Here is a 535,429-nt window from a genome sequence, read left to right as displayed (position 1 = left end):
TCAAACGAATGCGTGTTGGGTTCTTAGAAAATATTTACAATATTTCATTCATAAATTAACTCAATATATCAAACACTTTTTATTTGAAAAAATCGTTTTGTATCGGTACTTTCCCAGCATTTGTTATTTCAACTTAATACAAGCTGTTGTGTATTGAGGGGTTAGGGGTACTCAGAGTCCCCAAAAAATGATGATTTTTAATATATTTTTTTTTGCTAGTCAACCGCTTTATTTTACAAAAAAAAATCATTAATGCATCATGTTTCAACTTGACCTTAGCAAAGTTTCAAACAAAAAAAATTATAATAATAATTGTAAAAGTTATCAGGGTTTGTGTGGAGTCCGTTCCTCCAGGAGTCTCTTCCGGTGATCATCACAAGTCCTCGAAGATTCATCTAAAATCAATCGGACAAGAGAAATTAGTTTTATTATTAGATAATCTTGTTCTTTTTCTTTTTCAAAATTAACTATAAGGCGGCTTCAGGAAATATTTTTCAGAATTTCGAGAAAAAAACCGACAATTTATTGTTTAAAAAAATTCGAAATTAAAAAAAACCTTCGATCAGGCACGAGTTTTTAATGTTTTTCAAAAGCAGTAAAAATTCTATTGAAATTTACTGAGCGATTTTTAAGTTACAGTAATCACTAGTTCAAAAACATAGTTTTGAGAAAAACGCATTTAAAGTTTTACTATCGATTTACCATATGTAGAGTTATATCCGGTCAGTCCATAAGTTCGTGCGTATTTTACCCATAATTTCATTTTTGCACGATTTATGTATACAAAAAATTACTCGCAGAATATTTTTTTTTTGCATCAATTTTTTTTAGAATATTATTATCATTTCTCTTCATTGTGATAAAATGGTATGGCTCAATTACGCATGGAACAAAATATCGGTCAAATGGCCGCCGCGGCCTCGGCGGCACACCTCCATCCGATGGTCCAAATTTTCGATGACGCTGAGGCATAATTGAGGTCCTATGCCGTTAATGTGCCGAACTATCTCATCCTTTAGCTCTTGAATTGTTGCTGGCTTATCGATGTACACGTTTTCTTTCAAATAACCCCAAAGAAAGAAATCCAACGGTCTCGTTGACGTTTAGGTGTGGTTCACATTCAACATCGGCCTTTGAAATTTAACCACCCTTTATAAAGCCAATTTTAGTCGCGGTCTTTGTATTTGGTAGTTTGGGAAACTCCCTTAAACAAACGCGAACTATCACGGATGTATGATGATGTCGCAGGAAGACTAGAAAGGGCAATTCATATGTTTGTTCCTAAGTGTCTGCAAAAATCAGTCCAAGCCGGCCTTGTACAATTCTAGGCTCATTTATCTTAACAATAAAGAAACCAAAGCATACAGACTATGTATACCGCAAATCTAAAAATACAAAATAGTTTAAAAAAACTAAAAGACACGCTTTTATTGCCAATCGATCTAAAAAGTATAAAATAAATTTGAATGACAAAGAGACCTATAATGAAGTAATAGCACTTGAACGATCAGTCATAGTCAACTACCTCAGAACAGAATTATAACAAAAATTAAGATACAAATAGAATAATTCAAATTAGAGTTAAAAGCGTGGGATGCTTGATATAGTAAATATTACAATCATTCTATTGGCAACTACCTATGTACAGAAGGTTATAAAAGTGAAGCAAAAATATATCGACTGTGAGTCTAAAGCTATGCAGTTATCGGCCGTGATAAAGAAATAATCGGGGTGAAGAACTTATTTCGTGGAGGGAGCCTGAGAAACGGCTACCCCACTCCATTGGCCAGTTTTTTTCGATTTTCGTGGTGTGGTGCACTATGAATTCCTTCCTCCTGGCCAAACTGTTAATAAGGAATATTATTTGAGCGTTATGCGTCGTTTACGTGAAGCAATTCGTATAAAAAGACCAAAATTATGGGCCAACAACTCTCGGTTTTTGCATCACGATAATGCACCGTCTCACACTGCACTCGTTCTTCGTGACCATTTCGCCAAAAATTCCACGCATGTCGTTCCGCAACCACCGTATTCGCCTGATTTGGCTCCGTGTGACTTCTGGCTATTACCAAAACTCAAGAGATCACTCCGAGGAACGCGTTTCGAGTCGATTGAGGAGATAAAAGCTGAATCGAAGAAGGTGCTGATGGCTATACCGGAAATGGACTATTCGGCATGTTTCGGGGATTGGAAAAAGCGTTGGCGTAAGTGTATTTCATCGAGAGGGGATTATTTTGAAGGGGATGAAATTGATTTACAAGAATAAATAAAAATTTTTCGTTTTACAACCAAATTCACCTTACTTTTTGCCCACAGGTAAAAAAAGAAAATATTAATCCTCGCAATCCTAATAAGGATAATGGAAAACTTTTATCAAATTATTGCATTGTTATCGGTCCTTGATAGGTGTGTAAAATTCCAAGTCGATCAGATTTTTAGAAGCCAGTGAAAATTAAGCTCAAAGATTCCGTTACATACATACATACATACATACATACATACAACCCGAGCTAATAAAAGTGTGTTAATAACGCAAAACTTTATGAAGCGTACAATCGGTTGCAAAAAGAATTCGATGTTCTGAACAAAAATTTTTATATCAGAACTACATTTCTCAGGTAGAGACTGGTGTCAATGAAAATTTTAAATATTTTTGGCAGTTTATTGACGGTAAGAAGAAAACCACTGGAATTCCGGATAAAATGCATTATTTGGGGGAAACGTTGACGGACATTCAAACCTTTTTGCAGATTGCTTTCGATCTGCTTATGTTTGCCAATCTGACACCGGAATAGAAGATACCTCTTTTAACAGCTTACGAACAAATAAAGGCTTCCAGCTCTCATCTAACGATGCTTTCAAGGGCCTTTCGGCCTTGACAAATGGCCCTAGAGAAGATGGCTTCCCTCCTATATTATTAAAAAAGTGTGCTACATCGTTAGCAAAACCATTAACAATTATCTTCAATAAATCACTAGCTTATGGTGAATTTTTACATAATTGAAAAAAATCGTTTATCATACCGATACATAAGCCTGAAAGCAAGTAGGAAGTCCCAAATTATCGCCCTATCTGCAAAATCTCTTGCATACCTAAACTCTTTGGAAAGCTAGTTCATGATTTGATTTTCTTGATTTCTCATATCGCTTAATCAGCCGGGCTTTGTTATGGGTAGATCTACCGATGCAAATTTGATCTTAAACCAATTTGAAACAGGCCAGCAATGCGTTGTCATTTTCACTGATTTTTCGAAAGCGTTCTATAGAGTCAGCCATAGTATCCCACTGAAAAAGCTGGGTCCAATTGGTCTAAGCTAGGATAGTCAAGTGGCTTGCATCTTATCTAACAGATAGAACTCAATTCGTTCGTGCAAATAACATAAACTCTGCTACCATCAAAGCTACCTCAGGCGTACTTCAAGGTATCCATTTTAGGCCACTATTGCTCTTAATGTTTGTTAATGACATTCCAGACGTTTCGAGACATCACGTTGTCTGATGCATGCAGATGACCTGAAAATTTACAACCGGATAGACGACGTAACTGACTGCATAAGACTTCAAGAAGACTTAACAAGATTGGAAGCTTGGTGTGATGATAACACTTTGCCTCTTAATGCTGGTAAATGCCAGCACATGTGATTCAGTAGACGCGAAGTTACGATTGTTTTCGATTACAAGTTGGGCATTGTTACCCTAAAAAAAATTATGAAAAGAAAGACTTCGGGGTCATATATACATCGAAAATGTCGTTTTCTAAACATATAGACTTTATAATTGCCCAGTCTAGATCTATGCTTGGCTTTGTAATAATGAATTCAAGGGAGTTCCAGGATATTACTACGCTGAGGGATCCATTCTATATGAATATTTCTACGCACTATTTGGGATCCATTCTATATGGATTCATCTTTAAGAATTGAGAAGGTTCAAAAACGTTTTACTAAATTTGCTATTCATTCACTTCGTTGGCCTTGCAGTTTGCCTGCATATAAAAGTAGATATCTTCTGTTAGCATTACCAACTTTAGAAATGCGGAGAAAAATTTCATCGGTAACGTTTATAAGGGGCATAGTTACGAGCCATATCAAATGTCACTTCTTGCTGGTGCTAATACTTTTTAATTGTCCCACTCGTTACCTTAGACTCAGCAATATGTTCAGTTAGTCAAAATGAATCGCTTGCACGTTGCACAAGGCAGTCTAACCAATTATGCAAAAATTTGAATATATTCTCTAACTCACGAGAGACTTTCAAATCAAAACTTAATCTGGAGATACACTTTTTGAATTGTCACTAATATAATATATCTCACAGTATTGCTTACCATATATTATATTTAAACTTTAGTATTAGTAAACTATTTGAGTTGTACTTTAATTGATGAAAGAATGAATAAATAAAAAAATAAAATTTTTAGCACTCTATAAATAAGCAATACCTTCTCATTGTTCGAAAAACTGCTTACACCTGTGCGTTGCTAATTGGTTGACCGCAACTGTAAGTAAACATATATCTGTATAAATATATGTAAATATAATGTTTGTAATTAAATTATCGCCATTGTTGGGCGACTAGCCGACGACTAGCCATTTCAAGCACCCATTGAGTTTGCTATGGAAATGTTAAAATTGTTACTTAAATAAATTTTAATTGTATTCTGCCGGCGTTCAGCAAATTTTATGCACGACGGGCAAGAGGTTAAGCTTACTTGCATATACATACATACACACACATGCATTTTCTGCTAAAGCATCACTTTTTGTTATTTTATCAACGTCATTTATTGCACTACTTTATGCAGCTACACTGGCGCATACATAAATATGAACGTGTGTGTGTGTGTACACACAATTTATTTATTAGCTCCATTGTCCTTGGGCCACATTGAAATTTGTAATTGTAATAATATCCTTTTGTCTATTTTGTTTTTGTTCCACTGCAAGCCCGCGCGGTCAAGTGGATTAATTGTAATTAGGCTGCAGTGGCCCGTGAAGATAGCAAAAATCTGAAAAGTTGGATAGCAAAAAAAAATTATAAATTTAAATAAAATAACATTAAATAGAGAAATTTATTTTTTTTACGGAAAATTGCCGTAAAATGTGTTGGCGCAGTTACTTCCGTTTGCCTTTTAGCATAAAATTCTGCTTTAACAAATATTTAAAACAGCTCGAGGAATTAATTGACAGCGGGATATCCTATTTGGTTAAATGAAAAACTTTAACTATTTTTCACAATATAATTAAAAATCGGAAATAAGGCGAAAAATTGTATTATTTTAAGTCTATATCCGCCATGGTAGTCAACTAAATAATTTAATTGAAGTTTATTTTAGTCAAGTACTTAATATTATATTACTGCTTTTGGAAAATTCAAAAACTTACTGGAAAAAAGCAAACATTTACGAGGTTTAATAAAGCAGCAATTTCCCACTTTTATTCCTATTAACAAACAAATAATTTTTGAAGATGTTCCTTGAGCTGTGAAAAAAGAAACGTGTGAAACATATCGCCAGCTCCTCCTCATGATTTATGGTACCACAATTTTATGCCAGCTCTGAACGGCTGAAGGTTGTTATGAGTAGCATTTTCAAAAGACGTGCCAAGATTTTGTTTTAAAATAAAAAATGCAAAAATTAAGATTTTTTCAAATTTCAATATTTCCATTCGAAATACGGCTCTTCACAATTATATCTGAGGAATGACATCTTTTGAATATTCACCAGAGCACATTTACAGGCTCTCATACGAGAATTGAAATTTTCTAGCACTCGCTCGCATTGAGTTCAGCAAATGATTACGCTTTGGCATCGCTATTGGTTTATTCACATAAAGGAAGAAACAGTCTAGGAATTACATTTGACCGACATCTAGGCGTCACATTTGGAAGACCCTTTACATACCTTTAATTTTTGACGTGATAACGTCTTATAATTCTATGTAGCCGGCTGCACGCACCAAAAAATGCGTCGTAATTTTGCTCATGCGTCGTTATCTCGCTCATGCGGCGTTACCTTGCTTGAACTGCATGTTATGTTATGTTATGTTATGTTATGTTATGTTATGTTATGTTATGTTATGTTATGTTATGTTATGTTATGTTATGTTATGTTATGTTATGTTATGTTATGTTATGTTATGTTATGTTATGTTATGTTATGTTATGTTATGTTATGTTATGTTATGTTATGTTATGTTATGTTATGTTATGTTATGTTATGTTATGTTATGTTATGTTATGTTATGTTATGTTATGTTATGTTATGTTATGTTATGTTATGTTATGTTATGTTATGTTATGTTTTGTTTTGTTATGTTATGTTATGTTATGTTATGTTATGTTATGTTATGTTATGTTATGTTATGTTATGTTATGTTATGTTATGTTATGTTATGTTATGTTATGTTATGTTATGTTATGTTATGTTATGTTATGTTATGTTATGTTATGTTATGTTATGTTATGTTATGTTATGTTATGTTATGTTATGTTATGTTATGTTATGTTATGTTATGTTATGTTATGTTATGTTATGTTATGTTATGTTATGTTATGTTATGTTATGTTATGTTATGTTATGTTATGTTATGTTATGTTATGTTATGTTATGTTATGTTATGTTATGTTATGTTATGTTATGTTATGTTATGTTATGTTATGTTATGTTATGTTATGTTATGTTATGTTATGTTATGTTATGTTATGTTATGTTATGTTATGTTATGTTATGTTATGTTATGTTATGTTATGTTATGTTATGTTATGTTATGTTATGTTATGTTATGTTATGTTATGTTATGTTATGTTATGTTATGTTATGTTATGTTATGTTATGTTATGTTATGTTATGTTATGTTATGTTATGTTATGTTATGTTATGTTATGTTTTGTTATGTTATGTTATGTTATGTTATGTTATGTTATGTTATGTTATGTTATGTTATGTTATGTTATGTTATGTTTTGTTATGTTATGTTATGTTATGTTATGTTATGTTATGTTTTGTTATGTTATGTTTTTTTTTTGCACGACGACTATCGATATCAAAACTACAATTTCCCAATTGAGAATGGCAAACTGTGTTGACATTGCCCATCGTTCGCCTTGCATTTTTGGTGATTAGGTGCATTTAGATTTATTGTTCAGGAAACAGTAGTGAAAAACTGAAATGATCGAATGGACCATTGTATTAAGCTATTAAGCTATTAAAAAGCACCCAATATTAAGAGTTAAAATTTCATAGCCCATTAGTTTATTTCCAGGATTGGTACCGCATTCCACTCAAAGTAAAATGTTCCTTACAGAAAATGTGTTAATAGGAAATACTTTTGTGTAAATATGCAGAAAAAAAGCTACCAAAGTTGAAAATACAAAAAAAGTTTGGTAAATTTCGGATTGATTGCAAATATTTGAGCTATTTTCGCGAAAACCTTAAAAACAATAAAAAATGGAACCATCTACTAGAACTTAAAAATCGTCAAGTAATCGTCAATCAAGTAATGCCAAAATTTTACGTAGGAAGAAGTTGAGAATTTCAGGGCATTAGAAAACTTCCAAACATAATATTGTGAACTTCTCAATGAATTTCACTACCCCTACTAGGCCATTTAAATGATTCATTTTCAATGTCGCATCATGATCAATGATGTTTCTGAAAAAGCAAATAAATATTCCCAGTTACCACCGCCTTTTGCTCGGTCCAGCTATTGCATTCAAGGGGCATGCATGGTTTTCATAGAAATGGATGACGTTATTGCTATAAGTATTTACTTGATGTTATTCAAATTTAGGTGGCAAACTATATAAACATAGGCGTTTTTAATAAGAGGTATTGTTTTGATATTTTAATATATGAAGCTATGCCATTAATTGTGGAAAGCAACATCAGACATTCATTCCACGACCACGCTTACAGGACAATATCCTTTTCATGAAATTTTGTATATACGTATAGCAAATTGGGTGCCCTATGTCCTCGATAGCCTCACGAATTCAATCTTTGAGGTCTATAATTGACCCTGGGCTGTTGCCGTAGACCTTCTCTTTCACGTGGCTCCAAAGAAAAACGTCATAAGGTGCTAAATCACAAGATTTCGGTGGCCGATTTCTCTCCGAGAGATAAGACGGTCCGGAGACTTTTCTCGTAAAAGATCAATAGTTTCGTTGCTTGTGTGGCACGTAGCGCCGTCTTGTTGAAAATAAACGTGGTTCAGATCAATATCATCCAATTCCGGCCATAAAAAATCGTTAATCATCTCTCGATAGCACAATCCATTTACAAATAACACCTGTTATTGGAAAACCCTTTAGATCATATTCCTTAACATCGATTATAAGATTCGAAAGAATTTAAATCTGAGTAGCCTGAATGCCAATCTTATACTGAAATAAAAGCTCGAATATTCTGTCCGCGACCTATTCTCTTCATTTTAGCTTTATGTGCCAAAGTTGAATCTTATTAAAGGGCCTAGTGTTCTCCGTTGAAAAGAGTTTTTTTACATTCTGCGCCACGCCTCTTAAAATATCTTTTTGGCACAATTTTGTTCCAGTTTTTATGTTTCATAAAAATACATCAAGGGTAGCACTATAATTTATGGGATACTCTTCACTAACCATGGAATATACGGAACCATTATCTTTCTGAACGCCTGGTACCTTATTTTTCAATTCTATCGACTTTCTTTCATAGACCTTGTCATTTTTTCATTAAAAACTTATTCCATCGTCAATATTTTCTCAGCCGCAAAACGAAGATTTACATGCGTCACTGCAAACGCTTCTTACATCTTTATAATCTTTTAATCGCTAGATAAAAGGTGATCAATCCACCTTCGAAAAGCTTTGAATTAATTACAAAAGATTTGTCCAGCTCTTTAGTTAAAATTTTCTGTAGCCTGAAGGAATTTTGGCAAACCCTTTATAGTATTTATGGAATTACTTGTATGAAAAGTGCGTTAATGTCCAGTTCTGCCTGTGTCCTACATTTGTCCTTCTAAGGACAATCTGGTGGTACGATACATAAATATACTGGTTATATGGAGCGTTTTTAGCATTTTAAGTATTTCGATTCAATTTAGTTCGAATCTCGGTGAAACACAAAAATGAAGAACAAGTTTTTTCTAATAGCGGTCGGACTTCGGCAGGCAATGGCAAACCTCCGAGTGTGTTTCTGCCATGAAAAATCTCCTCATAAAAAATATCTGCCGTTCGGCTTGAAACTGTAGGTCCCTGAAACTGTAGGAGGAGTTAGGCCAAGCACCCAGGAATGATGGACGCGTAAATTATATATACATATATAAGTATTTCACTTATGTCATTTCCACATTTTTACGCCCTCCGATTTTCTTTATCACGCCACTCTCTGTTAATCACACGAACCGAACTGAGTTGAACTTTTTTTGGAATTAAAATTGTTTGATCAAGTGGAATAAGGTGCATTCCCGTTTAAAGTTTAAAACCCTAATGCCTTGAAAATCTTATAACACAACTTATGGGTAGTTTCCTCTAAACGTGCACCGTCCCCACGGCGTATACGTAACCAATACCAAAACGTCCAATGCGCTGTAGGTCCGAGCGCCAAAATTTGCGATGTTAACGAAAAGGGAAAGAACTAAAATACTGAAATTAGGTATATAGACTTATAACGGCAGCTAAACTTAGTCATCAAAAAAAAAATGGGGTAGGTCGCTACAAGTCACGGTTAGGTATTCTTTGTATTCTCTATACTTCAGGTTGGAAGTGCAAAATTTTTTATGGTAATTACAGTCGAACTTCTCTACAGTGAACTTCCATATAATGAAGCTCTCCTTATAATGAACTGGTTTCGAAGACACTGCTTTTTCGTTCTACTTTCGGTGTATTTTTGTCTCCTTATAATGAATTTCTATATAGTGAAGTTTTCTATATAATGAACAAATTTTACAGCTGGAAATTCAAGCGAACTAAGTTTTTGTCTCCATATAGTGAATTTTTTCAAAAGTTTTCTGTTGCAAAAAATTACAGTTAGATGTGGAAATTAAAACAGAAAGAGCTGAGCTATTACAGTTTTATTCAGTGATTGAAATTAAAATGATGCATCGAAGCAGCATTTCGCTTGAAAAAAAGTTATTAATGATTAACAAAGTTAATGAAGGAAAGAAAAAAAAAAAATATTGCCAATGAATTCGGAGTTCTTCCCAGCACTTAATCAAATATTTTAAAAAATAAGGAAGTGATTTTAAAAAATGCGGAGGATTTGGCAGTAAATACCAAACGCAAAAGACTTCGACCTTGTCATTTTGAGGATATTGAGGATTGAGGATATTGAAGCAATGCTGAAATGGTTACTCGTTGCACGTGGTAAGAATCTCCCTTTATCTGGACCATTATTGAAGCAAAAGGCCAAAGATTTTGCGGAAGCACTAGGACACCACGAATTTGAGGCAAGTACAGGTTGGTTAGACAAGTTCAAAAGTCGGCATGGCGTTATTCAAAAGACATTATGTGGGGAAAGTGCTGACGCCAACATAGAAAACCGTGATGAATGGGTAACGAACGCCTTACCGAAATTAATTGAAAATTACAACATTAACGACATTTTTAATGCCGACGAGACTGCTTTGTTTTTCAAATGCTTGCCAACTAAAACACTGGCATTCAAAAATGAAAAATGCTTTGGTGGGAAGCAAAGCAAGGAGAGAATAACTGTCCTGGTGGGAAGCAATATGACTGGATCAGAAAAGCTAAAATTGCTGGTAATCGGAAAGGCCAAAAATCCGAGGTACTTCAAGGGAATAAAATCTTTAGGTGTCGATTATGAGTTTAACAAAAAAGCATGGATGACCAGTGAGATTTCTACGAAATGGATTGTAAAACTCGACAAAAAATTTTGTGATCAAAACAGAAAGGTGTTGTTTTTTGTTGATAACTGCACTGCCCACCCTAAAGATGTGAGAGACAAGTTGAGACACATTCATATCGCTTATTTTCCTCCCAACATGACTTCGTTACTGCAACCAATGGACCAAGGCATTATCTACAACATGAAACAACATTACAGAAAACGAATTTTAACGAATATACTGACTCAAGTGGATGAGGGAAATTCTGTTATGGCCATAGACTTGCTGCAAGCAGTTCGAAATCTTAGCAATATATGGAATGTCTATGTTAAACCAGAAACAGTTGCCAACTGTTTTAAAAAGGCTGGATTTTCAAAAGATGTTATGCAGATTCCATTTGAGCATTGGGATGAAGAGGACCTTCTTTCAATATCGGATTAGGCTGCTTTACAGTCTTCATTTAAAAAAGTAGCAAATATCGAAGCATCGTTTGATGACTACGTAAATGTTGATAATGGTGTGCAGACTTGGGACAAACCATCCGAAGAAGATATTCTCAACAGCATTTTTGAAAGTCGCGGAGTTCCAGCTGAACCTGGTAAGCATTTATCTTTTTATAGTCAAACAAAAATTTAATATGTAAATATTATTTCAGATAACGATGAACACGATTTGACCGTTGAAGAATTGGCAGAAACTGAGGAGGCATTACCTACGTTGATACAAGCTGCTTCATCCATTAGCGTAATTAGAGCCTTTGTGGAAATGAGGAGTGACGTGCCGATTAATGTTTTCAACTCTCTACATGATTTGGAAGCTTTTATTGAAAATGAAAAATGGAAGACTGTAATTCAAACCAAACTCACTGATTATTTTAAATAAAATTACATAAAAAATCAATGTTTCTTTATAATGAAGTTTCTATATAGTGAAGTGATTTTCAGGTCCCGTGCGAATTCACTATATGGAAGTTCGACTGTATATACATTTTTTATTATTTTTTTTATTTTTAGTTATTTAGTTATTTATTTATTCTTGCTATGATTTAGCTTTTTATTTATTATTTTTATTTCCTTTAGTTATTTTTTTGTTTTTTTATTTAGTTATTCTTAGTAAACCTGCAACCTATTACAAAAATGCTTAACGGTAATAATTCACACTTATCTATATATTTCATTTAGCGACAATTTGAAAGCTTGCTTAGAATATGTAAAATCGAAAGCCAAAGAATTGTAAATTTCAATTAATTCTTTCAATATTTTATGTATCGGAGTATAAGTGGCATAAACCGTTCTAACCCACTCTAACCCACTCCAGAAAGAATCAAATCACTAATTCACAAGTTTTTTGATGGAATATGAAAACAAATGCGCTCTAAAGTGCAGTCAATTACTCGACTGATAATATCAAAGAGAAAGAAGAGTGACTGAAAATTCCTTATAATTTGTAAAGACTGGAAATTTATTAAGGCACATCAAGTCTGATCAAAAAACAATCAGCGATCTGAGACCGAAATTTGGTCATAAATAAATTTTATTTAGGCTTATGTCCGCTGATTCTGTTTAGTGAAGATGGCGAACAATGACGGTAATAGTAATACCCAGCGTGATAGTAAGCATCTCAATGCCTTATAGCAAAAAAATAATACCCTAATTGGTTGAGCAATTTTTTCATTTGTGGGAATTCAAATATTAGTTTTGTGATTTTGTGGCATATTGTGGCCTATAGCCACGCCCCTTCTGTATGTTTATGAAATTTAAAATATATGGATATGAAAAACATCTTCGAAATTGTTATCAAACAAGCACAAGTCCAACTGTTGACGACACTGATATTAAAGTTTCCTCTCAAATTTAAAGGCCCGCAATCGAAAATTTAATTTAGTTAAAAATAAAAATTCAATATGAATAGAAAATGCCAAAGTGAGTGACGTTGCATTTTCGCATTTTTCTTACAGCCAACTGCACGAAAAATAAAAATTTTAGGAGAAAGTTTAGCACGTCCACATCATGAATGTCTTCAATGGCTGAACGGAAAAGCAGTTTTGCTACCCATTTACCCATTCACTCACTCAAGTATCTGCTCACATATTCTCTGCAAAAATATCAGCAGTTTTATGTTGTTGGCCAGTCATGACACTCCAACAGCTGGCAGCATTGATAAAAATAGAGTCGCGTTCGTTGAAAGGAACTCTTACACGGACAAAGGTCAAGCAACTGACAAGCCATGCAATGCTTCACGACATCTGAAAAGTTTACTTAGAGGACATGAAGTGCAAAATTTAGTTTAAAAAATTATTTTAAGTTTGTTATAAAAATTTCACCAATAATATTTGTTTTATATGCTGAAGCATTTTCAAGTAGAGAGGCCAATTAATATATTTATATGTACGTTCTTATGTCAAGTTGCTTGATGTTGCAGTCAAGTCGCAAAGTTTCGCAATCACTTATGTTCGGTAAAAGTAAAAAAATAAGGCAGCTGAAAGGCGATTAAATTGTAAATGTGGAGTAATAGATATATTTAACAACTTTGCTTTTGAATTGACTTTTTGTTTATTTTTCATTTTTGTTCTTATTATTTGATAATATTTATATACTTTTTGATGTCGTTTTTGAGAAGAAGTCAAGAAGTAGTGTCGACGTGACTAACAAGCAATTAAATTAACAATTAATAGGCAAGAATATTTCCGCTTGAGTTTCACTTATCGAAAATTTCTAAAATTTTTATTCATGCCCGCTTAATGGCTTTTGTATAATTGCATACAACTCTAATGCAACTTTTATACTTTCTTCTGCCTATAGCAAAGTTCACAGTTCCGGTCAAAGGAAGTTGTCCTAGCAATACTTAATGTTTTCGATGCAAACGGCAGAGTCATGTGTGGAGTATGTTATGGAGTGTTGTGTCATCACATAGTCTCCCTAGAAATTCCGATCCCACGTCAAGTGATCCTAGTAGTTTACAGATAGTTTTAATTTTTTCTGAAAATTGTTTTTCTTTGTAATATACTACTGAGTATAATAAGACGTAAGAATAAATTTTCTTTTATTATATTATATTTTTAACAAGATTTTTTTTTTTTTTTAATTGGAATTTTTTGGAAAATTCTTAGAAAAACTTTTGGGCAAAATTTTTGAGAATTTTTTTTTGGTTAAAACTTTTTCAGAAAAAAACAGTTGTTTAAAAATTGTTGCGAAAAATATTTGGAATTTTTTGAAAAATAGCTTTTTGAGCAAAATTTTTGCGGAATAATTTTAAGAAATTTGGTTTTTCCTAAAAAAATTAAAAATAGAAAACTTGTTGTTAAAAAATTTATGAGAAAAAAATTTGGAATTTTCAAGGAAATAGTTTTTTAGGAAAAATTGTTTCCCAATATTGTTTGGAAATTTTGTTTTTGTTAAAAATTTTTCCCATTTTGGAAAGCGTCCAAGTCCGATTTTTTTTTTAATGTTAGTCTATGCTCAGCAATCTCCGAATATCCCATTACCTTTTGTTTTTTTTAAATGGTTGAAAAAATTTTGGAATTTTTGGAAATAATTTTTATGTCAAATATTTTGGAAAATGGGTTTTTATATTAGCAAAAATTTTTGGGCAACATTTTTGAATTTTTTTTTTGTTAAAAATTGTTGAGAAAAAAATTTTAAATATAATATTTTAGAAAATAGTTTTTTAGCAAACATTTTTGACCACCATTTTTTAGAAATTTTGGTTATGTTAAAATTTTTGAATTTTTTTTTTGTTAAAAATTGTTGAGAAAAAAATTTTAAATATAATATTTTGGAAAATAGTTTTTTAGCAAACATTTTTGACCAAAATTTTTGAGCAATTTTGAATTAGTTAAAATTTTTGATTTTTTTTGTTAGAAATTGTTGAGAAAAAAATTTGGAATATTTTGGAAAATAGTTCTTTAGCAAAAATTTTCGACCAACATTTTTGAGAAATTTTGGTTTTGTTGAAATTTTTTGAGAAAAAAATTTATTTTGTTCAAAATTGTTAAAGAGAAAGTTGAGAATTTTTTGGAAAATAACTTTTTAGAAAAAAATTTTCTTGAACATTTTTGAGAAAATTGTTTGTTTAATTTTTGTCAAAACTTTTTGGGAAAAGAAGTTTTTTGTGGAGAAACAAATTTGGAATAGTTTGGGAAATTTTTTTAGGCAAAAATTGTACTCAACATTATTAAGAAAATCCTTTTTTATGGTAAAAATTGTTGAGAAAATTTTTTTTTTCCATATTTGATAAGCCCCCACGACAATTTTTTTGAAATATTAGTCTATTCTTAGTAGTCCCAGAATCCCATTAACTTTTCGAGTTATAATACGCACAGTGATTCAGTTCACAGTGGGAAAAATGTAGTAATTTATAGAGATTCGTCTGCTGCTTCAAAAAATCCAAGTTCGCTGCGAAGTCTTTGTAGTCCTAAAATTTTTCCTTGAAGAAACCATATGAGTGCCAAGAGTTGAACTCTATTTATACACGTCTCTAAAACGCTTTGATAAAGCTCTCACATCTTGGTTCTAAATCTCTCACTTACGATTTATCTAGTGCTCTTTCTCAGAGTTCCAAGCTCCATTTCCTGAGCCAATGATTTCATGCCTTTAATAATTATAAGTAGCGGCAGGCTAATCACCTACCCTGTCAGAAAGCAAATGGATTAACGAAAGCAACGCAAGTCTGAGTCTTGTCGAGGTCCTATGCTCCCGAGTGGAGTGAACTAAGAAAAAAAAATGATAAGTGCTGATCTTCTGTTGGACTTTGCCACATAATTTACTAAGTTTTTGAGGCAGTGGTTCTATTGCTCTTTGGCAGAGAGTAAGACTTCTGCGTTTAATTTCACTTTTTGTATTTAAAGTGAGTGCATTTCTCAAAGTCGGGTAAATTTTGCAATGGATATGTCCTTTTCTATCATAACAATTTGCATTTTAATTCGTTGCAATTGCAAGTACTACTACTATTAACGTTAACATTTAGAACCATTTAGAAACATCATTATCATTGATATCATTTTCATTGTTATTACTTTGACCTTTTCCATTACCGTTGTCGTTACCATTACCAATACCATAACCTGTATAATTTTTTTTTTGTCTTTTTTTGACGTTTTTGTTTTGGTTAAAAATGTTTTTGCACCGCCGTTACTACGTCTATAGTGATCCCACTGAAACATACCTTCTCTTCTCATAGATTTTTCCTTGGATCTCTGCCATTTCAATTAACAAATCATTACCTGTACCGATGCTATTTCACTTGCCAATGCCTTTTTCAATCACTACCATTAGTAACATATCATTAACGTCCCTAGTGTCTTTATCATTACTGGTACATTTATCTATAAAATTACCATTACCATTAAAATTATCTATAAAATTACCCTTATAATAACCATTGCGATTCTATTCATTACCCATTTTTTATTTCCATTGTCACTACCATTATCAGTACCAGTACCATTACTGTTTACCATTACCATTACTCACACCTTCGCCATTATCACTGCTATTATTCTTTTTATTCTCTTTACAACTTTCATTGCCAAAATCCCTACCACTAACACCAGTAATGATCCTGTAGTGATTCCATCTCAGTTCTATTGCCATTCTAGTTTCAATGTCAATATCTGTAACAACCTCACGATTATAATAGTCATTACCATTACCGTGACCTGAACAATTATCATTACCGCTATCAATATCATGACCAATACTAATATGATTACCTTAACATTACTAAAAATTATCATTGCCACTATATTTATCATTATCGCTATCAATATTATTACGATTACCAATACCATTAAAATTACTATCAATACAACAATTGCTTTTACCATCAATATTCCTATTATCATTGATATAACTATTACCATTACCATTACTATTACAGTTACTATTATGATTGCCACTAACGCTACCATTGCTATTACTAATACCAATGCCATTACAATTACTACTTGAATTGGTATTACCATTTAAATACCACTATCACTATTGTTACTTATACTATTACCATTACCCATTTCAAAACATTATCATACCATTATAATTACTATTAAAATTACTATTATGATTTTCACTACCATAATTATTAAATATCAGCCTTCAAAAAAATCAGAGCTGTTATCATTATGATTTTCGTTACCGTTACTATTATCATTGCTATTAACTATTACCATTACGACTAATGTTACAAACACTTGTACCATTACAATCAGAATTACTCTATCTCAAGAGTCAATACTATAACCATTACCATTTAGATTATAATTATCACTAGCATTACCAATTACAATTACTATAGCCACTGTAAACATATTCACCACAATTACGATGGCGATCAATACTATTACCATTTGCATTACCACTACAATGTAATTTCTATTACTATAATAATCAACACCACTATTACTATAACCATTACTATAATGATTACCATTACTTTTATGATTACAAATACTATCACCCATACCAAAACCAGAGCTGGCACCAATGCTATTAGCACTACCATTGCCATTACTATTACCATTACCATTACCTTTATTATTACCATTATCATTACCATTACCATTACCATTACCATTACCATCACCCTCACTATTACCATTAGCATCCCTACTCTTAGCTCAGTATTCGTATAAAATAATGTTTCAAATATACAAATTTTATAATTTAATTATGAGCAACAATTTTCTTCTAAGTAATCTTCTCTGAGTGAGAGGAGCTTTAGAAGCCATGTATGCATATATTTTCCAACTGCAGTTGCTGAAATGTTGACATTAAAATTTGTATACTTGGCTTTATAGATTAATGCTTTAAGCCTTAAAGTACTTCAATTTACTTACTTGCCCGTAAAATGTGGCAAACATTTTATCTAAGCAACTAAGCAATTCATTTGCTCGCTGAGAAAGTAAATATTTATTTGTTAATGCCTGAAATGAGTCTAACCGATTATAAACCAAAGTAATATAAATAGAAAAGCATACAATTATTTAACACATAAATGGATACGAATGCCAATGTAAATATATAAATTGTTGCGCAAACATAAATATGCATAAGCGAGATCTATCTGCTGTACAGCACTAAGTGGAAAAAGAGAAGATAGTGTGATAAATGGAAGTGTCGGTGTTTATGTGTAGGTATTTGTGCATTTAAATGTGTGCATTTGAGTTTTTTCATGCTTGAATGCTTCGTGATGCAAACGCTTGCGGTGTACGTGTGTAGGTATGTTTGCATGTATGTGTCTGTGTGATTACTCTTATTTCGATGAATGCATTTCGTAGATGAAATAAATTGAAGTCGTATTTACGTTTCTGTGTGTGAGTGTGTGTGTGTTGCTCAACTTGAGGCAACTCACGAAATTTGATTAAAACTCGAAATGCGAAGCTTTTCAAATGGCAAATGCCAGCAGAGGTGAATTGTGTACATGTATTTGTATGTATACTTATTGATATACTATGTACGTATGTATGTATGTAATAAAATACATATCTCTTTACCATGCAATACATTTTACACTTGCGGTTACATATATCAGCACCTGATCCAGCATACAAATACATACATACTTATAAATGGGCACATAGATACCCCTGCATGGTCGCTCATGTTACAGTAGAGTAAAAGTTAAATTAAGCAGCAGCCTCAGGCGTATGCCGCAAGCATTAGGCACACAGATCCAAATGCGTATCGGAGTGCATGCACGCACACGCACGCCCACTACTGATGATACAGTTACCTCATCAAACGATATGCTGTGCGAAATAAATGTATGTATGTATCTACATACAGATACAGAGATATCTTGGCCATAACCGGAGTCGTTGGAACTGCCATGGAATGTTTTCGGAGCACAGCAGATAATGGAGAAAGAAGAAGAAGTGGAGCTAACCAATGCGTATGCGGTTTGGTTAGCAGTAGTAAATTATATATAGGTTTATGTATGTATGGATATGTGTATGTATGTATGTATGTAAGCATGTATGTATGTGCGTCTGTATGTATGGATGTGTGTATGTATGCACGCATGTGTTTGCTATCCATTTTAAGTCACTGCAACTATGTTTAAATTGATGCTACTTTTTGGGATCCTGAAATAGACAACAATTACGTGTGTACACAAACAGTCACTCGTCATGCGCTTATATATATATATTTTTTTTTGTTTTTTTACTCGAGTACCCAATTAACAAAATATGGTTGAAATCGAAAATTTTTAGAAATATTTTTAATGGATTTCATCGAAGTCTAAATAAAAAGAAGTTGGAATTTCAATCTACAAGTTCTGACTATCCGTCAAGTGGCTCACGGATATATACAGGGTTGCCCATATTCGACGGACTCATCTGGCAACTCTGTATCTTTTGACAGAGACGTCAGATCGCTTAATGACGTACCGCGTTGGAATTGTTAGTCCAAGCAGATTTTTACCATGGAACAGTACACGCCACGCGAGCGCTCCCAAAGAGTAAAAATTTACATTCAACAAAAGAAGTCAATTGTGAAATCTCAACGTGCGTATAAAAAATTAAATAATGTGAAAAGTGCGCCTTCTAAGAACACCATTAAACGCTTGTACGAAAGGTTTTCGACTGGTGATGCTCTTTCTAATCCAAAGAGGCCAAATCCGAACCGACCAAGGCGATCGGATGAGAATATTGCTCTTGTACGGGCCAGTGTTGAGACGTCACCAAGGACATCCCAAAATCGCCGTTCTCAGCAGTTGGGCATTTCTCGAACTACTTTACAACGAATTATCCGCATTGATTTGCATTTATTCCCGTATAAGATTTAATTGACGCAAAGATTGTTGCCTGCGGATTTAAAAAAAAAAACACATGGGTCCGTCGAATATGGGCAACCCAGTACAGCTGTGAATATAAAAATAGCTGTGCCCATAGAAAATAATATTTAAGTAATTTATTTTTATTTTTTCGCAATAAATCATACAAAAGAAAATTTTAAAACCAACTATCTACGAAGGGTTAAGAGAGATGTGGAGGGTTGATATGAATACATCTGGTAACTACGTAAATAACAGTTCTTTAATGTCGTCATTACGTGTTTAAGTGCAACATTTAAAAAGCAATACATTCAGTTTTTAAGGTTATACAAGGAATATTAACAAAATTTAGCACAGATTTATATGAAAGTAACTTTTTAATTTCTCATTAATTTTTTTTTTTATTGAACTCTGAACACAGAACTCTGAAACTGAGGGCAGATGGCAGATCTTTTACAGATATACAAAATACAGGGTTCGGCACTGGAAGTGTAACCAATTAAAAAAAGTCATACATTTAGTTTGGAAATTACTTTTATTCAATGAAAAGTAAAAAATGTGTGAAAACAATACAAAATTAAGAATCAATTTACTGTTTTTTAATATGACCACCTTTTGCCTTGACTAAGGCCTTGAGACGGCCCAGAAACGAATCGCCAGGTGCCGGAGTGTGACTTGCAGGTATTTTGGCCCACTCGTGGACAATGACTTTTTCAGCGCTCAAGACTGGTGAATCTTCTAGTTCGGACCTTGTTCTCCAAAATGGCCCAAAGAGAATAATGCATCAGATACACGTCTGGTCAATTTGAGAGCCATTGTGTGGACGTTATGAAGTTCGCAACGTTGTTTTCTACCCATTCTTGGTTCACTCGAGCTTTGGGAGAAGGTGGGGAGTCCTGTTGAAACGTCCGTGGTCTGCCACCAAAATGTTTGTCTGCCCACGGCTTCAAAGCAACCTCCAGAATACTTTCTCGATAATATTTCGGATTTTCGCATTTACCTTGACGCCAGGCTCGATGAGGCCGATTAGAGAACGCTCATCAGCGGCTACAGCGAACCAAACCATTACCTGTGGCGGGTACTGCCTCCTGGTGGCCAATCGACGACTCAAATTCTCGTACGAACGGTCGGTCAAATAAACCTTATCGTTTTGGAAATTTACGAATTGCTCAGTTACAAAAATTGTCTTGCCAGAAAACACAATGTTCCGAAATTCGCCGGTTTCGGCCAAGCGAAGCAACTCCTTCGCTCTCTGAAGTCTGATTTGTTGCTGCTTTGGTGTGAGATCAGGTGCCTTTTGGATCTTGTAAGGATTGACTTTAAAATCATTTTTCAGTATCCAGCGGATGTTACGTATGATTGGCACTTCGTGGGGATTTCGTTCAAGTCGCGTTCTCGCTTTTTGAACCATTTCGCATGTTGTTGCAGTCTTTTGATGACCACCTCCATGACACTTCGCTACCAGTATCATTGTAACGAGTAAACTTTATTTACTTTAACGTGCTCGAGCTCACGAACAATCGCTGTGTAATGCAATCACACTATTACGTTTGAAATCCATTACTGATTTTCTTTTTCTGCGTTTACTCTCGGCAAAATGCTTCCGCGCGCTTGTAAACTATACTCTGGACTGCCATTTAGCAAACTAACAGATAGCTGATGCCCGTGCATCAGCTCCGCGAGCGGTCTGAAATTGGTTACTCTTCGAGTGCCGGACCCCATATTCTTAAATGTTCAGCAAAAATGGTTTCAAATGCAATAAAATTTGTGGAAAAGCCAGAAAGAAGAAGATAAAAACGAAAACCTTTCCTACAAGGCTATCGGAGAATTGTAAGGAGCTCCAAAGAAAATCCCATGAATTCAACCAAACTAATTAAAGAAGAGGTGAACTATAATGCTTCTGACAGGACTGTACGTAGAAGACTGCGGGAAGGTGAACTAGCAGCTTGCAGCTTACGAGAAGATCTACCCTTGATATCAAAACATAAAATAAAACATGTGGAATTTGCATAAACAAAACATAACAGCTGAACAGCTGACATATGGCGTAATATTTTATGGACTTACAAGTCTAAAATTTATAGCTTCCTATGACGCCACGGTTTAACGGTAATATGTCAGGCTTCCATATAGCACCGAAAATCAGCCACAATGCATTCGAAAACCCATTAAACGGGAGGCGCAAAAATAATTGGGATATTTCTCATATTATGACACAGGCCTCATACACTAAATTGATGGCAAAATGGATATCATGATTTATGTGTAAATAATACAGAATGCTATGTTGCCGTATTGCAAAGGCGAAATGCCAATAAAGTGGGTCTACCAGCAGAATTAGGATCCTAAACAAGCGAGTCGAAAAGTCAAGCTGATCAGCTCAGTCCGCCGATCTCAATCTCGGGGAAAATCTGGGGAGGCAGCTCTTTTTAAATCCCTCTTTGAAGTTCCTTCCGAATTAAAAGTACACAGAATAGAATAATATTTCAAAATAGTAATGAATACTTTCTAATCACGTCATCGACTAAAATTTAATTTTTAACTACCTTATATTTTCTTGGTACTACCACTTAGGTGCTCGCAACTGCATATTTATGCAGACCCCTTTACCTTTTTTGGGTATTTGGATGAGCTTCTCTCCATATTTATGGCATACGTTTTGATGTAACACAAATGAAGGAGCCTACAGTCTGCCGATGGGCAATCGTTCATAGAAAAACTTTTTGATGTTTCACGACCGGATATTCAAACTCGTGCGCTTTTGAATGGCAGTCAAGCACCAACCGACTCGGCTACGGTGACGGCTTACGGATACTATTTGATTTTGATATTTGATGTTCGATATTTTTCCATCTCTAATGAGCCGCGGCTATTTCACTAGGTATAGGTGGCAGAAGTATTAAATCACGCGCATTGCTTCTGATATTTCGACAAATAAATCGATGAAACAAAGAAAGGAAGATTGATGATTTCTTAATTCCTTAAATATAAAGTAAATGGCACCACTGCAAAGTTAAATTAGAGCTGCTTGCGGTCAGGTTCTGTACTTTCAGCTGCTCCATATAAACTACCAATCAGTTGTTTCTGCTCAATTTGAGTAGAGTCTGCTTATTTACTTCCTGTAACAAAGCCACGCGCCGCCACCAAATGTTCATGCCAAACTTCACAGAGTTTTTTCCAAATTTGTTAAATATTTTAGAGTTTTGATAAAGTGAATTTTCATTTACTGGGAGTGCATGCAGTCTATCAAGTCATATACATCGCATATACATGCACAATACATACATACACACGCATATATACATACATACACACGCATATACATACCTACATACACATAAGTACGTTGCAGCGCATTTGCATGTGCCATTCATTCTTCCGTATATACATGTGTGTATGTGCGTGTATTGGTGTAAGCATTTCAATGTACGTTTAAGTGGGTGTGCGCGTATCTCCAAGCGTAGGAGGCGAATTGCTGGGTATAACTACTATAATAGTTAATTTAAAACTTGTAATTTGAAAATTAAATAAAACTAGCACGAAGTTGGTTGGATACCAGAATGCCAGGGATAAGATTTGAGTTAAATTGAAGTCTCATGTCAAGCATTTTATTCTATTTCAGTTTATTTTGGAATATTTGATGATAACAGCACTTTGTGTCAGCAAACATCGAAATTAAAGTGAAGTTTTGATATGATGATAAATGATTTCACAGCAAACCACCATTTAGAAGAAAAATCTGAGGTCAAGAAATAAATGCTAGTGCGGATGTTGGTAAATAATTCGAGTGGAGTGAAATCATAAATATCAGTATTTGCTGCTTACTATATTTAAAAAATTGAAGGCATAGTAATGCCAGCACAGCTGTGGGCTTAATTAATTTATGTAGTCCAAGTTTCCAGGCAAAGGCTTTGTATGGGATGTAATATACCATGCAACTCACATAAGAAAAGTTTAATTGTAGCCAATCTGCGTTTTTGGTTCCTCATCATCAGCATCCACCGATTTTTTCAACTCCTTGTCTTACAACGCAAGTCTATGCATAGAATTGCCATAAAATGAAACTTTAAAATGTTGGATTTTATTATATTTTGTTTTGTGATATAATTATAAAAAAGTAATAACTACAACAGGTCTGTTAAGGGGGGAGCCTACTTTAGAGGCTTCAAAAAATCGATTTTTTCGTGGATTTTTTTGGGAAGGAAAGAAATATTCGATTGAAACGAAACTTTCAGGTGTTATTGTTATATATTTCAGCAGTCTTTTCAAATTTTTTCATTAAAATATATGTCATATTATGCCTGGTGCAAGTATTTTGCCTCGAATGTGCATGTGTCGTGCGGCGGGAAAGGTGCAGGTCGCAATTTCCATCTGAAACCAATAATCCAAAAAAATGTTTATTTCAGTATAGTATAGCTTTTAGTTAAACCAAGGAAATTAAACAAAAAGTGAGAAATTCAACAATTTTTCGCTAATTAAAAAAAAGTAATTCATTTTTTTGGAAAAACAAATTCACTTTAGATTAATTAAAAAGTGGGTTAATCATAACTTTCTTAAGGTTTTTTAGGTTCCACTATAAGAGAATTTAATTTCGAATACAATCAATGCTATCTCGTTTCGATAGGACGTTTAACTATTTCCCTATCTTTCCCGCCAATTAGGAAAAATCGTAAAAATAAAAGAACCGAGAAATCGCACTTCGAGCGATCCGGCCGCTCGTATACCTGCTCGACGCTTGCTCACAATTTCTTCTGTAACTTCGAAAATATTTTGAATTTGCTCCTGAAATTTTGAGAACACATTCTTGGATAGTTTGGTAAGACACTTATGTAAAACAAAAATCGATTTTTTGAAGCCTCTAAGGCAGGCTCACCCCTTAAGTAGAGATAATAAAAAATAAAAATTCAAAAATAAAAATTGTAAGTAACAATGAAAGCAAAAAGAAAAGAATCTGAAAATATACTAGGTTCAATGCCCATCCAGTTGAACTGTTTTGCAGAAAATCCTGACCGCATTGGACAGTTATTTCTATTGAAGGGGCTAAAGTAATTGAAAAGCTCACCAAGATCCTTTATTCTAAAAGTTTTTAGAATTCATTAAAAATAAATTATTCACAATGTTGGAAATTTGGATCTTTATAAATTTTTTAGGAGGAAAAACTATGTATTAAAATTAAACAAAAAACAAATAAGTTGTGAAAATAATTGTCAAAAAGTATTTATAGTAAATATTTAAAAAAAATCGAAAAAATTAAGATATTCTAGTGAAAAAGAGTTTAAAATAAAAATTATATAACTATTGAAAAAAAAAAACAAAAATCAAAAACGGTTCGAAAATCATTGTTTTTGTTGTTGTTGAAGTGGTTGAGTATTTCCACTGAAATAATCCTAATTAGTGACCAGCACCGTTTTACTACCACTATCCTCGTGAGATTATGACTTGTTTTTTTTTTTTTTTTGTTCCAAGTCACATCCATTTAGTGAGGTCCAAGTATAGCAGCAAATTCTTTATCTCGATGTCTGAGATCCAATTGATATGCTCTAAGAAAGGCTTACCGAAGGAGCGGAGTCGTGCCCTAGCTAGCCCTGGACATTCACATAGGTAGTAGAAAAGACTTTCCGTCACCCCTTCTGCTTGACAGCTTCTGCAGATGGGATTGAAGGGGAGGTTGAGTCTGGCTTCATGCTCCCCTACTTTCCAATGACCTGTGAGGATTGCAGTGATGCGTGAGATGTTTGGCCGAGAGCATCCTAACAGGTGATTCGTTCTTAGGATTTTGTTCGACGGCCATGTGTTTTTTGTTGTAATACTCGTACATGTAGTTAATTGCTTCCATCTTCTTTCGGCTAAAGCATGATAGTGTGAAGCAATGGACGCTTTTATTGTGTTCAGTGGGGTGGAGACTGCCACCGTTTCTGCTATTTCTAGTGTCGAACCTTTCCTTGCTAGCTCATCCGCTATCTCATTACCCCGTATGTTCCTATGACCGGGAACCCATATCAGAGTAATTTTAAGCCAATGACTAAGCAATTCCAGTTCCCCTCTCTGCACTGAAATGGTGTTGGAGTCTAAGGCCTTGATAGCTGATTGGTTGTCTGAAAATACTGCTACTCTTACACCAACTTCCTTGTAGAGTTTTAGTGATTTGCATGCTTCTCTGATCTCTAAACGTTCAGCCTGGAACACACAGGCATGGTTGGTTTAAGTGGTGATTCTTCCAGAATCCAAATAGCGCTTCCGCACCATTTTGTTGCCACATTCTCGTTACCAAGATGTTTGCCAGTTATTTTCAGCATGACTATATCCAGTCTGTGCGGTTCACGAACCTTATCAGGTTGTTGACATCTAAGCCAGACAGCTGTTCCAGACTCTCGAACAAGCGTACCGTCGCCTCATGTTTAACAATATTGACGATTGCTTAAAATTGTAGGTGGACCATAACGTTCTGCTAAAACACACAGGCATAGTCAGGAACTCGAATTGACTGAGATAGATTGAGTGGCTCTGAATGGAAGCCAGCTGCCACACCACAGTTCATCTTAAAACCGTCAGTATAGATTTCGATATCGTATCTTCCAATCACCTTCCCTTTGCTCCACTCGGCTCTCGGTGGAAAACGTACCATAAAGTCTTTCTTGAGTTTAGGGTCGGGGACTGTGTAGTCTGATCTGCTTTTGAGCAGCGAGGATCGCTGTAGGAGAATCTTACTGTGACCGTACGACCTTGCTGTCCAGCTTCCTATAACTCTGAGTCTCGCCGCGCTGCAAGTAGCGATTGTTTTGATGTCTAAATTTAATGGTAGCAGATGAGTTAGTACATTGAGCGCTTCAGTAGGACTGGTGCTAAGCGCTCCTGTAGTTCAGATACACGCTGTTGTTTGTATCTTGTTCAGCTTAGTTTGGTTGTATTTCTTTTCTGTTGCGGGCTACCAAACTAGTGCCGCATATGTTAGTATTGGCCTTACAATGGCTGTGTAGGACCAATTGGATAGTTTTGGTTGGAGACCCCATTTTTTACCCAACATTCTTTTACACGTGTAAAGTGCTATATTTGCTTTCTTTACCATGTTCTCTACGTTGGAAGTGAGTTCGAAAATCATTACAATTGTTTTTTTTAATTGACAAAAAATGTGTCTGAAATTCCAAATAAAAAACATAAAATATATTAAAAAATCAATGCGAAAAGCCATACGGAATATAACTCTGAATATGCAGTTCAGTCAGTCTGGATAAAATTTTTTCGAATTATGAAGCTGAACTGGATGAATTAAACATTTACTTTGTAGAAAAAGGTGCTATGCGAAAACAGTGTTTGCCGGGCTCATTTTCAGAGTTTGACCTTAACTGAGCCTCTGGCAGCACTACACTGTATCTCTTTTCAAGTACGACTCTTGATGGCATGGAGTCAAAGAGCATGGAGAGAATCGTTGGATCGAAGTCCATGCCTTCTCTGCTTTCCAATGCCGGGCAGGGGCCGTACCAGTTCTCATTGTGTTTCAGCCTGCAGATGGCCTCCAAGGCCTCTCCTTGAATGAAAGCAGCAAGTGGTGGCAAGCCAATCAGAGCATCTAATGCCGGGCCTGAAGTAGTCGGAAAAGCTCCGGTGCAACAGATGGCCACAGTGCGTTGTAGTCTCTACTCATCCAGGCCACTGATGCATAGGTGATAATAGGTCTTATCATAGCCGTGTAGATCCATAGGACCTTGCTAGGAGAAAGAACCCAACTTTTTTTAAAGACACCTTTGCACTGTCAGACCGTTTCCAGTGCTTTGGATATTTTTGTTTCAACGTGTGACTTCCAAAGAAATTTACTATAGAGGATTACTCCAAGATATTTGATTTCTTTGGATAGTTGGATTGTGACTCCTTTTAGCTTAGGCAGAATGAGTCCATCATGTTTCTCCCTTCTGGTGCAGAAGACAATACCAGTTTTGGTGGGGCTTGCCGATAGCCCATTCGCACAGCACCAAGTGTCAATCTTATTCAGTGTTTTCCGCACTTTTCTACAGATGTTCATAAGCGAAGGGCGCGTTATCAAACAGGCAACGTCATCCGCATATGATTGTGTGTAGACTCCAGCACCATTTAAAGTGGTGAATAGAGGATCGATCACCATGCACCAGAGCAATGGTGACAGCACACCACCTTGGGAGCAGCCTCTATTAACCCCGGACGAGACCAGCAAATCCGCCTCCGCCCGCACCGTGACGATTCTTTGGGCTAGCATTAAACGAATCCAATTCACCAGCACCCGATCTACAACATGTCTGCTGGGAGAGCCGCACATACTGTCGAAAATGGCAATATCAAAAGCCACCCCTATATCCAAAAAGATGCCCATAGCGTAGTCCCTTCTGTCGATGGACTGCTCTATCCCAGCCACAAGGTTTTGTAGTGCCGACTCGCAGGATTTTCCGCTTTGATAGGCATGCTGAAATGAGAAGAGTGGGTAAACCTTCAGCGACTTCTGACGCAGATGCAATTCGATTAGCCATTCGAGACTTTTCAGCATGAAAGAGGTCATGTTCATAGGTTTAAAACTTTTGGGGCTGGTCCTTCACGAGCGTGGTATATAAGCCAGTGCCGAGCATGCAGGGAAGATTTTCAGTAAAAATAAGCGGATGCTCCTAATAGTAAAACAGTTATGTATTGAGCAACAATTGCTTATGCCAACAAGCAACCGAACTACTGTGGATGTGAGTATTAAAGAGATATGCGTATCCAATGCAAGGGTATCGTAAAATTATCGAGTGAAAGCAAAAGAATTTTTTTTCTGCATTAGCTGCTGGAATATAGGCGACTAAACTAACCGTGGATACGTGATGTGTGAATTTCTTCTCTTCTGGCTTTAAAAGCAGCTGGATGGAGGCGTCATCAACGCAGATATACCACACAGATATCACCAAGCACACACACACACACACAGTCTCATACGCGCCACATTTGTTGCCACTGCATTTGCCCCTGTCATCAACCTTAGCAGTAACGCGCCATTTTATTTGGCATTCCAGCAGCTATTTCTAATACCACTGCTCTATCTGTGGCGCGTTTCACTGTGGGCGTGTGTGCATGCCACGCAATCAGTACAACAATTTTTTCTATATATTTCTTCTGTGTTTTTTACAGTTGCAGCATCAATGCTTTGACTGCGGTTGTTAAGCACCCTTTGCAGCTTTCCCTGCCATAGCTACGCTTTTGCTTATTTTAGCCAGTACTTTTTTAAAAGCCTTCATTCACTTCATGGCATTCTTGCGATTGCTTTCATACTTAACTGTTCGGACACGTTTCGCATTTTTCTTGCTCGGCTCAATTCACTATTGTATTGTTTTCCTCTTTCTATTTGTATATTCGTTCCTCTGTTTATTTGCTGCTTATTGCTTGCTTTAGCGCACAGTAAATTTGAGTTCATCGTCCATCAAATGACTTGGTCCGCTGGCGCACTTATTTAGCAAAAACTAAAGCGTGAGAAATTTACGTTGCGTTGGTTGTGAGTAAATAAGGAAGCCATTTTTCTAAGGAAAATAAGGAATTGAGTGAAGCTTAAGTGCCTACTTTAAGCCGCAAATGTTTAAAGTTTAAGTTAGAAGTAGTGGACTTTGAGATGAAAATACGAGCAGGGTTGGCTATTTAGTGCTTTTCAATAGCTGTGCGTAAATTTAAATATGTTATAGTAGGAAGTATTGATGCTATCACCTAAATGTGCGCTAAAACACTAAAAAGAGATACTTATTTAAAATTTTTTTTATTTAATATTTATCCGTACCACCAACGCTAGAAAATGACTATTCTCTCAAGGGAGAAATGCACTTTTCGGCAAATTTAGTATAAAATGTTTACAGATCAGTTTTATATCATCTTCTCTTTAAATTTCTTTGCAGAAATGTCCAAGAAATGAAACCAAGAATAAAAAAATATAATAAACTAATAAAAATAAATAAAAATTTTTTTTGAATTTTTAATTTTCCAAATTTTTTAAGATTTGGTGGGTTTTCAGGCTCTAAATAATTATTAGTTAATTATTTTTCTGAACAAAGCATAGGACATCATATTTTGGACACTTTTGAAGGGAAATTGAAGGAGACGACTAAATAATACAGATCAGTAAACACTTTAAACCAAATTTTGAGAAAAATAAGTGTTGGCCATAGGAGTTAAACGAAAATATTCACCGAATTGTCGGCTCAGGTAAATACTAATATAAAGAAAAATGTAAAAAAAAAAACAAAATAAAAAATTTTATAAAAAAATTTAAAATAAAACTAAAACCAAAATAAAAATAGAAACGTATGCATCTTATTTTCTTGATACTCGTATTTCTTTGAAAATAGCTGAAAAACATGTTACACCACGGGAGATATCTCCTCCGCCAAAAATAAGGAGAACCTTAAGCAATAGAGGAAGGCAGGCTAAACCTACAGTTTTGACCACATCCCCGAATAAAGCAGACCTACAATGTAGCATAGAAAAAGTAACAAAGCGAAAGTCCCTTAAGAAATCAAAACCAATCGAGATTAAAAAAGCTAGTTCTCGTAAAAACCAACGACGGGAGTCAACTACAGATTCTGATCAAAATATAGTTTTAGAAGAATCGAATGGAAACGGCGAGTTTTCGGACGTTCCTCCTTCAAAAGACAGCTTATGTAATATTTGTAATAAAAGCTAATCTGGGCTCACGACATACAGGGTTTGATTGAAAAGTAATGAGCCTTATTTTTTTAAGCAGTTTTATTAAACCTTTTGGCTTATACAACTAATATTCTTCAAAATAGGACCCTTGAGCGTCAATTCACCGCTGGTAGCGGTCCTTCTACTGCAGGAAGCATTCCTTAAACTCATCCGCCGGAATCGCGTTCAATTCGGCTGTCACAGTTCTTTGGATGGCCTCGATGGAATCGAAACGCCTCCGCTTCAGCTTTCTTTTCAGGCGAAGGAACAAGAAGAAGTCCGGAGGGGACAGGTCTGGGCTGTAGGGAGGGTGGCGAAGCACCGAAACCCCCATCTTGGCCAATGCAGAGGTGCAGAGGAAGGCGGTGGGCGCCGGCGCATTGTCGTGATGAAGGGTCCAATTGTTGACGAGGTCGGGCCGAACCCAGGCGACGCGATTTTTGAGCCGAAGGAGCACTTCTTTGTAAAATGCCGCGTTTACAGTGCTTCCTGGAGGTACAAACTCTTTGTGGATGATGCCTCGAGAGTCGAAAAAGATGATCAGCATGGTTTTGACCTTGGATCTCAACATGCGCGCCTTCTTGGGTCGTGGCGACTGGCTCGTGTGCCACTCCGCACTCTCTTTCTTGCCCACAGGATCGTACTCAAAGCACCAGGTTTCATCTCCTGTGATACAATTGTCTAAAGTATTATCCTGCTCGTCACTTTCCAATACTTCACGACTCTTTTCCACACGCAATTGCTTTTGTTCATCAGTCAAAACCTATGGAACCAATTTGGCACACACTTTGCGCATTTTAAGTTTACCGGTCACGATTTCCCGCACATTGCAACAAGTTAAATTTAACTCTTCACTGATCTCACGTAAACTAACACGAGAATCAATGTTCAAAAATTTACGAACCCGGTTCACATTTTCGTCTGTTTGTGTCGTCGAAGGCCTTCCAGATCGCTGTTCGTCCTCGACGTCCTCCCAGCCTTTCTTGAACGACTTGTGCCACCGTTTTACCTGGACACTGGACAGAGATTGGTCTCCGTAAGCCTCCTTGAGTAGTCCAATGGTTTCGGTACTCGTTTTGTTTAGCGTTACGAAAAATTTGATCGAGTAACGTTGCTCCAACGATCGCTGCACTTTTGCCACTGCAAAATCCTCACACACTTTTAAAACAGCTTTCACGTGCGGAGCGATGTTGACTGCACCCCTGTTGCCAGCGATCTGAGGCCAGTTCCTAGTGGAAGGGGAAGGTCCAACGATTATTTTCCCCTACCAGCCGATTCGGTTGATCGCTTGGCAGACGCTCCGCGCGGGAAGGCTTATTACTTTTCAATCAAAGCTTGACAGATTTAAGTGCGCATTTTCTGAGTTACATATTGCCCGACTTTAGATTGAAAATATTACACTGCAATCCTCGAATCTTATGAACATAGCCACAATGCAGCACTAATGAACTTGTGTTTCTTCATACCATAAGTTTATTCTCAGTCAAAGTTGTCAGTTTTTATGTCGAATAATTGACCAATGCGGAAAGTTTTGATTTTCTTCTTCTATTTGAAGAAAAAACTGCGGGTGAGGCTCAACGGGTACTCTTAAATATGACTGTAGAAAGTGAAGGAAATAGTCATGAGTGGTGTGAACGTTTCAAGAGCGGTATTTTGGTTTTTAAGACCGGCATAGGTGATGTATATTATGTATTCGGTGTGACCAACTAAAAGTGATATATCAAAGTGGAGTGAAACAACCAGTGATGAGTTTGAGCCGAGCGCTGAACCAAAATCGGTACCAGTGTCAAGAGAGGCATGTCGAAGGTATTCTCCAGTATGACTACACTTGGCATTGTTCCCCAAGCTCGACACAAGCTCGAAAAGTTTCCAATGAGGTAAAATTTTATTAAAAGAAAATGAAAAATTAATCCATTAATGATAAAAACCTTATTTCTTTCATAAACTTTAATGCTTAAATAAACAAGCCCGCTTTCTCAACTAACTTTAACTTTCACTGATAACTTAAAAAGAAAAATTTTTTTACGAGGAAAAATTTCAGTTAAAGTAACAATTTTATGTAAATTAGTAATGAGTTTTTTTTTTTTTTAAATAAAAAGTTTACTTTATTTACAAGCAACAAAGGTAGTAAGTAATATGTAAGGTAACACTTCGAAAAATTGCGGCAAATTTTCCCAATTATTTTACGAATTCCAATAACCGTGAAATCTTTTCTACGATAATTGGTTTTCAAAGCGATAGAGTTATAGGTTCAGGTTGCCCAATAAATATTACTTAATGTACTAGATAATGACAAAAATCAGGAAAAATTTCATATACACAGGAAAATATAGAACAAATTATATATTTTTTATACTACCCACTGCGTATACTTAATTTCCTAGAAGAAAAGTTCAACTATGTTTTTACGTTTTTATAAAACGACAACCAGAACGAAGTTCAAAAGTTAGCAAACATAAATCCTTTTTCATTTGGTACCCATAGTAATGTCATAAAGTGACTATAATTATTTACAACTATTTATTGATAATTTAATCCGTTGAAATTTTGAGGTCCAGTAAAAAAATGAATTGATGAGAAAATGCAAAACTAATTATGCACTTTATAGTCAATAACAATATGAATGATATGAGCGTGTGGAGTGCTTCCGCAGTGTTGGTATTTTTTGATGATAATTGTGTAAAAAATTTGCAAAATAAGTCATTTTATTATAGAAATGAAAAATTTTAGGAAATAGTTCCAAGCAGCAGCAGAGCATATGAAGTTACGAAAAAAAGAAACGCATATTTCATGCGAGGTTCAGAACAGCGGAAAGCTAATGCCTATTAAATATACAAAGTACATGTAGATGTTAAAATAAAGGCAAGGTACCTGAACACAAGTGCCAAAATAGACTAGTCCGCAATCAATATATTTTTACCATTTAATCGAAATTTTGTTTGCGACAAGCAAATGGTTAAGAAACGACATAGTTCGTGGACTAGTCTATAGTGGACTAGTCTGGGACCAACCATTTTTACCCATTAATTCAAATTTATCTTGCGACAAGCATATGATTAAGAAATGAAATGGTTAGTAGACTAGTCAATAGCGGACTAGTCCACAACCAAAACTTTTTTCCCCAATTAATACAATTTTGTGTGCAGTAAATAAATGCTTAAGCAATGAATTGGTTCGCAGCTATCAAGATTGTACTAGTCCGGAACCAATGTTTTGTATCACCAGTAAATGCACATTTATTTTGTTATAGATTAAGAAATCAATAGCAAAAAGGTTCGCGATTGTCAAAATTGGACGTGTCCTAAACTAATACTTAGTATCGCTATTATAATCAAATTTACTATACGGTGGGGCCAAGTAACGAGGGAAGTGCGGAATCTAGATTTAATGGTTAAGAAACGAAATGGTTAGTGGACTAGGCAATAGCGGACTAGTCCGGTATCAATCATTTTCTCCACCAATTAAGGCAATATTGTTTGCAATAAGTAAACAGTTAAGTAACGAAGTGGTGCACAACTGGCAAAATTGGACTAGTCCGGAACCAATATTTAGTGTCATTATTAGAAGCAAATTTATTTTCCAATGAGTAAAGGGTTTAGTAACAAAATATTTCGGAATTTCCAAATGAGACTAGACCTAAAGTGGTTCTCAATTGTCAAAATCGGACTAGGCCTGAACCTACTATTTGCTTCACTACTTCAAAATATCCCTGCAGGCATTTTTCACTTTAATAAAATTGCTTGTCTCCTGCACTGCTGACACATATTCGTACTTCTTGTTAAATTTTGTTTCCTCTCAATTGTTGTTTTGCGAATGTCATTTTTCGCCTTCCCACTAGTATTTTTATTTCATTTACTCATAGTCTTGGTGTTTGTTGTTTTCCTTTCACTTGTTGTTTGCCGTTTCGCTTTTGTGCGGTCGGTGCCCTCTTTGTATTGATGTTTTTATTGTAACGGTTCCTGTTTTGCCGCAACGCTTGCTATTTGTTATTGTTATCCTCACTCACTGTCGTTTTCTTTGTTGCCACTGCTGTTTTCACAAAATTTATAGCACACTTGCGCTGCTGATTTTATATACTTTCATAGATTCGTTTGTATGTATGAGTTTAAATTTGCATTTACTCGGCAAGGACAACGTTGATAATGCAATGGCACACATTGCCAACATATTGTGACACATATACGAGTATCTATATACATACTTGCCTCCATGTACGAGCATACCCTTTAGGTAAAATCTGAGCTACTTTGAATTTGGTGCTGGTATTTTGATGATATGTGAAATAGTTAAAAGCTTTGAACCAACTAAACCCATGTAACCCCTTAATATTTATGCTGCTGCTGCTGTACTAAGAGAGGCCAAGATAGCGGCAGAGCCATTAAAAGGATCATCAGCCACTGCTAGCGTATTGATGCCGACTTCTGCACCCTATGCTTCGCTCAGTTATGCTGCGACTGCCGTTGCTAATATCAACATTTCAACTCCGCATACTCTCTCTGCTTCTTCAACTAATGCTGATACTGCTGCTGCTCACTTCAACATGTCGACTGCGGGGGCCAAACAAAGCACTGTTCCCGTACTTAGTGATCAAATGCATACTCAAACTTCGCGGACAACTATTCAAGGGCGAAGGCGTAAAAATAATTAAAGCTCTCGGGATGTAGTTATTGGTCTTAATTCAAGTACTGAGCTACGAATGATGTAGTAGCTACGAATAAGTGGTTACATCTTGCGTCCTTTAAACCTTCTGTAACTGAGGATAATATAATTTTTTATGTTGCTAAAAATGCAAATATTGATAAAATTTTAACGACGTAGGTCGCCACAATAAAGCCAAAATTTGTGCTTACTTAATTCAAGGTTTTGTTTTTATTTGAACGCAAATAACTGCGCCATTAAATCATTACGCAACTTTCGTGCTTTTGTAAATAAGAAAGAAAGTGGAGAATAGTTTACTTTTCCTCTAACATTCCCGCGTAGTATCCATTACTTGCTAATTTATAATAGACGTGGTACGGGGCAAAGTTTTTTTTCCACATTCACTCGAAATTCGAAACATTTCCTGCAGGGCAAGTGCCCTGTCTCACATATAGCGCTGCTTGGATGAAGTTTGGACACATATTTTAGGTTTGTGTCTTTATTTATAAAATGTCTTTGAAATACTCAGCCATTATTATTTAAATTTATTATAAATTAAAATGTGGCAGGAAGTGTAGGGGAAAGCGAATATTAAATTTTATGAAATTATTTTCATATGAAATGCCTACTATTTAAAAAATTTTAAGTAAACATTGCTGCACTACTCATTGGTTGCAATTCGATTCATGAATTTGGACAATCATTTGGATATCGAAGCTGAACTTATTTCACTTAGAGCTTCACCTTCACTTGAGAAGTGGCTAGTAAGAGATATAACCAATTTGTGGTAATAGAAAGCATTAAGATGAAATAGGTAATGCTTCAAAGTGCAAATTTGAGTTTTGGAAAGCGAGAAAGGTGAGTTGGGTCCATATCAAATAAAGACGGTGATGCTGGGTTGAGTTTTTGAGCAAATTCTCACGAGCAATGCTTACAATTGTGAGACGGTGGGTATGATAGTCATGCAAACTTTAAAATTTTTTTTCCACAAATCCGGACTTTTTTGATGATATCCTTCATTTGCCGTATACATTTTTTTTTTTTTAGTTTTGAAAATCCTTTTAAACTTATAACAATATTTAAATGATACATTTTCCGTACTATTTTAGGATTTAATAAGAGTTGAATTTATAAATTTAAAATTAAATTTTGTAAATTTGTGACTCATTACGTTAATTGTGCTCTTTTTCTTAATGGCAGGTTCGACTCCAATTGTGTCATAGTTTTCGAAATAGTTCGTTTGAATGAACCCAGTATTTGCGCTTAGATTAGTTTGGATTATTTGGCATCGCCTACTTTCATACGAGAACATCGGTCAGAGGGCTGCGATTTCGCTAGGCATAATGAAATTGAGATATAATCTGAACAGTAGGCTTAAACGATGACAGATGCAGTCCATTTCAGTCGGACAGCTGCATCGAGATTAGCATTTAAGTTACTTCCAACAACAATTACAGGCGCTTTCCGAGTGTTGTTTACATTAATCTCATTGTTATTTGAGGCAGAGTTCCAACCTGCAGGGGCAGCGACGTCAGCATAAGAAGTAGCCGAAGAATCACCTACAGCAGAAAGTCCAATATTCTTTAGACATCCAACACTACCAATAGGTGTGTTAGCTGTATTAGTAGGCGCAGCCGACGATAACGTTGGCGTCGTCTTCGCTCGCACTGCATTGTTGGAGCCATCAGCATTAGAGCTTAACACAATGAGTGCAGCGGTATTCTCATTGAACGATGCGCTGATAGGCGAAGGTGGAGACAAATTAGATTTTGCAGTATTGCTTTTGTTGGTGTCTTCTGCAGTAAAATTCGCACTAATATCTTTCTTAGCTGCACTGAGATTGTTTGCATTTGCATAGTTAGCAACAACATTGAGTAAACTTGAAATTTCCGAGGTTAACGAAGAGATAATTGCATATCTGTCATTGTATCAGGGAACGAACTACAGCCACCTTCAGTACTCAATTCGCCTTGGAAATTTGAAAGAAAGATTCTGCGAAAAATGTATGACCTTTTTCGCCGAGATGACGGAACATATCAGATAAGATACAATCACGAGTTCGATGCATTTCAGAGCTGCCAATACAGCGTTCCATAGATAACCAATTGAACGGAGCGGTAGAGGGAGACCGAACAAACGCTGGGTTGATGAGATCACAACTGACCGGCGGGAGATCGAAGTGGAGAAACGTAGTTGTGGAAGTAATGGTCCACACAAGACTGTGGTTTTAATGATGATGAAACTTGTAAAGAAATTATTCTTGTTGTATTCTAACCAAAATTGTTGAAAGCATTCCTTACCTCAGATGTAAAAATCGTTTGATTTCTTGCGACATTTCATGCTAATCGGGACTAAATTTTGACTCACCAGCCCAAAAAATCAGGCCTATCATTTTTTCATTCTAGCTTCATTCCAGCTAAATATTAGTTTGGGAGAAAAGAAATCCATTAATTTTTTGGGGGAGGGCTGCAGTGATTGATATCTCGTAAGGTATCGACCAAACAATTAAAGTTTGTGCTCGTAGGTAGTATTTCATTCTAAAAAAAAGTCTTTTGCTGTTTTTTGTTTCTTCTATTCAGTTGTGAGTTACACGATGCTAAAGAAGAAAGTCAACAAAAAAGAGAATCCGTTAGATTTTATGGTTTTTATTTGATAAAGGCGAAAATGCCAGCCAGGCCGCTGAAATTGTGAATGGTGTTTATGGTGGCGATAGTGTAACAGCTAAGTACGTCAAAAAGAAATAGCCCTCTGTTCCTTTATGGACATACAGGTAGAGGGAGCCTTCGATAAGGCAAATTACAAATCCATGGAAACAGCACTCGAGAAAAGAGGTGCAAACCCTATACCAACACATTGGATAAGCCAATAATGTAACAACAGGAAAGGGATGTCCGCAATGAGGAGTTCTTTCTCCACTGCTATGGTCCCTACTAGTTGATGATCTTAACAATAAGGGATTTATAACCATTGGTTATGCAGATGACATATCTGTTATAATAAAAGGGAATTATGCACGGACACTTACAGACTTAATGCGAAATGCCTTGAACGCAACATGGGAATGGTGTAAAAAGGAGGGGCTGTCGATCAACCCTAATAAAACCTAACCTATTATCCCCTTCACAAGAAAAAGAAAGTTGGAGTTTCCTCTTTTGAAAATAAGCCACGAAATCTTTGTGGGCAACCAAACAATTACTAGGGAGATCTTGGGCAATCAGCCCTACTATGGCTCTCTGGATATACACCCAAATGGTTAGACCAATGATACTGTATGGGGCACTAGTATGGTGGAGCAAATCTATTCAAAACACCATCGGTAACCAAACTGGGAAAAGTACAAAGGCTTGATTGCCTATGCATCACAAGGGCTATGAGAACTATCCCAACAGCTGGCATGGAAGCACTCCTTAATCTCCCACCACTTCATATAGAAATCCAAGAGGAAACAGCTACGCAAGCACTCATGCTACACATGAAAGAAAATTTCAAATTAGACAACCTCACCGGTCACCTAAGTATCCTAAATAAAATCAAAAACACCATAAGCATGGCTCAAGTTTCAGACCACATTGAGCCAACCCTCTGTTTCACAAAAGGATACACAGTTACCTTTCCTGAGAGGAACGAGTGGAAAACAAACCCTAAATGGATGAATGATGATTCAAGAAAATGGTACACTGGTGGATCAAAAACACCTTATGGTGTAGGAGCAGAAGTAGTGGACCCAAAATCCACAAATCATTCACTCTTACCAGGGACACCAGCAAATCCCAAGCGGAGTTATACGCAATAATGGAAGCAGCAAACATCATGCAACGTAGAAACCACAAGAGAGTAAAGATTCGAATACTCTCGGACAACCAATCAGTTCTAAAAGCTTTAGATAGCTATAGCTACAACTCAAAAACTCTCTTAGAATGCCACAAGGCACATAATAACCTGGCATCCAGAAACAATGTCTCATTAATTTGGGTATCAGGACATGAGGGATATGACGGCAACGAAAAGGCAGACTTTCAAGCCAAAAAAGGGGCAGATGTAAATTTCATCGGGCCTAGTCCCATGTTTGAATTTAACAAAAACAGCCTAAAACAAAAAGTAAAATACTGGGCCAAAACTCTAATAAATCAGCATTGGAACAACGTAGAGGGTCTTAGACACTCCAAAAACTGCTTAAGTTTCAATGCTAAAAGAGCTAACATGGCCCTCACGTTAAACAAAAAGAGCATTCGCACTCTCACCGGCGCCTTCATGGGTCACTTCACCTGCAACAAACACTTACATAAATTAGACATAACTAACACCAGCACCTGCAGATTTTGCTGCGAAGATGAGGAGTCCATACTATAGAGTACTCATCATCGAATGTCCGGGGTTGACGCATAGAAGGAAAAAGTTTTTAAACAAGTTCATGCTTGCAGATGAAGGCCCACTATCACTCCCTCAGATGGAGCTGGTACAATTCATAAGCATACTTAACAGTCAATAGACAGCATAGGGTGCACAATATATCAATATGGTCGCAGTGCTAAAGGCCCATACCTTAACCCTTTACTACCATTGACCATTAACCATTAAGTACGTACAAATGCGGCTTCGGCGATTCTGCTCAGGTGTTTTTGATGCGAAAGAAAATATCGATAATATCAAAAATTTCGATAAAATCATAGAAATAATTGAAGTAATTACAGAAATAATCGAAATTGGGGATGATAGTAGTCGTAGCATCGCCCAGAACCTAAAGATCGACCATAAAACAGTTTTAAACTGTTTACGCAAATATTTTACACAAAACTAATGGATTTATTTTAACCCAAACTAATATTCACCATATTTTTCTGGCAGAACGAAATATTTTTGCTAAAAAGAAGCCTAAATTTTGTTGTACAGCAAATGTATGTACAGCTTGTCTATGCAAAATCCATTTGAGCCATTCACCTAATTCTGGCTCTTCATGAATTAATCCGCTTTTGCAGTTAAACGTACTTTCAAACCAACGAACTATTTTTTCCTTGTATTCCTCGTTTTGAAGTGTGTAGCTAAACGATGTAGATAAATAAAAACAACAACAATCAGTAACAAGCAAATTTTCCAATCATACTAATTCAATGGGCGATAAATGAAAGCGTAGAGCAAAGTAAATAAATTTGATATGCAGTAATAATGTTGTTTGCAAATTACCTAATCGCCTCAGAGCATGCAATGTTTCTATTAGTGTAATTACACACAAGCACAAACACAGATACAGACACGAGTGAAACGAGCGAAAAATACAGAATTTGCATGAAATTTTACAAAAGTGTAGATTGCTATTTAATTTGCCATTGTTTGTAATGAAGTAAACATGAAATTTTTGCTGCTCATACAAATGTGTTTTTGTAAAGGGTGGTTAAGTTTTAAGGACCGGTGTTGATTTTGAAAATAATACAATTTTTTTAGGAAATTATTGTGATTTCTCTTTATTATGATACAACTCGTATGGCTCAATTATGTATAGAACAAATTATCATCCAAATAGCCGCTGTGACCTCGGCGGCAGACCTCCATCTGATGGTCCAAATTTTCGATGACGCTGAGGCATAATTGAGATTCTATGCCATTAACCCATTACTGCATAAAGTTTGTCCTTATACTTATAATGAATTTCTGTGAAAATTTCGGGTTATGGAGATCACATAAATCGAGTGGTGAAAGAAAAGTTACACATTTGTCTGTAGTTTGTTGTAAACAAGCCGTCCGATTTATCGAACGTTATGCATACCGGCACCTCAAGCTATCCCATGAGAAATAAAAAAAACCGAATGCTTCTATATAAATTTATTTAAAATATTACTGAAAATGAAGAAATATAATAAAAATATATAAAATATATTTAGGTATTGGGCTCTACATGATACTTCATGAAACACTTAGGATGGAGCCCTACTGCACATTTTTGGCATTTGTATTTTGATCTCCCACCACATTTATTTGCACAACGGCGTTCGGAATTTATTGGAACAATCCAATGGTTGAGGCAATCAAACCGTGTAGTAGACAATGGTGTAGCTGGTTTTCGTCCTTGATGGGAGGGTGTTCCGTGTGTCACAAGCAGAGTTCCACATACCTCCTAAATGCAAACAAGGACTCAGAGCCCTTATTACAAGAAACATCAACGAAATAGGCAAAAATTGGCCACCACCATTTCCTTATCCGCATCCTTGTACGCAAATTTGCAATCGCCTGATCGCATTTATCCACTCCACCCATACACTTATTATAGTTAGAAATTAAAGACGGTTGGGGGAGTGCAATTTTTGCTTTTTTCACGTGTGACCACCGCGTGGCAGTTGTCATTGACATGTTTTTGAAATTGGTTGCGACCGTAACTACATTGTTATCAGATCTTGATTAGATTCCCTATTTGTATGAAAACGACGGAGTTCGCACTTAGTTCGCAATAACTTACGTCCTAAATGGTTCAAATTAGCATCGTGCTCTTCATCCGATTTATCACTGTCCTCATCTGTGACTTGGCCTTCAAGTTCGATTGGTGGCTCTACGTAAATAATATTTGCATTGTTAATATTTCCATCATCGCTCTCCAAAAGGCTCAAAATTTCACCTACAGTCAATCTGGAAAACGCGAAAAATCAAACCACTTAGAGCCTGCTATGCATAAGGCTCGATATATCGGACGCCACAACTAAATACTACAGTAAATGTTTGATAATGAAGCAAACTTCACAATTTTTTATGTTTTGCTTACTAACACACTTATGCACTAATAACCACTTGTCACTAAAATTGTTTGCTAAAAATATACCAAATAAATTTAAAAAAATATTTTACCCTTTACGCGAAAAAGTCTGCTTGCAATCCGCCATACTGTAAAATTTAAAATAACGGGAACTTTTTACGAGGTGTCGACAAATGAAGGGTTGCCATTGTTGAAGAAATAGTTTTTTTTCGATTACAACCTTTAAGTCACCTCCACATCACACTTGCTTGATACAAATTTAATTTAACTCATGTCCGATATATCGAACGTTATGTTGTAATGGGTTAATGCGCCAAATTATCTCATCCTTTAGCTCTTGAATTATTGCTGGCTTATCGACGTACACCTTTTCTTTCAAAGAAAGAAGTCCGACGCTGTAAATCACATGATCTTGGCGGCCAATTGACATTGCCGCTACGTGAGATTATTCGGCCATCAAATTGTTCGCGCAAAAGAGCCATTGTATCGTTAGCTGTGTGACAAGTGGCACCGTCCTGTTGAAACCACATATCGTTCACATCCATATCTTCCAATTCGGACCATAAAAAGTTCGTTATCATCTCACGATAGCGAACACTATTCACAGTAACTGCCTGACCGGCCTCATTTTGGAAAAAATACGGCCCAATGATGCCGCCGGCCCATAAACCGCATCAAACAGTCACTCTTTGTGGATGCATTGGTTTTTCGGCAATCACTCTTGGATTATCATTCGACCAAATGCGGCAAGCGGCAAATCTGCTTATTGACGAATCCACTGAGGTGAAAATGTGCCTCATCACTGAACATCTTCATCTTCTTCATTTTCTTCACCAAGTGCGCGATATGCATTTTGATTTCAACGCCCGTTTTCATAACAAGCCTGAATAACTTTAACGCGTTGCTCGATTATCAATCTTTCAATGGTTCAAATTGAATTAATCTGAAATTAAAAAGATGACAAATGAAATGCAGAAGAAAGCTCGACGTTTAGGTGTGGTTCACATTTAACATCGGCCCTTAAAACTTAACCACCCTTTATTTGTGCAGATTTGTATTGGAAAAAAATTTCAACATCTGCTTTTGTGAGCCTGAAGTTGGGCAATACGTAGCATGAAATATTTTCGATTGCAATTCGAATGTAATTTAACAAAAATACTCGACTATTGAGAATACTCATGTGATTCAAATTAGTTGAAAGTAGATATGAGTGGGCATGTGTGTGTGCGTATGTGCAGAGTATTCGGTAGTAACCTCACATGTGAAAGTTTTAAATGCCCAAAGATATGCAGTAACAGAATATGTGAGTGTGCGTTGTAAAATCAGTAAACAAAAAATACGTATTTGCGGTGGCGGGATTTGAACATTCATTCTAGTACATATTTATGCACATTTTCATATATATTGTTTATGCATACTGACATATACCAGGGTCGTTAAAAATGTTCTTGCAAAAATAAAAACTACCATGTATATACCTATGAAGTGAGACTTTCAGCTATTAGTCCATAGATGTCGCTAGGAGTACATTTGAACCTTCCCAAATGTCTTGTTTTTTTCGTCTGCCATCTGTCAACAATATTCAGTTCATTGTTTGTTACGTTTCATACAACAATGCATTTTTGGTCGCTCTTAAAAATGTCGAATTTCGTGCCTTCAAATTACGATTTGCAGACATCGCGAAACCACTTGTGAAATGCTGCTCTCCCGGTTCCAAAGGAAGTCTTTTTTGCATCAAATCGTTACGGGTGATGAAAAATGGATGTATTTCTCCAATCCCAAGCGTAAACGATCGTATGGTTCGCCCAGCCACAAGCCAAAAATAACAGCAAAACCAAATCGCTTCGGCCGCAAGGCAATGCTGTGTGTTTTCTGGGATCAGCGTGGTATGGTTTGGTACGAGCTATTAAAACCAGGTAAAAAAGTTGACGGTGCACGCTATCAACGACAATTGGCCGATTTGAGCAGCGCTATGCACCGAAAATGCCCAGAATATGCCGATCGGCGTCACAAGGTAATTTTTCTTGATCACAATGCATCGCCACATCGAACAAGAGCGACCCGGGAATTGGTGGAGTCCTACGATTGGGAACTGCTGGTGCATGCGGCTTACTCAGCAGACTTGGCGCCTTCCGATTATTATTCGTTTGCATCGATGGGTCACGCACTTTCCGTGCAGCGCTTCAATTCTCACGAAGAAGCCAAAACATGGCTCGATAATTGGTTTGCGGCCAAAGACGGCCAATTTCTTTTGACGCGGCATCCACAAATTGCCTGAGAGATGGGAAAAATGTGTCGCTAGCGATGGCTATTATTTTGAAGATTAAATTTGTAACCATTTTTTGTTAATAAACGTTTGAAATTGAAAAAAAGTGGTAGTTTATTATTTATTTTTATTTTTTTACTTTACTTTATTTTTGACATAGTCTACTTTTTCGTTTATATATTGGGTTGGCAACTAAGAAATTGCGGATTTTTTTTAGAAACTCAAAGGCATTTTTTTTATGGAACTAAATAACTTTATTCTGTAATGTATTGCCCATTTCGATCAATGACCTTTTGCCATCTTGCAGGCAGCATCATAATTCCACCTTCATAAAAATTCTGGTTTTTATGAGCAAAAAACTGAATCAGGTATGATTTGACATCTTCATCATTATTGAAATTTTTACCATTCAACGAATTTTGTAAAGATCGAAACGAAAAGTAAGCAGATGGCGCAAGGTCAGCAATATATGGAGGATGTGACAAAACCTCCCAACCAAGCTCCAATAATTTTTGCCGAGTGACCAAAGATGTGTGTGGCCTTGCATTGTCATGATGTAGGTAGATAGGTAAGATGGCAAGAGTACCCTAGGCACACTTCAAGGAGCACTTACGTGCCGTTTTGATACCATAATGCGGCCCACCACTACCTGTGCAAAGATTTAGGGAAGAGAAAAACCGTCTACAGCCATCCAGTGCTGTTGATGTAGCGGAGGAGAGAAAAGCGATCTAGGCTGGAGAATCTCTTCAATTCATCCCCAAAGGGCACGCTAAGGAATCTCAAGCGCCTAGCCACCAGAGCCGGACATTTACAGAGAAAGTGCTCAACAGTCGCATTCTCTGCAGGATCCCCACAACTCCTGCAATAGGGGTTGTACGGAATTCCAAGCTTATCTGCATGCGTACCGATCACCCAGTGACCAGTGAACACCGCAATGAGTTTGGAAATTGAATGGCGGGGTATTCCCAGCACCTTAAGCCTTCTGTTTCTATCGTATTGGGGCCATAGAGTTTCGAAACACTATCTGTCTTGCGCTTTGTTTAGTTTTCCTTTAACGACGGCCAAGAGGATACCGTTGTCTGACAAGGGGACAGCTGAAACCGGTTCAGTCGACCCCTTCCTGGCAAGCTCATCGGCAATTTTATTTCCTTCTATATTCCTGTGCCCAAGAACCCAGATGAGGGAAACGTTTCCTGCACGTTCGAGACGTTTGAGTTCCTCTGTGTTCCTGAGTTCCTGTCATGATATAATACAATACCTTTTCGATTTGCCCTCGATTTTCGAGCCGCTTTTCTTCAACTGCATTGTTTAATGCGTTTCTTTTAGTTCATGAGGAGCCCCTGTGTCGAGTTTTTGAACATAGCCAAGTTGTTTTAAGTGATTTTCAAAAAACTTTTTTCACTGATTGAAAGCTGAATTACCAACTATCAAATAACAAAATGTGTTTTACATTTTGTGCTACGTCCATATATATAGATAATTGGCGCCTACACCCTTTTTCTGGGTGTTTGGCCGAGCTCCTCCTCCTATTTGTGGTGTGCGTCTTGATGTTGTTCCACAAATGGAGGGACCTACAGTTTCAAGCTGACTCCGCATGGCAGATATTTTTATGAGGAGCTTTTTCATGACAGAAATACACTCGGAGGTGTTCCATTGCCTACCAAGGGGCGACCGCTATTAGAAATAACTTTTTCTTAATTTTGGTGTTTCACCGAGATACCTTGATTTGCCTGGATGATATTTAAAAAGCAAGCAAGCAAGCCAATTTCGCCATACAAAATATTTTTTTCATCCACCGCCAAACTTAAATAACCACCTGCGTATGAATATTACCCGTGGTAAAACTAAATTTTTAAAGCGTTTTTAAGTGTATAAGCAAAGAATTTCACACATTTTTTTCACATACATTTTTGTCGGCATTCTACGCCTAACTAAGGTAGCCTACCTTAAGGCGAGAAACCAGAAATTCTTCAGATATAATATTATTTATCGAATGATACTCACAAACATGTGACAGGCAGATTCTCGCCGAAAACCGTGGCAGCGGTTGCTGTTGCCTTGAAAAATGATAAATGTTTTACAAATGAAATATGAGGGGGAATGGCAGTGGAATACCGTAATTTGATTTCAATTTGCAACTGTGTAGATATAAACCTGCATATTACACTGTGTTGCTTCCTTGCGTATATAGAGTACCTCATTAAGTGCGTCTGGGAATAAAAAAAGGCAATCAGTGAGTTCTAATAAGCTTATGGCGGAACTATGCACGAGCTTTTTTCTGAAAGGAGATTTTAAAATTTTGTCGAATTTTTTGATTCTACTTATTTAACAATATTTATTTTGCGCTCTTCCAAGAAGTTTTTCGTTTTGGGTGAAATGTGTTTGTGTCACCGTTTTTTTTTTTTCAATTCTGAAACCGGATGTGATATGCCTTCTATAGATGATGCGGCAGTTATCAACTCAGTTGTGATACATTTTTGCTTCTTGCGGGTCTTTGTGATTTCTGAAACAGACAATAGTTGCAAGGACCAAGTCTGGGAAACACGTTGGCTGAAAAATTATAGTGGTCTAAAAGGTGCAGTTTCTTTGAACCATCTTTTTCGAGAGGAAGCGATTGCCAAGCTCACAAAAATATGTCCGAAGCAAACTAAAAATACAAGCCCGCTAACTGACTGACTAACTGACTTATGTCAACACATATACCCTATAAACAAAAAGTACCGGGAATGTTTAAATAAATCAAAACAGAGCTAAATTTCAGCCGAATTTATTTTATCTCCTTCAAAATATGGCCCGTCAGCGGAGTCAAACATCTGAATTTCGCTGACTAATCCATTTAAACGAGGCGCGAGATAAGAGAATTTTCAAATTATCTCCATAAAATTCTCATCATCGCGGTGGTGGATTTTAGAAATTTCTCTCCATGTGCTCTCTTGTAATGCTTTTTACACCTTAATATAGCACCTCGCAACAACAAACCTCTGCGACCGATAAACAAAAAAGTTCCTTTAAATTCAAAACAGGAGTTTTTAGCAGAGCACCCTTTACACGTATAATGGAGCACTTCATGTCTGTTGAAAATAAATATTCGCGTTAGCAAAAAATTCAGTTATAACTTTCATGCTTTTCACACACCATTCTGCTCTCCTGCATTTGTGTCTGTTTTGAAATTTATTAGCATTCAAATTGTAAGGAGTGGAAAAGAAACACTAACACATATGCACAAGAACAATATGTTAAAATTATTAGATAGACATACCTGTATGTAGGCATGCATGTAGGTATGTATTGTCTATATTTTAGTAAGTATTGCGAAAGATATTGTGGCACTCTCTTAAGTGAATTTTATCCTGAAAGCTTTAAGCTCATTTTCAGCGAAAGTGCTGAATACTTTGAGAATTGGCTTGAATTTGTTTAAACCACTTGCTTGTTAGGTTTTATGAAATGACATGCGAAGAGAAGAGAGAGATGAGATGAAACGATATGAGATTTTTTTTAATGGACGAGTTATTGCATTTTTTTGGGAGGTCGCGTGGTAGTGGGAGTCAATTGTGAGTACGGCGGTGTCATCCCCGAACGTTACGATTATAGTTTCTTTAGAATCTGGTAGATCGTATGTGTATAGCAAGTATAGGATGGGATCCACAGTACTGCCTTGGGGTACGCCAGCTGAACTTTCATGTAGTTCGGACTGTTCTTCACCTTACAGGTATTTAACAAAGAAATATCGATTTTAGAGGTAGATCTTAATTAATATGTAATAATGATGAGATGAGATGACTTGAGTTGAGATGAGATGCGATGAGATGCGATGAGATGAGATGCGATGAGATGAGATGAGATGAGATGAGTTGAGTTGAGATGAGATGAGATGAGATGAGATGAGATGAGATGAGATGAGATGAGATGAGATGAGATGAGATGAGATGAGATGAGATGAGATGAGATGAGATGTGATGAGATGTGATGAGATGAGATGAGATGAGATGAGATGAGATGAGATGAGATGAGATGAGATGAGATGAGATGAGATGAGATGAGATGAGATGAGATGAGATGAGATGAGATGAGATGAGATGAGATGAGATGAGATGAGATGAGATGAGATGAGATGAGATGAGATGAGATGAGATGAGATGAGATGAGATGAGATGAGATGAGATGAGATGAGATGAGATGAGATGAGATGAGATGAGATGAGATGAGATGAGATGAGATGAGATGAGATGAGATGAGATGAGATGAGATGAGATGAGATGAGATGAGATGAGATGAGATGAGATGAGATGAGATGAGATGAGATGAGATGAGATGAGATGAGATGAGATGAGATGAGATGAGATGAGATGAGATGAGATGAGATGAGATGAGATGAGATGAGATGAGATGAGATGAGATGAGATGAGATGAGATGAGATGAGATGAGATGAGATGAGATGAGATGAGATGAGATGAGATGAGATGAGATGAGATGAGATGAGATGAGATGAGATGAGATGAGATGAGATGAGATGAGATGAGATGAGATGAGATGAGATGAGATGAGATGAGATGAGATGAGATGAGATGAGATGAGATGAGATGAGATGAGATGAGATGAGATGAGATGAGATGAGATGAGATGAGATGAGATGAGATGAGATAAGATGAGATGAGATGAAATGAGATGAGATGAAATGAGATGAGATGAAATGAGATGAGATGAAATGAGATGAGATGAGATGAGATGAGATGAGATGAGATGAGATGAGATGAGATGAGATGAGATGAGATGAGATGAGATGAGATGAGATGAGATGAGATGAGATGAGATGAGATGAGAAGAGATGAGATGAGATGAAATGAGATGAGATGAGATGAGATGGCATGCGGCTCAAGGCACTCATAGAGACGTACTTCACGTGGCAGGTGTAGTAGACACCCCGAGATCTAATGGTATTCTTTCCTTACCCCGTCCATCAGATTTCATTGACACAAAGTGGGCATCAACCGACCGAAGGCACCTTTCACAGTTAATGGGGGAACATTTCAGCTATATTTTCTCAGATTTTGGTCTTGAAAATGCTTGCTGGTGGATTGAATTGAAGTGAAATGTAATTAAATAAGTTAAAGTGGAAGGAAATGAAATGGAAAAAGAGGAGGTGAAGTAAAGTTAAAAGAAACAAAATGAAGATGTTGTAATTAAATGGAATCATATGAAATTATATAGATTTAAACGAAATAAAATGGAAATAAATTAAATCAAATTAAATATAATGAATTGAGATGGGAATGAAATAAAATGGAATGGGTTGAAATAAAATGGAATGTTTCAGAATGTTCACACAAAGTTACAGAGCCTAATTCTCAATATTTCCGTAGATACAAAGCCAAAGGTAGGCGATCGTTAGGTAGTTACGCTATGACCGGACAGCTATAGTACAAACTTTATCTTCTTTTCTCGACTTTTCATTTTTATGATTTCTTTGAATTGGCGTCATGAACGAATCGTAGCTTGTTCACTTTAGTATTAAATTCTCTTCTATCTGAACTAATAAAATATATAAAAAAAAAATTTTTCAAGATTTTTATACCAAGTTGAAGTGAATTTTTTTTTTATAGAAAGGCATTTTTTTCTTTAAAACCTCCAAAAAGTTGAAATTTTGGAATTTCTCTCAGTTTTCTTAGTTCATCTAGAATAAAAAATCATGATAATTAGAAATACATTTGAATGTTTTGCTTTAGATAATAATTACGAGCTGTATCTTGTACGCCAGTGGGAAACTCCAGCGTTGCAGCGCTCTACTAATTTCTATGTTAAACATTTTTTTCAACTTATTTTAACCGGAACAAAAATTTTTTATACTTTTTAAATGTTCATTAAAAGATAGAAAAAACTTTGCAGTGCTAAATTAATTTTTTCCTTAAAAAAAAAGTCGCAGAGATGCAATTTTTAGACCTCATAAACCAGGCTCCCCCCTTAAATGCAATAAAGGAATTACACGAAATAAAATGGTATTAAATGCATTGAGATGTAGTGAAATTATGTGAATTAAAATTCACCAAAATAAAGTGGAATTTATTTGTTTATTTGAACTGTAATAAATTAACTTAAATTAAATTAGCAAGAGCGAAACGAAATGGAGTGAGATGAAATTTACTGGCAAGGAGTGAAATGAAATGGAACTAAATGAAATAAGATAAAACTAAATAAAAAAATAAAATAAAATGAAGTGGAACTAAATGAAATAGGATAGAACTAAATTAAAAAATAAAATAAAATTAGCTAAACAAAATAAAACAGAACGGAAATAAATGAAATCACAGACAAATTTGGTGCACTCCAGATGGAATTGTTGGAGATTAGGGTAGCCAGCAAAGCCATCCTGGAACATCATGTAAACTGGAGCCTAAATAGCTACCTTCACAGACAGTCAGGCTGCTATAAAAGCGGTAAATTCAACCATCATAACTTCCAAACTTGCAATGCAGTGTATAGAGGAACTCAGTCAACTTAGGAGGCAATGGCTCGATATAACTCAAGTATGGGGTCCAGATCTCAGGAACTCGAGCGCAATGAGAAGGCGGGTGAGTTTACGAGTACTAGTCACTCAAACAAGAGTTGATCGTCAATAGAAAGACAATCATATAGCAGACATATAGACAGGTGTGAGGTATTGCATCAGCTTTGTTATCTTTTACATATTTGTTTCTTTAATACCAAAGAAGTTATCATTTATTTTATTCACAACCCCTTCTTTTAAACGCTGAAGAAGTCGAACGCTATTTAAGTGAAATTGCTGAAGATGGGGAAGCTGAAAATGATGAGCATACGAAACGCCGCCTAATATTTAATTTACCACGCGAATTGTTGCGATATTTAAGGAGTAACATCACTGTAGAAATTTCAAAAAACTGATTTTTTTTTTATAAGCTTAAAAAATTCTTTGAACCTTTTAAAATACAGAACAAAAAGTTGTATACATTACCGAAGTTCATTTCATAAATATTTTAAGCTTTTAACAAAGCGTTAGTGACTGCTACCTAACGACTTCTCCAAATTTCCAAACTTTAAACGCGTTTTTCTCAAAACACGTTTTCTGAAATTGGCACGCAGCATAACTCAAACAATTTTAAATATTTTTAATCAGGTTTTTCACTACGTCTGTATAAAAATCTTCTTAAGAGAAGAGCGTAGGGGATTTTCGATAGATTAATTTAAACGATTGTTATGATTATTTAATGGGTCTTCTGGTCTCGAGGCCCTGAAATGAAGGGTTTTTTTTGGGGATTGATTGTGACAAATCCTGTGAATATTTTAAAAAAAATTTTTTTTTATTTTAAAGGTACATGTCTTGGCTTTTAAAAAATGGTTTTGACTTTGAAAAAAATTAACACCCGCGACCTTGAAATGGCGCTGAAGACGTCCACCTCCAAACGAAACAGGTCTCCATTTTGGTCACGGTTTTTCCACCTGGGTAATCAGAAAGCAAAAATTAGATATGCGTTGTCTTCAGAGTTGCCCTGGCTAAGTTTTCCCGTGACAGATTTTTTTTTTTTAATTTTTTTCAAAAGTTATGCAACAATTTGCAAAAAAAATTTTTTTTTGCTCATTTTTTGAACTTTAAAAGGTTATAATAATGGAATGAAAAAAAATTTCAAAAATCGTACACGGGGAAACTTAGCGGTAAGTTTGCCGAACCTTTTAAGACCAAAACCATTGAAATTGAAGTATAACTACTATGAAAAGTGTGACCAAAATGCTTAAAAAACACGATTTTCGGGGAAACGCGTTTAAAGATAAAGTTTATGATGAAAACGGCCGGAGGAGGGTACACTTCGGTGCCCAGAAAATGTGAAAAAATGCGATTTTCAAAAAATCCTTTCTGTGGCGTATTCTCGCATACACATACAACAAAATTATGCAAAAAAAAAAAATCGATTTTTTTTTCGCTGGAGACCAGAAGACCCCCTTAAGTGCCGTTTTTTTAGTCCAAAATAGAGTTTTTTCCTTCAAATGCTTGCTAATTCCACAAAAATAAATATTTTTTAAATCCCCTACGTGTTTCTCTAGCTATTCTTATCTAGATTAAGAAAAAAAATTTTCTTTGTTCCAGATTAAAATTTGCGTGCCGCGGAGCTCCTTCAAGAGAAACCACATTACAAAAAAGTCTCCAACGCCGCCATTTTGTAACATTTTTCGATCGAACTTTGTAGTTTTGTATTTTAGTATATAAGTAATAACTTCTCAAATCAGAGTGATTGTTTTCCCTTTCCTTCTACACAAAAAAATTCTTTAAAAATCGTGTATATTTTACGCGTGTATAGTGGTGTTACCCCTTAAATAAAGAAATTGCTTTTAGAGATTCAGTAACCGATTGCTAAATCGAAACCGTCAAAGTCTAAAATCTGTTACTACATAGTTATTGGAGAAAGTAAGACATGTTGGCAAGTTTTGATCAAAATTAAAAAAAAAAATCATTATCACTTCAAATTTTTTAATCAGAATTTTTACAAAATTTAGAGGAATTCTGAGTATGCAGAGTATGCCCATTGAATTTTGGTAAAACAAAGTGCAAATTTCATGTAGCTCAAAAATTGCGTTGGTTTTGGGCAATTTTTGTTTGGTAGTATTGGGTGTTTTGTTGTAAATAAAAAAGAAGGAGTCGATCATTCGTTCATTCAGGTCGCAACGCAAGTAATTCCTTTCATAATGGAAGCTTTTCACACCTCCTAACATATACAGGCATTTGTTTTCTCTTACAATCCACTTAAGATATACATTTTTGTATGCAGTACTTGAAGTGAAAAGTGTTCCAAAATATGTTTATTAGGGGAAATAAGAACAAAAAAGTATTAATTCACCAAATAAATGTTCAAAGTGGAATAAGCAAAGCGACAGAAGTCAAAAAGAAAAGAAAGGAAAACAAAAAAAAAAAACAAAAAGAGCAAACAACTGCAAAATGTGAAGAAATGTGAAAAAATAATCATAAACAGCAGATGGTGGTATGACACAGCAGCATAGCGACTAGAAAAAGAATAAGCCACAGGAAAATTAAGAAGTCAAAAATAAAAGAAAATAAATTCGCTTTCTAAATGTAGACGCAGCAGCAGCAGCAGTAGAAGCAGTTAGTTGAACAACTGCCACAAAGAAACAAGTCCAATTTAAAGCCGATTTATTTATTGTCACATATTTCATAGCAGCCACCCGAAAAGTATGCTACCATTTGGTGGAAAATATAGCAGTACCTGTGCAAAAATAAGGGCAAACAAAGAACAAAAAACATAAAAGAAAAACAAAATTAAAGCACAACAACAACACACTGCCAACATAATGTTGATGTATGGAAGGAAAGAGCAAGCAACCAACGCACATGAAAACACATACTCAAGTAGGTACGTGGGTGCGTATATATTTGAGTGTAAGTATATACTTATATGTATATGACATGAGAAATAAGAGAGAGTTCCTTATAAGTTTGTGTTATTGGCGTAAACTGTAAGTAACAGAAAACAACAAAGCACGAAACATGCGTAAGGAGCCTTGAAGGTTGGAATGTACGCAGGTAACTATGAAGACAGCTACACTTAAGAGACTTCGTTGGAGATATTCGATAAATATATTAATTTTTGTTTTTATTTTCGGATTATAATTCTACGCATTTACGCATACCATTTCAGCGCATATGAAAATATATACGCAAATGTATGTATGTCTGAGACGAAATGAGACGAAAGTAATATTTTTGTTGTTGTGTCTTTCAATACAAACAATTCAAACAAAAAATCGCATACAAGTGGGACGTACAGGCAACACATGAAAAAAAAAACTCAAAAAGAAAAAGTAAAATAAAAAAAATAACGAAAAACCAAAAAATTTCCAGAGGAAACAAGAAAAAAAACCGACAAAAATATATAAAACAAACCACACCAAAAACGTCTGCAACTTCGAACAGCGTTACTGCTGCCTCATCGGTAATCATTGAATAACAAACCTATGGAGACGTCAATAAGCAAGCAACAATAAGGAATTTGTGGTGAGGAAGCAAATTAAGTGGGTATCATCAGCTGATGATGACTTCGTTGGCGGGAGTGTGAATGATGAGTTTTACCCAGCAATATTGTGCACTTATCACTTTTGTTGTTGTTACATTTTCCATGCTGCTTATTGACTAAAATAAGGTGAGCTTTAAAATTTTACGTAATCAAAGAATTTTTATTTTTTCTGGCAAACACGCCTCAGCCACCGTATTCATCGAACTCAGCACACTGCAACTATTTTCTGTCTCCAAAATGAAAAAAATATAAATGGGGAAAAGAAGAAAAAACCTGAAAAAATTTTCCATAGTTTACCAGAAGTGCTCCGAGGATTGAACTAAGTGCTCGCACAACGCAAAAAAGATGCTGCTGAATAAATAAACATTTTTCTATAAAAATATAAACTAAATTTTATGTTGAACAAATCTTCCACTTGTTTACTGCTAATTTTAACATTTAAATTGTAAATTTCTGTTGGTCGGACAGCTCCTTCTCAGTGGTTTTGCCGAGCTTTTCCATAAGGAAAGTGGCGCTTCCTCGATCTCTATATCGACGGAGATGAGGAGGGATAGGTTTTCTGGAGACTTCTGTCCCAGTTTCTGGCAAAACAGATTTGGTGATCAATGGGTTCTCCGCATCCGAGTCGGTTTTGGAGGAAGTGGAAACCACCAGGGAGTGCGGTGGTGTCTCCTTGACGGTCTTGCTCTTAGGGAGCACTTTAGCCACTGAAGGGGTGGTTTTTGACCCCGCCATAAGTTTGGTGGAGCCAACAGGTCTTCCGCGTCGGGAAGGAGTTTGTTGTGTTGTTTGTTTTTTGTTTGTTTTGTTCATTATTTTGCGGTGCGGTCACTCAGCTGTCGTTTTTAGCAGTCGTGACCTGGGATTTAGATAAGGAAATAATGGGGTTCGCCACGCCAGAGCCCTATGCCGTGGTAAGTCGAATTGAAACTGGGGTGCGGCAGGTGCCCCAGAGTCCGCATACTAGCGACTTAGCTCACCCTAAGCCATGCATCCCTCGGCGTGTGCTGTTCCACCTTGGATTGGTAGCCTTTGATATAAGGAAGTGGCCTTCTCCCCGTGAGTCCATGTTTATTCCATTCGTATTAGCAGAGACATGACCTACTAATACGAGTGGCTTCTCGCCTTCCACCGAAGTGAATATGGGTCACTGCCAGCAATTATGGCAGTTACGGCACGCGTGCAGTAACACTGCACAGCATGTCGTTCCCCCTACCATAGTTGTTGGTTGACGAGAACTAGGCTGGTTCGCGAGTAGGCTTTTACCAAGGCTATGACCTACTTAACCACAGAAGATAACTGTGGCGTACCCTATCCACCACCTGGGACGCGCCGCAATAGGTGCCCAACCAAAGGGATTTTAATTTTAACTTTAATTTTAATTTTAATTTTAATTTTAATATTAATTTTAATTTTAATTTTAATTTTAATTTTAATTTTAATTTTAATTTTAATTTTAATTTTAACTTTAATTTTAATTTTAATTTTAATATTAATATTAATTTCAATTTTAATTTCAATTTTAATTTTAATTTTAATTTTAATTTTAATTTTAATTTTAATTTTAACTTTAATTTTAATTTTAATATTAATTTTAATTTTAATTCTAATTTTAATTTTAATTTTAATTTTAATATTAATTTTAATTTTGGTTGGGTTGGTTGGTTTAAGGGTGACCCCGCATCGGAGTGCCACATAGACCGCAAGTTGGGTCCGTTGTGTTGCCCTAGAGCTCATTATTTTAAATGATTTCCCCACCTAACCGAGATTTTTATTGTAGATTTTGGTCAAAGATATTAATTCGTTTCGAAAATTTGATGAGAGATTCGATTTTCAGGTCCGAGAGTACTGAAAGATTGTCAATTGTTGGAGAGCCTAGAAGAGCGAGTCGACTTCTGGCTAGACCCGGACAACTGCACAGCAAATGTCTGCTCGATGCTTCCTCATCTTCGTCCTCGCAGTATCTGCACAGGTCGTTTTGAGGAACCCCGAGCCGACGTGCGTGAGTGCCCAAAAGGCAGTGGCCGGTGATAAGAGATGTTATATGCCTTAGTTCGTGTTTCGAAAGACTTATAAGGGTTTTTGTCTGTTTCAGATTGTAGGATGGCCAGATTTGTCTGGTCGTAACGCAAGTAGTTTCCACTCGTCACCTCCGATCAGCAATGCTGTGAAATTCTCGATCGATGAGCATTTTACATGTTGAGAGCGGAATGTGGATTGTGGGTAAGTCACTAACATATGATTGCGCAGCTCCAGCTCTTGTGAGCTCATCAGCTTTGCAGTTACCTTCGAATCCACTGTGACCCGGTATCCAGATAACTTGGACAGAATTCTGAACACTTATCTCGTTAAGAGATAAGAGACAGGATCGAACCACATCTGAGTGGGTATAAGAGGAGCTGAGTGCTCGAACGGCCGCTTGACTGTCGGTGAAAAAGCGGATATCCTCTAGTGATATTCTATTTTCTAAGAGAGTTTTCGCAGCATACCAGATAGCGCATACTTCCGCTTGGAATACGCTACAGTAGTCGGGTAATCGAAATGATAGATTGATGTGAGGTGAATTGGAAAAGATTCCAAATCCCACTTTGCCGTCTTGTTTTGAACCATCTGTATATATAGTCAGAGGGCCATCGATTTCGGTAAGATTTGTCTTCCATTCTTCCCTAGTTGGGAGTGAACAGGAGAATAGCAAGGGTGGTGATGGAAGACTTACATGATAGTCTATGTCGGAAGAGATAACAGTGTTCCTGTTCAGTATGGCCGAATGGCCGAGATACTTATTCCATTTCGATATAGCATTCATGCGTGTCGCTGCTTTCGCTGCAATCGCTTTGCCAGCCAGATCGATAGGGAACAAGTGAAGCAACGTATTTAGAGCCTTAGTAGGTGTTGTACTTAAGCATCCTGTTATCAGGAGGCAGGCTGTTCTTTGGACTCGATCAATTGTGGCTACTCTGCATCGTTTTTCGAGTGCTGTCCACCATACAACCACACCGTAGAAGAGTATCGGTTTGATGATCGAGGTGTATATCCAATAAATGATCCGAGGTGAAAACCCCCAGGTTTTGCCTATAGCTTTCTTACAAGTATAGAGAGCTATGAAAGCTTTTTTACATCTGTTTTCGATGTTCAATTTCCAACTCAACTTCCTATCTAGAATAACTCCTAGATATTTAGCTGAATCAGATAGGAGTAATGATTCCCCTTTTAAAGTTATTGTTTGCAGTGGAGGAGATTGTTGTTTCCTATTGAAGAGAACAAGATCTGTCTTTGCTGGATTCGCATTTAGTCCGCATTCGGTGCACCATTTTGACAGAATATTGATTGAGCGTTGCATGAGCTCAGTGAGGGTATTCAGGTGTTTGCCTGACACGCATAGAGCAATGTCATCTGCATAGGCTACAACCTTGCAGCCTGCTTTTTCGAGATTTCGAAGCAAACTGTTTACAGCGAGATTCCAGAGAAGGGGTGAAAGTACTCCGCCTTGAGGAGTGCCTTTGACGGCGTACATTCTCATGCGGCTTACCCCAAGCTCTGAAGTGATTATTCTATTTTGGAGCATTTGTTCGATCATCTTTCGGATGGAGTAATTGATACCCAATTTGGCAATTTCAGACAAAATAGCGTTGGGTTCAATATTATTAAAAGCACCTTCTATGTCCATAAATGCGACAAGAGAGTACTCTTTATTGTGAAGGGAAGTTTCCACTGTTTGCACCAGTGAATGAAGTGCCGTTTCAGTCGATTTCCCTTTAGTGTAGGCATGTTGTGCCTCAGAGATCAACTTAGTGTCAAGTTGGGTTTTGATTTGCTCATCTAAGACTTTTTCAAAAGCCTTTAAGCAAAAAGAGGTTAGGCTAATGGGCCTGAAGTCGTTTGGTTTGCAGTGTGAAGGCTTTCCCGTTTTCGGAATGAATACTACCTTCGATTTCTTCCAAATTGTCGGAAGGTAAGATAGATTTAAACACTTGTTAAAGATCCTTGTTAGCCAAGGCAGTAGAATTTCCAGTCCTTCTTGAAGTTCTGCTGGAATGATGTTGTCAGGACCTGGTGATTTAAATTTTTTAAAGCTTAGTATTGCTGTAGAGATGCTATTAGAGCTGATTAGATCTGATCTATTCCCATAATTACTCTGAAGAGTGCTGGGAAGTGCAGGTAAGTTGGCAACACAGCCTGGAAAGTGAGATTCTAGAAGTATTCTAAGAGTGTGGTCAGTTGAAGTAGTCCAAGTCCCATCTTGAGTCATGATAAAACTGGGAGAGACTGGGTTTGATGCAAGAATCTTGCGTAGTCTGCTTACTTCTGAAGTGTTCTCTAATTCTTGAGTGTATGATCGCCAGGATGTGCGTTTCGCACTTCTGACAGCTTTCTTAAAGTCTTTGAGACATTGTCGATATTCTTCCCATTCGTCTGTTATTTTAGATTGGTTAAAGAGTTTCCGAGTTCGATTGCGAAGTTCTGAGATTTCTGGAGTCCACCAAAAAGGTTTATGCTTACCTCCTGTTTTTGTCAGGGGACAAGATTGTCGTGCTGCGCTTTGACACGTCTTCGTTATCATGTTGACAGCGTTTTCGATATCGTTTTTATTTGCCATTTCAAACTGCCTGATATCAGGAAGTCCATTGGCAAGATGTTCTTTATATTTGATCCAATTCATACGTTTTTTGTTAAGGTACTTCATGGGTTTTGCCGTTTCGGCTTTTAAAGTGAATGTTATATATTGGTGGTCGGAAAAAGAGTGTTGTTTATCAACGCTCCAGTCCTGCACCAGTTGTGTACATGATTCGCTAGTAAGAGTAATATCGAGTACCTCTCTTCTAGACGAGTTAAGAAACGTAGGGACATCACCTCTATTACGTATATCAAGCTTATTCGCTAGAATATAATCAATTAATTTTAGTTTTTATTTTAATTTTAATTTTAATTTTATTTTTAATTTGAATTTTAATTTAAACTTTAATTTTACTTTAATTTTAATTTTAATTTTAATATTAATTTTAATTTTAATTTTAATTTTAATTTTAATTTTAATTTAATTTAATTTAATTTTAATTTTAATTTTACTTTCAATTTTAATTATAATTTTATTTTAATTTAAATATTAATTTTAGTTTTAATTTTACTACAATCTGAGTCCTTAACAGATGAGAGCATTTTTAAGCCATTCGCGGAGAGCAAGAAATTTCAAAAGAAAAAACATTTGCTTTTTATCAATGGCATATAAAAATGATAAAATAAAGTAGCCCTAAGATGCTCCCTTGAGGGACATCTGAAGCACCTGAACTCCATCGATTTTTATCACACACCGTCTTTCTGTCAAATATGACATAAACCCTTGCAGAAAGGTGGCGTGAAAGCCCTAGCAAGTCAACTTATTTACTAAAAACTCATGTGATACTTTGTCAAATGCCTTAGAGAAGTTAGTGAAAGCGCAATCAAGTTGGAGTCCTTTAGAAAACGATGACATGCGAAATTCTCTAAAAACAGTGAGATTAGTAGCTGTATAGAGAGGTCAGTTATGAAACATGTTGGTTTGAATTAGTTGAAGACTTAATCGCAAAATAAATTTTGTCCTTTAAAATGCATTCAAACAAGTGTAGAGGTGATTGATAGCTTGGAACTCGACCTACCTGTTTAATTGCTTCGCTTTTAAAAAATTCCATTCATTTAATAAAGTGCCTGTAGATAAAGATTTGTTAAAAATAATCTCAAGTGGAACTACCTACGCCGGACAATTCCAGGGGAAGATTGCTGAAAGACCGTCAGCATTTACAAATTTATAGTTTCGTATTCAATAAGCCACCTGATAAAAATTAGGAGCAAGAGAAAGCATACCTACACCGCAGCAGCTTCGATTCCCAGAAATAAATGGTTAATGGTTAATGGTAGTAAAGGGTTAAGGTATGGGCCTTTAGAACTGCGACCATATTGATAGGTCTTCATCTATAAGCATTAACTTGTTTAAAAACTTTTCCCTTCTATGCGTCAACCCCGGACATTCGATGATGAGATGTTCTATAGACTCCTCATCTTCGCAGCAAAATCTACAGGTGCTGGTGTTAGTTATGCCTAATTTATGTAAGTGTTTGTTGCAGGTGAAATAAATAGTCAGAAGGCTGTGTAGAACCATTCGCACGACGATAACTGCAACCACTTATTTATTCATCGAAATAAATAAAAAATATGCTAGTAACTTTTAATTTCTTCCAACGATTCTACAAAATTTCTTATTCACCCAGCGCTACGGTGCAGCTGTACGAGTATTTCTGTGTGCCAACTCTGCATTCCTACTCAACGTGAATATTTTGCTTTCAAATCAAGCGCCTTGGTTTTATAATTTTAAGCCAAAGGCATATCGAGATAATGAAATTGATACCTTATTATGAAAAAGAAAAAAATCTAACAAAAAAAATAGTAACCATCTACAAAATTTCAATAGAACAGAACTGCCAAATTCTTGCAACATACCGAAACTCAAACCCTCACTTCCCTCGCAACTTTGTACTGGTACACACAAATACGCTTAGCTTGATTATAATCTTGTTTCCCCGGCTACTGAGTAGATGGTATATGGTATTGCCATGCAGGCAAAAAGCATGCAATATAAGAAATAAATAAAAATTAGAAAAATAAAATAAAACCAGTTATCTGTGTGAAAGGCGATACAGTGGTTGCGTGGTGAGGGTGAAAGGTAAGAGGAAAAATAGCAAAAGATTTTCAAGAAAAACACAAAACTCTGCTCTGCCACATTCCAGCAAGCGCTGGGAAGCAGCACACCTGCTACCACTGATATCACCACAGAATGCTGGCTAATACCATTACCAGCAGCGTTAATGCTGTGCGCCAGTCTTGCTCGTGGTGTTGTTGGCCAAAAATGCATGCGTGGTGGGTAAGTGTACAGTGGCGAGGATAAGTGAGGGCGTGAATGATGCTTAAAGTTTTTTTCGAATTACATTTTATTTGGTAATTTTTTTTAATATTTTTCCATGTTTAATCTAAGTCATGCAGGCAAATCAAACTTTCATATTTTATTTTAAATTAAGAAAAATTCATTTATTCATTAATCAACAATTTTAAATTTTTAAAATGAATTTTCAGAAAAGTTTTGGGTACGCAGTTTATGGCTCAGCAAATTTAAGTGCCGAAAAATCGCGTGAACATAAATTTCTGTGAAAGAAAATTCGCAAAACTGTTTGCAAAAAAAAAAATCAGAAATTATCAACGCCAGTTTATATAAATTGTAATCGTCATACAAGGAGGCTCAAAATTAGACACCCTATAGGAAGATTTAAATAATTTTTCCTAATGCCGACGTACGTCAATCACTTGTCAATTAGACAGCTGCAGTATGAAGTTTGAAATTTGAAAAAGTCGAGCCAAGAAGCACCGGAAGATTTGGTAACTCCTAAAACATAGTCTGAATCAAGGGCCCATTGTATTTAAAGCTCTGGAAAGTAAAAGGGCACATAGTCAACGAGAAAAGGAGAGAAGTAACAGATAGGAAGAGATATGATAGCATAGAAACTAAGACAGAAATAGAGAGAATTTTCAATATTCCTTGGCAAATCTGGAAATATCCTCTATATAAGGGAACAAATTTTACTTCTAATCATGACAAATGAGTCTAAAATTCGTAGCCTTACTCTAGCAAAGGCGGGACATGCACAGTTAAAATGCGCAGTGGCGTCCGCCTCCTCGTAGCAAGACAGGCAAATCGGGTCCTCAATGATTCCAATGGGGGTCATATGCTGATCCCATGGGTTGTATGCTGTAATAATACCGACCATCAGCCGATCGAACGTCTTTCTACCAAGTTTTAGAAGAAAGTTTGACAGTTTTCTGTTTGGACTTGTCACAAAACACTTTGCACTTCTGCAGCGTTCTAGACTGGACCATCGCACTTTATGTAAATTGCATACATAATCGCTGATCCAACTAATGATTCCTGTGAAAGTGATTCCGATTATTGGCTCTGGCCTTTGTGTCGGAACCGCTGATCCGCAGTTGACCAATTCATCGGAAATTTCATTCCCTTGAACACCGCCGTGTCCTGGAACCCATATAAGTACAAGCTTCTTCTATCTTGCAACAGCTTTTTCTTACATTTTTTTACAATCTTTGAGGTTTGCTTTGCGGTCTTCAGAGCCTTTAGTGCAGCCCAATTGTCACCAAGGACTAAATTCTGTTTTTCAGCTGCAGTATAGAAACCGATAAGCATTGGAAGGCGGAAACGACAAAATAAAAATTTCCATCATTCAAAATACTTTTTTTTTTTATTTGTGATAAAGTTATTCAAAACAAAAAATATATGACACTTTGTATGAAAAACCGCATCAAAAACTTCATTGAACTATTTAAAAAAATTCCTACTACTCAACGCGTTTCTCCAGTCGCTTGAAACTTGCACTTTACTGTGACAAAATTCAGTGCAGTATAAAATTGCATAGGCGAAATTTTTCTTAAAATTCAGGTTAAAAATGTAAAATGTAAGAAAATGTAAATTTTTCTAACATTCAGTTTAAAAATTTAAATAATATTGGGAGGTTGAATTAGTTTTAAAGGTTTTTTTTCGAAGATTTGGGGCTTTATTGTGAAAAAACGGTACAAAATATTTTATTCGAAGTATTGGCCATCGCTAGCTACAACTTTCGCCCATCTTTCGGGCAATTTCCGGATGCCGTTTCTCCAAAATTCTGGCCGCTGCTTGGCTATCCATGACTCAACCCATATTTTGGTAGCCTCGTACGAGGAGAACCGCTGGTCCGCCAAATCGAGAATCATATGCCGGAACAAATGATAATCGGAGGGAGCTATGTCTGGACTATACGGCGGGTGGGGTAACACTTCCCAGCCAAGCGTTCCAAGGTATTTTTTGACAGGTTGAGCAACATGCGGCCGAGCGTTGTCATGTTGCAAAATAACCTTGTCGTGCCTTTTTACCGTTTCCGACCGTTTTTCTTTCAATGCCCGGCTTAAACGCATCAACTTCAGTCGGTAACGATCCCCCGTGATTGTTTCGCCCGGTTGGAGCAGCTCAAAATATATGACGCCGACCTGATCTCACCAAATGCAGAGCATGATTTTCTTGCCGTGAATATTCTGCTTGGCCGTCGACGTTGATGCGTGGCCGGGCAAACCCCATGATTTTTTGCGTTTTGGGTTATCGTAGTGGATCCATTTTTCGTCGCCAGACACCACCCGATGCAAAAAACCCTTCCGATTTTGTCGCTCGATCCGCAATTCGCACGTAAAAAATCGCCGTTCGACGTCGCGCAGCTTCAACTCGTACGGGACCCAATGCCCTTGCTTTTGGATCATTCCCATCGCTTTTAGACGCTTGCAAACGGTTGATTTATCAACGCCCAATGATTCAGCAAGCTCTTCTTGGGGTTGGCACGAGTCCTCGTTTACCAATTCCCCCAATTCCGTGTCCTCGAACTTTTTGGGCTGGCCAAGACGCTCCTTGTCTTCGGTGTGAAAATCACCACTTTTGAATCGTCGAAACCAGTACTCACATGTTGAAATCGACGGAGTATGGTCTGGGTAGGCCTCCAGCAGCAATTCACGGGCTTGGGCTGTATTTTTTTTCAAATTGAAGCAGAAAAGCAAAGCTTCCCGCAAATTGCGTTTCGACGGCACGAAAGTTGACATACTCGGAGCACGAAAACACTGCGTTGTTTATACTTCAGCGAAATGACAGATACTGATAAACAAAGCCTAGGGATGAGGCTTTGTCATGAATATATATTCAGTATTGCCAACGCGATAAAGTGATAAATAGCGCCATCTGTGTGTCACCTTTAAAACTAATTCAACCTCCCAATAATTTAGCGAATTTTTCTAAAAAAAAATTAGATAAATATTTTTGTGAATTTTTCTAAAAAAATTTAGATTAATATTTTTGTGAATTTTTCTAAAAACATTTAGATGAATATTTTTGTGAATTTTTCTAAAAAAAAATTAGATAAATATTTTTGTGAATTTTTCTAAAAAAATTTAGATTAATATTTTTGTGAATTTTTCTAAAAACATTTAGACAAATATTTTTGTGAATTTTTCTAAAAAACTTTAGACAAATATTTTTGTGAATTTTTCTAAAAAAATTTAGATAAATATTTTTGTGAATTTTTCTAAAAACATTTAGATAAATATTTTTGTGAATTTTTCTAAAAAAAATTTAGATAAATATTTTTGTGAATTTTTCTAAATTTTGTACAAAGCTTTTTTTTTAGATTGCACAATTAAAAAAATTAAGAAAATTAACTCCAAAAATAAATTTTTCTAACATTCAATTTAAAAATTTAAATAAATATTTTTGTGAATTTTTCTAAGAAAATTAGATAAATATTTTTGGGATTTTTTCTATAAAAACTTAGATAAATATTTTTGTAAATTTAAAAAAAAAATTTAGATAAATATTTTTGTGAATTTTTCTAAACAAAATTTAGATAAATATTTTTGTGAGTTTTTCTAAAAAAAATTTAGATAAATATTTTTGTGAATTTTTCTAAACAAAATTTAGATAAATATTTTTGTGAATTTTTCTAACAAAAATTTAGATAAATATTTTTGTGAATTTTTCTAAAAAAAAATTAGATAAATATTTTTGTGAATTTTTCTAAAAAAGATTTAGATAAATATTTTTGTGATTTTTTTTTAATTTTGTACAAATTTTGTTTTTTAAAGATTGCACAATTAAGAAAATTAACTCCAAATGTGGCCTTCATTATAAGAAAATGTAAATTTTTCTAACATTCAGTTTAAAAATTTAAATAAATATTTTAAAATTTAGATAAATATTTTTGTTAATTTTTCTAAATTTTGTGAAAATTTTATTTCATACTTGGTTTTTTTCCAAGATTGCATAATTAAAAAAAAAAAGATTTAACTCAAAATATGAAAAAAAAAAATTATTAAAAAAATTCAGCATAAATCCAGTTAAGCTCGCCACTGTATGCGCGCTCGTCAAGTTGTGTGTAGAGCTTAGCCTTCTGTCTGTCTATATCCTATGTGTGTATGCTCTCTGCTCTCGTTCTACTCCGCACGCTTGTATGCTCCTTTATGCATCACTGGTTAAATAATATACCAGCAGACACTCACACATACATGCATACATTACCTGCGGAGCATCTTTCGAGCGTAAACTGTCTGGTAGCTTATAGTAATACATTGCTGTGCCCTCTTGTCTCTCACTCCATTCCTCTGCACTTGATTCGACTTCACTCCCCTCCACAGTACTCCATTCTATTCCGATCCACTCCACTCCACTCTCTCCATCCAGCAATTGTGCTGTCTAGCTTATGCTTTTGCAGCTTTTGTCTGTGGCAGCATGGTGTAAAAAATAAAATCGCGTTGATTTATTACTTAATCGTGGACAAAATATTGCATGTTTTTTTCTGGCTGTTGCCTTTTGCTCTCATTTATATATTTACTTTTTTTATTTTTATTATTTTCATTATTTTTCCTTTCAGACTCATTGATTTTGTTTTGCGTCAGCCCTCCTTCCATGGCATCTCAAATAATTCACTTTGCAAATTATATCAGTTTTTGCTGTCATTTCTTTTTCACCCAAAGGTGTTTCAAATTGTGTTAATAAATAAATTGTAACGTAAAAAAACAATAATTCATCAACATAGTTTATTGTTGTTGGCAAATTTATTTTTTTTATTTTTTAAAGCAAACTGCCAGGTCTGCTGCAAGTGTGTTGATTTAAATGGCTGCAAATATACAACTGTCAAAAGTTCCGCTACTTAATTGGTTAATTTTTTGCTTTACTCGATTAAATTTCACTGGATGTGGTTTTTTTCACACGAGCTACACCCACACACACGCATATTTAAATAGATTATAGATTTGGCTCGGTGCCTATATTTTTCTGCTAAAAATACGATATTTTAATTTATCAGCGTATAAGCAAAGGCGCAACTGTTTTATTGTTTGACCTGAACGACATTTTGAGTAAATGTCAAATGCTATCATTTTGTGTATATCAGATGAAGAGTGAATTGCTCTGGCTTTGGGTATATGCAAAAGTTCACTACTCTTTAAAAATTATTCGTAAACTGAGAGTAGCTTGGCAATACGAGTAGATACAAAATCTGCTTATTGCAACAAAATACCGTTGGTTTAATAGTCTATTGGCTTGCCTCTTTGAGCTTTAAAGTCACTACAGAAGTATGTTGAGCGGAATCACCTAGTGTTCTAGCGTAGGTGCCCCCACCGCCAAAATTGTCGAATCCTAGATATGCGGATGATATTGCAATGGTAGTAAGAGGTAAATTTCCCAATGCACTTTGTAAAATCATGCAAGATTTACTAAACATGGTTGAAAACTGGTCAAAAGCAAATGGGCTAAGCGTCAACCCTAACAAAACTGAACTCATCTTATTTACTAGGAATCATAGAAATCCAAAAATAACTCCTCTGACTCTAGGTGGAACGGCATTGTCATTCAGTGATGAGGCCCGCTACTTAGGTCTAATATTAGACAGAAAACTTAGATGAAAGTCAAATATTAAAAGAGCAACAATAGCACTCTACTCTTGCAAAAAGCTAATGGGAATAAGTTGGGGTCTTTCCCCATCTCTCGTATATAGGGTAGGCCATGTAAAATTTGCTTTTTGAATCGGCTATAAAAAAAAAACTAATCAATATTTTTTCTTTTATTTTGAAGATTGATCATTGTCATTTATGAATAAAAAACAATATCGTTCAAATGACTGCCACGACTGGCTTTACAGTAGGCCATTCGATCAACCCAGTTTTTAAGCACATTTTCGATTGTTTGGGCTCCAATTTCATGAATGGCAACTTCGGTTTCCTGTTTTTAAGCATCAGTCGTCTCTGGATGGTTTGCATAGCATTTGTCCTTAACGGCTCCCCACAAAAAATAGTCCAACTGGCTTAAATCACAGCTCCGAGGCGGCCAATTGATATCGGAATTTCGGCTGATTATTCGGTTTTCAAAAACGCTAGCCAAAAGTTCGGGTGTAAATTTGGCAGCGTGACAAGTTGCACCGTCCTGTTGAAACCAAATGTCGTCCATGTCATTCTCTTCAATTTTTGGAAACAAAAACTCATTGAGCATGTCACGGTAACGCTCGCCATTTAGTGTAACCGCGGCACCTCGCTCATATTCGAAAAAAAATGGTCCGATGATGCCGCCAGACCGAAAACCGCACCAAACAGTGACTCGTTGTGGATGCATTTGCTTCTCTACAGTAACGTGTGGATTTTTTTAGCCCCAAATCCGACAATTTTGCTTATAGACGTAGCCACCGATGTGAAAATGAGCTTCATCAGAAAAGATGATTTTTCGGTAAAAATGCTCATCTTCGTTCAAACGATTTTCTGCCCATTGAGTGAACCGAAAACGCATTGGATGGTCATTAAGCTTCAGTTCTTGCACCAATTGAACTTTGTAAACCTTCATTCCGCGGTCTTTATGCAAAATTCTCCTCAAAGAAGCGCGTGAAATGGTGGTCACAAAAAAACAAAAAAACAGGAAAGAAACAACAAAAATACATTTGGTTTAGCAAAAATAAATATCACAAAGTCACCCCAATTGCAAAAAATTAATAAAACTAAGTAAACAAATTTTGGTCCCAGCTTGTCAACTAAAGCGGTGCACCGGCGCAGAAAAAGATGACCACGTATGGGCACACCGGGCTCAAAGTGTTAATACTTTTTTTTTATAAAAACATAGTTAATTCTATAGTTTTTGATATAAATATTTTTGATACCTATAAATATTTTTTTGCTAAAATATTTTTTTATAAAATTTGTTTTTTTTTTTTTTTAATGAAGTTTATTCTAAATTTTTATTAAAATATTTTTTACAACAATTTTTTCATTAAAATTTTTTTTATAATAATTATTATTTGACAACAACTTAACACAAAAGAAGTACATCAGTAGTACCACGATTTAGTCTATAATAATTAAGTGGGTCTTCAAATCGCTGCTTTATTTGCTAGAACAAGAAATATGTCTGCACTCACTGCATATCCGCCATAAGAAATTACAAATCTCGAAAATACCCAGATTGTTGGCAAATAATGCCAAAATTTTTGGGACTTAAATACCTTAAAAATAACCAGGCGACTTACTACACTCTCCCATGAATATTGTATGTAGAAGCTGTAGAGCTGAGGAGGAGGAAGAAACAGTAGAGCACTTCCTTTGCAATTGTCCAGCCTTAGCTAAAATCAGAGCAGGTTGCCTAGGTAAACACTTTTTCAGTTCTCTTACCAAACTATCTGGCGCGGGATTAGACCAATCCTGCGCTTCATAAGAGCCTCAAAATGGTTTCATGAAAGTAAATAAATAAGGTTCCCGTGTCGCACAGTGGTATCACAGCGGACGTGTAAGGTCTAAGTGAGTTGATCATACCGACCGACTACCACCATAACCTAACCTAACCTACTACACTCTGACGAGCTTAAAGTATGCAGTAAAATAGTAGGTCTTCACTCATTACCAAAATTTTATTCTTTTCTCTTACTTGTACCTGATTCTTTTTATGGTAAAAAGAAGAGCATAACCTTCATCAGGTTATGTATACAAAACATCCAATCCTCATGGCAGGTGGCATACGCTTACCCCGCTGGAAAAATATTCTATCTGACTATGGCAAAAGGTCGGCTTAGCCTCATCAAAGGCGCTTCGAATTACAACTCTTATTCAATAATTGTTTTACCATTATTGGCATACACCCATTTTTTCTAAAAATCCCAACAAAAGAAATCTAATGGTGTGGAATCGGTTACACTTATTGCTCAACTCACATCGCCGCCCCACGAGTTAGCGATATTGTTTCAACATGTTCACTATTTCGGTAGTGGACTTGCAAAGTTTCAATGCATTGTAACGCAGTCCAATTCTCTATGACTAAATCTTTCATATACTACGGCAGCTGTTAACAACAACAACAACAACAAATCATGGCGCTAAATTCCAAATAGACATTCTTAATGGGACATTCGCTATTAGTCCCAAAAATCGCTGCCAACCACAGACCAACAAAGCGAAAAAGCTTGAAGTTTGCAGTCATCTGCATTTGACTGCTTTTCCTGCATCTGTGAAGACAAAAACAAAAGCAACAATTAGCGAAGTACATACAAATATTTTTTGTGCACACTCACAACCACTGCACACTGTACTAGCCCAACCACACTCCTGCGCATCTACTCTCTCTCACACATTCTTTTCGTGGGTAAGCAGAACGAAAAAATTTAAACAAAAACGAAAAAAGTGGCACAAACCGGAAATACTGAAAGTGGTTGCCGCATCATGTGTGGCGACAATGCGGTGGCAGAACCCAAGTGACATGTGAGTGTGTGACAGGAAACACCAAATGACAAAAACGAAAAAATACACACACACACACACACATGCATACTTACACGTATAAGAACAAATATAGGTTGGCAAACCTCAATCAGCCGTCGGCCTTTGTGTGTATGTTTGTGTGTAGCAGGGGCCCTGCAAGCAAAAGCGGTCAAAAGGGAAATCTGAGACACACACACACACTTATACACTAGCACAAAAAACTATGATTTAGATATATGTTGTTGTATGCAGAACAAAGGCACGGAGTAAGGAAGCTGTGGAGCGCAGAGAGCAGCACCAGAAGCTGGGGAGCAATGCTTGTGTTTTTCAGCTTCTGCGGTTGCTGGAGAATGGTGTGCTTGCTTTGCGGGTCCCTGCGCGCCAATGCAGCGGTTTGGTTTTTTGCTTGTACACTTTTTTTATAACTGCTGTTCTTCTAGCTTCATTCTGTTGCCAAATTTAGTGTTGGCACTTGTTTTGTTTGGTTAATGCAACAGGTGGTCGCCAACTCATTTTTTGGCTGTTGGGCAGTTGCAATTGACTATTGTTTTTTAACACTAAGTACGCTTTAGGGTGTGAGGAAAAACATTTTTTTTCTGATATTTGTTCAACGGCCAAAATATGGATTTACTGATTTTTATTTTTAATTTTTTTTTTTTTATTTATTTACAATTATATTTACCAGTACCATAAACGCTTTAAAAATCGCCACCTCGGCATAAAATTTTATTTAATATCAAATTTAATGTATTATTTTATCTCAGCTTTTAACTTCCCTTCACAAATGGCCCGAAAATTACTTTAATTAAGTTTTTTCTAAAAATTGGTTTATTTGTAGGCCTGCGTGTAATAAGTGATAAACTGGAACAAAATTGAACAAATAAAAAAAAATTAATAATTTCGAGACTTATTCAATGTTGAAAATTTTGGAATAGAGATTTTTCAAGTGAAATATGTACGATTCTTTTTAATATTTTTAAATTTTGGCTTAATTCTTTAGAATTTAATACACTACTTAAAATTTTTTGTTTTTAGGAAAAAAGATATTTTATTTGTTGTGGAATATATTAGATTTTCTTATATTAGATTTTTTAATATTTGTAAATTGTTTTTATTTCTTTAGAATTTAATACATTTCTAAACAATCATTGTGTTTTTTTTTGTTTGTTTGTTAAAACAGTAACTTTTTTTGTTAAAACTTGTTTTTTAAGTCGAGAAAATGTTTGCCTCCAAATTTTTTTATTAATGTTTTTCAAAAATTACGAAAATTGTGTTTATCAAATTTTAGCAAAAAAAAATTTTTTTTAAATATAAATTAAATATTTTTTCCCTTCCCTAAAAAAAAAAATTTTTAAATATAAATTAAATATTTTTTCCCGTCCCTAAACATTTTTTTTTTGAAATGTGAAAAGTATGCATTGCCTTGCATTTGGCAATTTGTGCTGTAGTTTGTAAGCCATCCTGGATCAATGCATAAGCTTGGAACTAAAAACGGTATCTTTTTCCGGTTGAGGTCGTTATAAATAACCCAAGCGTTCACTGCTGTCATCATTATCAGACGGTAAAACACTTTTTTCCGCCACTTACCCGATTTCCTATCGTATTCATAAAGCCCAGACATCTGATCAGCCAAGTCGACTCCTTCCATCATCTCCCTATAAAATTTTATTTGACTTGGACATTGCACTAGAATTTTTTCTCCTGTTTTCAACGTTTTTGTAACATTAGTCACAGAAGGTTCGTGACAATTACTCAACACCAATACTTCATTCGTATCGTGTCTGATCTATACTTGAATGTCTTGGTATGTGGTTTGATATTGTGCAATCCCGAAGTCCATAAAGAGTATTTTTTGATACAAAATTTTCATCAGGAGTATTCCAAATAATATTTATTTTCGATGCGCCGGGGTTCGAAGCGACGTCATCAATGTCGCTTTCAGTATCATCGTTACCGCTGTTAGAGCTCAAGACACCATTAGGTAAGAATCTCTCGTCTGCATCCCCATTCTCCTCGTCAACTGAATCTTCGCTATCACTGGAAGTAGTGCAATCACTTGGAAGAAAATTGTCGAAACTTCCCCTAGAGAAGTCTTCTGAGTCACTGATACTATCAGCTTCGTCTTCCAGGATTTTTCGGAAATCTGCCGGGTCCATTTTCTAAGGATAATATAAATTTTGATCAAAACGAAGAGTCACATTATGTAGTATTTATAAGACTAGTGGTACGAGTACACATGTGTACCATTATACCGGACCAATGGTACACATAAGTACCATATGCTAAAATAAGTGAAAAACTATTTTTTTATAAATACTTATTGCACAAATTGTAAACACTTTTAAAAACTTTTATTTTATTATAATTTCTATATTTTTGGCACCTTAGCACTGAATATCTTAGAAAAACTCTGCGAAAACCAACCGCAATTTTAATTTTCACTGCTTGTCAATGCAAAAAAACAGACTCCATTAGTAGAGACAACAAAAATTGTAACGGAACTTATCAGTATGTATTTAGAAAAGAGTAGAGATAATCAGGTGAATAGCATAAACCAGCAAAAATTCACTGTGACATTTAATCTTTAAGTGGTACACATGTCTACCATTCGAGTCGAAAGGGTTAACTATTATTTTTACTTAATTTTTTTGTTTTGACTGTTGAAAAACTCTCGTCCCCAACTTTTTTTTATTCAATAGCTCATGTTTTTCCAAAAAAACGAAATTTTTTTATCAAATTTAAAAAAAATATTTCCCCCATAAAAATATATGTTTGAAAATATTGAAAAGAATCAGAGACATTTCATTTTAAAATCTCTACTCCAAAATTTTTCTGAACACGTTTCACTTTTATTCTTTTTGTGCGCCTACAAACGAAAAATTTCTATTCGCTCTACCTTATAATAAAAAAATACTAATTTAAATTGCTTTTTATAGGGATTCTGACAACAAAACAAAAACTAATTTAAATAATACCAAAAAATTTCTCTAGAGTTTCCGATTGTTTCACTCTTTTTTTTATTTAATTCAATAAAGAGTGAAACAAAAAATCGTACAAATCGTTTTTCAAAAATTGGGAAAAAAATTGTTTTTAAAATAAAAAAACAAAAAAAAATGTTTTTTCTCTAAACAATTTTTTTTTTAATTACCACAAATGACATAAAATAGTTTTAATAATTTGTTTTTAATTACATCAAGAAAATTTGTTTAAAATTTCAGATTTTTCATTCAATAACTCATGTTTTTCAAAAATTAGGAAAAAAATTGTTTTTAAAATTTTAACAAAAATTTTTTTTTCCCCAAAACAACTTTTTTTTAATTACCGCAAACTACAAAAACTAGTTTTAATAATTTTTTTAAATAACATCAAGAAAATTTGTTTAAAATTTCAAATTTTTTCATTCAATAACTCAAGCTTTTCAAAAATTACGAAAAAAAGAATTGTTTTTAAAATCATAAAAAAATCGTCTTTATTCCCAAAAAAATTTTTTTTGAATTATACTTCCTCATAAAGTCTTAAAAATTGTTTGTATGATATGTATAATAAATATGTAGAATCGGGGATGTTTCACTTTAAAAAATCTATTCCAAAACTTTCAAACTTGAATAAATCTCAAAATAATTTTGTTGAACGTTTTTTCAGTTTATTTTGCTATTGTACGACTAGAAATACGCAAACTTTTACAGGAATTGACGCTACCGTGCAATAAGCTTTGATCACTTGGCATTGCTTTATAGGGACTCTCAAAAACCCACAAATTAAAGCAAAATAGTTTAAATATTTTTGTTTACTAATATCAACAATTTTTTTTAGAGTTTTAGATGTTTACAATAAAATTGTTTTTAAAATTTTAACAAAAAATAATTTTATTCCCAGAAAAAAAATGTTTTCCAATTTTACTTCCTCATAAAGTTTGAGAATATAAATATATGGAAATATTAAAAGGAATCGGAGCTATTTTACTTTAAAACTCTCTTCCAAAATTTTCAACATTGAATAAAAATCTCAAAATAATTTTGTTCAAAAATATTTTTTTTTACATAACATCAAGAAAAATTTTTTTTTTGGACCACCCTAGTATACATATTTATAAACATACGAGCATCTACTTGTATCTTCTTCCCAATGTTTATTGATGTCTTACTTCCGCCCTCTGAGCAGTAAAAAAATCACGACGAAAAAGCCGAATAAAAAAAAAAGTTAAAGAATAATAAAATTCCAAAATGTTATCAAATATGCATAAATGTTGCAACAAAAAGCGGAAATACTAGTGAAAGCAAAAACACTAACCCCTCACCAAAAAAAGGAAAATATTTACCCCTTGACTTATTCCTATATGCATTTTTTGTAACTACAAGTGCTTAATTCTCATAGGATGCATTCGTTTCCGATTTTTACATTCACCCCTTTGCTTGTTTTTGCTTCCCACAGCTACATCTCTTTTGAAATCTTTTACCTGTTTTGACATTCCTCTCGCACTTCTAATTGTTTATTTTTCTCCCTGCTCTCCCTTTGGAGTTTTTACTAAATGCATTTACCGCTAGAGAGTTTTGCGTGTGGGTGGATCGAAAATATAATTTGTCTTATTAAATTTCCAAGAAGGGTAAAATTTGTGAAAATTCGATTTGAATAAGCCTAGATTAGTTCGCAGCCATTTCACATCAACTAATACTGCAGCTAAATTCACAAGCAGGCTACACCATTAAACTCTCCAATTTGCAAGCCAATCTGAGAATTTGTTTGTGAAAGAATGTAGTTTTTGAGTTAAATTCCATGTTGCAAAATGTAAATAAAAAAATGTAGTAAAATATATACAGTAAATTTGTTGTATACGTTAAATAGAAAATTACGTAATAATTGACATTTTTTTTTTTTTTTAAATAGTTTCTTATTAATAAAATGTTGGTATTTGTACACGTTAGGTTAGGTTAGAATGGTTGCCCAAAGAGTGGGCACACTTGAACGAATCTCGGTGAGACACCAAAATTAAGAAAAAGTTGTTATCAATAGCGGCCGCCCGTCGGCAGGCAATGCCAAATCTCCTGCCATCAAAGAGCTCCTCATAAAAAACCATTTTCCATTCGGAGTCGGCATGAAACTGTGGGTCCCTTCATTTGTGGAACAACATCAAGACGCACACCACAAATAGGAGGAGGAACTCGGCCAAACCCCCAAAAAGGGTGTACGCGCCAGTTATATACAGTGGCCGACATAACACTGCATATCCTACCTAAGGGAAAATTCAAACACAAATATTTTTTTCTATTATATCATTCAAATTTCGATTAAGTTATTAATTTATTTATAATATAGTAACATTAAAAAAACGCAAATCAAAATATTTCAGTTCCAAAAAAAAAAATTTATTTTCATTTTTTTTTATAAATGTCCAGAAACTTGTAGCGACAAAATTTGCATACCTTTGTACTCTACTAGTAAAAGTAAAAGTAATATCGTTATGCAAATTACTCAATACTTAGTGTTGCCGCCTTTTGCGTTAACTACAACCAAAAGGCGGCGTGGCATACTGTGAACTAATCTTTTAAGAAGCTCTTCAGGTATTTTATTCCAGGTCTCTTGCAGTTTCTGAAAAAATTCTGCTTTCTTTAAGCGGCAATTTGATCGATCGACTTTTTCGTCTAAATATTGCCATAAGTGCTCAATAGGATTTAAGTCGGGGCTTTGAGCGGATCATTCTAAAAGCTCTATTGAGTTTTGTCTAAAGTATTCCTTTGCTACGCGACTGGTATGTTTGGGGTCGTTGTCTTGTTGATAGATGAAATTGCGTCCAAGACCCATTCTTCGTACCGAGGGCTCTAAGAATGTGCTTAGCATATTGACGTAAGACTCCCCATACATTTTACCTTCAATATGTACCAGATCTGATATGCCGCTATAGGAAAAACAGCCCCAGATAAGCACATTTCCCCCGCCAAACTTAATTGTGCTTTGCACGCCCTTCGATTGGAACCTCTCATTACTTTTTCGCCACACTTTTTCTCTTCTTTTTGTATTTTTAAACTCAAACTTACTCTCATCGCTCCATATAACCCTCTTCCAGAAACTCAACGGAATATTGAAGTACTTTTTGGCAAATGCTAGTCGCGCATTCATGTTTTTATTGCTGATGAAAGGTTTCCTGATCTTGTAATGACTAGAAAACCCCTCTTCACGAATTCTCCGCTGAATTGTGCGCTTGCTTACATTAATTTGAAGACTTTCTTTAATAAACCTAGCCGAAGTTGTCGGGTCCTTCTTAATTTCTCTTACTATATATTTGCGTGTCATCGCGAGAATTGGTTACCCTTGGCCGACCTGTTCTTGGAGCGCTCGCAAAGCCGCCATTTTTTTGAAACTTTTTATAACTCTCTGGATTGTTGACTTGCATCTATTATATTTTTTAAGCAATTTTGCCATACCCCATTCCATTTTTGTGGTCCTGAACAATTAGTTACCTTAAATCCATGCTTACTTCCTTCGACTTAGGCATTACAATATGCTAAAAGTATATTTGTTGTAAAATACAAGGTAAACTAAACACCAAAAGATTGTTTCCATTACCTTTTCACTACGAATTTGGGAAATATTTAAAACGAAGGACAACACACGCGGATATTTTAGTATTATGCACACTTTTGTCGAATCCGAAAAGCAACTGAGACGCAATTAGTGAAAATTGTTCTACCATGTGAAAAGATAACGGCACGTTTTTAACGGCGCTGGTTTGCTAGCTCACACTTAGAAAAATAATGTGTACAATCTTAGATTCGAGGAGCAGCTTACGGACTTATTTCCATAACAAACTGTTTCTTCAAGGGGTATTCATAGTTATGTCGGCCACTGTATATTATATATACCTACAATGTGGGGGTAAGGAGGGGTGTTGAGCATTTGTGGATTACGATCGACCACTGAATTACAGTTTTTTTAACCACTTCATGCTGCTGACTAAGTTCATCAGGTTTTTCAATTTTAATATGAAACCTAGGAAAGAGTTGAGAACTTAAATGCCCAAATCTTAGCCCCGCGAGAATAAGGCAGCTAAGGAGAAAGTGCTGAGATGATTCCACCTCATTCTCCTCCATACAGCTAACGCAAAAAGGACTTGAAGTAATGCCAAGTCTCACAGCATGCATTCCTGGCGGATAGTGTCCTGTGGGGACACCCACTAGGTTACGTTAGGTTAGCCTGGGTGGCAATAAGTCACGCATAGACCTTTTGGTCCCTAGCGACACCAGATGGAGACCGACCTCTATGAATACCGAAAGTAGACATCATGTAGGAAGTCAGCGCTTTTGGCGACCTAAGCAGAGCTGGGAGATCCGATTTTGAGACGTCCTCCAAACCCTCAAATAGTGGGGCTCCCAGGCATTTTAAACGCGTTTTTAGTAATGCCGGACAAACGCACAGAAGGTGTTCTAAAGTTTCCTTAACATCCTCTCTGCACTTCCTGCATTTGTCTGTGTTAGCAGTCCCTATCTTGTACGCATGTGCAGCCAATAGATTATAACCTCTCAGCATACCTATGATAGTTCTGCAGTCCCTTCGCTAGCCTTTCTATGGCCTCTCTGCTCCGTCGAACATTTTTGGACTTAATACAACGAACATTTTTGGACTTAATACAATAGGAGCTTATTGCTTTTATTGCTGCTTGACTGTCCACGTATATATTAATTGTTGAGTTCTTTCTTGTTCTAGTGTAGGTTAGCTCCGTGGCTTCCCCACGGCAAAAACTTCTGCTTGGAAAATACTGCTGTGGTCTGGCAGCTTGATAGGACACCCACTAACTTCGAGAGCTTTTCCACCTCATATTTTCAACTGAGATTTTGTCAACCTCAAAAGATCCCTCGAACGCCTCCGAACCACTTGTGGCCAGAAGGATTTCGCGACCTTATAAGTTAGTGTACTTTCCCAGCGCTTGCTGAGTTGACGCGAAACACATCGTTCCAGGAATAGAACGCAGGGGAAGTGAATGCCAATCCTCTTCGTTTGCGAGGAAATTACTTGACAGGCCCCTTGTCAGGTGAGCTCATCCGCCTCGGAGTTGACCGCACAGTCGCTATGACCACGCCGTTGTGTGCACGTACATTTAATTGTAAAAATTAAATTTAAAAGAAATTAACTAAAATAAATAGGAAATAAAAAAAATAAACAAAAAATTAAATTTTTTAAGGAACTTTTGGGAAATTTTTTGGAAAATGTTTTTCTTTACATTTTACTAAAATTAAATGAATTAGATATTAAAAAAATATGGGCATAATTTTTGATGACTTTTTTTAAATGATTTTTTAAAAAATTTCGTATACAGGTTATAAACAATAAATATTTAATTACAAAAGTTACTTAACAGGAAATTTAAAAAAATCAAATTTAAATATTTGAAGTCTTACTCTATTTCGAAGACTATACCTCTGAAAATTTTGAATTTTTGATACAGCTTTTTCAGTGTCTCACATATGTGGCTAATTCGCTTAGTTTAGTCCGGCTAAATTTCCTCGACAGCAAGTCTAGTCTCCTTTTTTTGCAAAAAAATTATTATAGATTTCTTAGCGTACACCCGTGCTTTCCGAAAATCTCTAGGAAAGGAATTCAACGAGAAGAAATCGAGTAATCTTGACGGCTAATACAAAGCATCGTCATGAGACGTTATGACCTGACAAAACTATATCCACAAAAATCTTGTTATTTCAGTGGTGGGTTTCAAAAATTTGTATCCGTTGTGGATCCGAGTGATTACACTTTTTTGGGAAATTTCAGCGGCACTAGTCTCTCTGAAACCTTTTAATTTCTTTCGCGACTAAAATGAAATCAAGTAGCTCTGCAGCAAAATGGCCAGCAACACATGGAGAGCAGCTCGACTGGCCTGCATACAATAACATCAGCATTTTGCGCCAAGCGCTCAAGGCCAATCGTCAGCATGTCGATGCCGCCAAATTCAAAGAGACTCATGACAAGCGCGCCCGAGGGATCGATGCAAAATCAACACGACGTGCTGAAGAGCGTAAGCCGCTCCTTTTGGAGTACTTTTACATCTATTTGCAGCTCCCAGTATCCACGTGCGCCATTTCAGTTATATTGCAGCCCTTCCGCGTCCCTGCATGCGCTGAAGAAATACGAAATAAAAAAATTATGAAATAAACCTCAGCAATCTCACATGAAAAACTCCGAATGGCCGACCAATATAAAAAAAATTGCACTGAATTCCAAAGAGATATGCGTAACGGAATACCCTTTGTTTTATTATTTTATTACTACTTTTGATGTACCCGTTTTTCAACACTCAACCTATATATATATTTATTTGTTTGCATGCCATTCATTTCCCCTTTTTTATTTCATTTATTGCTCTCTTCCTTTGCAATGCACTGCGCTGCACAGCCTCCCATTGTTTGACAATTTGTCTCGTTCTGCGCTTCCGTTGTGATATTCTCTTTGTTGCATTTTTTTCATATGAAAAAGCAAGATTTACATATTTCGCCGCCGGTGGCTTGTTTGCTGTCTTTGTGCGCGCGTCATACAATTCCCCAGAGCACCTAAATGTATGCAATGCAAAATAACAAAACAAATATTTATGTGAATGGCGAAAAAAATCAAGTGCAATCGCAAGTATATGTATAGTAGAGCGGCAATTCCCAAGTTTGCACTTACACACACCCACACACACACACACACACACCAAGGCACAGCACACATTTGTTCTAAGTGTAAAAGGCAAATATGGCCCGTGGCTCCATTGTAGCGGTCACACACATCCTTATGATCTGCCACAATTACTATTTGTTCGTATGGTTACTGTTGCCGCCGCCTTTGTGGTAGGGCGACATGTTGAAGTGCAAGCATTGCTTTGTTGGCAACATTGTTTACATATGTTGCTACAACATGTTTTTATTGGCGCACACATGTCGGCGAATTTTGTTTTTTGTTTTTTTTTTTTGAATAACTTTTGGTTATAGCAGCCGCAGTTGATGTGTTTGATTGAGGTCATGTAGCTGTTGTTATTTTTGTTTTTTTTTCGTCTGTTAAGTATTGTAGTTGTCACTTGTCAGTTGTCATTTAATAATTTTTCCTTTTCTGGCATAAAATTAATTGCATTTTTTTTACTGATACAGTTTGTGGACCATAATCAGTTCGGTAATTGTGATTTATTTTTATTTCTGAGCTAGCGAGAAAGCCGTCCTAGATATTTAAGGATATTATAATTTAGGCTATTTTTGATTATAAATATATGTATATAATTGGCGCTTACACCCTCTTGGGAGTGTTTGGCCGAGCTCCTCCTCTTATTTGTGGCGTACGTCTTGACGTTGTTCCACAAATGGAGAGACCTATAGTTTTAAGCCGACTCCGTGTGGCAAATGGTTTTTTATGAGGAGTTTTTTCATGACAGAAGTACAAGCGGAGATTTGCTATTGCCAGTCGTGGAGTGACGGCTATTAGAAAAAACTTTTTCTATCTACTCAATGTTTCATGCACGGAGATTCAACCTGTGCACTTACGGCGGCCGCTATTTCTGATTACTTATCCGTTTTCGAAATAATCGATTTTTAAATTTTTTAAACATTTTTTCCCCCTCTGTACGACCACTTTTTTATATGTTATTTCAAACGACTGATTAGTTTTCTGTTTTCAGTTAGAGAGTATGTCAATTAATAACAATCATTAATAATATTCAAGCCAAACCCTAACAGTTGAAAATGACTGTTTGACAAAATCTCGAATTTACGAAAACTATTTTAAAAGCTAGTATGCCTTTGCAAAAAAGTATAACACTTAAAATTAAAGAAGCAATGAATAGACGACAGAATAGACAAATCAGCAACAACACTAGCTTACGTAGGTGGTTTACTAGTCACTGCCATAGTGAGAGCGGCTAACGCAGACGTAGCAGCCTGTTGAGAGAAATGGCTCAGTAGCAGCAGCAGCAGCGATGGTCGATGGTGCCTTTGCAGCAAAGATATTGGTGACAACAGCACTTAAAGAGGTAGCAGATGGCGACGCTGCGTAGGCAGCAGAATGAGAGTTCGAAGCAGCAGAGTGAGAGTTCGAAGTAGCAGTCTCACATGGATTCACAGAAGGCGTTTGAACACACACGCACTAATCAGATCTTTGGCGCGAGAATGCTTGTTCTTGTAGGAACAACATTAAACGCTACGTAGGTTTTTCATATTCAATGAGAGCAGCGGAATGTCGACGCCAGCCTTAGCATAGCTTGCATTGAGCGAGCACAGCAACACAATTTTGTACTAATTTCATTTCGTCTTCATGCAGAGAGTTAATTTATATTATTATTGATATTATTATTATTTCATATTATTATTTCTTACAGTTAATTATGTTACATTTACGTTTTCCCAAATAGTTAGGAACACCGTTTGTGTACAGCAAACTTCAAGAACGTTTTTTGCATTCTCTCCAATTCATTGAAGTGTTTCCCAAATCCTAGTTTAGAATAGAAAATCAGACCTTAGTAAGCACTAAGTAAGCACTCGTAATTGTTTTTTCAAGTGTGGCCATGTTACTTGTAAACTACATGAACTAGTTTTATTTCCATATATTATATAACAACAAAACACTTTTGAGAATTAAATATAAATTCCTTGTACACCATGCATGAAAACTCTCAGATCATCCTGAAAATCACAGCAATCAGCCAAACAAAATTTTCAAAAATAGCTTGAAATCACCAGCGAAAGTTAAGCCTGCAGCACTAAGAAACTGTGTTGTTAAGTCGTTAATAAAAATGAAAGATAAGTGTGGCCCATAATGTATACCCTCAGGTGCGACCGATCCATACGTTTACTATATCGGATGATTTTTTACAAAAAACCGCCTCTCTACTAAGAAGCTATGGACAAGTATAAAGGTATTATCTCTTAATCCGAAGGCAAATAGTTTGTTCATAAGGAAGGCTTTAGGCGCTAAAGAGCATGCAGCCGAAGTACAAAGCTCCAATAAATGCAAGGAACACTTTAAAAAATCAGTACAAGTAACATTTAATTGGGCTTGAACTTAGAATACGTTAACTATTTTGTTAGCAATTAGTGAAAGACTGGTGCAAGTAGCCTTATGTGGCATAAAGCCATACTAAAATCTTGATATTAGCGAATTAATCTGATTTAAAGAATTTGAGACAAAATCTAACAGCTGGAAAAGGTACTCTGCTTTACCAGTGCTCATAGAGGCAACATACGCACCTTCTCTGCTCTGAGAGCAGTAATTTATTGCACAACCTTATTTGTTGTTGCTGTAGCATTTTATTGTTCTCAATCGACTTAAAACTCCATAATTTAAACTTTTCAATTAATTTCAATTAGTTTCCGATATGGTTGCTCTAATTCTGGTACAAAATCCATTGATTGGAGCAAAGTGCACCTTCAAAAATTTTCGTAATCCCTTAGTCTGAAAATAATGACAGCAGCAAATAATTGGTCATTGCAACAAAATCATCTCTGCGATCCTTTTGTTTTATTTTTATTTGAGTTACCTTTGCCTTTCGGAGCTAAATAGAGGCCTTTATGGTAGTTAGTAATACCATCTCGACAAAATTTGTTTTTTTTTTTTTTTAAGAAATATGGATATCCGATATAGGCAACGAGAGCATAAATCTATAAAAGTCGAGTCGCCTCACTGGATCGCCTTCTTTTAACACTTACACTGGCATATAGTAATATGGATACTATCCATGATGGAAAGAATAATGAGATGGCGCCTATCGTGGTCCCGTTACTTTGCGCTCAGCGAATTTGACAACTAGTTACGTGATTTTAGCTCCAGTATGGCCAGATTACCATTTTCGTAACTTGATTTAGCATTTTTTTTTTTGTTATTTTCATTATTTTTTGTCTCGGAGTTTTAGTTCTTTCTTCATGACATTTTTCTAGCTGTTCTAATTAAAATGTCATCTTTATAATTTTGTAAAATATACATTTTTTAATAATTATTTAAATAATTCACTCAGATTTATTTAGCTTTACTTTTTTTTAACATCTGGTGGCATTGCCCGCGAGTGCAGGTGTTGTGGGTGTTCTTCTGCTTTCGGCAGTCAAATCTCTCTCTCGCTACTGCAGTGTTGTCTAGCTTTGGATATACAAACGCACTAAAATGCTCATTCAAAGAAAATAATCCAACAAATTTTTATTGAATCACTTAAAGAACTTTGTATGCGTGACAAATTGTCTTTAAAATGTGCGTTTTTTTAAATAAATGTGTTATGCTTATGTACAATTTAATTTATGAGTTTTTTTGCTAAGTGAGACTATTTTGTTAAGGGAACGACTTTTTTGCTATATTTGAAGTTATGTAACTAGATAAGGTACTCTTTTTGTAAAAATGTCAGTATGGGTTCTTTAGTATTTTCTGGTATTTTCTTGTTTATTTTTACAACGAATATAACTCTTAATGTTCTATGTCTCACTAAGGATTGATGACCGGGAGAAACGATTACACCTCTATGGTTTTAATTCGCATTCAATAAATTCAAAGACTTTTTAAAATGTGTAAAAAGGTTTTCAATCTTAAGAAGAGTTGGGAGAGGGGCATTTAATATTTTGGCATATTCTTAAATGGAGCCAAAAATTAAATTTGCACTTTCAAATTATCAAATTTTATAAGAGTAAAAAAGTTTTCATTAGCACTAAAATCTTCTCAGAGATGTGGTCACATTGCCCATGATTGCGGTTATTGTTGATGTTTATGAATATTCGTTTCTTCTTTGAAATGTGCGTTAATAAGAACAAACGTGAAAGTGTACTCGTATAAGTGAAAAATAAGAAAACATGAAATGTGCAGTGGAAAATTGTGCTAGTAAGAACCTCAATAAGGCGTGTGATATAAGCTTTTTATATTTCCAAAGGATGAGGCGCTCTGCAAACAGTGGATGCATTTCTGCCGGCGAGGAAATGCCTTCAATCCAAAAACGAGCTTTATATGTATGAAGCATTTTACTAGTGATAGTATTGAAAACCAACTAATGTTCGAAATGGGTAATGTATATAATGTGTAGTTTTTAAAACTTACAGTTTCGGTAGCTTTAAATTAAACGCAAAAAGAAACAAACACGAAACTTCAAAATTTTCGCATTTTCGGTATAAAAAAGCACTAAATTTATTGCGAAGAGCAAATGGTTGGCAATACTGCACAACTCAGCAAACGTGACGTCACGTACGCTCTGATGGGCGCAATCTTGTTTCTATCATTCTTGGATACTATCCAATGGTTTGCAATACAAGTGACATCTTCACTACGGCAAACGCAGCTGTTCAACAATAAAATGCGTAGATGTGATTGGGTGTGCAACAGAGAGACGTTGTATCTCTCATTTTCTTGTTTCGCGTGAAAATTACACTGAGAACTTCTCAAACCAGATGTTGAAATCTAGTTCACTAGCCAATCAATGCAAGCTGTAGCATATTGTTGCTCTCATTCGACGTAAAGTATGAATTGTTTGTGTGCGAGTAAGGAGACACTGAATTGTGTACCTATTTAGCAAAAACAAAACTATCGACCGGTACAATCATACAAGGAGAGCACATATAAGTAGATGAGCGGCGCTCAGTCAAATAGGCTTTGCAAAAAAGGAACACGAACGAAAGCAAAAACTATTTGCAGCGCAGACACTCGGTTGCTCACGATCTGTTTTCCCGATATACTTGTCTATATGTATATGTATATATTTTTTTTTTTCAAACTAAATTGATTGAGTTTCACGTTCATTTAGCTTTGGCAGTACAGAAAATAAAGCCCAAGGGCAATTACTGAAGTCCACGGACACATATCTCGATAAATATTTGAAATATGCTAATATTTTGAACGAACCTCAGGGCGTGCTTTAAAAAAACATATCAAATATGTAAATTTTATGTAATACCTTAAAGGTGTAAATGCATTTAAGTAAAAATTTGTTTAATATTGTATAACATAAAAATAATAAACCCAGTTTCAACTAAATGAGGAATATTTTCAAGTGAATACAGTAATTTATTTTTAAATTTGAGTTGTGGTGCGATTGTATAATATTTTGAAGAGCTTATGGGTACATAACATGTGGGAAAATTCACAGCTGCTGCTTAGCTGTCAAAATGAAAATTAACAGTCATATTTCACGCCAAAAAGCTGTGTGTACGTAGACCCCTACATTGAGATGTTTGCGAGTGCAATCATGCACGGAAACCAAAACACACACACATACATACATATAAGTATATCACAACACAATGACAGAGTGTTGTACAATTTAAAATGCCAACAACAATGCAGTGTGCACAATATGCCTGGCAGAGAAGGAGTGTTCCAAGAACTATTCACAGAAATACTGAAATATTCCCAGAAGTATTCCCAGAACTACTCACAATATGCATAAATATATTTGAGTATGTATGTGTTAGTGTATATAAATAATTCTGCCGAAAATCAAAGGAATAGTCAGAAAGCGGCAATGACTGATGGAAGTGGCAAATGGAAAATGTGAGCACGCTTGTGCGTGCATTTCACAGATTGTAAAAGTCGGCGGTTCGATTTCCACCACAAGAAAGAAGCATCGAAAATGTACAATAGAAAATTTGTTTGCTTTGTTTTATAAAACTTATGCATTCGCTCGTTATTACACTAGACTTGCAAGCTCCTCTTGCCATGAAAACAAAATTCTAATGCCATAAAAATTCCAGATACTTCGTAAGGAAGGGTCAGCTAATTGGGAATTCCCTGTGATCTTTGTGAAGAAAATGGAGAGGGCCACACATAATACTAATACAAGAACCATGCGTATGTCACAAGCGTATCTGTGGTCTAGGTGCTACGTTGGGGGGACAAATACTTCGTTGTGACGGGAATGTGAGACCGCGAGCATCTATTTTCATGCCGAGGTTGATCGAACACATGATGTTAAAAGAGCTATGCTCCGGAGATATCGTTGTTGCAAAAATAAAGTACTTGAAAAGTGGGAACAGTGTCGAAGTTATCATAGTTTCGACCTACCTACCCTACGACTCTTTACAGCCACCTCCTACGAGGGAGCTAAGAGAAGTAGTCAAGTATGCAGAATCCAATAATCTGGGGCTAATAGTGGGCTGTGATGCAAATTCACAGAACATTGCATGGGGAAGCAGCAAATGCAACCCCAGTGATCTCAAGTTACTGGGTTTTATCCTGTCATCTGATTTGGTCATTCAAAGCATTGGTAACAAACCAACTTTTGTGACCAAAAAGAGACAAGAGGTGATTGATTTAACACTTACCAAAAGGTCAATTGGACGTCAAATCAACCAATGGCGAGTTTGGAAGAGCACTCTCTTTCTGAACATCGCCTTATCGAATTCCGACTGGGAATTGATACAATATCAATACCTTCCGGTAGGAATCCTCGAAATGTGGACTGGGACAGGTATGATGAGCTTGTAACAAAGCGATTACTAAACCTGAAAAAACTCAAATCAGCAGAAATGACTGAAGATGCTACTGAGAAATTAGAAGGTACTTAAATCAAATGCTTTGAGGAACTGTGCTCACTCAGGCTAAGTAGACAGGGGAAAGCGGTTCCTTGGTGGAACCCTGAACTGTCGAAACTGCGTGTATGGTTCAGAAAACTTCTTAATAAGGTCTTACGGACCCAAACATAAGAGGACTGGGCTAATCATCGACTTACACAGAGAGAATATAAGAAAAAAGTACGGAAAACCAAACTTGAGTCCTATAGAAATTTCTGCAGTAACGTCGAAGAAATGAGAGAAACAGCGAAACTTTGTAAGGTCCTTCATCTAGACCACTCAGTAAGGCTGGATCCATTCGAAAACCTGATGGTTCATACACAATTTCCAAATCGGAAACGTTTAATACTCTACTCGAAACCCATATTCGGGGTAGTAGAACTCTCTCTTTAGTAGAGAGTGGCATGAACAATAACAATAGCAATGGTGGAACCTCTAGGTACAGCTGGTATATTGCTAGTCGGATAATGACAAAAGAATCCATAAGGATTTCCTTGCCTTCTTCTGAGAACTTTAAGTCTCTTGGACCTGACGGAGTATATCCAGCAATGCTTAAAAAAGCAGGAGACACTGCGGTGTTCAAGGAAACGAAATTGCCGATGAATTTGTCAAAAGTGGATCAGCGGTTCAGCCACAAGGGGCAGAGCCAATAATCGGAATCAGTTCCGCAGGAATCATGAATTGGATCAGCGATTATGTATGAAATTAAGATAAAGAGCGATCGATGATCCGCTTTAGAACTGCAAAATGTTTTGTGACAAGTTCGAACAGAAAACTGTCGAACTTTCTATTAAACCTTGGAAGGAAAGACGTTCGGTTGTTGGTCGGTATTATTACAGAACACAACCCATGGGGTCAGCATATGACCGTCATTGGAATCATTGAGGACCCAATGTGCCTGTCGTGCTTAGAGGATGCGGATAGCACTGAGCACTTTCTCTGTGAGTGTAGTGCCTTTGCTAGAGCACGGCTACGAGTTTTGGGTTCCGATGTCGTGAGAATGAGTAATGTGCGTTCTCTAAAACTGGAGGATATTTACAGATTTGCCAAAAAATTTGGAAAATTCTCACATGACTAACTATCTCCATCTCTGTCTCTAATCTTTCCTATCTCTTTCTCTGATACTTTTCTTCTTTCCTCCTTGACTATGAACTCTCTTTCCAGAGCTCTAAATACAATGGGCTTTTTAGCCTGAGTATTTTAGAAGCGACCAAATCTCCTGGTGCTCCTTGGCTCAGTCTTTTCAAATTTCAATTTCAATTTCATCGAGAGAGGCAATTTAAAAGGAAAATTATGTCAATAACGATAAAGAGTTTTTTCCTCGAACGCTACTCACTTATTTTTTATATAGTAAATCTTGATAGCTAACACAAAATTGCAGTTTTTGAAGTGAGAAAAATGTGATGGGAAAAACTATGTTAGAACCAACTTCAGGGGCAAGGGAACAAGTCGCCAAACCACAATCAAAAATGTAATATTTCAAAGCACCTAAAATACTGACCGATACGAAATGTGGTTTCAAAATGATGGAGGAATCACACCTTTGATTTTTTAAAAATCTAAATTTAATTATTAAATTATATCCCGATTTGATCTCGTTAACTCGCCTGCTAGAGTATATGAATTAACGCCACTCGATCATCATTTGCGAGAATAAATCACGCCATTGATGTACGCTTACAAACTCGCAACATAGTATGACCAAGAAGCCAACACTGATAAAGTTATAGCAGGAATAAGACCAGATTTAATAGAAGAAAACGTTGCTAAATATTTCACTAATAGTTTGTAACGCGTCAAAAGAGCTTGTTTTTGCGAGGAGAAAGCACCAAAAAGCCTGTAATCCGTCAGTGTGGTGCCTTAAAGCTCCTACCGTCAATGTGCTGATCTCCTTCCTGTAATTCTTCTTCCTCTTCTTGATTGGCGCGATAACCACTTACGCGATTTTGGACGAGTTTCCCGGCCATGCTAACCCGCGCCAGTTGGACACCCAAAGTGAAGCTAAGTTCTTCCCCACCTGATCTTTCCAACGCAGAGCAGTCCTTTCACTTCCTTTGCTACCACCAGCTGGTACCGCATCGAATACTTTCAGAACCGGAGGTTTTGTATCCATTCGGACGACATGACCGTAGCCGCTGGATCTCTATTCGCTTCACTATGTGTATGTCGTCCTAAAGCTCATACAGCTGCTTGTTCCATCGAACGTGCAAAGGTCCAAAAATCTTACGCAGAATCTTTCTCTCAAACTCTCCGAGGGACGCCTCATCGGATGTTGTCATCGTCCACGCTTCTGCGCCATACGTTAGGACGGACATGATGAGAGCCTTGTAGAGTGTTAGTTTTGTTCGTCAAAAGAGCACTTTACTACTACGGGCCTAATTAGACCAAAGTAGCACTTGTTGGCAAGAGGAATTCTCTGTTGAATTTCAAGGCTGATATTGTTATCGAGCAATAACGCTGGTTCCTAAATAAACGACAATCTTGAAATCATAACTATCAACCGTCACGTTGGTGCCAATTCGGGAGTGCGCCGACTGTTTGTTTGATGATAAGAGACACTTCGTTTTGTCCTCGTCCACCACCAGACCAATTCGCTTTGTTTCAGCTAGCATGAAGATTCGGCACTCCCCTCCAAATTATTGTTTAGTAACTCGTCGGGAGGCGGTTGAGCTCTAGGCTCTACGCCGGTTAGTATTCTCATACGGTCCGTCAAAAGTTGCATACTCTTTTATCTTCCCACAGGTTTGTCTATTTTAGAAGAAAACCACCCCAGTTGGGCCTGTCCACACTTTCCCACCATTCTGGTCTCACGTTGACTTAGGAGTCAATTTCTTTGTCAAGTATCATCTGTTTAGCTCCCGCTGATCTCTTAGAAGTCTGCACGCTTTACAGCAGATCGCTGATTCCTAACGAAACCTTATCCACTCATACTTGGAGTCGCCTATGTTTTCTGGTATTGTCGAATCTTCTCAAAATGGGCTTGAATCACATCTGCTAGTCGCAAGTTATGGGCATACAAGGCATACAAAAAACATCATCGTTGCATCATCCTTTTCATGCCCTACTCGACATAAATCCGCCTCATGTCTTCCGGTGTTTGGAATTAGCGTATAGATCTACCTTCCTTTTGTGAAGTTTTCACACTACTCCTGCCATTTTAGTAAGGATGCAGTCTTCTCTTTATATATAGTTTCTGATACGTTAGATTTATACTTATTGAAGTTTTACACTTCGACCTCATGGCCTTTTGTGCGCGCTACTCATCACATTACCTCTTCCATACCAAGTTCCCTTATTAAACTTAAGATAGAGCTGGGTTGTACTGAGCGTACGTGCCTTTCTTTTGGGTTCAAATGGCCGAGATGTCTGAACCTTATCCGCGCTATAGCGCTGGATTTTAGGAAAAGGTGCAGTGAGTTCTCCTGAAGTTGTTCACAGAAACGATAAAAGTCATTGGACCATATCCCAATCCTATGCAAATGACTGCGCAGTCTACAATGGCCTGTGAGAATGCCCGTGAGTATTCTCAGTTTATCCTTGGGGAGGGTTGTGAGTTCTCTGAACCTCATTTGGTTGTACCGTCAAGCCAACCTCCTTGGTGCCTGCTAACCTCCTAACCTCCCTTAGTCTTAGCTCTTTACCCATAAGCTTCTCCTTAAAATGGTGTGTTGTCCCATAGCAAGGAAGGGCTGAGGTTCTATTAATGATGAGGCCACAGCCACTCTTACGAATGCATCCGATACTTCGTTCTCAGTAATATTTCTGTAATCTGGAACCCAAACTAGCCAGATGTGATTGTGCGAATCAGTGAGAACTTAATCTCACAGGGGGACAAAGCCTTGAGTGCCGCCTGACTGTCGCTCAGAATTGCAATTCGCTAATGGGACACAGAACGCTTGGTTCTGGGGCCATATAATCCAGCGCCTAAGCCTTCTGGTGGCGGCCGCCGTAGCCGAATGGGTTGGTGCGTGACTACCATTCGGAATTCAGAGAGAACGTTGGTTCGAATCTCGGTGAAAGACCAAAATGAAGAAAACTTTTTTTCTAATAGCGGTAGCCCCTCGGCAGGCAATGGCAAACCTCCGAGTGTATTTCTGCCATGAAAAAGCTCCTCATAAAAATATCTGCCGTTCGGAGTCGGCTTGAAACTGTAGGCCCGTCCATTTCTGGAACAACATCAAGACGCACACCACAAATAGAAAGAAGAGCTCGGCCAAACACCCAAAAAGGGTGTACGCGCCAATTATATATATATAATATATATAAGCCTTCTGGCATTTTCGAGCCATCTTATATGATATCACTTTTCCTTTACCGAGGACGTCGCTAGTAACATTTAACAGCGTACGCTTGGCTGATTGCTGCTTAGTTATATGAAGCGGTACCAGCTCGAGCATCTCCATCATCGCAGCTATAAAGCAGGTCCCGATACGTTAGTTTGACCGTGCTTTTTTTTGCGCGTACACCCACGCTCGTTCTTCCGCCAATATATCGATGGGCGTTATGTCTGCAATCACCATTGCAACTTCATCCGAGGAGGTTTTGTGTGCAATGTCTGCACAAGGCCTCGTATGGTCTCCTGTATGCTTTTACCTCCAAGGATTTCGCCCACACTTGAGCTGCATACAGCAGAGAGCTGGAGCTGCAACCTTCTTTAAAATTATATTCAGGCATTACTAATATTATTTTTTTTTTGTTTTTTTGATGGATGAGGTAGGCTTCAAAATTCAATCGCCTCTACATCGACCGTCGTCTACTGCATCGAGTAGTGTGACTTCTAAAACAATCCGTTCTCTGCTTCTGGAAAGACTCCCTTCCCGGAACTACTTTCCGCATTACTTCGTGAGGGTCCAGAACGGCATCCATAAAGGAAAATTCTGTTCGCCCACGTCTGAATCTACCATATTTGTAGTTAGCTTTCATGCTATAGACTCGTCTTCTTGTGTCTCTATCTGTGCGGCTTCGCTTCGTTGCACTGTGTCAAGGTTTACCTGTTTTTTTCGTAGTACGTTCTTGATGTATTTCTTTAACGCGTTCCAGCTGTCCTCGTGTTCGAGCATTTAGGCTTTATTGATAGACAAATCCACATACAGGATTGCCCATATTCGGCGAACCCATATGCCATTCGATGACTCTTTGGGCCCATTCCAATCGACAAGGTTTGTCCGCAGGCAACAATCTTTGCGTCAATTAAATCTTATACGGGAATAAATGCAAATCAATGCAGATAATTCGCTGTAAAGTGGTCCGAGCAATGCCCAACTGCTGAGAACGGCGAGTTTGGGATGTCCTTGGTGACGCCTGGGTCGGTTTTGATTAGGCCTCTTTGGATTAGAAAGAGCATCACCAGTCGAAAACCTTTCGTACAAACGTTTAATGGTGTTCTTTGAAGGCGCATTTTTCACATTATTTAATTTTTTATACGCACGTTGAGTTTTCACAATTAACTTCTTTTTTTGAATGTAAATTTTAACAATTTGGGAGCGCTCGCGTGGCGTGTACTGTTCCATGGTAAACATCTGCTTGGACTGACGCTTCCAACACGGTATGTTATAAACCGGTCTGATGTCTCTGTCAAAAGATACAGGGTTGCCAGATGGACCCGTCGAATATTAACAACTTTGTAGAAGTAGTTTCGTCTATTAAATTAATAATTTTGTATTTTAGGTTTTTATTTTAAGCTTTCAGCCTTTCCGATGTTTAACAGTCCATAAGTAATCTAGTTAATTAACAAACACAGCAGTTTGCAACAAGTCAGCTATTTTTTTTTTCTTTTCTAAACTATACCATCGGCTATCCTAAGCATTCGCACTTGCTTTACGAGCTGCACGCTTTTCCAACTTGCAATAAGAGCAGAAAATTCAAACACTCACAACAAAAGCTTTATTCCGAATGCTCTTGGCTGCGACGAGATTTTCCTGTTGCCGTCATATATCATCCTTAGATGGATTTTTGCCACAATTTTCACACCATTTTCACTTAGTTTCAGCTTTTCTTATGCCAACACGCCTTAATGTATGCAAGACATATGCACTCACAATATTGCATACATTTACATTTCTGCTCCACAATTGCCTTCGACTTAATGTTGCACAATCTTGCGTCTATGCAGTACTTTATTTTTGATAGCACGCATGCCGGTTGCTTGCTGTGTGCGTGTGCGTGTTTGTGTGTGTATGGCTGTGAACGCCCTAGGGCATGAATTGATTTGCTTGCATCGTGTGCGTTTGTGTGAAAGTGATGCGTGCAACATTTGATTGTTTACTTGAAGGGGCTCAAGCAATGCATATTTATGCGAGTATGCATGTATGTGTGTACGTTAAATGTATAGCGTAAAATCAAGTTTATTGCCTGCCAATTGCAACAACAACATTCATATTAACAACAGCTGGCATCGCATACACGCACACGTACACACTACTTATACATACACATAAATAAAAAATTGCGTTTGCTTGGGTAGTACATTCGAAAACTTTTCTATGGCAAAAGCTGCAAGTGGCACGTTGGGTTTGTTTATTTTGCTTTGCTCAACACCATTGACGCCACATCGGCCCCTATCACCGCTAGCTGCTGTAGTTGCACTTGCAATGCTTACCGTTGCCATTGCTTTTGCCACCACACATGCCACATATATACATGCACACACCCGTTTGTGCATTGCTGGTGTAGTGGTGCGTTGCGTGCGCCAGCTGTGAGTGGCACTATTGTAAATGTAGCCACTGAAGCGTAGTAAAGCCGCTGATGTGTGTGCATTGCTGTTCGCCTTTATGTTGGCGCATCCTTAACAACTAACATAAATACACAGTTAGTACCGTTAGCTTCAAAAGCAGCACAGCGAGTTTTGCATTTCGCAATAGACTGATGTGCTTGAAATTTATTTAAGTTTTCAGAATTTTTTGCATCTCAATTCTTCGATGCTATATCGCGCTTAAATATTTATATAAATAGCGCGTACACCCTTTATTGTGTGCCTAGCCGAGCGCCTCCTCCTGTTTGTAGTGCTTGTCTTGATGCTTTTCCACAAATTGTGGGACCTAAAGTTTTATGTCGACGCTGAACGGCCGTTTTCCTTTTTAGGAGAATATTTTTCGTCGCAAAAATATACTCCAGGGTTTGCCATTACCAGGCGAGTGGTGACCGCCATTAGAAACAACTTTTTCCATCAATTGGCATTTCTTGCCCGGAAATTCGGTTTCATTATTTAATTTTTATGACTTTTATACCTTAATGAAACACGTTCTGAAGACAGTTCGAGATTGTATCTTCAATGGGAACTTTTAATGCTAAAGGAAGTGAGAAAATTTTAGCAATTTTGGCCCCAAATTTCCTGTCTGTCCTGTTAGTCATTTGTGGGGGTCACCCAGTGCGGCATGCAAAAATATTGTGTCTCCAGTTCTTAATGAATTCACACCACTCACATATAGCACATCAGCATATGCAGGTCAATTTATTTTCCAATAATCCTAATTGGAAAGTTGCAGCCCATCCAGAGTACAAAAATTCATAGTCGTTCTGTTTTTGTTTTGTGTCAAAGTCACCGAACAAAATTTCGAAATTAATAAAAAAGTGCGTGTAGCGTAATACACATAACAGAAGTGAAACTTCCAAGGCAGACAAAGAAAAAGGGAGAGACCCGAGAGAGAATGAGAGAGAGAGGGAGTGAGAAAGAATATGTATCTAAATAAATTCACAACATTTGCAGAGAATATAAATAGGCAAAATTTACAAAAACGGTGAAGGGTCGAGCGGTGTAGGTAAACGCCGGACACAAAACAAGGCAACAATGCGCACTACTCCTAGCGTTTATCACCCGCACAAACGCAGCGATTCCAGAACCGCAGCAACGGCCCAAATTAACGCAAGGCGATACCAATAAATCCGACGCCGGAATGGATAGCACTCTATACTACGCACAAGCACTAGCCAGGAAACGGAAATAAGCGCCAAAAAGTGAGCACCAAAAAAACAAAAACGCCAAAAAAATTGGGACCAAAAAATGCCCCAAACAGTAGGCACCAAAGAAATATAACGCCAAAAAGTAGGCACCAAAAATATATTTCCTACAAGTTTGCACCAACAAATAAGCGCCAAAAAGTAGGCAGTGTTATTCCGCACTAGAAATTAGCTACCACAGCGAAAAACTCAAGAAAATGGCCTTAAGTGTATCTAAGATATATAGGTATAAGGTGTAGCTCTCGCTCTCTCCTTTTCCGCTACGTTATATCTTTCTTCTCTCTCGCGGAACGAAAACGCCCAAAACGTTGCATGGCCTTGAAATTTACTCTCCATTCTCGCTCGTCCATCTACGCCTAAGAAGTTTCACTTCAAAAAATATCAGCTATTCAAATTTTAAATGTTTTAAATGATTCTAAAGTAGCTTATTCGATAAATTTTGAAAACACGTGAATTACGTAGTAATTGAGAAAAAAGCAAAAATTAAAATAAATTAAGAAAATGTTTATGTTTGCAAAAATCTCAAATTGTTTTAAAAAGGTTTATTCGATTCATTTAAAAAAAGATAAAATATTCAATTAGGAAAATATCAGAAAAAACCCTGAAACTAAAAAAATTAGAAAACGCTAACTATTCAATTTTCAAGAAATCAATTAAAAAGACTTGAAAAAATTAAATAAAGGTTTCAGTTATTTAAATTTTTAAATGACACTAAAATTATTCATTTATTTAAATGAAAAAATTAAAATATCTATTATTCAATTTTTCAAGAAATCAACTAAAAAATCAATGAAAAAAATGTTCAGTTATGTAAATTATTCAAATTTCTATGTTTCTAAATAACACTGAAATAATTTACGTGATTAATTTTCAACAAAAAGAATCAAATATTTAATTTTGAAAAAGAAAAAAAAAACATTAAAAAGGCATCACGAGAATGACACTGGACAGGAACCCGCAAGGGAGTAGAGGTCGCGGTCGTCCAAAGATTACTTGGAGAAGTTCGATGTTGTGCGACCTAGCAGATACCGTCATCTCATGAGACGGTGCAATAATAGCAGCACAGAACCGTGTACGATGGAAAAGTCTTATCGAGGCCCTATGCTCCCGAGAGGAGTGAACAGAGAAAAAGAAATTAAAAATATGCCAAATATTAAACTTTCAAGATTTCCAACTGGTACCAAATTAATTTAATCCACTAATTTTCAAACTAAAAAAAAACAGTTATTATTCAATTTGAAATTATCAGCGAAAACACTTGTAAATACAATTAACTTTCAGAAATATGGCCGTTATTCAATTCTCAAAAATATGAGTAAGGAAAATATGAAATTAGTTTTAAAAATTTAATTTAGTTATTCAAATTCCAAGATTCTTAAATGATTTAAAAATATTCAATTATCTTTCAAAATTATGTCAACTAGTCAAATTTGAAGGAATGAACTAAAAAAAAACAGTGAAAAAAAAATTTCAAAAATATGTGAATAATTTCTAATTTCTCGGATTTTTTATTGATTTTCTAACAAAAAAAAAAAGAATACAAAGTTTTATTTAAAAAATAAACAGTAAAAACCATTATGAAATTAATTTTTAAAAACATGTTAATTGGGTATTAAATATTCAAAGGTAGGTAGCAAGATAATTTATTTGATGAGTCATCAAAACAAAAAAAAACAAAAAAAACAAAAGAAGCAAATATTTCATTCCAATTATCAGCGTAAAAGCTTCAAAAATATTTGAATCACTAATACTTTCAGAAAGTACCGAAATAGCTTTATAATCAATTTAAAAAAAATTAATTATTCAATTTCAATCAAGAAATCAACTAAAAAAACTACGAAAAATTTTGAAAAATATATAAGTTATCAAATTTCTAGATTTTCAAATGACACTAAAGTAGATTATTCGATTTATTTTAAACAAATTTCTATTATTCGAATAATTAAAAAAAATTAATAAAATAAAATACTGAAAAACAAAATTAGAAAAAGTTCAGTTATTAAATTTTAAAGATTTCCTGTTGGTTTCAAAATATTTTTTGCATTAATTTTGCAAAAAAATTGGATAGTTCACAGATTTATAGATTTTCAAATGACACTAAAATGGATAATTGAACTCATTTTTAAAACACTATATTATTCGATCAATTATCAAAAAAATATCAAAAATTTAATTTTGAAAAATCAGCAAAAAGAAATGAAAAGTTTTAAAAATATGTAAATTTTTATATTTTCAAGACTTCCAGTGGTTCCAAAATAGTTCTTTCCATCAGTTTTTTTCCAAAAAACAATTTTTATTTATTTATAAAAAACCGTTTTTTCCGATTTTGCGCGGTAATCTACGGATATCTCAGTCATTTTTTCACCGATTTTCAATATTTTATATGTTATAAGGATATTGTCAGACCTTTCAAATGATGTACAACAAGTAATTATTCAAACTAGTTAGTTCTGATTTTTATTTGATTAAACCTGGAGAAAGTGCTTTTTTTATCATTTTTTTAACTTTAACAATTTTTTATTGCATAATTTTACAACAAAATTAAAGATGTTTGTTAATATTCTTTGAGTGCATTTATTAACGAAGAAATTAATGTATTACTTTCAATAATCGGATAAAAATTGCGTAAACTACGCTAGTTTTTCGTAAATAGAAAAAAATGCCTTGAATATCTGTCCATTTGTGGAACCATAGTTTTTGTCTTTAATGATTATTTACTTGGAAAAATCACTGCATTCTTTATGTATTGACAATAAATGTTTGACAATGACAATTTATCATAAATTACAAATGAAAGGTTTACGTGTTTCTACATAATTTTGCGACATAATTTTCGCGCGATTTCTGAGGCGCAGAGACCCTCCTCCTCACACGCAGTAATTTTACCTCTCTCTAATTCGGTAAGTTTTGAACCTCGTGGCATATTGATATTTATTTACTTAAAAAACGATTTAAATTAAAAGTTGTACTCAGCGAACACATAAATGCACTTTAAAGCTTCAATTCCTAATGCGTTCTATAGTTATGAAACGGCAAAAGTAGTAACGAATTGCTCTGACTCGTGCTCAAAGTAACGGTACAAACAAACACAAAAACACCACGATGAAGAGTTGTTGTTTATTGATACTAAGAAGAATAACGGTATTATTCCATATATTCATTTATTTTTACAGAGTACCTACATATTTTTGGAGTAAAGATCAAATATTCATGTTATGTGTCCTATAGTTATGAAACGCACCTTAGTCTGAAACAGCTATTAGACCAGTCTTTGGTTGGCAGTGCCTTTTTATCTCCTTCTTCCAAAATCGCGTTTTTCTCAAGTGTGTTTTTTTGTTAAAATTGTTTATAAGTATAAAGTATCCCGAAGTGCTAACTGCTACGAAACCATCTTTAAGAGAAAATGAAAACAAGCTAACTGAAGTAAAAAAAGTAGATGATTCAAGATGTTGGTCGCTCAAACGCGAGACGAGCGATTCTTCTTTAAAACGACGAAGGTCGGGTAAACATTTTTAGAAAAAGTTAGGTATGTAAAATCAACAAAAAAATGTATATAAAAAACAGTATGATTGTTCTTTTTACTCCAAGTCAGAACAACTTCATCCCAATTTTCAAAGTTGACAAAAAATGTATGACCAATACATTGTACACACTGCAATACACATGATGGCCCATATTTTCTATTAACGAAAAACTAGCGTAGTTTACGCAATTTTTGTCCGATTATTGAAAGTAATACATTAATTTCTTCGCTAATAAATGCACTCAAAGAATATTAACAAACATCTTTAATTTTGTTGTAAAATTATGCAATAAAAAATTGTTAAAGTTAAAAAAATGATAAAAAAAGCACTTTCTCCAGGTTTAATCAAATAAAAATCAGAACTAACTAGTTTGAATAATTACTTGTTGTACATCATTTGAAAGGTCTGACAATATCCTTATAACATATAATATAAAATATTGAAAATCGGTGAAAAAATGACTGAGATATCCGTAGATTACCGCGCAAAGTCTGAAAAAACGGTTTTTTATAAATAAAAAAAATTGGAGGGTACAACAAAAATAACAAAAATATTTTTATGCATTATTCGACCATATAAACAAAAAAAACAAAAAAAAAAATTAAATTTTCAAATTATCAGCGAATAAACTCATGCAATTATTTTTCAAAAATATGTCAAGTATTCAATTTTCAAGAAATCAACTAAACAAACGAAAGACATATTCGAAAATATGTTAACTCATTCGATCGAAACATGGAGACCGTCCATAACTCACATTGTAACGCAGACCTTACAATGAAAATATTTTTGGTATTTTATTTTAAGGGGGAGCCTGGTTTATGAGGTCTACAAATTGCATCTATTTGCGATTTTTTTAAGGAAAAAATTTATTTAGCACTTCAAACTTTTTCTATCTTTTAATGAACATTTAAAAAGTATAAAAAATTTGTGTACAGGTTAAAATAAGTTGAAAAAAAATGTTTAACATAGAAATTAGTAGAGCGCTGCAACGCTGGAGTTTCCAACTGGCGTACAAGATACAGCTCGTACTTATTATCTAAACAAACAATTAAATGGATTTCTAATTATCATGATTTTTTATTCTAGATGAACTAAGAAAACTGAGAGAAATTCCAAAATTTCAACTTTTTGGAGGTTTTAAAGAAAAAATGCCTTTCATAAAAAAAATCACTTGAATTTGGTATAAAAATCTTGATAAATTTTTTTTATCTATTTTGTTAGTTCAAATAGAAGAGAATTTAATACTGAAGGGAACAAGCTATGATTCATTTCAAAAGCTTCATTACTTTTTTTTCATTCATGTATGCCACGAAAAGAAGATAAAGTTTGTACTATAGCTGTCCGGTCACAGCGTAACTACCTAACGCTCGCCTAACTTTGGCTTTGTATCTACGGAAATATTGAGAATTAGGCTCTGTAACTTTGTCTGAATATTCTGAAATATATTAGGAATCGCTTAAAACGAAACAAAAAAATTGATTTTTTTGACCTTTTAAACCAGGCTCCCCCCTTAAGCCAGCGTGAATTTTGTCATTATTTCTCTGGTTATTTTGCGCCAAGTGCAGGCAATTAAGCCTTGGCCAATAGTTTCATGCAAACCGAGGCCATGCAAACTGCTCGTTATAGACCAAAAAAAATAGGAAGTCGTTTAATCCTTACACTTCATTGTTACGCATTAAATATGTATATATTCGTACTTAAAATGCTTATTCATCTTGCGGCATTCGCCTACATAAATTCCTAACAACTCAGCTAGGCAATCAGCCGGCAATTTCTAGTGCATCAATTGTTAAGGTCAATCATTTTGAGTGCTCGTACGACCACTTGTTGTGCGCAAACATACCAGAAGGACATGCGGGTTGTAATGTCAAAAAATGTCTTTTATTTAATGTCTCAAATGTGTGACTAAGTGACTGTGTGGCTTTGCATAACTTGAAAGCATGCCAATCTGGTTTTCCATATAAAGGCTTATGTACGCAAGGATATGTATAGTTTTACCCTACAGTGAAAAGCCAATATATATACTCAACAGATATTCTAAATCATCAACTACTACTGTGTGAACGAAATCAGGGTAGTTATGGGAGTGTGTTGTTCTAGTTACAAAATAACTAGTTGGAACTAAAGTCAAAGCAAATATTCTTTTATGCTTTTTGTTTTTATAGCTGTTGTGGTTGAAGTTGCTTTCAGTCAGTTGCGAAAAGAACAATTCGACTTGAAGTAAAAAAAATTTTCCACTACTGCGTTTGTTTTGGTTTTAGATTTTGTAAAGTTGTTCAACTAGTTCCTGAGTGTCTACAGTCGTACTAGTTGCGAAACGGCCAATTGGAGATGAAATCCTTTACTATGTTTGCTGTTTGTATTGTTGTTGTGCTTTCAAATAGCAATATACAACATATTTTAGTTGAAGTGAGACTAGTTCAGGAGTGGTTACAAAGCGACCAATTACAGTTGAGATAAAACAAATATTATTCGACTGTGCTTGTTGTTTTTATAGCAGTTGTAGTTAAAGTTGCTTTCAGTCAGACTAGTTCGAGAGTAACTCGAATTGTACCAGTTGCAAAATGACCAATATCCTTCTAAATTATTTTTTGTTTATATAGCTACTATTTTATTTGTATATTATTATTTTCTTCAAAAATAAAAATATAATCGAACTAAATAAAAAAATTAAATATTTAATTTTGAAATTTTTTTTTTAAATTTGTTTAATTAAATTCTTTGTAGATATATTGTATATATGTACATTTGAGGACAAACAGGAAGTAAATCAAAAATCTGGAAAAACAAATTTCCACTAAATTAATTTAAGAACCGGGATTCATTGCATTAAACTTTTTAAAACGCGTAAATAATAATAAAAAAAACAGAAAATGTTTTACTACGAATTCACAATTTTTTTGTTTAAAAATTACGCAGGAAATACTGCTTCAAAGAAATTTGAGCTTTTGACCGATATTTAACAAATAAGATTAATGAATATTTTTCTACTAAAAATTGGATTTAGGCAAAGCAACATAGAAAATATGTAGGTATATCCCAATTCTTTGCTACTCTAGAATTATTTTGGATACAAAAAATATTACTTAACATAAAGGGTCTTTCAAAAGACGCGCCTAGATGTTGTTTTAAAATAAAGCATGCAAAAGTTTAAAGTCTTGCAGGTTTCACTATTTTTTTCCAAAACAAGTCTCTTAACAATTATTTATATGTGAAGCATGACGTCATTTAAAAGAACTCCGTGAGCAAGTCCACAGGTAAAAACCGCCAAAGAGTCAATTCATGAATGCTTAATCATTGAGAACGTCGATATATCGATGTTGAAGGTTGTTCAGCAACACTTTGTGCTACAGCAGAAATATTCTGAACAGAACGACGAGTTTTTGGTGTGTCAGCCCTTTTTCTATTCTCGACAGAAGAGGTTTTTGAAAAAATTTCAAGAATCTTTAAAGTGGCCAGTTCATTCATACGATTATTTCTACCAAAAAAAATCATGAATTTTGCGATATGTTGTTGTTGAAGATTTCATAATAAGTTAGAAGAATTTTAACGCGTTGTTCTATCGAACAAAATTTTACCAAAAGGGTGGTTAAGTTTTAAGGGCCAGTGTTGATTTTGAATAAAATACAATTTTTTTAAAAAACTTTTATCATTTCTCCTTATTATGATAATATTGGTATGGCTGAATTACGTGTGAAATAAAATATTGGTCAAATGGCCGTCGCGGCCTCGGCAGCACACCTCCATCCGTTGGTCCAAATTTTCGATGACGCTGAGGCATAATTGAGGTTCTATGCCGTTAATGTGCCGAATTATCTCATCATTTAGCTCGTGAATTATTGCTGGCTTATCGACGTACACCTTTTCTTTCAAATAACCCAAAAGAAAGAAGTCAACGGTGTGAAATCACATGATCTTGGCGGCCAATTGACATCGCCGCGACGTGAGATTATTCGGCCATCAAATTTTTCGGGCAAAAGAGCTATTGTTTCGTTAGCTGTGTGACAAGTGGCACCGTCCTGTTGAAACCACATATCATCCACATGCATATCTTCGAATTCGCACCATAAAAAGTTCGTTATCCTCTCACTATAGCGAACACTATGTATTCACAGTAACTGCCTGACCGGCCTCATTTTGGAAAAACTACGGCCCAATGATGCCGCCGGCTCATAAACCGCACCAAACAGTCAGTCTCTGTGGGTGCATTGGTTTTTCGGCAATCACTCTTGGACTATCATTCGCCCAAATGCTACAAGCGGCAATTCTGCTTATTGACGAATCCACTGAGGTGAAAATGTGCCTCATCACTGAAGATGATTTTCTTCACGAAGTGCGCGATATGCATTTTGATTTGAACGCCCGTTTTCATAATAAGCCTGAATAACTTAAACACGTTGTTCGATTGCGTATCTTTCCATGGTTCAAATTAAATTAGTCTGAAATTGGAAAATGTCAAATGAAATGCAGGAAAAAGCTTCACGTTTAGGTGTGGTTCACATTCAACATCGGCCCTTGAAATTTAACCACTCTTTATATCTGTTAAATGACATAAAAAAGGTATCGTCCAGAAATTTCTCACTACTGACATCACTTTTGAAAGTCCCTTTACATCGCTGTATACATTTGAAATGCTGCTTAGCTTTTGTTCTCTTGTCTGACATTTTTATAGACCATTTCATACTTTGTCTGGCCGCCTACAATGAGTGTGTTTTGTCTTGACTCGCTACAAGTTTTTTTTTTTTTTTGCATACACACACACTCACGCATATCATACACAGGTCAATTGTCAGACCTATTGTATCTCTGCACTGTCTGAGGCTCGCTGGGTTAGCTATGCTGTGGTTGAATGACTTAATTTTGCGTACGAGTATTAGTCGGTTACTTGCCTAACGGTATGGCTGGATGTTTGTCTGTTCATTACGTTCATGATTAAAACATATGTATGTTTTTGTATGTATGTGTCAGACTGTTTACATATTTACTTTTGTGAAGCGTAAACCTTTGTTATTATTGTTGCCTGAGTTTGCGCTTTTTTGGATTTGGCAGAATCATTGTGGACAAGATTTGGGGTTTAGTTATTACTTTTAGTAGACCTTTATCCATTTGTTTTTTTTTTTGTATATTTTTGGCAATCTGTGGGTTGTTTTATGGATGATTTGTTTATTGATTCGCAAATGTCTGAGTGGTAAAATATATGCACATAAATTTGGTTGAATTAGATTTACGATTCTACTAAACTTAAAGACTTATATAGGTAAAATTTAAGAAATTTCAATCTACCATTTTTACTCAAGCAACCTTCTGCCTTTCCATCTAAACAAATACCCCTGTCCACTTTTGTCTGCACCTATCACACGAAATCCAACTTCTGCGCCTGCAGGTATGCCAGCGCACAAGTCAGCAAAGTGAGCTCGCAGTTTTCCCGCAATGCTATTGGCATTCAAGTGCGTATTACACGTGATTGCAGTTAAGTGTATTTAGTAAAGAGCAAAACTTTGCAAAGAAACCATTAAAAGTGGTAGCCTCTGTACAATGGAAGAGGTGAACTAGAAACAGTTGCGGGGGTCCATCTTGGCGGCCAGCGCTTAGGTAGTTATTTGCAAATTTGAGTATTTTAGTTGAGGAAATTAATAGGTCTATTTATAAGTTCGTGCGGTTTTACAACAGATGGCGTAACTTGATTATTATTCCATCGATCCACATTTCCAAACATTCATTGGAGAGCTACTGTCGTAAGGCACAAACGTCAGTATAAGTTTTTTATTTGAAGCGTAAACAACAATATTTTTACCACACTTGAAAATGTCGAATTTCGTGCCAAATAATGTGTTTTTGCGGGGAATTCTTCTTCATTATTTTAATATGAAGAAAAAAGCAGCCGAAAGTCATCGTATCTTGGTGGAAGTTTATGGTGAGCATGCTCTATCTGAGCGAACGTGCCAGAAGTGGTTTGCACGCTTTAAAAGTGGTGATTTTGGCTTGGAAGACGAAGAACGCGAGGGTGCGCCGCCAAAGTTCATGGATACCGAATTGGAGGAATTGCTCGATCAAGATCCGGCTCAAACGCAAGAAGAGGTTGCAAAAACTTTGGGAGTTGATCAATCAACCATTTCCAAACGTTTAAAAGCCATGGGAATGATCCGAAAGGTAGGCCATTGGGTGCCGTATGAATTGAAGCCAAGAGACGTTGAACGCCGTTTTATGGCATGCGAACAACTGCTTCAACGGCACAAAAGAAAGGGTTTTTTGCATCGAATTGTGACTGGCGATGAAAAGTGGGTCCATTACGACAATCCAAAACGTCGGGCAACGTATGGATACCCTGGCCATGCTTCAACATCGACGTCGGCGCAGAATATTCATGGCCTGAAGGTTATGCTGTGTATCTGGTGGGACCAGCTGGGTGTTGTGTATTATGAGCTACTGAAACCGAATGAAACGATTACGGGGGATGTCTACCGACGACAATTGATGCGTTTGAGCCGAGCACTGCGAGAAAAACGGCCGCAATACGCCGATAGACACGACAAAGTTATTTTGCAACATGACAATGCTCGGCCACATGTTGCACAAGTGGTCAAAACATACTTAGAAACGCTCAAATGGGATGTCCTACCCCACCCGCTGTATAGTCCAGACCTTGCGCCATCCGATTACTATCTCTTCCGATCGATGCAACATGGCCTGGCTGACCAGCACTTCCGTAATTACGATGAAGTCAAAAAATGGATCGATTCGTGGATTGCGGCAAAACCGACCGAATTTTTCACAAAGGGAATCCGTGAATTGCCAGAAAGATGGGAAAAAGTAGTAGTAAGCGATGGACAATATTTTGAATATTAAATTTGTAACCATTTTACGTCAATAAAGTTTCAAATTTCGAAAAAAAAACCGCACGAACTTATTCATAGTCCTATTACCTCAAAAGTAAACGGAAATGAAAAGCAGTAAGAAACTACATGGGGCAGGCATTGCTTGACGTGTAGGAAGGAGCATTTATATACTTAACTGCACATGAAAACGAAGTTTAAGCACGTTAAATGAAGTAATTTCCCAAGCAAGAAAGAAAATTGTTTTGGTGATAAACTCTGCAAGTAAATAGTGCAGGAGTTCAATAGGCAGAGTAGGAAATCACTGCGAAGATAATTTCGCATATAATGAGAATCCATATACAGCATTATATTCAAAATATTTTGTACAAAATTAAACCATCTAATTACAGAGGAAATACAGATCACAAAAGGGATCAGAGAAAATATGTGTAAATCTTCTTTCTACCTTCAAGTGGTTTTGGGTTGGGTGGGGCTGAATCGGTTGACAGCTGTGAGCCACACTCAGCCTCATAGCACACTGTGATGCCGAAAGGAAAGCTTGTCTTCACCTCTCCTAAAATCAGTTTGTACAATACTTTTCTGAAATTTTAGAAAATCCCGGGACTTAACAGTACTTAGATCTTCCAAATTATTAAAAAATGTTCTACCTAAAACGGTAAATCTGCGCCTGGATAGAGCAGAACAATGGCACAGAAGGCGTGAGATCGCCTCTTCCTCTTGCTCGTCTAGGCAGCTTCTGCTTAGTCATGTTTTTGCACACCCATCTTATTAATCAGTGTCCTGTTTTATTCGAAATCAGTGTGCTAAAACTGTGCTTATTTTGGCTTTGCAGAGATTCTGTTCGTTTAGCTCAGACACAATTGTCGAGCGATTCTGTAGTTGGCTTCATTGCGCTATCTTTCGTTCGGTACTCTTAAAATTTTCTCAAAAAAGCAGGTTACATGTCTGTATACTCATCAGTCAACTTGGTGAAGAGTTTCGCTAGATCATCGGATCTGCAGTTATCCTCAATGTCACAACGGCTCGTAGCCCATGTTATCTTAAGGTGAAATGACTTAACCTTCTGTTTAAGAGAAGCGGCATTTCATAGCTACCTTAAAAGTTATGGACTACTTTGTGAAGGGTTTTATCGCCGTCTGGCTATTAGTGAAAATGTAGATATCATCTTCCGGTATTGCATCACTCTGTACCAGTATCAGGACATTTTTTATTATCATCATTATCATCAGTACACTAAAGGAGATACTCAGATGTTTGGATTATAAATCTCCGCCCACCCTGACCACGAGCTTTGGCCCATCTTTGTATACATGGATTGACTCGCCCTGTCTTATATCGTCCCGTTCCCGCTATTCCCTTGAGGGTAGGAGAGTCGTGAATGTTGTAATGGCAATTTTAGTCCACCAGTCTGCGAAGCTCCGAAATGCCAGCTACGATTTTACCGTGGCCGTAGCCCGGGTTTGACCATTTTCTTAAGGACAAACTTACGTCGAACGCTACTCAGTTGAAAAATGCGTAAAAATGATCGAAATGTTCTGGTATTATGAAAACGCCGGCTTTGTCCACTCGTCATTCGAGAAAAAGTATGCACCGACAACCAGCCAATATTGGGTATGGGTTTTAGTCTGGCAGAGTGATGCTAGTACAGCTGTCGCGGTGAACCAGGAACGTTATCGTAACAACGCAATTTTTGAATAGGATAGCATGAACTTGCTCATACCTATGTGGTGTCAACAGGACGGTGCCACGGTAGTAACAGCGTATAAAACACGCACAGTTCCACTGTTTTTCACACTGCCTGCCGCGTCTCTTAAAACGAATTGGATGTTATAATTTATAAATAGTAGATATAGTAGTAGATATAATTTTTGCATACGTAAATTTCAACACTTTTTTTTATTTTTTTTTTTTGTTTTTTATAGTCCCCATTTATTTTATACATCTGTCCATTGACATTAAGTACATATGTAAGTTGTTTAACAAGTTGTCAAAAGCGATATAATTAAAAAAAAAACGAAATAATACACAATTAAATAATATACAATACAAGTTTCACCTTACTTGATTACAATTGTACAACTATTTTACCTATTTTTTTACATATTTATGTTTTTTTAAGTTTTTACTAGGTCGCTTGGTCGGGTTCTCTTTAAACGTCTTTTTGTGTTTCTTTCCCTTTCAAGAAGTTTGTTGATTTCTGCATTACTTGTTCTGTATAGTGATTCTGGACTTAGAGCAGACTAACCAATGAAGTTGTTGAAGTTTTTCTTTTATTCGTTTAACCTTTTTCTTTATGTGATGAATCCAATTGAGTTTGGAGTCGAAGTGAGTTCCCAGATATTTAGTAGTTGATTCTATTGTAAGTGCTTTGACATTTATTTCAATTGGAACTGCAGTAAATTTTGTTTTGTTAATAAATATAACCTGTACAATTTTGTCTTCTTTATTTTTAGGCACCAGTTATCAAACCATTCCTTATCTGCGTTTGTGTATCGCTGCAGTTTTTCAGTAGCGATAATTAAGCTTTTGTCTGATGCTAATAGTATTGTATCGTCTGCAACGTAGCAATTGAAGGATTAGTTTTGTCAGAAGGTGGTATGTATGCGGTGAATAAAACATATAGTAGACGCTAAAACATATATAAAAACGCTTCCTTGCGGAACTCCAACAGTTATCAGTATATCTGAACATTGGTTGTCATATTTAATATAGAAGCTTGGGTCGGTTAGGTAGCTTTTTATGATGAGATAGTAGTCAAAAGGTATTCTTTTTATTTTGTGGAGTGCAGCCTGACTGTCACTGAAAACTACAATCTGTTTCCCGCTCTTTTGGAAAACAGTTGCCGTTTCTCTCATAGTATAGTGATACTTATTACCATCGTTTAAGTACCATCCAGTTCCAGACCCTATTTCATTCCTGGACCCATCGATAAAGAAAATATCCTTCAAACCTCCCTGCATGCATTCTGGATTGCTCCGTTGTTCACGCAATGGAAATCTCACATCAAATTTCCTTCGAAATGAAACTGTGTGTATCAGGTCTTCTTTAAGTGCCAAAAACAGTGATACTGCTGAGATAGCAACTTAAACATTTCTCTGTGTCCCGAAGTTCCGTCTTCGTGCCAGAACTTAATGGCACTTAATATTTGACTATTTTATGATAACCTTCAAGGCCATAGTTTGCCTAACGTCAAAAGCTTATTTGTACATTTAACATTTACCTACTCATATAATTCTTTATTTCTTTATAACGGCTATTTTTAACTATTTTCCTTCTCTATTGTCTTTATACTTTCATATTTCTTCTACTGATGCTACCAAATATAAATAAATGTGCCAAAAATTGCATATAATGCATAAAAAATACTAAAAATGTTACTTGTGGTTGACACTTCGAATGAACTGAATGATTTCCAAAAACTTTGGTCTGCTATTACTACTATTGTTGGTTTCAATTTTGGTGACTTCTCCGGATTGGTTTGACTTATCCTATCTTACGTCGCTTGGCTTGACACATCATCCACAGAGATGCAAAATCATGAAGAGTTACTGGAGGATATTCGGGACGACACTTCTGTGAACCTTATACCTGAGAAAGGTAAGTTCATTAATTTAAAGGTAACAGTAGAATATAAAATATATTGAAGAAATTGGTTTTATTATATGTAACTTACACTGCATCTGTCACATTTCGTTCAGGTTGATATTTGAGCTTTATTAACAGACTATTTTATTTTATGAAAATTGCTTTGTAATACATTTTTACCCACAATATTATTCCTCTGTTGTATGCAGTTTTGGTATTTTTCTGCAAAAGATATAAAAAATACCCATTGAATAGTAAGAGGGTTATACTTGGCAGAAAAATATTGCCTGTTTTTGTTTAACATGGTAATGCTAAACATTTCATACATCACAATTGTAATAACCACTTATTTTTCTGTGCTGATTTAAAATAGAATTGTGCAATCGGGTAAACATTTTGATGTGAGTTTTTAAGCCGCCGATGCACGTTTTTTTCTCCCTACTACCAGAATCCTTTTTAATATTGATCACCACTGCAGGGATTCTTACTTAGCAGACCAGTTAGGACATCCCACTTTTCAGAAACATATTTTCGTCCTTCGTTTTTCCTCCTTCTTCCAAAGGAGAGGGGACACTGGCATTTGGGTAAGAGTAGACTATAATTTTGAAATTGCAGCGCAGGTATTCTAAGCGAATTGTAGCTCATTAAGTGAAATTTAGAAAGGAACAGTGAAATAGTATAACCGAGAAAAAATAAATAAATTGACACCAAAAGACAGCAATAGAAAAATAGCAGGCTTTGCTTGTGTATACTCCGCTGACAGCTATGAGGGTGCTCAATACTAGCTAAAGGATTATTGAAACTGAATATACTAACGTATGCGAAGTCGTGAGTGCGTATTGTGGCAGAATATATCGACCTATGATAGCGAGCATATTGGTTTTGTTCAAAGGCGAATTTCATAGAGGAAAAGAAGGAAAAAGCAGTTGAGCTCTCACGCAAAGAAAACAAAATTTTTTCGAGCAACATAATAGAGCCATTGTTTGCTGCAAAGTGTTTCCCGCGGAGTTAGAGACAATTGAAGGTGAAGGTGCTAGAATGGAGACCTAACATAGCTATAGCAGATGGAGTGCACACATTAACCCGGACGCCAACATAACCATTTTTATCTTTTTTCACTAGTTTTGGACGCTAGCGTATATACCCAATCTCATTACATTTAAATATCTTACCCGGAGCCAGATTATATGGCCAGCAATTTGCGAATAGTATGAATGAGTTTTTAACTCATTCAACTCGTATGAATCTCCACACAAACAAACCTCCCTTCGCATCCCAAAAGAACTGATGCATGGCCGCTTTCTGATCACGAACTCGTTTCGGAGCCGAAGAATCAGATTCACACCTCTCTTTAGTCTCTTGGTTTGATTTAAGATCGTGGTGTTAGTCCTAAGTCTCATTCATAGTGATGAATCGACGCACAAAGTCCACTCTATTCTTTCGAAAAAGCTCTAAATGTTGCTGAGAAAGTCGCATTCGATTGTGTATTTGTGCCATTGTTAGTCCACTGTGAGGCAATGCGCCACCCTTTGTGGGCACACAGTTTTCTGATACCCAACACTTCCGTCAAAATATTGCTTACACCTTCCAATGAGATGAAGTGCCGCCTGTCACCCAGGTCACTGTTGACAGTTATGATTTCGAGTTTGTAAAAGACCTCGATCATTTGGGAACCATCACTAACACCGATAACAACATCAGCCTGGAAATCCAACGTAGAATCTCACTTGCCAACAAGTGCTACTGTGGACTAAGTAAGCAACTGAACAGTGAAGTCCTCTCTCGGCGAACAAAATTAATACCCTACAAGGCTCTCATCATGCCCGCCTCAACGAATGGCGCAGAAGCGTGGACGATGACAACATCCGATGAAGCGACGCTTAAAGCGTTTGAGAGAAAGTTTCTGCGGAAGATTTTTGGATCTTTGCACGTTGGCGACGGCGAATATCGCAGGCGATGGTACCTTGAGCTATATCAGCTTTACGACGACATAGACATAGCACAGCGAATAAAGATCCGGTGGTTTCGTTGGCTGGATCATGTCGTCCGAATGGTTACAAACGCTCCGACTCTGAAAGTATTCGCTACGGTACAAGCTGGTAATAGCAGATGAGGGGGCAGGCCTTCTCTGCGTTGGAAAGATCAAGTGGAGAAGGACTTGTCTTTACTTGGTGTGTTCAACTGGCGCCGGTTAGAACGAGACAGAAACGACTGGTGTGCTTTGTTAAGCTCGGATAAAATCGCATAAGCGGTTATTGCACCAATTAAGAAGAAGAAGAAGTATGTAAGGCCCCTCAAGGGTTTTTTTAAATAGAATTTTTTAAAACAGAAATCTACTTGCCAGATCTCTCGTTGCCTTGCATGGGGTAACCCCTTGTAACCTTCTTCATTTATTATTATATATTGCGTTGCTTGACTCAGGGATTGGTAATCGTGCACAAACTCACTCGACTATGATGGTCAAGGTTTCAATAGAGGTCTATTATAATCACGTGACTCAAACCGCTCATATTAGTCAGCATCCAATAACTTTTTTATCCTTTTTCCCTTTCATTTTGCTGTGGGATCAAAAAATTATTTCAGTGTTTTAATATCTAAGCGTGTTTTCGTCCGGATCATCCACTTGAACCTAATCTCCCACAACTTTTATTATTACTAATTAAACCTAACCTGGCCTAACCTAATCGCATAACTCAACATGACGGCACATAACATAACACAACTTATTCTAACACTAGCGGCGTACTGTAGTCTTTCTACTGACAAATAAAGGAGAAGTCGTTGCTATCTAATGCTGACCTGTACTAGACCTTTTCTACTCCAGTTGTGACTATTTGCCGCTTGACTATAAGAAAAAGTTGTTTTATATTAAATAGATTTTTTATGTAGAATAAATGTTTTTGCAATTCACTTTGCATATAACGATTGCAAAGATTTCTTCTTATTAAGTAGCTTACGTAACTTAAGTCGTGATCTTATTTTGTGTACGCTTTGCCATCGCCTGACCTTATTGCGATGCTGCGACATTCTTTACTTCTTTCTTAGTATTAGTGGAGCGTATTCCTTTTACATTCCCATAGTGTCTCATAATATACACAAACACATACAACATATACACATGCACCTACATATATACACAGCCGTATCGTCGACCTCAGCGCCATTAGCCATAGCACCGCAGTCGCATTCTGATACGAGGCCACAACTCTCATAACTCTTTTATTTTTAGCGCTGCTTATATTTTCTTTGTATGGCATTTTCCTACGACTGTCACATACAAAAAAGAAAGGTCACCTCCTCTAATACTCCTACGTAATTTTACGTTACTTCATATCCTTTAGTCGCATTTTTTATATTCTCAACTTTGCATGTAATTTCTTGTATTTCATTTATTGTTTTACTTATTTTGTTCGCGGTTTTAGATGCGACATTAGCTTATTGTTGAGCCTTGAGGAGAAAGAGGAGCGAGGTAGATAAGTAGAGTAGGCGAGTCAGAACGATAGCGTGGCTTGTGGCATGCAACATGACAGCTTCGCGATTCGCTTCATTCCCAAAAGCCACAACACCAAGGCAACCGAGCTGGCAGGTAAATCTGTCGGTCGGTTTGCGATATCAGACAGGCAGCGAGACAGCTAAAGTGGCTTCATTTGTATGGCTATACGAGTATGTGTGGGTAGAGTAGTAATGTTTGTGGCAAGTAATGAGATAGCGATATTATGTTGCAGATTATATTTAACATTCGCCGAGCGCACGGATACGTACTTAACATAAATACTTCCACGCATATACAGACAGAAATATTATTTTTTTCTTACACCTCCCTTACCTTGTCTATTTTTATGTGAGTGGATGCGAGCAGCGTTTTTCACTTCACCTATATGAGAGTCATATTCTTCTAACTGTTTGTTAGGATGGATCGATTTGTGGAATATGCTAAGAAAGGATTCTAAGAAAGAATGAGTAAGAAATTCATATTGAAATTGTGGAAGTAAAAATAAACTCATATCGTTGAAATCCCTAAACCGATTTTGTTTCTAAATTAACTGGTGTCAGTGGCTTCGGTAGCGTAGCAAAAGCAATGAATTTATTTAATACTTATAAATAAACTCTGAAGAAGAGAAGGTCAAACCTCAAGGCCAAGGAGAAGGGGGGATTAAATTTCAACACAGATGGTACCAAGCTAGACGTTAGGGGTGGCAGTGGAGTATTTTGGAAGGAAGTAGGACTGAAACTATCTGCTCGACTACCAGACTACTGATAGACTACAGATAGACCGCGTCTATCAGGCGGAAGTTTTAGCTATAAAAGAAGTGGCTACGTATCTGAATTCTCATCCTTGAACAAAAACTACTGTGAATACGTTCTCGGATATCCAGGCGACCATTAAATCAATGAATGCGACTTTACTAAGATCAAAGGTTCGTCAGGAATGCCAGGCAGCTCTAAATGATATTAGTGTCGTATTCAAGAACAGTCTTAGTTGGATTCCAGGGCACAGAGACATTGAGGGATATTATAAAGCTAATAAGCTAGCCATGAAAGGTACTATTCTTCAACTGCTCAGTGATAGAAGTATCATTGGAATACCTATAGCCACGAGCAAACTAATGATTAAAAACAATATTATCCAAGAGGCCAATAAGTCATGGAGAGATGAAGATACATGGGTAACCACTAGGTTACTATGGCCGCAAATAAACAAGAAAAAGACAAAGAAGCTGCGTAGCCTTTCGAGAGAGGATATCTTGAAGGTCGTGGCTTATATAACCGGTCATTTGCTACTTGTCAGACATTCCTCGAGATTAGGAGTTTTCTCCCATTAATATTTCGAAGTTGTAGAGATGAGAAAAACGAAGAAACAGTTGAGCACTTCCTTTGCAATTGTCCAGCCTTAGCTGTAATCGGAGCAGGTTTTCTAGGTACATCCTTTTTCAATTCCCTTAGGGAACTGTCCGGCGTGGAGATTGGCCAAACTCTCTGCTTCATAAGAGCCGCAAAATGTTTTCACCAAGGAAAATAAATGAGGTTCCCGTGTCGCAAAATGAACCAATAAGGCCGAAATGAGTTGGGTCATATAGACCGACTTCCACCATAATCTAAATATATTTTATATAAATTTCTAAAATCGGTAGGATTTTCGCTTAATAAAACTTAAAAAATTAGTTGCATATTTACACTTTAAATTAAAAGGTATTATACTTTTTGAAATAAAAAGTAAGTGGCAACACCATTTATAATTTACTTTTTAATCAAAACGCTCCCAACCATAATATGTTGATACCTACTTTCAAGTACTTAATTCATCTGCACTATTTTATAGCACTTACGTCTTACAAGTTAGGTGGCAACGCCATACTAAAAAAAAAAATAATTAAAGCTTTGTTCAGTCTTATTACATCTCCTAATTCCTAAGGAAATTTTTTTATTAAATTATATTTTTCTGTAATTTTATATGGCAACGCCATTTATTGAATTAAAACTAGATCTGTGCTTATATTGATATATGTATGCTATAAGTATATAATTTTTCAATTAATATAGTTTTGCAATCAATTTATTATTTTACAAAAAAAAAAGGTGGCAACACCAGCGAAAATATAATTTTTTAAACCTTTAGATTTATACCTTGTCTTAATATTTAAGTGGAATGTTAGAAAAATATTGATTTTTCAATAAAATTTAGGTGGCAACACTGTAAAAAAAAAATTGTCGAGATTAAATTTTTCTTAAAAGCATTTGATTGATACCCATGCTGCAATTTTTTATTTCAAATAAAAACATGTGGCAACACCTAGCTAAAATGAGTATTACACACATACGACCCTTATACTTTTGGTGTAAAAAATGTTAAAATCGGAGCTCTAGTTTTTGAGTGATGATCGAAGAAATTGTTTTTACATATCCATAAACATAGTACGTATGTAGGAGTATGTATGTAGGCATTTGGAATAATTCAAAGGCGCCAACCAACGATTTTTCAAAAGCTAGAGGTAAATTTTTTAAGTCGAAGCGGTCACTTCACATGTGATTTTATGAAATAAATTTTATAACGAACAAGCGAAAGAAAATATCGAAAATTAATTTTTTATTCGGAATTTTTTTTTTGAAGTAGGTTAAGGTTTACATTTCTTGGTCAAGCACGCCTTTTGTTTACTTGTAATATCAATATAAATCTGGTTCAAATACCATTACTAACTTCAGAAACCTATAAAAAATGAGCAAGCATTTTTTTGAAGATCATTTTAACTCCATAACTTCTTTCTACCTCTTCTTCTTCTTAGCCTCACAGTTGTTGAGGAACCATTGCTTCATTCACAACCTTTCGCCACCCGCCTCCAACTAAGGCTACTTCCTTCCACCGCCGCGCGTTCAGCTTTGCAAAGTCATCTTCAACGTCTTCGATCCAGCTCTTTCTGGGGCGTCTTCTTCTTCGGCCTCCAACACGGCGTAATTCAACTACCTTTCGAGTTATTCTCTCTTTTGGCAAACACGTGTCCAAGCCATCTTATTTTCTGTGATTTTATAAATCTAAGTAATAAATTCTACCTGGTGCGTCCTTATGATGTAAGTTACACGAAAATTCTTTCCTTTGTTCTTGGAGTTTTAAATCGCTAATGGCTACAGCTTGGCTGTGATGATACTGAAGAATATGCTATCAAACTTTCTCTATTTTTTCCTTCGGAATAGTGGAACTCACAACTAGCTTCGCCAAATTCTAAACGGTCGAAGTAACTTCCCAGGCAGCCAATACAGATATTCAGCGAATGATTCTTCAATCTTAAAAGCACTTTCCACAGCCTTAGTCTTGGAATCTACGAATTTTACTGTATCGCATCAACCAATTCAAAATGATTTAAGCAAAGTAGATGCTTGGGTCACTCGGGGTTACATTAGGTGCGTACGGAGTTGGGTTTGATCATATAGACTCATAGAAGATAAGAACTATAAGTCAGTGTATTATCGTAGTGAAGAAGCTACAAGATATTTTCTCACAATATCGGCACAGCTGTTGAAAAAACCTAGTTGTTTGATAAATGTCCCTAGTCGTTTATTTCAAATCTAAATTTCAGCTGTTGGCTCAAGTTCAAAAAGGAAATTCAATCATAAAATGCTGCTTCTTCATAAAAGGTTAGGAATCATTGAAGACGACAAATACCAAGTTTTCATTAGATTATAACCCAAATTAAGAAAAAAAAATTTTGAATAATTAAAAAGTAAGTAAGGAGCTTAATTATTTAAACAAAAAAAGAAAAAATTGTCGGAACATTATAAAAATTCCAAAAAAATTAGATATTATTTTTAAAAAAATTCCTAGAGTTTATTTGTGTAGAATTAATAATAATGTAAAATACCAAAATTTGAAACGAAGTTAAAGATAGAAAATATTTTCGAATATCTAAATTATTGCCAAAAATAATATAAAAATATTGAAATTAAAAAACAATAAAAGAATTTTTAAAAAATGTTTGGCCAAAAAAGAAATTCTAAGAAATCCTAAACTCGATGAAACTATATTAAAACCAAAATTTTTTTTTAGAAAAAATATTTCGAATTATTCAAACAAAAAGACTAAAGATTGTCGGAATTTTAAAAATACTCTTAAAATATTGAGATATTATTTTAAAGAAAAAATTCCTAGCTTTCATTTGAGTATAATTAATAATAGTGTAAAATACCAAAACTTGAAAAGAAATTACAGAAAGAAAATATTTATTGGGTGAAAGAAGTTTCCAATATCCAATTGCTTATTTCAAAATTCAAAACCAATCAAGAAATAAAAATAAAATTGTTTGGCCTAAAACGAGGTTCTAGCAAATTCTAAACTCATTAAATGATGAGAAAAGAAATTAAAAAAAAATCTTTATTGGGAAAATAAGCTTTAAATTTTTTTGGGAATTGATTTAAAAATGTCGAAGTTATAAAAATATTAAAAAAAAATTTTAAAAGATTTATTGTACAAAAAAAGTTTTTAGCAAACTTTAGACTCATTAAATGGCGAGCAAACTCCATATTTTAGCGCCATAAAAAGCTGATTCAATGAATTTTCTCGTGGTGATGGTTCGCTCACTGACGAATTCCGGCAAGATCGTGCAAAATCAATTGTTGCGCCAGAAAATATTGACGCTGTGCCCGAAATGATTGAGCAACAACGTCATGTTGCATACTGTGAGATTAAGGCATACTTGGGCATTAGTACGATGACCTTGCCTGATAACTTTCTGGTATAAAAGATATGTTCACGTCGGATGCCACGCAAATAGAAAGAAACTCCTGGATGAAATGCAACAGGATGAAGTGATTTGAAAATTGGTTCAAATGAATGCAAGATTGTATTGATCAGCATAAAAGATTTTTTTGAAAAATAGTGAAATAAAAATAGCAACTCTCGTACCTGACATGTTTTGCACCATATCCTTGTATATGAATAGCCATTTTACATTTCTAATCCGTCGTTATTCGATTCGATCCACTCTACTATAAATATCGCCATTTTTTCAGCCTTAGTATGCCTTCAGTGTGCCATCACAACAAATATGTAAAGTTCACTGTTGCCGTAATAAAAATAACAATGAAATGTATTTAAAGTATGAGCGTGACAGCGTAAATATTTTACTGTACACACAAGCACAAACATGCTCGCATACATTTGTAAGTAATTTGTATGTGGTAAATATGTGAGTGCATTAATAAATGAACATTCCTGTGTGCATATTTCCATCAACTCATAAGGCGTGCAAAATATGTGAATTCGAAAGTAGTGCAATTTAAAACTCGATTCTGTTTTGTTTTTATTACACCTTTCGATAACATCTAAATTTTTTAATACCCATGAGTAAATCGATATGTGAGTGCGGTGCTAAATTTTAATTGTCGGCAAGTCAGGATATTTTGAAAAGCGTAAAAATTTCACTGGGGAAGCAGGAAAATATCTGATGCGGTCACACGAAGGAAATCTAACTTTTTTTAATTGTTGTTTATTTGTAACTAACGTTTCTGAAACACTTGAAAAATTTGTGATTGAATGTTTATCCTTTAATATCTTTGAAGATTTTGAGCAGATTTTCCGAAAATATTTTCGATTAAAACCAATTTTTCTGGTTCAAGTTTAATAAAAAGGTATATATAGATATATATATATATGAATGTACAAGGTGGCGCAAAATTAATCACCATATCGGAAGATTTATTCAAGTTATTCAAAAGCAAATTGTATATATAGATGTGTGCATTTTGCTCAAAACAAGGCCACAAACAAGAAAAATATGCAAGCAAACCCATTCTTATTACTAAAAATTATTGAAAGAAACTGAGGCGATCACAAAAAAAAAATGCCATAAATCTGACCGAAGCCGCACGCAAACTGTAATTTGAAAAATATTGAAATCACTCAAAATTAAGATCAGAAGAAGAAGAAATGACAGCCAATGAACACACACGAACAGATGCCAGCGGTTAAGACCCAGTGTCGGTGCATGAGCAGAAATTAAAGCGAAGAAACGTTTACTTTGTATTATAAGAGATATTTTGCACTAAACGCTCCATAAATGCCAGGAATTGATATATTTTACACAAACGACATATATGCAACTTTTCCTCCTGTCAGATATACGAGGTGTGCTCGAAAAGTATCGCCAATTTTGAATTGGTGGTTGCTACTCATGTCTCTCACTCATGCCGTCGAGTTCGGCCATTTTGAAGGTTCAGTTAATTATTGACAGCTGCTTTGCTTGCACGAGTTTCGGCACGTCTTCGATTTTTACCTATTCAAACAGATTGATCAAAGAACCTGTATCAAATTTTGTGTGAAAATCGAAATTAGGTGCGCGGATACATTCCGAGTGGTGACTGTGTCATACGGAGAAGCTACTTTGGACCCAAGCAACGTTTATCGGTGGTACAAAATGTAAATGTTCTCAGAAGGCCGAGAAGATGTGAATAACGAAAAGCTGATCGGGCGCCCGAGCACTTCAGCAACAGACGAAAAAATTGGCCAACCGTCGAATCACCGTTGGAGAAGTTGCTGAGGACCTAGATATAATGATTGGCTCGTGCCGTTCGATTTTTTTCAATGATTTGGGTATGAGACGGGTCTCCGCAAAATTCGTACCAAAACTGCTCAACTTCGATCAAAAGCAGCATCGCATCGAACATTGCTAAAGAGATGTTGGACTCTGTCCGCGACTCGCGGCGACCCAAATTTGCTGCAGAGGATTATGACGAATCGTGGGTTTATGGTTATGATGTGGAAACCAAAGCTCAGTCATCTCAATGGAAGCTGCCGCATGAACTAAGACCGAAAAATGCGCGCCATGTTCGTACGAATATAAGTCGAATGTAAACGTTTTGCTTACCATTTTCTTTGATTACAGGGACGTTGTGCATCATGAGTTCTTGCCACAGGGTAAATTGGTCAATAAGGAATATTATCTGCAAGTTATGCGCAATTTATGCGAAGCAATCCGCCAGAAACGCCCGGATTTGTGGAAGAACAAAAATTGGGTATTGCATCATGAATATGGCCTGCTCACACATCGTTGCTTGTGCGCGACTTTTTGGCCAAAACCAATACACTAATGATGCCACAGCCACCGTATTCCCCAGATCTGGCCCCCTGTGACTTTTTCTTGTTCCCGAAACTGAAGACACCCATGAAAGGACGACGGCACGCTACGATTGACGAGATAAAGACGGCATCGGAGGAGAAGCTGAACAAGATAAAAAAAATGATTTTTTGAAGTGCTTCGAATATTGGAAAGAACGCTGGCACAAGTGCTAATATGTCATGGGGATTACTTTGAAGGGGACAAAATAGATATTAATGAATAAATAAAAAATTTTGAAAAAACACAAAATTCGCGATAACTTTTGAACACACCTCGTAAATATAAGGGAAAGTTTGATCCATGTCAATGTCATTTTGTTGTGTCTGTTAAGGAATTTCAGAGTCCTACATCTATGCAATGGCGAACACCACAACTGAATGAGTTGGTGCATGGCACGAGACATATTTATACTTTAAAAAAGCTCCTCGTGAGGTAACAGCTTTCATACGGAGTAGGTATTGTATATCCCTCAATTTGTGAAAAACCGTCATGACGCACACCATAAATTGGAGCAGAAACTCGGCAAACAACCAAACAAATGGTCTTTCAAAATTGGTGCCTAGATGTCAGTAGTGCATGATTCCTTTTTCTTTTCGTCATCTTTGGCATTTGTCAAGCACACATGTGTACATAGAACAACGCATTAAAGTTATTTGGAATTATTATGAAAATGGTCGATCTTTAAAGAAAATATATGTCGTAATTCGTGGGTTTAATCATCCGAATGAGTCGATAATTCAAAGTATAAATTTCATGAAAACGGTTCTGTTGAAGATCGACAAAGAAGAGGCTGACCAAAACAGGACATTCAATTGCAAAATATTCCTAAATACATATTATTGAGATGTCCACTGTGTATGTGGGCAGAACAAAGCCTACTCATCAAAAACTCCTAAGAAAAACTAGCCAATCCGAGGAAAAGTGTATATTTTTATTAAAAATTGCTTTTACATTGCGTTTGGCCAACCCGAATACATCGGTGTACCTGTACTTCCAGATTGCAGATATTATACAGGGTTCGGCCCCCGAAGTGTAACCAACTTCAGACCACTCGCGCGAGCATCAGCTGTCTGTTAGTTGGCCGAATGACAGTCCAGAATATTGTCTACAAGCGCACGGAAGCATTTTGCCAAGAGAAAAATGCGATTGCATTATATTTGGCCGGAAAATCAGAACCAGTGATTGTTCTTGAGCTCGAGCAACTTAAAGTAAATAAAGCTCCTGTTTATCGCACCATTACTCCTTACAATGATACTGGTAGCATCGCGGAACGTCAATGAGGTGGTCATCAAAAGTGAAGAAGCGACTTGAGCGAAATTCCCGACGAAGAGTCAATCAAATGGCCAAAGAACTGAAAATATCTGAATGTAGCATCCACGGCATACTAAAAAATCATCTCGAAGTCAAGCCTTACAAGATCCAAAAAGCGCATGATCTCACACCAAAGCAGCAATAAGTCAGATTTGAGAGAGCGAATGGGTTACTTCGCTTGACCGAAATTTCCGAACATTGTGTTTTCTGACGAGAAAATCTTTCTACAAAGTAGAATTTGTAGTCATTTTTCTATGTTACTATCATTACTAATTGCATTCTCAACCAACCATCCATCAGCTATGCCCAAATATACTTGCCTTTTTTTAAGTTCAATTAGTAGTGCAACTCTGGAATTCGGTAAATATATTCCAATGGAACTCCCAGGTAAATGAAACCGCCTAAGATTTATAGGCGGAATAATCACCTGAGTAAACATATTTTTGCAGATGAGGAAATAAAATTCGATAAAATTGGACAAATACTAGAAAGGAGGAAATTGGGCTCAGAAAAATTCTCTGAATCCATGAAGGGGGCACAATAGATATTTCAGGTCGCAGCGTAAAATACGTTCATATTAATAATAATAGTAGAACAACAGATAATACGGGAAATTTTACAGGGTATATTAAGTTCGAGCTTCTATCAGAACTGTGTTTTTTTTTGTGACTACTGTCAGAGTTTGATGTCGTCTCTTTTAACGGACTAACTGCATTGTAGAAATGCTACCATTAACGGAATTGTTTCTTCGCTTAGGAATTATAAAAAAAGATATTCTATAAAAATATGAATTTCGAAAAAATTTTGGATCTGGTTGCCCATTTTAATCATCCTACAGAGTCCGCAATAAAAAAATTCATGATCAAATTTTCTGTTGACTGCTTCGAGTCAAGGCATTTGTAAAATCGCTGTGGTCTTAAAGTTAATTAAACTTGAAAGATGCAATGATCAGCTCACAAAGTGAAATGATAAGCCAAGGTGCAACTTAATGGACGCTTAAGCGGGTCATAATCTTAAATCGGAACAATCGGTTGACAGATCCACGTGCGTGTGGCGTGTTTTGCAACAGATTGCAAGTGGGCAAAAAAAATTTGTTTTTCTTGCAATCGGTTGACGATTTTTGTCATTTCCTTTGAAGTGTACACAAGAGCGAAAAAATAGCAGCAAACATAATAAAAACTATACAAGTTAAGGTGCTCCCTTCAGGGAGCACCAAAAAATTAAAGTTGGGGGCCAACCACTTGGCCCCTTTTCCATACTTACTCCTATTTTGCAGCAAGTGAAAATACGTTGTGCTTTTCTTCAGTCCAGAACTAAGAGTGTCTTGACAATTTATTCTTATGCTTAAGCTAAGCTAATTCTTAATCTAACATATTGCTGACATAGCGGTTCACACGGTGCAGCGGCGGTTATATACTAACGCTGCTGCGCATGTGTCATCTGATACGCATTGCTAGCGAATCGCAGTAAGGTAGCTGCCTTAATTTGCTGACATAGCGGTTCACACGGTGCAGCGGCGGTTATATACTAACGCTGCTGCGCATGTGTCATCTGATACGCATTGCTAGCGTATTGCAGTCAGGTAGCTGCCTTAACTCCTCCCCCTTTAAAGATCTGCGTCCCGCAGATGACAGCGTTGTAGCCGGGGGGCTTCAGTTGTGGCGGAGGAAGCAGGAAATTGGTGAATTTCAGCCACACTAACAATTCTGGGTATATCTATTCCTGAGGTGATTTTCCGCCAGATCATATAGCAGGCTGATGCTAAAATTATAAGGACAATTCCGTCCGTTGCCCAAGAGAGGTGAAAATTCCAGGAAAGCTTCTTAAGTTGATTTATGTTGTCCAGACTGAGTCCATGAATGTAGGATAAGCTAACCTTTAAGCCATCATTTGTGACATTTGACAAAACAGATGGTAGTACTTGTGAAGTTCTAGCAATCGTGCTCGAAAATGTTTGATTGCCCACATGCACCGTCTCGTTATTAATGCGAATGAGGAAGGTGCCGTTTAGCGTTGCCGTTTGGTTTTTGCCCCACACTATTCCTTGAAAATTAGTCAAGAATATTGTATTTTCCTCGATGAGTTCTATAGTAGTGCCCTTATCGGGCTCGAACTGGCAACGGGCATTGCCTCCTTTGATCAACCTTGGCAAACAACTATTCTCTGGTAGTTTTTCTATTGAACTTCTGTCACAGATAGTGGAATTGTTAATGGAGAAACAGTTTGTCGTCACGCCATAAGTTTCATCTCGGTTGATAAGGACTTTTCTGTACTCAAGAACTACGCGCCTGCCATCCAATGCTGTAGGTCTAGCTAACAGAAGCCGGTATTGTTCAGGTTTGACTTTTGGCACCGAAAGTACATAGAGAAGAAGGGTGCCGTTGGAGTAAAAGGATGGGCTTGCGTATTCTGCGGCTTCAACCAGGTTCTGATATGGTAAGGCATTCTCTTCGAAAAGTATTCTTTCTATTTCCTCTCTATCCAATAGGTTTGTATCAACAATTCCGGATTTCGCCATTTGAGCTGCACGTACGATTTCTGATACTTGCTCTTTTAGAAGTAGAACCTTATTGAATATGATTGCGCCCCAACCTTCTGCATTAATATTTCTACCAAGGGCGTTCGTGTATTCTACCATGTCGTTTGTCATCTGGATTACTTCTTGCGTCGCATTAAATAACTTTTTGTTTATGACGTATTGGTTATTGTCATTCGTCATCAATTCGTTTTGGTTTTTAACGATATAATCCCAATCTGCGGCATCAGGGGATCCCGCAATCCATTTCCATGCGGATCCAATCCAATTGATGGATCGTGTTTTTCTTGTTTTTTCTCCTGTCAATTCAATGAGGCGCAGACGTGTTTGGTTCAATTGGAAGTCGATGAGTGATTTGGCTGCTTCCTTTCCGATCCTCTTCTTGGACAGAGTTGTTAATTCTGCCAACACGGTGTCGAAATATTTTAGGTCAATAGCGTGGATTAATTTAAAATTACCGCTGATGACATAGCCGCTACCGTGCTCCACCGTAACAATTGGGGATTCATATTGAAAAATGCTGAATCCGATTGAGGCGGGGATTAGCATTAACCTATCTTGCAATGAAATTTAAAGTTTAAAGATATTCTTAATAATTTCTTTGTTCTAAACCTATTGTAGTGCTTTAAACTTCTAGGCAATTTTAATATACTCTATTTTGTTTTAAATTTTAGTTTTACTTTCAAATTAGCATTAACCTATCTTGCAATGAAATTTAAAGTTTAAAGATATTCTTAATAATTTCTTTGTTCTAAAACTATTGTAGTGTTTTAAACTTCTAGGCAATTTTAATATATTCTATTTTGTTTTAAATTTTAGTTTTACTTTATAGTTTTGTGTATTAATAAATTAATTAAAATTTTTGTGTATTAATAATAGTTAAGAAGAAAAAAAAAAATTTTTAATTATAATTTTTTCTTTCTTTAAAGTGCCATTCTTTTTCTGAAAAGCTCTCTATTCATTTCTTCATTCCCATGAGGAGTCGAACCCCGATATTCAAAGAATATCCACCAATTTTATGGGTTGAGAGAATTATTTTTATTGTATTTATTTTTATTTCAACGTGGCAAAAAATATTTGTATTTTTTTTTTTATTATTATTATTTTTTTTTTTTTTTTTTTTTTTTTTTTTTTTTTTTTTTTTTTCATCATTCCCATGAGGAGTCGAACCCCGATATTCAAAGAATATCCACCAATTTTATGGGTTGAGAGAGTTATTTTTATTGTATTTATTTTTTATTTCAACGTGGCAAAAAATATTTGTATTTTGTATTTTTTTTTTTTTTTTTTTGTTTTAAAGTGCCATTCGTTTTCTTAAATGCTCTCTATTAATTTCAACATTCCCATGAGGAGTCGAACCCCGATATTCAAAGAATATCCACCAATTTTATGGGTTGAGAGAGTTATTCTTATTGTATTTATTTTTTATTTCAACGTGCCAAAAAATATTTGTATTTTTAATTTTTATGTGCCTTTTATAGTGCCATTTTTATATATTGTATATATATAGGTTTTTTTTTTTTTTTTTTTTGTTTTTTTTTTTTTTTTTGTTTATATATATTTTTCACTCATTCACTCTTCCTTATGAGGAGTCGAACCCCGATATTCAAAGAATATCCACCAATTTTATGGATTGGAAGAGAGCTGCTTTTCTTTGTACTGTGCCTCCCCCCATAAAAGGAATGAAGAATTCTTATCCTTTGGTCTTTAATTGGCATTTGTGAATCTTTCGCCCCTCGCTTGTTTGTATAGTAACTCTATTATCCTTACTCACGGTTGCTTTTTTATACAAGGGTTTTTGTTTCCCTTTTATCTGTTTATCCCTTATGTACACCTTATCCCCTACTCCATATTTCTTGGGTGGTTTCCTGTTTCTGTTCAGTCTGAGATTTCGCTGCTCTTGGTTTTTCTTAATTTGTGCTCGTATCTCTCTGTGAATCCTCTTCCTAAAGTCAGTAAAGCCCTGATAATTAATTCTAGCAGACCGATTGAAGAATATGTCACTAGGTTTTCGCTTAGTGACAGAATGAATTGTGGTGTTATACCGATCTACTGCAATATACAGCAATTCCTTTGGGTTAACATTTTTTAATTCCTGTCGCAGACAGCGGTATATTTCGAGGATCGTTGAGTGCAGCTTTTCTACTTGTCCGTTTACTTCACTTCTCTGAATAGGCGTCTGGTAAACGGTTATACCTAGCCCCTTGATATAATTGGTCACCACCGGACTCATGAATCCTCTTTCATTGTCGGTTACCACCATCCTTGGAGCTGTGAAGTAATGAAGTAATTTCGCAAATTTGGTACGAAGAGTGATAGCCGAACGGTCCTTGATATGGAAAAACTTAGCGAATTTACTGAATTTGTCTATGCATGAAAGGAATTTCTCGCCCTGTAACTCAAAGATATCTACGTGAATTATTTCGCAAGGAAATTTCGGCACTGGAGTCTCTTTTAGCGGTGGGACTGGTGGATGCCTGTCGTATTTATTTAATGAGCAGATTTGACACCGAGTAACGTGTGCTCGTAGTAAGCTCGCCATTTTTGGGAAGTAATAATTTTCCAGGATTTGTTCCCTCATTTCCTTGGCATTCCTATGAGCTCTACTATGTTCCCCTTCTATGATGCTGACCACTCTATCGTCGTTTGCTACATCCTCAACTATTCTTTGTGTTAGCCTTATTTTGTAATATAAAAAATTTCGTAAGTATAGGTCTTGGAGCAATTGCATGCGAGACTCTGGAATTTTTATTCCATTGATTACCGATGGATTTAAGCGTTCTTTCAGCACTTCGGTGAGTGTATTGCTGTTCAAATTTGGAAGGGTTACGTAGTGCCTGGTATACCCTGGATAGGGATTTTCTGTGCATATCAAATCACCTCCTTCCCTGAGAATTATTTGATTCCTAAATACATTGATTGGAGCTTCTACATGAGGGATGAGGTCTGATGCATCCTGATCTGCACTATGGATGGTGTCTGCTTCGCTTGCTGTAACGGTGGAAGAATCGCCAACACTATCGATTCTCAGGCTACCATTTCCCTCGCTAGCAGTTTCAGTTGTAGAATCATCCTGAGGGCAATTTGTAGCAGTCGTGTGGTTGATTTGTCCTCGTATCCTTGACAAGGCGTCAGCCACGTAATTTGATTTACCCGGAGTGTAAATCAATTCGTGGTTATATTCCTCTATACGAGATTTCCACCGTTTTAATTTCGCGTTATGGTTCCTATTCCCAAGAGCGAAGGTAAGGGGCTGATGGTCTGTAAAGATTCGAATCTTCATAGCCCCATACAGGTATGAGCGCAAGTTATCCAGCGCCCATACAATAGCCAACATTTCTTTTTCGTTGGTGGCGTAATTTTCCTCGCATTTATTAAGGGATCGGGAAATGTAGGCAATTGGCCTATCTTTGCCGTGTTCCCCTTGAGAGAGGACGGCTCCTATGGCATATTCTGACGCGTCTGTCGTTAAATTGAATGGTTTCTCGAAATCGGGAAATGCAAGAACTTCAGACGAGGTGAGAAGTTCCTTCAGACTATTAAAAGCTCTTAAAGCCGGATTGTCTAGTGTTATTAAAACTTTGCTTGACTGATTCGCTTTTACCTGTGCATTTTCTCCACGGGTTAGGTTGGTAAGTGGCTTAGCTAGTTTGGCATAGTCTTTAATGAATTTGCGGTAATACGAAGTCATACCTAAGAAACTCTTTAATTCCTTCAAGGATTCTGGGGGCGGTAGGTCGATAATTGCTTTGACTTTGGATTGATCCGGGCGAATTCCCTCAGAAGTGATAATGTAACCTAGAAACTCGACCTCGGTTTTTACGAACTTCGTTTTTTCCAAATTTACTCGTAAATTAGATTCATTTAATCTCTCAAATACCTTGGCGACATTTTCGACATGTTCCTTAAGGTCTTTTCCAAATACGACGATGTCGTCAATATAAACGTAACATATCTTTCCAATAAATTCTTTTAGCACGTCGTCGATCATACGTTGAAAAATTGCTGGGGCATTTTTCAGCCCAAAAGGAAGTCGCAAAAACTCGTATTTCCCGTTCATGGTTGAGAAAGCTGTTTTTTGAATATCAGATTCCTTCATCAGGATTTGATGAAAACCCGATGTTAAATCAATTGTGGTGAAGAACTTCGCATTTCCTAAATTTGCCAATGTTGCGTTAATGTCCGGAATTGGATAAGCATCTGAGATTGTCACTGCATTTAATCTCTTAAAGTCCACTACCATCCTATATTGTTTTTCACCATTGGGTTTGGGTTTTTTAGGGACAACCCATATTGGGGAGTTATAGGGGCTTTTGGAAGGGCGGATAATGCCTTCCGCCAGTAATTCGGCTACTTGTTTTTCCACTTCACTTCTCATATTGATAGGATAGGGGTAACTCTTTGTGTAAATGGGGTCATTAGTTGAGGTGTTTATCTCGGCCTTAACCGAAGTCTTTGCACTAATATTGTCGCTTAAGGGCTCAAACAGTTCAGAGTATTTTTCAAGCAAGGAGTTTACTAATTCGATTGCGTTGTCCGGTATGTCCGTTGTCCGCAATAGGTGGAGACTGTTTACTACCTTATTCCTAAGTGTTATTTTTATCCCCGGCCTAATGGTTAAAATATGATTTTTCCTGTCTATGACTGCGCCAAGTTGTTTCAGGGTATCGTCCCCAATAATGCCGTCAAATGACTCGAGGCCTGGGAGTACATAGAAGGTCAGTATGTCCTCGTTTCCCACACACTTAAATAATTTCGCTCTTACTGCTTTTGTTATTGTCAGAGGTCCTGCTACTGTTTGAACATTAAAAGGCGATTCGATTAATTTGGTGTTGGCTTGCGGATTTTCTTTTATATAGTTCATGTTGGAGCCTGTGTCTATTAAGAAGTTAAGTTGTTTGTTATTTGTGGCCACATACGTAAAATATGGCACACTTGACAGGATTTCCGTCTTCTCACCTATATGAAATAAGCAGGAAGACCCTCTGTTAAAAAATTTTCCTCGGTCTCATCGTGTTGTTCGAGTTTTTCCTCACATTGAGCCCCCTCAGGGCTTGCTTCTAAGTTGAAAAGCTTCTGTTGTTTGGGCAGTCCCCCGGCTGACGAAGATGGTCCCCTTTTATCAGCATTCCATTTCCTCGGGCGGTTCATATAATTGGCCTGTCGTGTCTGAACCGTGCCATCCACTTCCATTTTAACTACCGGATTTTCTGAGTTATTGACTCCGCCAGCTCTCCATTGCATGTTATTATTATTCACCTGGAAATGACCCGAGCCAAATGGTTTGTTTGCCCAATTGTTATAAAAACGTGTCCTGGGTGGAATTTGGGGTCGCTGATTTGAAGCGGACATGGTATTCCTTGGAACCACTACCTTATTAAAGGTGTTAGCGTGGATAAGGGTATTCCTCATTGTCAAATTTTGTATATCGAGGCAGGCTGAGTATGCCTCTGGCAACGATCGCGGCTTTTGTATAATTAACATCTTCGAGAGTTCAGGATTCAGGCCACGAATAAACACGTCCAACGCCCGATTCCTATAAGTTCCTATTAGGACATTTACTGTTTCCTCAGAGTACTCGTCCGTTTTAATTTTATTGACTATGAGTGACAACTGATGGTTAACAGTTGCATAAACCTCGTCAAGTTTCGAACCCTTTTGCGTCAATTGGTTTAATTGATGTTCGAGGGTTCGGATATCCCTCTTGTCAGCGTAATGAAGTGACAGCACTCTTTTTACCTCCAACCAATCGTTATTGAAAATATTGTGTGACACCAGGGCGGCATCGGCCCTACCCCTAATTTTTTGCCTTATATGCTGCACTATTGACCTATACAATGGTTTTCCTTTAATTGTCTCATAATCTCTAAGAATTGACTCTACATTGTTGAGCCAGGAAATGTATTGTGAGGGGTTCCCTTCAAAAACTTGAATTTCCTTTACACAGTCGGGGAGTCTGCCTATTTCTCTAAGCTCTTCCTCCGTCATCGGAGCCCTAGCAATAACCGTGGGCCTTACTTCTTCGGCAGGACTCAATTGGGCAAAGTCAAATATCTTCTCTGCCAGTTTTTGCTCTATGAGCGAGATCGACCGCCCCAATTCACCGTTTGAGCCCTCCAATGCTCCTAATCGATTATGGAAATTTTTTAGTTGATCGAGGATAGCGTTAACCGCCCCATTTAATTCAGTAATTGACTTCTTCAGGTCCTCCATTTTTAAATTCTTTACCTAAACCTTAAGGCACAGTACAATAGAAAAAAGAATGAATAAATTTGAGTGTTACCTTGTTTTTCTTTTTTATTTTTTTCTGTTTTATCGGCACGGCACGGCACGGATTTGTTTTTTGCTTAATATCGACTTTGCTTCCTTACAGAATTTTTTCCATTCGGATTGTTTCGGTTCTTTCTTCCGTTTTGGTTTTCCTTTTGTTTTCTTCTCTCCTATAGATGAGAATAAATGAGTTTTTATCTTGTATAACTCTCTACTATTTTTTTAGTTGTTTAATATTCTTGTTAATGAATAAAATTTTTTTTATTTTTTTATGTTTTTATTATAATTTTTTTTTTTTTTTTTTTTTTTTTTTTTTTTTTAGGAAAGCAAAGTCTTATGTTTTGTTGTTTGTTTTTTTTTTTTTTTTTGTTATTATTAGGTCACGGAAGGGCTATGTTATCCTTTTTAGTCACCCGCAATCAGATTGCGGACAACCTACTAAGGCACAGCTTGCTTCACCCAGCTTGGCCCCATTGCAATCTCCAATGTGGAAGGTGTAGCATGACTACTATTGCGGGCACACAAGACTGTAACCGATCGACATTATAGTCGCAGGAGTCCGTCCTAGTAGGCGTAGGCATACGGCCTCCTGTGGCAATTCTAATGTCACCGAGTGCAGACGAAAAATCGCTGTGGTGCAGTAACAAGTAATACTTTATTTATTTTCTTTTAACCTCGTGAGTAAATTGCCAGGAGGGTCCCCCCGTGGGTGGTGAATCGCTGAGCAATATTACTCCGAGTTTTATATTTATTTATTTGTTTTATTTCATTGACAATTTTAGCAATTTTCCTTTCGTCCTCGTGAGTAAATTGCCAGGAGGGTCCCCCCGTAGGTGGTGAATCGCTGAGCAATATTACTCCGAGTTTTATATTTATTTATTTGTTTTATTTCATTGACAAATTTAGCAATTTTCCTTTCGTCCTCGTGAGTAAATTGCCAGGAGGGTCCCCCCGTAGGTGGTGAATCGCTGAGCAATATTACTCCGAGTTTTATATTTATTTATTTGTTTTATTTCATTGACAAATTTAGCAATTTTCCTTTCGTCCTCGTGAGTAAATTGCCAGGAGGGTCCCCCCGTAGGTGGTGAATCGCTGAGCAATATACTTCGAGTTTTATATTTATTTTATAATTATTTTTTTTATTCGAAAGAGAAAGAAACCTAATATACTTTCACCAAGCATTCACCCTTCACTGCACCTCACAAAATTATCGTCGCACTCCGCTCCATTTTGCCGGATATTCCCTTATTAAACAGGGAAATCCTTTGTGAAGCCCGCATTGCGGCTGTTATTTTGCACAAGTGCGGCTTCACATTGCGGAAGGGCATTTTCAAGTGTTCGTGATTTTTCGTTTTGCGCCGTGAATCGTCGAGAGTTTTTTGTTTAACACTTAATTTGATTTAATTTGAATTTATTTCAATTCAGTTTTAATTTCCATTTAGTTATCTTCTATTATTGTTTAATTTTCACTCGAGTTGTTTGCTTTTATTTTTACCATAGTTTTAATTTTAGTTATATTTACTTTATTTGTTTAATTCTATTCAATTCTAATTTTAAATTTATATTTACTTTTTATTTCATATCATTATATTTTATTTTAGTTTATTTTACTTTAATTTCATTTTTTAATTTATTTGAACTTAATTTATTTTGTGTTAATTTACATTAAAAAATTTACTTTAGCTAGGATCCCAATTTTAGTTTCCTGTCTAATTTCAATTTGGTTTTAATTATAATTTGATTTATTTTATTTTATAAGATTTAATTTTATTTTCCATTTTATTTTATTTCATCACATTTTTTTATAACACGGCGCACTCACTTTTTCACTTTCACTTTTTGCCACTTCCTTTACACCACAAGGATTCCTTTGCGGATCCTTTACACTACAAGGATTCCTTTGCGGAGATCCTTGTTAGGTACCCCATCTTTTTGAAAAAAAGAGGGGTCCCTGCTCGGGCGCCAGTTAAGGTGTTCCCTTCAGGGAGCACCAAAAAATTAAAGTTGGGGGCCAACCACTTGGCCCCTTTTCCATACTTACTCCTATTTTGCAGCAAGTGAAAATACGTTGTGCTTTTCTTCAGTCCAGAACTAAGAGTGTCTTGACAATTTATTCTTATGCTTAAGCTAAGCTAATTCTTAATCTAACATATTGCTGACATAGCGGTTCACACGGTGCAGCGGCGGTTATATACTAACGCTGCTGCGCATGTGTCATCTGATACGCATTGCTAGCGAATCGCAGTAAGGTAGCTGCCTTAATTTGCTGACATAGCGGTTCACACGGTGCAGCGGCGGTTATATACTAACGCTGCTGCGCATGTGTCATCTGATACGCATTGCTAGCGTATTGCAGTCAGGTAGCTGCCTTAACTTACATGGCTTTGTAGGCTTATTTTAAAAACAAACTATAACTAACTATAATAGAAATAATTCGAATTTAGTAAGATAAAATTTGGTGAGAAATATTCGCTAAGTTTAAATGTCACTAAAATATTCATTCTTCTTCTTATTAAGTGACGTTACAACGATGTGACGATTTTCCCGAATCCAAAACAGTATGCCAGCTACTTCTGTCCTGCGCTCGCTGGTGCCAATTAGAAATTCCAAGCACTGACAGGTCCTGCAGCACTTGGTCTTTCCAATGGAAATGTCGTCTTCTTTTGGGGCACCTTGCCGTAGATTCACCTTTCTGAAGCATCTTCGTTCATGCGGATGACATGGCCAAGCTGCTGTATTTTGACACGCTTAACCTTGTCCATGTCCATATATGTAGCTCATACAGCTTTCTATTTCACCGCACGCGATAACCTTCACCAACGCAGGGAGGATCAAAGATCATACGAAAAATTTTTCTCTCGAAGGCTTCCAAAACTTTCTCATTTGCTGTTGACATCGTCCATGCTTCTGCGCTATATAGCAAGGCTGGAATGATGAGCATTATGTAGAGTGTCAGTTTGGTTCTTCGAGAGAGAGCTCGACTTCTCAATTGTCTACTGAACTCAAAGTATCACCTGTTGGCAACAGATATTATATGTTTAATCTCCAGACAGGCGTCATTTTTGTTGCTGATGCTGGTCGCAATGTACTCAAAGTTATCTACAATTTCGCTTTATTGGTTGTTGTCCACGACGCAAAGGCTCTTTGTGAGTTGGCAGCAGATACTTTGTACCAAAAGAGTTATTGGGAGATGAATATTTCAAAAATATTATAATACATTCACTTACCTAGACACTCTGCCTCATTTATCGATAATCGGATAATGTGTTTCAGTCAAACAAAGAAGTTAAATTTTCTTTTGAAGAAGAAGAAAGTCGTATTTGAAAGAATTTGTATGATGACACCATTCTGCTGTGTCACTTTCACACGAATCTGCGCTAATTATTTGAGAGATATTTCATTAGGAATGCTATTAGCTGCATAAAGTGGTTGTCACTCTCTACACACAAAGTTATTTATGTAGTTTACCTGTATAGTAGGTGATGGTGAAAACAATAAATTGAGCGAAGTTATGAGCCAGCTGAATCACTTTGATTAAGAGTCAATTGCTACCGTGGATTTGCATATGCATACTATGTGTCCATATGCATATACTATGTGCACATATGCACCACATAAGTTCCTCTAAAGCTGTTCAATAATACTGTTCTTGTGCGACATTTCTCAAGTGGCAAAAGCACTTAAATGGATGTGCGCCAGAAGTGTTTCAATTGAAATATAGTGACAAGTATTCTTTACTAGTTGACGTGTGAGCAAATTTAAATAATTCATAGTCGGTGAGAAAGCGAGCTATGCAAAAATATTGCATTTACTCACTCGAGTGCAATAAAGGGAATTCCCAGGGGTGATACCATGAAATGCAGCGCGGTTGGCGGCGCAGCTGCTTATGTGGTTATTTCGGCTTACTGCTGCGTTCTCCTGCCTCTGGATTAAATGCGTGGAAAGAATAAAAAAGTGTCGCATATCCTAAGAAGGAACTGGATAACTATTTTCTACTTTAGCTCCTACACACTTTTACGCTCTTTTTATCAACATTTCCTCAGAGAAGATCCCTAATGAATTTTCTGAGAAAATATTTTCTAGAATATCTTAACCGTATACAATATTTTTGAGATTTCTTTAAGGGGTAGTCAGAATTTTCAAAAAATTGGATTTTTTTCGTTTGCATTTTCTTAAAGCATATAATAGTCTTAAACATATTGTGTGATAACATAATTTGAATTGAATCCGACATATACTTTTCGAGTTATTCAGCAATTAACAAAGGGCACTCGGTCGCTCTGGAGCGTTCGAGAGCAAATAGTGGCTGCTACGCGTATGAAAGTGGCAGATAAACGCGTTAACGATAACACTCGAGAAGGTATACTGCTACGTAGGCAACAAAAAATCGATATTTTGGAAGCTACTAGGACGGCTGAAGAACTATTATATGGCCCAGGAATAGATGGCACAGTGGAAGTAATTAAATAATTCGTATAACTACAAAAATCGATAGCAAACCTTTAAATGCGTTTTTCTCAAAACTACGTTTTTTGAATTGGTGATCACTGGAACTTAAAAACCACTTAGTAGATTTCCATAAAATGTATACTGCTTTTGAAAAAACATAAAGAACTCGTGCCTGATCAAAGGATTTTTTCATTTTTTTTCAACAATGAGTTGTCGGTTTTTTTTCTCGAAAATCTGGAAAATATTTCCTGAAGCTGCCACATAGTTAATTTTGAAAAAAAAGCTCCGATTAGGCACAATGTAATCAATTAATAAAACAGATTTCTGTTGTTCGATTGATTTAAATGAATCTTCAAGAACTTGTGATGATCACCGCAAGGGACTTCTGGAGAAATGGGCTCCACACAAACAGTGATACCTTTCACAATTTTTTTCGAAGTGAAACTTCTCAGGCGTCGATGGACGAGCGAGAATGGAGAGTAAAATTTCAAGGCCATGCAACGTTTTGGGTATTTTCGTTCCGCGAAAGAGAAAAAATATATAACGTAGAGGAAAAGGAGAGAGAGACGTATACACTTAGATACACTTTGGGCTATTTTTCCTGAGTTTTTCCCTGTGGGTGCTAATTTCTAGTGGCGTTTGTTTGTTGGTGAAAACTTGTAAGAAATATATTTTTGGTGCCTACTTTTGGGCTTCATATTTCCTTGGCGCCGACTGTTTGTGGCGTTTTTGGTTCCAATTTTGGTCGCGTTGTTTTTTACCTACTTTTTGGCGCTTATTTCCGTTTCCTGGTTAGTGCTTGTGCGTACTCTAAAGTGCTATCCATTCCGGCGTCGGATTTATTGGTATTGCCTTGGGGTAATTTGTGTCGTTGCTGCGGTCCTGGAATCGCTGTGTTTGTGCGGGTGATAAACGCTAGGAGTAGTGCGCGTTGTTGCCACGGTTTGTGTCCGGCGTTTACCCACACCGGTCGACCCTTCTCGGTTTTTTGTAAATTTTGTTTATTTGTATTCTCTGCAAATGTTGTGAATTTATTTAGATATATATTCTTTCTCTCTCTCTCTCTCTCTCTCTCATTCTCTCTGGGGTCTCTCCCTATTTCTTTGTCTGCCTTGAATACTCACTTCAATTGATTGAAAAAAAAAATTGAAAGTCGTCATTTTCTCGGGCCTCTGACTACCCATAAGCCCCTTAACAAAGGGTCAAAATGACATTACTTTGTGTCTACAAAAATATTCTTCTTGAAATTCTGCTAGACATATTTTTTTTTATTAAATTTTAGTTGTGCCTGTAATACTATCTGTTTGGTAGGATGGCTACAAAGGCATACTAATTTTAATATAATTTTCCTAAGACTTTTCTATAAACATTTTTTGTTTGGAAGTTGTGAAGTGAGAAACACTTAGTGAAAAATCGTATATTCAAAACTTTGCCAAGCAGCCACATTGCAGCAGCTGGCTGCCAGCGCTTGATTCAAATTTTATTCATGATTTTTAATAATTGGCATTAAATCCTATTTAACCCTTTACCGCATGTGAGTCCAGATATGGTATCGCAGTTCTGATTCAATTATATTTCCAAATTATATATTATTATATATACATCTATATAATTAGCGCTCGCACCCTTTTTGGGTGTTTTGGCCGAGCTCCTTCTCCTATTTGTGGCGTACGTCTTGATGTTGCTCCACAAATGGAGAGACCTACAGTTTCAAGCCCTCTCCGAACGGCAGATATTTTTTTTTTGTTTTTTATGAGAAGCCTTCGGCAGAAATACAATCCGAGTGTTTACCATTGCCTGTCGATTCTGTCGATTATTAATTCATGCAGTAAAGGGTTAACTGAAAGCGGAAAAAAACTGCCACTTGTACGAAAATTAAAAAAAGTGTTGAACAGCGACCAAAATAGTTTTTGATAATAATCTTTAAAATCGAATACCTCGAAATTCGTGAAATTTCGGACAACGTGCATTAATTCATTGGGCTTAAATGAAATATATAACGGGTGGTTAAGTTTTAAGGGCCGGTGTTGATTTTCAATAAAATACAACTTTTTTTGGAAATTATTATCATTTCTTTTTATTGTGATAATATTGGTATAGCTCAATTACGTATAGAACAAAATATCGGCCAAATGGCCGCCGTGGCCTCGGCGGCACACCTCCATCCGATGGTCCAAATTTTCGATGACGCTAAGGCATAATTGAGGTTCTTTGCCGTTAGTGTACCGAATTATATCATCTGTTAGCTCTTGAACTGTTGCTGGCTTATCGGCGTGCACCTTTTCTTTCAAATAACCCCAAAGAAAGAAGTCCTGACATGATCTTGGCAGCTAATTGACATCGCCGCGACGTGAGATTATTTGGCCATCAAATTTTTCTCCCAAAAGAGCCATTGTTTCGTTAGCTGTGTGACAAGTGGCACCGTCCTGTTAAAACCACATATCGTCCACATCGATATCTTCCAATTCGGGCCATAAAAAGTTCGAAAAATGTCAAATGAGATGCAGAAACAAACTTGACATTTAGGTGTGGCTCACATTCAACATCGGGCCTTAAAATTTATCCACTCTTTATAACAATGTCCTTCAGTACCTAGGTTGACTCTCTCTCTGTCTCTCTCTCTTTACTAACTTTTACGGCATACGCTACTTTTAGCCAATTTGTTGAGCCAATTTCTCTATATCAGTTAGGTTTGCTTTTGATTAGCCTAAATTCTTTGAAAGTAAGTGTGTCAATCCTCTCGCTTTCATTTCGATGGCGGTGTGGACTGTTACGATACAAGTATTTAGGAAAGAATTAACTTCAATATACTACAGCGTAATTTCCTTAGCTCCATACATTTCTATGAGATTAAATGCAATATGGAGCATTCATGCTCCTCTTGTTCGAGCCTTAAATAAATTTAATTTCATCTCGAGTTCTATTCAGCCACGACAGTCTATACAGGTGGTTCAAAAATGGATTGTGGTGTTGGAACAGGTACATATTCTCATACCTAGAATTATAGGAATTTTTTTAGATTCTACAGAAGTAAATTGTACCGCCAATACATTACACAAAGGCATCTAAATTTAAAGCCATCTACCGGGAATTGGGTTCCAAATTGCTTAAACAATTATTATATATTTTTAAGTACAAAAACCTTTTATTATTAAAGCAGCTCATTTCCTCCCTCTTCCATTTGTCCTCCCTCTTAAAATTTCTGCTTTATTCCTCGCTTTCAAATAATGCAGGACAGTTTGCCGTCATTTCACTTCATCAATGACAGTGTGCGATGACAGACGTCCGTCCAAGCGTATGTACAGCGCCCCCTGTGAAAATCTACTAAAACGGCGAAATAAAATGAAAAACTTGTAATCTCCCTTCATATCTCTAAGCAGTTTTTTCGTTTGCCGCAAAAGCTACTCTGCTTCCACTTTACAACTTTCATAGGAACTTCTACATATTGCACCCACTCTTCCAAATCACATTCATTTATTTCCTTTTCATCACTAACCTTCTTTTGTGCAACTTTCCATCATTACGATATGGAAGCTCTTCAATATTGCTTGTAAAATGTGTCCCCTGTTTTTTCTAATTTTAATGCTCGTTTAGAGTGGAATGTAACAAAATGAAATGAAATCAAATGAAATGAAATGCATTGAAGAATAGTTGCAGGCGCTTAAGCTTAAGCTGCATACTTTTGCTTGAAAACCCAGACTATAAAAGAAACAAAGACTGAATAAATTGCAATTTCTTGTCAGCTTTTCGCTTTCTCCCTCTTCTTCTTTTCCTTCTACTGGGTTTACATCTTTATCATGCTCACCTTGCATATTATTTAAATGTATTTTTTTTATTCGTTTTAATTTGTTGCCTGCTTTGCCTGCAATTTATTCTGTCGAGTGGTCGTAATAGCACTTTTCAGTCTTTTAGTTCCCAGATGTATGTTAAACTTGAATTTTAATCTTTGTCTTTGCGTGCATGTACTTGTTTTTTTTCTCGGAAATATTTAAATAAATTTCAAAGGCAGCACATTTTTAATTTTAAGTTTGCTAGATTGTGGCGCAAAAGCAGCTTCTCTTGTCATTTAAGATGGCAAAAAACTTAAGTAATTTAAAAAAAAAGTAGGAAAAGGAAAAGAAAAATGTATACCAATAAAATAGAAAAAACCCCAATCAAGTGGGGAAGGTACGCAAATTAGGGTGCCTCACAAAAAAGGTTCCGGTGTTATAAAATCTATTCCCCTTAAGGGCTCTACCAACATATTTCGGAAAACTATTAGAATCTACGTGAACAGAACCCATTTGCAAATATCTTCAAAAATTTAGATTTTTAGAAATAAAAGTGGTTTAAAAAAAATTTTTTTTTAATTATGTTTTTTAAACTACTCCTGATAAAAGAAGAGTTTAAGCCAGAACAGTTTATATAAAAATTTTGAAGAGAGAAAAGGTGAATTTTATTGCATTTTCTCACCCTTTTCATTTCTTGCACAGTTCCCCCATTCAGGTCAGAAGTTTTCTTTCGCAAATATTTAAAAATTAAATTTTTAAACATTTTTATACAATACATTTTTTAATTATAAAATATTATATCATCTGAGACAATTTTTTTTGAGAATCTAATTAAATGTATCAGGTCAGTCCATAAGTTCGTGCGTATTTTACCCACAATTTCATTTTTGTACGATTTGTGCATACAAAAAATTATTTGCGGAATATTACGGTACTAAAGGGTGATTTTTTAAGAGCTATAGGAAAGTTGTTCAAAAAAACACAGGTAGAATTCAGAAAAATCCATGAAATGTTTAATTAAATCGATAGTACAGTTCATATAATTTAATATTTGGAGATTATTTCATGCAAATGTTGACCGCGACTGCGCTTCAAATGGTCCATCCGCTTAGTCCAATTTTGGCATACTCTTTCCAATGTTTCGGCCGCTATCTCACATATAAATGCTTTAATGTTGTCTTCCAATGCGTTAATTGAAGCCGGATTGTCGGAATAGACATGAGCTTTAACATAGCCCCACAAAAAATAATCTAAAGGCGGTATATCGCACGATCTGGGTGGCCAATTGACAGGTCCCGAACGTGAAATAAAATGTTCACCGAATTCGCCTCTCAACAAGTCCATTGTTACGCGTGCTGTGTGTCAAGTGGCACCGTCTTGCTGAAACCACATGCCATGCAAGTCAAGCTCGAGCATTTTGGGCAAAAAAAAGTAGGATATCATTTCACGGTAGCGCTCACCATTCACAGTTACGTTACGATTCGCAGCATCTTTGAAGAAGTACGGTCCAATGATACCTCCAGCCCATAAACCGCACCAAACTGTGACCTTTTATGGATACATTGGTAGCCCTTGTAATTCTTCTGCTGATCTTCACTCCAAAATCGACAATTCTGCTTATTTACACAATTTTTCGACTTTAACTTTCTTAACAGAACACTCCGTTTTATAATAAAATTCAATGATTTGCAAGCGTTGTTCGTTTGTAAGACGATTCATGGTTAAATTATAGACCAAACTGAAGATGCTTGACAGTGTAACAAAACGCGAAACGTGCGTCAGCTGTTTAAACTAACTGTTTAAAAAGATAAAAGCTAAAAAATCACCTTTTATGATCTTCAATTTCTTCTCAATTGATTTCTTTTCGTGTTGCTCACTGCTCTGGTATTAGGCCCTCTATTAATTACTGAATGTTTCATTTTAAAAAATGAAGTAATGATTTTTTATTAAAATACCACCACAAATAAAAGGGGTTAGTGATAAAAACTTTAATATTTAGCAGGTGCCCCCTTTACTTAGATAACAGCAACGATCCTCCGGGACATGCTGTGTACAAACTTTGCACATTCAGCTGTACTCTTGGCACTCCACTCGTGAACGAAACAATTTTTCAGGGTTTTTGGATTGTACTCCATTTATAATAGGACTATGAATAAGTTCGTGCGGTTTTTTTTCGAAATTTGAAACTTTATTGACGTAAAATGGTTACAAATTTAATATTCAAAATATTGTCCATCGCTTACTACTACTTTTTCCCATCTTTCTGGCAATTCACGGATTCCCTTTGTGAAAAATTCGGTCGGTTTTGCCGCAATCCACGAATCGATCCATTTTTTGACTTCATCGTAATTACGGAAGTGCTGGTCAGCCAGGCCATGTTGCATCGATCGGAAGAGATAGTAATCGGATGGCGCAAGGTCTGGACTATACGGCGGGTGGGGTAGGACATCCCATTTGAGCGTTTCTAAGTATGTTTTGACCACTTGTGCAACATGTGGCCGAGCATTGTCATGTTGCAAAATAACTTTGTCGTGTCTATCGGCGTATTGCGGCCGTTTTTCTCGCAGTGCTCGGCTCAAACGCATCAATTGTCGTCGGTAGACATCCCCCGTAATCGTTTCATTCGGTTTCAGTAGCTCATAATACACAACACCCAGCTGGTCCCACCAGATACACAGCATAACCTTCAGGCCATGAATATTCTGCGCCGACGTCGATGTTGAAGCATGGCCAGGGTATCCATACGTTGCCCGACGTTTTGGATTGTCGTAATGGACCCACTTTTCATCGCCAGTCACAATTCGATGCAAAAAACCCTTTCTTTTGTGCCGTTGAAGCAGTTGTTCGCATGCCATAAAACGGCGTTCAACGTCTCTTGGCTTCAATTCATACGGCACCCAATGGCCTACCTTTCGGATCATTCCCATGGCTTTTAAACGTTTGGAAATGGTTGATTGATCAACTCCCAAAGTTTTTGCAACCTCTTCTTGCGTTTGAGCCGGATCTTGATCGAGCAATTCCTCCAATTCGGTATCCATGAACTTTGGCGGCGCACCCTCGCGTTCTTCGTCTTCCAAGCCAAAATCACCACTTTTAAAGCGTGCAAACCACTTCTGGCACGTTCGCTCAGATAGAGCATGCTCACCATAAACTTCCACCAAGATACGATGACTTTCGGCTGCTTTTTTCTTCATATTAAAATAATGAAGAAGAATTCCCCGCAAAAACACATTATTTGGCACGAAATTCGACATTTTCAAGTGTGGTAAAAATATTGTTGTTTACGCTTCAAATAAAAAACTTATACTGACGTTTGTGCCTTACGACAGTAGCTCTCCAATGAATGTTTGGAAATGTGGATCGATGGAATAATAATCAAGTTACGCCATCTGTTGTAAAACCGCACGAACTTATTCATAGTCCTATTAGTACATTTATGTACTTTTGTCCCATGTCCATATGAGCTTCGCAAATGAACATTTCGCTGGCACCATCAGTGGCCATGAAGCCCCAGCTCATAATGCTGTCTCCCCCATGCTTAACAGTGGGTACTACGTAATCTTGATTGCATTCCTCGGCAATCCATCGCTTCATGAACGTCCCACCAGTTGTTCCAAGTGCGTGTAGGAAAGGAAAATAAAATCGTATATAAGATTTGTTTTGTTTCCTCGCAATTGGACTAGGTTAAGAAATAATGTTTTTTGATATTTTCACATTATGTAGACTAAGCCTGCCTCAAAGTTCAATTAAACAAACCAGAGAACATTCGACCAATCTGCCTCCGTTAAGCGTTGGTATCTGAGAAATCATTCTTAAAGCTTTTTCTGGCATCTTTCCAGCTTTGCATCCTTTTAAATTTGCTACCAGAAGCCTTCTCTTAGCTGTTTGAGCACTGACGGATTTTCCATTTTCTTCCGACAGGGCAGCTGCAAGGGCAGAATACAAATTTTACGACCCTGGAGAAAGTTTTCGGTCTTCGCGTATACTAGTGAGGCATTTTCTTGCACTTTTTGATTTAATTTATTGGGATTTTTTGTTTTTCGAAGCAAAAATAGTAGGAAAATTCGCCCCAAAACTCATTTATGTTTTTGAAGCATTTTATTCCCCGATTTTTTTCCATTTGTTTTTAATTCATATAAAAATTAGTACATTAATAAACAAACAAATTTTTGGTTTTTTGTATTCAAGTCACTGACGCCAATGCTACAAAGCCCGTTGATTGAGAGGCCCCGCTGCGACCTTCCTGGAAGAATTGAGTGTACATCCGCCATTTTAAATGATTAAAAAAAAAAAAATTATGTTATTTTAATGCATAAGTAAATTGTATGCCAATTTTGAAAAAAATATGTTGACTCCTTCATTTTAAATAATATAATTTTAATGAAAATCAGGGAAAATATGGCCGTTGACAGCTATCTGTCCTCTTAATGCTTGGAGCATCACTTTATTGTGGTAACAAGGCTCACTTTTTCAGGCATATCGATAAAATAGTATTTATTTACAATATATCCGTTTGATGCTTTTGCTCCGACGATTATTCAAGTATTGACTACTAAATTTAAAATGCCAAAATATTTGAAACATACCATTAAATATGCAACTTCTTAGACTTAATGCACCTAGTGTGCCATGGCTTTTCAATTTATTGTTGTAATCAAAGGTTGAACACATTTGCAGAAAGCAGCTGTCACTTTGGCAGCCACATTTGAAATTTCTTGTATTTTAGTGGGGTGCCTAATACTTTTGGCGAAAGCTATTCTTTGCCTTAGCAGCTAAGTAGCTCACAGCAGGTATTTGCTAGAAACTTAAAATGGGCTTCTCACACAAAATTCATGTTTTAGCCCCTTTATAATACCTTTAACTAAATTCTGACAGTCTAGTTCAATTTTTAACATTTCGATATAACCATTAATTGTATGAAGAATTGGGTTGCCAAATCCGGCAGTAAATATAAGTGACTCTCAACAGAACAACCATAACTCAAAAGAAACGTTAATTGTTGCATATTGCATATTTCAGTCTCAGAGGCTGTCAAACGCACTGCTCCACTAAATGATTTGGGTGGGCCAAGGAGTACTGAAATCAGCGCTTATGGTGCACAGCATATTTGCAATTTTATTGATATTCGATGCTTTATTTTATGTAGCATCAAATAATAAGATAAATGAGAAGCATAGAGTTAGGCGCAACAACGACAAAGATTGCATTAGCACCAACAACAACAGAGTGGAAGTCCCATCAACAATTTCAAAGCACCAAGATAAGTTAATCCAGTGTTTATTATCGCTTACACGCCGTCTGACAAGTGACTAAGTAAATACTTGTAATTTGGCTTGCATACAAACATACGAGTAGAAGCTTGTCAAATGCCTTACTTTGCAACAAGTCATCCCAGCGAACACATACCTTCTACTCAAATATGAACGAGACGTTATCAATAAAACGGTCCGCGGATGACATATGGCAAAAATAAATTTTTTGTGTTTTGGTAGGACTGTTATAAGCTTACATGGCAAATTTCAGCGTAATATGTCACATAGTTTGTTTTCTGTGCTACTGTAAACAAGTCAAGCTCGAGTGTGTTCTTCGAATTCTCTTTTATGACTTCAATTGTCTCAAAATGTTTTCCACGAAGCGGCAACTTGAGCTTGGGAAACAGGAAAAAGTCACATGGAGTCATATCAGGCGAATACGGTGCTTGCGGAACGATATTAACATTATTTTTGTTCAAATAATCGCGAACAAGACGTGATGTGTGAGCTGGTGCATTATCGTGATGCAAGAACCATGACTTGTTGTCCCACAATTCCTTCCTTTTAAGACGAATGTTCTCGCGCAAACGCTTTAAAACGTCTAAATAATATTCAGCGTTAAACGATCGGCCTTGCGGAAGGAACTCCGAGTGCACCACACCTTCGTAATCGAAAAAAACAGTCAGCATAACCTTAATTTTTGAGCGACTTTGGCGTGGTTTTTTGTGTTGATGTACGGCCCTCTTTGAACGAATTGTACCACTGGAAAACACGTGCACGCGATGGAGCAGAGTCCCCATAGGTAAACTTGAATTTCCATCGTTAAATTCGATGAACACACTCGAGCTAGACTTGTTTACAGTAGCACAGAAAACAAAATATGTGACATATCTCGCTGAAATATGCCATGTAAGCTTATAACAGTCCTACCAAAAAACAAAAAATTGATTTTTGCCATATGTCATCCGCGGACCGTTTTATTGATACCGTCTCGTTCATATTTGAGTAGAACTCGTATATATATACTTTTCCCCTTTGCCTGCATTTTTGATGATTTTACTATTACTTTGTTTTTTACTAAAGTATTTTTTCGTAGGAATTTCGCTTGGTATTAACTTTTATACCTGATGTAAGAAAATATATGTTTTTCATAGACAAAAAGGCTGATACAGATTGAATACCTTTTGCTTTATAAAATAAAACCTTATACGCAAAACATTTAAGAGCTTTTATTAAAAAAACAAGCTCATATGGAGAGAACTGGATACAATACCAAGTTTTAAGTATTTTTAAACGGCCGCAGATATTTTCCACAAACTACACTTGAAATCTCCTTTCGACTATTTTAAAATCAATGAATATTTAACTTTTCTCAAAGTCAAAATCTTGTTGAGAAAGCTGCCACTCTCACAATAGCATCAAATTATTTCCATGCCTTTGGCGTTTGAGAAATGTTTGCTGGGAAATAGTTTCAAATAAAAACACGTACATGTATTAGTGCACAACATGTGCGTTCACAAATACATACATACACACATGCACACTTACTATTTGGCTTACAAATTGACTTTGCATGCTTCAACGGTTGTTAACGCGATGTCACTGCCATAACAACAACAATAAAAAATACGACTACCACGACATGTAAACTTGACACCGTTGCTTGGGAGCTCATTTTGATGTTGTAATTTGCTTGTTGACGACAACAACAACAGCTACGTAGCGCACGCAGAGCCTCATGAGCCGCAAATCTATCGTCTGGAAAAGTTGTGATCCCCTTGATAGGTAATACAAAATTACGCAAGCGAATAAAAAATAAACAGAAAGGAATAAATAAAAATATACTCAAGAGTAGGGTAATTTTGCAGATACTTATCAGGGACTTAGTGGAATTTTATTTTATCTAAATCGTAGTGTAGTAAGGTGGGGTGACATCAAGCGGGATAGAAAATTCAATACATTTAGTTGAGAAATTGGATATTCTAGTAATTTTGGTAAAGTACTGGAGTTTTGTGTTTGGTTTTTAAGTGGAGTTATTTAAATGTAAAAGAAAGTTTTTTATAAATTAAAAAGAATTTAAAAGATGGCTTCAGAAACTTTGTTCATAGAAGTCTTTTCTAGTGCATCATTAAAGACAAAAAGTTTTTCACCCTTAGAGCCAATTTACACAAAGACTTTTCACCCTGGGTGGAAGTCAACGCAGTAGATATGCACGCACAGTCAAAAAAATTGAGGGTTTTTTTGATACTTGGCTTTCATCGTTTTCACATTTTCGTATCTTTATGCAAGTACACTTTAGGCTCGTGCTCAGCGAACGAATGACCAAAGAAAATTATCCACTTAAAGGTAAAAAAAGACGTGAAAAAAGCCGCAAACAAAAAGTCGTCTTATAAAAACACGAAGATTTTGAAAGACTTCTTTAAATGAGAATATGCTAAAAACCCCAGGGTGAAAAGTAATGTTGTTGTTGTTGCGGCAGCAAAAGCATTCCCCGTACACGTAGCAGCAGGGGAGTGCTGCTGGAGCCACAGTTCTTGGTCGTACATAGAGTAAATTCAGGTCGCTCCGGTAACGTAGAAACGACTGTCGAGAGAACGACTGTTTCGGTGAAAAGTCAGCGCGTAAATTGGCTCTTTGTCAGTGACCTGTTTTATTACAACCAGCACGGTTCAATACGAGGGGTGCCTTTTATATGTCGGGATTAGAGAACAAGAACAAATTTTAATCATCGAAAATCACTTTATTGTTTTTCAAAATATTCTCCATGAAGATCTATACACTTTTGCATGCGTTTGAACCAATTGTCGAAGCACTTTTGCCACTCTGAATGAGGTACCTCCACAACATGCATTCTGAATGCCGCAACCGGTTCTTCAGATGTCGAAAAACGTTGACCTCTCAGTTTGTTTTTTACGTACGGGAATAGAAAGAAGTCATTCGGTACCAAGTCAGGACTATACGGCGGATGACCCATTAATTCGATGTTTTGGGTGCTCAAAAATGCAGTTGTATTTTTTGAGCATTTCCTTCGATCAATCGGCACGAGCCTTTTTTTGAGCGATTGACAAATTGTGTGGGAGCCAACGCGAAAAAATTTTTTTGACAGTCAAATGTTTATGCAATATTGAATGTATGCTGGTCCCACTAATGCCTAAGATTGTGTCAATTCACGATAGGTCACATGACGATCTTGCAATATCAGTTCGCGCACAGCATCAAAGGTTTTCGGAACAACAACTGATTTTGGACGACCTTCACGAAATTCGCCTTGGAGTGAACTACGACCACGATTGAATTCACCATACCATCGATAAACACTGGTCCGTGATGGAGCTTCATCGCCAAAAAATGAATTAAGTTCATCCATGCAATGTTGCTGAGTTAATCCACGTCGTAAGTTGTAAAAAATAATCGCACGAAAATGTTTACGATTTAATTCCATTTTTGGACCGAGATGAATCTTTTAAGTTACTGTAAACAACACAAATAGCGCTGGTATTTCAAAACGTTCTGAATACGTAAAAGCCAAAAAATGTCAAACTTTGCGATACAACTGTCAGTTGCCAGATTGCAACACCAGGGTTGCCAAATCCCGAAATATAAAAGGCACCCCTCGTAGACTCGTAGAGGTTAGATGCACTGAAACTGAACTTGCGGTGTTTATCGAGACTAATTGGGCTAGCTGCCTTTCAGGAATGATGTGAAGTAGTTATATTTCGAAAGCGCTTGCTATAGTGTCTCTCTAAGTACTGTAACTAAATCCTCATTTGTTAGCTGACCGTGACTCGCTGCTTCGATCAACTGAAAGCAACTGCAAGTCAGTCAACTGTCTAATTTTGGTCTATGTTATTTGCTCCCAATTTGGCATCTCTCTAAGTTTTATTCAACATTCCACACACAAATCTTGCTGCACCGGATGGAAGGTAGTCATTTCAGCTGGCCTATAAACACAAATTAGTGCTCAATACAAGCGTTGGCTGCAGTGCTGCTATTTGGCATGCTTACTATGAACCTTTAATCAACATACCAAATGTGTTTAGTAACAAATGCCCGGCATACGCTACTCTACAATTAATGCACATCAAATGAGTATATACGAGGAGCAGTCAGCAGCACAATAATACATCAGCAGAAATAGAAATCAGCGAGTATAAATTTTTCAAACTTGCTTTACTTGCTTCTTCTTATAAGGAATATAAAAATAAACAGCAATTTTTTGAAAATTTGCCCTTTTTTGTTTTCAAACTCTTAGTTGGAAAAGGAAATAATTGAACAATTTCATTAGAATAGGGCGATAGTGCATATCTCAAAGTTTTATAGGAAAAAAAAAATTACCAGTTTTTATTTGCTGCAGTTTTATAATCAATATTACTATTCTTTTATACTTTTTGTCATATGCACCCGCCTCTATTCTAAGTTTATGTAGAATATGCCCTTCCACAACAGATTAGCTTCAATATACAAAAAACCCTTGCAAATTGGAGCCTTCCACGCATAATTATTAAGATACTTACATATTCTGGAACTCATCCATTTGCTTTGATATATATTTTCATGTATACCCTTTACTGGGTGTTTAGCAGAGCTCCTCCTCCTGTTTGTGGTGTGTATTGTGATGTTCCACACGTGTAGGAACCTACAATTTTATGCCGTCTCCGAAGGGCAGCAGGTTTCTTATGAGGAACTTTTCATCGCAGACATATAATAGAAGGTTTTCCACTACCTGCCGAGGAGCGACTGCTATTAGAAAAAATATTTTCCATCAGCTATCAAGATGCGCGCCTCAAATACTTAACGAAGAGTGTTAGCACCAATTACACTATACAGCAAAATCAACTTTTTTTCTGGGTATTGGATCAAACCATTTTTTTTTTAAGATTGAGTCGATTTCTCCGATTTTCGAAGTTAGCCTCCAATTTAAATTTTTATTACTAAATTTATTTTTATTATTAATAGGATTATTAATTAGTAATTTTTTTTTTGTTGAATTTATTTTTTGTAAAAAAAATTTTTTTTAAGTTTTTATTTTTTGTATATATAAAGGACTCAATTATGCATATCACAGGAAAGGGAGTTTAAACGCCTTTACAACAACACCAATTTAAAAAAAATGGGTCATATTTTTTAAGATATTAGTTTTTTTATTTTTTGAAGTCCTGGTAGCACCTCTAATAAATTTTTTTGCAAAAAAGGTGATATGTTATTTAAATAGATAGAATAAGCGTATCGCGACCATATATCTTCTGGCTTAGTTATTTACATACATTTGTTTTAAATACGTTTTTAATTAATTTTCTTAATGGCCCTATTTCGAACCTCGAATACCCATATCTCGAATCGGAGGCTAGCTTCGGATAGCTTCCGATTCCCAGCCGAGTGATATGCTCTTATATGTAAAGGATGGTTAAATTTTAAGGCCCGATCTTGAATATAAACCACACCTACCCGTCAAGCTTTTTTCTGCATTTCATTTGACATTTTTCAATTTCAGACCAATTCAATTTGAGCCGTAGAAAGATACATAATCGAGCAACGCGTTAAAGTTATTCACGCTTATTATGAAAACGGGCAACAGTGAATGACCAATTTTCGAGGAAAATCATCTTCAGTGATGAGGCACATTTTCACCTCAGCGGATTCCGCTTACCGCATTTGGGCGAATGATAACCCAAAAGTGATTGCCGAAAAACCAATGCACCCACAAAGAGTGACTGTTTTGTGCGGTTTATGGGCCGGCGGCATCATTGGGCCGTATTTTTTCCAAAATGAGGCCGGTCAGGTAGTTACTGTGAATAGTGTTCAGTATCGTAAGATGACAACGAACTTTTTATGGCCCGAATTGGAAGATATGGATGTGGACGATATGTGGTTTCAAAAGGACGGTGACAATTGTTACACATCTAGCGAAACAATGGCTCTTTTGCGCGAAAAATTTGATGGCTGAATAATCTCACGTCGCGGCGATGTCAATTGGCCGCCAAGATCATGTGATTTGGCACCGCTGGACTTCTTTCTTTGGTGTTATTTGAAAGAAAAGGTATACGTCGATAAGCCAGCACTAACTCAAGAGCTAAGGGATGAGATAATTCGGCACATTAACGGCATAGAGCCTCAACTATGCCTCAGCGATGGAGGTGTGTCACCAAGGCCGCAGCCTATATTTTCTTCCGTATGTAATTGTGTCATATCAGTATTATCATAATAAGAAGAAATGACAATAAAAAGTTGTATTTTATTCAAAATCAACACTGACCCTTGAAACTTATCCACCCTTTATATAAATATTTATTTTAACCATTAAGGAGTTATATTCGGTTAGAAGGCCGAAAAAAAGCGAATTTTCCAGAACTTTTCCTGAGAAAACTTTTGAATTGGTTAACCTAAAATTCTGTTCACACATTATGTTATCTTTTAGCTGTATTTTCAAACTCAGTATTAGTAAAAATATTTATTTGGAAATGTGCTACAGCTGATCTCCGGGAGATCCTCTCAAAAAAGACGTTTTGCGGTGACCACCATATCTCTGAACTGGATCCTCTGATATTAAAAAACCAAACAGATTTCGTTAAAGTAATGTTAAATCTAGTAATTATTTGAAGGAATAAGCAAAATAAACTTTTTTAACAAAATGACGGTTTCTCAATAAAAAAAATCGATTTTTGACCCAAATTTCGTCCTTAAATTGTTTATAAAAAAAAGATGTATTTTTCGGTGAGAAAAAATCTTCTATTACTTACAAAAAAATGTATTTAAGAAGCTCATGTTAATGGTGGTCACCGACTTTGAAAACATCTTTTTCAGAAAAACAAGTTTAAAGTTTGAAAAACACTGCTCCGGCCTTGTACTTTCAAGCTCTCTGAAACGCCTTTTGAAATTTGCGTATAACTTCGAAAATATTCACGGAAACGATATAAAACTTTCTGTGTGTATTCTTAAATATATTCACATTATGACAATAAAATAAAAAAAAAAAATCGATTTTTTTTTTTTAAATTCTAACTGTGGATATATAACTCCTTAACTACCTACCACCTCTTATTGTCACACTGCCCTCTGTCGTACGTCTGAAGTACCCTAAATTCAAACAATTCACGATTAGCATAATTAGTAAAGATAAGTTTAAAATTATTCAGAAATTTACTTAATATCCTGTTTGGAAATAAAATAAAGTCTTGATTAGAAAAAAGGATGCATGAAAACAAGTTTATTGGGCTTATCTTTAACACTTGCCAGCATGTTTTATTTTAGGCTTTCAAAATACTTGAAATACTAAATTCACAAAAGTTATTATTTAGAATAGGAGCCTCTTTGGACTTTTTCAGTACTAAATTAACAATAAAATACAAAAAAAGTTCAATAAAATATATAAAAAATTAAAGGCTATCAAGTTTTTCTCTCAGACCTGCAGCGGTGCTGTTTTTTACACACCTTAGATATATGCGCGTTGGCATCGACGAGCGGCTATGTAGCATGTACGTGTTTGAAATTTGTAGTGACAGTCAAGTTGCACTGAAAGCCATTGCTAAATGAAATTAGTCGGTGAATGTAAGACAAAACTGAACAGTGTTGCAAATCACAAAAATGTTCGTCTTATTTGGGTGCTTGGACATTGTGGCATTACAGAGAACGAGTTAGCTGATGAACTGGCAAATGAAGGCTTTGCCAGTATGCGACTAGGCCCTAAACCCTTTCTAGGTGTCAATTCTGCATCGATTCAACTATGGATTGACGACTTCACGAGGTCTGCCTATAGAGGACATTGGTCTGGGTTGAACTCGTGCAGAGTAGCCAAGTGCTTTGTGAAAGAACCAAACAGCAAAGATCTGCCTCAGCAAAGAGGGCCTGAGAGTACTGGTGGGTTTAATCATAGGGCACACCGTCAGTGGTCAGCATATGGCTACCATGGGGGTCGTCGACAGCCCGATATGTCTATCCTGTCTTGAGCATGACGACACTGCAGAGCATTTCCTCTGTAGCTGTCCGGCGTTTTCCACAATCAGACTTAGGTTATTGGGTTGCGATATACTGAGTATGGATAAAGTTCATACTCTTCCTCTTCCGGATCTCTCAAGATTCATCAATGAGTGACTTCAAACTAATTTTTCCGTCTTGTCACCCACATTTTATCTTTCCTATCTCTATGCTTTCTACTGAATTCTATCCGGCTGAACTGAGTGCTTCGACTTATCAACTCCCCACAAATCTTATCTAATCTAATCTCTACGTGTACTGAGACGAGTAGGAAAAGGTACAGGAACGAAAAAACGTCATTTCGAAACTCGTACAAAAACAAACAAAAACGATTACTCACACGATCAGATATCTGATACTTGTGGTAGGTGGTTAATGATTAATATCTGGCCTCCAATGCAGCATAGTGGCTTAATTTCTAGTACAAATACTATTTCTTCCATATATGTACATCTCTAATACCGAATTGAATAGCACCTTAAATACAATTTATAAAAATGTCACTACTTCTACGCCACCTAGCCCGTCCAAATAAACTTTTCAACCGTCTCTAGTATACTTGAAATAAGACTCCAAAATTCATCAATATGGGCTCATTGGTTCAGGAGTTCATAGAAAACTCATAAGCACACAAACACACAAACATACAAATATTCATCCCGTGTCATACATATATTTATTATATAATTTTAAATCACGCGTTTGAAAAAGTCGAAAAAGTGGCAGCGGCACTGACAAGAGTCCGAAGCTTTCAACATAAAGTCATATGCGTGCGAGGCCAGGTCACTATATCGATTGTATCTTATAAAAGTAAGCAACTCATACCAAACTACTTCCGATGAAGTAGCACTAGTGGTTGGTGGACTCTATCCTATCGACATATTGGAAAGAGTGGCAGATACCAGAATCACAAAGATACTCCCAGAGCGATGAGGAGATCAAGAGTTACTTACCGCAACTGCGTTTAGTTGCATGCTAAATTTGTCGATTCCAAGGCGGTTAATCAAATGACTTATGCAAATGTATATCCACCTGATCCAAATACTGGCGGAACATGGTTCCTTTAAATCATATCAGATATCTGTATTGATTTGAAGAAGATCCCTTCTGCATCATCTGTTCTGGGCAACATTGTTTTTCCATCTGCCCTCGCCTTGCAAATGAAAGGTGGAGAGCATGAGAGTGGGGAGAGTACTTTTAGTTGGCAACCTGATTAGTTCTTATAGGAACAAACTGTAGTCCCTTAGGTATGCTGAGAATCTGAAGCCGATACGCGGACGATACTTCCATGAAAAAAGACCCATAGACTCAAACTTTAATCGAATTTAAATACCAAAGATAAATCTCCTTCTCAATTAATCTGAAGAAGAGTTCAAATTCGTCATATTACAATTGGGAATACAAATATTTTATTAGTCTATAAATTAATTGTAAATGAAGCCGTCACTCTGTGGCCCATGGAGAACAAATATAACTGAGAATATTTAATTTATTAATTTATTTAACTGTTCTCCCACTTATGGTGAGGACTCACACCAAGTGTCGTTTCCCAAGTGGAGGGACTTTCAGTTTTAACCTGACTCCGTAGGGCAGATATCTTTTAGGAGGAGATTTTTCCTGCCAGAAATACACCCGAGGTTTGCCATTGCCTACGACCGCTACAAGAAAAAATTTGTTTTACCATTTTGATGTTTCATGCATGGAGATTAGAACCCACGCACTTTCGAATGGTAGCCATGCACTAATCCATTCAGCTAGAATGGCCGGAGTAAAGTAAAGCATAAAAAAAGCCAACATTTTTGGTTTCCCCAATTTTATATCCGTCACTGTATATATGCGCACACTGAAAATCGCATACAAATGACTGCATTTAATCTTATCGCACGTCTTTACGCTTTTGTAAATCGCTTTACACTCTTATCGCCAACTCTTCTGCTTCCACCACTTCCACCCGATGCTCGTATTTCACAGCGCGCTGCTTGAACTTTTCTTTCTCCCTCTTTGCGTATGTACGTACGCAAGTGTGTGTCTTTGCATGGTTGGAAGGACTTGTGCGTGTACGCAGTTTATCATTCGTTTGTGTTGACAAATGTGTACACATGTTTTTCTACTGTATACGCATGTACGTATGTATATGTATTTATGAGCGGGGCTGTGTGTGTTTATATGTAAAACAAAATTTGTATCTGTACGCCCAGCAGGATGCCATTGTGATATGCAAAGCATTCAACGCCAACTTAAGTACTTTCGTCATCTACTTCCTTTCCCTCTCCCTTTTTCTTTCTCTCAATCTCTCTCTCTTTCCCTTTTTCCTTTTTCCCCTCTTTGTCTCTTTATTCGGCATTTTTGAAAGGCCATTATTAAGCGTCTCAATAGCAACAACGGCCGCTTGTGATACGAGTGCTTAAACTTTAGCAATGCATTGTTGCTTTAAAGCGCCTAAAAATCTGCTTCGTCACTGTCGCTTGGCAATGTTGATGTGTTTATTTAACTTTAAATTTCTGCTTTTTCTTTCTCAATGCATAATATTGTGTTTTTCGAATGTAACGCACTGATGAAAGAGGCATTAAGTGTAATTGATATGATTAAGTGAATCTGGCGGCAAAAATGACAATGACAAAGGCATCAGTGTGTTGTGTTTGGCTGATAAGTAAACAATGCATGCCTTAAACACACATACATTTATAGAAACGTATGTTTACACAAGAGTGCACATGCAAATGTCAGCTTGTGTGAGTTTTTTTTTTTAAACTGTATCATTTATCGAACTTTTAAATGGAGACTGCCATTCATGTGGAAGTGACACTCAAAAGGGAATGAATTAATTAAATCTTAATTTGCTTAGTAGCCTTAAATTGCAAACTCAACCATCATCAGTAGCTTATTTCCACAAAAGAATGGATTGAGTCGTCATATTTTCAGTTATGTCACCTAATCATTGCAATAATTTTAGTATTTATAATTTCTTATAATGTTTTTTTCTTGAAGAAGGGAATTTAAATGGCCTTATAATAATACACAATTTTAACTTACAATATAAAACGGTATTCTGTATAATAACAGTTTTTCAACGATTTTTTTTACCTTGGGAGGTTGAATTAGTTTTAAAGGTGACACACAGATGGCGCTATTTATCACTTTATCGCGTTGGCAATACTGAATATATATTCATGACAAAGCCTCATCCCTAGGCTTTGTTTATCAGTATCTGTCATTTCGCTGAAGTATAAACAACGCAGTGTTTTCGTGCTCCGAGTATGTCAACTTTCGTGCCGTCGAAACGCAATTTGCGGGAAGCTTTGCTTTTCTGCTTCAATTTGAAAAAAAATACAGCCCAAGCCCGTGAATTGCTGCAGGAGGCCTACCCAGACCATACTCCGTCGATTTCAACATGTGAGTACTGGTTTCGACGATTCAAAAGTGGTGATTTTCACACCGAAGACAAGGAGCGTCTTGGCCAGCCCAAAAAGTTCGAGGACGCGGAATTAGGGGAATTGGTAAACGAGGACTCGTGCCAAACCCAAGAAGAGCTTGCTGAATCATTGGGCGTTGATAAATCAACCGTTTGCAAGCGTCTAAAAGCCATGGGATTGATCCAAAAGCAAGGACATTGGGTCCCGTACGAGTTGAAGCTGCGCGACGTCGAACGGCGATTTTTTACGTGCGAATTGCTGATCGAGCGACAAAATCGGAAGGGTTTTTTGCATCGGGTGGTGACTGGCGACGAAAAATGGATCCACTACGATAACCCAAAACGCAAAAAATCATGGGGTTTGCCCGGCCACGCATCAACGACGACGGCCAAGCAGAATATTCACGGCAAGAAAATCATGCTCTGCATTTGGTGGGATCAGGTCGGCGTCGTATATTTTGAGCTGCTCCAACCGGGCGAAACAATCACGGGGGATCGTTACCGACTGCAATTGATGCGTTTAAGCCGGGCATTGAAAGAAAAACGGCCGGAAACGGTAAAAAGGCACGACAAGGTTATTTTGCAACATGACAACGCTCGGCCGCATGTTGCTCAACCTGTCAAAAAATACCTTGGAACGCTTGGCTGGGAAGTGTTACCCCACCCGCCGTATAGTCCAGACATAGCTCCCTCCGATTATCATTTGTTCCGGCATATGAGTCTCGATTTGGCGGACCAGCGGTTCTCCTCGTACGAGGCTACCAAAATATGGGTTGAGTCATGGATAGCCAAGCAGCGGCCAGAATTTTGGAGAAACGGCATACGGAAATTGCCCGAAAGATGGGCGAAAGTTGTAGCTAGCGATGGCCAATACTTCGAATAAAATATTTTGTACCGTTTTTTCACAATAAAGCCCCAAATCTTCGAAAACAACCTTTAAAACTAATTCAACCTCCCAAATATGGGTAAAATAAAAGAAAAATGTGAAGAATATTCAAAAATATTTCATTTTGTGCGACAATCCTTACAAAAAAACTATAAAAATGTTTGTTTGAAATTTTCATGAAAGAAATGTTTTTTTTTTTTCTTTTTAAACTTATATTTTTTGCCCCAATCCTTGCCAAAAAATCTGAACAGCGTTTTCTTTTTAAATTTTCATCATACACAAAGTACGAGAGATTGCAAAAATATATTCGAATTGCAAAAAAAATTTAAAAATGTTTTTTTTTATTCTTTGTAGACCTATGAGCACCAAACGAAAGAAGAATGCCAAACGGATTTAATAACATTTCATTTTGGGCAACAACTATTACAAAAAATTTAAAAATATATATTTGAAATTTTCATCAAAGACTGATACCTATATGTGACCTGGTCTATGAAAAGGTACCTTACGTGTCAAAAAATCATTTCTCACTTTTTTGTTGATTCGAATAGTGTGTGAAAGGCTCTTTAAAATAGTGAAAACCAGAAAGTCATAATTTGTTTAAAAGTTTGTTAAAAGTAAAAAAAAAGAAAAGTACAAATACGAAAAAGACTGATTTTTTTGTCATGATACAAATTAGAATAACGAAGACAATAATTTGTGCAAATTAAAAACTGAATCATTCATGGACAATCTGAGGTGTAATGAATACGATACTGAAGTCTGTTTTCAAAAAATTTGTTACAAAAAATGTATTCATAAATGGTGGTTTTTAAGGATTTGTCAAAATTTTTGTCACGAATTTTGGCGAAATGTTAGGAAATTTTGTTTGTGTCGGTCGCATAGTAATCGGCTCTCTATACAAAACAGATTTTCAATTGTAATTAGTGCGAAAACTGAAAATAAAACGTTATTAAAGCAAGTGCGAAGGTGTAGTGCTTCTATCGTGATAAATGTGGGTGCTACCCGGGACACAATAAAGAAAAATAGACTAAAACTTTATAAAATTACCTAAGCTTTGGATGAAAATTTCTCCTTCGTTATCAACATCCAAATCTCCCGCGCAACTTTTTATCAGTTGATAAACAAAAACAGCTGATAATTAACGTCAACATAGATTTTAATTAAGTGTATACCTAAAAGTATACTACAAAAATTAAGGTGTTATAATATTGTATAACAGTTTAGAAGTTCAGAGTTGCCATCTGTCCAATAGAACTTATTAAAAAAAAAATTTAAAAAAAAAAAAATTAAAAAAAAAAAAAATTATAAACATTAAAAATGACCCAAACACCACCTCCAGGAGGTGGAAGGGCCGCGGAACTATCTATAAGTCGGAGTGTTAGAGGTAATACTAACTCAGAGATCGACGATTTAAAAAAGAAATTGAAAGAACTAGAAAAGCTTTGCCTCCAATTAAAAGTTGAAAACCAAAAACTCAAAGAGGAAAGTAATATTTCAAACTCATCCAATACAAAACAAACTTCAAACATAAATCCGGAACAGTATGAGACTGATGAAGAAGATCTTGCACGGGAAACCGACTGGATCCTTAAAAAAAGCAAGAGACAAAGCAAAAAACGAAAGGCTGAAGAATCTCCTGAAATGGAACATATAAATAGTTTTCCACTGAGAATTCAAAATGCCACTGTCATAAATCAAAGTAAAAAGCGTGACCTTCGGCCCCCACCAATTATGGTTTCAAACGTCGAAAATTATCAGGACCTTAGAAATCTTGTTCAAAAAGCAGCCAAAAGTCACTTTGCTATAAAACTTTTAAATAATGAAACATACAAAATTAATGCATCTTCAAGTGATGATTACAGATCCATTACAAAAATGCTCACCATTTCAAATTCATCTTGGTACTCCTACGAAGATAAACAAACACGTCCAATAAAAGTGATGATCAAAAACTTACACCATTCATGTACCCCAATTTCGATAGTGGCGGACATTAAAGAACAAGGCCTTAACATAACGAATGTCGTAAACAAGTTAAAATGGAAAACCCGCGAACCACTAAACATGTTTCTTGCCACATTCGACTCCACCGAAGACATCAAGAAAATTTATGAAATTAAATACATTCTGCATTCTGTCGTTATAATCGAACCAGTTAAAAACTCCAAAGCTATTCCACAATGCAAAAATTGCCAAGCTTTTGGCCACACAAGAAACTTCTGCGGCAAATCACCCAGATGTGTCAAATGCAGCGGAAAACATAAAACTATCGAGTGTACTAAAGAAATGGATGAAAAGCCCAAATGCTGTAACTGTGGTGAAGACCACCCGGCCAATTACCGTGGATGCGTAATTGCGAAAGAGCTTCAAAAAATGCGAAATAAAACTGGTCAGAAACAAAATACGGCTACTGATAATCAGCCTAATAATATACGTCCTGTTAATATGACAAAACATAATAATAGCCAAGCAATTTTACATAGTAATCGGAATAAACCAACCCTTTCCGATGTAGTAAAAGGTAAAGGTAGTGAAAAACTGGTTATAACCAAAACCCAAACAAAAAGTGAAGATATTCTCGCTCAAATCCTTAATAAATTAAATAAGCAAGAAGTTTTTAATACAGACCTCCAAAAGAGACTAAATAATCTCGAACAAAAGTTAAAAACATTGTTATGATTGATAACCTTCGAATTGTAGCGTGGAACTCGAATGGATTATTAAAAAACCAAAAGGAACTCGAACTACTTTTAAATATAGAAAAAATAGATATTTGCCTAATATCCGAAACACACTTTACTACACAAAACCACATTTCCTTCAAAAATTATAATGTCTATCACACAATACATCCAAACAATTGCGCAAGAGGAGGTACTGCAGTAATTATTAAAAACAGTTTAGAACACTACGAAGAAAATAAAACTAGCTCTGACATTCTCCAAACAACAACTGTTTCAGTAAGGTTAAAACACCAATATATGTCAATCACAGCTATTTACTGTCCACCGAGGTACGCGATATCATCTGACGACTTCAAAACTCTTATTAATATGCACAAACGCAAATTTATTATTGGTGGAGATTTTAACGCGAAAAATACTTATTGGGGATCGCGCCTTACTACAACCAAAGGTCGGGAGCTACTTAAAGCGGCCCAAGAAACCGGATGTGATTTCATTTCTACTGGAAAACCAACGTACTGGCCAACAGATGTAAACAAAAAACCAGATTTAATTGATTTTTTCATGGTCCGAAAAGTATCCCAAAACTTCGTCAAAATAGAAGAGGGATTAAGTCTGAATTCTGACCATTCCCCTATATACTTGACCATAAGTGAATCAGTTGTTGAAAAAGAACCAAATCTGACTCTGTACAACAGATACACTGACTGGGCTTCGTTTAAATCAACACTTAGCACCGCAATGCATTTTTCTGCACCAATATTGACAGCTGAAAGTTTGGAGGTTGAGATCGATTCTTTTACGAAGAAAATTCAGAAAGCTGCTTGGGAAAACACGCCGGAATTGAGGCGGAAAACGATAGGCACCAACTACCCTAAAGAAATAAAACTTCTTCTTGCAAAAAAGAGAAAACTTCGCCGGAAGTGGCAGCAAACTCGTTCACCTGCAGATAAAACGAAACTCAACAATGCAGCAACTGCATTAAAAAAAGAAATAGCAGTTATTGAAAATGAGTCAATGCAACGTTACCTATCAGAGCTTTCAGCTGATAAAAAAGATGACTACTCTCTCTGGAAAAGTACAAAGTATTTAAAACGACCAATATGCCATGTTCCACCTATTAGAAATGAAAATAGTACTTGGGCTAGAAGCGATGCAGAAAAAGCCACTGCTTTTGCGAAGTATTTGAAAAAAACTTTCACACCTAATAAGAGTAACTACGACTTAAACTCCTGTGGTACATATGAAAACCGTTCTGAAATTCCACAAATTACATTAAATGAGCTCAGAAAGGAAATCAAGCAACTTAAAGATAAAAAAGCTCCAGGCTTCGACCTTATAACTGCAGAAGTTTTAAAACAATTGCCAAATAAAGCCCTAAAACGATTGGCTTATCTTTTCAATACAGCTATTAAACTAAAATATTTTCCTGGACTGTGGAAAGTTGCGGAAGTTATAATGATTCCAAAACCAGGAAAAGATCCTCACGACGTGTCTTCATACCGTCCGATTTCTCTGTTATCACAAATATCCAAGTTGTTTGAAAAACTAATATTCCTCAGGTTGAAACCCATTATTGAATTAAAAGATCTAATACCTTCTCACCAATTTGGTTTCCGAAGTAAACACTCCACGTTGGAACAAGTCCATAGAATAATATCAGAAATCGAAAAAGCATTAGAGGAAAAGAAGGTATGTTCAGCAGTTTTCCTCGACGTCGCACAGGCGTTCGATAAAGTATGGCATGAAGGCTTGATTTACAAATTAAAGACTTGCCTCCCATACCAATATTGTAGTCTGCTGGAGTCATATATTACTTCAAGATATTTAAGAATTAAACAGGGAAAGGAATATTCTGAACTGGTTGAAATAAAAGCCGGCGTACCACAAGGTAGCATCCTGGGTCCAATCCTGTATATTCTTTATACCCGAGATTTACCACTAATGGCAAATTGTTTAACTGCCACCTTCGCTGACGACACTGCAATTTTATGTGTTGAAAAGACAGAAGAAAAAGCTGCAAGGAACCTTCAAACTGCAATCGACTCTATGGTATCATGGACGAGAAAATGGGGAATCAAACTCAATAACAGTAAATCCATTCACGTGAATTTTACAAATAAAATTACAAAATACCAACCAATAATGATTTCTAATGAAAAAGTCCCATTCGCTAATACTGCAAAATACCTAGGTATTACCCTAGATGCGAAGTTGCGATGGAAAGAGCATATAAAAATAAAACGAAATGAGCTTAACATCAGGCTAAACAAAATGAACTGGCTAATTGGATGGAAATCGCATTTATCCATATATAACAAATTATTGCTCTATAAACAAACATTAAAACCATTATGGGCCTATGGTGCACAGCTTTGGGGTTGCGCCAGTGAAGAAAATATCAATGTAATACAACGCTTTCAAAACAAAGTACTGAGAATCATCGTTAAAGCACCCTGGTACGTCAGAAATGCTGATATTCATCGGGACCTTAAAGTTAACACTGTAACTGAAGAAATTAAGAAAATAGCAGAAGCGCACCAAATTCGACTTCAAGGGCATGTAAACGAAGAAGCTAGGAGCATCCTTAGTAACCCGTGCCCAGTTCGAAGATTAAAGAGGAAAAAACCACATGAACTTGCTGGCTATTAACAGAAAATAAGAAATATTGTTTGTAATTTCTTTTTATCAATTGTAATTTATTTTCGAATCAAACTGCTCGTTAGTTTCTGAACTAGTTGTAGTGTAATTAGACATTGTAATTTACTTATTATGTTTGAAATAAAAAAAAAAAAAAAAAAAAAAAAACGAATTTTGGCATTCTTTTAACAGCAAAAGTTAATGAAAATATTTAAAAACTGTTATTCGGGGGTTTGCGAGGTCGCAGAATATGAATATGAAGTGAGATTATTTAAAATCAAACTGGCGGATATGTTTTTCAAAATTTAACGGATCCTCTTAAGATTCAATACACGGGGGTTTTTGGCGTTGCTGATTACGAATCCGATATCAGATTTCAGAAATTCAATAAGGCGGACATATTTTTTCAAAATTCATCAGATCCGCTTTAAACTTTTCACTCGGGGGTTTTGGAGGTCGCTGATTACGAATCTGTTGTGAGATTGAAAAAAATCAAAATAGCTGATCCAATATGGCGGAGAAATTTAAAAAAATGCATCGAATTCTTTCTAAACTCGTTACTTAGGGGTTTTTGGTGTCGCTAATTGCGAATCCAATATCAAATTTAAAAGATTCTAAATGATGGATCCAATATGGTTTTCGAAACTCAAAACTCATCGGATTCGTTTGAAATTTTTTAGTCGGAGATTTTTAGGGTCTTTGAATTTTCCATATCATCTTCTGAATGAGTCAAATATAGTTCACCATTATCATGGCTATTCGAACTAACATCATCGTCTTCATCGTTTTTAGGACAATATTTACTGTAAACGGCACTAAACTCCTCGTCAACACCCATTTTTCACTATTTTGTGAACAAAAGACTAACAGAAAAGATTACATAAACGTAGTAACAGAAAAGCCACGAAGTAGAATAAGGAGACGTAACGCAGTTGTCAACTGTAAAATTGTCAATACCAATTGTCAGTGGATTTAAAAACCTTTACAAGCATGTGTCACTTATTTATAAAGGGTGTTTTTTTTTAGAGGTTAGGTTTTCAAGTTGGCACTACTTTTTTCGTAGATGGTCGTTTTGACAGCTGTCACTTGATTTATACTCAGTTTGGCTTGCCATTTCATAATGAATAGACTTACACCTAAACAACGTTTGCAAATCGTGCAAATTTGGGCCCAAAACGAGATGGCCACCGATCCCGATTTTCACAAGAAAATTTTGTTCAGCGATGAAGCTCACTTTTGGCTGAATGGGTATGTCAATAAGCAAAATTGTCGCATTTGGAGTGATCATAATCCACAAGCCATTGCTGAGACGCCGTTACATCCTCAAAAAGTCACTGTTTGGTGTGCTCTATGGGTAGAGGGAATCATTGGTCCATATTTGTTTAAAAATGAAGCCGGCCATAATGTTACAGTCAATGGAGAGCGCTATAGAGCCATGATTAATGACTTTTTCGTGCCTGAATTGGACGATGTTGATGTGGACGACCTTTGGTTCCAACAAGACGGCGCTACATGCCATACAGCCAACGCAACAATCGATTTATTGAAGGAAACTTTTGGTGAGCGCATTATCTCGCGCCGTGGACCTGTGGCGTGGCCTCCAAGATCGTGCGATATAACACCGCTGGACTATTTCTTGTGGGGCTATGTGAAGTCGCTTGTCTACGCAGATAAGCCCGAGACGATTGACGTCTTGGAAGAGAATATTCGGCGCGTTATTGCTGACATACGGCCCCAATTGCTGCAAAAAGTGGTCGAAAATTGGGCCTCTCGGCTGGAATTTATTCGAGCCAGCCGCGGCGGCCACTTACCCGAAATCATTTTTAAAACATAATGGCAAACCCTTATCTTTATAATAAAGCTAAATTCTTGGCCATAACATTAAATTATATACGTTTTATTTCATCTTGAAAACCTAACCTCTAAAAAAGTTATTGTTGCTATATGGAAAACTTAAATTATTTTTTCTATGTTTGGAGCGCCATCTTGGATATGCAATTTAAAATTTTTTCAAATTTGACACCAGAATCGTATGCAGTACTTCGAAAAATTTTTGTCACCGGGTCTTATAAGTTTTTTTTGGCATGGATGTCGGAACAAAAGCTAACTTGTTTTTTAAAACGATTTCTGCGATTTGCATTAACTTTTTCATATTTATTTATATATATAAAAAACGGTTTTCACTGCTTCTGCGATATTATTGATACTGTGATCTATGCTGAAGAAAAGAAGCCAAACCGGTTTGAAAAATATTAATATTTAAAAAAGTTACAAGGGTTTTTAGAAGTTTAAACTTTAACTGCTGTTTTCTCGAAAACTTGTTTTCGCACGTAGGTACCTTTTCGTAGACCAGGTCACATATACAGATTCCTTTAACTTCTATTTATTTGAGACATAGGGCGTCATATAGATGCATTAATATCAAGTAAAAGAAGAAAGTCGAAATAATTCAAAAAACATTTTTTTTCTCTAACAATCCTTACCAAAACATCAGAAACATCTACTTTTTTGCGCAATTTTCAACATAGTCACATGAGTATCAAATTAGAGAATTCAAAAATATATGAAAATATAGTATTAGTTTGAAAAATAAGTTGATAGTGCTTTTACCGAAGACTTTATTTAAACAAAAACCATTAATTATATCAATAAGTTAATCAATTATATACTCGCCGTTGCTGTTTACAACCTTTTCCCACCTCTCGACCAATTTGTTAATGCCGTTCCTCCAAAAATCGTCTGGTCTGGTGTCAAAGAAGTTGTTGAGCTAGCTTTTACAGGCCTCTTTGTTATCGAAGGTAACGCCCTTCATATGGTTTGACAGGAAACGGAGTCGTCGGAAAGATGGTAATCGGTCGGTGTAAGGTCCGGATAATACGTCGGATGCTGAAGGGTCTCTCACTTGAGCTATTGCAGTGCGGCTTTGATGGTTTGTGCAACATGGCGCCTGGCGTTGTCGTGAAGGAGTATGATTTGACCATGTCGATCAGGCCTTTTCAGTCATATAACCTCAATTTTTAGTCAAATAGCTGAGCAATTTAGAGCTCCTCGTTAACCGTGGCATTCTTTTCGAGCATTTCTCAGTATACCATGCCCTCCAAGTCCCACCAAACACATATCCTGATCTTCTTTGGATGAAGATCTGGCTTGACTCTCGGCTTTCGCGTATCTCCTGGAGCCACCCACTTCATTCTCTGCTTCATATGGATGTATAGGCACCATTTCTCATCTCCCGTGACGATTCGGTACAAAAGCCCTGTTCATGACCGCGTGTTGTTTGATAGCGGGCGAGATGCTGAGAAGCAATTTGAAGGTGACTTTCTTGGTTTTTTTCGTTGAGCTCGTGAGACACCCAGGCTCCCAATTTTTCGGTAAATCCCACTGAATGAAGGTGATTGAGAATTGTTCACTTTTTCCGTCATATCATCGAATTCAGAAAACCTTCCGCTGCGGGACGGTTCATCGACATCAAAGTCGCCATTTTTGCACTTTGCAAACCATTTCCGTGCTGTAGGTATACTCGCCTATGACACTTTCTCCATACAAATGTTCCGGGCTGCTTCGGCAGCTTTTTGACCTCGATGAAAAGCAAAGAAGAGCAGGTGACGACAATGTTGACTTTTGCTTCCTGAGTATTCCATTTCAAAGCCTCGAAAGTAATAAAAAACTACAATAAATAACTCGAAAGTAAAGTTAACTCAGTTTTGTAGAGCAAAAAGGGTTCTATCGAATGAATACTTATCCTTTGCCAAACAGCAAAAGATCGTTGGAAAATAAAAGAAAATATAAAAACGCTATGAACTTATTCCCCAACACTTTAAAGTTTGAATTAAGATAGACCATTTTCGATATTAACTGGTTTTCCTGTAAATGATTTAAAGTAATAAAGAACGATGCACTTTATTTGAAACAATAACTCTAATGAAATATTTCATGAGCATTTACTAATTATTAAGGGGGGAGCCTGGTTTATGAGGTCTAAAAATTGCATCTCTTTGCGATTTTTTTTTTAAGGAAACAATTAATTTAGCACTGCAGAGTTTTTTCTATCTTTTAATGAACATACAAAAAGTAAAAAAAATTTTTGTACTGGTTAAAATAAGTTGAAAAAAATGTTTAACATAGAATTTAGTAGAGCGCTGCAACGCTGGAGTTTCCCACTGGCGTACAAGATACAGCTCGTAATTATTATCTAAAGCAAAACATTCAAATGGATTTCTAATTATCATGATTTTTTATTCTAGATGAACTAAGAAAACTGAGAGAAACTCTAAAATTTCAACTTTTTGGAGGTTTTAAAGAAAAAAATGCCTTTCTATAAAAAAAAATTCACTTCAACTTGGTATAAAAATCTTGATAAATTTTTTTTTATCTATTTTGTTAGTTCAAATAGAAGCGAATTTAATACTGAAGGGAACAAGCTATGATTCATTTCAAAAGGTTCATTAGTTTTTTTTTTCATTCATGTACGCCAATTCAAAGAAATCATAAAAATGAAAAGTCGCGAAAAGAAGATAAAGTTTGTACTACAGCTGTCCGGTCACAGCGAAACTACCTAACGCTCGCCTAACTTTGGCTTTGTATCTACGGAAATATTGAGAATTAGGCTCTGTAACTTTGTGTGAATATTCTGATATATATTAGGAATAGCTTAAAGTGAAAAAAAGAAATTGATTTTTTTGACCTTATAAACCAGGCTCCCCCCTTAAGCAAATAATCTATTTTTATCATTTCGAGTTTTTAAAATTCTTAAAATGAGAGTGCTCTATTGGTGGAGTATAATTAAAGTAGCTTAACATTTCCGTATATTTTGGTGAAAAATCCAAAACGTGGAATTTAGAGTCATCGAAAAAAGTTTTATAGAATATTCTACAAAGTTCATTTTTCAAGAATCTGATCCATTATATAATATTACATTTCTAGTCAAAATTAATTTTATATGCCGATATTTTTCATATTTTGCACGACTATGTCACAAACAGACAACAAATAGACTCACTGATATAGATATGATAATAAAAGTGTGGTTCCCAAGATTGTAACACCCAAAAGAATTATAAGCCCAATTAAAAAAAAATACTTTCTTAGTGTTTTCTTAGTATTTATTTCCTGAATTACTTAACTGTAAGTGGCATAGTTATTACTAATAAGGCAATACAAAGACCAAAATATTTTCTTAAATTTCGCTACACTGCCACAATTTACTCATTAACTCTATTTGTTCAGTGACATAAGCTATACTTTCAATTAAGAATATCTTTTTTCCTCATTCTTACAGATTTACCAAAATTTGGTGAGCCATTACAAAATGTCACGATACCGGTGGGACGAGAGGCGATATTGCAGTGTGTGGTCGATAATCTACAAACCTACAAAGTAAGTTGTTAGCACAATTAAATTCAGCATACACAAACACATACACACCCATACAAAATAGGTCTATGTGTGCACACAAAAAAAATTAAATGTTACTTCACCCAGAACCTGTAAAACGAATATAAAAACGTGTTTTTGATTCAAAACCAATACCTAAAATTTTACTAATTGCGATCCACTTCGCCACTCATTTAGCTTTATTTGTCCCGAGAGAGATGGTTTTCGATTTTTCCCATCTACAATAGATGCGCTATTTTAGTCAAAAGCAGGCGCCTAGTACTACCACAACAGTCAGGCTTTAGGCTTAAGGCAATTACTGTCACACAGTTCACAAAGCACTGCCTCTATCACTAGAAGCACAACAGACTTCACCCCCTATGTACAATAGATACTTGAGACTCAGAACTATGAAGTTAATTATTACACAAAATATATTTTTAAATGAAAATTGTAGTGCAAATTAAGTAATTATGGAAATTTCTGCATGGAACATTACAATCTAATAGTTGAAGAAGAAATGAGCAATCAAAATGAAAAATGACAAAAAATCAAAATTAAAAACGAAAGAATTAAAAATGTACCAAATTTATAAAAGACTTCTCCTATCTGTTAAAATTAAGAAAATAACAAATCTTACAGCGATCGTATAGCGCAACCCGAAAGATCGTCTGGACTCTTTCCAATAAACTAATATAGATTGTATGATATGGCCGCAGGAGCTGAATGGATTGGTGCGTGACTACCATATCAAAGTGCGTAGGTTGGAATCTCCGTGCCTGAAACAACCAAATGATAGAAACAGTTTTTTCTAATAACGCTCACCCCTCGGCAGGCAATGGCAATCCTACGAGTGAATCTCTGCCACGAAAAACTTCTTACAAAAACCCATCTGCCTCTCGGAGTCGATTTAAAATTGTAAGTACATTATTTTAGAGAAAACGGTCAAGACGTAGGTCACAAATAGAAAGAGGAGTTCCGCCAAAGTCCCAAAAGAAGGGTATAAGCGTCTATTATATATAATATATTAACTTAGGTAGGTAGGTGAAATGGTTGAAATCCCAGTTTGGTACACATCAAGTAGCACTGAAGCGTCATTTTGATACCATTTTGAAACCCCCAACAGGCAGATATCTGCAGCCAACCAGAGTAGTTGATATAATGGAGAAGATTGATTGGAACTAAGTTAGGTGCGCGCTGCTCCAGACTGTCGAAGAAAGGAGCAGCCAGTGACCTTAGTCGTCTAGCTGCCAAACCCGGACATTTACAGAGAAAGTGCTCAACAGTCTTGTTCTCTGAAGGGTCTGTAATGGGGGTTAAATGGTAACCGTAGTTTTTGCCCGTGTGTGCCGATCGTCCAATGACCGGTAAAGTTTGGAAATTGAATGGCAAGGTACCCAAAGGACTTTCTGAGTCCTTCGTATGTCGTATTGGGGCCAAAGGGTTTTCGAAACACATGAAGAAATGGAGGTCTATCTTTTCTGCGATTTCATGAGAAATAATTTGTGCAGTTCCCCTTAAACCACTGTCAGGCGGAGGCCGATGACCGGGTAGGAGGTCTCTAAACCACTTAGTGTTACTTTTTTGTGGCAAACTATATAACGAGCACGGCGAATAAACAGAAAATCATGTCCAAGGAAATAAATGTGCATCTCAAGACTAATTAAATATGATCTCCAGATGAAAGTCTTCCGCCGCTCAACTGGTAATTTTTTGGCAACGCTCTTCGGTGACACGTGGCCAACGGCCATGAAAATATTCTTTTAACAGATGAGAAAATGTTCACTTTTGAAGAAGACGCCTAAATTGTTGTTCCAAGTGTTCAACGTGAGCACCATCAAGCCTCCGTAATGGTTTAGAGAGGGTGTCTTGTAACATTTCTTCATTTTTGCGAAAAGGGTGTTAAGACTGGTGCAAAAGTGTACCAGAGGAATGTCTTAGAAGGCGTGGTTAGGCAGTTGACCAGAACTATCTTCAATGGAGAACATTGGATATTCTAGCAAGGCTCCGCTTCAGCCCCTAAGGTAAAAAGCACCCAGCAGCAGCTAAAAAACTATTTTCCTGGTTTCATAGCGGCAGGAGATTCGCCATCTGGAAGCCCAGATATGAATTCATTGGACTACAGTTTGTAGTCAGAATTGGAGAATATAGCCTGTGGAAGACCTCACAGAGATGTGGAGGCTCCCATACAATCTTTGGTACGAGCAGCGAAAATCAAAATTAATGGAAAGTGTGCGTGCTGCAGAACTGAATGGCTTTATCGTTTGAAGACTTGTGTAAAAGCAAATGGTGATCGTTTCGAATGAAATTTAAAATTTGTTTCTCTGATATTTAAATGATTACATTGGTTTGAGTCAGATCCATTTCGTGTGATCCAAATATAACCGCAAACTTTTTATAGCTATGTCTGAGACTTAATTTATTTGATGCAGGAAAGTCTTCCCGAAAGGTCGAAGTCTTCTTCTGGCTAACCCTTGACATTCGCATAAATAGTGGAAAATACTTTATTTTATCCCTTCTGCCGATAACTCTACAAATGCGATTAAAATTAAGGTTAAGTCGGGCTGCATAGTCCCCTACTTTTCATTGACCCCAAAGAGTTGCAATGATACGTGAGTGGCTTGGGCGATAGTGTCTTAACAGGATGTTGTACAACGCAATGTTTTTCTTGATGAAGTGCAAGTGAAACAATGGATGTTTTTATGGCGCTGAATGGGCTAGAAACTGCCGCCCGTCTCAGTTATGTATTTTCTTGTTAGTTCATCTGCTGTCTCATTATTATATTGTATATTCCTATGACTGGGATCCCTTATTATAGTAATTTGAAGACAATTACGAAGCAATTGTAGTTCCTCTTTACACTGTAAAACTAGTTTGGGTGAAATTTAATTGAAATCTGAGATTTGATAGCTGCTTGGCTGTCTGAAAAGCCAGAGCAAAAGTATCATAGCTGCACCAATTTCTTTGTGTGTGACTTGCATCAACTGATAAATAATCACCGTATACAGTCGGGAGAATCCACTTTGCTCATCTTGAAAAGGTATTGCCTAAGATACCCATGACCGGGGAGAAATTGCCTGGGGTAAAACTTTACTTCGGCGAAAGATCTGCTGCACCAGTTTTGAATGACAGCCGATTATTTTTCTTATAATTTCCACGTGAGATCCGTCTTGTCACTTATGGATTGTTTGTGACCTAATTCCAGGATTTTCTTCTGAATGCGCAGCTTTTTTCTTTCGAACTCAAAGCTGTTTGCGTTCTAACGCTAGAAGGTTTATCGGGATCGACCCGCATATGACTAATGGCTGCAGTTTCTGATAGCGAATGTTTTAATAGACATATGAAAAGGTGGTAATGCTCTTTGACAAAAAACTGCTTGCCACAGCAAATTTCAGCACAGCACAAGCGAATTTATGTGTGTTTACGTGTTTTAGTGTCTTCCAAAAAACAAAAAAAAAATATATATATATGAATAAAGTATTTGTGTCTACAAATATTTTATGCGAATATATTAAATTCCTTTTCCTCCATAAAATTTTGATTGTTGTTCTTGACTTCCAGAAATCACAACTTCCCAAAAGTTGAGGCATTCCACACAAAACTTTGTGGCAATGCGCTCCTGGCAATGCAACCCACACCTTTTGCACTTTAATTTTCAGACCATTACCGTAAATTAAATTCATATGGCATAAAAACTTTTCGACTTTTACAATTCACGAATCAAACACAAAGTATAACTTAACAACTTTTTCGGCAACACACAAATACTATAAATTTATATATGCGCAAACCCACAAGTACATACATATGTATGTATGTATGTGGGTATGTATGTATGCACGTATGCCACACCACGAAACGAATCAAAAAGCCATGAAGTTGTAACTAAGCAGAAGTAAAGGCGACCAAAAAAAACTTACCATGAAAAGTATGCATGAAGTAACAGGGAAGCCCTCAAAATATGCGGCTAAATGAAAACACAAAAGAAGGAAAAAGTAAAACTTGCATGTAAGGGTATCCGTATCAGTGGTAAATAGGCAGGGGAGAGCGGAAAAAAAGACTAACAGTTTGCGTAGCTGAAAATTGCATTGCAACCTCAGCGCGGGCAACCAAACAACTAAAAGACAAATGGCAAGAAAGTGAAATGTACAAAAACTTTTTCACCTTTTCAAAATGGGTAGCCAAAAATAACTTTCCGTTTCTTACATCCACTCACCGCACTCAAGCGTTAGTCGTACGTCATAATAATAGTAATAATAGCAATAATCGGCGCTTGAAATGGCTGGGTGCCGTGTGAATTGCGTATGATTTGTCGATGTCATGACGAGTTGAAATTACTGCGTAGCATACACTCAGGCGTTGATGGTAGTAGCTGTAGTAGTAATAATAATAATAATAAAGCTTATGTATCACTTTCATGTGTGTCAGCTGAAACGAGCACTTATGGATGGGCGTTGGGAAATGTGAAATATGAAATATGAAAGAAGAAAGAACCTTTCGACAACAACAAATACAACAAGAAACACAACAAAGGAACGATGAAAAAATGGTAATAGTTACAAAATAGATTAGGAAGTTCATAGGGCAGGCAAAAAATCCGCACACACCAGCCCATCGGTGAAAACGGGTGTGTGTGTGTGTGTGTGTGTGCGGAAGAGTCTGCGTGAACAGAGCCTTCGCCTAAGTGCTGAAGTGCCTTCAGGGCAGCGCTGGCGCATTGCTATACATTAGGCCGGGTCGATTTGTGGGGAGGCAAACAAATCGCCAATTGCTCTGTGAAAATCATATTCTAGGGATCAAAATACTCGTAAGAAACTTTTCCGAAGGAACCATACCTCTAAAACGAATTCTGATGTCCCCCAATTTGGGTCGAACTTTTTAGTTTCTTTTCTCATGTAAAGGCCAAAAATGGTGATATTTTGAAATGATTGTATGGGGAACCCCTCAGGGGAGTTCCAGGGGATGTGCCACTGGCATGGGTGGATCGGCCGTCCAAAGTTAGTGGGGGTCGGTCATACATTTGGACTCGATTGGAGCACTGTAAATGGGTCAAAGTGGGATTTTTCGTTCGACCCAAATTGGGGGACATCAGAATTCGTTTTAAGAGGTATGGCAAAGTTTTTTATTTTGATCCCTAGAATACGATTTTCACAGAGCAATGAGCGATTTTTAAATCGACCCGCCCTACTATACATATTTTAGCAGCAACTAGCAAGTTATATTTTTTCAAAAAGCTACATGTCATGAAATATTTGTGTGAATAAAAAAAGTGAATAAATAAAAAGCTGATTAGGAGTCGAAAAATCAACTATTACTACGGTAGAAATGTTTCGATGCAAGCGCCTGCCTTTTTGTGGGTCATGTCAAGTAAAAGAAGAAATATGAGAAATAGCAACAATTCTAAATTACTTAACGAAATACCTGGACGACAAACGACATGCGCAAATTGACGGAAGGTCGCTCCAACTAAGTAATACAAAATAACAAAAATAATACAAAATAAGAAAAAAATTAAAATAATAAAAAAAACGAACGAAATCATACTCCAAGCAAGACAGAAAGGTAAACGATACAGGCACGAAAACTAACAACTTGAAAAAAGCCAAATCAAAAATAACTAAGCGGAAAATATGAACCCAAAATGGGGTCAAAGGTAAACACATAAGCACCTCTAGCTCATGCACACACACACCATCACACGTCCGTGCACACTTAAGTACGTGTCAAGTCAAGCGTGTAAACTGTTGCATGTATGTATGGACTTGTGTGCGCTTTGTCGGCCTGATCGTTCAATAAAAAAAACAAAAAAAAAACTAAAAAACTGCCATAAAATGAAAAAAATCGGAAAAGCAAATATTTTTACAATTCGCCTGAAACTTTGCAAAAAAATGCTACTCACACACGCATTCACGTACCTCTTTCAGCCCTTCCCACACCCACCTTCACATACTTTATGCATTGATTGAGTGAAAATTGCTTTGCTGAAAGGTGATTTTCGGTTAAAAGGTGCCGAAAGTGGTAGTGTGGCCAACAAGAGAATTACACTTACGCACACACACAGATATATGTATGTATGTATGTGTGGGGGAGAAATAACATGAACGGACATGAACTGGTTGAGCGCACTTCGTAAGCAGCAAGTCCTTTGCGCTAGTTTGCTACATTTATCGATAACAAAAAAAAAACAAAAATACCTGCGGTCATTCACTCGCACAGATCTAAGCGTTTTGTGCGTTGTTGCTGCATTTTTATTATATCCATTTTTTTTCTTCATTTTCGTAGGTGACGTGTGAAATATCCGTTTGAGCGTGTAATTTGTGGCATAGTTTTTGGCGTGCCGATATGCCTTTAAACATTTTTGTTTTTTGATAATCCTTTCTTCTCTTTGATTTGTTTTTTGAAAGTGCTAGGTGTGTGTGAGTATGAGTGTGTAGCTATGTTAGACCTATAGCGAAATAGACTAGCATATAATTCGTGCACTTCTGGTGACTTTGGAACAGTTACTAGTTGATATTCCTCTTCTTTTGTATATAAGCAACTCTTAGAAAAGAATCGATCTTTTGTTCTACACCTGAAAAATTTAGAATCCCAAACGAAATTCAGCCTCCGCTAACATATTGAGACTAAGCGTCTTTGGCAGATTCAGGCGTTTATCATGCTGCAGCATAAAATTCCAGCAAAAAAACCAACACAAATACACTAATTTCATAGAAAACTCATGTCTAACTAAGGTTAAACAAATTGAAGTCTACAAGGTATATTTGGATATTAGATAGGGTTTGTCAATGGACTTAAATTTCATTACCTACTTTCTATTCTCCAAACACTTAGCAAAAATGTCTCTAGCAGTCGACGTTGCATATGATTTGGCAGCACTGCATTATACAATTTTTTTTGTGACAAACTATGCAATTTAATTTTTTCATTTTGATTTTAATTAAGTCTAAGATTACAAGCACTTAACTGAATAGATGTATATATTTCCCTACTCCCCAGTGGAAAAGAAATGTTGGCATGGCAAAATCTAGGTTTAGTAGTTTGTAGCTACCATTTAACTCAGTAAGAGCCCTCGTAATGCGGATGAATTTATATCAGTTTGATTTGACTGTTTTGACGTTGAATGGATAGTAAAACCACAAAGTTTGGGAGTAACATTGAAATCAATCTGTTCAAGAAAATCGGGGTTCAACTTTGTGGTTTAACAAAAGTACAAATAACATCAAAAATAAAAATCAAGAACTAAAGAGTACATCAGTTGGCAAGGACTACAGATTTATTAATACGCACCGAGTACTGTAGGGTAGTAGTGGACCGGAGAAATTAAGAGGTTGCAGAGCGAATCGAATAATCGTTGTACCCTTGCAATTCTACATGAATGAGAGGCATAAATTTGATTCCAAATCAATGATGCATATGCGAGCTTAGGATGAACAAGGGAGTTACATCCAATTTTTCTAGTATAAGGGTCTTTTAAATCCCACTCATAGCGCCTCAGAGATGCGTGAGCCTTGTCAATATAGGTAAGACTAACGTGATTTACGAATGTAAAATCAGAGTCAAATGCCTCGCCCACATCAGGTTATGTTAGGTTATGTAGGCAGTCGGTCTGTACGACAATCATAATTAGATCTTACAGATCCGATATGACTACTCTACATATATACATATATATTTTCTTTCGTTTTTTTTTCTTGTTCACACCTCTCGGGAGCAAAGGGCCTCAATAAGACTCAGTCTTGCGTTGGTGTCGTTAATCTATTTTGATTTCTGCTAGGGTAAGTGATAAGTCTACCGCTACCAGTCCTAAGTAGAGGGAATGCGCCACCTGTCGTTGCTTAGGAGCAACGCCTTCTTACTGCTTGGAGCGCAATCTGTGTGTCACATTTTTCTGGCGGAAGAATACACAAATGATTGAGGACTTCGCTAAATTTTGTGTGTCTGCGCTATTACCACGGTTGCCCGCTTCCTCTTGCTGGCGCCACTGATGCAATGTGTAACCATGTCATTTTTTTTGTTTTTTTGCTTGTTTTGGCAGCTGACTTTTGTGCAGGGATAAGGAAGGAAAGGATACGTTTTTGGGGGTGAGGAATGCTTTTTTTTATATATCTTATATAATTGGCGCGTATACCCTTTCTGCGTATTTGGCCGAGCTCCTCCTCCTATTTATAGCATGCGTCTTGATGTTGTTCCGCAAATGGAGAGACTTACAGTTTGAGCCGACCCTGAAGGGAGATATTTTTCATGATGAGCTTTTTTTTATAACAGAATACACTTGAAGGTTTGCCATTGCCTGCTAAGGGGCGACCGCTGTTAGCAAAAACCTTTTCTTCATTTTGGGGTTTTACCGAGATTCGAACCTACGTTCTCTCCGAATTCCGAATGGTAGTCACGCACCAACTCATTCCGCTACGGGGCCGCCTACTACTCTATACAAATTCTACAAAATTCGTGGAAGAAAACTTCGAATCTCAAGGAATGTCTGTCAATTAACTAATAGCCGGTTATACTGATTTTGGAGAGTATCCAAAGAAATTAAGGCTATAGTTAATTTTGAAAAATATTAAGGCTTTGCGTGCAGAGACCAGCTAAGCTGGGTTAAAGTTGTACTATAAAATTTAGGATGAAAGTGACAGAAAAACCAGGAAACTCCTTTCAAGGCAACAAAAATGCCAATTACGGACCCATGAAAAAAAAAAAATAAAAACTATTGCATATCTTAAGTGGAACTTGGTAACTATTTGGTACTTTTTAGTAGTTATTGAATTTAACGTTATTTTTATGCTAATTTTGTCTGAGAAGACCCTTAGTGAAATTTTTCGAGAAATAATTTTCCAGAATATTTCAACTCTCTAGCGCCTTTCGTAGCCCTTCTAGCGCCAATCGTATTATTTTCAACTCTTCTCCCAAGAGGGTCGAAATTGCCCTATTTTTCTGGAGTTACCCTATTTTGCTGGGTTAAAGTATCCCACAAAAATATCGCTCGTGAAATTCTACTGTGTATGTTTCAACCCGGTATTTCCCCTGGGTATTTAGTTCTTCTTCAAAAACCATTATTTTTATTTTGCGCAACTGTTTTATGGTCGTTCTTCAGACGGGCATTCCTGTACGCGGTGAATCTGTAACAACACAGAATCGCCGGAACCAAAATTGCACTGACGCATTTTTTCCTTTTATTAATATATATAATTCAAAAATTAGTTGGGCAAAAAAAATGGTACCTGAAAATACCGAAAGATATACAGGCCTAATACTTTCATCCTGAGTTGGAATCGTTGCTCCCGCAAAGTGGTTGTTCCGCTCAGTGATGGTAAATGATTTTTTTAAAAATCCCTACACAGCCCAAAAAAATTCCCTACTTTTCCCTACACTTACAAAAAATATTCCCTTCAAAATTCCATAAATTTTTTTCTCCTGTGTTTACACTATAATGAGGCATTTGCAACGTTAAAATTGAATTATTTGCTTAAGTTTTGGACTTGGTGCTGTTTTGACACTTTATAATAAAAACAAATTTTATTTGAAATATATACAAATACACATATTTATTATAATATAAACACATATATAAAGAAAAATTCCGCAAAAGCCTGAAAATTAGACTTTTTCATTACATTCTGTTCTATTTAAAACAAGACAAACTTTAACATTCACACATACTATTTTACAAATGTACTCAAATGTGAGATCATTTTTGTTTCCCTTTACCGCCATTGCAACTTCTGGATTTAAAGACTCAATTTCTTTGAATAGCTCAGTTTTGAGCGGTGATCTCCTTTGTATCTCTTCCAAAGCAGTCATATAAAATTGTAGACAATCTGTTCTAATTTTGTTCGCAGCCGTTTTTGGAACAGTTTTTAGGAGCTCGTTACATTCAAATCCGATAAAAACTTCATCAAGCGGTAGAGAACGATCTAACGCACAAATAATCTTAAGATCAGACTTTTTTAATAAAATTTTCAGCTAAGCCTAAAAATATTTTGATCGATTCTCGTTGGAGTACCTGTATTAAAGGTGCTTTCGACTGAAATAATGTGTTTAGAGTATTAAAGTAAATGAGTACATACTTGAGGAAAAATAAATAAATCTTATTGCACTGGTTGTTGAGCTCAAACAAAATCGCCTTTGTTGATTTCAATTTGTACTGCGTCACAGCTTGGTAGAAAAATGCCAATAACACATCCCAGTTTCCGACACTTCCGACGCATATGTGATGAGATATCCACCTGGTTGTATAAGTTCGAAGGATTTTCTTTTTCTTCTCGTTTAGCATTTCCTGCAGAGCTTCTAACTGCGCGCATCTTTAGGAACTTCTCGAAACGTACGAACCGATTTGCCGCAAAAGATCGTCAGGTCCTCTGGGTAGTGTTAAGCTTTACTTGCAATAATTGCTGCAGAATGACATATCGTCCCCTTAGTATAACAATAGCCTATGTGCTCATAGGCTATTATTTTTTTATTGAAGTTTTGGATTCTCCATCGTCGATTTTATATGTGGCCAAAATTTAGTCAAATTCTAGTTCTACAAAGTGGGTCAAAATGTCAGTCAAAAAATAATAAATATTTACAGACATAACGAGATTTGAGTGACCTACTTTCGACAAAAAGTTTGAAATTAATTTTCTCAAAACATCAAAAAATTTATAGGCTATTTTAATACTAAAGGGACGATATGCATTTTACAACTATAGCATTTGGTATGTCCCTAATTAATCTTGATGAACAGGAATTATTAATCTTGATGCAAAGGAATTATGCTGTCCCCGATCATTACACTGGCACCATCGCGCACATACCTTAAATGCAATAAAATAAATGTACTTTAATTACCAATTATGTTTTTAAATGGATTTTCAAGAGATAAAATGGATTCTTTAAAAATTCCGTACAGAGCTTCTGCAGTGCAATCAGTTCTTATTAGAATTAGATCCAGTAGCTTAACCACAACCCGCTCGCTTTCCTCGTCGAAAAATCTCACCAGGAGGCACATATGCTTATTGAGTCCAATGTCTGTGCTTTCATCGATCATTATGGAAAATTTGTTTACTTTTAATTTTGTACTAACTAAATTATCTTTTTCCTATTTTGCCAATACATTTTTTATTATGCTGATGCACTTCTTTCTTCCGAGCTCAGAGTATTTTATTATTTCAGAATCCAGCACGATTTCTTTTAAGAGCGAAACTAAGTGGTCCACACTTGCAGCGCGACATTATGCTCAGCGAAGAACATGCTAAGTCTTATTTCAAAATTTCTGGACCCATTTGGTTTACTCGGCTTTTTCTTAAAAAACTGTTTATTTCAGGTGTATTTTTTATTGCCTTCATATTTTTTGGTGCATTTTTATTTCGGCGTGATTCTGCAAATCAGACTTGCCGCTGTTTGAAACTTTGTCGCACGCTGCGCATTTGCATTTAAATGGATCGTAAGCCACAGGTTCCAACCATCCATTAAAATTGTCTTCGTCAAGCCACTGGTTATTGATTTTTTCTTTTCGATACTTGCATTGTTTTTCCTGGTGTTCCTCCGAAGAGTCAGTCGAAGAGGAGGAGCTCATTTCTGTAAAATATATGCATTTTAAATATAAAGAAAGCTGAAACTAAAATAATTGCAAACTTACTTCAAAAGTGAAAAACAACAGAAAACGCGGGACAACTAACAATTTGCGCGCGAAGAAAAAATCGCGTTAGCGTTAACGAAGAAAAAAATGGCAATGTTGCAGTATTAACGCTTTTAAAATTATGCTGTCATAAGGAAAAAAAGTCTGACATGAAATCTTATTACGGATTTTTATTTTAAATGAACACTGTTAATTTTTCCCCGCTATTCTAAAATTTATTCTGTCCCTACATTTACCATCACTGGTTCCGCTATGTAATTTATAAAATTATTCTAATATAAGATACCATCGCACGCTATCCAAGCTTCTCAAGCATCAAAGGGCCTGCACATGTGATCCGAAGCAAAATACTGATTAAAAAAGTTCAACTAAGAACATCAAACACACCCTGTACCCCTATCATTTAAGTATATTTATATATGTATAAGTATGTGTGCACTCATAGGAGCACACCCCAACTAGATAATAAGAAAATGACTAAACTAAAAGCAAACAAACAATTTTCATATGAATTTCTTTTCATTTTCTCTTCATTGGAAACCGTTGATATATTTTTGCAAATGCTGCACAACTGGAACTCTACGTAACTATGTGCGTTGCCATACTCCAAACTATGATAAATTTAACTTAACTACTGGCACGTCAAATGGATAAATAAACAAACCAACAACATGCACGCCTGCACGCACCATTGCAAATTCAAAACGTACAAATAAACTAACAAACAACTAAAAATGAATGAACGAATGCGTGATGCGGCTGGCCATATGGTGATGTGTGGCAATATCGAAAATGTGTGCGTTGTGGCGAACGGGTTGACACGTCTCTGAACTAATACATAAACCCACATGCATACACCACACTCACACTCCCACACTCACACTAATACCTATTTGCTATTTTGGCGTCGCACTTTGCTTAGATTGCGTGGCTGCGTGTCGATACACAAACGATACTAACGATACAAAATCACGTAATAACGAAAAACCATCGAATGAGCATAACTCATGCTGAGAAACGTGCTTGGATATTGAAAATTCGTGATGTCAAGGAGTCGGACAAAGGCTGGTATATGTGTCAAATAAATACGGATCCGATGAAGAGTCAAGTTGGCTACCTGGATGTTGTAGGTAAGTACCTGTGCTGTATACAGCAGCAAACTTCACTGGGTTCTGTTAAGAATCTATGTGCATTTGTGCTAATTTAGAATTCGACTATATACATAGATATGATATATATTAAGTTCTCAAGCGCAATATCAATAATACGTGGCAGGCAAGCAGCAAGCTTGCTAGGGGTAAAATGCTTGCTCTTGTGAAAATTTGTAGCAAGACCGGCATGATACCTGCGTACCGAACATATCTGCATTAATAATAATAAATCCAAAGCTTACACGCGCTGCCTGCTGTCCCAAATTGAGGTGCACACTCTGCATGACTTTAAGACCATATTTTGTCATGGCGGCGAGTCATGAAAAGCAGGAGTTTATTAAGCATTGAGATCTAGATGTGTGCAGCTACAAAAAATGGAGAGAGAAAACTTATCTTTTTTAGAAAAAAAACACCGACTTTCACAGCAAACACGACACACGAGAATGGCACAGTCCAAATTAGTAAAATGGGAAAAATGGTCTCCCAAAGTAAAACTAAAATTAGGCGTTTCGATAGCATAAAGTAGACTTTCTGCGAAAAGTTATCAAACTTAAAGAAAGCAAAACCATCTGCAGCCATCCAGTGCTGTTGATGTAGTGGACGAGCAAAAAGGTATCTAGGCCTGGAAAACTGGCTCAGGTTATCCACAAATAGTACACTAAGGATACTCAAGCGCCTAGCCGCCAAACTCGGACATTTGCAAAGAAAGTGTTCAGCAGTCTATTTCTGTGCAGGCTCCCCAAAGCTTGTGCAATGGAAGTTGTACGGAAGCACAAGATTCTCGGCATTAGTTCCAATCACCCAGTGACCGGTCACTACCGTTGTTAGTTTGGAAACTTAATGTTGGCGAATCCCCAGTTCTTTAAGCGTGCTGATTCTATTGTACTGAGGCCAAACTGGTTGTGGGACAGCACACGATAAAATCTCAGGTCAGTCCATAAGTTCGTGCGTTTTTTAAAGGTGGTTTTAAAATTAATAAAAAAAGTATTTATTAATCAATAATATATTTTCCTTCATTATTTACAATATCTTCCCAACGTAAAGCCAAATTTCTAATTTCCTGCTCAAAAATTTGTTTGTCCTTGGAGCCAAAATACGCCTCGATATCCCTTTTTATAGCTTCTTTTGAGGAGTAGTTCTTGTTACTCATATGGGATTGAAGTCCACGGAAAAGGTGATAATCACAAGGTGCAACATCCGGAGAGTGTGGTGGATGTGGCATTAGCTCCCATCCGAGCTCGTTCAGCTTGCCTAATGTTTGCTTTGCGGTATGAAGTCTTGCGTTGTCGTAGTGAAACAAAACTTTGCTAGACACAATAAAGACGGTCGATTTGTTTTAAGTGCCTCATTAAGGTTTGATAGCTGATGGGAATAATAATCAGCAGTTATCGTCTGGTTTGGTTCCAGAAGTTTATAATCAACAATACCGGTCATATCCCACCAAATAGCGAGGAGAATCTTCTTGGGGTGAAGGCCATCTCTAGGGGTCGGTTCTGGTGTTACATCTTTGGTTAGACCATTGGCGTTTGCGAACTAGATTATTGTAGAGGACTCATTTTTCATCACCAGTAACGATACGGTTCAAAAAACTGTCATATTCAAGCCGCTGCAGCAGCTGAGAACACACATTCACTCTCTGCTGAAGGTTGGTGACAGAAAGTCTATGCGGAACCCGTTTTCCCAGATTTGAAACCTTTCTCTACTGAACCAGGTGCCCGTGAATTGTTCCACGTTCCACGCGATGGATTTAATCTCTGAGCTATCATATCGACTACCAAATTTGGCTCAGCTTCGACAAGTTCGAGCAAGGCGTCGGAGTTAAAGACTTCAGGACGACCAGCGCGCGGGGCATCCTCCACGTCGCAGTTACCACTTCGGAATTTTGAAAACCACTTTTGCGCAGCCCTTACACTCACGGTATCCTCTCCGTGAACAGTGTTTATTTCTGCAACAGCAGTTGTTGCATTTTTACCACTTTTATAAAAAAAATACAAAATATGCCTCTTTTACGCGTTCGAAGATTCCATTTTATTTTTTAACAACACGTGCTTCTATCCCCGATTCAAATCACTTGTTGAATGCACAATATATCAAAGAAAGTATAAATAGTTCCGTTATATTCCGCGCTTAATTTTTTGTATGCAAAAATCGTACAAAAGTGAAATGATGGGTAAAATACGCACGAACTTATGGATTGACCTGATACTTTGTACTATTCGGGGACTGTATTTCCTGAAAGGTATTAGTCTGAGCGACTAGATGAATGCCCATCCACAATAGTCACGTGTTGCCAGCGTAGGCCATTTCTTCATCCCCACTACTTTCAATTTTTTTATGCAGTTTGTCCGATGAGATGCTCTGCGATACAAATGATTTCACAGGATTTATTTCCTGACAGTGGAGTTCTTGGTAAGCGTGAATATGAGTGTTTTGGTTGCGAACTGATATTATTGAATGCACCCGCAATGTTAAGAAAGACCTGCTATGCTACTTATTGTTGGTCGAATATCTAAGCAAATATATGGATAACTTCTTTGATTGACTCGCTTACTTTTCATTAGTTTCATAAATCTATGTATCCTGGCGTTCAATAAAAAGATTCCAGTTCGGTTTTTTCAGTTTCCACTGAAGCGCTTAAAAAAGTATATTGTCAAATTGAAGTTCACTGAAATGGCTTCATATGTACACCTTAAAATGTGTGTGCATATGTACATATTCCTTACCTCAACATATTTCAATTATGTGTTTTTCCACTTATCCTTTATAATAACTAACAACTCAAACTAACGAACTAAAAACTTTCGACAACCAAAATAGTAGAAAAATTTTACAGCAGTAATCAAAACAAGAGAAAATCTAAAAATATATCGCATACACCTGTGACGCTATTCTCTTAAGTGCTGACCCCATGCGACCACTAGCGTTGCATTGTTCGGCGAAGGTCAGTCTTTATTTTAGTGTTTTTATTTAGTTTACATTTGTGTTTATTCTTTTTATTTGTGTTGTTTCCTGTGCGGATAGTGCAAATTCATTTTGTCTATTTTTGTGGTTATTTTGAGAGATTTTTTCAGTTTGCTATTTTGAAATTGATGCAAATAGGCAGATACTGCAATGACTGTCGGAGGCGTCCGGACGATGAGCAAGATTTTGCTGGTCCTGTCTAGGAAAAGGATATTGGAAGATATACAGTTGCATAAAGTTTCTATGATTCAGAAAGCGAAATTAGATAGCTAAAGCTGTAGACGAGATGGTGTAAAAATCTACCGGGGAACGCAGACGCTGTTCATCATGACCTAGAAGAATGACAAAAAAGTGCCTACCAAATGCTATAAGCGTTGCAAATTTTTTGCTAACAACAATAGGATATACTGCGTCGAATCTAGAACAGAAAAATCCGCCAATGAGACTGATTCCTTTTTTTATAAGGCTGATATGGACTGAGCTAATAGTTTGTAGTTTAACCCCTTCGCGCCGGAGTTTTATTTGCGCTACCGGAATACTTCTTGCACGCATACAAAAAAGACGAAAAATATAATAGAAAAAATATGTTCTACATACTTAAAAAGTCCTTAATTCCTTGCATTATCCTGGGACATATTGTCCCAATATAAACCCTTATTTTAAAACCCAATTTAATAAACCGTCGAATTTGGTTTTAAAAAATCTATTTGAAAAATTTAGTATTTTTGATTTTTATTACAGAAAAAGTATTTACTTATGGTACGAGGCAAAACATTTGAAACAAAGTGCATTGTTGCGTCCAGAGCAAACGCAATTTGTTCTCGTTTCTTTTTGCAGGGAAGTGCATCGTACGCAACGACGTCGAGAACTACCTTTTAATGGTAAATGATCACATATATTTAGAGCTCGGTACGTGGGCGGAAGACCATCTCCGCCAGTTCGCCGAGTTTTTAACTCCTTGTGATTGGTCCCTTCCGCAATAAGGGACTCTGCTAATGGGACTATGAACTGTATCAGTGTTGATTTCTTACGGTTCAGGTCGATGTGCACAATCCAAGCATTAACAGTTGAAAGCATCAGAATCTTGAAAAAACCTTTTTCCACCACTTTTGGGATTTCCGGTTGATATCGTATATTGCAGCTTTCTGATCAGCTAGATCTACGCCCCCCATCAAACGATTATAGTCCACAATAGCTAAGGGACAGGCAACTTTTTTCTTCCTACCGTCCTTTTGCTTCCTATCTACTTCGCCTATGCTCGGCTTGTGACAGTTAGAGACAACAAGTACTTCTTTCGAGTCCATCCAACGAGTAACTAGTAGACCATCGCAGTTTATTTGGAACCGGCTTTGCCCACGTTCTAGTCGCGACCCGAACTCCGGTGTTTCTTTTCGATTTCTCATATATGTACCAATAGTAGGAACTGGAATGGATTTCATCAATGTTATTGATGTGAAAAATCGATCGAATGCAACAGCCACATCATTATCTCGGATAGTACCTGCTAATTCCAAAACCACTCTTTCTCCAAGAGTTCCAGAAAGATTAGTGGTGACATCTTTACCAGTGTATACATTCAAATCGTATGTATATCCTTTTTTTGCATCACATCGCAACCAAATTTTAACACCGCGTTTGATTGGTTTCATAGGCATGTACTGCTTTAGACTGGACCTACCTTTGAATTTTGCCATACATTCATCGACTGATTGAAAAGGACTATCTATCACTTCGTATTCGCATGAATTTTTCTTTCATACATGAAACGACTTCTGAAATAGAGTAATCTTTTGGAGCATTATCAGGTTTGTCACAATCATTTTAAAATATTTTGTAGTTTCGAAGAAAGTAGAGTGAACCGATCGCGAGAAATACTTTGCTTTATCATTTCGTTTCCCATTGATGCGTGTTTGCTCCAATAATCATGTAATGATGGCAAATGGTTGTAGTGCATAATCATAGCCACGCCTAAAAACACCATTATTTCATGTTCATCGGTTAATGCTCTATTAGTTTTCTTCTCTTTATGAAGTTTTTTTAGTCGCTGATTTGTGCACTGTGCAATAAAAGTATACAAACTTTTTCGAAAAAATTCTCTAAATACACGGAACTCGGTAGACCCTCTGAGAAGATCTACCAGAACTTGAGAATCTCTTTCTAATGGCATTCGAAATTTGGGTTCGAAACATCCAACTTCTATGATGTTAGTCCAGGTGGCAATGGCAGGTGCTTCACTCACCTCATTCTCGCATAATTCTTCTTCCTCATTCACACTCGAATTTATGTCATCGGCAGCATATTCTTCGTCTGATTCGGAATAGAAAGCATCACTCTCACCTTCATAAGTATTATCTCCATCTGCTTTGCTGTTCCCAGAGTTTGACGATGGTTTGTAGCTACTCTCAGATGGGCTAAAATCTTCCTCTTCAGAGCTTTCATATAAAATATCTGCAACCTCTTCCACAGTGTACTTTTTCTTCGACATCTGGGAAAAACCATATTGGTACAAATAAGTCCCTAAAATGCAAACTGGGACAATAGATCCCAAGTCATACAAAATTATATTTTACTCACCTTTACTGATATTCTAAGAATGTATTAAATGCAATATAGGGAGAATTCTAAGTGCACTATTTACTGATTCGATGCTAACGCAATGACGATCGCGGAACATATGTTTTTGACATCGTTTGTCTTGCCATATCGTCAAAATTTCTTAACATGTGCTTGCTAACTGGATCAATGGTGCCACGTATATTATAATTACGAATTTTTTTGGGATTGTTTTTATAAATGAAACCAAGAACTTTTATTGGGACAGTTAAGATGGAAGGTTTATTTTGAGTAGAAAAACTAATAAATAACTTTGTACGAGGCTGGGACATATTGTCCCAGTAGGCGCGAAAGGGTTAAGAGAATTTTGCGATTTTGCTATTTTTTATTTAAGCCTGAATTCAAAGATATGTTTTTGTTTCTAGAAGTTAACTATAATAAAGGACTTTATTATTTTTGATAATACACATCTAATATTTTTGCAGTAGTAGCAGTAATTCTTTATTTATTTATAAATAGTTCAATAATTTACACAATAATTCATTGGAAAATATAAATACATAAAGAAAGAAATAATAAATTTGTGGCAATAACAATGTTGTCTGTCACAGCTCAAAAATTAATAAAAAATTAAACTGTGCAATAAGGAATTCTCCATGCGTTAGGCTGAGTATATAAAGCAAGTTAGTCTTTTCCAATTGTGACCATTAAGTATAGTATATCTATTACTTCTGCTTCATTTAGTTTCGCTGCGTTTAGGTATCTTCTTCTGATCTCCTACAGTGCCGGACATCTTCCTAAGAAGTGCTGCATTTCATCTTCCTCGTTTAAATTGCAGAGAGCTCAAATTGTCTATGTATTTCCACACGTGGATTTGTATTTAGCTTTAGAAAACTACATCTTGCTCTGAAAATTGTTGTAATGTCAGGTAGTCGCACATCTTCTTTATTATATGATTCCCCTTTTGAGTAGTCTAAATGTTCATAAATGCGCGTCGCGCTTCACTCTGCGTTTTGCCTTGCCATGTTGAGATCTTTTATTTTCATTTTGGTAAGAAGTTGCATTGAGCGATCTTGCCAATCTGTAGCGGTGAAGTTTTCTTCAAACTTAAGACCGAACTCCATTCCCATGTCGTTCAGATGTTAAGCCTATATACATTTTTACTTATGGGAGTCTGTTGCAATTGTATTTATAAATGGTGTTCCGGATATATTTTATGTATAGCTCTAAAGAATACATGTGGCTATCTTCTAAATAAGTTTCTGGTGTTATTGCATGATTCGGAGTGAGCTCGGGTAGTTTTAGTATTCTTTTAATGAAGTAACGTTGAAGTTTATTTACTTCATCGAATCGAAGGAATACCCCCACATATGCACTGCGTAAGTTTGCATCGCTCTGCATACCGCTTGAAATGAATATATATATATATAATTGGCGCGTACACCCTTTTTGGGTGTTTGGTGTGCTATTTGTGGTGTGCGTCTTAATTTTTTCCACAAATGGAGAGACCTACAGTTTCAAGCCGACTCCGAATGGCAGATATGTTTATGAGGATCTTTTTCATGGCAGAAATACACTCGGAGGTTTGCCATTGCCTGCCGAGGGGCGACCGCTATTAGAAAAATGTTTTTCTTAATTTCCACCTTCCAAAATAGGCGTGCCAATCATTTAGGTATAAAGTGAACAATAATGACGACTACAGAGATCCTTGTTTCACACCAGTGCGGCTTCTTTTCCCGTCCAAACTGCAAATATAGTATTATCGTAGATATTTTTTATCAAGTACGTCTAATGTTTCATATACGTAAATTACAAAATGGGGCCTCATTGAAATTTATCAAGCACACGAACCAATGCAGTGACATTTTAAAATGCATTTCCTTACTAAATTTAGTAAGCTTTTCTTGAAGGTGATGATTTAAAGGTCCGAAAATCACACATTGAAGACAAAATATGTGTTTAATATTGTATTATTTTATTTTTATTTTATTTATTATACAAGCTAATGAATTAAACGTAAATAAGGTGATTTAAGCACTAGCGCCACAGGTCATTGCTTTCCAAATTAAAATTAGTAATATTTGTCGTCTACTTAGGTTAGGTTATGGTGGAAGTCGGTCTGCACGACCAATGACCGGTTAAATAAGCCACGATATTGTCTCTTGAGAGACTAAGCAATTCCTTTGTCCTTTCCTTGTTTACTTGTGGCCATAGTAGCCTAGCTGCTACACATGTATCTTAATCTCATCATGACCTATTGGCCTCTTGGACAATGTTGTTTTTTATTATTAGTTTACTTGTGGCCATGGGTATTCCAACGGTATTTTTGTCGCTGAGCAGTTGAAGAGCAGTACCTTTTCTGGCTAACTCATCAGCTTTACAGTTTTTCTCAATATCTCTGTGCCCCGGAACCCAAATGAGGCTACTTACCTAAATATCTCAAGTACATAAGGTAGTATGACAGTTCAGAATTGATATGTATTTAGTTTACATAGAAATTTGACTATTTGTTTTATGTTAGTGCTATAAACATTTTTTAGTGTTTGTTGTAAATCGTTATTGATTACTTCATGGCGAATACAAGCAAGTTCTGGACAATTTTTTAATATATGGATTATAGTAAGATCATATACAGGTTGAGATTTGCCGAAGGATGGCTGAGATTTGTCGAAGAGATATTTTAAGCGCGTGTCGCCAAGACGAGATCTTTTATTATTTTTTTGACGACGTGTACATATATTATATATAAGTATAACAATTTACCTTTTAGGTATCTCAACGGGAAACTTAGGTGCCAACCGACCAGGGTTTATTGTTTTGTATCTATTGGTGTAATTTCCCCAGTTTAGATTTAAAGATTTTAAGCTGTGGTTGTAAACAGCTCTTTTAATTTCTTGTTTGGTTAGTATATAGGTCAATTCCAGTGAGGTCTAGTTGCCATTTTTGCTGCACTATCTGCAAGAGTGTTGCGTGGTATCCCAATATGACAAGGCACCCACAGTAGCTTGATCGTGGGTGTGTTTGCTATTAAAGTGTCTCTTATTTCAGAAATTATTGGGATGGACTCATTCACATTTAAAACTGATTGAACCACGAATATGGAGGCAGAATAGATTAAGTACTTGGTGTGGTTTTTTTTTCCTCACCATCTAGCATGAAGGATGGCTGCTGAGTTGTTTATTAGTAAGACCCGACTATTCGATATTATTATCGACTTTCGGATATTATTATTTACTAGTAATCATAAAAATATAATAGGTCTATTTATAAGTTCGTGCGGTTTTACAACAGATGGCGTAACTTGATTATTATTCCATCGATCCACATTTCCAAACATTCATTGGAGAGCTACTGTCGTAAGGCACAAACGTCAGTATAAGTTTTTTATTTGAAGCGTAAACAACAATATTTTTACCACACTTGAAAATGTCGAATTTCGTGCCAAATAATGTGTTTTTGCGGGGAATTCTTCTTCATTATTTTAATATGAAGAAAAAAGCAGCCGAAAGTCATCGTATCTTGGTGGAAGTTTATGGTGAGCATGCTCTATCTGAGCGAACGTGCCAGAAGTGGTTTGCACGCTTTAAAAGTGGTGATTTTGGCTTGGAAGACGAAGAACGCGAGGGTGCGCCGCCAAAGTTCATGGATACCGAATTGGAGGAATTGCTCGATCAAGATCCGGCTCAAACGCAAGAAGAGGTTGCAAAAACTTTGGGAGTTGATCAATCAACCATTTCCAAACGTTTAAAAGCCATGGGAATGATCCGAAAGGTAGGCCATTGGGTGCCGTATGAATTGAAGCCAAGAGACGTTGAACGCCGTTTTATGGCATGCGAACAACTGCTTCAACGGCACAAAAGAAAGGGTTTTTTGCATCGAATTGTGACTGGCGATGAAAAGTGGGTCCATTACGACAATCCAAAACGTCGGGCAACGTATGGATACCCTGGCCATGCTTCAACATCGACGTCGGCGCAGAATATTCATGGCCTGAAGGTTATGCTGTGTATCTGGTGGGACCAGCTGGGTGTTGTGTATTATGAGCTACTGAAACCGAATGAAACGATTACGGGGGATGTCTACCGACGACAATTGATGCGTTTGAGCCGAGCACTGCGAAAAAAACGGCCGCAATACGCCGATAGACACGACAAAGTTATTTTGCAACATGACAATGCTCGGCCACATGTTGCACAAGTGGTCAAAACATACTTAGAAACGCTCAAATGGGATGTCCTACCCCACCCGCTGTATAGTCCAGACCTTGCGCCATCCGATTACTATCTCTTCCGATCGATGCAACATGGCCTGGCTGACCAGCACTTCCGTAATTACGATGAAGTCAAAAAATGGATCGATTCGTGGATTGCGGCAAAACCGACCGAATTTTTCACAAAGGGAATCCGTGAATTGCCAGAAAGATGGGAAAAAGTAGTAATAAGCGATGGACAATATTTTGAATATTAAATTTGTAACCATTTTACGTCAATAAAGTTTCAAATTTCGAAAAAAAACCGCACGAACTTATTCATAGTCCTATTAAAGTAACTAACAAAATAGAAAGTAAAAGAGAGACAGCTCGTGTTGAATGGATGGTTAATGGTCAATGGTAGTAAAGGGTTAAGGTATGATCCTTTAGCACTGCGACCATATTGATCTATTGTGCATCCTATGCTGTCTATTGACTGTTAAGTATGCTTATGAATTGTACCAGCTCCTTCTGAGGGAGTGATTGAAGGTCTTCATCTGTAAGCATGAACTTGTTTAAAAACCTTTTCCTTCTATGCGTCAACCCCGGACATTCGATAATGAGATGTTCCATAGACTCCTCATCTTCGCAGCAGAATCTGCAGGTGCTGCCCGTGAGGGCGCCTGTGAGAGTGCGAATGCTCTTTTTGTTTAACGTGTTGAATGGAAAAAGGAATTATAAAAAAATTATGATTAAATGAAAAAAAATAAAAAAACTTTTAAATAAAAATAAAAAAATTTAAAAATAAAACAATAAAAAATTTAAATAAAAATAAAAATGTTTAAATATAAAATTTTTTTTCTTTAATTTTAAAAATTTTTTAGCATGAAAACTTTTTTATTAATTAAAACAATTCTAAAATGAAAAAAAAAATTTAAATAAAAATAAAAAAAATGTATATATAAAGTTTTTTTTAACTTCAAAAAATTTTTAGCATGAAAAGATTTTTATTTTTTATTTAAAAAATGTTTAATTTTTTCATGAGGTCAAAAGGAATTCACAATGGTGATGAACAAATATATTAAAAACAAATTTTTTAAATGTAGTGAAACTTATATTTTTGTTTAAAACTTTTTTATTTAAAAAATTTTTAATTTTTTTTCAGCATGAAAATTTTTTTATAAATTATTATTTAAAAATAATTTTTTTTTTTATTAAAAATATTTTTAATTTGTTTTCAGCATGAAATTTTTTTTTATAGTTAATATATTAAAAACAAATTTTTTAAATGTAGTGAAACTTATATTTTTGTTTTAAATTTTTTTATTTAAAAAATTAAGTTTTTTTTTTTATTATTTAAACTTTTTATTTTTCAGTGTTTATTTTTATTTAAATTTGTTTGTTTAAAAAGTTTTTAATTTTTTTTCACGAGGTCAAACGAGTTCATGAAGATGATGAACAAAAGTATTAAAACAAATTTTTTAAATATAGCGAAACTTATGTTTTTATTTTTTGTTCGTTGAAAGAATTAGTTTGATTTATATGTAAACAATTTACAGCCACTTTTCCTATTTGGTTTAAAGCGCCATTATTTGGTTCTTTAAATAAAACCTAGAAATCCAAAAAAAAAAAACAATGTTCTATAAAAAATTTACAAATAAAAGTAACAATAAAGTAAACTATGTGGGGTAAGGTTAGGTTGAAGCGGTTGTCCACTATGGGACACACTCAGGCTCATAGCCCATTGGGATGCCGCTTGAGGAACTTGTTCTTATCTCCCTTAAAACCTGTGTGTACTTTTCAAAAGTTTTAGAAGGCCCGTTATTTCTGGAGACCTGAGATCTTTTTACGTTTGGATCTGAGTTTACCTCTGGATAGAGCAGGATAGTGGCACAAAAGGTGCGAGATCGACTCTTCCTCTTCTGCGGAAGTCATGTGTTTGCACACCCATCGTCTGGGCGTGACTGCCGAATAGGCAATGCGCTTAGTATTGAGAGTCTATCTGCGACTGTGAGCTCCCAATTTAGCTTCCTTTCCCGATATTTACAAGTCCTAGATATTTAGCCCTTTCAGCTACTCTAAGGGGTTTTCCCCCTACGAATAATTATTTAAGGGCAGGTGTTTTATGTCTCCTGTAAAAAAAAGTAGCATTCATGATACTTTAGTAAATATGAATCTTCACATCTAATCTGCTAAGAAGTTGTCAATGAAAAGATAACCCACCCTTATCTGCTTGCCGCCATAGTCGAAATTTTGAGTGCATGACCATTAGGAAATGCACGGGCTTGAAATTCCAGCCACGAAACACCCATTAGTAGAAAAAGTTTTTTCTCATAGCGGCCGCTTCTCAGTAGGCAACGAAAAAGTCGTTCGTTGTCATATAAAAGCTCTGCATAAAAAACATCTGCAATTTGGAGTTGGCTTAATGCTGTAGATCCCTCCATTTTGTGGAAAACATCAAGACACACACAGGAGTAGGAGCTCGGTCAAATACCTAAGGTGACGACCAGAGTGAGCGCTGAAAGCCGAGCCGAGATTGTCAGTGCGATAAAACTGATTACATACAAGTCAATACAAATAAGCTTGTGTATAACACAGTGAACGCCGACAAGAGCAGAGAGCAAAGCCGATGAGTGCGAGAAAACAGTTTCAAAGCGGTTTGCGCGCTTTTTTGCATTGTTGATGTTTACTTTTTAGAGTGCAGTTGTGTTTTTTAATGTTTTAAAAATAAAAAAATGGATATCGATCAAATAATAAGTGAAATTTTTTCCCGGCCTGCTTTATGGGACCAAAAAAACAAATTGTATCACAATCGTGTTTGTGTGGAAAAACTGTGGACATCGGTTACAGCAGAAATAAAAGTACCAAGTAAGTAATACCTATTGTAAGGATGGCTTGTAAATCGTGACTGTTTTATTCATCACTTTCTACATTTACATTTCAGTTAGGAATTCATTTTAAAAAATATTTACATGTTTAGATAAAAGAGAGTAACTAGTAAACTAAGATAATAATTTAGCTACATCGCAGGGATGTATTTGGGATGGTAACTACTTGAATAGGTCATTGGATTTATGACCTTACACTATTACATAGTATTTGAGTTTATTGAGGTATAGATAGTTACAGAAGTGATCCCTGCCTTTCTTAATGCTAGTTTTATTGAATTCATTTTGCGGTTCTTTTGTGTTTTGCTTCTCAACTTCTTCTCACAAGTTTTCATCCAAACCCTCTCGATCAATGTTTATATTATGCAGTAGGCAAATTGCCTTAATAATGCCCTTCGCGCCGGAGTTTTATTTGCGCTACCGGAATACTTCTTGCACGCATACAAAAAAGACGAAAAATATAATAGAAAAAATATGTTCTACATACTTAAAAAGTCCTTAATTCCTTGCATTATCCTGGGACATATTGTCCCAATATAAACCCTTATTTTAAAACCCAATTTAATAAACCGTCGAATTTGGTTTTAAAAAATCTATTTGAAAAATTTAGTATTTTTGATTTTTATTACAGAAAAAGTATTTACTTATGGTACGAGGCAAAACATTTGAAACAAAGTGCATTGTTGCGTCCAGAGCAAACGCAATTTGTTCTCGTTTCTTTTTGCAGGGAAGTGCATCGTACGCAACGACGTCGAGAACTACCTTTTAATGGTAAATGATCACATATATTTAGAGCTCGGTACGTGGGCGGAAGACCATCTCCGCCAGTTCGCCGAGTTTTTAACTCCTTGTGATTGGTCCCTTCCGCAATAAGGGACTCTGCTAATGGGACTATGAACTGTATCAGTGTTGATTTCTTACGGTTCAGGTCGATGTGCACAATCCAAGCATTAACAGTTGAAAGCATCAGAATCTTGAAAAAACCTTTTTCCACCACTTTTGGGATTTCCGGTTGATATCGTATATTGCAGCTTTCTGATCAGCTAGATCTACGCCCCCCATCAAACGATTATAGTCCACAATAGCTAAGGGACAGGCAACTTTTTTCTTCCTACCGTCCTTTTGCTTCCTATCTACTTCGCCTATGCTCGGCTTGTGACAGTTAGAGACAACAAGTACTTCTTTCGAGTCCATCCAACGAGTAACTAGTAGACCATCGCAGTTTATTTGGAACCGGCTTTGCCCACGTTCTAGTCGCGACCCGAACTCCGGTGTTTCTTTTCGATTTCTCATATATGTACCAATAGTAGGAACTGGAATGGATTTCATCAATGTTATTGATGTGAAAAATCGATCGAATGCAACAGCCACATCATTATCTCGGATAGTACCTGCTAATTCCAAAACCACTCTTTCTCCAAGAGTTCCAGAAAGATTAGTGGTGACATCTTTACCAGTGTATACATTCAAATCGTATGTATATCCTTTTTTTGCATCACATCGCAACCAAATTTTAACACCGCGTTTGATTGGTTTCATAGGCATGTACTGCTTTAGACTGGACCTACCTTTGAATTTTGCCATACATTCATCGACTGATTGAAAAGGACTATCTATCACTTCGTATTCGCATGACTTTTTCTTTCATACATGAAACGACTTCAGAAATATAGTAATCTTTTGGATCATCATCAGGTTTGTCACAATCATTTAAATATAGTTTCATTTAAATATCATTTCGTTTCCCATTAATGCGTGTTTGCTCCAATAATCATGTAATGATGGTAAATGATTGTAGTGCATAATCGTATCCATGTCTAACAACACCATTATTTCATGTTCATCGGTTAATGCTCTATTAGTTTTCTTCTCTTTATTAAGTTTTTTAGTCGTGCACTGTGCAATAAAAGTATACAAACTTTTTCGAAAAAATTCTCTAAATACACGGAACTCGGTAGACCCTCTGAGAAGATCTACCAGAACTTGAGAATCTCTTTCTAATGGCATTCGAAATTTGGGTTCGAAACATCCAACTTCTATGATGTTAGTCCAGGTGGCAATGGCAGGTGCTTCACTCACCTCATTCTCGCATAATTCTTCTTCCTCATTCACACTCGAATTTATGTCATCGGCAGCATATTCTTCGTCTGATTCGGAATAGAAAGCATCACTCTCACCTTCATAAGTATTATCTCCATCTGCTTTGCTGTTCCCAGAGTTTGACGATGGTTTGTAGCTACTCTCAGATGGGCTAAAATCTTCCTCTTCAGAGCTTTCATATAAAATATCTGCAACCTCTTCCACAGTGTACTTTTTCTTCGACATCTGGGAAAAACCATATTGGTACAAATAAGTCCCTAAAATGCAAACTGGGACAATAGATCCCAAGTCATACAAAATTATATTTTACTCACCTTTACTGATATTCTAAGAATGTATTAAATGCAATATAGGGAGAATTCTAAGTGCACTATTTACTGATTCGATGCTAACGCAATGACGATCGCGGAACATATGTTTTTGACATCGTTTGTCTTGCCATATCGTCAAAATTTCTTAACATGTGCTTGCTAAGTGGATCAATGGTGCCACGTATATTATAATTACGAATTTTTTTGGGATTGTTTTTATAAATGAAACCAAGAACTTTTATTGGGACAGTTAAGATGGAAGGTTTATTTTGAGTAGAAAAACTAATAAATAACTTTGTACGAGGCTGGGACATATTGTCCCAGTAGGCGCGAAAGGGTTAAGAGAATTTTGCGATTTTGCTATTTTTTATTTAAGCCTGAATTCAAAGATATGTTTTTGTTTCTAGAAGTTAACTATAATAAAGGACTTTATTATTTTTGATAATACACATCTAATATTTTTGCAGTAGTAGCAGTAATTCTTTATTTATTTATAAATAGTTCAATAATTTACACAATAATTCATTGGAAAATATAAATACATAAAGAAAGAAATAATAAATTTGTGGCAATAACAATGTTGTCTGTCACAGCTCAAAAATTAATAAAAAATTAAACTGTGCAATAAGGAATTCTCCATGCGTTAGGCTGAGTATATAAAGCAAGTTAGTCTTTTCCAATTGTGACCATTAAGTATAGTATATCTATTACTTCTGCTTCATTTAGTTTCGCTGCGTTTAGGTATCTTCTTCTGATCTCCTACAGTGCCGGACATCTTCCTAAGAAGTGCTGCATTTCATCTTCCTCGTTTAAATTGCAGAGAGCTCAAATTGTCTATGTATTTCCACACGTGGATTTGTATTTAGCTTTAGAAAACTACATCTTGCTCTGAAAATTGTTGTAATGTCAGGTAGTCGCACATCTTCTTTATTATATGATTCCCCTTTTGAGTAGTCTAAATGTTCATAAATGCGCGTCGCGCTTCACTCTGCGTTTTGCCTTGCCATGTTGAGATCTTTTATTTTCATTTTGGTAAGAAGTTGCATTGAGCGATCTTGCCAATCTGTAGCGGTGAAGTTTTCTTCAAACTTAAGACCGAACTCCATTCCCATGTCGTTCAGATGTTAAGCCTATATACATTTTTACTTATGGGAGTCTGTTGCAATTGTATTTATAAATGGTGTTCCGGATATATTTTATGTATAGCTCTAAAGAATACATGTGGCTATCTTCTAAATAAGTTTCTGGTGTTATTGCATGATTCGGAGTGAGCTCGGGTAGTTTTAGTATTCTTTTAATGAAGTAACGTTGAAGTTTATTTACTTCATCGAATCGAAGGAATACCCCCACATATGCACTGCGTAAGTTTGCATCGCTCTGCATACCGCTTGAAATGAATATATATATATATAATTGGCGCGTACACCCTTTTTGGGTGTTTGGTGTGCTATTTGTGGTGTGCGTCTTAATTTTTTCCACAAATGGAGAGACCTACAGTTTCAAGCCGACTCCGAATGGCAGATATGTTTATGAGGATCTTTTTCATGGCAGAAATACACTCGGAGGTTTGCCATTGCCTGCCGAGGGGCGACCGCTATTAGAAAAATGTTTTTCTTAATTTCCACCTTCCAAAATAGGCGTGCCAATCATTTAGGTATAAAGTGAACAATAATGACGACTACAGAGATCCTTGTTTCACACCAGTGCGGCTTCTTTTCCCGTCCAAACTGCAAATATAGTATTATCGTAGATATTTTTTATCAAGTACGTCTAATGTTTCATATACGTAAATTACAAAATGGGGCCTCATTGAAATTTATCAAGCACACGAACCAATGCAGTGACATTTTAAAATGCATTTCCTTACTAAATTTAGTAAGCTTTTCTTGAAGGTGATGATTTAAAGGTCCGAAAATCACACACTGAAGACAAAATATGTGTTTAATATTGTATTATTTTATTTTTATTTTATTTATTATACAAGCTAATGAATTAAACGTAAATAAGGTGATTTAAGCACTAGCGTCACAGGTCATTGCTTTCCAAATTAAAATTAGTAATATTTGTCGTCTACTTAGGTTAGGTTATGGTGGAAGTCGGTCTGCACGACCAATGACCGGTTAAATAAGCCACGATATTGTCTCTTGAGAGATTAAGCAATTCCTTTGTCCTTTTCTTGTTTACTTGTGGCCATAGTAGCCTAGCTGCTACACATGTATCTTAATCTCATCATGACCTATTGGCCTCTTGGACAATGTTGTTTTTTATTATTAGTTTACTTGTGGCCATGGGTATTCCAACGGTATTTTTGTCGCTGAGCAGTTGAAGAGCAGTACCTTTTCTGGCTAACTCATCAGCTTTACAGTTTTTCTCAATATCTCTGTGCCCCGGAACCCAAATGAGGCTACTTACCTAAATATCTCAAGTACATAAGGTAGTATGACACTTCAGAATAGATATGTATTTAGTTTACATAGAAATTTGACTATTTGTTTTATGTTAGTGCTATAAACATTTTTTAGTGTTTGTTGTAAATCGTTATTGATTACTTCATGGCGAATACATGCAAGTTCTGGACAATTTTTTAATATATGGATTATAGTAAGATCATATACAGGTTGAGATTTGCCGAAGGATGGCTGAGATTTGTCGAAGAGATATTTTAAGCGCGTGTCGCCAAGACGAGATCTTTTATTATTTTTTTGACGACGTGTACATATATTATATATAAGTATAACAATCTGCCTTCTAGGTAGCTCAACGGGAAACTTAGGTGCCAAGCGACCAGAGTTTATTGTTTTGTATCTATTGGTGTAATTTTCCAAGTTTAGATTTCAAGATATTACGCTGTTGTTGTAAACTGCTCTTTTTTGGTTAGTATATAGGTCAATTCCAGTGAGGTCTAGTTGCCATTTTTGCTGCACTATCTGCAAGAGTGTTGCGCGGTATCCCAATATGACAAGGCACCCACAGTAGCTTGATCGTGGGTGTGTTTGCTATTAAAGTGTCTCTTATTTCAGAAATTATTGGGATGGACTCATTCACATTTAAAACTGATTGAACCACGAATATGGAGGCAGAATAGATTAAGTACTTGGTGTGGCTTTTTTTTTCCTCACCGCCTAGCATGAAGGATGGCTGCTGAGTTGTTTATTAGTAAAACCCGACTATTCGATATTATTATCGACTTTCGGATACTATTATTTACTAGTAATCATAAAAATATAAAGTAACTAACAAAATAGAAAGTAAAAGAGAGACCGCTCGTGTTGAATGGATGGTTAATGGTCAATGGTAGTAAAGGGTTAAGGTATGACCCTTTAGCACTGCGACCATATTGATCTATTGTGCACCCAATGCTGTCTATTGACTGTTAAGTATGCTTATGAATTGTACCAGCTCCTTCTGAGGGAGTGATTGAAGGTCTTCGTCTGTAAGCATGAACTTGTTTAAAAACCTTTTCCTTCTGTGCGTCAACCCCGGACATTCGATAATGAGATGTTCCATAGACTCCTCATCTTCGCAGCAGAATCTGCAGGTGCTGGTGTTAGTTTTGCCTAATTTGTGTAAGTGTTTGTTGCAGGTGAAGTGACCCGTGAGGGCGCCTGTGAGAGTGCGAATGCTCTTTTTGTTTAACGTGTTAAATGGAAAAAGGAATTATAAAAAAATTATGATTAAATGAAAAAAATAAAAAAACTTTTGAATAAAAATAAAAAAATTTAAAAATAAAACAATAAAAAATTTAAATAAAAATAAAAAAGTTTAAATATAAAATTTTTTTTCTTTCATTTTAAAAATTTTTTAGCATGAAAATTTTTTTATTAATTAAAACAATTCTAAAATGAAAAAAAAAATTTAAATAAAAATAAAAAAAATTTATATATAAAGTTTTTTTTAACTTCAAAAAATTTTTAGCATGAAAAGATTTTAATTTTTTATTTAATTAAAAAATGTTTAATTTTTTCATGAGGTCAAAAGGAATTCACAATGGTGATGAACAAATATATTAAAAACAAATTTTTTAAATGTAGTGAAACTTATATTTTTGTTTTAAATTTTTTTATTTAAAAAATTTTTAATTTTTTTTCAGCATGAAAATTTTTTTATAAATTATTATTTAAAAATAATTTTTTTTTTATTAAAAATATTTTTAATTTGTTTTCAGCATGAAATTTTTTTTTATAGTTTATTATTTAAAACTATTTTATTTAAAATTTTTTTTTTTTATTATTTAAACTTTTTTTTTCAGTGTTTATTTTTATTTAAATTTGTTTGTATAAAAAGTTTTTAATTTTTTTTCACGATATCAAACGAGTTCATGAAGATGATGAACAAAAGTATTAAAACAAATTTTTTAAATATAGCGAAACTTATGTTTTTATTTTTTGTTCGTTGAAAGAATTAGTTTGATTTATATGTAAACAATTTACAGCCTCTTTTCCTATTTGGTTTAAAGCGCCATTATTTGGTTCTTTAAATAAAACCTAGAAATCCAAAAAAAAAAACAATGTTCTATAAAAAATTTACAAATAAAAGTAACAATAAAGTAAACTATGTGGGGTAAGGTTAGGTTGAAGCGGTTGTCCACTATGGGACACACTCAGGCTCATAGCCCATTGGGATGCCGCTTGAGGAACTTGTTCTTATCTCCCTTAAAACCTGTGTGTACTTTTCAAAAGTTTTAGAAGGCCCGTTGTTTCTGGAGACCTGAGATCTTTTTACGTTTGGATCTGAGTTTACCTCTGGATAGAGCAGGATAGTGGCACAAAAGGTGCGAGATCGACTCTTCCTCTTCTGCGGAAGTCATGTGTTTGCACACCCATCGTCTGGGCGTGACTGCCGAATAGGCAATGCGCTTAGTATTGAGAGTCTATCTGCGACTGTGAGCTCCCAATTTAGCTTCCTTTCCCGATATTTACAAGTCCTAGATATTTAGCCCTTTCAGCTACTCTAAGGGGTTTTCCCCCTACGAATAATTATTTAAGGGCAGGTGTTTTATGTCTCCTGTAAAAAAAAGTAGCATTCATGATACTTTAGTAAATATGAATCTTCACATCTAATCTGCTAAGAAGTTGTCAATGAAAAGTTAACCCACCCTTATCTGCTTGCCGCCATAGTCGAAATTTTGAGTGCATGACCATTAGGAAATGCACGGGCTTGAAATTCCAGCCACGAAACACCCATTAGTAGAAAAAGTTTTTTCTCATAGCGGCCGCTTCTCAGTAGGCAACGAAAAAGTCGTTCGTTGTCATATAAAAGCTCTGCATAAAAAACATCTGCAATTTGGAGTTGGCTTAATGTTGTAGATCCCTCCATTTTGTGGAAAACATCAAGACACACACAGGAGTAGGAGCTCGGTCAAATACCTAAGGTGACGACCAGAGTGAGCGCTGAAAGCCGAACCGAGATTGTCAGTGCGATAAAACTGATTACATACAAGTCAATACAAATAAGCTTGTGTATAACACAGTGAACGCAAGAGCAGAGAGCAAAGCCGATGAGTGCGAGAAAACAGTTTCAAAGCGTTTTGCGCGCTTTTTTGCATTGTTGATGTTTACTTTTTAGAGTGCAGTTGTGTTTTTTAATGTTTTAAAAATAAAAAAATGGATATCGATCAAATAATAAGTGAAATTTTTTCCCGGCCTGCTTTATGGGACCAAAAAAACCAATTGTAATATATATTATCACAATCGTGTTTGTGTGGAAAAACTGTGGACATCGGTTACAGCAGAAATAAAAGTACCAAGTAAGTAATACCCATTACATAGTATTTGAGTTTATTGAGGTATAGATAGTTACAGAAGTGATCTCTGCCTTTCTTGCTGCTAGTTTTATTGAATTAATTTTGCTGTTCTTTTGTGTTTTGCTTCTCAACTTCTTCTCACAAGTTTTCATCCAAACCCTCTCGATCAATGTTTATATTATGCAGTAGGCAAATTGCCTTAATAATTACTTCGGCAAGAGAAGGATCAGTTTCTATCGGCTTCCATAAAATTATAAATTTTTATAAGCCCAAAAGCGCATTTAATGCACTTTCTAACCCTTGAAAGGCGCGCATTAAAATACTCGTGGTCTTCAGTGCAGTCTTTTCTGCTATATGGCCGTAATAAACATTCCCAAAGGGGATAGGCTTCATCACCAAGAAAAACATATGGCAAAGTTTGGTTAGTATTTGGTAGACTTGTGCTTCGCGGTACCTGTAGTTCCCCAGTTTTTAAAAGTTTATAAATTTGAGAAGAACTGAAAGTACCACCATCACTTTGCTTCCCATACCCTCCAACTTCGATCGCAATAAATTTGCAGTTGGCATCGGAAATACCTTGTAACACAATGGAAAAAAATGTTTGTAATTATAAAATATTGAGCCAGAACTTGCTGGACACTTGATACGTATGGGCTTTCCATCAATAGCACCAATGCAATTTGGGAAGTTCCATAAATTCCAGTATTGCGCTGCAACTTCTTCCAAGTGTTTTTTAGTTGGTGGCGGCATATGGACAGGAAATAACTCCTCCCATAGCGTTTGAGTTGTTTCTTTTACAATTAGTCCAACAGTTGATTTGCCAAGTCTAAACGAAAAAGCCAGCGACGCAAACGATGCACCAGTAGCCAAATATCTAAATAAAGAGATTGTCTTTTGTTAAAATGTTTGTAATATGAAAAATTTGGGGAAAGTGAGGAAATGTATGAAAGCTTTGAAACAAACCCTGAATCCTGCCCAAAGAGGAAACGGACTGCGAACAGCAGCAGTGCCGAACTGTTAGAAATAGAAAAAAAATTACTTTTTCTTGAAAAAAGAAATTCAAAAAAAAAAAAACAGTCTTGGACGAAGATGCGGCCTTTTTCTTAACATTACTGCCGCATATTCGGAAATTGGAGCCGGAAAAAAAATGTTTATGCAGGATGGAAATGCAGAATACACTATACAAATGTGTATGGCAAAGCCAACAGTTTGGCAGACTGCGCAACGAACGCTCACGCTATGAAACAATTTCCTCTCCAATTAGGACCTCCTCTGAGAACGTGTACTCAATTGATTTGAGCACATCAGGACATTTTCAGTCCAGCACATTTGTGCCAATTGAAATCACAAATGAACCAACCACTTCATCATTTGCCTCCATACAAATTGGAAGTGAGCCATTATTGGACCAAATACAAACAGCAAAGGAGACGCCAATTTATTACACTGACCCGATACATAAATAGTTTTTTATAAATACAAATTATTACATGAAATATAATTGAATTAAACAAAATATTAAAGCATTATTTTACCTCAGAGTCCCTATCAATCTTTCGCAAGAAGTTACTGGCACCTTAATAAAATTTGTCCAGTTTTTGTTTAGTTTCACACCTATCTTGTCCAGAATGTAATCAAATGTTTCAATTTTCATTCGGGTATATTGTTGAAATTTAGCTGGATATTTTCTTAAATCATTATATAATATAAATGATGAAATTCACCAAATCCATTCCTTTTTAGTGTAATTGGATGTTTTCCAAACTCTTTTGCGTTAACAATTGCATTAATCACACTAGGAGAAGCAAAATATTCTTCATCAGATGAATCCATTACCGTGTACAGCAATTTTATAAACACAAATGAACAACAAAACTAAATGACATAAGAGCATAACACATGGAATAAACAGAATTTCAGCGCTGATTCTCGCATTCACTGTGTTATATACAAATTTTATTTTCGCATGAAAATAAGCGTCAATAAGCTCGGCTCGGCTCCGCCCGGCATCAGCGCTCACTCTGCTCGCACCCTAACAGAAGTGTACGCGAAAATTATATATATTTTTTTTTAAGTTTTGAAAACCTGAAAGTTATAGAAATAAAATATATATAAATTTATCTTTTGGTTTAAATGTGAAAATATGGAGTCTTTTATAAATTTAATTTAAATGTGAATAAATATGTTTTGTTAGGTAAGTGATTTTTATTCAAAATATGTGTAGATAAAATGTTTGTTAAAAAAATTTGATAATACAGTCTAAAATATTTTGTATGCATTTAGTTTAAAACGGGGGTCAAAAAGGACCTCACGCGTTGGATAATGGCAGTAAAAGGTAGTGCGACGGACGGTGGGTGTAATTCACTAAAATTGTGTATCTACTTATTATGAATGTCAGTGGGAAATTAACACATATAAGAAAATCAGAAATTACACTAACAACATACTTTTACTGAACTTTGTTTCTCTTATGAAGCTCTCGAGTGGGATATCGAAAAAAATTTTTATTTTCACGAGAAGTGGGAGCAAATTAATACTTATGTCCTGAGGCGTTGAAGTAAAGTAGTTTGACTGCGGAAAGTTTAATAAACAGCAGTTAAAAATTAATATTTACCATAGGCAAAGGATATTTTTGTTCTTAAGTGAACGAGCTACCAAAATTTTCTTTCAATTTTTTTTTAACCACCCTAATGCATATATATATATATACGTATAAGCAAAAACACACGAAATTTCATTTGTTTCCACACACAAACTACCAACAAATATTAGAGACCAACAACACTTAACACAAATTACAATTAATTCTATTCTGCGTGAGAAGGTTGCCGTCAGTCGCACACTAAATTCCCCTCGTAATTTACTATATACGCCAAAGCATTGCAAAATAAATTATTCGCATGTATGCATTCATATATGTTTGGTTGTGTGTGTGTACGCACTTAGTGAAACTAAAACGAAAGCTCACTCAAATGAACAAAAGTGCAGATAGATAACAGAAATTGTAAGTGTGTGCGAGTATATGAGATTTATGCAAGTATGTGTGTGTGTGTGTGCATGTGCAGAGATACTTCGAATGTGTGAGATAAAAATTTTGCGCGCTGCCATCAAAACAAGCAAGCTTAGAGTGCTTGTTAGTTGGCGTGCAACTTCACTGCCTGCATGTAAGCACTGTTAAAACAGCAACAACAACAACGACGACTAGAACGACAACAACCAGTAACCAGCTCATTAATCACTCAAGATAAATTAAAACTAATTGGCAACAAATGTTGCCAAAAACTTTTGTGCTCTCGAAAAATTGCAAGAATAAAAACAAAAATATGTAAAAAACAAGCAAAAACAATTCTATCAACACTATTAACACAACCCTGCCTTGCAACAATAACAAATAATAATAATAGTGGAAGATAGCAGCAATCATGTTTCGTATTGTTTTATAAGTTTTTTTTGTTGTTTTTTTTTTGTTTCGGTTAGTTAGCGCGACCACTTAGCGTATGTTTAGCGTTATTTGCTTGGTTACTGGCTTGGTTTACAATGTAGCACACACTTACACATCCACCCACACACCAGCTGTCATTCCGATATTACACATGGGCGGAATCTTCGCTAAGGTTGCGTATACGCAGTGTACGTCACGTGCTGCGCGTAATTTACCGCTAGATTTTGCCCGTTTTAGGGCCCATATAAGTTTTTGCGAGTACAATTAAGTTTCGAGGTGACTCCTTGTGCACTTGCTCTCACTTTCTAAAAGTAGCGCTGTTGTATATTAAGTGAACCCAATTAAAGCACAATAAAGTTTTCTATCTGAATCGCGCAACTGATTCGCCCTTTGCTTATTGCAACTGTATACTACAAAAATTGTTTTAATTTTGATTTGCGAACTAATCAGCAGAGAAACCTTAAATACACAAATACTGAAACCATTTCTTTAGTCTCACTTTAATAGTTTCACGAAGAAAGGGAGAACATCTCAGAGATGGTTAAAACGAGTTGTCTAATTGCAAGTAAACCAAAAACTTTTCGAAATATTTTTTTTGAATAATTCAACAGTAATTGTTTAGTATTTCAGCAGCATGCTCTGTGGTCATTGCAACAACAAAAGAGCTTGACAGCTTCATAAATTGCTTCCTTAGCGCCACCTAGCCCATGTGGAGGCCCGGTAACTGGGTGTCAAATGATGAACTCCTCAATCGTGGTAGGCAAAGGCTAATCCAAATTGAGATTCGCAAGCGTTAATGAAGACGGATTAGTCATATTATAAGAAAATGTGCTACTGACATCAGCCAAACGTACTTAGACTGGAATTCAAGGCCCACCCGGTAGAAGTCGACTCAAAAAATCTTGAAGGCGAAGCCAGTACGTTGAGTAAAGTAAAGCAAGTAAAGCTTACAACCAGTAACTCATCCCAAAGTAATTTACTTCTCTCAGCACTCTGCGCCCTCAGCCGGCGTGCTGGCAAGTAATAATAATAATAATGTTAATTTCGGATGATAAACTGACTTCACCTTGGGTTGGTATGTTTGGCCAAGGAATGAGCACACTTGGACGAGGTTTATGAAGGAGGTGAGGTGAGAAAGGAAGACCGATGATATGCAGGGAGAGGGCAGCGAGAGGTGGTGCTGGGATGGTTAGGAAGATGGGTTTAGATTGTGTGAACTACGAACGATGACTGTGCTGCGTTTGCGTCAACCGCTTTGTGCTGCTGATGAAATTCATCAGATTTTTAATGTCAACACCAGCTATATCAGCAGGCGCAGCAAAGAAGTAAGAGCCAAGATGCCTGGATCTTAGCCCCGCCAGATCAGGGCATTTAAGGAGAAAATGCTGAGATCATACCACCTCATCCTCCATACATCCATCGCAATAGGGACTTGAGGTAATTCCCATTCGCACAGCATGCATTTCTCGCGCATAGTGACCTATGAGACCTTAGTATTTAAATTTTTCTAGCTTCTGGTAACATCCTGGTATACTTAAAGGAAAGCATTTCGTATATCTAAATAGAAACAAAGTAAAAAGAAAAATTGTGAATTCTTAGTGAAAAGTCACTCAAATATCACCGCAAAGTGAATTGGTTTGGAATTCTGAATGACCGAGAATTTTCCAAACTCTCAAGTAACATTGCACACCACACTTAAGACTGCAAGGAGGATTTAAAGAATAGGGATAGACTGGGGAGGGTGGGAACTCAAAGTTCTCAAAGCACTTCCCTAATTTGTGAAAGTATCTTAGTAATTTGTTGAAGGAAAGATAATATTGCTCATCTACTGTCAATACGCTCGACCCAAAAATGTACCATCTAAGTCTGGCGAAAGCCAAATATCGGCAGCACAAATGCTCTGTACTCTCCTCATTTTTCGCACATGATGTACAGAGTGGATCGTTGATGGAGCGTATAGAGGATCCTCTAACTTCTAGTTGAAGCCTATGGTGCCACATATCATTGTCATAGAATTTGCTGCATAATTAGTTCTATCGGAGCTCGTAAAAGCCAGTCAAACATTTTCAAGAACAAATTGGTTGTTTAAGGTATTTTTCTAATAGCGGTTGCCCTCGGGAATGGTGACTCTGAGCCAATTTAAGCTCCTCATCCATTAATAAGTCCCTCATAAAACCATATGCCTTTCGGAGTGGGCATAAAACTTTAAGACATAAAGACACACACACATATATATAGGTATATGTAGGTATAAAAATATCCCAATGAGTTCTTTTAATACATAAAATATGAGGCAGTTTAGCCTGAAAGCTTTTGAATAAATTTACTTTCCCTTTTGACCTGTGGTATAAAAATCAACTCCAACTCGCTTTTAATATGTAACTCAAAGTTATACTGTATCAGACCACCTTTGAGAGTGATTGAATTATAAAGGCTCACACTCCCCGCCATGACTGAATATCATAAGTCATGGCGGGGAGTGTGCCATCAGCTTACGATGTTGTAGGTGGTGTTTTATACCTTAAAGCAGTTATTTCAGTTATTCAGTATAAATGTACTTTAATGAGTAATTTTAATTAAAATGGAAAATTTCAATAAATATGCGAAAAAGTATTTAAATCATATTTTATTAACATTTTTTAATATTTACTTAACAATTTCAACTCATTGACCGCTCACCAAATGAATTCAATCTTATTATATTTTACAATCAATGCACATACACCGACTCACAACTCATAAAACCATTAAAGGGGACTGGCATTCATATGGATATGAATCAATTCTGTTTAACTATGGCCAAATAAAATAAGTGAAAAACTAAAAATAATGCGTAATGAAAAGCTACATTGGAAATAATAAAATAAGCAATAATAAAAGCATGAATTGATTCGCGGAAAGCTACAAGTACACAAACAGTGGAAAGCCAAACTGCTCAGCGAGTATTCTAGCCCATGAACTGGTGTTCGACTAGTTCGGGAGTGAATAAATTTGTACTAGTTGCAAAATGACCTATTGGAGGCTACTTTAAATGTTAGATATGAAGAATAGTTGCATGTAAGTTTCGATTGAGTCAATCATCTGTTTTTTTTTTTGTACTTTAAGAAGTAGTTCGGGAGTGGCTACATTTGGACTAGTTAGAAAATTTTCACTTAGTGGTGGGTGCGAAAATAAGAATAGATGTTCGGTTGAGTCAATCATAGTTTTTTCTTGTATTTTAAGAACTAGTTCGGGAGTGACTAAATGTGGACTAGTACAAAATGACCAATTAGAGGTGTGCCCTTCATTACTCTAAATGAGGCTACTTTAAATGTGAAAGATATATGAAATGAGGATAAGATGCGTATAAGTGTGAATTGAGTCAACAATCTGCTTTTTTTCTACTTTATGAACTAGTTGGTGAGCAGGTCGAGTACGAACTAGTTCGTTAATTGGTATTACAAACATGAATGGGCTGAGTAGTTCACTAATTAGAGTAACATAGAAGCAGAGGGTGCCGAGTGATATTTTATAGGATAATGAAGCTTTGAAAATACGAATTGCTAGCGTTGAATAAAGGTAGAAGTCGAACTATTTCGGCTGTGAAGCAAACTGCTAATATCAGGTTGTCGGCTCGAATCATCACATAAGTGAACGTACCACTCGTTACTGAAAAATGCATATTTCGAACTATAACACACGTGAACGAGTAAACGATCGTTTTTAACCAAAAATGTAAGTATATTCTAAAAATATATAATATAATTAAATAAGGGTTTTGTAATAAATTTATTATAGGATGAATTTTAATAAACTAAGCCACATTCGCTTCAGAGCTTTTGAGTGATGTAACACAGCACTGAGAATAAGTATAAGCTTATTCGGGACTATACACTGACTATATTGAGAACAATTTTAAATTTAACATCTGAGTGATTTGCACTACTTTTCAATATCCATAATGAGGCCCGCTACTCATACTAGACCGAAAGCTAACATGGAAGGCAAATGTCGAAGATAGAGTAAAAAGGGCGACAATAGCACTATACTCTTGTAAACAGCTGATAGGATTAAGTTGGGGTCTCTCCCCATCTGTCGTATACTGGCTTTACACGGCAATTGTCAGACCTATCCTAACATACGGCATATTAGTATGGTGGCCAGCTTTAGATAAACTGTACATTAAAAGAACCATGGCACACGTACAAAGAATGGCCAGTCTTTGCATCTGCGGCCCCCTCAGAACCACACCCACAGATGCACTAAATATCATGCTTAACATTTTACCAATAGAACAGTACGGTAAGCAAACAGCTGCCAAAGCAACTCTCAGACTAAGAGAAATCGGCCTACTCAGAACGATCCAAAGAGGACACTCCTCAATTTTAGAACAATTACCCTGCATTCCCAACACAACGGATTTCTGTAGGACCAAGAAAATCAATTTTAATACATCCTTTGTCACAGTATTTCCTTCCAAAGAGGAATGGGATAACGGGCTCATTGTTAAGATAAATGACTTAAACATCTACACAGATGGCTCAAAACTGGATAACAAAGTAAATGGAGGGGTCTACTCCGACAAACTCGGAGTATGCCAATCATTTCGCTTACCTGATCATTGCAGTGTATTTCAGGCGGAAGTCACTGCCATAAAAGAGGGGCTTAAAGAAATAAAAACGAGAGTAATTTCCAAAAATGAAGTCTTCATTTACTCGGACAGTCAAGCAGCAATAAAAGCGCTGGAATCAAAAACGCACTCGTCAAAAACAGTTCTAGAATGTTTTAAACTACTAGATGACGTATCTAAGTGCTACAAGGCGCACCTTATCTGGGTACCAGGCCAAAGGAACATTCCAGGAAATTGTAAGGCGGATGAACTTGCAAGAGCCGGTACAACGCTCGATCTCGAACCGGATAAGGCGCTGATACCCATGCCTATAACCACTTGTAAATTACTTATAGACAGGGAAACCAGCAAAAAGGTAAATACAATCTGGCAAAACCTCACAACATGCGAACTAAGCAGACAGACATGGCCGAACTGGAACAGCGGTCGATCGAAGATCTTGCTAAGATTCAACAGGGAATCTATAAGGAAAATAATAGGTGTATTAACAGGTCATTGTTTAATAGGCAGCCACGCTAGAAGGTTAGGACTACCTTACTTCGATTTCTGTAGAAGCTGTCTAAATACAGAAGAAGAGGAAACAGTCAGACACCTTTTATGTGAGTGCGAAAGCCTAGCTAGGAGAAGGCTGCGCACCCTCGATACAGCATTTCTAACCGATGTAGCGGATATAGCCCATCTAAAACTAACGAAGCTCTGCTCGTTTATTAAAGCAACCGGATGGTTTGAAAGGGAACACGTAGAGTAAGGATAAGCTCCAGTGGTATCACAATGGACCTGCCGAAGGTCTAAGTGTGTCTTACGACAACCACCCTACCTACCTACCTACCTACCTTTCAATACCCAAAATCAGTACTTTGAAAAACAGTTATTTCAAAACTAATTCTTATGAAAATCGACTACTTCCTACTTTATGTCCCGATGCTGCCCAACTCTACTAAATATGCACAATTACTGGCACTGCTCTTCATATATTAGTTACGTATACGCCCAGTATACCCATTCGCTGCTCTTGCTAGTTACATTCAATGTTGCTCTTCTTCCGTAAAAACAATGCACGATTGCTTTCATTTGCTAAAATATCGATCGACTAACCTTTAAGTTTGCCTTAAAAATGTTCACGATTTTCGGCCGACGACGTTAATATTTTAAAAATCCAATAGCAGATTATATAATTTATGGGCATACTTGTGACGCTGCAAGTTTGCTGGTTTACCATGGCTATGTTTTTTGTTTGTAATTTTACGTTGACCTACTGCCAAGTGGCGCACATGACTCCGCATAAAAAGTCTCACTCACCGCGGTTATCATATTGAGGCACATTGGGGACGTAGTTTCATGACCATGCCTAGAACAATGGATACATACACGTTTGCATGCTTGCACATATTCGCATGGCACTGGTTGCATGTTGCCCTAGTGACTAGCAGTTGACGGTCATGTTGCAGATGTGACATAATTTAAGGTGACATGCGCGAATTTAAAGTTGGCGATATTTTGAGAGTGATGACAAAAATTTTAGTAAATGAGTATTTAAGATATAGGTATATAACAAAAAAATTATTTTGAAAATTTCCAGCTAAGTCATTTAAAGTTTTTTTCAGTTAGTTATATAAATCTATAACGTCGGTTTCAGGTGGGAATGGTGAACTTATTTTTTGCAATAAGGGAGTCTGTATCAGCCTTTCTGTTATTCGTTATAGTCGTTTGAAAAGAAAAGAGTTAGTTTTCCTTCCCTTTATATCTTCTTGGCTTATTCATTTTATACTTTTCCCTACTCAAAGCAAATTTGCAGAAATCCAAATTTACGGAAAACCATAAATATTATTTTTCCTATATTTTCTTTACTCTTTCTATCGGATTGAAACTAATTTGATTGATTTTTCTCTTATTTCTTCCACATTTGTTTAAAAAAAAAATATTATTATACAAAATATTATTAGTTTCATATTTATTTTATACAGACATTAAAGCATATATCTTCGTCTTACGATTTTAGTTATTATACCACACAACTTCGATGTTTTCCTTAAGCTGTTGCATTGGAGTATTATTGCGCTCGTATACTGCCGATTTGAGGTATGCCCAGGTTAAGGTCCAGTGAATTCCCAGGCCAAGGCAAAACCTTTATTTTCATTGAATTCAGACAATTCATGCTCATCCTGGATGTGTGACATGGAGCTCCATCTTGCATAAATGTGTATTCGTCTCTTGGATACTTCAGGGTTTCTAAATATGGCCTTTTCCAGCACCTCCTCGTACTGGACAGAGCGCATTGTTCCCTCAACAAAATGTAGCGGACCTGGTCCCTCTGAGATTATACAGCCCCAAACCATAACACTGGGGAGGGGTGTTTGACCCTTGGAAGCACACAATCTTCAGAACATCGTTCTCCGGCTCTTCTGCGAACAAAATTTGCTTTTTGTGTACCCGCTTACAATCGGCATTCATCGCTGAAGATGATCTGTAAGAAGGAAAACACAACCACAAAAAAGTGTGAATATTTGTCTTCTTACTGCTATTTGACAAAGGAAAAACATGATTTTTTTTAACTTACTTTTTTCCAATATTCCGCCTCTAAGTCCCTGTGAAGTTGTGCCCAAACTTTCCGCCGATTTCGCATATTGGGTGTCAGTTTTGGCTTTTTTGCTTGGTCGTCTGCAAAACAGTCCATTTTCGTATAAACGTCGTCGTAACGTTCGTTCTGAAATATTGTATTTACTCCAGATTCCTGAACCTCTCTTAAAATCATCCGACTTGAAGCATTTCTGTTCCAGCGAACTGTTTGGACGATTTTGCGATGCTGCCTGGTTGAGGTGATGCGTTCTCTGTGGGCAATTTTGGCGATTGTTTGAAGTTACCAATTGTTGGCAACATTTACCACAGACGCCCTGGATATTCCAACGTTTCTTGCTATGTCTGCATAGCTTAGGTTCTTGGCTTTCAAAAGAACTGCAATTTGTTGCTTTTGTCCCGATGTCAAATCCGACTTTCGGCCCATTTTCTAAAAAAAAAAAACTGGTTAAATTGAAAATAAAGGATAATCCACGTGACAAACTCAAAAGTTATGTATATTTTGTACTTACTGTGGTTATATTTTAGATATATGAATATTCACTATACAATTTTTCACTTTTCAAACGATCTCAATTACATAGTTTTTTATGCTCTTCACACAAGATCGAATTAATTCGCACTGACACTTGCACACTTAACTTTTCACTTATGAGCAACAAAAATGATCCTTTTCTAATCGTAGCAGGCCAATTGACCGGAAATTCTTAAGAACATATAAGAACAGGTAAAAACCCCTTTATACTCTTTTTTATTTAGAAAACCCCAAATTAGATTGAAAATTTTACCTGATATTTGAAGTTTTCAGAAAAAATGCCATCGGTCATAATTTAATGGCCAGCTACTGTAGCTGTGCCGATATGCTCAACCTTTTACCAATGGCCGCCCTGAAGCAACACACAGCATTTGGTGCCTGTACTATCCTCTTCTCAATGTAGGACATCTAAAATAGTATTTCATTAGCGGATGGGTGGTGGCCTTAGGTCTTAGGTTATAATGGTTGCCCAGAAAGTGGGCCCACTTGGACGAAGAATGAACTAAACATTCTTTGTGATACCATTGCAGGGGAAAAGAGGTGAAGGAAAAAACAATAGGACGAAAGAAGAGGGGGAGGAGGTATTTGTGGACTACAAACGCTGACTAATTTTGCGGTTGTGTTAGCCGATTTATGCTGCTGATGAAGTGCATTAGATTTTTGATATCAAGTCCTGCTATGCCAGCAGGCGTAGGAAAGACGTGAGAACTTAGATGCCCAAATCTTAGCCCCGCGGGTATAGGGCAGCTAAGTAGAAGGTGCTGAGATGATTCCGCCACATCCTCTATATAGCTGTCACAAAAAGGATCCGAAGTAATTCCGAGTCTCACCGCATGTATACCTCGCACGGATAGTGCCCCATGAGGACGCCCACGAAATTTGAGAGCTGAGATTTGGTCATCCTCTGAATATCTCTCGAACGCCTCCGATCTACCCGTGGCAGAATAATTTCGCGACTTTACACATTTGTGTACTTGCCCAGTGCTCGCTGAGTTGACGCGATCCCATCTTTCCAGGTGTAGAGCGCAGGTTGTCAAGGGGACTTCAATTCTCTTCTTTCGCAGGGGCCATGCCTCACAGCTCCCTTGCCTGGCCAGCTCGTCCGCAGTTTCGCTTCACACTCAGCCTGACTAGCTATCTACTATTAATAAAGAATTCTTGGCAAGAGCCTATAAGGATTTTTCCCCCCTCGTCCACTCCTCTCGAGAGCATAGGAATCGAGAAGACTCAGTTTTGCGTTGGTTTCGTGAATCTATTTTGATTTCTGACAGGGTAGGTGACAAGCCTGCCGCTATCAGTTCTAAGTAGTGGGTATGCCCACCTGTCATTGCTTAGGAACAATGCCTCTTTGCTGCCGTGAGCGCCATCTGTGTTTCACATTTTTCTGCCAGAAGGATCGCATAGATGGTTGAGGACTTTGTTAAATTTGATGTGTCTGCGCTATTACCCGCGGTTGCCCGCTTCATCTTGCTGGCGCCACTGACGCATTGTGTAACTGTATGTCTTTCTTTGTCTTTGCTTTGTTTAGCAGCCTCAATTCAAATAATCAGCTGACTATTGGAGGACAAATTTTTGGGGTCGAGGAATTAGATTTATTTTGGTTCAGTAACAAGGAGAGTAGATAAATTTGGAAAAGTGCGAGGACTGTGCTTTACGTGGGCTGTGAACCCACAGCCTCTGGGATGGCAGGCTTACGCTAGACTATTGAGGCTGCTCAATAAGGAATTATCAAGAGGAATTTTGTGAGTATTTTAATTTTTTATGAGTTTTAGTTAATATTATGCCAGTATTCAGTTAATTGTATATCAGTGCTTAAAATGTATACTTCATTATAGTTTGAGTTGGCTTGATAAATTTTATTTTTATTTTAAACAAAATTTTTTTACGAGGTATTAACAAACTCTTTAGCATGCATGTAAATGCACATAGTGGTCCATAAACTGGCTATGCATTTTTTTTCTGCAAAATATTCTTTAACAGCACAAATTGTTCTCTCAATGTTTATTCATATATATAATGGATATATATAAATATATATATTTGTACATATATATATTTTTATATACATAATTGGCGCGTACACCCTTTTTGGGTGTTTGGCCGAGCTCCTCCTCGTATTTGTGGTGTGCGCCCCGATGTTGTTCCACAATATAGGTATATATTTACCCCAACAAATAATGCTTCAGTTTCTGCTGCAGTTTCAGAATGCAAACAGTTTTTATTGTATTTCACTCAAGCATTTACGAGCGAACAACTTTGTGCAAGCATTGAATATGAATGCGAAATTTTTTATCAATCACAGTCACGCTTCGATATATTGAAGTTAAAGCAAATGAACAAATATTTTTGTTATGAGGATAATTAGATTTGAATACAAGTTCACATACTCAAGACCCAAATACAAATATATATAAGAAATCTGTAGTGATTTGAATAACCTTTTTTATATTATTTTTAAATAATTTTCTGTTCACATTTGAAGTGCAAATCAATAACTTCCACATTCATACATAATTATGAATTATAATTTGTTATTAAGTTTATTAAACCAACATTTCATTGTGCAGCTCCCTTCATAGCGAAACACTTTCGGGGACGTTTATTTGTAATTTAGATTCTGTGAAAAAAGTACCGGGAATTGTTCAATAAAACGCAAAATAATACACTAATCATCAAAATTTATTTTGTCGCCTTCAAATTAAGCTCCGTTTGGAACAGTACACATATGCTAACGATTAGTCCAGTCATCAAAGCTCCCTCTAAACGCGTTTGAGCGGATCTTCTTTAGCTCCCTCAGCGAATTATCCTTTATGGCCTCTATCGTCTCAAGGTGGCGCACGTGGAATGGCAATTTATGTTTGGGAAAAGGAGAAAGTCACAGGGGGATAAATCCGGTGGATATGGTGGTTGTTGTTGATCTTTGTCGAGTTTTTGGTCAGAAAAGTGTTCACAATATGAGCCTTGTGAAACGGTGCAAGATCCGTGAGTTTTCTTTCCACAAATTGGGCTATTTCCTATGCACATTCTCTCTCTCAAACGTCGCATAACTTCCAAATAATATTCTTAATTTACCGTACAACCATTTGGAACTCGGAATTCGTTCAAGAAAACGAGTAACATGACTTTCACTTTTGACCGACTTTGACGTGGTTTTTTGGGTTTCCGCTCATTAGGATAGTGCCGTTCATCCGACTGTGGACTGATTTGCATGTCAAACTCATATACCCACGTCTCTTCACCTGTTATAATGCGCTGGATAAACGTTGGGTCCGAATTCACTTCCTCAAGCATATCTTCAGCCACCTTCTTGCGATGAATTTTTGCAAAAAATTTAACTCTCTTGGAACGAGTCGATCAGCCACGCGTCTCTTGCCCAATTGATGGTGTAAAATGTAGCGAATTAATTCGTAAGACACGCCAAGGTCATGAGCTACCTCCCTCAAATTTAAATGGTGGATTTCCAGCACCATTTCCTTGACTTTGTCGACGTTTTCATCCGTTGAAGACGTTATGGGCGACCAGATCAGGGCAAATCTTCCACTACCTCTCGGCTTTTGTAAAAGCCTTATACCACACAAGTGTTTTTGATAAAGGCTCTCGCCATAGGCTTTCTGCAACATTTTCGACGATTCGACACACGAATTCCCATTGAAAACATAAAACTTAAAACAAATTCTTTGTTCGATATTTTTATCCATAGTGAAAATCGCAGAGCACACCTGCGGTTGACTGATATAATTAAATACCAAAAACAAACTGATTTTCACAACACGCTCAAGCTCTGCGAAACTATAAAGGACAGTTATACCAACATTCCTGCAAACAAAATTGAGACGTATGGATGTGCAACGCGTACTTTTTACGTGAACAATTTTTGATATTTTTTTGACAGAATGTGTATTTATTATTTGCATTTGGGGTGGATATATCCCTATGTGTAGTATTTATCCTCCGATTTGACTCAAATTCAAAACATGAGTATGATAATTTTTTTTTTTATTGTTATTTTTTTATATTCGCCTTTGAAAGACTCTGTACGTGTTAATGAGTATATATTTTAATTGATAGGATCATACAGCGCAAACAAACAATCGTTTTATTTAAATAAAAACGCGAATAATCAATGTAACCTATGAATTTTTGTATAGCTTTTTCTCTCGTTTGTAGCCAAACAATGTAAACGGATGCGCGCCGCAAGCATTCGTGCATATATATGATATATGTATATATGTACTTGTACAAATAGTTACGTATGGCCATCTATGCACTTATGTAAACTTATGTTTGAATACAATTGCAATCACTTGCCCTTAACCGGAGGCAGGGCAAATAAATGTCAATCAATAATATCAGGCTTTAGTTTGTATGACTACTACAGTAGTACCTCGACATAGTGAACTTTGACTTCTGGAGAACTGTACGATATATAGTGTCTCCAGTATTTCTTGGAAAATTTTTTCTTGGAAGCGAAAAACCTCGTGTTTGAGATATTTAAATATAAAATTACTTCATAGATATAGCAATGAGGAAGTAAGATATAGAGGAGGGCTGTTATTTTTTTTTTGTAAAATGAAGTCTTTGAATGGCTAAACTCTTACAGACTATGTTAATCTAATTAATTAATCATATTATAATATTCTCTGGTATAATAATTACGAAGAAAAAAAAAACGATTAAAAATAAGCCACTAAAAAGCTAATCGGCCATGTAAAATAAGCACCAAAAGAATTGGAAAACAAATTTAAATTCGCATAAGTCGATTTCTAGGGCAGCATTCAATTCTGGAAAGCCAATTTTTAAGGTTTCATAACATGAAAGATTCTTAGTAGAAACAATAAACTGAGCTTAACTTATTTAAGGAAAGGATAATCAAAAGATTCAGTAATCTTACGTATTTGGGCGGGCTCCTTTTCCTATTTGTGGCGTGCGTCTTTATGTTGTTCTACAATTATGGGGATTTACAATTTTAAGCCAACTCCGAACTGCAAATGGAGTTGCGTTTTCATAGCATAAATACACTCGGAGGTTTGCCATTCACTGCCCAAGGACGACTGCTATATAAAGGGTGATTAAGTTTCAAGAGTCGGTGTTGATTTTGAATAAAATACAATTTTTTAAGAAATTATTGTCATTTCTCTTTATTATGATAATATTGGTACGGCTCAATTACGCACAGAACAAAATATCGGCCAAATGGCCACCACGGCTTCAGCGGCACACCCCCATCCGTGGGCGAAATTTTCGATGACGCTGAGGCATAATTGAGGATCTTCTATGCCGTTAATGTGCCGAATTATCTCATCCTTTAGCTCTTGAATTGTTGCTGGCTTATCGACGTACATCTTTTCTTTCAAATAGCCTCAAAGAAAGATGTTCAACGGTGTCGTTGACGTTTAGGTGAGGTTCACATTTAACATCGGCCCTTGAAATTTAACCACCCTTTAGAAGAAAAGAATTATTTCAGTAACAATACTAATCGCAGATGAACCCAGTAGAACAGATTATCTGTTATCAAGTGTTTTTTAGTCAATCAATAAACATCGTTTGCTTATATTTGTGACAGGGAATCAGAAAAAGTAGTCACATTCACAACAAAACTTTTTCTTCAACCCAAATAGAAGGAAGTTACAGGCTTTTCCGAAATGTGACATTGTGATCGAGATATCTTTGAAAATTGTATTTATTGCTCGATTTATTATTGAGATATCTTTAAAAATAGTCTGAAGACTACTCAGTTTTATAATACTCTTGGACAGACATAAGTTTAGCCTTGGCCATGTTTGCCTGGCAATTTCACAGGTGTTAACGCTAATCCATCTTTGATTTGCAGAACTGATAAGTGCATCCTTACTTATGTGTGGCATACGGGTACCTTCTCTTGCAAGTTGGTCTGCCTTACAGTTCCCTGGTATATCTCTGTGGCCTGGAACCCAGCATAAGATTATACGAAATTGCTTGGCCACTCCTTCATGTTGTTTGGAATGCATCCAGGGCCCGTAGGGCAACTTGGCTCTACACAATATAACCCTGGACCGGTGTCCATTTTAGATCCGTCCGTGTAGATCTTAACGGGTGTGTTGGATGTTGGATCTCAAGCCATTCTAGTCTAGAAGGGATTTTCATTAGGAAATTCCTTTCGAAGAAAAGAATGGGAGGGTGATAATCACAATCACTGGGTATATCCATGTAGGAGTCTAAGATGGTTGAATGTCCATGGGTGACAATCGTTCATTGTGAGCTGCCTTGACCCTTAAAGCGGAGCAGGCCGCGGAGTATTTGCAGAAGAAATCTAGAGGTGGCAGATGTAGCATGATGTCCAAAGCCATGGATGGCGTCGTTTTCATAGCGCCACATATTGCTAGTTCCGCTGATCTTTGCACCTTATTCAAAAAATTAGAATAGGTTTTTTCCTGCATTGCACACCACCAGACAAACATTTCCATATAGAAGAATGAGTCTGACCACAGCAGTGTAAAGCCAATGAGCAACCTTAGGTTTAATTCCCCAGGTCTTACCTAAAACTCTCTTACAGGCATAAAAAGCTAGGTGCGATTTCCTAACTCTTTCTAAGATGTTTGACTTCTTCTGCGAGACGTGTTTTCTTTACCTCATTAAAAGCGCTTCTGCTTGTTTTTTGAAGCTTGCTTAGTTCAACCGTCCATCACTTAGGCTTGGGTTTAGCCCTCAGTCTTCTTATGGGACGGGCTTCAGTTAAGGAAACATTCATGGTGTAGGTAATCTTATCAACCAAATCTTCTAGTCCTTCTATGCTTTGTGGTACCACTGATGGACATGTTCCTAGGGTAACCCCGGTAACTACCAGGCTTAGGTTTCGTTAGGTTTTTACTAACCTCAAACGAGATATATCTATGGTCAGAGAAGCATTGTTCTTACAAAACTTTCCAGTTCCTAATTCGGTTAAAAACGGAGTCAAAAGCAAAAGTAGCGTCTAACACTTCCTGTCTATTACTAATGACAAAAGTAGGTTTATTACCTTTATTGCAAATCTGTAGTTTAGTTCCTATCAGATAATCAAAGAGACACTCACCTCTAGCGTTAGTATCAGTACTGCCCCAAATCTCGTGATGCGCATTTACATTCGCACCAATAATTAGCTTTGCGCCAAGCTTCTGCGCCTGCGCTACCAGATCTTTGAAAATTAATCTCAGTAGCTCCTCATGGTCATGTACGAGGCATCACGGGTGGGACACTGTGTGTTTTTCTTCATTTTTGCTTGTTTTAGCAGCCATCAAACAAATAATGCGCTGACTATTGTCCGGAGTAAGGATGGAAAGGATACGTTTTTGGGGTTAAGGAATGGAATTGGAAGCATTTTTTTTTTTTTTTAGAAACAAGGAAAGTTGGTAAGTTTGGAAAATTGAAACGTGCCTGACGTGGGACTCGAACACATAACCTCTAGAACGGCAAGCTAGTGCACTGACGGTAGTCTAGCCTTAGATTTTACGTCTGAGTTATTTCTAGGGAAGAGCCGGAATTTATCTTTCTATTTTTGCTTATGATAAAAAAGCATACGAAATCAGTAGATCTTTATAACTAAAGCAACTTTTTTTTCAGCAGTATTATGTTAAATACTGCAAAGAAATTTATTTGGAATATATTAACCCTCTGCCTCCTTCAAATTTTATGACAGTCATCTTTATACTTATATTTATCTATTTTATATTTTTAGCCTTTTTCTTTTCTTTTTTCTTGAAAGGGACACAATAGTCCTATAAGTGAAGACATAAGAAAGTTAGTGTAATCCTATAAAGTATTCACGCGGTATTCAAAATGATATTATTCGTCTTAGATTAACCTGCTCTGCTCGCTTTATGCCATGTGGGCTCTGCACGCTTGACGAAAAATTTGCGTGTATGGGCAAGATTCGCCACTAGTGAGTGTGGTTATGCCTCGAAAATCTCATATGCCTAACTATTTTAAATGCTGCCAATGTTTTCTTCTGATATTAACCAAGTTTCATTTGACCACGTTCACGTTGAGCAATTTTCGTCATAACACGGGGTAAATTTCCTCCTCAAAGCAAAATCAATTCTTAAACATAAAAACGGTTTATGTCAATTGTCTTTATATGTATATATATATATAAGTATAAAATTAATTATAAAATAAGCCTTTGAAAAAAGTCAAAATTTAGGACTATTTTATTGACATTTCAACCCCCAAAAAGTAATTTATCAACGCGAAATATCTGAAATTTTAGGTTTATCCTTCCGATAGTAATGTACAAAAAGGCCTCAGCAAACTCCAAACAAATCGGTCGATAACTTTTTTAATTACAACACGAGGAGTTTTTAAAAAAGTCGTTTCGAGAAAAACGAGTTAAAAGTTTGAGGTACAGGAGCGCGTGGACCGCTCTCTACCTAGTTAGTGGGCTGTAGAAGCTATAATATCAAGAACTTCCGCATGAAAATTTCACAGTATATTCTTAAGATACCATGGTTTTCAGAATATCGAAATAAAAATTGATTTTTTGAGGCTTCTACATGAGGCTCCTCCCTTAATGACTTAGACGCTCTCATAGGCACAGTTTATGTTTTTTTTATTGTAATTTATAAAAGTTTTCACATTTCATGGTTGGATACAACTCTCGTACATGGCGATAGGTACTCGTATATTCAATGATACCACTAAATCACTACTATGGCTATAAAAATGGGACACCAATATAAAATATATTGAATTTTTGTTTTTTTTGTGTTTTGTTTTTTTAGGATTTAAAAATTATCGTTGAATTTCAATAGAAAAAACGCACTTTCCCGTAAATTGGGTATAAAATATTTACATACTAATATCGTTTAATGTCCTCTTTTAAGTTCTTTGCATAAATATGCAAAAAATTATACCATAAAAAAAACTAAATATTTTTTTTTTAATTTTGGTTTTTAATTTTTTTAATATCTGGGGTTTTCGGGTCTTTGTAAAAAGTAGTTAAATTTTTTTATATTTTTTAAAAAATATTTTTTTTTTTATATATATAAGTTCATATTGAGGCCTTACTGTACTGCATTTGTTTGTTTGGGAGACAAGTTGTTAACCCTGGCTATCACCATTGCTGGTTTGTGGTCAAATGAAATTGAGAAATTCCGTCGAAAAATCTGTATCCCTGCGGTTAAAGAGAACGCAAACAATTTAATTACCAATCTCTGGATAAAATCGTGGGCAATCAGTTTGGGCAGTGTATTATATTATTGAACTGTGTGCAATGAATAGTTTATTGCATGCTCGGTTGAAAAATTTAATAAAATCCAACGGCCCTCTTTGTAAAAGCACAACTGTTCAGGATTACGTTATTTTTCTTCAGAATAAAATTGAATGTTTTTAATGAAGCAAAATTACTTCAAGTACACATATCACCATGACGACTTCAGTTACGGCATATAAAATCGAAATATAATTTTTGCAATAATTTTTGGAGTTCTTGAGATGGTGTATATCTCAAACGGTTCGTTGGTTTCTGTAATTCAAGGCTGCACCCACCACTTTTTTTCAAATAATAACATAAAATATAGTCCAGATAATACGTTAAATTACCTGATACTGGAGTTAAGTTAGGCATGGTTTTACTCAATTGAATAAATGTGAACAGATTATGGCTCTGGTCTACAATCCAAAACCAAGAACGTATTTCGTGATATCTGTTAGTGAGTCACTTATGGATTTGTGTGATTCTGTCATGAAGCCACTGCGGCAGAAGCGAACTTAATTTTACAGTATATAATTAGATCGCTTTCCAAGAGTACAATTGTATTATATTAACGCCAACGAGAAGACGATCGATTGGCACAAATGTTTATACCAACTGTGTTCATACAAAGCACATGTTTGAAGGTCTTTGATGTGGCAGAAAATACTTAACATAATGCAGGAAAAATTGTCAAAAATCAGCGCAATTTTTGAGCGACTTCAAATTTCGACTTTTATTAAACTAGACTTAAATGGACTACAAAACTACATAACCGAAAGTGTTCCTAATATTCGGAATGAAAAGTTGAAAGTTTTGATGACAATTTCTTGAAATTTCTTAAACGTTCGTGATTTTTTTCAAAGTTTAGAACTTTGATTATGATGATACGGTTTTTGTTATATAATGAAGTATATTTTTCATAAAAAATTAAAAAAAAAAAATTGCCCTGAAAAATGAGGGAATATTGTAAAAAGATTAAGTGGCTGCGATGTGTGAGCGCAAATGTAATACGAAATTTAAATAGTCAGCATTTTTTATTTTTTTCTATGAAAATGTAGTTTATATATTACTACAATGAAAACCCCATAACTCAAAGTTTTAGATTTGTACATAATTTTAAAAAATTTCAATAATATTTAAATAAAAAAATTCTTCTGAAACTGCTTGCATTCCATTCAATTTGTGTAAAGTATAGACCAATTTAAAGTAGCTCACTTACAGCGTTGGTTTTACAAATTTTTTTCCTGATGACGGCGCCTTCCATATAGACAATTCTCGAACTCTATTTATACGGAAAAACTACACAAGACTGCCATGAATGAGAAAAAATAATTGATTAGGCATCAAAAAGTTATCCAAACAAGTGCAAAAAAACTCCAACGTTTCTATTTATACAGCATATTTGCATTTACTACAACTTCAAGCAAAGTTCCGAACGCAAAAATCGAACAATAAAAAATTATGAATCCGACAAGTGAAAGTATATTCGAAAAATTTTAACTTTAAGAAGTAAACAAAGGAACAGAATTCTCTGTGGCAAAGCAAAATGTTTTTTTTTCTTAGAAATATTGTGCACGTATGTGTGTACGTATTATTGGCGAAGCAGTAGACAGTTTTTGCGCAAACATGCTTTGCGAACAACAAAAAACAAAAACTACACACCCATTACTGGACTAAAGTGAGTCGTTATTCCATTGCACGCAATACGCCTGCTCATATTAACTTTTTACAAAGCAAATGTAACTATAAACCATCACTGCTAAGAGATGCAAGGGACTACGGAGCGTATGAGTAATATTGGTCATATGAAATTGCATGCGTACATACTGCTTATGCATAGATACATATACATATGTATGTACGAGCATAATACATATGTACGTATATATGTAGTACTAGTTGAAGGCAGAGGTATCACATGGTTTTTATGCGTGCAAGAAAGAATGCGACTAATAGAGGAAATCCGCAGAAGAATAAAAAAGCATTTACATCTACCCTTACTTGGTCGTATGCAGACATACGGTGATTTGCAAGATTGATCACAATATGTTTTGTTACATATTTTCTTTTGAACTCACTGCGTTTTGGAATAGAATTTGTTACATTTCTTTGGTGATTAGTGGTAGGGGTTTTTTTATTACAATACTTTCTTTGGTTCCGCAAGGGTAAGTGGTAAATTAAATTTGTTGAATGCACCGGAGCCAAGTGTGATAAATTTCCATTGGACTTGCATACGAGAAGTTCTATTATATGGGGAATATTTAAACTAAAGAATATATATTAACAAATTTAATTATATTAACTACTAAGCCGCTAAAGGTAGGGCACGTTTTGCCTGGGCTTTATTCTTTGTTTTTGTTTTAATTCAGCGATTCTGTATCAAGTGATCCAAGTATTTTGGAAATTCTGATCAATACTTATCAAATTTGTTTATTTGTAGCATTGAGTAGAATAAAAAGTAATCGAAAATTGTTTTGAAAAAACAACAAAGTTTTAAATTTTTAAATTTATTCAATGTTGACAATTTTGGCATATTTTTTTAAAGTGAAATATCATCGATTCTTCTTGAAATTTCCATACATTTTAATTTTCAATTTAACAAAAAAAAATAAAGTTCTCAAAACAAATTGTATGAAAAGAAATAGTGTATTTTTTTTGTTGTAAAAAGTTTTTGCGAGAACAAATATTTTTTGTGATTCTTGTAAAACAAAGATATTTTTCCTATTATTTGTTCATTAATAGCCGAAACTATGCTTAGTAATACCTAAAAGTTTAAGCATAATTTTTAAAGTGAAATACAGGGTGGGCCATATAGCGTCTGCTCTTTGAACTACCTCTTTTTTGAGAATGGTAACACAAATGACATGTCAATTGCGTTCATAATTTACCTAAAGGTTTGACTTTTTCGAAATGGAGCGCTATACGCTTGAACAAAATTGGGAAATATTCAAAACCTATTTCCAAAGTGGTGAGTCTTCTTCTTCTTTTCTGATTTTCACATCGGTGGCTACGTCAATAAGCAAAATTATCGGATTCGGGGCTCAGAAAATCCACTCGTTACTGTAGAGAAGCAAATGCATCCACAACGAGTCACTGTTTGGTGCGGTTTTAGGTCTGGCGGCATCATCGGGCCATTTTTTTCGAAAATGAGCGAGGAGCCGCGGTTACAGTAAATGGTGAGCGTTACCGTGACATGCTCAACAAGTTGTTTCCAAAAATTGAAGAGGATGACATGGACGACATTTGGTTTCAACAGGACGGTGCAACTTGTCACACTGCCAAAGTTACACTCGAACTTTTGGCTACCGTTTTTGAATTCCGATATCAATTGGCCGCCTCGGAGCTGTGATTTAAGCTCGTTGGACTATTTTTTGTGGGGAGCCGTTAAGGACAAATGTTATGCGAATCATCCAGAGACGACTGATGCTTTAAAACACGAGATCGAAGTTGCCATTCATGAAACTGGAGCCCAAACAATCGAAAATGTGCTTAAAAATTGGGTTAACCGAATGGCCTACTGTAAAGCCAGTCATGGCAGTCACTTGACAATGTTCAGTCTTCAAAATAAAAAAAAAAGTTTGGAAAAATATTGATTAGATTTTTTTTATAGCCGATTCAAAAAGCAAATTTTACATGGCCGTTTCTTTTTAAAATTTGCATGCATTTTTTTGTTTTAATTTTTTAAGACAAAAAATGGCATTCAAAAAACCATTTTATGGAAAAATATTATAACATTCATTTATGGAAAAAATTGATTATGTTCTTTTGAATTTTCAAAAACCCTCCGCCTCAGATATTTCTCTAATTTCTTTCATTAAGGCACCAGGCTCCCCGGTTTATGAGGTCTAAAAATTGTATCTCTTTGCGATTTTTTTTTAAGGAAAAAATTAATGTAGCACTGCAAAGTTTTTTCTATCTTTTAATGAACATTTAAATAGTATAAAAAATGTTTGTACTGGTTAAAATAAGTTGAAAAAAATGTTTAACATAGAAATTAGTAGAGCGCTGCAACGCTGGAGTTTCCAACTGGCGTACAAGATACAGCTCGTAATTATTTTCTAAAGCAAAAAATTCAAATGGATTTCTAAATATCATGATTTTTTATTCTAGATGAACTAAGAAAACTGAGAGAAATTCCAAAATTTCAACTTTTTGGAGGTTTTAAAGAAAAAAATGCATTTCTATAAAAAAAAAATTAACTTCAACTTGGTATAAAAATCTCGAAAACATTTTTTTTATCTATTTTGTTAGTTCAAATAGAAGAGAATTCAATACTGAAGGGAACTAGCTATGATTTTCATTAGTTTCATTGGTTTTTTTCCATTCATGTACGCCAATTCAAAGAAATCATAAAAATGAAAAGTCGAGAAAAGAAGATAAAGTTTGTACTATAGCTGTCCGGTCACAGCGTAACTACCTAACGCTCGCCTACCTTTCGCTTTGTATCTACGGAAATATTGAGAATTAAACTCTGTAACTTTGAGTGAATATTCTGAAATATATTAGGAATCGCTTAAAGTGAAAAATAAAAAATGATATTTTTGACCTTTAAACCAGGCTCCCCCCTTAATGGCTGAGAGTATGCTTAGCAATCCCTGAAAGGTTTGGCACAATTTTTTTGAGTCAAATGTGATCGCTTCTTTTTAAAATTTGCATACATGTTTTATTTTAATTTTCCAAAAAAAAATATGATTTTAAAAAGAAAAAAATGTTTAGGTAAATATTAAGATTTTTTTTTTTAAATTTCTTCCGAAAATAATTTTTCGTAAATTTTGCAAAATATCTCGCCTCAGATATCTTTTTTATCTATAGCTGATCTAATCTTGTATAGAAAAATTTAATTATATTCTTTTGTAAAAACTGTTTGCGAAAACACTCTTTTTGTCATTTTAGAAAAAATGCCCACCTCAGATATTTTTCCTATTTTTTTTACATTAATAGATGAGACTAAGCATAGTAATCCCTGAAAGTTGCATTGTGGGACTCATATAACTTTATCAAAAAACAGAAAATAGAAGAATTGACAGCAATATCTAAAATACTTGGGTCACTTCACATGAAATCGCCCAATTGCATTACATAATAAGCCCTTTCCAGGGAAGAGCTAGTCATTAAATGAAGTGAGTCAGAAATAAATAAAGAATTGAGATGCCACCCTAGCACGGTTTTTTTTGCTGTTGTTGTTGTTGTTGTTGCAATAGCATAAACGTAATTAATAAATATTTGGGGAATGATGCTGAAGTAACAGTTCTAAGCAGGGTATAACGGAGAACCAACTATGGCATTGGGATAGAAAAAAGTGTGGTCGGAAAAGTTGACTTCATGCAGTCCAGCAAGGCAAATTCAACAGAAGCGGAAAATACGGAGAATATATAAAATCACAGCCCTCAAAAGTTTCCGAAAGCCCAAATTTCTATATTTACTGACAAACACAAGAATTTGTGACTTGCTTTTTCAAATAATAAACGGTTTTCCAATAACAGGTGTTATTGGTGAATGGATTGCGGTATCGAGAGATGATTAAAGATTTTGTATGGCCGGAATTGGATAGTATTGATCTGGACAACGTTTATTTTCAAAAAGACGGCGCTACGTGCCGCACAAGCAACGAAACCATTGATCTTTTGCGGAAAAAGTTTCCGGATCATGTTACCTCTCGAAGAGGTGATCAAAATTGGCCACCGAGATTTTGTGATTTAACACCTTGTGGCTTTTTCTTTGGAGCCATGTTAAAGAGAAGGTCTACACCAACAGTGAGGGTCGATTCAAGACCTCAAAGGACATAGGGTAGCCACTTTGCAAGTCGGTTATGGAAAAATTTCATGAAGGGGTATATTGTCCTTTAAGCGTGGTCGTGGTGGTCATGTGTCTGATGTTAATTTCCACTATTAACGGCATGCCTTCCTCTTTACAATGAAATAAACATCCGTTGGTTTATATTAAAAAATAGCATTTTTCTTTGAATATCAAAATAACACCTCTGTTTGGAAAATCCTATATTAGCGACCTTGAGCTGAAGAGATAGCGAAAAGGTGATATAGACAAATGGTCGCACATGGATTTAAATAATCCCAATAGCGAATTTGAAGTAAAATCTTGCAAAGGAGGCATTCTGCTTCAGAAATCAAAGAAATTGACTCATCAAGCAAGTGTGCGGGTGACAAGATTAAAATCATTTTTTCCACTTTTTATTTTAACCTTTTTTATAAACTATTGGCAGGAATGGAAAAAAATCAAGTGACCATTTTGAACAATTTATATAAACTAAAAAAGAAATTACCCCACAATTTGTTTATGTTGTTAAAGGCGCATTTGCACAATAGACCCTTCCTGGTCAAAGCAAGCGATGCAGTCAATAGCCTTTAACCAGTTGAAGCAGGAGTTTCTCAAGGTAGTGTTGTAGGACCGTTTTATATGCGCTGTTTACTGCAAATCGACCAACGACCGATCAATCAATGCAAATCACGTTCACACTCCGCAAAGACTCTTGCCTTCCAGTAGCACTAAGCCGTTGCAAAATACCCCAAACAAGTCAAATACTTAGATTCTATGTTTGATCATCGAATTACATGGCACTCCCGCATATTCTTAAAACGGAAACAACTTGTGTTAAAACATCGTTCACTGTAATGGCTGCTAGCTCAAAGTTCCGCAGTATCACTGGAGAGTAAAATATTTCTATATAAATCAATATTTAAACCTATATTGGCCTATGGATTTCATATATCGTCCCCTTTCTGTGTGAACCTCGTATCTACAAAATCATAATTTTCAGTAAATCGGTAAAATGTTTCGAGTTACTTAACTTCTATGAAAAGTTATAACTTATTTGATATGATACTTATAGTAGATACGAGGTTTTTGAATTCGAACATGTACATACGAGAAAAATCGAAACGCTCTGAAAAAAATTCTATAATCATTATGAACATTGTATGTTTTTTTTAACGCAACAGGAGTGCTAAGGAGTGATTTTCACTAAAAATCTCTATTTCGAAAAAAATGAAGTTACGAGGTTAACACAGCTTAAAACTCAAATCTTGAAATTTTGCAAAAGTTGCAGTCGAAAGTGCTAGTCATGTGCGTCAATGCGCCTTGGTTTTTCAACAATGATATTCTATATCGTGACCTAAGGACTCCAACTTTACGTGAGGAAGCCAGTAATATAAGACTCAGCTACAACATTCGGCCTGCTATTCAGCCAAATCCACGTGTATAGTTCGTAGATTTATTTTGTGAATTTTTTAATTTTTATTTTTATCTGAATAGCACTAGAAGCAAGCGTATTTTAAGATCAGACATTCTAGAAATAACTTATGTTTGGTGCTTTACTAAAGGAATAAATAAATAAAATGAAAGAAATGGTTGAACTTCACCTCATCGCAATTGCTTTTACAATTTTTTGGTGAAAAACTACTTTAGTTTATTAGAAATATGGTGCATAAATTCACTTCAATTGTCAGTACTAACTTCAGATACCTACAATAAATGTGTACGAGACGTTTTTGACGGAACATTTTATACCGCTGTCTCCTACCTGGAATGCATTTTAGCCGCTTTTTAAAGAACTTACTGGAAAGTTAATTAAAACGGGTAGTTAGAGGGTTAAAAAGCTCTAGAGAAATCTTAAGCGAAACATTTTATTAGGGGTCACCGAAGATGAAAAACTTGTACGGATTAAAGAGGAAGCGTAAAACGTACTATAACGAGATCTTAGTATACTTCAAGGCTGCTTATGCAACAATGTTCATCATACGCCGTGTGGTTCGGCGCTAAATGGTATTTCGCAACTATGATCTTCTTCACATCGTTGGTAGAACATTGATTTTTTGTTTGCATTTCATAACGATATAAAATTATTGTAAATAATATAAAATGTATAGCCTTGAAGTAGTACGGTGATGAATTTTGTGAGTCACTGCATGCGGAAATATACGTGAGTAGAAGTAAACGAATCTACGAGACAATTGCAATTGAAATTGGTTAAAGTAAACCTACGATGTACAAGCAAATACGCACATAGCAGAAGCAAAGACCGCTATTGAGGCAATGCTATACACATACATACTCGTATGCATGTATATATGTGTGCTCGAAGTCCTCCACATAGTCATGGCAGATCGATAGTCACTTTATTGCTTGATAATTATTCCTGTCAGGATTGAAATGAATGCAAACACAGGTGAGGATATATGAGAGGCTGCACATATACTTGTATGTAAGTGCATATATGTATGTATTTTATGTATATGATATTGCATGCATACCTACGTATGTATACAAAGCCGGTTGCAGGTTGTTTGCCGACTGCAATAAGCGACTATCGAGTATGCTTTCCGCAAATTGAACGCAGACCGAAGTGCACTTACTGTTAAGTACGTACATACACGCATGGACTTTCGATTGTGTGCATTTGTATGTAAATGCATGTCTATTTGTTTATACAAGCAAATTCATTTGTATTTCCAACAAGAAATGGCAACTCTCTCAATTCCACACATTTAAACTGACAATTGATCGAGAAGGTGAAATTCATTCATTCCACCCGCTTGCCTCTTCCACTCAACACATTCATTTTCATTACATTTTGCGTTTCGTTTTCCTTTACATTTTTCATTAAATTCTCTGCTGCCATTTCTACTTACACACTTGGAGTGTACTGTGGTAGCAAACAGGAAAACCAACGACAAGAAAAAGCCAAAACAGGAAAAAATTAAAATCGTACCTGGGTTAAAGAACAGGCTGAATCGCTACAAAAAGGCCAATTTTGGAAATTAAAATAGCAACGCATAGGAATCTGTAGTTTAAGGTTGATATGAAGTGCGCTCATATGTACAGAAATGCTTATAAGTCCAATGGACTATCCACATACTTATGGCAAGGAAATGCGCAACGTGTGACCAAATGCAGCCGAAGAAGAGTGCATACGTACAGCTCGGTTAATTGGTGAATGAGTGAGGCCAATTATAGGTGTGTGTCTAGGAATTCAAGTGCAGCTGACACAGAGATCTTACAACCTGAAGGCTAGCATAAAACTCGATATGGTATTGAGATGTGATCCGGTATCATTTAGATGATTGGCGCCAGTATTTTGTGCCATCGTTATAAGGGATAAACCAGCAGGTGATATTTTCTTTCACGCGGAGCATGCCTTAATTTTCTTTTTTGCTGTTAATAGCAAATGTGGTAAGAGGACCCTATACAAAAAACACGCTTAGTCTTAATTGTCTTCCTTCACATTTAGCTTAATTTTTGATATAATGTTGCTTACTAACTAAATTGAAGTGAATGGGAGTTTTGTACAGTTCGAGCAAAATATGAAATGATGTTAAAAATAAATTGGGGATACAGTAATTTCCCCAAACAGGGACAAAACTTGAATTCCTGTCATGAGAGAGTTTTTATTTATTTCTTTATTTTTAAGATATGTATAAGATAAATATATAAACGCACTAGTAGCTAAGACTATCGACGTATGAGATAATTAGTATCTCCTAAATTGTTGTTGTGTATGTCCTAGCCGAACAGAGTTGCCTCTAACTAGGATGGAAAACTAAAATTACAGAAAAAAGTTGCTCTTGATATCAATACGAACAAACACTGAAAATTATAAGAACGAACTTTTCTGTCCGGAGGGTCAGATTTTATCTAGTATTTTGTCCACAGTCTTCTTCAGTAGAATTTAGCGAGGAATGTTTTAATACATTTTAACCCTCCATAAATATTTCAAGTTATTGTTTACACATCTCGCAGAGATGCATTGTGAACAATTACGCTTCGGGACCATTTTGTTTTTTGTTTACGAAGAGAAAGCATCGAATGCCTAATCTTGCCAGTGCAAGACTTTAACCGTCAAAGTACCGATCCCCCCGGTACTATCCTATATGTTACCGCAAGTTTTTTTGTTGGGAGGCGGTTTGGGCAATACACTCAACGCCCTGATGCAATACGTTGAAATTAGTAACCATCCACTGTTACTTACTCGCTCCCTTGGCGTTCGCATCTTCGCTTTGCCTGCTCGCTGTGCCGGAGTTGCTGCATTATTCGGGCAGCCACATGACCTATGTCGTTCCAGGCGTCGTTGCTCTTCAGCATCATCGGCACTACATAGATTCTCGAGCGAAACGCGATAATAGAGGTTATCTTCTAGTGCTTCCCCAAGTCTTCTGAGACATACTAAGTAAAAAATCTGAGACATACGAAAAGCAAATGCTCCATATCTTCGCCGATGCCCGACTCGCACTGCTCGGAGTATGAAGTCTCTTCATGTCCAAAGCAATGAAGCTATGCTTTAAAACACCCATCACCACTTATGAGCATAAGAGCAGATCAATTTGTGTGGAAGGCTACTGTTATACCTCCGAAGGCATTTTTGCTCGGCTTAAAATTGTATGCCTCTTCTATTTGTAGGACAACAATAAAACGCACGCCATAACATAAAAGAAAAATTGGGGCAAAGGCCAAATAAAAGATGTACGCGCCAATTATATGCGTATGTACAAAAAATTATGTATCGAGCTCTCTAATAGTGGCGGATTGATATCTATACGCTATGTGCCGAATGTTATTTTCGCTGCGTCTTTCCAATCCAGTTTTTATTATTCACTCACTGATTCCAAATCTCCATGGCAAAATATCCAATTGATCATCACGCACATATGATAAAACTAAGTACGATTTGAGTATATAATTATGTTAAAGGTCATGTAAATTAATCACCCGAATAGTGAAATTCGACTAGACGTTTTCTTGTATAGTTTTCCGAAGTCGCAAGCCGCAATCGACTAATGCCAATAAAGTTAATATCACTCAGGCGAATGCTCAAATTCAGCTGGATCTATGCATATTGCTTTGATATGCCCCTTTGTTGGTTGCTTTGATCACAAGCCACTGCCTCTCAAATTCGACTTGATTAAAGATTGAATGTACCTCCTGAAGCAAGAGCTGTAAGAATGAGAAGGAAGAAGAATCGGTCAGACATCTTCTATGTCACTATTCTGCGTAGTATGCATTCTTGAAAGATACTGATGATCTTAGATATATAAGTGCCAGCCAGATAAATAGGTTTGGACTTTAAACAAATTGGTTTAACAAGAAGTAGCAGATAAACTGCTACTAGGGTATCCCAATGGATCGAGAATGGTCTCAGTGAATTGGTTAAAAGACCTACTGATACTTCTACCTTCCTACGTGCCTGTACAGTAAAGTGATTGGCCCTCCCGAATCCGTACCAATTTATAAAGCTGAGACAGGTATTTAAAAAAATTTCGTGCTTGGACATTTCAAATACAAAAAAATTTGTTAGTATCAGCGTCAATTATTTTGGATGCAGTTTCAGAAAAAATCTTGCAAAGAATACCAATCACATACACATAAGTTAGAAATTTCATGTAAATATTCCTTCCATGCGTTTCTTTCACCTAAAAAAATTTGGCATATTAAGTAAAAAAATGGGAGTGAAAAATCCTAAAAAAAAAAATTTTTAGCGAAAATGCAAAAACCAAACTTATAGTATATTATAAAGTGCCAGATTAAATGCTTTTCCTTAAGAGCAGAGCAGTGCATGCCGAATAGCTGCTAGTACAAAATACATATAATCAGTTTTAAAGGATTATAGGAAGCTAGCAAGGAAAACCTGGTGATAAAATAATTTTTTTATTGTCGAGTACCCTGGAAAGTGTCAGTAAGGAAACAAAACTGGCCACAAAAGAGGCATGTGAAACTGAACATTCATAGTTTTTTTTTACATTTGTTTGGTACAACCTATACAATATACATATATTTGATCTAATAGAATTATCCTGACTGTGTCTGCTTTATCGTCAAAATAATGCGGAAAAATTTTAAAAATTGTCCGATAAAAAAAAAAATGTTTCTTACCTCTATGAGAAAATTTATTTTGTTTGTGGTATTAGAGTTCAAGTCTAGTTATTTTAAAATATTATTTTAAGGGATTAGAAAAATTCATTTAAGACCCGATCTTCGTAAAATTATTAAAAATCTATAAATTACTGACAAATACGGTCACGCATCTCTACGGCTGAATATGATAAGGAATTAATAGAAAATTAAATGAAATCTGTCTACTAATATAGATTCCAGTAAAATTCGTTGAGAAAACATATTAATAAATTACACGTCGTGTTTGTTGTTATTAGTATTATAAATACTTCAAATAGTCGAAGTAAACTGCCACCGCCTACGTAGCCGAATGGGTTGGTGTGTGACAAAAATTCAGTAATGTCCGGGTTCAAAGAGTTGAGCAAGAAATATCAAATGATAGAAAATAGGTGTCTCTAATAGTCGCCGCCATTTGGCAGGCAATGTCAAACCTCTGAGTGTATTTTAGCTATGAAAAAACTCCTCACAAAAAAAAGTGCGTGTAGCGTAGTACACACAATAGAAGTGACACTTCAAGGCAGACAAAGAAAGAGAGAGAGACCCAAAAGGGAATGAGAGAGAGAGAGAGAGACCCGAGAGGGAATGAGAGAGAGAGAGAGAGAGAAAGAATATATATCTAAATAAATTCCCAACATTTGCAGAGAATACAAGAATACATAGACAAAATTTACACAAAAGGGAGAAGGGTCGATCGGTGTAGGTAAACGCCGGACACAAACCGGGGCAACAACGCGCACTACTTCGAGCGTTTATCACCTGCACAGGACCGCAGCAACGGCACAAATTACCGCAAGGCAATACCAATAAATCCGACGCCGGAACGGATAGCACTTTATAGTACGCACAAGCACTAGCCAGGAAACGAAAATAAGCACCAAAAAGTAGGCACCAAAAAAACGCTAAAAAATTGGAACCAAAAAATGCCCCCAAACAGTAGGCATCAAAGAAATATAACGCCAAAAAGTAGGCATCAAAAATATATTTCCTACAAGTTTTCACCAACAAACAAGCGCGAAAAAGTAGGCAGTGCTATTTCTCTCTAGAAATTAGCAACAACAGAGAAAAACTCAGGGAAAATGGCTTAAAGTGTATCTAAGATGTATATGAGGTATAGCTCTCTCTCTCCTTTTCCTCTACGTTATATCATTTTTCTCTTGCGGAACGAAAATGCCCAAAACGTTGTATGCCCTTGAAATTTTACTCTCCATTCTCGCTCGTCCATCGACATTTAAGAAGTTTCACTTCAAAAGGAACCACCCGTTCGGATACCGATAGAATTGTAGCTCCCTCCATTTGTGGAAAAACATAAAAGAAAAAGTTCTGCCAATTGGGTATTTGGGTTATATGTAAGTATATACATAAAACAAAATATATAATTATATTTGCAGATAAATATGAACAGTATTTTGTACTTAAGTAGTATAAATACTTCAACTCCAGCACCACCACTCTAGTAATTTGGATAAAATATGTCTCTGCGTGTGTCATATACATATACCTATATATTAATATTTCGTATTGGAGCTGAACCTTACCATATATACGATTTTTAAAGATATTTCGCTCACAGCGCCATCTGTCTGAGAATCCTGTGACAAACTTAACTTTTGATCTTGAAATAAGCTGGCGACTTTTTCAGTTTACCGGTCACATATAAAAAAATATGATATGGAAAATGGGTATCAAATTAATTGAGAATACGTAATATAGAAACTCTAAGAATTTTTGTATTTAAAAGTTTGTGTTGAAAAAGTGCAATGTATATCTACACTGACGATGGAAATGTTTGTAAGAAACTTTCAATGAAAGCTACCGAAGGCACAAAAGACGTCAATGTAAGCGTGCGCTAACTTGCGTTTAATAGAAATGCTCACCTTTTCATAAGGCGAATGATGCACTGAATATTCTGCATATTGAAAGAAAATTAGAGTAGCACTTGCATTTCAAGACGTGGAAATAAATAAAAATCTTTTATGGCAAAGCTGAGATGGAACAAAGAAGATTGGCGTTTCATATACTTATAGGTTCTTCATATTGCTCAGAAATTGAACACTGAACATTGGTATGATTCTTACTAGTAAACTTTTTCAGATATTTCTGTGGGTGCCGAACTCCAAATCTGGAGCTTCTTTTAAGAATAATTCTTCTTTTAATTGAAATTCACAATATTCACATTTGTGCACCTTTCGTGGAAAACCATTTAATTTCCGCGAAGCAAAATTGTTTGTGGCCATTGAAAAACCACAGCATATCAAAACTTTGCGGTAAATTTAAATAACCTACGCAAATACTGAAACTAGTCAGTAATGCGCGACACGTACACACCTCAAGCACATGTATGCAAACACACACACATACATATGCACTAAATGCAAACAAGTAATGTTGCTGAAGGCAAGGAAATTTACACACATATACAAGCATCCATATTAAAGGATGTAAACGTTCGAACAAACAAACAAATGAATTGGCTTGTGAATATTCGCGCGTGCATAAAGACAAACCCGTACGGAAATTATAACCCGGCATTAATTGGACGCGGAGAGAAATCAAAACCAATATATGTTTTTATGTACCTATGTACATTCATATACCGGCGTTCACAATAATAGCAGTGCAATATATTGTATATTTTGGACTACTAACTTATTTTTTATTAATTTATGTTTTTTTATATTTTTTTTTTAATAAATTTTTTTTTCGTACTTAAAAATTTTATTTATTCTCACTTTTTTTTATTCAATTTGCATTAAATTTATTTTATTATAGTATAGCTCGCGAAACATACCTATAACCCAAAGTACTAAAATTCGAATGAAATTAAAAAAAATTTCCAAAAAAATTTCAAACTCCTAGGGAAGAATTTTTAGAAAAATTCTGAGTACGCAGCTTCATAGGCCATTCAATTCTAGTGCAACAATGTGCAAATTTATATTTTCTCGAAAATCGCGCTAATTGTTGACAGTTTTTTTTTTGCTAGCGGTCTTGCGTATTTTCTCGAAATAAAAAAAAAAACTTAAGCACTCGTGTAAGGGAAAATGCATAACACCGGCAACAAAAATATATGAAAAATCAAAGAGAATTTTGAGCTAACTTAAATTTGACCTTTTCTATATTACATAAAAATTGAATGGCCTACAAAACTGCATACTAGAAATTTTTCTAAAGACTCAAACTCAAAGAGTTTGAAATTATGACGGAAATTTGTTTATTTTTTTTAATTTTGTACAAAGTTCGGAACTTTGAATTTTACGGTTTTTCTAGTATAGGCTAAAAAAAAAAAATTATAGAAAATAAAAATAAAAGAATTTATAAAAAATAAATAAATAATCAAAATTCGCCAGTATGTCGCGCTGCTATTATTGCGAACACAGGTGTATGTGTGTGTGTAGGTATAAGAATGAACATTTTCATGAGCATGTTTTCGATGTATGTATAGCCTGATTGTCCAAAACTATTTGCCAGTGCGTGTGAGTATATACAATACAATACGTTTCTTGTCCTAGTTGTCGTAATAATTAGTTTCAATATACTCGTCAATATCCGCTTGAAAACTTTAGTAACAGTGAGCAGTAAAAGTGCAACTACCCTACCCGCTACTTACAGCTCGGCGAAACTCAGAGACATAGGAAGCTGGACAACAAGGTCGTACAGTCACAGTAAGATTCTCCTACAGGGACCCTCGCTGCTCAAAAGCAGATCAGACTACACTGTCCCCAACCTTAACTTAGAGAAAGACTTTACGGTACGTCTGCCACCGAGAGATAAATAGAGAAAATGGGAAGGTGATTGGAAGATACGGTATTGAAATATACACTGACGGTTCTAAGATGAACTGTGGTGTGGGAGCTGGCTTTCATTTGGAGCCACTCAACCTATCTCAGTCAATTCGTCTTCCTGACTATGGCAGTGTGTTCCAGGCAGAACTTTCAGCGATCAGAGAAGCATGCGAATCACTAAAACTCTACAGGGAAGTTGGTGTAAGAGTAGACAGTCAAGCAGCTATCAAGGCCTTAGACTCCAACTCCATTTCAACCAAACTAGTCTTACAGTGAAGAGAGGAGCTGGAAATGCTTAGTCATTGGCTTAAAATCACTCTGATATGGGTTCCCGGTCACAGGAACATACGAGGTAATGAGATAGCGGATGAGCTAGCAAGAAAAGGTTCGACACTAGAAATAGCAGAGGCGGTGTCAGTCTCCACCTCTCTGAATACAATAAAAACATCCATTGCTTCACACTATCATGCTTTGGCCGGAAGAAGATGGAAGCAACTAACTACATGTATTACAACAAAAAATACATGGCCGTCGTAGAAAATCCAAAGGACGAATAACCTGTTAGGATGTTCTCGACCAAACATTTCACGCATCACTGCAACCCTTATAGGTCACTGAAAAGTAGGGAATCATGCAGCCAGACTCAACCTCCTCTTCAATCCCATCTGCAGGAGCTGTCAAGCGGAAGTTTGTGAAGGAAGGTCTTTTCCACTACTTATGTGAAAGTCCAGGGCTATCTAGGGCACGACTCTGCTCTTTCGGTAAGCCTTTATTACAGCAAATTAATGAGATCTCAGACATCGAAATAAAGAATTTGATGATATGCTTGGACCTTACTAAATGAATCTGACTAAGAATAACATGAACAAACATCATTATACGAGGAGGGTGGTGGTAAAACGGTGCTGGTCCCTAATTAGGATTATTGCAGTGGAAATACTCAACCAGTTCAACAACCACAACAACAACAACCCTGGTTTTTGCATTGCCTGTGCTTACATTCTATAGTTTGCTTCAAGTGAGGAAATGTTTCGTTAAGAAATTTTCTTCTTTTCTAATAGACTCAGTAATCCGCTCAGCGATTTTATCCGTTTTCAAAAAGGCGCATCAGCCAGTTTTCCTGCGTGCCAACTGACAACAATTAGAAACCCCATATTAGAGACAATTAAGTTTAATTTAATATGTTCAACGCATATGAGGCCTTCTTGCATCGGTTATTTAAATTTTTTGGTTATTTTTGCCCACTTGTTAGTCCAGCTGCTAGATTGTTATTCACTCCTTTGTAACCACAACTCGCGACAAATGATCGCACATCAATATTTGGTACAGTTTGTTTATTTTTCTTTTTCAGTTTTGAATGCTCATTGTTTTTTATTAAAATATGTCACATTGTCTTATGAAAACCACAAAAAATCACACTTCAAACTTTGTATGAAAATTAAAAATGCTCCACAAATATTGTCATCACAATACCACGATTCGAATAACAATTTCTAGAAAAATTTAAATTAAATTTTAATATAAGAAAAAGCAAGTTTGATATTCATACAAATTTCCATTGACATTTTTTTTTCTTGACGGTATTGCACATTGGCTCCAGATTTAACCAAATTTCAGTTTTGCATTGACCGCGTGCTCAAACATTTTGGAAATAGTCGACAACTTAGAAATAGGCCTATAATTTCTAAGGTGATTTGTATTGCCACTCTTAAGGAAGGACGTAATGAAAGAAAGCTTTCATGAGTCGTTGAAATTTACCTACGATAAATATTTTTTGAATATTACTGATACATCAGCATCGGTTTGAGACGAAGATTTTAATTTAAGTAAGTCATTACTAATATTCTCCTGAGAAAGACATAGAGCACCAAAGTTCAAGGCGTAGTTTAGGTCAAAGGCAAAGTCACACAGGCGATCAAGTTCTTCTTCACCGCAATTTGATTAAAAAAACTCTGCAAATAAATTTGCCTCTACACTTGAGCTTCGCACTTGGCTTTTAGCTTTGGCACTGTTGTGTTAAGAAGCGACCACCTTGGCTCATTGCAATATCTACAATATCTACACTAAATTAAAAAGAGAATCCGAGTGCAGTACAATGGATTTAATTGTGTCTGTGTGCAGAACTTGTTAGTCTCTCCTGAAAAAAAAATTATCTACAAAGATGACGGATGGATCACGCTCCAACACCTAGTTCAAGTCCTTTAACGTTGCTTTATATTTATTTATAATATTTATATAACTTTCAACCTCCTTTTAAGCAACATTTTGCTCTCAAATTAGAGGTAAAAAAGCTTTTGCTTTATGTGCTTCGGCTATTTGAGGATGGATTGTAATAAAAGCATTTGTGAAGATACTTTTAATAATTTCCTTTTCTGATATTCTATTATTTACGAATATATTTTTGTGGAAGAAAATGTACAAGATTATTTGCAAAAAACCCCATTTTCAGCCGCTTAAAACTTAAACTTTAATGGCATTTCAAGGGGCTATAAAACTGCCTACTCCAATGATGCTGATTGAAGAGTTGTAAATTTAGGTGGAAATTTGTGGAATTAAAAATAAAAATAAAATAAATATTTACCTATTTTATCTATTAATACTTATGAGAAAATTTTATACAAATTTTATTTTATACAAAAACTATTTTAGGTTCTTGCAAATTACTGCAAAAAATTAAAGTTTATCCGCTTGCCACTGTATCCTATCCTATCTACCTCTCCATTCCATCTACAGCTCGCTACATATCCTATCAAATTTCAATACAAAAGTAACTGCAGGTGTTTACATATGTATGATGTGTGTGTAAATCTGTCCGCACATACTTGTACAGTTATAAATTCATCTGTGTACACAATTGAAATCTACAAGTATTTACCTTTGACTTGACTGTGAATCGAGATATTGTATCCGGCTTGAGTTGGTTCTACAGATATGCATTCACCAACTCATTTAGTGCGACTGGCTTTAAGGCTTTAAGTTGTTAAAATAAGTTAATTACTAGTTCAGGGTCTTTCAAGTGCAAGTCGATATCGCTGTCAGAGTGAATTGTTCTAGAAATATGACTTGCTATTAGAAACAAAAATTTATAGTTATGGCATCATTGAGCGCGACCCATTAGTATCAATAGGCTGTGTAAAGATGAAGTTAGACGCCTAGAAACACAGAAGTCCGTCTTTCTTTCTCTTATCCAAAAAAAAATTCCATCAAATGATAATCGAAAATAAATTGAGTTAAATGATAAATTATGCCCGAAAGTCGAAAATTTACAAAAATAATCATCATCATCATCAAAGTTAAGGGGAAAAACTGGTTAAGAACGCCGAAATTTTGGTGTTTTTCTGAATTTTTTGAACAAGGAAAGAATAATCAGAAATTGTTTGGACTTGGATGATATTTTATTTATATTTTTAAGAACACCAATTTTCGCCACAAATAGTGGCGTTAGAGCGATCGCCATCCGAGTATCTTGCTGGTGGGCAAGTGTGCCTGAAGTTGCGCTTTTTCTCTGCATTCAACAATATTTTTTTTCGTTAACAACATGTTTCCTAGGAGTATGAACCTAGTTGTAATAAAATAATATTGAAAATTGCATGTGTTTGAGGCGCTTGAAGGCAATGTCTTTTATTTCATACCATATTTTTTCATCTTTTTTGCTGAAAAAAATATTTTTAATTCATCACAGAATTAGGTTCATATGAATTAGAATTGAATAAAGAATACTCCAAAAAAATTTCATAACGATTGGACAATAATTTTTTGAGCTAGGTGCCCACTAGTTGTCGATTTTTTTATCAATCTAAATCGGTTTCCCCCTGAAGGACCAGGAAAATTTCAAAAATTCAGTTAATAGTTTATAAAATGTAGGTTTACAAGTATATATAAGTATGTATGTAAATAGTCTGATGAACTCCATTCGAAATATGTCTTTAATTTGAACTAAGAAAATAATAGTTTAACTTGAGAGACCCTGTATATTTATGTACAACATGTATATGATAGAGAGCGGCAAAAGGAAAGCATGACATGGGATACGTTGTTAATTAATTAAATTTTAATACTCGACATACTTTTATGGTTTTTTATTCTTCAATATTTCCCGCAGTCTCACCTTCAGTACACTGATTTATAGCTCAGTCTCTACCAATGACTTTACTTTGCGCATTTATATCTACATAAACATTTGCGTGTACATACAACGAGTGAATATTAAATGATTAATTCTACCTTTTCGTGTCGTTACAATTTTTTTAATAATACTCACTTAAAATTTCTGCGTGTAAATTTGCGGAAATGGTTTTAAGGTATAACTGAAAAATGTATTTAAGTCAATAACTTTTCAAGGGACATATTCAGTTCTAGGAATTTGATAAATTTTTCTAAAAATTCATTTGTTTGAAGGCTTGAATATAATAAGTACATAGTAAGCTGCAGAAATTTGCAAATTTAATAATTTTGGAATTTTTTCGTTGCTGAAATAAAAATTTTTAAAGTAAACAATCTTTGATTCTTTTAAAAATTGTTATAAACTTTGTTTGTAATTTATATAGATAAAAAAAAAAACAAAAAAAAAATGTTAGTAGAAAAATGTGTGTTTTTATTTATTCTATAACTAATATTCTATGGAAAAACTATTTTAAAAAAAGTTAAGGGAAAAAATTATAAAGGGTAGTTAAGTTTCAAGGGCCGGTGCTGATTTTGAATAAAATAAATTTTTTTTAAGAAATCTTGCCATTTCTCTTTATTATGATAATATTTGTATAGATCAATTACGTATGGAACAAAATATTGGCAAAAAGGCGCCGCGGCCTCGGCACACCTCCATCCGATGATCCAAATTTTCGATGACGCTGAGGCATAATTGGGGTTCGAAGCCGTTAATGTGCCGAATTATCTCATCCTTTAACTCTTGAATTGTTACGACGTACACCTTTTCTTTTAAATAACCCCAAAGAAAGAAGTCCAACGGTGTCAAATCACAAGATCTTGGCAGCCAATTGACATCGCCGCGACGTGAGATTATTCGGCCATCAAATTTTTCGCGCAAAAGAGCCATTGTTTCGTTAGTTGTGTGACAAGTGGCACCGTCCTCTTGAAACCACATATCGTCCATATCCATATCTTCCACTTTGGGCCATAAAAAGTTCGTTACCATCTCACGATAGCGAACACTATTCACAGTAACTGCCTGACCGGCCTCATTTTGGAAAAAATACGGCCCAATGACGACGCCGGCCCATAAACCACACCAAACAGTCACTCTTTGTGGGTGCATTGGGTTTTTCGGCAATCGCTCTTGGAATAGCATTCGCCCAAATGCGGCAAGCGGCAATTCTGCTTATTGACGAATCCACTGACGTAAAAATGTGCCTCATCACTGAAGATGATTTTCATCGAAAATTGGTCATTCACTCTTGCCCGTTTTCATAATAAGCCTGAATAACTTTAACACGTTGTTCAATTGATCTTTCCATGGTTCAAATTGAGTTAGCCTGAAATTGAAAAATGCTAAATGAAATCCAGAAAACCTTGACGTTTAGGTGAGGGTCGCATTCAACATCGGCCCTTAAAATTTAACCACCCTTTATATCGAGTTCGAAAATTTAATGTTTGTGCAACATTTTTGTTTTTTTTTAATTTTGTTTATTTGGAGTAAGGAGCATAGAATCTAATTTATTAGATCCGAAACTTACTAGAAAAATCACACTTATATAACTACGTACACAGCAATTTTGTAAAAATTCCGAATGAAAAGTATAAAATTAAGATAACTGAATATCCGAAAATTATGCGTCAATTTTGAAACTTTGATTTATGTGGTTTTCGACAGACAGAGAAAGTTATTAAAATTAACTTGAAAAAATTTTGTTCCCAACTAAAAATATTTTTCTTAAAAAAAATTCACCAATTCTATCAAGTACCGCTTCTAAATGGTGCTGTTTCAGCTGTATAAGAACTATCGATATCGATAACTATGGGTCGACAGCTGAGAATGGCAAACTTGGTAGACATTTCTCTTCAGCAAGGTATGGCAAATCATCACGAATCGTTTAACGCCAGAACAACGCTTCCAAATTATGCAAATTTACTTTGAAGACAGAGAAAAAGTCCCTTCACGAAGTTCATACGGCACTCGCGGTATCAGCGGCCTTTATTTCTTTCAAAATGAATAAGGCACTCTCGTCGAGTCGATGTTGGGTCCTCGGATCTTACGTGCATCTAAAACACTAGAAGCGTGTTTTTCATCTATCACAACATAATCGCTCTGGTTTCGAATGTTTTCGGTCATGAGATAGCCAGGTGGCTTGGTGTATCTTCTTCCTCTGAAATCTGGTGCTGCAGACTACCATGTTTCGAGCTCCGGCGAAGTCGATGAGCCTCTGTCCGTTTCCAGATGTTTCGTTGTGCAGGCGGAATTTTCCGACTGTGGGATCAAAAGTTCTCTCCTTAGTTCTCTCTGAGTTTGCGATCCTTTACATGGCCGCTGTATTAGACATTGCAAGACCTTACGTTTTTCCTGCTTTGCCCCGTCCATCGCATCTCTTGAATGGCAGTGATGTCAGCCTGTACTCTCTGGAGGACATCAACCAACCGGGCAGTCGCACCTTCCCCATTAAGGGACCGGACATTCCAGGTGCATGCCCTCAAACCATAGTCCTCAATTCGTTTGCAGGGGTCGTCATCCGTATAGGAAGTTCTCATCCGAAGCTTTATTCGAGTGCCAAACGCAGCGCATAACCAGTTATCCTGGTATGCTTCGCTTTCTTACATTAGCTCGCTCTCGAACTGGTGTTCAAGCCCAAAAGAGGGCGAAAGTCGTTGGAGTGCGAAAGTCGTTTGAGCTGAACATAGGTACACACCGTATAATCTCGAAAAAGGCGATCAAATATCTTGGGGTCTGGATCGACACAAGACTTTGTTTCAGGCAGCATTTAATAAATGTAAGTTCCAAGGCCGCTTCCGTCAATAGTGCCTGACGTGACTTCTCCTTAATATTGGAGGGCCCCAGGGAAATCGCAGAAGACTACTGTCATTGGTTGCTGACTCTATAATTCTTTATGCAGCACCTATTTGGGTAGGAACCAAAAAGTCTAATCTACGGGAAATCACCCAGACATACAGGCAAGGCGCGCTGCGTGTAGCTTGCGCGTATATAGCGGTGTCTGATGATGCAATCTGCGTAATAGCTTGAAAGATACCTCTAAACCTCTTGGCAGATGAAATGTTTCGGCTCTATAACGGACAAGGAGCGCGGCCCACACCAGGAGGAAAAGCAGCGGAGCGACTGCTGACATTAGGTCGGTGGCAGCAGCGGTGGGATGAGTCACAAAGCGGACGTTGGATCTACAAACTCATACCCCGTGTTGCGTGGTTAATGAGAAAACATGAAGACACCGACTATCGCCTTTCGCAGTTGCTCAGCGGGCATGGCTGTTTTCAGGAATACCGGCACCGTTTTAAGCTGGCAGACAGCCCTTTCTGTCACAACTGCCCGAATACTGACGAAAACGCATAACACGTCATGTTTTATTGCGACCGCTTTAGAGAGGAACAAACTATCCTGGAGCAAGCCCTGGGCCATCTACCGTCCTCAAGCACCCTCATACGAGATATGTGCGCAACCAGCGGTGAGTGGGAGGCAGCGCCAACGTTCGCAGGTAAGATTATGACGCGACTTTGCCATATTGATTGAGAACGCAAAGTGTTTCAGCAACAGAGAAGGCGGACAGTTTCTGACGAATCGACAACAAGCACAAACGTTTAAGTGAAACACTCAATACAGTATCGTACAGAAGAAAAGACGGTAGTGAGTTAAGATAACACAACTGCAAGTTTTCCGATGTCTCCTTTACCTTGGAACCACCTACAAACACAGTGGGAGTAATTGGGACTATCAACGGTGTATAGCCTTCATATGCCTACAGGAGAGGAATCTGGGCGCAGGTACCTGTTGTGTTTTCGGACATAAGCGCGGCTCTACCAAGCTCAATGCTAAAAGAGCTAACATGGCCCTCACGTTAAACAAAAAGAGCATTCGCACTCTCACAGGCGCCCTCACGGGTCACTTCATCTGCAACAAACTCTTACATAAATTAGGCATAACTAACACCAGCACCTGCAGATTTTGCTACGAAGATGAGGAGTCTATAGAACATATCATCATGTCCGGGGTTGACGCATAGAAGGAAAAAGTTTTTAAGCAAGTTCATGCTTATAGATGAAGACCTACAATCACTCCCTCAGAAGGAGCTGGTACAATTCATAACCATACTTAACAGTCAATAGACAGCATAGGGTGCACAATAGATCGATGTGGTCGCAGTGCTAAAGGCCCAAGTTAAACCCTTTACTACCATTAACCATTAACGATGTGTTTTCGGACATAAGCGCGGCTCTACCAAGAAGTTATACTTTTGTGGTCCCAAGGTAGAATTAGCCGAGGGGGAGGATTGTTATAGTATAAGTGCGACCGTGCCCCACACACCACTGGTGTAACGGCGCCTTTGAGATGTTTCTGACATTTTGATTTCAACCTCCTTTAAAAAAAAACAAAAAAGCCCAGAGGATACTTAAGCTAATCCCGGAAGTTGTAAGCTGCTTGGACCATATGTCGAAGAATCGCCCTGGCCACTCCCAAGTGAGTGGTGATCAGTGACTTTCCTCACTTGCGTTTATTTCTACATATGGAACTATCCTCCTCTGGTCTAGCAGATTATAATAAAAAAATCATTCGAAGATCATTCTGTTTTGTATTATCATTTCAAGTTATTAAGCACTTAAAAACAACCTTTACTTATGTAAAATTATTATACCCATCTCTTGCTAAAGCTTGAGTGCTGTAACATTCACATCCTCGAACACATCAATAATTCTATTTCATAAACAACAATAATCTTGATTACAAATACTCTCAACTAGAGTCAATCAGTGCCACAAATATCAGTTCAAATATTTCGCAATATTTCCAGTCACTTGCATTTATAATCAGTTGCTTTAATTTGCCCGCAAGCCATTGAGCGCATAGTCATTTAAATCCAGCATCCATCCCGCTCCCATCTCATCAGCTGCATCTCGGCACCAACTACCCCACAAGAGTGCTCTATTTAATTCGATTTCAATAACTACAACAACAGCAATGACATCAATAGTATCCAGCAGCCAGTGTCCTTCTGCGGACTAAAGTCATAAGCAATGCATAAAAAATGCAATTAATTTGCCAACGTTACTTTACGTGGCTTGTTTTATGAATTTTTATTCGGTTTGTTTTTCTCATTTTGTTTTTGTTTTTTGTTTCTTTACTTTATTTAGATTACGTATGCAGCTATCACTATTTTATTTGTATAAATGTGTTTTATACATTTTCAGTTTAAGGAAGAGTGAAAGAGTGTTTGTGAGGCAGATCTATCAGTGCGCTTCGACAGGGTGTGTATGCAAAATGCTATGCCCGTCAGGAAATTCTATTTTTACTGAACTGCAGCAATTGAAGTGGATTTGCGGTCATGTCTAGATTGTAATTCATCTCTCTTTGTTTAGTCTAAAAGTAGTCCGAAAGTAACAAAGAACATAGCAAATATCTTAAACAAATTCAGCTGAACATAGTCACGTAAAAGTAGAAATTTTAAGCCAAAAATCAAAATTTTTTTCGAGTTATGAGATCGAACGACAAAAGAAGTTTTTTTCGTGAAAAAGCCGTTGAAAGTTTCAAAATATATGTATATAAGTAAACACTATGGCATCATTGAATAAGCAAGTTTTAAAGTACGAGTTAATACGTTTAGCTAGAAAACCAAAATTTATTTTTATATCCCATAGTGAAATATTCTACAGGTTGCCACCAATTGACAAATTGAATGTAATAAAAAAAAAAAATAAAATAAACTGCTCAAAAGTCGTAATTAAACGAAAGCTATTTGGGGCCAATTTAATCCAAAAATATTTATATGTAGGGTTGCCACCTAACCAAAAAATTATATCGATAATTAAATAAAAATATACATAGAAATATTTTAAAAGGGTTAAAATTGGAATTATTTACGTAAAAAATGTTCATACGGACATCAAGCAACAGCTGTTACCATTATATAAAAAAAGCTGGACTACTATTTAAAGACCATATATTATATTCCAATTTCTAGTAAAATCGATATAATAAAAAATGAAGAATTCAAAGTATATAGGGGAGAATGGGGAGTTGTGAGACACAGGGAGTTGTGAGACATTGTTACCGTTCGGCATTATTCATTTGTTTACATTCGATTTTAAGTGTCAACAAGTGTTCTCGATGCGATCTCACTTTTCAGCTAGCATTGGTCATATTTACACGCATTCGACGCGTCTCTCCAGTTACTGTGTTTTGGAATGTCTCGGTAAGTTTTTTCATCATTTGTTTTGCGATACATTCGAACAGTTGTTATAGCAAATTGCAAATGTCAATATATACAAATTATTAATTGTCCTATTAGCTTTGAATTTACACATTCACTTGGGCATGAACGTTCGATGTGTTTATGACTACGCGGCCATTTATAAAAAAAAACGATTTGGGGAGTTGTAAGACAACAAATATGGGGAGTTGTGAGACACCGTTTTTTTCGACGTTTTAATGCATCTTTCATAAGTATCTCGCAATATTCATGCATTGTTTGTATATATATCATCTGCAAAGGTGCAATGCCGAAAAAGTTAAGCAGAAACAACTCCATTCATTGCAATGTATGCGATCGAGCTGTGCACCTAAAGTGTGCCAATTTACGAACTGGTTATTATACATGTTCTCACTGCGAATCATCAGATTGATGTCATTGCATTTTTTATACACTTTTTTATAACAATTGTCTTTTCTTTTTTCTTTTTCATCTTAATAAAGAACTAACAACTGAAATAAGTAATTTTTATTGATTTAAACCATGGTGTCTCACAACTCCCCACATTTTTGTATTTTGTAATATATTATATTTTACATTATTATATACAATTTTAATTTTAAGGAATAGCTTCCAGTATTCATTGACTAAAGATTCCATCGTTGACATATGCAGAATATTGAGATTTTGAGTAATACGGGTCCAAAAACAAAACCCGTCTCAAAACTCCCCATTCTCCCTTACATATTTAAGTTAACAAAAAAAAACAAAAAACAACAAGCGTTGTACATATAACAGAATGGAAACTTTCAAGGCAGACAAAGAAAGAGGGAGAGACCCGAGAGAGAATGATAGAGAATGACAGAGAGAGAGAGAAAGAATATATGCCTAAATAAATTCACAACAGGTCACAAGCCGTGGCAACAACGCGCACTACTCCGTGCGTTTATCACCCTCACAAACGCAGCGATTCCAGAACCGCAGCAACGGAACAAATTACCGCAAGGCAACACCAATGAATCCGACGTCGGAATGGATAGCACTTTATAGTACGCACAGGCACTAGCCAGGAAACGGAAATGAGCGCCAATAATAGGCACTAAAAAACTACTCCAAAAAATTGGAACCCAAAAACGCCCCAAACAGTAGGCACCGAGGAAATATAACGCCAAAAAGGAGGCACCAAAAATATATTTCCTACAAGTTTGCACCAACAAACAAACGCCCAAAATTAGGCAATGTTATTCCGCACCAGAAATTAGCAACCACAAGGAAAAACTGAGGAAAAATAGCCTAAAATGTATCTAAGATATATAGAACGCATAGCTCTCTCTCTCCTTTTCCTCTACGTTATATCTTTTTTCTCTCTCGCGGAACAAAAATTCCTTCGGTTGGCTGTATGGCTTCGAAATTTTACTCTCGATTCTCGCTCGTTCATCGACGCCTAGGAAGTTCCACTTTATTATTTAAACATTTATAGAAATTCAAACGAAAATTCTAAAATATTTGTAAAAATTAAAACAAAAATTCAAAAATATTGAACGAAAATTCTTAGTAAGCATAACTGTGTAGCACATCAAATAATAAAAAAAAATTAATTTTTAAAACAAATTTATAAAAAAAATTTCATTTATAAAAAAATTGTTTTTTCAACAAAGTTCAAAATTAAAACAAAGTTCTCTAATAAAAGCCGCTAAAACCTTATATGAGTCGAAATTTTCAGATTCGATTTGCCCAAGTGGGTTATCATTGGAAAGGTTGTAAGTCAATCGATATTTCAGTTTGATTATCTGCATAATTTTTCCAACAAAGTGTTTTTTAAGTCACTACTTTTTAATTTTCAAAATTTTCCAATTTTTCATATTCCCAAGCTTTTTCTGTTTTCCTCAAATTCAACAGAACTATATTCGTAAAAAGTTTTAAAAACATAAATATTTTCCGACAGGTAAAATCTTTCCAGTGATACCCAACTATGCAAATCTGATTAGGAAATGTCAGCTTTTATAAGGTTTTAGTAGCACTTTTTAGAGGCATTGTTGATTCTTGCCAACGTCATAACTTCTGTGAGAAAATCTAAAATTTTTGTTTAACTCTTAAACAAAAGATAGGCCTGAAAAGACTTATTGACTATCATAAAGAGTGATTTTCTATAAAAAATGCTATTAAAAACTTAACATTTCAAGTCATCAATAACCAAATAATTTTTGACAGAACTGTGAAAAAAATAAAAATATATCTTTTCTAATACCTTTGGAGATATTACGAAATTATTGGGAGAATAATAGGTTGTGTTCTATAAAAAAATGCAAATAAAACTATAGCATTTTAGCATTAGAACTAAAGAAAACTAAGGTTGCTAGTAGGCTATTAAATGCAAAATTTATAAACAAAGAAAAAATATACGAGAACATACAAGCCTAAGTGCGTAGTGCGATGAACAGTTGAGCTAGCTAGATCGGGGATCTGTGAGTAAGAGAATTGGAATCCCCTTAACTATATGTAGTCTGCAACTACAAAAGTGGGCCTCGCGTCAACCGAATGAATGCTGGACAAGTACACAAATTTGAGAGAACACGAGATCATTCTGGTCGCGTGTAGATCGGGGGCACTCAAGGGAGTTTCTAAGGTTAACAAAGCCTAAGCCGACGAATTTTGTAAGTTCCCATAACGGACATTGACCGCCATGTTATGAGACTCGGCATTGCTTCGATTCCTTTCTTCGCCAACTGTCCGGCGGACATCTTTGCCCTATCCTGTTTTCGCGGGACTAAGATTCCTGCATCTTGCTTTTCACTTCCTTGCAATGCCTGAGGTTGGCTAAATCTTGTTTTCTTCTAGTGTTACTAAAAGGATAAGTCCATTTCCATCAGTTTGATTATGAATTTGCCAAGATTTGCGAGAAATCGAAGACCTTGTTACAGAGGCTTGCTACGTTTAATCCAGAATGGCTAAAATTATGCGGAATAGAAATTATTTCCATATATTTCGAATGTTCCAAGTATGAACTAGACACTAAGGGAGTGAGTTATTCAATGCAATTCTGCGAACTAAGAGGAGAACACTCAGTTATTGATAATTGTTGGTTTGCCGCGCTCTTCAAGCGAAAACAAAAACATATTTTTATGCGTTTTTAATTAACCGCCGCAACTTCTGCAGTGTCAAGTGGTAGAAAAACTTGAACCAAAAACGAAAATCAAAAAAAAAACCTAAAAAGCAAAACAAATATCATAACATAAAAATATACAGCGTAAAAAATTCGAGTTCGTAAGAGCAGGTCAACAATAACTAACTTTACTCTACTGCGCCAATATTTTCCTGGGCAGTTGGACGCTGGTATCCATAGCGCTTAAATCAACAAGAACTGCAGATCACCATTTCTGTCCCCCGCTACTTTTATAGCATTTCAGCAACTCTCAACGCATACGGCTGCAGAGAAAGAGTACACAAATGTTATTTGCTTTGCGTTTTTCGACTAACGTTTTTCATTTGATGTATTTTGTTTTTTTTTTTTTATTATACTTTCGTTTTTCTTTTTTTTTAACTTCATGTTACTCACCACAATTGCGAAAATATTTTTCATGAAAATATTAAAATTTCAACCTCAGCGTTGATGAGTTTTTAAAATTGCCACAGAATACACAAACAATAACATGTGCCACTGGTGTTTGTGGGTAAATGGAATTTTTTGTGCAGAGTTTTCCAATTTTGGTACATGAAAAAATGCACCAAAAAATTACTGCTGGAAAAAATTCAAAAAATATATAACAGCGTAGATGCCATGTAATCATTATTTAAATACAAGGGAATGACTGCAAGTGGTGTTTTTGAAATTTTTTTAATTGTTTTAATTTTTGTTTTTTTAATTTTACTTTTGTTTTTTTTTTTGTTTATGTAAGAAAATTTTTTATTTCAGTTCAGACTATGCATAAATTAAATGATGACACCCGCTTGCTATGTAAATAAATATTTCCAAATTGCTAAAATGTATACTCTTTAAAATGTAAATTTTTTTTATCTGGTAAATGTTTAGTAAAAATCTGCTGTTCCTTTTTCCTAAATATTAATATATCATTCGCATATTTGTATTTAATTGATTTGATTGATAAAAATAAACTTTTCTAAACTGGTATAAAATTAGAAAACTTTTGCAGGCGAAATTAAAGCGACGTTTTCCAAATAAAAATTACAGTTGAAGATAAAGACTGAAAATTGAAAAAATAGCATCGTACTTCGATCATATTTGACAGGTACAGGCAATCAATGGACAGCTTACACGGCGGGCTTGAACATGAGACAGGTTTGGTAAAAATGTAATACGAAAAGGCCAACGGGGATTTGGTACTGGCTACTCATATATGTGAAATCACTTTAGTTTGAAGTTCTACGCGCACTTGCACTCATTTATGTGAAAAAACCTAAATTGTCGACTATTTCGCACTGATCGAAATCAAAAATATTTTATAACGGGTGACTTTTTAGCTATTATCTTTTTAAACAGTTGGTTTAAACAGTGTTTTGTTTCACTGTCAAACATCTTCAGTTTAGTCTATAATTTAACCACGAATCGTCTTACAAACGAACTACGCTTGCAAATCATTGAATTTTATTATAAAAATATGATTTCTGTTAAGAAAGTTTATCGCGCTCTTCTTCCATTTTATGGTCGGTTTAATCGACCCACTGAAGCGGCTATTCGAGCTATTGTGACTAAATTTAGAACCAAATTTACATTATTGGACATCGTAGAGTGCGAACTGAAGAAAATATCGCAGCTGTATCGGCCAGTGTTAATGATGACCATCAATTATCGATTCGCAGCAATGGGGCCTCTGTTACTCAACAACGTGGAAATTTTGCGAAAGGATTTAGGTGTGAAGCCTTTCAAAATATAGCTGGTGAAAGAATTGAAGCCGAACGACCTACCGCAATGCAGAATTTTTGGTGAATGGGCTCTTGGAAAGTTGGCCACTTTTTTATCGAAAAATTGTGTTCAGCGACGAAGCTCATTTTTGGATCAATGGGTACATAAATAAGCAGAATTGTCGATTTTGGAGTGAAGATCAGACAGAAGAATTACAAGAGCTACCAATGTATCCAGAAAAGGTCACAGTCTGGTGCGGTTTATGGGCTGGAGGTATCATTGGACCGTACTTCTTCAAAGATGCTGCGAATCGTAACGTAACTGTGAATGGTGAGCGCTACCGTGAAATGATATCCAACTTTTTTTTGTCCAAAATGCAAGAGCTTGACTTGCATGAAGTTCGGTGAACATTTTATTTCACGGTCGGTACCTGTCAATTGACCAACCAGATCGTGCGATATAACGCCTTTAGGTTATTTTTTGTGGGGCTATGAAGCGCAGTCGCGGTCAACATTTGCATGAAATAATCTTCAAACATTAAATTATATGTTCTGTACTATCGATTTAAATAAAAATTGCATGTATTTTTCTGAAGTCTACGTGTGTTTTTTTGAAAAACTTTCCTATAGCTCTTAAAAATGGTCCTATATTTGAGCGCATTTTTATTAAAAAAATATTTTCTTTATTTATTTTAAAGCTCATTTTTATCAAAAAAAGGGTTTTTTATTTATTTGAAGCCCATTTTTATTACGCAAGTATATTTTTATTTGTTTTGAAGCGGATGTTTATCAAAAAAGAATATATTTTTTTTAATTTATTTTAAGGCTCATTTTTATTAATTATATTTTTTAATGGCGCTTTTTTTTAATTTTTTTCATTTATTTTAAAACTAATTTTTGTTACAAAAAACTATTTATTTTTCATTTATATTAAGTCACGTTTGACCCATTTTTGTTAATTTTTTCTTATTTTATTATATATTTTAAAGCGCATTTTATGTTCTAATTAGTTGACATTGTCGTAAAATACATGCGCGGATTTGCTCTAGCGTAAAATTCATTAGAAAATATGATGATTTTTATTCACATTTATAACTTAACGTACCGTACAACTTTTTATATACCTATAAACAAAACAATATTTGTCCACGAATTTTGAATTGAAAAATGTTTGCCCACACAAGTTTACACGCATATAAATAAATATACTTTTAATGCAAATATGCTTATGTATATGTTACCCGTGGCAACAAGTGTTACCGCTAAACAATTATGGCATTATTTTTCTCAACTTTTCAGCTGTCCAAGCGAAAATATGCGCAACAAAGCCTGAAAATATGATTTCAAAAATTTAACCAAAAACTAGTTATGCACTCCAAAAAATTAATACTCAGTTTTAAGCAAAATGCGTTGCGCGAGTATAACTATAAAACATGAAATAGCTAAGCGGAATGAAAAATAATGGAATAAAGTTTAGAAAAAAACCAAAACAAAAAAACCTCATATAACAGATAGTTATTCATTAAACTCGCCTGCAGCTAGAAATGCCAACGATATGCGACTAACAAAATATTTACTTTTCTCTTTCTTTTCTCCTCTGCTTATCTCTCGTTTTTCGTGCATTTTTCCGCTGCTCGCACAAAACATCAACCGACTACTCAACAACTGGCGGATCATGTCCACTTTGGAAATCCAACGTTATGACTATTTTCCCACGCATACATGCGCGCACAATGTTGCTGTTAACAACGTACTTACATACATACATAATAACAACTATGACAACAATAATAACAACAACAACAATGTAAACTAAAAATCATTGCAACTGATGCTGTCGCTGATATACCTACATTTCATTGGCCTGCTGCTACTCAACATCAACAACATCATACCACCGCTTGGCACTCCATTCTACCTACCGGCAATTTAAACATTTCAACGCTGCTGTTACAATAACGCTGACGCTTGTGCTGATGCATGCACCCTCTGCTACCACCACCTTCAATCACGTGTAACGTCAAAATCGTCTGTTGCAACATGTTGATAATGACGCCGACGACGACGACGATGATGATGATGATGCCTGTGACCATCATGTCAACGCCGTGCAACGCAACATCAACAATGTAACAACAACCATAACATCTCCACAAACTATATGAAAACCAAAATAAAAACAACGAAAAAAAAAAACAAAATACATTTTAACAATGGCCCTTTGCAACAAAATAATGAAATGTTGTTCGACGCTCTTACACTGCTCCTCCTTTTTGAAATATCACTTTTTACCCGCTTGCATTGTTGCCCCACTTCGTCGCGAACGCAGTGCCACCCGATATTCTCGATTATCCAACCAGCACTGATATGGTAATACGAGAGGGTTCGAATGTTACGCTGAAATGTGCAGCAATTGGCTCACCAACACCGACCATCACATGGCGGCGAGAGGGTGGCGAGCCCATACCACTGCCCAATAACTCTGAAGGTAAGTGAAAGCAACCACTTCTATTACGGGTATAAGTCTAAGTGAAAATGGTAATTTTACTGCAAACAAATATGCGAACATACTGAATATTAATTTGGATTTTGTTTTGAAAGGAACAAAAAACTATTTCATTCAATGCGTTACTAGCAATTTTGCTCTATCAAAGGTAATGGATATTTTATTTAGATGGAAGTGCTGGATAAACCTGAAAGCCATGGCTTTTCGGATGCTAGTTGGCTACTGGTGTAGTTTTTATTTTAAATTTTTTAGAGGTAATCAGCTAGCGGGAATAAGCGTTCCCTTGAATTGTTTATATAGACATGATACCTCTCTACTTTTTTCTACAAGGATAATGCGCATTGCACATGGTGTTAAAGAGATGAATGTAAAAATATATACGTAGCAGGGTGAGGAAAAAAATCAACTCTTGATGATGAGTTAATATGTAATTAAGAATTATTGGACTATTTTTTCTTCCATATACATATATAAAAAAATGAATAAATATATAATTGTTGCGTATACTTCTTTTAGGTGTTTGGTCGAGCTCCTCCTCCTATTTGTGGTGTGTGTCTTGATGTTGTTACACAAACGGAAGGGCCTACAGTTTTAAGCCGAATTCGAAATGCAAATCGATTTTTATGAGGAGCTTTTTCATGTCAGAAATTCATGTCAGAGGTTTGTCATTGCCAATAGAGGGGCGACAGATACTGGAAAAAACTTTCTTCTATCACTTGGCGTTTCACGCACAGAAATTCGAACCTATCCCCTCCCGAATGCTAGTCACGCACCAACCCAATTGGCTCGGTTTCTCCTAGTAAGATCCTATGCATCTACACGGAAAATGAGCCTGGATGGCTCCAGGATTGAGCACGGTTCCGGCTCTGGAGTCTACGTGGAATCCAGCGGAACAAAACTGCACTTTGCTCTTGGAATGCATGCATTTGTGTTTCAAGCGGAGGTGTATGTTAGACAGCCCCCAACCAAATCGGGGGTAGTCGAAGCCTGCTAATCCAGGCTGAAATATGTTGGTAGACATAATAGCCTGATGCTAGCATGGATCCCGGGACACGTGGGTATCGTGGATAACAAGACTACTGACTCTTTAGCTAGGATGGACTTTGAGACCAACTGGTTTGGCCTGGAGCCCGATCTGCCACTCACTTCTGCCATCAACGCCATGGTTAGCAAATGGGTTACTACAACCCACAAGCAAGCTTGCTGGCTAAGAGAAGCTGCGGATAAACTAGACTGATGTTACCTGTCAGGCCCGACCGACTGTCGCGAATCCTCATTTCATTAAGCAGATGGAACTGCAGACAGCTGGTTTGACTGAAAACGGGCCACTTTCTGTGGACGAAGTACATGGAAAGGGTGGGCATCTCAGACAGTGTACTCTGCCCAGCTTTTCAAGAGGAGTATGAGACGGCGGACCAATTGCTGTTCGTCTGCCCCGCCTTCGCTCGAATCAGGCTTGTGGTCTTTGGCACGGATGTGTTAAGAAGCGACCATCTTGGCTCCTTGGCACCACAAGACCTACTCAGGTATTTTCGGAGGTCGGGTAGATTTAAAGAAAATTAAAAGGGAACCCGAGTGCCGCACAATGGCTTTAATTATGTCTGAGTGCTGTACTTGCTAGTTGTCCCGACAGAAAAAAAAATCGGCTACGGCGGCTGATTCTATCTTAGTGAAGCAATGGTTAACCAATTTCAAGTAAAATGATTTAAGTATTTCGGGCGTTATCGTCAATATTTCTGAAAATTTGTTAATTTGTAGGTTGTTGTGTTATAAGCAGGAAAACTGAAAAATTAGAAACAATTAATAATTTTTAAAATTATTTTGAGTCAAGTAATACTTTGTACCATTATTTTAAGAGCAGAAATCGAACCGATAAAAAAAACCAAAAATTCACCCCACCCTAATATATATACACGTACCGAGAATCGTACGATTTGCAGTCGATACGATTTCGAAAATATTTTTCAAGATATTTAATAAAACAAAAACTCAGCACTTTGTGGATATATCATTAATTAGAGGGATCGAGAAGAAACGTCGTTTCTGCGCATGTCAATGCTTCTTTAAGAGTTCATTTCGTAGTTGAAATTCGTGCCAGAGACATTTCAAAGTTAGGTTAAAGAGTAAGTTGTGAAATCTTAAACAATAAATTTTCTTTCGCCATTTTGAGTCAAATGGCTAGCCAAATACCAGAAGATATTCGAGTCCGCTATAGCATGCTTTTGGAGTTTCATAGCCCTGACAGTGCGGCGGTCGTTCCCAAAAAGCTTAAATGTTCGTAAACTTCTCTAAAACTAGAGGATATTTACAGATTTACCAAAGAATCTAGAAAATTGTCAGAAGACGAACTACCCTTGTCTCTGCCTCTATTCTTTCCATTCCCTTTCTCCTTTCCTCCTTGACTATCTACCCTCTTTCCAGAGCGCTAAATGCAATGGCCTAAAAAGAGTGTTTTAGAAGCCACCAAATCTCTTTGTGCTCCTTGGCTTGACCAAATCAAATTTCAATTTCAAATTTTAAGCTTCGTATTTATAAACCAACCCCAATATTACGGGATCCCGAGATTCGGTTCTATGGAGTTCAGTGATTAGCATCTCTACGTATTTATTTACGCAGTTCTATTTATATTAACCCGCTCACTCCCGCACTTCTTCTCCCAGCACCAAGTGTACTCGGTCTAAGTGCCTGCACGTGTCGTGGTTTCCCATGCCACATAGCAGCATATTGCATTTCCACGTAACTGACATTCTCTAGTGGCTTGGTGCTTGTTGCATGTTGCTTGTTGTACATTGCATATTGTGCGGTTAGACACAACACAATCAATACAACACCAAACTTAACCAATGCAATATGATACACAGCCTATGGGATGTTAGCGAGTGAAGTGGCAAATGCAACGAGCCATGCATAAGAGCAGCGGCTGCGATGCAAGCAATAACAAAAACACTAGTTAAACAAAAAAATTAAAGGTAAATGTGTGAAAATTGCCAACAACTAAGCTATCGACGATAGCAACACATTATAGGAATCGACTTATTGCTACGCATTGATTAATTTTGTAATTAATTTTGTACTGCTGTAATTGTAGAAGCTAGTTATTCATTTTTTGCGAAGCTGTGGATTATTGTGGATTAAGGTAGACTTAAGCTACGAGTCCTTCACAATTCTTAGAGTATTTGAGTTCATCTCCAAGTCGGATTATCATTGCGTGCTCACGATGTATACCACCGGAATATTTCCCATCCATATCCTTCCAAGTGAGAAATGAAAGAGGTGCAGTATTTCGAAATAGAGCTTGATGAGCCTGTTCGTGAACGCCTACACTTTGGATGGTAAGATTGGTGGAGGAGTTTTTTGCGAGAAGTTTCCATCAAATTCAAACGATCTACCGTGTGTTCAAGCACTATAGTTCATTACAAGCGAAGGTGGCTGTCTAGAGGACAAAAAGGAATTATCTCAGCATCTAATCATCAAATGACCTGCTCTCACTGGACTAATATTCAGCTTTTCTTGTTTTTTGCTCCACTAAAAATTTGGAGTTCACACGCCTTATGAATTTCTTCAGTGGTAGGAAGCCGTTAACAGAGCCGTAAGTAGTCATCGTTCGGTATTCCTTCTTCTGTACTAATAATATTCCAGGAAACTGCTGGGTTTATGAACTTGCTAAACAGATACCAGGGCTCCCTCGACTACATCTGGTCTGCTATATGAAAGGTAAGCTTCGCTTCAACTCAACTCAAAGAGCACTGAATAAAAACTCAGGCTTCTAAGATCGGGAAATTCTTCTGGCAAAGTCTAAATCGAAGACGCTTGAGAAGGCTTCTAAGGTTAACAAAGCCTCAGCTATCGATTGTTGTATGTAGCTATTCTCTCTGCTCATTTTAATCGTTCGAAATTCAAGCCATGAGACTTGTCTATACATCGTCTGTGAAACCGAATGACTGTTCAATGCGCAAAACATAGTTAATATAAAGAAAGATGAAAATAAAAATAAATAAATAATAAGTACACTTTTTGCAGCGGTGACCCCCTTCTAACTGGGAGAAATCGAGGAAAGGAACAAAAAGTTTTGAAGTGAAACTTCTAAGGCGTCGATGGACGAGCGAGAATGGAGAGTAAAATTTCAAGGCCATGCAACGTTTTGGGCAATTTCGTTCTGCGAGAGAGAAAAAAGATATAACGTAGAGGAAAAGAAGAGAGAGAGCTACACCTTATATATATCTTACAAACAGTTTAAGCTATTTTTACTGAGTTTATATTTTTGGTGCCTACTTTTCGGCGTTATATTTGGTGCCTTCTGTTTGGGGCGTTTTTGGTCCAAATTTTTTAGCGTTTTTTTGGTGCCTACTTTTTGGCGCTTATTTCCGTTTCCTGGCTAGTGCTTGTGCTTACTATAAAGTGCTATCCATTTCGGCGTCGGATTAATTGGTATTGCCTGGCTGTAATTTGTGCCGTTGTTGCGGTACTGGGATCGCTGCGCGTGTGCGGGTGATAAACGCTCGGAGTAGTGTGCGTTGTTTTTTGAAGTATTATAGGGTATTTTTTAAGAACTTCAGAACTTAAAATGGTAATACAAAATAAAAATATTATTCGAATGAAATTTTTTTACTAAATTGTGATAAATAATTGCATGGTTTTAGCATCCAATTTTTGACTACTTTTTCCAATAAATCTTGCTCTATGGCATCAACAGTGACCTATGTCGTCTTGAACGAACCAACTGTCGCCAATGTTTAGCTGAATAATTTTTTGACACAAAAATCCCACACGCAATAGACACTTTACAGAGGAATAATCTAAGCCAATATAATACGAAAGAAGCATTGGAAGCATAATTAGTTCTAACCATCTCAAACCAGAAAATATCATTACTTCGTAAGCTTCGCTGAGGAATATTGAAACTAATTTTCTAGAGTGACGATCGGAAGTCAATCAGCCCACTTATCAAATCGAAAACTGACAAATGAGGGAGAGAATAGTCCTCCTTGTATCTAATGCTTTTAGCTTAAACAGCAAGCATCGACTTTTATAAGAAGGAATTGGATCTGTCAAATGTAAAGAACACAAAACATAATGGACAAAGACTTCTGGACACTTTTAAGCCTACTAATATGAGATGCATAATGTGGAATCCACTGAGCATTCAAGCTTGGAATGCAAAATAAAGATAGATAATAATTCTAGAGTATCTGGATCAACAAAGTCGACGCTAAATATTCGAATGAAAGCAAATACACAGATTTGACTTTGCAATGGTGTAATTTAAATTCCAAGCCATTGAACTGTATCGAAAAGATACACTGTCGAATTTACTTATTCACTATTATGGCAACTATTGCAATAACAACTTTGGAGAATGAAAGATAACTTTCATTAGAACGTCGATTCAAAACATATTAAAGAATTACTATGTCATAAGGTTCAATGGGGCGGCAGATCTTCTTATATTATATGTATGTACATATATAAAGGCTTAATTCCTACGGTGGACAAGATTTAGGAAAATTTTTTTACAAAAAGCGATAAGTCGAAATCAAAATACAGATTTTTGTTTTCAATTTTCATGTAATTTCGCACTTTTTTTACGCTGTTTATTTGTTTCATTCTGATTTTGATTTAATTCACTTACATCTAAAATTATTTGTTTTTAGCGAAGTTTTTTTTATCTTCCTTCATGTATGTGCACATATAAAGGTATGCACCTGAATATGCAAGTCTATATTTAAGTTTTTTTTTACTTCTTGCAGGTAAAGTATTGTAAGAAATCCTAGAAATATTCACTTCCTTTATAAAAAGCTCCGCCTGAAAAAAAATCCTGGTGGTTCCAAGTTAAATATTTAACCCTGACTTTTCAAGAGGGAAACACAAAGGTGATACATAATTTTTTTTTTTTTTTTAATTTTTTTGTTTTTGCGTTTTAGTTTTTTACAATCACAGCCTAAAGAACCGTGCACGAAATTTTCCCCAAAAAAGTGGAGAAAAAATATTGTATTTCAAAACAATTTTTACATTTTCGTTTTCTCAGACGCACAAAAAAAATTTCACGTACGAAAACCACACAAACAACGAACTTCAAGTCTCGTCGCAGCGAAGTGACCTGAGCATATTTTTTCGTAAAGTGGAAATTCAGTACTGTTGCACGCATAAATCGAAACCTATGTCAGTGGTACATGTAAGTAAGATAAGTCAGTAACAAATGCATTCACTTTTAAGGGCCAACCTGTAGTTGTAAAAAACTCAATCATTTTTTGTTTTAAATGGTGACTATTTGGACTAGCTTTGACTATTTATTTGTTTTTTATTAAACTTTCTCTTTTCAATTTTATAGTAGATTTTTTAATTTTGTTTTTTTGTTTTCTTATTTAACTTTTTTATTTATTTTTTTTTTTTTAGTTTTTTTAAACATAATTTATATTACAACAAAAACCAAATAACTTCAAGTTTTAAACGTTGCACACACTCTTAAAAAGTCAAGAGATTTTCAAAAATTTTCAAACTTTTTGAATACAGTTTTTAGAAAAATGTTGCGAGTCCAGTTCTGCCATATAACGAATACTAAAATTTTTTTAAATAGAGAAATTTTACAAAACAACCAGAAAAGAAATTGTCTTCGACATCAAAGCGAATATTGAGCCACTTCGCACTTGGACTACTCCATTATTATACCAAAATGATGAGCCACCCTTTAATTGTATTAAAATTCAAGTGGCTATAAAAATGCATACCAAAAATTTTGGTTATAAGTTTGAAATTTTCATGAAAATTTGTTGTAGTTTTGTACAAAATCGGAAACTTTAAGCCATGAGATTTTTAATGTAGTATGAACAACATTTATATAAGAAAATTAAAAAAAGTGCGTGTAGTGTAGTACACCTAACAAAAGTGAAAATTTCAAGGCAGACAAAGAAAGAGACCCGATAGAGAATGAGAGAGAGAGAAAGAATATAGGTATATCTACATAAATTCACAATATTTGCAGAGAATACAAATAGACAAAGTTTACAAAAAAAAAAACAAAAACAAACAGCAGCTGAGCGTATTCCCGCTTAATGTATGACAATGAACAATTGTTTTTGTACTCTAGCTTTAAAGAAAAACTTACGTGTAGGTGTGTAAGTATATATGTATGGTATGTAATAGGACTATGAATAAGTTCGTGCGGTTTTTTTTTCGAAATTTGAAACTTTATTGACGTAAAATGGTTACAAATTTAATATTCAAAATATTGTCCATCGCTTACTACTACTTTTTCCCATCTTTCTGGCAATTCACGGATTCCCTTTGTGAAAAATTCGGTCGGTTTTGCCGCAATCCACGAATCGATCCATTTTTTGACTTCATCGTAATTACGGAAGTGCTGGTCAGCCAGGCCATGTTGCATCGATCGGAAGAGATAGTAATCGGATGGCGCAAGGTCTGGACTATACGGCGGGTGGGGTAGGACATCCCATTTGAGCGTTTCTAAGTATGTTTTGGCCACTTGTGCAACATGTGGCCGAGCATTGTCATGTTGCAAAATAACTTTGTCGTGTCTATCGGCGTATTGCGGCCGTTTTTCTCGCAGTGCTCGGCTCAAACGCATCAATTGTCGTCGGTAGACATCCCCCGTAATCGTTTCATTCGGTTTCAGTAGCTCATAATACACAACACCCAGCTGGTCCCACCAGATACACAGCATAACCTTCAGGCCATGAATATTCTGCGCCGACGTCGATGTTGAAGCATGGCCAGGGTATCCATACGTTGCCCGACGTTTTGGATTGTCGTAATGGACCCACTTTTCATCGCCAGTCACAATTCGATGCAAAAAACCCTTTCTTTTGTGCCGTTGAAGCAGTTGTTCGCATGCCATAAAACGGCGTTCAACGTCTCTTGGCTTCAATTCATACGGCACCCAATGGCCTACCTTTCGGATCATTCCCATGGCTTTTAAACGTTTGGAAATGGTTGATTGATCAACTCCCAAAGTTTTTGCAACCTCTTCTTGCGTTTGAGCCGGATCTTGATCGAGCAATTCCTCCAATTCGGTATCCATGAACTTTGGCGGCGCACCCTCGCGTTCTTCGTCTTCCAAGCCAAAATCACCACTTTTAAAGCGTGCAAACCACTTCTGGCACGTTCGCTCAGATAGAGCATGCTCACCATAAACTTCCACCAAGATACGATGACTTTCGGCTGCTTTTTTCTTCATATTAAAATAATGAAGAAGAATTCCCCGCAAAAACACATTATTTGGCACGAAATTCGACATTTTCAAGTGTGGTAAAAATATTGTTGTTTACGCTTCAAATAAAAAACTTATACTGACGTTTGTGCCTTACGACAGTAGCTCTCCAATGAATGTTTGGAAATGTGGATCGATGGAATAATAATCAAGTTACGCCATCTGTTGTAAAACCGCACGAACTTATAAATAGACCTATTAGTAGTAAAGCACAGGGTGAACGATATGAAATGTTACCTATTCAAAACACCAAAACTTTTTTGTGTGAAATTAGTTTTTATTGATTTGAAAGACAAAATTGCTCAAAAATGATTAGAATTTTAACATATATTCACTTTAGCTCGATATGACCACCTTTTGCCTTGACTATAGCCTTCAAACGGCACAAAAAATGATTTGCATGCTGCACGAATGTGATCATGACGTATTTTGGCCCATTCTCGTATAATCGCTTTTTTCAGCGCATCCATACTGGCATATTTTTTAGTCCTCACCTTGCTCTCCAAAATGGGCCAGATGGAATAGTCCATCGGATTTGCGCCTGGCAAAATTCGAAAGCCAATGTGTGGACGAAATGAATTGTGGAACATGATTTCTTAACCATTCTTGGTTCACACGAGCTTTATGAGACGGTGCCGAGTCCTGTTGGAACGTCTATGGTCTACGACCGAAATGTTTGCATGTCCACGGCTCTAAAGCAGCTCCTAAAACATTTTCCCGATAATAAGTCGCATTCACTTTGACACCAGGCTCGATAAAAACGATTGGAGAGCGTCCATCAGCGGTCACTGCGGCCCAAACCATTACTTGCGATGGGAAATGGCTTCGAGTGGCCATAAGTAGGCTCAAATTCTCGTATGAGCGTTCGGTCAAGTAAACACGATCGTTTTGAGTGTTTATGAACTGCTCAATTAGGAAATTTTTTTCATCAGAAAACACAATGTTAGGAAATTCGCCACGTTCGTGCAAGCGAAACAACTCCTTTGCTCTTTCGCACCGAACTTTTTTTGCTGGGGTGAAAGATCGTGTGCTTTTTGGAACTTGTAAGCCTTGACCTTGAGCTCATTTTTCAGTATGCCTCGAATGCTGTCTTTCAATATTTTCAGTTCTTTGGCCATTTTTCTTCCACTTCGACGTGGATTTCGTTTAACCCATTACTGCATAAAGTTTGTCCTTATACTTATAATGAATTTCTGTGAAAATTTCGGGTTATGGAGATCACATAAATCGAGTGGTGAAAGAAAAGTTACACATTTGTCTGTAGTTTGTTGTAAACAAGCCGTCCGATTTATCGAACGTTATGCATACCGGCACCTCAAGCTATCCCATGAGAAATAAAAAAAAACCGAATGCTTCTATATAAATTTATTTAAAATATTACTGAAAATGAAGAAATATAAAAAAATATATAAAATATATTTAGGTATTGGGCTCTACATGATACTTCATGAAACACTTAGGATGGAACCCTATTTCACATTTTTGGCATTTGTATTTTGATTTCCCACCACACTTATTTGCACAATGGCGTCCGGAATTTATTGGAACAATCCAATGGTTGAGGCAATCAAACCGTGTAGTGGACAATGGTGTAGCTGGTTTTCGTCCTTGATGGGGGGGTGTTCCGTGTGTCACAAGCAGAGTTCCACATACCTCCTAAATGCAAACAAGGACTCAGAGCCCTTATTACAGGAAACATCAACGAAATAGGCAAAAATTGGTCACCACCATTTCCTTATCCGCATCCTTGTACGCAAATTTGCAATCGCCTGATCGCATTTATCCACTCCACCCATACACTTATTATAGTTAGAAATTAAAGACGGTTGGGGGAGTGCAATTTTTGCTTTTTTCACGTGTGAACACCGCGTGGCAGTTGTCATTGTCATGTTTTTGAAATTGGTTGCGACCGTAACTACATTGTTATCAGATCTTGATTAGATTCCCTATTTGTATGAAAACGACGGAGTTCGCACTTAGTTCGCAATAACTTACGTCCTAAATGGTTCAAATTAGCATCGTGCTCTTCATCCGATTTATCACTGTCCTCATCTGTGACTTGGACTTCAAGTTCGATTGGTGGCTCTACGTAAATAATATTTTCATTGTTAATATTTCCATCATCGCTCTCCAAAAGGCTCAAAATTTCACCTACAGTCAATCTGGAAAACGCGAAAAATCAAACCACTTAGAGCCTGCTATGCATAAGGTTCGATATATCGGACGCCACAACTAAATACTACAGTAAATGTTTGATAATGAAGCAAACTTCACAATTTTTTATGTTTTGCTTACTAACACACTTATGCACTAATAACCACTTGTCACTAAAATTGTTTGCTAAAAATATACCAAATAAATTTAAAAAAATATTTTACCCTTTACGCGAAAAAGTCTGCTTGCAATCCGCCATACTGTAAAATTTAAAATAACGGGAACTTTTTACGAGGTGTCGACAAATGAAGGGTTGCCATTGTTGAAGAAATAGTTTTTTTTCGATTACAACCTTTAAGTCACCTCCACATCACACTTGCTTGATACAAATTTAATTTAACTCATGTCCGATATATCGAACGTTATGTTGTAATGGGTTAAGTCGAGTCTTCACTTTCCGAATCACTTCTGGCGTTGTTGGGGTTTTTTTTTTGGTCCAACTGCATAGTGTTTTGCAAAGCTATCAGTATCATTGTAACGTTTCATAGTGCGATACACAAATATTTTGTTCACTTTTATGTGACTGAGCTCACGAACAATGGATGGTTGTGATTTTCCAGCCAAATATAACGTTTGAACTCCATCACAGAAAAAAAAATTCTACAAAACTGAGACACAAATGCTATTGATGGCTTATAAACAATATATTGAGCTGTCATTAGAACAATTTTGACGTTGATGTCATGAGCTGTTTTACAGATACAAGCAGTGTGAAGTTGGTAACATTTCATATTGTTCACCCTGTAGTCATCGAACTTTGATATTATTTTTATACAAACTATGTATGTCACACACACGTATGTATGTATATAGACTCATTAAACGAAGAATTCGCAATGTATTTGCACACATCCATAAACACATATCAACAACTAGAAACTATCTATTGGAAGTTTTCGAAGTCGCACCACTCAATTGAATTCCCCAATTTCCCGTCATATAATACCCGCAAGGGCATGCATACATACATATATACATACATACATACATAATTAAATACAAATTTGCATATTCTCAATAACACTAACATACAGATTACGAGTACTATCCAAATAATCTCCCTAAGCTTAAGTATGTTCTTCTTTCTCACTTCCTTGTACACTTAGTATTCACTTATACACATATACATACACAGTTATGTACATATTTATATTAGTTATACTAGTTCATCACTAAATATACATATATAAGGTATATCTCGTCCCTCTCCTTTTCCTCTATGTTAAATCTTTTTTCTCTCTCGCGGAACGAAAATATCCAAAATGTTTGCATGGCCTTGAAATTTTACTCTACATTCTCGCTCGTCCAGCGACGTCTAAGAAGTTGCACTTTAAAAATTAAATATAATAATTAATAAACAAATAGTAAAAAATGTACAAGATTTTATGAATCTTTTATTATAAGCACACGTATATGTGTATACAATTGTAACTAACAATTTAGGTATTCTAAATGTATTTCTACGCTTAATTTATCACTCATGTGAATTTTCTAAGTATAAAAATTTATTTAATTTTTGCCTTTTAAATCGCTTTTTATTTCCATGTCACTTAAATCATCATTTAAGTGTAATTAAAATACCAAATTATTGACTTTTTACCCTTTTGCAGTATATATTACGGGTCGTCACGCCTTTTGTGATGGTTTTTCCCATTGACTTGCTAATTAAAACCAGATGTTATTTAATGAAAAATTAATACAACTAAAAACTCTTTTCATTCAAACCATTTAAAAAGCTTATTTTCGCCACTTTTTGAAATTTATTTAACTTTAATTGCTTTGTGTGAAAAATATTGTGAATTTAGCATTGAATTTGGTGAAAGGCATTGTCGATATGCCAGCTGGCTAGTTGGGCTTTTGTTGACACTTTGAAAATTATAGTTATCACATACGAACATTATCTGCGACAGGTTAAATTAATGTAGGTTTTATTATGGCATAATTAGAGACATAAAATCAATTAATATTGTAGATATGACAAAAGAAGCTCAGTGTGTGAGAGGCATACTGCGAAAAAATAGTTGGTGAAACGAAACATACCTGTAGCAACATTTTCAAGTAATGTAGGGAATAAATAATTTTAAATGGCAACCAATTGTGGCGCTATGAGATAATTTAAAAAGTAACGAAAGGTAAATAAAGCGTTTGTTTCAAACCCAAAACTGGGCTCATTTTAATCAAACTTTCAAACTTTTTACTCAGAATTTCTAAAAAAAAATGTCGGTTATGCAGTTATAGTACTCTGAATTCTGGTATAGCAAAGTGCAAGTTTCATGTGGTTATAACATTGCGTTAATTTTTTAAAATTTTTTCTGAAGACGGTGTTCGGTGTTTTCTTCCATATAAAAGAAATGTTGAGTAGGCGTTAAATGAAGAATATGCACAGACCGCGTCAGAAATAAATGCTCAAAAATCTGTGTGATTTTTGATCTACTTCAAACCTACACTTTATTAAACCAAAATCCAATAATCTATAAAACTACGTACCCGAAATTTTTCTAAAAATTCCGAGTAAGAACTTTAAAGCTTTAATGAAAATTTGCCAAATTTTTAAAAATTGCATATAAAGTTTGAAACTTTGCACTATATGGTAGTTGTTGTAGTAAAAACCATATTTTTATAAGAAAATAATTGAAATTACAAAATAAAACAACGAATAGTTATATTGTAAAATTTATCTAGGCGATAATGGTGTATGGATTTGAATTATTTTATAACCCAAGCAAATTCATTCAGTTTTAGAGTATCCAAATAAAATTTATCCAAAAAACTCGCACATTTCTAAGTATCTGTAGCAGGGATGGCCTAACTTGTCTTCCCTACCTGGTGAGTTACAACTCTGACTGGTTATGTTGTACTCCAATAATATCCTTGCCAATCAGCCAATGACCCAGTGCTAAAAGACCAACCATCGATAAAATTCGAAATCATTGCACTTTTGTTTGCTTTTTTAAAGTCTAAGGTCCGGACTAACTCATTACAGATTTTGTTACAAGAAATTTAACTTAAGTCCGTGAAATACAACCGCCTCTACTCTGCATGTAGTAATTACTGTCTGACTCTTTGAAAATTTTGCAATAGTCGCTGGGGCAACCGCGCAAACACAAGACATTCGTTAAGTCTGAAAAGCTCAAAGCCCTCAGATTTGAAGAATCAATAAGCAAACTTTCGTGCCTAGTTCAAAGCTTTTGATTCAAAAAGTATGGATTATAGTCAGCCTAGTAATCGGGACGCCAACCTGATTATTTTTGCTAAGATATAATTTGTCTCCGCCTAACTAACGAACCATCAGTAATAATCATATAGATGACCGATCTGTACATTCAGGCTATCAGCCCCAAATAAAAACCTCTAGCCATTGATCAGTTACTAGATAGCAATGACGAACGATTAATTATTGTTATCCACTACCACTTCCAGCATACCTACAGAATTACTTACGAAGCCGTAAACTCGTATATCAAACACAAGAGGGTTCGTGTTGTGTAGATGTCATATCCGGAGAGGCACAAGGATGAATACTCGGTCCCGACTTGTGGAACAGTAGTTATGGGGAGATATTCCCTAAAGAAATGCCCGATAGTACCTTTTTAATCGTATACGCAGACGATATCGCAGCAGTAATCACAGCACGAAACCTTAAATAAGCTCGTAGAAAACTTAACCAGGCAATGATACGAACACAAACGTGGCTAGATTCCCGTGGTCTCAAATTAGCCACAGACAAAACGGAGCTAAGACTTCTAACCACGAAACACATCGCGCTAGAAGTTAGCTTGCAAACTTGCTCAAATACGCTCACCACATAAAGGTAGCTAAAGTAGGCAGTAAACGGCATAAGACTGGACTCAAGGCAAACTTTCTGGTCCCAAATAAAACACGCAGCAAGGAAAGTCGCTCAGATGGCATCTCTACTCAGAGGACTGAGAGCAAATATAGGAAGTCCAACCCAAAAGAAACGGGAGATAATGATGGCTACCATGCTCTCCGTTCTCTTATACGGAAGCATCGGAACAACGAACGGCAGCCCGCACAGTATTAGGACCAGCTGTGCAAGTAATAAGCGGTTCAATACCGATATACTTATAAGATTTTGAGAGCAAAACGTTATGGGCAATAAAGAAAGAGGGGATGGAAGAAAGAATTAGCAAACCTGCAGCGCGTGAGTAAGAAACGAAACGCTAAGGCTATGGCAAGACCGTTGGATTAACGAAATACGCGGCAGATCTGCGGCTAGGCGAATAAAAGTCGTTGCTTCAAAGTACAGCAGGAGCTTCCTTAAAGTCAATTTTTATACAACCCAAATGCTTTCGAGGCACGGGTATTTCCAGAAGTACCTGTACAGAATAAGGAAAAGCGAAGACCCCTCATGCATACAAGGGGATGCCGCCGAAGATGACCCTGAACACACATTCCTTTAATACACACGTTGGGAGCAAGAATGTCGAATGCTGGAGAATGCAGTCGGTCACTTAGCCACTAAAAATGTAATCAACAAGATGTTAGGTTAGGTAAGGTTGGTATGATTACCCAAGGAATGAGCTCACTTGGACGAAGAAAAATGGATTGGTCCTTTGTGATACCATTATGAAGGAGGTGAGGTGAAAGAGAAAGACCGATAGGATACAGGGAGAGGGAGGGGTTTACGAACGATGACTACGCTGCATTTGCGTCAACCGCTTTGTGCTGCTGATGAAATTCATCAGATTTTTAATGTCCGCGCCAGCTATATCAGCAGGCGTAGCAAAGAAGTAAGAGCCAAGATGCCTGGATCTTAGCCCCGCCAGAGCAGGGCAGCTAAGGAGAAGATGCTGAGATGATTCCACCTCATCCTCCCTACATCCAGCGCAAAAAGGAATATAGATGATTCAAAGTCTCTGCAGTCACTCTCTGCATTCCTCGCGCATAGTGACCTGTGAGAAAACCCACGAGATTCGAGAGCTGATATTTTTTCAACCTCAGAAGCTCGCCCGAGCGCCCTCGGTACACACGTGGCCAGAAGGATTTTGCGACTTTATAAGTTTGTGTACTTGCCCAACGCTCGCTGAGTTGGCGCGATGCACTTATTTCCAGGAGAAGACCGTAGGTAGTCAGGGGGATGCCAGTTCTTTCCTTTCGCGGGGAAATCACCTCACATGTCCCTTGTCTGGCCAGCTCATCTGCTAACAGTTTCCCGCAATGACGCTGTGACCAGGAACGCAGATGAGGTTTATGCCAAAGAATTCGGAGGGAGTCCAAAATGACCAGTTTCAAATGCACCGTCACTGACCCGAGGGCCCTTATTGCCGCTTGGCTGTCGGAGTAAATATTTACTTTTTTGACTGTTAGTCCGCATGTGAGCAACCTCTCAGCTGCCTCCTTGATTGCGGCTACCTCTGCCTGGAACACACTGCAGTGGTCCGGTAACCTGAATTTGAGTCTAATGGGAAGCTCCTCGCAAAAGACTCCTCCACCAACCTTTCCTTCCAACTTCGATCCATCCGTGAACAAGTTTACCAGGCCCTGCCCGCCAGTGTAGCCCCCCGTCCACTCTTCCCTTGACGGAATATGAGTGGAGAAGGTTCCGGTTGGACTAAACGAGGGTATACAGTGATCCGTTGACAGAGGGATGAACTCGACGTTTTTAAGGATGCTTGAGTGCCCATAAGTGAGGTTGAGCTTATAGCGCGAGCCCCTCAGGCTGATTGCGGTACGTATGGCGGCAATTCTGCCTGCGATGTCTACGAGTACCATATTTAACATTGACAAGATGCTAAGTAGCGGGGAAACGTGGGAGATCATCAGTGGTAATGTAATGAGGAAGATGGAACGCCATTCTGAACTAATGCGAAACCTGCTTCAGGGTAGGCGACGGGGGTAACGATAGGGAGTTTTTCAGTCCACATACCATTTTTCTTCCGCGAACAAAAACAAAAAACAAAAAACAAAAAATCTATTATCTATTACCTAAAATTAAAATACCCAACTCTGTAGTACAAATTATCAACTCTGTAGTCATATGACACAATAAAGAAATTTTTAAATTATGCGTTCAGTTTAGTATTTAAAACGCAGTTAGTAAATCGCATATTTATCTTAAATCGACTTAGGCTACTATGGCATGCGACCACAGAATTAGTAAATAAGGATTATGGTGAAATTTACAATTCAAAACTTTTTATTGACTACCTTACTAAATTACGAAATACTATATACCCGTAACGAATTACTCTGCAACACCACTTCATCACATTCGCAATTCGAGTTCACGCAACACAACAACACCGGCCGCAGTGAAAGCTTGCACTGAGCAACACTTGAATACCCATGCATGCGTAATAACAGCAAACGTAGGAATTTATGTGCATGCATACATTTAATTTCCTCCCCAAAATTATTTGAAGTGCTTTATGTATTATTCAGTAATTAAATAGTTTTGCATTAATATCTAAAATTGTATGAAATTTTTGTTCAAAACTTTTCCTTTGTTTGCCAATGAAAGGGAACTCAACGAACTGCTGCAATATTCCCTATTGTTCGTTAGCCTTGCAATGAATTTACCATGAACCGGAAATGGATCAATAGAAAATGCATCGATGAATTTATTTTGCATTTAACATGAATGCCATTCCATATTGGTGGACGATAGACGCAAATGGATTGTTAATGGCTTATTGATTAGGAATTTTATTTTTTTTGCATTTGAATGCAGCCGGCTATGCAATTATTAGTTGGCTCGCCTCATTTGAAGTGATGTTTTTTGGGTGTTTCTTTAAAAGCGTGTAAAATGGAAACGGAAAAAGATTTTACTTTTGTTTTGAGTATTTTATTTTCTGATTTACTGTTAAAATATATTTTGTTTTTTGGCCATATAAGATTCGTTCAAAAGTTGTCAGCCTTTAAAAAATGGTCTTTCAATAAAAGGTATATCGACACGGATTCCGTGACTCACAGGTGCTTGCAATCAAAAGGATAAAAAGCCAAAAAAAAATACTGAAAACAAAAATAATTTTTTTTTTTTATTTCCGTTTTACAAGCTTTTAAAGATACACCCAAAAAACTCCCCATTTAATGAAATGAGGGCTTTAATCTATAACCACCAGATCCCTTAGCATTAGCATTGGCCATAACTTCGAGTTTCACTTCCTCGACAGGACCTACAAAGAAGCTAATACCACCTTCGAGAGATTCCAATCGTCACAGGGGGTTCAGAAATGGACACTAGAAACAGATATTATACTCTATCCAGCAAATATTATTAAGTGGAGTTTCTTTTCTACGACCACCGCAGCTTTTTTTTAACCCAGATCCCTTAAGATCTCAGTCGGACAGGCATCAAAGCTCCAAGATCGGTTACGGTTTTTTCGGGTAAATGTGGAAGTAGGGTGAGAAAGAATATGAGGCGGGACTTGGAAAATTTAGCACAAGATACAAATCTTTGCAAATTAAATAGCAAATTATAACAGCTAACTAGAGCTCATGAACTAATACGGAATCTAGTGAAGGTTCACGTTCACCTAGATCAACGCACCTTAAATAAGGAGCACGAGGCATGCTCTGGCTCTCAAAAACAGCTTGCCTGGGAATGTTACGATGAGAGAGAGACAAAATTCATTCAACACTTGCTTTGCCAATACACCGCACTTCCAATATTACGCTTCGATTTCTGGGCCACAAGTTCTCGGAGCGAGGGCTGATTTGATGCGCCAAAAGATCGGAAAATTTGAAGGTAATTTAAGGAAGTGCTTCTGGCGCATCGCAACGGGCATCTGTGGCCGTCGAGGAAACTCTTTCTAGGAGCATATCGTGTGGACTAAATTAAATTTACTAAAACAAAATTTTCTTTCATAAAAGTAGGGAAAGATTTTGTCTAAGAAGCGAGAAGTGTAACATAGCAAACAACAACAAAACTCATAGACGGATTAGTAGAGTAGGCAAAATATTTATGCTGTTAAAAAATTGAATGCACCTCCGATGGTTATTTACGAAAGTAGTGATTTAGGCGGTAAATAATTATTAAAAAAATTTGTTTTCAATAAGAAAATGTTAATAAAATAGGGAGATTAATTTTACTTTATTTTTTTTTTTTTTTTGTTTTATGAGAAATTAAGCGAGGCAATCGGTAGTAGTGTTATGCGGGTGGATCAAAACGGCACAGAAAGCTTGCAATGGGGAAAAAAATTTAATCAAGAAATAATTTCATTCAAAAATAGTATTTAATATTTTTTTTGTTTTTTTTTAAGAATGCTACACAAATTGCTCAAAAATACCATAAAATTTGCCAAGCGAAAAAATAAATAATTTAATTTAAATTTTTTTTTTTATTTATTAATTATCTTTTTTAAATTTCTTAAATTTTTCTTTATTATTAAAAAAAAATTCATTCGAAAAGTTTCTATCTAAACATATTTTTTTTTGTTTTGAGAAATAAGCAAGACAATACTCAAACATTTCAAAAATGACAAAATAATTAAATTAATAACAAAAGTTGTAAAAAAATTCGTTAAACAATATTTTCTTTTTTAAGAAAATAAATCGATGAAAGTGCTCGAAATGAGGCAAACTATTTATTAAAAACAACTTCATTAAACAAATTTGTATCAAAAAAATGTTTCAATATTTTTTTTTAAATAAGCAAAATACTGCAAATTTTGCAAAGCGACAAAATAATTACGTTTAAGAAAATGGTTTAGTTATTGTGGTAAAAAAATGTTTTAATTAAATTTTTTCTTTAATATTTCTCTTTTGGGAAACCAAAAAATGGAAGTGCTCAAAATGAGACAAGAGAATTAAACAAATTCTAATTAAAGGATTTTCAATTTTTCAGTTTTTATATTCAGAAATTAGCAAGTCCGTCGATACGCTCAAAGGTGCTCCAAAATTTGCAAAGCGAAATATAATTAAATTAAAAGCATTTTTAAAAAAATTCTTTAAATATAATAATATATTCTTTTTGTAAGGAAATAAAGCAGTGAAAGTGCTTGAAATGGGGCAAAGTAATTATTAAAAAAAAAATGCATTAAAAAAGTGTTTATCAAAACCGTGTTTTAATTTTTTTTCTCTTTGAGAAATAAGCAAGACAGTCGAGACACTCAAACTTACTGCATAATTTGCAAAGCGACAAAATAATTAATTAAAAAAAAATGTTGGTAAAAAATTATAGTAAACAAATTTTTAAATAAGACAAAATAATTAAAAAACAAATTTTAACTAAAAGAGTTTCAATTAAAAAAAAATGTTTTTTTATTTTTTTAAGAAATAAGCAAGTCACTCGGGACGCTCAAAAATATCCAAAAATTTGTAAACCTAAAAAACTAATGAAATAAAAAGCCTTTGGTATACAAATTTTTGTATATCAATGGAGGTGGCTAAAAATGGCAAAAAAAGCTTTCAGCAAGTTAAAAATTAAAAAAAAATTACTGAAGAATTGGCGAATGCTATTAGAAAAAAAACTTTTTACATAATTTGGCGTTTATGCACAGAGATTCATACCTGGGCACTTCTTAATAGTAGTCACGCACCAATCATTCAACTACGGCGGCCGCCAGAGAATATAAGGTACGCGGAAATAACTGGTGGTCATCTACGTAGACGAACGTGCTCTCTGCTGTCCAACTAGCGAACATCATGCACATACAACTCTACAGCATTCTATGCAGTTGCTATCACTGCTGTGAGAGCCAACTCAGTTAACAGCGAACATCATACGCATCGCTCGCAGTTGCTATGCAAGTCTGAGTCGACTGCTGTGAGAGCGAACAGAGCAGTTAACAGCAACTAGCAATTAAGTGTGAAGTTCATCTTCATCCGATTAGATTTTAGATGAAGCAGATAAGACAAAAGTGCAAGCCTTCGAACAAAAAGTACTCAGAAGAATTTTCGGAGCTATCAAAGATCATGGCGAGTGGCGGATAAGATGGAACGACGAGTTAGATCAACTGATAAAGCGTAAATATTATACGTTTCATCAAAGCGCAGCAGTTAAGATGGCTGGGTCACATTACAAGAATGGACGGTACGAGGGCGCAGAAGAAAATCGTAGAAGCCAGAGCATTCAACACTAGAGCAAGAGGACCGAGGAACTAGAGAACACCGTCAAAAAACTTAGGATAACGAACTGGAAAAAAGTCGCAAGCGTTCGAGACGTAACGAGGTCCACGTGCAGCAGGCCAAAGCCCACAAAGAGCTGTAGAGCCAAAAGATGATAGTTTGAATATCAAAAACCTTATAAACTAAAGTTCCAAACTTTGCATGAAATTTATAAAAATTTGGCAAATTTCAGAAAAATTGTCATCACGACTTTTAACTTTTTAATCAAAATTTTTAGTAAATTTCTGGGTATGCAGTTTCATTTTTATAGCCCATTCAATTTAAGTAGAATAAAATATAAGCTTGAAGTCAAATTTCAAAACAAATGAAGGTTTCTGACTTAAATTTTATAAAAAATGAACGAAAAAAATTTAGCCTGAAAATATTGCGAATATAATAAAGAGGTGAAAGTGACTTAATTATATGAGCGCAAGTGGATGTGTTTCTAAAATCTAAATCAAATATGCACTTAACAAATTCTATTTCAGTTCTAAAAGCCGCAACTTTTCTTTCTACTTGTATATTTTCAGTTATTGCCTACAATGGCTCCTACTTAACCATTTCGAAGGTGAAGCGCTTGAATATGGGCGCCTATTTGTGCATCGCTTCCAATGGCATTCCACCGACGGTCAGCAAGCGAGTAATGCTAATTGTGCACTGTGAGTAATTACAAAATATAACTACATTCATATATATATATATATTGCATGTATGTAAGTGTCAGCTATATACTATGTAGGTATGTTTATGTTTGCAGCAAAAGGGTATTTATAGCGAGATAAAATTAGCATTTCAAAAAAATACTCGCTAATAAATGCTATAGAGGGTGTCCAATAATGTTCAATATTGAGAATTTAATGCCATTTCTTATGTATTAGTCATGCAGCATCTTCATATGTACATTCGACATGCCGATAACTTTCTTAAAAAATTAATAAATAACAATAGCTGACAATTTAGTGTTAGCTCTTTCACCTAACAAATGGTGACTTCACATGAAATATGAGGAAAGTATCAGCTTTTGATAAAGTACGCTGTGCTACAAGAATTCTGGAATGCCTCCCGCGGCTATTCGTCAACAAAAAGAAATTAAAAAACTTAAGGAAAGACTTCCTAATTCCTATTGGAAATAGAGAATCATTGAATGAGCGCATATAAATCCTTACGGAGGGTTGAGGAGCAGCGCTAAATAAAGCCTGTCCTAAGAAATGACAGCAGAAGACAGTTTAATAGAGCGAAAGCAACACGAGAGTGTACAGACTGCGACTGCTATTACAGTAAGCTAAGAATTTATAAAAACGAAGACAGGAAAGTGAAAAGGTATGGTTGGAGAACGTTTTGTGGAGAAATCGAAGAACCCCAGAGGCATCTTGACTGCGTAAAATCCTTTCAAAAAATCACTATTACTCCGGATACCTCCAAAGACGGAATAAGAGTTGGACTATCTCGAGTGAGGAAACTTTAAAGTTACTAGTGGACACACTTTGGGTGCTGGCAATAAACTCCTTGCTAAAGAGCCTAAAGGAGAGAGCACAGCACGTCGTAGCCTGTGCGGATAATGCTGCAATGGTAGTAAGAGGGAAATTTTCCTATACACTTTGTGAAATCATGCAAGATTTACTAAATATGGTCAAAAGCAAATGGGCTAAGCGTCAACTCTAACAAAACTGAATTTAACTTATTTACTAGGAAACATAGAATTCCAGAAATAACTTCTCCGACTTTAGGCGGTACCGCACTGTCATGTAATGATGAGGCTAGCTATTTAGTTCTAATATTAGATAGAAAACTAAGATGGAAGTCAAATGTCGAAAAAAGAGTAAAACGAGCGACAATAGCACTCTACTCTAGTAAACAGCCAATAAGACTAAGTTGGGGTATTTCCGCATCTACAGGGTTGGATTGAAAAGTAATGAGCTTTATTTTTTTAAGCAGTTTTACCAGAGAATGTTAATGCAATTTAAAGAACACACTCGAGCTTGACTTGTTTACAGTAGCACAGAAAACAAACTATGTGACATATCACGCTGAAATTTGCCATGTAAGCTTATAACAGTCCTACCAAAAAACAAAAAATTTATTTTTGCCATATGTCATCCACGGACCGTTTTGTTGATAACGTCTCGTTCATATTTGAGCAGAAGGTATACATAATATACAATATTCCAACTTTGATTGAACAAGTGAGGTAACTTAATTGTTTATTTATTTCGAGTATGCATCAGTAAGTTCTGAACCAAAGTGGTGAATAAACATTGTGAAAGATTTCAGAGGTCTGGCCAAGATTAAACCGTTAACAGGCTCTCACTGATTTAAAGGAAACAGCTAATTAGCTGACGTAACCGAGGTCATGACTGCGGTTTGTTTACGAAAATTCTGAGCTTCTTTTGGTGGTATACGAAAAAGATCGAAATAGTTTCCGCGCATGTTGCTCCGTTCTCGTCTAAACAACGACTTATTGAACGAGTGAATATATGTAAATTGAACGGGCAGCATTCTGCCTCCGAGTACCCAGTGACGTAGCGGCCGCGGGGACTGGCTCAATTTCGTTTTCTACCATAGCTAAAGGTCAAACTTTGTAACCCATCATCTTTCTTGAATAAAGCCAAGTATAGAATATGACTTATGATATCTGTTCCTAAACTACTGATAACAGTTCCTAAAATTATGGTGAAGCCAGTTTTATCACACCATGCCTTGACGTTATTGAGGTCTGATTGGATATGACACGAGTCGGATTAACTTGAAATTAGCCTAACAAATTTTAAGTCTTCTGCATACAAAAGAAATTTTGAAAGTTCACAACACTCAAATATACCACCAATAAACATGATGAACACTAATGAACCCAAAATACTGCCTGAGACGATCCACGTCAAAGACGTTCAAAACAGCAGCAACACCAGAAATCGTAGAAAGAATGCAGGATGTTGTAGTGGAAAATCGTCAAGCCACTAAAAGAGATTTAGCAGAAGCCCTAGGCATCTCATTGGATTTCAGAAAGCTGTGCGCACAATGGGTGCCGCATTCGCTAACAATGGAACAAACGCACATTCGAATGCGACTTTTTCAACAACATTTAGAGCGTTTTCGAAAGGATAAAGTGGATTTTGTGCAACCATTCATGACTATGGATGAGACTTGGGTCCATCACCATTAACCCTAATTAAAACAAGAGGCTAAAGAATGATATAAACCTGGTTCTTCGACTCCGAAACCAGTTAGTATACAGAACTCGGCCAAGAAGGCGTTAGTTTCAGTTTTTCGAGATGCGAAAGGAGTTTTGTTTGCGGATTACTTGCGAACTGGTAAAATAATAAATATTATTGGAATCTCTTAAACCCGCTGTAAAAAAAAATTTGTGAAAAACACCCAGTTTATAAAATAAAATAATTCTTTTTTACCAATACAATCACAAGAGCATTGTGACAAAGGCAAAAATCCATGAACTAAGATTCAAATTGTCAGAGCATCACTAGATTTGGCCATTAGCAGCTTCCATCCGCTTTCAAACATAAAAACGCATGCGTGTAAAGCGTTTTTGCCCAAATGATATGGTTACAACAGTTGTGGAAGCGTATTTTGCAGACCTTCTTGACTTTCACTTCAGAGATGGAGCTCATAAATTGGAAACTTGTTGGAACAAGTGTGTTGACGTTCAGGGCGCCTATACTGAATAATAAAATGTATTTCAAACCATAAAATTCTTCTTATCGGACCGCGAAACTTATTGAACAACCTAGTAGTTAATTCACAAAGTTTTCGTGAGAGAAGACCCATCGTGAAATATTCTAGAGAAAATATTTGTAGAACTTTTCAGCCCTCTAAATTCTTCTTTAACATAATCGGTGCTCAGGAAGTTGGAAAGTAGAGGTACACCGCAAGGTGGAGTCCTCTCACCGTTTCTATGGAATGCAGTTGTAAATAAACTTCTGTTAATATTGGAATCGATGGGCTGTAAGTTGATAGCTTACGCCGATGATGTTGTCATTGCTGTCTCTGGTAAATTTGTATCTACATTAAGAGACCTAATACAAAATGCTCTAGACATACTTTCTAGGTAGGCAGAAAAGTGTGGTCTAGGAGTAAACCCAGACAAAACACAACTCATATTGTTCACTAGAAAACACAGAATCCCTCAGCTAAGTCCAATTATGCTCAAGGGGGAAGCTCTTGTGATTTCGGAAGAAACCAAGTACTTGGGACTAAACATAGAAAGGAAACTGACTTGGAAGTCAAACATCTTAGAAAGAGTCAGGAAAGCGAACCTAGCCTTTATGCCTGTAAGGGAGCTTTAGGTAAGGCCTGGGGAATTAAACCTAAGGTTGCTCATTGGCTTTACACTGCTGTCATCAGACCCATTCTTCTATATGGAAATGTTGTCTAGTGGTGTGCTATGCAGAAAAAAAACCTATTCTAATTTATTGAATAAGGGGTAGAGATTAGCGGAATTAGCAATATGTGGCGTCATGAAAACCACGCCATCCATGGCTTTGGATATCATACTACATCTGCCACCCCTAGATCTCTTCTCCAAATACTCAGCGGCTTTAGGGCTCAAAGCGAGCTCACAATGGAAGACTGTCACAAATGGACATTCAACCATCTTAGACTCCTACACGGACATACCCAGTGACTGTGATTATCACCCTCCCATTCTCTGCTTCGAAAGGAATTTCCTAATGAAAATCCCTTCTAGACTGGAATGGTTTGGAGAAGATCCAACACCCAACACACCCGTTAAGATCTACACGGACGGGTCTAAATGGACACCGGTGTAGGAGCAGGGTTATTTTGCGAAGAGCTTTCTATTAGTGAATCCTTTAAACTACCGGATCACTGTAGTGTTCAAGCGGAAATAAACTCTATTCATGAAGCCTTAAAATGGCTAAAGATAAACAAAATATCATCAACGGATATCTGCATTAGACAGCCAAGCCGCCCAACGAGCCCTGGATGCATTCCAAACAACATCAAGGAGTGTCTTACGTTGTCGCCAATCTCTAAATGAGATGACCAAACAATATCGTATAATCTTATGCTGGGTTCCAGGCCACAGCGATATACCAGCGAACTGTAGGGCAGACCAACTGGCAAGAGAAGGTACCTGTATGCCAGACATAAGTAATTTTATGGAGATACCTCTCGCAACTTGTAAGCTTCTCATTAAGGACGCACTAATCATTTCTTCAAATCAGAGATGGATTAGCGCTAACACCTGCGAAATTGCTAGGCAAACATGGCCAAGGCTAAATTTACGTCTGTCCGAGAGTATTATAAAACTGAATAGACTTCAAATCAGGATCTTAGTAGAGGCCCTCACAGGACATTGTCTCATAAGAAATCATGCAAGGAAATTAGGCGTTTACACGCATGATTTCTGTCGTATCTGCAGAAATGAAATGAGGAGGAGTTGCAAACAATTCAACACCTTTTTTGCACATGCCCAGCTCTAGCCAGAAGCAGGAAACGATTTTTAAAATCCTACTCCTTAACGAATATAGATACTCTATACACTTTAGGTATCAACAACCTTTTACGCTTTGTCAAAAGCTCAGGATGGTTTAATATGGAGAGGGAAATGTAGCTCAGCCTCCGCGGTTCACAACGGACCCATTTCGTGGTCTAAGCGGCATCGTTGTCTCTATGTGCGATGCGGCTGCCAAACCTAACCTAACATAACATTTTAGGTGCTTATCAAATAAAGGATCAACTATGAGAGAAAATAATTCGTTAAAATATTTTACGAAAAAATAGGTAGCCCAAACCCTTTTTGGGTGTTTAGCCGAGCTCCTCTTCCTATTTGTGGTAAGCGTCTTGATGATTTTGCATAAATGAACTGACCTACAATTTTAAGCCGACCTCGATGGGCAGTTTTTTTTGTTTTTGTTTTGAGGCCATGAAAAAGGCAGAAATACACTCGGAGGATTGCCATTCCCTACTGAGGGGCAACCGCTATTAGAAAAAAAATCTTTCTACATTTTGGTGTTTCACTGAGATTCGGGGTCACGCACCAACCCATTCGGCTACGGCGGCCGTTCAGCTTAATATTTTAAGCGTTATTTCAAAACAACCTTGGCCATAATTATGAAAACCTAATTTGACCACCAAAAAACTTTCACATCTATAGATCGCTCGTTTTGGAAAATTTGAGATAAACTGACGGGAAGCCACACACTTTCAAGCAAACAGAGCCTTTATTTTCCAATTCCAAAGTAGGCGATCTCAACGTGACACCCTTTACTAGCACAAACACATACTTAGATAGAGCGAATGCAGTTAATTTCATTTGCAATTTAATTAAAACCATATTGCATTTGGAAAAGGTCAGCAGGTCGGTATGCCGAGCACCTGGTTGTGTGTGCGGGAATGCCAGGCAGGCAGTGGTAAGAGTAGTGGTACTTTTAACTACCGCTATTTCACATATGCACCTTAGTTTTTAAAATGATATGGACATACCTACTTGCCCGGCATTGCATGCTAAGCCACGTTTATTGGTGCTACTTGGTAGAAATTTTTAAATGCATTTTTTAATGTAATTATTTTAGTTTTCCTCTGCACGGAGTAGCAGTGATATTTATTCACTGTTTTTAGTATCTTGAGGAGTAGTTATACGAGTAATTTATACTATAGAGACTGAAATGAATTGAAAAAGAGTGCACTAGTGCTAAATTTTATGAAATCAAAATGGGAAGAGAAAAAAATTTCCTGAAACCATAACAGATGAGTTCGGTGATTATTAGTTGATATTTGCTTATTTATTTGACTCAATCGCTACAGACGCTATGTTCCATAGAGGAGTAAAAGAGCCAAATATACGTTATATAATACTATATATGTATATGTTTTTCAAACCTTTCCGACCAGAGGTACTATGATGAACTGATATGATATTATTTAAAATCTAAATTCTGTCTAGAGTGAGAATGTTTAAAATTCAGGTTGAAAGATTCAGACCCATGCCATAGTTAGGTAGGTAGGTAAAATGGCAAGAGTGCCACAGGCCCACTTCAAGTAGCACTTACGTGCCGTTTTGATACCATGATGTGGACCTTTACCTGTGCAAAGAAAAAATATTGGAAAGAGAAAACCTTCTACAGCCATCCAGTGCTGTTGATGTAGTAGAGGAGAGAAAAGGGATCTAGGCTGGAAAATTTCTTCAACTCATGCCCAAAGGGCATGCTGAGGAATCTCAAGCGCCTAGCCGCCAGAGCCGGACATTTGCAGAGAAAGTGTTCAACAGTCTCTTTCTCTGTATGATCCCCACAGCTTCTGCAATAGGGGTTGTACGGAATTCCAAGCTTCTCCGCATGAGTACCGATCACCCAGTGACCAGTGAACACCGCAATGAGTTGGGAAATTGAATGGCGGGGGATTCCCATCACCTTAAGCGTTCTGTTTTTTTCGCATTAAGGCCATAGTGTTTTCGAAATAGCACACAATGAGATAGACCTCCATCTGTCTTGCGCTTTTCTTAGAAAGAAATTGTGTAGTTAAGAGACATCGATGTCTGAGACCCATACCGTAAAACTCCCTAACCTAATATTAGATTTCTTTGTTAACCCTTTTAATTTTCTAATTTTTCAACTGAGTATTTTTTTAATAAGTGGAAAAAAGGCTTAAGAAATAAATTAACAATTTAACCCAATATCAACCTCACAAAAGGGACGCTTAAACTCCTCTTTTGGTAAATCTAAATGAAATGCCATTCGAGAGATTTTTTTTTATGCGGTGTGCGGACCTACTAGGTTGAATCTTCTAAAGATACATATGAGCCGACTCGTAAGTATGTCCGATTTACATGCGATATTCCCCGGCTCCTTTTGAACCAAGTTTCATAGTGCCTAAGGACTAAGCCACCCCATCGCTATTCACGTGAATTGCCTTCAAGGCTTGTACGACCACGTTGAAATTCAACCATCAGGACCCATTTTTCTACTGTATTAAGGGGGTATTCAGGTCTAGACGCCTTAATTTTAGGTATTTTTAAAACTAAGATAAAAAAAATGAAAAACATTTTTACTATTCATTTTTTTATGGTTTTTATTAATATTAGAAAAGTGCAAAAAAAAAAATTAATGAAACAAAATAAAAAAATTGTGAAATTACAGGCTAGCGGAGTGGGCTACATAAAAAACAGTGCTCCATGGTTGACATGATTCCAACCCTTGTAGTGATCTAAAACAAACAAATGAAAAAAATTATTCATTAGTTAGGAGGTCGCTATCGGATTGTGCCAAATCAAAGAAAAAAAAAAATTCACAAAATGGTGTCAATTTGAAAAAAAAACAATTTTTTTTTACCTTCTTTTACCTTTTCAAATTTTTTAAAAATATTTCAAACTTTAATTTGTCAAAACCCGAGGCAGGCGCAATAGACAGATGTATAATAAAAAATACTCATCAAACTTCAAAGCCATCCGTCAAGTACAACTCGAGATATCATGGCAAAAAAGTAGTTTTGAGAAAATCGCGTTTGAAGTTCGAGCAACAATTCTAATGAAATAACTTAGATCATAATATTTACTACTCACTGTGGATTAATCGGCGATATATTTCCAGGTATATATTATAGAAGGATAAAGTATATAAGTATTTACCGGTATATACCTATGAAGTGAGACCATTTTTCAATTTCAAACGTTCATTAACAGAAACTGATTACAAATTTAATCTTCAAAATAATAGCCATCGCTAGCGACACATTTTTCCCATCTCTTAGGCAATTTGTGGGTGCCGCGCCAAAAAAATTGGCCGTATTGGCCGCAAACCAATTAGCAAGCCATTTTTTGGCTTCTTCGTGAGAATTGAAGCGCCCTCTCGGAAAGTACGTGGCCCATCGATGCAAACAAATGATAATCGGAATGGCCAATCGGATGTCTCCACCAATTCCCGGGTCGCTCTTGTTCGATGTGGCGGTGCATTGTCTTCAAGAAAAATTACTTTGTGACGCCGATTGGCATATTCTGGGCGTTTTCGGTGCATAGCACTGTTCAAATCGGCCAATTGTCGTTGACAGCGTGCACCGTCAACTGTTTCACCTGGTTTTAATAGCGCGTACCAAATCATACCACGCTGATCCCAGAAAACACACAGCATTGCCTTGCGGCCGAAGCGATTTGGTTTGGCCGTTGTTTTTGGCTTGTGGACGGGCGGACCATACGACCGTTTACGCTTGGGATTGGAGAAATACACCCATTTTTCATCACCCGTAACGATTCAATGCAAAAAAGACTTCCTTTTGAACCGGAAGAGCAGCATTTCTTCACACAAGTGGTTTTTCGGTTCTCAACGATGTCCGCAAATCGTAGTTTGAAGACACGAAATTCGACATTTTTAAGAGCGACAAAAATGTATTGTTGTATGAAAAGTAACAAACAATAAACTGAATATTGTTGACAGATGACAGACGAAAAAACAAGACATTTGGGAAGGTTTAGAAATTCTCCTAGCGACATCTATGGACTAATAGCTGAAAGTCTCATTTCATAGGTATATAGAATAAATAAAGGTTGTGTGGAATGCAAAAGATTTACCGGAAAGGACGAGTCCTCAAGTCGTCCGATAACATCTGCCGTTCATTGTGCGATTCGCTGCATTAGGCCGGCTTAGACGCCACGTCACAAAATCCGCTGTATCTGCGAAAATAATTCGAATTTTGAAAAATCCGTTGAAGGGCATATTTTTGAAGGTCTAAACTTTGAAAATATGCAAAAAAAAGACATCGATTTTTTTCAAATTTCTAGGCCAGAATACCCACTTAATTGATGGTGAAAAGTCCTTATATACTTTCAACATTTGTTCATAAATTTTCTTTGCTTTTAAATCTGCCAAAAATGCAAATTCCATCACTGCAGGATACTTAATTTTTTGTATTATAGAAAATACTGTGACACTTCATGGCTTGACACTAAATGGCTTGTAAATAAAGAATGAATTGACGAATTAAAATCAAACTTGACTTACGTTCATATGAAGAGTGTCCCAACATATTAAAAAAATATAAATTAGTAGGGACGCCCTTTTCTAGTCGAACCGCAAAACTTATTGAACAACCGTATTTGTTGATAGCACTGTGGCTTATCATTTCATTCTCTGAGATTCAAGAACATGTACGATATATAGAAGAAAATGTACCTAATTCGACATTTCCAAGAGTAATTAATAAATATTTAACCATTATAACAAAAATGATTCACACAAATTTTAGAATCTCATAGCTTTAATAAAATGGCATAGCCCCTCCTATGTAACTGTTCTTTGATTTTCTGCTTTTTTATTTTTTTGTTTAATACCCAACCACTCTCTCCATATTTTTCATACCAAACAGCACCACTTCCAACCCTCTAACCTCAACATCATCAACGCAGAATTTTTTTATTTCAAATTTTCATAATAAGCGCGCAAAATTGTGTTTTCCATAAAGTTGTGTGTGACAAAACAACAAGAAAAAAAGACAGAAAAAAAACAGAAAAAATAAACCAAACAAAAAAAAAAAAAAACCGAAAAGCTTCCTTGGTACAGCTGTTTTCCTTGGTACAGCTGTAGTTGTGTTTCCTCACTACGCACCTCTCCCCCTGCGCTGCACTTGCTTTGCTTCTATTGAAATTATACTGCACACATACATACATACATAATAAAAGTCTTGCATAACAGCCGTACTAGTTGCTGTGGGTCTGCCCTGGCTGCAATGTCAAAGTGTCGCACCAACAACAACAACAACAACAACAAACATAACAAAGTCAAACAATAATAGTTCTATAACAACGAATATTATAGAGTGGTGAAAAAGTGTTTGTTGCATAACCGCGTTGCACGGCTACGCTTGCTTGTCGGCTGCTTTAATAGAATTTTCTGTCGCCTCTACATGCGCAGGCATACAAACATACAAGCACATATACATGCAAACGTGTATGAATAGAAGCAAACATATATATATTCACACATACACACTCATGCACACATTTGTATATGCATTTGCATACACACATACGCACACACCTAAGGACATTCAGTCCTACCAAGTAAACAACGCTCCGGTGGCATGCCACGGCTGTTTGCTCGCGCTGGGCCAACGACAACTTAGCTGACAACGCTGCTGGCTTTTCATTCTTTTTTTTCGCTTTTTCTCTTGACAAATTTACATGCATTCATTCAGTTATATGCTCATACTAATAAGTGTGTATACTCGTATGCATGCATGCATGTGCCGCGCTGACTTTTCTTTCACTTTTGTGGTTGCGAAACGGTTGTAAAAGTGGCTGCCGCTGCTATTTTTCTGCTCTTAAGTTTTAATTCAATTTTTTTACTACAACTTTTTTACGCTGCTTAATTGTGTTTTTATTAACTGCCTGCAATTATACACACATACGCCCATACACTCACACACACATACACATGCGCACATATGTACTTGCATGCATGCATGAAAGCATACAACAACAAACACACCAATTCACATCCCACGCTATCTACATTTTGCCCCTCATGACGTTTTTTTTTTCGAAACTCTTGGCCTTAGTCAACTGCGCAGCCGTTAGGTGAACCTTAGTACGCCCCTATGTATGCAGCGTAAATTAAATTTTTTCTTGCCACATCGCACTTTTTCTTTCTCGCCTCCCTATTTCTGCCTCACGTTTCCGCTACTTTGTTTAATTCGCACTTTAACTTTGTTTGCTTGTTTTCCTTTTCCATCTTTAGCCTCTTTACTTTACTACCATTGGTGTGGATATGTATTGGTGTAAATTGAAATTTAAAATTTATTTGTTGAGCGCAGCAAAAGTTAACTGCAAAAGTTTTATTTTGTTTAAATAGTCAAGAAGTTGAAATAGAAATAATAAGAGTGTGGCAAGTTGATGTTGGCAAGCACGTTGTTGCAAGTTTTCTTTTGCATTTAAATTTGTATTGCAAGTTCACTTTTTTACTGCTGCAGGCTAACTATCAAAGTGGGTGCAATAGTAAAGTACGAGTATAGCAAAAGGTGAAGAGAAACTAAGTTTATAAACAGTGCCAGTAATAATGTAGACTCAGGCGTATATTGGGGCTAAACATACCACCTTAATCAAAAAGTGCCCGGAGCAACTGCCAACCTTATTTTATCACTGTCTGGGAAACACTGCAAAATACAGTGTCTGCAGGACACGGTCTTACCCCTCAACCAAAATGGGATTAGTCCAGAGCGATGCGTGTAACACATGAACCGAAAGGAATGCTAGAGGTAATTTGGAACACCTTCTTTACCACTGTCCTGCTCTCTGTAGGACTAGACAAATGTGCTTAGAATCACCACATATTTCATCCCTGAAGGATATTGCTGAGAAAAAGCTGAACGGCTTGTTAAAACTAGCAAAAAGGTGTATTAACCCTAGAACCCTACCCATATTTTACATTGGCTTTTCCCACCCAGGGTGCTTGAGCACCCATAACTTTTATAGATTATATTTTCAAAACAAGATGTAAAAATGCGGTTTTTTTTCTTTCTTTCTTATAAGGGCAGAATCTACATCGCCTTTGCTTTATGGTGCCATCAGATGGTGCATCAGGTTCACTGGACGTTTTCAGTATGCCATTTATCATTTCGCGAATATTGGTAGACAAAGTGTGCCAATTTTTGCGCTCTTCCAAAAAAAGTGTTATGAGTTGGAGAGACAAAGTTTTTAAAAAAATACGTCTATTCGGTACATTTTCTTTATTTGTTGCGTTACTTAGGCTCAGTAGTATCATCGAGTTTATACCAACGCTGTTTAGTTATCCAAAGAAAACGCACAATGGCCATCGACGGGTTTTACGTGACACTGAATAAGTGTGACTTGGTTGATCAAAAGTATCAACTCCCCCTTTGTCTTGTTGTAAAAGTCAACCATTTCAGGCAAAACAACAGATTTATCTTTATCAGGTTTAATGTGCATCGTTGATAACAAGATAACTATCCTTTTTTGGCTGCCTTTAGATGGACAGTAAGCTAATAAAGTTAGAAGTCCGCTATATGCAAATTTAGCTGAATTTCTTTGAAAAGGTGGTGTATCATTCATTTGTGAAGGAATTTCTCTTTCATTTTGTTTCAAAGTACCAATTAATGTTATGCTCTTTTACAGTAAAGTAGTAGCGGAAGGTATTGACGTGAACCAATTAGCACATGCCAGAACCTGTTTTCCAGATTCCTGTTAGATCCGTGTATGGGAGATGTCAGACACTGAAGATAGTAATTAGCAACTGGTTGTGTTTTCGGTGTACTTTCTTTACCTAAATACACCTCTGCGTTTATCACATAAAATGTTTTTGAGTCACACATCAATATTATTTTTATACCATATTTGCCAGGTTTATTAGGTATATACATTCGAAATTGGCGTCGGCCTCTGAACGCAAGCAGTTGCTCATCTATTCTACAACAACTTGCTAGAGTGTAAAAACTGGTGCTTTTCTTCACAATGTCATCAAATAATTCTCTTATTGGAGCTAATCGATCCTCTCTACGACGTTCCTCACGAGTATTTTTATCGTCGAATCTCAAACAGTTTGTTAGGAACTTAAATCTAGATCCAGACATCGTGTCTTCATCAAATAATTCTTTTACCGTGACAGAATTCATCTTTAAAACTCCAGACAAATAATATAAACCTATCAAGGCTTTTATTTCAGTAATGGTAGTGTTCCGAGTGTACGATGGCCTTGTAGAGCTATCATCTTCGTCGTAGTTTTGGCGATCGTTTTTATATTTTTGACGTTTTAAATTGACTTCACCATTAGTGTAACACAAAATACGTTGGAGAGATTCGTCATCAAAAAATAAAGACCAAGCTTCTAATGGTGTAAAAATTTGTTTAGTACGTCCTTTATTACCAGGTGGGTGTAATATAATGTTTCGTCGTGGAGTACGTCCAGATAATTGCGGAACTTCTCCACTCCAGTTATATCTGTTTGAGCCGTAGATTCTTTTGGGCACATCCAACACTTTTAGAAAATCACTTGTTCTTTCTGGTACGTTATCCAATATTTCGACCTCCTCTAAAGAAGTTTCTTCGTCAAGAAAATCTTGAATGATTTCATCCGGCTCAGCGTCTGAATCTACACCTCTAACCAATTCACCTTCATCAGAATCACACTCGAGAAGTCACTCAATCATATCATCACTCCACTGTCTTCTGGAACCCGCCATTTCACTTTACTGCTTACAATACTGAATCTACAAAATTAATGTAGGCACATACTTAGTAACACAAAAACAAAAAAATCACTTTGTTTACAGCTTAAAAATTCTAATTCAAAAATTTTTACTTATTTTCCTACCCATGGATGCTACAGCAACCAGTGCTAATTGTTTAAACCACTTACCGGCGGAAAAATTATTTCAAAACTGATGAAATGTCAAGGACGTGTGATATTACAAAAATAGGCAAAACAAAAAAAATGTGCACCGCCAAATAAAAATATGACACCACTTTGATTAAACAGCAGGGTGCCCGGGTTACATAAAATAATACATTCGACCTCAGATTCATAGCGCTGGCAACACAGTGGACCCTGGGGGTCTAAGTGAGATCTTCTTACAGATCAACCAGCACCACTTAACCTTACCTAACCGCTAGGTGACGCTCTCAGTCAGCTGAGTTGAATTCTGCTTTTCTTTTTGTTAGGTTGTCATATCTCTGATTAACATTCATACCAAAATTTTGCGCCTATTGTTCGACATTTGTCATAGTTACGCCGTCTCGAGAAGATCTACTTCAGAACGTGTATTCGTTTTTTTTTTAGTTTTAAAAATGGATTTGAATTTAGTAATAATGAGTTTGCAATGTTGCGAAAACCTTAGAAATATTGGAAAACTGTTTCAGTAATGATACTGGGACGAAAATAGCTACTTACGAGTGGCATGGACGCTTCACAAGAGATAATGAGTCTATCGAAGATGACGACGGCCTGCATAGTGGCAGGTCGTTGACATTGAAAACTGATGAAAACATCAATAAAGTGAAAGAAAAGTTGATCAATAATCGTAAAAAAAAACATCAGAGAGCTGGCAGAGGACTTCAACATTGCTTATGAATTGAATCGGACACAACATTCATCAAACCCATCCTTATTGGAGGCGAGACGTGGGTTTACGAGTACGACGCGCAATCCAGACAACAAGTGAGTGAGTGGAGAGCTCCGAATGAACCAAGACAAAAAAAAATTAAGTCGTTTTTAGTCCAAAACAGAAAAAGATACTCATGGTTTTCAAGGATTACAACTGGTGCGCAACTAAGTTGTCGATGTTTGTCAATAGATGCCGCCAGCAGTCTGGGCTAGTCGATTCTAATATCACTTAAGCGTCATAAACAAAGCTTAGACATATGGTAAACAAACTGCTTCGGCACATTAGTTTGGTTTGGTTCTAACTCATAAGGAGCCCAAGTCCCCTATATCTGAATCATTCCCAAAACATACAATCTCTTGGAAATGGATTGGCGGGTAACTCCTAATACTGAAGCAAGCTCTTCTTGCGTTTGACACGGATCCTCATTGAGCAATGCGTCCAATTCAGCGTCTTCGAAGGTTTTTTTTCCTTCTTTCACGTCAACATTAAAATCACCGTCTTTGAAGCGACGAAACCGATATCGGCACATTGTTTCACTTAAAGCAGAATCTCCATAAACTTTTTATAGCTCTCGGTGCGCTTCAGCCGCCGTTTTTTTTTCGAATGAAAAAGGAAAATCAACACTTCCCGCAAATCAAGATTATTCGGCACAAATTCAAACATTTTCACAAAACCAAAAGTATTTGATACCAAAACAAAATCACTAATGTGTCGAAGCAGTTTGTTTACCATATGTCTAAGCTTGGTTTATGATGCTCAAGTTATGTTAGAATCGACTAGCACACACTGCTGGCGGCATCTATTGACGAACAGCGGGAACTTAGTTCTTAGTTGGGCACCTAATAATTAATGAGTTTTTGATTGAAATTTGAAATTTCTCTTTTAATTTTCTCAAAGCTCGATGGCTTTTGTAGGAAAATGAACTATTCTTATTTTAGTAAAAATATTGTGATGTTAGTTCGGTTGAAATGATTGTCCATAGAGGGGACACTCTTGGACGAATATCAAAAAATCGTACTATGTGATACAATTGTAAAGGAGATAAGAAGTCTGTGAAGAAAGGCAGGAGCAGAAGGGGGAGATGTGTATTTGGTGAAAGCTAGCGAGACATAACTGATTTACTGGAATACTAGCCACTCCGTGCTACTGATGGAATTCATCAGGATTTTCATATTCATGCCAGCTAGGGCGGTTACGAAGAGTTGTCTGAGTTGTCCGCCTCATTCTCCATACAAGGGAATTCGAGAGCTGAAATTTTGTCAGCCTGATGAGATCCGTCAAACTCCTCAGATCCACTCGTGGCCAGAAAGATTTCGCGACCTTACAAGTTTGTGTACTTTAGCCCAGCATTCGCTGAGTTAACGCGAAGCCCAAATCTCCAGGAGCAGACCGTAGGGTGTCAACGGGACCCCAATCTTCTTGTTTCGCGGAGTAACTATCTTACAGGTTCCCTGTCTGACCACCTTATCCGCCTCGCAGTTCCCTACAATGTCGCTATGACCAAGTACCCAAATGAGCTTTATATCGGATGCGATCGAAAGTGAAGCAGGCATGTCCCAACAAGTTTCGAGAGCATTATTATCGAGCCCAAGCCCGTAATTGCCGCTTGGCTGTCAGAGTAGATATTAACCTCCGTAACCTCCTTGCCCCGTAATATTTTCGACATGGATCTAAAAAAAGTGAGCCCAAATTTACCCTTAACTATTATCAGTGCATACAAAACTTTTCAACAATCGGCAATTTAGCTCATTTTAATCGAATCATATTTTCTATAAACTAACAGTTCGGTCAATGCAGCATTCAGCCAGTAATAAATTTTCCAATCCTTTTCTCGATTCAGCAAACTCAAAGTGACTTTGTTAAGTCGTAAAAATCTGTCATAATCGCAATAGAAGATTGCCCAAGGAAATACATTTTTGTGTGCCCTCTGTGCCTTTCCTTTATCAACCCAAATTTCTAAGCAATATTCACACAAAATCCATTAAAGTATTATTGGATTAGCATGTCACTCAGTATACTTGTATACCCTCGAACCACTATGAAGCATCACTTAGCTGAAAGAATGAAAAACATTAAATGTCAAAAGAATTTAGCGCTCAAGTTTGAAAAGCAACTCAACTAATTCGGGAATGCACTGGAGTGTCTATTAGGGGAAGGTATTAAATTTTAAAGCAACTTTCGAAATGCAGATGCACCAGATAAATACCAACTATTTATATATACACACATACATACACACAGTTGCCTAAAATGGTAGAAATGCTTTCAAATCAACTGGCTAAAAATAATTAAAAAAGCTGTGAGCAGCTTTAGTCAATAAAATCATCACCTGGGCTTTCCATTAGCTGTCTGCATGCAGTTGAGCAGCACGAAATTGTAATCAGCAAACAAGCAAAACAAACAAGCAAACAAATATTTCCTTATTTAAATAATTTAAGTACATTTTACACTAAAACCAGCCAAAGACAACAGAGAAAGAGAGGTCGGGGATAGTAAAGATAACGACGACTTGTTGAAACTTCCAACCAATCAATGAGCAAAAATACAAACTAAAATGCAGTGAAGGATTAACAAAATGACTTTGGCGAGAGGACATCAATTAAAACTGGCAGTAAAAGGAGAGTAGCAAAGCAGCTTTTGAATAGTCAGTCGACGGGAAAAAGGCGGTTTACCAGGAAAACCAACACAGAAAAATACTGACTGACAAAGTTAGTTGCTTTAGTTGCTGGCTGACAAATTTTGATGGTAGATTTGTGTACCCACTGAGAAAAAGTGTTGGATGCGTTGATTTAGATGATAAGTCTAAAAAAAAAATTGTGAGCTCTGAAACAACTTTTTTGAAATTTTAGCCGTAAAACAAAACGCCTATATTCAATCGCAGGCTGTACTATTTTATTCGCCTTAAAATATTTGTATCTGGTTATAATTTTTATAATCATTTTCGTTTACTTTTATTTATTTTATCAACTGTCTCTCCATGAATTAAAAATGAAAAGGTTGGTATGCAGGATTTTGAAGCCAAATATATTCCGTTCTTTTTAACAATTTATTTTTTATGTTATTTTTGGGATAAAAGATGCCTACACAAAAAACAATATTTATGGAAAAAATTGAATTCTTCAAAAAAATTTTGTGAAAAAAGAACAAATTGTTTGAAAGATTTTTTTTTTATTTAAATTTTTTTTTTTTTGTTTTAATTTTTGAAAAACTTTATTGGAAACAGATTTTGTGAAAAACTTTCATTTTTGAAAAAAATAAAATTTTGGTGAAAAAAATTTTTTAAACAAAAAAACTATATTATTTTTTGAAAAATGTTAGAAAAAATTTATTGAAAAAAGTTTTTTGAGAAAATTCCTCAATTTAGAAAAAACTAAAATTATGAAAAGAATAAAATTTTATTTAAATACAATACAATTTATAAAATTTTACTTAAAAAAAAAAGGCTTAGTTTTTGAAAAAAAAGACTTATTTTTTGGAAAACAATTTTTGAAACAAAAAATTGTATTTATCGAAAAAAAAATTGTTTAAAAATATTAAGTTCTTAATTCAAAATTCTTGTAAAAAATATATATGCAAAAAATTTAGTTTTTGAAAAAAATTTAGTGAAAAAAAACTAATTTGTTTGGGAAAAATTTTTTGAAAAATTAAAATTTTTGAAAAATATTTTCAAAAATTTATTGGAAAAAGTGATTTAAGAAAAACTTTCATTTTTGAAAAAAAATAAAATTTTAGTGAAGAAAATAAATTGTTTATTAAAAAATTTTGAAACAATTCATTACATTTTTCTTTTAAAAACAAAATTATTAGAAAAAGTTATTTAACAAAAACTTTCAATTTTGAAAAAACAAAAATTATTTATATGTAATAAAATTTATAAAATCATATTTTTTGAAACAAAAATTGTATTTATTGAAAAAAATAGGTTTAAAAATGTTTATATTTTATTCAAAATTTTTGTAAAAAAATATTTAGGCAAACAATTTAGTTTTTGAAAAAAATTTTAGTGAAAAAAAATAAATTGTTTGGAAAAACTTTGTTGGAAAAATTAAAATTATTTTCTGTTTCGAAAAATTTTAGAAAGAATTTATTGGACAAAGTGTTTGGAGAAAAACTTTCAATTTTGAAAAAAAAAATTAAAAATAAAATAAAATTTTGAAAAAAAAAAAAATTTTATTTATATAGAATAAAATTTATAAAACTTTGCTTATTTACAATAAAAGTGGTAAAATTTTAGTTACATACAATAAAATTTATAAAATTTTATATTTTGAAAAACAAAAGCTCATTTTTGGGAAAACAGTTTTTACAAAAAATTTTATTTATTGAAAAAAAAAATTTTATGTTTGGCTTTTATTCAAAATTTTGGTAAGTTTTTTTTCTGCAATTTTGTAATAATTTGTAAATGTCAATATTTATTGGAAATGTAATTTCAAAAAACCAAAAATTATGTTTTTGGAAAAAAAATTTTAGTTTAAAATAAAAACACATTTTAAATAAGAAAAAAAAATCCATTTTTCTTAATTTTTCAACAGTTTTTTTTTTTTAAATAAAATTTTTATGTAAAAAAATGTATGTTTTCTTAAACATTGAACAATTTCTAGAAGGATTTAATTTAATGGAAAACGTTTTTAAGAAAAAATTTCATTTTTGAAAGAAAGAAAAATATTTTGAAAAAAAAGCAATCATTTTTTGAAAAGAATTAATTTTTTGGTAAAAATTTTATCTTTTGAGAAAAATTTTACTTTTGGAGAAAAAATTGTTAGAAAAAATTTTATTTATTAAAGTTTATATAAGTTTATTTTTATGTAGTTCAAAATTTTGGGAATTTTTTTCTCTAATTTTTGAAAAACACATTTTCGATATTGAATAATTCTGAAAATTATAAAATTTTTTTATTTTGCTTCTGCTTTTACTTCAGTTTTTCATTTTACTTCTTATCCTACTCACGCGTACTAATAAACTAATATTCAGAAAAATTGGGGGTCTTCAATCCAAATATACCTGTATCACTTACATGGAATCGGTCATAAGTGTCATTTTTGATACATAAAAATAGATTTGCTCTTATAAAATAATATACGCAATGGGAGTAGTCATAAGGAAATGAAAATCATTAAAAGCCTAGCATTAAGTGACAATTTTAGCGTTTGCAATGCTACTCTGCATAATGCTCTTCGATAAAAGTTACCAAAAAATCCCAAAGTAAACTTACTTCTGACTGAACAACACAGGAAACTCGGCATGCAGAGCAATAGTGAAAAAAATTAACTAAATTAAAGGCCTGAAAACAACAATGCCTTTGATTGTTCTGATGGGTAGCAGTGGGTTTGGCAGTGGAAGACTTTGAAGACTAAGACTGCATTTCGCCGATAAAGTCTGCTTACATAAATTCAGATTGAGGCGGCCGCCGTAGCCGAATGGGATGGTGCGTGAATACCATTCGGAATTCACAGAGAGAATGTAGGTTCGAATCTCGGTAAAATATCAGAATTAAGAAAAACATTTTTCTAATAGCGGTCACCCCTCGGCAGGCAATAGCAAACCTCCGAGTTTATTTCTGCCATGAAAAAGCTCCTCATAATATCTGCCGTTCGCAGTCGGCTTGAGACTGTAGGACCCTCCATTTGTGAAAAAACACCAAGACGCACAGCACAAATAGGAGGAGAAGCTCGGCCATGCATTGGAAAACAAATGCTATAGAATTGAAGTACTCAAGATGAGCAACTACTACAGCATTTTCATCCACAAGCTATCTGAGGGCTTGGAGTATTTCAATTCAAAACATAATTTTTTAAGTATACTTCCAAGGGCAAAAATTGCGTAGTTTCAAGAAATTCGCATCAAATTACATAATTGTCTAGTTCGGTCTGAAACGAAATGAGTTAGATTTTTTTCATATTTCTGTACACATCTACTGAGATTGACTTCTTCCTTCTTTAAAACACTCTTACATTAAACTTCTTAATATTGCCTATAAATAATTTGATTTTGTTTTACTTTTTTCTTACGGATTAAGACTATTATTATGTTATCATCATCTAGTCTCTACTAGTCTCTAAGACAATCTGTACTAGTCTCTAAAAAAATTTGTGTTTTTTGTCTAATTTTTACTTAAAAAAAAAGAAGAGATAAAAAAAGTGCTGTAAACCACTAATGGGTTGAGCGAAGAGGTCTTATCAAATGAGCGATAATATTTTTCGCATCCAACTGTGTAAGTTTTCTTGATGCTTACACGAACAAGCTTTTGGTGAGCAAATCAGCCCAAGAAACGAGTCTTCCAAAAAACCGACAAGTTTTGACCATTTATTTTTTTCTTGTTTAACTTTAATATTTTTTCATTAAAATATAGTTCATTCTATTGTAGTACAAAAATCAAAAACTTGAACCTCTCTTAGGTAAACCAAAAATCGCGTTGAATTAAAAACAATTATTTTATGATTGCTTGACGTTAGTATTTATAATAAAAGGTAAATTGAAATATTTTTGAAAAAAAATCATAATTTGAGATTTATTCTATGGTGAGAAGGTTGGTGTGGAGGTTTTTGAAACCAAATATATTCCGATATTTTTAACCACTCATAAATTTTATTTATTTTTGTTTTATATTTGAGGCAATATATGTATATATTAAAAAAAATATTTATAGAAACAATTTTGTGAAAAATAAGTAAATTTTTTGGGGAAAAAAATAAATAAAATAAAAATTGTTTTTAAAAAAGTAAAGTTATGTTATAGAAAATGATTTTGAAAATGTATCTTAATTTTTTTGGATACCCTGGAGTAAATTATTAATTGTTGTTTCTTGGTTTACCATAAATCGTTAATTTATAATCACTTAAGTAGCCAAACCCTATATTCAATTGTACTATATTTCAATTTTATTTTATTTTTATCCCATCACTTGCAGTTCCCCCAATGATTTGGATACAAAATCAACTAGTCGGTGCCGCTATTACTCAGAATATTACTCTCGAATGCCAGTCGGAAGCGTATCCAAAATCCATTAATTACTGGATGAAGAATGACACAATCATTGTGCCGGGTAAGTAAGAGAAGAAGTATCTCTATAAAACTATTTGAAATTAACAATCACAAACACAGTTAAATACAAAGATGCATGCAAACATAAGACTAACGAAACTATCTTACATAAGAGTATTAATAAATATATTAAATTTTTTCCACTAAATCTTCACCAATGAGTATACACAGAGGATGCCTTAAACAGCAGTTCACAACTTATCGAATCCTTGCGTAAGCGCGAGTTATGCTGGATATAAATATTTATTAAGGAGCTAAATACAAGCATACAGTTTCACAAAAGCGTTACTCAAGTGCCAAATTCCAAGCTAAGTTCGCGATAATTCTGCAGAAAAGTAATGTAGTAACAGCAACCGGCAGAAAAAAATGCACTTTTACACAAAATATAGACTTAGTAGTAAGAGGGATGGGAAAATTTGGCAGTACTTTATCTGACGTGATCAACCCGGCTCTTCGCGCATTTACAAGTTCGTCTACTAATGAAGATATAAAACTGCAAAAGGCCTTCCTCATTCCATTTAAAAGAAGCTCCAAATAGATCCTTGGCTTAATTAATCTCTCAGTACCAGTGCTTGAACAAATTGATGTGCGGGCATCTTCTGTAGACTAAGTTAGAATACGTAATTCGACAAAAATGTTTTAGCAAATAAAGCATAACAGATTTTGGAGGCCATCAGTTGATTTTCCTCAATTTTTCAAAAAGAGGGACCTGAACGCAAGGTGTCTTCCGACTGAATTGCAGGATCAATGTACTTGGACAGATGCCAAGGCTAACAAAACACCAAAGACGTTTCTTATGGCAATCGCTACTTGCTAGACAATGACAAACTTCCGCAGGGGATCAAAATAAGAAATTTTGCCGAAGGAACCATACCTCTAAAACGAATTCTGATGTCCCCCAATTTGGGTCGAACTTTTTAGTTTCTTTTCTATAACTCACTTAAATAAATTTTTTCATTTACATATGTTCTGACTAAATAAATTTCTTAAGAGAAAAAATAGATATTATTATAAATAAATAAAAATGAAGAAAAAGCAAAGCCATTTAGTTGATTTTTTAATGCAAAGGCCAAAAATGGTGATATTTTGAAATGATTGTATGGGGAACCCCCCAGGGGAGTTCCAGGGGGTGTGCCACTGGCATGGGTGGATCGGCCGTCCAAAGTTAGTGGGGGTCGGTCATACATTTGGACTCGATTGGAGCACTCTAAATGGGTCAAAGTGGGATTTTTCAAAATTTGCTCCTACCCAATATTTCGACCCAAATTGGGGGACATCAGAATTCGTTTTAGAAGTATAATTCCTTCGGCAAAGTTTCTTATTTTGATCCCTAGAATACGATTTTCACAGAGCAATGGGCGATTTTTAAATCGACCCGCCCTAATATATATATATGTATATATATATAATTGGCGCGTACACCCTTTTTGGGTGTTTGGCCGAGCTCCTCCTCATATTTGTGGTGTGCGTCTTGATGTTGTTCCACAAATGGAGAGACCTACAGTTTCAAGCCGACTCCGAACGGCAGATATTTTTACGAGGAGCTTTTTCATGTCAGAAATACACTCGGAAGTTTGCTATTGCCTGCCGAAGGGGACTGCAATGGTAATCACGCACCAACCCATTCGGCTACGGCGGCCGCCAACACACAGTAGAAATACATTCGGAAATTTTCATTGTCTACTGCACACCACTCACCCGTTAAGGAAGACCCTTCGGATCATTTGAAGTTGCCTGTAAACGGTGGAGATCAACCCGAAAACCTTTCCAATGGTAGTCAAATGAAAACTCACTCGCCAGGGCTGGATAGAATAACAATCCGTGGAATAAATAATGAAAACCTTTTCATTTTACTTCTTCTTCTCCTTTTTCTTTTTGATTACGCAATAAACTTTCAAGCGATGTTGATCGAGATCATCAATCGATTGGTCTTCAAGTGAGCCGAAGACAATTAGAAAGTTAAAATAAAGCCAAATATTTATTCACTTGGCTGGGTTATGTAACAATAGTGGACGGTACAAGGGCGAAGAAGAAAATTGTGGAAGCCAGAGAATTCCACGTTTTCCGTTTCAGTCTCCTTTTTCTTTTTGGCGCAGTAAACTTCCAAACGATGCTGATCGATTGTTTGGGCTTCGAGTGAACCGACGACAATTAAAAACCTAAAATAAATCCAAATATTTAGAAGAAAGCCACGAATGGACGGTGCGAGGCCAGAGGCCAGAGCGTTCAACACTAGAGCAAGAGGAAGGCCGAGAACAAGATGAGCAAACGAAATAAAGGAGGACGTCAATAAACTTGGGATAAAGAATTGGAAAAAAGTCGCAAGCGATCGATATGTATGGAGGTCCCACGTGCTGTAGACCAAAAATCACAAAGAGCTGTAGTACCAAAAGTGATGATGATGATGCTGATGATTTATTCACTTGATCTTTCCAATACTGTGACCGTTGTTGTACAACATGGCCTAGCCAGAGCAGCCGCTACATCTTTATTCGCTGCACTTTGCTTTGCTCCTGTAAATTTCGACATTCTTCTCAACATTCAGCTTCCGTAAACCCCTCAGAGAACATTGACTTCAAACACTTTAAGAGATGAGTCAACGATTGTTTTCATCGTCCATTCCTCTTCGCCATCCTACTTGTACTGGGAATGACCAACAAAATTCAGTTTTTGGAAATATTTCTCTTCTCTGAGGTTTTCGCTGCTATCACAATTCAGCAGGTTGGCGTGGTATCTCCTTCTTTGTTCTGGAAATCGGGCGTCTGGTTGTCAATATACTCGAGTGTTTCGAACAAATTGTGGTGTGAGGCTGGGTGTTATTCGAAAACTGGTGTTGCTTTACAACTTTATGTTGCCTCTGAACTGCGGATGGTACGAGTATTTAAAAGGTTTTCCAATAACCGGTGTTATTGGTGAATGGATTGCATTGTCGAGAGATGACTTTCTTATGGCCGGAATTGGATGGTATTCATCTGGACATTATTTATTTTCAACAAGATGGCGCTACGTGTCACACAAGCAAAGAAACCATTGATCTTTTACGGGAAAAGTTTCCGGATCCTGTTACCTCTCGAAGAGGTGATCACAATTGGCCCCCGAGGTCTTGTGATTTAACACCCTGTGACTTTTTCTTTGGACCACGTGAAAGAGAAGGTCTACGTCAACAGTGAGGGTCGATTCAAGGCCTCAAAGGTGGAATTCGTGAGGCTATCGAGGGCATAGGGCAGCCACTTTGCAATTCAGTTATGGAAATTTTCATGAAAAGGATATTGTAAGCGTAGTCGTGGTGGTCATTTGCCTGATGTTATTTTCCACTATTAACGGCATACCTTCCTCTTTATAATGAAATAAACATCCGATCATTTATATTAAAAATTAGCATTTTTGTTTGAATATTAAAATAACACCTGTGTTTGTAAAACCCTATATAGCTAATAATCTTTGGAATGGCAGAAGTGTACTCGGGTGTATGCCACTACCAGATTAAGGGCGACCGCTAGAAAGAAGTAACTTTTCATATTCAAATAATTGAATGCTAGTCAGGCATTCGGCTACGCTACTAGCCACAACCCAACCGCTTTTATAGTGAGTTATGATGTAGTATGATATGTCATATTTAAATTTTTTTAACTTTAAATTTTTAAAACTTTAATAACAAACTTCAGTAAAACTTATTTCGGAGTCCTCTATCCAAATGAAATTAAGGAAATAGCAAATACTTATACGCTCTTATTTTAATTCCCATTAAGTTAAGTACTCCTTAAAGTTTTTCACTAAATGAAAAAAACCACTTTGACTCTCCAATGCCCAACCAAAGCCCCTCAGCAGTCAGCGGTCGCTTTTACGACCAGCTGCCTTTCAAATAGTATATCCAGCTATTGAAACAGAAAGTGCAACGGACGTTTAATTAACATTTTGTCAGCCATTTTTTAACCGCATTCAGGAATACCAACAAGTAGACACTCATACACATACAGAAACGTGGTTGAAAGCTAGTAAATATTCGGACAAATAGCAGCAGTGAAAGTCTATACGTACACAGAGTAGTGAAAAGTCACAAAAAGCGACACGCACAGAAAATGAATGACAAATGTACGTGCAACGAGGAGATGTACGTGAATGAGAAAAGAAAAGGCAAAATAACAGAAAATGGAGACAGTCAATCAGTGAGCGCTGCAATTGTTTAAAAGGGTCCACTCAAATCGTAAAAGCATCAGCACTGACTGAATGACTGACTGAGTGCATGACTGTAGACAACACAAACCTAGATGTTTCACTGAAAAAGCAAAAGGAGAGGCAAAAGGAAAAGCAAAAGCAACAAACAAAATTAAAAAAAAAAAGAAATAAAAGCAAAAGAGATGGTAAATAAAGAAAATGACAAAAGCTGATAGTGGTCGAATGAAAAAGACAGCTTGAAGAGGGTAAATGGAAGTAATATAGTTATCCTTTCGTATGCGCAAAATGGCAGTGGGAGGAAACAAAATGGAATTGGCCAGCAGAAAATATAAATTAAAAAATACACATGAGTATGTACTATTATTATTTATTACATATATCAAAACTGCTTATATCTAAATATACACTGAGAGCTCAAACTATCGGGGCTAACGAGTAACATACTCGTATACATACATATATATGCATATGGGCGGGTAAATTTGTATGAAGCAATTTTTCACGGCATTGTTCCAAGCAGTTTCGGACTCCACATATTATTCTAAGAAAACAACTCCATTAGAGCGTAGGCCTAAAGGCAGTTTTGAGTTCCCCAAATTTTGAACGACCAGACTCTCATAATGCGTCAAATCTTGGAAACGACCATGAAAAAGAATCCATCTCTTCATCGATTTTAAAGCCTCATTCGACAGCACCATAAAGAGTTGTCTATACTCCGGGTTGTCTGAGTTTGGTTTACCCGCAAACTAATAAGGATGTGTAAGATGACTTTGAGCAATAGCAGCAGCGCCGTCAGAATTGGAATCCACCTCTTCGAGCCATTAATACCAAAGGAAGTTTTAGACACGGTGACTCGCTGTCGTGTGACTTATTTAACCTGATGCTGACATTATTTAATAAGAGATCATACATTTGCTTGCGTATTCTGATGATATTACCATCGTCGGCCCTAACAAACGCGCAGTTAGTTCTGTCTTTTCTAAGCGGATTAAAAACACAAAGCGAAGGGGTTTGGTGGCGAACGGGGACAAGACGAAATACGTCACTGTTGGCAGATATGATTTTGAAGTTGTAAGAGACTTCGCTTGGCAGCCGCTGATGTCGAATGGGTTGGTACATGACTACTATTCAGAAGAGTGTTGGTTAAAGTCACCGTGTATGAAACACCGAACAAATAGAAAAGTTTTTCTTAATAGCGTTCGCCCCTTGACAGACAATGGCAAAGATCCGAGTGTATTCCTGCCATGAAAAAGCTCTCCTAAATAAATATCTGCCATTTGGAGTTGGCTTAAAACTGTAGGCTCCTCAATTTGTGGAGCAACATCAGATAGGAGGAGAAGCTCGGACAGATACCCAAAAAGGGTGCAAGCGCCAATATATATCTATATTTATTTAGGAACCAGCAGAGGAATCCAGCGGAGAGTATCTTTTACCAACAAGTGCTACTTTAGAAGTAAAATCCTCTTTCAACAAACAAAACTAACACCGTATAAGGCTCTCATATTGCTTATAACGTATGGCGTAGAAGCTTAGACGATGACAACATCCGATGAGGCGACGCTTGGAGTGTTTGAGAGAAAGATTCTACGGAAGATTTTTGGACCTTTGCACGTTGGAGACGACGAGTATCGCAAGCGATGGAACGATGAGCTGTATGAGATTTGCGGCGACATGGGCACAGCGCAGGAAATAAAGATTCAGCGGCTTTGTTGGCTGGGCCATGTCGTCCGAATTGATCGGCGCTGAAAGTATATGATGCGATAGCTGGTGATAGCAGAAAAAGAGGAAAGCCTCCTTTCCGTTGGATAGATTAGGTGGAGAACGACTTAGCTTCACTTTGTGTGCCCAACTGGCGCCGGTTAGCACGAGAAAGAAACGACTGCGCGCTTTGTTAAACTCTGCCAAAATCTCAGCTCTTATAAAGAAAGTCTGTTTTTCTTTGAAATTTAGCATTACTGTAGAATATTTTCCAAAAGCTTTTTACTCTCTATGCTCCACTGGTACCTGGTATACAGACGGAAGTATCAATAAGATCTCCGAAATATATCTCTATATGTGATATTTTGTAGTAGACCGCTTCATAAGTCGAGAAATATGCAGCCGTCTTAGCGACTTGAGTCGTGTGTTTCTAGGTAGTTAGAGTGTTAAAATGTTCCAAAAAAATACCCCCCGCTATTTTTCATATAGATCTGCTGAACCCACTATATATCGAAAATGTAAGGTTCACATAGTTTTCTATACCGATTTATCACAAGAATATGCAAAAGGGTGAACATTTCCACACCTCTTAAAGAAAAATTTCAGACATGAACTTTGAAATAGCATATACAAGAATGATTGTTTTTGCTTTTCTCTACCAGAAGCCATACTGTTACCTAGTTATGTTGGAAAAAGTTTCACTTTGTCGTATAGTATTGTATACCTCATATGTATGCAGGGTGCTTTGCTACCGGCTACGTTCCCACGACAGTCGGTCAAGAACTGTTACTGCAGCTATATTCCCCGTACATGTAACATATAGGGATCTTTTATGCTGCTACAACAACAACAACAACTTTATGGATATATTCTGACCTAAAAAAGTCCCAGAAGTTGCGATCGAACTCAAACGCTCTAGAATTTTTTTTTTTTAATTTATTTTTTTGTTTTTGCTTCCTTTATTAATTATACCTGTCGTATGACACTAAGTAATTCTTTCTACAGCTTGGATCTCATAAAATTAATCATTATCAATATTACATTTTTTGGTTAAGTTTTTGCGTGAGTTTACAAGTGTATGTACATATTAAGCTTTAAATTATTCTAGTTATCAGCTGAGTTGGGGTTGGTCGTTTGAGCCGCCTGGAGTTGGCCCTTTCTGCTGATGGGAGTTGTCGCATGTCAGTATTTGTATGGTTCATTAAACGGGCAAAATGATTTGTGCTGTGTTTGCGGATGATTTCTGCTACTTTATCGATGTTGAGGTCACGATGAATATCTTCGTTTGGGACGTACCAAGGTGCATTGGTCATAGTTCTGAGTATTTTTGATTGCAGTCGTTGAATAATGTCAATGTTACTTTTACTTGCAGTTCCTCAGATTTCTATGCCGTATACCCACATAGGCACAATCAAAGTTTTGTATATAAAGGTTTTGTTCAGCAATGACAGTTTCGAGCGCCTGCCAAGTAGCCAATATAGTTGTCGGAATCTGTTGTTTACCTCATTTCTTTTCAACTTGATAAGTTCTTTCCAGAGAAGTTTAGAGTCAATAGCCATTCCAAGGTATCTTGCTTTGGTGTCTATCGGGATTTGTGAATTGTTTTTTGTCAGATTCTTGTGTCCTACTTTCTTGTTAGAATAAACTACATGAATTGTTTTGCCACTATTAATTTGTATGCCCCAAGAATTAAACCATGTTAGTGTTTTGTTCAAAATCTGTTGTAGCTGGTTTGTTGCTGCTCCTAAGGTTTTGTGAGTTGCCAATAGGACGGTGCCATCCGCAAAAGTTGCTAATCCGAATTGGTGTGAAGGAAAAAAGTTTCACGCCTGTAGTATGGGGCCAACGCGGTCAAGTATAAGCTTCTCAAAAGTTTGGATAATGATGATTATAAAGTAATTGGTCTGTATGAAGAAGCTTAGCGGCATCTTTATTAGGTTTGGGTATTGCGATGATTTCAGCAGTGGAAAATACTTCATTCGTAATGCTGAGTTAAATATATTTCTTAAGTAGAGAGTGGCTTTGTCAGGTAACTCCTTTAGAATCCTTCCTGTGGTTCCGTCATATCCTGGGGATTTATTTACGTCAATTTTTGTCTCAACTACTATTCGTATTTCTTTCGAAGTTATTTTCTTGATTGGTATATTTATGTTATTTGTGAGGTGAGCATGAAATTCAGAATTGTCAATGTCTTGGTTATTATGTTGATTTGTAAATGTTTTTGAAGTGAAAAGTTTTAGAATCGTTGGGAGTGATTTGAGATTCGATGAAACGAAAAAGCGACACTCTTGGCTACGAAGCGTTATATGCTGATATACGTATATGTGTGTGGCTGCGTACTGCTGAGCCACGCTAGTATAGTGAGTATTGTAGTATGTATACTACACTGCCTATTACTTGATTTTGTGTTTAGTTCAAGCGTCATACGTATGTATGTTTGTATGTATGCTAGTACGTATGTGTGCGCGCCTGCGTATTACGGAGCCACGGTGAGCGAGAAGGCATTATGTATACCTATACTACACTACCTAATAATTGTTTAGACCAAGCGTCCTACGAATGTTTGTGTGTATTTTTATATTCGTAAATATTTTCATTTTTAAATATTTACCGCAATTATGCCGAAAAATAATGCGGAAAAGTGTCGTGAATATCGACAGAAAAAAAAATCAATAAATAGCATCACGGAATTCATTCACGAAAATTTAATAAAGTATACACCAGAAGTATCGCGGATACTTAGAAAAGATTACGATAAAGTTCCAATGATTTTAAGTGGCGATTTTAACGTAAATTTTGCATTGGACACAGCGGTTCCTTTAATTGACTTTCTCAATACAACATTCAATTTAAAAATGTGTAACAATCGCACTGAATCGACAACACGATCAAAAACAACAATTGACGCGGTATTTCAAAGATATGTTGACAACATCGAAACCAAAGCATTTGTACCGTATTTTAGCTATCATAAGCCACTCGTATCATTTATTGAAGTTGAAAACATTGAGGATGAATAATAATAAAATGAGGAAAATAAAATATGAACTTTATAGCAATATTTTTATATAATGAACCTATAATTATCCCGCTCCTAATGCTGCTTTCGTCTTATTCTCTCTCAGTTTGTTTTACGGAAGGTTTCACTTCTATCGGGTCTAACCGTTAGACTGGTATTTTTTTTAAATGATCAGCGAGTATTTTTGCTGTTTCTTTTGGTGTTTTCGCCCAAGAAGTGGGTTGGTGCATAAATGCGTTGTTGATTTTTTTGCAGGCCTTCCATAGTGTATAGTTTGTAGCTCGAGTAGCTCCCAGTGATGCGATATATTTTTCAATTTTTTCTTCTTTGTCCACTTTTTATATATCTTTAATTTCTTTTGTTGCTATATTCAGCCTTTTTTTAATATCTTGAGAACGTGTAGATTGCCATTGTTGCCTTAGTTTTCGTTTTTCCCTGATTTTTTTTTTTTTAGTTTTCGTTTCTCTCTAGAAAGTCTTAAAAGTCTTATCCCAACGGCGATAGATTCATCCAAAAAGCCAATAAAATTATTTGTTACAGAGCATTAAAAATTGTTTTCAAATTAAAAATAAATCACTTATCATTTCAAATATTTGCAAAAAAATTCAGTAGCTTGTTGCTTTCAGTAAGGCTATTTTATCTTATAAATCTCAACTCAGTTTCCATACAAAATGAATGCTCGCTGCTGCGTAACAAAAAAAGAATGATTCAATGCAAATTTTGTGAGCCCAAAAAGGCTCTACAAAGTAAAAGGAATTACTGCAGCTGACAGTATGTGTGTATGTATGTACATGTTTGCATAAAAGTCGGTAGTGCGAGCAGGCACTTCAAAAGCCGTAGCGCCCAATGAAAAGTGGTTAAATGCGCATACGTAAAAGTATTATGGTAGGCTCGTTTTCCCATTTATGCATACATACACACTAACATACGGGCACACTTTGACGTTCTCTCGTTGATCATCCTTTCAGTTCTGTCAACTGTGGTATAAATGTATGCTTTTTTTAGTTGCTCCCAATGCTGAAGTTGAAGTCGCATGCAAATAGAGTTGAAAAAATTCAAGAAGTTAATGCATTTTTGCGGTTAAGTTACTCGAACGCACTTGCCAAAATATCAACTCACGTCGAATGTGTAAATGAATGCATAAGTATAAGCATGGAATTGTATAGTCCTATATAATGTATGTGCATGTATGGATGTGTTAACTACAAAATGAAACTATCGGATTGGAGTGTGCATTTGTAACAAAATTTTGCCCTATGGAAGTGAACAACAGGCTTTTGAAAGACTTAGTTGCTTTATTGGATTATCGCTTTTTGAAGCAAAAGGCTTTGCGTAGGTAAACGGCAATGGCAAGTACATTTACCGCTTCCATTAAATGTGTATGCGCCATAGAACCGGTAAATGTACTTTGGGACTAACGGGAAATATATCTATGAAAAGCCCGATTAACTAGATTCCGATGAGGACGAGAGGCAAATTCCGATGGTGGAAACTGCAAACCCTGGTGGGCATTAAATGTTTGCAGATTAATCTCCATCCTTCTAAATCGGCCTCTGCTGGTTTACTGATTCGCTTTGTAAATCACGAAAATAATATTATTCTCACCACTCCTTGTGGGGAAGCGGCGATAAAAAATAAAAGCGGTGAATTACTTGCAGAATTTATTCTAGGGGCTGGGCTAAACTTTTGCAACATAGGAGAGCAACCAAATTTTGTAGCTAGAGCAAGAAAAGATGTTTCAGATATAACATTGGCCCCAGATGTTACCTCAATCTTAACAAATTGCTGAAGAGTTAGTAAAGAGAACTCGTTCTTAGGTCATAGGTATATTGAGTTTAATCTTTAAGACTCCCTACCAGCGCTGATGTTTCGAAGAAATATTAAGAAGGCCAATTGGGTATTGTATAGAACTTCTTCTTCTACTTCTTAATTGGCGCGATAACCGTTTAAGCGATTTTGACCGAGTTTAACAAAGCGCCAGCGTTTCTATGGCGGAATTTGAGCACACCAAGTGAAGCCAAGCCCTTCTCTATATAAACTTTCCAACGCAGAGGAGGCTATCCTCTTCCTCTTCTCCCACCAGCTGGTACCGTATCATATACTTTTAGCGCCAGAGCCTCTATATCCATTCGGACTACATGACCCAGCCAACGTAGCCGCTGAATCTTTATTCGCTGCGCTATGTCTATGTTGTCGTAAAGCTTATACAGCTCATTGTTCCATCGCTTGCGATACTCGTAGTCACCAATGTGCAAACATGCAAAAATCTTCCGCGGAATCTCTCTCTCCAAGGGACGCCTCTTCGGAAGCTGTCATCGTCCAAGCTTCTACGCCATACGTTAGGACGGACAAGGTGATAGCTTTATAGAGTGTTGGTTTTGTTCGTCGAGAAAGGACTTTTCCACTGGATTTCCTCTTAGTCCAAAGTAGCACTTGTTGAAAAGAGAAATTCTACGTAGTGTTTCAAGTGTGAATTTATTATCTGTGTTAATGTTGGTTTCGGAGCCTACTTTTGAGATAGTCAGCGAGATGTGACCCGGAAGGAATGAAAATAGAAATGGGCCCTTAAATAATCCAGACCTGTCTTCCATTAGGGCACTGATTAGCAACAGCACCGAAAACTGCCTAATGATTGAAAAGACATGAGAAGAATAAGGGTCTTTTCTCTATTGCCTTCTAGCGTAACTTTGCTGTCGAAACTTTTACTTAATTGGATGTCTGATAGGCTTATAATATGCAGCCATTCATACTATTTCATCTGTTTGTTTCGGAGAGTCGAAGTGGTTTCAACACTTTGGGAGAAAGAAAGAGATACTTAAGCCCAAACCAGTGGTCTGACAAAGGATACCCAAGCATAAATTTGCACCTCTACATCCTCGTGGTTAGTAGGCAACCTTCGTTATCTAACCTAACGTCATCTCATTATGTTAGGCGCTTCATTATTAAGTCAGATGTGTCATCGTCGTACCTCACATTTTCGGCATATGGATTCAAGAAGGTTAAGCCATTCTGCGGTGCCGGTAGACTTTTGCAGTACGAGCTACTATTACCGAGCGAACTACGTTATCGAAATACTAAGTTGTGCTTTCTAGAATTCAGAGGTAGTTATTAGCGGTTAAAAATGTGTGTGCCGTAAATTTGATCCATCTTCAATACAAATGAAGGCGGTCAAAAAAATTTCAGTGAATAATAAATATTTTGCCTTTTGTTGATCAATTCCGGTACTTTTTTAAAGAATATATTAGACGGCTTTAAATATTTCTTAGCTCATTGAAATATGTATAATAAAGATCGTTATAATTTATGTTGACCTATCGGGAACATTTTTCAAATAAGATCCTTTTGCTCTATCATAGAACTTTCTCGATATTTTGAAGGAGTTACATCTATATATAATAAAAGAAGGCATGTTAGTTACACTATTTATAACTCGAGAACGGCTGAACCAATTTGGCTGAAAATTGGTGGAGATGTAGCTTAGAACCAGTAGACGGGCATAGGATACTTTTTATCCCATTCGAACGCGTTTCCGTGAAGTCACTATAAAATGTGGTATAACAAAAACGCATCTGATATGGAATAACAAAACGCAAATGACAGCTAAACGTAATTTTGACTATGGTTAAGTAGAAGATTTGATAATATAAATTTTGTCAGAAATACATAATCACAATTATTTGTATTCTCTTTGAATCATCATTATCAATGCCGCGACCAAGACGATCGAATCTTTCCCGACAAAGCCGTAATGCAAGAAGGATACGAAACATTGCGAATGAAACGACTGAAGAAGCACAAGGAATTGCCCGTGAAGAGCGCCGCGTTAGTATGGCTTCACTTCGTGCTTCTCAATCACAAGAGCAGAGCGAGGCAGCCCGTGAAACGGCTCGGTTGGCAATGCGAAATCGTCGAGCGAATAACAGAGATCAACAAGTAGATCATTTTCGACGCACAAGAAGAGAATTATCAAGTGCTGATTTGAATCGAGCAGCGTTTCGATATGATTGCAACACTGATTACTGCTTGCATCCTAGCGTTTGCATTGGGCGAATGAACGTTGTTTGCGAGTATTGTGACGCATTGAAGTTTTCCGAAGAAACGCCCGGATTATGCTGCCTTAGTGGAAGAGTGAAATTGCCATTATTACCTTTTTTGGAGGCCTAATGATTTGACTGTCTGGCGACTTCCGCCAAACACTGCCAGTAATTCGAATCTATGGCGCTATGTGAAGAAACTTCAGCTGACAACAAACATGAGAGTTGCATTACTTAATGATACATCTACTGAAGATTTCTCTGACCACTTATTGACTATCGGTAATGGTCGAGTACCTGTCGACGAATCGAGTACCTGTTTGTCTCATCGAAAGACGAACTTATCGATAAAGTATTCCCAAATATCATTAATAACTACAAAAATAATGAATGGTTGAGTGAGCGGGCAATTTTAGCGGTCAAGAATAAAGATGTAGATGACCTAAACTGCATAATTCAAAATGATATCATTGGAACAATGCATTCATTCAAATCCATTGAGTGTGTAACAAATGAAGATGAAGCCACCAACTATCCAATTGAATTTTTAAACTCCTTGTATGTGCCTGGCTTACCACCGCACAATTTACGCCTAAAAGTTGGCTCTGTAGTAATCATGCTTCGAAACATAAGCCCATAATTCGAAGGTAAAGAAGTTCTCATTCCGAGGATCCCGATGATCCCAACCGATCTTCCGTTTGAGTTTAAAAGACTTCAATTTCCGATCCGTCTTGCATTCGCCATGACCACTAACAAATCACAAGGCCAATCCTTGAAAGTTTGTGGTCTGAATCTAGAAAATCAATGTTTCTCACATGGTCAATTATACAGGGTTGGCCATATTAAACTGACCCATTGAGTAACCCTATAACTTCTTACTGTAATTTCAGATCAGCTAATGACATACCGCGTTGGAAGCGTCAGTCGAAGGAGATTTATACCATGAAACAGTACACCCCAATAGAACGCGCTGAAATTGTTCAGCTGTACATTCAAAATTCCTTCTCGATTGTAAAAACGCAACGTGCGTGGAGAAAAAAAAATAAAGTGAAAAGTGCGCCGTCAAAGAACGCAATCAAGCAAATGCACAAAAGATTTTTGTTTTCCGGCACTGTGGCTAATACCGGACGTCCAAATAAAAAGCGGCCAAGACGATCTAACGAAAATATCGCGGCCGTACGAGCCAGTATCGAGTCATCGCCGCGAACGTCAGGTAATCGTCGTTCTGCTCAGTTGGACATCCCTCGGACCACTCTACGACGTATCATTCGTTTGGATTTGGGGATATTCCCGTACAAAATACAACTAAATCAACAACTGTTGCCGGCCGATAAGCCTCGTCGCTTGGAATATGCCAATTTTGTCGTCCGAATGGCCCAAACTGATGAGGATTTTTGGCATCAAATCATTATGAGTGATGAGGCCCATTTCTCCTTGAACGGAACCGTAAATAAGCAAAATTGCCGTTTCTACGCCACTGAAAACCCTCAAATTATTGAAGAGGTACCTCTCCACGACCAAAAAGTTACAGTCTGGTGTGGCATTTGCGCTGATATGGTCATTGGGCCGTTCTTCTTTGAAAATGGTCAACACCAACCATTGACCGTCAATCAAGAGCGTTATCAGGCCATGATAACCGATTTTGTGATGCCGATTGTTCGTGAAAATGGTATGAAGCACTTCTGGTTTCAGCAAGATGGCGCACCACCACACACAGCACGAGCCACCGTCAACTTATTGAAGACTTTGTTCCCTGGCCGTTTGATATCAAAAAGCGGCGATTTTGACTGGCCGCCACGATCACCGGATTTGACGCCACCGGACTTTTTTCTTTGGGGCTATTTGAAATCTAAGGTTTACGTCAACAAGCCAAAGACACTAGGCGCACTTAAGGCCAATATCCGACGGGAAATAGCCGCCATATCGGCCGAGATGCTGGCCAAAACTATGGAAAACGCCGAAAAACGGGCACATTACGCTATACGAGCTAAGGGCGACCACTTGCGCGATATCATATTCAAAAAGTGATGTAAACGAATCTCCTTAAACTAAATTAAATGTTTTTCACAATGAAACACAAAAAAATGTTTCTTTTTCCATATTTTTTTAATAATCACATGGGTCAGTTTAATATGGCCAACCCTGTATATGGCATGTTAACGGTTCGTAAAACCATCGTTGTTGTTTGTTCTTGCACCTGATAATAAAACAAAAAATGTCGTGTATCACAAGGGGTTTAACTGAAGAGTGCAATCTAATAAAACTTCATTGAAATACTTGATTAATAAAAAAATTAACTTAATAAAATCAAAAATCTGCTTTTTTATTGCCTCTAGGGCGGAACAAAGTTCGCCGGGTCAGCTAGTAGTCAATAAAAAGTTCCTAGAAAAAAACAAAAAATCGCTTAAAACAAGCGAAAAGGGTTTATGTATTTTTTATGTCAGCTGGTGTGCACATAGAATATAAAAACAAGAAGAGCTTTGAAACCTGGCAACAATCAAACTAATGTCCTGTTTGCATCCATGCACGCCACGCTCTTAAAAAACTTCCCTTCAACAATTGTACGTAACATTTTGCGCATTCTTTATTTTCACTAAACTTTTGCTTTTCAACGTTTCAATCTCTTGTCTGCATAATAAAATTGAGTGTGTGTGTGTGTGTGTGCGTATGTGTTTAAGTATGCTTTCTAGTACGTAGTTTATATGATATCATTTAAGAACGCAAACAAATAAATTGTCTTAGTTTCAATTCCTTTTGCTTTCAAGATACATATTTCTCTGCTGTAAGCAGTCTTCTTTCACTAACTTGTAAGTTTACAGTATGCACGTGTGTTGCTCTACCTGTGTGCGTATACAAGTATACGGTACAAAGAGTGCCCTTACCACGAGTACAGGTATGTATGTATTGTATATATACATATACACTAAGAGGATAGCAGACTAATACTAACGCTTGCCATTAATACCGGAATTTCTAAAAATATTTATTATTTCGGAGTTTCGGGACTGAGACCGAAATATATTAGGTGCGCAACTAAGTTGTCGCTGTTTTTTTTGATGAAAATGCAACTTTATTCTGAAAAAAAACGGTTGCAAGCGAATCATTGAAAGTACTGCCCATCGTTGGCTACTACTTTTTCCAATCATTATTGTAGATATCGCATACCGCCGCACTAAAACTATTTATTTTCTGAGGCTATCCACGGATCAAGCCATTTTTTTATGTCTTCATATGAATGGAACTGTTGGTCAGCTAGACCATTTGCCATCGACCGGAAGAGGTGATAATCGGAAGGCGCAATATTTGGAGACTATTGCGGGTGGAGTAGGATTTCCCATTTCAGTTTCAACGGGTTTGGCAACGTGAGATCTAGCGTTGTCATGCTGTAGAATCACTTTTTCATGCCTCTCCTCGTATTGCGGCTGCTGCACGCGCAGTGCTCAGCTCAATCGCATCAATTGAAGTCGTTACCGATCCCCAGTGATGGTTTCGCTTGGTTTTAACAGTTAATAACAAATAACACACACTTGGTCCCACCAAATACATAGCATAACCTTCGCAACGTGAATATTCGACCGAGACGACGACGTAGAAGCATGACCGGGTAGTCCCCATGTCTTTCTTTTCTTTGGATTGCTGTAATGAATCCATTTTTCATCACCCGTCACGATGCGATGAAGAAAACTCTTCCTTTTTTGCCGATGGAACAGTCGTTCACAGGCGAAAAAACGGCGCTCAACATCCCTTAGTTTTAACTCATAAAAAACCCAAGTTCCCTGTTTCTGAATCACTCCCAAAGCGTACAATCACTTGGTAGTGGATTGGCGGGTAACTCCTAATACTGAAGCAAGCAACTGAAGCCTTGCGTGTGGTACGGATCCTCATTGAGCAATGCCTCCAATTTAGCGTCTTCGAAGGTCTTTGGCCTTCCTTCACGCGGACGGTCGTCAACATTAAAATCACCGTCTTTGAAGTGACGGAACCAATATGGGCACGTTGTTTCACTTAAAGCAGCATCTCCATAAACTTTTTGTAGCTCTCGATGCGCTTCAACCGCCGTTTTTTTTTTCAAATCGAAGAGGAAAATCAACACTTCCCGCAAATCAAGATTATTCGGCACAAAAGCAGACATTTTCACAAAACCAAAAGTATATGATACCAAAACAAAACCTCTAATATGTCGAAGCAGTTTGTTTACCATATGTCTAAGCTTGGCTTATGAGGTTTAAGTTATATTAGAATCGACTAGCACACACTGTAGGCGGCATCTATTAACAAATAGCGGGAACTTAGTTGCGCAACTAGTAACTTCATCAATTAGAAAAATCTCAATAATTGGAATGTTTTTTTATCTAAGCACTTGAGGCTTTTTAGCACCAGTTACTTAGCCCGTTTTAACCGAATCTAAAACATTGTGCCATCTAGCTCGGTTCGCTGCTTGCTGGCGCCAGTTGATGACACCAAATGCTTGATCTCCCCAACGCAGATTAGGTCTTCCTGCTCCTTGTCGCCCACCAGTGGTTTCCCTATCGAAGGACTGCTGTGCCGGAGCACTTTCGTTCATCCTCGAGACATGGCCAAGTCTGCGCAGCCGCTGTATTTTAATATGCTTCACTATGTCTACCTACGCGAAGAGGATCAACGATTTTTCGGATAAATTTTCTCTCGAACGCTCGCAGTGCTCTCTCATCGGTTCTCGTCATCGTCCAAGCTTCTGCGTCTATACAAGGCGTGGATTATTGGCTTTTGTACAGCATTATTATTGCTTTTCGAGATAGGGCTATGTTGCTCAATTGCCTACTGAGCCCAAAGTAATACCTGTTAGCAAGAGTTATCCTTCGTTTAATCTCTCGTCGACCTAGATCTGGCTGTTAACACTGGTTCCCAGATAAACAAAGTCCTTCGCCACTTCAAATTCGCTGTTGCCAACAGGGACGTGTTATCCAAGACGCGAGGACTTTTTGTATATCGACAGCAGGCACTTACTTTTACTCTCATTCACCGTAAGACCCATATGTGCTGTATTAAATTCCGCGATTCGTCCCGAAATAAGGTTTTCTCAAATGCAATAAAAACAATTTATTATAAATTCGGGAAAGCTAGAGTTATGATAAAAAAAAAGTATGTCTGGAAATTCAAGATAAATGGACTTCGAGTATTACTTATTGAAACTCTGTCATCGTCTTCCTCTTGCCAGAATACGAGAATCCGGCTGAAACTCTTTGGTTGTCTGGATGCCCATATTTGGATGCCTGTACCTAGAGTCTGGAAATATAAAAATTGACTGGAGCCCGGCGGAATTTGTCGAAAGCTTCTGCTAGCTCGGTTGCACTATTATGGCAGACTGCGGAGCAGATGAAGATGCCAATTGCAAGCTAAGCAAAGCTTGGGCGGCGTTCGGGCGAATTTATACAATATGGCCGAGTTTGCAAGTCTCAGGGCGGTCCAAACTGCGAATGTTCAGCTCATGTGTGAAGTTAATATTATTGTACGGAAATGAAACATCGCACCATTACATAAAACCTACAATCTTTCGCTAACAAATGCTTCCACATCATCTGTAGAATATTCTACCTGAACATCGTCAGCAGCGATGCGCTGTGGATATTAACGAAAAAGGAATCAATTCCATGGCAAATTAATCGCAGAAAGTGATGAAAATTATGAAGAAGTCACACGTATAGAAAACCACCAGAGAGCATTACGGACTAGAACCCGCAAGAGAACAGAGGTTGGTGTCTTCCAAAGAATACTTTGAGAAAGTCGATGTTGCGCGAGCTAACAGATGTCGACATCACATAGGACGGTGCAGAAACAACAGCCCAGAATCGTGTACGATGAGAAAATCTTGCCGACGGAAAATGCTCTCGAGCGGAAACAAAACAAAGAAGCCAAAGAATCTGGGACAAAAGTCCTTCGCTACTTTGGGAATAAGGGCGGGAAACTAGAACCTAAACACAGGTATCACAATGGGCCGTCAGGCCTAAGTAGCCTATCTTGGAAAGGGATACTCATCGTGACCTAACCTAATCTACTTTAAGAGGACACAAAAAAGCAGGGCCTACTTTATAGATTCAAGTATTTTTGTAAACATATTTAATTAAATTCAGGTTTAGGAACATCAATCGAAAGAAAAAAAATCATTCTAATTTCTAAGAATTTTTCTTGAGTCTACGGAAAATTAAAACTTAAGGCTCACCACATTTAAAGTGTGTTTCTAAGATTGAGAAAACTTCCAAATTGAGTCTTCTAACCATAGTCAGATGAAATGGTTGAAGTACAACTCTGACACTCCGCAAGTAGAACTTAAGCACCGTTTTGATACCATTGTGAGACCTCCAACAGGCAGATATCTACAGCCAGCCAGAGCTGTTGATATAATAGAGAAGATTGACGGGATTCAGGTTGGCGCACTGTCCGAGGCTGTCGAAGATAGGAGCACCCAGTAACCTCAATCGTCTGGCTGCCAAGCCCGGGCATTTACAGGGAAAGTGCTTAACAGTCTTCTTCTCTGAAAGGTTCCTACAGCTTTTGCAATGGGCATTTAATGGTAAACCTTTCCACATGTGAGCCGACCGTCTAATGACTGGTAAACATAGTTAAGAGTTCAGAAATGGAACGGCATGGAGTCATCTGGCCTTTCTGAGTCCTCCGTCTATTATACTGGGGTCGAAGGGTTTTCGAAATAGCACATGGAGAAATGAAGCTTCATCCTTTTTGCGCTTTGCGCGAGAATACAGTTGTGAAATTCTCCTGTAACAACAGTCAGGTGGATGTCGATGATTGGGTAGGAAGTGGCTGAGACCAATTCAGTCCCCTTCCAGTCAAGCTCGTCAGCAATTTCATTTTCCTCTATGTTGCTAGGTCCTGGAACCCAGAATCCCAGCTCAGAGAACTGATACCTGCACACCCAAGATATTTGATCTCCTCCTTACAGGAGTTGACTAATTTGGATTTACACCATGGCGTAGTCAAAGCCTTGATCCACGCTTGACTATCGGAAAAAATGTTAATATCTGCCTCGCTCCTACGCTTCCTAACCGTTTTGCTTACCTGTAGGATCGCAAAAACTTCTTGCTGCGTGAAAAACACTAGCAGTATTCGGCAATTTAAAGGATATAGATAAATTGGCTGATTTAGAGAAAACGCTTGCTCCGACCGTTGACTCCATCTTGGAGCCGTCAATAAAGACAGTGGTTAAATTTCGTTTTACTCACAAAACCTCCAATGAAAACACGACTTTGCTGAAAGCTGAAAAAAAAGAGTAAATTATCACGTGGTCTTGTCACCTATTTCCTGTACTCTCTTTACTTAAAATTTAACAATATTGCGGTACCCTGTTTTTTTCGGGATAACGGGACTAGCAACACTAGTGCATGCACACGCATGTTCTTCTCGTTAAAAACTTTATATTTCTAATCTTTAAGCTTATGTTATTGTTGTGTCTTTGACCATTTGACAAGTTGTATAAGCAATGTCACCTGTCTGCCCAGCTGCCTTAGCTGTCCACTTGTATGGTTTTCGAGAAGACTCCTGCCATCTTATTGTGCATAGTATATACATACGTACATATGTATGCTTTGTGCTTTTGTTACTCTTTCAAATGATTGTCAACCTGTTGGTATTCTCCGACATTTTATGTTTGCTCTTACACGTAGTGGCATACATATACATACAAGTACATACATACACAGGTTATTCTTATGCTTTTCTATTGAAAATATATTAAGGAAGATTCTTAGTGAAATGGAAACTAAGATAGATAAAGGGAATTAAGGTATTTTCTATAAAATATATTAATTCTGAGCTCGGATCGCTCGAGTGCTTGAGAAGAATTCTATTTCAACTAAGACTTCAAGGGTCTATGCTTCTATAAAACTTAGGTAGCTTAAGTGGAGGAATCTGTGGCAATGATTTTTGGGTCAATTGGGATTGAATTGGCCAACAGTTCAAGTACAGTTTGAAAATGAAAATATTGTAATTACTAATTAGAAAGGCATTGCTTTTGGAAAAGAATTTTGAAAAGTCTATTAAGTAAAAAGTGTTTATTCATTTCTGATTTTTTCCCCCTTTATTTCTTTATGTATGTCATAGCAACAAACCTTACTGACTAGATTTACAGCATTACTTAACAATAACTTAAGAACTAAGTTAAATAGATAGTTTGTTCGATAAATAATAGGACTGAATGTGTGACTTGGCATTGAAAAATCAAGATCAAAACCTCTAGAAATCATTTTCAATCCTCTTGTAAGAGGGGCGAAATTGAGGTAATTAGAACTTCAATATAAAATTGATTTTAAAAGCGAAATACTCTATTAGAAAGAGTGAAAATTAAATGACCGAGTATGTTTGTACAGTCAATAGTCTCTGATATTACATCACGCGACTTCAGAAATCTCCCATTAGCAAAAGGCCAGCGGGGATAAATCACATGACCTCGGTGGCTAATTCACCAAAGCTGCGAGAAATAGCCATCATTCAACCTCAAATCATTCATGCACAGCATCTGTAGTGTGTTGGCAGTATATCACGTAGAGTCGTATTGCTGGAACCATTTGTCTTCCAAGTCCATATCTTTAAATTTTGTGAACTCCTAGATTGGGTGTACCTGCTTAGCTCATAAAGGTTTTAAATATTCAAACACCTCCTCGAAGCAATAAGCATCGGCAGCATAAAGATCACTTGACAGTCCTTCTTTCCAGTTCATTTCATATTACATTTATAACGACAATCCATAGTATAGCTCAGAGACCACTGCCTAACCCTAACTAGCTTTCTCTGAAAGGAAGCACCGCAAACAAAAACTCCTTTATAGTCTTAACAATCGTATGCATGACGAATTTTAAGGAACCTCCTAACTCTCACGAGGTTCAAGCTTCCTTGAGATCGGACGACTTTGCTGGGCTTTAAGCTACCATTGGGGTCGACTGGATGCGGATAACCGGGTGGCCTGTAATAGCAGTTGAGTTGCGAATAAGTTCTAACAGATAAGTAACCCTCGACAATGAGAAAAATGACGAAGAATGCTGCATAAACGCTAGCTATTCCGAAGAGGTTTCTGCGACAAAGGCGAATCGACACAGACTTTCATACAATAAGTGTCCCGCCATCACGCAATGGGCTTGGTGAAAAAAAAGTAAAGGGTAAATATGTTGAGACTGCGAGCGTCCCTTGCAGGGAATGCCCCGTTATGTGCATCCCAATCAGTCCTCGCGAACATTACACAGAAAGAAAACATGCTGAGCGTTCTGAAATCCTTAGCATACAGGATTTGATTGAAAAGTAATGAGCCTTCCCGCGCGGAGCGTCTGCCAAGCGATCAACTGAATCGGCTGGTGGGGGAAAATGGTCGTTGAACCTTCCCCTTCCACTAGAAACCAGCCCCAGTTGGCTGGCAACAGCGGTGCAGTCAACATCGCTCCACGCGTGAAAGCTCTTTTAATAGTGTGTTAGGATTTTGCAGTGGCGAAAATGCAGCGATCGTTGGAGCAACGTTACTCGTTACACTGTAAATGCGGCATTTTACAAAGAAGTGCTCCTTCGGCTGAAAAACCACGTCGCCCGGGCTCGGCCCGACCTCGTCAACAATTGGACCCTTCATCACGACAATGCGCCGGCGCTCACCGCCTTCCTCTGCACCTTTGCATTGGCCCAGATGGGGTTCCGGCGCTTCCCCACCCCCCCTACAGCCCAGACCTGTCCCCTCCGCAATTCTTCTTGTTCCCGCGCCTGAAAAGAAAGCTCAAGGGGTGGCTTTTCGACTCCATCGAGGCGATCCAAAAAACTGTGACAGCCGAATTGAACGCGATTCCGGCGGATGAGTTTAAAAAATGTTTCCTGCAGTGGAAGGACCGCTACCAGGTTTACCAAGAGGTTTGATAAAACTGTTTAAAAGAATAAGGCTCATTACTTTTCAATCAAACCTTGTATATAGGAGCAGTCTTGTTGGTCTTGAGTAGGAAAAATGATTATTACTTTATGCAGATTCGGCTTAAGTTATTTAAATTTAAATTATTTCGAAAACTTGTCGCTAAAACTATATCGCTAAGACAGAATGTAGGGTTAATCGAAAAGCAATCGGACTTCAGAAATTTATAAAAATCAGTAAAATCACTAGACAATTCTAGTTTTGATTATGAAAGTCACTTTTCTTTATCTGCAAAACTAATCTCTACTTCTTCTGTCTAAGATATTTTCGCTCAGTGCAACAAAGTGCGCGACTCATTTGTTCTTACTTCTGCTCACTGCCGCAGAATAGAAAGATGAAAGTTTTCCCCACTTGATATTTCCGACACAAAAATGGCATTCCTTTTCTTTTCCTAGTATGTTCGCTAGATTAGGTTAGGTTAGCCAAGTTGCTTGTCTGAGACAAGACACTCAGTGGCTCTAAGGTCCATTGTGATACCTGCATTTGATTCCATACCCATACAATGTTGCTTAAGCTACTTAGATATTTTTAAGAAGGCAAATGGTCCCTCTAACAAAACATTTTTGCTAAATTTGATATGTCTTCATATATAATATTTGGCGCGGCTTCTTTGACGTGCAAAGCATTCACGGACTCAATTTTTTCTTCATCTCCACAACTCCTGCAGAACTTATTATGAGTGGGTGTATCTCACTAGGGTGCCAATAGTGCAATGACCCTTTATAGAGCCTGTGGGGACGCTGGTAGTTAATCTGTTGAATCCAAACCAGCATTTTGTCCTTTTAAGATTCAGTTTCGAGCAGAACGCTTTCGAAACCCTGCAGTTAGTAGTCAGTGACCACCTTCTATTGGTTTCCGCGGTTACGCTCAAGTCAATCGCAGTGTTCAGTCCATTTAGAGAAATGCTTATGTTGTCTACCACTCGCTGGAGCCCCAGCTTAGAGCCTTTCCTTGCACACTCATCTGCTCTTTCATTTGCCTCCAATCCAGAGAAACTGGGAACCCAGCAAAGTATGGTGTTGTGTTGTTGAATAAGAATATGTTGGAGCATTAGAGCGAGAGTACAGAAGTATTTAACACACCTTGCATTGATACGCGTTGAGGCCAGTTTCTTGATCGCTGCTTGTCCATCAACAAAAATTACATATAAGATTTGCCGGAGGTAAGCTTCACTATATAGCTCAATCATCTGCAATAAAGCCGCGAATAACGCGCTGGTGGGCTTGTTGCTGGTTTTATATGGTTTCGAGTTCAAAATTGTAGAGACACTCAAGCTGCACTAAGAGCCCTTACTAACCCATGTTGTTCTTCCAAATTAGTCGGTGAATGTAAGACAAAACTCAACAGTGTTTCAAAACACAACAAAGTTTTTCTCATGTGGGTGCCTGGACACTGCAGTATTATAGGGAATGAGTTAGCTGATGCACTGGCTAATCAAGGCTCTGCGAGCATATCACTGCGCCTTGAACCTCCTAGGAGTCAATTCTGCATCGGTTCAATTATGGATTGACGATTTCATGAGGGCTACCCATTAGAAGATGTTGGTCTGAGCTGGGCTCCTGCAGAGTAACCGAGTGCTTTGTGAAAGAACCAAACAGGAACATTAGCGACCTTTCTCTTAAAACTTAGTAGAAAGGACCTGAGAGTACTGGTTGGTGTAATTACAGGGCCTGTGGTCAGCATATGGCTACCTCGTGAAAATAAGGGCACAGCAGAGCACTTTCTCTGTAGCTATCTGGCATTTTCTTGAATCAGACTTAGGCTGTTGATCCTCTTCCGGATCTCGTAGGATTTATCGATGAATCCAAAAGATTCGCGGAAGAGTGACCTCAAACCAATTTTGCAGTCTTACCATCCATAGTGTTCGTATCCTGTCTCTCTATTTCTCCCATTGTAATCTATCCCGGTGTAGTGCAATAGTATTCCTGACTGAGTGCTTGTACTGGTCCAACCCCCCACAAATCTAATCAATCTAATGTTGTATAATATACTGTAGCTAAAGTTATTTATTAAAAACTATACTCTCTCTGCGTTATGGGTTTAGGGCAAAGTGTCCATTTCAAGTACCCGTAAACAACACAACTATCACTCGTATGACAAAATGTTCTAAGTGCAATTACTTTTAAAAATGTTAAGCTTTTCATTGACGTTTTCAAATCTGACCTATTCCCACTGCAGTTGCCCTATTCCAAGACTTCAGCAGCCATCTTACGTATCAGATGAACCAGTAAGAGCTCTACATATAGACAAATTACTCAATAGCAAATACCACAAAACAATCCCAGAGATTCTTTTTACTTCAAATTCGATTTGCAGTGAATTTAAGTTAATTAAAAAAGTGTATTCATAATAGGAAAAACACTTTCGGCCAAAAATGGGTATGTCATACAGTTGTAGTACTTACTGATCAAAAGCCTTAGAATTGGAAATGGAATTTCTCATTCTGAGAAAGCATTTTCGTTTTCATATTTTTCAGTAATAAGTCAATGCATACTCAGGCCATTTTGGGAATCCCTAAACGTTCTTTCATCTACATCGACCGCAAAGCTTATAAAAACAATGGGAATGTTCATTTGCTGTACACTACACAAATTGCCCTGCAGTCGAGTCGGATATCTAATTCGAAAATTCAATCAACCAGCAACAAATTTCATGAAACCAAAAATACAAAAACTCTAATATGCATCCCTGTTGGAAAATTTTGTAATTGCATGATAAACCAATCGAGTTTTGGTACAAAAAGCAAATCTAAATGGTGGTTTTACAGCTCGGAAATACTTGCAAGATATCTACTCACATTTAACAGCGGATTTTGCGGAAAACTAGAAAAATTGGGAGTTACTGTTACCACTGCTCCCTAAAAGCAAAACCATTCGCTACGCTGAGAACCTCAAGCTTCTTACAGAAGTGTCTGCAAATCGTTCCAGAAGTTCATCTACATTATGCCGAACTTTAACAAAGTATGCGATGTGCAGTCTCTTTCTTCTCCAAATCTCCACAACTTCCACGGAAATCATTCCACCAAGGTTCAACGTGCTGTGCAAGCCCTGTAAACTTCGGTGAGCTGCAAAATACAATCTCACTTTTCTGCTTTGAAATCAAGTTTCTCAAAAGAATTCCTATGAGAAATAAGTGATAGAACTTTACTCTGCTAGAATACATATTCGAGGTCAACTACAATCTCCATCTACACCTAAAAGCTAGCCTACACAATTTGTCATCATCATATTGGTATTACTGTCCGGAGTGGATCATTGGCTCCTCTACAATACGTCTTCACTCTTCTCGACTGCCCGCTTTCACTCTATGTTGTGAGATTCTCATATTACGTATGTCGTCTTCTACGTCTTGCAACCATCGTCGCTTTGGCCGGCCTCTCCTTCTTGCTCATGCAGGATTTGTTTTTAGTTTGAGGAGCTCTCACTGGAGGCAATTTCAGGCAAACTCTTTACTAAGGTAAATTGGACACTACGAGATTTCCAGTAAATAGTAAGCAATGATTTTTTAATGAGCTTGCAGAATTTCTTGTCGTTCGGTAGTGCGCGGCCGGTTGTATTTCGGTCGCCCTTCGGCCGACAAGGGCAAATTTCCGAGTATATATCAGCCATGTGGAAGCTCCCTCATAAAAAACCATTTTGCCGTTCGGAGCCGGATTAAACCTGTGGTTTCCTCCATTTGTGGAAGAATATCATGACGTATGCCACGAATATGACGAGGAGCTTGGTCAAATAGCCAATAAAGGTGTAAGAAGCTTTTTTTAATTTTTTGTGCATTTTTCTTAATTACACGAAGTTTTCGTTAGAGAAGATATACCATATAGTAAAATTTTCCAGAAAATATATTTATGCATAGCATATTTTAACTCTCTCACTCCCTTTTTAAGAGAACATTTTGTGTACTTACCAAATAAAGGTCCAAAAAACCTATCATGAGATACAATCATGGGTTAAAATGTATCTCATAGAGATTTTCTGCATTCTTATTTAATACGCCTATTTAGCTCAATTTAGAGAGCGCAGGAAAAGGGGAAGGTCGATGTTACGCGAGGTACCAGACGGCGACACCTTATGGGACGTCGCAAAGCCAACAGCCCAGAACTGTGTACGATAATAGAGTCTTGTTGAGGCTCTATGCTCTCGAGCGTAGTTAAGAAGGATATAAAAAAAAAGTTAGCTCACATTGATAATATTAACGTTATTTCTGATTTTTCTTTATTTGACTACCAAAAGAAATTTTGATCTCCATGGCAGTTTTGATAAACTCACTCGATGCCATGGTTCTGTAAAGAAATTTCTCACACCCAAAAATGGTGTCGCGCAGTGCTTTCAAGCCTCATTATGTTCCCGATTATTTGGTGGACAAAACTGCTAGTTTTTAATATGTTGCCTAATTGAAGCGAATCGCCAAAGTCTTCATTATCGTTTACACTACCTCCCAATAGAGCAAAGGACCTGATCACGGTCATGGACTTGGGCTCTTCAAATATGCTATTTTCTCATCCGTCTTTATTTTTCATTGTACATCTGCTAAATTGGTTTAAAATCTCAAAGAAAAACGATCGTAAAACCATCCAACCAACCATTTGAGTTAGCCATAGTGAGCTCATCCCATATTTTTAAAGTGCAACTTAGATTTATCACTCCAGGATAAATTTATAGCGATATTGAGTATTATATGTTCAACAAATGTGGCTCGTACTGCCAATGAAGCCTCAGCGATAGTGAGTAGAGGTTTTTTTGTATAAATTATTCTAATACCGCCAAAGTACTTAAATTGTAAGGCCTCAGATTAGAAATGTACTGTGAACACCAACTGTCAGAAAGGGGTTTTCCTAGTAGTGGTCGCTCTTCGGCAGGCAATGGAAAACCTGAGAGTGCATTTCTGCCATGAAAAAGACGCATTTCGGAAAGGGTGTAAACGTAGACTTCTGCACTTATGGAATAACATCAAACACCCAATTATAAATTCATATATTGAGGTTCAACATATGGCGCGTATATGCATCAGCAGAACTACACCTTCTGAACCTCTGAATACTCTTCCCTTCTTACCTCACCTGGACGTGATTGGAAAATAGAATGCAGGCAACATAACTAATTATTGGCGCGATTTAGGTGTTGGACACCCGACCATAACACTCGGTCTGGGTCCAACTAATCCAGTTAGCTATGTATTGGATGAACCATATTTTAATAGATTATTTGGTACTACTTGTTGAATTCCAGCTAGACGTGAGTGGGCTGACAACTGCTTACGGTTGATGGCTCAAAGCTTAACGATGAAGTTGGCTTTTCCGCCTACTGTGAGAAGTTAAAAGTTAGCGTTTCGCTCGTCTTCCTACACACTGTAGCGTATTTCAGGCTGAAATTCTCGCCATTTATGAGGTAGCCGTCAAGTTAGGCAAAAATGTGAGTATTTTAAGTAGTAGGAAAGTACAGGGTGCGCCTGCGATCTTTTTTCTGCATTTGTCATTACCTTGTCAAGCATTTCGTGTTTTATACCGTCGATTTCGATTGTTTCGGTGTAAAGCGATCCAAGGTTGAAATTGTACTGAATTGACGTATCGAAAACATGTATATGGAAGTCGATCGGTTGGTAAATGACAAAGTTATTCAGCGTTTACATACCTTTATGTCGGTATGGCGCACCCTGAATATATTTATTCCAATAGCCAAACGGCGATTCAATCCCTTACAGTCGTTGTCACTAATTCCATCATTGCTCCCAACTGTGAGACGTCTCTCAACAGGTGATCAAATGCGCTACTTAATCGGTCAAGGAAAACCGTCTGTATGTTAGTTGATTTGATCATAGGCCACTTTCTCTCAGGTCGAGTTTCTCAAAGATTGAATGTATCTGACCTCGTCTATTGCAGAAGCTGCGAAATTAGGTGGAGAAAGAGTCTGTCAGATATCTCCTCGGTCACGATTCCGGGTAGAATGTCACTATGCTTAGATAGTTTGGCTCATCGTTCTTGAATGATAGTGAAGACCTCAGGGATATAAGTGTTAGCCAGTTCAATGGGTATACACTTAAAACAAAATTGTTTAAAGAGGAATAGCAGATCAACTACTACTGTGGCATGGCAATGAACCGGCAACGGTCTAAGTGAATTAGTTTAGAGACCGACTGCCATCTCTACCCACCTATCTGAACAGTGGCGGCCTGTCTGACAGGCATCATGGTTTTAGAAGTGGCAGATCTACTTTAGGAGCCATCCAAGATGTAATAGCTAGCATAGAACATGCCCAGGCAGGTAATCGATACTCCAAACGCTTGGTATTACTAGACACACTGAATATTAGAAATGCTTTCAATAATTTAAGTTGGGACGACGTAATAGAAGTCTGAAAGGTAAAATTCAAGATCCCGAATAATCTACTGAGGATTATTCGTAGCTATTTAAGCAATCGCTTGCTCTTATACGAAACACGAGAAGGGTGTAAGGATAATCAAATAACAGCAGGTGCGGCCCAAAGATCAATATTCGGACCTGAACTTTGGAATATAAGCTACGATGAAATCCTTCGAATAGAGATGCCTGAGAATGTGCATTTAGTGGGTACACAGATGACATTGCAGCTGTAATTATTGCTCGAAACACTAACGAAGCCAAAAGGAAGTTAAATCAGGTGATGATCCGAGTTCAGACATGGCTAGAAGACCATGGATTAAAGCTGGGAAAACAGAGCTTATCCTTCTAACAAACAGACGTATCCCATTAAAAGTAAATATACAAGTACTCGATGCCACTTTATCGACAAAAAGAGTGGTCAAATACCTTGGAGTGCAGATAGTCACAAGGCTAACTTACGACGACCTCGATCCTCTTATACGGATGTGAAATTTGGGCAGATTCGCTAAGGGTGCAATGCCGGCGGAAAACTCTGCAATCTGTGCAACGCACCTGCGCTCGCAGAGTGGCTTCCTCATACAGAACAGTATCTGAAGCAGCGGTTTTAGTTATCAGTGGAAACATCCCTATAGATATTCTAGCACAAGAGCGCAAACCGAGTGGGGAGGCAAAAATCACAGGAATCCCAGTATCTCACTTCTCCGATATTAGAATCCAAACCCTCAAACTTTGGCAGGCAAGATGGAACTCTGAACGGTATGGTAGATGGACAGCGAGACTAATACCCGATCTAAAAAGGTGGGTAGAAAGAAAGCACGGTGAGGTTAACTATTACCTCACACAGTTTTTGTCCGGACATGGTTCCTTTCTCAAGTACTTGTGGCGAATGGGAAAAGTGAGCCTACCAAACTGCATATATGGAGATACTGAGTACGATGATGCGGAGCACATCTTCTTTAAATGCGAGAGATGGAACATAGAGAGAACAGGTCTGCAACGAGCTATTGAAGCATTCACACCTGATGAAGTGAACGAGAAAATGATGATAAGCGAAGAAAAAAGCGAAGACGGATTTCCACGTCGAAAATTTTGTAGAGGATTTTATCCGAAAAAAGAAGCGTGAAATGGAAACTTAAGTTGAAGAGCATTGAGCATAGGTTTCTCAAAATAGGCGACCCTGGGCGCAAGGTGAGTAAGTAAGTTTCCTTTTTAGAACGCCGTAGGTAGAGGGCCAACCTCGAAGCAATGCGGAAGCAGTCCCGGGGTGGAGGGAAAAATCCAAGAGAAGAGGAGGGAAATTTTTAGTGGAATCACCACACACGTAGTAGCGAAGGCATTTTTAACCCTACCTATTTGTTTATTTATTTATTTATTTACTGTAATATCTGTGAATACATTTTGAATTTAAAACAAATTTAAAACAAATTATTCGCAAACACCATCGTTCGAAATACTTCGACCAATTCCTACTGGAAAAATATTTCAAGTCGTAAGGTTACAAGGGAAATTCGTCCTACATACTTAGCGATGTTATTAGTTAGATAATCTCTGATGAATTTGGTCACATCATATGATGTCAAAAGCTTATCTGTTTTCGAGTTATTCGCTTTTAAAAATCATTAAAAAAAATTCGTTTTTTTTTTTGGCTCCTACGCGCATTTTTTTTTTTTTTGGTATTAGTTTAAGGGTCCGACTCTTTTTTTTCTATTTTTAGTAAAAAGGTGCACTAATCAATAAAAAGAATCAATAAGGTTTGAAGTAAGCATTCACAGTTAAAAATGGATGCTTAATAAAGTTTTGAATTTACGATTTTTCACTAAGAGCTTCCTGCTTCCTTACATTAAAAAAAATGTGTTCCTGGTGAAGCTATTTTGCAAATTACTTAAAAATCTTTTCAGCTATCCAAAAATGTTTAATACTTAAATGAAAGCAGTAATCCGTAGGCGTACAATGAATAAAGGTTTCAGAAGAACCTTCATGCTTGCGCCACCTTAGCGTAAAATAATTTCGGAACTAAAAGTGCGATTTAACTTGCTCGGGAAGGTTAGGTTAGGTTATGGTGGTAGTCGCTCTGTGAGCCCAACTCACTTAGACCTTACAGGTTCGTTGTGATATCACTGTGCAACACGGAAATCTAATTTATTTTTCTTCGTGGAACCATTTTGTGCCCCATATGAGACGCAAGATTGGCCAGATAGTTCCGTGAGACGGAAACTCAACTATCCATCATTGAGGATCACTTCAAATTCAACGAATAGCGAAGATTAACGTGTTCAAGCAGGCAAACAAAATTTTTAAAACTGGTTTTATTATATTCCACTATACGCTGCACGTCATCCACAACCATTTTTTCTTTTTTTAGTATCTCCGTTGTACAGTCTCGACGATACTACGTGTCCCATCATAATACAGATAAGCATTTATTCTACGAATTTACTACTATGTACACAAACTTCACTACAGGGATGCCAACAAGAATGTCTATGCTTGTTGCTTTAAAAATTCTTACATCCCAACAACAAACCAACCAACTGCAAACTAAACATCCATAAATGCATTCAAACCCGTTCGACTACCACTACTATTTACTACTGCAAGTAGCTGCCAGCTTTGGTTGGAATCCTCTTCGTTCACACAATTCAATTCAACCACCCAAATAATCGCTCATCAAGAGTTTCTTTCTGCGCACACCTTCAAATCCAAATATGCCCTACGATAGTGCAAACCTGGCAACGAATAAAATGATTGTCGCTCTACCTCACTCCCTGCCGAGCGGCGCTCACTTTGTGCTCCACAAAATGTCTGCTTATTTGTACTACATGAAAGCCGGTATGTGTGTTTGTGTTGGTGTTTGTATTTTCTCTTACTTAACCAATGTTGTTCTCGATACTGTGTCGACTCTTAAGTAATCCTTGTCCATTTTAAATCATCTCTAATCCTTGATGGAGTGATATGTACTAATTTGGCATTTTTATTTCATTGCGCAAACACAGAGCCAATGATGAACGGTGTGCAACTCAGTTGGCCCAGTTGGTTTCTGTCTTTCTTGTCATGTTGTTGTAGCACAGATACTCGTATGTTGGTGGTAAGTATTATAAGTGCAGTAATGTAGCACCTCTTACCGCACCCATACATATATTTTCTGGTTATGTTTGCTGTGGTGTTTGTGGTGCTGCATGTCAGGTGAAATAAGGTTACCACCAGCTTCACTTGCTATCGATTTGTGCGACCTCCTTCTTATTTTACTAGCATTTTCATTGTGCTCCATGTACATTTGTTGGTGTTATTTGAACTAAAATCGTGTGTGTTCTCCTACAACTGACACTTCTCATGTCTGGACATATATACAAGTACAGAGCACATAGATTTGCTTTTGCTGGCTATGTGACCTGGCTTAATTTGCGCTGGTTAGCTTAGTCAACTTGCTTAGTTCACCTATACCCCCTCTGAACTCACTGTCACACTTTCGTGATACTTAACTTTTCTTGTAAGAGGGCGTTTCGAGCAGGCTATACAGGAAGACAAGCTGATGTGTGCGTTGTTTTTAGAGGTTCGATTTTTATAAATAACAAAAATTTTAATTTGTTAGGGTAGATGAGGTTCGCTGGAACCTCAACTCATCACTTTTTGGTCAGTGGATGAAGCTGCCTGCAATTTTTTATTCCTTATTACGAAATTTTATGATTTCGGGTCAAAAATTAAAAGCTCAATTGTGAATACAGGATCGCTGAGGTAAATCTAAAATAGTGAACTTAAAAATAACCACAAAAGGAGATTAAATTTCGGTGCCTGGCAGACTTTATGTTCATGCGCGCACATTTAAGTAAGATTTAATTTGGGTTGGCTGCTAGTTTTTGCAATTAATTGCAATTATTTGTTCCACATTCTAGTAATGTTGCATAGCGGTTGACCGAATTTGTCCATTTTTCAAATTAAGCCACATTGTTTTTTAACCAAGTTTAATTGAAATCAAGGGTGGCTAAATTTCAAGGCCCATAGCTGAATGTGAACCAAACCTAAATGTCAAGCTCTTTCTTGTATTTTATTTGACACTTTTCAATTTCAGAAAAATTCAATTAGAGGCACGGAAATACCCACAATCGAGCAACGCGTTAAAGTTATTCAAGCTTATTATGAAAACGGGCGTTCAAATCAAAATGCATATCGCGCACTTCGTCATTTTTTCGATCAATTTAATCGTCCAAATGTGCGTACAATCGGAAAACTTGTGCAAAAGTTTGAGCAAACCGGGTCTGAACGAGATGTGAAAACAACAGTGCTCGTACTGCAGAAAATATCGCTGCTGTTCGCGATAGTGTGGGTGAAGAGCCGTCCACCTCAACTCGTCGTCGTGCCCAACAATTGCACCTCTCACGCTCGTCGTTGATAAACATTATGCATAAAGACTTGCATTTACACGCTTACAAGGTGCAATTGACTCAAGAACTAAAGCCCCTTGACCATTTCAAGCGTCGTCAATAGTCAGAATGGTGGCAGGAAATGGCAACAGTGTATGACCAATATTCGAAGAAAATCATCTTCAGTGATGAGGCACATTTTCACCTCAGTGGATTCGTTAATAAGCAGAATTGCCGCATTTGGGCGAATGATAATCCAAGAGAGATTGCCGAAAAACCAATGCACTCACAAAGTGACTGTTTGGTGCGGTTTAAGAGCCGGCGGCATCATTGGACCGTATTTTTTCCAAATGAGGCCGGTCAGGCAGTTACTGTGAATAGTGTTCGCTATCGTGAGATGACAACGAACATTTTATGGCACGAATTGGAAGATATGGATGTGGACGATATGTGGTTTTAACAGGACGATGCCACTTGTCATACAGCTAACGGAACAATGGCTCTTTTGCGGGAAAAATTTGATGGCCGAATAATCTCACGTCGCGGCGATGTCAATTGGCCGCCAAGATCATGTGATTTGACACCGTTGGACTTCTTTGTTTGGGGTTATGTGAAAGAAAACAGATCTTCTCTCGATAAGCCGGCAACAATTCAAGAGCTAAAGGATGAGATAATTCGGCACATTAACGGCATAGAACCCCAATTATACCTCAGCGGCATCGAAAATTTGGGCCATCGGATGGAGGTGTGCTGCCGAGCCCGTGGCGGCCATTTGGCCGCTATTTTGTTCTATGCGTAATTGAAATATACCAGTACTATCATAATAAAGAGAAATGATAATAATTTCTAAAAAGAATTGTATTTGATTCAAAACCAACACCGGCCCTTAAAACTTAACCACCCTTTAAATAAGTATAATCAGCACAAGGGCTCTCCTGCTAATATCCGAAAATAATAACGTCGATCGACCAAATACTAAAGTGAAAGCAGATGAAGGTACATAGCTGGCAGTGCCTTAGTAGCCAGCCATGTAAATCGGATAATCAAGTTTATTGTGGAAAATATTATAACAGTGGTTCTATGGCTATACCTACAGAGGCACAAACGTATAATCGGCCAATCAGCACTTATTTTTCTTTTTTCTTTATAACACCAGTGGACAACAAAATGGTGCGGAAGCGCTAGTTGGATTCTGAATGAATCACCACTCTAACACCAGTGGAATTTGAATTCATGGCAATACGTTTAACCCTTGAACTGAAAGAGATTATACGGAACACCGTTTTCCACAACAATCCAATAATCGTGCCACGAGATTCTTCATAGAAAAACGGAAAATTGGAAAATTTGTGAGTCCGGGGTTTTGTCTCAAAAATTGGTGGAATCAATGCCAAGACGATTACAGGCAGTTATTACTGCAAAGGATGTACCACAAATCTTAAATGGAATAGAAACCCACATTTGATAATAACCGTCATGAACTTGCAGTTCGTATCATTTTGTGTTTTTACTTTATTTTTATAAAATCATCTGCATAAGACCGTCCGGTGACGGGGTACCAATTTTCAGGGTTACATTGCTAACCTGGGTCACGAAAACAAAGTTATTATGGGTATATTTTCTTTATTTGCTTTTATTCGAAATTGATTTCGTATTTTATAGTATGAAATCAATTTGGTTTCAAAAAATCCTGTCTATGCATTCATTCCCATTAACAAAACTAATCAAATATTTTTTTTAAACAAACAATTTTTGATAAAAATTTGTAAGCCAGTTCCACCCTGTTGAGCGGCTTAAGACCGTGTAGTTTAATTTGAAATCTCGAATTTTTAATGTAATTTGTGTTTTGAGAAACTGCCCCAATTTGATAGAGAGGGCGAACGACGCAATATTTTTTATTTTTCGCTTGTCATTTGTAAACTTCATTAGTATACATTTCATCATGGAACGCTACACACTTGAGCAACGATTGCAAATCGTGCAAATTTTTTGTGAAAATAATCGATCTGTTGCTGCTACTTTAAATCCAAATAATTCCAAAAAATCATCTTCACTTTTGGCTCAATGGCTTTGTCAACAAGCAAAATATGCGTTACTGGGCAGAAAGCAATCCACACGTGATTCATGAGGCACCGTTGCATCCCGAAAAAATCACTGTTTGGTGCGGTTTACATGCCGACGGCGTAATTGGCCCATATTTTTTCGTTGACGAGAGTAAGTTCGATGAGCGCATTATTTCCAGAAATTGACCGGTCGAATGGCCGCCGCGCTCGTGTGATTTGACGCCTCTAGACTATTTTCTTTGGGGTTATGTGAAGTCATTGGTCTACAGTAACAAGCCAGCGACGATTTGTGAGCTCAGAGCCAATATTGAGCGCGAAGTTGCTGGAATTTCGGCCGATTTATGCAAAAGAGTGGTCGAAAATTGGGTTCAACGATTGGACTTCGTAAAACGTGCACGCGGTGGTCATGCAAAAGAAATCGAATTTCATACTTAAATGTATATGTTCAAACTCGATAATAAAAAAAAATTAGTTAAAAAAGTCACACCGTTTGTGTTTTATTCAAAAAAAAAGTTGAAGCGCTCTTACTGAAAAACGCTTTATTACAAGTTTCAGATTAAATCTTTATATGAAAAGCATCCCTAGAAACTGCATATATCCCAATTTCGTTGTTCAAAGTTGTAGTAAACAAGCAATAGAAAATTTATTTGAAATAATTTTTTTATTTTAATTTTTATTTAAGCACTTTTGTTTTTTTTTTTTGTCGTTTTCGCAATAGGAAAAAAAGTATTAGCATTCATTGTATCATACACAACCAACCTTACCTAACCATTGTAACCTACACAATTTAAAGACTGTTATCCAAATTCAGGGAATTAAAAAAACTTTTCTATATTTTACTGTTAACTTTTTTTAAAATAAAAATAATATAAAAATTCAATGGACTTCCCTAAAATATGTGCATAAGTCAAATTTCGTTTAGTGACAAAATTCTACACTTATAAACCGGTAAGGACAGCAAATAATTAAAGCGATCCTAAGAGCTCTTTATCTACACCAGTTTAATGCACTTGCAACAGACACCATCAGGATTATATTTGTATGTGTATAAGTAGCACTATACAACTTGGCAAATAGCCACCCTGCAGAGAAAAGTCATACTAGCAGGGCAACATTCTAAGGAATCTTTCAAAAGTCAGGTAGTGATGTCAGTAGTGAATAATTCCTTGAAGGTAGTTTTTTATGATATAATATTTGTTAAATAGATAGATATATAATTTTACTGGATAGAATAACGCGTTAAAATTATTGAAACTTAGTATGAAAATGGTCGATATTTAAGAACAATATATCGCAAACTTCGTGATTTTTTCGGTGAAAATATTTGTCTGAATGAGTCGACAATCTAAGTGTTAGGTCAAGTAGTGCAAGCTGATTTGCCAAAGGTCCCACCTCTAGACCTCTAGGGTCCATTGAATTATCAGTGTTCTGTATTTGGAGTCGAAGACTTCTTATTGTGTAATTCTTAATGCATCTCTTCGTGAGTTTTAGCAAGTTCTTCAATAATATCCTCCAAGGATGAGAAATATGTTGATCCTAAGCACATTTGGCGGGTCATACAAAGGCCAGAGCAGTCGCAAGGCAGGTGTTCCAAAGTACCCCTAGCATTCGTTCCGTTGCTTGTGTTATACTCAACGTTCTCGACTAATCCCATTTTGGCTGCGTCATGTGAGATTAGACAGGGTCCTGTCAGTACACCAACGAATATTTTGCTGCCTTTCCTAGAGAGTGATAAAATAAAGTTTGTAGTTTTTGTATTCCAAGTCCTTAGCATAATTTTGGGAGTTTTGTACGAGGTTGAGTGTTTCCATATCGACCGCGTCTCCAGAGTTAGTTCCTCATTTAGATTCCATTTTTCAGACATATACCCGACCTGCGCAATCTCGGCAAGCGAGTACCTACTTTGGCTTCCTCTCATTCCCTTTCTATTCCTTTGTGTCCTGGCATGCAGTAAATAGTGACCTGCCCATTTCCGCAGAGTTCATTCATTTTGGGTGCAAATCCAATGGTTGATGAACAATTTTCAATACACTGGTTCTCTCGAGAATAAAAAAGGACTGGCAGACCAAAAACTGGTCGTTATCATGAGAATATTTCCGCTGTAGCGTAAATTGTTACTGTACAACCTTCCAAATCGATATCTCTAGCAATTAAGCATTCATGAATCGACTTCTTGGTAGATTCTACCTGTAGATCTTCTCATGGTTGACATTTAAATGATGTAATTTTTTACATATATTTGTTAATTGCCGTATTTTAAATAAAAATAGTGAAACCTGAAAGAATCTAAATTTTTATGTGATTTATTTTAAAATCCACATAATTTTTTTTTGCTCTGGAAAAGTTTCATATGAATGTAAATCTACCATATTGATCGGCAGTTGCACATCTGAGCGGGTGGGGTTGATGAAATATCTTGGAAACAAAAGATTAGTGCAAGACTCCAGGGGAGGACGTGACCTTCTTTTCGCTATATAAGGCTCCAAGATCCTCGTTTCTTTCTAAGCGAACGAAACTGAAAGTCTAGAAATCAATAATTAGACCTTGTGTTTCTTGTGCTTTTGAATCCTTGAAGATACGTAAGGCGGATGAAGAAAAGTTTAACGTATTTGAGCAAAAAATCCTACGCCACATCCTTGAGCCGGTGCGGATAGATCACGTCAACTATCGCCTACGTTACAACGATGAATGCCTAGTTGAGCTAAACGAGTTCCAAATCGTCGACTACATCAAAGTTCAGCACCTTAAGAGGGGAGGATGGGCCCAAATGAAATTGTGAAAAGAGAACTACAATAGTAGTAGAGTTATATGTGCCTTGTAAAAGGGGTCACCCAAGGAAAACCTGGACTGACACAGTTAATGATGATGCCAAGATCTTTGGACTAAAAAATTGGAGGATGGCTGCAAAGGATCGACATTCTTGGTCGAAATTATTGAAGCAGGCCAGGGCTCAATCTGGACTGTGACGCCAACAATTATGATGATTTTAAAGGAACATCTGGGTTCGATGAGCGAGCGAGAATGGAAAGTAGAATTTCAACGCCATGCAACGTTTTGGGCATTTTCGTTCCCCGAGAGAGAAAAAACCATAGGACCTTGCGACGTCTACTACAGCTGCCATGTAAAGGAGCGCAAATTCGGTGTCGGATTTGTTGTGGGAGAGAGACTTCGTCGCCAAGTACTGTCGTTCACTCCGGTGAACGAGCGTCTCGCAATAATCCGCATCAAAGCGCGATTTTTTAACATCTCGCTAATTTGCGCCCACGCCCCGACGGAAGAGAAGGACGATGCGACCAAAGATTCCTTCTATGAGCGCTTGGAACGTTCCTATGAGCGCTGCCCCCGCCACGACATAAAAATCGTGCTTGGCGACTTCAACGCCAGGGTGGGCAAGGAGGGAATTTTTGGTCCCACAGTCGGAAAATTCAGCCTGCACAACGAAACATCCGGTAACGGACAGAGGCTGATCGACTTCGCCGGGGCCCGAAACATGGTAGTCTGCAGCACCAGATTCCAGCATAAAAAGATACACCAAGCTACCTGGCTGTCTCCTGATCGAAAAACGCGAAACCAGATCGATCATGTTGTGATAGATGGAAGACACGCTTCTAGTGTATTAGATGTACGTACGATCCGAGGGCCCAACATCGACTCGGATCATTACCTTGTTGCAGCCAAGCTGCGCACCCGCCTCTGTGCAGCAAAAAACGTACATCTACCTACGCAAAGAATGTTCGACATCGAAAAGCTGCAATCACAACAGACAGCCAGAAGATTCGCCACTCGACTCTCACTCCTGCTCTCGGAGAGCACTGCCCAACAAACCGGCATGCGCGAGCAATGGAGCAACATTTCTCGTTCACTACGTACCGCCGCCGAAGAAGAAATCGGATTCCGGCGAGCCCGAAAAAACAATTGGTACGACGAGGAATGTCATGCTGCCGCAGAAAGAAAGGATGCCGCCTATAGAGCCACGCTGCGATCGGGCGCAACGCGAGCCATGTGGGATCGCTACAGAGAGCTGAAAAAGGAAGAGAGACGTATTATCCGACAGAAGAAACGAGAGGCCGAAATACGTGAGTGCGAGGAGCTTGAGATGCTGGCCAACAGGAACAACGCCCGAAAATTTTACCAGAAAGTTCGGCGGCTTACAGAAGGTTTCAAGACCGGGGCGTTTTCCTGTAAGAACAAAGACGGCGATCTGGTGACTGACGTACAGAGCAATCTTAAATTATGGAGGGAACACTTCTCGAACCTATTAAACAGTGACAGCTGCGCATGTCACCGAGAAAGTGAAGATCCCGATACCCCAATCGTTGACGACGGAATTGTCGTTCCGCTACCCGATCATGACGAGGTGAGAATAGCGATAACGCGGCTAAAGAACAACAAAGCCGCGGGCGCCGACGGACTGCCGGCTGAGCTATTCAAACATGGCGGCGAGGAGCTGGTAAGGTGCATGCATCAGCTTCTATGCAAAATATGGTCGGATGAAAGCATGCCTGCCGATTGGAATTTAAGTGTACTCTGCCCAATCCATAAGAAGGGCGATCCTGCAATTTGTGCCAATTACCGCGGGATTAGTCTTCTAAATATCGCCTATAAGGTTCTAGCGAGCGTATTGTGTGAAAGGCTGAAGCCCACCGTCAACCAACTGATTGGGCCTTATCAGTGTGGCTTCAGACCTGGAAGGTCTACCATCGACCAAATATTCTCAATACGCCAAATCCTGGAAAAGACCCATGAAAGGAGAATCGACACACACCATCTTTTCGTCGACTTCAAAGCTGCATTCGACAGTACGGAAAGGAGTTACCTGTATGCCGCGATGTCTGAATTTGGTATCCCCGCAAAACTAATACGGCTATGTAAGATGACGTTGCTCAACACCAGCAGCGCCGTCAGAATTGGGAAGGACCTCTCCGAGCCGTTTGATACCAAACGAGGTTTCAGACAGGGTGACTCGCTGTCGTGTGACTTCTTTAACCTGATGTTGGAGAGCATCGTACGAGCCGCAGAACTTAATCGCTCAGGCACAATTTTTTATCAGAGCGTACAATTGTTGGCGTATGCCGATGATATTGACATCATCGGCCTTAACAACCGCGCTGTTAGTTTTGCCTTCTCCAAACTGGACAAAGAGGCAAAGCGAATGGGTCTGGTGGTGAACGAGGACAAAACGAAGTACCTCCTGTCTTCAAACAAACAGTCGGCGCACTCGCGTATCGGCACCCACGTCACTGTAGACAGTTATAATTTCGAGGTTGTAGAAGACTTCGTCTATTTAGGAACCAGCATTAACACCGATAACAATGTCAGCCTTGAAATCCAACGTAGAATCTCTCTTGCCAACAAGTGCTACTTTGGACTAAGTAGGCAACTGAGCAGTAAAGTCCTCTCTCGACGAACAAAACTAACACTCTACAAGACTCTCATCATGCCCGTCCTAACGTATGGCGCAGAAGCGTGGACGATGACAACATCCGATGAAGCGACGCTTGGAGTGTTCGAGAGAAAGATTCTGCGTAAGATTTTTGGACCTTTGCACGTTGGCAATGGCGAATATCGCAGACGATGGAACGATGAGCTGTATGAGCTTTACGACGACATAGACATAGCGCAGCGAATAAAGATCCAGCGGCTACGTTGGCTGGGTCTTGTCATCCGAATGGATACAAACGCTCCGGCTTTGAAAGTATTCGATGCGGTACCAGCTGGTGGTAGCAGAGGAAGGGGGCGGCCTCCTCTGCGTTGGAAAGATCAGGTGGAGAAGGACTTGGCTTCACTTGGTGTGTCCAACTGGCGCCGGTTAGCACGAGAAAGAAACGACTGGCGCGCTTTGTTAATCTCGGCCAAAATCGCGTAAGCGGTTATCGCGCCAATTAAGAAGAAGAAGAAGAGAGAGAAAAAAGATATAACGTAGAGGAAAAAGAGAGAGAGAGCTACACCTTATATATATAGATACACTTTAGGCTATTTTTCCTGAGTTTTTCCCTGTGGGTGCTAATTTCTAGTGCGGAATAACACTGCCTACTTTTTGGCGCTTGTTTGTTGGTGCAAACTTGTAAGAAATATATTTTTGGTGCCTACTTTTTGGCGTTATGTTTCCTTGGCGCCTACTGTTTGGGGCGTTTTTTGGTCCCAATGTTCTTGGCGTTTTTTTTCGTGCCTACTCTTTGACGCTTATTTTTGTTTCCTGGCTAGTGCTTGTGCGTACGATAAAGTGCTATCCATTCCGACGTCGGATTTAATGGTAGTGCCTTGCGGTAATTTGTGCCGTTGCTGCGGTCCTGGAATCGCTGCGTTTGTGGGGGTGATAAACGCTAGGAGTAGTACGCGTTGTTACCATGGTTTGTGTCCGACGTTTACCTACACCGGTCGACCCTTCTCCGTTTCTTGTAAATTTTGTTTATTTGTATTCTCTGCAAATGTTGTGAATTTATTCTCTCTCTCTCTCTCATTCTCTCTGGTCTTTCCCTCTTTCTTTGTATGCCTTTTCAAGTTTCACTTCTGTTATGTGCACGGACTTTTTTTTTAGATTTTAACTTGTCTGAAACTGATTATTTTCGAAACATATTTCATTGAAATTTTTTCTTCCTGCTCTTAGCAAAACACGAATAAACTGCTAAGATTCTGCATCATTTTTAACCTTGCATTGCGTGGCAATTAGCAGCCTACTTAAATTACCTAAACTGTGGATCGATTTCTGGTCTGCGTGCGATCTACAGGATAAGCCAAGTCCAACCCAACCTAATCTAGAATTTTCTTGGCTAGTATGAATTGGTATTCTAACTGGTACTTTCCGATACAAGGCCGGATAAGTAAAATTTCGTCGTTTATGGCCGCATTAAAAATATAATTTTGAGGTCCATTTTTTTGCGTAAAATTCAAAACTTGATTTAAAATATTTTGGATTGACCAATTTTGGTCAAATGTGGAAAGTTTTGTTGCATAATTTGTTGTTTAAAGAGAGCTTCATAATATCTCCTTCATAAAAGCCTTGATCCTTATTGGCGAAAAACTCTAGAAATCGATTTTCAGAATCTTCTCTTGATACCAATTTCTTATCACTCAGGAAGTTTTGTAATGAGAGGAAAAGATGGTAATCGCTTGGTGCCGAGTACGGACTATATATTGAATGCATTCGAGTTTTCCAACCAAGCTCTCGTATTATTTGGCGAGTCTCTACAGTCGTGTATGGCCTCGCTTTGTCCTGATGGAACACAACACCACTTCTGTTGTCCAAATCTGGCCGTTTCTGGTTAAATGCTAGCTTCAAACGGTTCAGTTGTTGACAGTGGAGATCTGCATTTAGTGCTTGGCCGTACGGAAGCAACTGATATTAAATGATTCCTTTCAAGTCCCACCAAGTACATAATAGAATCTTCCTGGCCGTTAGTCCTGTTTTGGCCACCGTTTGAGCTGCTTCATCACGCTTTGATCAGTATTGGTTTCGCCCAATATTGCCGTATGTGATATTTAGTACCACTAACTAACCAAGGAAAAAAGATAGAACACGAACAAGTTGCGGTGAAAAGTGAACTGGTCGTATTCTAGTTCACCACTGCTATTTTTACCAGCAGGGTAACTTGGCAAATAGCCAAGTTGTTTACACAAATACACACACGTACATATGGATGCAAGCAAACTAACTAAATGGTGGTGCACTTATACACTTATGTGCTTATGTACTTAAATAAATCGTTCATATTCTTACTAAATTTTCATCAGATGTTTTCATTACATTTCATTGAAAATTGTTTTCATTTTATTGCAGGTGAACGTTTTGTGCCCGAAACCTTTGAGACTGGCTACAAAATAACGATGCGATTAACCATAAACGATGTTGACATACTGGATTTCGGCTCATATCGTTGTGTGGCAAAGAATTCGCTGGGCGACACAGATGGCACAATTAAACTCTATCGTAAGTGAACGATGAATGTAATAAACTAACAAATGTGTTTACATATACAAGTACTCGTAAAATCACACATATACATACATGCATACATACATACAGGCATACATACATACATAAATACATACATACAAACACACATATATACACTCATACATATACTCGTGTATGCGCACGGTTGAGGAATTTTAGATCTCGTGGCATTTGTTCGAGGCGAAAGTTGGTTGACGTGTGAGTGTTTATTTAAAATATACTCGTATAATAAAATGCTGTCAATTTAGGTTGAGTGCCGGCAAGCATACTCGTACATACAAGCCTACCCGTTCGTGGCAGCTGGCGCAGATTGGGCATTGTGAATTTACAAAATTTGGGTTTCGCCACATTGGGCCAGTTCAGAAATTGTAAGTGTTTAGGTTCAGCTTCAACTTTATTAGTACTTTAACATGATTAGTTCAAGCTCATGAGTGGCTTGTGAGTGAAAAGATAAAAGTACTATTTGTGGGTACAACGTTGACTTAATTAATATTAGCTAATAAAAGCTGCTGCTAGAAATTTGATAAGTAAACGAATAGGATGTTTTTGCGGTAATGGTGTCGCCATTTGTGTTAGTGTGCTTCCTTATGGAAAATAGGGTAAATACATATTTCTTTACACAGGGAATTAAAATACAACAACTAACTACATATAGAAGAAAAAGAAATTTGAAGTTATTTACATGTGTATTTTTTTCTATTTTTTTTTTATTATTAACCCTAGAAAACTAAACCCCACCTCTGAGGTGCAAAGATTGTCATTTTTACGTATTTTATTATGATTGAATGCAAGTGGCAGCACGAGCTTTCAAACCATTATAGTTGTCTCTTGTGTGAGTTTGTCGTCGAACGTTCATTGCACAAAGTTTTTTTGTTACGGAGATATATTAATTCGTGTTGCCTGAGAGGCGAGGTTTAGTATTAAAGGTATTTTTCTGACTACATATTATTTGTAAATATTTCCTTTTTTTTTGCGACAGTAGCTATAATGTTAATGGCTTTTTCGTTTAGAGATGTGTACTTCTGACTCCCAAATAGAAAAATGGCTGGAGGAGCTGTCGCTAAATGGAAGCGAAATAGAGGACAATTTAGAAAAGGATTTCGATTCAGACGATAGTCTAATTGATCCAAACTTTCAAACTGAATCTGAAGATGAAGTTGAAAATAAAATTTTAGGCAATCAAGAATTGACTCCTGTTGCAGTTTCACCTCTAGACGTACCACAAAGTAATGACCAACCTAATGACTCTTTAATAATCAAGCCTTCCGAAGCTATTGTAAGAGGTAAGAACAATTTCATTTGGTCGACTGAACCGTCTTCTACAAAACGAGGCTCAAGTAGAACTCCAGCGAGGAATATTGTTCATATTTTACCGGGATCAAAGAGAGAATTTAGGGATGTTACAAAGCCTTTTGATTGTTTTGAAAAATTTTTCACACCAAATATAATTGAAGAAATTCATCTTCATACCAACGAAGACATTACAAAAAACAAACCACAACCACATCATTAACTAGAACAGAAGAACTTCGTGCTCTCCTTGGAATTTTGGTTTTAAGTGGTGCGCTAAAGAACAACCATTTGTCAACTAAAGAGCTTTTTGATCCTTTGCTCTGCTGATCTAAAAATGTTGCTACAATGAGTATGGAACTTTTCAGATTTCTTATAAATTGCCTTCATTTTGATGATCGGAACACACAAGAAAAAAGAAGAGAGGCCGATAAATTTGCTCCCATTAGAAACATATGGGAGATTTTTATTCAGCAATGTAGAGATAACTTTAAACCGGGGTCATATGTGACAATAGACAAACAGCTACTAGCATTTAGACATCGATGTCCATTCCGAATGTACATACCAAACAAACCAGCTACATACGGAATAAAAATTGTGTTAGTCTGCGATGTCAGAACTAAATATATGTTTGATGCTTCACCATATTTGGGAAAAAATTTTAATACAGTAGCTGGCAAACCGTTAGGTTCTTATTATTGTAAGCTTCTCACTAGAACTATACATGGAACAAATAGAAACATGACTGTAGACAATTGGTTCACTTCCATACCATTAGCAGAACAGCTATTAGCGGATCCTTATAAGTTAACTTTAATTGGAACAATCAAAACTAACAAAAACTAAATTCCAGATGAGTTCAAGCATAATACTATTGGAACATCGTATTGGAACATCCATGTTCGGTTTCCATGATAAGTTAAGTCTTGTTAGCTATAAAGCAAAGCCTCATAAAACTGTTTTTTAATACCAACTATGCACGACGAGCCCACACTTAACTCACTATCAAAAAAACCTGTAATTATTGAATCCTATAATGCAACAAAAGGTGCTGTTGACACTTTTGATCAGATGTGTTGTCATGCCAGCTGCAGCCGTAAAACCAGGCGTTGGCCATTATGTATGTTTTACGGTATGATAAATATGGCAGTATTGAATAGTAATATTCTCTATGTTTCAAACTGTGACCAAAAACAAATAAAGCCAATGAGCAGAAGGGATTTCATGAAGGATCTTAGTAAGGATTTGTGCTGTGACTGGCTCTCAATGAGACTTCAAGAAAGACCATCTATGCAAAAACGAGTTCGTGAAGCAATAACCGACTCCATTCATAGCTCCGAAGAGCAGCTAGGAAACTCTGAACCACAAATAAAGAAAGTGAAAAGATCAATGTGCAATTACTGTACATCAAGCAAGAAACGTATGAGTGTTTATTATTGTTTTTATTTATACATGTTGTTTATTATTATACATGTGATATAAGAAAAAAGGTCTGAATTAATTTTTATGTACAAAACAAAATATTAATAATATATTTTAAATTCTTTATTTTTATGAAACTTAGTACAAATAGCTATAAGAAAAATGTGAATTTTATGTTTTTATTTTAAAGAAAAAAAAATTATTAAATTTTTCTAAATGATATCCTTGCAAAAAAAAAATTTAAGTGTTAATTTAGTAAGCACATATTTGGCTTATAAAAACAATTTGATGAAATATTTATTTTATATAATAGTTAAATACTCCAACTCTCAAAAAATCGAATGTTTTTCAATACAAAAACTTAACAAAAATTAGAGAAGAATTTTGTTTTTTAAAAAGTAGCCTGATAGGCGAGCTTTAGTTCTAAGCGTTTAAAAAAAAGGTTTAGTTTTCACGTTACTAGCGCTGCAGCTCAATCAACTCGAGCCGTATTAAGCAACGAAGAAACGAAAAGATAAAGATATGCCGTAGACATTCACTGCGATACAAAAGTACAGAACAGGAACTTATTAACAATGTTGACTATTTATTTGTCTTCAGTTCATTTGACTTATTTTTTTACGAACACGAAGTGTATTCTCCTACAAACCCATTTAAATCCAAGTTTTAAACTTTTTGCAAATTGGAAAATTTTTAAGAAATATTCACCATAACACTAAACTTTTTTATTAGAATCGAAAGGCAAATTTCAAACTCAAACCGGCAGTTTAATAGTCAATTGAATGCCGGTTTGAGTATACAAGTTTCAAGTAGCTCAACAATGGCGTTTATTTTGAACATTTTTTTTTTGCTGGCGGTCTCCTCTATATTCTCCATATAACAAATGCTCGAAATTATCATGGTAACTCGAATTTACAAAATTGGAGTTTTGTTAAGGTTTCAGAAACGCCAAATTTAGCCTATTTTTGTCGCAGGATCCCTGAAATTGTAAGTGTCGTTAGCGTCACTAATGTGAACAAAACAAAAAGATTTATTGAAAAATTATAATATAAATTCCTCAACAGTCCTCTATAGCCGCCGCCGTAGCCGTGACTACCATTCGGAATTTACAGAGAGAACGTAGGTTCGAATCTCGGTGAAACACCAAAGTTAAGAAAAACATTTTTCTAATAACGATCGCCCCTCGGCAGGCAATGGCAAACCTCCGAGTGTATTTCTGCCTTGAAAAAGCTCCTCACAAAAACATAAAAAATGTCTGCCGTTCGGAGTCGTCTTGAAACTGTAGGGCCCTCCATTTGTGGAACAACATCAAGGCACATACCACAAATAGGAGGAGCAGTTCGGCCAAATACCCAAAAAGGGTGTACGCGCCAATTATATATATATGTATATACATATAATATAAATTTATAAAAGTTTTGATTTATTAAATCGATCTAACTTCGAAACGGATTATATCGGCGCTACATAGTTAACGTCTCTCAAGAGTCTCTTATTATGCAGATTATCATAATTTTGAGCGATGGAAATCTTTATTTTAACCTTTACGTGGTCCACTGCTTCTTGTTTTTCTTTTTTTGCCTGCTCGTTTTCGAACGTAAGCGGTCATACAACTCAAGTTTCATTACAATTCAATTACAATTTACAATTTAATATTTCTAATATTGTTTGTGATTTCGCTAAAAACTTCTCTGTCTCTTGCCTCGTTCCACAACTCTCTGTTGTTTCCTCTGCTTGTCCAGTGTCTAATAAAAGGTCTTCCAATAACAGGTGTTATTTAGATTAGATTAGAGATGATTAACGATTTTTTATGGCCGGAATTGGACGGTATCGATCAGGAAAACGTTTATTTTCAACAAGACGGCGCTGCGTGCCACACAAGCAACGCCACCATTGATCTTTTACTGGAAAAGTTTCCGGACCGTGTTATCTCACGAAGAGGTGATCACAATTGGCCACCGAGATCTTGTGATTTAACACATTCTGACTTTTTTCTTTCATGGCCACGAGAAAGAGAAGGTCTACGCCAACAGCCCAGGGGCGATTCAAGGCTTCAAAGATGGAATTCGTGCGGCTATCGAGGACATAGGGCAGCCACTTTGCAATTCGGTTATGGAAAATTTCATGAAAAAGATATTGTCTTGCATGCGTGGTCGTGGTGGTCATTTGTCTGATGTTATTTTTCACTATTAACGGCATTCCTTCCTCTTCATAATGAAATAAACATCCGATCATTTATATTAAAAAATAGCATTTTTCTTTGAATATCAAAATAACACCTCTTATTAGATAACCTTAAATTACGCTACCATAATATTTGTTTTTTTTTTCAATAATTTGTATTTCACGTTCCAGGATGGGTTGCAACATTTTGTACTTGTGATTTCGTAGAATATACCCTAAGTAAGCTGTCTTTCTTCGCTTCAGCGCCGTGTGAAGCTATGTACCTCCGGCTTATTCGGAGAAGAACTTCACTGTTAGAAATGTGAAATGAAATTTTCAGCATTCGCCGGTATATCCACATACCAAAGACTTCTAATAGGACTATGAATAAGTTCGTGCGGTTTTACAACAGATGGCGTAACTTGATTATTATTCCATCGATCCACATTTCCAAACATTCATTGGAGAGCTACTGTCGTAAGGCACAAACGTCAGTATAAGTTTTTTATTTGAAGCGTAAACAACAATATTTTTACCACACTTGAAAATGTCGAATTTCGTGCCAAATAATGTGTTTTTGCGGGGAATTCTTCTTCATTATTTTAATATGAAGAAAAAAGCAGCCGAAAGTCGTCGTATCTTGGTGGAAGTTTATGGTGAGCATGCTCTATCTGAGCGAACGTGCCAGAAGTGGTTTGCACGCTTTAAAAGTGGTGATTTTGGCTTGGAAGACGAAGAACGCGAGGGTGCGCCGCCAAAGTTCATGGATACCGAATTGGAGGAATTGCTCGATCAAGATCCGGCTCAAACGCAAGAAGAGGTTGCAAAAACTTTGGGAGTTGATCAATCAACCATTTCCAAACGTTTAAAAGCCATGGGAATGATCCGAAAGGTAGGCCATTGGGTGCCGTATGAATTGAAGCCAAGAGACGTTGAACGCCGTTTTATGGCATGCGAACAACTGCTTCAACGGCACAAAAGAAAGGGTTTTTTGCATCGAATTGTGACTGGCGATGAAAAGTGGGTCCATTACGACAATCCAAAACGTCGGGCAACGTATGGATACCCTGGCCATGCTTCAACATCGACGTCGGCGCAGAATATTCATGGCCTGAAGGTTATGCTGTGTATCTGGTGGGACCAGCTGGGTGTTGTGTATTATGAGCTACTGAAACCGAATGAAACGATTACGGGGGATGTCTACCGACGACAATTGATGCGTTTGAGCCGAGCACTGCGAGAAAAAAGGCCGCAATACGCCGATAGACACGACAAAGTTATTTTGCAACATGACAATGCTCGGCCACATGTTGCACAAGTGGTCAAAACATACTTAGAAACGCTCAAATGGGATGTCCTACCCCACCCGCCGTATAGTCCAGACCTTGCGCCATCCGATTACTATCTCTTCCGATCGATGCAACATGGCCTGGCTGACCAGCACTTCCGTAATTACGATGAAGTCAAAAAATGGATCGATTCGTGGATTGCGGCAAAACCGACCGAATTTTTCACAAAGGGAATCCATGAATTGCCAGAAAGATGGGAAAAAGTAGTAGTAAGCGATGGACAATATTTTGAATATTAAATTTGTAACCATTTTACGTCAATAAAGTTTCAAATTTCGAAAAAACCCCGCACGAACTTATTCATAGTCCTATTATAATGTTCATGCCCGTAGCCACTTTAAGGGTCCATATCTCCATGGCATACAAAAGTGCTGACCATGCGTAGCATTTATTAATTTGGTGACTGCAGACCACTTTCTTATAGTTACAGAATGCTTATCTTGCCATTTCCATTCGAGTCTTACTTTCTTTAGTGCAGCTTCAGTTCTCATTAATCCAACTTCCGAGGTATCTGAATTTGGATACTCTTCCTGTGATAGACTCACATCGATAAGATTAAGTTATTGTAAATATTTTTTCTACATACCACCATGAACTTAGTTTTGGTGACATTGGCTTTGTAGGTCATTTATATTGTCGGCAACGAGTGTCGTTCCATCAGCAATTCTTGAGCATTATGAAGTGCATCCTGGGAAATTACTTCAGAGTAAATAGCGAATTAAAGGGGTGACAATTCGCACTCCTGTTTAAAGAGTTTCAATATTTCAATTTCGTTTGTATTTTCGTTATTTAATCTCACCTCTGCGTTTTGCTGCCAATATAGTTTTCGTATACAGAGCAACTCCTCATCAAAGGCTTTCACATAATCTATAAAGCAAATGAAAGCGTCTTTTTGCATATCTTTGTAGTTTTGAATGAGAACATGAACACATAGGAGGGCTTCGCGTGGTCTCAATCAATTTCTAAAGCCGAATTGGGAGTCTCCGGTGGCTTCCTAGTACTTGGCATATATCCGACCACAAAAATAAAAAAAATAAGAAATGTTAAGGAATGAAAAAAAACAGATTTCATCCAATTTCGCCGGAACTGTCCAGTAGAGTGGGCTGAAAAAAACATTTTTTTTGGATCGAATTCTAATAGTGCGGAAAAGTTGCACTGTTAGACTAATAAAGTGTGTGCCGAATTTCAGCCCAATCGAAAGATATCTTCTGTCGCTATCAGAGGCCTCAAATTTTGAAATTTCAGTTGATATTTGAAAAATTTTATTTTTCATGATATTTCTTTTCTCTATGCAAACATTGCGGAGCACATTTCATACCAAAAATAAGCATTATAAACTAATTAAACATAAATTTATCCAAGATTGAGCACCTGTACACTATAAAATAATAATAAAACGTTATTGATTGCGCAGCTTTTTGCCTACTTTTTATTGCGAAAATACGAGTACATATATATTTTTGTAGCCCAGAACAAACCTCGTAGAGGTTACTGCACTTTGGGTTCCCCGTTTTTTTTTTTTCTTAATTTTTTTTATATTTTTTAATTTTTATAATTTTTTTATTTTATTCAATTTTTTTAACAGATTTTGTTTATTTTTTTCATGTTTTGTAATATTGTAAAAAAATAATAAAATAAAACGTATTTCAAGAAAACACTGCGGTTTTTAAACTTAAAGCAATAGTTCATTTCATATTTATCAAATCAGAGGGAGTAATGTACTTTGTTGTCAAACTGAGGCATAGTTTGATGAGAGGCTAAAGTACACCGAATGAATCCATTCCGTGCGTCACTTCCGCATACTTGAGGCGATGCTTCAGTAACGAGTTTCACCACAGAACTTTTTACTCGTAATTTGCTTGGTCATCTCATCGCGGCGTCGTTGTCTTTAGTTTCTTTGTTTCAGGTATGTCCACTATTTCGATACGGTCTATACGAGCACCTCTTTGGTCTGACAGAAAAGATTGCTCTTTTTGAGGAACTTTTTGTTGTTGTAAAATCTTGACAAAAAAAAATTCGTTTTTCGGCCCACTCTACTGCCCAGTTAAAATGATTAAAAACTTCTACAAGGGGATTGAGATAATTTTCAGCTATTAGTTTTAGAAGTTCTGCAGGTATCTCGTCTGTTGCTGTGGCTTTTTTGTCTTTGTAATATTTCATGGCTTTTTTTTATTTCTTCTAATCCATTGGCAGGCCGAAAATGTTAGTATTGGTGGATGTTGTATGCAATTTTCGATTGCCCTGGAACAATTTACGTACATATTCTTCCCATATATGTTTCTTTTCCCGTGTTTGAGATGCTTTTTCACCATTTTCATTCAGCAATAGTGACATCGTGTTTTTTTTTTGCGATAAACGCCACATGATTCTTTCAGCTTTTTCTGGATGTTGAAGTTATCACGCAATTTTTCTTTTATTTATTATGAAGTGAAACTTCTGAGGCGTCAATGGACGAGTGAGAATGGAGAGTAAAATTTCAAGGCTATGCAACGTTTTGGGCATTTTCGTTCCGCGAGAGAGAAAAAAGATATAATGTAGACGAAAAGTAGAGAGAGAGCTATACCTTATATATATCTTAAATACCCTTTCGGCTATTTTGCCTGAGTTTTTCCTTGTGGTATCTATTTTCTAGTGAGAAATAACACTGCCTGCTTTTTGGGGCTTGTTTGTTGGTGCAAACTTGTGGGAAATATATTTTTGGTGCCTACTTTCTTTTTGGCGCTATATTTCCTTGGTGCCTACTCTTTGACCCTTATTTCCGTTTCCTGGCTAATGCTTGTGCGTACTATAAAGTGCTATCCATTCCGGCGTCGGATTTATTGGTATTGCCTTGCGGTAATTTGTGCCGTTGCTGCGCTCCTGGAATCGCTGCATTTGTGAGGATGATAAACGCTCGGAGTAGTGCGCGTTGTTGCCACGGTTTGTGTCCGGCATTTACCTACACCGGTCGACCCTTCTCCGTTTTTTGTAAATTTTGTTTATTTGTATTCTCTGCAAATGTTCTGAATTTATTTAGATATATATTCTTACTCGCTCTCTCTGTCTCATTCTCTCTCGGGTGTCTTCCTCTTTCTTTGTCTGCCTTGAAGGTTTCACTTATGTTATGTGTACTATACTTTACAAAAAATAAATTCAAACTATAAAAAACTAAAAAAAAAAACAAAATTTAAAAAGAAAATAAAAATAAATTAAAAATTAGAGAAAATATATAAATATATATATACATTTAAAAAACAAAGTTATAAATAAAAGTAGAAAAAAAAGTTAAAAGGATTTTAAAAATTAAGGGGAAAAAAATAAATTCAAACTATAAAAAACTAAAAAAAAACAAAATTTAAAAAGAAAATAAAAACAAATTAAAAATTAGAAAAAATAATAGGACTATGAATAAGTTCGTGCGGTTTTTTTTCGAAATTTGAAACTTTATTGACGTAAAATGGTTACAAATTTAATATTCAAAATATTGTCCATCGCTTACTACTACTTTTTCCCATCTTTCTGGCAATTCACGGATTCCCTTTGTGAAAAATTCGGTCGGTTTTGCCGCAATCCACGAATCGATCCATTTTTTGACTTCATCGTAATTACGGAAGTGCTGGTCAGCCAGGCCATGTTGCATCGATCGGAAGAGATAGTAATCGGATGGCGCAAGGTCTGGACTATACGGCGGGTGGGGTAGGACATCCCATTTGAGCGTTTCTAAGTATGTTTTGACCACTTGTGCAACATGTGGCCGAGCATTGTCATGTTGCAAAATAACTTTGTCGTGTCTATCGGCGTATTGCGGCCGTTTTTCTCGCAGTGCTCGGCTCAAACGCATCAATTGTCGTCGGTAGACATCCCCCGTAATCGTTTCATTCGGTTTCAGTAGCTCATAATACACAACACCCAGCTGGTCCCACCAGATACACAGCATAACCTTCAGGCCATGAATATTCTGCGCCGACGTCGATGTTGAAGCATGGCCAGGGTATCCATACGTTGCCCGACGTTTTGGATTGTCGTAATGGACCCACTTTTCATCGCCAGTCACAATTCGATGCAAAAAACCCTTTCTTTTGTGCCGTTGAAGCAGTTGTTCGCATGCCATAAAACGGCGTTCAACGTCTCTTGGCTTCAATTCATACGGCACCCAATGGCCTACCTTTCGGATCATTCCCATGGCTTTTAAACGTTTGGAAATGGTTGATTGATCAACTCCCAAAGTTTTTGCAACCTCTTCTTGCGTTTGAGCCGGATCTTGATCGAGCAATTCCTCCAATTCGGTATCCATGAACTTTGGCGGCGCACCCTCGCGTTCTTCGTCTTCCAAGCCAAAATCACCACTTTTAAAGCGTGCAAACCACTTCTGGCACGTTCGCTCAGATAGAGCATGCTCACCATAAACTTCCACCAAGATACGATGACTTTCGGCTGCTTTTTTCTTCATATTAAAATAATGAAGAAGAATTCCCCGCAAAAACACATTATTTGGCACGAAATTCGACATTTTCAAGTGTGGTAAAAATATTGTTGTTTACGCTTCAAATAAAAAACTTATACTGACGTTTGTGCCTTACGACAGTAGCTCTCCAATGAATGTTTGGAAATGTGGATCGATGGAATAATAATCAAGTTACGCCATCTGTTGTAAAACCGCACGAACTTATAAATAGACCTATTATTATGAAGTGAAACTTCTGAGGCGTCGATGGACGAGTGAGAATGGAGAGTAAAATATCAAGGCTATGCAACGTTTTGGGCATTTTCGTTCCGCGAGAGAGAAAAAAGATATAACGTAGAGGAAAAGGAGAGAGAGAGAGCTATAGCTTATATATATCTTAAATACCCTTTCGGCTATTTTGCCTGAGTTTTTCCTTGTGGTATCTATTTTCTAGTGAGAAATAACACTGCCTACTTTTTGGAGCTTGTTTGTTGGTGCAAACTTGTGGGAAATATATTTTTGGTGCCTACTTTCTTTTTGGCGCTATATTTCCTTGGTGCCTACTCTTTGACCCTTATTTCCGTTTCCTGGCTAATGCTTGTGCGTACTATACAGTGCTATCCATTCCGGCGTCGGATTTATTGGTATTGCCTTGCGGTAATTTGTGCCGTTGCTGCGTTCCTGGAATCGCTGCTTTTGTGCGATAAACGGTCAGAGTAGTGCCACGATTTGTGTCCGGCGTTTACCTACACCGGTCGACCCCTCTCCGTTTTTTGTAACTTTTGCTTATTTGTATTCTCTGCAAATGTTCTGAATTTATTTAGATATATATTCTTACTCGCTCTCTCTGTCTCATTCTCTCTCGAGTGTCTTCCTCTTTCTTTGTCTGCCTTGAAAGTTTCACTTATGTTATGTGTACTATACTTTACACTGTGCTCCATTGCGGCACGTTTCTATATCGTAGCTGTCTGGTTTGCAAGTGTCAAATATGACGTATGTCACCATTTGCCAAACATTTCCGATAGGGCGATTCATGATGCGCCACCTTGTATGTCTGAAAATGATGGCGTGTCTCATAAATGAGTTCTTTGCCGCCCAAACTTCCATTGGTTTGCTACTTCTTGGACCGTAGTCACGCTTTCATTCCTACATCTGTACTGGTCACTGTTGAGTAAATGGAGCTGCTTTAGATCTCATACCTATGTCATCTCTCTCCATTTTATGCCTAACTACTCCTTATTACCAATGGTACTACAATGTCTGTTGTGGTAATAAAACCAAAGTTTTGCTTAAGTTAATTCCTCAAACTGCCTCAAAATGCTCAAACTTCAATTGTGTTGGCGTTGAAACTTGGCCCAGCGCTTTTCAAGGCTACCAAAGGCTACCGTCTATAGCAACCAAAAGTGCACTCTAGTAAATCCTTCCGCTCAGCGTAACTCTAAAGTGTAAAGCAAACGCTGGCGCATATGTGTACATAAGTAAAATCAACAATTCCGTCTCACTTGAAAGATAAATGCCTAACATTTGTGGATTATTTGTTGTTGGAATGTACTGCGTAAGGTGATTGATTAATTACACACAAATATTTCCAAAGCCGACATAGAAAACAAGTAAAATCAACAAGCAACTAAGATCACCTACAGCTACACACACACACACATGCATGCATACAAATACATATGCGCACTTATCTATGCATATACACACAAACACCTTGAATATTTATCTTCTTGTAAACCAACATAAATGTATTATTTAATTATTTATAAGAAAATTTACTGCATTAAGCTCACTTCTTAGCCAAGTGGCTCGTTAGTGCGCCTTAGAATAGGCTTACATGTGTACAACTATAGGGATGTATGTGAAATTGCAAAGTGAATAGGTGGTAAGCAATAGTTTGTTGCATAACTACTCACATCGTTGTGGTTTTAGTAAATTTCTTGTGTCCTTCGGGCCCTTGTTTACTTGGCTTTGGTTGCAACAACCGATAAGTATTGCATAATTAATGTGGCACTAATTGTAATGGAGTTGAGTTGAAATATATACACATGGCCATGCACACTCATACACACACATATACAGACAGCCACACATGCATAGGTGTTTTAGCGGTAATATTCACTTAGTTGCCCTCCAGCCACTTGGGTCAATAGTCAAGTCGTGCTGTGGCCGGCCAGCGATGTGAATTGAAAGCATGTGTTAATTATTAAGCTGGTGTTGGAAATTAAATCGAAAGATTTTGGTTGCAAATAATTAAATTTATTTAATGTGCCTGGGTATGTGCATATGTGTGTTTCCTGATGCATTTCCTGAACCTATAAGATCGTAAGTTATGCAATTGTAGGAAATTACTAATTAGGAAATTTTTGCACTTAAATCTGTGGGGAATTTTAGTTAATTGGAGAGATGAAGCATTGAAATTTCTTGTGGAATATGAAACGGATAATTTAATGAAATTATTTGAATAGTCGTAGGAGGCAAATAAATTGCAATTTATAACTAAAATTCTATAAAATAAATAAATCACTAATTTCACATGAATATTAACAGTTATGCGTACTAAAATTAGTAGTCCCAAAGTATCTATCAAGTAGTAGTAGTAGTAGTAGTAGTAGTAGTGGTAGTAGCAAGAGTAGCCATGCAAAGGCAAGGTGCATAACTTCTAATTTGTTCACGAACATCAGGCAGATTGGGAAATATGCATATATTTCTCTTCTGAGCTAATGCAAAACATACAACTGCATTTCGTCTCAAGCCCTGAAGAGCAGACTTTGAGTTTGGAATTTCTGCATGCCATTGACAAGAGCCGAGGCTGCATGGATTTGTTCATGACTACCATTCGGTGCAAACGAGTTGGACAACCGCACAGGGGCAGAGGCCAATAATCGAAAACAGTTCCACAGGAATCATGAATTGGATCAGCGATTATGTAGGCAATCTACATAAAGAGCGATGGTCCGGTCTAGAACGCTGCAGAACTGCAAAGTGTTTTGTGACAAGTCCGAACAGAAAGCTGTCAAACTTTGTACTAAAACTTAGGAGGAAAGACGTTCGGTTGATGGTCGGTATTATTACAGGACTCAACCCATGGGGTCAGCATATGACCATCATTGGAATCATTGAGGACCCAATTTACCTGTCGTGCTTGGAGGAGGTGGATAGCACTGAGCACTTTCTCTGTGAGTGTCCTGCCTTGGATAGAGCACGGCTACGAGTTTTGGGTTCCGATGTCAAGAGAATGAGTAATATTCGTTCTCTAAAACTGGAGGATATTTACAGATTAGCCAAAGAATCTGGAAAATTCTAACAGGACTAACTATCTCTGTCTCTATTCTTTCCTACCTCTTTCTCTGATACTTTTCTCCTTCCCTTCTTGACTATCTACCCCTTCCCGGAGCTTTAAATATTGTGCAATGGGCTTTTTAGCCTGAGTGTTTTAGGAGATACCAAATCCTGGTGCTCCTTGGCTTAATCTTTTCAAATTTCAATTTCAATTTCACCATTCGATTCGAAACTCAAAATGGAAATTTTTTTAAATTTTTTTCTTTTTTATTTTAAGTTTAAAAGTTTTAAAATTAATAATGTTATTAACTAACGAGCAATTAGTTTTGAATTTTAAATATGGGTATTAAGCACCTAATTATAGAAGAGTTTTTTTTCTTATGGTGTTTTTTTTTAACGAAAAACATCCAAGTTTCCTTCTGCCATATAAAAGTTCCGCATATAACCTTTCCCGTTCGGACTCGACTCAATGCTGTAGCTCCCTCCATTTTTTAAATAAATGGGTGTATTTTTCCAATACCAAGCGTAATCGATTGTATGATCCGCCCGGCCACAAGCCAAAAACAACGACCAAACCAAATCGCTTCGGCCGCAAAGGCAATGCTGTGTGTTTTCTGGGATCAGTGTGGTATGGTTTGGTACGAGCTATTAAAACTAGGCGAAACAGTTGACGGTGCACGCTACCAACGACAATTGACCGATTTGAACAGCGCCATACACCGAAAACGCCCAAAATATGCCGATCGGCGTCACAAAGTAATTTTTCTTGATGACAATGCACCGCCACATCGAAAAAGAGCGACCCGCGAATTGATGGAGACGTACGATTGGGAACCGCTGGTGCATGCGGCTTACTCACCAGACATGGCGCCTTCCGCCAAAAAATGGTTCGATGATAGGTTTGCGGCCAAAAACGGCCAATTTTTTTGGCGCGGCATCCACAAATTGCCTGAGAGATGGGAAAAATGTGTTGGTAGAGATGGCTATTATTTTGAAGATTAAATTTTTCGTTAATAAACGTTTGAAATTGAAAAAAAAGTCTAATTTAATAGTTCATTAAGTTCCAAAAATTCGAGGCGTTGAAGTTGTTAGGTGTATACGTTTGATGTGTTTGCCGCATTTAATAATGTAAGATAGCACGATAACTGCTCTTAGGTGCCTATAATACCTTTTTGGCAATTTTTTTTAACTAATTTACGAATGTTGTGAGGAGGAATGAGCGAGAGTCGAACTTTAACTTGATTCACACAAAAAAAAACCGCTTACTCTTACACTATTTTAATTTTGATATTATAAAAAAAATACGCACAATGCGAAAAACCAGAATTAAAATATAAAAAAAAAATTTAAAAAATGCATTCTCTTGAACCTGGATGTGAATTCTCCAGCCTTGGTAGTATTTCATATTTACCTGGGGTACCTGATTTCGAATATTTTTCGGCTAGTTTGCCCTTTTTAATACTAAACATTTTTTATAAATAAACTACTATCATTTCATTTCAAATTTTGTTTTTCAGTTCATCCAAAAAATTTCTTTTTTGAATCCTCACTTTAAATTAAATGCGTTAATTTAAATTTCCAATCGGCTCATTCCAACGATTTCCACTTAAATTCGGTTAATTCCCTTTTTGCGTACATACTCTCTGCACTCTCTTCTGCTTTTACTTGTTTCATTGCAGACATTCCGCAAACAACGACAGTGACCACAATAGCACCAACTGTGGCACTCAATACTGTGCCGGTGGTGATTGCTAAATACAACAACAAAGGTGCGTATAAGTGCAACACACTGCATGCATACATACACATACATAAATACAATCTACTTATTTAAATATGCAGCATGTTTGCTCTCTTACTTTTGAATTGAGTTTATTTTGCCCCCATCTCCCTGTCCGCCCACGCGCCCCATCCTCCTCGCATGCTCTCCTCCTCACAACAAACCAAACCAAACCAAACCAACAAGTATAGCGTCATCACATTTAACTTCCCCATGCGTAGAGTGAGCAGCTGACTTATGTAGCGTTGTAAAGAGTAAAAGTCCTTACGCTTCACTTAGCATCCATCCTTTCACTCTATCGTCCTTAACTTACCTTAACAAACCCCTCAACAACTTAATGCATCCACTTGTCTCATTTATTATTCCATTGCAACGCTTTTATGTCTCTTAAGTTGTTGTTGCTGTTGTTGAATGTTGTTTGCAGTTGTTATTGTTGAGGGTCACTTAAGTGACACAGCACAGGCAGAGTGAAGTGCATGAGTAGTAGTGAGCGATAAAGTTTAAATAGGAGAGACCACTTACCTACCAACTAGTTACTATGTATACCAACCCACTTATGGCGCTTTTACGATCAATTTGCCACATAGTTGACTTATTATATTTATTTATTTGATTTCTTTGCAAAACGATGACATCGACAACAACAACAAAAACCACATCGCATAACTGCCATTTGGATTGCCAACAACATTGATGGGCTCTTAACAAACTAGATCAACGTTTCAATAAAAAAGTTCATCGCACAAAAGCGAATGCAGCAGACATGGCATCATCATCGCTGAATAATGTATTTGTTGGTGCCACATCGAGCTTATGGAATTCGCAGGATCTCGGCACGGGGAGGGAGCATCATCAATGTAAGTATTGAATGGTGGTGAGAGCGGAAGTGGATTTTTTAAACCTACAGTAAATTCCAATTGCGCATTTTATTTACATTATGAAGCCCATGAGAAATGATGCAAACGCTTGAATAGAGAGCGAAATCGAACGACAAGTTGCACGGGGCGACATTTGTTTTGAAGTAAAGGGGAAGAGATTTCTTTGCAGAACGTCGGCGTTGGGCGAGTATATCAACAAAAGTCAAACATTTTTTTTTGGGGATCAAATGAAATTTTCATATCTGTGACCAAGCTTGTTTGGGAAAATTAGAAATAACGTTTAAGATATCGATCTGAACTAAACATACTTAGTGTTCGGAAATATGGCTTGAAATGTCACAGGCAACTTTTCGGGATTACAGGCAAATAACCCTGAAATTTCTGGGTCTTAATATATTCGGAGCTTAGAAAAAGTCCGAGTTTATTTGCCTACAACTCCGAAATTTTCGGGAATTAAAATAAAATTCTAATCTCGGGATTTCGGGATCAACATTCCTACCATAAGCAAGCATATAAAATTTCAGATTTCAGCATATACAATTTCTGATGTAATTCTGAAGAAATTTCTGTGTTGAGACGCTCAAGTCGCTCTCCTTGTCCTTTAGTGTGGTCAACCCTTCGCTCCCCGCAATAAATTTTAACTTAAATTTATGTTTTTTTAATTTGAAGCTAATAAAATTTCAAGTTAAAGAAAGTGCGTGTAGCGTAGTACACATGACAGAAGTGAAACTTTCAAATCAGACAAACAAAGAGGGAGAGGCCCGAAAGAGAATGAGAGAGAGAGAGGGAGAGAGAAAGAGAGAAAGAATATATATCTAAATAAATTCACAACATTCACAGAGAATACAAATAGACAAAATTTACAAAACACGGAGAAGGGTCGACCGTGGCAACAACGCGCACTACTCTTAGCGTTTATCACCCGCACAAACGCAGCGATTCCAGGACCGCAGCAACGGCACAAATTACCGCAAGGCAATACCATTAAATCCGACGCCGGAATAGATAGCACTTTATAGTACGCACAAGCACTAGCCGGGAAACGGAAATAAGCGCGAAAAATTAGGCACCAAAAAACAAAAACAAAACGCCAAAAAAATGACCAAAAAACGCCCCACACAGTAGGCCCCAAAAATATATTTCCTACAAGTCTGCACCAACAAACAAGCGCCAAAAAGTAGGCAGTGTTATTTCTCACTAGAAACTAGCAACCACAAGGAAAAACTCAGGAAAAATAGCCTAAAGTGTATATAAGATATATGTATATACGGTATAGCTCTCTCTCTCCTTTTCCGCTACGTTATATCTTTTTTCTCTCTCGCGGAACGAAAATGCCCAAAACGTTGCATAGCCTTGAAATTTTACTCTCCATTCTCGCGCGTCCATCGAGTTTCACATCAAAAAATATGTACAATTTGAAAAAAAATATACTTAAAAAGCCCACTCTGACATGATTTTAGTGCTATTGAAAATTTGTTGATTCTCATAAAAGTTGATGTTTTGAAAGTTTAAATCTCATTTTTTGCTCCTTTCGAGGTTATAAAAGAATATTGCCTTTAAGTCACAAAAGTGTACTTATAGCAACAAAAAAAACACACACAAAGTGCCAGATAATACTGAAGAAAGCATAATAATATTTTTGAAGAAAGAGTACCATATATTTTACATAACCTCAAATATAGCAAGCAAGTTTTTTCGGCCTTTTTGAGAAATTCATCTTTGTGGAAAAATAAGAGCTATAAATATGAGGACAGAAATGGAATACTAAAATTGTCAACAAATCCGCACGTGTGTGGCCAAATGAGTTTCAACCGATCTGTCTGCTTAAGGGGATCGGTGGTCTAGAAATTTCCAAAAATCGATTTGTTTTTTTAGATATTTCAAAAGTATAGTATGTACTGTGAAAATTGTATGCGGATATTCCCAATATTATGGCTTCCACAGCCCATTACATACATAAAAAACTGAAAACCGATTTTTAGAGTATCAAATTCAAAACCACAAAATCAATTTTTTTTTTATTCAAGTACGCGACATAGCTACAGTCATACTGATTATTAATTTTTTTTTGTGTTTGTATTTCGGATAACTAGAAGAGCCAAAATGGACAACACCATCCAGGTGAAATTGAACTGGACGGTCAACTTCAGCACCATTTTTTAAATTATTAAACGTAAAAAAAAATTTTTCATTTTTGTATGTAAAAGAAGTTAAATAAAAAGCCTAAACAATTTGGGTATCGTTTTTAACTTTTTTTTTTGTAAAAAAAATTCCTGAAAATACACTAAATTTTCAAGTTCAAGAGCACTGGGACCTCTTACCATTCGCACAAATAACACACTAATATTCACCAACACCAACAATAATCGGAATGGCCGTCAGCGTGACCAGATGATAAAAAAGCTAAAGTAGATAGAATTGAGTGAATTATGGGATTCATTTTGAAAATAATTATATTTTACATAACTATAAACATTACATTCTAGTTAGAAGAGGCTAGAAAAATATCAGCAAAAAAGTACTACAACTTCGAGGCTAGACAACAAAAAAAATATGCTAATCAAGTTACGAAAATGGTAATCTGATCACACTGATCCCCAAATGGTCTAGTATGATGTCACTAAAATCAGCTGATATTGCTAAATTTGTTGAAAGCAAAGTAACGGGACCATGATTGGTGCCATCTCCTTATTCTCTCCATAGTGGGTATTGATATATTATATTTTTATATGTACGAAGGTGTACAAAATTCCATTAACTTAACCTAAGCGGTTCCAGACATAAACATTATGAAAGTATTAGTGTAATGGGAGGTGCTACGTCCCCTTTTCATATATCAACAACTTTTTGTTATTATTCTGGTGCTGAAAATCTATGTAGTACGTTTACCAAATTCCAATACTTTATCATAAGCGAATGCAGAAATAAAAAATAGTTGTGCATGGGCTGTGATGGGCTGCCAAGCCCCCGCCATATCAGGAAAAACTGAAATTGTTAAACATTTCTTGAAATTGAATCAACGGCACACGCTGAAATGGTAGCTTAAACTTTTGGGTGTGGCGTCCATACAATGAGATTTTTCGAATCCTCTGTTCTAACCGAATTTAAAGCACTCCCCAATATAAAATTTACTTCATTATGATCTCAATCTATTATTAAATTTAATACAATACATTTCATGTTGCTTTTTAAACTCTCATCTTTAACTTTTCAAAGTAGCTGAGCTACTTATCGACGGCGTTTTATGCAAATCATGATTTTTACTATCCTTCTCTATCTCTATTTTTGCTTCTACTATAAATATGCTTCCGCTTCATCTTTCTTAGCGTCAATGCTCTTACACACGATTTGCATTCAACAAGAACAGCAGACTTCCTTGTGTGACATTATGACAAACGATTATGCCAATTGAGCGGTGTCAGCAGCGGGCGCTCACTCTCTTTAATCTCTGCTCTCATCTGAATGCTATTCCTTACACAGTTCACACTACAAACTAACCCGCATAGTCTGTCAGCTGCAATTGCGCCTTTCTTCGCGCAATACGCCATAGAGCGCAAGAAAAGGGGGTGAACGAAAGAAACGTATTTGAATGTGGGTAATTGCCGGCGTCCCATAGACAACGGAACAGACAGTGAGACAGCCAGGCAGTCCGGAAATCAGCACAGTCAGGACAGATGTATGTATATATATATATATATGTGTATATGTATGTACGTATGTATGTATGTATGTACGTATGTATGCATGTATGCATGTAGCAGAGCATGTGGCAGCGCACAAGTGTGAATTATAGATTTCCATTGGAGAAATCAACGTCATATGCGCTGAGTGCATTGCGTACACGTCTTACCCTACTTGCATTTCGCCTTTGTCTAACTGCCTGTGTGTAGTGGCGCTTTACAGCCTGCTTCCGCCTCGAGCTGCCTTCCTGCCATGCCTGATTGCCTAACTGACGAGGAAATTGTCTGCTCGCCTTCTGGCACAGCTGCGACGTTATAGCAACATCCTTCTGCCAATGCAAGCCGGCGCGCAAATACACATTGCCAATATTCGATGAGTTTGCGTAAGGAATTTTTGAATATGAAAACTTGGAAGGAACATGCAATTTTGATTATTTATTTTAAATTTCTGTATTTTATTCTACTCCGCCTTTCTCGGTGTTCGATTCCTTTTTGTAGCTGTCGAAGAAGCTTAAATTTTTATTTTCTTTTTCTTTATTTTGAATTGTCTCATCCAGTTTCCTATTTCTCATGGTATTTTACTGCTCAGGCTAGCCACTTCTTCCCAAGTGGCACACAAGCGCATACATGCATACAAATATACGTATGGGTGCGCGTACATGTTCATATATTTATTTTTCTTATATTCAACGCTGCTTGGAAAAATACTTTCTCGCTTCCCAATTCGTCTTTGGACATTTGCTTAAATTCTCTTGAGCATTTAATTTAATCAGCCAAAGAGTTGTGCGGAAATTCCAAGGCATTTGATGAATTTTTCTGTTTTTTTCTTTCTTTATTTGTTATTTGGCAAATTGCGTGCGAGTTGAAGAATTGCAAAGCCATAGAGTGATACAGAATTTTGTTGTATACTCCATAGTTAAAAATAGCATGAGTGGAGTTCCCACAAGTTTATTGAAATGAGAAAACAAGTGTTTGAAAAATAAAAACAAATAATAGTTAACTAAAATTTTGAATTTCGTTGTGAATGCCAAATTTCTTTTCTCAATAATTTTACCTATGCCACAAATGTACTATGCCTCAGTTCACGTAACAGTTTATTAGTCGGAGTTCCGCGCTACAGACAACAGAACAATAGCTTTTTTTACAAATGTCATCGGCTACTTAATCATGAAGAATACTGCAGCTACAACTTCTGTTGTCATAAATTTGTTTTTGATCTGATTACAGGGTTGCCAATATTCAACGGACCCATCTGGCAACCCTGTAGCTTTTGACAGAGATGTCTGTCCAAACAGATTTTTACCGTGGAACAGTACACGCCACGCGAGCGCTCCCAAAGTGATAAAATTTACATTCAACAAAAGAAGTCTATTGTGAAAACTTAATTTAAAAGTTTGTACGAAAGGTTTTCGATTGGTGATGCTCTTTCTAATCCAAAGAGGCCAAATCAAAACCGACCAAGGCGATCGGATGAGAGTATTGCTCTTGTACGGGCCAGTGTTGAGACGTCGCCAAGGACATCCCAAAATCGCCGTTCTCAGCAGTTGGGCATTGCTCGGACCACTTTACAACGAATTTTCCGCATTGATTTGCATTTATTCCCGTATAAGATTCAATTGACGTAAAGATTGTTGCCTGCGGACAAGCCTCGTCAATTGGAATGGGCGCCCAAAGAGTCATCGAAATCCGTCAGATCCGTCTAATATGGGCAACCCTGTACACTGCACAACAGCATGTCTGATGATTGGGTTATGATACACATGATCTTAGTGCAAAATCTTAGGGCTTCAAATCCGTAACTGAAATTTCAGTATCATGTTAAAAAAATATGCCACACAAGCCTTTTTATAAAAAGCACTAATATTTAAAAATAATCATATTTAATTTAATTTTTTTACGTGATAACGTCTTATAATTCGATGTAGCCGGCTGCACGCACCAAAAAATGCGGCGTTACCTTGCACATGCGGCGTTATCTTGTTCATGCGGCGTTACCTTGCTTGAACTGCAAGCGAGAGCGCGGAACGAACGACAAAGAGGCACAATCGGACCCCGCGTTCGGCGTGTATGTATGTATATGCGCATATGAATATAAATTCACGTATTTGTATTTGCATATGCCTTCTTCCTGTGTGCATGGTAATGAACCATTTCTCTGTTGAGAATAGGACGATAATAGGAAAAGTAGGAAATAAAAGGGACTGTTTCGAGTGTAAAGTATCTTAAAAGAGGCAAATCGATGATGGATCCTCTTAGTGTTGTTGACTTATTAACGTCTGATGCACAATCGAAATTGAAGATATCTTTTATGAATTTGATAAATGTTTCGTCATTTTTCACGTTTGTGTAACTGTAACTTGATCAATTCCATTGCGACTATATTTACCTTCTTCTATATATATATATATATACTAGGCCGGGTCGATTTGTGGGGAGGCAAAAAAATCGCTCATTGCTCTGTGAAAATCGTATTCTAGGGATCAAAATAAGAAACTTTGCCGAAGGAACCATACCTCTAAAACGGATTCTGATGTCCCCCAATTTGGGTCGAACATTGTCGTTAATTTTTCTGTATATTCCAGAATGAGAAATAAACTGAAAAAAATATTGTATAATAATAATTACATATAATTTTAAGAGCTATACCGTTATAGCACAGCAACAAAGCGGTGATATCTAAATAAATTAGCTCGGTCGGCTATGCTTGGTGGTCGTATCAACTATCATGAGAAATTTTCTCATAGCAGAAATACCCTCACTGGTTTAGCATTGCCTACCGAAGTGCGATTAATAGAACATCAGTTTTTTGGCAGTTTTGATTTTCTTGAAAAATATTTCGAAATAAATCATTATCTTCCATAATTTTCATCAATAATTACAAACTAACAAGTAAAGGGTCTTTCAAAAGACGCGCCTAGAAGTTTTTTAAAATAAATCATATAAAGGTATATATTCTTTCAGGTTTCAATTCAAAATACGGTTCTTAACAAAAACATACACAAATATATACACTACGAAGCGTGCAAGGTCTTCTTAAGCTAATCCTTTACACTCACGAAGGAGGTGTCTTGTAGTTTTCTCTCCTTCTTTATTGTAGCATTTTCTACTATAATCGTAGTATGGAACTTCAAGCCTTCTTGCATGGTTACCTATTAGACAATGACCGTTTAATACACCTATCAAACTTCCTGTATCTTCTCCGTTGCAAAGTGATTTAAATAATTTATCCAATAGGAGCAACAAGCACAAACTGTCGCTTAATATCAGTAAATGCTTCCATATGACCTTCGCAAAAGTTGTAGATCCGATTGCTTCTACTTATACCATTCTAATTCTCATCTTTCTGTTGAATGAATTTTCGGACCTAAGCGTAGAATTACGATTCTCCTTTGCTAATCAGATTTGTTTCATCATTGCAAAGGCCTATCCAACTTCGCTTTTCTGTGAAATTGTGCGCGATACTTTGATGATCCTAATCTCAGAAAACCACTTATAAGAATAATATTATTTTGTCAGAAATTGGATTCCAATATATACTTTTGCCCAAAATATCGAAAAAGTTCAACGCACGCAGCTTTGTCCGATTTGCTTTGCAATCTCTTCATTTTTGCAAGCTACTCCCATCTTATGGGGTCCGTTGTATACTAATAAACTTAAGATCTCATTCTTCAGGGCATAAAATGCACCCAATGATGTTAATCCACGGCATTTTCTGAGATATAGTTGATTCTCCAGATATACTGGAGCAAACAGGCTTCAATTTCCCCCAATGAGTATTGCGTTTTGACTTTCCGTTGATGTTAAGAATTTTAAATCAAATTATTGTGCACCCATTACTAGGTATCTTATTTAAGTCCTTCATAGTCTCGCTCTTGATTTCACCCCTCCAAGATCTCTACTAGTATTTTTATCTAAAGCTAATACTAACTGATATTGACATCATCGGCCTTAACAACCGCGCTGTTAGTTCTGCCTTCTCCAAACTGGATAAAGAGGCAAAGCGAATGGGTTTGGTGGTGAACGAGGACAAAACGAAGTACCTCCTGTCTTCAAACAAACAGTCGGCGCACTCGCGTATCGGCACCCACGTCACTGTTGACAGTTATAATTTTGAGGTTGTAAAAGACTTCGTGTATTTAGGAACCAGCATTAACACCGATAACAATGTCAGCCTTGAAATCCAACGTAGAATCTCTCTTGCCAACAAGTGCTACTTTGGACTAAGTAGGCAATTGAGCAGTAAAGTCCTCTCTCGACGAACAAAACTAACACTCTACAAGACTCTCATCATGCCCGTCCTAACGTATGGCGCAGAAGCTTGGACGATGACAACATCCGATGAAGCGACGCTTGGAGTGTTCGAGAGAAAGATTCTGCGTAAGATTTTTGGACCTTTGCACGTTGGCAATGGCGAATATCGTAGACGATGGAACGATGAGCTGTATGAGCTTTACGACGACATAGACATAGCGCAGCGAATAAAGATCCAGCGGCTTCGTTGGCTGGGTCATGTCGTCCGAATGGATACAAACGCTCCGGCTTTGGAAGTATTCGATGCGGTACCAGCTGGTGGTAGCAGAGGAAGAGGGCGGCCTCCTCTGCGTTGGAAAGATCAGGTGGAGAAGGACTTGGCTTCACTTGGTGTGTCCAATTGGCGCCGGTTAGCACGAGAGAGAAACGACTGGCGCGCTTTGTTAATCTCGGCCAAAATCGCGTAAGCGGTTATCGCGCCAATTAAGAAGAAGAAGAAGAATACTAACTTCACAGCCCTGAAATTGTGCTAGTAACATTGATTGTCAAATGAGAAGAAATGTGAAATTTATGACCATCGTTTTAGAAGCAATTGGCAAATTTGACAAGAAAAATGTTTTTAAACAAATTAAACTATTGACACACAAAAATATACTGAAGATTTACTTACACTTTTTGCGAAGACTTTCTAAATGCTGACTCGTGTGCGGCAAGGTTGCATTCTGTTTCCAATCCGATTTCTCCTATTCATCGAAGACATCCTGAGTGTGGTTTTCAGCTACGAAAATCAAACGAGACGCATTCAGTAGCAAATAAGTAATACCTTCCGCAGGTACCTTCCCTTGCGTGCACACAAGCTTTGCGACCTGAAGTTACTAACTCAAGTTATGCAGAAGAAGTTAAATACAACCGGCCTCAAGTTAAGTGTTAAGAAACCAAAATTGTTATTCGCTAATGGCACTGTATCGGAACCTTTGATAGCGGGTGCGCAGTCAAACTGCTGCAAACGTTGATATATTTTGAAACTATTGGTTCTGGTGGTTCTGAAGTGGATGTTGAATGCAGAGTTAGTAAAGCAAATTCGGCCATCAGCATCCTCGCTTCAATGTCCAATTTTCTGGCCGCGCCTTATAGGTGAACACAGCAACCGAAATACGATAAAGGATCGGTCACATGCTGTGAAAGAGCAACGACTTACCTAAACAGGCCCTATGCAGATTTCAGCACGCCGCTTGAGGGATTAGCAGACCGCGTACAATTTGGCGACACTCTATAGATGCAGAAATGCAATCGCTCAGCCTAACATACCTACAAGGTGGCGCAAAAGTAACCTTGCGATGTTTTTGGCTGTAATTTAAAAAAAAAAAATGAAAAGCTTTGATTCTTCTTGTGGATTATTTTTATTTGGTCTTTTAATTTTTTTTACATCAAGTCGAGAATATGATGTCATGGCCGCTGCCACAGTTGATTGCCATTTGAGCCCTTTTTATGGCATTTTCCATCACTTTGGCCAAAACTTCCGGCGATAAGTTCTCACATTCTTGACGGATATTGTCTTTAAGAGCTGCAAGAGTCTGAGGCTTGTTGACATAAACCCGCGACTTCAAAAAGCCCCACAAAAAGAAGTCTGGAGTGGTCAAATCAGGCGATCTTGCTGGCCAGTGCAAATCGCCAAAACGGGAGATTAGGCGCCGGGGAAATGCATCCTTCAGCATATCGGTTGTAGCACGTGCAGTGTGTGCCGTTGCACCGTCCTGTTGGAACTACATGTTTTCCAATCCCAATTCAACAAGTTGCGGCAAAAAGAACTCGTTGCTCATTGCTCTGTAGCGCTCACCTTTCACAGGAACCGTTTGGCCCGCGACGTCTTCGAAGAAAAAAGGTCCGATGACTCCTCCAGCGAAAACAGCACACCATACAGTGACTTTGAGCGGGTGTAATGGCTCTTCGTGGGTTACACGCGGATTTTCAGTGCCCCAGAAGTGTAAATTTTGCTTATTTACGTACTCGCTAAGATGGAAATGGGCCTCATCACTCATGATTATTTTTGATGAAAAATCATCTTCCTCTTGGTGGTGATTAAGGATGGCTTGAGCGTATGTTAGACGCGATTGGCGGTCAGCAGCTAACAGCTGATGCACCGTCTGGACTTTGTAGGGAAACATCTTCAAATTTTGTACCAAAATTCGCTGTAAAGACCGTCGACTGTTACCCATTTGCGTGGCACGTCGTCTGGTCGATGTCGACGGCGCTTCCATGACATCCTCGGCTACAGCAGTAATATTCTCTGCAGAACGGCTACACCGGGGTCTGCCACGCCTGGCAGCATTTCGTGTTATGCCAGTCTCTTCGAGGCGAGCGGCTAAACGTCGCAGTGTTTCACCAGTAGGCGTTGGACGGCGAGGAAATCTGCGACGAAATTCACGTTGTGCCAAAGTCACCGACCGATTATTGGTCAAATAAATAGTCAGCAATATTCCGCGTTCTGGAGCAATGTAGCGTAACATTGTTTAGGGGCCAATTGCAAAATGTATAGCATTTTCTGATAGGAGGATTACTTTAGCTCCACCTGTTAGAACGAATTGAGATCGCTAATACATAACTGTGTTCGTTGGCGAAGAGGAGTAGTTGATGCCCTATGCCTCAGATAAGAGTTGAAGGAACCTATATATATAAATACATTTCTTTGAGACGCCTCACTTCAAAATGCCATATCTTTGGGTTATTTGAGCTCAGATATTTCACTCCCTCAATTTTAAATGATGTGAATTTTAAATATCTGAAAAAATATTGTATTAGCACACAAACATAATCAATTTTGGCACCTTCATTTATTACTTTAAACCACCAAAAAATCAAATTTATTACATTAATTATATTTAAGGCATTTTCGTAGTTGTTTTTTTTTCCAAAAACTCGAACCAACACAAACAGCAGCTAACTCGAAGTAGACAAAATGGGCCATAGTTATAAATCCATTACTAGCCGAATAAATAAAAAAACAGGGCAATGTGGCAACCAAGCAACATATGAACGAACACAAGAAATGCCAGGGAACATTAAAAATAAAAGAAAAATAAATAAACAAGCAGGTTAAAATGGCGCGAAATTCCGGTGAATAAAAATCGGCGCGCGGCAACAGCAATCAATATCAGCCAACCTGACGGTAGACGCAGGCTGCAGGCGGCTAACTGCTAACTGGTGTTTATGCGCGACTAAACGCCGTAACGCTTCACTGCCGCGCCGCTGCACAGGAAGTGCAGTTATAACGTTAACATTCAAAGCTGCCATCGCTAAGCGACAGGGCATTGTCAACGGCAAGTGATTGCAAGCGGATACAGTGCAGTGAAAACAAAAAAAGACAAAAACAAAAACAGGACAAAAAACGAAACGAAAAGCGAGCAAAAACGGAGTGCGGCACAAAAAATCGTGCAAAAGAAGAAACTCAAAATTCATGGTTAAGAGTGATCACTGGTATTTGCATATATCAAATGCTGTTGGCCTTGCTATCGTTGCCCTTATTGGTTTTGTTGTTGCTGGCATTGCTGGCTGCTTCTGGTTGCTTTGGCAAATACAAATACAATAAAATTGCAACGCACCATCGATTAATACTAAATCTACGGCACGACAACCGAAGCGCCGGATGAAAATCTATCAACCAGAAATCGGCAAATAGCAAAAAATAAAATCGCGCCAAATTGGAAAAACCATATGGGGAAAAACGCAAAAAAATAAATAAATATGTCAGACTCATAAAACTCGAGTGTAATATGCGTACATACATCCATACCTCATGTGCATGGACGCGCTGAAACGCAATCAAATTTCCGCAACGAAGTAAAAAGTGGAAAGAGCGATGGTGAAAATTTCAAAATTTTCCAGCTAGTAAAAATGTTCGCAATAACTAAGCGCATGTCTGTTGTTGGCGATGGTATGCTGGAAAACATATTTACAGAGTATGAATACTGCAGTCAGAGGCGCTAGTTATTAGCCGCTTTACTCCCAGTTTACTTGGTAATTGGAGTAGTACAACTTCTATATTTTTTTTGCAATGCCAACAACTGGTATTTTTAAACGGGCGTTATTCTACGAAAAGTTAATTGTACACTCATACCAGTTAATGAACTAATAATTTCATGAATCCGTGTTATACCAATGAATGCACTGGTTCAAAAAAGGTAAAATAGCAAGAAAAGCTAATATACCTTATAGCGAATATTAACAGTTTCAGACTAGTTGAAAATTTACTGAATTTAATATTTTTTTTTTGTACTTGTTTTTTTATTGCGACTAGTTCATAAGTATTGAAATAAAATGACTAACAGGCAAATTAAATACATTTCATAATATTGGGTTATCGAAAAAGTCTTTTCGTATTTCTAATCAAACTTCAACTCATTTTTTTTATATTTATAATGAACTTTATTAAACCAAATATGTATCATTTTGGTCGACCACCTTTAGCCATTTTTCTTTTAGAGACATTATTCCATCAGTGTCAAACTTTTGTGGTTTCTTGGCGAAAAACTGCGACAAGTAATTTTCACAGGCTTATCTTGAAAACAACTTTACTCCATTAGGGGAGTTCTGCGTTGACCGAAACAAATGGTAGTCCGATGGTGCAAGGTCAGGGCTATATGGTGGATGCATCAAAACTTCCCAGCCAAGCTCTCCCAGGTTTTGCCGAGTCATCAAAGATGTATGTGGCCTAGTGTTGTCCTGATATAAGGCGACGCCCTTTCTGCTGATCAGTTTTGACCGGTTTTTTTTCGATTGCTTGTTTCACTCTCATGAGTTGTTGACAGTAAAGTGTAGAATTAATCGTCCGAGCAGGCTGGAGCAGCTCATAGTAGATGATTCCTTTCCAATCCCACCAAACACACAGCATAACCTTTCGAGGCGTCAATCCTGGCTTTGCGACCATTTGTTGAGCTTCACCACCCTTGCACCATGATCTTTTTCCCACATTATTGTCGTATTTGATCCACTTTTCGTCTTCTGTTACTTCCTTTACTGTTCGCTTCAGTAATGGTTCGATTTCATTTCGTTTCAGCAAAGAATCGCAGATGTTAATTTGGTCCATTAAATTTTTCACAGACAATTCATGAGGTACCCAAACATCGAGCTTCTTTTTGTAACCAGCCTTTTTTAAATGGTTCAAAACCGTTTGATGATGAATGTTTAGTGCCTTGGCGATGTCATGGCAGCTTATGTGACAGTCCTGGTCAATATTTTCCATAATTTCATCGACTTTTTCAACGATAGGTCGATCGCGAGGTGCATCTTTCACATCGAAATTTCCAGAACGGAAGCGAGCGAACCATTGTTGTGCTACACGAACTGATACAGCATCGTCTACTGTCTAAATAGCTACTGTTGATAGTCGTCCTTTGATTCTAAAGCTCGTTCGTCCTTTTTTCCACTTGTTTGGTCCCTTTCCTTCTCCTTTCCCTCTGTATGGTATCACAACGAACGAATTTTGAATATAAATTATTCTCAAAGCACTATGTGGTTATTAAAAAAGAAAACCGGAGGTTTTTTGTTTGTAGCGCGATGCGCTCTTCTTTATTTCGAGTCAAAAACGGAACTGAACTTAGCTTATAAATTATTAAAATCTAACTTGTCCCTATTCTTGGCACAATTATTTTTCTGGCAAATACTCTATTGTTGTTGTTGGTCTGAAAAGCGTGGAATTCCAATGTTGTTGTTGTAGTTTGCATAGGTAGCTGAATATGGAGTTGTTGTTGTAGTCTGCACTTGTCGGTAAGTATGAATATGATCCCTACCGCTGCAGTTGTGTGAATTTAATTTGTGGGACCATGAAAAGTTTGGCTTTCCCACGCTAATGCACTCGTGGGAGTCATGTGTTAACTTATATGTGCAAGTTGGCCCCTTGCCAAGATAGCCCATTGTCCTAACCTAACCTGGTCTGCATATGGTTCTGATTTCTCGGAATTGCTGTTAGCGCATTTTCCTCCTTTTATCTTGAGAGAAGAACAATGGCCTTTTTAAGTACTTAGTGCATTTCCATAAGGAGTAACCCACACGACGATCGTTCCATAATGAATGCAAGTGACAAGAATAGTTATAATTCTTAAAATTCTTTATTTTTCTACTAACATCTTTGGTCATTTTGTTTTGCCTAGTTTTATCTATTGATGCTCGAGTTGAATGCCACGTCCTGCGAAGTTTTTTCTTAAGTGAAATAAGATTTCTGATGTCCTTTGGGTACTATGTAATGACTGCGGGTTTTCTAATAGTTGGAGTTCCTTTCCATGTACTCATCCATCTGCTCCTCATTAATTACTAGTGCTTCATTAATTTCGCAAGCTCTAGAATTTTCTTGAAGTAATCTCAACCTGTGAAGCGACGACACATTTTGGCCATTGGTTCTATAAAAATGACATGCTCGCTGAGAGACAAAAATATTCGTGAGTAATCCGAGTTTAGATAATCACAACCTTCAGTTTACAGAAAGTATTGAGCTATTTTGTTAACTAAAGGGTGGTTAAATTTTAAGGGCCGATGTTGAATTTGAACCACACGTAAACGTAAAGTTTTTTTCTGCATTTTATTTGACATTTTCAATTTCAGACTAACTCACTTTGAGCCATGGAAAGATACACAATCGAGTAATGCGTTAAAGTTATTCAGGCTTATTATGAAGACGGGCGTTTAAATCAAAATGCATATCGCGAACTTCGTGAAGAAAATTACCTTCAGTGATGAGGCACATTTTCACCTCAGTGGATTCGTCAATAAGCAGAATTGCCGTATGTCGCATTAGGGCGAATGATAATCCAAGAGTGATTGCCGAAAAACCAATGCACCCACAAAGAGTGACTGTTTGGTGTGGTTTATGGGCCGGCGGCATCATTGGGCCGTATTTTTTCCAAAATGAGGCCGGTGAGGCAGTTACTGTGAATACATAGTGTTCGCTATCGTGAGATGATAACGAACTTTTTAAGGCCCGAGTTGGAAGATATGGATGTGGACGATATGTGGTTTCAACAGGACGGTGCCACTTGTCACACAGCTAACGAAACAATGGCGCTTTTGCGCAAAAAATTTGATAAGCCAGTAACAATTCAAGAGCTAAAGGTTGAGATAATTCGGCACATTAACGGCATAGAACCCCAATTATGCCTCAGCGTCATCGAAAATTTGGACCATCGGATGGAGGTATGCCGCCGAGGCCGCGGTGGCTATTTGGCCAATATTCTGTTCCGTACGTATGTAATTGAGCTGTACCAATATGATCATAATAAAGAGCAAAAACAATAATTTCTTAAAAAATTGTATTTAATTCAAAATCTACCCTAACCCTTAAAGTTAAACCACCCTTTATAAAGAAATTCATTAGGACAGGCATTTTTTGTTGCTACTTGGTAAATTTGTTATGTTTGGCGTATATTTGAAGTGTGCCAAACGGCTTTGCCGGTTAGTTATAACCGCAGAAACCAAAATAGCAAATAGTTTGCCAGTACCCCTTAAGATATGCAACACTTACTATTATTTCCTTCAGTAGTATTAACGCCGCCAGCTGAGCTGGTAATTGCATTTTCTTAGTACCTTAGAAAGGAGTTGCGTGTCCTTAACTACAAATTAGTTGTTGCACTGTGTTATTAGCTAATCTGCCACACGCAGGCAATCCACTCTGATACCACGTTTGGGAAACAAACAAACAAACAAACAAGAAAATCATAACTTACTCCTTCAATGTGTGCACTTACACTTTGCACACAACATATCTCCATTATGTAAATTTTTTGATGACGCACTAATACTAAAATATTATTGCCAGATGCACCTACTTGCCAGTTGGCATATTTTTGTTACACATTTTCTAAGCAATTTGTATGCAGCTTTGCCTAGTTGACAGTCCCTTCGCAAATGATAGACTGTAAGTCACTTAACTTTAGTTTACTTAATATGCAGCACATCGCACTCTGTCCGACGAAATTCATAAAAAGTATGTATGGCTGCGTATAGAAGCGCATAAAGGCCACATACCATTAGAGCTCTAGCAAACAGTCCACTTAATTTTTACGTTTTTATCCCTTAAGCCAACCTTTTGTCATTATCTTTGCAATAAACATAAAATAAATGACCAAATATTTACGCTGTTATTAACAAAAGAGAAAAAAAATCTAAAAAAATAACAACAAAATGGACGCATAAAAACTTATGTTTGCCGTCAGACATAAAAATTTGTACGACAACCCTAAAAATATGCTTTACACACTTCGACGGCTCAAACATACTAATTTCGCTGCAGGTCCTTGACAAAGCAAGTTATGTAGTTTTCAACACCTCTTTGTATACAAACAAACAACACTTTATTACTTACACAAATGCAACTACTTGGCAGCACTAAAAGTCGCATGAAAATGTGTTTTATTTCTTTTCACGTATGAGAACTTCAGTTTCCCCGTAGTGTTAATGCCTTTATTGGATGTTCCTGCTGTTGATGCCTCTAGTCAAATCGCATGCTGTAGACTTTTTATTGGATTGTGTTTTATTTGTTAATATGTCTCAATTTATTTTATGATTATTGAAAGGAAAAAAAACCCAAATTGTTTTATTGGAAAAGTGATGCCATAGGATAATTTTTGGTAATTTTCTTGCGTGAACTTGAAAATTTATTATAAATTGAATTTCTGCTCGTCCAATAAATCAGTAGGTCCTCTGAAAAAAGGATACATTTTTAAATCATATTTGATTTGAAACTGAGAGTTTGCCAAGTTGCACCTCCATGAGCAGACACAAAGTAGTATTCAAAAACGGAAAATAAAAAAAAAAACTCTAAATTATTTATTCTCTAGACACAAAGAGCAGTAGAGAGTCAACCACTCATTGCTTCGATAAAAATCGAAATTCAATACTTTCGAAGCAATTTGCTCTACCCCGAAGCACGCACACACATGAAAATGCAAGAAAACAAAAAGAGAAACGTAGATTGCAAGAAGTTGAATTGGTAGAAAGCGGTAAACATTTGATACGCTTTCAAAACAGAAACAGAAATGTGTGGTAGTATCCAAAACTGAGGGATTTCGATGGGTGAGCGGTTTTGTTGGATGTGCATAGAGCATAAATTGGTCAACGCGCTGTTGGCCATTCAAATGGGTTTAAAGACACTTCAGCAATAAAAGCTCGTTACTATTTTCCCCAAAAGGTTGGAGCAATTTCATAGATATACACACATGCATGTATTTACAGGGGAGGGGGTAAAATATGAGAGGTGAAACGACATACTGAAATAAGCTCATCATGAGGGATTCACAATGATGATTGTAGCGGAGAAAAGGGCAGTGGAATGGTGAATTAAAGGAATTTGAAAAGTGTTGGGTATTTTAAGGTAAAGCTGATTACTTAGTATTAACTAATAATTTTTAGATTTGTTTAAAAATATGCATGCAAGTATTAATAGAACAAAAGTTAAAATTAAAATTATAATTTAAAATTAAAAAAAAAAAAAAAAAATTTAATTTAATTCAATTTAATTATAATTTCAATTTCATTTAAATTTATTTAAATTTATTTAATTCATTATTAAATTTAAATTTTATTACATTTAGATATAAAATTAAATTATGGTTGTACAACTAATTAATTTGGTATTTTTTTGTTAAAAAAACCATTTATTTAAGTAATTATAAAAGTGAAAAAATATTTTATTCAAAATATTGTCCATCGGAAGCGGCAACTTTTTTCCATCTTTCAGGGAATTTATGAATTCCATCCCAAAAGCACTTTTCAACTTTTGCGCCGAGAAAGTCATTAAGCCGTTTTTTAATACCTTCAACATTGGTGAACCGTATTCCAGAAAGGTGATTCTGCATCGACCGAAACAACTGGTAATCAGGAGCAGCTATGTATGTGCTATAAGGCGGGTGAGGTAGAATTTCCCATCCACCATTTTCCCAATAATTTTTGACCGGTACAGCAACATGTAGCCGAGCATTGTCATGATGGAAAATCAATTTCTCGTGTCTGGTCGTCCATTCTGGCCATTTTTCGGCTATTGCTTGCCTGAAGCGTATCAATTGTTGCCTGTATAGCTCTCCCGTGATCGTCTGGCCCGATTTTAACAGCTCATAGTACAGCACACCCTGCTGATCCCACCAACCAAATAAGAGCATTACCTTCAAACCATGAATATGCGGCTTTCGTGTCGATTTGGCTGGTTGGAATGGCTTCTCATTTGATCTTTGGGTTGTCGTCATGAGTCCACTTTTCATCGCCAGTGACAATACGATGCAAAAACGATTTCTTTTTGTGGCGATTAAGCAGCATTTAAGACATGCAAAATCGTCTCTCAGCGTCTCTCGGCTTCAATTCGTGTGGCACCCAATTTTCTTGTTTGTGAATGTATCCGGCTGCTTTTAAACGTTTAGAAATGGCTTGTTGAGTGACTTCCAATGTTTCTCCAAGTTCTTTTTGAGTTTGACATGGACCTTGATCGAGTAATGCCTCCAATTCTTCGTCTTCACACTTTTTTGATGGGCCTGATCGCTCTTTGTCTTCTGTGTCAAAATCACCACTTTTAAATCGTGCAAACCACTGCTGACATACTCTTACCGCTGGAGCATATTCAGGATAAGCTTCTGAGAGTAAACCATGTGCTTCTGTTGCATTTTTCTTTAAATTGAAAAACAAAAGCAAACCTCCTTGCAAATGCTGTTTTGTTGGAACGTAATTTGAAATTTTGACTGTAATACAAAAAAAATTGTGTGTTTACTAATATTCACTGTGACATATCAAATTTGCTTGATTTTTTGGCGTGCTTTAACTTAGAATAGCTGTCACTGTCAAACTATTGACTACATAAATAGATATGAGGTTAGTAACAAATACGAAATTAATTAGTTGTACATCCGATAACATAAAAATTATATTTAAAGTTAAAATTCTAATTTGAAGTAAAAGAAACATTTAAAACTTCGACTTAAATTGAAATGAAAATTCTAAACTGAAACTAAGGTGAAAGTAAAAATATATTGTACAAAAAATGTAAATAAAATTAAAGTTAAAATAAAACTATGAGTCACCAGATCGCCGTCTTTGTTCTTACAGGAAATCGACTTGAAACCTTATATAAGCCGCCGAACTTTCTGGTAGAATTGGGCGTTTTTCCTGTTGGCCTGCTGCAAGCTCCTTGCACTCACGTATTTCGGGCTCTCGCTTCTTCATTCTGGTTATACGACTCTCTTCCTTTTTCGCCCTATAGCAGCGTGGCTCCATAGGTAGCATCCTTTCTTTCGCGGCAGCATGACATTCCTCCTGTTGAGCAGTACTCTCTGAGAGCAGGAGTGAAAGTCCAGTGGCGAATCTTCGGGTTGTCTGTTGCGATTGCAGCTTTCCGATGTCGAACATTCTTTGCGTAGTTAGATGTACGTTTCTTGCAGCACAGAGGTGTGTGAGTAGTTTGGTTGCAACAAGATAATGATCAGAGTCGATGTTGGGTTCTCGGATCGTACGTACATCTAAAACACTGGAAGTGTGTCTTCCATCAATCACATCATGATCTAAATATCTGGTTTCGCGTTTTTCGATCAGGAGACCGCCCCGTAGCTTGGTGAATCTTCTTATGCTGAAATCGGGTGCTGCAGACTACCATGTTTCGAGCCCCGGCGAAGCCCATCAGCCTCTGTCCATTACCGGATGTTTCGTTATTCAGGCTGAATTTTCTGGTTGTGGGACCAAAAATTTCCTACGTCCCCACGCTGTCGGAGTGAACGACAGTACCTGGTGACAAAGTCTCTCTCCCAATATAAATCCAACGCCGAATTTGCGCTCCTTTACATGCCAGCTAGTAGCTAGTAGACGTCACAAGGTCCAAGGCTCTTCTTGTCTCGCCCCGTCCATCGCTTCTCTTGAATGGTGGTGATGCCCGCCTTTGCTTTCACGAGGACATCAACCAGCCGAACAGATACACCTTCAACTGATTTGGTACATTAAGGGGCCGGACATTCCAGGCGCATGACCTCAAATCATAGTCCTTAGTTCGTATGCAGGAGTCGTCATCAGAATAAGCAGTTCTGATCAGAGACTTTGTTGTCGTTTTTATTGGGGAAGGATTTATACATGGCGGGTCCCAAACCCAGTGCACACCCAAATATCCTAAATTAAATTAGAACATGTAAAATCAAAATAAAATGTAGCGGAATTTTTAGGAAGAAAACTAAACTAACTTTGGACCAAAAATTATGAAAGTAGTTTAGGTGAAGGTCTGAATGGGTTAATCCAGATGTTTTTCTGAGTAGTGTTGATACCTCAAATTACCTTCTTCGTTCCGATCTGTCAATTTTTGCACCTTCAGCTCTCAAGCAGCAGGCATCAGTATGTCTACATCTGGGAAAAAAGTTGTGCAATCCAAATCTTAGGGCGGAAAGCACCTTTAAAAATCGCTAAAACCTAAACGTATTTTTCTTTGTGCATTGTTACTTACGAATAAAATCGAATTAGGCATATATTTAATAAAATAAAATATATATAAAATACAGCAAATATTTCAGAAGTAAAAGCAACCGAAAATGGAATTCACCAAACTATTCTAGATTCACTAGAAATTTAATATTTACCCTCAAACTATGGCTTGAAATTTGTGTGAATGCGAATTTTCGCAGCCATTGCCTGCCATGTGGAAAGCAATCATGTTCGATAGATGTGTGAGAGTGAAAGAGTTATAAATTAAGTGGACTCTGAGAAAAACAAACACATAACGTAACATATAAATTTATATGAAAATGTAGGTATCTGGCACATAAGTGCATATATGTGTGTATGTGTTTATATACCCTGCCGTAAAGATACGAACTACTCAGCTCACATTCTCGTTCACGAACTGGTATTTTATGAAGGAAGGTATGCGTGTTCGAGAGTGACTAGAATTTCACCAGTTACGAAATCAGTTAAAATAAGGGGCAAATGTGAGAAAAAAAGTTGTTTATCAATGCCAATTCAAAAGTTTAGGATACACGAAATGACAAGTTGACACAAAGCAATCACCTTTATTTTTATAAATTAAGACAAGTTAACTAACTGACCCACCAAACCAGTTCGGCAACTGTTTCACTAAAATACTATAGAAAGGCTGCTTCAAATTTAAGGATGCGCAAAATGATTAAGTATTATGACAAATAAATTAACCAATGCACTATGAACGAGTTCGTTAGCTGGGCAACTAGAAACTAGTTCACTAACTGATCCACTATTAACTAGTTGGGGTTTCAAAAATTAAAAATGTTTGTTATGTAAATTATTACAAGAAAATGATGAACTCATTTGCTAATTCAACGTATATAAACTAGTTTATCTACTACGTAACTATGAACTAGTTCATCAAAGAACTATAAATATGAATTCTTCAAAGATGTTTTCAATCATCTGCTCTGTTTGTAATTTATGAAAAATTAATTAACTGAACTAATATAAACTAATTCGTTAACTGGAGTACTAAAAACTGGATCGTTAACTGACCCAATACCGACTAGTTAGTTAACTGATCTACGATAAACTAGTTCGTTAACTAGTCCATTATGAACTCGTTAGTTAACTGATTCATTTGCGACTGGTTTCTTAACTGGGTTAACGCAGATTCATTTGCTTAAAGATATATGTTTTTTTTTTATTATGACAAGTTAATTAACTGACCTATTATTAACTAATTCATTAGCTTGAATACTATAAACCACTTCATTAACTGGTTGATTACCAACTAGTTTTTTTATTGACCTTCAGTGAACTAGTTCATTAACTAACACATTCAGAACTAGTTCGTCAACTAAGCCATTCTGAACTAGTTTGTTAACTGATCCATTCTGAACTAGTTTGTTAGCTGATCTACATTAAACTAAATTGTCACCTGGCTTAACATAGATGCATTTGTTGAAGTATACTTGTTTTGTAAATTATGGCAAGTTAATTGACTAGAAAACAATCAACTAGTTACTTCCACAACTGATCTACAAAAAACTAGTTCATCAACTGGTTCACACTTAACTAGTTTGCAAACTAGCCTGCAATAAATCAGTTCGTTAACTAATCCATCCTGAACTAGTTCATAAACTGGTCCAATTTCAACTGATTTGTTACGTGTTGTAACACTGTCGCATTTGCTTACTAGTTCTTCAGCTCGTATATAGCTGATGTAGAGACTCACTGGCATATAACCGGTTATAGTGCTGACACAGAGGCTGAGAATTGAAATTTCGTTGGCCATCACCTTGTCAAAAATATCACTTGCTAGCATTATAAATAAGAGTCCAACTATGTACATTAGCCTCAGAGCATACTGGTAGCATGCAATTCAGAACTGGTTGATTTGACTGTAGGGTATGTGGCTATGTATTGGTTATGAGCACCAAGCAGTTACGAGTAAGAATAACAAAAGCACCTACAAAGCGCCTGCTAAAACAAACAGGGAAAGAAGAAAAAAACGCTAGCGTAACAAAATATCTCAGCAGTGAAAGCAACGGCAACAGCAACAATAACAATAAAAATAACACTTGCCAGTGCAGCACTTGGTGCTGTGTCATGTCTGCGAAATGGCCAAAATGGTCATGTGTGCAAAAGTGAAGAGTGAAACTTTTTCATTTGCAACGAAAACAATCACAAACGCAGAACCAACCACTTGCGCACAAAAGAAAAATAAATATAAATCGAAATAAAATTTAATGTCGAAATGCTTCGAATGGATTGAAATGAGCAGAAATGCGAACTCTTATTTTTTAATATATTTTCTTTATTTTTTGTTTTATCCTTCTGAGTGTATACGCTTTCATAACACACACTCAGCCACTTTCTATATACACACATACAAACACATTTCTTTTTCAACATTCCCATGCATTTGCGCTATCGTCGAAGGCACCCAATTATTGTTATTGGCCACCTCGCTCTTGCCGTCGTCACTGTCGTTTGATAGGCAATCTTGTGAAAGGCTGATAGCATGCCATTTTCACTTGATTTTCCCAGCCGGTCATTGGATGCAGCATTCCTCGAATTTTTGGCAATGGACGGCAATCTCATGGGACAGCTGAAGTTGAGAGAAATTTTGCTTGCGATTTCGTTTATTGAATTGCAGTGATTTTATATGCAAAACTAAAATGAAGGAAACCAATGTATGTGTGAATGGCTGCGTGCGAAGTATCATGAAATATCAAAACAAAAAAAGAAAAGAAAAACTCAGCACACTGAAATATTTTTACTTTTATATAATAATATTACAAAGAGAGGCATGTCGTGGATCCAAAAAAAAATTAAAGAAACTGCGAGTTATGTAGAACAAATATTTTTTTATAGAAGTTTTCAACTTTGGCGTATCAAATCTAAAATGGCAGACCCTCAGTTTTGTCATACAAAATATAAATGCAGGCAGGTGTTTGTTTCATTCTCAAAATTAAATTATCTAAATATCTATGGCCGAATGGGTTGGTGCGTGATTACCATTCGGAATCTCGGTTAAAGATCAAAAAATTAAGAAAAAGTTTTTTCTAATAGCGATCGCCCCTCGGCAGGCAATGGCAAACCTCCGAGTGTATTTCTGCTATGCAAAAGCGCCTCAGAAAAAATATCTGCCGTTCGGAGTCGGCTTGAAACTGTAGGTCCCTCTATTTGTGGAACAGCATCAAGACGCACACCACAAATAGGAGGAGGAGTTCGGCCAAACACCCAAAAAGGGTGTACGCGCCAATTATATATATATAAATATCTACACCTAGTCATGTCGTCGCAAGAAATTCATATTTTTGGAGGGTTTTGTCAGATTCAAAATGGCTTCGCACTTACAGCACTGTCGTCTACTGTGTGATGCGCCCTCTAAACCAATACCTCCTTTCCCTTCTACTACTTTGTGCATTACTTTTGGAGAGCCTTGAACGGCATCCGCCAATGACCAATTCTATTCACCCACGTCTGGGTCCACCGTATTTGTAGCCAGCTTTCGTGCTATGTATAAGTTCGTCTTCATGTGTCTCTGTATGTGAGGCTTCGCTTTGTTGGACTGTGTCGAGGCCTATGTTTTTTTCGTAGAACGACCTCGATGTATGTCTTTACCGCGTTCCAGCTGTACTCGCGTTCCAGCATGATTATGTTGCTCGCCGCGATGTCGTCAATCTCCTTCTTCAAAGCATCTCTTACCGCGAGCCATCTATCAGAACTAAAAACGGGTAATCAACGTCATCAACTTGGGATCACTTACCTTGTCTATGCGGTATCTTCAGAAGTATTCGTGACCAGAAAAGTAATTAAAAAGTAGTTCACTTCCACGAAGTTCCTTTGAACCCATTTGCCCATTGATGGAATGAGTTTCGCCGTCCATCTGCCACTCGGTTCAGTGTCCCAACGGCTTTGCCACCGCAGCATGGTTTGATATCTCCGTTCTGCGCCGTAAGTGATGTCGTGTATCTTCTTGAAGTCGCACGAATCCATTCGGGCCATGAGGTCGACGGGTATCTCCTCGCTGATCACAAAGACTGCAGCGCCAGAGACATTGCGGTAGGCTGAGGCAATTCTAAGTTCAGCTGTTCGTTGCACAGCCTCCAGTGCTTTGCGCTTGGCTTTGCAGTTTAGCGCATCTCCCCATACTTCGCTATCGTACAGAGAATTGAGTTTGTGGCCGTCATGATTAGCCTTCTTTTGTTCTGTGTTGGGGTATTCTTAATGGCATTTCCTTTTTACAACCATCAATGGGAAGTGAGTTTGAAGGGCTATTTTTAATTCCTCCCTATGTGTACCCCCAAAATTCATGTTTCTTACCTCCCCATTCTCAAGTACTTTTAGTGATCTTTAGATAATATTGTATATTAGCTTCAATTATTCTTATCTTAAAAAAAGAAATATATTAAGAAAAATTAAGGTTTTTTATAATCGATTGCAAAAATTATAAAAATTATCAAAGGAATAATACATGGAATAACTAAGTAGCCTCAAAGGTCTGCCCGGCTGTATGGGTAAACTAGAAAAATGTGCGCGAGGCCACAGACGAACTGACTGAGTTGGGTACGAGTAGAAAGCTACCTTATCAATTCAGACTGATCAGCTATTGATCAGCTTGTACCGAAAAAAACAGTGCACAATTTCTCATTAAAGATTTCACCTAAATTCGTTTTTCTGTTTGTTCTTGTTTGTTTTTATTTTGCATTAAACTTTGTATTTAAATCTCTAGGCTTCGATCAGCTCGATAATTAATCGATATTAATCGTTTTTCTGTTTGTTCTTGTTTGTTTTTATTTTGCATTAAACTTTGCATTTGAATCTCTAGCCTTCGATCAGCTCGATAATTAAGGATGGCAACTACATGGCGCGGTCAACCTAATGGATCTGCCTTATTTTGCAATGGTGATGATCCAGTGCCATTCTCGTGAAGCTATCTGGTGGTTTCTCCATGTGTGGTCTATCTATCTGAGGTAGCAGAAGCTTTCGACGAATTCCACTGGGCATCCGTCAACCAATATCTACCTTGCGTTATTGTGGTTAACTCTCTTAGCCTTGGTCTTGGAGATGTTGACCTCTAGTCCGACGGTGCGTCCCAGCGCGACTAGTTTTTCCGCCTTCGCTTGCATGTCAGAGAGTTTGAGAGAGAGTAGGCAGATGTCATCGACGAAGTCCAGGTCCTCAAGATGTCTGGTGAAACTCCATACGATGCCTTTTTTGTGCAGGGTCAGTTGGCTCATTGACGTCATCAAGGACGATGGCGAAGAGAAATGGTGACAGGGTACAAGCTTGCCTTACGCCTGCGTTGGTAGTGAATGGATCGCTGATATCGCCTTTGTGAAGCACTACCGGAGTTCTCGTAGAGGGCTTTAAAGAAGCGGATTATCCTGGCGGAAACTCCCTTTCTATTCAGTACCAGTCATATTGCGTCTCGTTTGTTAGTGTCGAACGCCATCTTAAAGTCTACGAACAGCAAGTAGAGCGGAAAGCGCCACCCAACTGATTGTTCTACTATAATCCGAAGTGTGTTGGCTTGGTCAACACAGCTTTGGTGAGAGCGAAAACCAGCTTGCTCGTCTCTTAAGGAGCTTTCGATATCTCGAGCCTGCTTTGTATGATCACAGTTAAATTTTGTAGATGGTGTTAGGTCACGCAGGTCGCCTTTTTTAGGCAGCTTCACTATGGTGCCTCTTGTCTAGGACAGAGGCAGCTTTTCATTGCTCCAGATGGCGGTGATGTGGAGATGAAAAATGTCTGCTGATATTTGCGGCTCGGCAATCATTAGTTCAGGCTGTATGCCATCTTCGCCCGCATCCTATATCTACGCTAGGTTGGGTCAGGATGTTGGTATTTTATTGCTGGTTGTTGTGCTGCCCACTTTTAAGCTAGGTATACTGCTAAGAGCAATGTTTTCTTCAAACTGTTCCTTCCATCTGCGGATCTAGTTATCATTGGAAGTCAGCAAAGCACCATTCAGATCTCTGATCGGCTGGTTACTGTTACTCCGCTGGTTGGTTAGGCGACCAACTATGCAGTGCAGCTGTCTCATGTGATTTACTCCTGCTGCCGCTACGGCATCCCTAGCAAGGTCTTCAACAAACTTTCTCTAATCGTTTCTCGCCGATTTCTTTACTGTGGGCAAAAAGTAAGGTGAATTTGAAATCTTTATTTATTCTTGTAAATCAATTCCATCCCCTTCAAAATAATCCCTTTCGATGAAATACACTTATGCCAACGATTTTTCCAATCCCCGAAACATGCCAAATAGTCCATTTCCGGTATAGCCATCAGCACCTTCTTCGATTCAGCTTTTATCTCCTCAATCGACTCGAAACGTGTTCTCCGGAGTGGTCTCTTGAGTTTTGGGAATAGCCAGAAGTCACACGGAGCCAAATCAGGCGAATACGGTGGTTGCGGAACGATATGCGTGGAATTTTTGGCGAAATGGTCACGAAGAACGAGTGTAGTGTGAGACGGTGCATTATCGTGAGGCAAAAACCAAGAGTTGTTGGCCCATAATTCTGGTCTCTTTAGACGAATTGTTTCATGTAAACGACGCATAACGCTCAAATAATATTCCTTATTAACAGTTTGGCCAGGTGGAAGGAATTCATAGTGCACCTCCCGTAATGATGCATTTGAGTTTGTCCTGATAGTATGAAAGCATTGTTTCACACACATCAACGCGACGACTTTTTTCCAAGAAATTGAGAGTTTTCGGTACCAAATGAGATTTGACTTTTCGTAGGCCCAAATGGTCTTTCAAAATGTTTTTTACAGATCTCTCTGATATTCAGATCATATCAGTAAGATCTTTAACAGTCAACCGACGATTTTTGAGCACTAACTCCTTCACTTTATTGAGCGTCCGGAGCGCTCCAAGTCATCAACACATTCTTGACCCTCTTTGAAGTCTTTGTATCACTTATAAACATTTTTCTGCAACATGATCGAATCACCAAATGCCTTCCGTAACATGGTAAACGTTTCCGCAGCCGAAATTTCATTCCGCAAGCAAAATTTGATGGCACTTCTCTGCTCAATCAAATCAGACATTGTAAAAATCGAAAAATGCACCCTTGGTCGTTTGGTAAACACAAGCGTAAATATATTACTGATAATGACATTCACATGAAAGTTGGCCCAGATGTTATTAACAGTGCTGCCAACTCATGAAAAAAATAACTAGAGCGATATTTTAATCCCGCGAAGTTTGACAAATAAATTCACCTTACTTTTTGCCCACAGTAGTACTTCGCCACCTCTCCCTAAGTTCGTTTCTGCGCTGAATGATGCCCCAAGAAGGGTCAAAGATCCATGATTTGCCGTTGGTGGTCTTTATTGTACCAAACTTTTCCTAAGTGATCTTTTGTAACAAAGGCGTAGTTTTTATTTTATTTTTAATTTGAATTTTGCTTTTTATTTTTTAATTTTCTTTTACACTTTTTTTATATTTTTATTTCATTTTAAAAAATTCTCCCGGGTGTAGAGCAGAAGTATTAGCATACTTTTTTCATCAACCTTTTATACAAAGTATACCAAATTCATCCTCGAAACTGCTACTAGCTCTGTTGTACTTATTTTTTAATTTCTACAATTCCATTCTCAATGTAATGAAAACTGTTGCAACAGAAGTCAGCTCCCTCAGCCATTAATGTCCTTGACGAATATTTTAGCCTTAATTGTTTTATTGTATATAATTCTCGTTTTGCATATGTATGAGATATTTAATATCGCAAGCATGCACACATTCACACCTACCACACACTACTTGTGTGAAATTTTCTGTCAAAGGACTGTCAATGCCGCAGGATAACTGTGATATGGACAGCAATCATTCAAAGCTGACAGAATATTTACTTGAAAGCGTAGAGATTCGTAAATGTAATCATGTTTATATACATACGTGCATAAATAAATGTGCTCGTACACGTATGAGAGTATGTTTGAATGTGTGTATGTATGTCCGAGTGTGTGTGTGTATGTATGTAGGTTTAAAGATAAATTCATTTGTGTGCACATTAAAAATCATTTCCAAAACTGTTCACATATTTGCACTTGTATCGGGCGTTTTTTTAAGAGCTTGAGAACTTCAAATGATATGAATTTTGATAGAATGAATTTCTTTTTACAATCTGGTAGTTAATTTTATACGGTGTCTAGGTTTGGTGGCCAACACTTGCGAAAAAAGCTATGTTACAACGTTTAGAAAGCATTAGAAGGAGTGCTAGTCTCTGCACAAGTGGGACACTAAAGCCTACGCCCACGGCAGCGATGAGACATTCATTGGTGCATCTAATTCGAATTGAGGGCTTCAGCAAGCAACTGGCGGCGAAATCGGCACTTAGGTTAAGGGGTTATATACCTTGTGGCCCGGTGAAATTAGCGAAAGTTGGGTTTTTTTTAAAGATATGTAGCAATAATTTTATTGTATAAAAGTTTTTATTATTGGATATTACAATGTTTAAAGAAAAAAAAAGGCTTTGTTTGTGTAAAAATATTTAAAAATGGCGGAGTTATGGCGTTTTCCCCCAAGACCCTTTTTTTGGAAGAGGCTTGCGGTGGACGCGATTCAAGTCCACCAAGTCAACTGAAATCAAAAAATCGAAAAGATTTCATTAGTATAGGGTTATATCTTCTTAGTGAACGATCAATATATTAAATATTTTGATTTTTGTGAAAATAGGAACATGTTTTTAAAAAACTCCACTTCTACAATCCTAAAATTGGCATTAAAAAATTCATATCTGCAAAATAAAAATGTATACATAAAAAATTGATCGTTCACTAAGAGGCGACATCAATTACGAACAATTTAAAAAAAAAATTTTAAAAATCGGTTGAATACTTTTTTTGCAATCGCGTCCACCGCAAAAGCATTTTTGGAAAAACACGTTTTTGAGATAATCGCGTTTAAAGTTTCAAGCGCCGCATGAGGCCGTACGCTCAGGACGTGACGACGCACAATTTAAAACGCTGTAACTTTCGATCTATTGCTCAGATCTCTATGAAATTTTTGGAAAATGTTCTCAAGGGATTGTACTTTACGATAAAGAAATAAAATTTATTTTGATTTTTTTGAAAAACACAAGGTATATAACCCCTTAAGAGAATCTTCTTACTTAGCCACTAACAGGAAGGGTCGCGCAAAACTACTGAACGAAAACACCTTCCTACATCAAACAACAGTTTTTGTAACTCAGTAGAGCTGCACTTAAATACATCTTTTAACACAGCTTTCCGCAAAGATTGAGACGATGGAGTAATGGACAATAGATATGGAGTCAGTATCTATACTGATTGTTCCAAGCTCAATGAACACGTAGACGGAGGCATTCACTCTAAAGAAATGAGTGTCAACATTTTCTTTCGGCTACCTCATTATTGAAGCGTACTTCAAGTAAATTCAAATTCTGGCTATCAGGGAAAGCCTGTTGATCTTAAAGAAAAGTGTTCTCACCACAAGAGAAGTAAATATATATTCAGATAGCCAATCAGGCGTGATATCATTGCAATACAGGGTTTGGTTGAAAAGTAATGAGCAGTTTTATTAAACCTTTTCACTTATACAACTAATATTCTTCAAAATAGGACCCTTGAGCGTCAATACACCGCTGGTGACGGTCCTTCCACTGCAGGAAACATTTTTTAAACTCATCCGCCGGAATCGCGTTCAATTCGGCTGTCACAGTTTTTTGGAGCTTTCTTTTCTGGCGCGGGAACAAGTAGAAGTCCGAAGGGAACGGGTCTGGGCTGTGGGAAGGGTTGGGAAGCACCGGAACCCCCATCTTGGCCAATGCAGAGGTGTAGAGGAAGGCGATGTGCGCATTGTCGTGATGAAGGGTCTAATTGTTGACGAGGTCGGGCCGAACCCGGGCGACGCGGTTTTTCAGCCGAAGGAGCACTTCTTTGTAAAATTCCGCGTTCACAGTGCTTCCTGGAGGTACAAAAATTTGATCAAGTAACGTTGCTCCAACGATCGCTGCATTTTCGCCACTGCAAAATCCTAACACACTTTTAAAACAGCTTTCACGCGCGCAGCGATGTTGACTGCACCGCTGTTGCCAGCGAACTGGGACCGGTTTCTAGAGGAAGGGGAAGGTCCAACGATCATTTTCCCCCACCAGCCGATTCGGTTGATCGCTTGGCAGACGCTCCGAGCGGGAAGGCTCATTACTTTCAAACAAATCTAATATTAACTCGAAGAAAGTAAAAGAATGTATTGACTTTTTGACAGAAATATCATAGTAGTTTAGAATAAACCTGCTCTGGGTACCGGGTTATTTTTGAAAAAACGAAAATTGCTGCATCTTAACGACACCATATCGGATAGTGGGTGCACAACAGTTGACAAATTCTGCTACCTTGACTGCATGGTCACTGCGGAGGGCGTTTCTGAGGTGGATGTCGAATACAGAATTAGCAAAGCTTAATAAATTTTCCGCATTCTCGCTCCGCTGTGACATTACAACAGTATCAGTCTTCACACCAAACTGCGCATCTTCAATTCGAACGTCAAACCTGTTCTAATATATGGTTGTACCACTTGGAAAGTAACTGCAAGGAGCACGAAGTTCCTGCCTTCGTCGCATTTTGCGAATTTTCTGGTCGCGGATAATAACCAATGGCGAGTTGTTGGCGCAAGCTAACCAGGTCAACGCTGCATCTGAAATCAAAAAAAGAAAACGGCAATGGATTGGCCACACGCAAACGAAAAACAACGACTATGCCACTAAGCAAGCGCTGCGCTGGAATCCATTTCAACAAATTGGTAGAAGAGTTGAGTTGGATGAGTTTAGATTTGAGGAGTGAATTTGAAAATGTTTTTGGGATGAAAAATTATTAGAAAGAGGGAATGTAGGTAAATTTGGAAAAGTGCATGGGCCGTGCTTTACGTGGGATACGAACCCATAACCTCTGTGGTGGCAGGCCAATGCATTTACGCTAGACTACCGAGGTCTGAACAAACCTTACTGAACAGAAATGCCAACACAGTTTGCCATTCTCAACTGTCAAGTCAAAATTGTCGATATCGATAGTTCTCATGTAGGTAAAAAAACACCCGATGTTCGTAAATGTTTCTGGTTTGTGTGTGTGTGGGTTCTGATTATTGACACAAGGATATTATTACAGTTTCATATCATAATATTTGTGCGCTTATGTCGCCTTTTGACTGTTAACAACTGAATCTGAGTAAATGGGGTGACTTAATAGTGAATGTAGATGTATGTGGGTGTGTGCATGTGCGTATTTGTGTTCGTAGCTAGGTAATGCACATTTTGGTGTATGAGTGGTAAAATGAAATAACCAACACTTAAATGGCGAAGTTATAAAAATATTTATAATGCAGTGATTGCTTGTGCTTTTCCTGGCAGATGGGACGGCCTGTTGACGTACGATTGTGTAAAGTGTTGTGAGAATGTTAATTTATGGTTTATGGGTGCCTTCCGCACATACTCGCACATCTATATGTATGCACATCAATTTGTTTGCCACCGAAGACCTTCTAAGAATGGAGGTCAAATAGCTGGTATTGTTTATATGTACATACTTCTTCTTCTTGGGTGGCGCGATGATCGCTCAAGCGTTTTAGGCCGAGCTTAACAAAGTGCGGCCGTGGGACACCACAAGTGAGAGCAAGCCCAAAAACATTCACATATAAATGGGTGCAATGATATATCGAATTTAAAAGCGTTGATGACGTCTCCAGATGAGACCCTCTCCAAAGCAAGATCAGAAAATCATTGATTTGCTTATGACAAATCCGAACTCATCGTTGCGTGAAGCTAAAGCTAAGAACCCTGTTACCCCTCCGTTGACCACTCGGGTCTAGCCAGACTTTTTCGAATTTGGACGTGAATTTAACTTATTTCTATTATAAAGGGTTTTCCAATAACCGGTGTTATTTTAAATAGGCCGCTATTCCGGTAGATGTCACATTTTTCCTGTCATTTTCTGATATTTGACAAGTAGGAACTACGCCATTAATAAAAATGGAATTATACACGCTTAAACAACACATTAAAATTATTAAAATTCACTATGAAAATGCGGCCGCCGTAGCTGAATAGAATGGTGCGTGACTACCTTCCAGAATTCAGAAAAAACGTAGGTTCGAATCTCGATGAAACACGAAAATTAAATTCCTCCATTTGTGGAACAACATCAAGACGCCCACCACAAATAGAAGGAGGAGCTCGGCCACATACCAAAAAAAGGGTGTACGCGCCAATTATATATAAAAATGGGGAATATTTGGCAGAGACGGTTCGTGAAACTCGAAAACTCGATCATTTTTGGTTCATCGTGAAGCACCGTGTCGGACCACAATACAAAAATTGATGAAAAAATCGAGCTGTAGGAACCAGTTAGTGATGTGAAGAGTAAAACCCGTGCACGTCCCTCAAGAACAGCCGAAAATATTGTTATTGTAGCCGAAAGTGTTGAAGAAAACCCAGGTTTGTCCATTCCTCGTCGTTCTTTTGAATTAGGCATTCCACAAACGTCATTACACCGTATTTTGCATAAAGATTTGGGTCTTAAGGCTTATAAAGTCTAGTTAACACAAGATCTCAAGCCGGCCGATCATCAACAACGTCGTGTCTTTGCTGATTGGGTCGTTGAAATGCATGAACATGATCCGGAACTCCATCGAAAAATCATCTTGAGCGATGAGGACCATATCCACCTCGGTGGCTTAGTCAACAAGCAAAATTGTCGGATCTGGTCCGGCGGAGTCATTGGCGCTTACTGTTTCGAAAATGAAGCTGGAGCAACAGTTATGGTGAATGGATTGCGGTATCGAGAGATAATTAACGATTTTTTATGGCCGGAATTGGATGGTATTGAACTGGACAACGTTTATTCTCAACAAGACGGCGCTACGTGCCACAAAAGCCACGAAACCATCGATCTTTTACGGGAATAACACCTCTTATTGAGAAACCCTTTAGCTTCCAGGTAGTTTCCTAAAATTTAATTTTCTATCGATTTATGGATATAACCTTTTAAAGAGAATCCATCCAATGCATCCAAAGTAGGGTTAATGTATCCAAAGACACAAGGACGTTTACATGCAGAAGACCTCGAGTTCTGGATCACATTGGAGAAACCGCTGTTCTGATTATCGCTCATTGAAAAAAGTCATACACGGGCTAAGGCAAATTTAGACTGGACTTGGACAAACGTATTGTTCACGGATGAATCTTCCTTTTCGGTGAATAGTTGCATAGGTCGGTACTGATGTAGTGCTGATAATCGAAAATTTAAAGAGCGTATTGGGGACTGCTTCTTCGGAAAAGCATTTAACAGTTACTTTTGTGTTTACCGCCAATTTGAATGCAGTTCTGATGAATAAAGTTTACCGAAATTCATTATTACCGTAAGCTACGCAGATATTTGGAAGGACCAGCTAACCTAGTATTTTACAAGAAGACAACCATCTCAAGTAACGAAGTCGAATAGAAAAACGGGATTGAAATGTTGGATTGTCCTTCACAGTCGCTTGATGCCAACCCTATTAAAAATTTGGAGTATGTGAATAAGTTTCTATCCTTTCCAGATGGTAATCCGAAGGTGCGATGTGTAGGGAATACGGCGGGTGGAGCAAGATTTCCCAATTCAGTTGGCCTAAATAGCAGCAAAATCAGTTCGACATGTTCACCGTCCCATTCCGACCGGTTTTCTTGATAAAGCTCGATTCGATTAGCTCGAACGCATTAGCTGTAAACGGTAACGATCGCTAGTGATGGTTTCAGATGGCTTAAGAAGTTCAAAATAAATGACACCCTTCTCATTCCACCAAATGCACAACCTAACCTGTAAAGCACGATTTTTTTTCGCTGTCGATAGACCTATTTCACCTGGCAGTGACGATGCGATGCAGAAATCCTTTTCTTTTCTGCCATTCAAAGAGCATCTCACACGTCGCCAAACGTCTCTCGATGGCCCTCTCCTTCAATTGCTCTGCCACCCAGTTACCTGCTTTCTGGACCATTCCCATCGCGTGCAAACGTTTACCGCCGATTGATCTGTCAACATCCAACTCTTTGGACATATCATCAAGGGTTCGACTTGCGCCTTCATCCAATAATTGCTGTAGTTGAAAATCTTCGAATTTTTTCGTTGCCCCTTCGCGGTCTTTATCACTTACGTCGAAATTGCCACTTTGGAAGCGTCGAAACCACTCTTTACAAGTCGTATTTGTTGGAGCGTGATTACCCTAAATATTGATTAAAATACGACACATTTCGACTGCAATTTTCTTTAAAAGGTAATAATGAAGCATGACTTTCCGCAAATGCTGTTTTTTCGCACGTAGACATTTTTGACGTCAGATAAAAAAGTAGCTTTACGCTTCAAACGAATGTCAAATACTGCGAACGAGACCTCACATAAACACCTTCAAATCACCAGTATATTACTAGAGCGAACACAAAAATCGTATCAGCAGCGACACCCCTTTTACGAAGGCGGAAACTTATTCCCATATCCATGCAGTATAGTAAATACTATAAGCCCGACGTTTGATCAAATATGATAGTTTATAAGTCATGAGAGAATTGGTGGAGACGTACGATTGGAAGATGTACGATTGGAAGCCACATGCACGGCTTGCTCACCAAACTTGGCGCCTTCCGATTATCATTTGTTTGCATCGATGGACCACGCACTTTCCGAGCAGCGCCTCAATTCTCACGAAGAAGTCAATAAATGGCTCGATGATTGGTTTGCGGCCAAAGACGGCCAATTTTTTTGGCGCGGCATCCACAAATTGCCTCAAAGATGGGAAAGATGTATCGCTAGCGATGGCTATTACTATGAAGATTAAATTTATAACCATTTTTTGTTAATAAACGTTTGAAATTGAAAAAAAGTCTGATTTCATTTGAAAAATTTTACCTTTGGAACCGTCTCGAAAAATTAAGAATTTGGAGAATTAGATTGCCTCAAGAACAGACTTTTACGTATTCTGAGCGGCCAATATTGCCAAAGCCTGCAAGAATGCATGCTAATTGACCAGCCAAACAAAAAGAAAAAAAATCTCCCACGAATATGGGCAGGACAGGTGCAAGGCGGCAACACTGTCTCATATCATTATTTCTTATTCTTCTGCCTCTAATCAGTATTACACCTATATTGGTTTTTTATTTATTAATTTAATTGTTGTTTCTTTTTTTGTCTTGCAGCGCCCGATCACAGCAACTACCGCAGCGATGCGAAATCGGCCACGAACAAACACGACGCCGATTCGCTGACCGACGACAATGACGCCATCAACGGCGCAGCCTGCACCACAGCAAGCACGCATGCGCTGCTACTTTATGTAGGCGCGGCACTATTTTTCGCATTTCGCGTGCGGGTGTAGCAAATAGCAAAGGGGGAGAAACAACAACAATGGCAACCATATAACTGGCGGAAGCAGTAATGGGACGGACAAACTGTAAATTAATTATTATAATAAATAAAGAAAAGTTAAGGCCTAAAACAAATAAGAATTACAAGTAAAATAAATTTAGGCGTAATTTAAAAAAACAAAAACAAAAAACTGCTTAACGAGTATGGGAAATTAAAAATAAAAGCAAAATGTTTTTAACTGTATATGTATGTATGTATGTTAAGCGCTAAGCAACCAAGAGACAAAGCTTATAAATATTAGCAACATTTTCGTAAGCTGCGTTGGCTGAAATGCAATAAATTAGATGACAAGATTTATATACTCAATTAGTTGCCTAATTTATTGACAGAAAAAAAACACGAAAATTACAGAAAGCAGAAATAGTTGTAAATTAATTAAGTGTAAAATGCAGTTAATTAAATTTCGATTAAAATCAAGGAAGTGTATAGGAAGCAAGCGGAAAAATTAAACGTCAGTTGATTTATGTAAATTAGTGCACTCTGCTTGAATAGTTTAAGGCTCCGCATTAGCGCGCGCAGGCATAGAAATCCATACACAACATGTACATACATACATATGGTACGCATACACACATAGGTATACATATACAAAAGTACAGTTGTGTTACACACAAATTAACATTAAATTACTGCATTTTATATGTAGTTGTAGCTGTGCTGTGTAACGGTGCAACACCGCAATGCACATTTGTTGTTAACGAAGCTTGGTTTTGGGAGGATTATATGAAAAGAAGAAGAAGAAAATTAATGAAATTATAATAAGTATATAAGGCAACTAATTTAAGCTAAAGTCAAATAAATTTACTATAAGAAGGTGAATATAAAAATTGCATAAAATATAATCCATCTAATACAAAAAATGTGAACGAAAAAAAATGTTGAATTTGAAATGAAAATATATTTTTAATTTGGCATGAAAATATACACATTGTGAAACTTTATCAGTCTGACAGGTCACCAAGCCTCAAATTATTTTAAGTTTCCACTCGGGTAGTTGTTGTGTATGTCAAAGTCTGGCTGAAATCATCACAGAATCTGCACCTCAGCTAACTTATCTTTCAGTGGCTAAATTTCAAAGGTTTTGCCATAAAAATTTCTGTTTGATCTTAAGCAGAAAATTATTTGATCTAGGATTTTCTCAAATCCCAAACGCTAGGTTAGGTTAGGTTGATATGGTTGCCCAGGGAATGGGCACACTTAGACGAAGAAGGATTCGTCCTTTGTGATGCAATTATGAAGGGGTGAGGCGGCGAGACCGATGGGATACAGGAAGACATGGTGCTGGGATGGTTAGGAGCATGCGGATTACGAACGATGACTATGTTTGCGTCGACCGCTTAATGCTGCTGATGGAATTCTTCAGATTTTTGATGTCAGCAGCAGCTATATCAGCAGGCGTGGCAAAAAAGTAGGAGCCAAGACGCCCAGATCTTAGCCCCGCCAGAGTAGGGCAGCTAAGGAGAAGGTGCTGAGATGATTCCACCTCATCCTCCATACATCCAGCGCAAAAAGGAATCGAGGTAATTCCAAGTAACACAGCATGCATTACCCACGCATTGTGTCCTATGAGAGAAGCCACGAGATTAGAGAGCTGATATTTTGTCAGCCTCAGAAGCTCGCTTGAGCGCCCGCCGGCCCACACCTGGCCAGAAGGATTTCGCAACCTTACACGTTTGTGTACTTGCCCAGCGCTCGCTGAGTTGGCGCGATGCCCATCTTTCCAGGAGCAGACCGCAGGTAGTCAGGGGGATCCCAATTCTCTCCCTTCGCGGGGAAATCACCTCGCATGTCCCTTGTCTGGCCAGCTCATCTGCCTTACTGTTTCCAGCAATGTCGCTGTGACCAGGAATCCAGGTGAGGCTGATGTTAAAGAATTCGGACGCAGTCGAAAGCCAGGTCAAGCATTCCTTGACCAATTCCGAATGCACCGTCATTGACCCGAGGGCGCTTATTGCCGCTTTCTTGACCGCTAATACGCATTTGAGCAGCCAATCAGCTGCCTCCTTAATTGCGGCTACCTCTGCCTGGAACACACTGCAGTGGTCCGGTATCCTGAATTTGAGTCTGATGGGAAGCTCCTCGCAAAAGACTCCTCCACCAACCTTTCCTTCCAACTTCGATCCATCCGTGAACAAGTTCACCAGGCCCTGCCCCCAAGTGTAGCCCTCCGTCCACTCTTCCCAAACGCTAGTTCTCAAGCGCATTTAAACTTGCTTCTGGTAGCGTTCATTATTTCATTAATTCTTATATATACAAAGTGAAGTCCAAAATAAACAATACTGAGCTAAAATAGAAACGACAGCAGCTTTGTTCTGATAACTTCGAGTTTATTTATTCAAAATAGTCCCCTTTGCCCTCAATACACTGTCTTGCACGATCTAAAAGCTTTTCGAAAGAGTATTTTTCAAGTCATTGACCGGAATGTGCTTCCCGATGTCGATGCCGGTACAATCCTATTGGGTGGCCTCTACGAACGCAAAACGTTTTCTTTTCATGATCAAACGCAATTTTACGAATAGGTAGAAGTCACAAGGAACCATATCAGGTGAAGTGAGGTGAGTGATTGATGGTTAAAATGCGATTTCAAGTCAAAAAATCAGTCACAAGAGTAAATCGATGAGATGGTGCATCGTCATGCAATAAGCGCCAGCTTCCTCCTTCGCGGTATTCAGCGCGAATTCACCCAAAGCGATGCAACAAACGTTTCAACACGCCAAGCCAGAAAATTGCATTGACGGTTTGATCCATTGGCATGACTTCCTTGTGGATAATTTCCTTGGAATTGTAAAAACAAATGAGCATCGACTTTATTTTTGACTTCTCCAAACGCGATGTTTTGGGTGGTGGCTCGCCTGTGGCCTTTGACGCCTAATTTCAGGTTCATGATGGAAACACCACGTTTTATCACCAGCTGCAACTTCCTTTATAGTTCTCGGCTCTTCTCGCCTCTTTAATGACGTCTTTCGAATGTTGAATTCTGAGCAATTTTTGGTCCTCAGTGAACTTGTGCGGAATGAAACGTGCGCAGACCTATCGTAAGCTAAAGTGACCAGTTAAAATGCGATAAATCGATGTTTTGGAGATACTCAACTCCGATTCCATCAATTTCAAAGATGATTTCGTTTGATTTTGAATAAATTTACGAACAATTTCGATGGAATTTTCGGAGTTTACTGATTTTTTCATCTCACGATAGCGAACACTATTCTCAGTAACTGCCTGACCGGCCTCATTTTGGAAAAAATACGGCCCAATGATGCCACCGGCCCATAAACCGCACCAAACAGTCACTCTTTGTGGGTGCATTGGTTTTTCGGCAATCACTCTTGGATTATCATTCGCGCAAAAGCGGCAAGCGGTAATTCTGCTTATTGACGAATCCACTGATGTGAATATGTGCCTCATCAGTGAAGATGAAGTGCGCGATAAGCATTTTGATTTGATCGCCCGTTTTCATAATAAGCCGGAATAACTTTAACGCGTTGCCCGATTGTGTATCTTTCCATGGTTCAAATTGAGTTAGTCTAAAATTCAAAAATGTCATATGAAATGCAGAAAAAGCTTAACGTTTAGGTTCACATTCAACATCGGCCCTTAAAAATAGCCACCCTTTACAATCAAAATATAACAACGTTCATGGCCCTATTTCTTCGTTTTAGGGCTACTTGTGTCAATGTTTTGTTACTTTTTTTTGTTATGAGGTTCGGGTGAACGCGTCATATTTCCTTGGAGTAAAATTGGAGAAAATTATGGTTCGAATAGTAACCGAATAAATTAATAAATTGAAGCCTTTAATGAATAAGTAAATGAATAAACGTAGAGTAGAATGGGGTAAGAGAGGTATGGGAGCACAATAGGTAGGTGGGGTTTATTTTTCAAAATCAATGCAAAAACACCGTAGCAAGAGCTCTCCAAAAAAAATGACCTATTTTATCCCATTCTACTCTATACTTTAAAAAACTTCTCTCTCCAGATGAGGCCGTTGGCAATCATATGGCATGTTCGTCCCCCACGAAACTTATTCCAAATCGATCATATATGTAGTATTTGGAACTAGAGGCTTTAAGCTTTTACTTGCAATTCCACTCGCATTTGCCCCAAAGCATAAACTTTTGGCAGAGAACTTTCGTTTATGTAGAGACTTTCCTCTGTACGAAAGCAAAGGGCAAAAGGGAATGTAAAGAAATATTGTATATGACAAAGGAACGAATTTATTGAAGTATCCATAAGCATTGCAATGGCGTGGTAAGCGAAAAATTAAAACAAATATTAAAATAATTACAAACTAATAATAATAAACTAATAATAAAATTCAATATAAACAAAAGAGTGGGAAATAAAAAATTAAGAGAGCTAATAAAAATATAAACTGGAATATACAAATGTTTAATTTTCAAATTTTACAAGGCAAAAGAAAATATTTTGTTGTTCAAAGCGCTTTTAATTTAAAACCGAGTTGCTTGTACTCTGTAAAAAATAAATTAAAACAGTAAAAGATACGAGCCATACAAAATAATAATATCAATGTCCAAACACATTTTTGAATAGGAACTGGCCGCGTTTTCCTCTTTGACTACAAATTTTCATTAATTTGTTGTTAAAATATACATAGATCGCTCTACAACAAATATCGCCCAAATCTAAGTTTCAAATTTGTTTACAAGATTTATAAAAATTTAATACATTTTCAACAAAATTTCACCATTAGTATTCAAAGTTTTTAGATTAAATTTAGTGTGCAGTTGTATATTCAATTAAATTTTTATATTATATAATAAAGTTGAAGTTTGAAGTGACTTAAGATTCTCAATGATTTTTAATCTTTTTGTTTCATCCTTCATCCGCATTTTCTCCTCATATCGAAAGAGTTTTTTATGAAACATTTATAGAAATTAAAAAAGAAAACAAAGAAAATGAGTCAAAACTGTTGAAAACGTTGTTGCACTATTGTTTTTTTCATGGCTGTATATCAAAAGTAGACCATTTTGAAGAACTAAGTAAGAGTCCAGTGGATGAGTTTTCTTGCATTTGGTAAAACCTCGCAAACTTTGGTGATACAAATTTTTATATAAAGCATAAAAAGTGTTTAAATTGGTTCTTATAGTATACATACATATATATACTAGGTTGTTCAATAAGTTTAACGGTACGATAAGAAAAACATAATTTCATGGTTTGAAATACACTTTGTTATTTAGTATAGTCTCCCAAAACATCAATACATTTGATCCAACGAGATTCCAGTTAATGAACTCTATCCCTGAAGTGAGAGTCTGGAAGCGCTGCAAAATACGCTTCCACAGCTGCTATAACTTTATCATTTGATGAAAAACTCCTTCCACATATGCATTTTTTTGGATTTGAAAGCAGACGGAAGCCGCTAGGGGCCAAATCTGGTGATTACGGTGGATGCTCTGACAATTCGAACTTGAATTCATGGATTTTAGCCATTGTCAAAATGCTCTGTTGTCACGGTGCATTGCCCTGAGGAAAAATATTATTTTTGATTTGCAAACTGGGTCCTTTTCATGAACTTTTTTCCGTCAATTGGTCTAAAAGGTTACGATAATATTCCGATTTGTTGTGTTACCAGTTTTCAAGTAATCCACAAGCAAAATTCCTTTCGCATCCCAAAAAGCTGATGCTAACAACTTCTTGGCCGATTTCTGGAAACAAATCCATTTCGGCGCCGAAGAACCAGATTCACACCAGTCTTTAGCTTCTTGTTTTGATTAAGGATCATGGTAATATACCCAAGTCTCATCTATAGGCATGAATAGATGCACTAAATCCACTTTATCCTCTCGAAAACGTTCCAAATGTTGCTGAGAAAGTCTCATTCGAATGTGTTTTTGATCCATTGCTATCCAATGAGGCACCCGTTGTGCACACATGTTTCTGAAACCCAATACTTCAATAAAAATTTTGCTTAACCTGTCCAATGAGATGCCTAGAGCTTCCACCAAATCTCTATATACTTCCTACCATTTCTGGTGTTGCTGCTGTTTTCGACGTGGATCGTCTTCAAAGCTTGTACGGCCACGTTTAATTTCAGCAAACCTTCTTTCTACTGGCGAAAAGTTCCTACGCACTTTCAACATTCATTCATAAATTTCCTTTGCTTTTAAACATTCCAAAAATAAAAATACCTCGTGCATAATATTTATGGAACACTACAAGTAAACGCTCTTTTTTCGGCTTTTGCGTTTACAGCAGCCACTACTGAAATTTTCTGACAAATGCTTTCATAGAACATTCTTGCGCTAAAAATTTCTATTTAATAGGAATTATTTGCTTAAAAAATTCTTAAAAAGGGATTCAAATTAATGCATAATAAGGGAAAATAGAGGGTTAAAATATTCCAAAAAATGCCTCTCAAATGTTACTGCATTCTTAGACTAGTAGCACTCTTTGTCCTCAATGTAAAGACTTGTGTGACCAAAATTTGGCAATTCAAATTATTCTAGCCCACACCTTTGCTCTACAAAAATAATTTAAGCTTCATGTGGTTTTAATATTATGGGTCACATTTCCTTCACAAATATAAAATCTAAATTTGTTGTGTTGTAATGAGCTCACATCCTTTCTCCTTTCGCGCAAACTCGTTTGAAAAAAAAATGTGAACCAATTTCAACGAAGTAAGCAAATAAATAAAAGGCGCTTAACTTCAGTTTTGGAAAATGTAATAAAGCGTAGTATAGTTAAGAAGAAGAAAAATATATATACATATATATTAAAAATTATGTACACCAACTTCACAATTAATATGAACGCGCAAAAATTATTTTAATGTATTGTATGAAATGAAAAAATGTTATGCAGTGACAAAATGACAAAATGGTAAGCTGATGCATTTGGCTTAAGTATATACAAATGTGCGTATCTACTTATATATAATACTTAAGTCCATACATATAGACGTAATGAACTATGGAGTTATAACCTTTTGTAGATAAAGAATGCTTCAATGCACTTTTGCGTGCACAACTATTCTGCATAGGTTAGCATACACTTGCAGGATGAAAATGTACATACAAATACATATTTCTAAATATACATACATAAACATAAATATAAATACAAAAACATATACGCAGTGATGAGTGAAGCGAGAAATCTGTAATTGCTTAAGAAATGCTGGGCAAATTATTGCAATTTTTTTTTAGGTTAGCTTAAGTTAGTTTAGACGAGCTGCTCTGCTCCTTTAAAGAGTTAGCGTTGGTGGCCACAGAGACGCATTGTGATATCAGGAAATATTTCCCGATTGATATACTTACATGACCAGAAACCATTTCACCAATTCAGTCTTTCCGGCGAGTCTATACCGGGTTAACAAGAAAATTTTTTATCCAAAAATCAGAATTCTTCAACTCTAAAGCTACTACAGAAAGCATTTTGCAATATTTTGTACCTGACGGCCATGTAAGCAGATTCAACACTTTAAATATTCCCGAAAAAACCCTTGTAAGATCCATTTTCAATAAATGAATACTGACCAACTTGTCATTCTTTTTCTGCTAATCCTCTCTGTGTTCTTCTCACTTTAGCGTATGCTAGCGACCCAAACAGTGGGTCTAACTCCATTGGTGGTGTGGAACAAAAAGCCTAAAAAAATGCGCAAAACTTAATTTTTTTTTTGTTTTTTTTTTTTTTTGGTGGTGAGGTTGGGTTAAAAATGCCTTCGCACCATATAGTAACCGTCGCTACTACGTGTGTGGTGATTCCACTAAAAATATCCCTCCTCTTCTCTTAGATTTTTCCCTCCACCCCGGGACTGCTTCCGCATTGCTTCGAGGTAGAGGGCCAAGACGGCGTCCTAAGAAGGACACTTACTTACTCACCCTGCGTCCAGGGTCGCCTGTTTTGAGAAACCTATGCTCAATGCTCAACGCAAAACTTCATTAGAAGCCTTGAAATGTATGGTCGCTGTTTAGTACGGTAGGCCACACTCGAGGGCGCAGTGCGCTATGGCTCAATAGTAATAATTATTATTGGACAAAGTGAATGTGAAATGCCGATATATTCAGCGTGCTACACCTACAGGTATTACTAGTAGCTACCGCAGCTTTTTCACACACTTATGGAAACAGAAAACCCGCATGGATCTTGATGAATGATTGAACTAGATTTCCCCGATTCTGTGCCAGTTCATATATTCACCCATTGTCCTACTTTAATAGTTGAATACATTAAAAATTAAAAGCTTACAGAAATTTACATTGCCTTCAAGCGACATTTTTTAAGCTGAATTAATGAGCTTTGTTTTAAGTCACCATCACTTGGCGTTTTTTCTTGTGTGTTTTGGCCTGTTTAACATGACTTCAATGCTGCTCTGCCCGTTGCCGTTACCTTCCAATTTCTCAGATTAAGTTGTTCCAGATCTTGCTGCATCTCATCTATCCAGCTCGATTTTGTTTTTCCTTCGTTGGGCTCTTCAGCTGTCCACTCTCATATTGTGGCCTAGCCATCCTATTTGCTGCACTTTAAAGGGTCCCGGTGGTCTAGAGCCCGAAAAGTTGGGGTATTTTCAGGATTTTTTTTTACAATAAAAAAATGAAAAACGATATTTTAATTGCATATGCTTTTTACTAACTTCTCTTACATATTGAAAATTGCTAAAAGTATTCAAAGACAAAAACTCTAAAGGACATTCTTGAGGTATTTTACCATGGAATGATTACAAAGTAGAATCGTTAAAATATTTTATTCCATGCCCATATCTTAGTAACTTGTCCCCACTCCTTGCAGAGTAGTTGGCTGTGGCGTGAGGTGATGCGACTTTTTACGCTTCAATCTTTCCTTCCACATGTTCCGATCGGAGAGAGCTGAAGCTTCGCTATTAACATAGTGAGAGATGCTCTTCATGCTCAAGAATATATAATGCACGGTGATAGTTGTGGGATAGATTTTTAATCCCTGTATATATCCTGCAGTTTTGAAAAAGATCTTAATAAAAAACAATTTGTCGTTCAGAGGCGGAGTAAAACTGTACCTCCCTTCATTTGTGTATAACATCAAGACGAACTCAGGCAAATATCCAAAAAGGTTACATTTTGTTTCGTTATTTGCATATAATAATTTACAAAATATATTTTTGTCAAGCGGAAGCGGGCAATCGCGGTAATAGCGCAGACACACTAAATATAGCGAAGTCCTCGACCATCTTTGCGATCCTTCTGCTAGAAAAATGTGACACACAGATGGCGCTTTAAGAAGGCGTTGCTCCTAAGGCACGACAAGTGGGCATTCCCACTACTTAGGACTGGTAGCTTCAGGCTAATCACCTACCCTGTCAGAAAGGAAATAGATTAGTGAAACCAACGCAAGACTGAGTCTTGTCGAGACCCTATGCTCCCGAGTGGAGTGAAAAAGGAAAAAAAAAAAGAATTTTTGTCAAAACATTGAATGAAAATTGTGAAGAATATTCGAGGATAAAAAGTTTAATTTAGCTTTAAAGACGTTTCTAAGGTATTTTACTTTCCTCTTGCATTGGAACATATCTCCAATGAATTGCATGTACAATTTTTGATGTACAATAAATAATTTTTTTTTCAAACCACCATCCTGTTGAATCTTTAAGGAGCTTTAAACAAAATTTAGAACTTCTTAGAAAAATTTAAAAACGAAAATGTATTATGATTGAATAAATAGGATGATGAGTTACCACGTTTGGTCTTTAGTCAGCCAATCACCTGATCTTTTCAAATTCGCTGATAGCCAGTTAATGATCTGATATTGGTCACACCTTCTATATTTTTTCGCCCATAGATTCATTCGTGTCTACTTTGGGTTGTTTCGCAGTGTCATCAACAAATTTTGACTTTATTTGAATTAATTAAAAATTGAGCAGCAGCTACTGGGATCACTTAGGGAAAATTTTATCAATTGACTTTGACTCAATACTATGTGAAGTCCTTTCTTTTCTTCTTCTTAATTGGCGCTATAACCACTTACGCGATTTTGGCCGAGTTTAAGAAAGCGCACCAGTCGTTTCTTTCTCCTGCCGATCGGCGCCAGTTAGACACGGGATCTTCACATTCTCTGTGACATGCGCAGCTATTACTATTTAAAAGGTTCGAGAAGTGTTCCCTCTATAATTTAAGTATGCTCTGGATGACAGTCACCAAATCGACGTCTTTGTTCTTACAGGAAATCGCCCCGGTCTTGAAACCTTCTGTAAGCCGCCGAGCTTTCAGGCAGAGTTTTCGGGTGTTGTTCCTATTGGCCAGCATATCAAGCTCCTCGCACTCACGTATTTCGGCCTCTTCTGTCGGATAATACGTCTCCCATCCTTTTTTAGCTCACTGTAGCGATCCCGACATGGCTCGCGTTGCGCCCGATCGCAGCGTGACTCTTTAGGCGACATCCTTTCTTTCTGCGGCAGCATGACATTCCTCATCGTACCAATTGTTTTCTCTGGTTCGCCGGAATCCGATTTCTTCTTCGGCGGCGGTACGTGGGGAACGAGAAATATTGCTCCATTGCTCGCGCATGCCGGTTTTTTGGGCAGTGCTCTCTGAGAGCAGGAGTGAGAGTCGAGTGGCGAATCTTCTGGCTGTCTGTTGTGATTGCAGCTTTTCGATGTCGAACATTCTTTGCCTAGTTAGATGTACGTTTTTTGCTGCACAGAGGCGAGTGCGCAGTTTGGCTGCAACAAGGTAATGATCCGAGTCGATGTTGGGTCCTCGGATCGAAGGTACATCGAATACACTAGAAGCGTGTCTTCCACCAATCACATCATGATCAATCTGGTTTCGCGTTTTTCGCTCAGGAGACAGCCAGGTAGCTTGGTGTATCTTTTTATGCTGGAATCTGGTGCTGCAGACTACCATGTTTTGGGCCCTAGTGAAGTCGATCAGTCTCTGTCCGTTACCGGATGTTTCGTTGTGTAGGCTGAATTTTCCGACTGTGGGACAAAAAATTACCTCCTCGCCCACCCTGGCGTTGAAGTTGCCAAGCACGATTTTTATGTCGTGGCGGGGGCAGCGCTCATAGGAACGTTCCAAGCGCTCATAGAAGGAATCTTTGGTCGCATCGTCCTTCTCTTCCGTCGGGGCGTGGGCGCAAATTAGCGATATGTTAAAAAAACGGGCTTTGATGCGGATTGTTGCGAGACGCTCGTCCACCGGAGTGAACGACAGTACTTGGCGACGAAGTCTCTCTTCCACAACAAATCCAACACCAAATTTGCGCTCTTTTACATGGTAGCTGTAGTAGACGTCACAAGGTCCTACGCTTTTCTTGCCTTGTCCCGTCCATCGCTTCTCTTGAATGGCAGTGATGTCAGCCTTTACTCTCACGAGGGCATCAACCAGCCAAGCAGAGGCACATTCCCTATTAAGGGACCGGATATTCCAAGTGCATTCCCTCAAATCATAATCCTTATTTCGTTTGCAGTGGTCGCCATCAGTATAGCGAGGTCTCATCAGTATAGCGAGGTATCATCCGAGGCTTTAAGCTTTTCACTCCCGAACGGGTGTTCGGAAGCTACCCAGAGGATACGTGGGCTAATCCCGGACTTTGAGAGCTGCTTGAACCATATGCATAAGAATCGTCCTGGCCACTCCCAAGTGAATGGCGATCAGTAACTTTCCCCACCTACGGTGACTTCTACATACATATGGAGCCATCCTCCACTTCTCAGTTGGCATAAATAAAAAAAAAATACTTAATTCATATCAGGAGACAAGCACATTAATATTTATTATTAATTACTTACTATTAAAATGTTCCCCTTGTACTATTCCAAATGCACTTTTGTGCGTTACTCATACGCAGTGAAGTCCCTAACTGGAGGATGGCAAAAATGGTATAAGATGGTGTTTTAGGTCACATGCTTTACATATCCTCGAATTTTTCTTACGAAACTATTACATATTTCACATTCTTTTTTATATAAACCACTCTGTTCCCCCTCAAATCCCTTGTTTTCATACAAACTCTACCAAATAGGATGCCCAATCCTCATATTTGCAAAAAAGAGAACCACAAATTTTCGTTTACTAACAGCCCATCGTAGGAAAACACATTTTTTTTTAAATATAATTTGCATGCTTGCTTGCCAATAAAACATCAATGAAATTAATCTAACCAGCAGCTTCTAGTCACTTAAGTAAAATATGGTTTTAAACATAAGAAGCCGGCTATTGCCAGCAAAACAAAACAAAAAAACAAGGGCGTGTATATACCTACAAATACTCAGCAATATACAGACATAAAATATTGTTTTGCTAAGCTAAACTAATATTAAGGCAATACTCGTATGCATATATAAGTATGCTTATACATACAAACAAAAATCTATTACCTATACAAATACTCGTGAATATTGTCTAAGCAACCAGCCCAGCAGCTGGTGAAAATAATTGTAAACAATTGTAAAACAAAATCAAATTAAGTGCAGTATTCGGAAGATTATGAATGAGAAGAAGAAGAAGCTCCAGTTGTTTTTATTTGTTAGGCCTTTAACACAAACACACGCGCTCACGTAATTTGTAGGGGGATTGCAAAAATAGAAAAATAACTATTAATTATAGATACAAATTCCAGAAACCATTTAGAGCTTAAGCAAAAATAAAAAATGGTAAATAAAATATGAGGTTTAAATAAATTTGCAGAATATTGTGGAATAATTGGAGTAAACCAGTTTATTTTTCTTTGCAAAATGGAATTAAAGTAAGTACTGAAGGCGATGGGGAAAATGCGTATAATTTGGGTGATCAGGCATCACCAAGCGCTCTTAAATATTACTACTAATTGAGGCCGAAATATAGACAGGCAGCATAAATAAAAGTGATAAATAAATTTGTTGTTTTATTATTGAGCCCACTTTAAGCTCACTCAATAAAAATGCGAAACCAAAAACCAAGTACAGTAGGTATGTAGGTAGGTAAGATGGCAAAAGTACCCCAGGTACACTTCAAGTAGCACTGTGAAAAGATTTAAGGAAGAGAAAAACCGTCTAAAGCCATCCAGTGCTGTTGATGTAGTGGAGGAGAGAAAAGGGATCTAGGCTGGAGAATTTCCTCAAGTCATCCCCAAAGGGCACGCTAAGGAATCTCAAGCGCCTAGTCGCCAGAGCCGGACATTTGCAGAGAAAGTGTTCCACAGTCTCTTTCTCTGCAGGATCACCACAGCTTCTTCAATAGGGGTTGTACGGAATTCCAAGCTTCTCCGCATGAGTACCGATCACCCAGTGACAAGTGAACACCGCAATGAGTTTGCAAATTGAATGGCGAGGGATTTCCATCACCTGAAGCGTTCTGTTTTTGTTGTACTGAGTTACAGTAGAGTGTCCCAAAACAACAAAATGTGTTTGTTTATTAACAGATACTACGTGAAGGCGGCCACCGTAGCTGAAAAGCCGTGACTAGCATTTAAAATTGCATTGCTTCGAAACTACAGGCACGGAACACCAAATGATGGGAAACGTTTTTTTTTTTTTTTTTTTTTGAAAGCAATCCTCGTCAAAATGGCAAACCACCGAGTGTATTTCCGCCATGGAAAAGCTTTTCATGAAACACCATTTGCTGTGCGGAGGTGGTGCATGAAACTGTAGGTTCCTCTAGTTGTAAAACAACACCAAGACGCACTCCACAAATAGAAGGAGGAGCTCGGCCCCGTACCATTAAATCATTAGTAATCCTGTGTTTTTGGTTTCTTAACAGCTAATCAGGATTTTTTTCAAGTCACCATAAATTATAATAAAAGATCTTGCAAGCCACAAGCGGATATGTTGTTTTAAAATAAAGCCATTAACATTTTTATTCCTCCAAGTTTCACTCTTTTTATTCAAAATACAGCTCTTAGCAATTATATATTACATCACTTAAGGAATTAAGATTAGAGGCCCAAAAAAACTGTGATTTTCAATAAATTGTATTTAAATTTCTTCTAACTCTTTTTTTCTACCTGGAATTTTTAGATATGTTGTTCTTAAAAATCGACTATTTATTGACAGAAGTACCGTTCCGGAATTACATACTACTGAGATCTAGGAATAGTCTTTGAAAGACCCTTTATATTTCCTAAGTCTTACACAAAATATGGTGATGTAGGGTATCAGGAGGAAGAAGAATTGGAAACAAGATCAAATATAACTTTTGTTCGCTATTATTCTTTTGACACATGTGAAGCTTTTTCAGAGTACTGGGTGTTTATACAACATTTTCGAGGTATACTACTGTGGGCAAAAAGTAAGGAGAATTTATTTGTCAAACTTCGCGGGATGAAAATTTCGCTCTAGTTATTTTTTTCATGAGTTGGCAGCACAGTTAATAACATCTGGGCCAACTTTCATGTGAATGTTATTATCAGTAATATATTTACGCTTGTGTTTACTAGATGACCAATTGATTGATTGAGCATCAAATTTTGTTTGCGGAATGAAATTTCAGCTGCGGAAACGTTTAGCGTGTTGCAGAAGGCATTTGGTGATTCGACCATGTCGCAGAAAAATGTTTATAAGTGGTACAAAGACTTCAAAGAGGGTCGAGAACGTGTTGATGACTTGGAGCGCTCCGGACGACCATCGACGTCAACAGATGACCAACACGTCAATAAAGTGAAGGAGTTAGTGCTCAAAAATCGTCGATTGACTGTTAAAGACCTTACTGGCATGATCGGAATATCAGAAGGATCTGTGAAAACCATTTTGAAAGACCATTTGGGCCTACGAAAAGTCAAATCTCGTTAGGTACTGAAAACTCTCAATTTCTTGGAAAAAAGTCGTCGCGTTGATGTGTGTGAAACAATGCTTTCAGACTATCAGGACAAGCTCAAATGCATCATTACGGGAAATGAGACTTGGATTTATGCTTACGACCCTGGAACAACCGACCAATCAAGCGAATATCGTGCTAAAGGCGAGGCCAAACCGAAAAGAGCACATCAAAGTCGTTCAAAAATAAAAGTCATGATGACAATTTTTTTCGATTTTCGGTGTGTGGTGCGCTATGAATTCCTTCCACCTGGCCAAACTGTTAATAAGGAATATTGAGCGTTATACATGAAGCGTTATACGTGAAGCAATTCGTCTAAAAAGACCAGAATTATGGGCCAACAACTCTTGGTTTTTGCATCACGATAATGCACCGTCTCACACTGCACTCGTTCTTCGTGACCATTTCGCCAAAAATTCCACGCATATCGTTCCGCAACCACCGTATTCGCCTGATTTGGCTCCGTGTAACTTCTGGCTATTCCCAAAACTCAATAGACCACTCCGGGGAACGCGTTTCGAGTCGATTGAGGAGATAAAAGCTGAATCGAAGAAGGTGCTGATGGCTATACCGGAAATGGACTATTTGGCATGTTTCGGGGATTGGAAAAATCGTTGGCATAAGTGTATTTCATCGAGAGGGGATTATTATGAAGGGGATGAAATTGATTTACAAGAACAAATTAAGATTTTTCATTTTACAACCAAATTCACCTTACTTCTTGCCCATAGTAGTAACTTGGATTTTACGACCTCTTTAGCTTTGAGCAACGTGAACGTAGCAATTGTATCGCTAGTAACCCTCAAACCAAGCAGTTTCCGCCGTTCGCCCAATTTCGAACACGACTCACGTGCTTTGAGTCATAAGCAATAAATGAAAAAGTAAATCGTTCTATGAGTACCGCGACTATTTGAATTACTACCCGTTATGTGTACGACCACACTTTGGCCCACCTTGGCGTATTTGTGCACAAAAAATAAAAAGGTTTGTAAAAAAAAATCATTCCCCATCTACTTAATCATAGTTATTTGAATAATTCTTAATGACTGCCAATTAAATGCGAGTGCCAATTTACATTTACGTGAATTTGTGAATTTATGTGCGTGAATTGGTTTTTTGTGGAGTATTTATTTGAATGATTTTTTTTTCTTGTTTTTTTTGCATGATGGTATTTGTTCACAGGTGGCATCGATAACTAATTTTTGCTTTTGATACTGTGAAAAGCAATAAATTAACTTTATATTAAGGAATTAATTTTAAATAATTCCAATAATGAGTTGAATAATGTTTTGAAATAAATACGTAAAAAGTTTAAACAAATTGCTAGATCTTGTAAATGTGGCTGGTTACCAAAAGGAACTGACGCCAGCTATCATTAGTTTGCTATGGTTATGCCTATAATATTAGTTAGGTCTGGCCGCCAACTTGGTCCCGTTTGTTTGTATGCACCGTAAGGACAACAGATATTGAATTCAAATTCCACTGTGGACAACACTTGGTTTACGTGACCGCCTTTAGACAATACATACTAAAAAGTTGTTCAAAGTGTCGTTTTGCATTCAAAATTCTTACTTTCCTTTTTCTTACCTGTTCGGTACAAATTCTTGAGTTGATTTAGTCTAATCTTACGTTAAGGTGTATATTCCATAAATGTTGGGATCTGTTTCAGCTTTTGGCGCTCCGACTACTGCAGTGATTTCCAGGCTGAACTGGTGGCAAGTTTTTTTTTTTTTGTGGTTTATCTTTGCAGTGGCACCAGTACAATGTGATGCGATACCTGGAGATGTCACCTACATTTTCACTGATATCCAGGCGAGGATAAAATCCCTCACAAAGCAGTCGGCAACCTTTTGTGTAGCACATCTCTTAACGCGAAGGCTGAGTAATTTCACCCAAAGGTAGCATAGGTTTCTGTACATTGCGACATTGAGGAGAACTGACACAAAAGACTTGGCACAAAGCTGACTGATGATTAACAAAGGCAATGACATAGGCATACTTTACAGACATGTAAGCTATCTAATATATTTAAAAAAAATTGTAAGAACAGCGAAAGAAGGACTGAGTAACGAACCCGCCTCAACAATCGCCCGAGAGTTGCGGCCGACTTTCAACACTAAACGCGCAGAATATCTAAAAACAAAAAAGAATAAATAATTGGCGCGTACACTTCTGTTAGGTGTTTGGCCGAGCTCCTCCTCCTATTTGTGGTGTGCGCTTGATGTTGTTCCACCAAGGGAGGAACCTACAGTTTCAAGCGACTCCGAACGGCTGATATTTTTATGAGGAGCTTTTTCATGGCAGAAATACACTCGGAGGTTTGTCATTGCCTGCCTGCGCAGAATATCTGCTTAGCCAAAATAAGTACTACGTAATAGGCTGAGACGCCCAGAGGAAGGGCGTGCATACACATGACTTCTGCAGAAATTGTGCAGCTGAGGAAGAGTAAGATACGATTTTGGATCTTTCATGCCATTGCTTTGATCTAACCAGATTTTCCATTCCAAGTAGAAAATGTTTTAATGCGTTAGAAGATGTGAGCTCTCTGGAAAACAGGGAATTTTTAGTTTCTGAACGATTCACATTAGTTTTAGGACAGATAAGAACAAGCCCCCCCACGCGACATCATAAAGAGTTATGGGACTGAGTATGTTTCAGTGTTAAGCCATTTAAGGGACTTGTAATTTTCAGCAAAGTTCTCATCTCAAAGCAATTAATCGTCTAGGTTACGCGGTGATTGAGATATTTGTAAAAACGAATTTTTAGTCCAACGGTCGGACATGACAGGTAACATCAGTTTTGTCCATCTGCATCCTCTCTCAGCTTGCCAAGCTCACTTGTGGGTTGTACAAAGTGGCGCAAAAGTAACCTTGCGATGTTTTTTGGCTGTAATTAAAAAAAAAATGAAAAACTTTGATTCTTCTTCTGGATTATTTTTATTTGGTCTTTTAATTTTTTTTTACATCAAGTCAAGAATATGATGTCATGTAAATGGCCGCCGCCACAGTTGATTGCTATTTGAGCCCTTTTTATGGCACTTTCCATCACTTTGGCCAAAACTTCCGGAGATGGGTCCTCACATTCTTGACGGATATTGTCTTTAAGAGCTGCAAGAGTCTGAGGCTTGTTGACATAAACCCGCGACTTCAAAAAGCCCCACAAAAAAAAGTCTGGAGCGGTCAAAGCAGGCGATCTTGCTGGCCAATGCAAATCGCCAAAACGGGAGATTAGACGCCCGGGAAATGCATCCTTCAGCATATCGGTTGTGGCACGTGCAGTGCGTGCCGTTGCACCGTCCTGTTGGAACCACATGTTTTCCAATCCCAATTCAACAAGTTGCGGCAAAAAGAACTCGTTGCTCATTGCTCTGTAGCGCTCACCATTCACAGTAGCCGTTTGGCCCGCGACGTCTTCGAAGAAAAAAGGTTCGATGACTCCTCCAGCGAAAACAGCACATCATACAGTGACTTTGAGCAGGTGTAATGGCTCTTCGTGGGTTACACGCGGATTTTCAGTGCCCCAGAAGCGTAAATTTTATTTATTTACGTACCCGCTAAGATGGAAATGGGCCTCATCACTCATTATTATTTTTGATGAAAAATCATCTTCCTCTTGGTGGTGGTTAAGCGTATGTTAGACGCGATTGGCGGTCAGCAGCGAACAGCTGATGCACCGCCTGGACTTTGTACGGAAACATCTTCAAATCTTGTACCAAAATTCGCTGTAAAGACCGTCGACTGATACCCATTTGCGTGGCACGTCGTCTGGTCGATGTCGGCGGCGCTTCCATGACATCCTCGGCTACAGCAGCAATATTCTCTGCAGAACGGCTACTCTGGGGTCTGCCACGCCTGGCAGTATCTCGTGTTATGCCAGTATCTTCGAGGCGAGCGGCTAAACGTCACTGTGTTTCACCAGTAGGCGTTGGACGGCGAGGAAATCTGCGACGAAATTCACGTTGTGCCAAAGTCCCCGACCGATTATTGGTCAAATAAATAGTCAGGAATATTCCGCGTTCTGGAGCAGTGTAGCGTAACATTGTTTATTAACGTGTATTTCGCATGTGTTTATTACACAAATGTCAAAACAGAACTGACATTAGGGGCCAATCGCAAAATTTATAGCATTTTCTGATAGGAAGATCACTTTAGCGCCACCTGTTAGTAACCCATTTGCTAACCGTGGCCTTGATGGCTGCAGAAGAGAGTGACAGAACGGGCTCCGGGCCAAAGAAGTTGGCCTCTGAGCTGAGGTACGTGTTGAGGTACCCTATATTTGAAAGCTTTTTAAGAATTTTTAGTGCATTCTATGTTTTATTGTTTCATAATTAAATGAATACAGGCCAAAACGACTACCAAGGTGGTGAAGCCTTTTTCTGCTTTAAGCAGGACATTCCGAAAGAAAATGTTCTGAATTTTCAATATCCATTTCGCAGAATCGACAAATGATGGAGATTGACCATTTTTGTTTAAGTGCAATCTCAGACTACAGTAGTCTACAAAGTACTCCAGCTAAGGATCTTAAGTTTACTCTGCTGAAGATATTCTTCTGAGAAATTCTTTCGTGCGGCGGACAGAATTGTTTCGCTTGTCGCTGAATGGTAGAGTTTTCCCAGTGTTCAACGAATTTCTTCTCCTCTTACTTTCTGAAAAAATTCACTGAAGTGGACTTTTGTAAGTCCACACGAAAGGATCAGGACCAATTAGAAGCACATGTGCCGTTTTTTTTTAGCTAAATGATCAGCCATTTCATTTCCCTCATATCACTAATATCGAGGAATTCAGCCTTATAATTCTGTGTCTAAGTATTCTAGCGTAATGAGAAATCTTCTCATGGCAATCATTTACCATTTTTGAGCTGATTACAGTTGATAGAAAGGCTTTTAAAATTACCGAATTGAATATTAGTCAGAAAACTATTTGGCTGTATTTGTGTTATAGTTAACAGTGTAAGTTTGTTCTACGAAATAAAGCGAAAACCCGCAGAGAACTTTTTACTTCACTATAAATGGCCGCCATCATGGCCGAATGGGTTGGTGCGTGACTCCCATTTCGGAGTATGTAGGTTCGAATCCCCGTGCATGAAACTGCAAAATGATAGACAAGGCTTTTTCTAATAGCGGTCGACCCTCACCAGGCAATGGCAAACCTCCGAATGTATTTCTGCCCTCATAAAAAAAAGCATTTACCGTTCGGAGTGGTCTGAAAACTGTAGGTACCGCCATTTATGAAAACACATCAAGTCGCACGCAACTCCTAACCGAAGTACACACGCTAATTATTTATTTATTAATTTTTATACTTGAAAGCCCTAAAGCCGCATTTATGTAAGAAGCTGAAAATTACTAATGTAACCTGTTGTAAGCAGATGTACTGCTTTTCGTTTTTTTTTTGTTTTTTGCGAACATGAATAGTGCAGCTTGACTATGGAGCCATAATAATTACTGCATATTTCATATTTATACGAATTTTTGTATGTCAAGCTTTGAGAGCAAAAAATGTCATTCTTAAAATTAAGCAATTTTATGCGTGATTTAATTGCAAATTTAATTTAATTTTTTCTAGAATGAAATCACTTCATTTTGCATGTGTTTCCATGCATTATTTTAGTTTATTGTACTTTTTGAGTTTACCAGTTTTTTTACTCCACGCATTCATTCCACGCTTCATTACATCACTCATACGCCGTGGTGGACAATAACTACGAGTTTATTTAAGGCAAATATTTTCTTTATTAGTTATTTTTGCCTGAATTTCGCGCAGTTATTATTACGACATGAGATTTAGTTAATGTGTTTTTCCCCTTGTTTACCATAATTAACTTCAAACCAATTCATTAGTAGCTTAAAGCACATATTAGCTTAACAATCATTAATATTTCAGCCTGCAAAAAAATTCAATTTTAAAAATTATGTAAATATGCCGTTCTACTTCATAACTCAAGTGTGTTTTTTGTAGTTGTTCATTTTGAAACCAACCATAAAAATATTTTAACTTTTTACACACTTATAGTGTGGATTTAAATGAATAAGCGCAAGGCAAAGCGGCAATAATGAGTAAATAGACTCAAATGGTAAAAAAGCGAATACAGAAAAAAAATTGCTTTTGCAAAAATATAAAATTAAAATACTAACAGACAACCAAATTTCAATTATTTAACAACAACAAACCGCAGCAAGTTCATAAACGGAAAATCATGCATAATAAAGTGATAATGGAGGCTGTTAAAATTTATGCAAGAAAAAATTAAAAAGCGGCAGCTGAAAGAATCGAAGAAAAACAATATCACCAGTATATTAAAATAATTTGAAATTGAACAAGCAAATTTTAATTAATTTCAATCAATCAAAATAAGTTTTTATTTGAAGAAAATTCTTATGATCGTTGAAATTAAAAAAGTGCAGCTCTTATAACGGGTGATTTTTTAGCTAATAGGACTATGAATAAATTCGTGCGGTTTTACAACAGATGGCGTAACTTGATTATTATTCCATCGATCCACATTTCCAAACATTCATTGGAGAGCTACTGTCGTAAGGCACAAACGTCAGTATAAGTTTTTTATTTGAAGCGTAAACAACAATATTTTTACCACACTTGAAAATGTCGAATTTCGTGCCAAATAATGTGTTTTTGCGGGGAATTCTTCTTCATTATTTTAATATGAAGAAAAAAGCAGCCGAAAGTCATCGTATCTTGGTGGAAGTTTATGGTGAGCATGCTCTATCTGAGCGAACGTGCCAGAAGTGGTTTGCACGCTTTAAAAGTGGTGATTTTGGCTTGGAAGACGAAGAACGCGAGGGTGCGCCGCCAAAGTTCATGGATACCGAATTGGAGGAATTGCTCGATCAAGATCCGGCTCAAACGCAAGAAGAGGTTGCAAAAACTTTGGGAGTTGATCAATCAACCATTTCCAAACGTTTAAAAGCCATGGGAATGATCCGAAAGGTAGGCCATTGGGTGCCGTATGAATTGAAGCCAAGAGACGTTGAACGCCGTTTTATGGCATGCGAACAACTGCTTCAACGGCACAAAAGAAAGGGTTTTTTGCATCGAATTGTGACTGGCGATGAAAAGTGGGTCCATTACGACAATCCAAAACGTCGGGCAACGTATGGATACCCTGGCCATGCTTCAACATCGACGTCGGCGCAGAATATTCATGGCCTGAAGGTTATGCTGTGTATCTGGTGGGACCAGCTGGGTGTTGTGTATTATGAGCTACTGAAACCGAATGAAACGATTACGGGGGATGTCTACCGACGACAATTGATGCGTTTGAGCCGAGCACTGCGAGAAAAACGGCCGCAATACGCCGATAGACACGACAAAGTTATTTTGCAACATGACAATGCTCGGCCACATGTTGCACAAGTGGTCAAAACATACTTAGAAACGCTCAAATGGGATGTCCTACCCCACCCGCCGTATAGTCCAGACCTTGCGCCATCCGATTACTATCTCTTCCGATCGATGCAACATGGCCTGGCTGACCAGCACTTCCGTAATTACGATGAAGTCAAAAAATGGATCGATTCGTGGATTGCGGCAAAACCGACCGAATTTTTCACAAAGGGAATCCGTGAATTGCCAGAAAGATGGGAAAAAGTAGTAGTAAGCGATGGACAATATTTTGAATATTAAATTTGTAACCATTTTACGTCAATAAAGTTTCAAATTTCGAAAAAAAACCGCACGAACTTATTCATAGTCCTATTATTATCTAACAGTTGGTTTAAACAGCTGACGCACGTTTCGTGTTTTGTTTCGCTGTCAAACATCTTCAGTTTGGTCTGCTTTTTCCATTTTATGGTCAGTTCAATCGACCCACTGAAGCGGCTATTCGAGCTATTGTGACTAAATTTAGAAGCAAATTTACATTATTGGACATCAAACCACCAACACCAGAAAATATCGCAGCTGTATCGGCCAGTGTTTTTTTTTTATTGACAATTGTATTTATAGTTAACTATAAAATACAAAAAGCTTATAGCTATGGCTAAGCTAATATACTGGATGTGTATATATGTGTATTAGGGCTGGTCGATTTAAAAATCGCTCATTGCTCTGTGAAAATCATATTTTAGGGATCAAAATAAGAAACTTTGCCGAAGGAACCATACCACTAAAACGAATTCTGATGTCCCCCAATTTGGGTCGAACGAAAAATCCCACTTTGACCCATTTAGAGTGCTCCAATGGAGTCCAAATGTATGACAGACCCCACTAACTTTGGACGGCCGATCCACCCATGTCAGTGGCACACCCCCTGGAACTCCCCTGGGGAGTTCCCCATACAATCATTTCAAAATATCACCATTTTTGGCCTTTACATGAGAAAAGAAACTAAAAAGTTCGACCCAAATTGGAGGACATCAGAATTCGTTTTAGAGGTTTGGTTCCTTCGGCAAAGTTTCTTATTTTGATCCCTAAAATATGATTTTCACAGAGCAATGGGCGACTTTTTTGCCTCCCCACAAATCCACCCGGCCTAATGTGTATGTAGGGTGTTAGCTAAATTTCATTTAAGATATTGCAATATTTTAAATTGCTTATAAGTTTAATAATGTTCTCTGTAGAATTGTTTAAAAGTAGATCAGTAGCTTTTGTATTGTTTAGTGATTTTCTGTGGTTTATAAAATGTGTACAGTCGCCTAGGATGTGTTTGATGTTTGGAGCTGAGGTATTGCAGTATTTGCAGATATTTAGGTCTTTTTTTATTCAATATTCGTGTGTTAGTCGTGTGTGCCCAAGTCGTAGTCTAATTATTTTTGTTATTTCCCTTCTAGTTATGTTAGTATTATGTATAAATGTGTGTTCATTGATTGTTTGCTTCATTGGGTTAACAAATTTATATCAGCTTGTTGTTTGTTCGAATGTGGAGTGTTGTTTATTTTTGAATTTTTTTATTATATGTTTTTTAATATCTGTGTGTAGGAGGTTCGAGACATAGTTAGGGGGCAGTTTTATGCTTCCTTTGCTGCTAAAACTGCTAGTTCGTTGCCCTTGATTTTCGCGTGTCCTGGTATCCATATGAGTTCGATTTTATTTTTGAATTTTAGTAAGCAGTTTCTTATGTAGTCTGTATAATAATTATTATTGTTTATATTTTTTACCATTTCTAATGAGGCTAAGGAATCGGAACAAATTGCAAATTTTCCAGGTGTTTGGCTAGCATATTGTACTGCTTCAAATATGGCTAACGTTTCTGCAGCAAAATTTGTGCTGTAAAGAGGTAAGATATTCAATTTAATATACCCAATATGAGGCCCGGACAGTACGAAACATTTAAACTTGGCTTCTCGAGAACCAACTATGGGGTGAATGCTCCGATTCCTAGGGCATGTGCAGATTTAAATATGTTTTTCAATTTTTCTGATGCTGATTTTACATGGCCGTATGGCATCTTAGTCAATCATCTTAAATCGTTATTTTCTTAGTAACTACTAAACTATTGTACATTAGCTTAATATAGTCTGTAAGAATGTATCCATAATATAAATGTAATCCATAAATAAAAAAGACCTTGCTAATTAGTATTTTATCATTGCATATAACGCTGAATCTTGTTTGGTTTGCGCTTTTTGAACCGTCTGTGAAGATTAGTTTGATTTTTTTTTTTTTTTATAAGTTTGTTGGTTAATTCTGAGAAGAGTTTTTTAAATATTGTTGAAGGCGTATTCTCTTTTTTCTAATGGTGGAGTGATGTATCTATGGCATTGAAAGGTAGTTGCCATCCAGGAAATCGGGTGATGGTCTTAGGTTTATAATTGATGGGAATATCTCATTCCAGAGATTTTTCTATTAAGCGTTTGAGTGTTGATTGAATTTTGTGTTTTCGTTTAGAAATTATTATTTTGTGTGTAAGTTTGCAAAGTGCTGACTGGTCATTAACGATTAGGTTTTTGCAAAGTTTTGTTGTAGCAAGCTCCCTCATTTGTATTAACGGTGGTATGCCTGTTGAGCGTCATGTTGCGAATCGGTGTAGTACGGTATGCGCCTAAGGCGGTTCGTATAGCAGAGTTTAGTAATGAGTTGAGTTTGTTGATACTTGATTTAGGTGTGTAGCCAAAAAGGTATAATCCATAGTAAATTTTTGATACGATTAAAGATTTGATAGCGGCAATGATTGAACTAGTGTTATCGTAGAGTTTTGGGCTTGAAAGGCATTTTATTACGTTCAAACATTTATTTAGTGAGTTGACAAGTTTTGAAATGTGGGCTTCCCATCTATATCTTTTAATAAATTCGATATCTAATATTTTTAAGATTTCGGCGTTGTTTATTGTAAAGTTGTTGCATGTGATATTTGGATGACACTGTTTTCCTGCATATGTGTATGTGTTAACTTTTTCCTGTTGACAGGCTTGCACCTGAGTAATTGCCCCAGTTCAAAATATCGTTGTAAATGTCGTTGAGATCTATGTTTGTATTTTCATGTTCATTCATTTTTCTTCTGAGAGTGAAATCGTCTGCGTAAGCCAGAAAGTCTATTTCTTTGTGTAATGATAAAATGTTGCTGAGTTTGTGGTATGCTATAAGAAATAGTATGACTGAAATTGGGGATCCTTGGGGTATCCCAATCTGGAGCGGATATGTTTCGGGAAGTGAGCATCTATTCTTAATTTAATTTTTCTATTTGTCATAAAATTTTTGATATAGCTTAATAGTTTAGTACCTATTTTCCATTCTAAAAGCTGGTCCAGAATGGTGTGTACTCCGATTTTGTCAAATGCTTTAGTAAAGTCGAGTGAGATGATTGACAAATGCTTTTCTTAGGATAAGGAGGACGTGATCTCTTGGTCTAGATATACTAGATAATCAGACACTGATTCACCCTTTCTAAAACCGATTTGCTGGCTATGTAGTAGTTTGTTGCAGGAAACAAACCACCATAGCCGATTAGCTACTACTTTGTCTAATGATTTTGCGCAGACCGGATTCAAGGATATTGGACGGTAGGATTTGATGAAGGATTTATCTTGGTTTGGTTTATGTATAGTGGGGACGACAAAACGTTGTTATAAAGTCAAAGTAAACGGGTTTTCATGGTCGCCGCTAAGTTTTTTATCATGTGGTAAGAAATTCTATCAATACCTGGGGTGCGACCCTTAAGTTTTGATAGAGCTATAGAGAATTCTCTTATAGTTATATCGCTTTCTATTTGAATTGCAGGTTTGCTTGTGGTTAAGCTGTTAATTGGTGTTAAGGAGGAGTATTTGTGGTCTAAAAATGATGGTGTAAAGTTGGTGTCGCTGGCTTCATTTGACCAGTATTTTCCAAATGAGTTGGTTATTGTAAGTTTATTGGTTGTGGTAGTTTGGATTGGAAGTGCCAAAATTGGACTAAGCGGGCAGACGCGGTCAACATTAGCATGAAATAAATAAAAATTTAAATTTAAATAAAATTTCATGCCTTTTTCAAAATTTTACGTGTGTTTTTATCTCTTAAAAAATCACCCTTTATAAATAATAAAAAATGCAACAATACCATACACTAGCAGGGATTTAACAAAAACAGAAGGAACAAATAAAAAGGAAAGTTTAATTAAATATACAGATGGGTAACTCATTCTGAGAAAGATGGAAGGGGGGTGGAGGGTTATACTCAGTAGAATCAAAAAAACACTTCTACATGTAATCTTCATCTTCTTTCACAGCGTTACAGCGCGGGGTGCGTCAAAGCTTCCTTCAAAATGCTCCTCCAAAGCGGTCTATCTTGAGCTGTTGCTTCGTAGTTACGTATTCCCAGCTTCTTAAATTCGTATTCCACTACGTCTATCCAACGATTCCTCGGTCTGCCTTTGGCTTTCACGCCCATTAGCTTTCCTCTCCAGGCTTTCTTCACGGCACAGTCAGTGGGCATACTTATCACATGTCCCAGCCTGCTTATGCGCTGCGCTTTAACAAAACGTACAACTGTCTTGTGCTGAGTTAGCTCGTTCAGTTTAGAGTTCAATCGAATTCTGTAGGTATCATCATCCATTCTTAATGGGCCACAGATTTTTCATAAAATGTTTCCTTCCATGGTAGCAATCTGCGCGCAGTCATCAACCTTAAGAGTCCATACTTCACAACCATATGTTAGGATTGGTCGAATAAGAGTCTTGTGCATAGTAAACTTTGTAGCTTTAGACAAAAGTCGGGACTTGAACAAGTTAAGGTGGGCATAATACGTTTTGTTGGCGGCGTTGATGCGATCTCTGACTGCGGAAGTTGAATCAGCGCTACATGCGAACATAACATCTAGGTACTTAAAATGCTGCACTATTTCAAAAGTATGGCCTCTCATATGGAAATTTTGCATCTGTGCAGGCCGCCTCGATTTCAACAGATATTTGGTTTTGCCCCCGTTTACAAAAAGAGCAATACCGTTTGCACTATTGTTAATTTTTAGGAAAATTTCTTTTAAATCATTCCTATTTCTTCAGGGAATAGCGATGTCATCTACGTAAGCACATATTTGGGTTGTTTTAGTTATCAAGGCACCACTTCTGTTGACTTCCCTTACGACAAAGTGCAGCACTAAATTGAATATGACTGCTGATAGGGCATCACCTTGTTTTACACCTGATTCAATAGAAAACGGCTCTGTGAGCTTCCCTTGAATGCTCACTTTTGCTTGTGTATTTGTGAGCATTGCGCTAACGAGCCTTATTAGTTTGGCAGGTATTCCAAGAATAAACAATATGTGCTAAATGCTATCTCTTTTAACACTGTCGAAGGCTTGTTGGAAATCATCGAACAGGCACTGAACATATCATTTTTCATTTAACATCTAATTGAATATTATTAACTTTCACAGCCTCATTGTTCACTCATTGAGGCCCTATGCTCCAATGGCAGATAAAGAAAACAGTGCTAATGACGACGATTAATGCGCTCATCAAAAAAGTCAAAAGATCCCTTCCTTAGCAACACTCAGTTATTCCATAGGTTCCATCATCAGCACTCCCGGCTATGAACTATGTTGCCCCCAATAAAAGTAGCAGGCAAAAGCATATTCAAGTATTATAGCTTTGCATTGCCTTTGCCTTTATTTTGCTCTTACTTTGCTTCTTACAAAAAAAAATTGCCACCACATACCAAAAACGGCAAAGTGGAGAGAAATAAAAGCGACGCCCCCTGCAGCCAAACACCGAATTTCCATTTTTTTTTTTCAATCATAGCATGAAGTTTTGCATTTACTTACACACACATACGCGCAGAGAGATATTTCCGCACACAGCGATTTCTGCGCGTCTCTAAGGTCTAAAGGGTATCAAATGCAATTTCGCATTATTTACCCACTTTTTTGGTACCGCAGTTAGGCCAAAACTCGGCATTTTTTCACACATCAAATTGAGCTTTTACTGCGAAAATCACCTAACGTAAACTTCCAAAGGCTAAACTCAGAGTGATGGCTTTTTCCACTTATATCAAACGTTCGAATTTTTGTTGATGCAGTTGATGAGAAAATCAGTCGAAAGTTTGCAGGAAATTTTGAAATGGAAAGCTTTTGTGATTTTGGAAAGAAATGTATTCCATCAAACGAAGAGATAACTGTCACTTTATATGGTAAGCCGTTTTAAAGGTGTTGTTGTATTTATACTGCAAATATTTTGTTTTACTTTAAGGCAAACTTTGAGCGATGAGAGATACTCAAGAGCAAAGATATTAAAGAATTGTAATTTTGAGCATCCACAATACACCAAAAGACTGCAATCCAGGGACTTATTGCGAAATTCTGGTAAATTATTGATTTCTAATTATATAAAAAAAGAGGTTGTCTGTAAAGTCGGTTTACTGACGATAGTTTAACGTGACAACGTCATAAGAAAATACTGATGTAATGGTTGCAATTTTCAAAACAAAATTTTAATTTTATTTGTTTGATAGCTACTTTGTATGGATATAGAGGAGGAGGTAAATGGAATTGCAATGGAATAGGTCAAGTTACATTTACACAAACGTGAAAAATTACGAAACATTTATTATATTCATGAAAGATATCTTCAACTTCGATTGTGCATCAGACGTTAATAAGTCAACCACACTAAGAGGCATCATCATCGATTTGACTTTCTCAATACACATTACACTTGAAACACTCCCTTTCATTTCCTATTTTTCCTTATCATCGTTTATTCTCAACAGAGAAATGGTTCATTACCATGCATACAGGAAGAAGGCATATGCAAATACAAGTATGTATGTGAATTTATATACAAATGCGCGACAGAGCCAGATGTCGAACGTTGCCGAATGCGGGGACCGATTGTGCTCTTTGTCGTTCGTTCCGCGCTCTCGCCTGCAGTTCATTCAAGGTAACGACAATGAGCAAGGTAACGACAAATGAGCAAGGTAACGACAAATGAGCAAGGTAACGACACATTTTTTCGTGCGTGCAGCCGGCTAAATCGAATTATAAGACTTTATCACGTCAAAAATTGTTTACTAAAATATTTTTCATTTTACTACAAAAATTATAAAATTCCCAACCTCAAAGTATCGGGTATGCAGCTTTACAGCCCGAATGAATGAATGAAGAAAAATGAAGTTTGCACTTCTACCTCACGGTATCTACTCAAGCCAGTGTCTCATCCGAACCGAGTTCTCTTAATAAATCTATAATAGAGCTGAGCTGGACTGAGTGTATGTGGCCTTCTTCTGGCCGCATCTGGTCCAAATATCTTATCTTATCCATAGTATCGTACTCAGGAAGAAAGAGTGCTGGAGTATACGTGAATTGGCAGAAATGACAGTATTCGGTGAACCATATCCAAGGTATCTGCAGATAACTGCACATGCCTTAGTAACCTATGAGAATGTCCGCGAACATCCCTAGTTTGTTCTTAGGGAGGACTATTAGTCGCCTGAACCTACTTTGGTTATACCCGCTACAAAGGACTTCACCTGGCATGTCCCCGAAATTTAGTGAACTGTTCTCTTAGTGTTAGTTCTTCGCTTCTATGCTCCTCCTTGATGGTGTGTGGCTCCGAGACAAGGAACGGCTCGGATTCTATTCATAACGAAAACGCAGCTTCTCTAGCCAGCGCATGCGCTACTTCGTTCCCCTGTGTTCTGGGACACATAATTCAATTAGCAAATTTAATTTCTCGATGCACCCAATGATCAATGAGGACCTAACCTCAAAAGATGGTTATGCTTTGACTGCCGCCTGACTATCGCTGAGAATGACAATTCGCTCATCCCAGAGGTGTTTGTCTAAATTGATCTCTGCACATAGAAAAATATATGAGGCGCATATGATTTCAGTTACCTTCGTGCCATCTGTATACCAGTGTAGAGTACACTCCTGGAGTTTCCTGCACTTCACCTTACTTTATCGTCCAGTTCGAACCTGAAATTTTTCACAAAATTAAATAATCTTAGTGATATCATCCATGGTTCCCCAGTTACCCATGAGAGCTGTTGGTTCAACAAATCCATAACCTTCTATGAGAATATTTTTCCCTTACCAAAACCTTCCCTAGTCATATTAAAAAGTTGCGCTTAGCTGAGTACTGAGTAACTATTTGAACGACGACATAGACATAGACATAGCGCAGGGAATAAAGATCCAGCGGCTAAACTGGCTGGCTAATGTCGTCCGAATGGATACAAACGGACCGGATCTGAAAGAATTCGACGCGGCACCAACTGGTGGTAGTACAGGAAGAGGAAGGCCTCCTCTGCGTTGGTAAAATCAGGTGGAGAAGGACTTAGCTTCACTTGGTGTGTCCAATTGGCGCAATTAGCACGAGAAAGAAACGACGGACGCGCTTTGTTAAACTCGACCAAAATTGCGTAAGCGGTTATAGCGCCAATTAAGAAGAAACGATTTGAAGCGGTGGCAGTTCGAGCATCATCTCCATCCCACAAGTGATGCATACACATGCCAAATGCTGCATCTTAGACACTGTCCACAAATGACTGTCCTCAATACCCACGCGATGGCTCTATATTTATGAATGGGCTAAGTATCGTAATGTACTTATACATCCATCTCCCGATTTTTGAGCTAGAATGTAGAAAAAAAATGTTTAAAAAAATGCCCAAGACGGCCAAGAAAAAAATTAAAAAAAATCAACGCGATTTTCAGCGCGGTTGTTAAGGCCCATGATGTCAATATCATCGGCATACGCCAACAGTTGCACGCTCTTGTAAAATATTGTGCCTGAGCGATTAAGCTCTGCGGCTGGTACGATGCTCTCCAACATCAGGTTAAAGAAGTCACACGACAGCGAGTCACCCTGTCTGAAACCTCGTTTGGTATCAAACGGCTCGGAGAGGTCCTTCCCAATTCTGGCGGCGCTGCTCGTATTAAGCAGCGTCATCTTGCATAGCCGTATTAGTTTTGCGGAGATACAAAATTCAGACATCGCGGCATACAGGAAACTCCTTCTCGTACTGTCGAAAGCAGCTTTGAAGTCGACGAAAAGAAGGTGCATGTCGATTCTCCTTTCATGGGTCTTTTCCAAGATTTGGCGTGTTGTGAATATTTGACCGATGCCAGACTTTCCAGATTTAAAGGTCCAATCAGTTGGTTGACGGTGGGCTTAAGCCTTTCACCCAATACGCTCATTAGAACCGTATAAGCAATATTTAGAAGACTAATCCCGCGGTAATTCGCACAGATTGCAGGATCGCCCTTCTTTTGGATTGGGCAGCGCACACTTAAATTCCAATCGGCAGGCATGCTTTCATCCGACCATAGAAGCTGATGCATGCACCTTACCAGCTCCTCGCCGCCATGTCTGAATACCTCAGCCGGCAGTCCGTCGGCGCCCGCGGCTTTGTTGTTCTTTAGCCGCGTTATCGATATTCTCACCTCGTCATGGTCGGGTAGCGGAACGACAATTCCGCCGTCTTCATATTATCTGTGATGTGCGCAGCTATCACTGTTTAACAGGTTCGAGAAGTGTTCCCTCCATAATTTAAGATTGCTCTGTACGTCAGTCACCAGTTCGCCGTCTTTGTTCTTACAGGAAAACGCCCCGTTCTTAAAACTTTCTGTAAGCCGCCGAACTTTCTGGTAGAATTTTCGGGCGTTGTTTCTGTTGGCCAGCATCTCAAGATCCTCGCACTCACGTATTTCGGCCTCTCGTTTCTTCTTTCGAACGATACGTCTCTCTTCCTTTTTTAGTTTGGTAGCGATCCCACATGGCTCGCGTTGCGCCCGATCACAGCGTGGCTCTATAGGCAGCATCTTTTCTTTCGGCAGCAGCATTACATTCCTCGTCGTACCAATTGTTTATTCGGGCTCGCCGGAATCCAATTTCTTCTTCAGCGACAGTACGCAGGGAGCAAGAAATGTTGCTCCATTGCTCGTGCATGCCGGTTCGTTGGGCGGTGCCTAGCTCTGAAAGTGGGAGTGAGAGTCGAGTGGCGAATCTTCTGGCTGTCTGCTGTGATTGCAGCTTTTCGATGTCGAACATTCCTTCCATAGTTAAATGTATGTTTTTTGCTGCACAGAGGCGTGTGTGCAGTTTGGCTGCAACAAGGTAGTGATACGAGTCGATGTGGAGTCCTCGGATCATACGTACATCTAATACACTAGAAGCCTGTCTTCCAACTATCACAACATGATCAATCAGGTCTCTCGTTTTTCGATCAGGAGACAGCCAGGTGGTTTGGTGAATCTTCTTATGCTGGAATCTGGTGCTGCAGACTACCATGTTTTGGGCCCCGGTGAAGTCGATCAGCCTCCGTCCGTTACCGGATGTTTCGTTGTGTAGGCTGAATTTTCCGACCGTGGGACCAAAAGTTCCCTCCTCGCCCACCCTGGCGTTGAAGTCGCCAAACACGATTATTATGTCTTGGCGAGGGCAGCGCTCATAGGAACGTTCCAAGCGCTCATAGAAGGAATCTTTGGTCGCATCGTCCTTCTCTTCCGTCGGGGCGTGGGCGCAAATTAGCGAGATGTTAAAAAAACGGGATTTGATGCAGATTGTTGCGAGATGCTTCGTTCACTCATTGAGGCCCTATGCTCCAATGGGAGATAAAAACAACGATGCTTATAATGATGATTATTTCGTTCAGAAAAAAAAAGCTAGACATTCCTTTTCCAGAAACTCACTATAATTCACCAGGCCTCTTCATCAGCACTCCCTGTGTGACTAGCACTTCATGAGCTATGTTGGCTCCAATAAAAATATTATTCATAGCTTTGCATTGCCTTTGCCTTTATTTTGCTCTTACTTTGATTTTATTTCCAAATAACTGCCGCCCCATGGCCAAAAATGGGAAAGTGAAGACAAATAAAAGCGACGCGCCCTGCAGCTAAACACCGAATTTCAATTTTTTTGCGACAACCATAGCACGAAGTTTGGAGGTTTTAGAATCAAAATCAACAAAATGAATCAGCAATAACATAAATAATAATGTTTTCAGGCAACCACTTTCCCATTGACCCTCTACATCCATTAATTCCTCTACTCTTTCAATTTTTCACCCGTTCTGCGTCACCTTTTTTGTTTGTGTGTTTGTGAGTTCTGCATATGAATTTTATATTCTCTTGACAAATCCTTTGCTTACTTGTATTATTCTACACTTGACGAGGATTTTTGTTTCTTCAAAGATTTCTGCACCGCCGGCAAATGTTAAATGTTATTGTTAATTTGTTTGTTTTTTCATGCTCAGATGCATCGCCATTGTCGCTCTAATACGGTGTGCATTGTTATTGTAACCATTTTCTGTTTATTTTGCTTTTCTTTAGGTTTGTGTTTTTGTTTGTATTTTTTAATTTAATTCTTCTATTATATTTTATTTTATTTTTTTATTTCAATTTATTTATTTTAATTGTTTTTTTTTTTTTTTTTTTTTTTTTTTTTTATTTACTTTTTTATGTGTTTTTATATTCATTCTAATACGCGGTGTTCTTTTTTTTTACGTCTTCTTGTTTCTTTTTGCATTTGGCGTTTTTACCACTTCAATAAAATTTCTTATTCCACCCAACTGCTTGCGGCTCGGTACTCTTCATACGCTCGTATGATAATTAAGTGGCCACAATTGCGACCGCCCGCCCTTACCGCCTTATCAGCTGCTTGCTGCACTTCTAAGCGAAACGAAACTTTTGCCTCACCACACCCGAAAGATATGTGTTCCGTTTTCCCACACTTAGCAAATGTCCCTTTCACATACTTACATTTGCACTTATATGAAGGTACACTAGTCCGAAAAAGTTAACATACACTGCATTCTTCAGTATTTTAGCGTAAGTTTAACATTTTTTATATGTCGTATGTCTAAACAGGCTTTAGTACTTGATTATAGATAAGAGTTTAGTTTTATAGGGACAGCTTTAACTTTCTGCCCATTAGCCAATAAAGTTTTTGAAATTTCAGATTGAACTCTGCAGCTTTGATTTATCACGTTCTTTCCACCTAAGTTTAGCATTCAGGGTCATTCATAGGTATTTGTCGCTACTGACGTTTGGTACAGTTGCTGAGTGTATTTTGAAGGGTATTTGTGATATTGTCTTATTTGTGAAATCCACTAGAACAGACTTTGATTTATTTAATTGTTTTCTCCATTTCTCAGTCCACCTGACAATATCATCGATAGAATCTTGTAATTTGGGAGAGTTATTTTGTATGGGCCGTTTCAAGCGCACCATCCCTTTCCAAAGATAATAATCGTTGGTTTTTTCTGCTCATAATTTTTTAAGTTTTATTTTTATGGTGTACCTCTTGTGTTTCTTTACAGGGTGAGAAGCTGTTTACCGTTGAACAAGTTCACAATCATCAAAACGGCAGAAATTGGTTCACAGAAGCCCCTGGACTTTCGTCCATTGTTGAACAGCGTCAAAATCCGCGATCTGTCATGGTATGGGGTGGAATTAGCGCCAGTGGCAAGACTCTTTTGATTTTCATAGACCAAAGAGTCAAAATCAATAAAACAGTTTACCATCAAGACATATTACAAGCAGTTGTTCTTTCCCGGTCCCAGCAGCACTTTGGTGACGATGAGTGGACGTTTCAACAGGACTCGGCATCGGCCACAGAGCAAAAACAACCCAAGAGTGGTACAAAGCCAATTTCCCCTCCTTCATTACTTCCTAAGAATGGCCACCCTACTCACCGGATCTGAATCCGCTAGATTACAGCGTATGGCCGATTTTCGAATCAAAACGCCACAAAACTTTGGAGTTCCTGAAGCAAGCGTTGCGTCGAGAGTGGGATCGCATAAGGAAGACGAACTACGGCCTATAGCCCAAAATTTGTTGAAACGTTTGAGCTTATGTATTCGTGCTAAAGGTGGCCACTTCGAAACTGGCTAAATATATTGTATTACTCAAACATTGTCTATTAAGGGTATCCGGTAGTCTAGAGCACGAAAATTTCACCTATTTTCACGATTTCGTTTCAAGATAAATGAGTGTAAAGTTTGAGGGACAGGAGCGCGCGGACCGCTCTCTACCTACTTAATGGGCTGTAGAAGCTATAATATTGGGAAATTCCGCATGAAAATTCACAGTATAAAATTGAAATTAAAAAAAAAATTATTTTTTGACATTTCTAGACCACGGGGTCCCCTTAAAATTTCTCAACTTGTTTTGAGCTACTATCAATGATAAATTTTTTTCATTAAAAAATGTTGTATACAGGTATTTTTAGTCACCCTATATTTTTTTCTTGGATGTAGTTTTGTTAGTTTGTTGAGTTCACTTTTGATAGTCGGGACTCTTTTTGAAAGTCTTGAGAGTCTTGTTGAAATCCCTCCACAACCAAATTGGGTATCTGAGGACTACATAGATAACTTTAATGCTGGCTATAAAGAAGATGCCAGCTACACTAACTTTTTTTATTGCTGGCTTTGAGACTTTAACTAATAAAACTGTGCTGCATAATATTTTAATGAAAAAAAAAAATGCCAATTATAAAACAAAATTGGTCGATCACTTTGATGAGAATGGAAATCTGGTTATCCGAGGACACGCCAACCGTAGAAAATGCAACAGAAGGAACTCCAACGAACCAAATTCTATCCACCAGGACTACGAAAACTGTTTTATGTCAGCGACTGGTGAATAGTCATGGCAGTATAGGATAAATGGCTGTCCCACCGACACTCGAATAAAAATTCGTCCATTCTGATGCCATATACAGAAGAAAACCGAGAGAAAAGAACCAAATAGGTGGAAAAGAAGGAAGAAGGGGCTTAGGATTGAAGGACGACGACCAATTGTGGCTAATTACATTTTAATTAAATGCTTCAAGTCACTCATAAAATTCACCAATATCCGCAGGTGTAGCTAAACATTGAGTGCTCAGATGCCAGGATCTTCGGCCGACGCGAGCAGGGCAACTTAGAAGAAGTTGTTGAGGTGATTACACTTCGTTCTCTAGACAGCTTTCGCAGAAACGACTTGAAGTAATCTCAAGTCTCACCGCATGGATACCTAAATGACAATGTCCGGTAAGGATACCCATCGTATTCGAGAGCTGCGGCTTTGTTAGCCTTCGAAGTTCCCCTGATCTCCTCATGGCCAGGAGGATCTCCTGACTTTGCACGTTTCCGCACTAGCCCTGTGCTCGCTCAGTTGACACGAGGCCCATATTTACGAAAGTAGACCACAGGTTCTCAAGGGAGTCCCAACTCTCTCATTTCGTTATGAAATGGACTCCAGGGTCCCCTATCTAGCAAGCTCATCAGCTCAGCAGTTTCCCTCTATACCACTGTGACCGGGAACCCAAGTGAGCGTAATATTAAAGTATTTGGATGCAGTCGAGAGGAAAATCAGTCATTTTTCAACCAATTTCGAACGCACATGCAACGAGGCCAAGTTTTTAATTGCCGCTTGGCTGTCGGAGTAGATATTTATGTCCTTTACTGTAGTTACAGAAGTAGGCAACCACCTCAATGTTTCCTAAATTGCGGCTACTTCCGCTTGAAAAACCCTACAGGAAAACACTGGGCTTACAGACCACATTAGAGCTTGAAGGGAGAAAAATCCCCCACTAACCCTTCCGTCCAGCTTCGAGCCATCCGTAAAACTTATTTGCTATGTCCTGCCTTCAAATGCTGAGCTCCATCCACTCCTCCCTGTGGGGCATATGAATGGAAAAAGTTCCGTTTGGGTATTACATTCAGCATAGCGTAAAGCGCTAGACCAGAAGTGGTTCGAAGCGCCTTACTGATTCCAATGAGGGTAGTATATGGACTTTCTCCACGTGCTTAACTGATGTCTTTCTGTCCAGCGAGCTCCACCAAGCAAAGACTCCATGTAGCAAACTTGGCTGCATAGTTGTGTTATACCTATAGCCAAAATGTAACTCTAATCGAGACACTCCTTTGTAAAGGGTGGTTAAATTTTAAGGGCCGATGTTGAATGTCAACCACACCTAAACGTCAAGTTTTTTCTGCATTTCACTTGACATTTTCAATTTCAGACTAATTCAATTTGAACTATGGAAAGATACACACTCCAGTAACGCGTTAAAGTTATTCCAAAATGAGGCCGGTCAGGCAGTTACTGTGAATAGTGTTCGCTATCGCGAGATGATAACGAACTTTTTATGGCTCGAATTGGAAGATATGGATGTGGACGATATGTGGTTTCAACAGGACGGTGCCACTTGTCACACAGCTAACGAAAGAATGACTCTTTTGCGCGAAAAATTTAATGGCCGAATAATCTCACGTCGCGGCGATGTCAATTGGCCGCTAAGATCATGTGATTTGACACCGTTGGACTTCTTTCTTTGAGGTTATTTGAAAGAATAGGTGTACGTCGATAAGCTAGCAACAATTCAAGAGCTAAAGGATGAGATAATTCGGCACATTAACGGCATAAAACCTTAATTATGCCTCAGCGTCATCGGAAATTTGGGACATTGGAAGAAGGTGTGCGGCCGAGGCCGCGGCGGCTATTTGGCCGATATTTTGTTCCATACGTAATTGAACTGTACCAATATTACCATAATAAAAAGAAATGACAATAATTTCCTGAAAAAATTGAATTTTTCTCAAAATCAGCACCGGCCCTTGAAACTTAGCCACCCTTTAGTATAAATTTCGGCTCTATTAAAACAAAAAATGCTTACTATTTTCAGCATTCAAAGATAATAAAAAGCGGGAACCAACGCCTGTATTTTTACTTTTTGTAGCAAGTGTACATTTGAACTGTACATTCCTACATACTTGTATGGATGTCCTATATGCACATGTATGTATAAATGTATATATAAGTAAGTATGTATTTTTGCATTTGAATGCACGCGTCGCTTGACATTTCGTCCCTTTGTTGCGTCGTTTTGCCTTATATTTTTTGTGTCATGAAGGTATAATTTTTTAATTCATTCTTCACGCATTCACTCGACTAAAATAAACACACAAACAAACAAACACACATTATTATTATGCTCGCTCGCACTCACACACACACATGCACACTTTAGACACATAATTTATTAAATTTTCAAAAAGCTACTTTAGCCTAATGAAAAAATTCTCTAACCCACAACTTGTGTGAAGTGCACTCGCACTCGCAATCGCACTCGCTGTCGCAATCATCATCGTCAACGTCAACGTCGTCGTTTCTCCTTCCGAACCTCTTTCGCATTTGCGGTCACATTAATGACACCCTTACGGCCACTTGTAAGTTTTGTGTTTTGCTCGTCGTTTTCTCTTCAACGTAAATATAATATTTATTTCATTTTTGAGTGCCTGAAAAGGGCCCAGTTTTAAAACGAAAGGGCTTAACTGCTTGACTTTTTTTATTTTTATTTCTTTTTTTTTTTTGTTTGTTTTTATTTTTTTATATTTTTTTTTTCTTGCAGTGTTCACATATGGAGCGGCGTAGGCAATATTTGCATTCTACTTTACCTAGTTAGCCTCTGAAAGGCACTTGAAATAAGTAGAAAGAGGTAAGTGCAGCAGCGCTCAGAGCTCTGTACATTAAAGTTATAGAAGTACAGGAGCATTTTCCTTTTTTAGAGGATAGGTTTTGCGAGGGTATTTTAGAGAAGTAAAAATTGCTTAAATCTACTACTGTTTAGTACTTATCCGATATTTAAGGGTCAAAATTGCTGGAACCAATCGTCAATTCTTATTTAAAATAAACTATTTTTTAACAATTTTAAACAATTTTTAGCTAAAGTTTCGAGAAAAGGGAGTATTTTTTATTTTTGACTTGTATCAGTGGTAGGTAATTGTTGTTTGAGTAACACAGCCCAGACCTAATTATCACAAAAGATGCCGTTTGGATACACCATTTGTGGAACCACTGCTTTTTATTAGTCGAACTTTCTTGATTTTGCTACGAATCTGTCTATGACGTCTATTTTCTTTTCCGCCATTTCTTTCAAGTTAACCATCGAGAATTCCCCTAACATTCTATGTTGTAGAGCACTCAGACTTGGGCACTCACACTGATAGTCAAAGATAATTTCCTTAGATTTTTATTAATTGCAAATCTATGCTATAAAATTCGGTACTTGCTTAGTCAACTAAAGTCATTGAATAATCTTTTCCCTCACTTTCGTTTTTGATTTGATAAGTGGAGTAATTGACTCCTCATCGCTACTCGTGAAAATTAATTTTAATATTCCTCAGCGAAGCTTACGAAATCATGATATTTTCTGGTTTGGGATGGTCAGCACTAATTATACTTCCATTACTACGATTTCTAGAACTTTGAGGGAATATAATATGCTGTCAAATCATATTGGCCTCGGGTTTTCTTCCATAAAGCGCCACTTCAAAATGTTACTAAGCGAATGGTTTAACTAAATTTTAAGCATTCTTTCAGATTCTTTTTCTAAAAATTGTAAGATATGTTACGTTTTCTTCATTCAAATGAAATAAGTAAATTAGAAGTTTAATTTATTTTTGATTGAAAAGTGAAGTATTCGGCTTATAGGCTGACGTCACATGGGTCATGACCATGATTCAATTATTAAAGGCTTTCTCACTTGTGACTGACTCCCTTACAAAAGGTTACATTTAAAAGCGCGGAGAAAGTGGAAAAAATTGGGTACCTTTTAGTAAAAATGATAGCAAAAAAGTGTTTGTTTTGTTGGAAACAAAGTGGGAACGGCTTAAAATAAATTTAAGTTGGAATTTTAATGTAAATAACATATTTTAAGAACAACGCAAGTCTATTTTATATATGAAGATATTTATAGATATTAATAAATATAAGGTACAAATAGAAGTTATTATCAGAAATTTCTCAGAATAATTTCTAATCAACAAATGGTTTAAATGAATCCAATAATTATATTTTATAAATTGATTTTTTTTTTATTTAAAACAGTTCGTAATGTGACAGAAGGCCTCTTCTATTCGCCATTTAACCAATTTATATATCTATGAAAAATTTGCATGCGAAAGCAACTACAAAGTTATCGAGCAACATTCGACACTAGGGAATATGGTTATAGCTCATTCGACTGATATAACTCACTGCCGTACAAACACATGTAATTTAAGGCAACCTGTATCCCTATTTGAATTGATTTTTTTTAATTTTCAATTAATTTATCTATTTTTCTTTTAACAATCAAAACGAAAGTTTTCTAAATTCTTCACGATTTGTCACTTAGGTGTAGCTATTTAGCTTCATCTGCTTGCATGTTACCGCGGGTGTTACGGACTGTCTTGCTCTCAAGTACAAGCTTTTAAGAACGAAGTGTTTTTCCTACAAATTTTACTTTTCCTCCACTTTTACTCAAAATTTTATGAGTAAGCAACAGCAACTGTTTCTTGCTAAGGAAGCCGATTTGTTAAGACGGAACGAGAAAGCTGTTTACTGAGCACACCTGTTATTATTGAATCATGGGTAATGGCAACGGTTTGTTCACGACAAAACTGAGATTGTTTTGGAGAGACACAAATACAATCCTCACCAATCTTACTTCTTTGAAGTTACTCTCAATATATAATTCCATGTTTGCGCAAGAATAATAGAAACAAGATTGCGCCCATCAGATAGTGTGTGACGTCACGTTTGCCAAGTTGTGCAGTGTTGTCAACCATTTGCTCTTCACAATTAATGTTGTGCTTTTTTATACCCAAAGTGCGAAAATTTTTAAGTTTGGTGTTTGTTTCGTTTTAGTTTTAATTTAAAGCTACCGAAACTGTAAGTTAAAAAAACTGTATTATTAAAAAAAAGAATGTTAAAAAAGATCACTCCGAGAAGGTTTTAGTGCTAATACAAATTTGTTGATTCTTATAAAGTGTGACATTTTGAAAGTGCAAATTTAATTTTTTGCTCCTTTTAAGTTAATGCAAGAATATTAAATGTCCCTCTCTCAACTCTTCTTAACCTGTTAACCGGGGAATTAGCTATTGCTCAACTCGTTTCAGAATGGGGACTTTTCCTTCGCAGCGATAAGTAATATCACCTCAAATAATAAAGGAATATCGTGTTTAACTTACGGTTTTTATTTATTTTGATAAAATATTTTATAATTCAAATGTATTCAACATATATAACCACTTAAAGATTTAATAGATAAGAATGCGTTCAATATATTACGATTAATTTCCATGACGAAATATTTCGTCATACCCAGTTAACAGGTTAAGATTGAACACCTTTTTACATATTTTAAAAGGCGGAATTTACTGAAAGCGAATAAAGGGGGGAGCCTGGTTTATAAGGTCAAAAACATTAATTTTTTTTTTCGTTTTAAGCGATTTCTAATATAAAAAAAATATATTTCTGAATATTCACACAAAATTACAGAGCCTAATTCTCAATATTTCCGTAGATACAAAGCCAAAGGTAGGCGAGCATTAGGTAGTTACGCTGTGACCGGACAGCTATAGTACAAACTTTATCTTCTTTTCTCGACTTTTCATTTTTATGATTTCTTTGAATTGGCGTACATGAATGAAAAAAAAAAACTAATGAAGCTTTTGAAATGAATCATAGCTTGTTCCCTTCAGTATTAAATTCTCTTCTATTTTAACTAACAAAATAGGTAAAAAAAGTTTTTCAAGATTTTTATACCAAGTTGCAGTGAATTTTTTCTTTATAGAAAGGCATTTTTTTCTTTAAAACCTCCAAAAAGTTGAAATTTTGGAATTTCTCTCAGTTTTCTTAGTTCATCTAGAATAAAAAATCATGATAATTAGAAATCCATTTGAATTTTTTGCTTTAGATAATAAGTACGAGCTGTATCTTGTACGCCAGTTGGAAACTCCAGCGTTGCAGCGCTCTACTAATTTCTATGTTAAACATTTTTTCAACTTATTTTAACCAGTACAAAAATTTTGTATACTATTTAAATGTTCATTAAAAGATAGAAAAAACTTTGCAGTGCTAAATTAATTTTTTCCTTAAGAAAAAAATCGCAAAGGGATGCCATTTTTAGACCTCAAAAACCAGGCTCCCCCCTTAAAACTATAGAGCGGCAATCGTTTCGTCCGGTCTTCAAACATTAGTGAGACATAGGGCATCAAGAGGTGAATTCATAGTAAAACTAAGCAACAAAATACCAGAAAATACTGAAAAAACCATAACGACGTTTTTACAAAGGAGTACTTTATTTTGTTACATAACCTGATATATAGCAAATAAGTCTTTACCTTAACAAAAGAGTTTCTTTTAACAAAAAACTCATAAATTAAATTGTGCATTTCCATAACCTATTTATTTAAAAAAAAATTACAATAATTCAATAAAAATTTGGTATTTTTTCCTCTTTAAATGGGCATTTTAGTGCGTTTTTATATCCAAAGCTAGGCAACACTGCAGTAGCGATAGAGAGATTTCACTGATGAAAGCAGAAGAACACCAACGAGAACTGCAATCGCGGGCAGTGTGACCAGATGTTAAAAAAAAGTAAAGCTAAATAAAACTGAGTGAATTATTGAACAAATTAAAAAAAAAATGTATATTTTATCAAACTATAAACATTACTTATTTAATTAGAACAGGTTAGAAAAATGTCATGAAGAAAGAACTAAAACTCCGAAACTAAATAACAAAAAAAAAATGCTAAATCAAGTTACGAAAATGGTAATCTGACCATACTGGTGCTAAAACCACGTAATGCTGAAAACAGTGGCCGACGTAAACGCAGGCCCCTGTGAGCTGTTACGATCAAACTAATGAGAACCCCATGTAAATGAAAAATTCCTTCCTTCCGTATCGTAATATCGTAGATTTTATTTCACGATTTTTGAAAATTCCGGCAGAACCCTGTCAGCTGATTGCTCTCTCACCACACAGTGTTGCCAAGCAGTACATTTCGAAATCATTTACAAAATAAACTTAGAAAATTATAATTTTTATTAAAATAACTTAAAAACACTGTTGAATAATGTTAATTATAGATAAATGAACTATCTGCATTTGTTGGTTTTTGGCTTTGGTTTATTAAACAATGAAAAATTGTAACTGATAACGCGGATGTGTGAAAAAGTGTGTAAGCAAATATATCAATGGCAACATTGTGTAGATACAGCCAAACACATACACATACAAACCAATGTATTGTGTAGATATGTAACTATAAGAACGCAGTTATTCTCTGCGGGATGAGTTTTGCTCAGTTTTGTGCTCGTTAGGGGCTGCGGTAAGGGACTGCGTATGTCGGTCACTGTTTTCAGCATAACTCATTGCCCAATTCGCTGAGAGCAAAGTAACGGTGTTTGCGATCCAACTTTTTTTCTCGATTGCTCTCTCCTTACTCTTCTTTTGAAAATAGTATATACTATATATGTATATGAAAAATAATAATAATTGGTGCTGTCACGCACCATCCATTCGGCTACGACGGCCGCCCAAAATTATTTTGCTAATTAACCGTAATCTTTTGTATGCTAAATGTATTAGAAATGTTGATATATGTATATGAAACCATAAACATTTAACTAAATTCATATATTCTGAGTTTTATGAAGTTTATGGTGTTTATGATGGCTGACAAAATACAACTTTTTATACTCTAAGCCATTTGGATGTATGTGTAAATCACATATCTACTTATTTAAGTTATGTAGCATCATAAAATACATTTTTCAAAGACTGTAACAATGCCTCAAAGTACAAAGTTACGCACAATTATTCACCCTATCATGTATAATGTTTCGAATTGGCATCGTACGTTAATCATATTTAACACTTGTCAACAAAATAGTCGCACTATACAATAAAACAAGTAATGGTGAGCGCAAAAAAACATTTCCACTACTCAATTTTTTTTTATTGAGTAAAACAATTTATAAAAAAAATTTATTATTATGTTTATAAATATTTTTATTTATTTTACTTGTATGTTTATTTTAGAGTTGGTAAATTTGAAGGGAAATATTGTTTTCGATAGTGAAGGACATAACTCAAAATGATTTTTTTATTAAGTAACAAAGTTATTCAAAAACTAAATTGGATGATTAATTTTGCGCCGTAATTCTAAACTTTTTGAAATCAGTTTAAAATGTAAAGCAAAATCTTTATTTGCCTCTAAAATATCATCTGTTGCATTTACGTGCCATGCTGAAAATATTCTGAAGTCAGAGTCATATTCAGCATATTAGTGACCTCCGGAAAATTGTACTAGATTTCTGAATACTCTAAATGAACTTCCAAGTCAAATTTTGTCGCCATAAGTTTTACTTATAGGATATATATTTTAATAATTTTGATAACTAGAATTCTAGTTAAGTATTTGTTTATAAGTTTCTATTTAATAAGTATCATTACGCTTTGGGAGGAATGGCAACTGTTTTCCAAAAGGAAATTTTTGCTATTCTCAAAGCAGCAGAATAGACAAATGAAAGGAGATGGAGCGGCAAACAGATTGCAGTTTTCAGTGACAGTCAGGCTGCACTAAAGACTCTGGAGACCGCAAAGCAAAACTCAAAGATTGTTCAAGTATGTAAGAAGAAGCTTAATTATATTACAAAACAGAATAAGCTCGAACTTACATACATATGGGTTCCGGGACGCTGCGGAGTTCAAGGAAAGAAACTGCATTTAATTGGACAATTCTGAATCAACGGTTGCCCCACAGAGACCAGAGCTAACGATCGGAATCAGTTCCGCAGGAATCAAGAATTGAATCAGCGATTATGTGTGCAATTTACATAAAGAGCGATGGTCCTGTCTTGAACGCTGCAGAACTGCTAAGTATTTTGTGACTAGCCCGAACAGAAATCTGTCGAACTTTCTTCTAAAATATGGAAGAAAAGACGTTCGGTTATTGGTCGGTATTATTATAGGACACAATCCATGGGTTCAACATGTGACATCCATTGAAATCATTGAGAACTTGATTTGCCTGTCTTGCTTAGAGGAGCCGTATAGCACAGAGCAGTTTCTATGTGAGCGAATCGCATTTGCTAGAGCAAAGCTACGAATTTTAGATTGCGATGTCATGAGCACAAGTAAAATTCGTTCTCTGGTTTCTTCTGGTGTTTTTAATTCTATATAGTTTTTTTTCTGTTAATTTTTTTAAATTCTATTTAACTTTTCTTTTAATTTTATTTTTTAATTTTTGTTTTTTATTTATTTTTTTTTTTATTTTATTTTATTTATTTTTTTTTTTTTAATTTTAATATTTTTTTCTTAATTTTTTTATTTTTTTTTCTAATTTTCTAAGTTTTGTATTTTTTTCTTAATTTGTTTATATATTTTTTCTAATTTTTAATTTGTTTTTATTTTCTTTTTAAATTTTGTTTTTTTTTTAGTTTTTTATAGTTTGAATTTATTTTTTTCCCCTTAATTTTTAAAATCCTTTTAACTTTTTTTTCTACTTTTATTTATAACTTTGTTTTTTAAATGTATATATATATTTATATATTTTCTCTAATTTTTAATTTATTTTTATTTTCTTTTTAAATTTTGTTTTTTTTTTTTTAGTTTTTTATAGTTTGAATTTATTTTTTTCCCCCCTTAATTTTTAAAATCCTTTTAACTGTTTTCCTATTGTACTTTTTATTTATAACTTTGTTTTTTAATTAAAAAATTTTTTTTAATTCTTTTTTTTTTAATTTTTATTATTTTTTGTTATTTTTATTAATGTTTTTTTTTTTTTGATCAAACTTATAAAATTTCTTTTTTTCTGTGTAAATAACTAAGAAAAAAATTAAACAAAGTGTGTTGTACAACCTGCTTTTTAGTCAAAGTGTTTTAGGAGTTACCAAATCTCTCGGTACTTCCTGGCTCAACCTTTCAAATTTCAAATTCGATAAGTAAATAAATATCAAAAAAAAAAAAAATCACTATACTGCTTTATTTAATTTTTCTAATATTTTGTAGTTATGACTAACTATGAATAATAAACGAAACTGCGATCGCTCTACCACAAGCCCGACAACCATTTTTTGTATGACAGCTGTCGCAGTGACTTAGCATTATCTGCTACATATCCATTAAACTGAAATCTTTTTATAAATTTATGGCGTTGGTATAATAGGCTTTATTATATTTAATTACTGAAGACTTTGAGCTCTCGTATTCTGCCTGATTACCATCACCAAATAAGTATATGTTCACTGCTACACAAATGTTATCTTTTAATACAGCAACTCATCTAAACAAATATAAATACATGCAACGTAAACAACGCTACCACATATACCAAACACCTCTACATACTATACGCACATGCAATACCTCAGCATAACAAGTGCAGCGTCACAACTCCCCGAGTAGAATATAGCACACCTTGACGGCTAGCAGATAACACATACACACATGTCGACGAGTCTATGACCTAACGCAATGCAAAAACAATTTCGCATGCATTATTATCTCACTTCTCACAATGTACGATGTGCAAGAGCCGTTTAAAATGGAGAGAGAGAGAGAGAGTTGTCTTTTATATTTCTGATTCTATCTTCAATGAAGATGATTTGGCACAATTTTATTTTAACATTGACCAGTCTTACATACTCGAAAACTGGACTGGTAGTTAATACCATAGTTTACGTGCAAGCAAATTTAGCGCATAAAACTTGAGTTGATAACATGGAAAAATATTTATTTATTTTTTTATTTATTTATTTATTTATCATCAGTGAACACAAAGCGTTCCCACTTATTACTCTAAACCTAATTAATAGTTAATTTCAAAGTAATTTAAGAGAATATTGTTTACTATCACTCCAAAAAATGGGATGTTAAATCAACTAATTTGCTTAAGTTCTGCACAAACTCGACTGATAAAGCCATAGATCGCATAATTGTGGGTACAGCGAATTCAGCTTGCCTTAGTGAATTCGCGCTAAACTTTGACCCATTAACCTTTTCAGCTTAGAATCTCGCCTCAAACCGATGTAGATGGTCTCTCATCTTTTTTGTTAAAGAATTGTTCGTAGCTTAACCTCTTTCCTTTGATTTCAATTACTCTTCGGTTTCAGATATATGTATTTGTTTACCATTGGAATCAAACGTCTTTAACCCCGGTCTTTAAAAGTAGCAACAAAGAAGATGTCCGCAAATATAGGCCGTCTGAAAGCTATCTTCAGTGTCCAAATTATTTGAGATTGCTGTTAATTTTAAATTATCTTTTGCCGTTGCAAACCTTGTTTCTACAAGCCAATATGGGTTCGTCGCCAATCGGTCAACGGTCACAAACCTGGCTTTTTTCAGCAACTTTGGCTTTTCTGCTTTTGAAAATCAGTCTCAACTGGATATTATCTACACTGTTTGCTTATGATGCAAATGACCTTTTTTGGTTTTCATTCAACATCCTTGTCCTGGATTAAAGCCAACTTAACTGATAGGTGCTGCCTTGTAGCTCTTGACAATGTTGTTTCAACACCATTCATCGCGTCCTCAGGTGTCCTCCAAAGTAACATCGTCTGGCCTCTATTTTTTTTTTTTCCTTTTTATCAATGATATTAGCTCATGTATCAAATTTGCTCATTTCTTGCTTTACGCTGATGACCTTAAAATATTTGTAACCACCACGGATTTACATGACTCAGCCAACCTTCAATCGGACATAAATAGAGTCAATGAATGAATGGTGCCGCAAAAATCAATTGCAGCTTAATATCAATAAATGCTTTCACATAATTTTCATTAGGCCTACTAACACTTTGCATACTTCTTATGGTATTGCAAGCTCTGTCTTACAATCTGTGAACCAAATGAAGAACCTTGCTGTCGTATTCGATTCCAAGCTTACATATATGGTAATAGCCTTGTCGATTATATTCTTTCCCGCTCGTATTCGATGTTAGCTTTTATATGCCGAAACTGTCAATCGTTTACGAACTCTTACACACTAAACCCTGCTTTGATAAAACAAAAAGCCAACAAATTCAGTCTTCTAATAAAATAAAATATAAATTTTAGTTTTCTCTATAAGAAACTATCGTTTGCTTAAAAACTGAAATGAACACATTTTTATTACTTTTCTTCCTTGTTTAAACATTAAAATAGAGATACATATTGTAGGAATATAAATTTTTTTTTAAAGCTTGCAATATCAAGTACAAATTTTACATAAATCATTTTTGTGTTCTCCGCATATGGGTTTGTTGCATTTAGCGCATACCATTCTTGACATTCGTCTTATATTAGAAGGACAAGATGAGCAATATCTTTTTTTTTTGGGTCCATATTCTTCTCTGTTTTAATTTTTACTCTATTCGAGCTCTTGGGGCAATGAATTTTTTACATTCCACTTCAAAGCATTACTCAAACTGGGAGCCTCTGATCGCTTTTCCATCCAAGGTGACGTCAATAAATCAGACAAAGTTTTCATATACTCTCTTCGAATTAGCGGCTTCTGATTTCTGGACTGCAGGTTGTGGCAACATATTACATAAGAATTTATGAAGGCTATGTTGAGCATTCCGTAAAATACTGCCATAGGCCACCTGTTAGTTTTTCTAGAGCACGACATTGTTGAACACATATGGGCAAGCGTGTCGGCTTCTCCTCCTTAAAATCAAGTCTGACTTTCTACTACTACTTTCATTGAATGTTCCTTTTTCATTACAGGATGAGAGCATGAATACCATTTTAGACGGCTTTGGTTTATATGACAAAAGCGTCAGGGGTCCATCATAACAAAATATGCTTTTTTCAGCCTCTCTTGAAAGTGAAGTTTTCATTATTTTCGGAATTTTACGTTTGTTTGACCTTATAGTCCCCACAATAGTTAATTTGTATGGTTCTTTAAGTAAGATCTTTGACAATGGAATGGATCAAACTTTCCTGGCAGGTACAAATCAATCATTTGGTCGAAGAGAAGGTCGCAACGATTCCTCCATTTCGGCATCCATTCGCAGGCATCGAATCAAAAAATTAAACTCATTGCCGCAGTGCACCGTGTTCCACAAAGGTATTGCTTAATATTTCTTCGGTTGATAGATGGTTATCTTTAAACGCCGATGTCAAAGCAAATATCTCAATCAGAGCGTGAACTTCATACACATTTGTAAAGTGGCTTTTGTCATGTAGTCTTCACGATTCAGAGATACTTCCGCATTCGTCTATGTCATAATTTCAATTATAATATGGTCAGTAAAAAAGGCATTGAAATAGGAAAGGCGCCCAATCAATGATTTACATGGCCTAGTAAGACCTCTCGCCATTCAAACAATATACATGTATCGAAGGAACTCTGCCAGCGTCTTTACCTTTCGATGTTGTCCAGCAGTACTTACTTTTGCTTCAAATAGTAGGCAGAGAGGACGTCACGTATACGTGAAGATAGAACACAATTAGTAGGTTAGCTGAAGGTTGATCCTCAAATAAAGCTGTGTTTATACCAGATTGTTGGATATCGGTTTCCTCATCTTCTCTATCGTTATGAACATCATCCTCAAACACTATATTTTCGGTTTCATAATTATTAGCAGATGAATCTGAATCTTCCGATAAACCTTGTAAAAATGTAGCGATTTGTGTATCATCTAAACGTTCATTTCGCGCAATTGTTCTTCTTTTAACAAAAAAGATGCTAAAACAATATCAAAACAAATTCATTTTCATCGAGTGTTAAAGTTACACAAAAGCTAACCATACGTCTTTGAGACGTATGTAAAAGCCAAAGCTCAAAGCGAAACGCCCTTACCACGAAAAAACAAACACCACCGGCAACCTGCTGTAGACGACTGAGTAAAACGAAAATAACGATGCGCTCCGAAAATACTCGCGAGAGAGAGAGCAAAAAATTCAAAAAGCATGCATCTCTCAGACGTAGGTTATCAAAGATGGATTAAATCTCTGTATTGTGCATTGGTTAGGAGTATGGATTATGCAGCGTTTATTCGGAGAACTTACACAAAATTTGAGGAGAGAATATCTATTTTAGCGTGCTCACTTGTCACTAACATCATAACTGAATCCTTTGATGAATCTTACTCTAGAATATTCGCCATTCGGAATTCTTTAGAATTGCTTTTTCTGGAGACACTTATGGTATCAACGCTCTAATATGCTGAACTAAACTAAGTCTTCAATGATTTGGATTTTCATTTCACGCAATCAAGTCCCTCTTTGTTTTATCTTAGTGCATGTATATTATATTTCTTCTAATTTTAAGATCGATCTACATTTATTCGGCCGCCGTAGCCGAATAGGTTGATGCGTGATTACCATTCGGAATTCACAGAGAGAACGTTGGTTCGAGTCTCGGTGAAACGCCTAAAATGCGAAAAACATTTTTCTGATAGCGGTCGCCCCTCGGCAGGCAATGGCAAACTTCCGAGTGTATTTCTGCCATGAAAAAAGCTCCATATAAAAATATCTGCCATTCGGAGTCGGCTTGAAACTGTAGGTCCTTCCATTTGTGGAACAACATCCAGACGCACGCCACAAATAGGATGAGGAGCTCTTCCAAACACCCAAAAAGGGTGTACGCGCCAATCATTCCAGGCTTGAAATAAAGTGATTTGGTATGGAGTTTAATTTAATCAAGTATTATATAATAAATTTATCCAGTCTGCAAGATACTGGTAATGATAAGCTTAAAAAAAAACAATAATTTTATTTAGCTATGAATAATTAGAATAAGTAAGGGTGACTCAAGTTCCTAATAGGGTTATTGAGATGTATCCTACTTAGAGTAACAGGGAAATCCATAGCTCCAGTTGGACGTTTTGAACAAATGAACTGGCGAAGTATTTTCTTGTATTCTGAAGTGATTTTTAATAATTGATTTTAATACCAGACAATGCAAAGGTCGATATAATACAGAAATCTAGAATGTACAACAATAAAATCAGGGCGAATATTGCCAACGCCAGTCATTAGCTAGGGAACTGGAGTCTATAAAGAACCTAAGAATTGAAATTTAGTTCAGATAATAGGACTATGAATAAGTTCGTTTCGGTTTTACAACAGATGGCGTAACTTGATTATTATTCCATCGATCCACATTTCCAAACATTCATTGGAGAGCTACTGTCGTAAGGCACAAACGTCAGTATAAGTTTTTTATTTGAAGCGTAAACAACAATATTTTTACCACACTTGAAAATGTCGAATTTCGTGCCAAATAATGTGTTTTTGCGGGGAATTCTTCTTCATTATTTTAATATGAAGAAAAAAGCAGCCGAAAGTCATCGTATCTTGGTGGAAGTTTATGGTGAGCATGCTCTATCTGAGCGAACGTGCCAGAAGTGGTTTGCACGCTTTAAAAGTGGTGATTTTGGCTTGGAAGACGAAGAACGCGAGGGTGCGCCGCCAAAGTTCATGGATACCGAATTGGAGGAATTGCTCGATCAAGATCCGGCTCAAACGCAAGAAGAGGTTGCAAAAACTTTGGGAGTTGATCAATCAACCATTTCCAAACGTTTAAAAGCCATGGGAATGATCCGAAAGGTAGGCCATTGGGTGCCGTATGAATTGAAGCCAAGAGACGTTGAACGCCGTTTTATGGCATGCGAACAACTGCTTCAACGGCACAAAAGAAAGGGTTTTTTGCATCGAATTGTGACTGGCGATGAAAAGTGGGTCCATTACGACAATCCAAAACGTCGGGCAACGTATGGATACCCTGGCCATGCTTCAACATCGACGTCGGCGCAGAATATTCATGGCCTGAAGGTTATGCTGTGTATCTGGTGGGACCAGCTGGGTGTTGTGTATTATGAGCTACTGAAACCGAATGAAACGATTACGGGGGATGTCTACCGACGACAATTGATGCGTTTGAGCCGAGCACTGCGAGAAAAACGGCCGCAATACGCCGATAGACACGACAAAGTTATTTTGCAACATGACAATGCTCGGCCACATGTTGCACAAGTGGTCAAAACATACTTAGAAACGCTCAAATGGGATGTCCTACCCCACCCGCCGTATAGTCCAGACCTTGCGCCATCCGATTACTATCTCTTCCGATCGATGCAACATGGCCTGGCTGACCAGCACTTCCGTAATTACGATGAAGTCAAAAAATGGATCGATTCGTGGATTGCGGCAAAACCGACCGAATTTTTCACAAAGGGAATCCGTGAATTGCCAGAAAGATGGGAAAAAGTAGTAGTAAGCGATGGACAATATTTTGAATATTAAATTTGTAACCATTTTACGTCAATAAAGTTTCAAATTTCGAAAAAAAACCGCACGAACTTATTCATAGTCCTATTATTTTCATCCACTTTCATTTATATAAATAATTGCATTAAAGGAATTAAAGCCAAATAGCGATTTTGTTTATATTTTTCAAACCACTCATCAACAATGCTCTGAAAATGGATTAATTCTGTCAAAGCAAATTCGTCGGCCTCAGAATTATTACGCTTACTTTGACGATCTGAAAGCCAAAATACATGTTAATTTTGCTTTTATAGCGCTGCTATCAGCCAGATTTCATGTTGACTAATAAAATTTTGTGATCTTCATAAAACCAGTAAAGTTTCACATAAATATCGAAAAAGCTCTAATCATTGCTTTGCCGATCTATTCCCTTCTAAAAACGGCTGAAACTACTCAAATAGGTGCAAACAAACAACGAACTCAAATCTGAACAAATCAAATGTCTACACTGATTTGTTTACAGATGGAGAAGAAAGATAAGATTTCATGCTTAAAATTGGTGGTTAGTCGTTGCGTACTTCTTCTACAGCCGCGTGATTCAAGTTGTTTTCACGCACATTTGATCGGGATTTATTTTTTTTTTGTCTCTAAATATTTTTAGTTAATTAATGAAACAATATGAACTCTCGAACTTGGACTCGGCTCTCGAACCTGGACTCTCTTCTTGTACATTATACCAAAAGTTTTAGCAAAAAGTGCTGAAGCGAAGAAGAAGCTAAAGCTGAAGCTGAACAGAAGAACAGATAAAAGAATTTTAAAAATAAACTCCCTATCACACACCGCGCAATTGTAAATGAGCAATACAAAAAGAAGAGTAATCGCAGCCTGAACGGTAGTCGCATGGGAGACAGACAAAGCAGTGAATCGCTCAAAGGTTGCAAAAGAGTGAAAAAAGATAGTCGCATTTCGGTTAAGAACAAGTTGAAATTAAAATTTAGTTCGAGGCTGCCAAAGGTGTGTTGAAAATAGTAGCTAATAAAAAGAAATAATAATAATAAAAATTTGTAAATCCTATTAATAAGCAGGATATATGAAAAGGAGCCAAGAATTTATAGTGAATAATTATGAAATGTTTATATTAACTTTAACACAAAAAGTAATTAGATTGGAAATATAAATAAAATAAATTTTAACGCTAAAACTATTCTGCAACGTTTTCAGAAACAAAACAAAAATATTAAAGCAAAATTCAGTAAATTTCATTAATACGCAGTGAATACAGAAATGAGACAAGTTTGAGGTAATGATAATATTTTTTATCTAATAATATTGAAAAATTGAAAAATAAAATTAAATGTTAGATAATGTAAAAATATTTTCCAATAATACTTTTAAAACAAAAAATATAATAAAAGTGCAAAAAACTTAAATATAAACAAACGAAAATGAATAATAAATAGAAATGCTTTAAGTTGATAAAAATTTTACAAAAAACATAAAATATCAATAAAACAAAAAAATAATAATAATTAAGTAAATTTGATTAAAACAAAGAAATGACAAATTTATTAAAGCTAAAAATATTTCATCATAATATTAAGAAAAATATTATACTGAAAAAAATAATAAAAAATGTAGTTGACTAAATTTCATGAAGACGAAAGAATAATTAAATAAATAAAATTAACGCTAAAAACATTTGACAACAAAATTTTTCTAAAAACCAAAATACTAAAAGAAGCAAATAAAAAATTGTGTACGGTAAATTTTATTAATAAAAAGGAATAAAACATAACAAAGTTGTAAGTCAAAACTATTTCATAGTATTATTATAAAAAACTAAAAATAAAATAAAAAAAAAACAAAACATGGGATAGGTAAATTTTACTAAGACAAAAGGAATAATAAATAATATAGCTAAAAATATTTCCTAATAAAATTTCAAGAAAAGGCGGCAGATGTGAGCCATCGATATGCTCCAAGCGAGCAGGAAAAGTGACACTGGAAGCGACGATGTAAGCGAAAGTGAGCGCATGTGTGGCTGTACACGTGCATAAGAACGCCCACAAACATGCATCAGAGCAGCACTGACTCATATGTTTGCATGTATGTATACATGCGGGTGTGTTTGCATGTGAATAGCCAAAGAACTCATCTCAGACTAACTAAGAACTGGTCTTAGACTAACTAGAATTGTACTAGTTACAAATTGACCAATCAGTAGTGTATTACCATTTGCTTCAAACATTGTGAGGCTTAGACGCATATTGAAGGAATCAATCATATGATTTTTTTAATTATTTACGAACTAGTGCTGCGACTGGTCCATTATGAACTAGTTCATAATCTGAATTAGTGACCAATCAGAGTTGTATTACTATTTCTTTGAAGGAATCAATCATATGCATTTTTATTTAGTTACGAACTAGTCCTTAACTGATCCACTATAACCTAGTTCCCAATCAGAACTAGATGTGCATTACTATTATATATATATATATACCCTTTTTGGGTACTTGGCCAAGTTCCTCCTCCTATTTGTGGTGTGCGTCTTGATGTCGTTCCACAAATGGAGGGATCTACAGTTTCAAGCCGACTCCGAACGGCAGATATTTTTATGAGGAGCTGAAACTGTTAAGCTGATGAGCTTGCCAGAAAAGGTACTGCTCTTCAACTGCTCAATGCTAAAAGTACCATTGGAATACCTTTGGCCTCGAGTAAACTAATAATAAAATATAACATTATGCAAAAGGCCAATAGAACATGGAGAGTCACATAGGTGACTACTGGGCTATTAAGGCTGCAAATAAACAAGAAAAGGACAAGGGAATTATTTAGTCTCTCAAGAGACAATATCTTGAAGGTCGTGGCTTGTTTAACCGGTCACTGGCTATTTGGCAGGCACTCCTCGAGACGAGAAGTTTTCTCCCATACATATTGCAGAAGTTGCACAGATAAGGAAGAGGAAGAAACAGTTGAGCACTTCCTTTGCAATTGTCCAGCCCTAGCAAAATTCAGAGCAGGTTGTATGGGTAAATACTTTTATAATTCTCTTACAGAGCTGTCTGGCGTGAGGGTGGGATCAATTCTATGTTTCATAAGAGCCACAAAATGGTTCCACGAAGGAAGGTAAATGAGGCTCACGTGCAGCACAGTGGTATCACAACGGACCTGCAAGGTCTAAGTGAGTTGGTCGTGCAGACCGACAACCACCATAACCTAACCTAACCTAACTTGTGCGGAATGAAACGTGCACAGACCTTTCGTAAGCCCAAATGATCAATTAAAATGCGATACATCGATGTTTTGAAGATATTCAACTACGATTCCATGAATTTCAAAGATGATTTCGGTTAATTTTTAATAATTTTACGAATGATTCCGATAAAGTTTTCGGAATTACAGATTTTGTGCGATCCGTGTGTTCATAATCATTTATGTCCTCACAAACATCTTTGAAACGTGCAAACCACTCATGAACTCTGGCACGAGATAGACGATCATCGACATAAACTTTTTTTAGTTTCTTATCAATTCATATGCTTCGGTAAACGTTTTACCGATTTTAAAACAAAATTTGATATTAGCTCTTTGGTCGAAACTCAGTTTTGTACCGATAACACAAACATACTGACACTTTAGACGCAATAACTTCGCTTCCACTGAACCGACTGTCACAAAGCTTTCACTGGAAGTCAGTTAGGGATGTAACTTCCCACGCACTAACTCATTAAGGAGATGGCGCCATCAAAAACATTTTTATGGCGCCAGTTTCGTGTATTTTGGGCTTCACCATGTAATATTAAAAAACAAAAAACACAAAAACCCAATCAATGTTAAAAAAAAAAAAATTATTGAAAAATTAAAAAGAAGAATCAATAATATAGAACAAATATTAAGCTTAATATATTTCATAACAAAATTGACAAAACAAAACTGAAATATTGACTAAAAACAAAAAAAAATTAAATAAAACACATTTTTCTAATACCAAGAAATAATAACTACCAAAACTTCAGGTTAAAAATATCTTATAATAGTATTTAAAAAAAATAGGTACAGCAATAATAATACAAAATAAAATATTTTAATATTATTAAAAATTATTAGAAATATAAATTATAAAAAAAAAGTTTTTTATTGACACAAAGAAATGATGAATAATCAAATTTTTAGCCAAAAATATTTCACGGTAATATTTACAAAAAAATAAATTTTATTAAGATGAAACAACTAATAAACAACAAATTTTTAAGCAAAATATATAACAGTAAAAAGTAAAAAAGGAAAAAAAAATCATAAAAAATTATTTAAAGTAAATTTAAACTATGAATAAGTTCGTGCGGTTTTTTTTCGAAATTTGAAACTTTATTGACGTAAAATGGTTACAAATTTAATATTCAAAATATTGTCCATCGCTTACTACTACTTTTTCCCATCTTTCTGGCAATTCACGGATTCCCTTTGTGAAAAATTCGGTCGGTTTTGCCGCAATCCACGAATCGATCCATTTTTTGACTTCATCGTAATTACGGAAGTGCTGGTCAGCCAGGCCATGTTGCATCGATCGGAAGAGATAGTAATCGGATGGCGCAAGGTCTGGACTATACGGCGGGTGGGGTAGGACATCCCATTTGAGCGTTTCTAAGTATGTTTTGACCACTTGTGCAACATGTGGCCGAGCATTGTCATGTTGCAAAATAACTTTGTCGTGTCTATCGGCGTATTGCGGCCGTTTTTCTCGCAGTGCTCGGCTCAAACGCATCAATTGTCGTCGGTAGACATCCCCCGTAATCGTTTCATTCGGTTTCAGTAGCTCATAATACACAACACCCAGCTGATCCCACCAGATACACAGCATAACCTTCAGGCCATGAATATTCTGCGCCGACGTCGATGTTGAAGCATGGCCAGGGTATCCATACGTTGCCCGACGTTTTGGATTGTCGTAATGGACCCACTTTTCATCGCCAGTCACAATTCGATGCAAAAAACCCTTTCTTTTGTGCCGTTGAAGCAGTTGTTCGCATGCCATAAAACGGCGTTCAACGTCTCTTGGCTTCAATTCATACGGCACCCAATGGCCTACCTTTCGGATCATTCCCATGGCTTTTAAACGTTTGGAAATGGTTGATTGATCAACTCCCAAAGTTTTTGCAACCTCTTCTTGCGTTTGAGCCGGATCTTGATCGAGCAATTCCTCCAATTCGGTATCCATGAACTTTGGCGGCGCACCCTCGCGTTCTTCGTCTTCCAAGCCAAAATCACCACTTTTAAAGCGTGCAAACCACTTCTGGCACGTTCGCTCAGATAGAGCATGCTCACCATAAACTTCCACCAAGATACGATGACTTTCGGCTGCTTTTTTCTTCATATTAAAATAATGAAGAAGAATTCCCCGCAAAAACACATTATTTGGCACGAAATTCGACATTTTCAAGTGTGGTAAAAATATTGTTGTTTACGCTTCAAATAAAAAACTTATACTGACGTTTGTGCCTTACGACAGTAGCTCTCCAATGAATGTTTGGAAATGTGGATCGATGGAATAATAATCAAGTTACGCCATCTGTTGTAAAACCGCACGAACTTATAAATAGACCTATTATTAATATAAAAGAATAACAAATTTGTTGAAATGGATAATATATCACAAATCTGGCATCACCTATATTTCCCAGACTAAATGTCACTTATGTCAATTCATTGAATACACATTTTTTCACTTCCTGTTTGATCGAATAAACGAGAAGACGTTCCAACAAGACTGAGGGATTTAATACATATTTTTAATAAAATTAGAAAATTTTAGGCAAAAAATATTTCATGGTAGTATTTGCGAAAAAATCTTATTTTTTAAAAACCAAATAAAACAAAAATTAGTTAAGTGAGTTTTATTAAAACGAAGGGACTAAGTTAGGTTAGATTTGGCAGCAGCATCGCACATAGAAACATCGATGACACTTAGACCACGAAATGGGTCCGTTGCGAGCCCCGGGGGCTGGGCTGCATTTCCCTCTCCATATTAAACCATCCTGAGCTTTTGACAAAACGTTAAAGGTTGTTGATACCTAAAATGTATAGATTATCTATATTCGTTTAGAAGTAGGATCTTAAATATAGGTTTCTGCTTCTGGCTAGAGCTGGGCATGTGCAAAAAAAGTACTGAATTGTTTCCAACTCCTCTTCATTTCTGCAGCTACGCCAGATATCGTGCATGTAAACGCTTAATCTCTTTGCATGATTTCTTATGAGACAATGTCCTGTGAGAGCCCCTACTAAGTTCCTGATTCGAAGTCTATTCAGTTTTATAATACTCTTGGACAGACGTAAATTTAGCCTTGGCCATGTTTGCCTAGCAATTTCACAGGTGTTAACGCTAATCCATCTTTGATTTGCGGAATTGTTTAGTGCGTCCTTTATGAGAAGCTTACAAGTTGCGAGAGGTATCTCCATAAAATTACTTCTATCTGGCATACAGGTACCTTCTCTTGCCAGTTGGTCTGCCCTACAGTTCCCTGATATATCCTTTGATGATATTCTGTTTAACTTTAACCATTTTAAGGCTTCATGAATAGCCTTTATGTCCGCTTGAAAAACACTACAGTGATCCGGTAGTTTAAAGGATTCACTAATAGAAAGCTCTTCGCAAAATAACCCTGATCCTACACCGGTGTCCACTTTAGATCCGTCCGTGTAGATCTTAACGGGTGTGTTGGGGGTTGGATCTTCTTCAAGACATTCCAGTCTAGAAGGGATTTTCGTTAGGAAATTCCTTTCAAAGCAAAGAATGGGAGGGTGATAATCCAAGTCACTGGGTATGTCCGTGTAGGAGTGTAAGATGATTGAATGTCCATGTGTGACACTCCTTTATTGTGAGCTCGCTTTGAGCCTTCAAGCGGAGCAGGCCGCTGAGTATTTGCAGAAGAGATCTAGGGTTGGCAGATGTAATATGATATCCAAAGCCATGGATGGCGTGGTTTTCATGACGCCACATATTGCTAATTCCGCTAATCTCTACCCCTTATTCAATAAATTAGAATAGGTTTTTTTTCTGCATAGCACACCACAAGACAACATTTCCATATAGAAGAATGGGTCTGATGACAGCAGTGCAAAGCCAATGAGCCATCTCAGGTTTAGTTCTCCAGGTCTTACCTAAAGCTCTCTTACAGGCATAAAAGGCTAGGTTCGCTTTCCTGACTCTTTATAAGATGTTTGACTTCCAAGTCAGTTTCCTATCTATGTTTAGTCCTAAGTGCTTGGTTTCTTCCGAAATCACAAGAGCTTCCCCCTTGAGCATAATTGGACTTAGCTGATGGAATCTGTGTTTCCTAGTGAACAATATGAGTTGTGTTTTGCCTGGGTTGACTCCTAAACTACACTTTTCTGCCCACCTAGAAAGTACATCTAGAGCATTTTGTATTAGGTCTCTTAATGTAGATACAAATTTACCGGCAACAGCGATAACAACATCATCGGCATAAGCTTTCACCTTACAGCCCACCGATTCCAATATTAACAGAAGTTTATTTACAACTGCGTTCCATAAAAAGGGTGAGAGGACTTCACCTTGCGGTGTACCTCAACTTACCAATCTCCTGAGCGCCGATTGTCCTAGTTCCGTTTCAATGATTCTGCTTTTTAACATTTTGGCAATGACGCCTACCAAGCCCAGTTCTAACCCAAGATCAGTGAGTGTTGCAGTGATTGCGCCCCCCTTCAACATTGTTAAAGGCCCCTTCAATATCAAGGAAAGTGGCTAAAGTAAATTGGTGTTTGTGCAGTAATCTCTCTGCCGTGTAAATAAGGTTATGTAGAGCTTTCTCTACCGATTTCCCTTTCGTGTAGGCATGTTGTGACGTAGAGATAAGATTTCTATCTATAGTTAGGCTTAAGTGAAATTCTATCAATATATTTCTATATATTATTATATTATCTATATTTCTTTTTAAGTTAGTTTAATTAACAAAAGGATTGACAAGACAAAAATTTATTTTCCAAAAAAAAAAAATTAAAAAAGGATTAAATTTAACTTCAAAATAATTTCTAATAATATCAAAATTAAAAAAAATTACTAAACAGAAAATTCTAAAGCTTGCATTTAACTCTGTCCTCCCGCCAGCCAAATCAAGTGTTGCAAAATGGATTTCTACTTCATTATCTTCACTTCACTCTTCTCCCTGCTGCTCAGCTACCTCCGATACAAGTACCAATATTGGGAGGTACGGGGTGTGCCTCAACTGAAAATGAACTACCTATTCGGCAACTTCTTTCGAATGGGTTCTATAAACGGAGCAGAGCTCATGCACGAGGTCTATCAGCAATTCCGTGGTAGAGGCAAATTTGTCGGTACCTACATTTTCACCAAACCAATACTCGTCATACTCGATCTGGATCTAATCAAGTCCATACTAGTCAAAGATTTCAATAAATTCACTGATCGTGCTTCTGATAATGGTGGTGACGAAGCACTCGCCTCAAATCTATTTACCCTAAACGGTGAAAAGTGGCGCCCTTTACGCGCCAAACTCACACCCACCTTCACATCGGCGAAAATGAAATTTATGTTTCCCACATTGATATCGGTGACACACCAATTGGAACAAGCCCTTAGTGCACATATATCACAAGTGCCGGACGGCGTTATTGAGATTCACGATATGATGGCGCGCTATACAACTGATGTGATTGGCTATTGCGTCTTTGGGGTGGAATGCAACAGCCTAAAGGATCCTAATGTAGAGTTTCGTCAAATAGGTCGCCGTATTTTCTTTCGACGCTTCTTTTCCGTACGTCTACGCTTGCTAATGATAACCTATCCTGTGCTATTCAAGTGGCTCAAGTATTTCCAAATCAAACGATTTCCCACAGACATCAGTGAGTTTATGAAGCGTTTGGTGCGCGAGACGGTGCGTGTGCGTGAAGAGCAGCAATTGCAGCGTAATGATTTCATGAACTTGTTGATTGAGTTGAAGAATACTAAGGATGCAAATGGTATGCCAGGCATGAGTATTGAATCGATGGCGGGTCAGGTATTCTTGTTTTTTGCTGCTGGATTTGAGACCAGTTCGAGTAATATGAGTTATGGGCTGTATGAGTTAGCGAAAAATCCGCATGTGCAGGAGAAGTTGAGAGCTGAAATCGTCAGCGTACTAGCGAAGCACAATGGCGAGTTGACCTATGAAGCTATGATGGAAATGAACTACCTGGACCAAGTCATAACGGGTAAGTGAGGTTAGTGAATAGAAAGGTGTGTATTTAGAGGATGTTAAGGGAGAATGGAGGATAAATGCCTGATGCTCTCGTAGTCACTGCTATTCGCTATAGAACTAACCATCTCGTGTTGGATGCAGTTTCTATTTTGATTGCTTCCTTTTGTTACGTACTCAGGATATGTAGATAGATGGATTCATTGACTCATCGCAGCAGGTGAAATGTGATTAGTTTGCTCGGATATAATTACCTTATAAAGTTGTTTTTTTAGTACTTTCTTCAGCTCCCCAGTCGGTACTATCCGCAGTTGTGGACCTTAAAACCATGATTTTACCTTTTAATCATGTCGCTACGTCTATTAGTAGTTGGGTAGGTAGGTAGGTCTCTAAACCAACAGCAGCAGTTTATCTGCTACTCCCCGTTAAACCATTTTGTTATAAGTGCAAAACCCATTGATCTGGTTTACATTTACAAGGTGAAGTCCAAAATAAAAAAAAACTGGCGTCATAAACATATTTTTGATGGCGCCACCTTTTTAATGAGTTAGTGAGTTCGAAGTTACATTCCTAGCTGACTTCCAGTGAAAGCTTGGAGACAGTCGGTTCAGTGGAAGCGAAGTTATTGCTTCTAAAGTGTCAGTATGTTTGTGTTATCGGTACAAAAATGGGTTTCGAACAAAGAGCTAACATCAAATTTTGTTTTAAAGTCTGTAAAACGTTTGCCGAAACATTTGAATTGATGAAAAAAGTGTATGGCGATCCTCGTCTATCTCGTGTCAGAGCTCATGAGTGGTTTACGCGTTTCAGAGATGCTTGTGTGGACATAAATGACAATGAACATTTACGGACCACCCAAAATCAGTGCTCATCGAAAACTCCATCGAAATATTGAATTGAATATTGCATATCTCCAAAACATCGATTTATCGCGTTTTAATTGATCACTTGAGCTTACGAAAAGTCTGTGCATGTTCTCCATGCGCTCCAGTTAACTGAAGACCAAAAATTGCTACGAATTCAACATTCCAAAGACATCATTAAGGAGGCGAGAAAAGACGCGAACTTCTTTTACAACATTATAACTGGTGATGAAATGTAAAGTTTCCAACATAAACCTGAAAACAAGCGTGAAAGTGCCAAATGGAAGGCCCCAGACGAGCCACCACCCAAAACATCGCGTTTGGAGAAGTCAAAAATCAAGTCGATGCTTATTTGTTTTTACGATTCCAAGGGAGTTGTCCACAAGGAGTTCGTGTCAATGGGCTAAATCGTCAATACAATTTTCTATCTTGGCGTTTTGAAGCGATTGTAGCATCGCATTCATCGAATTCGCCCTGAATACCGCAAAGGAGGAAGCTGACGCTTTTTCCATGACTATGCACCGTTTTATCGATTCACTCTTGTGACTGATTTTTTAACTAGAAATGGCATTTTAACCATCAATCACTCAACGTATTAGCCCGATATAGCTCTCTGTGACTGTTACTTTTTCGGAAAATTGCAATAGACCATGAAAGGAAAACGTTTTGCGTCCGTAGAGGCCATCTAAAAGGCTTGTACCGACATCCTGAAGGACATTTCGGTCAGTGACTTGAAAAAGACTCTTTCGAAAAGCTTTAAGACCGCGCAAAACAGTGTATCGAGGCTGGAGGGGACTATTTTGAATAAATAAACTCGAAGTTATCAGAACAGAACTCTTGCCGTTTCTATTTTAGCTCGGACTTGTTTATTTTGGACTTCACCTTGTATATTCCTAAGGTCATCGATAGCATTCCAGAACGATGAGCTAAAGTATCTAAGCCTCATGGAATGCCACGCGGAACAGTAACAGAGAATATGCCTGACAGACTCTTCCTCCTCCGCATTCTTGCATCTTCTGCAATAGTCAAAATGAGGTACATTCCGTCTTTGCGCATGTTCACCTAGCAGACAGTGGAGGCCTTTGATAAAAGCAACTAACATAGAGACGTTTTTCTTCCGTCCCATAGAGACCCTTCACGCCTTAGAGCGCCTGACGTCCTATTTTGGTCTAAATACTCCATGCTCCGAAAGGAATTGCGTTAAGCAGTAGTTTGTGCCCCATGGCTTCTTTCTAACCGCATTGTAAGAATGGGTATTAACTCATACGTCCATCTACCCTTAGGTGATCTATTCCGCCGGTCTTGCCAGAGGGCCATCGAACGACGCCTTTCTTCTGCTGCAATATCTCTACGCCTCACTCTACCGGCGAGTTCGGATAGCTTTACATATACTCTCCGCAATTCTTTTACCAAAATGTCTACCGTAGAAACCATCATCGGAAAATGTACGGAAGCCGCAGATAGTCCGCAAAGCACTAAGCCCATAGACGGCGTATCTTGCTCGATAGCTTTGTTGTTGCTTTTACATGCAAATTTTTCGTCAAGTGAGCAGAGCCTAGAGATAGTGAGCAGAGAAGTGGTGAATCGAAGGTGCTTATTATGTATCTTAACGCGTTCGACCCCACCATTTCCAGAGAGAAATTTCGTCTATTTGTAGGAAATATTCAGATTAAAGCAAGAAAAGCCGCGGTCGAAGGGATTAATCATTTCTTTTTCTTTGTTTGATGACATAAATTATTATAAATTCTTAACCGCTTTCTACTTTCAGAAACTATACGCAAATATCCAGCACTGGCCGCGCTTACCCGTGTCTCAGTCGAGGAGTACAGATTGCCCGATACGAATATTATACTCGAGAAAGGCATAAAAGTGCATATACCAGTTAAGGAGTTACACTACGATCCAGATATCTATGAAAATCCCGAAGAATTTCGTCCCGAGCGCTTCAGTCCAGAAGAAGTGCAAAAGCGTCACCCGCAGGCTTTTCTCGGCTTCGGCGACGGACCACGCAATTGTATTGGCCTACGTTTTGCGCGCATGCAAGTGCGCGTGGGATTGATAACTCTACTGAAATCTTATCGCTTCAGCTTATCCGAGAACACACCAACACAAATAGAATTTTGTAAATTTAGTTTAGTAAGAGTGCCGGAGGCTGACATATTGCTGAAGGCAGAAAAATTGTAAAGATCGTAAAGTGCGTTGGCGTCAACAAAAAGATTAAAATATGGATGTTCATGTTCAAGATAAATAACAAGTGAGATAAGAGAATTTGAAGCGTAAAAATTCAAATAAACTCATAATTATCAGATATTTAGTTGATAAGCGCGTAATTGTGTTTTTCTTTACTAACCTATTTTGATATTAGAAAGTCGCTAGGAGTAAAATCTGGTGAGTTCGTTGGATGCTCCAACAATTCGAAATTTAGTTCATCGGTTTTAGCCCTTGTCAAAACTCTCTTGAGACATGATGCATTGTGTTTTTTTTTTCTTTTGCAAATTGTGACTGTTTTCACCAAATTTTTCCCCTCAGTTGGTTTAAAAGGTTACAATAGTATTCAGAATTTATTGTATTACCCATTTTCAGATGACCCACAAACGAAATCCCTTTCGCTTGCCAAAAAACTGATGCTAACACCTTACTGGCCGGTTTCTGGAAACGCACTCGTTTCGGAGCCGAAGAACTAGGTTCACACCAACATGGCTATGGCCCCAAGTCTCACCCAAAGTGACAAATTGCCGCACAAAATCAACTTCATCCTTTCGAAAACGCCCTAAATATTGCTAAGAAAGCCGGATTCAAAAGGGGTTTTTGTCCCATTGTGCACACAGCATTCTGAAATCCAATACTTCAGTGAAAATACTGTTAAAATACATTGCCCAATGATATGCCTAGGGCCTCTACTAAATCTCTTTCAGTCACTCTGCGATTTCCGATGATTTTAATAGCTAATATCACCAAGAATTCAATTGAAGTTAAAAACTCTGTTAAGTCTGTTAGCAACCTAGTTTTCAATTTTTTACTTTGCAACTGTATTGAAAAATATATATTATAATATTTTTTACTTTTAAATATAATATATAACAACCAGCGAATATTGAAGATCGAATCCAACTCATAATAGGGGCCATTATTATAAAGGGAAACCAGAAACAACGATAGCCTTCCAATTGTTAAGCAGTTGTCAAAGTTACCAATAGGTAACGCGCAACTGGACGCGCAACGAGGACGCAAACATGTTTTAATTCACAGTTATTCCTATTTTTGCTAAAATTATCCATCACTCCAAAATTAAGATAGCAAAGTAACAGATGAATGCAAGAAAGGCGATAATTTTGTGCTGGAGAAATTTAAGCCAGCGAAAATTTTCCATGACGAATACATAAGACCTGTACATATAATATAGTATGACTAGAAACAAACTGTAAACAAAGCGATTAGTTTTTTGTGCAATCTGGTCTTTTCTGTTTTCCTCTGCCTTTGCGCAGGTTTGAAATTCGCAGTGACTATATAAATTGTGGTATATTTATGCTGATTTTTTGAACAACACTTAAAGTGCTAAAACAACTCACCTACTATGTCTTTTTCTACCAGTTTTTGCAAGTGACGGCAAATTTTGAGCTCGTTAATTTTTTGCTTTTTCTTCTCTTTGAGAGAGAACTTTCTCTTACGCTATAGATTTGGATTGATGATTCGTATATTCTGCCACGAAGGGTTTACCATTTCGTCACTCATCGTTTCGCGCTTGCCGCACGTGTGGAAATTATTCAAAAATTTTACCGAAATTCTGGCGCATTTATAAATATGCAGCTTCGAATTTTACAAACGGCCGTAATCGACGAAAGTGTATGCTAGCCCTTCGTTAGAATAATATTCACTTTGAATTTCCACAAGTTCGCTTTACGTATTTGAATATACAGTTAGTAACAGAAGTAAGTACACACCGGGCACGTTTTCAATTTCCACCCCAATCGATTCCTTCAAACAACCTAAGTTATAACAAAGTTGTGTTTTATTTACATGAATGAAATATAAAAATCATATCTAAACCAAATAATGAAAAAATTTTGAAAAGGAACAAAATTATAGGCTTTTATATTAAACTTTATAAAAATTCATGTCTCAAAAGTAAGTATACAGTTCATCATATCATTAATTTGTGAAATCAAAAACATAATTAAAATCAAATTTTAGTATTTGGTAGAATAAGCATTAGACTTTACAATCGCTTTAAGTCGTGAAGGCATTGATTTCACCAAGTTTTCAGTTACAGCTGTTAGTATTTTATTCCATTCCTCTTGAAGGACGTTTTTCAGGTGTTCCTTATTTCTAATCGGATGTTTACGTATTTGCCGCTTTAAATGTTCGATTGGGTTGGTATTCGGGGACTCTGGCGGTGTGTTCAGCTGTTTTCGCACATTGTATAACAGCTACTCTCGTACAATGTTGGATGCGTGCTTGGGGTCATTATCCTACTAGAAGATAAACGTTGCTCCAAGGCCCAATTTCGTAGTGCATTCTTTTAAATTATTTTTCAAAATATTTAAACAACCATATCGGTACATAATATTTTCGATAAATACCAAGTTTCCAACCCTGTTCGCAGCCATACATCCCCAAACCATCACAGAGCCCCCTCCATGCTTCACAGTGCCGGTCATATTGTTTGGATCCAATTCCACGTTAACTTTTTTCGAAACTTTTTCACGGCCATCAGATCCACAGATACTGAACTTATACTCATCAGAAAATATGACTTGGTTCCAAAACGTTTGGTCATATTTTTCATAATCTTTTGTGAATGAAATCCGTTTACTCCGACTGACACTACTCACGAAGGGCTTTTTCCTAACATTGCGCCCATGATAACTAGCACTATGCAAAACCCGGCGAATAGTTTGGGTGCTAAATTTTTTATAGTCTCATTTTCCACTTCAGATTTCAGTTTGGGGGCACTTATTTTGGGGTTTGTCCTGATTTTCCGTACGGATTAGCTTTTTTCTCTGGGACTTAAGAGCGGCGGACGCCCACAACACTCTTTATTAGTGGTGCATCCCGCACTTTTATCGCAATGATTTATGTTCCTTGTGATATTTTATAATCAGTTTTTTTAAATCACCATTACTAAAAATGTCGCAAAAATTAATACAAAACGTACTTCCCTAAAAAAAAATGTTTTCCCAAAAATATTGGATCACAAGAAATGAAAATTTTTCCTAGATTGTTTTCTTCAATAGTATGTCTTATTTTGAAAACTTAAAAAAAACATATATTAAAACTTTAAAAAGAACCCGGACTATTTCACATTTTCCATTCAGGCATTTTTGATGTTATAGAAAATGTCGATAAAATCGCAGAATAAGCGAAGTTGACCGGCTACCGACTACTCACATCGTAGCATCAGCCAGGAGCGAAAGATCGATGATATCATAAAACAATTTTAAACTATTTGAGCATAAATAATAAATTTCTTCTAAACAAACAAACACATCCCCGCATTGTCCTCTTAGATTCTGAAAAGCGAAAGAAGGACAATGCAGGAATAAACAACCGCACCAACATCGCTTTTACCCTTTAGTTATATTTTTAACTAGAAGTGAAAGGACGCATCGCAGCGACATCAAACAAATCATATAAATAGTCTTCAAATGCCAGAAACGGATAATTACACCACAACAAGTTAATATAAATACACCCAGTACATAGAATAAAAAATGTATAAAGAATTCAAAATAACCCATTTTTTCTTATTTCGGAATCGGCCACGTATCAAAAGTTCTTTCAGCTTTTCATTAAAAAAATGTCGAAATATTCCCATGGGAAAAATAGTAAAGCGAAAACCTAATTTTCTGTGTGCAGGTTTTTATGTCCCTACCTGTACATATTCTTATATTTGCTATTAAAGCCGAAAGAAAATAGTTCATAAAACATAAATTACATACAAAAATTATAACCGTTAGTCTCCATTTGCAAAGCGCAGTGGTTCCATTGGAATCGCATTCAAACAATGCAAAGGTGTGCGTAAAAGCTTTAGTCGTTGTAAGCATTTCTAGTCGAGTCATTTCCCATCAAAGCTCTACTACTGTGACATCGTACACTTCATAAAGCCATTTTGTTCGAAAGCTTTATAACTTCAAAGCTTTTAAAAGCTTTTATGTTAAATCAAATGTAAAGTTTACAGCGCGCGATTTTAGTAACAGAACTAAAGGCAGAGAATCTAAAATTCTGCTAAAATCACCCCCAAATATAAAATAAAAAAACAAAATAAAATACAAAAACAAAAAAAAAATGCAAAAACAAAAACAAAAAATGCCGCGGTATAACCAAAATTACATTTTTCGTTTTTAATTTTATCACAATTTTTTTAAAATAAAAATAACTGAATTGTCGCTTCCGAAATAATGCTGGGAAAAATGTTCATCAGAGTCTCCTTTGGTTAAGGTAATGATATGCCTTTTTGGATTTTAAAATACATAGTTTCTTAATTTTGGAAATGCCAACCGAGTTGACGCAAAAGTCTGCTCACTGTGAAATTAGTGCACACTTTACGAAAGTTTGTATAATCTTTCAGCCCATAAACCATACCAAATAAGCCAGCTGTAGTTACTGAGTCAACTATAGATTACAGAGGGGCACAAATGGCATAAAATAATAGAGATAAATATAGACATAAAAAAAATTAAATAAATAATTATCGCGCACACTTCTGCTGGGTGTTTGGCGGAGCTCGTCGTCCTCTTCCATGAAGCAAAGATTCAAATGTTTGCATGAAAATTATAAACGGTAATTTTCAAAAAACCTGATATATTTAATGAACTCAAGAAAATGAATACCACTCAACTACAGTTAAAAAAATGGAATTGTTATGTTAAAACTAAATTTATTTCTGTCGGTTTCGCTGATTTTAAGTTTTCACCCTCATAATAAATATTGGGTTAGAGGGAAAGTTCTATCGTATTTTAAAGAAAATATTTGAATTAATTTTCAAAAATGTATATTTAAATTAATCAATTCTATAATATTAATCAATCGTATATACTCGGTTCTCTGTTACAACTTGTTGCCATCTTTCAGGTAACCTGTGAATTCCGGTTTTGTAGAAGTTCTCGTTCTTGGAGTTAAACTAGTAAGCCACTGCCCTAAAAACATTTTCAAAAGACTTGAATTTTTTCCCGTTAAATAATTTTGCAGAGATTTGAGCAGAAAATAGTCAGATAGTGCAACGTCAGGTGAATACCGTAGGTGACTAAGGACTACCGATCATAACGCATTCAGTTTTGGTTGAGTCGCCAGCGCAGTATGCAGTCGAGCATTATCGTGGTGGAACACTATTTTTTTTTCTGGACGCTAATGCTGGCTTTAGTTCTTTGATAGTTGCATTCAATTTATCCTGCTGATTGCAGTACAGATCGGTTATGGTGACTTTTCTTTTTTTTCAGCAACTCGTAGTACATACACTGGCATACATACACTGGACCTTTCCTGTCCCACCACAAACAATACAGTACTTTTCGTTGATGGATACTTGGTTTTGGAACTCTTGCTGATGACGTTCCAGGTATGCAGTAAGATTTCTTAATATTCTCGTAAGGAATCTACGAGATTTGGTGCATGACCTCGCACCAAATGCAGCAACAAGTGCGACCGAAGAGACCGAAGGAGTTGCCTCGCTTGGCCGAAAGCGGTCAATTTCCGAACACTGTGCTTTCTGACGAGACAATTTTTCAAATTGAGCAATTCGTAAACTCCCTTAACCAAAGCGTTTATTTCAACGACCATTCATACGAGAATATGAGTCACCGTTTGGGCACAAGGAAGCAGCCTCCATCACAGGAAATGGTTAGGGCCGCTGTAACCACAGATGAGCGCTCTGTAATCGTTTTCTTCGAGCCTGGCGTCAAGGTAAATGCGAAAATACGAAATATTAGCGGGAAAGTATTCTGGAGGTTTCTTTGAAGACGTAGGTAGACAAACATTTCGGTGGCAGACCATGAATGTTTCAACAGGACTCGGCACCGTCTCAGAAAGCTCGAATGAACCAAGAATGGCTAAACAACAATGTTGCGAACTTCATAACGTCCACACAATGGCTCTTAAATTCACTAGACGCGAATCCAATGGATTATTCTTTTTGGCTCAGTTTGGAGAGCAAAGTCCGAACTACATAAAAGATTCACCAGTCTCGAGGCGTTGAAAAAAGTCATTGTCCGTGAGAGGGTCAAAATACCTGCAAGTCACCTTCGGGTAGCATGCGATTCGTTTCTGGACTGTTTCGAGGCCATAGTCAAGGCAAACGGTGGTCATATCGATCAAAAGTAAAATTATTCTTAATTTTGTACTATTTTCACAAATTTTTTTCTTTGAATTGAATAAAAGTAATTTTCTAAACTAAGTTTATGGCCTTTTTATTGTAATTAATTACACTTTGCTATGTACAGCAGGAAAAACATAAAAAAAGATCGCAATAACTCACTAGCCAGATATTTTTTTTATTTACAAGAAAAATTACCTGCCTATTTAAAATACGACAGATCTTTTCCTCCAACCCAATAAATTTCTTTGATTGCGAAAATTAACAGCCAGGTTAAATTAAACCTTAATAAATACGATGAACTTACAAAATAAAAGCGCTCAAAGTTAGGGTAAGAAGGTCTCTTCCTCTTTCTTTGCCACTAGGAAAAGGTATCCTTTTAAAATCTATCATAGAATATGAACATAGGCGCGATAACTCAGGCGTTTTAGTCTACATTTAACTGCCCCAAGCTCATTGAATAATCTGGCGTTATTGCCATCGCCAACTCTGCAAGCTCCCTAAATCATCTGCAACTTCTGAATCCTCATCTCAAATACCCTAAGGTTCACTTCGGTAGCTGCTGCCATAGTCACACTTTTGCACTTTACAATAATACTGGATTGATAGGGGGCGTATGAGGTGCGGTTTTTGTTCGTCGAAAGTGGATTTTATTTTTCAGGTTCTTAGTAAGCCCAATAAATCATTTGTTGACAGTACAGATGCGTCGTTGGATTTCAAGGCTAATATTGGTGATGATGTTAATGCTGGTGTCCAAGTAAGCGAAGCCTTCTACCACATCAAAATTATGTCGATCAACTGTGACGTGCGTGCGGAGTCGAAAATACGATTCATTTCGTTTGATGGCTGTTACTGGTACTTCGGCTTATCCTCATTCCTCTCCAAGTATTTTTGCTAAACTTCTGAAGCCAGTTTAGAAATTAAAGCAGACAGAACTGCCTGCGCGGTTACATAGTCCGATATCACCACCAGTTGTGCGATCTTTTAAAATATGATGACTGAAAAGCTCTAACAATGTTTTCCAGTATTTGATTAGAAAGTTTCAAGATAGTAATTTGAGGACTCATCTTGCTTGGTGTCAAAAATGTGCGTATAGATTCTTACGGATCCTGACGGAGCTGCTTAACGTCGTTTTACACAGCCGCATTAGTTTTGCGAGGATGCCGAATAACGACTTCAAGGCAAATAGGAAACTTTTTATCCTGTTAGCCTTAAAATCGGCAAAATGGTGCAAATGTGAATCTTTCTTTCAAGAATGGGCGTATTTTGAATACCTGGTAAAAGTTGGTAGACTTAATTGCTACAAGGCGCTACTGAAAAGGTTAAATCAGTTTTTTTGCAGGTGAGCTTCAGTATTTCCTTTAAAACGCTTCCTAGAAGTTGTAAGCCGTATATGGAAAGACTGGCGAGTGACCTGCATTTCTTGTCAAAATCTGCACTTCACTTGTTTCTCTTCTTTAAATGTGAAAAGCTCATCTGTCTATCGATTAGGTTTGAAGATTGTTTTAAGTTCTATTGTTATAGCCGACGTAGCTGAATAGATTGGTGCGTATAATACCCGAGTTCGGAGCTTTGTTCATAAAGCACCATATGATAATAGCGGTCGCCCCTAGGCAGGTAAAGGTCAGCTTCCGATTTTATTTCTGTCATTCAAAAGTTCCTCATAAAAAGCCATTCGCCGTACGGAGGCGGCAAAAACTGTATGTCCCTTCATTTGTAAAAAAAACAAACATCACGACGCAAATTTGAGTTCGGCGAAACACCCAATAAAGGATAGAACGGCTGGTATATATATCTACATATTTGTTATTCATGGACCCTTAAAAACCATTTTAAAGAAGTAATACAGGTCAGTAGACAAAGTACTTTGAGGACCGCATGTGCCTATAGGACGGTGTTGGACCTACAAACATCTGGGCAAATGAGCAGAAGAGGTTGAACTGCTCGCAAAATCCCAAACCGATAGAGGAACTCAAACAAGCAGAACATTCTAACTTGACCAAAAGGCCCCGCTGGACTACGCATAGGTTGATACCACGGTTTACCGAGTGGATTAACACAGAGACGTTAATTTTTTCCTGATGCAGCGGACAAGAATGCTGTCAAAACTATCTGCATCACCTACACTTGGCTGGTAGTCCCTATTGGCAAAGAGGAGACTACCGAATATATAGTCTTTTGTGGCAGCACGTTCGCTAAGGAACTCGCCGATTTAGTAAGCAAACCTGGTGTATTTCTAACGCCCAATAATCTAGGCCCACAAATACTTCAATCAGTTGAAAAGTGAAGGGCGCTGCAAGTATTTGCAAGACGAATTATCGTGAAACGTTTGGAACATTGATTGACGGCGAAATCATGATGCTAGACACGTGATGGTTTATCCCTGAGGACTTGAGGGGATTTTAGTGGTGTTAAAGTCCCACACTGACTAAGGCTTTCGATTGCTTTTACAACTCGTGCAAAAAAAAAAACAAACTCCCCTATAGTCAGGATGGCCACAGTTGGAGGAGCCGCCGGTTTTTGATCTACCCCATTCAACTTCTTCATCTGTCATCACTCACCAGAGCAAGAAAGTTCTATCACCTTCATGTATTGTTGAGGTTTTAATTTAACAAATTATTCAAATATTTACCAGTTCCTCGGAACTACATTCATACATATCTGCTCTACTAAGAAGTTATGCTTACCTTTAAGCAGAGATAAGAGGTTGTCCTTTAACTATCAACACATCAGCTTACAACTGTGCCTAATTAGGCGCATACTAGCTGGTACACACAACCACACGCGTTTAAATGTATTGCAGCTTTGTGACACGAGATTAAATTAAATGATAAGTTGACACATTACACGACAACTTACAAGACGCCGGTGACACGTGCAAGTGCCCGCTGTTTGTCAGAGCACCCGCAACAAATCACAACAGCGATGGAATTGACAAACACTTGCATATTTATGAGCGTATGTGTGCGTATGCTCGAAGAACTCCACAGGGAAATCCACTAGTATCAGACCGGTGCGCTTCTGATGAATTTGAGACCAAGTCTTATTTGTTGTTTGGGCAAGTGGAAGTTTTACATAGCGATATTTTTCGGAGTAGAAAAAAGGTACGAGAAGCATGCAAAATTAAATGAAAATTCATGAGGAACATTTCAAAGAAGAATAAGACCAATTTCGATGACGAAAATTAATTGTGAGGCCAAAAATATATGGACCAGACGACCTGACTTACGTATTATTATAGCTAGTGAAGATATCTCAGAAGAAAGTTGCTGATGAAGTTGCCAATACACGCTTCAGCAAAAGTACAACATTTACTCTTAGAATACCAATTCCATGACTGTCACTGTGCTTTAAAAAGCAGTTACTTGTTGTTTTTGTAGCAGCATAAACATTCCTTATATATATGGAGAATGAATCTGTGCTGTGACAGTGACAGTGCTTGGCCGGATATAAATCAAAAACAGTCATCCAATCGTATCATTTCCTTGTTGGTAAAAAGAAAACTAGAAAAATAGCTGGATTGGGCGCTAAAATATTGAAAAAAAAAAAATCCTGAATTGTTTTCATATGTGAGAGATAACATTAAGATTAGGCCAAGGTTCGGTTAAAATGGTTGCCCAGAGGGAAGGCGCATTCGAAAGAAAGAAATCGAATTCGAGTTTGTGATACCATTGCAAAGGAAGCAAGGAGGAGGAAACTAGTTGGACACAGAAGGAGGGAGAGTGAGGCAGAGGGGTTAAGTATGAATAAGTTACAGTTATGTTAACCGTCTCATGCTGATATTGAAGTTCATAAGGTTTTGAATGCCAAGGCCTACCACAGGGCCCGCCATCAATCGTTACGGATTTGAACTCGGTATTATTTGAAGAATGGTAACACTTAGCTGTCATCTGATTTGACAGAAAATTAGTTTTATTCTTCCGCTGAACGAAAATGGTTGTGTTTTCGCTTCGCTTCATGGGCTTGGATCGACTTGAAGAAGATGAAGACTTTTACCGAAAAATCATCTTTTCGGATGAAGCTCATTTCCATCTCGGCGGGTATGTTAACAAGCAAAATTGCCGCATTTGGGGCTCAGAAAACCCGCTCGAAGAAAAGCCGATGCATTCACAACGAGTCACTGTTTGGTGCGGATTTTGGTCGAGAGGCATCATTGGTCCATTTTTCTTCGAAAATGAGCGAGGAGTGGTCGTAACCGTTAATGGAGAGCGTTACCGGACCATGTTGGACGAATTTTTATTCCGAGAAATTGAAGAGGAGGAAATTAGTGGCATTTGGTTCCAACAAGATGGCGCTACTTGCCACACAGCGAATGCTACGATCAATATTTTGCGCACTGTCTTCGAAGATCGCATTATCAGCCGAAATTCTGATATCGTTTGGCCGCCTCGGAGTTGCGATTTGACGCCGTTGGATTATTATCTTTGGGGTGCCGTCAAAGACCAGTGTTATGCCAACAAACCAGCAACAACTGATGCACTGAAGACCAACATACGCGATGTCATAGCTGAAATACAGCCGCATACAATCGAAAATGTGTTGAAAAATTGGACCGATCGTATGGGATGGTGCATGGCTAGCCGAGGTAGCCATATGAATGAAGTTGTGTTCCATCATTAACCGGAAGAATTGTACTTCAAAATAAAATAAACAGTTTGGAAAAATATTGAGTAGTTTCTTTTTTATAGCATTTTTAATTCCGTAAAGTTATATGGCGGACCCTTTATATCAACAAGCGTATCAAAGAAATGAGAGCAAAGATGCCTAAATCAAATAGTATGCAAAAATGAGGTAGAGAGGGGTTGAGTATTTGTGAATCACGACCAACTGAGTTATGTTAACTGGTAACCGCTTCATACCGCTGATGAAGTCCATTATGTTGCTAATACAATGCCTGTTATTGTATACCATCAGGCGTAACAAAGAAGTGAGATGCCAAGATGCCTTTATCTTAGCACCGCGAGAGCAGAGTAGCTAAGGAAAAGGTGCTGAGATAATTCTATTTCCTCCCCCTTACAGATCACGTAAAAAGAGTTAGATGTAACGCCGAGTCTCACAGCATGCACACCTCGTGGACAGTGTCCCGTAAGGACACCCACAAAATTCGAGAGCTGGGATTTTGTTAACCTCAGAAGATCCCTCGAGCGTCTCCGATGTGGCCAGAAAGATCAACTTCCAGAAGAAGCGGCCTACAAATCGATCGTATGAGGAGTTTAGCTCTAAATATCACTCCTAGCCTAGTTCAACGACTAGTAAGAACGAGAAAATTGATGAGTATTAGGCTACGGCTGTTACGCATTCGAACTGTTGTTGTGACGTATTGAGATCAACTATTCGTCAGAATAAAGTGGTTACACTATTTACGCTTTCTGATAATCAAGATGCTTTCACCTCCCAGCAAATATTGGATAAAACTGTAAAGTTTTACTTTCTTTCAAAGTCACTTTATAAAGTTGTTGTTGACAAGTGGAGCAAAAAACATATTAACAATACATTTTCCACAAGAGGTAATGAGGAAGTGTTCCAGACCTTACTTCAAGATTTATCGGAAAACATACACAATTTCAAGGATTTAAGGTTCTTATATTTAAGAAGAACGATTCTTTTCATGTTGAGGAGCGCTTTTCTTTTCCAGTTGTCTTTAGTTGATGATGAACGTGCGAAAACTCTGTACTCTCTACAAATATTCTATTCGCAAAACACCTCTCAGAAGTTTTTTTTCTGTATTTTCTCCAAATATGGCAGCATACTTATTAAGAAATAATTGTAGGAATCCTTTGAACTAGAACACCGTACCCTTAGACGACTATTATAAGTGGTAAAATTACATTTATATGTGTAGGAAGATCTGAGCAAGTAATAGCTCGTTATGAATAGATATAAGCTCATATATTTAATTTAGGCAATTGGCTTCCAAAATATCTATTCATATGCCAATATCGGTCTTACAGAAGTTTTATAAAAATAATGCCAGCGTTGAAACGGCGAATCTCTCTTGCCAACTTTCGAGTTACTTTGTAGTAAGGGGGAAATTGAGTAGTACAGCTCTCTCTCTCTCTCGACGAACACTTTATAAATCTCTCATCATGCCCGTCATATAGTATGGTGCAGAAGCATAAGCAATGAGAGCAGCCAATAGGCGGCCAGAGATTTAACGTTGACGACGGTAAATATCGCAAACAGTGGATGAGCTGTATAAGCTGTACGGCGGCACAGCCATACTCCAGCGAAAAAAAAATACAGCGTCTCCTGACTAGGGCATGTGACTGCATACAAATGCTTATGAAGGAACAACTGCATGGCTCCATTTTGATTGTGAAACGTCCATCTTTGAGGCATATATCTTTGACGTAGTTGGGCCTCACGAATAAAGATTCAGTGGATCCGTTGGCTGAGTCATGTCGCCCGAATTGATACAAAGGCTCTGGCTCTGAAGGTATTCGATGCGGTATCCACAGGTGGTAGGAGAGGAAGAGAAAGGTATTCTTCGCGTTGGAAAGTTTAAGTAGAGAAAGACTTGACTTTAATTGATGTATCGAGCTGGCGTCAGTTAGAATGAGAAAGAAATTACTTGTTGAACACGACCAAAGTGCTAAGTAAATCATAGCAAGAATTTATCATTTAATAATTTTTCGCATCGAGTCTGAAAATTATCACTTACTTACTTAGGTCGCCATATCAACCCGTTACCGAGTTACGGCCGACCTCACTAGCTCCCTCCAGGCGCCTCTGCTCCGCGCGCGCCTTCTCCAATTCTGTACACCAAGCGAGCATAGGGTTTCCTCCACCTGGTCTTTCCACCGGAGCAATGGTCTTCCTCTGCGTCGGCTCCCTTGGACTTCGCCCTCGAGCACCTTCTTTGCTTGAGCTTCTTCATCCATACGCACGCCATGCCCTAACCAACGCAGGCGTTGGGTGGCTATGCGTTGAACTAGAACAATGTCGGCGTAGAGCTCATACAGCTCGTGGTTCATTCTTGAAAGGTAGTCTTCGCCAACGTGCACAGGACCGAAGATCTTACGAAGAACTTTTCTCTCGAACACCCCAAGAGCGGCTGCATCATTTTGTGACACTACCCATGCCTCTGCGCCATAAAGCAACACGGGTATGATGAGCGTCTTGTAAAGTGTCAGTTTGGTCATGCGAGAGAGGGCTCGACTACTCAATTGCTTACTTAGCCCATAGTAACACCTATTAGCAAGAGTGATTTTCCATTTGACCTCCAGGCTGATATGGCTGTTGCTGTTAACGGTGGTGCCAAGAAAAATAAATTCTGGCACAACTTCGAAGATATAAATAGTTGTCCGCAATGACGTGCGTTCCTACGCGGCGTGTGTTCCACGTTGTAGACAGCATATACTTCGTTTTACCCTCGTTCACCGCCAGACCCACTCGTGATGATTCCTATTCGATAGCCCGATCAGTGTGTTGGCAAACGGCTTAAGTCTTCCACATAGGACGCTTGACAGGTCCTTGTAAGCGATGGTTAGAAGACAGATACGCCGGTAGTTGGTGCAGATCGTCGTCACCCTTCTGCAGTACAGGACAAAGAACACTGAGATTCCAATTGTCGAGCATGCTTTCTGCTAGCCATATTTTGCAGATGAGCTGATGCATGCTCCCTATCAGCGCATCGCCGCCAGTCTTGAACAATTCAGCGGGCAAGCCGTCAGTGCCAGCTGCTTTGTTATTCTTGAGCCGCTGAATGGCAACTCTGACTTCGTCATGACTAGGTAGTGGAACGTCCAAATTATCGTCGATTAGTGGTATCGGGTCATTTTCTACTGGGGCGGAATTGTGTGCCTCATCGACAGCAAGTAAATTGCAGAAGTGTTCCCTCTATATGCCCAGTGTGGACTGTATATCCATAACCAGATTTCCGTTTTTATCTCTGCAGGCTGATGCTCCGGTCTTGAAACCTTGTGTCAGACGCTTGACTTGTTGATAGAATTTTCGAGCATCATTCCTTCCCCTCCGCCTCCGAAGGGCGACCGCTATTAGAAATAACTTTTTCTGTCATTAGTGTTTCTTGCACGGAGATTCGAGAGTGTGGACTTCCGAAAGGTAGTCATACACCAACTGATTCGGATACGGCTGCCAGCCAAAAAAAGCAACTTATATCGCTAAGCAACTAAGCAAATTTTTTTAAGCACCACCCGTCAGCTGTAGGTCCAAATGACTGATACGATTATTGTAGTGAGATGACTCCACAGGTACTCCCAGCCCAAGCGAAAAGCAAGCGAAGTGATTCGCAATTGGTGAAGTCGTACTAGTTCTGCGTCCACACCCTTTTAACTCCATCTGAAATTGTTTCTGCAGGCATAGATTTTCTTGCAGTTACTTACCTGTTTGTGCATTAGCATGATAAATAAGCAACAACAAAAACAATGACACAATGCGTTTACGCTCAGCGGACGTCATTGAGCCGTGGTAAGCAAACATTTAGCGATGATGCATTCAGATTGCACTTTAAATTGAATTGAATTCAATTCAATTTTCATTCGATTCAATTTGTGTATGTGACATTATTATTGTTAAAACAAACACATACGCGCTGATATGTGTACGAGTATTTGTATGTATTTGTAGATTGTAGTGAAATTGTAATTGCAATTAAGCGCATTATTAATTGATAAGTATTTAAATGCCACACGCTGTGCACACACACAACTTGACGCACAGTAACTGATACAGCGACAGATTTGCATACACCTCATATTTATATGTACACATACATACACACCAGTACCTGAATTGTTAATGCTATTAAATCCGCTGCGCAACAAAATTACATATTTGATTTAATCATACGTACGCATGTTTGTGTGTGTGTATGTAGGTGCAGCGTTATCATGTAATCTAAAGCAATTATCAAATAATTATTTGTAGCTGCAACAATTACTTTTACTTTTTATTTTGGGCAGCCAACACTACTTGACAGACATCCGGTAACAAAATGGCAACGGTTCTACTAGTTTTTCTTCTACTTTTGAAATTTATTACTTTTATAAAGGGTGGTTAAATTTCAAGAACCGCTGTGGATTTTCAATAAAATACAATTTTTTTAGGAAATTATTGCCATTTCTCTTTATTATGATAACTAGCTAACCCGGCGAACTTTGTTCCGCCCTAGAGGCAATAAAAAAGCAAATTTTTGATTTTATTAGGTAAATTTTTTTATTAATGAAGTATTTCAATGAAGCTTTAATAGATTGCACTCTTCAGTTAAGCCCCTTGTGATAAACGAATTTTTTTCTTTTTTTATCAGGTGCAAGAACAAACAACGCATATGGTTTTCCGAACCGTGAACATGCCACATATAATTGACCATGTGAGAAACATTGATTTTCTAGATTCAGACCACAAACTTTCAAGGATTGGCCTTGTGATTTGTTAATGGTCATGGCGAATGCAAGACGGATCGGAAATTGAAGTCTTTTAAACTCAAACGGAAGATCGGTTGGGATCATCGTGATCCTCGGAATGAGAACTTCTTTACCTTCGAATTATGGGCTTATGTTTCGAAGCATGATTACTACGGAGCCAACTTTTAGGCGTAAATTGTGCGGTGGTAAGCCAGACACATGGCGGCCGCCGTAGCCGAATGGGTTGGTGCGTGATTACCATTCGGAATTCACAGAGAGGTCGTTGGTTCGAATCTCGGTGAAGGCAAAATTAATAAAAAACATTTTTCTAATAGCGGTCGCCCCTCGGCAGGCAATGGCAAACCTCCGAGTGTATTTCTGCCATGAAAAAGCTCCTCTTAAAAATATCTGCCGTTCGGAGTCGGCTTGAAACTGTAGGTCCCTCCATTTGTGGAACAACATCAAGACGCACACCACAAATAGGAGGAGGAGCTCGGCCAAACACCTAACAGAAGTGTACACGCCAATTATTTATTAAGCCAGACACATCCAAGGAGTTTAAAAATTCAATTGGATAGTTGGTGGCTTCATCTTCATTTGTTACACAGTCAATGAATTTAAATGAATGCATTGTTCCAATGATATCATTTTGAATTATGCAGTTTAGGTCATCTACATCTTTATTCTTAGCCGCTAAAATTGCTCGCTCACTCAACCATTCATTATTTTTGTAGTTATTAATGATATTTGGGAATACTTTATAGATAAGTTCGTCTTTCGATTAGACAAAGTTACGCAAATTCCGAGGAAATAAAATCAATCCGCTCGATTCGTCGACAGGTACTCGACCATTACCGATACTCAATAAATGCTCAGAGAAATCTTCAGTAGATGTATCATTAAGTAATGCAACTCTCATGTTTGTTGTCAGCTGAAGTTTCTTCACATAGCGCCATAGATTCGATGATTTGAGGCAAGCGTTTATTTCGTCAGCAGCCGTTGATCTTGGAATTACTAGACAGTAAAATCATTGCGCCTCCTAAACTCTTCCACTAAGGCAGCACAATCTGTGCGTTTCTCTGGTAAACTTCAATGCGCCACAATACTCGCAAACAACGTTCATTGGCCCAATGCAAACGCTAGGATGCAAGCAGTAATCAGTGTTGCAATCATATCGAAACGCTGCTCGATTCAAATCAGCACTTGATAATTATCTTCTTGATGATCTACTTGTTGACCTCTGTTATTCGCTCGACGATTTCGCATTGCCAACCGAGCCGTTTCACGGGCTACCTCGCTTTGCTCTTGTGATTGAGAAGCACGAAGTGGAGCCATACTTACGCGGCGCTCTTCACGGGCAATTCTTGTGCTTCTTCAGTCGTTTCATTCATTCGCAATGTTTCGTATCCTTCTTGCATTACGGCTTTGTCGGGAAAGATTCGATCGTCTCGATCGCGGCATTGATAACGATGATTCAAACGGAATACAAATAACTGTGATTATATAATATATTTCTAACAAAATTTATATTTTCAAATTTTCTACTTAACCATAGACCAAATTACGTTTAGCTGTCATTTGCGTTTTGTTATTCCATATCTCGTTGCTCGATTGTGTACCTTTCCATGGTTCAAATTGAGTTAGTCTGAAATTGAAAAATGTTACATAAAATGCAGAAAAAACTTGACGTTTAGGTGTAGTTTACATTCACATCGGCCCTTAAAATTTAACCACCCTTTACAAAAGTATCACTTATTGTCGAATAAAAACCATATAAATCCAGTTTTAAAATTTTATACAAAAATTAGAAACATTTCTCAAACTTTTTATAATATTTCCCAAATTGTTAACAATAACATGTAGAAAGATTTCGGGTATGCAGTGTGTATGAATGGAACTGCTGGTCAGCTAGCCTATGTGCCATCGATCGGACCAGACCAGGTGATGATCGGACGGCGCAGAGAATATGGCGGGTGGGGTAGGATTTCCCGTTTCAGTGTTTCCAGGTAGGTTTTAACGGGTTTGGCAACGTTGTCATGTTGTAGAATCACTTTTTCATGCCTCTCCGCATATTGCGGCCGCTTCTCGCGCATTCCTCGGCTCATTCGCATCAATTGAAGTCGATACCGATCCCCAGTGATGGTTTCGCATGGTTTAAACAGTTCATAATAATAAATAGCACCAGCTTGGTCCCACCAAATACATAGCATAACCTTCGCAGCGTGGATATTCGGTTGAGGCGACGACGTAGCAGCATGACCGGGCAGTCCCCATGACTTTCTTTTCTTTGGCTTGCTGTAATGAATCCATTTTTCATCACCCGTTACGATGCGATGAAGAAAACATTTCCTTTTTTGCCGCTGGAGCAGTTGCTCACAGCCGAAAAAACGACGTTCAACATCCCTTGGTTTTAACTCATAAGGAACCCAAGTCCCCTGTTTCTGAATCATTCTCAAAGCATGCAATCGCTTGGAAATGGATTGGCGGGTAACTTATAATACTGAAACAAGCTCTACTTGCGTTTGACACGGATCCTCATTAAGCAATGCCTCCAATTCAGGGTCTTCGAAGGTCTTTGGCCTTCCTTCACGAGGACGGTCGTCAACATTAAAATCACCGTCTTTGAAGCGATGGAACCATTCTCGGCACGTTGTTTCACTCAAAGCAGCATCTCCATAAAATTTCGGTTGCTCTCGATGCGCTTCAGCTGCCGTTTTTTTCGAATGAAAGTGGAAAATCAACACTTTCCGCAAATGACGATTATTCAGCACAAACTCAGACATTTTCACTAAACCAATGGTGTATGATACCAAAACAAAATCACTAATGTATCGAAGCAGTTTGTTTACCATATGTCTAAGCTTGGTTTATGAAGTTTAGGTTATGTTAGAATCGACTAGCACTCATTGCTGGCGGCGTCTGTTAGTTGCGCACCTAATATATTTTCTTTTATTTTACAACGATTTGTTAGCTATTTGGCAAAGGGTAAGTATTCATTCAATAGAACTTTTATTTAATTTTTTATTAGTTTTGTGGCTTAGAAATGGAATACCCAGGAGACAAAAATCTACATTTTCGACAATTGCTCTTCTTTGCTTTTCATCGAAGTCAAAAAACTGTCGAAGCAGCCCGGGACATTTGCGACGTGTGAAGAAGGTGTCTAAGCAAGTCCATAGCACGTAGAGGGTTTGCAAAGTTCAAAAATGGGGAGTTGGATCTCGATGACACGTCTCGCAGGGGAAGACCTCCTGAATTCGATGAAGATCGTCTCAAGGCGAACAGTCCCCAAACCAATCGCAAGTAGGCGAAGAAACTGAACTGCGATCCTAAAACGATTCTCAATCATCTTCATTTAATGGAACTCACTCACTCAAATTGAGAGCCTAGATGCCTTACGAGTTCAACGAAAAAAACCAAGAAATCGACTTCAAATTGCTTCTCAGCATCTCGTCCGCCATCAAGACGCGGTCATAAACAGCGCTTTTTGTACCGAATCGTCACGGGAGATGAGAAATGGTGCCCATCCATCAATATGAAGCAATGAAGTGAGTGGGTGGTTAGAGGAGATACGCCAAAGCCCAGACTCAAGCCAGATCTTCATCCAAAGAGATATGTGTTTGGTGGGAGGGGAGGGCTTGGCGCACTGGGAATTGCTCGAAAAGAATGTCACGGTCAACAAAGAGCTCTACATTGTAGAACGAGGCTACATTGCGTGAATGAGGCTATTCGACTGAAAAGACCTGTTCGACATGGGCAAGCCATACGCCTTCACAACAGCACCAGGCACCATGTTGCACAAGTCGTCAAAGCCGCACTCAAAGAGATCGAATGGGGGGAGTCCTTCAGCATCCGCCGTTTTCTCCAGACCTTACGCCAAACGATTCAAATCTTTTTCACTCACAGTCAAACCACATGAAGGGCGTTACCTTAGGTAATAAAGAGGTGTTTAAAAGCTTGCGCAATAACTTCTTTGACTTGAGACCAGGCGACTTTCGGCGGGATGGAATCAACAAATAGGTCGAAATGTGGGAAGATACTTATTGCACAAGCTAATTATTCCGCAATTTACTAAGTTCCGCATGTTAGACTTTATTGCATTCAGTGAAGGCGATAGTCGATTTCGCGGGCACTCAGACTGAGTTAAGATTTTGGATGAAATAATGAAAGTTCACTATTTCTGGACATGAGCGGCTACTTACCGCTTCATGTTTAAAATTTTTCAAAATTTGCATGTGTCAAGTACAGATAAAACAAGTCTGGCCTCCTAAAAAAGGAGCTCCATTCAATGTAGTGATAAAATCTGGTATCTGATTTTTTATTTCTTTATTATCCCTTCTTTGGTTGGTTCGAATTTCCAGATTTCTTTAAATATAACGGCATAAATCTGTTTTCGTCACGTGGTCTTTTTGACTAGCCTAGAAAAAAACTTTGATTTATGGAGCTTAAAGCAGTCAAAAAAATCAATTTTTCATCATCCGCCAAACTAAAAATTCAAAAACTTCTTTTTTGCTCCTATTAAAGTAGCAGAAGAAATATTGTTAGAAAATTTCATCATTAACGATTACTTTCCTAAAATCAGAATTATTAAAAATTTTGTTACCTTTTTTATGTGGCAAATTCCTACACCTTAACAGCTTCACATAAGCCTCACAATGAAATGAGTGCAAAAAATTTGACCTTCTCGGCTTACTTATAAATAAATCCCAGAAAAGCTGCGCGAAATAATTTTCCATGCAAAGTTAATTAAAATCAATTTGTCAAAATCTGTCAACGCGTTCTTTAGCCACAAAACCACTGACGACGCGCGCTCACTTACTCATTCATACGACCCGAATACACACACACACGCACACATATGAGTGCAATCGTGTTCGTGGCATCTTTATAACGTTGCCTTCGCGCTTGTTGACAGATTGCTGGTAGATATCCTGGTTTAAATTTATGTATGTATGTATGTATGTATGTATGCTCGTATTTGAACACTCACTCATACACGAATATTCCGCGGTTGAAGATTCGTCTGTACAGTAAATGGAAAAATACTATGTTTGCATTGCAGAATGTCAAACGCTGAATGGAAAAACTATTGCCATAGCCGCCATCTATATCTCACCGAACCAAAATCTTGATGACATAATATATTTCATTCACCGCTCACTACTGGTTTACAGCCACGCAGGTGCAAGTGCACTCGGAAGAGGCGAAGACAAAATTCCATTGATTCTCGGGGGAGATTTCAACGTAAATTTCGGATCCAATGATTCTTTGCCGTTGATTCAATTTCTTCGAGAAACATTCGGTTTGCAGATAAACAATAACCCTAAAGAATCAACAACAAAATCCGGAACTACACTAGATGCAATTTTCACACGTTATCTAAAAAATATTGAATCACGTACATATATTTCATATTTCAGCTTTCACAAACCAATTATATCAGTATTACCAATTGAACCACCAGCAGATGATAGCATAATGCATATATAGTTAACAAAATCGAATTTTGGTTACACAAATTTTATACTGTTGTATTTCTTTTGAAATTATCCCTGTCTCCTTCTCTTCCTCTCTCGCTCTTTCTCTTTCTCTCTCTCTCCCTCTCTTATTCACACTCATTCACACACAGAAGTTTCACTTCTACCACGTGTACGATGCTTCACATGCTTTTTTTTATTAGGTTTTAGGCTTAGAAATGGAATACTCAGGAGGTAAAAGCCAACATTTTCGACACTTGGCCTTCTTCGCTTTTCATCGAGGTCAAAAAGCTGCCAAAGCAGCCCAGGATATTTGCGACGTATATGAAGAAGGTGTCTAAGCGAGTCTATAGCACGCAAATGTTTTAAAAAGTTCGAAAATGGTAACTTTGACGTCGTTTATACGTCCCGCAGCGGAAGGCCTTCAACTTCAAATTGCTTCTCAACCTCTCGCCCGCCATCGAGCAACACGCGGTCGCAAACAACGCTTTTTGTACCGAATCGTCACGGAGGATGAGAAATGGTGCCCATCCATCAATATGAAGCAGAGAAAGGAGTGGGAGCGTCTCCAGGAGATACACCAAAGCTGAAAGTCAAGTCGAATCTTCATCCCTCTGTAGGACTGTATTATTCATGTTGAAACATACCTTTCAGAAAAAATTAGTTGCAAAACACAAAACCCCCTGTGCAAATCGCAGAACTCTGTGTAAATTTATTATATTGACAAACTGCGGTTTTTTTAATAATTTACGGCTCTATTTTATGAGATGTAGAGATGGTAGGTAGGTAGGTAAGATGGCAAGAGTACCCCAGGTACGCTACAAGTAGCACTTACGTGCCGTTTTGATACTATAAAGTGGACCACTACCTGTGAAAGGATTAAGGAAGGAGATAAGATCGTCTACAGCCATCCAGTGCTGTTGATGTAGCGGAGGAGAGAAAAGGGATCTAGGCTGGAGAATTTCATCATGGAGATGTAGAGATAATTCGCTATAATTTCAATAAGTCAGACAAAACGAGTAATTCGACATCAGTCGTTAATAGTACTTACTTAGTCTCAAAGAATTATCCATAATTATAAAATTGCACTCACTTTCTTGTGGTACCTAATTTTTCTACCAACACTGTCTTCTCGATATTATCGTTGCTGTAAAATTACAACCTGACAATTAAAACGACCGGCGGTAGTATAAAATTCACGGGATTACAGAGCATACGACAGACAAGTCAGTGATGGCTTGAAAAAGTTTGTACAACTCCCCCTCTGCCTACCACCACACGTTTTTGATCTCTGTACATCAAAACAATCGCTTCAGTGCAGCCGCAATAACACCGCCTCGATTATGATGGTGACGACAAACCACGACAAGCAACGACAGTTATAAATTATGATGTTGTGACACTTTAGTGGGCACTTCCTTCCCCACCAATCCAACTTCAGTTTCATACAGCCAGTTGTTGTTTTACGTGTGCCGACTTTTTTGTTGTAATTCACTGTAATGAAAGCCAATTAAAACATCAGAAACTTTACTACTTCTTTATATGGTTCATTGAAGCCACAGATTTTGTTGTGGTTGATGGACTTTTGTTGTTGGAAATGGGTTTCACACAAAATTTACTTGTTTTAACCAGTGAAAACGAGTATGTTTTTTGTGGATAATTTTGTGGGATGCATTATAAAAAAATGTAATAAAGTAAGAAAAGTAGAGTTTTTGTTCGAAATTTATATATCCGGAGGTTGTGTTTATTGAGGTGTCGTAGTTATATGCCAAGTTCCAGATTCTTTTTGATGCCAGACGGTATTCGCTCTTACTGAACACAAATTTCCTTCATTACAGAAATTTTCATCATAAACAAATGCCATCAGATACCTTTCACTCAGGAACTTAAAATCATTGGAGAACCTCCTTCGCGGGAGACAATCGTGCATGATCAGAAAGTACCGGGAATGTTTAAATAAAACCAAACAGAGTTAAATGTCAGGTAAATTTATTTTATCTCCTTCAAAATATGACCCGTTTGAAGCAACTCACATGTGCCAACATTTAACTCCGTCCTCCATTCCCGCCTGGTAGACCGACAAAGGGATGGCCTTCAGCTCCTTCGATGCATTCTCTTTGATCTCCTCTATCGACTGAAATCTCCTTCCACGAAGTGGTAACTTCAATTTAGGAATCAAAAAGAAAACGCACGGGACCATATCAGGTGAATACGGTGCTTGCACGATGGTATTTACTTGGTGTTGGCAATCGAAGAAAACAGTCAACATCACCTTCCCGGAACTCTTTGATTATAGGGTATGCAGCGCTCGAAGGAAAAGTGGAATGGGGCATGCCACTTAGTGGCCGAGATCATGAAAGAGATGAAGCATCGAGAAAGGCTGTGACACAGCAGCGGCGGTCAATCGCCGCCCCTCACCGCGAAGTAATAGTTGACGGTAATCCCGGGGCGAGAGGTGGCAGCGGCGGCTAATCGCCTTCCCTCTCTGTGAAGTAATTCTTGACAGTAGTCTAGCCACGAGAGGTGGTGGAAATAAACAGGCTCAGCCTGTTTCCAGAAGAGCACTTGAAAGTATTGCGCTACCACAACGCCTATGAAAAAAATCGGATACTCAGTGAATTGAAATCCTTATAATCCAATATTGCCAATTCACTTAAGGTCAAAGATTTAAGGGATATATATGTATATAATTGGCGCGTACACCCTTTTTGGGTGTTTGGCCGATCTCCTCCTAGATTTCAGGGATAGGAACGGATAAATGATAGGAGCTAGTCGAGGGAGTGAAGGATATGTAGCTCCTTTATTCTCAATACATTTGACACAAAAATGTTCCATCTAAGTCTGACGAAAGGCACACAGTGGTAGAAAAAATAATCCCTACTATCTTCATCCTCCAAACAAGATGCACATAGTGGATCATCGGGAATGCCATAGATACGCATCCCCATGGGTTCTGCCTCGTAAGTATTCCTATGAGAGCTCGCAGATCACTTCTTCTCTGTCTCAGAAGGAACTTTACTGCCACCCTCTCAGACCTTTTTAGCGAAATATATATTTGGTTGCTTTGCAGGTGTCGCACTACTACACCAATGGTTCTTATGCGATTTTTTACTGAAAGTCCTGATGTACCCAACTGTTCCCGCTAAACTTGGTACTAAAATTTGATCCAGTCTAACTGGACATTCCAAAAAACCGTAGCTCAGCAATTCATCAATCAGTTTATTACCTTGAACACCAGAGTGTCCCGGTACCCACACAATTTCAATCTATTTCCTTTTTTCAACAGAGTTAAGGCTCAGTTTAACTTTATATTCCTGATCAATTTGTTTTTGAAGATGTGTGTGCGATTTCTGAAGCTTTTAAAGCAACTTAACTATCGCAAGAGACCCTGGTTTTGACCCCTCCCTACCATTTACCCAATATCTAGTCTGTTAGTCTGTTACTCAGCGGGTTAGGGATAAGAATACACCCTGTCGTAAGAGGCGACTGAAATCCGATAGGAGACGAAGAGAGCTCCGCTCGAAAGGCCTCACATACCCCGAGAACCTCCAACGTAGGTCCTCGCCCCTTCGGGAGCGGCCGCCTAAGCTGGGCTCTAAGCTACCATTGGGGGACGGCAAGTTGCGGATAGCCGGACGGCCTGTAAAAGCAGATTAGTAGCGACTAAGTTTTTATCAAATAAGCAACCCCCCAAAAAGAGCGGCAGAAACGGAGGGCGCAGTGTAAAAGCTAGCATGTCCTATAAGGTTTCTGTGTCAAAAAACAAAAAAAAAAAAAAACAGCAGCAGTGACTGACTCATATCGAGCGGCTACCTGATCAGCGTCTGTTCTCCATGTTGGGAGCGGCTAAAATAGAAATATGGCGTGGCCTTCGGGTCATCAGGATTGTTTCTAGTAAGATCCTAATTACGGTATACTGGTTTGGAAGCAGATTGTAATTGAGCTGGAGCAGTGAATCTCTTTAATCTTAGTAAGCGGAGTAAAATCTAGCCGAAACGACTTACAGAAGGGTTCGTTTCTTTTCCGCCCTTGTAAAACTTAGCAAGTCTTATGATACGTACGTTCTATGCTTTTTGTCATCTTAATGACAGCGTAGGTTGAGCTGAGATGGATTCCTCTTAGTTCCGGTTTGAAGTCTGCCTCTGAATCATGTACCTCACAAGGGGCAGGGTTAACCCATGCAACCGGAGAGTCGTCGGTGTAGAAAGTTCTTACCAAACTTCTCTTGATAGTGTCTGGTTCTACCCACTGATTTTTAGTAGAAAAACTAACAACGGTCTTCCAAAAGAGATTACACCTCTTGGTTGGTCATAAGGTACCAATAACAGGGCTGCTGCTTTAACAACCTTTACAGCAAATCCCTGTGACCGAAACTCTGATCGGCGTACCCTAATTCAAAAGAATGCAGTCGACAAATCGTTTTCATTGTCATCTATTGAATCTCTAAGTTCAGAGGTTACGAAACCAAGAAAGCATTAAGAGCTGTTTTTGACGTTGTATTCAAGACTTCATTGTAGCCCATTTAACACAAAAACTATGTTTTGCCAATGGTTCTGCGCCCCTAGGCCGAAGCAAAGTTCGTAACGAATTGGTTTGACTAAAGCTGTGTATATCCGGAAACTCAAGTACCATAAAATCAATTTAACGAGAGTTTTAGCCGTTCACCTAAATAGTCGCCTATAGTGGCATAGAAGAGACAATAAACACCGTATCATCTTCTTGTCTTTTTTTTGCAGACTTTATTTCAGCCATTCTGGTAATATGTAATCCAAGCAGACAATTTATGGTCAGGACTTAGGCGACTCTTAGGCGAATGCCCTGCCTGTTGAGTGTGAATAGAAGTTTCGTTTGGAGAGCGACCAAATTTACCAACTTTGTAATTGTAGAAAAATGTCTGTTGATATCCAGTTTTAAGGTGAGACACCTCTTACGTTCCTAAGAATAGTTTCAAGTATAGTGGTGTTACATCGAAGCCGTTCCTCACTCTTGTAGGTGCCCTATATGTTACAAAGAACAGTATATGGGCGTTCGAAATATATTAGTTCCTTTAATGAGAGATCAGCGCGTTTTCAACGCCACTTTCATGATTGTAATGAGTTTATCATGAATTCGATAGTTGTGTGAGAAAATGTAGACCTCATGGCATGGAATCGTATCGCACTGAGGCAGTGATACAGCATTTCGAAAGGCGATTCTCAGGTCTGAGAGAGGTCAATAATCATATTGTGTGGAATCTATATTCACATAATCGAAGTCGACACTGTTCCCGACCCTTCCACAGAGTTAAACCCATTTGTGGTCTAATGGGTGTATCCGATTTTCTCATATGCCATGTTGAATTAAGTCCTTTCAGTCTTTTTGCCCGTTAATCCGACCGGCACACCAATAATATACCACTATATCTTTCGGTTATCTTTTCATAGCCACTTATCATTGCTTCAAAACCGGGCCGATTTCGTTATGTTTTAACGAAGAATCGCTGACATCTATTCGAGTCAAGGTTGCTAGACATCAATTTGTGCGACACTCAAATATCGATCACCGATCGATCTTCTTAAGATCAGTCCCTTTCAAAAGGCTATTTTTAGTCAATCTTCAGTTCTTAGTGCCCACATGACGGTCCGGCTCCTCGATTTCTATGATTTTATCCACGTTTCCGACAATTGCCCTACCAGAGCGATGCTCATCTTCCACTGCCAATTTTCTATTACATTTAAAGCTCCACGAAGTCTATAAACAGAAAAATATTTTTGGACCCCAACTCCAACTGTTCAGTTATTTTGTGGTGTTTCAGAAGGATGTGTCAAATCGCTGTCTAAGGAAATCTAGCGCAGGAGGTCAGATAATTTTACTTGAAATAATATATAAAAGTACTACAGAATAGTAGATTCAGTTTCGCCGCTAACTTGAATAACATTTTTGTTGCACTGTGTAATGCGTACTTTGTTTACCAGATTCTGTTAATTGTTTTCAATAACACCTTCCCATGTGTGCACGACACTTAATTAGGTTTATTACGTTGAGATGTCAACTGTCATGTTGTTTACAGTGCCGTCACCATCTTAATTAGGGTAGAGAATTCAAAAGTTTCTTAGAGTTTGGTTGCCTCATAAAGGAATATATCACATTTAAAAATTTTACTTTAATTTACTTAGAGAAATAATGCAGCCAAGAACAACGAAAAATTAAACAGAGCGAATGAGTTCATTGAAAGCAGTCTTCTCGCCTTACTACGAGGGTTGTCACTTATATTTAGCGCTCCATAATGAATATACAGTAAAATTCGCCTTATTGGTTTCCAAATACTCTGTTTGGAAGTCAATACTCGTATACTTCTGCATTCGCTTGATCAAATTTCCAATGTGCTTTTGGTACTCAAAAGTGGATACTTCTAAACTGATATCTGTAAAGGCTTCAACAATTTCTTTAGAATTTAAAAAAAGTATTTTATTTTTGATGTTCGGGAACCAAAAGAAATGCATTAGGTGCCAAATCGTGGTGGTAAGGCAGATGACGTAGTAGTTCGATCTTTTAAGTGCTCAAAAACTTCCTTGTGTGAGCCGATACGTAAGAGCTCGCATTACCTTGGTGAAGTATGATTCGTCTTCGGTAGCTATTGTTTTGTCAAAGACGTATTTTGAACCACCGTGGCTGAATTTCTTCAACATTAATCATTCATGAGTCCTGTTTTGTGCAATTGTAAATTATTGTCCTATGAGAACATCTACCGCAGGATGCCTCTATATCGCAATATGTCACATGACGATCTTGCGTTATCAATTGATGCACAGCATCGACTGGCTGCCCTAGCTAAGGGCACACTTGGTCAAATATTGAAAATTCGTCCATTGTGATGTCATGCAGGGGAGAGGAGCAAGAAGAAGGGAAGGAAGAAGGAACCCTGGGATTAGAGACGATGATGATCATGCATTTTACGCCGACGGTGGCTGATTTACGTTCGTAATTAGCCACAACAAGCCTCTGATGAACTTCACCAAATTTATGATATTTATACCGGCTTTATCCGCAGGCGTAGCGAAAAAATTAGAGCCCAGATGTCTTAATCTTTGTCAGACGAGAGAAGGGCAGCTAAGAAGAAGGTGTTGAGATGATTCCACCTCTTCCTTAAGACAGCTTCTGCAGAACGGACTTGAGATAATCCCAAGTCTCACCGCATGAACACCTAACGGACAATGTCCCACCAATTCGAGAGATTAACCTTAGGAGCTCCCACGAGCATCCCCGATCTACCCGTGTCAGAAGGATCTCGCGACCTTGCACGTTTGCGCACTAGCCCAGCGCTCGCTGAATTGACTCGAGGCCCATCTTTCCAGGAGCAGACCACAGGTTCTTAAGGGAACACTAATCCTCTCATTACGTGACGGAACCATCTCCAAAGTTCCCTGTCTAGCCAGCTCATCAGCCCAGCAGCAAAGTTCTCTGTCTACCCAGCTCATCTGGCACAACAACTATCTTTGGACGGCATTCACGAAATTCATCCTGCTAGAATAGACGTCCATGCTGGAATTCACTGTACGAGTACAAGCGTTTCACAGTATCTAAGAGTGGTGCTTCAACGCAAAAAATCGAAGAAATTTGATCAATGCACTCTTGTCTTTATAACCCACGTCGGAAATCGAAATAAATCATGGCATGAAACTTTTTACGAGTTAATTCCATCTTCTGGGCGAGATGAATTTTTCAAGTCACAGAAAAAAGAATCAATAAAGCTCGTAAGTGAAAACATTGTATGTAAATTCATGCTTAAAAATACCAAACTTTTCAATAAAACAAAACAACCAACAATCGGCTGATGGGGATACTAAAAATCGACAAGGCATTCAAAGTAATTTGCTTCCACAACGAGTCACTGCTTGGTGTGGTTTTGGGCAGGCGGAGTCATCGAACCGTTCTTCTTCGAGAATGAGGACCGTGTTGTTCTCATGGTGAAGGGTGAATGTTATCATGATATGTTAACACCTTTTTATGGCCTGAATTAGATGGCATGGACTTACAGTGAGGTTTCAACAGGACGCATTCCTCACGAAGCAAGAGAGTGAAAAGACCACCGAGATCTTGCGTTTCCACACAACTGGACATTTTTCTCTGGATCTACATGAATAATGTTGTCCATCTCAATAAGTCCGAGAAAATTTCTAACCTGAAAATTTATATATGATATAAATAATATACAGCCCGAACTAAGTTAGGTTAAGTTTGCTAGGTTACTTGTCTAAAACAAAACACTTGATGTCCCTATGGCCCATTGTGACACCTAAATTTGATTTCCATCCTCTAACAAAGTTGTTTAAATCACTTAGCTTTTTTTTAAAAAAGGTAACCAGCGCCTCCAATTAGGCATTTTGCTAATTTCCAAGGTCTTTAAAAAAATTATGGCCATGATATTTGGTATGCTTATGTTAAATGTAGGAGATTCAGAAAAAAGGTGTGACTTTACGGGCTAGGATGCCAGTAGTGCAGTGACCCGTTATAACAACTGTGAGGTGAGGTGGTAGTTGATCTGTTCAATCTAAGCAGACATATTGTGCTTTTAAGATTCAGTTTTGGCCAGATCGCTGTGGAGCGCCTGCAGTTAGTGGTACAAAGATCAATTACAGTGTATACATAGTTTGCTTAGAGGAATGCTTATGTTCTCTAATACTCGCTCAATTTCAAAGCCTTTGCTTGCACACTCATCCACTCTTTCTTGGTAAAAACTCATGGAAGCATTTTATATGCACATCCTGTGCTGCCGGAGGAGTTGTGATTTGCATTTCACGGATATTGTGTTGCGTACATAAAAGCCATAGACTAAAAAATATAATAAAATAAATAAAAAATCTCTTAGACAAATCTGCGTTATTATAAAATTCCTCTTCATTTGTCACTTTGTGTTAAAAATTCAACAGATTTGTACAAAACTTGGCAAAAACGTTTGTAACTGGAGACAAATGCTTTATAAAGGGTGGTTAAGTTTTAAGGGCCGGTATTGATTTTGAATACAATCTTATTTTTTAGGAAATTATTGTCATTTCTCTCTATTATGATAATACTAGTATAATTCAATTACGCCTGGAAGAAAATATTGGCCAAATGACCGCCGCGTCGGCGGCACACCTCCATCCGATGGTTCAAATTTTCGATGACGCCTTTAGCTCTTGAATTGTTGCTGGCTTATCGACGTACACCTTTTCTTTTAAATAACCCCCAGTGTCAAATCACATGATTATTCGGCCATCAAATTTTTCGTGCAAAAGAGTCATTGTTTCGTTAGCCGTGTGACAAGTGGCACCGTCCTGTTGAAATCACATATCGTCCACATCCATATCTTCCAATTCGGGCCATAAAAAGTTCGTTATCATCTCACGATAGCGAACACTATTCACAGTAACTGCCTGGCCGGCCTCATTTTGGAAAAAATACCGCCCAATGATGCCGGCGGCCCATAAGCCGCACCAAACAGTCACTCTTTGTGGGTGCAATGGTTTTTCGGCAATCACTCTTGGATTATCATTCCCAAATGCGGCAAGCGGCAATTCTGCTTATTGACGAATCCACTGAGGTGAAAATGTGCCTCATCACTGAAGATGATTTTCTTCGATATGCATTTTGATTTGAGCGCCCGTTTTCATAACTACCCTGAATAACTTTAACGCGTTGCTCGATTGTGTGACTTTCTATAGTTCAAATTGAGTTAATCTGAAATGGGAAAATGTGGAATGCAGAAAAAAGCTTGACGTTAGGTGTGGTTTACATTCAACATCGGTCCTTAAAATTTAACCACCCTTTATAAAAACGACCAACTTATTCGACTATAATTTTTATTATTATCAGCATTTTTTATTTTTATTATTTATATTTATTTTTATTTTTTTAGAATTTTTCTTCGTTTGTGTTTTTTGGTTCTGAAACTTGAATGAAATTTTTAGAATTACCTAATTTTTGTCATAGATTTTCAAAATTTTACTTTGGTGCTTTTGGTGCTCGGAAAGTGGTTTTTATTTAATTTTGCAGCTGAAGGAATTGCAATTTAGACAAAATAGAATTTAAAAGAAAAATCCATCAAATTTATTTTATTGACACCCCGAAGCGAGTCTTAAGTAAATATAACTATTTTCTACCAATTTTTAGGTAACGAAGAAATTATGGATGCTTACTATTTATTTTGCTATTAAAAAAAGGTAAAAACTTAACTACGCACATCAAATCGGCTATTTCCTACTTATTTTAGATATTAACCACTGTTGGCAAGAATCTCTAATCTTTATTTGCAAGCTAGGCCGGACCATAAATTGGTTGAAGCACTACTCTAGCACTCCCCAAGTAGCACTAAAATGCCGTTTTGATAAGTTTGGATAAGTATGTAACTCAAAGTTTAAAACTTTGTACAAAATTGGAAAAAATCAACAAATTTTTATAAAAATTTCAAACTATGTAATAAGAATTTGTAGAAAAATTTCATGTACGCTATTTTTTAGCCCTTCAAATTCTAGTCATTCTAGCTAGAAGTGGTTAACTGATTTTTGGTTACTGATTTTTGGCAATTTGTTATTGCCGGTCTTATGCATTTTCTACATATAAAAAAATTTCGAGCATTTGTTATAGGAAAACAATGCATACCAAAGACAACAAAGAAAATTATTAAAAATCAATCAGCAATTATTAGCTACTTTAAATTGGCATAATATTATATTAATACCCCCTTAATATAATACCCCCTGGCCTAGAAATTTGAAAAAATCGCATATTTTCAAAGTTAAGACCTTCAAAAATATGCCCTTCAACGGATTTTTCAAAATTCGAATTGTTTTCGGAGATACAGCGCATTTTGTGACGTGGCATCTAAGTCGATCGAGTGGTGCGAATCGCACAATGAACGGGAATAAATAAAAATACAAAAACTTAACATTGCTTTAATAACCAATCAAAGAATTACCAGACGACGTGAGGACTCGTTCTTTCCAGGACTTCTTTTGTATCCCACTCAACCTTTATTTATTCTATACATATATATAGTATATACTTTATACTTCTATAATATACCTATACCTGGAAATATATCGCCGATTTGTCCAGAGTGAGTAGTAAAGACTATGATCTAAGTTATCCTATTGGAATTGTTGCTCAAACTTCAAACGCGATTTCGTTTTTTGAGATGGTCGCCGTGATATCTCAAGTTCTACTTGACCGATCGCTTTGAAGTTTGATAAGAATTTTTTATTATACATCTGACTAACGCGCCTGCCTCGGAGTTTGAAAAATTTAAGTTTGAAGTATTTTTAAAAAATTTAAAAAGTAAAACAAAGGGGGTAAAAAAATTTTTTTTTCAAGTTGACGCCATTTTGTGAACTTTTTTTTTCTTTGATTTGGCTCAATCCGATAGTGACATCCTATGAAGACATCTAATGAAGAATTTTTTTAATTTGTTTGTTTTAGATCACTGCAACGACGACACCGGAGCACCGTTTTTTATGTAGTCCCCACTTTGCCGGCCTGTAATTCATCGACTTTTTATTTTTTTTTATACTTTTCCAATATTAATAAAAACCATAAGAAAAGGATAGTAAAACTGTTTTTCATTTTTTTTTATCTTAGTTTAAAAAATAAGGCGTTTTTTGTCTAGACCAGAGTACCCCCTTAAAATTAAATGTACTATGAAACTGCGTTATGAAAATTCTTACAGAAAATCTGTATAAAAATTTAAAAATACAAAAATTTGAAATTTTTAAAAATTTTTTTTTTTTTAATTTTTTACTTTGAGTTGCATAGTTTTGTTGTAATTCTATGGCTTTTGTTGTAGTATTAGCTATATCTTTATATAAAAATTTAATTAAATAATAAAGGTGAGGTTAGGTTGACCTGGCTAGCTGAAACCTATCACATAGACCTAATGGTCCTTAATGGTACCAGATAGAGCTTGATCCCTGCTTTTCCTTGTAGTAGGCTTCTTGTAATAAGCCTGCGTCTTTTGCGAATCTAAGTAAGCTTTGAAGCTCTAATCCCAAGAGGCATTGTAACCTCTCATATTGTAGAGCTTCTAAACATTTCATTCGGGTTCTAGCCACTGAAGGGCAAGGGCATAGGAGGTGTTCTCGAGTTTCCCTCTCTTCTAGTTCATTGCAAAATCTGCAGCTATAAGTTCGTGATTCCCATTAAATAATTAAAAAATAAAAAATGTATATCGAATAGTGGAACTCACACGTCAGGGGAAGGTGTTTAGGCGTACTTTTTTCCAATTTAAAAGTATGTAAAGTAAACATATTGCTGTTTTCCTGCATTTCAAAGAGCCTAAATTTGTGCAAGGTGGCGCAAAATTAATCACCCTATTGGAAGATTTATAATTTCTTGAAATGGCGTCGTGCATTAAAAATATTTGGCACTTGTGAACAGCTGCAAACAATAGAGCGCAATAAAGGGCAAGAAACAGATTTTCATCACTCAAAATATATTGTCCTTTTAACTGGGTGAAAATGTCATTTAATCCTCCGTTTGGACACCTTTTTTTAAAAGCCTGGGTTGGGCATCCAGTTTTGGACTTTTTTTTTTGTCCTATTCGAGGAACCTTTTTAAAATGATATATCCATAAATCGATAAAAAATTAAATTTTAGGAAGCTACCTTTTTGTTTTGTTTTGTTTTTTGTTTTAAGTCAGGAGGTGTAAATCAAAATGTCTGAAACTTCATCAAAGGTGCCGTCAAACCAATGGTATGTGGGGCATGCTCCCACTAACACTATAACATTCCTCCTCCTCGGCTGATTTCCACCCAGGAACCACGTTAGCATTTCTTCAAGGTGGAGCCGCGTTAATGTCTATTAACAAAACAGGTTCTTGCGTCCAGGTTCGGCTCCTGTGGGCATATGGAGATTTTACGCCATCGTGGTGGGAATGAAACATCGGAGAATATGCAATAGTCCGATATTCACAAACTATGGTTTTATCTTCAGTTCGGTACTGTTGTGAGTGCTTGGCTCAAGCGTCTCTGTCTGTCGTCGGTTTGTCTAAAACAGTTTATCTCTACTGTCCACCTGCTAGAAAAGGTACCAAAAACTATGTAATAAACGCATAGGCTTTATATATATAAGGTTGTTTTGTATATTTTTTTTTCTTCCTTTTCTCTTAAGAACTGTCGAATTATGACTTAGCTGGATTAAGTACATTACATAAGAAATAATCTAGCTGGTCTTGCTACCTAATTAATTTAATATCTTAATAGTATTGAATACTTAGTCTATCTTTCTGCTTTTAGGAAGCTACCTGGAAGCTCAAGTCCTTAGTTATAATGAAAATATGTTAAATTCACGTCCAAGGTCAAATATCTGGTCACAAAAGTCTGGACAAACCCGTGTACCCAAAGAGTCCAGGTAGCTTCCTAAAATTTAATTAAACTCTCAACGGCGAGTTAAAATCGAAATCGGATGATTAATTGCTGATAATGATAAGCTTTTTCATAACAAAAATACATCTGAATGCTTGCAATTGCCTTTTAATAGTAATTCACCAAAAATTCGCCATTTTAAATTACTTTCCCCATTCTAAGAATTCACATACAACTGCAAGAAAAATACCATAAATAACTAAATTCAATTCAAATTCAACTCAAAAGCAATTTACCAATAATTAAAAAATTGTTTACCTTGACTTCCGGTTTAGCTGAAAGGCTGTTACGAAATCCAATTAAAGCACCTTCAAACTCTCACGCCCACGACTCGCAAGTTTCACGTAAATTTCACACCACATCCGACGCATGTCAACAGAGCAGCCTGCTCACAATACATAGTACTGGCCCCAAAAACAAGCAATAGGATATTCCACACTCACCAGCACTAATTTCGAGCCATAATTCTTCAATATTCGTACCTGATTGTGTCAGCCACGTAACGGCGTTCTTTGCACTGCAGGAGTTCTTACCACATTTTTGTGCTTTCTATTGTTTTCCATTCATAACAACTACAACTTACAGGGATATCTTTTTAAACTGTTTTCCCAGTACTGCATTGATTCTTTTCGTTGCGCTAAAACGACGAGTAATTGCGCTAATATTTTAAACTGCAGGTGGTTTTACCTTTCAACTAACTTTGCGCTTGTGTATTTAGTTACATCTACCAATACAACATTATGGACCATACGTGTGTTTACATATATATATAAATAATTATAATTTCATGATAAAGGTCTCGATTTCTCGCTGTCTCCAATAAAGTTCCTACATTGCCGATTCCAGTCCAATGCCTTATATTTCTCAGCCAGGATAGTTGTTTTCTGCCTATGCCTCGTTTGCCTTCTATTTTTCCTTGCAGGATTAGTTGAAGCACATGATATTTATCGTTTCTCATAATACGACCCAAATACGCAGCGTTTTTTTTTTATGGTGGTTAGTAATTGTCGATCATGCTGAATTCTACGCAATACTTAAGCATTTGGTACTCTATCAGTCCAGGGTATTCTTAGAATTCTTCTATATATCCACATTTCAAATGCTTCTATTTTATTCATTTCAGTGGTTTTAATGGTCCATATCTCCATAGCAAACAGAAGTACAGAGAGCACGTAACATTTAACGAATCGAATTTTTAATTTAATATCGAAGTCATGATTATTAAGAACCTTTTTGTACTTATGGAATGCAGCCCTAGAAATTTCAATTTGAGCTTTTATTTCTTTTGAAGAATTCCAATTTTCGTTAATCCAGCAACCTAAGTATTTGAAATTTTTTACGCTTTCTATGAGCATGTCATTAATTGTTAAGCTTGTGTCAACATAGGTGTTTTTTCTGCTGACAATCATATATTTAGTTTTATCAATATTGATTTTTAAACCGAAGTTTTTACTGCAACGCGTAAGATTGACTAGCTCCTGTAGTCCACTTAGACAGTCTGATAAGAGAGTTGTGTCATCAGCATATCTGATATTGTTAATGTTTGTCCCATTTACTTTAATGCCAGTTTCTAATCCTTGGAGAGCTTCTTGAAAGATTCTTTCGGAGTAGATGTTAAATAGTAATGGTGAGAGAATACATCCTTGTCTAACCCCTCTTCGTATAGGTATAGCGTCTGTAGTTTCGTTGTTTATGTTAACTTCTGCAGTTTGCTGCTAATAAAGATTGCGTATACATTGAATTTCTTTTGTATCGATATCCATGTTTTGTAGAATCTCAATGAGCTTGTCGTGCTGAACACAGTGTCCAACGCTTTTTCATAATCAAGATCTTTTTGGACGTCTCTGCAATTTTCAACTAATACTTGAATGCAAAATAGAGATTCACGTGTGTCCATGCTTTCTTTAAATCCGAATTGTGTTTCTCCCTTTGCTGATTTGCACTTCTTGTAAATTCTTTTATGAATAATTTTCAAAAAAATTTTTAATGAATGACTCATCAAGCTTATAAGTCTGTGATCGCAACATTTCTTTGCACATTTCTTTTGTGGTAGCGCAATAAAAGTAGGTCTAAGCCAGTCTTGTGGGTATTTTCACGCATCGTAAATATATGTAGTTGAAAATTATTCCGAGGATTTCTATATTTTCGTCATTTATTAATTTCAGGATTTCAGAAGGAAGGTCATCTGGACCTGTTGCCTTATTATCCTTGGATCTTTTTATGGCATTTTTTATTTCGTCTTTTGTTATAACAGGTCCTGATAAATTTTCAATAGGTGCTGACTTATACGCAGATCTATTAGTGTCCGAGAAAAGGGTATAAATGTATTCTTGCCAGACTTTTTTCTTCTCACAAAGATCTAACACAACTTCATTATTGTCATCCAATAAAAAATTAGACATAGTTTTGCGATAAACTCCGGCAGTTTCTTTAAGTTTTTTATGAAGATTGAAATTGTCATGTAGTTTTTGTAGTCTTTCACTGGCTGTTCATCCAATCAATCTTTGCATCACGTATTTTGCGTCTAATCTCATAGTTAAGTTCTCTGTATCTATTTTTATTTTTATTTTTGTAAGTACGTCGTTCTTGCATTAACGTAATTATTTCATCTGTTATCCACTTCTTTTTAATTTCATATCGTTTTTTATTTAGGTGGTTCAACGAAAGAGTAGTAAGTAACGTTTTAAGACTCTCCCACAATCTTTCCGCGTTTTCAGTGTTAGAATTTGACCTAATTATGAGGAGCTCGTCACTGATTTTGGTTGTTAACACACTTTTAGTATTTTCATCTTCTTTTAATTTTATTAAATCTGGTTTTAGTTGCTTTGGTTTCTTTTTTATCACAGATAATTTTGCAGAGATTTTTGCTAATAACAAATTATGATCTGATGGGACATCTGCTCCCGGATAAGTTGAAACTTTATTAGCAGACGATCCAAAACGTTTATTAATAAGAATAAAATCAATTTGATGGCGAACGATGTTTTGGTAGCTATCTTGAGGTGATTTCCATGTGTATAGTCTACGCGCTGGTAAATGAAACCATGTATTAGTTATTTTCATATTATGGGCTTGGCAAAATTGAACAAATCGGTCGCTTCTTTCGCTACTTTCGCCTAGGCCGAATTTTCTAACTATACCATCCACATAACCTTCACCGATTTTCGCGTTGAAGTCACCTTGAATAATGTTAATTTCGTGTGATTTGGTAAATTTCATTAATTCATCAATCTCGGCATAAAAAATTTCTATTTCTTCTTCATTTTTATCTGCTGTAGGTGCATATACTTGAATTATATTAATAATGAGTGGCTTCGCATTCATTTTTAATAAAAGTATTCTATCTGATTTAGGGATAAATCCAATAACACATTTAGCTACCTATTCTTTAACAATGATGCCGAGGCCATTTCTGTGATTAGTATTTTGATTTCCTGAATAGAAAATTGTTGTGTTCTCTGATTTGAATTCACCACATTCTGGCCACCATGTTTCGCTTATTCCTAGAATATCTTATTTAACCTATTCATTTCTAAAATTGTGTTTTTTAATTTTCCAGCCTCGTAGAGACTGCGGACGTTCCACGTACCAATGTTAAGATGTTTTTTTATTTTACCTCCGGGGATTCTTAGCACCCTCGATTTGCCGAAGACTGAGGGCCGTTGTTGTGGTTGTACTCGACCAGAGGATACTGAATCAGCTTTACGGAGGCTTGAACACTGATATGGTACTGCTTCTGCATATGTGTTCCGAGTGATGGCAAAATCGGGCAGCATCTCTCCATTGACGCAGAATTTCTTGTGAAGGCTAAATTTCCCGACAGTTGAATTACTTTGGATTTGTTTTCTGAAACCAGCCTACCGTTAAAACGACCAAGCATAACTTTAGTGTTGTAAAAGAGGCAGCACGCGCATGATTCTTTCAGTCACTTCGCAGTCACACCCTGTTTGGCCTTTTTTCCCTCCTCTTCTACCGTGGCGTATGCATAAATACAATACGAATTGTGGCATTTCGCGCATTGACGAAAGTAAATCTAGAGAAAAGGTGCGGTAGTATCCACCCATCCACAAATCCCCGGTAGATGAAGGTAAGTGAAGGTAAGTAGGTGAAATGGCTCCATTCTGGCACTCCTCAAGTAGCACAAAAGCGCCTTTTTGATACCATTATGAGACCTGCAAAGAGCAGATCTCTACAGCCAAAAAGAGCTGTTGATGTAACGGAGAAGGTTGATGGGATTTAGGTTGGAGCACTATCCCAAGCTATTGAAGACAGGAGAGCCCAGTGACCTTAATCGTCTAGCTGCCAAACCTAGACATTTGCGGAGAAAGTTCTCAATAGTATCCTAAACTTCGCCACAGTTTCTGCAATGTAGGTTAAATGGTAAGCCCAGCTTCTCTGCGTAAGTGCCGATCGTCCAAAGACCGATGAGCACAGCTACAAATTTAGAAATTCAATGGCGCGGAATCCCCAGAACTATCTGCATCTCGCGATTATTGACCAAGAGATGCTCAAAATACCATGAAATATCATGAGAAATGAGTTATGCAGTTCCCTTTTAACAACACTTAAGGACGACGGCCGGATGGGAGATCACTGAGACTAAGTCACTCGATCACTTCCTGGCAAGCTCGTCAGCAATTTAATTTCCCTTTATGTTCCTGTGTCCTAGAACCCAGATGAGAGAAATGTGACACGATATCCCACGCCAACTGTGCATGCCGTTCAATGGCATCTTTTTATAGCCGCCATAGTTGAATGGGTTGATGAGTGACTACCGTTCGGAAGTGCAGGGGTGCGAAATCCCTGGCACGAAGAAGCAAATTATAGAAAAACCAGGCAATTAGAAGCCTCCGAGTATATTTCTGCCATGAAAAAGATACTCATAAAAATACATCTGCCGTTCGGATACGGTATACACACGTAAATCTCTTCATTGTTCGGAAAAAGTGTAAGACGCACTCCATAAATAAGAGAAGGAGCTCGGTCAAACTCTCAATAATGGATGTAAGTGTCAATTATATATATAAATATTTATTTAATAAATTATGTAGGACATTTCAAATGCTTCTTATGCCCTGCAGCCATATCAGTTCTATCGTATTTCGCCTCACGTTTTGTAAGGACGTCCAGCAGTCCTCCTTCTCTATAGAGTGCCCGCATATTTCAAGTGCATACTCTTTGTTAATTCGTAGTCTTTGCTTCATTATTTGGGGCCCATTAACGTTTGAAAAGGTTAATAACCAAAGTATTTTTTCATGGTGTGTCACAACAGTGGTTGCACACAACTCTCATTAGGAGGCACCTTCTCACATTAGCTCGCTATCCAACAGGCATTTAGTCGCCACCTGGTGGATACTTTACTGAGGTCAGTCGGAAGTTGGGAGCTGCTTAAACGTGAGCAAAAAAATTGTTTCTGTAGATTTCTAGGTAAATAAGAGCAAAAAGTTGTATCCATTGAAGAGGATTTTTACGAAATCCAATACATACCTATCTTTGGAAGAGTAAGCAAATGTGTTTACGACTAATAAGAACCAAATTGCAGATGTACAGTTGCCTGACCTGATGGAGTGCTTTGTAATGGGGAGTGCTCTGCCGACGAAAAGCTTTCATATCTGGCTTAATTCAACAAGGCCGCAAACCCTTTTTTAGATATAAAACCCAACAAAATTTCTCAAAACAATTTTTTTTATTTCCTTATTATTTTTTATGGTCCATGGCATTTATATTTTAAACACAGTTCCCGCTAAATCCCCACTACGACCCTTCTGGCAACACAGGATGTCTATGCGAAAATTTTCCATGACATTTTGTCATAGTTCGGGCTGTGTATTCCTTAAAACACCTATTTCAGCGTCAGCTCTGAAATTTGCTCGGGCTTATTGGCATAGAAGACATTTTTCATGTAGACTCAGAAAAGGCAGTTCAATTGTGTCGAATCGTAAGATCTCTGAGGTCATATTACCTGCTTGTTTGGTGAGATATTCCATTCTATGAACTTTCTTTGGAATAGGTCCTTAGTTTCATGTGTTGTGTTGCAAGTAACACCGTCCTGTTGATACCCTGATATTGTCCAAGTCCATATCATCCAGTTCATATTATAAAAAGTTTATTCTATGTCACCAAAAGCATTTACCCTTTACCGCAGCAGTATTACTATCATTATTTTTGAAGAGGTACGATGACATAACTCTACCAGACCAAAAACTACTCAAAATAGGGGCTCGCTGTGCAAGCATAGTTCATTTTCTTGAATACCAACGGCTTTTTAGTGTCCCAGATGCAGTAAATTTGCTAGTTAACTCATCCATGTAGGTGAAAAAATTACAAATATATTATGATATCAGATGATTTATAAAAATGGTATTTAGAAGGTATAGTTTATTTCACTGCCAACGCACTCGCGAAACGGCACCCAAGTCACTGTTGACAGTAATGATTTCGAGGTTGTAAGAGACTTAGTTTATTTAAGAATCAGCCTGGAAATCCAGCGGAGAACCTCTCTTGCCAACAAGTGCTGATTTGAACTCAGTAGGTAATTGGGTAGTAAAGTCCTTTATCGACGAACAAAACTAACACCCTACAAGGCTCTCATAATGCGCGTCCGGACGTATGGCGCGGAAGCTTGGACGATGACAACAGCTGATAACGCCTCCCTTAGAGTGTTTGAGAAAAAGATTTTAGGGAATATGTTTACACCTTTTCACACTGGTGACGGCGAGTATCGCAGGCGATGGAAGAATGAGCCGCATAAGCTCTACGACGACATAGACATAGCGCAGCGAATAAAGATCCAGCGGCTACGTTGGCTGGGTCATGTCGTCCGAATGGATACAAACGCTCCGGCTTTGAAAGTATTCGATGCAGTACCAGCTGGTGGTAGCAGAGGAAGAGGGCGGCCTCCTCTGCGTTGGAAAGATCAGGTGGAGAAGGACTTGGCTTCACTTGGTGTGTCCAACTGGCGCCGGTTAGCACGAGAAAGAAAGAACTGGCGCGCTTTGTTGAACTAGGCTAAAATCGCGAAAGCGGTTACCGTGCCAATCAAGATAAAGAAGAAGATTCAAATTTAATTATTTTTTGCTTGGATGATACAAAAAGTTAAAATTCCGCAGGCGTAATTAAAATATATTAGACTGAATAGTAGCGATAAATAAGTAACTTATGTCTGGACAAACCAATTTTCAGTGATGCTTCTATGAAACTATTCCAAAAAGCTTTCATAAAATTTAATAATTTAAAGATTTATTCAATGTTAGAAAATTTGATATTGAATTTCTTAAAAAACCGAAAGTTCTGTTTAACATTCCTCACAATTTTTTGTTCTACAAAATGTATTTATTTTTTTAAATTTTTTTTTTTTGTTATTGTTCAAACTCTGATTTTGCGCTCAAAATCTAATTTCTTTTTTTCATTTTTTTCAGTCAAATTTTAATTATTTGTTCAAAACTCAACTTTTTGCTGAAAATCTGACTTTTTGTTCAAAAATTTGTTTAGATTTTTTTTTATTCAAAGCCAAATTTTTTGTTCAAAATATAATTTTCGTTGAAAATCAAATTTCTTTTGTCCAAAATTAAATTTTTTATTCAAAATTTAACTTTTTGTTCAAAATCTAATTTTTCTTTTTTACAACATTTTTTTTGTTCAAACTCAATTTTTTTGTTCAATCTTTAATTTAGTATTCAAAATCTAAATTCCTTTTTTCATTTTATTCGTTCAAATTTAAATTTTTGTTCAAAAATAAATTTTTTGAAGAAAATCAGTAATAGGGTCCGATATGTCTCTGGTCGGCTCAAGTTTGGAGCGCTAGAAAAACTACTTTAAAGTTTTATTTCAAATAAAATCATTGGGGAAACAATGTTCAATTGCATACATAAACTTCTATTTTTATTTAAATTTCATACTTCAATTTTTATTTTTACTTAAATGTCACACTTAAATTTAGCAAAAATTTCAGTCTGCTGTCCGAATTATTTTGTTTTTGTTTTCATTTTACAAAATCGTAATGATTTTTTACCTATGCCAACATTAAAAATAATTTTTTTAATTTAAAAAAATTTCCTACTCAAATCTGAGCTACGAACATCTTTTTCCAAAACTTGTGCCATCGCATAGTTGAGAAGCACAGAGCCACGCATGTTAACTACAAATAAATTCAATACTTTTTTCGCCATCATTTTGAATTTTAGACGTAATTATTGTAGTAGGAAGCAAACCTCAATTGTTGTTGTACAACCAGTGCAACAAGCAACGGAGCAGCTCAGAAAGAAGAAATTGTTGAAGAAAGGATATCCGCGCCTGAAAGTTGCGTGCCAATGCAGTGGCTACACAAATCATTTTAGCAGGCAGTACGTATGGTGTTGGTGTTGTTTTTCTATTGTAATGTTGATTGCAATGTCTTGCTAAAGTTGTTGGTTGTGTGAGTTTGTTGTGGGGTCGTATTGGATGAGAAAGTCTGAAAGGCGAAGTGCTGCAATAGAGCAGTTTGGAGAAAAGGCAGTTTTTAGACTCAAGTAAGTATAGTAAGTAGATATGTACAATATAAGAATACAAAATCCTCAAGCTTCAGGAAGAAACAGAGAACCACTGTAAGTATACCTAATATATAATAATAAAAAATATTGTATCAAAAAGTCCAAAACAAACTACTCACTTTGCTAGTTACATAAGAAAATATTAAAATTCGTTTAACCCTCTAGCTGGTCAATTTTATGTTATTGTACAATAATAAATTATATTACAATAAATTAAGTTAAAGATAATTTTAGTGCTAACTGGAGGACCCAAAATAAAGTATATTTTCTTAAGGGTATTATTATTCGTTTTTACGACGAAATCAATCGCCTATTGATTTGACAACTAAAGAATGTGTAATAATTGCACAGGAAATAACTCGAGAGCTATCTCGATTTACTACATACAAGTAGATCCTGATATGAAAAGAAGAGGCTTTTCTTGCTAGTCTGAAGGTTACATTTAAGGTTATAAATTTTATTATAAACTGAGGACGAATGAAATTTTTTTAACGAATTTTTTCTTACTGTGAAAAATAAATCTTGCCTTAAAACATGGAACCGAATTTTATTCAAATAACTTGCACTGTTGGCTTTACAGCAGGCACTTCTGTAAGTTTAACTATTCGATATATTTTCACCAGTTTCGGCACGCACTCGTATCTCGTCAATGGCAACTTACATCTCCTGTTTCAACTCTTGAATCACATTTAGATGGTTGGAATAAAATTTACACTTAACAGCGCCGAATAGAAAATAGACTAAAGGGGTCAATGGCCAGTTGATATCACCATTTCGACTGATTATACAGTGAAATAATTTCGAGGTCAATATCTGGTGGTGGAATGAAACAACTTTAAGATTGAAATTCTTATTCTTTTTGGCCGATTTTAACAAAGCGCGCCAGTCGTTTCTTTCTTATGCAAACCGACGCCAGTTGGACACACCAAGTGAAGCCAAGTCCTTCCACTCCTGATATTTTCAACGTAGAGAAGCTCTTCCTCTTCCTTTGCTTCCACCAGCTGGTACTGCATCGAATACTTTCAGAGCCGGAGCGTTTGTTTCCATTCGAACGGCATGACTCAGCCAACGTAGCCGCTGGATCTTTATTTGCTGCGCAATGGCTTTGTCATCGTTATGCTCATACAGCTCATTTATCGATTGCCTGCGATACTCGCCGTTGCTAACGTGGAAAAATCTTCCGCAGAGTGTTTTTCTCAAACATTCCAAGAGGCACCTCATCGGATGTTGTCATCGTGCACGCTTCTGCCCCATACGTTAGGACGGGCATGATGAGAGTCTTGTAGAGTGTTAGTTTTTTTTTACTACTCATTTGCCTATTTAGACCAAAGTAGCATTTGTTGTCAAGAATGATTCTACGTTGGATTTTAAGACTGATTCCTAAACAAACAAAGTCTCTTACAACCTCGAAATCATAAGTGTCAACAGTGGCATGGGTGCCAATACGCGACTGCGCCGACTGTTTGTTTAATGACAAGAGGTAGGATTAAAGTACTAAGGTCATTTAATAAAACACCCAAACTTTTTGCATTCCAAGTAAATTTTTCTTACATCCTAACTAACTCTTGGGGTAATACTGGACAGCAAATTGCTGTGGAAGCACAACGTTGAGGAGAGGATGAAAAAGGCGAGTAATGCGTTGTACGCATGTAAAGGAATGCTGGGCGTTACTTGGGGTCTATCACCATCTCTGATGCATTGGTGCTACACGGCAGTAGTTAGACCGATATAGTTGTATGGGGCCTTAGTATGGTGGACTGCGACAAGAAAACTGATATACTTAATGCCACTGAAAAGGATTCAACGACTCGCTGCTCTGTGCATAACAGGAGCGATGAAAACCACTCCAACGGGGGCGCTGAAAATGATACTTATTGACCTTATGGCGGAAAACCTGGCAGGGAAATCCGTGAGGAGGCTACTGGCTGCGGGGGTATTCACCTACAGAACCTTCGGTCACAGCTCAAAAGGAAAGTGGAGCTCAGGTTGCACAGACTATATTACTCCTTACTTTAGTTGGGAGAGAAGGTTTCGCACTAAAATTGAAGCGGAGGGATGGCACAAAGGCATGAAGCTTGGACATAGAACTTTTCACATCTATGCAGACGGCTCTAAAACTTTAGATGGAGCGGCAGCAGGTATTTACTGCTCAAAACTAGGAATAAGGAAGCCTATCAAGCTGCCAGACCACAGCAGTATTTTCCAAGCGAAAGTTTTTGCTGTGGGGAAAGCCGCGGAGCTAGTCTACACTAGAACAAGAAAGAACTCAACAATTAATATATACGTGGATAGTCAAGCAGCATTAAAAGCAATAAGCTCATATTGTATTAAGTCCAAAAATGTTCGACGGTGCAGGGAGACCATAGAAAGGCTAGCCGCAAGCAGTAGGCTGCATATCTATTGAGTACCTGGTCACAAACGCATTATGGGGAATGAGATGTAGATGAGATAGCAAAAAGTGCTGTTAGACTACCTTTTGAACAAAACCGCTAAATACAATAAACAATGAAATGGACGACTACACGAAAAGGCGACTGGAAGCTAGGTGGACTAATCTGAACACATGCACAACAGCAAAAGTTATGTGTAGAACTAACGACAAAAAACTGACTCCATTCATATTTACGCTCTCGCGAGAGGACTGCAGAACTATCATAGTATGCTAACAGGTCATAACCTATTGGCTGCACATGCGTACAAGATAGGGATTGCTAACACGGACAAATGCAGGAAATGCAGAAAGGATGTTGAGGAAACTTTAGAACACCTTCAGTGCGTTTGTCCGGCATTATTAAAAAAGTGACTAAGATGCCTGGGGCTCCACTGTTTGAGGGTCTGGAAGACGTCTTAAAAGTGGAGCTCCAACCTCTACTTAGATTCGCCAAAAGCGCTGATATCCTACATGATGTCTACTTTCAGTCTTCATAGAGGTCGGTCTCCATCTGGTATCGCTAGGGACCGAAAGGTCTATGCGTGGCTTATTGCCAACCAGGCTAACCTAACCTAACCTAATTAACTCTTGCATTATGCACTTGGCGCTTATCGAAAACGTGGGAGAAATGCTTATCTAAACGAAATATTTTCCTTGGCCTTGTATAAGAGAGTTTCACGAGGAATATTTTCGGAGAACCTTTTATCCCAATAGCTCTCTCAGAATAGTGTAATTGTCACACTTCTTTGGAGAATTTAAAAAACAGTGTATTTGTAAGGTCGATTGAGAGTTAAAATGCATAATAAAATTACTTCTCGGAAAATTTCACTAGAGACCTTCCTATACCAAATCTGCACGAAAAGAACGCAAAGGCGCCCAAAACTGAAATAACTAATAAAGGGTAATTTTTAAGAACGATAGGAAAGTTTTTCAAAAAAACACACGTAAAACTCAGAAAACTGCATGAAATGTTTATTTAAATCGATAGTACAGTCCATATAATTTAATGTTTGAAGATTATTTCATGCAAATGTTGACCGCGACTGCGCTTCAAATGGTCCATCCGCTTAGTTTAATTTTGGCATTCTTTTTCCAATGTTTCGGCCGGTATCTCACATAGAAAAGCTTTAATGTTGTCTTCCAATGCGTTAATTGAAGCAGGCTTGTCTGAATAGACATGAGCTTTAACATAGCCCCACAAAAAATAATCTAAAGGCGTTATATCGCACGATCTGGGTGGCCAATTGACAGGTCCCGAACGGGAAATAAAATGTTTACCGAACTCGCCTCTCAACAAGTCCATTGTTACGCGTGCTGTGTCGCATGTGGCACCGTCTTGCTGAAACCACATGTCATGCAAGTCAAGCTCTTGCATTTTGGGCAAAAAAAAGTTGGATATCATTTCACGGTAGCGCTCACCATTCACAGTTAAGTTACGATTCGCAGCATCTTTGAAGAAGTACGGTCCAATGATACCTCCAGCCCATAAACCGCACCAAACTGTGACCTTTTCTGGATACATTGGTAGCTCTTGCAAATCTTCTGGCTGATCTTCACTCCAAAATCGGCAATTCTGCTTATTTACGTACCCATTGATGCAAAAATGAGCTTCGTCGCTGAACACTATTTTTCGACTTTAAACTTTCTTAACAGAACACGCATTTTTATAATAAAATTCAATGATTTGCAAGCGTTGTTCGTTTGTAAGACAATTCATGGTTAAATTATAGACCAAACTGAAGATGTTTGACAGTGAAACAAAACACGAAACGTGTGTCAGCTGTTTAAACCAACTGTTTAAAAAGATAATAGCTGAAAAATCACCAGTTCCCCTTAAGGTATGCAACATTTTTTTATTTTTTCATTATATTTTATTGTCTTAGGAAAGGGGTTTCTTCTTTCTAATTTCTTATTCAGAATTTTCCACTTTTCCGAAACTCGTTGAGGTCATAATTTAAAAAATAATTAGTCTGAAAAGAATTTTGTTACTGACAATGCAAAAAACCTTCATTTTAGTTGAGTTAATTGCGGTACAAAATTTGGTGTTGCAGAGTAGGTATTATTCGATTTACGAAGACAGTGCGCAACAACAGGGTCGGCTGTGTGGCACCCAGCGCCATCGTGTTGATTAAATATATCATCCATGTCTTCCCCTTCAATTTCGAAAAACAAAATAGGGATTAGCCTTGATTAGCTTCTTGCGAGTTTTCGAAGAAAAGGTAATGGTCCAATAATGCCACCCGATCAAAATATGTGCTACATAGTAAGTCTTTCTAGATCCATCGGCTACTCTTCGGGGATCTTTCGACCATCCGACACGCATATTATAACACCTAGATAAGCCAAGAAAACCGGCAGCTCAAATTCCAAAAGCTCAGTGGACCACCCGTAGCCGAGTGGATTGGTACGTGACTACCGTTCGGGAGTGCACCGGTTCGAATATCCGTGCATAAGCATCAAATAATAGAAAAAGTTGTGTCCAATAGCGGTCGCCCCTCGGCAGGTAATAGCAAATCATAGTGCATTTCTGCCATAAAAAAGCTCCTCAAGTAAACCACTTGCCATTCGTAGTCAGCTTAAAACTGTAGGTTCCTCCATTTGTGGAACAACATCAAGACGCGCACCACAAATAGGAAGAGGAACACGGCAAAACACCTAACAGAAGTGTACGCGTCGACTATTTTTGTGTTTTTAGTGAACCACCCAGTATAAATACATATCATATTTCGACCACTTCTATCCGTCGTAAAAATAAAAAGTATTTATCAGAACACAGTAAATTTCACAAAAAATAGATTTCTTAGAAGCGCTGGCCGCCAGAAGGTTAACAAGTTGCTCAAAACCAACCTACTGCAAGCCACAAAACCACGCTTAACCAATTCCTGTCCCTTATCCTCTTTTCACTTGATCTTAGATATTCGTATAAGCCATATAACAACAGCAAATGACTTGCAGTCAAGCATAAATTCTTTGTAATCTGTGCTTCGAACACACCATTCAGCGATAGCCTGCTTGTACGCCATACATTTTGGTGGCACACCATTAAAACAATAAAAGGGGTACTACTTCTTTCTTCACTATACCTCACTCTCCCTCTCTTTCACCGTACCCCTATCCCTTCCTCCCTCTCTCTTCTTCGTAAGCGTGCGTGGTTGTGCTTTCAAAGCGTTGCGCCTGGCTTTCCCATTTGTTTTCTGGTTGCTACTTGGCAACACTAACTAACTTGGCAGTTCCACGCTTTATGCAGCCTTCCTTTTGCGGCACTTATTTGCTGCTAATACGAGTTTTGACACCTGATAATTGCTTTTTACCCGCTTCCGTTCCAGCAAACACAAAATAACGCAGCAAAAATATTTCTTTAGGCAAAAAACATTCCGTTCAAAAAGTAACCGAATTTTATCAAAAGCAAAAAGAAGAAAAAACGAAAATAGTTCAAATATTCATTCATCGGAGATCAAACAATCACTCGAGGTGCATGAAGCGAACGCCTGAGACTTAGTAAACCAGTACCTGGTATTTTCCACATCAAGATCATTGGGGCGCAATAAGCGCTACGAATCCATGCCCTAATTGTGTCAATATACCTTTCATCTTCATTTAAAATGCCGTACCTCACCCTGCCCATTGCATGATTTACAGTCATCGTCACCGGTCCACCTCTATGAGTAATAGTAGTCTTGCTGCGCATCGAACTGTACAGCAGTCAATAATTTATTTACTCACTCATTGATTTCTGGTGGCCAAAATGTTTCATCTACCATAAGTAGATGGTCAAATACTAGAATTATGAATTCTAAGAATGAAGTTTTAGATCTTGTCATGAGTAAGTGTCACCGCTGGGCACTTCTATATGCCTTTATCGAGTATCACCTTGATGATTTCGAAACCGACACCGTAGACAGTAGGTCTTTATCTCATCAAGAAACTCGAAACGCCAACCATGAAGTGGCAATATGAGAATATCGACGGATTCTTGTCAGATAAAAGCTTAACGGTGTTTTCGATTAAATAGTCGCATTAAAGACAAGAGGCAGCTATATTCTGATGGTACCGAAATCGCTGGTTGTTTCTCCATCAACCGATTTCGTACGCCCTCATAAAACTTTTAATGTTCAATTAGGAGTTTTGAATTGGCCAAACTGCAGCAATCAAGTAAATCATTCAGCAAAACTTTGATTTTGGATTAACTTTGTTGTTCTCTTTTGCGTTTTGGCTCGTCTGAGTAGCGACATCCTTATGATTATGGGTGTACTTCGATATCATATTCATATACCCCATCTTCCTCACTAACATTCCAGCTTAAAAATCATTTCTTATTCGCAGCTGGCCAACACCATTTTGCGAAAAATTCAGCACTCGCAACATAAGCCGCGTTTAATTCATCTATATACCCAAAACATGGTAACCAACGCTTTGAATCGATACGAGTGGAAGATAAATTGCAAATTTCATCTCTCTGGAGCTCACACCAATAACCTCGAGTACAATTTGCATAACGTTTTCGCTATTTTATGGAGTCACAAAGCACCCAGCATAGCTAAGCACGCGGGAATTCTCTCTGCCACTGACATGACAGTTCTTGACACTACCGAGCCCTCATTGACTACCCCAAATATTTTCAATGATTTCAAACTAAATTTTTTACGAGGAATACACAAGTTCAGGTAGACCTCTTGCCAAACTGTACGCGACATCCCACAACTCGCAAAGCAATGATTTATTTACAAAACTTATATACTCGTACCTGCAAACACATTATCTGACAGATTGTGCTCAGAAGTGACATTTAAATGGCCGGTAGGTTTGCCAATTTAAATGATTTTGACATTTTCAGGAGGGTGCCGTTAGAATACAGCCGGATAGCTCTAGCTGCAAACCATCAATTAGGCACGGTGACGCACGACATAATGATAGGATACCAGGCTAAGAAATAACAGTGAGATCATCGGTATGGCAATCTCCGTATGCTGATTGAAGGGCCACCGACGTTCGGCGGATGGATGGCTAGCCAATATCCATAAGGAGCTTCTCTCTTAGTTCCTCTCCATGAAATGGGGGTTAAACCAACACTCAAGTCTCATCCTCGCGGCAAGGAGACCAACTTGGTGAGGGAGAAGTTCCGGATACTTTTTGAACAGAATTTATAGCTTCTCAAGTATACAAAAGTACACTTGCACTCAGGTCCTTAAATTTATTTTTGAGTGGCTGAATGTATAAACCAATGCACGTGAAGGGTTATAACAACTTGAATAGGAAAACTCTTTGTAACTGAAACGGCCTACAAGTAGATGGGTACGGCGCCTGTTATGTTAAATATTCCAATGGGTATTATTATTGATTATTAGAAAGGTATAAAAAATAGTGTCGAGGATAAAGCAAGGAGGGTTAAGACGGTTATCTATTGCTCATTGATTCTCCCTAAGAGCAAAGACTGACTGCACCGCCACTCAAGGCCTACGATGGATTGGATAAAGATGAAAGTATCGTCGGATCTTACGATGTCTGCTAGAGCTGTCTTGTAAAGGAGCACTAAGTGCCACGAGCATCTTTTAATCCAGTGGAAAAGTATTTGATCACTATCCGTATCAAAGCGAGATTCTTCCACACCTCATATTGGCAACCACGCCTACTGGGCAGAACAGAAAAACGACGGGAGGAAATTTCATTTTAAAGGCAAAAAATCTTCTTAATATTTATAAAAATGTTAAGAAACAAACCGAAGATATTTTACTTTAAAAACCATATACGTACCAAGATTTTCTACATTGCATAAATCTCAAAATAATAATTTTTTTTTTCAAAATAATTCTTCAGCATACAAATAAGCAAATATTCAAAATACTTGAAGCACTTGACCTGGAATCGCTTTTACATACCGCCGCCGAAGAAGAAATCGGATTCCTGCGAACTCGAAAAAACGAGGAATGCCATGCTGCCGCAGAAAGAAAGGAAAATGCCTATAGACCCAAGCTGCGATCGGACGCAACGCGAGCTGGGAGCTAAAAAAGGAAGAGAGATGTATTATAAGAATGTACTCACGAATGTGAGTGCGAGGAAGTTGAGATGCTGGCCAATAAAAAAACGTCCGAAAAGTCTACCAGAAAGTTCGGCGGCTTACATTATGGAGAGAACACTTCTGAAGCTTGTTAAAAAGTGATAGCTGCGCACGTCACAGAGAATGTGAAGATACCGATACCCCAATCATTTACGACGGAACTGTCATTCCGCTACCCGGCCATGACGAAGTGAGAATAGCGATAACGCGGCTAAAGAACAACAAAGCCGCGGGCGCGGACTGCCGGCTAAGCTATTCAAACATGGCGGCGAGGAGCTGGTAAGGTGCATGCATCAGCTTCTATGCAAAATATGGTCGGATGAAAGCTTGCCTGCCGATTGGAATTTAAGTGTGATCTGCCCAATCCATAAGAAGGGCGATCCTGCAATCTGTGCCAATTACCGCGGGATTAGTCTACTAAATATCGCCTATAAGATTCTAGCGAGCGTATTGTGTGAAAGGCTGAAAACCACCATCAACCAACCGATTGGACCTTATCAGTGTAGCTTTAGACCTTAAAAGTTCACAATCGACCAGATATTCACAATACGTCAAGTCTTGTGGGTCCTTTCCAAAAGGAGAATCGAAACACACAATCTTTTTGTCGTCTTCAAAGCTGCATTCGACAGTTCGAAAAGGAGTTGCCGCAAAACCAATACGGAAATGCAAGGTGACGTTGTTGGGATTGGGAAGGACCTCTCCAAGCCGTTAGATATCAAACGAGGTTTCAGACAATGTGCCTCGCTGTCGTGTGACTTCTTTAACCTGCTGTTGGAGAGGATCGTACGAGCCTCCGAACTTAGTCGTACGGGCACAATTTTTTAAAGGAGCGTACAATTCATAGCGAATGCCCACTATATCGGCATTGTTGGCCTTAACAACCGCGTTGTTAGATCTATCTTTTCCAAACTGGATGAAAAAGCAAAGCAAAGTGGGTTTAGTGGTGAATGAGGACAAAAGGCGGTATCTCCTGTCTCAAACGAACAGTCGGCGCACTCGCGTATTGGCACCCACGTCACTGTTGAGAGTTATGATTTCGAGGTTGTAATTGAACTCACCTATCTAAGAACCAATATTAACACCGATAACAATGTCAACTTTGAAATCCATCATAGAATCTTTCTTGTCAACAAATTCTACTTTTGACTAAGTAGGCAATTGAGTAGTAAAGTCCTCTCTCGACGAACAAAACTAACACTCTACCAGGCTCTCATTATGCCCGTCCTAACGTATGGCGCAGAAGTGTGGACGATGACAACATCCGATGAAGCGCCGCTTGAAGTGTTTGCGAGAAGGATTCTCCGGAAAATTTTTGGACGTTTGCACGTTGGCAACGGCAAATATCGCAGGCGATGGAACGATGAGGTGTATGAGCTTTACGACGACATAGACATAGCGCAGCGAGTAAAGATCCAGCGGCTACGTTGGCTGGGTCATGTCGTCCGAATGAATACAAACGCCCTCTAGTATTCGCCTCTGAAAGTATTCGATGCGGTATCAACTGGTGGTAGCAGAGGAAGAGGCATTCGCCTTTGTGTTGGAAGGATAAGGTGGAACTTGGTATCAATTGGTGTTTCCAACTGGCGCCGGTTAGAGCGAGAAAGAAACAACTGGCGCGCTTTGTTACACCTGGCCAAAATCACGTAAGCGCTTATAACGCCAATCAAGAAGAAGAAGATTCATTCAGCTGCAGTGTGTAAGGATAGGTCAATATAAAGAATTTCATCACTAAAAATCAATTTTTTTGGTATTTAGTAAATAAGTTATTCAAAAACATAATTGGTGATTAATTTTGCGCCACCTTGTAGTACTGAGATGTAAGCTTCTACCACAGCTTCAATATAAACGCCACCTAACAGAGTAATAACCACTTAACTGTATTAAACAATTTAAATTTTTAATTAGCACATAACTGAAAATACTTCAACTCAAGCGTTTCCTCGCACTCACACAGGCGAACCACATTCAGATTGAAATAAATGCTGCCCAAATGAAGTTGGTGACTACCGTATGGCCTGCAAGCATCGCCAATGGATCATTCGAAGAATAGCTGCCAGGGCAGTGTGTGGGTGTAATAAGGCTGAAGGCGAAATGCTAAAGGTGAGGTTACAGGTAGGTGTATATGTATATGTATACATATCAAGGGTCCTGCATCGTGTGTGCTGATAATGTTGGCAATTCATATGCATGTACGCACACTCCCACACATCTACGTACGAGTACATTCATGGAAGATGCATGGCGTTACGGATATATTTTCCTAATTATTGAATATGTTAATTATTAAAACGAACTGTCGACTGGCTGCTGGCACTCCTGCCACTTGCTATTGTTGCATGCATTGTTGCAACTCACACACTGCTTACCGCATTAATTTTGTGCTTGTAGGTCTTTTTACTGGCAACTCAGGTTGCCAAGCAAACTATCACATTCGGAATTATGAGAGTTACGAGAGTTACTGTATTGTACCGAAATGAATTATTGGGCACAAAAGTAAACATACATGCATACGCATGTGCATGTGTATGTAGATATGAATAAGTGCAGTGAAATATATGAGTTGGGATAGAGTTTGCATACTTGTGGTGCCTGCAAACAACAACAATGACTTACATATTTGCAGACGCACATAGCTGGAGTTATATCCCTGTGAGAACTGTAGCAGAGATTTGAACGATTATTTGGCAGGTCGCAATTTTCATTGCACCAGGACACAAAGGAATAGAGGAAAATGAGCGAGTTGACGAGCTTACTAAGGCAGGCGTGCGCTTATCTAGGATGAGTATGGCGAACCTATATCCCTCAATCTCAGTTATGAAAACCGACACAATTACCAACGAAGAAGATATTGAAGAGGAAACAATAAAACTTACAACACATATTCAGAAAGCAGCTTGGATAAGCACACCAGCAAGTAAACAAACACGAGATAACCATCAACAAAGATATCCACAAGAAATATTAGAAATATTAGGAGAAAAAAGAAAAGTAAGAAAAAAGTGGCAATCAACAAGGGTGCCCTGCAAGAAAACTGAACTAAACAGATTAACAAAATTGCTCAGAGAAAAAATACAGGAGCATTAAAACAATATCATAAAAAACACTCTGAAAAACTTATCAGCAGAAAAAAACAGGTGATTTCTCGCTTTGGAAAGCGATGACGTGTTTCAAGCGACCAATTCAACATAATCCGCCAATAAAACAGCAAAATGGTATTCACATTTGGGCTAAAAGCGATGCAAAAATAGCTATTTGCCAACCACCTGCAAAAAATCTTTCAACTGCACCGAAAAACAATAAATTTCACTCTGCCATCAACTGTACAAGAGTTCGTTAAAATAAAGCATTTCAGTATAGATGAAGTTACTACCGAAATTTCCAATGTAAAATTAAGGAAGAGTCCAGGGTTCGACTTAATAACCGCCGAAGTTTTGAGAAATATATCAACTAAGGCGCTAATGAAATTGACTTTTATAAATCCGAATGAAGTGACATCTTACCGGCCAATCGCTCTGCTTCCAGTAATGGGTAAACTATTCGAAAAGCTGTTCTCCAAACGCTTAAAATCTATAATTGCATGTAGAAACACTCCACCGTCGAACAAATACACAGGATAATACATATGTACAATAGAAGACGCGCTAGAGAGTAATAAAGTCTGCTCAGCAATATTCCTTGACGTTGCCCAGGCATTTGATGAAGTATGGCACGAAGGACTACTTTGTAAATTAAAAGCCCCTCTTCCATTGCAGTTCACTGACATTTTGGAATCGCATATAACAAATAGGTACTTTAGAGTAAAGCAAAAGCAGGCGTATTCAGAAATAAAACAAATATTGGCCGGAGTACCACAAGGCAGAATACTCGCCCTAGTACTGTACCTACTCTATACCGCAGACCTGCCAGTACCGAAAATGTGCAAAGTAGCTACATTCGCTGACGATACATGCATCTTAGCTGTTGGATCAACTGAAAACGAATCCATCCAGAAACTGCAGAAGTCCATTGACGAAGTAGTCACATGGACTGTAAATTGGAACATAAAGTTAAATGAAACCAAATCAGTTCACGTGGATTTTACTAATAAAAAAATTACCTATATTACAAACCAGTTCATATTTTGTCAGCAATAGTGCAAAATGCTAATAGTGCAAAGTATCGAGGCATGACTTTAGATGTAAAGCTCAAGTGGGAAGAGCACGTGAAAAATCAAAGCTGCTGAGCTGAATCTAAAGACGCAAAAACTCCAATGGCTAATGGGCAGAAACTCTGAGCTATCAACTCAAAATAAACTCCTCATTTACAACCAAGTGCTAAAGCCGGTGTGGACCTATGGTCTTCAATTATGGGGATGTACTGCTAAGACCAACATCGACATTATACAGCGCCTCCAAAATAGAGTAATCAGGGGAATCGTTAAAGCTCCCTGGTATGTGCATAATAAAGATCTGCACAAGGATTTAAATTTAAAAACCGTCTCACACACAGCCAATCTCTGTGCAGTTAAGCATGCTGAAAAGTTAAAAAAACACATTAACGCAGAAGCTTCCGTACTAAGCGATGAAGCAACTGTAAAAAGAAGATTAAAAAGAAAGAAACCTCAAGACTTAGTTGTCAATATTGTTTAAGCTACACTTCAAATTGTGAAATGAAAATTGCTTATTAGTTTTATACTAGGTGTATCTTTATGGAATATAAATAAAAATTTATAAGGTTTCAATAAAAAAAAAAGTTATGAAAACGGCACTAGAAGAGGAACTAACTCTGGAAGCATAGTATAACATATATGTCCGCCATCGATCTCCTACAGGATTGCCAAAATAATGCTACGAACTTGCCACACGAAAACAAGCAACTTTATTCTATTACTCCCAAGGAAAGAATAGGACACTGTGCCACTCCATATCACGCAGCTAAAATGGGATTAAGCAAGAATAAAGCGTAAAACTTATGCGAAGAAGAAAGGGGACGTTGGCACACCGCCTTTGAAAATGTCCTGCTTTAAACAGAACTCGGTACATCTACCTGGGATCGGTATAATTTTCATGTCTAAAAGATATTGCTGACAAAAGTTTGACCTATTTATTAAAACTTGACATGTATCACGATTTATATTTAACACGACTTCACAGCAACACTACGGACCTTTGTGGTCTATGCAAGATCAAATTAGATCAGTTAGATCGATCGATGTTAGATTTTGCATCTTCCTCTAACTTATGTGACTTGTTACCGTTAAGCTCAGACAAACCTGCTTCCGTAATAGAAGAAGGTGCACCAGAGTCAGGCGAAACAAAGAAGCAGAGCAGGAAGCTGATGATTACAGACAATCCCGAAAGGCACTGAAACAAGCAATCATCGCTAGTAAGAAGTCAAAATGGGAGGAAATTCGAAGGTATCTAAATAGCAATCCTGGGGGGCTGGGCTATAAACTTGTAACGTGAAAGCTAAATGCCAACTTCACAACCCCACAGTGATGCTGTTAGCAAAATGGTGGATAGACTGTTTCCCAGATAAGGGGACGAAATGTTCTCACTCTTCACCGAGGAAACCGCGCCAAGAAGCCTGAAAAGGAACAAAAAGCTCCACACTCAGACGGCATCCCAGCTAAGGCTCCTAAATTTGTGACTGAAAGCCGGCCAGACGTAATGCTTGAGGTTTACAATGCATGCAATAATCAAATCATATTTCCCAAGCTGTGGAAAATACAGAAACTGACGCTACTCAGTAAGAGTAAAAGCGACCCAGCGCAACCATCAGCTTGGCGTCCGGTTTGCATGCTGGATAGCGCCAGGAAATTGGTTGAGAGACTTATACAGCGCAGGTTTGTAGAGTCTGTTGAGAGTGAAGGAGGACTTTCGGCACGGCAGTACGATTTTCGACGCGGAATATCAACATTTTGCGCAATAGAGGAGGTGGCAAGCAGCGCAGACCGCGCTCAACACAGGCGACACTATCCGAACCGCTTCACCGTACTGGCAGTACTTGATCTACGAAACGCCTTTAACAAATAACGATGGATAGACATTATAAAGGTACTATAAGAAAGGTTTCGAATACCGGCATACCTGCTAAGAACTCTCCAGACTTTCTTTAGTGAACGTCAACTGCTGTACGACACAACAGATGGCCAGGAAACAAAAACGATTACGTCTGGCACAGCTCAAGGATTTATTCTCCAGCCCGATCTCTGGTATTGGAGCTACGATGAGATCTTGAGCATACAAATTCCAGAAGATACATATCGAGTGGGATACGCAGATGATATCGAGGCAGTCATACAAACTCGGAACACTGAGGACGGTCGGGGGAAGCTGAACCAAGTTATGATAAGAACGCAAATATCGCTTGAGAACCCCGGCGTGGAACTCGCCAAACATAAGACCGAAGTCGTCCTTATGACATGAGGTCACATGCCACTCGAGGTCAGCATGCAAATAAGCGACACGTCCGTAGCGACCCAAAAAGTAGGAAAATAGCTACGTATTCAACTTGACTGCAGGCTTACTTTCTGGGCGCAAATACGGCATGCGGCTACCAAAGCGGCAAAGGTCACGGAAATGCTAAGCAGATTAATGTCCAGCTATCAGTCAGCTGGAAAAGGTGTAGGTATTCCAAGAAACAGCCGTGTCTCGTGATATCGACATGCTTTCTAGTCATCCACCATAGGTAAAAACAAGCTTAATAAACCTCAAATCTTCAATATCATCCACCGGAGCATTCGATTTAATTCAAATAATGAAATGTTTTATATCAGCGGCCGCCGCAGCCGAAAAGCTTAGTGCGGGGCTACCATTCGGAAATGCACAGAGCCGATTCTCTTGGCATGAAACAACAAATGATAGCGGTCACCCTCGGCAGACAAAGGCAAAACTTTGAGCATATTTCTGTCATGAAAAAGCTGCTCATAAAAACCTCTTTTCCGTTCGGAGTCGCTTAAAACCGTTGGTCTCCCCATTTATGAAGCAATATCAAGACGCACATCACAAATAGGAGAGGGAGCTCAGCCAAACACCTCATAGAAGTGTGCGCGCCAATTACTTATTTATTTATTTTTTATATAAGATTCATTGTTAGTTAAAAACTTAGATTCGATGCTAAGTTCACTTGAAAAATTGTCATCAAAAATAAAAAGATAATTTCCCTTTGGAACCTTTGATTCAATCGTAGCCTAAGATTTTATGTTCGATTCTACCCCAAGGAGCCTTAAGTTATAACAAAGTACTTTGGGTAGAAAATTGGCTTTACGTTTTCTCTGAAAGTAACATCTTTGGCATCTCCAGTTATAAAGATAGATTTGACTTGGACCTCACGGTCATTTGTGCCCTTTTCTCATCACAGTAGCTTATCCAGACCAGTTCTCTTATTAAACTTAAGATGGAGTTGAGTTGGGCAAGGCGTATATGTCTTTCTTCTGGCTCCAATAGGGGACATGTCTCAACCTTCTGCACGTTATACACCTTCAAGAAAAAGATGTATTGAAGTCTCCGGGGATTGGTCGCAAAAACGGCAAGAGTAATTGGACCATATTCTAATCCTGCGCAGATGACTGCACAATCTGCAATCTGTGAGAAGGCCCGTGAGTATTCTCAGTTAACCCTAGGAGAGGGTTATGAGTTTTTGTATCTCCAGTTTTTTTAGTAGCCTTATTTGGCAAAAGTTTATATGCCCTCCAATTTTTCTTCCAAGAAGAAGAGTTTTCTCATTTCAGGAATTTAGCACCTACCTTTTAAACCATAGGTGCTTGTTATTATTGACTTTGTTTTCTTTTTCTTTTTTTTATTATTTTTCTTTTTCTTTTTGTTTTTCTTACAGGAACATATTTATGAATTTTTTATTTTTATCATTTATTTTAAAAAATGTTTGCATGTACCTATTAATTTCCATCATTCAATTTTTGTAGGGATGTAGCCACTACTACCGCATTGACAACAATCGTCGACAACTAGACGCTTGATACCCTTCCTAGAAAAATGTCCATACTTACATTCGTACATACATACAAGTACATATGTATACCTACACGCACTGGTGTGAGGCTTGGTGGATTTTGTTATTAGTTAAAGTCAAAATCGACTAACCAGTACCTCAGCAATTGAATCCATAAGGCATAGTCGCTGTGTGTGCACATTTGCAGGCCAACAATTTTGAATACAGCTCATCAGCTATTGTCTTCCTTCTGACTTCCTCTTCTTCTGCACAACTGCATGTGTGTAAATACGCAAATATGTAGTTATACGCACTCCCAACCGCAGTATAAATTTCATCAAAATTCATGTAAACACATCTGCTGCTCCTCACAGTAGCCGCTGTTCACACAAGGAAGCAGGCCTGCAAATGGCGTGTAGGAAAACCTGAACAAGAGTATAGCATGTAGCCCACAGACATTTGCTAGAACCTGAGCCACCTTCCAGGCATATCAGGTGGCATCTCTTCAACTACACTGGCGAGATCGAGGACAAAACACAACTACAACGATTGGACCGGACAGTATACCGACGCGAAACGACGTACAGTCTGCGTCAGAAGAAAAGAATCGGTTTTTTTCTTGTGACTTCAAGATATAAAGGGTTTTTCAATTGGCGCGGGCCGATTTTGGCGCCCTGTGGCAGCCATTTTGTTTTGGTGACATCTGGCAAATCTTTTATTTATTATCCAGTTGTTTATGCCAAATCATCATGGCAAGTTACACGATTGAACAGCACGTTCAAATGATAAAACTTTATTATCAAAATGAGTGTTCATTAACGCAAACGTTGCGCGCATTGCGCCCATTTTTCGGTAGACGTGGTAGCCCTTCAAAGTCGACTCTTCAACGTTTGATGGCCAAATTTGAGACGACCGGGTCAGTAAACAATCAGCCAACACCCGTACGTTCAAGGAACGCAAGATCAGCCGAGAACATTGCCGCGGTCCGTGAAAGTGTACAGCAGAACCCGAGGCAGTCTATTCCTCGCCGTGCACAACAACTTGGCGAATTTTGCGTCGGGACTTGGGCCTACACGCGTACAAGATCCCACTGACCCAGGAGCTCAAAGTTGATGACCATAGACAACGTCGTTTGTTCGCTGACTGGGCTTCGAATCGTTTGGAAGAGAACCCCCGTTTTGGGCGAAAAATCATCTTTAGTGATGAGGCGCATTTTTGGATGAATGGATGTGTTAACAAACAAAATTGCCGTATATGGGACGACACCAATCCACACGAGGTTCACCAGGTGATAATGCATCCTCAAAAAGCTACCGTTTGGTGTGCATTTTGGGCCGGCGGCGTCATTGGTCCGTACTTTTTTGAAAACGACGTTGGTGAGGCGGTCACCGTCAACAGCGAGCGCTACACAACGATGATAACCAATTTTTTATGGCCCATATTGAACCATATGGACCTAGACGACATGTGGTTCTAGCAGGGCGGCGCTACGTGCCACACAGCAAACGCCACGATTGACATTCTGCATGAACGATTTGAGGGTAAGGTTATCTCTCGCAGGGGTGATGTGAATTGGCCACCAAGGTCATGCGATTTGACCCCGCTACACTTTTTCCTGTGGGGTTTCTTGAAGTCTCAGGTCTATGCAAATAAACCACAATCGACCGATGCTCTAAAGGTGAACATAACACAGGCCATCGCTCAAATTCAGCCGGATCTATGCGGAAGAGTCATTGAAAATTGGACCACTCGGATCCGTTCCACCGTAAGAAGCCGAGGCGGGCATTTGAATGATGTCATATTCCACACTTAATGGCGTATATGCGCCTTTCAAATAAAAAAAAAAATTGTGTCATTAACTCACACACAGCTTGTTTTATTCCATTTCAACATCTACCCGCCCCTATTGAAAAACCCTTTATTTCATTCTGCTTTTTTCTGCGTAATAGTACCACTCAAAGGCTACGACACCAGTGCTAACTCAGGTTAGTGTCGTTCGAAACTTTCCCGTATGAGTGGAGAAGTACGCGAAGCGTTTTGAGGCGGTATTTTTATGCACGCATTCGAAAGAGCCGAAATTATCTTACGTCACGACTGCAAAAGAGATTAAAAAATCAAAAAAGTTTGTTGTGATGTGGAATCAGCGGTATAAAGTGTGCAAAAATGGTGATGACTTTTCCGAGCGCGGCTTGCAGCGAGTGACGACAATGAAGCAGGATGAAGTGATCGTCCACCTTTTTAAGCGGGGCCCGTCTTTACGATTACGCCAGGCACGCACAACTCTTACTAAACAGGTTACAGATGTGAGTATCAACACTATTGAATGGCGACTGAAGGAGGCGAACATATCCTACCGTGCCACATCATCAAAACCACTGCTCTCAGAAAAACACATTCAGAAACGACAAAACAAGAAAATGACGTCACAGTATTGGACTGGCCTTCCCAGTCCCCAGACGCCAACCCCATTGAAAATGTGTGGGGAATTATGAAAACGCATTTTACCGGAAAGCCAGTCCCCGACCTACGGAGGAAAGCTGGTTCAAGGCATTATAAAATAAAAAAAATAAATAAATAAATTCTGTTAGGTGTTTGGCCGAGCTCCTCCTCCTATTTGTGGTGTGCGTCTTGATGTTGTTCCACAAATGGAGGGACCTACAATTTCAAGCCGACTCCGAACGGCAGATATTTTTATGAGGAGCTTTTTCATGGCAAGAATACACTCGGAGGTTTGTCATTGCCTGCCGAGGGGCGAACGCTATTAGAAAAAATGTTTCTCTTATTTTGGTGGTTCACCGAGACTCGAACCAACGTTCTCTCTGTGAATTCCGAATGGTAATCACGCACCAACCCCTTCGGCTACGGCGGCCGCGCTTCAAAGCATTATATTCAGGATATATTCGAAAACGATGAAGACTACATGGTTTATTAGGTAATTGCGATTCGTAGTTTTGTTCATACTTTCATGTAAAAAAATTTTAGATATATATATTTTATACTTCATGAATAATAGCGGTTACTTTTTTCTGACACAGACTGTAAATCGAGATACTCGTACCACCTTCTTAAACTCACACCAAACCTCTTGCAGGCGAAGAGCTTCTGCTGCCTCGCGAGACCCGTGTTACTTTGGCTCAATTAGGCTCTAGATATTTCAGTCGATTCTTCCAAATGATCTATATTTCCTCTGCGGTGCTCCTTGAAGAAGGTCTAGTGCTAGTCCGTGTTCCTAAGGTTCCTGTAGGAGGATCTATTCGGTTTGGTTGCGAAAGGAGTGAGCACCCTACAATCAGATATTCGATATATCAGTGCTGAAGAGACCAGAGTAAGGTCAAGCACTTCTTGCTTAACCGCAGTAATGAAAGTGTGGTCCTTACTATTACTATACTATTACAAACAACCAAGTCTTCCCTTAGAATAAAATTTCGCGTCGGTACCAATAATGACGTTAGTTTTTCTTCGTCTCGCATCAGTTAGGGCCTTCCTTAACAGCATCGGAAGTGACTCCATCTCGACGTCGTGCGCCATATATGTATGCTGAGATAAGCCAGAGTCTCCCTGTAGAACTTCACTGTCTTATGGTGACAATGTCTGATCCACTTGAAACTGATAATGATCTGTAATGATTTGTAGAACTCCATTTTACTCGATACAACGTTCAGAACGATCAACCAATTTCTGCATGGACTTTTTTATGTCATCTAAAGGAATGTCCTTTAACACCTGTGTCACGGCTGCTCGAATGGCTGGAATATGATCATAAAACGCACGTTTCATGGCAGTTTTCAATTTAGGGAATAGAAAATAGTCGCATGGTGATAGATCAGGAGAATACGGAGGGTGGTGGATGACACAAATATGTTTCTGCATCAAAAATTCACGAACATTTGTATCATGCAATAAAAACAGCTGTTTCCCCTCTGGATATTCAGGTCTTAGACGAACAATTTTTGACCACAAACGATGTAAAACTTGTAAATCGTATTCTCCATTAATAGTTTGACCTTCTGCAATAAATTCCTTGTGTACAATACCCTTGGAATCGTAGAACGTGATCAACATTGTTTTGATTCTTGACTTCTGAAAACGCAATTTCTTTGCTTTTGGCTCCCCTTTCGTCTTCCATTCTGCAGATTGACGCTTAGTTTCAAGGTCATATTTGAAGCACCATGTTTCGTCACCAGTTATGATCGAATCAAGAAAATCTGGATCGTTTTCAGCTGTTGATATGATGTCTTTACAATACTCTACACGAGCGTTTTTTTGATCTTCATTTAATTGGTGTGTAACAAAGCGTGCACGAAACTTTCTTTTACCCAAATCGTCAGTTAAAATTTTCCAAATAGTACCAGTAGATGAATTTAATTCTTCAGCCAACATTCTTACTGTGAAATTTCCGTCAACAGCAATGATTTCGCGGACTTTTTCCACCAATTCAGCACGATTACTTGCTTCATCATCATTTAAATCTTCACGACCATTTTTAAATCGTTTAAACCAATTATATACATTTGAACGAGCTAAACAATCATCACCATAAACTTTTTGCATCAATTCGTACACCTCACTAAATGTTTTTCCAAGTTTAACACAGAATTTAATATTTGCTCTTTGCTCCATTGTATTTTTACGACACAAGCACGAAACATACTGTCAATAAAAGGCGCGTAACTTTTTAACCTGTAAAACGATTTGAATGAAGTTGGCTGCGGTTGAAAGCTGACGCTTGTACCTTTTCAATATGATCAAAGTTTAATAGATAGCTCTACGTGTTCTATGATTTAAATAAAAAGTTCTGTTATTTATTGAACATACTGTGTGTATATAGTCAAAACTCATACATATGTAGTCCACACTTTCTTCTGACGCTGACAGTAAATAAATTTCCGACCTCAGACATTTTAGGTGTTTTAGTAAAAAGCCACAAATCCAACTTTGGCAGATTTATTCTAGTTCTGGTTTATGTACCGAAAGAGCTGCTAGGCGTTTTCTATCCCCACAACAACAATGTCACAAGTTAAACGCCAAACATTTTGAGTCCTCCGAGAAGACCATCAATCGCATCATCAGAGAGCACTGCTCTTTTCAACAATATTTTTGTTTATTATACTCCTATTTGCGAGTCTATCATTTAAATCTCCAACATTCAACCGATAAATGGGACTTTTTTTTTGTTTGTTTTTGATGGGTGAGGTAGTGCTCAAAATACCTTCGCACGTACAGCGAACGTCTTCTAATTCGTTGAGTGGTGTGGCCACTAAAACAACCCCTCCTCATCTTCTGGAGAGGCTTCCTTCTCGGAACTACTTTCTGTATTACTACGGGAGGGCCCAGAACGGCGTCCGAGAAATGGACCAGATCATTTCGCTCCCGTCTGAGTTCACTATATTTGTTGTCAGCTTCATGCAATAGGATCGTCTTCTTATGTCTCTGTCTGTGAAGCTTCGCTTTGTTGTACTGTGATGATTTCTAAAAGATAAATGAGATTAGTTGAACTGAATTGCTTACGAATAAGGCCTGAGAATATCGAGAAAAGCAGCTGCAGTACTGTCTCGTAAATGTTGAGTTTCCTCAATTTACTTACACAGTTAACTAAAAGATCAGTAACGTGAACTAGTCTTCCTTTGAGGAGGCCGATAGCACTGAGCACTTTCTCTGTGAGTAACCTGCCTTTGCTAGAGCAAGGCTACGAATGAGTGATATTCGTTCTCTTAAACTGAAGGATATTTACAGATTTACCAAAGAATCTGGAAAGTTTTCACAGGACCAACTACCTCTGTCTCTGAGTCTATTCTTTCCTATCTCTTTCTGTGATACTTTTCATCTTTCCTCCTCGACTATTTACCCTCTTTCCAGACCTCTAAATGCAATGAGTTTTTTAGCCATGAGTGCTTTAGGAGCCACCAAATCTCTTGGTGCTCCTTGGCTCGGCCAATTCAAGTTTCAATTTCAACGTCAACTAGTAACTTCTAACTTGAATGGCACTAAGGGCGTTTTAGATAGCTAATAGATAGGATAGATAGATTTTCCCAGCAGGGTACATATCTAAACTACACACATCTATAAACATTTGCCAAGCTCACCTTCACTAACATAGCATTCCCGCCGCACTTCCTCTGCTGTCCAACACTCCCTGGTGCTTTATTTCGATCTCCATCATGGCTCGTTTGAAGGTACACCTACATATGCGAACACAACTACCTGTGTGTTACCTTACATACACCCTCATATATATACACACACATACATACATCTCATCTCATCTCATTCATCGAATGCATAAATCAATGCCAACTCAGCTCTTGTTGATGGTTTCGGCAGCATGTGCGGTGGTGTGGTCGGCGATGGTTCCACCCATATTGGCCAATTGAAGTTACAAACATTTTTGCGGTGTTGAGGTTGGTTTCAGTTTCGGTTACGGCATTTGGGTTTCTGGTTAGGTAGTTACTAGCTAAGACTAGCAGATTATTGTCATTGATACTTACAGCAGTGGGTGGGCTACGTTTACTGTGGCCAGAGTTTGCGGTTTTGATAGAATAAATATTTAGTAATTAAATTTTTAACAAGTCGGTCGCTTGCTTTAAGAGTCTTCATCGAAGTTTTATAAATAAACCGAGTCTTGAAGCAGATCTCCAGTTCCTTCCCTGCACTTTGTACAGATCTCTCCATCGCAAACTAAGTATTGAGGGTTATGCTAGGGTTATTTTTCCGAGCAAGCAAGATTGGGTAGAGGGGAGAGTCGGCACGGATACAGGTACCTCTGTTTTCACTGACGGATCCAAGATGGAATATAGAGTGGGAACGGGGGTTTTCGCTAAATCAGCGAATAGTTCAGTCTCCTTTAAACTGCCGGAAGCGAGCAGCGTTTTTCAAGCAGAGGTCTTCGCGATACTGCAAGCATGCCAAATGCTTAGGGATCGCTGTTGGGAGGGAGACATTCGTATTTTTTCCGATAGTTAAGCTGCCCAGTCATCGCCTATTCCAGCTCTCTTCTAGTCAAGTATTGTAAGGAGGAACTCAAACGTCGAACGTGCAGGAGACATTTCCTTTATCTGAGTTCGTGGGCACAGGAATATAGAGGGAAATTAAATTGCCGATGAGCTCTCCAGGAAAGGGTTGACAGAATCGATTTCAGTTGTCCCCATCTCAGACATCGGTGTCCCTTTGACCGTTTTTAAAGGAAAATTGCATAATTTTTTTCTCACAAAAGCGCAGGGCAGATGGCAGTGTACTATCCCAAAAACACTATGGCCTCAATACGACAGGAATAGGACGCTTAAGGTGATGGGAATCGCCCACCATTCAATCTCCAAACTCATTGCGGTGTTCATTGGACACTGGGTGGTCGGAACTCATGCGAAGAAGCTTAGACTTCCTTACAATCCCTATTCCAAAAGCTGTGGGGATCTTACAGAGAAAGAGACTATTGAGCACTTTCTTCGAAAATGTCCGGCTCTGACGATTCGGCGCTTCAGGTTCCTTAGCGTGCAATTTGGGGATGGACTGAGGAAATTCTCCAGCCTAGATCCCTTTTCTCTCCTCTACGACATCAAAAGCACTGGATTTCTGTAGATGGTTTCTCTTTTCTAAATTTTTCGGAGGTAGTAGTCCACATTATGGTATCAAAACGGCACATAAGTGCTACTTGTAGTATACCTGGAGTATTCTTGCTATCCAACCTATCTAAATTGGTCAAAGTTAATGAGTTAGTGTAGATTTCAAAACTACCTATATCTCCGGATACACTCAAGAGACTCCTGACGGTTTTGTGATTCCTCGTCAATGAAACCAACGCACCTGCTTCTCGAATGAAAAAGGGCTAAAAGTAATTTACATACCAACGTAAGTTAGATAAGGTACTGGCTGATCTGTAAAAAGGTTTTATTTAGGCCGCTGGGATCCATTGTATTAACCGTTCTATGTATTAACGCGTCTTCGCGAGTTTTAAGAAGCCGTTCAAGTATGAAACATATGTTGAACCTAAGCACATTTGGCGGGTCCTGCAAAGGGCAGGGTAGTCGCAAAGCAGGTGTTCCAAAGCCGGCTTCGTTGCATTTGTTACACGCATTTCTCTGAATTAATCCCATTTTGACTGCGTGGTGTGAGGAAGATATTGTCCTGTCAGTACTCCAACCAATATTTTGCAGCCTTTTCTAGAGAGTGATAAAATTAAGTTTGTGGTTTTAGTGTTCCCTAATCGACTGCGTTTTCATAGCAAGTTTCCTATTTAGTTCCGTTTTCAGAAAGGAGCGTGATTGGTGTATGTCTGATGTGCTGAGTCTTTGTACGCGAATACCTTCCTTAAGGAGTTTGCATTATTGATCCGAGGCGTCCAAGGAGCTTGCTTATCAATGTTATAAACAGTTTATCCGAGTATCAAGAGTGGTCAATTCCAGAGCCAATTCAGCTGGTTTTGTTGTGGCACAGATTTCAGTTTGAAATACACTACAGCAATTGGGAGTTCAAAAGACTTTTGGAGATCAAATTGTGGACAAAAGACAGCCGCTTCTGCTCCTTCCACCATTTAGAGCCCATCTGTAAAGAAATTGTATGAATGATAATACCAACTTAGATTTCATAAAAGAATTAATTATGGTGAAGTATTGGGAAGAGTAGAGCGCACAATTAACCCCCAGGTTGAAATGCATAAATCCTTTTTAAGTCGATCTGTCTAACATTGCTCCAAAACTTACCATTTAAACTCAAAGAATGCGCTACAAATTTCGTATCCCTCCCCGTCAGTTGGCTGAAACCGCTAAAAGATGGGAGTATTTCAGGACAAATTCAGGCTCTAAACAAGTAAAAATAAATTAATTTTTTTTTTTAGCAAAATCTATATTTGCACCCACTGTGCGTATCGCATTCCGTAAGCACTCTCCATTTGATATGCAAACTCTGTTGGTAGCGGCAGCCACAGCTACAGCAGCTGGCAGGAACATCAGTGACGGCAAAACAACATCGACAACAACTCAGCTGCCATCACAACAGCAACAATGGCGCATGGGTATGCATAGAAATTGAATTGGAGTCAAACAAACGTCAACACTTGCGTATCTGTCATGCTAATTATCATGTTTACAATTGCATAGCCCCTGTCAGACGGTGGGTCGCCGCTTGTGAGCGTGATTCTATAATTAATGAGTGCCGGTATGTAGAAATACTCGCATTAACTCACTGGTGGGTGGTGAAATTAATAACTGACGAATTTTTTGCTTATCTGCATGCTTTTATTTAGCTTGCTTAGTTCATTTTTGCGATTGCTATTGGGATGAGAAATTCCTCATACCTCAATTTGCACTATATTCTACATGGGAAAAGGCATCCCTTCGACGATTCAAGCACTGGGTTGTAATGAGTCTCTCGAAATTCATGTTTTATGCTCCTTCTCCTTGAATCTTTCGGCTCGCAAAAGTCGAGCCTCAAGACTGAGAAAAAAAAAATAATACTTTGTTTTAAAGACAAAATCTCCTACTTGTTTCTCGACTAAAGTCTCAGATTTCTTTATAAAACACTACTTATAAGTGGCTGTCACAAAAATATTTCGTTGATATATTGATTCTAAACCGTCTTTCACTTTTCTTCTTCATCTTAAGCGGCACGATAACCGCTCAATCGATTTTGGCCGAGTTCAACAAAGCTCGATAATCGTTTTCTTCTCGTCTCGTTCCAACCGGCGCCAGTTTGGCACATCAAGTGATGCCAAGCCATTCTGCACCTGATCTTTTCAACGCTATGTAGGTCTTCCTCTTCCTCTGTTACCCCCAGCAGATAGGTAGGTTAGATGACAAGAGTACCACGGGTACAGTACAAGTAGCACTCGAGTGCCGTTTCGATACCATAAAGTAGACCTGCAAAAAGTTACCAAACTTAAAAACAGAAAACCCATCTACAGTCATCTAGTGCTATTGATGTAGTGGGGGAGAGAGAAAAGGGAATTATGCCAGAGAGCTGCCTCAGGCTTTCCCCAAGAGACACCGTAAGGCTCAAGCGCCTAGCCACCAACCCTGGACATTTGCAAAGAAAGCGTTCAACAGTATCCTTCTATGCAGGATCCTCACAGTTTCTGCCATGGAGGTTATACGGAAGTCCAAGCTTCTTCACATGAGGTGAGATCACGTAGTGACCGGGGAACAGCGCAATGAGTTTGGAAATTGAATGACGGAGGATCCTCAGCAATTGATTCTGCCACTGCCGTACTAACGCCATACTGCTTTTGAGATAGCACACGCTGAGACAGACCTCCATCTGTCTTGCGCTTTTTTGAGAAAAAAAATTATGCAATTTCACTTTAACAACGGTCAAGAGAATACCGATGTCTAAGATGGGGACAACTGAAACCAGTTCTTTCGACCCCTTCCTGGCAAGCTCATTAAGAATTTCATATCCCCTATGTTCTTGGCCCCAGGAAACCAGATAAGAGAAATGTTTCCTGCATGTTCGACAGATTTGATCTCCACGTTACAGGAGTTGACCCGAAAAGAGCTGCAACATGGCGACGACATGGTCTTGATCGCAGCTTGTGCAGCAGGAAGGCTATTTGTGTCTTCCCCGCAACAGCGAACCCTAAGCATTTTGCATACCTGCAGGATCGCGAAGACCTCTGGTTGAAAAATATATTTAGAGAATTTAGAAAAAACCTCCGCTCCAACTTCAGACTCCATCTTGAATCTGTCGGTGCCAATTTTGTAAAAACATATTTTTGTCACAAAAATTATGATAAAAAAAAAATTAAAAAAAAAAATTATCTTAAATTTTTTTCAGAAAAAAAACAAATTTACAAAAAAAAATATTTTATGATAAAAAAAAAAAATTATCTTAAATTTTTTTCAAAAAAGAACAAATTTACCAAAAAAAAAATATTTCCAAAATATTTTAAAAAGCATATTTTTTCACAAAAAAATTAAACATTTTCACAGCAAAAATGCCTAAAACGAATATATCTTTCAGAAAAAATTTTATCAAAACAATTAAATACATTTAAAAAAGAATTTTGGGAAATCATGCCATACATATTTTTCCTAAAAACAAAAATAAAAAAAGATGTATAAAAATATTAAAAAGAAACAATAAAAATTTTAAAAAGAAAAGAAAATAATTATTTGTCTTTAAAAACATTTAACTCAAATTTTTCAGCACAGAATAAATCTCAAAATTACCAACTTTTTTTATATTTTTTCAGTTTACTTCTTCTTATACTCAGCGTTACAAATAAACAACTTTTGAGTAAAATTAAAGACAACATCTAAATTACTCAGATCAGTGACCCTAGAATGACTCAGCCGTCATCTTGGTAGAGCTGCTGCTGTCGAATTTAGTGCTATTTGATTCATTCATTGCTGATATTTGAACATGTCCCTCTCCACGAACCAAGAGCGCATTCAAATTATTAAAACTCATTAACAAAATCAGTGCAGCTTTATCGAGATGGTCATTCTCTACACTGTCAAAGTTCCAACACACCTATGGAAGAACCCTTTATAAAGGCTAGCAGGAAGTTATTACTAACTAACAATGCTTTGGAACTTAACGCATAGTTGATTAACCTTTAAAACCAAAACAGTATAAAGTTTAGCAAAAGTGAGTGCACACAACAAGTAGATATTTTAAATAAATATACATGCATATGTTTGTGTGTATGTATGTGTGTGAGTGTAAATGCGTGCGTGTGCAGCACATATGTTGCCTACTTAACAGCCGTGTCATTTGAGATTTTCTCATGCATAAATTTCCTCAAAAATCGTTGCAGTTAAGATGTGTTCAATATTCCATTCAAGCATTTGATAATTTCTGTCATAATTCATGATGGTTGTTAGTTGAAGCTGTGGTGATACATATTTTCGTACACTACGTGAAAAAAAAAAACTATAGCGCTAGGAGTTACCAAAAAATGTCGACTGTATACCTATGAAATTAGACTTTTTTTCAATTTCAAACGTTTATTAACAAAAAATTGTTACCAATTTAATCTTCAAAATAATAGCCAGACACATTTTTCCCATCTCTCAGGCAATTTATGGATGCCGCGCCAAAAAAATTGGCCGTCATTGCCCGCAAACCAATTATCGAGCCATTTTTTTGGCTTCTTCGTGAGAATTGAGGCGCTGCTCGGAAAGTGCGTGGCCCATCGATGCAAACAAATGATAATCGGAAGGCACCAAGTCTGGTGAGTAAGCCGCATGCACCAGCGGCTCCCAATCGTACGTCTCCATCAATTCGCGGGTCGCTCTTTTTCGATGTGGCGGTGCATTGTCATCAAGAAAAATTACTTTGTGACGCCAATCGGCATATTCTGGGCGTTTTCGGTGTATGGCGCTGTTCAAATCGGCCAATTGTCGTTGGTAGCGTGCACCGTCAACTGCTTCACCTGATTTTAATAGCTCGTACCAAATCATACCACGCTGATCCCAGAAAACACACAGCATTGCCTTGCGGCCGAAGCGATTTGGTTTGGCCGTTGTTTTTGGCTTGAGGCCGGGCGGACCACACAATCGTTTACGCTTGGGATTGGAGAAATACACCCATTTTTCATCACCCGTAACGATTCGATGCAAAAAATACCTCCTTTTGAACCGGGAGAGCAGCATTTCACAAGTGGTTTTGCTGCCTTTCAGTCAGTTCATGCGGCAACCATCTTCCGACCTTTAAAATCATGCCCATGTCTTTTGAACTTTTGGAAATGGTTTTTTGGGTCACTCCCAACTGCTCTGCCATCAACAATGCTTGCAGTTCGGCTTCCTCACATTTTTTCGGTGGTCGGTCACGGTTCTCGTTCTCCACACTAAAATCACCACTTCGGAATTTTTTAAACCACCTGAATCACTGTGCTCTACTTAGAGCATGTCCACCATAAGCTGCTATAAGCATTTGATGAGCTTGAGAAGCGTTTTTCTTCAATTTATAACATAAAAGCAACGATGTGCGCAAATCCTTGTTTGAATGCACGAAATTCGACATTTTTAAGAGCGACAAAAATACATTGTTGTATGAAACGTAACAAACAATGAACTGACGAAAAAAAAGACATTTGGGAAGGTTTAAAAATAATCCACCGACATCTATGGACTAATAGCTGAACGTCTCACTTCATAGGTATATACGTATATATTTGTTTTCGTTTTTTTTTTTTTTTTTGCTTTGCTTACTTGTATTATAAAATAATCAGGCGGCGGCCGCCATAGCCGAATGGGTTGGTGCCTGACTGCCATTTGGAATTGAGAGAGAACGTAGGTTCGAATCTCGGTGAAAGACAAAAGTTTTTTTGTTTTGTATTTTTGCCTCCTTTATTAATTATACCTGTCGTATGACACTAAGTAATTCTTTCTACAGCTTAGATCTCATAAAATTAATCATTATCAATATTAAATTTTGGTAAAGCTTTTGTGTGAGTTTACAAGTGTATGTACATATATAGCTTTAAATTATTCTAGTTATCAGCTGAGTTGGGGTTGGTCGTTTGAGCCGCCTGGAGTTTGCCCTTTCTGCTGATGGGAGTTGTCGCATGTCAGTATTTGTATGCTTCATTAAACGGGCAATATGATTTTTGCTGCGTTTGCGGATGATTTATGCTATTGTATCGATGTTGAGGTCGCGATGAATATCTTCGTTTGGGACTTACCAAGGTGCATTGGTTATAGTTCCGAGTATTTTTGATTGCAGTCGTTGAATAATGTCAATGTTACTTTTACTTGCAGTTCCCAGATTTCTATGCCGTATGCCCAGATTGGCACAATCACAGTTTTCTATATAAGAGGCTTATTCAATAGCGACAGTTTCGAGCGCCTGCCAAGTAGCCAGTATAGTTGTCGGAATCTGTTTTTTAGCTCATTTCTTTTCAACGTGATATGTTCTTTCCAGAGAGGTTTAGAGTCTATAGTGATTCCAAGGTATCTTCACCATCGGGATTTGTGAATTGTTTATTGTCAGATTCTTGTGTCCTACTTTCCTGTTAGAATAAACTATATTAATGGTTTTGCCACTATTGATTTAAACCATGTTAGAGTTTTGTTCAAAATCTGTTGTAGATTGTTTGTTGCTGCTTCTAAGGTTTCGTGTGTTGCCAATAGTACGGTGTCATCTACAAAAGTTGCTATCATGTCGATACTTGCAGGCAAGGGAATATCTGCTGTGTACAGCACATATAGTACAGGCCCTAGTACACTGCCCTGAGGTACACCGGCTTCCATGAGTTGAATGTTAGAGTATTTGTCTCTATATTTCACGTAAAAGTATCTATTTGCTAAATAGCTTTTCATTAACAAATAGTAGTCGCGTGGAAGATACTGTTTAAGTTTAAATATTACACCCTTGTGCACACGCTGTCGAAAGCTTTCGCTACATCAAGATACACAGCAACGCATGCATTTCTTTTATCACTTTCTGCAATATTTTATTTGTTACTCTATGTATCTTTTCTTAGTGTGAAGGAAATAAGTTTCGCGCCTGTAGTATGGGGTCAAGGCGGTCACGTATAAGCTCCTCAAAAAGTTTTGATAATGATGGTAAAAAACTAATTGGTCTGTATGAAGAAGCTTCAGAGACGTCTTTATTAGGTTTGGGTATTGCGATAATAGCAGCAACCTTCCAAGGCAGTGGAAAATACTTCATTCGTAATGCTGAGTTAAATATATTTCTTAAGTAGAGAGTGGAAGTGGAGAATCCTTCCTGGCATTCCGTCATATCCTGGGTTTTATTTACGTCAATTTTTGTCTCAATTGCTGGTCGTATTTCTTTCGAAGTTATTTTCTTGATTGGTATATTTATGTTATTTGTGAGGTGAGCATGAAATTCAGAATTGGCAATGGCTTGGTTATTATGTTAATTTGTAAATGTTTTTTTTTTTAAATGATCAGCGAGTATTTTAGCTTTTTCTTTTGATGTTTTCGCCCAAGAATTTGTCCTAGTCCTTAGAGGGGGTTGGTGCATAACCGCGTTGTAGAAGAAACAATTTTTTTCTAATAGCGGCTGCCTCCCTACAGAGAATGCTAAACCTCCGAGACTATTTCTGCCTTGAAAAAGCTCCTCCTAAAAAAAATGTCTGCCGTTCGGAGTCGGCTTAAAACTGTACGTCCCTCCATTTGTGGAACAACATCAAGACGCACACCACCAACAGGAAGAGGAGCTCAGCCAAATACCTAATATAACAAAATTGTACGCGCCTATTATTTACTTTTTATTTTTTAAAAGCCGATAGCCTTGGTAGCTTGTGCTAAAAAGTTATTTTGTAATTTTAATTATAGATAACAAATAAATAATAATAATAATAATAATAATATTTTTTAAAACTTTATTATACCAAAATTTAATCAGCTATAAAATTGCATACTTAAAATTATTTCAAAATTGTCAAAACTTTTCAATAAATCCCAGAGCTATATTTATTTAACGCAGTGTATGTTACATAACATTCATACATACAAGCAGTTGTAGTTGTAGTTGTAGTTGAAAAGTAGCTTTTCTGAGCTTAACTGGAATACAAACATAAGAAATCCCCAAGTTTCTATTATTGTTTTTATTGTTGTTTTTGTTGCGTTATTGTCGACACATTTGATACATGATTAATATCCGAAACTGTGGTGGACCACAGCTACTGATTTGTGGCCAAGTAATATCACTACAGATGCAGGAAAAACACTCAATATATTCACACACACGCACATACACAAACACATTGTTGATGTATTGATGCATGCAGCTGCAGTTGGTAGCAGCATCCTCAAGGTACTTATGATTGCCACTTGCATATTTTATGCTTGCATAAACAAATTATTATTATTCATATTCAAAACTTATTTCTTGTTGTTGTTATGGCTTTTAATACTCACCGAGTAATCACAATTTGTGCAGTTGTTGTCACTACTACCACAACCACATTGACAAATTTGTTATGCTTATTAATTTATTTACGTATTTATAAACCACCATTGAGTCAGCTTTTGGGTATATCGGGCGAAGTGACCAAATTAATTGTGGCCAATCGATTTTAGCCACAGACAAAATAGATTAACGAAACCAACGCAACACTGAGTCTTGTCGAGGTCCTATGCTCCCGGGAGGAGTGAATGGAAAAAAAATTTTTTTTACTAAAATTTAGTTTTGGCTGTGCGTTAATTTTTCGAAATAAAGGAAACTCGTAGACAATGGCAGTTATAGTTTAAACTTATTATACAGGGTGAACGATATGAAGTGTTACCTACTTACCACTGCTTGTATCTGTAAAACAGCTCATGACATCAACGCCAAAATTGCTCTAATGACAATTCAATACATTGTTTATAAGCCATCAAAAGCACTTGCGTCTCAGTTTTGTTAAATTTTTTTTCTGTGATGGAATTCAAACGCTATATTTGGCCGGAAAATCACAACCAGCCATTGTTCGTGAGCTCAGTCACCTCAAAGTGAATAAAATGTTTGTGTAACGCACTGTAAAACGTTACAATGATACTGGCAGCATTGCAAAATGCTATGGAGGTGGACCAAAAAAAGCCGCACCAACGCCGGAAATGGTTCGGAAAGTGAAGGCTCGACTTGAGCGAAATCCACGTCGAAGTGGACGAAAAATGGCCAAAGAACTGAAAATACCGCAAGACTGCATTCGACGCATATTAAAAAATGAGCTCAAGGTCAAGGCTTACAAGTTCCAAAAAGCACACGACCTTTCACCCCAGCAAAACACAATTCGAACAAGACAAAGGAGTTGTTGTCCTTGCACGAACGTGGCGAATTTCCTAACATTGTGTTTTCTGATGAATAAAATTTCCCAATTGAGCAGTTCATAAACACTCAAAACGATCGTGTTTACTTGACCGAACGCTCATACGAGAATTTGAGCCTACGTATGGCCATTCGACGTAATTTCCCATCGCAAGTAATGGTTTGGGCCGCAGTCACCGCTGATGGACGCTCTCCAATCGTCGCAATCGAGCCAGATGTCAAAGTGAATGCGACTTATTATTGGGAAAATGTTTTAAAAGCTGCTTTAAAGCCGTGGACACACAAACATTTCGGTCGTAGACCATGGACGTTCCAACAGGACTCGGCACCGTCTCATAAAGCTCGCGAGAACCAAAAACGGTTAAGAAATCATGTTCCACACTTCATTTCGTTCACACAATGGCTTTCGAATTCGCCAGACGCAAATCCGACAGACTATTCCATCTGGTCCATTTTGGAGAGCACAGTGAGGACTAAAAATATGCCAGTATGGATGCGCTAAAAAAAGCGATTATACGAGAATAGGCCAAAATACCTCAAGATCACATTCGTGCAGCATGAAACTAATTTTTTGACCGTTTATAGGCTATAGTCAAGGCAAAAGCTGGTCATATCGAGCTAAAGTGAATATACAGGTATGTTGAAATTGTAATCATTTTTGAACAATTTTTTCTTTGAAATCAATAAAAACTAATATCACACAAAAAAGTTATGGGGTTTCATGTCGTTCACCCTGTAAAGGGTGTCTTTTTAGAGGTTAGGTTTTCAAGATGAAATAAAACGTATATAATTTAATGTTATGGCCAAGAATTTAGCTTTATTATAAAGATAAGGGTTTGCCATTATGTTTTAAAAATGATTTCGGGCAAGTGGCCGCCGCGGCTGGCTCGAATAAATTCCAGCCGAGAGGCCCAATTTTCGACCACTTTTTGCAGCAATTGGGGACTTATGTCAGCAATAACGCGCCGAATGTTCTCTTCCAAGACGTCAATCGTCTCGGGCTTATCTGCGTAGACAAGCGACTTCACATAGCCCCACAAGAAATAGTCCAGCGGTGTTATATCGCACGATCTTGGAGGCCACGCCACAGGTCCACGGCGCGAGATAATGCGCTAACCAAAAGTTTCCTTCAATAAATCGATTGTTGCGTTGGCTGTATGGCATGTAGCGCCGTCTTGTTGGAACCAAAGGTCGTCCACATCAACATCGTCCAATTCAGGCACGAAAAAGTCATTAATCATGGCTCTATAGCGCTCTCCATTGACTGTAACATTATGGCCGGCTTCATTTTTAAAGAAATATGGACCAATGATTCCCTCTGCCCATAGAGCACACCAAACAGTGGCTTTTTGAGGATGTAACGGCGTCTCAGCAATGGCTTGTGGATTATGTTCACTCCAAATGCGACAATTTTGCTTATTGACATACCCATTCAACCAAAAGTGAGCTTCATCGCTGAACAATATTTTCTTGTGAAAATCGGGATCGGCGGCCATCTCGTTTTGGGCCCATTCACCGAACGTGCGACGCGCTTGATGGTCGTTCGGCTTCAATTCTTGCACGAGTTGGATTTTGTAAGCCCGCAAACCAAGATCCTTTCGCAAAATCTTCCATAAAGTGGATGGGCGCATCTCCAATTGCTGCGCGCGATGGCGGATGGACTCATTCGGGTCTTCTTCGATACTCTGCTCCACAGCAGCAATAGCGTCTTCGGTGCGCACTGTACGACGTCTCTGAGGATGCGTATTATCCACTAGGGCAAACGTGGTGCGAAACCGATCCCTGGTTAATCGAATTAGTGACTCTGATGGGCGATTATGTCGACCGAATATTGGACGCAGCGCGCGATGCGTCGCGCGAACCGAACCATTATTTTCGTAATAAATTTGCACGATTTGCAAACGTTGTTCAGGTGTAAGTCTATTCATTATGAAATGGCAAACCAAACTGAGCATAAATCAAGTGACAGCTGTCAAAAAGACCATCTACGAAAAAAGTGGTGCCAACTTGAAAACCTAACCTCTAAAAAAAACACCCTTTATATATTATATTTCTTTAAAATTTTAGGAAAACTTTTTTTCATCTTTGAAAAAATATTCAAAAATCATGCCCTAATACTTGTATGAGGTATACTTATAAATAACTTAACTCACATAAATATAATTTAAGAATTGGTATGCCGATACATTTTGCCTCCTATGTATGGCCAACAAATCTTTCGCTGCCTAATCATTACTCATACGCCATGTCGCACTTGCTTCTGTGTTCAACAACTTAGTTGACAGGAAACGTCAAAATTTCAACAACAACCAAATCTCTAACTCAACAAAGTAATCTAACAATGTGCCGCCAAATTTTTCATTAAGTATTTTAACCCCAAATTTATGCAACAACAAAAAAGTTTAGCAGAAAAAAAGCACAAATCGAGTCAAAAGCACTCAACAACATGCGAAGTGGTAATTTGTGTAACGGAATTTCGCCGCAACAAATGCCACTCAAGCGGCAATATTTTCGCATACAAGCATAATTACAATTATATGAAAAAAACTCGTATACATATATATACATATATGTGCGTGTTTGTGTATGCTATTAATGATTTCCCAGCAACATATTGCGTGCTGCTGCCAAATACCAGCCAACAACCATCTCATGGCATGGCTTTGTTTGCCCCCAAATTGGTACCAAATTTAAAACTTCCTTTCTCCCATTGACCAGCTAAGGGGCCCGAGACATGGGTTAACACAATTTTTGTTGCTGTTGTAGTTTTTGTTTGCATTGTTGCTGCGCATAAAAATGAAAAATACTCCAAGTACGCGAAGTTAAAGCACTTTTGGGCACCGCCAGAAATTCAGCTGTTCCCTCCGCAATCCGTGAAATTTACTTTTCAACGGCTACTCTGCTTGCATTCCCATTAAATCGCTTCTTACTGTTCTGCTCGCGTGCGCAAATGAATTCAATGCGAATACAATAACAAAACAAACAAAAAACGCCATACCGACTCAATTCAACTGGTAGGCGCGACGGAAAAAGTTACAAAAAAAAAAAAAATTAAACGACCACTGTTGCCAGTGTTGTTGGTTGTTGTTTTTGTTTGGCTGGTTTAGTTATGGTTGTTATTGCCATTCAACAACAGGTTTATTAGCATTTTATAGCTTCGCGTTTTCAACCCTGCTTTTCAATTTGGTTTTACTTCTCTCCTTCTTGTTGTTGTAATTTTTAAGTGTTTTTCCGCGAAAGCATTGTAAAATTTTTTAATTGACAGACAATTTAGTTTTGCAGTTGTTCGGAAAAGTTGTTTGCAGACTTTTTTCGAGAAGTGAAATCTGACTGGGCTCAACAGCAAATAAATAAAAGTTTATTGCACTCGAGTTGTTTTTATTGTTGTTCAGTGATGGTGAATTTTACCGCAATTATGTGTACTGCCATCGATACTTATTTCATGAACCTTGAAAGTGTGCAGTCTTCGAGTAACATACACAGATTTATCTCTAGGTTTGTTAGGAAGGCTTTGTCTCACGAGGCAACGACCAGTAGGATCATTTGCTCATCTATGGAATAATTATCTCTTGGCTTTCCAGGAATGCTCCGACATACCGGTCTTACAGCTTCAATTAATGGATTAATCCTCCAAAAAACATTTGATTGTTTCCCTGCTTCGGTCACTTCATTTTCTTCCATAACATGGCGCACATTCGCAAAAGATAAAAGCGATCACGGGACATTGTATCAGCAACAATTAGAAGCCTCGTTTTGGTCTCCCAGTACATGCGCAATCTTGGATAACGTATGCAGCCCATCGCAATATTTATGCCAAAGAAATTCTTTATTTCACCAATTGTAGTCCCCAGGGGTTTTCTTTTCGAAAACATATGGTATCTGTTTGTGTATTCCGCAACGCGTTAGAAAAAGTCGTGATTAAAATATTTATAAGAATAGTATTTAGGGGACTCCACATCTATGTTAACTTCTACAGAAATGGAAGCACTCTCTTCCAGATTTATTTGAAATGGTCTTTTCCTCCGAATTTCGCGGCGATTGCTGTTTTCATTTGGTGGTTCCTCAGTACCTTCGCCATTCCCTTCGTCAATGTCATCACTTTCATCATTTGCAGATTCACTGTGCGCGCCAGGTAACTCCCAAGGAGCATCTCGAAGATCATCATCGCTACTAAAGTCCTCCAAATCCGAGTCTAATAGTGCATCCAATATTTCGTCTTAAGTCAATTGCTCTGATTGAAAAAAAAAAACAAATATTTCGTTAAACAAGTCCTAACACGCACAATTGTCTCACTTCAAACTAAACTGGCTGTACATTAATAAACGTCAGAAAAATACACTTAACTTCACTTTTTAATTAAAACTTCTTTTATTATTATTATGATAACAC

The 535,429-nt window shown here is 37.2% G+C and overlaps 2 protein-coding genes and 1 long non-coding RNA gene across 4 annotated transcripts; 2 read left to right on the top strand and 1 right to left on the bottom strand.

Annotated features, from left to right (window-relative positions):
• Positions 1-69,868: 69,868 nt before the first annotated feature.
• On the bottom strand, positions 69,869-71,758 carry LOC128865232 (uncharacterized). The gene is made up of 3 exons (XR_008454773.1): positions 71,651-71,758; positions 70,855-71,426; positions 69,869-70,128 (listed from the first exon to the last, which is right to left on the bottom strand). It is a non-coding gene; the product is annotated as an uncharacterized LOC128865232 (long non-coding RNA).
• Positions 71,759-107,594: 35,836 nt separating this feature from the next.
• On the top strand, positions 107,595-391,506 carry LOC128865231 (opioid-binding protein/cell adhesion molecule homolog). The gene is made up of 10 exons (XM_054105356.1): positions 107,595-107,664; positions 164,719-164,816; positions 177,353-177,560; positions 251,922-252,080; positions 273,135-273,263; positions 294,590-294,724; positions 338,135-338,284; positions 353,923-354,012; positions 354,737-354,880; positions 390,459-391,506. Exons 1-10 carry the CDS (start codon positions 107,595-107,597, stop codon positions 390,635-390,637), a joined length of 1,362 nt encoding a protein of 453 aa, XP_053961331.1. The 3' UTR covers positions 390,638-391,506.
• A 52,231-nt stretch (positions 391,507-443,737) lies between these two features.
• On the top strand, positions 443,738-455,185 carry LOC128864513 (probable cytochrome P450 6a13). Of its 2 annotated transcripts, XM_054104210.1 has the most exons (3): positions 443,738-443,803; positions 450,915-452,017; positions 454,633-455,185. In XM_054104210.1, the coding sequence occupies exons 2-3, from the start codon at positions 450,934-450,936 to the stop codon at positions 455,046-455,048; spliced, it is 1,500 nt and encodes a 499-aa protein (XP_053960185.1). In that variant the 5' UTR covers positions 443,738-443,803; positions 450,915-450,933; the 3' UTR covers positions 455,049-455,185. The 2 variants fall into 2 exon arrangements, with proteins under 2 accessions (XP_053960185.1, XP_053960186.1); XM_054104211.1 differs by lacking the exon at positions 443,738-443,803 and having other exon boundaries at positions 450,745-452,017.
• The last annotated feature ends 80,244 nt before the right edge of the window (positions 455,186-535,429 follow it).

Source organism: Anastrepha ludens, chromosome 5 (assembly GCF_028408465.1).
Source record: "Anastrepha ludens isolate Willacy chromosome 5, idAnaLude1.1, whole genome shotgun sequence".
NCBI lineage: Eukaryota > Metazoa > Arthropoda > Insecta > Diptera > Tephritidae > Anastrepha > Anastrepha ludens.
The sequence above is the reverse complement of the archived record's forward strand: the minus strand, read 5'-3'. Positions and strand labels throughout refer to the sequence as shown.

Excerpts from the sequence above, each read along its gene's own strand:
- LOC128865231 (XM_054105356.1), top strand. The coding sequence starts at position 107,595 with ATGCAAAATCATGAAGAGTTACTGGAGGATATTCGGGACGACACTTCT. Across the intron at positions 164,817-177,352 it reads ATAATCTACAAACCTACAAA|ATTGCGTGGCTGCGTGTCGA; the intron begins GTAAGTTGTTAG and ends CACTTTGCTTAG. Across the intron at positions 273,264-294,589 it reads AGTAATGCTAATTGTGCACT|TTCCCCCAATGATTTGGATA; the intron begins GTGAGTAATTAC and ends CATCACTTGCAG.
- LOC128864513 (XM_054104210.1), top strand. The coding sequence starts at position 450,934 with ATGGATTTCTACTTCATTATCTTCACTTCACTCTTCTCCCTGCTGCTC. Across the intron at positions 452,018-454,632 it reads CCTGGACCAAGTCATAACGG|AAACTATACGCAAATATCCA; the intron begins GTAAGTGAGGTT and ends TTCTACTTTCAG.